Source organism: Eurosta solidaginis, chromosome 5, assembly GCF_040869045.1.
Source record: "Eurosta solidaginis isolate ZX-2024a chromosome 5, ASM4086904v1, whole genome shotgun sequence".
Taxonomy (NCBI): domain Eukaryota; kingdom Metazoa; phylum Arthropoda; class Insecta; order Diptera; family Tephritidae; genus Eurosta; species Eurosta solidaginis.
In genome coordinates, this window is record NC_090323.1 from 46,302,912 (window position 1) to 46,830,277 (window position 527,366).

At 37.7% G+C, this 527,366-nt stretch overlaps 7 protein-coding genes across 34 annotated transcripts; 2 read left to right on the top strand and 5 right to left on the bottom strand.

The window, feature by feature from the left end:
• Nucleotides 1-30,285: 30,285 nt before the first annotated feature.
• Prestin (prestin) lies at nt 30,286-73,123 on the bottom strand. Of its 3 annotated transcripts, XM_067788457.1 has the most exons (7): nt 43,026-43,245; nt 42,846-42,954; nt 41,371-41,762; nt 40,248-40,851; nt 36,980-37,723; nt 36,773-36,921; nt 30,286-31,826 (listed from the first exon to the last, which is right to left on the bottom strand). In XM_067788457.1, exons 2-7 carry the CDS (start codon nt 42,921-42,923, stop codon nt 31,268-31,270), a joined length of 2,526 nt encoding a protein of 841 aa, XP_067644558.1. In that variant the 5' UTR covers nt 42,924-42,954; nt 43,026-43,245; the 3' UTR covers nt 30,286-31,267. The 3 variants fall into 3 exon arrangements, with proteins under 3 accessions (XP_067644558.1, XP_067644559.1, XP_067644560.1); XM_067788458.1 differs by lacking the exons at nt 42,846-42,954; nt 43,026-43,245 and adding an exon at nt 72,880-73,123; XM_067788459.1 differs by lacking the exons at nt 42,846-42,954; nt 43,026-43,245 and having other exon boundaries at nt 40,248-40,819; nt 41,371-41,516.
• A 48,477-nt stretch (nt 73,124-121,600) lies between these two features.
• Nucleotides 121,601-123,055, top strand: Wdr92 (WD repeat domain 92). Its single transcript, XM_067791709.1, has 2 exons — nt 121,601-122,046; nt 122,105-123,055. Exons 1-2 carry the CDS (start codon nt 121,772-121,774, stop codon nt 122,952-122,954), a joined length of 1,125 nt encoding a protein of 374 aa, XP_067647810.1. The 5' UTR covers nt 121,601-121,771; the 3' UTR covers nt 122,955-123,055.
• On the bottom strand, nt 122,940-131,132 carry LOC137254032 (tetratricopeptide repeat protein 27). Of its 2 annotated transcripts, none has more exons than XM_067791707.1 (7): nt 130,979-131,132; nt 130,561-130,925; nt 130,237-130,495; nt 125,180-125,417; nt 124,268-125,108; nt 123,620-124,204; nt 122,940-123,548 (listed from the first exon to the last, which is right to left on the bottom strand). In XM_067791707.1, the coding sequence occupies exons 1-7, from the start codon at nt 131,040-131,042 to the stop codon at nt 123,471-123,473; spliced, it is 2,430 nt and encodes an 809-aa protein (XP_067647808.1). In that variant the 5' UTR covers nt 131,043-131,132; the 3' UTR covers nt 122,940-123,470. The 2 variants fall into 2 exon arrangements, with proteins under 2 accessions (XP_067647808.1, XP_067647809.1); XM_067791708.1 differs by having other exon boundaries at nt 130,561-130,745; nt 130,979-131,109.
• Nucleotides 131,133-138,882: 7,750 nt separating this feature from the next.
• LOC137253089 (platelet binding protein GspB-like) lies at nt 138,883-399,007 on the top strand. Of its 18 annotated transcripts, none has more exons than XM_067789435.1 (12): nt 138,883-139,234; nt 140,216-140,461; nt 181,594-186,291; nt 187,501-187,693; nt 188,183-197,265; nt 201,426-201,563; nt 356,145-356,294; nt 361,534-361,695; nt 363,579-363,755; nt 364,031-364,252; nt 391,854-392,161; nt 394,650-399,007. In XM_067789435.1, exons 3-12 carry the CDS (start codon nt 182,637-182,639, stop codon nt 394,911-394,913), a joined length of 14,352 nt encoding a protein of 4,783 aa, XP_067645536.1. In that variant the 5' UTR covers nt 138,883-139,234; nt 140,216-140,461; nt 181,594-182,636; the 3' UTR covers nt 394,914-399,007. The 18 variants fall into 18 exon arrangements, 17 of the variants coding, with proteins under 17 accessions (XP_067645536.1, XP_067645533.1, XP_067645548.1 ...); XM_067789432.1 differs by having other exon boundaries at nt 140,233-140,461; XM_067789447.1 differs by having other exon boundaries at nt 140,233-140,461; nt 364,046-364,252.
• Nucleotides 314,559-316,428, bottom strand: LOC137233600 (uncharacterized). The gene has a single exon (XM_067756726.1). The coding sequence runs from the start codon at nt 316,287-316,289 to the stop codon at nt 315,339-315,341; it is 951 nt and encodes a 316-aa protein (XP_067612827.1). The 5' UTR covers nt 316,290-316,428; the 3' UTR covers nt 314,559-315,338.
• A 23,402-nt stretch (nt 399,008-422,409) lies between the features above and the next one.
• Nucleotides 422,410-439,115, bottom strand: Hsc70-1 (Heat shock protein 70 cognate 1). The gene is made up of 3 exons (XM_067789188.1): nt 438,625-439,115; nt 435,302-435,580; nt 422,410-424,422 (listed from the first exon to the last, which is right to left on the bottom strand). The coding sequence occupies exons 2-3, from the start codon at nt 435,504-435,506 to the stop codon at nt 422,711-422,713; spliced, it is 1,917 nt and encodes a 638-aa protein (XP_067645289.1). The 5' UTR covers nt 435,507-435,580; nt 438,625-439,115; the 3' UTR covers nt 422,410-422,710.
• Nucleotides 439,116-444,395: 5,280 nt separating this feature from the next.
• Srpk79D (Serine-arginine protein kinase at 79D) lies at nt 444,396-517,096 on the bottom strand. Of its 8 annotated transcripts, none has more exons than XM_067787059.1 (10): nt 500,305-500,709; nt 498,918-499,321; nt 489,156-490,235; nt 486,310-486,531; nt 485,802-486,253; nt 481,700-482,082; nt 476,779-477,162; nt 459,027-459,116; nt 453,605-453,875; nt 444,396-446,186 (listed from the first exon to the last, which is right to left on the bottom strand). In XM_067787059.1, exons 3-10 carry the CDS (start codon nt 490,160-490,162, stop codon nt 445,990-445,992), a joined length of 3,006 nt encoding a protein of 1,001 aa, XP_067643160.1. In that variant the 5' UTR covers nt 490,163-490,235; nt 498,918-499,321; nt 500,305-500,709; the 3' UTR covers nt 444,396-445,989. The 8 variants fall into 8 exon arrangements, with proteins under 8 accessions (XP_067643160.1, XP_067643157.1, XP_067643163.1 ...); XM_067787056.1 differs by having other exon boundaries at nt 500,019-500,709; XM_067787062.1 differs by lacking the exons at nt 489,156-490,235; nt 498,918-499,321; nt 500,305-500,709 and adding exons at nt 508,244-509,775; nt 516,038-517,096.
• Nucleotides 517,097-527,366: the final 10,270 nt, after the last annotated feature.

Genomic DNA, 527,366 nt, shown 5'->3' on the forward strand with positions numbered 1-527,366 from the left:
AGCACATCGTTAGGTCAAAGTCTGCATTCAGTGAGCAGGTGAGAGAGCCGACTGGAGTAATCATCGGCTGTCTGTTTCATGACAACGCTATCGGTTTAGTCTCGCGTTCTTCGATTAAGAGAAAGCCACGTAGCTGGGTGTATCTTTTTTTGCTGGAACCTGTTACTGCAGATGATCATATATCGCGACGCAGCGAAATCAATTACTTTGTTGAGCCTAAATTTTTCAACTGTAGGACAAAATACCCTTTCCTTAACCATCCTGTAGTTAGAGTTGCAAAGCATGATTTTCATGACATGGCGGATACAGTCATCGTTTGTGTCTTCTAGTTTTTTATAGAAGGGCTCGTCCACAACGTCTATTAGTGCATAAGTGCATAATATGCACGTAATATTGAACAACCACGTCTTGCTGCGAAACGCGGTGAGCCGCTTATACACAGCAATCGATGACTGTACTTATCAGCACAGTCTCTTTGCCATCACAAAACCAACACTTCAGGTCCTATTCATATGACCACTGTAGTAGCCCTGCAGCGAAAATATGAGACAGTCACGCAAAGCACCAGTTCCGCACTACAGGCTTAATAACTACCGCCGAACCGGTGCTAGTCGGCTTCGGAGCCGAACAATTGGTAGCCACACTTATACCAACCGTCCTTAAGTCTACGCTTTATAAATATAAATTAATTACTTACTGCGCTACTGCGGATTTAGAGGGATTCGCTGCGGGGAGATATCGCAAGGTCTTGCTGTCTGTCTGTTGCTCTAATAGTTCCTCTATGTCGGTGATGTCGGTATTTGACTTGACGAGAACATCTACCGGCTGAAAAAGCTGATACATGCTCGAAGATTGTGACACTTTAAGCCGTAGTCCGTTAATCATTTGGCACGGTTGTGATTAGAAAAAATAAATCTCATCCAACGCATGAGGCATTTTTTCATTTAAGGACGTTTTTACATATCAGATCTTAAGCCTAGAGCTCAACCGAGGAAAGAGATACGGGTTTTAGGTTTCTTACATACGACAGGCATACCTACCGCGGGTATTTTCGAAGCCAACTCACGGGCAGGGTACCAGGTACATACTTCAAATGACAAAAGATTTGCTGTGGCTGAGCCTACGGGTTTTGTATGTATGTCAGAGGTCACTGCTGTTTCGCACACTGCTCTTCAAAACTTAATGAGATTGTTATATTACCTGAAACAACACGCCACCCTCCTCATTTGCTTACTACTTTTCGTAAATCTTATTAATTAATTCGAGAATATCGGTGATGTGATACTCCTAAGAAGGTGGGACAGTATTTAAGAATCTTGGTTTGGTTGATAAATGCCCGAAGTCAGTCAAAATTAGTTGCTTTGACTTCGTTGTCGCTTTGAGTATTGAAATTATCGCGTGACACAGTATTTGCTAAATGTGACTATTTATGATAGATACTTACATTACTTACATATTTATGCATAGATACTTAAGTGTTTATTAATTTGTTGCAAGTCAAGCAAATTACATAGACGATTGAAACGTTTTTAGGCAAACCATTTCCTATATATTAAATAACAATCTTAGTAAACACATTTTAATAAGTTCGGCCTTACTTTAGTAAATTAGATTAGAGTTTATGCATATGTGACTTAAATATCTATATCATATGATTAAGTACTTATGTATGTATGTAAGTTTGAACAGTCGTCATGCACAGAGAAACGTGCTATTAAATTTTCTAACAACCCATAATCTTTTGGTGCCCCCACTCCCCCTAGAAAAGAGGGACACAATTATGTAGAATCTTACCACCCACTTAAAAGACCATCGTCAAACGTATTCAAATGTATCCATACACATATACTATTTATACAAATGTTAATATCGAAAACAAAAACAACCCAAACTAGTAACGGTGTCTAAGTTCGGGTGTAACCGTAAATTATATACTCAGGGTGAGATTCAATTGTACAATTAATTTCAGCAAAATTACTTTTTCAAATTTTGTTACAAGGGATTTACTTTTCTGAGGCTCTAGAAATGTTGATTAATGTTTGATCGGCATAACGGCGTGACCGCACTCATTAAAAAAAATTTTTCCCAATTTCCTGTTACAATAAAACTTGGTAAGTGATATATCATTAATACAAAACTATTTTCCATTAAGATATAGCTTATTATTCCAGTCTACGACCTTGTAAAATATCCTTCATATATAAAAGTGGGCGTGTTACCACGCCCACTTTTAAGAATTTGAGTTTTTTGCTTTTTCTTGCTATAATTCCTTTTGGAAAATGAAACACCATTGATATAAAGCTGTTTTTTTTGCAAAAATAAAGCTTAATTTATTCATCCACGCCCCTTTTAAAAATCTATTATATAAAAGTGGGCGTGGTTTTTAACATACATATTGTAACGAATTTTGGGAAATTCCGCTTATTTGAAAGCTTCCGCTAACGTTCGAATCGCTAAACTGTTGAATTACTCCAATATTCTGTATTGCACAATGGTCTTTATTATACTATTTTGGGAGCAGTACAATTAAAACAAAAAAAATGAAAGGCGCGATTAACTCCGAAGAGATTTTAAGGCTGAGACTCTCTTCCAATATGCGTCGTGCTCCTTTTAATTTTTCCTACTTCACAATTACTTCATACTTCACTTCGCAACTGATAGCGTGTTTATATCAAAACTGATTAGTCATTCCTAAGCTTGCGATGCTTTTAGTTGCCTCGCCAGCATATTTCTCCAAAGGTCTAGACGTTGCACCTTCTAGAATCTCCTGCTTGGTTACCAGCGATATACATGTATATTTGTAGTTTATAGCCATATGCGTGTTTATGTGTGAGTAACTACTTCGGCTGATGACTGAATCTGTGTGTGTGAGATAGCTCTTCGTCGCCTTCTACATAAGTGTTGCTAGCTTTAATGTGTACACGTACATAAGAGTGGCTGCGTCATGTTTTTGTTGTTGCGTGATTATTTACTAACAAATTAGTGATGCTAATATTCGTCACAATATATAATTTGGCGAGAATAGTGTATCTGCCAAATTTCAATGTAATATCTTCAATGGGTTTTGATTTACGGCTTGTTATACTTCCAAATTTTGTTCTTCTAAACGCCCATATTCCAAACTTTTTTTGGAATTTATATTTTGCGTCATAAAACGAATCCACCTACCAAATTCCTGTAGCATAACGGTATTCGTTTTTGAATTATTTAATTTTTTGCATTTTTCTAAATTTTCGATATCGAAAAAGTGGGGGTGGTTATTTTCCGATGTCGCTCATATTCAATGCGAATCTATTTTGGGTACACATAAGCCCGTATAGTGAATTTGGTGAAGATATCTCAACATTTGCTCAAGTTATCGTGTTAACGGCGGACAGACAGGACGGACGGACGGACATAGCTTAATCTATTTTTTTCCCGATACTGATGATTTTGATATATGTAAGTATATATCTATCTCGATTCCTTTATACCTATACATTGTATAGTATACAACCAATCGTTATTCAATCAAAGTTATAATACCCTGTGTACAAGTACAGCTGGGTATAACAATTTTTTTAAAACAACAAGTTGAATCATTTAGCCAAATTGCCGCCTACTGTTTAAGTTGTCACGCCAATTACAAGCAAAGCAATCTGAATTATTTTGTTTTGCATTAAAAGCAATTATATACCATTTAACATTTTTTGTTTTTGTGTTTAGTGCGTAATACAAACGCTTTTGCCATATACATCACACGCTGGGTTTTGGCCAATTGTGCGTGTAGTTGAGTTTGCGTGAAATAGTTAACTAACCAGAGGGTTTAAGTGCGTGTTGGGGAAAAGTTTTTGACTTTTGACATTCAAACAATTTTTTGATTTAACAAATATTTAAATATACTTACATATATACCGTGAGGAAATTTGAAGACCAATGCCAGTGATTGTTAAGCATCAGGACGAGATTGGAATAGGATGGCAATTTTATTCGAGATCTGTGTTCAGTCTATATGGCATTGTGGAGATGGGCCATGAAATTCTCTAGCCCAAATGTCGTTTCTTTAGCTTGCTTACTCGGCACGGAATTGCTTTAGATGTCGCAAGGGCGGAGGTGACTCCTGAAGACGTTTCCTTCAGCACTGACAGCGGTCGCAGTCATAGAAGATTAGAAGTAGCAGTTGTTGTTGTATCAGTGATTAACCCCATTCAATAGGTGCAACCACCAACACATTGTCATCATATCCTCCAACGAGAGTCCACGGAAACTTGTAATTTCAACAAGGGTTGACCAGAATGAGAGGGGTCTTAGAGGCGTTGGTTTCACATTGTAATTAAAGAGATGGTTGGGGACGCATTGCAAACAGGACATTCATTTTGTATGTCGGGGTTGATTATCGCTTTAAAATTTGTGAAATTCGTTGGGTTGTTATGAATTTGGTTTAAAGTACTGGAAAAGTTTCTAGACAACCGGAAAGAGAAAGCTTATGTGTTAATGACAAGAACGTTATAGATTGAAGCACATGTGAAAAATGTTTAAAATTAAAAGAGTGCTATTAGGTGACCATCTCTGTATAAGTGTAGAAAATCAAAAGTTAAGCGTAAGCATTTTTGCATTATGGGATCATTTTCCCTTCCAAACTTGTAAGCATATAGACCGGGTATGAAAAGGTGGCTTATGACTCAAAAAAAAAAACAGCTGTTAACAGCTGTTTCTCGTAATTTCTTTTTTGAGTCATAAGCCACCTTTTCATAGACCGGGGCACATATATGCAAATTTTAATATTTACCACTAGGAAATTGGCAATGGGAATATCAAGCGAGTAAAGCTGGTAATTTAGTGCCAGTTAGTGAATAAAAATACAGTTAAACGTTTTCTCCTCCACCTAACATTTCTCTCACGCCCATTCCCATTACCACTCCTACTTCCACCTCCACTCACACTCGCATTCCACTTCTACAAATCACAATCTCACTTCAACTCAAACTATCACTTCCAATTCCATTCCACTCCCACTCTAACTCGCACTAACACCGTCTTTCCCACTGTCACTTCCACTGCCACCCGCACGTCCACTGCCACCCACATGCTTACTCCAACTCCCAATTTTATTCCTACTTGTGCTCCCACTATCACTCCCAAGACTACTTCCATTCGAGCTCCTACTTCCCCTCATACTAACACTACCACTCTTACTTCCACTCTCTTTACCACTATCGCTTCGACTCTCCTATCTACTACCACTAGTACTTCCAATCCCACTTCGCTTCCACTCTCAATCATACTGCCACTCACACGCCACTGGCTTAGCAAACTCTGAAAGTGTTTTTCTTCTATGAAAAGCTTCTCAGCGAAATTTAATCTGCCTTGAAAATGCCGTTCCTAGTCGACATAAATATGTAAGTCCCATTCCGCCTATTTGCATGTTGAGAATTTATAAGTAGCACGATGCAAATTGCAAGAGAAGCTCGGCATTAATCTCCTTGGAGGTATGCATATGAAGCAAAGTATATATACAATATTTTTAAAAACTATAGAGGAGTTTCGTTCACAACTCCGTATCAAAACGAGATTCTTCTACAGTCATTTTGTGAGAAACTAGAAAAGACGTATGATCACTGCTCCTGTCATGATTTCAAAACATTTATCGGCGAATTTAACGTCAGGGTGAGCAATAAAGATGTATTTTCTCTTACAGAAGAAAAATTCAACCTCCACGATGTAACCTCCCCAACGGATTAAGGGAAATCGCCTTCGCCGTGGTTCGAGATATAGGCATCGGTTGTACCAGTTGCTTTTGAGCGTCATTATTGTAACCCAAGGTAGCACATTGTACCAAATCGGAATCCGACTGGCGAATGATGGTTCTCTCGCTGAAATAATCGACGGCCGCCTTGGTGTAATGGTAGCGTGCTCCGCCTACCACACCGAATATTCTGGGTTCACGCCTCAGGCAAAGCAACATCAAAATTTTAGAAACAAGTTTTTTCAGTTAGAAACAAATTTTTCTAAGCGAGGTCGCCCCTCGGCAGTCTTTGGCAAGCACTGCGAGTGTATTTCTGCCAGGAAAGACTTCTCAGTGAAAACTCATCTGCCTCGCAGATGCCGTTCAGAGTCAGCATAAAACAAGTTGGTCCCGTCCCGCCAATTTGTAGGATAAACACGACGCAATTTGGAAGAGAAGCTTTGCCTAAAATCCCTTTGGACGTTATCGCGCCTTACATCCGTAACTTGAATAAAGATTGCGGTATACCAAACACAAGAAATTCTTAGAAAAACTGCAGTTTTGACAGTGTTGGAAAACAGTTATGTTGATGTTTACTTCAGTGAAGTCAAAAAGATGATTTGCATCGTTCAGGAACACTCCGCATGCGCCACATATGTACATTCACGCCAAGGGTTACCGCGAATCGATTTTCAATGGCACCGCCTTTCAGGAGGTTTTCGTAAATGGTTTAACTTATATTGTTTGCTACATAGTTACGCCGCATAAACTTCGGTAATTTCCCATATTTCTACGTGACTGAGTTCATCCCTTGATATCATTTCCCCATATAACACCTTTCGTGGCCGCTCCCAAGATCACATGCAGTTCGTTTAATTGGGATAGTGCTTTACTTATTGGATAATTATAGCTCAAATATTTACTAAAACAAAACGCAAACTCTAGACATAAGTGACAGTAAAATTAACAAGTTTATTTTTACAATTGTCATATATCTACATTAGAGTGGGTTCCGTTTTTTATGTGTAAACATAATTGCTCACGGTATGGGGAATCCTGAAAATACTCGTAATATGTAAAGTGTAAGAGTAAGTTGTAAAAAGTAAACGTAATATGTAAAGTGTAGGGGTGAGCGTATTCCTTGTTATCTTTTGGTTTTTGTACGCTACACTGTCATCATATCTGCGTAAAGTTTATGCAGCTTATCATTATACTTCCTTCGATACTCGCCGTCTTTTTATTACGGACAGGACCATGAATCTTCTGGAGAACATTTCTCAGGAACACTCCAAGAGCCATCTCATCTTCTCTCAAAACCGTCCATGTATCCGAACCCTACATGAGCTGAAATTGCTTATGCTACTAATGTTATCGCTCATTAGAGTAAGCACCTTGTTGTTGGTGTGAAGCCTTACCCGAACTCCACAGCGCCCGACTAAGAGAGCGAGCTGTTTAGGACTGGCATATACGCCGTTTCGCCTCATAGTAGGGCGGCGGGATGTCAAACGATTCTTTTCCCGTATATAATACTTGATTATCTGAACATATTGGCGGCCACCGTGGTGTGATGGTAGCGTGCTCCGCCTACCACACCGGATGCCCTGGGTTCAAACCCCGGGCAAAGCAACATCAAAAATTTTAGAAATAAGGTTTTTCAATTAGAAGAAAATTTTTCTAAGCGGGGTCGCCCCTCGGCAGTTTTTGGCAAGCGCTCCGGGTGTATTTCTGCCATGAAAAGCTCTCAGTGAAAACTCATCTGCCTTGCAGATGCCGTTCGGAGTCGGCATAAAATCATGTAGGTCCCGTCCGGCCAATTTGTAGGGAAAATCAAGAGGAGCACGACGCAAATTGGAAGAGAAGCTCGGCCTTAGATCTCTTCGGAGGTTATCGCGCCTTACATTTATTTATCTGAACATATGATAATTTTTATATGTGCCAGTGCACGTAGAGATGTATACACTGCTGTTTTGTTGGAAATAAAGAGCCAGAAATACATAAATACCAAATATTAGCAAATGCGTCATTGATACGCAAAGTGTTTACAAAAACAAACCACGTGGTTGCGTATTCAGCTTGAAGCTGAATTTTTTGTAGCACCAGTGAAAGCCTGAAAGTCAGTGTGGAACTTTAACCCGAAGTAAATGTGCTATCATCTTAGTACCATTCCTCGAGGCATGGATTTTCCGTTGGTTGAGTTGTCCTTGGGATGAACTATCGGTCATTTTTTTACGAGAAGGAAGCATGGAAAGCCATAAAGTCAGTGTGGGACTTTAACCCAAACCAATCCTCCTATGGTCTCAGTAACACTTTCCCCGAGATGAGTTTTCCGTGGAATGAATTGTCCTTGGGATGCTTTGTTTCGAGACGGATTGTCCTTGACATATGTTTTCGGTGTTCTTTTTTTACGAGGAAGAAGCATTGAAAGCCTCAAAGTTAGTGTGGGACTTTAGCGCAAGCTAAACCACCTATAGTCTCAGTACCATTTCCCCTGGAATGAATTGCCCGAAAAATTAGTTTTCATTGAATGAATTGTCCGGGAGATGAATTGTTCGTGGTAAGAACTGTTAGTGAGATAAATCGTCCTTGGAATGAATTGTTGGTAGGATGAGCTCTAGTTAAATTAAAAACATTAGTTTTCTAGACGTACACCTTTATGTCTACACATCCGAACTTGTTTAGAACGATATCGACCGTAGTTAATCCATAAATACTTCCTTTTTATTAGACGTTGGGGTAACGCACTACCCCCAAGTTGCCCAACGAAACCAGGCTAACCCTGTTCATGTGCACGCACCCCGAGGTTCCGCCGTTAGGCATAACGTCACGGCATAAATGTCGTCATAACTATAAAGGCCATATCAGTAGTCCAACAATCTATTTTTCCGCACATTCGAGGAACTCAATTCCTAATCGAAGGCTCCTCTCCAAAAACCCTCTGTACAGAGAGTCTTTCGCCGTGAACACGAGGGCAGTGTAGAGTAGATCTGCTGGGATTTTCCTGGGTAAAACATGGATCGCATCTTTGGACAGCGTCCGATAAGCACGTGCTATTCGCATAGCAGTAATACGGTAGGCTGCTAGTATGGTTTTTTGGTGGACTATTTTAGATCCATACTCCATACTCTCACTTCCTCAGTTACTTTTGAGTAACGGAGTAAAGGAAGGCTTTGAATTTATTTGATAATCTCCTATGGTTAGGATTAACTCATCCACAGGCCGCTTTGAGCTCACCAAAACCACTTCTGTCTTATGTGGCACACCCTAATATACAAATGTTTCTATATAATGCAACGCCGCAATGAATAAAGTAATTGTTTTCAAATTACCGCAGCCTTAGACTTAGCGAGTTCAGCTCGAGGCTACAAGTAAATACGAGTCACATACGTACAACCGAACGAAATAAGTTTACAAAATTTCTATACAAAATAAAAAAGATACTACAAAAACATAACAACATAGTAAATAAGTAACAACAACTAAAATAAGTTATTTTCAGCATGTGTGAAAAATGTGAACAAATTTACAAACCGAAAAATTCTGTGGTGGTTTTTTGAAGGCAACTTATGGAGGCTTCGAACTGCTATGACAAAATAATAGCGTTGGTAGATTTATTGGGATAACAATAACAATTGTGTGAGAAAATTATTTGGTGTAAAACAACAAATGCGCTAAAATATTAAAAGCTAGCAATGCTTACTTACCTTGAAACGGGCGCATGAACATGAAGCCTTACTAAGCCCCAAAAACGTACATTCAGCATATTAAAAGGAGATCAAATGGTACTCAATTGTTCTAACAGATTTGAGAACAATGTCAAATATATCGCAGTTAGGCCAATATTGCTATACGGGGTGGCGGTATGGTGACCAGCCCTGAATAAATCCTCGACGGTTCTTGTGGACAAAACTCTTTCGGAATTCCCTGTTTCTACTAACCCTGACTTAGAGGTATGGTTCACGGATGGATAAAAGTTTGATGACGGAAAAACGAGAGCTAGTATCTATGGGCCGAATTTAAAGTTATCGATACCAATGTTTTCCGTCATTAACCCATGTAATAGAAGTTTACGGTAGAGAATGTCTACGAAGAGGCTTATTCTCGAGGAGGATTCTCATTATGTCAGACAACCAAGCAGCCTTGCGAAACTTGCAGTCTTACACAACTACTTCAAAGCTAGTGAATGAATGCATTGCAGTCGCAAATGATCTAAAAGCCGAAAATAAGAGTTTGTTAGGATGGATTCCCCGGGTATGAACATGAAAGTAATCAACTACCTAGCTAAGCAGCATTTTTTGGTCCAGAGCCCGTCTGTGGACTCACAATGAAACATTCTAGGGAAACCATATGTCACCGAACAACAAAACAGTTCACACACACTGCATTGAATGCCCATGGAATGACAGGATAAATTGTTTATACTCCCTGCAATGTGAGTATCAGCCAAACTCATTAATTTAAGCAGAACAAGTAAGGAAGGCTAAGTTCGGGTGTAACCGAACATTACATACTCAGCTGAGAGCTTTGGAGACAAAATAAGGGAAAATAACCATTTAGCAAAATGAATCTAGGGTAACCCTGGAATGTGTTTGTATGACATGGGTATCAAATAGAAGGTATTAAAGAGTATTTTAAAGGGAGTGCGCCATAGTTCTATAGGTGGACGCAATTTTAGGATATCGCCATAAAGGTGGACCAGGGGTGACTCTAGAATGTTTTTGTATGATATGGGTACCAAATTAAAGGTATTAATGAGGATTTTAAAAGGGAGTGGCCCTTAGTTGTATATGTGAAGGCGTTTTCGAGATATCGACCAAAATGTGGACCAGGGTGACCCAGAACATCATCTGTTGGATACCGCTAATTTATTTATATATGTAATACCTGCCAAGATTCCAAGGGCTTTTGATTTCGCCCTGCAGAACTTTTTCATTTTCTTCTACTTAATATGGTAGGTGTGACACCCATTTTACAAAGTTTTTTCTAAAGTTACATTTTGCGTCAATAAACCAATCCAATTACCATGTTTCATCTCTTTTATCATATTTGGTACAGAATTATGGAATTTTTTTCATTTTTCGTAATTTTCGATATCCCAAAAGTGGGCGTGGTCATAGTCGGATTTCGACCATATTTTATACCAAGATAAAGTGAGTTCAGATAAGTACGTGAGCTAAGTTTAGTTAAGATATATCGATTTTTGCTCAAGTTATCGTGTTAACGGCCGAGTGGAAGGACAGACGGTCGACTGTGTATAAAAACTGGGAGTGGCTTAAACCGATTTCGCCCATTTTCACAGAAAACTGTTATCGTCATAGAATCTATGCACACACCAAATTTCACAAGGATTTGTAAATTTTAGTTCGACTTATGGCCTTGAAAGTATTCTAGACGAATTAAATGAAAAAGGGCGGAGCCACGCCCATTTTGAAATTTTGTTTTATTTTTGTATTTGGTTGCACCATATCATTACTGGAGTTGAATGTTGGCATTGTTTACTTATATACTGTAAAGATTTAAAATTTTTTGTTAAAATTTGACTTTAAAATTTTTTTTTTAAAGTGGGCGTGTTCGTCATCCGATTTTGCTAATTTTTATTTAGCGCATATATAGTAATAGGAGCAACGTTCCTGCCAAATTTCATCATGATATCTTCAACGACTGCGAAATTATAGCTTGCAAACTTCTAAATTACCTTCTTTTAAAAGTGGGCGGTGCCACGCCCATTGTCCAAAAATTTACTAATTTTCTGTTTTGCGTCATAAGGTCAACACACCTACCAAGTTTCATCCCTTTACCCGTCTTTGGTAATGAATTATCGCACTTGTTCCGTTTTTCGAAATTTTCGATATCGAAAAAGTGGGCGTGGTTTTAGTCCGATTTCGTTCATTTTAAATAGCGATCTGAGATAAGCGCCCAGGAACCTACATACCAAATTTCATCAAGATACCTCAAAATGTACTCAAGTTATCTTGTTTACAGACGGACGCACATGGCTAAATGAATTTCTTTTTTCACCCAGATCATTTTGATATATAGAAAAGTCTATATCTATCTCGATTAGTTTATGCCGTTACGGACTACCGTTATGCGAACAAAGTTAATATACTCTGTGAGCTCTGCTCAGCTGAGTATAAAAACCCAAGAGTCTACAAAATCACCCAAGTAAGTTAAATATATCAGATACACAAATCTGTCACTTTTATGAGCTGGAGAATGGAACGCCCGCTCACATTCTCTCCGAAAGCGTCGCTCTAATAAGACAGATACTCCCCCATCTAGGTGGCGTTACTCTTAATCCCCTCGTTATGTGGAGTAAGAAACCTGAATAGGTCCTTAAATACAATAAAAGCCACATACAGTGAAAGGTCAAGCAAAATAGATCTAAATAAATGTCACAGCACATCGGGCGCACAAAAAATAATAATATTTCGGAGTCGGGCACCGTGGTTTGGAGGTAGCGTGCCTGCCCATTACACTGAGGCTCCGCAAATCAGTAAGAAAATTTAGCAGTACAACGGCGCGAAGTGAAGGAAGGCTTGGCCTAAATATCCCAATATTAATATTGGTTTTTATGTTTTGAGTATCTGCCAGGATAATCACGCTGGAGCCTGAATTTCCTTCCTATGGGACCAATGATGGTATTGTGCTCGCAAACTCTACAGGAGGTCATTGGTTAACGGCACACTACAGGTAACAAAACATGATTTAAGCCAAATACTGAATAGAGCGACACACGGGCAATAGTTTAGCAAAATCTCTGAGTATATTTCTGCCATGAATCATCTCAGCCAAAACGTCACGGCCTTACCAGATGCTGTTCGGAGTCGGCATAGAACATATAAGTCTCTCCAATTTGTAGAAGAAAATTTTAAGCAGTACCTCACATATTGGAAGGAAAGCTCCGGTTAAATCCCTGAGAGACATGTCGCGCGAAATTCTTGTTATAAAAAAGACCAATGATTGTCTTATTTCCAGCCTACGTTGCGGAGAACGATTTTAATCTCATGGCGGAGTTGGGATCTTTATATATATTTTCTAGCTGAGCGAATAAGAATTCCTTAACCGCGTCGACCTGCTTATCACTCGAGGCTTAAGCGTAGATGAAACATATGCTCATAGTAAGAATATCGTCCACGGACGGGAGGAACAGTATTTTTCGGTGTATTCTCTTTACCAACACAAATTCAACATCTCGACCGCACTTTTTATATCCCTCCACTATTGCAGACCTCATTAATTTCCGCGTACATGTTGTTGTTGGTTTTGTAACGATAATGATTCGCTCCGAAGGTTTTGGGTAGTGTTATCGATGTTGATGGTCCTTTGCCGGATATAAATCCGGTAGATTCCGGTCACAAACACCATCAACACTATTCCGACCATCTTGGAAACGATTTAGTATGACCACGTGGAACCTGCTGGGCCATCCCGCCCTCCCACACCTATATCCATGAAGAACTTGGAGTAGTCAGGGACTCGGCTGCTAAAGAAACAGGATTCACCACGGATAGGTGAGGTTGACAATTTGGTTGGAGAAGCTGTAAATTACGCTGGCTACCCCTTGTAAGTGTTGCGCTACACAACTCCATGAATCAGTCGCCTCTTACGAAAGGAGGCGTTTGCAGGGATTTAATATCAGCTTTTACACTCATAAAATAGAAACTAACTTAGCAGCGGTGCCTTCTTCATAAGTCCTTAAAACTTGGCCGTAGCCGCTCACAAAAAGGCAATTATTCCACTGCAGCCACAAGTGTTTGTATATGCAGACCAAAAAAGCTCAGTGATCCCTCACCAAGTATACCTCTCATTCTACCATGACCAAAGATGACTCACGTAACCCTGAATCAAATTAGATCTGGAAACTGTAACAAGTTAGCTAAATGTATACTGTAATGTAAGCAATACCAATCGAGAGATATGACTCCCCTCTAGAATTTAAATAAAGTGCAGGTCATGTCATCCCATATGACATTTGCTCCGCTGTTTCGATGCTCACGTGCACAAAAGCATACTCTGCCGGTAGGCAGTGGAGCTCCGAATTATGCCACGTACAGTTCCTGCAGACCAGGTTTTCTCTGTGACATTTGAATGGTATGATGATTTGCCCCAGAGCAAGATGATACTAATCTTAAATAATTCAAGGTAACCGTAAACAAGGTCAAACATACCTAGACTACACTGGATCGCATCACTGTTTAGGCCTGGATCTTAATTGCCGCTGGATATTTGAAAAAAGGTTGAAACTCCCTAACCCGAGTGGGACTTGATAGCATTATATTCTCCACAGTCTTAGTTGTGGTGACTTCCATTCGGAAGACTTTCGAATTATTAAGCAGTTCTAACTAGGACTATATGGGGCAGAAGCATGGACCATGACAACAGCAGACAACAGCAGATGAAGCGGCTTTGGGAGTGTTCGAGAGAAAAGTTCTTCGAAAGATTTATGGACCTCTACGCGTTGGCGATGGCGAGTACCGAAGAAGATTTAATGATGAGCTGTACGAGCTATACGCAGACATCAACATAGTCCAGCGAATTAAAACGCAGCGGCTGCGCTGGCTAGGCCATGTTATGCGAATGAAAGATGATGCTCCCGCCAAGAAAGTGTTTCTATCGGAACCCGCCTATGGAAGCAGAGGTAGAGGGCGGCCCCCACTCCGTTGGAAGGACCAGGTGGAAAACGATTTAAACTCCCTTGGTGTTACCAATTGGCGCCGGTTGGCGGAGCGAAGGAGCGACTGGCGCGCCTTGTTGGACGGCCATAACCGTTTAGACGGTTAAGCGCCAATTAAGTAAGTAAGTAACTAGGACTTACCTCGACCTCTTCACAGAAAATACATACGCTCCTACTTCCTTCCGTCCTCGAACAACTTCAACTTGAATAGGTTCCTCAACCCATTGCTCTCTCGAGGGAATGAAGATTATGCAATTAGTGCAATTGGCCTCTACCGACACACAGTAATCTTCTCTGCACGGAATGAAGTCGAAATTCCCAACATCCGATGTAATGAAGCCTGATGTTGCGTTTCCAACCACCGGGTAACTATTAACCTCGACATTCAGTGCTAAGGTAGGTGTTGTTCTAAGAACGCCGCTGATACTAAGCATCCGCTGATAACCCTCCAATAAAACCACTGTACGCCTCGTCGCTTTGTTCTCTCATTTTAGTTTCCAAGTTAGCTGTCTATCTAATATTATCTACAGATACTGATTCATGTCAAAGAGTGACAGCTATCCTCACCTAAGCGATGGAGACCTCAAAGCGAACTCTGACAAGGATTGCTAGGGCATATGCATAGCCTACATCTATCAGCCCTGAATCTGGATTGGTGGTCCACAAAAAGCTCGTTTACTACCATAATCCAGAATATAGAAAACAAAACCGCCCCTTTTACCGTACCAAAGTGTACTTTTCTCTGGACTGTGTTCCTATTCCCACTACACAGCTACACTTCTGCAGCGCAGGAGTATCTCTTTAAATTTGACCAAACAATTCGACTCCTAGGCCAACAGGTTAAGGTGCTTAGAATATTAGGAATGCCTATAGTAAGAGGGAACTTGAAGGTTCGAGGATTTAAAGAAAATCGTTCCCGAGACGGTCGAGCTAGTACCAGAATCTGCAAGTACCGGAGCGTACTGGGTTCATATACGGCAAAGGACTATCTGGGTAGTTTTCATTCGGTTACAACTACCACAAATCCTAAACCATTCAGAGAGTTTAAAGAAAATCATTCCCGAGACGGTAAGCACCAAGTACGGGAGCGTACTGGATCCATATCCGGGTAGTGTTTTTCCGGTTACAACTACAATAACTCCTAAACCATTCAGAAATCATGTCATAGCCCCACTCTTTACATTGGTAAACACACCTTCGTTGTTTAGAAACGGAAACTCGCATGGCCTCTTGCAACTCAGTGTGCCAATCCGTAAGTCCACCAATACTCTTCAGTGTAGTTCAGCCCTTTAGTACTTGGGATACTAATACTTCCTTTGACAAGGGTGGCTTGTTTCAAAAACATTCTGCCTTAGAATACCTCCCTTTGCTGGATCCCTGGGCACAGCGGTATTGAAGGAAATGAACTCGCAGATCAGATGGCTAAGACAAAAGTAAGGTGGACAGCTCCGTCCGACCACCGCTGGGGAGAGTCGTGGAATATGAGAACAGGGCAACGGATTTGCTATAGACCAAAAGGGTTGACTGCAAAGTCTCAAGATCCTTATGCCCACGCTTTGATAGGAAAGGCACCAGCTTCCTTCTCAAACTTAACAAATCTACGGTGAGGGTACTTACGGGTATCATCACAAGTCATTGTGCTATCGCACCAATGCTACGACGGTGGCGAATACCAACAAGCTCCCTCAGCAGAAGCTGTCAGGATGAGGAGGAAGACGAGTTGATCTACCACTTTCTCTACCGATGTCCGGGGCTTCAAAAAAGAAGGCTCAGATTTCTGGGTTCACGGTTCTTCGACAGCCTGACAGAGGTTGGGAAGGTGTACGTCTCGCTTTTTCTTGGGTTCATCAGGAAAAGCAAGTGGTTCGTTGAGCACCACTAGGAGGTAATGGGGTTAAACGAATGTGCCGCCACTCTGAACTTACTCAGGATACTCAGAATGGATAAAAATGTCTCCGAGTGAAAGTGTCGGTAATACCAACGCACGCCCTCTTAACTTAACCTAACCAACGTAGAAAATAACTGAGAGCTAATCACTTAGATTTTTACTTCAACTGAGCAGGCAGATGAGTTCCTTCAAATCAGCAATAAACACTTTGCATTTCAACGCATTTAACCCAGCTAACCTCAGTATGCAAGTATGATAGGTTTTAGATGGCTAACAATAAAGTAACTGTCATACTTCGTTTTGCACATATTTAATCTGTCAACGATGCTTCATTGACTAAAGTTAATACAAAATTGTATGTTCTCAACTGTCCAATACCCGCTACGCGTCTAGGAACCTACAAACAAGGAAATTAACATATCGCATTCCACAATGAGTTTTGACAAACTCAAATTGTTTTTGTTTTTCTATTATTGTTTATATTTGTTGTTTCAGTTCACATGTGTGTAAGGCGTTTGTTGATTGATTGTATCAGCGAGTTTATCTGAACCGATGGTGTCGTCATCTGAAACACTTTTGTCGTCGTTTTTTGATACAAGGTCATATGTAATACTTTGGATGAGGACACACGAAGATAAGCGTGAAGTCGATAAGGAAACTCACTCAATAAGCATGTAAATATTTTTGTTAGAAATAAGTAGGTTAAATATGTAATGCGGATGCGGAATATTACAAGATAGTAAAGTAGATAAAAAAAAAGGCGTTTGTACTAAGTACTCGTGAAGTTCGATGTGTAAACATGCAGGGTTTACGTCTGCAAAACTAACATACTTAATTAAATGGCACTTAAAGGCTAACAGGTCGCGACAGGCGCTTCTTCGGGGAGTAACAAGGCGCCGATTGAAAATACCAAAGAAATTATAAGGGTTCTCCACTTTACCAAAAACAAACAATTTAGAGCTGTTTGAGAAAAGCTTCGTTGGGTTCCTATGGTAAACAATCGACAAGCTAAGTAGATTTATATGTAGTATCGGCTTATTATTGAGAGTAAAGCTATCGTCGAGTTATCGGAAGCCGGAAAGGCTTGTTGTTGCCAAGTCATCAGCTTCTTATTGGCATATTATCGGCTTATTATCGACGGGTGACAGATGTGTCATCGATTCTATATTGCAAATTAATATAGAGACAAAATGTCTCAATTGTGTTGTTAGTGTAGAAATGAGAAAAACTGAACTAAGCATGAAAACAAATACCAGCAGGATAGCCTAGTGGTTAAAGGCAACTGCAGTTTCACCATGTGATTCACGGTTCGAATCCCGGTGAAACCTTTGATAACATTACAAAATTGCCTGATGATGATTACGTTGGCGGCTTTCGAAATGGTTCCATCGCAATATGCCAGTAAATGTTTCTTTCTTTTCAGTTTCTCTTATAAAACATAATAATTGAAATTCAATTATTATAAGCCGGTGTTAAGCTCATGAATGATATCACAAGAACTGCACCTAACAGAATAAGATTTAAGTCGGTGGTCGAGGCCCTATGATCCAATAGGAGTTGAGGAAGATGATGATGATGATGATGAAGCTCATGAATTCTTAAATATAAGTATAAACTGAACACACCATTAAACAAACATACATAAATATATTGCAGTGTTATAGGTATATGTTCTATAACATTCTCGATGCCCCTTTTGAGCTCCGTGAGCTGCAGCCTGTACTCAAAGGTTTGAAAGACAACAAAGCTCCTGGCCAAGACCGTATCAGCTATGAGTTTTACAAATATGCGCCACAATCCCTCTTAATCGAACTACTTGCCTTGTTTAACGTAATTTTTCTAAAAAAAAACAAGTACCTCATTCGTTTCGCAGCGCTATTATATTCGCCCTTTCAAAAAAGGTGACCCTGATCTTCCATCCAACTACAGGGGCCTATCACGGCTTGATTCAATTTATAAAATGTTCGCTAGTTTGCTGCTGAGCCGCATCAACGCGTGGCTTGATTGGAACAATATAATTACGGAATACCAGGCGGGTTTCCGCAAAAACTATTAAACAATGGACAATCTGTTCAATTTAACTAGTATAGTACACTTAAACTTCAGTGCGAAGAAGAAAACTTTCGCTTTCTTTGTTGAGTTTTCATGTGCTTTTGACACAGTTCCTCGGAATATGCTTTTTTACAAGTTGGCTCATATCGGTCTCTCCAGCCACATTATAGAGGTCCTGTGAGTCATTTATGAAGATACATCAAGTCAGGTGCTTTCTGAGCCGTTTACTGTCAATCAAGGTGTTCGACAAGGTTGCTTGCTGAGTCCAACTCTTTTCTCGATATATATAAATGACCTAAGTTACAAACTCACCGGCAGTGTACAGATTGCGGAAACAACAGTAAAAGCTCTTATGTACGCCGACGATATCGTGCTTTTAGCCGACTCGGCACAAGTTTTACAGAAAATGATAAATGAGCTTTCCGAGTACAGTATGCAGTGGGGCTTGAGAGTTAACCTCGCCAAATCTAATATAATAGTTTTCTGGGAAAGTAACAGGTCTCCTACTTTTCAATGGAAGTATGGGAGCAAGATCATTGAAATTGTTAATGAGTACAACTACTTGGTTGTTCTATTGAACTACAAATTATCGTACATAAAGCACCTTGAGGCGAAACTGGCAGAGGTTAAGACAGCTATAAATGCTACATGGTTAAAATACATACATAAATAACCCTCGCATTTCTATCTCAAAAAAGGTGAAAACTTTTGAGGCCGCATGTAGGTACATCATGTTTTACGGTGCCCCAATATGGGGCGTTGATAAGTTTGAATGCGTAGAGAAACTTCTGCCTTTCTTTGTAAAAAGGTTAATCTTTCTGCCATCTAACACACCAAATTATATGATACACCTACAATCAGATTTATGCTCCCTAATACATACTTTGCGTACACACATGCTTTATATTTCACGCTGTTTAAGTTTGACTCCAAACAGACTCCCCCGCGTTGTAGCAGAGGAAGCAGTAAGGCAAGGTTCCTACTGGGTCAAAAAGTGGAAAAACATTTACGAAAGTGTTAACATGGTTCCCCAGTCGGACTTCTCCCACGCATGGCTCAAGCTTAGTATTCCAATAGTACTAGAAAAATTTATTCAAAAAGAGTTTGATAACTACATCGAAAGTGCACGCCAGTCTAGGTCACATGACCTCTACCCCGGCTTGATTCCTACGGCCTCCACCTATTTTAATGATACGTATTCTGCGTATGCCATAAATCTGATCTTCCGGGCAAGGGGTGGCTTGCTAAATCTTAATGCTAGAACTTTCGAAAACGTTGCTTCCGAAAACTGCTCTATTTGCAACCTAAATGCTATTGAAGACACATACCATTTCATTGGCATATGTTCTATATATAAAGATATTCGGTATAATTGTTTTGGTGAGAAAGTTTTAGATCTGCAGATGGTGATATATATCCTTAAAGGTTGTAACTATCATTCGCTTTACGTTTATATAAGTAACTGTCTTAAATATAGAAGTCTTATTATGAACGAATTTTCCTAAATGTTTGTTTAGATATAAGTGATATTAAGACACACAACATTTATTGTTATTGTCTAAAAATTTTTTATTTATTTTATATCTAGTTCAGGTTAATTTTGTTTTTACTTTTGTATTTCCATTTTTAAAAGAAAATAAATAAACTACGACTACTACTATAACAAGCAGATAAGTCGTCGATAAAAAATCGATAACTTTTCTATGACAAATCGATATTCTTTTTGTTAACAAATTGGTAGTGAATTGGAAACTTTTAAATACCAAAACGATCACTTATCAATAACAAATTGGTTACACTCCGCTAACAAATCAAAAAATAAATAATTGATACATTTCTTAAGTTAAATCGATAGATTTTCCACAAATCGTTATTTTTTGTTAACCAATCGATAGTAAATCGAAAGCTAAACCGAAAGAAAAACCATAACTTTTTGAAAACAAAGTGGTTACACTCCGCTAACAAATCGATAAATTTTCGATGGCAATAAATAGTCGAAAATTGTTTGATGTTGTATCGATAACTTTTTAACAGCAAACCGATAACTCATAATTAACCATTATTATTGATAGCAAGTTTATAACAATTCGAAAACAAATTGATAACTCGTGTATACCTCGTCGAAACCACACCGATAATAAACCGATAGCTTGTCGATAAGGAATTGATATTGCGCCCATATCCCGTCGATAAGAAACTAACAAATCATTGATAACAAAATGTTAACACTCAGTCCGTCTTCAGTTCCCGTTGTGGTTTGACTTCTAATCTTTCCTTTTCTCTCCACTCATAACCATGAGATCGTTATTATCATCCACATCATTATCGACTTTGTTATTATACTGTACATTTTCCTCCTCCTCTTCTTTTCGTTCATCTTCTTTACAATACCCCTTTTTCTTTGTCGTTTCTTTTTCTCCTTTATATATCATCGATTCGTTAGTTTATTTTTAATTTACGACGCTTCACTGCTGCTACCAACCAAGTGTTGATTTCTCACAATAAACCGCTGTTTGATGTGGTGGTACCACCTTGGAGAAGATTTTTCTTCAACTCCACCTCAACCAATAGGCTATTAACTGAAGAAATGAGCTGGATGTTCATTTGAGTACTATACATTTCTAAAAATCTTTCAAAGGTTGGAGAACAATTTGAAAATGATGTCAACTCGAGAGCTATGTATAAATTTAACAAACTGTATCAAAGGTTGTATAGTGATTGGAGAATGATGTCGGTTGTCAACTTGAGAACTATCGGGTTTAAGAATAATTAGAGCCTGATGTTGGATATCAGCTCCGAAACTAGATATATACTAGCAGACCCGGCAGACGTTGTTCTGCCCTAAATTTGGCCTATCTGGATACATTTTAATAAGATTTTTCCGTCTAACTCACCCCTACCCCTCTACACTTTTTCCTAATCTTTTTATTCACTCCTCCCTCCGTCTTTTTCTCCATCTTCGTATCATTCTATCTCTTTCTCAATCTCCTTCTCTCTTTTCTCTTCTCTCAAGTTTTTCTCCTTCTTCCTCATCTCTTATTGCCAGTCCCAGGTGGTATGTATTTTGTTCCAGTCCCATTCCGAGCCTCAATCCCGGTCCCAATCCGAGTCTCAGTCTCAGTCCCATTCCTAGTCCTAATCCCAGTCCCAGTACGTCTCTGGTATACTTCCCGGAAAAAAAGCATCGTAAATACTAATATAGACAAATTTATATACGAAATTTCAGGCAAATCGAATAGGACGTATGGAAATAGGTATGTGGGTATTATTAATTTTAGTCTTTATTTCGGCTTCGCATGCATATTTATCAGTTTTGCCAGGTTGATGCGACTAAATCGAATATCACCATGCACTTTAGAGCTTTCAGCAACAGCTTTCATTTAATATCCATATTGTATATAACACATGCTAGGGGTACCCGGGTCCACGTTTTGGGCTATATCTCGAGACCCTAGGCTCCCAGTTGTATGAAAATTATCCTGTATTATAGCACTCATCAACAGCTTTCATTTGATATCCACATTGTATAAACACATTCTAGGGGTACCCGGCTTCACGTTTTGGGCTATATGTCGAGACCCTAGCCTCCCAGTTGTATGAAAATTATCCTGCACTATAGCACTCATCAACAGCTTTCATTTGATATCCATATCGTATAAACACATTCTAGGGGTACCCGGGTCCACGTTTTGTCCTATATATCGAGACCCTAGCCTCCCAGTTGTATGAAAATTATCCTGCACTATAGCACTCATCAACAGCTTTCATTTGATATGCATAGAAAAAAAAGGTAGACGTTGGCCGATTGTCAGAGCTACCCAATATGCTCACAAAATTTCATGAGAATCGGTTCAGCCGTTTCGGAGGAGTTACTTACTTACTTACTTACTTACTTAAAAAACCGACGTTGTTGTATAAAAAAGCCTACCCCAAAGGCGGTTTTAAAATGTGACTGAAAAACTGCTCTGAAGTTTAATTGGACTATTTGACTCGAGTTTAAGGAAACTTAGTTCAAGCTTAACTACTGAGAAAATGGGTCTCAATCACATTTCTATGAATCATAATCTCTTTGTTTGCAATTTTCACATAATTTAACATTCAAAACCCAGAGAATCAGAGAATTTGTTGTGCGATATGCACTAAATATTTGATAATCGTATTAATCATTTTATTTGATTAACCGCACAATCGAATTGTAATTTATTTTAACGGAGTAATCACTTATCCCTGAAATTAATAAACCAAGCTTTAGCCACTACATATATGAAGCGAATATTAGCAGTTCTATACTTCACTATGCTGCTACTAAATAAATGCACAACAACAATAAAGCAAGCAGCCACACTTATGTACATGTAAACATTAAAGTAAGCAGCCGCAATTATGTGCATGTACACATCAAAGCAAGCAGCCACATATACGCATAACCAGCAACTTGAAGAAAGAGAAACAATCACACATCACATTATCATCAGATAAGAGCAGAAGTTGTTACTCGCACATACTCACGCATATAGCTAAATAACCGAGTATGAGATACAACTGTTCCAGAAGTCATATTCGTGAAAAGTCTAGACCTTAGGACAAATATGCGAACGAGGCGATAGAGAGTATAAAAGCAGCGCAAGTTGATGAATAGCGAAACAGTTTTGATTTTAACGCGCTTTATTGTAGTACGCGAGTACTGTATGTGTACTACTCCCAAAGTAGTCTTAATAAAGGAAATATTGCTATACTGAATATTTGAGTTACATATTTATTCGACAGCGCAACGATTCGAACGATGGCAGAAGATGCAAAATAAGCAGAATTTCCCAAAATTCGTTACAATACATTTAGTGGTGAGCTATGCGACAATCTGGATAGGCCACTCTGACATACTCGGTTTAAGAGCTAGCTGTAGGATTTTCATTGTCAGCGTTTGTCCACCACAAGGTGCGGCTGCAAGTAGGCATCTGTCTTGAATCAAGCGGCTCGTTATATAATCGTTCAAATAATATTTTCGTCCCCACTGAGCTTGTGCGCTGGGCTTGGGACCCACCACGTCAAACCACACTCCAATGACAAACTCAACAAAAGCCTCGGATAGAAGGCAACCTTTAACTGATGACGACCATGGCAGGCCATAACCGTTAAAATTAATTAACTTTTACTAATATTTGCATAGTAAAATATTTTTACAAATTAATCGGACTATTTTCACCATCTCTAGTTAATATTGTAATTACTAATGTATAATTACCGGGTAGTCCCCAAACCGTTTATACAAAGTTGATTTTTTATTGAAAAGTTTTAGATAAAGTCAAAAACTTTTTCAAACACAGCAATGTGCGTAGTCCAGCTTTTGGAACTCATCGATCTTTTCGGGAACTGGGATTGCATTTACGCCTTTAACCACGAGGATATTATGTCTGTGTTCATGCTTGTGTAGGTATATATGCCAGCAGTAGGTATACCGGCCGCAAAAGGCGACTATAATACCATGGGTATACAAACTGGAGAGGTGTATTACTCGAAAGGGAGCAATGTCGGCACGTGTATGAATTGCGCGACCCTATCACGATCGTTAAAAATTGTACCGCGGAGAGCAACAAATGTCAAGCGTGATCTGTATATATTGCATATTTAATACTTGTATAAAGATCTTGCCTCATCGGAGGTTATCCTGCCTTACATTAAAATTGTTTTTATTTTTATATATTTAAGTCTTGCCTCCTGTCTTGAGGATTCGGATGAGAGATCTACCTTGCATGTGAGGGAGTTCACTTTTGTGGAAGTTGACAATAAAGCATGCTCTTCGAAGTAATGCGGTCTCTTCAGTTATCGAAGTTGACAATAAAGCATTCATCGAGGTGTAAAAAAAACGGTCACGCAGTCGGGTACCGGATCCATATACGACAAAGGACCGGACCGATGGTCTGCACGATAAACGGGGACGCCCCCACACGTATGATAGGAAGCTGTCATAGTTCGCCAGACATTTCCATCGTGAGCGCAGGACTTGTTAACTGGCATCCGACCACCTACCCATACTCCTTTCGCTCCAGCGATCTTCCCAATTCATTACTACTAAAAAACGCACATTCAGCAACTTCAAAAAAGGAAAATGAGAAGATTACAAATATTATACAAATAATCGCTTTGCTGACCTCCCAATCCCGACTGATGCACGTGAAGCGGAGGGTGCTTTCCGCAAGGTCATCGAATGCTCGTTTTATTTCCGCCGGAAAAATTTCGGAAATACGGCCACATTTTCCAGCGGAGGCCGCAACTCTTGCAACGTGACCATATAAGACAGCTCGAACACGGCGACCCCCAAACAAGGGACATTAACCAACACATCAGATTGCTTCTGAACGAGCACAAGCGGGTGAAATAGGAGGAGCACTTAAAGAATTTTAACCTCTCTGCCGGTGTGGGTAAGCTATGGTCTACCATAAACTCCATATCGAACCCGATTAAGCAAACGTCAAAATATTCATATCCGAAGGCGTAAGATTTGAAAAAATGCGCGAGTGCTTTCTGAAGACAATGTGTAATGCATTCTACGGTCTACAAACGGCGGGCCAACAGACGCTCACATAAGCATAAATACAGCGCGTCCCCAATTACCATCAACGCCAAAGAGGTTGAAGATGCCATCGTTCATGCTAAACCATCTAAAGAAAGGGTTATCTAGCGCACGTCTTCAACCTCTCCCTGTCCACCTTCGTCATCCCGGAAAAATGGAAAATGTTCAGGGTGGTTCCGCTATTAAAGCCTGGAAAACCAGCTCACGTTGGAGAATCTTATGGTCCGATATCTCTCCTATCGCCAGTAGCCAAACCATTGAAGCAATTCTGCTTCCCTACTTCACGGCAAACTTACGTCTTGTCAATCATCAGCATGGCTTTCGAATACTACAAAACACTTCCACCGCGCTAAACTCCATTAACAGGCAGATAAATTGCGGATTGAATCAAAAACCCCACCATAGAACAATACTCGTAGCGTTAGCTACGCAAAGCTTTTGATACAGTCAACCACGACACGTTACTGCAAGACTTGGAAGGGTCCTCTCTTTCTCGAAGTCTCCAAAGGTGGACCGCAAATTATCTGACTGGTGGGCAAGCATCGGTGCAATTCAGGAACGCAACATCTAAACCCAGAAGAACTAAACAAAGGGTACCACACGGTGGTGTCCTATCACCGCTTTTGTATAACTTCTATATATCGAAGGTACCTTCGCCAGCAGAAGGAGTTACCATTGTTTCCTACGCCGATTAGTGCACAATAATGGCCACTGGTCCAGGCCCACACATCGATGAGCTTTGTAATAAAATAAACAGCTATCAACCTGATCCTTCCAGTTTTTCACTTCGCGAAACTTAACATTGTCACCGACCATATCACCGGCGACCTTATTCACAATATGGACACGGCAAATAGCAACCATATTGGACATCCACGTCGAATACCCAGAAGCCTGGATATCCCAACAAACATCTGATTAAAGAAGCCACACCTCCCAGGGTCTTAAGAAGTCATATCCGTAAGCATTATGATGAAATACGGTACCTGAGAACACAGCCGTATGAAGTAAAAGAACACAAAGAGGTCCTCAGTGATATCTACAAACAGAATCAAACCCGACATAAATAATGTATGCTCTGCTTGCAATGTGTTCCCACATGATACCAACCATCTCTTTAATTGCAACGTGGAACAGGGCCCCATCCAATAGATGCGAAGATTTCTGAACACTTTCGGCTGCATGCTCACCAAAATGTATGTCCAGATCGAACGTCACACCCAGTATGTTTGTGTGTATGACAGTCGGTAGTAGAGCTTACGACTTCTTCTCGAACACAAGAGATTTTCGAGAACACAAGTTCGAGAAATCGTACGCTCTAGTCGGTAGCGTAATTCCATCGACGTGGATGTTCAATATTACCGACATTTAACACGTCCACATTGTAAATAAGGTAATCGAGGATTTGCTCGCTGATGTGCCAAGTTTCGAGAGATGAAAGTTTAGGGATATAATCGTTTAATTTTACAGCAAAGCTCATCACCAGTCCCAAATACCCACCATCGCTAAAAATATCTGAAACAGTATTAAATGTGCAGAAAAGTATGTAACATTTAGTACCATATGTTCTCAGGTATCATATATTACATCGGACTTGGACGGTTATGCCTTAGAATCACATGATACTAAATGTTGCATGCTTTTCTGCGCACTTGATACTGTTTTATGCCCCTATTACCGTTTACAACTCAACTCTGGTTGGGTTGAAATTTCGCAATTTGGTATTACAGATTACAACTCAACCTGTAAAAAAAAAATGTCGGTTGATTTGTCTAGTCTAACAACTTTTTGTGGCATTACCGTTTACAACGTTGTGTTAGTGTAGTTGTCAAAGACGTCAAAATATGGTCAAAATCTTACAACTGATTACTAGCAGTTGTCTCATACAATTTTGCAGTTGTTTTGAAAAAATTTATCGTTTTAGAAGACGGTTCACCACCTAATTTTTAAGAAAAATTTTCGAAGTTGGTATCAAAAGACGGGTTTCGACCTCCGATTTAAGAATCCGAAAACAAAAATTTAATTTCTATCATATCATTTCGGTACAAATTTTCATGTGGTTATATTTTGCCAGATTTTTTGTACACATTAATGCAGAAAGTCGTTGGACCTACCCAGGGTTATTGTTACAAATCGCGGCCAAAGGCCGCCAACACAGAAAGATCTTCTGTGCAAAAAAAAAACAGTGGATCGGGCCTCATATTTCGGACCCTCGGGCATTTTGTGGGTTTTTGTAAATATTTTGCGACAGAAATACAATTTTTAATTTCCGCTTTCGAATCCTAAAAACGGAGATCGATACGCGTCTTTTGATACCACCTTTGTAAGAGTTAGATGGTGCACGGGCTCATAAAAAGTTACAAAAATAAAAAATTTTAAGCCGGTAGTTGAACATTTTTTAATCAAACAATAATCAGCAAGGAATCTGAATGTGGCGCATAATTTTTAAACAGGGGTACAGCCTTCCCTCGAAACGGTTTGCGGAAATGGTCCTTAATTTTGTTTAGTAATGAGTAAAATGCTTCCTTTGAAATCTGCAAAATAACTTCATTTGAAGCTCATCATTTGTCACTTAAACATTTTCTTACTTGGTGCTTGGTAGTTCTAATGGATTGGAATGACCACGAGAATGTTTTCCGTATTCGCGACATGTTAATCACCAACATTTTCGCCATTCTAAAATAGATTTCATATCATATATTATCTTGTAATAACAAAATCACTTTGGCAAATGCTTAAGTTTTCGCCACAAATTGATCAGCTGTTCACTTATCTGTCAAATTATCACTTTCTGAAGTTGGCAGCACCAATTCAACTTCAACTGAAATAAGTTGTAATTCGTAATACCAAACAGGAGTTGAGTTGTCTGAAAGTTGAGTTGTTTTAATTACAACCCAACTAAGTTGAGTTGTATACCGTAATAGGGGCAATCATTTCGGTTCAAATTGTCATGTGGTTGTTTTATTTTGCCAGATTTTTTGTACACACTAATGCAGAAAGGCGTTGGACCCACCCAGGGTTATTTTTACAAATCGCGGCCAAAGGCCGCCAACACAGAAAGATCGTCTGTGCAAAAAAACTGCGGATCGGGCCTCCTATTTCAGAGCCTCTCGGGCCATTTTGTGGTTTTTTTTTAATATTTTGCGACAGAAATAAAATTTTTAATTTCCGCTTTCGAACCCTAAAAACGGAGATCGAAACGCATCTTTTGATACCACCTTTGATAAAAATAAACAAAAACAATTTAAAACCGGTAGTTGCACATTTTTTAATCAAACAATAATCAACAATTTTGTACACATTTATAGAAAAAACAACGTTTAAACGAAGGATTACATTGAATAATTTTTTTACATTATGGAGCGACATTCCGAAGTTGGACGAGGCTGGCCGCAGTTCCATTCGTCAGTCCCATTGATACTTATCACTACTCCTGGGAATCCTGTTTTAGAGTAAAATACAATTTTGCTGTTTGGGTTTTAATCCACTTCGCACAAATATGCTCCTCAATAATATCTAAAACCAGTCCAACACCAAAATCATTTCCACAGCACTTTTGATAGCTGCCATCAGCAAGGAATCTAAATGTGGCGCATAACTTTAAAATAGGGGTACAGCCTTCCCTCGAAAGCGTTTGCGGGAATTAAGGACCATTTTGTTTAGTAATGAGTAAAACGCTTCCTTTCAAATCTGCAAAATAACCTCATTTTAAGCTCATCATTTGTTACTTCAACATTTTGTTACTTGGTGCTTGGTAGTTCCAAGGGATTGGAATGATCACGCGAATGTTTTCCGTATTCGCGACATGTTAATCACCAACATTTTCGCCATTATAAAATAGATTTCATATCATATAATATCTGTAATAAAAAAATCACTTTTGCAAATGCTTAAATTTTCGCCACAAATTGATCAGCTGTTCATTCATCACTTTCTTAGGTTGGCAGCACCAATTCAACTTCAACTGAAATAAGTTGTAATTCGTAATACCAAACAGGAGTTGAGTTGTCTGAAAGTTGAGTTGTTTTAAATCCAACCCAACTAAGTTGAGTTGTATACCGTAATAGGGGCATTAGATATTTTTGGTAATGGAGCTTTTGCTTTACCGAAGCTTTGAATTCAGGCGCTGCCTAGCCTTAGTACACGTGTTCTTTTTTTTGCATAGTTTTAGGCGCAAATGCTCTAAGTACATTCCAGTAACAATTCACTTACATTTAAAGATTCTCATCCATTGTCAATTTATTAAGTTATGTCTTTTTCAATCAATTTGATTTTTTACCAATAATATTTAACAAATTCACACTTTGCCACAATTTACCACTTACATACATATGCACGTAGAGACAAATTAAATTTTAGCTCTGGTTTTTGCTACGCAGCTTACACTTCTTAGATATTAATTTTCATTACAATATTTCGTACTAAGTACTTTTATATTAAATAATAAACTATAAATATATATATATATATGCGTATATGCGATCTTATGTACATAAATATAAAATTTAGTCATGGGTATATATTTACCCCCTTTGCGTATGCTTTAAATATACATCATAAGTACATTATTTATACTAGGTTCAAACACACACCAAATTGGCAATTTATACTATTTGGGCAATTTATTACGCAATTTGTCATATAATAAATTGTAATAATAAATTTCCAATTTAAAAAAAATTGCGTAATAAATTGTTTCAAACTGCAAATGCAACATTGTAAAGTGTGTTTATTGAGTATATTTTAACGTCAGTTACGCATGGCTGAACTATGTGGTTGGCTCATCTCATCAGCTGATTTTATGTCTTTCATTTCACTGGAGCAGGGATTGTCAAAAGAAGATGGCAAACTCAAAATGAAACCAAAACATTGAACACATTTTCTTACAACACACAAAAATGTCAAAGTTTTATGTTTTCATTCCATTTCATTCGCCTAATAATGTGCGTGTTCATTTTGACAGTCTGAACAAAGGTATGTTCTTGCTGTAGAGATGAGCCAACCAGCTATCAAATTATTATTGTGTAAGCTAAATCGAGTTGGCGGCCACCGTGGTGTGATGGTAGCGTGCTCCGCCTATCACACCGTATGCCCTGGGTTCAACTCCCGGGCAGAGCAACATCAAAATTTTAGAAATAAGATTTTTCAATTAGAAGAAAATTTTTCTAAGCGGGGTCGCCCCTCGGCAGTGTTTGGCAAGCACTCCGGGTGTATTTCTGCCATGAAAAGCTCTCAGTGAAAACTCATCTGCTTTGCAGATGCCGTTCGGAGTCGGCATAAAACATGTAGGTCCCGTCCGGCCAATTTGTAGGGAAAATCAAGAGGAGCACGACGCAAATTGGAAGAGAAGCTCGGCCTTAGATCTCTTCGGAGGTTATCGCGCCTTTCATTTATTTTTTTATTTTTTAAATCGAGTTGTATGAACAGCACTCAATTCAAATCGAAATTTCCTCAATTTATTTTTCTGTTTGAACATAGTATTACTTTTGTTCACTTTCATTTGCATTTTATTATGTAAAAATACGAATACAAAAATGTTTGCAAATTTTCTTCTTTTTTTTAATTATTATCGTTGTACATTTTAGGTGGTACAAATTCCAGTTAAGTTTAAAAAATAAGTATATTTTAGGAGCAAATTATGTATAACGCAGCGAGTCATTTTTTTTAGTGATTTTAAGAGCATTCATTCATTTCAGTGAGTGAGAGTAAACCTGAGCGCCAATGTGAATTTTTGGCATTATACATTGGTGAATGTGAATGTGAGTGACTTCGTCACAAAGTGTCACGGCGTCATACATAATATGGCCATAAAATAAGAATAACATTTTAACAAATTTGCTTTAGCACTTCTTTTTTCTCTTTGTTCGTACACTCAACGCCATTTCTAACACTCTTATATTAGCTTCACTTGTATGTATGCTTGTTTGTAACTCTCTAGGCTCTAGGCTAGGCGCGCAAATTAGAATTAGATCCATCTAGCGGAAATCATTGAAGACTCGCAGCAGTGGTTAAATAACTCGCTACAAAAGGAGTTGTGCTTAGTAGCGGAGACACGAACCTCTGTACTACGGTGCTACCAACATCAAATATTTAATTTGATTGTAGATGCTAAAACCGCAGCATATTTGCGTGTTTTTTAGTTGTCTTTAAACTATATTTATTATTCTAATACAAATTTTCTATATTTTCTTATACAAAACTAATTTAAAGCACTATAACAGCACCGCCAAATATACTTCACAGCTTACTTTCCATACATCGGTTGCTTACCAAACGTCATAGCTCAAAGCTTCCTATCAACGGATTTTAACACCTAAGGATTTTTTGTTTCAATCTCCACTTTTCCACCTTTTCTCTTTCCCCTCCCCTCCTCTCTTATCACCCAATCCGACAAGCATTCGCATATTCTACTGCATCATGTAATGTTGGGAAAATTTCAAATGGTCCCTCACCTAATGCCATACTATGCACCAAGGTATCATAGACCCGATCCGCGGGTGCCGAAATGAATAAACGTACACCCAGCAAATTTAGCTCCTTCATTATATCGGTAATAGCTTTACAACCGGCCACATCAACATGTCCCAGCATTGAGAAATCTAATACCAAAAACCGGAACTCATTCAATTGTCCCACTTCGCCATTCAATGTTGTGTTGCCATTAGCATTAGCCGCTGCAGTTTTATTGCGTTGCAACTTTTTCACATCCATATCGATAATATTGTAGAGTGAATGTCGGAAATACATATTACTGGCAAAATTTAGTGATCCAACATATCGGAAGATTTTGGTTTCAGGCACTTCGACGGCATTGCGATGATGATTAAGATCTACATAAATAGCAGCTGCTTCGGGTATGGTGCCGAGCAGACAACAATAGGGTTTCAGTCCTTTTATGTAGAGCGCCAACAATGAAATGGCAACGCCGATAAGGAGCCTGCGGAGAAGGGAGAAAGTTGCATTAATGTTAGTTTAATGAGAATTGTATCTTATTTCTTGTTGGCCCAAATTTATATTTAGGTTTTCCTTTGATGGAGATTTACGGCCGAGAAATGTGGAAGTCTTGAAAGCGTTGCGACGCGTAGGAGAGAGAAATGAAAATTTAACTTTGCCTTCTCATTTCTCAGTCGTAATGCTCTATCTAAGCAAACAATAATTTGGTATATTTCGGGTGTCTACGGAAGTGAAAGGCAATCACACAAATTAACAATAACAAAAAATTTTTCAATGCTACAAGGCGCGATAGCCTCCAAGGAGATTTAGACCAAGCTCCTCTTTCCATTTGTGTTGTGCTCTTTTTGATTTTTGCTACAAATTGGCGGACCGGGACCTAAATGTTGTACGCCGACTCCAAATGGCACGTGGAAGGCAGATAAGTTTTCACTATGAAGCTTTTCATGGCAGAAATACACACGGCGAATTTGCCAAATCACTGGGAGAGCCGACCCAGCTTGGAGAAACTTTTTTGTTATTGTTTATAAATTTTTGATGTTGCCTTACCCAGACATCGAACCAAGGATATTCGCAAAGGCAGGCGACCCTACGGCGGCCGTCATGACAGAAAATGAGAAATAGAGAAGCCTGAAGGCGGCTGGACGCCATCTAGCGACGCAATATTAGACATTTTAATAGACAAGCACATTTCAGACTGCGCCAAATAACCACCAACTCTAACTCTATGCGCATCTTGACACCCCCGCAGATTGAATCGGGTACCAAATATATTAAACACTTTAAATCTTTGGGGCCAATAGCATCTATCCTGCAGAACTATAAATCGCAAGCGGAATTCTTTATTCCAAGCTGTCGGAAATCTATTAAGCCTCCACAAGAATCTGCCACAATCCGCAGAGATAGAACGAAGCAATTATAGTAACCATAACCAAAGCAAGAAAATCGTCATACATAAAATGAAACATTTGTAATTTGCACGCACGTACAGCTTTTAGTCCTCAGTTCGCGTTCCTAAGCCAAAGTCAAGTACGTGGAGATAGTTGTCCACGCTATCCCCACAATGATATAGAAAGGGATTGGCTTCAAGAACTAGAGTTTAGTGTTTACCAACTTAGCAAATACTTAACTACTACATATGTAGCCGGATCGACCAACTACATATAGATTCCGTCAAGCAACTTCTACCGAGAAAAACTATCAAACCAAATCTAGGAGAATTCGCTGGTATCCCCAATGAAGTGTGTTAGCGCTTCGATTTGGGAACCTAGCGATGAGCACCGCACTTCTGAGAGCGGCAAGGAATGGTTATCAAGTTGTCGCTGCTGACATAGCCCTAAGAAAACATTTCCAATTCCTAGAGAAAGTACTGTACATCTCATTGAACCTCATAAGGAACTGGTCACGCGAAAGCGCCCGGTTGTTGTTGTTGTAGCAGTGCTTCGCGCCCTGAAACTGTATCATGCAAAGGCTATCTATTCCATTCAACGGAGCTACAAAATACCTTTCATACTGTCAGCGGAAAACCATAAAGACAGTCATTTCGGAAATAACTATTATTAAGATACTAGCCCGATCATAAAGTAAAAAGTTTGATATGCCCACGTGGAGCCTTCCTGGTCTTGTGCCTTTGAGTGTATGACCACGTTGAACCTTCTAGATGATCCCACCACCCACACACAATGGTTTACGTGGGAACTAGGTCGCACTAACAAGAAAGATCATTGAACAGAGCGACAACCCACATGTGAGGCTTCCAGACAAGCCTGGCCACGTCCTAGACTTTAGGTTAATGTTGTTGTTGTTGTTGTAACAGTGATTCGCCCCACCTAATAGCTGCGACCGATCACAAATTGTCATCAATATCCTCTAACGGGGGTCCAAGGAAACTTGCTGTTTCAACAGGGGTGGACCATAATGAAAGGGGTGTTAGAGGCGTTGGTTCCACATTACAATTAAAGAGATGTTTGGTGTCATGTGGGGACACATTGCAAGCGTGGCATACATTTGGTATGTCGGGGTTGATTCTGGATATGTATTTAAGAGTTTAACCTGTTACAGTATCCAGAACGAAGTTGAGCCAGAGTGACTCGCGTTTCCCTGGGGAGTATGCGTTCCTCTTCCGCAAGTTTTGGGTACTGTTCTGTGAGTACTGGATTCACCGGGCAATTCCTGGCATAAAGGACCCACGCCTGCTTGTGGAGTGCACCAAGGACCTGCTTGTGTTTTTTTGCTTCATACGGCTAAGTTCTCAGGTGCCGTATTTCCTCAAAATGCTTACGGAGATGACTCCTTAAGTCCCTAGACGGTGTTGGCTCATCAATCAGATGTCTGTTGGGATGTCCAGGTTTCTGGGTATTCAACAGGAACTGTTTGGTTAGTATCTCATTTCTCTCCTTGATGGGGAGTATTCTCGCCTCATTATGTAGATGGTGTTCTGGGGACATAAGAAAACAGCCCGTGGCGGTTCTGAGAGCAGCATTTTTGCAGGCCTGTAGCTTCTTCCAGTGGGTAATTTTTAGGCTTGGCGACCATATAGGGGACGCGTAGCACGCAATTGGCTGGCCAATTGCTTTGTATGTGGTAATGAGCTTTGTCTTTTCCCTAAGTACTGCCCGCAAGGGATTTGAGGATTTTATTACGGCTCTGGATTTTCGGTATAATTGCGGCTGCGTGCTCCCCAAAATGTAGAGCCTGATCAAACGCCACACCTAAGATTTTAGGGTGTAGGACAGTCGGTAGCGTAGTGCCATCGACGTGGATGTTCAAAATGGTCGACATTTGGGACGTCCATGTTGTAAATAAGGTCGCGGAGGATTTAGTCGGTGATAATGCCAGGTTTCGCGAGGCGAGAAAACTGGAGAGATCAGGGAGGTAGCCGTTTATTCTGTTGCAAAGCTCATCGATCTTTGGGCCTGGGCCTGTGGCTATTATTCTGCAGTTATCGGCGTAGGTAACGACAGTAACTCCTTCTGGTGGCGAAGGTAGCTTAGATATGTAGAAATTAAACAAAAGTGGGGATAGGACACCACCCTGTAGCACCCCCTGTTTAATTCTTCTTGGTTTTGATGCTTCATTTCTAAATTGCACCGATGGCTGCCGACCACCCAGATAATTTGCGGTCCACCTTTTAAGACATGGGGGAAGGGTAGACCCTTCCAGGTCTTGCAGTAACGTGCCATGGTTGACCGTATCAAAAGCTTTTGATAGGTCTAGCGCAACGAGTACTGTTCTATGGTGGGGGTTTTGATTTAAACCGCAATTTATCTGGGTGCTGATGGCATTTAGCGCGGTGGTGGTGCTATGGAGTTTTCTGAATCCATGCTGATGACAGGCTTTGCTTTGAAGTAGGGGAGAAAAATGGCTTCAAGCGTCTTGGCTACTGGTGATAGGAGAGATATCGGGCGATATGACTCTCCTATGTTAGCTGGTTTCCCAGGCTTTAGTAGAGGGACCACCTTTGCCGTTTTCCATTTTTCGGGTATGACAAAGGTGGAAATGATTGGTTGAAGACATGTGCTAAATATTTGAAACCCTCTTTCCCTAGGTTTTTAAGCATCGGCATGGCTATGCCGTCTGGGCCCACTGCTTTGGATGGTTTAGCATGACCGATGGCATCCTCAACCTCTTTGGCGGTGATGGTAATTGGTGACGCGCTGAATTTATGTTTATGTGCGTGTCTGTCGGCCCTCCGTCTATCTTTGTAAACCGTAGAATGCATTACATATTGTCGGCAGAAAGCGCTCGCGCATTTTTGTCGCATCCAACAGCACTTTATCGCCAAAGGCGATGGAAACTTTGTCGTTGTGCCCAGCTCAGTTTAGCAAAGCTAGGCTTTGCTGGGATTGAGGATAGTCTGCGCTATATTAAACAGACAAATCCAATCAGCTCCTTACATACATTCATATGTAAAGGTAGATGGGTGTCAAAATAGGCGTGTCAGCGTAAGTGCTCCCCTGTGCAATGCTCTGGCGCAGCTACGTTAAAGAAACTCGCCGTCGGACCCAGTAAGCAAATGAAAAGTAAAATCTTCTCTCGACAAACAAAAATTTTATTTTTCAAGTCCCTTATTGTCCCCGTCCTGATATATGATGCAGAGGAATGTGTACTTACAACATAAGATGAGTCTGGTCTGGGATTGTACGGGAGAAAAGTTCGATGAAAAACTCATGAACCCTTACGCGTTAGCGGCGGTAAGTACCGAAGGAGATTTAATGAGGAGCTGTACGAGCTTTATACACACGTCAACATAATCCTGGGAATGGAAAAATATTTTCCACCCCAGAGGGTATTCTTATCGGGACCCTCCTCCGCTGGAAGGCGGAGGCGAATAGCTCAGCTAAGAAGCTACCGGCGCAAGCTTTTGGACGGACAAAACTGTTTAAACGATTAAGCGCCAATTAAAAAGAACATGCAAATGCAGATCCTGGAACACCTTCGTAAACGCTATGATGGGATATGTCAACACATAATACAGTCGCTTTGTATGTGGTCGCACCGCCAGGCCATTAAGGATACCCAAAAAGACAGTATGTATACTGCAAGTTTCTTGGCACTTTCGTTAGAAGTTATTGATGACAATCTTTTGAATTGACGTGCTGATTTAGCAGAGCGAAGTAGTGTTACAACATTTTAGCTGATCTATTTGTAGACGTTTTTCACCTCTAACGATCGAATTCTTGCCTTTTTTTAATTTAGGGACTTCGGGGGCATCGTCAGGCATATACTGGTAATATGCAGCGTGGTCAAAATAAATCATTCGAACGGCAATCTGCGTAGTGCGCACTGTCACTTCGGTAACAACAACCAAAAGATGTATGTCCCTTGAAGTTGTGTGCCTTGGGTCATGTGAAAGTCCTTGAGTGAAAAAATATCTTCGGGATTTAAATGGGTTCGATGATTTGGCAATACGCCTCAATGTCTTTCACTCACCCAATATCAATGTCGATCAGCACCACGCATATGAAGGTTGCAATCCATGTAAGAAGTTCCAATTTACCCTGCTTTGAGTAATTTTTCAACTGTTTCGCCTGCATAAACAACGGTTTCAAGGCAACAATAATCACACCTGCCAGCACACACTGAAATGTGGAAGAAGAAGAATAGTATAAAATGTAATCCACACGTCCTAAAACTTACCCTAGGCAGCGTACTAAAGAACGGACCCAACCATAACAATGTCATTATAATGAGTATTGCGGACACAAGTGACGCCAACTGTGTCACGCCACCCGTTTGTTCTTGTATCACCGAACGCGACAGCGAACACGCCAATGGATAGCAAGAGAAGCAACTCGATACACAATTAGCCACGCCCAAAGCGAATAGTTCCTGATTGGCACGCACCTCATATGAATGTTTCTTAGCAAAAGTTAAACCCATAGACATAACAATCGAAAAGCTAACAATAGAAATGGCTATTGAGTCCAACGCTACAACTGGTATCAAATCCATGCGTGGCAATTTAGGCATTGGTAAACCTTTTGGAATATCACCAACAAGAGTTACGCCGTAATTACCGTGCACATCGAGTAGACGTGATACAAAAGTGCCGCCTATAACTGAGATCAATTCGCCGGGAAAGGGGAAGCGACAACGTTTGCGCAGGCAAGGTTTCAGGAACTCATTACAAAGGGTCATGAAGATCATAATGCAAACGCAAATGACGAAGGCTACAATATTTGTGTTTGGTATGCCCTTGAAGAGATCGATGATAGTGTAAATGATCTTGAAAGCTCCTTTATAGCGAGGTACATACACTCCGAGGACATCTTTAAGTTGGCTAACAATGACGTGTACAGCCGCACCAGTAGTGAAGCCATTGACAAGTGGATCGCTTAAGAGGGCAGCTAATGTGCCAAGGCGGAAGAAACCCATAGCGAGCTGTGGAGAGACAAAAAATGAATGTTAGAAGAACGGTTAAGGTAAGCAAGAAAAGTATATTAGTATCTTAAAATTATTATTACGATGTTCTTAAAAACATACATACATATTGTGACGAATATTAGCATCACTAAGCTGATACTAAATAAATAATCACGCAACAATAAAAAAACCTGAAGCAGCCAGTATATACATGAACACATCAATCATCATTTACACACATATATAAAAGGCAACGAAGATATAACTCACACACGGATGTAGTCATCAGCCGAAGTTGTTACTCACACATACACACGCATATATGTAGCTCAGTTACCAAGCAGGGGATACAGCAGTTCTAGAAGGCGAAACGTCTAGACTTTAGTAGAAATATGCGATTGAAGCAACGGAGAGTATAAAAGCAGCGCAAGCTGAGTAGTCAATAATCCGTTTGATTTAAACACGCAATTAGTTGTGAAGTAACAGTTATTGTGAAGTACTCCCAAAGTAGTATAATAAAGACCATTTTGCATTACTGAATATTGGAGTTATTTATTCAACAATTTGGCGATTCGGCCGTTAGTAGATGGTTTCAAATAAGCGGAATTTCCCAAGAATTCGTTACCATATGTATATGTAGAACCAATGTAAATTATACATTTGTATAACGTAGTAGTAATTGTATTTGATCAGGTTAGGTTAGGTTGTACTGGCCAATCTGTGAGGACCTCACATAAAATAAATAAGTCCACAGCTACTTGCTGCTTCTAGATCTGATAGCTGTATCACTCCTAACAGCTGGAGTCGCGTGAGCGCAGGGCATGAGTGCAAAACGTGCTCGATCGTTTCCTTGTCCATCCCTCACTTTCTACCTCTGCTATCAATAATAAGGCCTAATATGAAAGCATGATACGCCAGAAGGCAATGTTCAGTTAGCATAGCCGTCATGAGCCTGCAGTGTCCTCTCTTCAATGACAAGAGTAACTTCGTTAGTCTAAGGTTTTAAGATCTGTACATAATATTCGACACTTTACAGCCCTGCACTTGGGTCCACGCCTTTCCTGCTTGGCCAATCTTGTGCAGCTTACGCCTCCTCTTCATCTCGTCCAATATTATTGGGACGTCTACGGTAGAAGCGGTATGCCCCCTTTTTGGTTCTATCTGATCCGCTTTTTCATTCCCATATTTTTCCATATGTCCCGGGACCTAATATACATGCATGCTTCGCCCTATCTCGATTCTTGTTGTGCTATACCGATTATTGCCTTAACTTCCGATTGGCTGTCAATAAAAAAATTTCCCCAGTGTTTCGTGCTTTGGTTACGGTTACTACTTGCGGCTGAAGCACGCTTCAGTGATCTGGCAGCTTGCAGGATCTGTTTATTTCTGGATCAGCACAGCATACTGCAGACCGTACTCCTTCCATTACTTTGGAGCCATCGGTATTCACGTGTATCGCCTTGTTTGCCATTTGAGCACCCATCCCCAATCATCCACCGCAGGTAGAGTACTAGGTAGCCTGGTCGGCCTATATTTGATGACGCCATACTGCTATGGCAGCACGGTCTGCGCTCAAGCTGCCACGAGGCATTGAGTCTAGTTGCAGCTGTTAACACTTTGCTCTCCGCCACCAGGTCTACAGGTGGAATATGCAGAATGGCATATAGTGCAGCCTCCGGGGTTTTTAAGTTTTGATAGCTTGCACACCCACTCTAATTTTTTGAGGAAGGTACTTTTTTGTGTGGTCGTCCACCAAAGAAGGACTCCGTAATATAGGATAGGCTTTAGAGTCGCTGTGAGTATACAATGTGGGATAGACGTCGTAGGGCTCTCCCCTCTACGCTGAGTTTCCGCGACAACTTACTGTCTAGAATTATTTCTAGATATTGTGTATAAAGACTATATCTGCATTGGCCTTCAGCCCTACATAAGATTCCCAGGTATGTATCTGTCGAAGCGCCCGATCCATTAAAGAGCTAATCGCCTGGAGGCACTGTCCACTTATGACAACTGAAACTTCATTGCCTCTATCCACTGATTTTGTAGCGTCATCAGCCCATCCATCTGGTTAAGGCTGGATGTACTAAGACCCTCCGTGATCGCCTGTTTGAAAGAAAACACAAAATACGTGACATAATCTAACATATTCTGGCATGAAATAAATAAAACAGCGGAACCTTAGGTAACATGGCATACAGGAGGCACAAAATAGAATATGAAATAACATGGCATAGAATTACTTAACAAATAATAGTTGAGCACCTTAGCATGACATGGGACAACGTACCATAACTTTACATAACATGGCATAACTTATCATAACGTACCAAACTTTACATAACATGGCATAACTTAAAATAACTTAAGTTAAGTTAAACTATCCGAATTTAAGTTGGGTTAAGATAAGTTAGGCTGATCTAATTCAGCGATCAAATGCACATTTGAGTAACGAGTAACAGTTGATCGTCAACCGAAGCTCACACTAGAGTTTTTTTTTTGTGTTTCCTTACAACAACAAAATCACAACCGCCCATTCACTTACATGTATTAGTCCCGTACAAAACGCCAATGCTGTCGCTACCTCTATCGGTGTTATTATATCTACTATATCTACAGAATCCGTCGCACCATGTGCCTTCGTAGCATTTAATCCCGCTGCTGCTGGAACAGAGCTCATATGCTCGTCCGTCGCATATGTTTGTACAACTTTTAAAGTCATCATAGATATCACAGCAAAAGTTCCAATTGAAATGTGCTTTGAGGTACCCAATATCATGTAAACTAATACCGGAAATATAGCAAGCGCCAAACCACAACCAGGAGTCACACCAGCCAATATACCGTACGCCATACCATGCGGTATATTCATAATAGCAACTGTTACGCCGGCAATAATATCACCCATTGCATCGCGTCGCAACGAGTAGCGTGGTAGCCATTGTACGATCGGTATAATGCCGGTGAAAAGCGATAAGAAAGACCATTGTTGCCATGAACGGCGCATGCCTGATGGTATGCTTTTGTCGCGTGCGCCATAACCAGTCTGTTTGATGACCAAATCTTGCGAAAGCACATCACGATGTACATCATATTTGGGTTTTATCCTAGGTTTTTCTGTGAGGTAGGCATGTGTTAAAGGTTTAGTTCTAAATGGAAGAGAACGAGAGTGAGAGAGAGAGAGAGATAGAGAGCGAAAGAAAGGGTAAGTAATTAGCATGGCGCAACGATACAAGGTGGCAGCATGGAACAGCTGATTATAAACATTTTTATTTAATTTGATACATCAACTTCCGGCGAAGTACGATTTTGACATTTGTCCATCGAATTTACAAAAACAAAGTACATGGACCTTTTATTTATGTTTGTAGGTATGTTACCATGCTGCCACCTTGTATCATTCCGCTATGGTAATTAGTGTAAGCGTAAAAACTTGCTGAGGATGGAACCATACGAGGTGGCATCACGGTAACATACATACAAATATAAATAAAAATTCCGTGTTCTTTGTTTTTGTGATTCGACGGACTAATGTCACAATCGTATTGGCCGGAAGCTGAAATGTCATATCATATTAAAAAAATACCAATCAGCTGATTTCCTGCTGTCACCTGTATGTTTCCGCCATGCACATGTTCAGCACAGAAACTTCATTATTTTTCACTTACTCATTATCACCATTCTGTTGTGCCATCTTATTCAACTCACTCGAATGCACAACCACATCGGTGTATTGATGATATTGTAAACGTTGTTTATATTGATTATGACGTAACCTCGTGCGTGGTGTGATCGATGATGTTCGTAGACGTTTTGAACGTTTGGGCTTTGAGGCTATTAACAAAGTTGGTAATTCGAGTGTTGTAACCGATGGTGATCGTGCACTTAATGACGTTGTCGGCGAAGTACTTGCTCCGCCACCATAACCGTTATTTCCTGAAACGTCTTTGCCACATATGTAAGAGCTAGAAGACCGTGGTGTTGCATTGACTTGTAGATCACGTCTGCGTTTGAAACGCTCAAGCGTGAATTTGCGTATGCTTTTAAAGTTGATCGGTTTCTAGTGGTGGTTGTTGATAAGAAGAAATGAACCGAAAATAAACAAAATAATTAAAAGATTAGAATTAAGCTGAGTGATAATCAGATTCGTATACTGCATGTACTCGTATGTAGATGAGAACTAATATAAATTTTTATAAATTGGCAGGTATCGTGATTACAAAAAATATGTCTATTCGTTATCTTAGTAGACTTCTACAGCTATATAAGCTATTTTTTATGTGAGTTACGTGCAGCACAAGATATATACATCTTTTACAAATGAATATAAATAATATGTACGCATGTATCTTTATGAGAGCCCCACAAAACAACAAAATTATATGAGAGGTATTTTATTGAAATCGAAATGCGCATAAATTCCACACATGGGCTATGCAAAAATGTTGTTTTAACATCAGAAACTACAGAATTCCACACGAAATCGGTAGTTTATGTGGTTAAACAGCATTTAATCAATAATAAAGCCCTCTGACTCTTAAAAAAGCAATAAATAATAAGATCCACATGGCATCCACATACGTTCCACATAAGGTTCACACTTTTTTAACGCCCGGTTGTCGATGTAAGAGGTCTCACATGGGTTCTGCATGAAATTAATAAGTTCTAGCTTCATTGTTAAAGAATGATTCTTTTTCATCAAAAATCTTGCTAGCTTCTGACGCTACACCAATAAATGCAAGTATAGTCTCTGTATTTCCGTTGCTTAAGTTAAGATAGTAGTTAAAAAACAAAATCTAGCCATAACTTATATACAATCCACATACGATCCACTCGCGAAATGACAATGGTGCAATTCCAAAGTATAAAATAATACAAATTTTTAGATTACAATAATTCTGCAAGTAGAACTCTACTTGTTTTTAGCTTCATTAACAATTTAAAACTTTTTTTTCAATAGCATCGTCCACTATTAGCGTTCCACTCGTTTTTCTTAAAAGGAAACAAGCCAGTCTACGTTTTAGTTAACAACTTAAGGTGAATGCACTGGAATTTCGTTTACTTTCAAGCATTCAAAATTAGGAAGAGATAATATTTTAAAGAATGAACCAAAGTTCCAGATAAATACAAAATAATTATTAACCGGTATTAAACGGACTATAATTTCTTGGCTTCTATAATGTTTTCTTTCAACGCGAAAATACGTTCCACAGCTTCTCATTTATAAAATGGTTGTAAACCTCCTCACAAACCTGCAAAAAATAAACCTTTATATAATCGTAAACTCAAACTTTTGTAAATACAATCCACATATGTTCCACACCCAACTATGTCAGCTCCAGCCACATTCGGTATATCCTACCCTACTCTCTTTCGATGGATTTCAGTTGTTGTCAAATTTTAAATGTTAGTAATACTTTCTTTGAAATTTATCAATGGCTCTAAAGTACACACTACCAAATCAAATGTTAAACTGCCATTTATTTCACATGAACATGGCCTTTTAAGGTACCCCAATAAGAATAGATAGTAATGGAAGAGGAGCTTCATTATACATAGCCCCTCACCCCCCCCCCCCCCCCTAACCACCACTTAAAAAGAACTAAAGGTTTGTTGTTGTTCTGCCTGCGTTTGCCAATTTCTAATCAATTAACACTTCATCCTAAATATTTATGGTCAATATTTGTGTACGTGTATTTCGTACCTTTTCATGTTATCACAAAATCTAAAAATATTAATCATACGCCATGGCATGTAACGAATCAAAGGTTAGCACCGCAACAGCTGACGGACAGTGAATGCTCAATTTGATGGGACAACACCATGGTTTTATGTAGGACATTCGGCACGAAATTGTCGCTAATCAATTGCAAGAGTCAAAAAATTTGCAAATATTAGTTGGCGTAGCCAATAAAAATTGTGCGCACCATATTAGCAGTACGGAAATTGTATAAAAAAATGTTCTACACAAAAGATTTATTTTTGGGTGGTTCCATAAAAAGTGGATACAGCATTGATTTACATAAGGTTGGTTGCATCAGCTGTTTTATACGGACGATAGTTCTCCCAGTGGTTTAAATTCAACCACTAAACGCGTCACCATACCTTTGCTTTCGTTTGCGTTTCTTTCCCGTCCCTTCTTTCCTCGTTTTTTTTTTTCTTTATCGTTCCTTCCCTTCTCCTTTTCTCTTGTCCTTTCCTTCCTTTTCTTTCGTTTCCTTTTCCTTTTTTCTTTCTTTTTTCTTATTTAACTTTATTTTATTTTATTCTATTTCTTTATTTAAATATAGTTTATTTTATTTTGTTTTTTATTTAATTTTTTTTATATAATTTATTATTATTCTTTTTTATTTTATTTTATTTTATTTGGTTTGATTTCATTTTATTTTATATTATCGTATTTTCGTTGTTATTTTATTTTATTTTATTTATTTTATTTTATTCTATGTTATTTTATTTTGTTTTATTTTATTTCATTTCATTTCATTTCATTTCATTTCATTTCATTCCATTTCATTTCATTTTATTTTATTTTATTTTATCGTATTTTCTTTTTTTCATTTATTTTATTTATTTTATTTTATGTTATTTTTTATTTTACTTTATTTTATTTTATTTTAATTTATTTCATTTTACCTTATTTTATTTTATTTTATTTTATTTTATTTTATTTTATTTTATTTTAATTTATTTTATTTTATTTTATTTGATTTTATTTTATTTCATTTCATTCCATTTCATTTATTTTCATTTTATTTTATTTTGTTTTATTTTAATTTATTTTATCGTATTTCCTTTTATTTTATTTATTTTATTTTATTTTATTTTATTTTATTTGTTTTATTTTATTTTATGTTATTTTATTTTATTTTATTTTATTTTACTTTATTTTATTTTATCGTATTTTATTTTATTTTATTTGATTTTATCTTATTTTTTTTTATTTTGTTTTGTTCTATTTTATATTACTTTATTTTAATTCATTCAATTTGATTTGTTGTTCGTTTGATATTATTTAATATTATTTATTTAATCTATATTTTATTTTTTGTTTTTATTTAATTTAATTTTATTTCATTATATTTTGTTTAATTCTATAGTAGTTTATGTCACCTTTTTGCTTTATTATTTTTTTCTTATATTTAATTGTTTTCTTTTTTATTTTATTTAGTTTTACTTTATTTTACTTTATTTTATTAAAATTTGCTTGGTTTTATTTTACTTTATTTTGTTTGGTTTTATTCTATTTTATTTAAAATTTCTTTATATTATTTTATTTTTTGTTTGTTTCTTTTATTTTAATTTAATTACTTTTTTCTTTTTTTTTTTATTTTTTTCTCTTTTATTTTTTTTTTCTTTCATTTTATTCGTTTTTATTTTATCCTTTTTTAATTTCATTTAATTTGATTTTTTTATTATCTTTTTTATTTTATTTTCTTTTTCTATTAAGTTATTACTTTTTCTTGTTTCTTTTATTAACAAAGTAGTATGCAAAATTGTTAGAACCCATAACAATAAATTCGCGCAACTCCAACTTGAATATACTTATTTTTTTGTGCACTTTTAATATCAGCAAAGAAAATTACACATTTACGTATGTTGCTAACTCTTGCACTATCCTTTCAACTATGTATACACACTTCGTTCATTTGCTCACGAGATCAACTGTGAGTTTGTTTGCATGAGGGCTGCTTATTTTTTTAAAACACCAACAACATCAAACATACACAGTGACAGTAGTGTGTGTTAACATTGTCATAGTTTAAATTCGTATTTGGCATTTGTATTGGTGTCATTTTAAATCAATATTTTAACTTAAACTTTTTTTTTCAAATTCTTTTTAATGGCCTGCACTGCTTCTTGAGAATATGCCTATACCCTAGAACTATAGTTTGGCAGTAAAAGGGGCGCAAATATTTCAACTTGCCCATTTATGTATAGATATCACTTGACTATTGGATAGCGACTATGTATTGCCCCAACCGTGACAATTTTTTTACAAAAGAATTGCACTTGAATGCTAAATCTGTCTACCTTTATTTTAGTGCTAAAAGATCTCGCTTGATTTTATCAATGTACTTTGAAGAAAGTTGAAATATTTTGTACAACTGTCTCACCCGTGACGATGGAAGACTTATTTTGCTAATTGTGTTTTTTTTTTCAGACATGTCGAGTGCGAGATTTTAGATAAGGATGCTGATTTATGACTTATTTTCCTTATCGCAGTTAAATACCTGTCGAAGAACTAGCGATAATAATTAAGAACCAACGTCCGTTGTAACTAAAATAAAATCAGCAATACATTGGCCGCTTTCAGTATACACAACTGTGGATCAATCGTTGTGTGATAACTTTCTGAACCCATCGTTGAGTATTTTTGATAAACTCAATGGTTTGGATTTTAAGTCAAATTTCTGAACAAAAATTGTTTCCGCTACATTCACTCAACGCGTTTATACGGCTGCCTGGCAGGTTCTTTGCATTTTAGACTGCTGGTTATGTACGTATTGTGACGAGTATTAGCATCACTAACTGATACTCACATCACTAATCTCATACTAAGCAAATAAAGTCACAACAACAATAAAGTAAGATACCACTAGTATGTGCGTAAGCAAATCAATTATCATCTACACACATACATACAAGGCAACGGAGAGATACTCCTAAACACATGTAATCATCAGCCGAAGTAGTACCCACACATACGCACGCATATGGCTATGCGAGAGGCTATAAACTACAAATACACATGCATATAGCTGGTAACCAAATAATACATTCTAGAAGGAGAAACGTCTAGACATTTAGAGAAATATGCGGACAAGGCAACAGAGAGTATATAAGCAGCACAAGCGGAGTAGTCAGCAAGCAGTTTGATTTATACACGCAATTAGTACTCTCAAAGTAGTCTAATAAAGACCATTTTGCATTATTGATAATTGGGGTTATTTATTCAACTGTTTAGTGATTCGAACATTAGCAGAAGATTTGGAAAAAGCGGAATTTGCCACAATTCGTAACAATATATAATTTTTCCTCTTATTATAGTGAACTATGAAAAATAATTTAAGAAGCACTTTTTCTTAGAATTTAAGAATAGTTTATTCATTTGGCAATTGGCTCAACTCACCGCTCACTAAACAGAATTTCTATTAATCAACAGATGGAAATATGTTTGCAACGTATCACTAAAAGTTGTGTTCGCTGAAGGCGCCATTGGCACAAAATAATTACAGGTAGTTCGAAATGAATTTTCACTTAAGTTGTTATCATGTACTAGCATTAGTTATGGAATTACCGTACACTAAAATGATAAATTTTTCATACCCAAAACCTGTGATCCGCTTTGTTTTCCATAGTTTAAGATAAAATGGGGTTTGATTGTCTAGTCTTTAGTAATAAATTTTTTTTTAATAAAAAGATATCGAATAAATATCAGTTTTATAGATATGAAATATGAACAATGTGAATTTTTGACATTTTCAGCCCACCAGGTTGCTAACACACAATCTGGCATACCTACGAACGGCCTTAATAGTAAAATATGATTGATACCGTTAAATTGAAATATTTATGTGATTGCTACAATCTTTATTGAAACTAGAACAGTTATGATTAATGTAGTACTATTAAAAGAACTAAAACGTCGATTAGGACCATCCGTGGTTATAGAAGTGTTGTGCTGGCCTACCATAGACAAGGTTCCAGGCTCAAGTAATAAACTAACGCTAACATCAAAGATATTAGATATATATAGAAGAATGGATTTTGTTGGGTTAGGTGACGACACCACGTGGTAACCCAACTTATAAAAGGAAAAGCAGGAATTAGGTAGAACAATAGGGATAGGGACAAACGAGGAAGTGTGAAATGAAAGGGAGAGGAATTTGGAGAGGGCTAAGAGAAAACAATAAATGTTGGTCGCGATGAAGGAGCTTAAACAGCAGTATATGGCATCTTTACAACGTGGGAACCAGCAACTGCGGTGAATATGGGTGGTAATATTCAAAAACAGCGGTTTTTGATCTGATAATTATAGAATCGCCGCATCAACACTACCCCAATCCAAGATGTCGATTCCGGACCGTCCCCTCCGATGTTCGCGTAAGATTGGTTGTGTGTCTTCTCAACACTTGTCGGCTATGTGTACGAGTTACAAACCTTTGCGGGCATACTGTAGGAACTTGAAAACTACTTTTAACAACGAAAGTGAAAACCCAAGAAGAAATCACTCACACAACATGGACACAACGGACATCAAAACAATGTTGACACACACGACTAGCAAACCGACAGCATAACTAATGGTGTTTTCTTTTCTACACGAAAATGTCGCCTTCACGCCAAGCCTTCAAAAAGTTGTGTTCTGTTGTAAAATCAGCTTAGCCTCAATAGAGGGCATCATTATCTTTTCTCAACAACCTACCCCTAAAAATGGCCAAAAATGCTACATTACTTGCCCTCGCTGCCATTGACGGTGCAGAAAACAGCCCCGACAATTAGCTGATGAATCACACGAAGCTGAAGCGAATGCTATATATGTACGTCGGTGTCGCATCATGCCTCACTCAAAAGCAATTTGCGATCACAGTTGACAGCGAACAACCACACGAACTGCATTTTTTTGTAAAAATGGTTACAATTTTTGTTCGTGGTGGCAACATTTTCGTGTAGAAAAGAAATCACCATAAGACTACCGAAACGATACCTATGAACAGGGCCGCATTAATCCTCAACGGGGCCCTAGGCAACCATCAATTTTGGGGCCCTGTTTTTCACGTCCGTTGCCTCCTTTTTTCGATTAAAAAATACAAACTTATATCTTTCATAAGAATTTCATTGTCACAATGTAATAATCAAATTACTATCTGTCGTTTTCTAAATGTCGTTTTCTACATTTGTTTTCGGCAAAATCATCAATTATATCATCAATATCGATTTTGTTCAATAAATCTGACTCAGTGAAAAGTATACCTAACATCTCGAGTCGCTCTGGTCGCGTTGTAGCTTTTCAGCTTTGATTATTTTTAATTGCAAGAAGGATCGTTCGGCAGAACAATTTGTGATCATTAATGTTAAAAAATTCCAAGAGCTATTTCTGTGTTAGGAGATACATCGGCTAATTGATCTTCCATTAGAATCTTATACAAATGACTATACGTTTTTTGTGTATCAGTGTATCTGGAGTTCACGTAACTTTAGAATCGTTTCATTTCAATGAAAAATTCTTCCAAATCTCTAGAATAAAAACGAACTAAGTTATTTATAGCTTCGTGGAGGTCTCCTCCACTTAGAGAAAAGTTGATGAGAAATGCAAATATCTCTGAAACTTCCATATACTTTCACTGTGAAGATTGTCGATGATTTCGAGGAAACCTTTTGTTTTAAAATCATCGCGAGGCGAAAATTCTACTTCTGGAGCATTTCCGTCATTAGGTTGTTTTTTCTACGACGAGTACGTTTTACGATTTCTGTATAACCTACACCAGGTAATAATTGTTTTGTTTTTTCCTCGAAATCATTGAAATTTTCAGGGAGTGTAACTAAACTCTCGTCTGACGATCCACATAAAAAAGCACACTTTTGCAAATCTGCTTTTTCAATTTGCAATGACATACTCACTGAACGCATAGCAGCCAAAATAGAGTTGAAGGCTTCTACACCCTCGTCGGTCGTCGCCTTTTGAATGCGGTCAATTGAGTTTTATTTATTTGAGTAAAATTTATTTTCAGTTCTGATTATATTTTTCTTTCACTCTCTAGAATTTTATGTTTGTAAGAAAATTTTAGAAGTGTTTTTCATTTTTCGGTGGCCCCCTTAAATTCGGGGGCCCCAGGCAACTGCCTATTCTGCCTACTTATTAATGCGGCCCTGCCTATGAACTACAGAACTCCGACACTAGGAATCACGGAGTCTGACTTGAACAATCAGCTCCTCCAGCGAGGATTGTTTAGGCAGTAACGTCCATAGTATGCCTAGAGCACAAGCAGTCAATCAAGTCTCAAGTGGTAGCGCCGGCCATTGCGCACTGGACTTTAAAACCTTCAACGGAGACCATCGCGCTAACAATAGCAACTCGAAAACCGACGCAAACTCTGTTGGAGATATTTCTCAAAATAGTCACCGAGCCAAAAATGACAATAGCCCTAAACCGTGACCGAGGAAACCCAAACTGGCAAATTCGGGAGCTGCAAATCAGATAAACTTTTAAGACGTAATATTTGTATGCTCATCTTAGCTTAATCGGCCGAAATGACAGGGTTAAACTCAAGTGAACTTTAGCTGGGGTTTAGACTCGCGCTGAAAAACCGGACCTTAGATATTCCAGAGGCAATTACATTGAGCTGATGATTACGATCAAGAATATATTCCATGAAAACTGTATGGAAAATATCAAAGCGAAACGATGATGACCCAAGACTTCAACAACATCAGGAGAAGATGTAGGCCAAGCACTAAATGTTATTCTTAACCTCTACATACGCCTGATAGCTAATAGCTCAACAGACTTAGCGAGTCTAGAAGCTGTACCTAAAAGCTGTATGGTCACTGCGGCATCCTAAGAATTCTGCCCAACGCGGATGCGACAACATATTACCTATCACCTATAATGAACGTTGACATTGAATGAATTGAATTTCAAGATGAGGTGTCCCCCAAGAACGGGTTGGTCGGCCGACAAAGTTTACAAAGAGGGCGTAACCTTACGCTACACTGACGGGTCAAAAACGGCCTGTGGTTGCTGCTGCGGTTTTCTCCAAACAGCTAAAAGCCGCAATATCCATACCTACGTCTTACAAACTCAGGTAGTATCTTCCAAGCAGTATTTTATTGTTAGATAATCAGGTATCGACGGTGAGATACGCATATACACCGACAGCCAAGCAGCGCTTAAAGCGCTAGATGTACCGTAAACGTTTTCCAAGACCGTTGAAAACTATGAGAAGGCGTTACGCGAAGCAGGAAATCTTGCATCCATCACGCTCACTTGGTTACCCAGTCACAGGAACATTGACGGCAAGGAAAAATCGGATGAACTACCAAAGGTCAATTCGTTGTTAGAGACCTCTGATGCAGTCACATTGCACCATCCACTTTCATCAATAGAGAAAGAATAAAGAAACCCCCAGCGGGTTCGGGGGTTAGAACATACCCGCGGTAGGTATGCCTGTCGTAAGAGGTGACTAAAATACCACATGCAAGGGGTTGTGTAGCGCAACCTTTTCAGGTAGCAAGCGCAATATATAGCTTCTCCAAACTAGGGGTGGGAGGGTGGTATGGCCTAGATGATCGCATGCGGCCACAACAAATCGTTCCCGAGATGGTCGGGCTTAGTACCGGAACTCATAGGATCTGCATCCGGCAAAGGACCATCAACTCGATAACACTCCCCAAGGACTTTGGGGAGTGTCCTTATCGCTACAACAACAACAACATCAATAAAGAATGACGTTCTTATCAATATCAAGAAACCCGCAATCCCCAATTGGTACTCTACGGCAGGCATGCTTAACCAACGAACCGATATCATTTCGTTACGATAATTAACGTTAATAAACGAAACAAAGTCATTTCGTTTCGTTTATTAACGTTAAGAACGTCAAATTAACGAAATGATTTTGTTTCGTTTTCTGCCATATCAAAACGAAATCAAATCGTTTATGTTGATTATTAATTTCAAACTATGCTGGCAAAGCTGATTGCTGGCGGAGTCATTAAAGGTGAAAGCATTAGCCAAGCTGATTGCATTTTTTCTCATGAATTTTGACAGTACGAACATTTCTCAGAGTATTTTTGACATTACCACCAACGAATTACACAAACAAATTACATGGAGTTTGTGTGTGTATGTCCGCTCGCTGTTACCACCTTACGGCTTCACCATGGCTATAGTATTGCCAGCACAATTCAAACATAAAGTATCACGTTTTTGTTAACGTTTTTAACGTTAACGAAAGCTTTTCGTTTCGGTTAAAAACGAGACACAATTTATCTTCATAATTTCTTTATCGATAATATTTGGAAGTGTTTTAGCGGAAACGGTGGAAATTTTTTGATAAACGATTAGTTTAACGTTAAGGTGCATCCCTGCTCTACGGAAACCTGCAAAGTCATCACACAAACATGGACTGACTAAAACCAGAGAATATGAAAAAGATATTCGGCATCACATCCATCATTACAGGACACTGGTTGTTTGATACATATGCGGAAAGAATAGAAATCACCTTCAACGAAACGTGCCGGAGCTGTAGTGTGGACGATTTAAGGAGACAGTCACCCATTTCCTCTGCCAGTGCACAGCCCTAGAGAACATGAGGTTCCGAACTTTAGGTAGTTTTCTCCTGCCCGATCTAGGAGTGGTGTCAAATTGCTCCATATAAAGGACATTAGAAACCAAATTCTTCGAGTAAATGAACAATTACAAGAGCTGCAAAGACACCCAGAGAGTGAACTTGTAAAGTTTTTTTCTGGAACAAGGCCGGAGAGCTATCATATATATTATTTCTAATTGCTGTTTTTATGTACGGGTCCCTTTTTCGCTCTTATTTGGAATCCAAATCTATAAATAAAGTTTTGATTGTAAAGATGGAAATTCAGGCTATTAGCGAGCTTTGGGAAATTTTTGTCGTAGTACTTTTCTTTAGCTATATTTTATTAAAACAATTTGTTAAAAATAAACGATTGTGAGCACACAAAGAAATCTATTTGTACTATGGCACCATTGTGAATATTTGCACTGCATTACCGGCAGTTGCTACCATACGTCAGATGACAGCGTAAATTTCTGTTTTTATCTTATTTGATAAGAGACTTTTAGATTGGTTGCGCAAGATGCGCACGGGTCTGGCTCGTTAGTACCATATATGTATATAATACTTCTATATCAATACCTTCCTATCTTCCTAATGTGCAAATTTTCTGTCAATCATTATTTGCTGAAACTATGCAAATGTATGTTCTGCGCATGCGCGGGCTTTGTTAGTGTTAGTGAATTGTAGTAGCGTGTGTAAAAAAGTATTAAAGGGGTTTCAATGGGTCACTATCCCATTTACCCAACTTTTGCATACTAATTGTTATAAAATCTCAGTTTAGTCGATTAAACAATGAAAACGCCAACAAATACAATACAAGGCTTGATGTCTTTATTATTTAAGCATGGGCTGTAGCCATACAAAGTACATTATTTACATAAATAGTACAAAAAAAACAAAACAAGGCGAAGAATTCATATTTTTGAAATGAAAAAAATTCAAATATACATGTATGAAAATACACATATACATACATCCCAACAAGCATTTCTTTAAACGTTTTAAAAAATAATTTAAAATGAATTTGCTTGAACATACGATATATAAACGTTTTACAAATTTTACTTATTTTGAGTTTTTTAATGAAATAAATTTTTGATGAAGTAAACAAAATATGAGTACTGGGCTGGCTGCTATTGGTGTTGAAATATTATCAATTTTGTAAATTTTACTTATACCAGCTGAAAATCTTACGACCGCTAACTAGATTTGTTTTCAATTTATGCCATTTGTTGCGCCTACGCATATTTTGTAATTGTTAATTCTGTGCATGAGAAATTCGTAGTAGTCAGTTGGCATTATTTGCTTTTTTTCGCTTTTTGGTCACTAAGGGCTCATTTACATACGTATATCTGCGCACTCAGCACAAATCGGTAATGCTAATCTGCGGAGTTCTTAAAACAATCAAAAATTTTATAATACTAATGGAAAACAAAAGCTTACTTTTTCATTTGGAGAACGAAATAGCCTAATGTACAATATTGATAGAAGCAAGACGGCTTGTTGAAATATACATATATTTAAGCCCCCTTTTTAAAAAAATTTAACGACAGCCTTGAGATTTTGTCTCCATCTCTCGTTGTATATCTGTACTGTAATGTTTGACAGGCTGCACAGTTCAGTAGTAGTGATATAGAAGTATTACATATATGGTTAGTACTTAAAATTTATTTAGGATGCGACTGTACACATTGATATGAGGTACTTAGTACTTTATTTTTCTGGGTAGCGGACAAGGGACCGATCTATGCGAAAACCTTTAATTTATGATGCGCTTTTTGGTAGTTCTCTTACATTAATATTTCGCATACTTCTTTTCGGAAGCGGATTGCTTAAAATTTGGATATAGAAAGGAGAGAAAGAAAAAGCTGGGGAAGGAGAAAAAGATTACTAGCACACTAAAAATCAACTCAATCATAAGAAATTTTAAACCCAAACATTTCAACATTTTGCTATTTGTTTTATTTTATGACAACACTTAAAGCGAAACTTCAGCTTTTTATTTCCCCCACTCTCCGACTTTTTTAATCATCATCAATCATTGGCGTACAATTTTAAGATTTCTAACAAAACAGAAAATTTAACCCAACCGCAAATCATTTAGGCAAATACGAATTCATGAAGTATGCAAACAGGTTTCAGCAAAACGTGCAATCGTCATCGGACAGTAACCGTGTTAATGAATGTTATTATATAGTAATTTTCCACTTTTTTGCAATATATGTATATTTATGAATGCACTTGTAATTTAGGGACATTCCATGCCAACTATCAATAAGAACACGCAAAAAACAGCAATAACAAAACTAGAACGCCCCCTGCTGATGCACTTAGTGCTTTAGTGGGATTACCCCCTTTCGTGTTCTAATAGAGAGGAGAGAGGCAATACTCGCTGCATTAAGACTTCAAAATATATCTGAGCTAAAGAACGGTAATGGCGTAGCATATGAAAGGAATAGGAAAATTCATAGGAGATCCCGTGATGCAATGGCCCCTACGCTCAGAATCTCACGAAATATTGAGGTGTCCATTACTCTTTGGGAAACAGGGCATCCATATACAGACCCTGCCTCAGAAATCTGGTGCACGGATGAATCAAAATTTAATGACGAAAAAACGTTATGGGCCGAACTTCAAGAAATCGATACGAATCTGATACTACCTCACTACTTTTTATGTAGAAAACCATGCAATAGAAGTTTGCGGTATAGAATGTCTACGAAGAGGCTTATTCTCGAGAAGTATTCTCATTATATTAGGCAGACGTTATTTTTGGTTTCCCGGGTATAGGGGACATAAAGATAATGAACTGGTAGGATACTTAGCCACGCAGGGTACTATAGCAGCTTTCTATGGTCCAGAGCCCTACTGTGGACATACAAAGGCGCACACTAGAGAAATCATAAGTAACTTGGAAAATAAGTAGTTCCGACGACGTTGGATTGAATACCCAGGGCAAATGTAGGCCAAATTATTTATACACCTAGCAATGAGAGTATTAGCTAAATTCATTAATATAAGCAGAGAGCGCCTACGAACTCTCAACGGATGATATACGCGACACTGTCGTCTACGATATCACCTAAGTAGGTTTAATCTATCTGTTACACAAATCTGTTGCTTTCGTGAGCTGAAAAATGAAACGCAGATTCACATTATTTGCGAAATCCTCGCTTTTGCAAGACAGAGACTCTCCCATCTAGATGGCGTGACTCTTAAGCCCTTTGTGATATGTAGTTACAAGCAGAGCTGGTGATTTTACTTGGGTAATGAAGTACCAGGGTAATTACGGTAACGCCGGGAGACCCAAGTACTTTTCGTAACTACTTACAATATATAGCATACGAGCAAATACTTGTATACGTGCACATACATTCAAAAAAGTGTTCGGTTTCAAGATAGTATGAAGTTTATCAAAAATACCCGGTTCTGAAAACGTACCCGGTTCCAAAGAATTTCCCGATTCCAAAAAAGGACCCGGTTCTGAAAGAGTACCTGGTTCCAAAAATGCTCCCGGGTACTTCACTAGTATCTAGTATGTGAAATGCAAGGCGCGATATGCACACCTCCGAAGGGAATTTGGGCCGAGCTTCTCTTCTAATTCGCTTCGTGCTCATTTTTAATGTTTGCCCGCAAACTAGCAGGGCGGGACCTACATGTTTTACATCGACTCCGAACGGCCTTTGCAAGGCAGATGTGTTATCACTGAGAAACTTTTCATGGCAGAAATACTCTCAGAGCGTTTGCCAAACCTTACAATAACCTTCTTCTAATTGAAAAAACTTGTTTCTAAACTTTTGATGTTTCTTTTGCGGGCTTGCACTTAGGATCTTCGCTGCATCTTACCACGGCGGCCGCTCCATTTTGCATGTGCATGTATACAAGTGTTTGCTACTAAGCTATCTATGGTAAGTAAAAAAAGTACAAGAAAAGCCTTAAATTACCCGGGTTTCCGTGTATCGTCAGCTCTAGTAAAAAGTCTGTGGAGGTGCTTAAGTACATTTGAAGCCTCCACATACAGTAATAGGCTGAAAGGTCAAGCACCGTCGATCTAAATAAAAGTTGCCGTGCATCGAGGCCTAATAATAATAAGGGTGGTCCTTAAACATGAAATAATCGGGTTTTCCTAGTATCGTAATACCAACGTCATATCGCATATATGGTCCCGATTGAAAATAGTTTTAATTTAAGATTAATTATGGATTAAATCAGCAAAAACCCCATCATAGAGCAGTGCTCGTGGCAATTGACCTGTCAAAAGCTTTTGACACAGTCAATCACGGCACGCTACTCCAAGGCATAGAAGGCTCACACCTTCCCCGCTTGTCTAAAAAGATGGACCGCTAATGATCTGAGTGGTCGGCAGGCGTCGGTTGAATGTAGGAACGAAATTTCTAAAACTAGAAAAATTAAACAGGGGGTTCCACAAGGTGACGTCCTATCCCCGCTTCTGTTTAATTTTTACATTTCAAAACGCCCTTCCCCACTAGAAGGAGTCACAATCATTTCCTATGCTGACGTCTGCACCATTATGGCTACAGGACCTGGCCCTTCAGTTGATGAATAAGTTTCTAAAATAAATAGCTATCTCTCCGATCTTTCCGGTTTCTTCCCCTCACGCAACCTGGCATTATCACCGACAAATCAACGGCCACCCTGTTTACGACGTGGAAGGAACAGATGTCGCAAATATTGGACGTACGCGTCGATGGTGTCACACTACCGACTGTCAGTCACCCAAAGATCTTAGGGGTATCGTTCGATAATACTCTAACCTTCAAAGCGCATACCACGGAGATTGTTTCTAAAGTACAAAGTCGCACCAAATCCTCAAGTCGCTTGCCGGCAGCACATGGGGAAGGGATAAAGAAATGTTGCTAACCACGTACAAAGCAATTGGCCTGCCGCTCATGAGCTACGCGTCACCAATCTGGTCTACTGGTCTTAAAAATACACACTGGAAGAGGCTACAGGCCTGTCAAAATGCTGCAATCAGAACTGCCACCAAATGTCTCCTTATGACTCCCGAACACCTACATAATGAGGCCAACAAAGAGCTCCATATTAAAGAGCACAACGAAATGCTGAACAAGCAGTCTCAGCAGTAGCACCGCCTCCATAGGCATTAAGGAACATCTCCTAAAGTACTATGACGAGATCCGGCAAATGCCAACACAGCCGTTTGATCCAGGCAAGTATAAGCAGGCCCTTAGCCAAATCCACACAGAGTCGGTAAGCGCCTTTGAGAGGACGCGCCCGGTGAACCCCGTTATTAATAGGCAATATCCCACCCTTGCAGAAGAAGAAAGCTCACTACCAAGGGAAACACGAGTCACCCTGTCCCAACTTCGTTCTGGATACTGCAACAGGTTAAACTCTTACTTGTCCGGAATCAACCCCGACATACGTAATGTATGACCTGCTTGCAATGTGTTCCCACATGACACCAACCATCCTTTCAGTTACACCCCTTTCACTATGGTTTGCCCCTGTTGAAACAGCCAGTTTCCTAGGACTCCCGTTAGAGGATTTTGATGATAATTTGTGAGTGGTCGTGATCATTGAATGGGGCGAAGCTCTGTTAATACAACAACAACAACATTGAAAACAGTTAAAGGGTGTCGTAAAGGGCATAAAGTAAAGATTTTAATGTATTGAGACTTCATAGTGTAATCTGAGCCTAGACCCCCATAAACTAAGTCTCAACCGTTTCCTTTAGGGACCAATAATTATAATAACGCCAACTAGCAACCAAAGAGCAACCATAACTTTGACCTCCGTGCGACACCCCTTAACCATCTCCAATCGGGACCAATGTGATATTTTTCACCTGGGTATTACTGTCACTGAAAACAAATCGTTTGATAACGGACCAGCCTAATGTACATATATAAATATATGCCTGTGTATACATTTCAAATAAATCACGCACATTGAGACGCTAATTAATCTTTTTTTGGAATTTTAGACGAAGCTTATTATGTATTTCAAATGAAGCTTTAATAAAAACAGACTGTTTATTAGCGTACTTAACATTGTTAGCCAAAATAAGTAGACCCTGTTATTGATGCTGACTTTTTGTGGTGAAGTTCATAACATTTGGATTATTTTTAGACTTAGTGACACAAATGTGAATTTTGTAGATAACACGCGCGTAAAACAAGCATACACTGCAGAGAAAATGGAAGGCAATCACGCAAAGCGACAGTGTCGCACTAAGGGTTTAATGACTGCTACCGAACTAGTGCTAATCGAATGCACAGCCGGACAGTTGTACCAACAGCGTTGAAGTAGATGAATTTAAATCAAGTACTAAAGGGCAGCGAGTAATTATTTCAAACCCACCAACGGCTGAACGCCTACAAAAGGTATACACAGGGGGGTAAATACCGTTTCGTAAGTCATGACAGTGCTACAAGTCTCATTTAAAAGCCACGTGTTTATGCGATAGTTGTGCTCTAGTTCGGAACTAGTATAATAATAACACGGAGAAGACGTATATAGTCTCGTTTATTAAGATCCCAAACTGGAATAGGCGTCAGCTGGATGGATTACCACGCAGGAGAAACATTCTACAAATATCTAGGAATAATTCTAAACAGTAAGTTGTCGTGAAGTTCAACGTGAAGGAGTGAGTGAAGTAAGAGTCGACGGCACTTTATTAATTTAAAAGAATGCTGGGGTGTACGTTGGGTTTATCGCCCTTTCCCTCATTATTTATTTACAGCGATCATATAGCCTATCCCTTATTATATACTCTGTTTGGTGGACGGCCATACAAAAAAGAGTACACCTCAAAATATTGTGACTCCGCTTATTTTACACCTTCTGCTAACGTTCGAATCGCTAAACTGTTGAGTAAATAACTCCAATTTTCAATAATACAAAATGGTCTTTATTAGACTACTACTACAGTACTTCACAATAACTCTTACTTCACAACTAATTGCGTGTTTAAATCAAACTGCTTAGTCAATCATCATTTACACACATACATACAAGGCAACGAAGATAACGAACCTCACAAACACACGTAGTCATCAGCCGAAGTAATCACTCACACATACACACGCATATGCCTATGAGAAACGCATAAACTACAAATATGCATGTATATAGCTGGTGACGAAGCAGGAGATTCTAGAAGGTGAAACGTCTAGACCTTTGGAGAAATATGCTGACGAGGCAACACAGACCATAAAAGCAGCGCAAGCTGAGGAATGACTAATCAGTTTGATTTAAACACGCAATTAGTTGGAGTATAGTGTTATTGTGAAGTACTCTCAAAGTAGCCTAATAAAGACCATTTTGCATTACTGAATATTGGAGTTATTTATTCGACAATTTAGCGATTCGGACGTTTGCAGAAGGTGTAGAATAACAAGGATTTCCCAAAATTCGTTACAATATGTAGCAAATCCGGGTAGGAGAAGGAAATGATCGTGCAAGTTTTGTGCTCATGCCCTGCGCACGCCAGGCTAATACTCCCACGTTATTAGGACCGCACAGCTATCAGATCTAGAAGCGTCAAGTAGCATATATTCTATAGGAATCTTCTAGTATTTGCAAACAGTACGGAGTTGTTGCATACGGTTTTTAATATGGTTCTTCAGTTCGACCGTTGAGCAAACTTCTGGACTCATCAGTATATGTGAGGTCCCTACGGATCGGTTCTACCTAAGCCTGTCATTTTTTGTTCCCGAATAGAGCGCGTAGATCCCGAAAAAAGTAACGCATTTTAAAGTGATATTTTTATTAGTGGAATACGAGTAGATAAAATTCACAGACACGAAAAGCCAATTAGCCGGCAACAATCATATTTTTTTTTTTCGTTTCACCTTTTTTTAATATGTCATATAATTTTATAATTAGCTCTTGGCAAATTTGAATTCACTTTTTTGTTGTCTCTCTTTCGGAAATTCACCAAGCGCATCTACATACAGCAGCGAGCACGAAAAAACAATTCACAATTTTTATCAAATTTCTTTAATTAAGTTCTTGTTTTCTTATTTTCGAAAATTAAGGGAAAATTTTCCATGCATTTTGTAACTGCACCTATGCAAACCAATCTCAAAACGTTTTCGAAAAAATTCGAAAATACGAAAAACTTTTACGAAAATTTCGAATTTCATGTTTATAGTTTTCTGAATTTTGTTGAGTATGCAGTTTTGTAGCCGAATAAATGTTACAAGTTATAAGTCTCACAAAATTTGTATAGGTTTTTGAAAAAATTGTGTTCGAAGATTATTTTATATATTTCTTTCATAAGAAGAGCGCAAAGGTTAGATTGAACTGGCCGTTCAATAAAGACACAGACTGAATATGTCCAAATTGTTACAAAAATTTGTGTGACGACCTAACGCAGAGCCTCAATCAGGTGCCAAAACTTACATATTGTAGCGAATATTAGCATCACTATGCTGTTAGTAAATAATCACAGCAACAAAAACAGCAAGCAGCCACACTTATGTACATGTACGCATTAAAGCAAGCTGCCACACTTGTGTACAAGTTAACGAAGAATATTCCATACACATAACCAGCAGCTTGAAGCAGAGGGACTATTTCGCATACATATATGTAGCCGGCAAGTAAGAGCAGAAGTTGTTACTCACACATACACACGCATATGGCTGTAAGAAAAACATAAACTACAGATATACATGTACATATATAGCTAAATAACTAAGCATGAGATACAACTGTTCTAGAAGGCATGTTCGTGAAACGTCTAGACCTTAATAGAAATGGACGAACGAGGTAACCGCGACTATAAAAGCAGCGCAAGCTGAGGAATCAGATTAGTTTGATTTAAACATGCTATTAGTGAAGTATAATTGTGATTGTGAAGTACTACTCCCAAAGTAGTCTCAATAAAGACCATTTTGCAATACTGAGTTGTTTATTCGACAGTTCAGCGATTCAAACGTTAGTAGAAGGTGTATAAATAGCAGGAATTCCACAAAATGTGTTACAATATCGTATAGAATAACTCCGTCCTTTTGGCAAATACAAGAAATTTTCTAGGCCATAGCTGAATTGTTGCCAGAAGAACGCATAGCTTGCTTTAATTTTTATATGGAAAATAATCTGAAACACCTTTCAATAACAAATTTTTAAAAATCAATGCAAACTTGAACTTTATTAGATTAAAATTGATTGGGCTACAAAACTGCATACTCAAAACAAATTTAGTAAACTCTATAGAAAAAAAGTACGAAATTTTTGCTAAATTTTCTCGAATTACGGAATTTTTTTCGAAAACGGTTTTTGTTTTGAATAGTTTCGGCAACCACATTCTTAGAAATTTTTTTTAAATTTTCGTAAAAGAAGAATTTATTTCACGGAATTCGATAAAAAATGCCACTGCTATTTTCGTGTTCGCTGCTGCACTTTTAGAGAGAAATAAAAACTAATTTAAAACTGAATCTATTTTTATACACATTTTTCACTCGCATAGCCACCTTGCAAGTGAACAATGAACTTGACATTGTATTGTGAATTATGGGCATTTGGGTGAATAAAAAAAATCTCAAGAATAGGTGGAGGAGAAAGTATAGTATACAATTAATATGTGCATAGCAAAATCCCAGCTAATACCTACACAATTTATTTTTTTGCCAATTTTTCACATGAGTCACAATCGCTATTCGTTGATAAATTAAATGTGACCCTTTGACTCAGATATGTAACTGAATGTTTAATTGAAAAGAGTTTATATTTAAATTAGAAAAGTAAAGCAATATTAATGCCAATATCACAAATTTGAAGGTTTGTGTGTAGATGTAGATGTCCAGATGTCTGGCTTTGTGACTCAGTCACGACAGAGCACCTGAATGGATTTGTATATACAAAAAGAATTTGCTTTCAAAACCCCACTTTGTGGTGTTGTTCTATATAAATACCAAAATAGTGTGAATTTCATCCACGCTACTGTGAATTTTCTTCACGCGTAAAGCTCGCCAACGAGTACCGTAAATTTTTCGAAGAACTGTTCTCTCGAACACTCCCAGAGCCGCCTCATCTGATGTTTTCATGGTCCATGCTTCTGTAGGAAGAGTCCGATAAGTGATTTGAAAGAGCATGATTTTCGTGTGCCGAGAAGGGATTTTACTTTTCGATTACGTTTGTTGGGAAGAGTGATTATTCGCTGGATTTCTAGACTGACGTTGTTGTTTGTTTCAATGACCTCCGCGTCGTGCTCCTTTTAAATTTTGTCTACAAATTGTACGTCCCATGTTTTATGCCGACTACGAACGGCATCTGCAAGGCAGACGAGTTTTCACTGAGAAGCTTTTCATAGCATAAATAGCCAAATCACTACCGAGGGGCGACTTCGCTTAGAAAAACTGGTTTCTGAAGCAATTTACTAGTTCGAAATTATGGCTGCCTACAGTAAGCAGAACATACTGTGACGAATATTAGTATCACTAAGTGATACTCACATCACTAAGCGATTATTAAATAAAGGCACAACAACAATAAAGCAAGCTGCTACTCTTGGTACGTAAACAAATCAATCATCATTTACACACATATGTACATACAAGCCAACGAAGAGATACTCGCAAACACATGTAATCATCAGCCGAAGTAGTACTCACATATACACACGCATATGGTTATGCGAGAGGCTATAAACTACAAATAAACATGCATATAGCTGGTAACCAAGTAGTAGATTCTAGAAGGAGAAACGTCTAGACATTTGGAGAAATATGCGGGCAAGCAAACAGAGAGTATAAAGGCAGCACAAGCTGAGTAATCAGTAATCAGTTTTGATTTAAGCACGTCTTGGTTGTGAAGTATAAGTGTTATTGTGAAGTACTTTCAAAGTAGTCTAATAAAGACCATTTTGCAGTATTGAATATTGAAGTTATTTATTCAACAGTTTAGCGATTCGAACGTTAGCAGAAGGTTTGGAATAAGCGGAATTTCCCGAAATTCGTTACAATACGACGCGAGTGTTCAGCCCGATGATGTCAATGTCGTTAGCATACGCCAGTAACTGCACGCTCTTATAGAAAAGGGCTGTTCAGTTCTGCAGCTAGTATAATTTTCTCCAGCATAAAATTAATGAAATCGCACGATAGGTCAACCTGTCTGGGCGGCGTAGAGGTCCTTCGAAATTTTGACTGACGTTATTTTGCACAGTCGTATACCTTTAGCGGGGAAACTAATTTCAGCGAAGGCGGTGTCTACTGGAACGATTTTCCCTCATCCGTTGTCAAATTTGGTTTCGAGACAAACCGGTTTTGGCGTCGTGACATCATCAGTCTCAATTTTCATTCTGATCTGTTGCTGTCGTTTGTTTTGTATTTATAGTTCGTCGATACATCAGCAGGTGTTGTCAAAATTGATGTTTGTGTATGTGTGTTGTTGTTATTGTAGCGATAACGACACTCCCCGAAGTCCTTGGGGCCCCCAACGCGCTGGGGTTTTGCGTATGTGTGTGCTGTGTGATCATTCAGATCCGAGTGTAATTTTTACTGACCGATTTGTGTGGCTAATTAGGCAGGTAGAAATCAGTAATTCTAGTCCTTTGACCTTCTTTGTGTGTTTTTTGCTTTGTTGCGTTTATTGTTTTGTGTTTATTTGTTGTTGTGTGTTTGTCTTAAAGGTGCAAATATTGTGTCAGAAATTGTGTTTGTTTGTTCATTTATTATTCACACTGAGGAATGTTTTCTGTAGATTCCCATGTTTTCGAGTACATTCCGACGTCGGCCTTTTTCTTGCATGTAAAGGACATTGGCTGTTTTATTGATGTTTGCTGGGGAACAGTTATGTTCTACCATGTGATTCGCGAAGTTGGACTCTGGTTTAATGTTTGGATTCCGTGATGTTTTTTTTATACTCAGTTGAGCAGAGCTCACAGAGTATATTAACTTTGATTGGATAACGGTTGGTTGTACAGGTATAAAGGAATCGAGATAGATATAGACTTCCATATATCAAAATCATCAGTATCGAAAAAAGATTTGATTAAGCCATGTCCGTCCGTCCGCCCGTCCGTCTGTCCGTTAACACGATAACTTGAGTAAATTTTGAGGTATCTTGACGAAATTTGGTATGTAGGTTCCTGGGCGCTCATCTCAGATCGCTATTTAAAATGAACGATATCGGACTATAACCACGCCCACTTTTTCGATATCGAAAATTTCGAAAAATTAAAAAATTGCGATAATTTATTACCAAAGAGGGATAAAGCGATGAAACTTGGTAGGTAAGTTGAACTTATGACGCAGAATAGAAAATAGAACGACCACTCCCAGTTTTAAAATTTTTTTTTTTTAAGTGAAATTTTTACAAAAAATTTAGTATCTTTACAGTATATAAGTAAATTATGTCAACATTCAACTCCAGTAATGATATGGTGCAACAAAATACAAAAATAAAAAAAAATTTCAAAATGGGCGTGGCTCCGCCCTTTTTCATTTGATTTGTCTAGGATGCATTTAATGCCATAAGTCGAACAAAAATTTACCAATCCTTGTGAAATTTGGTAGCGGCTTAGATTCTAGGACGATAACTGTTTTCTGTGAAAAAGGGCGAAATCGGTTGAAGCCACGCCCAGTTTTTATACACAGTCGACCGTCTGTCCTTCCGCTCCGCCATTAACACGATAACTTGAGCAAAAATCGATATATCTTTACTAAACTCAGTTCACATAATTATCTGAACTCACTTTCTATTGGTATAAAAAATGGCCGGAATCTGACTATGACCACCCCCACTTTTTCGATATCGAAAATTACAAAAAATGAAAAAAGTGCCATAATTCTATACCAAATACGAAAAAAGGGTTGAAACATGGTAATTGGATTGGTTTATTGACGCAAAATATAACTTTAGAAAAAAACTTTGTAAAATAGGTGTGACACCTACCATATTAAGTAGAAGAAAATGAAAAAGTTCTGCAGGGCGAAATTAAAAGCCCCAGGAATCATGGCAGGAATACTGTTCGTGGTATTACATATATAAATAAATTAGCGGTACCCCACAGATGATGTTCTGCGTCACCCTGGTCCACATTTTGGTCGATATCTCGAAAACGCCTTCACATATACAACTACCACCACTCCCTTTTAAAACTCTTATTAATACCTTTAATTTGACACCCATATTGTACAAACACATTATAGAGTTACCCCTAGTCCACCTTTATGGCGATATATCGAAAAGGCGTCCACCTATAGAACTAAGGCCCACTCCCTTTTAAAATACTCATTATCACCTTTCGTTTGATACCCATAATGTACAAACGCATTCTAGAGTCAACCCTGGTCCACCTTTATAACGATATCCCGAAAAGGCGTCCACCTATATAACTAAGGCCCACTCCCTTTTAAAATACTCATTAACACCTTTCATTTGATACCCATATCGTACAAACAAATTCTAGAGTCACCCCTGGTCCACCTTTATGGCAATATCTCGAAAAGGCGTCAACCCCTAGAACTAAGGCCCACTCCCTTTTAAAACACTCATTAAGACCTTTCGTTTGATACCCTTATTGTACAAACGCATTCTAGAGTCACCCCTGGTCCACCTTTATAACGATATCCCGAAAAGGCGTCCACCTATAGAACTAAGGCCCACTCCCTTTTAAAGTACTCATTAACACCTTTCATTTGATACCCATATCGTACAAACAAATTCTAGAGTCACCCATGGTCCACCTTTATGGCGATATCTCGAAAAGCCGTCCACCTATAGAACTAAGGCCCACTCCCTTTTAAAATACTCATTAACACCTTTCATTTGTTACCCATATCGTACAAACAAATTCTAGAGTCAGCCCTGGTCCACCTTTATGGCGATATCTCGAAAAGGTGTCCACCTATAGAACTATGGCCCACTCCCTCTTAAAATACTCTTTAATACCTGCCATTTGATACACATGTCATACAAAAACATTCCAGGGTTACCCTACGTTCATTTTCCTACATGGTGATTTTCCCTTATTTTGTCTCCAAAGCTCTCAGCTTAGTATGTAATGTTCGGTTACACCCGAACTTAGCCTTCCTTACTTGTTTTTGTAATCTCTTTTCTTTCCAGTGTATGTTATAGTCGTTCAAGTGTTTGTATTTTCCTTTTCATTATTTCTTTTTGGTTCTCTATGACTCCTTTTGTGTGTAGGAGGCTTCATAATCGAAAAACAGGTAAGGTGTGCCAATTCTTTTTTGGAAATGGGAATATGAGTGGGAGGCGTTAGAGGGAGTAGGAATAGGCCTGGGTGCGGGAGTGGGAACGAGAAACTGTTCTGGCGTGGTAGGAAGATAAGTTAAATAACAGATGAAGAAGAATAAGAAGAAAAATGGAAGATAAAGTAAAAATAAATGCGAAAGGAAGTGAAGTGAGGAAGAGGAAACTAGTAGAGAATGAGAAAGAGTGAATATGGAAGAGCGCGAACACACTTTTTAAAATTAGACAAAACAATTTTCAGGCAATACAAAGTCTGCCGGGTACTATACTTACTTACTTAATTGGCGCTTAACCGTTTAAACGGTTATGACCGTCCAACAAGGCGCGCCAGTCGCTTCTTCTCTCTGCCAACCGGCGCCAATTGGTCACACCAAGGGAGTTAAATCGTTTTCCACCTGGCCTTCCAACGGAGTGGGGGCCACCCTCTACATCTGTTTCCATAGGCAGGTTCCAATAGAAACATTTCTTGGCCGGAGCGTCATATTTCATTCGCATAACATGGCCTAGCCAGCGCAGCCGCTGCGTTTTAATTCGCTGGACTATGTTGATGTCTGCGTATAGCTCGTACAGCTCATCGTTAAATCTTCTTCGGTATTCTCCATCGCCAACGCGTAGAGGTCCATAAATCTTTCGAAGAACTTTGCCCTCGAACACTCCCAGAGCCGCTTCATCTGCTGTTGTCATGTACTTTAGTACTATATATTTCAAATATGTTCCACTCACAATCCACACACATGCCACACTTTATTAAAGCCGTGCATATCCGATTCATGAACATACTTTAATTATGTATTGTATAAAATTATGGCCTTAAAATATTAAAAGCAATATCAAAACTTCATATCAAACTTATAAACTTGCATATTAAACAATAAAGCACGAAGCTCTCGTACTAGTTTATGATTTTTTCGCACTCATGTGAATAGAAAGTATATATTTACATGTGTACATATGGGTATATGTCTATTAACATTAAAAGCTGTGTTCTAATGAACACTGATATATGTAGATCCCGATAAAAATTTAACATGCAAAATGTGACAAAATTGTGATCTTCATATCTATCTGGATACAATTCAGATCCACAGCGTGGCTCTGTTGCGTTAGTTTTCTCCTTTCTACTTGGTAGCTCTAGTGCATATGTTGTGTTCGATATTTATTAACTGTTTTTCAATCTATACCGAATATATATTTACTTTCAGTCTGACAAGAAATTATTAAAGTCAGAATATAAATACATTAAATGTATTAATTTTAAAAAATTCTAGAAAAACGATACATTTTTCACCCCTAAAAAAATGGAGTTATCAAGTATTCCCTAGAAAATTTCTATTTAAAGCAGTAAGCTGTACAATTTTATCAGAAACTAAACACTCAACAAAAAAAAGTATTCAATAAAATTCTATTAACACACTCGGTTAAATGTTTTGAAGTTAGTGCTGAAGCGTTTGATTGCGGTATCAGTAATCCATAGGAATAGGTAAAAATTTTGCTTCTGTCAAAAAACCAGAAAAGAATTCCGCGCCGGTCCGATCTATAGTTTTCTGCACAGAACACTTTTCTTCGTAAGTCTGAGTACATATGTATGTATGTGCGGAAAAAGATCAAAGCACAACAAAATTTATGTTTGTTTGTTTAATGGTGTATTCAATTTATACTTATTATTTAAGAATTCATGAGCGATTGAGGCTTATGTAGAGAAAGTACTATCTCCGTTTTTCTAAGTTAGCCTATAAAAAATAGATATCGGCTTTCTACATTTCTACATTTCGAATTTTTTTTGTTTTTTGTTAACGCGTTCAACAAATTAAAAAAGTAAAAATGTGGTCGTGGGCCATCTGTTTCTTTTATTTGAATGGCTGAATTCTTTTTTTGAAAAATTACAGTACGAGCAATTCCAGTGCAGAGTATGTGCAGACATGAAAGTAGTAGCCACTATCATGGACTATCTGACTTTACACCTCGTATAACAGCTGTTATACTAAATTTCTCAAAAAAAGAATTCAACCTTCAAATAAGGGAAAATAGCGGACCACGACCACATTTTTACCTTAATTTGCTGAACGCGTTAACAAAAAAATAAAATTTCAAAATGTAGAATTTCGAACTTCGAAAGCCGATATCTATTTCTTGGAGACTACCTTCGAAAAACGGAGATAGTACTTTTTATACTTAAGGCTCAATCTCCTCAAAAAAGTTGGTTTGGTCCAATACCCAAAAAAAAGTTGATTTTGTCGCATATTGTTATTATAAGACGGTCATAAGCTCATGAATTCTTAAATAAAAGCACAACAAAATGTGCACTTTTGTTTGCACAGAGTTCCTGACATAAGTCAAACTTTTTGGTATCAGCCTTCGGATGTTTGCTATTGGGTTCAAAACGCGTCTTTTGATATACATACCTTCCGACATTTTTGGCTGTGTTTGTCCTGCCGACAACAGTTGTTAAGTAATAGCATTGTGGCGAATATTAGCATCACTATGCTGTTAGTAAATAATCACAACAACAAAAACAGCAAGCAGCCAAACTTATGTGCATGTACACAATAAAGCAAGCAGCCACACTTATATATAAAGCAACGAAGAATATTACACACACATAACCAGCACCTTGAAGCGAAGGGATTATTTCACATACACATATGTAATCAGCAGATGAGAGCAGAAGTTGTTACTCACACATATACACGCATATAGCTAGAAGAAAAACTTAAACTACAGATATACATTTATATAGCTAAATAACCAAGCATGAGATACAACTGTTCTAGAAGGCATGTTCGTGAAACGTCTAGACCTTAGGAGAAATGGGCGAACGAGGTAACCGAGAGTATAAAAGCAGCGCAAGCTGAGTAATCAGTCATCAGTTTGATTTAAATACGCTATTAGTAAATTATAATTGTTATTGTGAAGTACTACTCCCAAAGTAGTCTAAGTAAATACCACTTTGCAATACTAAATATTGGAGTTATTTATTCGACAGTTAAGTTTATACAAAAAATATATCGCATTTATGGCATAATTTAAAGAACTAATAATACTAGTTATAAATTTCATAATTTGTTTTGAATTTTAAACAAAAATTTAGGAGGCGATTCGGGAAAAAAAAAATCGTAAACAACTGTGTAAACACATCAGTTGATTGCTGCCAACTCTCATAGAACTTATTCGAATCGTTCCAGTGAGCTATGGTTGTGATGCAGAGCTATATAGCTCATTGGAACTCAACTAAAGTTACTTAAAAAAATCTAGACAAATAAACAAACAAACGTCGACAGTCAGTTGACATGCAATGTTGACAAGATTAGCTTGAAACTGAGAATTATAGAAAAAACAAAAAACCTTAAAAATTCGCTATCGACCTTTTTTATACGGCACGCTCACATGAACACAGGTGCAGGTGTTAATATGAATCTCGCAGGGGATTATACTCTATTTTTGCGAACATGTCGCTATGGGCAGATTTGCACACACAGTGCACACAGTGTGCACATTTCTAATCAACTTCGATTTTGACTGACAAGCGCACCTTGTTTACAAAATGTGTCAACTTTTTGCTCTACTCAAAGTTTTGTAAACTTTCCTTCCACCTTAGCCATACATTTTACTCATCTGTGCAAGTGAAGCACTTGGAAAAGTGTTCTGTATTAATCCAGCTAAAGGCAGTAAGTTAATCACTTCTGTCTCCGAAACTTTCCTTTTAGTCAAATCTTTAAGGATAAGGCAAGTGTGATATCTTCGGCATAGACGTCAAAATTACAAATACATAGAACCGATCACCTGATTTTAAAAGTGACTATCGCGGCCTCATCCTGTATCTCTTTCTATCAGCCGCTGAATATAGCCGGCCATATGCGCCGCCATATTGAACATTCTGTGAAATCTCAGAAACGCATAAAAGTAGCCATCTTGAACAGCAGGCAGTTGACGAATAATATCACACTTTTTTGTCCAAAATGAGTCAAATGTAAAAAGTTAATTATTAGAAATAAAACGTTAAGTGGAAATATGTGGCCAGCAGAATAATTCCAAACCCGAAATCGATTGGTTCTACTCACAAATTATTGCCAACTGTTCCCTATAAATACTGTGACGAATATTAGCATCACTAAGCTGTTACTAAATAAATGCACAACAACAATAAAGCGGCCACTCTTATGTAGAAGACGACGAAGAGATATCTCAGCTCACACACACACATGTAGTCATCAGGCGAAGTAGTTACTCGCATATACACACGCATATGGCAATAGAAAACATAAACTACAAATATAAATGTATATAGATGGTAAACAAGCAGGAGATACAAAGGTTCAAGAAGTTGAAACGTCTAGAGTTTAGGAGGAATGTGCGAACGATTCAACAGAGAGTATAAAAGCAGCGCAAGCTGGGCAATTATTAATCAGTCTGATTTAAACACGCTATTAGATGCGAAGTGACGTATAATTGTGAAGTATAATTGTGCTACTCCCAAAGTAGTCTAATAAAGACCATTTTGCAATACAGAATATTGGAGTTTCGACAGTTTAGCGATTCGAACGTTAGCAAAAGGTTTCAAATAAGCGGAATTTCCCAAAATTCGTTACAATACGTTAAAGCACTACTCTCTTCTTTAGTTAGTTGCACAATTTGTTGCAGGGATATTTCACTACTACCCACATCTCTTATCACACAGAGTGTGGTCCTGATAACCACTGTGCACACGCGATAGACAGATAAATGTACTTATGTATGTAATCACATTAGGGTGGTATTTTGAATATATGCAATATTTTAAAATCTGGATTTTAAAGGTGCTCATAAGAAAAAACTTAAGGTTCGGATTAATATGAACTTATTTTTTTATCCGTTTTCATAGTTTGATGCTGCAGACAACGAATTTAAGGCATTTTTTCATCTTCAGTGTAATTTTCTATAAAGAAAAAGAAAACTACAGATGGCACAAACCCAAAATTGGTTTTTATCCAAATTAAAATGATACAAAATAAAATGATTCATTTTAAGTTAATTTCTGTTAAAAGAACTGATTTCATTGCTCTTCTCAACAGCGAGAAGTCGTCAATGTTATCAATATGCATCAGCTTATTTTAAGGAGGATCTTACGCTCACGGCGCTCACTATGTTGTTCTCGTTCCGCATCTCTGTCATATCAACAGCCACTGTTATTCTAATATTGACGGAAATCTACTATTTTAACAGTTTTTATTGGTATTCTTAAGGCCGTTTTCATTTTTATCAAATAAACCAGTTAGCGTTAACCGGAGATGGTGAAAACGTCCCTTAGGGTGACATTAATCATTGCTAGTTAACTGAGCAGAGCTAGGCGACCACGGAGGTGTCATGATAGCATGCTCGTCTGCCACGACGTAGGCCCTGGATTCAAGTAGCAGAAAAAGCAATACCAAAATACTTTATAAACGTTTTTTTTTAACGCAGTCGTCCCTCGGCAGTGGTCAGACAAACACTCTTTGTGTATTTCAGCCATGAAAAGCTTCTCTGTGAAAATCCATGGGAGTCGGCATAAAACATGAAGGTCCCGTCCCGCTAATTTGTAAGAATAATTGAAAAGTAGCACGACACACCGGGGGTTCATTTATTTTTGTTTTAAGGTGTTATCAAAAATGAGAATCTTTCAGGCACTTTTTTTGTGTTGCAAAAATTCGAAGTGGACATAAAATTGGAGATCCCTCTAATGTAGAAAAAAATTATCAGTAGCACACGACAAATTGGAGGAGAAGCTTGGTCTAAAACTCTTAAAAATTATTATTCTTGAAATGAATAGGACAATAAAATCAAAGTCAGACATAATATTAAAACTAAAGCTCTATTGAATCGATTGCACAGCTGTTTGCTCACGCGATAATAAACAACGGCACGGAAGTGTATGCACAATAGGGTGTATCATTTTCAGCTGACATTATTTTCTTTGTTCAACTTGTAAATCAGATTATTAGTTTATTGGTGTCGTATATCTTATGTCACTTATCCAGCTACCCAGCGTAACCAACCAATGGAGTTTCATCCTAGGCACAACTCCACTTCCACAGATTATGTCTTCTAACAAATTTTAAAATATACGGCGAAATCTTCATTTCAATGACAATAGCAAATGTCTTCCAAGGAGCCACCTTAAGGCTGACAGAATCTTTAAAATACGTCCTAATCGCTCATAACTTTTCTGATAATTTTCGATCCACTGTTGCTCATTGTTGCCTGTCGGCTACACTCCCCTTTTTATGATAATATCCATACAAAATAAATAATTTGGAAATTAAAAAAGATCCCGACTTTTTATTTAAGAATCTATCCCATTTCATTGAAGACAAATTATTTGGATGTGATGACTTATAGATAGTTAAATTCCCTTTATCACATTTTAAATCATTTTCTGCTAGATTATGCCATGTTCTACATACGTTCCACATACAATCCACTAACGTTACACATAATATTAGCGCTTTTTGGTACAATTAAGATGAGGTTATATCACAAAAAGCATCAAAACTATTACGCAGAGGCACCTTAAAGCGTAAAATCAAACATGTTTATGCATGCAATAACGTAAAATACATTATAATTGGTATTTTTATGGCTTCTTACGACCACATAATAGCTACGAAAATAATCTAATAAATTTGTTAATACTTTACGCACATCCAACATATTGTTTGCTTTGATTACGCTCAAACACTTTAATGGTACGCGTTCTATTTGTTAAACAATCCAATTACGTTGAATTGATTAATATTTATGTACACTTCGTGTTGCACTCAAATCAGACCGCTTAGTGATGCAAATTTGCCGTGTATCCTTTTCTTTTACTAACAAATATTACTTTTTAATGGACTTCGTGGCTATTTTGGATATTTTGCGAGCTGAACTTAAAAGTTTTTATTCTATCCGCTGGTGCATATCCACTTAAACTAAATCCATTTAGAGGTCTATTATAAATTCACAGTCTCTTAAAATAACAGCGATTTTCAGTGTGTAATACTTAAGCAAATACTCATGTCTGTAGTTTTGAAAATTTGTTCTCATAATTTTCTGTTTCGTCGCAAAAAAATTTGGATTATAACTATGATTTGTGACCCTAAATACCTACTCGTATTTATCATGTACAAATCTTTTTTATCTACTTCTAGTGACTACTTCAAGAATATACTCCTGCGGCAAATATAAGCAGTGTGCTAAAAGTTATCAATCTACTTAAGTGCATACTTAAACCCTGCTGGTGCCTCATCTAATTTCATCCATGTCACAAGAAGAAAAATAGGCACAAGTTTCAAGTGCTCATAACAGGTCATGAGTAATCATCATCATAATTAAGTGACCCTCAACCGCACAGGCGAGGAGAGGGTTCCCCTTCTTTTGCTACCTAATATACGTAGGCGTCGGGAGAAATAGTTTCTTGCACAGAGGCTTAATTCATTCGCATACATATATTCCTTCATAACTGCGTCAAGTTCATACAACTCAACATTAAACCTCCTTTGATACATGTAGTTGGGATAACGGGTATGACCGTGAATTTTTCGGAAAATTGTTCTCCACGAACACCTAAATGGCGTTCCAATCTTATCTCGTTACCGTTAATGATTTCGAGCCATAAACATATCAGGAAAGGCGTGATTAGTGACTTGTATATCGTGATTTTTGCTTTTCCTGAGAGGGCTTTATTTTTCAATTGCAGGAATGTACGTATCGGGTCGGTGGTGGAGTTAACAGATTCGCACCGCGTTGTCACGGTCCTTTAAGTTTGTCGTCGTTGGGTTCACGTATTACGACAAATAAGCTGACAAGTACCTTTCCTACAACAAATTTAATACCATGACTACATCAGTCGATGACAAGGTTCGATTTTTCCGCCCACCGAGCTCAACCCATCGCTATTGCTGTGTTGTCAGACTTTTCTTTCGGGAAAACATCGGAACACTTACCTTACTTATCGGAAGCCTTATACCTTTAAAATATTGTATTGGTCGTTATCGGAAAAGAGGGTTCGCATGCAAGGTATTACTCTAATTTTTATTGGAAGTGGTTTTTACGTGGCCAGTTTCAAACCCAGCGCACAACTCGTTCACGAATCTAATATACAGCTACACATTTTTAAAGCTAGCAGCTGGCTTAAGGTAGGACTCACGCTTGCAGTCACACCTTACAGTAAACAGACGCTGGAGGGCCCTTAGGCCGACTGTGCCAAAGTTTAACTTCTGAGGCATAGCTCTTTCTGCAGCGATTCACGTTTACACTTTGGTTGATTACCACAAGTGACATCTAGATTACTCACGTTGCTTAGAGAGCATCACATAAGAGTCTGGATTGAGCTGGGCACCCACCTGGTTAAGTTTCATAGATTATCTCTGCAATAGATATGCCTGTAGTAAGGGGGAACTAAAATCTCGAACATTAGGAGTAAAAAATTCTAGTACAGGAACGTAGCAGACTCATTCCCGCAATGGATGACTGCTCATATCCATAACACTACCCTTAGTCTTCGGGGAGTGTTTTTGCGGATAAAGGTGTTTTTGCCGATAAAACAACAAACAGGGACTGGATCGGAGTATCACTTCACAAATCTTTGATCAGTCTTCTTTGTGATTAATTGTATAGAATAGATGGCAAGGGTTTGTTTACCCTCAAAAGCCCAGAATTGCCATAGCTTAAGTGACTCTTCAAAAAACACGCTTGCATGGATCCAACCGCGTTTGTTTATGAAGAGTAGGGGGACTCATGTAACCGTATAAATGCCTTATAAAGTGTGTAAACGTATAAATTTATCTAGTTTACGCACGAGCTGTCAAATTTTGTATGAAAAATCATTTACACAATTTGTATAAATTTACGCGCACATTTCATTGTGTAAACGCGGTAAACTCAAAGGAATGCAACCTTGCAGACATTACAGCCGGCATTTTCATCAGAAATCTCCAACATCAGCAAGTAAAGGCGTTTTAGTTTTGATTTTTCACTTAATCTTGGTATTTTTTAATTTGTATAACAATCAAAAAATTTTTTATGGCAATAATACAGCTGAAAAACAATCAAGTTTATCAAGAGTATTACTAGGTGCGTTCATATAACCGCGTGTGTAAATGGATATAATTTTACACCTTATAAGTTTATATGCTATCATGAGTCCCCCTAGTATTTAAATGGAAAAGTCCACATGCATTTATATGAAATTTTTTTAAAAACAAGTAAGGAAGGCTAAGTTCGGGTGTAACCGAAAATTACATTCTCAGCTGAGACCTTTGGAGACAAAATAAGGGAAAATTACCATGTAGGAAAAAGAACCTAGGGTAACCCTGCAATGTGTTTGTATGACATGGGTATCAAATGGAAGGTATTAAAGAGTATTTTAAAAGGGAGTGGGTCATAGTTCTATAGGTGGACGCCATTTCGGGATGTCGCCATAAAGGTGGACCAGGGGTTACTCTAGAATGTGTTTGTACGATATGGGTATCAAATGAAAGGTGTAAATGAGTATTTTAAAAGGGAGTGGGCCTTAGTTCTATAGGTGGACGCCATTTCGAGATATCGCCATAAAGGTGGACCAGGAGTGACTCTAGAATGTGTTTGTACGATATGGGTATCAAATGAAAGGTGCTAATGAGTATTTTAAAAGGGAGTGGGCCTTAGTTCTATAGGTGGACGCCTTTTCGATATATCGCTATAAAGGTGGACCAGGGGTGACTCTAGAATGTGTTTGTACGATATGGGAATCATATGAAAGGTGCTAATGAGTATTTTAAAAGGGAGTGGGCCTTAGTTCTATAGGTGGCCGCCTTTTCGAGATATCACCATAAAGGTAGACGAGGGGTGACTCTAGAATTTGTTTGCACGATATGGGTATCAAATGAAAGGTGTTAATGAGTATTTTAGAAGGGAGTGGGCCTTAGTTCTATAGGTGAACGCCTTTTCGAGATGTCGCCATAAAGGTGTACCAGGGGTGACTCTAGAATGTGTTTGTACGATATGGGTATCAAATTAAAAGTATTAATGAAGGTTTTAAAAGGGAGTAGTAGTTGTATATGTGAAGGCGTTTTCGAGATATCAACCAAAATGTGGACCAGGGTGACCCAGAACATCATCTGTCGGGTACCGGTAATTTATTTATATATGTAATACCACGATACTGTTCCTGCCAAGGTTCCAAGGGCTTTTGATTTCGCCCTGCAGAACTTTTTCGATTTCTTCTACTTAATATGGTAGGTGTGACACCCATTTTACAAAGTTTTTTCTAAAGTTATGTTTTGCGTTAATAAACCAATCCAATTACCATGTTTCATCCTTTTTTTCATATTTGGTATAGAATTATGGTATTGTAACGAATTTACTTGCAACTCCTCTTATTTGCAATCCTCTGCTAAGTTCGAATCACTTAACTGTTGAATAAATAACTCCAATTTGTAATAATGCAAAATGGCCTTTATTAAGGTACTTCACAATACACTCAACTGTGCAACGAATAGCTTGCTTAATAACCACACTGATTGATAGCTCAATGAAACTCTACTATTCAAAATAATACTGCTATTGCTCGCTAGATATCGTCTTAATCGCAACTGCTTGACAACTCAAATCAAACTGAATTACTTCTTACTCGCCTGCATCGCTTTTATAGTTTACGCTGCATACTTCTAGGCTCTTCGATTTCCAGAAGTTACTAGTTGTTTCGGCTACAAAATCGCCAGCCACAACTACGTGCACAAATTATTGCTCTCTCTTGTGACAACTCAGATAAGGTATATGCATGTGTTTGTAGTTTACAGTCTCCCGCACACACATAAGCGTATAAGTAAATTCATCGGTGTGTGACATCTCATCTCTCGCTGCCTTGTATGTAAATGTTGCTCGTCGGAATGTGTACATATGTGTAGACGCAATTATTGATTCGTTTATGTAGATACATAATGATTGAATTATTGATGTGCATTCACGTCACTGCTTAGATCGGCTTAGAGCTGGCAGCACTCCTTAGTTTTGCTAATATTCGTAACACTGCCCTCCACCTAAGTCTGATCGTCCCGATCAGACAAATCTCTCGATCTAAACGCTGCTAATCTCTCCAAATGAACCACTTTCATTTTGGTTCGTGGTTTGGTAGTGGTTTGTATGCGGTACACTACATCGTTGATCCGTTTTACAACTTTGTATGGGCCTTCCCAGTTACACTGCAATTTCGGGGACAAACCTTTTTTTCGTTGTGGGTTGTATAGCAGCACCAAATCTCCTTCCTGAAACCCTTCCGAATTAATTGCTTTATCGTACCTCGCTTTCATCTTGTCACTCATAATCTTTGCTCGTTGCCTTACCAGATCGTGTATCTCTCTCAGCTCTTCTTCTAAGACATCAGTGGATTTCTTGACATTCCTCTCCGCATCGGCATCTATCCCATACTTCAAATCAGCTGGCAGTCGAAGGTCATTGCCAAAAATTACCTTTGCGGGAGTTTGGCCCGTTGTGTCATGTACTGCCGATCGGTAGGCCATCAAGAATAATGATATGTGTGTATCCCAGTCCTTATGGTACTTGTCGACTACTTTCCTTAAATGCTCCTCCAATGTTCTATTGAAACGTTCCACCATACCATCGGACTGAGGATGCAATGCAGTTGTCCGTGTTTTTCGAATGCCCAACTTCTTGCACAGTTCTTGGAACACAGCTGATTCAAAATTCCTGCCTTGGTCAGAATGTAACTCCATTGGTACACCATACCTTGCAACCCATTCGTTTTTAACCACTTCTGCTACTGTTTCTGCTTCTTGGTTTGGGATTGGGTATACCTCTGGCCATTTACTGAAATAATCCATAACCACCAGTACGTATTTGTTTCCGCGGTTGCTAGTAGGAAATGGACCTGCGACATCCATGGCGATCCTTTCAAATGGTGCACCTGAAATATACTGCTTCATCTGGCCACGACTTCGGGTTTTGGGCCCTTTCGCTCTGTTGCATACCTCGCAATTGGCAATCCACTCGGTGACCGACTGACGGCAACCAACCCAATAGAATCTCTGCTTAATTTTCTCGAGTGTCTTCGTGATTCCAAGATGGCCTCCACTTGGACCATTGTGCAACTCGCTGAGCACGTCAGGAATCCTTTTTCTGGGAACAACTATAAGTTTCTTCTTGCACTGACCATCCTCACTCTCCCATACTCGATGCAAGCAACCGGATATCAATTCCAAACTGTTCCACTGTGCCCAATATGACTTCGCAATGGGACTCTCTGCTGACATATCCTCTCTGCTTGGTCTTTCGTTTCGTTCGAGCCCTTGCATAACATGTGACAGATCTGTATCTTCTAGCTGACACTTTCTTAGTTGTTCCTTGTCCCATTCATCCGTACACGTTATAGTCATTAGCCGGACATCTATAATGTCTTCTTTAGCCTCGGCCTTTGAACAGTGCTTGCATTCCAAACTACATGGCCTTCGTGACATTGCATCGGCATTTCCATGGGTACTACCTTTTCGATGCTCAATGGAAAAGTCATAGCTTTGAAGTCGCTCGATCCACCGTGCCAATTGTCCTTCCGGATTACGGAACTGCAGAAGTCATTTCAATGCTGCGTGATCTGTCCTGACATGGAATCGCTGGCCGTAGAGGTATTTGTGAAAATGTTTAATGCACTCTACCAATGCCAACAGCTCTCTCCGCGTAACACAGTAGTTCCTCTCTGGTTTTCCAATCGAACCGCTGTAATATGCAACTACCTTCTCCTGTCCATCGACCAGTTGTGATAAAACGCCTCCTATAGCATATCCACTTGCATCTGTATCTAGAATAAATGTTGCTCCTGGAATCGGATATGCTAACATTGGGGCAGTGCACAAACGCTCCTTCAATGTTTGGAAAGCCACTTCTTGCTCCTTCTTCCATTCAAAAGCTTTGTTTTTTCTTGTAAGCTCATGGAGGCTATGGGCTACGCTGGAAAAATTTGGTACAAATCGGCGGTAATATGTGCACAGCCCAAGAAAACTTCTCAATTCATGTAGATTCTGTGGTCTTGGCCAATCCTGTACAGCCTCTATTTTTTCGTTCGCAGTGCAGATGCCCTCTGTCGTTACCTTGTGACCCAAATAATTGACTTCCTTTTTAAACAGCGCACACTTTTTGGGACTTAACTTCAGACCAGCGCCAGCTATTCTCTGGAAAACTTCCTCCAAGTTCTTAAGATGTTCATCAAAGTTCTTGCCCAATACGATGATGTCGTCCAGGTACACCAAGCATGTTTTCCAATGTAGTCCTTTCAGTACCTGGTCCATGAGTCTCTCAAAAGTAGCTGGTGCCTTACAAAGTCCTAAAGGCATCACTGTAAATTGCCAAAGACCATCACCGACACTGAAGGCTGTTTTCTCTTTATCTTCCTCCTTCACCTCCACTTGCCAGTAGCCGCTTTTCAAGTCCAGCGTGGAAAACCATTTCGTACCAGATAGCGAGTCCAGAGTGTCGTCAATTCTTGGAAATGGGTAGCTATCCTTTTTCGTTACGTCATTCAACTTCCGGTAGTCCACGCAAAACCTCATTTTTCCATCCTTCTTTTTTACAAGTACTACCGGTGAGCTCCATGGACTAGCTGATGGTTCGATGACGCCGCTGTCGTTAATTTCTTGAATGATTTGACTCACAACTTCCCGCTTCGCCAGTGGAACACTACGTGGAGCTTGACGGATCGGTCTCGCATCTCCAGTGTCAATTTGATGTTTCACAACATTGGTGCGGCCTGGTTTGGACCATCCTGGTCAAATATGTTCGCGTATTTTATGAGCAGTTGTTTTGCCTTACTCTGATAGGCTTCCTCTAGCCCATGCGTCCATGCCGTGATATCATTTGAAAGATCAGTATTACTAGATGAAACGTGTTCCTGGAGCTGTTCACAGTTAATAACTACTTCGGCCTCTTGGCATCTTCCCAAAATAGCTCCTTTGGTCAAATTGAATGGTGATTTGAACTCATTTAGTACTCTTACCGGAATACGTCCATCTTGTTTTGTCATAGCCAGGGTTTTTCCTACAAGTATGTTCAGTGCTGATTTATTTGCTGCTTCGACAACCCACAATTTGTTTGTCCCACAATCTCCATCAACCTTTGCCCAGATGACTGCTTCTGATTTTGGTGGTATTTGCTGACTCTCTTCCACCAGCACTCGTTTACTACTGTAGCCTCTCTCGTAGCCGAAATTAAGTGGCACATCCATGTTCTTATATCGCATCGTCTTGCTTTGCATATCGATTTTGATGCCTTGGTTGATTAAGAAGTCCACTCCAATTATGATTTCATCAACAATATCTGCCACTATAAAATTGTGTAGTACCGTGACGTTCCCGATTGCTACTTCACATTCTACTTCTCCATTTACCTGGGTGTCTTCTCCAGTGGCTGTACGCAATATTGCTCCATGCAATGGTCTTATCTTCTTGTTGACTAAATCCGCTCGAATGATGGAATGAGATGCACCCGTATCTACAGTCAGTAAACGTTCCTTTCCATCCACATTTCCTCCGACAGTAAGATTGCTCGACCTTCTTCCAATTTGTGAGATAGAGATTATGGGGCATTCAATTGAGGGAGTCAGCTGTCGCCCCTTGCTGCTGACTCGCTTTAGTTTAACGATTGATTTGTCTTGGAGATTTGCTCATCTCCTTCTGCTCTGCGTTTACGACCACCCACATTGTTGGAACTGTTAGGGTTGGTGTTGCAATAACGCGCAATATGCCCTGGCTTTCCACACTTAAAGCATTTGACTGCATCATTATTCTTCTGCTGCGTACCCTTCAATGCTTCCAAAATTGCGTCTACCCAGTCTGGCTTTTCCACTTCCACGCGATGAGCTTTGTACGCTGGCTTACTCAAAAGTGAGGCTGTTTCCTGAGTCAGTGCATGCGATACCGTTTCAGCAAACGTTAGTTTTGGATTCGCATATGTAGCCCGCTTCGTTTCCACATCTCGTATGCCATTTATGAAACTCTGGATTTTTACCCTTTCAGTGTATTCCACGGGTGCGTCTGCATTTGCAAGATGAGCCAATCTTTCAATATCTGAAGCAAACTCCTGCAATATCTCATTTGCTTTTTGGTAGCGGTTTTGCAACTCAATTTGGAATATCTGTTTCCTATGCTCGCTTCCGTAACGTCTCTCTAAAGCGCTCATCAATGTTTCGTAGTGGTTCCGCTCGTACTCTGGGATGGTCTGTAAGATTTCCGCGGCAGGCCCTTTCAGTGCCACGAACAGAGCTGCAACTTTATCTTCAGCATTCCATTGGTTCACTGCTGCGGTCTTCTCAAACTGTAGCTTAAAGACCTGAAAAGGAACAGAACCGTCAAAGGATGGTGTCTTTACCTTTGGATTACTCGCTGAAACAGCTGGGCGGTTTAGTTGTAACTGCTCCATACGACCTTTTAACGCTTCTATTTCGGCATCAATTTTGTCCTCGAGTTGTAAAATTTTTGCATCCTGTTCTTCCAGTTTCACAAAGAGCTGCGATGATACCTGTTCCGAAATTTGTGCCGACATTGCAGATATACGTGCCTCTTGCGCTTCCAGTTGAGATGCCAAATGTGTCTTCTGTTCTTCCAATTGTGATGTTATACGGGTTTCCTGCGATTCCAGTTGGGATACCATATACGTCTTCTGTTCGTCAAGTTGTGAAGAAATTTGTGTTTCCTGTGCTTCAATCTTCGATGTTATTCGTGTCTCTTGGGATTCCATCTGTGATGACATATACGTTTTCTGTTCTTCTAGTTGAGATGACATATACGTTTTCTGTTCTTCCATCTTGGATGTTAAACGTGTCTCCTGCGATTCCAGCTGAGATGCCACTGTCGATGTTTGAGCAGTTATTGCAGCCAATATCATGTTCAAGTCTGTGCTCGTAACTGTCTGCGATGTTTCGTTTTTCTCTTCAATTTTTGTTGTTGTTTCGTCCCCATCAGGATAAAAGACAAACTCGTCCACATCAATTCCTTGCGATTCCATTACCTCTCGTAGCCGTGCTTGAAGTTCGATCTTATTCCCAGTTGTATTTAATCCCCGGTTTTCCAACTCCTTTTTCAGTTGCTGGATCTTCAATTCACTGAACTTTGCCATGTCCAAGTTGTATTCCCAATCTTCGGAATTTATTCAACAATTCCTCTTCTGACACCAATTGTAACGAATTTACTTGCAACTCCTCTTATTTGCAATCCTCTGCTAAGTTCGAATCACTTAACTGTTGAATAAATAACTCCAATTTGTAATAATGCAAAATGGCCTTTATTAAGGTACTTCACAATACACTCAACTGTGCAACGAATAGCTTGCTTAATAACCACACTGATTGATAGCTCAATGAAACTCTACTATTCAAAATAATACTGCTATTGCTCGCTAGATATCGTCTTAATCGCAACTGCTTGACAACTCAAATCAAACTGAATTACTTCTTACTCGCCTGCATCGCTTTTATAGTTTACGCTGCATACTTCTAGGCTCTTCGATTTCCAGAAGTTACTAGTTGTTTCGGCTACAAAATCGCCAGCCACAACTACGTGCACAAATTATTGCTCTCTCTTGTGACAACTCAGATAAGGTATATGCATGTGTTTGTAGTTTACAGTCTCCCGCACACACATAAGCGTATAAGTAAATTCATCGGTGTGTGACATCTCATCTCTCGCTGCCTTGTATGTAAATGTTGCTCGTCGGAATGTGTACATATGTGTAGACGCAATTATTGATTCGTTTATGTAGATACATAATGATTGAATTATTGATGTGCATTCACGTCACTGCTTAGATCGGCTTAGAGCTGGCAGCACTCTTTAGTTTTGCTAATAATCGTAACAGTATTGTTACGAATATTAGCAAAACTAAGGAGTGCTGCCAGCTCTAAGCCGATCTAAGCAGTGACGTGAATGCACATCAATAATTCAATCATTATGTATCTACATAAACGAATCAATAATTGCGTCTACACATATGTACACATTCCGACGAGCAACATTTACATACAAGGCAGCGAGAGATGAGATGTCACACACCGATGAATTTACTTATACGCTTATGTGTGTGCGGGAGACTGTAAACTACAAACACATGCATATACCTTATCTGAGTTGTCACAAGAGAGAGCAATAATTTGTGCACGTAGTTGTGGCTGGCGATTTTGTAGCCGAAACAACTAGTAACTTCTGGAAATCGAGAGCCTAGAAGTATGCAGCGTAAACTATAAAAGCGATGCAGGCGAGTAAGAAGTAATTCAGTTTGATTTGAATTGTCAAGCAGTTACGAGTAAGACGATATCTAGCGAGTAATAGCACTATTATTTTGAAAATCAGTTTCCTTTAAGATATCAGTTTGGTTATTAAGCTATTCGTTGCACAGTTTGAGTGTTATTGTGAAGTATTTTAATTAAGGCCATTTTTCCATTATTCAATATTGGAGTTATTTATTCAACAGTTTAGCGATACGAACTCAGCAGAGGATTGCAAATAAGAGGATTTGCAGCAAATTCGTTACAATTGGTGTCAGAAGAGGAATTGTTGAATAAATTCCAGAGGACAACAACGACATGGCAAAGTTCAGTGAATTGAAGATCCAGCAACTAAAGAAGGAGTTGGAGAGCCGTGGATTGAATACAAGCGGCGTTAAACTTGAACTTCAGGCACGGCTACGAGAGGCAATGGAAGTGGAAGGAATTGATGTGGAAAAGTATGACTTTCATCTTGATGGCGAGGAAGTAACAAAAGTTGAAGAGAAAAACGAAACATCGCAGACAGTTACGAGCACAGACTTGAACATGATTTTGGCTGCAATATCTGCTCAAACATCGACAATGTCATCACAACTAGAATCGCAGGAGACACGCATAACATCCAAGATTGAAGCACAAGAAACGCGTATGTCAGAAATGTCGACACAGATTACATCGAAGATTGAAGCACAAGAAACGCGTATGGCAGAAATGTCGACACAGATTACATCAAAGATGGAGACACAATTGGAAGAACAGAAGACATATTTGGCATCTCAACTGGAAGCGCAAGAGGCACGTATATCTGAAATGTCGGCACAAATTTCGGAACAGGTATCAGCGCAGCTCTTTGTGAAACTGGAAGAGCAGGATGCAAAAATTTTACAACTCGAGGACAAAATTGATGCCGAAATAGAAGCGTTAAAAGGTCGTATGGAGCAGTTACAACTAAACCGCCCAGCTGTTTCAGCGAGTAATCCAAAGGTAAAGACACCATCCTTTGACGGTTCTGTTCCTTTTCAGGTCTTTAAGCTACAGTTTGAGAAGACCGCAGCAGTGAACCAATGGAATGCTGAAGATAAAGTTGCAGCTCTGTTCGTGGCACTGAAAGGGCCTGCCGCGGAAATCTTACAGACCATCCCAGAGTACGAGCGGAACCACTACGAAACATTGATGAGCGCTTTAGAGAGACGTTACGGAAGCGAGCATAGGAAACAGATATTCCAAATTGAGTTGCAAAACCGCTACCAAAAAGCAAATGAGACATTGCAGGAGTTTGCTTCAGATATTGAAAGATTGGCTCATCTTGCAAATGCAGACGCACCCGTGGAATACACTGAAAGGGTAAAAATCCAGAGTTTCATAAATGGCATACGGGACGTGGAAACGAAGCGAGCTACATACGCAAACCCAAAGCTGACATTTTCTGAAACGGTATCACATGCATTGACTCAGGAAACGGCCTCACTATTGAGTAAACCAGCATACAAAGCTCATCGTGTAGAAGTGGAAAGACCAGATTGGGTAGACACTATTTTGGAAGCACTGAAGGGATCACAACAGAAAAATGCCGGAGTTATTAAATGTTTCAAGTGCGGCAACCCAGGTCATATTGCACGACATTGCAGCAGCGGTCCCAATAGCTCCAACAATGTGGGTGGTCGTAAACGCAGAGCAGAAGGTGATGAGCAAATATCCAAGACCACTCAATCGTTAAACTAAATCGAGTCAGCCGCAAGGGGCGACAGCTGGCTCCCGCAATTGAATGCCCCATAATCTCTATCTCGCAGATTGGAAGAAGATCGAGCAACCTTACTGTTGGAGGACATGTGGACGGAAAGGAACGGTTATTGACTGTAGATACGGGTGCATCTCATTCCATCATTCGAGCGGATTTAGTCAACAAAAAGATAAGACCATTGCTTGGAGCAAGATTACGTACAGCCACGGGAGAGGACACCCAGGTAATTGGAGAAGTAGAATGTGAAGTCGCAATTGGGAACGTCATGGTAGTACACAATTTTATAGTGGCAGAAATTGTTGATGAAATCATAATTGGAGTGGACTTCTTAATCGACCAGGGCATCAAGATCGACATGCAAAGCAAGACGATGCGATATAAAAACATGGATGTACCACTTAATTTCGGCTACGAGAGAGGCTACAGCAGTAAACGAGTGCTGGTGGAAGAGAGTCAGCAAATACCACCAAAATCCGAAGCAGTCATCTGGGCAAAGGTTGATGGAGATTGTGGGACAAACAAATTGTGGGTTGTCGAAGCAGCAAACAAATCAGCACTAAACATACTTGTAGGAAAAACCCTGGCTATGACAAAACAAGATGGACGTATTCCGGTAAGAGTACTCAATGAGTTCAAGTCACCACTCAAACTGACTAAAGGAACTATTTTGGGAAGATGCCAAGAGGCTGAAGTGGTTATTAACTGTGAACAGCTCCAGGAACACGTTTCAGCTAGTAATACTGATCTTTCAAATGACATCATGGCATGGATGCAGGGACTAGAGGAAGCATATCAGAGTAAGGCAAAACAACTGCTCCTAAAGTACGCGAACATATTTGACCAGGATGATTCTAAACCAGGCCGCACCAACGTTGTGAAACATCAAATTGACACTGGAGATGCGAGACCGATCCGTCAAGCTCCACGTAGTGTTCCACTGGCGAAGCGGGAAGTTGTGAGTCAAATCATTCAAGAAATGAACGACAGCGGCGTCATCGAACCATCAGCTAGTCCATGGAGCTCACCGGTAGTACTTGTAAAAAAAAAGGATGGAAAAATGAGGTTTTGCGTGGACTACCGGAAGTTGAATGACGTAACGAAAAAGGATAGCTACCCATTGCCAAGAATTGACGACACTCTGGACTCGCTATCTGGTACGAAATGGTTTTCCACGCTGGACTTGAAAAGCGGCTACTGGCAAGTGGAGGTGAAGGAGGAAGATAAAGAGAAAACAGCCTTCAGTGTCGGTGATGGTCTTTGGCAATTTACAGTGATGCCTTTTGGACTTTGTAATGCACCAGCTACTTTTGAGAGACTCATGGACCAGGTACTGAAAGGACTACATTGGAAAACATGCTTGGTGTACCTGGACGACATCATCGTATTGGGCAAGAACTTTGATGAACATCTTAAGAACTTGGAGGAAGTTTTCCAAAGAATAGCTGGCGCTGGTCTGAAGTTAAGTCTCAAAAAGTGTGCGCTGTTTAAAAAGGAAGTCAATTATTTGGGTCACAAGGTAACGACAGAGGGCATCTGCACTGCGAACGAAAAAATAGAGGCTGTACAGGATTGGCCAAGACCACAGAATCTACATGAATTGAGAAGTTTTCTTGGGCTGTGCACATATTACCGCCGATTTGTACCAAATTTTTCCAGCGTAGCCCATAGCCTCCATGAGCTTACAAGAAAAAACAAAGCTTTTGAATGGAAGAAGGAGCAAGAAGTGGCTTTCCAAACATTGAAGGAGCGTTTGTGCACTGCCCCAATGTTAGCATATCCGATTCCAGGAGCAACATTTATTCTAGATACAGATGCAAGTGGATATGCTATAGGAGGCGTTTTATCACAACTGGTCGATGGGCGGGAGAAGGTAGTTGCATATTACAGCCGTTCGATTGGAAAACCAGAGAGGAACTACTGTGTTACGCGGAGAGAGCTGTTGGCATTGGTAGAGTGCATTAAACATTTTCACAAATACCTCTACGGCCAGCGATTCCATGTCAGGACAGATCACGCAGCATTGAAATGGCTTCTGCAGTTCCGTAATCCGGAAGGACAATTGGCACGGTGGATCGAGCGACTTCAAAGCTATGACTTTTCCATTGAGCATCGAAAAGGTAGTACCCATGGAAATGCCGATGCAATGTCACGAAGGCCATGTAGTTTGGAATGCAAGCACTGTTCAAAGGCCGAGGCTAAAGAAGACATTATAGATGTCCGGCTAATGACTATAACGTGTACAGATGAATGGGACAAGGAACAACTAAGAAAGTGTCAGCTAGAAGATACAGATCTGTCACATGTTATGCAAGGGCTCGAACGAAACGAAAGACCAAGCAGAGAGGATATGTCAGCAGAGAGTCCCATTGCGAAGTCATATTGGGCACAGTGGAACAGTTTGGAATTGATATCCGGTTGCTTGCATCGAGTATGGGAGAGTGAGGATGGTCAGTGCAAGAAGAAACTTATAGTTGTTCCCAGAAAGAGGATTCCTGACGTGCTCAGCGAGTTGCACAATGGTCCAAGTGGAGGCCATCTTGGAATCACGAAGACACTCGAGAAAATTAAGCAGAGATTCTATTGGGTTGGTTGCCGTCAGTCGGTCACCGAGTGGATTGCCAATTGCGAGGTATGCAACAGAGCGAAAGGGCCCAAAACCCGAAGTCGTGGCCAGATGAAGCAGTATATTTCAGGTGCACCATTTGAAAGGATCGCCATGGATGTCGCAGGTCCATTTCCTACTAGCAACCGCGGAAACAAATACGTACTGGTGGTTATGGATTATTTCAGTAAATGGCCAGAGGTATACCCAATCCCAAACCAAGAAGCAGAAACAGTAGCAGAAGTGGTTAAAAACGAATGGGTTGCAAGGTATGGTGTACCAATGGAGTTACATTCTGACCAAGGCAGGAATTTTGAATCAGCTGTGTTCCAAGAACTGTGCAAGAAGTTGGGCATTCGAAAAACACGGACAACTGCATTGCATCCTCAGTCCGATGGTATGGTGGAACGTTTCAATAGAACATTGGAGGAGCATTTAAGGAAAGTAGTCGACAAGTACCATAAGGACTGGGATACACACATATCATTATTCTTGATGGCCTACCGATCGGCAGTACATGACACAACGGGCCAAACTCCCGCAAAGGTAATTTTTGGCAATGACCTTCGACTGCCAGCTGATTTGAAGTATGGGATAGATGCCGATGCGGAGAGGAATGTCAAGAAATCCACTGATGTCTTAGAAGAAGAGCTGAGAGAGATACACGATCTGGTAAGGCAACGAGCAAAGATTATGAGTGACAAGATGAAAGCGAGGTACGATAAAGCAATTAATTCGGAAGGGTTTCAGGAAGGAGATTTGGTGCTGCTATACAACCCACAACGAAAAAAAGGTTTGTCCCCGAAATTGCAGTGTAACTGGGAAGGCCCATACAAAGTTGTAAAACGGATCAACGATGTAGTGTACCGCATACAAACCACTACCAAACCACGAACCAAAATGAAAGTGGTTCATTTGGAGAGATTAGCAGCGTTTAGATCGAGAGATTTGTCTGATCGGGACGATCAGACTTAGGTGGAGGGCAGTGTTACGAATATTAGCAAAACTAAGGAGTGCTGCCAGCTCTAAGCCGATCTAAGCAGTGACGTGAATGCACATCAATAATTCAATCATTATGTATCTACATAAACGAATCAATAATTGCGTCTACACATATGTACACATTCCGACGAGCAACATTTACATACAAGGCAGCGAGAGATGAGATGTCACACACCGATGAATTTACTTATACGCTTATGTGTGTGCGGGAGACTGTAAACTACAAACACATGCATATACCTTATCTGAGTTGTCACAAGAGAGAGCAATAATTTGTGCACGTAGTTGTGGCTGGCGATTTTGTAGCCGAAACAACTAGTAACTTCTGGAAATCGAGAGCCTAGAAGTATGCAGCGTAAACTATAAAAGCGATGCAGGCGAGTAAGAAGTAATTCAGTTTGATTTGAATTGTCAAGCAGTTACGAGTAAGACGATATCTAGCGAGTAATAGCACTATTATTTTGAAAATCAGTTTCCTTTAAGATATCAGTTTGGTTATTAAGCTATTCGTTGCACAGTTTGAGTGTTATTGTGAAGTATTTTAATAAAGGCCATTTTTCCATTATTCAATATTGGAGTTATTTATTCAACAGTTTAGCGATACGAACTCAGCAGAGGATTGCAAATAAGAGGATTTGCAGCAAATTCGTTACAGTATTTTTTTAATTTTTCGTAATTTTCGATATCGAGAAAGTGGGCGTGGTCATAGTCGGATTTCGGCCATTTTTTGTACCAAGATAAGGTGAGTTCAGATAAGTACGTGAACTGAGTTTAGTAAAGATATATCGATTTTTGCTCAAGTTATCGTATTAACGGCTGAGCGGAAGGACAGACGGACGACTGTGTATAAAAACTCGGCGTGGCTTCAACCGATTTCGCCCATTTTCACAGAAAACAGTTATCGTAATAGAATCTATGCCCCTACCAAATTTCACAAGGATTGTTTTTGTTCGACTTATGGCATTAAAAGTATTCTAGACAAATTAAATGAAAAAGGTCGGCACCCCGCCCATTTTGAAAATTTCTTTTATTTTAGTAGTTTGTTACACCATACCATTGCTGGAGTTGAATGTTGACATAATTTACTTATATACTGTAAAGATATTCAATTTTATGTTAAAATTTTAATTTAAAAATTTTTTTTTTAAAAAGTGGGCGTGTTCGTAATCCGATTTTGCAAATTTTTATTTAGCGCACATATAGTAATAGGAGTAACGTTCCTGCCAAATTTCATCATGATATCTTCAACGACTGCCAAATTACAGCTTGCAAAACTTTCAAATTACCTTCTTTTAAAAGTAGGCGGTGCCACGCCCATTGTCCAGAAATTTACTAATTTTCTATTCTGCGTCATAAGATGAACCCACCTACCAAGTTTCATCGCTTTAGCCGTCTTTGGTAATGAATTATCGTACTTTTTCGGTTTTTCGAAATTTACGATATCGAAAAAGTGGGCGTGGTTATGGTCCGATTTCGTTCTTTTTAAATAGCGATCTGAGATGAGTGCCCAGGAACCTACATACCAAATTTCATCAAGATACCTCAAAATTTACTCAAGTTATCGTGTTTACGGACGGACGGACGGACGGAAGGACATGGCTAAATGAATTTATTTTTCGCCCAGATCATTTTGATATATAAAGTCTATATCTATCTCGATTAGTTTATGCCGTTACGGATTACCGTTATGCGAACAAAATTAATATACTCTGTGAGCTCTGCTCAGCTGAGTATAATAATAATGGAATGCCGCATTTAAATTGGAACAAATAAAATTTAATGGAATTGCAAATTTCCTTCAAGAATTACCTACTGATAAAATGCCATTAACACCTTCATTGTAAGTTATTGGCGGATATAGCTCGGCTCATTCGTCAGAAGCCAAAGTTCCTTTTCACTATCAAAATAAAGTGGTAATTTGATGGTTTCATATATGACAGTTTCAATTCTCTACAGCTTGAAACGACGATGGGACCAATATATGTTCTCGCTGACTTGGAATATATAATTTCAACTTTATTTATTGGTTTTTAATTTGTATTTGCAACGAGTCATGATCACGCATTCAATTAAATAAACCATATATGTACTTAAAGCCCCGTCACATAATCAGGTTTTCATATCTGTAGATGCGTTTAGCTCAATCTTATGCATGATGAGTAGATTGCACGTATTTTTATGGAGAATGACAGATCAAGCGACACTGGCGCCAAATTGACATGAAAAAGTAGAGAACTTCCAACTTTTATTGCAAGCAAAGCATAAGAAGAACAATTCGACATTTGCTTTGAATAAGGGTGCTTTCACACTTTGCAAGTGAAATTATTTTTCCCACTCGTTGGTACTTTTCTAACATTTTTCACAATTAAAAACTGCAAATGAATACGAAACAAAATATGTTAGCAAGTACTTTTCTTGTATAGTGAGATTGTTCATAACAGTGCTTGAATGGGCAAACCGAAATAAACTTCAATTGCTTGATTTGAAGTTCCTTTATATTTACAAACGCCGCATCTTGCGTGATTGTGGCGATGTTACTGGCATGCATAAGATTGCGCAGAACGCATCTGTATGAAAAAGTTGATTGTGGGTCGGCCTTTACTATGCATATGAACCAATGTGCATTAAAATAAAAAAAGTAAAAGCCAGCATTTATTAACGATAACAAATTTATAACACTTCGATAGTAAGTCGATAACTCGTCTATACCTCTTCGATTACACTGTGGGTGCGGCATGGCCTAAAAGGTTCAATGTAGTCATATTAAATTGTTCCCGAGATAGCCGGGCTTGTTCCTTAATGGTGATTATTGCCGGAACATACTGGATCTATATCCGGCAAAGGACCATCAAAATCGATAGCACTACCCAAAACCTTCCCAAACCTTCCTACAACAACGAATGAATCACAATTTGATATCAAAACAACGGGAGCTGGCATTTATGGGCCGAACTTCAAGAAATCGACATCATTTTGCGATAGAGAATGTCTACGAAGATGCTCATCCTCGAGGAGTATCATCATCATGTCAGACAACCAGACAGCCTTACTTGCCTTTGCATTCTTGCACAATTACTTTTAAGCTATTGGATGAATGCATTCGAAACCTGAATGATCTGGCAGACAGTAGAAATGGGGTCCCGGGTATCTGTTACATGAAAGTAATGAACAGCAGATTAGCTGGCCAAGAAGGGTACTATAGCAGCATTCTATGACCCAGAGCCCTTATATGGGCTAACGAAGGCTCACACTAGGGAAATCAAAAGTAACTGAGAAACAAATCAGTTCAAACAACATTGCATTCAATGCCCAGGACAAAGATAGGCCAAATTGTTAATACTCCCAGCAACAAGAGTATCAGCCAAACACATTATTCTAAGCAGAGAGGACCTTCGAACCCTCACTGGGTACTATGTGGGATGCTGTGATGTACGTTGTCACCGAAGTAAGTTATATCTATCCGGTACACAAATCTGTCGCTTTTGTGAGCTGGAGGATTAAACGCCGATTCACATTCTCTTCGAATGCACCGCTATGGCAATGCAGAGACTCTCCCATCTAGAAGGCGTGACCCTTAATCCTTTCGTGATATTTAGTAAAAGCCCTGAACAGGTACTTTAATACTGTCACGGATATTAGCATCACTAAGCTATAATATCACTAAGGCGATGCTAAGGCCATGCCAAGCAGTATTTACGTCAATAATCAAATCATGTATACACATATATAAGGCAGCCGAAAGAGATGTCACACACAGATGCATTTACTTATACGCCTATGTGTACTCGAGAGACTGTAAACTACAAACATTCACATCAATAATTCAATCATTATGTATCTACATAAACGAATAAATAATTGCGTATACACATATGTACCATGTACGAATACGAGCAGCGGAGAGTCAATGCACTAACACATGCATATATCTGAGAAGTTTGAGAGCTACTGGACTAGTAGATTCTGGAAGCGCCTAAAAGATGTATAAAATTGTGCAATTTTAGTTATAGCTGAGAAGTTTGAGAGCTCATGGACAATGCTAGTAAATTCTGGAAAAATGCGAACGAGGAAACCAAAGGGTATAAAAGGCAACAGATGTAGAGGCGCTGAAATTCAGTTTGAGTTGAGCTATCAATCAGTTTGATTAAGCACGCGATCTGGCGGCTAATAGTAGAGTTTCATTTGAGTTATCAGTTTGGTTATTAAGCCAGCGACTAGCAAATTATAAGTGTTATTGTGAAGTACTTTAATAAAGGCCATTTTTCCATTATTCAATATTGGAGTTATTTATTCAACAGTTTAGTGATTCGAACTTAGCAGAGGATTGCAAATAAGAGGATTTGCAGCAAATTCGTTACAACTGGTGTCAGAAGAGGAATTGTTGAATAAATTCCGAAGACTTCGAATAAACTTGGACATGGCAAAGTTCAGTGAATTGAAGATCCAGCAACTAAAGAAGGAGTTGGAGAGCCGTGGATTGAATACAAGCGGCGTTAAACTTGAACTTCAGGCACGGCTACGAGAGGCAATGGAAGCGGAAGGAATTGATGTGGAAAAGTATGACTTTCATCTTGATGGCGAGGAAGTAACAAAAATTGAAGAGAAAAACGAAACATCGCAGACAGTTACGAGCAGAGACTTGAACATGATTTTGGCTGCAATATCTGCTCAAACATCGACAATGTCATCACAGATGGAATCCCAAGAGACACGAATAACATCGAAAATTGAAGCACAAGAAACGCATATGTCAGAAATGTCGACACAGATAACATCCAAGATTAAAGCACAAGAAACGCGAATGTCAGAAATGTCGACACAGATTACATCCAAGATGGAAACGCAATTGGAAGAACAGAAGACATATATGGCATCCCAACTGGAATCGCAGGAGACACGCATAACATCACAGATGGAAGAACAAGAGGAGCGCTTATCATTGCAGGTGGCACAAATGTCTTCACAGTTAGAAGCACAGGAAGCAAGGGTAACATCAAAGCTGGAAGCGCAGGATGCAAAAATCGCTCAATTTCAGGCAGAAGTCGATGATTTGAAGGGTCGTATGGAGCAGTTACAATTAAATCGTCCAGCAGTTTCAGCGAGTAATCCAAAGGTAAAAACACCATCCTTTGACGGTTCTGTTCCTTTCCAGGTCTTTAAGCTACAGTTTGAGAAGACCGCAGCAGTGAACAACTGGAATGTGGAAGATAAAGTTGCCGCACTCTTCGTAGCATTGAAAGGACCAGCTGCCGAAATCTTACAGACTATTCCAGAGTACGAACGGAACAGTTATGACGCATTGATGGCTGCTGTAGAACGGCGATACGGAAGCGAACACAGGAAACAGATATTTCAAATAGAATTGCAAAACCGCTACCAAAAAGCTAACGAGACTTTGCAGGAGTTTGCTTCTGACATTGAAAGATTAGCTCATCTTGCAAATGCGGATGCACCCGTGGAATACACGGAAAGAGTGAAGATTCAGAGCTTTATAAATGGCATACGGGACGTCGAAACGAAGCGAGCCACATACGCGAACCCAAAGCAAACATTTTCTGAAACGGTATCCCATGCATTGACTCAGGAAACGGCGTCATTATTGAGTAAACCAGCATACAAAGCTCATCGTGTGGAAGTAGAAAGGCCAGAGTGGGTAGATACAATTTTGGAAGCCCTGAAGGGATCACAACAGAAAAATGCCGGAGTTATGAAATGTTTCAAGTGCGGTAACCCAGGTCACATTGCACGTCATTGCAGTAGCAATTCCAATAGTTCCAACAATGTGTGTGGTCGTAAACGCAGAGCAGAAGGAGATGAGCAAATCTCCAGGACAAATCAATCGTTAAACTAAAGCGAGTCAGCCGCAAGGGGCGACAGCTGGCTCCCTCAATTGAGTGCCCCATAATCTCTATCTGGCAGATTGGAAGAAGATCGAGCAATCTTACTGTTGGAGGACATGTGGATGGAAAGGAACGCTTACTGACTGTAGATACTGGTGCATCTCATTCCATCATTCGAGCGGATTTAGTCAACAATAAGATAAGACCATTGCATGGAGCAAGATTGCGTACAGCCACTGGAGAAGACAGCACGGTTCTAGGAGAAGTATCATGTGAAGTCGCTATTGGGAACGTCACGGTAGTACACAATTTTATAGTGGCAGAGATTGTTGATGAAATCATAATTGGAGTGTACTTCTTAATCGACCAGGGCATCAAGATCGGCATGCAAAGAAAGACGATGCGATATAAGAACATGGATGTACCACTTAATTTCGGCTACGAGAGAGGCTACAGCAGTAAACGAGTGCTGGTGGAAGAGAGTCAGCGAATACCACCAAAATCCGAAGCAATCATCTGGGCAAAGGTTGATGGAGATTGTGGGACAAACAAATTGTGGGTTGTCGAAGCAGCAAACAAATCAGCACTGAACATACTTGTAGGAAAAACCCTGGCTATGACAAAACAAGATGGACGTATTCCGGTAAGAGTACTCAATGAGTTCAAGTCACCACTCAAACTGACTAAAGGAGCTATTTTGGGAAGATGCCAAGAGGCTGAAGTAGTTATTAACTGTGAACAGCTCCAGGAACACGTTTCATCTAGTAATACTGATCTTTCAAATGACATCACGGCATGGACACAGGGGCTAGAGGAAGCATATCAGAGTAAGGCAAAACAACTGCTCCTAAAGTACGCGAACATATTTGACCAGGATGGTTCGAAACCAGGCCGCACCAATGTTGTGAAACATCAAATTGACACTGGAGATGCGAGGCCGATCCGTCAACCTCCACGTAGTGTTCCACTGGCGAAGCGGGAAGTTGTGAGTCAAATCATACAAGAAATGAACGATAGCGGCGTCATCGAACCATCAGCTAGTCTATGGAGCTCACCGGTAGTACTTGTAAAGAAGAAGGATGAAAAAATGAGGTTTTGCGTGGACTACCGGAAGTTCAATGACGTAACGAAAAAGGATAGCTACCCATTGCCAAGAATTGACGATACTCTGGACTCGCTATCTGGTACGAAATGGTTTTCCACACTGGACTTGAAAAGCGGCTACTGGCAAGTGGAAGTGAAGGAGGAAGACAAAGAGAAAACAGCCTTCAGCGTCGGAGATGGTCTTTGGCAATTTACAGTAATGCCCTTTGGACTATGTAATGCACCAGCTACTTTCGAGAGACTCATGGATCAGGTATTGAAAGGACTACATTGGAAAACATGCTTGGTGTACCTGGACGACATCATCGTATTGGGCAAGAACTTTGATGAACATCTTAAGAACTTGGAGGAAGTTTTCCAGAGAATAGCTGGCGCTGTTCTGAAGTTAAGTCCCAAAAAGTGTGCGCTGTTTAAAAAGGAAGTCAATTATTTGGGTCACAAGGTAACGACAGAGGGCATCTGCACTGCGAACGGAAAAATAGAGGCTGTAAAGGATTGGCCAAGACCACAGAACCTACATGAATTGAGAAGTTTCCTTGGGCTGTGCACATATTACCGCCGAATTTTTCCAGCGTAGCCCATAGCCGCCTCCATGAGCTTACAAGAAAAAACGAAGCTTTTGAATGGAAGAAGGAGCAAGAGGTGACTTTCCAAACATTGAAGGAGCGTTTGTGTACTGCCCCAATGTTAGCATATGCGATTCCAGGAGCAACATTTATTCTAGATACAGATGCGAGTAGATATGCTATAGGAGGCGTTTTATCACAACTGGTCGATGGACAGGAGAAGGTAGTTGCATATTACAGCCGTTCGATTGGAAAACCAGAGAGGAACTACTGTGTTACGCGGAGAGAGCTGTTGGCATTGGTAGAGTGCATTAAACATTTTCACAAATACCTCTACGGCCAGCGATTCCGTGTCAGGACAGATCACGCAGCATTGAAATGGCTTCTGCAGTTCCGTAATCCGGAAGGACAGTTGGCACGGTTGATCGAGCGACTTCAAAGCTATGACTTTTCCATTGAGCATCGAAAAGGTAGTACCCATGGGAATGCCGATGCAATGTCACGAAGGCCATGTAGTTTGGAATGCAAGCACTGTTCAAAGGCCGAGGCTAAAGAAGACATTATAGATGTCCGGCTAATGACTATAACGTGTACGGATGAATGGGACAAGGAACAACTAAGAAAGTGTCAGCTAGGAGATGCAGATCTGTCACATGTTATGCAAGGGCTCGAACGAAATGAAAGACCAAGCAGAGAGGAGATGCCAGCAGAGTCCCATTGCGAAGTCATATTGGGCACAGTGGCACAGTTTATAATTGATATACGGTTGCTTGCATCGAGTATGGGAGAGTGAGGATGGTCAATGCAAGAAGAAACTGATAGTTGTTCCCAGAAAGAGGATTCCTGACGTGCTCAGCGAACTGCACAATGGTCCAAGTGGAGGTCATCTTGGAATCACCAAGACACTCGAGAAAATTAAGCAGAGATTATATTGGGTTGGTTGCCGTCAGTCGGTCACCGAGTGGATTGCCAATTGCGACGTATGCAACAGAGCGAAAGGGCCCAAAACCCGAAGTCATGGCCAGATGAAGCAGTATATTTCAGGTACACCATTTGAAAGGATCGCCATGGATGTCGCAGGCCCATTTCCTACTAGCAACCGCGGAAACAAATACGTACTGGTGGTTATGGATTATTTCAGTAAATGGCCAGAGGTATACCCAATCCCAAACCAAGAAGCAGAAACAGTAGCAGAAGTGGTTAAAAACGAATGGGTTGCAAGGTACGGTGTACCAATGGGGTTACATTCTGACCAAGGCAGGAATTTTGAATCAGCTGTGTTCCAAGAAATGTGCAAGAAGTTGGGCATTCGAAAAACACGGACAACTGCATTGCATCCTCAGTCCGATGGTGTGGTGGAACGTTTCAATAGAACATTGGAGGAGCATTTAAGGAAAGTAGTAGACAAGTACCATAAGGACTGGGATACACACATATCATTATTCTTGATGGCCTACCGATCGGCAGTACATGACACAACGGGCCAAACTCCCGCAAAGGTAATTTTTGGCAATGACCGTCGACTGCCAGCTGATTTGAAGTATGGGATAGATGCCAATGCGGAGAGGAATGTCAAGAAATCCACTGATGTCTTAGAAGAAGAGCTGAGAGAGATACACGATCTGGTAAGACAACGCGCAAAGATTATGAGTGACAAGATGAAAGCGAGGTACGATAAAGCAATTAATTCGGAAGGGTTTCAGGAAGGAGATCTGGTGCTGCTATACAACCCACAACGAATAAAAGGTTTGTCCCCGAAATTGCAGTGTAACTGGGAAGGCCCATACAAAGTTGTAAAACGGATCAACGATGTAGTGTACCGCATACAAACCACTACCAAACCACGAACCAAAATGAAAGTGGTTCATTTGGAGAGATTAGCAGCGTTTAGATAGAGAGATTTGTCTGATCGGGACGATCAGACTTAGGTGGAGGGCAGTGTCACGGATATTAGCATCACTAAGCTATACCATCACTAAGGCGATGCTAAGGACATGCCAAGCAGTATTTACGTCAATAATCAAATCATGTATACTCATATATAAGGCAGCCGAAAGAGATGTCACACACAGATGCATTTACTTATACGCCTATGTGTACTCGAGAGACTGTAAACTACAAACATTCACATCAATAATTCAATCATTATGTATCTACATAAACGAATAAATAATTGCGTCTACACATATGTACCATGTACGAATACGAGCAGCGGAGAGTCAATGCACTAACAGATGCATATATCTGAGAAGTTTGAGAGCTACTGGACTAGTAGATTCTGGAAGCGCCTAAAAGATGTATAAAATTGTGCAATTTTAGTTATAGCTGAGAAGTTTGAGAGCTCATGGACAATGCTAGTAGATTCTGGAAAAATGCGAACGAGGAAACCAAAGGGTATAAAAGGCAACAGATGTAGAGGCGCTGAAATTCAGTTTGAGTTGAGCTATCAATCAGTTTGATTAAGCACGCGATCTGGCGGCTAATAGTAGAGTTTCATTTGAGTTATCAATCAGTTTGGTTATTAAGCCAGCGAGTAGCAAAGTATAAGTGTTATTGTGAAGTACTTTAATAAAGGCCATTTTTCCATTATTCAATATTGGAGTTATTTATTCAACAGTTTAGTGATTCGAACTTAGCAGAGGATTGCAAATAAGAGGATTTGCGGCAAATTCGTTACAATACATTAAAAGTCTTCACATACAGTAATAGCCTGAAAGTTCAAGCACAATGGATCTAAATAAAGATCGGAGTGCATCGTGGCCTAATAATAATATTTAAAAGAAAACCCGTCGTTAACACGCCGATACAAAATGGCTAACAAACTGATAACTCCTCGATCGAACAGCCTTAATCGATTGCAAATCGCTCACGCTTCGATAACAATTCGATAACATGTCGTCCGGTTTCCATTCCGGTCCGGTTTTGGTTTTCTTTCCTCTCCCTTCTTTTCATTTACTTTCCTTTTCTTTCCTCCCACCACACCCACACATTGCGTCTACACTTACGCCACACTCCTCCAAGGAACAAACCACTTCTAAAAATACATAACGCTTACACTTACTTTACGCTTACATTCTGACGAAATTGGATGTGTAAACGTATACACGTTTGAAATTTTACTATAATAATTGTCAGTCACATGAATTCAATCTTAAATACAAAATACAATTACTTATTTTTATGAACTTGCGAATTGTGTAAGTTTCTGTGTGAAATTGGTATGAGAATAATTTTCAAATGCTTCTAAAATTGTGATTGAACAAAATTGTTTATAGGTATTTTTCTTTGTGTGCAATATGAATTTTTGATAAGCTCTTTTATTTATGAGGCTTAGTATTGCAGATATTAAATTTGCACATAGTTAGGCACAGTGCACTAAACTTTTAATGCACTGAGCACTTAGTTTTCTCGCCGACGGCGAAAGTTGTTATTGTTGTTTTTGGATAGGGCGAAGACCTGCGACCAATCCCAAATTGTCATCAATGTCCTCGAAGGGGGTCCAAGGAAACTTGCTGTTTCAACAGGGGTGGACCATAATGAAAGGAGTGTTGGTTGGTGTCATGTGGGGATACATTGCAAGCAGGACTTACTTTTTGTATGTCTGGGTTGATTCTCTATAGGTAAGAGTTTAACCTGTTACAGTATCCAGATCGAAGTTGAGCTAGAGTGGCGCGCGTTCCCCTATGGAGAGTGCGTTCCTCCTCCGTTAGTTCTGGGTATTTTTCTTTGAGTACCGGATTTGCTGGGCAATTCCTGGCATAGAGGTCCGACGCCTGTTTGTGGATATCACTGAGGACCTGCTTGTGCTTTTTTGCTTCATACGGCTGTGTTCTCTGGTATCTTATTTCCTATCGATGATCCCTTAAGCCCCTGGGCGGTGTAGCCTCATCAATCAGATGTCTCTTAGGATGCCCAGGTTTCTGGGTATTCAACAGGAACTGTTTGGTTAGCATCTCATTTCTCTCCCTGATGGGGAGTATTCTCATTATGTAGATGGTTTTATGGGGACATAAGAAGACAATCCGTGGCGGTTCTGAGAGCAGTATTTTGGCAGGCCTGTAGCTTCTTCCAGTGAGTAGTTTTTAGGCTTGACGACCATATAGGGGACGACTAGTATGCAAACGGCTGGCCAATTGCTTTGTAAGTGGTAATGAGCGGAAAAAAGTATATAATTCAAAAACGAATACCGCTAAGCTAATGAAATTTGGCAGGTGGATTGGTTTTATGACGCAAAACATAAATTCCAGAAAATGTTGGAATATGACTGTGGCACCACCCACATCTAAAAGAAGAAAATTTGGACGTTTAACAAGCCGGTAAAGATTTTACATCGAAATTTGGCAGAGACACAAGCCTTGCCAAATTATATAGACTGAGTGAAGATAATCCAAATCGGTTAAGGACCACACCCACTTTTCCCAAAGGTCTAACCTTAACAAAGTCTGCAATAACTCTATGGTTTTTAATTACATTTGACAGACATTCTACCTCAGTAGTGGTATGGTTGAGCTAAGAACAAAACTTAAACAAATTTTGAAAATGGGCGTGACCCCCCAGTGATCTTCCAAATATACTGCCGATTATCCCAAGCCAAACATCGAAAAAACTACCTTAAAATCATCGGTCTCACTGTGAGATTTCGAGCTTTGGAATGTTCAGGAAACTATCTGGGCCGCTAACAGAGTATTTGCTATTATTTTTTTGTTTTTTTCTTTGTTCTTTGGCTAGTGCTTATTGAAGAAGCAGATGATTTACTATCCCAGAAACTTAAAGGCCGCGGCACAATGAAATTTTTTATATCGATGCGTTTAACACAAGCTTATGCATTCCAATAATATCGCCACCATCAACCAAGATGTTGCGTTTGGAAATATGAAGAAACTTCAGACTTGTCAATTGAAGTTTATTTCGCCTTGACCATTCACATACAAAATTTCGCGAAGCACTCTTATAAACATTCTCCCTATACAACAAAAATACTTGCAAACATATTTTGTGTCTTAATCATTTTTTATATTGCAGTTTTTAATAGCAAAAAATTTTAGAAAAGTTACCAAAGAGTGGGAAAAATTATTTCACTAGCAAAGTCTGCCAGCACCCTTAGCCAAAGCAAATGTCATATTCTTCTTCTTATGCTTTGCTTGCAACAAAAGTTTCAAAGTTGGCTACTTTTCCATGTCAAATGGCGCCAGTGTCGCTCAATCTACCGTTCCCCATAAAAATACGTGCAATCTACTGATAATGCATAAGATTGGGTAAAACGCATCTATATGAAAACCTGCTTATGTAACGGGGTTTTAAATTTTATATTACCCACTACTATGCATATTAGACTGAGTAGATTTAATAACCGATATCGCGCCATCGATTTTTGGATATGATTTTGGGCTTTTTTTTACTTTTTTCGACTTTGATTTTTAAGGCTTTTTTCATGACCTATTAAAAAAATGTCGTTAATTCTATACGACAACATGACACTGCGTCTAAAAATATCGAGATGTGTCAAAAGACGCGTATTGACCTCGACAACAATAATCCGAAGACAGAAAAGAAAAATTATATCGCTGTCCGGAGATATTTGCAGTTGAAGTAAGAGATTTTCATGTGGTTGTTGTAATGTCGTTGTACCCGCAAAAAAAATTGTGAACATAAGTGTTTTTCACTGATATAGTTTTGGTCTCCAAACTGGTGTTGGACCCACCCAGGGTAATTTTTTATAAGCGCGGCCGAAGGTCGCCAATGCAGAAAGGTGCTCTGCGCAAAAATACTATGGACCCGGTTCGGAGGGACCCGCGGGTATGTTTTCGGTTTTTAGGACTTAAAAATTTTCTTTTCCATCTTCGAATTATTGTTGTCGAGGTCAATACGCGTCTTTTGACACCTCTCTCGATATTTTTGGACGCGTATTAGCAGTGCCATGCTGTCGTATAGAATTACCAAATTTTCATTTGATTGTAAAATTTTCATTTGATTGTAAAATTTTCATGTATACCCTGTCCGACCCAAAAATATCCGCTAAAAATGTGTATGAAAATTTTTCTAGTAGGTCATGAAAAAAACCTTAAAAATCAAAGTCAAAAAAAAGTCAAAAAAATTAAATTTCGCAGGCTCGAAAATTATTTTATCGGGTATGCGTAGTGGAACTTTTTTCTGAGCTCAAATCCTATCGAAAAATCAATGGCGCGATACCGGTTAACTTTCGTCCATACAAATCGACCCACCCTAATGCATATACATACTTTATACTGAAGCGCTCTCAATTGTCAAAGGGCTCATTCATTACTGATACTTAGCATAGACTTGACTTGACTTGGCGTAAACTTGGCAACTTAGCCACGATTATACTCCACTAAGCGCATACAATCTGGCAAAATAATCACCTGTCATTTTATTGTGAAATACTTGCTACAAAAAGTGGTGGTATTTAAAAAAAGTTAATTTTGAGTACTACAATTTATGACTGTAAAAATTTATAAATAAAATAAAAATAAATGTCAATTTGTATGACAAAATGTCTAAATGAAATGGAAGCAAACAAATGGCATTTCAAAATGTAAACGTCATTAAGAACTTACATAGAAAATCAAAATTCAACAGACTTCTAAGTCAAGAAGTCAAGTTAAGTGTTGCTAAGTTTTGAGTAATCAGGAACAGGCAATGTTCAATTAACAGAACTCTAAGTGACAGTTCTCAAGTCAACTCAAGTCTATGCGTAATGCGTATGAGTAATGGGCCCTTAAGTGTGTAGCGTTAAGTGCAAATTAGACTTCCTTAACCCTAACGCCATAGTCGTAACCATACCCATATCCATAACCATCTCCAATGTCATCGATTAATGATGCCTTAACCTAAAAATCGTCAAAATTTCATAAAAATGAAGAAAACGCCAAAAATTATAAACATATTCCACAAAAAATAAGTCTCTTAGTCATAACGTATCCAAAACAAAGAAAAAAATATACAAAAAGTTATTAAGTTCACAAACTCGAATAGTTTTAGCTTGTGGATATGGCGAGAAACCAAAAACCGATTGGTTGGCTATGGGATGGTTATGGCGTTAGCGTTATGGTATGGCACCATTAATCGATTACATTGATTTCCAGAAGGTAGGTGTGATCAGCTGTTTTATCTGGTTATGGCTTTATGGTTATAAGTCACCATTAATTCGCCCTTTAAGTTCAATCTGCTGCCCCTTAAATTACTTGGTTTTTGCTTACCTTTTAAAGCGTGTTATTGTTTTTACGCCAATTACATGCATCTGCTGCTTAGTGCGGTAATGTTATTGTACTAAATGTTGCGTCAGCTGAGTTATGTTAAATAAGAGGTGAATAACATATAGGGAAAACTTATTTGCTGAAATTGCAGTACTAGTGGAAATTTCTTTTCAACAACAAAATATTAACAGATATTTACTTTAATTTATATAAGTTCACTTTAGCAGGCCATTATACAATTTTTTGTTTTTTTTTTTTACTTCTTAATAAACTTGCACTCTGTGTTTTATGTATTTTTCATTATTTTGTTTCTTTTAGTTTTTTATTGTTTAAATTTTTTATTGTTGAATTTTTTTTTTCGTTTAATTTTGCTGCGCTGGTTGACAATCCAAAGTGAGCTTGCATTTTTATTGCCGACTGGCCTTTTTTTTTTGCAAATACTTTGCAGTATATTGGCGGTGCTAGTTTCCGCTTCTCCTAGGCCTTAATCTGCACTTCTTTCCAACTTCCTGCTTGCGTTTCGGATATATTTTTTGATTATTGAATTACCACTTCTGTTGGAAAATTATCAACATCCCAATAGGGTTTCCACTTTTATTGAAGTACTTAATGATAATTAATCCTCTACACACATTAAATATTTTTTATAGTTTCGTGTAGCCATGATTAAACATCGTTTGCTTTCCGCGTGATAATTCAACCAACTCACAAAAACTCAGCCGTTTTACTGCCTTAATTGTTGAAAATCAACGTAACATATTGAAATCAAGCATTGCGTTGTCTGCTGTCGATTTCATTCACTGTAATTTCTACGTCGTGGCTATTTGTTTTTTATCAGCTTACTATTTTATTTTTTTATTTCTTTCCGGTTTTCATACAACTGAGCACTAGCCGTTGCGAAGACCTTTTTGACTGTTCACAAAAATAAATATTCCAAAGGCAGAAAAACTTGCCTATTAAATTTATTTATGACATCAATAATGCAAACATTTTATGAATTCATTACGCTTGTAAAATCATATAAATATGTATCGGTATCGCTCTTTACTGCTTCCGTTCTCTTACAACTTCCTCTCTTAATTAATTAGAACTTGACGTTTGTCGTATTAAACTGTCACTAATGACTTTTTCTATGCCTGTTCACAAATCAACTTCCCAGATTGCGCATTCACGAGATAAAAATTGATTCGTTCTGCGCATCTACGTCACAGTTGACTGCTTTGGCGAATGAAAGAAAGAGAGAAAAAAAGAGCTAAAGGAAAGTGACGTAAGAATTGCCCATAAAAACAGCTTGGTAGTAGTGCAGTTTACGGTACCCACCCTAAAGTTGGGCTAAGATTTTCGAGTGAGGTATCAAAAGACGCGTATTAATCTCGAGAACAATAATCCGAAGGCGGAAAAGAAAAATGTTATCTCTGTTGCAGTTGAAGTTGGCGATTTTCATGTGGTTGTTGTTGTGTTGTACCCACAAAAAAAATTGTCCATCGCCGTGGCGGGAGCCACGGTTATACCACACACCCGGACTTGGCATGGCGTAGCCCAGGGTTATTTTTTATAAGCGCGGCCGAAGGCCGCCAACGCAGAAAGCTGTTCTGCGCAAAAATACTATGGATCCCACCTCCGATTTCGGAGGGACCACGGGTCTTTTTTCGGTTTTTCGTTAATATCTTTTGAACGGGTAAAAAAAGTTAACTTCGGCTTTCGGATTCTTGATCTAGACGTGAATACGCGTCTTTTGATACCTCACTCGGAAATTTTGGCCCAAATTTCGGTGGGTACCGTAAACTGCACTATTACCAACAGCTGATCTTTTGTTTACATGCGCAATCTTCTGTGTGATTTCTGTGCCTGTTCATGGCGGAACCATGAACAGGGACCACCGGAAATCAGCTAATTGGTACTATTTTAACATTGTGGATAAAACAAGTGTGCAAGGCGAATCTATACCAGGTGGTGGCAAAGCGAATTCAATTAATTCGCCGTGCAGAAGAATGTCAAGTCAAAAGACAATTTTCATAGATTTCGATTAACTGACATTTTGTTGTACAAGGCTTTGTATGGAAAATTATCAAGAAGAAGCAATCAGCTATTCGGATAATAACACCTGCTACTGAATTCGCCTTGCAAGTGTGATAACTTCTGCATCAAGGCGAATCTATACCAGGTGGTGGCAAAACGAATTTAATCCATTCGCCGTGCAGATGAATGTCAGAAAATTTTCATAGATTTCGATTAACTGACATTTTGTTGTGCAAGGCTTTGTATGGAAAATTATCAAGAAGAAGCAATCAGCTGTTGGGATAACACCACCTCTACTGAATTCGCCTTGCTTCTGCATAGACGTCAAAATTACAAATAGAATGGGTCACCTGATTTTTATTTGACTATCGCTTTCTCAACGATTTTTAGGTTAAGGCACCATTAATCGATCACATTGGAGATGGTTATGGATATGTATATGGTTACGACTATGGCGTTAGGGTTAAAGGGGTTAATTAAACTTCCTTAACCCTAACGCCATAGTCGTAACCATACCCATATCCATAACCATCACCAAAGTGATCGATTAATGGTGCCTTAACCTAAAAATCGTGAAAATTTCATATAAATGAAGAAAACGCAAAAAATTACAAACAAATTCCACAAAAGATAAGTCTCTTAGTCAAAACGTATCCAAAACAATAAATAAAATATAAAAAAAGTTAATAAATTCACCCACTCAAATATTTTTTAGGTTAAGGATATGGCGAAAAACCAAAAACCAATTGGTTGGCTATGGTATGGTTATGGCGTTTGCGTTGTGGTATGGCACCATTAATCGATTACATAAGGTAGGTCCGATCAGCTGTTTTATCTGGTTATGGTTTTATGGTTCTAAGTCACCATTAATTGGCCCTTAAGGAAGTGTAATTAGCCTTTAAAATTCTGTATCTCTTTTTATCAGCCGGCGAAGATAGCTGGCACTATGCGCCGCCATATTGAACATGCTGTCAAAATGCTGCCAAAAGGCGAAAAAGTTGCCATCATGGCAGAACGATACAAGGTGGCAGCATGGGACAGCTGATTATAAACTTTTTTATTTGATATGATACGTCAACTTTCGGCGCAGTACGATTTTGACATTTGTCCATCGAATTTACAAAAACAAAGTATATAGAATTTTTATTTATGTTTGTAGGTATGTCACCATGCTGCCACCTTGTATCGTTCCATGGTTGCCATATTGAACATCCTGTCAGGCAGTTGACGGAGATAGAAGATATCACACTTGTTTTATCCACAATGCTGTTTTAATATGATTTGACAATTCAACTTCCGGCGCAGTACGATTTTGACCCTAGTCCATCTGTTTACAAAAACAAAACACATGAAAATTTAGTTATGTTTGTATATATTTTAGCGTGATGCCACCTTGTATGGTTCCGCCATGTGCGTGTCTAGAAGCTGTGTTCCCTTTATATCTGGAACATATATGCGCAAACCGTTCAACAAATTTCGCGAAGCAAATTAAAAAATAGCAAAAAATAAAAGCCGAACACCACGTTTACACATGCACTAATCTACAAAAAAATTAACAATAATTATGTATTAGCTTTCAAATTTGCGCATTTCTCTTTATTTTGTGCATCCGTTTAGAGATGCTACCCTAGAGATGGTTCTTGATCTAGGAATTCAAATCGGCACCTCAAAATTTTTTTTTTATATTGAAAATCTAGTTATTTAATCGTTAATTAAATAACTGGATTTGCCATAAAAATTGTTCCATTCGATAACCGGTAATTATCAGCAAATGTTAGAGAAGCAAATTTTTTTCATATAAGGCATCACCTCTAGAGCGTAATCATTAATTGAAAGCAAGAAATAAAAGAGAAACCTGAACATTTTAAAACTAATATTAGCTGTGGTTTTTTTACATCTATAGACGCTTACGCTTAAACTTTATATGGACTGCTACCCTGCAAAAATTGTTGGATTACGTGTTCCATTTTCTTCATGCTGGAGTACTCTAACAATACTCTTTTGCAATGCGTTTGCGGACCACCATCAGCCGATCATTGCTCGTTTTTAACGACCGTAATCACGACCCTTCAAAAACGCGAGTACTCCATAAATAATGTAAGGAATACTCCTTTGGGAGTATAGGAGTATTCCAAAACTAATCTGTATTCATACAAAAAAAGTGCTCCAACATTGCAATGTCCTAGGAGAGGAGTAGGTGATACCACTCTCGCTTTGTTTGTGAGTATTCCATAGAGTACATACGTGAGAGTACTTTCCAAAGTATTTTCACTGTAGTACTCCATGGAGCACCCACAGAGGATCATATGCCAAAGTACTAAAGAGGAATTGTGTCGGAAAGAATTATCGGAGTGAATTTAATTTAAAATGAAGGTAAATGAAGAGGGGGGAATACAACTTTTATATTTTTTACTACGAATATTCTTATGTTATTTAGCATTTGCGTGAATAAAGAAACTAATATTTCCCTATACTATAGTATGTATACATAAAACCAGTGCGCGGTTGCATTTTATCAGAGTTGCCATAGTAAAATTTTATTATCAGTTATTTGTATGCAATATTTTACTTTTGGCAACTCTGTTCGATCGTCATTGTGTCGTGATCACGGTCGTTAAAAAACGAGCAATGATCGGCTGATGGTGGTCCGCAAACGCATTGCAAAGGAGTATTGTTAGAGTACTCCAACATGAAGAAAATGGAACACGTAATCCAACAATTTTTGCAGGGGACACGATGACGATCGAACAGAGTTGCCAAAAGTAAAATATTGCATACAAATAACTGATAATAAAATTTTACTATGGCAACTCTGATAAAATACAACCGCGCACTGGTTTTATGTATACATACTATAGTATAGAGAAATATTAGTTTATTTATTCACACAAATGCTAAATAACATAAGAATATTCGTAGTATAAAATATAAATGTTGTATTGCCCCTCTTCATTTACTTTCATTTTAACTTAAATTCACTCCGATAACACTGCACCACGAATTTCAACTTTTTCTCTTTACCAGAAACGCCGTTATGAAATTCGAATGTAAAATCACCCCCTGATTTCGAAAATGGAGTTCACTTTTGATTCTATGGTATCGTTTTTGAGATATTTGCAATTTACCGTTATTCGAAAAAACCAAAAAGATGGCTCCTTTTAATTGCGTATATCTCACGAACGGGTCAAGCAATTGCAAAACAGTTTACAGAATCGGAAAGACGATAAAATTTGCTGTAAATGCGTCATACATTCTTTTTTGCTCGACAAGATAGTTTTCGAGATATTAGCTTATCATTTCAGATTTTTGTTTTTTTTATGAAAAAATTATAAAAAAATTACTCTTTGCGAGGGCAGCATTCCAAAACCACAACTTTGTTTCCAGATATTTTTTCTTTACGTAAAGCTCTGTTTAGTTAGAAAAAAGATAAGCTACCATCGAAGAAAATCGATGCAAAACTACGTAAGTTATAAGCGATCAAATAAAAATACCCAGGTTGCGCAACTTCAATGTATGTATACATACATATATTAAAGGTATAAAGGCAAATGGGATATTATCCGGATAAACGAATAACACCATAACAATGATAATTCTTTTTCCTTAAATAAATCAAATAGTACTTTTAATACTCATAGTAGGTAGAGTGGTTGCATCGAAAGAAAGAGTGGTTGGGTTCGAAGCCTGCGGTAGGCATGTAGTTATAAACATGTATTTCCGTCACTTATGGGTAAGTATGCAGGTAGATTTTCAAAATTATAAGACACAGAAAATTTTTAAAGCCTACATCTAAAGCAGGTAGTATTTTCTTTTCACGGCTTCGTATAAAAAGGAACCTTTCTGTCTAGGTAAGATTTGATTTTTTCAATTTTATTCTTGTTCCGAGTATAAATATGAGTTAATGCGCCTTGAAACTTCATAACATCTGCAAGGCTTGCCGGAGATAGTTCAGTTCATAAGTCAAATTTCAAAACCGTGATTTATTGAAAAAAAAAATAAAATGAGTAAAAGGACGCGAGAATTTGAGTGTAATAACGATCCAGATATGTTCTGTTTCATGTGTGGCCAATATACTATCATAAGGCCACGACGAGTGTTTTCAGATCATATGAAAACTTTATACTCCAAGTATTTTGGCATTGAGCCTAAAAATGCTGAAAACAATAGACACCGAACACTTTGTGTACATCGTGTCGAGTAGAATTGATTCAGTCGGAATCAGGACAACAAATAAAATTTGATACACCAATATTATGGAGAACCTGCTTGCCATTCAATAGAGTGTTATATTTGTCAAACAAAAGTAATTGGCGTTGGAAGATCAAGAAGAGTAACCTATGCCAGCGTACCTACAGTGACATTACCAGTACTACATTCAACGGCAGTTGCGGATCCATTTCCATTGTCAACAGTAATATCTGAGTACGAGGAATCAAGTTGTACTGAATTTCGCATGGGAACCGGGAGAAACGTTCTGTCACAAGCATTGATTGGATAAGAGATTTGGTACTATCCAAGGAAAAGGCCGGGATCCACACTTCTCGTATGCAACAATTTAAATTTGTGTCATCCGATGTTAAGGTGATATATTGTAGAACTCGTCCCAAACCATTTTCCAAACACTATACCAAGAAAGACAGTATATGCTACTGCAACGACATTCCTGGTTTATTCAAAGAGTTTGGTCAAACATATGATTCAAAAATGTGGCGATTGTTCATAGACAGCAATAAACTGAATTTGAAGGCTGTATTATTGCATATTTGTAACAAACAGCCTTCTATCCCGATCGCACATGCAGTAAATACAAAGGAAACCTACGAGGAAATGCAAAAACTACTCAAATTTATCAAATATGAAGAGCACGATTGGAAAATATGTTCTGATCTCAAAGTCGTTGCAATGCTATGCGGTCTACAAAGTGGCTACACCAAGCACTGCTGCTTCCTCTGCAAGTGGGATAGCCGAGGACCACTACGTCAGAAAGGATTGGCCGGAAAGAGTCGAGTTTACCATTGATGTGGATAACATCAAATACACCCCTCTTGTCAAGAAAGAGAAAATCATACTTCCACCCTTACACATCAAGCCCGGTCTCATTAAAAACTTTGTTAAGGCTTTGGACAAAAAAGGCGAAGCATTCGACTATTTGAAAACAATTTTTCCAGATATTTCTCAAGCCAAGATAAAGGAAGGTATTTTTGTTGGACCACAAATAAAAAAGTTGATCAACAATAATCAATTCAAAGGACTACTCTCATCAGTTTAGGCAGCAGCGTGGGAATCCTTTGAAAAGATCGTTGCTTCTTTTCTCGGTAGACACAAAAGCTCTAACTACGAGCAGGTAGTGAACGACTTAATCAATAATTATGCGAAAATGGGTAAATGTTAAAGGCTTATTAAAATTAATTTCGAGAAATTCTATAGCTTGTTTACCAAACTAATATTTTATTTCCAGGCGTAAATATGTCTTTAAAAATGCACTTTCTGCACTCACATTGAGCTTTTTTCCGGCAAATCTTGGCGACGAAAGTGACGAACATGGCGAAAGGTTTCATCAGCAAATGAAACTAATTGAGAATCGATATCAAGGTTTCTGGGACGTCGCAATGATTGGTGATTACTGCTGGTTTCTAATAAGACAAACCGATCCTAAACTGAACAAACGTCAAAGTAGAACACATAATTATTTCGACTATATAGTAAAATCAAATTAAGATAAAGATTGTTAGAATATAGTATAAACATAAATATATTTAAAAAAAGTTAAAAATATGGGTAATCTAATCTAATATATATTATTTATTTATTTATTTATTTATTTATCAGTCTACAAATTAAACAATTATACAGACCAAATATACCGACACTTAAATCTCAGATGTAATACACGATATAAACAACATAAGCAGTCATCAATTTTAAAGTAATATTTAAACAGTATTGAATTAAACGCTTGACAATTTCAATTAAAAACTTAGAAGTAAGCAAAAGATAAAATGTTGAAAATGTGTTAAAATGTACTCATGAAGGAGCTAGTAAATAATAATTTATGAAATTGACAATAAAGCAAATTAATAGTAGATAAAATATATACAGAATAGAATTTATACAGAGTAAATTTGATTGCATACATAAAAAAAAATAATGATCACAACGCAATTTTGCAAACAAGTTTCAAGTAACTGGTACTTCAAATTTGAAACAGAGGGTTGAGCAGTATATCACGGTTTAGCGCTCGTTGCTTCATTTCGAATTACAAATTTAATGTAGTTAAAAGGTATTTTTTAATACCAAGAAACGAGTCGCAGGCGTCTAAATTTTTACAGTGTCTATTAAAATCACGACATAAGCAGTGAAGTGGTTTGTGCATTTCATAATTCGACCTGCATGTAGCTACAAAAATTGATTGAAAATGTCTAGATGGCCTAATAGGAACGTTAAACTTAATTTCACCGGCTCTGCAATGTAGGTAGCTGTATTAGTTTTAACCGGCTGCAATAGGGGGGAAGATTTTTAGAAGGATCCCATGGTAAGTGTTTTAAAGCGAAAAGCAAAAATTGTTTCTGGACCGATTCCAGCTTGTCATCGGTCCGGGATCACGCCGGGGTAATTTCGGGACTTTTTCGGGACTATTACGGGATCATTTTAGGACCCTTCCGGGATCATTTCTGTATAGTTTTCGGGATCCGTCCGGGATCCCGTCGGGGTTATTTTGGGACATTTTCGGGACTATTCCGGAATCAATTAGGGACTATTTCGCGATCATTTGGGGACCCTTTCGGCATCATTTCTGGATGGTTTTCGGGATCCCGTCGGGGTACTTTCGGCATCATTTGCGTACCTTCGAGAGATAAATTCTTGATGGTTTCCGGGATCATTACGGGACTTTTTCGGGGTTATTTTGGGACCCTTTAGGCATCATTTCTGGATGGTCTTCGGAATTCGTCCGGCATCCCGTCGGGGTCATTTCGGGACTTTTTAGCTACTAATACGGGATCATTTCGGGACCCTTTCGGCATCATTTCTGGATGGTTTTCGGGATCCGTCCGGGATCTCGTCGGGGTAATTTGGGGACTTTTTCGGGATCATTTGGGTGCTCTTCCGTCATCATTTCTGGATGATTTTCGGGATCCGTCCGGGATCTCGTCGGGGTCATTTGGGGACTTTTTCGGGATCATTTGGGGGCTCTTCCGGCATCATTTCTGGATGGTTTTCGGGATCAGTCCGGGATCCCGTCGGGGTCATTTCGGGACTTTTTCGGGATCATTTAGGGGCTCTTCCGGCATCATTTCTGGATGGTTTTCGGGATCCGTCCGGGATCCCGTCCGGGATCCCGTCGGGGTCATTTGGGGACTTTTTCGCGACTAATACGAGATCATTTGTGAACCCTTTCGGCATCATTTCTGGATGGTTTTCGGGATCCGTCCGGGATCCCATCAGGGTAATTTCGGGACTATTAGGGGATCATTTGGGGGCTCTTCCGGCATCATTTCTGGATTGTTTTCGGGACCCCTCCGGGATCCCGTCGGGGTCATTTGGGGACTTTTTCGCGACTAATACGGGATCATTTGGGAACCCTTTCGGCATCATTTCTGGATGGTTTTCGGGATCCGTCCGGGATCTCGTCGGGGTCATTTGGGGGCTTTTTCGGGATCATTTGGGGACTCTTCCGGCATCATTTCTGGATGGTTTTCGGGATCCGCCTGGGATCCCGTCGGGGTAAGTTCGGGACTTTTTCGCGGCTAATACTGGATCATTTGGGAACCCTTTCGGCATCATTTTTGGACGGGATCCGTTCGGGATCCCGTCGGGGTCATTTCGGGACTTTTTCGCGACTAATACGGGATCATTTGGGAACCATTTCGGCATCATTTCTGGATGGTTTTCGTGATCCGTCCGGGATCCCATCAGGGTAATTTCGGGACTATTAGGGGATAATTTGTGGACCTTTCCGGCATCATTTCTGGATAATTTTCAGGATCCGTCCGGGATGCCGACGAGGTCATTTCGGGACTATTTCGGGATTATTTGGGATACCTACCGGCATCATTTCTGGATGGTTTTTGGGATTCGTCCGGCATCCCGTCGGGGTCATTTCTGGACTTTTCCGAGACTATTTCGGGATCATTTTGGGACCTTCCCAAGATCATTTCTGGATGCATTTCGGGATCAGTCCGGGATGCCTTCAGTGTCATTTTGGGACTATTAGATGATCATTTGAGGACCTTTCCGGCATCACTTCTGGATGGTTTTCGGTATCCGTTCAGGATCCCGTCAGAAACATTACGGGACTTTTTCGGGATCATTTGGGATACCTACCGGCATCATTTCTGGATGGTTTTTGGGATTCGTCCGGCATCCCGTCGGGGTAATTTCGGGACTTTTTCTCGACTAATACGGGATCCCTTCGGGGCCCTTTCGCTATCATTTCTGGATAGTTGTCGAGATCCGTTCGGGATCCCGTCAGGGTCTTTTCGGAACTATTAGGAGATCATTTGAGGACCTTTCCGGCATCATTTCTGGATAGTTTTCGGGGTCCTTTCGGGGTACCATCAGGGTAATTTCGGGACTTTTTCGGCATAATTTAAGCATGGTTTTCAGGATTCGTCCGGGAACCCGTCAGGGTAATTTGTGGACTTTTCCGAAACTATTTCGGGATCATTTTGGGCCAAGATCATTCCTGGGTGGACTTGGGGATCTGTCCGGGATCCCGTCGGGGTCAGTTAGGGATCCGTTTGAGATCCCGTCAGGGACATTTCGGAACTTCTTAGGGACTATTTCGGGATCATTTCTGGATGGTTTTCGGGATCCGTCCTGGATCCCGTCGGGGTCATTTCAGGACTTTTTCTCGACTAATACGGGATCATTTGGGGACCCTATCGGCATCATTTCTGGATGGTTCTCGGGGTCCGTCCGGGATCCCGCCAGGGTTATTTCGGGACTATTAGGTGATCATTTGAGGACCTTTCCGGTATCATTTCTGGGTGGATTTCGGTATCCGTTCGGGATCCCGCCGGGGCCATTTCGGGACTTTTTCGGGATCATTTGGGTTCCCTTTCGGCATCGTTTCTGGATGGTTTTCGGGATTCGTCCGGGATCCCGTCTGGGTCATTTCAGGTCTTTTTCGGGATCATTTGTGGTACCTTCCGGCATCATTTCTAGATGGTTTTCTGGATCCGTCGGGGATCCCGTCGGGATCATTTCGAGACTTTTTCGCCACTAATACGAGATCTTTTGGGGACCCTTTCGCCATCATTTCTGGATAGTTTCCTGGATCTGTCGGGGATCCCTTCAGGGTCATTTCGGGACTATTATTTCGGGGGGATCATTTGAGGACCTTTCCGGCATCATTTATGGATAGTTTTCGGGATCAGTCCGGGATCCCGTCGAGGTCATTTCGGAACTCTTTAGGTTTCATTTGGGGTGCCTTCCGCCATCATTTATGTTTGGTTTTCGAGATTCCGTCGGGGTCATTTCGGGACTTTTTCGGGATCATTTGGGGTGCCTTCTGGCATCATTTCTGGATGATTTTCGAGATCCGTACGGGATCCCGTCAGGGTCTTTTCAGGACTCTTTCGGATTATTTGGGCGCCTTCCGGCATCATTCGGGATCCCGTCGTGGTCATTTCAGGTCTTTTTCGGGATCATTTGGAGTACCTTTCGGCATCAATTCTAGATGGTTTTCTGGATCCGTCGGGGATCCCGTCGGGATCATTTCGAGACTTTTTCGCCACTAATACGAGATCTTTTGGGGACCCTTTCGCCATCATTTCTGGATAGTTTCCTGGATCTGTCGGGGATCCCTTCAGGGTCATTTCGGGACTATCATTTCGGGGGGATAATTTGAGGACCTTTCCGGCATCATTTCTGGATAGTTTTCGGGATCAGTCCGGGATCCCGTCGAGGTCATTTCGGAACTCTTTAGGTTTCATTTGGGGTGCCTTCCGCCATCATTTATGTGTGGTTTTCGAGATTCCGTCGGGGTCATTTGGGGACTTTTTCGGGATCATTTGGGGTCCCTTCTGGCATCATTTCTGGATGATTTTCGGGATCCGTAAGGGATCCCGTCAGGGTCTTTTCAGGACTCTTTCGGATTATTTGGGTCCCTTCCGGCATCATTTCTAATGGTTTTCGGGATACGTAAGGGATCCCGTCCGTGTCATTTGGGGACTATTTCGGTATCATTTGGTGTACCTTCCGACATCATTTCTAAATGGTTTCCGGGGTCCGTCCGGAATCCCGTTGGGGTCATTATGGGACTTTTTCTCAGCTGATACGGAATCATTTGGGACCCTTTCGCCATCATTTCTGGATGGTTTTCGGGATCCGTCCGGAATCCCGTCGGGGTCATTTCAGAACTTTTTCGGAATCATTTTGGGTACCTTCCTTCATCATTTCTAGGTGGTTTTGGGGATTCGTCCGAGATCCCGTCGGGGTCATTTCGGGACTTTTTCGGGATCATTTAAGCATGGTTTTCAGGATTCGTCCGGGATCCCGTCAGGGTAATTTGTGAATTTTTTCGAAACTATTTCGGGATCATTTTGGGCCAAGATAATTCCTGGATGGATTTCGGGATCTTTCCGGGATCCCGTCGGGGTAAGTTAGGAATCCGATTGAGATCCCGTCAGAGACATTTCGGGACTTCTTCGGGACAATTTCGGGATGATTTCTGGATGGTTTTCGGGATCCGTCCGGGTCATTTCGGGACTTTTTCGGGGCTAATACGGGATCGTTTAGGGGCCCTTCTGGCATCACTTCTGGATGGATTTTGGGATCTGTACGGGAACCCATCAGGGTAATTTGGGGACTTTTTCGGGACTATTTCGGGATCATTTGGGGACCGTTTAGGGGTCATTCCAAGACTTTTTCTGTATTATCTCTGGATAAGTCTGGAATCGTGTCGTTGGCATTTCGGGCTTTTTGGGACTATTCCGGGAACTTTTGGAGACCCTTCCGGGGCATTTCTGGACGGTTTTCGGTATCCGTCCGCGATAGCGTCTGGGTCACTACGTGGCTTTTTCTGTATAATTTCTGGATCATTTGAGGATCCTACCAGGTTATCGGCTCATTTAGTTCTTTTTTTACTCAATTACAAAAATAAAATGCATTAGAGAGAAAAAAATGTTTAACTTGATAAGCAGGCTAACGTGAATAAGCCATATATTTCTTGCGGACGGGGCCGCGGGTAAAGGCTAGTTTCATTCATAAATTGAACTTTTAACTAAATAGAAACAGAGCATAGCTAGATATTTCACTCTTCTTTATACCATACATACGTTTTGAGGTATACGTTGAAATTGCGCAACCTGGGTATTTTTATTTGATCGCTTATAAGTTACGCAGTTTTGCATTTAATGATAGCTTATCTTTTTTCTAATTAAACAGAGCTTTACGTAAAGAAAAAATATCTGAAAAAAAAGTTGTGGTTTTGGAATGCTGCGCTCGCAAAGAGTAATTTTTTTTATATTTTTTCATAAAAAAAAACAAAAATCTGAAATGATAAGCTAATATCTCGAAAACTGTACCGTTGAGCAAAAAATAATGTATGATGCATTTATAGCAAATTTTATCGTCTTTCCGATTCTGTAAACTTTTTTGCATTTGCTTTACCCGTTCGTGAGACATACGTAATTAAAGGGAGCCATCTTTTTGGTTTTTTCGAATAACGGTAAATTTCAAATATCTCAAAAACGGTACCATAGAATCGAAATGAACTCGATTTTCGAAATCAGGAGGTGGTTTTACATACGAATTTCATAACGGCGTCTCTGGTAAATTTTGGCCGTCGACCAGTGTAATTCTTTCCGACACAATTCTTCTTTAGTACTTTGGCATATGATCCTCTGTGTGTGCTCCATCGATTACTACAGTGAAAGTACTTTGGAAAGTGCTCTCACGTATGGAATACTCACAAACAAAGCGAGAGTGGGATCTCCTACTCCTCTCCTAGGACATCGCAATGTTAATTGGAGCACATTTTTTGTATGAATACAGATTAGTTTTGGAACACTCCTATACTCCTAAAGGAGTATTCCTTACACTATTTATGGAGTACCCGCGTTTTTTGAAGGGTAGTTATTTAACCACTGCCGCTAGCTGGGTCTGCTAAGCATTATCTGTCTCATCTCATCAGCTGATTTTTTTCATTTCACTGGTATAGGGTTTTTTCAAAAAGAGATGGAAAACGCAAAATGTAACCAATACATTGACAATTATTTACTACCGTCGTGGTCAATTTGTAATAAAAAAAATAGTTTTACATCACCTTAAGCTATTTTTTACTAAATTAACGCTTAATTTTCCCATAACACACAAGAATTGCAAAGTTTTATTTTTTCTCTACATTCAATTCGCCTACCACCAATGCGCAAATTTTGGCAATCTGAACAAAGGTTTGTTGTTGCTGTCAAGATGAGCCTATAGTTGAACCATGCCGAAAATTTAGCTCTTAGGGATGGGCCATATGTAAGCGTATACATTTTCATTCCTAGGAAAGTACGTTCATCCATTCCAGGTAAACACTTAAGATTAAATATTAGTGCATGTGTAAACATGGTCTTATACTGTTTTCACACAGAAACTTAATGATCTCATTTCACCTTCTAATGAAATCATAAATTTTTTGCTTTCACACAGAAGTAACTGCTCGATTAGTATCATTGTAAATTTTACCAAGTAGCTCAACTAACAGCTGATGGGTGAAAATTCGCACATTCACACGAACAGTTCTCGACTCTCACTCTCGACGACTTTAGATTATTTAAGGCGTTTTTGTTGTTATTAAAACAGTAGTTTTATTTTTATTAAAGCTTTTATCAATTTTTTTTTTAATTTTGAAAAAACTCCGAACACCATTCCTTCATTTTATGACATTCGACTGCCTAGTCCACTGCCCTCCACTCTATGCGCAACATAACCTCTGTTTAAATTGCCAAACTATATAGTAAACAATGATTAGTATGAAGGATGAAATGTCAAGCGAATAAAATGACAATGCTACATGACAGACAATCATGGCGGAACGATACAAGGTGGCAGCATGGTGACATACCTACAAACAAAAAAAATTCCATGTACTTGTAAATTCGATGGACAAATGTCAAAATCGTACTGCGCCGGTAGTTGATGTATCAAATCAAATAAAAAAGGTTATAATCAGCTGTTCGATGCGGCCACCTTGTATCGTTCCGCCATGCAGACAATGACATTTTTAAGCACTGAACACACCAAAAACTAAGAAGCGGAACGCGGCGAACAGAGTTGCATTGTGCTTTTGACTTCATTAGGCATTCGATTAGCTACTAATGAAATAATTATAGATTCAAATTTTGTAGGGAAGATTGAGCTCAATAAGCGTCTTAATGTAGAAAACTGCCTTTATTATTCAATAAGCCGTCTGTGTGAAAATAGTATTATAGGACTTGAAGTCCAGCGATGAATCACTATTGCCAATAAATGCTACTTTTCACTAGGCAGGCAATTGAAAAGTAAAGCCCTCTCTCGGGAAACCAAGATCATGCTCTACAAGTCACTTAGCGTACCCGTCCAGCTATAAGGAACAGGATACGATAATCAACGTTAATAAACGAAATGACTTTGTTTCGTTTATTAACGTTAATTATCGTAACGAAATGATATCGGTTCGTTGGTTAAGCATGCCTGGTGCAGATAAATGGCCAATGACAATATCAGATGAGGGAGTGTTCGAGAGAAAAATTCGGGCCTCAACAATTGGCAAGGGCGAATACCGAAGAAGATTTAATGATGAGGTATACGAGGTTTATGCAGACATCAACATAGCCTAGCAAATTAAAGCACAGCTGGCACGCTGGCACGCTGGCTAGGCCATGTTATGCCAATTGAAGGTTATGCTCCGTCTAGGAAAGTATTTTTTATCGAAACCCGCCTATTTAGGACAAGGTGGTAAACGATTTAAATCCCTTAGGGGTGACCAATTGGCATTAATTAACAAAACGAATAAGCGATTGGTGCGCTTTCTTGGACGGCCATAATCGGTTGAACGGTTAAACGTAATTAAAGGGCCAATTAAACTTCCTTAAGCCTAATGCCATAGTTGTAACCATACCCATATCCATAACCATCTCCAATGTGATCGAACCGTGAAAATTTCATAAAAATGAAGAAAACGCAAAAAATTACAAACATATTCCACAAAAAATAAGTCTCTTGGTCATAACGCATCCAAAACAATAAAATCTACAAAAAGTTATTAAATTCACCAAATCAAATATTTTTAGGTTATGGATATGGCGATAAACCAAAAACCAATTGGTTGGCTATGATATAGTTATGGCGTTAGCGTTATGGTATGGCACCATTAAAGCGGAGTCATTGGTGCCGTTTGTCGTATCGCTGCAGTCGTATCCCTAACGTAACCCTATACGATACATTGTTATCGATTATTGGTGCCTTAACCTAAAAATCGTGAAAATTTTATAAAAATGAAGAAAACGCAAAAAATACAAACATATTCCACAAAAAATAAGTCTCTTAGTCATAACGTATCCAAGACAACGAATAAAATCTACAAAAAGTTATTAAACTCACCAACTCAAATATTTTTAGGTTATGGATATGGCGAGAAACCAAAAACCAATTGGTTGGCTACGATACGGTTACGACCTTAGCGTTACGATATGGCACCAATAATCCATTAAATTGATTCCCTTAAGGTTCGTCGAATCAGCTGTTACAAGGTTACCGATACGGTTACCGATAACGCACCAATGTCTGCAGCTTTAATCGATTACATTGATTTCCATAAGGTAGGCATTGTACAGGTCTACAAGTAGGATATGTAGCAGCACGCACATACACAGCCACGCTCACCTGATAAAATGCTTGTTCTTGTTCGTTTTTTTTGTGGATGCTATTTGGCACTTTTGTACTTCTTAGGACCAAACAAAGTTTAGTAGCTGCTATCGAAAACTGCTTAAAATTTTTTTTTCTTATATTACAAAGAAATATACTTATTTACTTTCAAACGAGCACTTAATTACATCTCTCTTTAATAACCATATATTTTGGACAATTTTAATTAACAAATTGTGATACTTTTTTACGGGGACGATTGCTAAAACACGACCAAAACCGTCGGGGGAGGTATTAATAGACGCGTTTTTGCCTCGCTTCCAATAATTCGAATAATTTTTCTCTTCTGACTATTGACAACAAGACAAAACGCGTCTATTCATTTTTCTTTCCGCTTTTTTGGACGGGTTATTGCAGTCGATCTCGGTTTCAAACTGTTTTTCGCGGAGAACTTTTGAACGGGTAGAAAAACTTAACTCCCGTGTTTGTATTCTTAATACTGAAATAACTACGCGTCCTCAGATACCCCAATTGAAGACTTTTTTATAATTTTCTGAAGGACCCACATGGGTGCACTTAAAATTTCCTACTAAATTCGTTAAAAGAAATTTACCATCACAGCAACCCATATCTGATATTCCGATCCCTTTTTTGCTTCCCTGTGTCGCTTTCGACGAAGCAACCCCGGTAATTTTGACACTTCGTTCAGTGTCAAAACTCATGTTCCACGCAGGTTCCACGCTAGTTTGACACTGACCGAAGTGTCAAACTGCCGTGTGTTAGAAAGGGAAAGAAATTGTTTCCCTCTCATACATATCATACTTGTAAACCTGTACAATGAAGGTAGGTTCGATCAGCTGTTTTATCTGGTTATGGTTGTATCCATTAATTGACCCTTAAGTAAGTGCAACCTATGTCCATGCATAAAGGATCGAAGGACTCCGATAAAATTTTGAGGGTTATCGTATATTCTTGAACCATTTCCCGGACTTCTTCGGCACCGTTCCGGGAACATTTCGGGATAACTTTAGTTCTATTTCGAGGATATATCGGAACCATTTTAATTTAGATATAATTTGAAGAGTATTTCGGTACAATTTCGGCACAGTTACAGGATCACTTCAGAATCATTTCGGAACAGATTCGGAATAATTTCAGAATCAGTGCGAGACTGCTTGGGGAAATTTTTGGGGCCATTCGGATAAATTTCGGGATAAACAAATAAACAACCCCCCTGTATTTGATTTTGTGCATACGTTTCGTAAACAATGTCACCATAACCTTAAAAAAAAACTTGCACCATAGCAACAATGTCAATAAAAAGATATTACTAATTTAATTGAACAAACAAATTTTCAGCATACCACACTGAAAATCATTCATACAAATGGATAAACCGCAAATGATTGAGCATATCCAACAGAGTGTAGACTACACTATTTACGACGTCAAATGGATACCATGCTCTGCCAAGTTTGTGGTGCTCGGCTCGAAACCTAATAGCAATGGTATTCTACAAATATATGAACTCAACGAGGCAAAAGCAGAAAAGATAAAAGAGGTAGTCAAAAAGGTAGCATTCAAATGCGGTACATTTGGTGCATCTAGCCTACGTAACCGGCACATGGCCATCGGTGATTTTGAAGGACGCATGCAAGTACTGTGAGTGTTAATGTATTGGAATATATGAAATACATTTTTAATTTATTATTGCTTCTAGAGATTTGGAACGCCCTGATCTGCCAGTCTATAATGTGGAAGCACACAAAGGCATCATAAACAGCATGGATGCAATTGGCGGTAAACAAGTAGATTGTGGTGCACCGGAAATTGTTACGGGCAGCCGTGATGGTGCTGTAAAAGTATGGGATATGCGTCAGGGTGCAGCACCAGTAGTAGACATCAGTCCAGAGTCCATCAAAGGTGATGGCATCAATCGCAATGAACGACGCGACTGTTGGGCTGTTGCTTTCGGTGATAGTTATAATAATGCAGAACGTTGTGTAGCCGCAGGATATGATAATGGTGATTTGAAATTATTCGATTTGCGACAGTTAGCAGTACGTTGGGATACGACATTAAAAAATGGTATTTGTGATATAGAATTTGATCGTAGCGATATACCAATGAATAAAATGGGTGTGGCGACACTTGAGGGTGGTCTACTCATATATGATATGCGTACACAGCATCCAACAAAGGGTTTTACTTATGTAGAGGAACGTAATGCAGGCCGTAGTGTTGGCTCGAATGGTGTTATTACAGGACCAAGATCGACAGTATGGGCCATACGTCATTTACCGCAGAATCGTGATGTATTTGTGTCATGTGGTGGTACCGGTTCGATACGTTTATGGCAATATGAATATCCAGAGAAGAGGCGGAAACCCGATGCAGATAATATTGAAATGGGTCTGGCAGGCTCTTTACAAATGTTACATGCGTCTACAGTTTCCTCACAACCGGTGCACAGCTTCGATTGGCATCCAGACAAAATGGGCTTGGCTGTATGTGGATCGTTTGATCAATGCGTGCGGGTGCTGGTAACCACAAAATTAAATTTAATTTGAATGTTTATTGCTATTTGTAAGACATTTTTTAAAAAATATTTTTAATTTTGCTACAATAAATCAAACTGGATTTTTTTGGCTTAAATGCAATGAAACCCAAATACGTTTAATTAAAACCCGATTCGGCTCCATTCTGAGATGTGCATAATTTGTTTAATAACGCCCAAATACCGGATGGTCAGCTGAGTTGTGGCGATATTTTACTCAGACGTCGTTTTGTGGATGGTTGTGAATAAATTCTTGGGAACATTTTGGGATGGTTTCGGAATAATTCGGGCTTATTTGTCTGTACTTTTGGAATGAGTTGGTCACAATTATGGATTCAGCTTACGCTAGGTTTCCGAATTGGAGTTCTTTTTTTTTCAGATCTATTTTAGGTTCAATTATTGTGAGAATGATTTCGTTTCGGGAGTATTTTGTTAATTATTTAAAGCCGTTTCGTGGTGAATTTAAATTGTTTCAATAACGCTGCCGAAATTATTTTATAATTCGGAGATTCAGAAAGTATGCACGATGTCATATCAATAGCAACATGATGTTGAAATCATCCGAAAGTGGCCCTACGAATAACACCACTCTTTTCGCCAAAGGATTCTTGAAGTTCAATGAAAACAAAATTTAAAATTATTCAATATATTTCAATGCACATTCATGCGGTCTCTTACTTTTGCGGTCAGCGCCTCTAATTGTACTTTTAGCAAGTTTAAAGCTGCTTCGTTATCCGGCCATTTCTCCGTAACCTTTGCTGTCGCACGTAACACCGCTTGCGCCGCAAGACGCGCAGAATTTAGCTGTGATGTTATCATTACCTCAGTCTCTTCCGGTGCGTGCTCATTGGTCGCTTCTAATGATAGTTCACATGCTTGCTGACATAATTGTATTACCTTAAGTGCATATGACTGCTTGGTTGCCCATTCTAGCTCTTTCGTGGTGTATGCATTTACTGCTTTAACCAACTTTTGTGCTCGACTGTATGGCGTGTTAGCAAGTAGTGCAGCCAACTCCCATACTTTAGGTTCATTGCCATGTTTAATACATTGTTGAGCCATTAGTGTTACAGCTTTCTTACGCAAACGTTCAGATGTTTGACCTTTCGCATCAGCTTTACCCTGTATAATAGCGCCAACTGTTACACAAAGCACTTCAAGGTCGAGGTATCGTTCTTTTAGCTCACTGAGGCGATTGTAGGCATTCATAGCATCCTCGAGGTTACATGTATCCACTGAAACAATCATAAAGTTTTCCCATACCTGGAAAATTTATTAAAATTTAGCACAAACAATTTTATAAAATACGCAATTCTGTTGCCAGACCTTCCAATTATTGTAATTACATTTCAGTGATTCGCTCAATACTTTGTGTGCACGCTTTTTATCACCTAACTTCACCAATGCTTTCGCTAAATTATTCCATGACTCAAAACCTAAAGGCTCAATGTGTGTATAAGTTATGTACGCATGAACTGCTAACTCCCAGCGTTCTAATTGTATAGCAGCATAACCTAAACGCAACCATATTTTCTCTTGTAAAGAATTTATTTCTACAGATTTTTCTAAATGTGGTATAGCTTCCGCATATTCAGCTTTACGAAAATAATATGTGCCCCAATGCGCTTGTGCTCGACCACTAGTGTGTCGTGAAAATTCCCAAGCTGTAGCATAACAATCCGGATCATCATTAGCATCCCCGAGCAGACAGTGCAACAATACAGTGGGTTTCTTTGCCAATTCTTGGCGTATAATCTCAGCTGCTTTATGGCGTAGTTCCAATTTGGTGTAACATTGTATAACTGCAGGCCATGCTTGTATTTGGAGGTATATATCTAAAGCTGTTTTCGTCATTCCTAATGAAAGTAATAATTCGCATAGCTGTAACTGAATAAGCCATTTGGGTTGTAAAAAGCCAGCAAAAGCATATGAGAGACGCTCTTGGAGTGTGTATATTGGACTATCAAGCAATTTGACTGCTCCTTCACATTGTTTCCAACTTCGTTCGACTGTACGACGCTGATTCGACTCTTGCCCGCAATTTAACAGCAATGCAGATTGACGCACTTGTAGTGGACCACGTTCTTGATATAGTAATGTATTAATATAAGGTTCCAACTCTTCATCAGCAAGACGATCTTTAGGTTGCGAACGTTTTAGTTGTTTGCTATTAAGTAAACCAGAAAATTTACAAATCTAAAATGACCACGTGGAAAAATATTGTTAAGAAATACATACACTTTCGCCAACACCAAAGCCTGCAGAACGCTTGGAAGTGTCATCACTTCATTGTCTTTGGGTTCAATAAAACGTATACGTTCAAGTCGTGTATCATCGTCCAACAATAAAAGTTTTGGTAAATTCGTCCTGCTATTTGTCGTTTGCGCCATAGGCAAATTTCCGCTTGAGTGTTGGACTTTCAGGCAAAGTTGCGGTAGTGGCTTTTGCTGAAATTTTGTTCGTAAGCCGAGTAGCCCTAAATTAGAAAGCCATTTATTTCACAAATATAAGTTTCAAGAAGTTTCTCTAGTTACTGCTCTTGGTTGAACTCTCAATGACTAATTTAAGATGTCCTGAATTAATAAAATACTAAACAGAGTTTATGAAGTTGTTGCGACGCAACAACATTTCAAAATCAAGCAATTGGAGATGATGTGGTTACTTTTACGATACCATTATAGTGCAGACGTCTATGAAAAGATGCAGACTAATCCTCCTAGTGTGTATATCTCATACTAACTTATGCAAAATGAACACTTCAGACACGTTGCTGTTGTTGTTGTTGTAGCAGTGCTTCGCCCCATCCAATAGGTGCGACCGATCACAAATCGTCATCAAATTTAATGATGTAAAAACAAAAATCAATTGCAATAACATAAAGAGATCTCATAGTTGTAATTTTAGAAATTTAAGAAATTAAGTCTACAAGACTATAAATAAAATAAAAACAAGTAAGGAAGGCTAAGTTCGGGTGTAACCGAACATTACATACTCAGTTGAGAGCTATGGATACAAAGTAAGGGAAAATCACCATGTAGGAAAATGAACCTAGGGTAACCCTGGAATGTGTTTGCATGACATGTGTATCAAATGGATGGTTTTAAAGAGTATTTTAAGAGGGCCATGGTTCTATAGGTGGACGCCATTTAGGGATATCGCCATAAAGGTGGACCAGGGCTGACTCTAGAATTTGTTTGTACGATATGGGTATCAAATGAAAGGTGTTAATGAGTATTTTAAAAGAGAGTGGGCCTTAGTTCTATAGGTGGACGCCTTTTCGAGATATCGCCATAAAGGTGGACCAGGGATGACTCTAGAATTTTTTTGTACGATATGGGTATCAAATGAAAGGTGTTAATGAGAATTTTAAAAGGGAGTGGGCCTTTGTTCTATAGGTGGACGCCATTTCGGGATATCGTTTGTAAAGGTGGACCAGGGTTGACTCTAGAATGCGTTGGTACAATATGAGTATCAAACGAAAGGTGATAATGAGTATTTTAAAAGGGAGTGGGCCTTAGTTCTATGGGTGGACGCCTTTTGGAGATATCGCCATAAAGGTGGACCAGGGTGACTCTAGAATTTGTTTGTACGATATGGGTATCAAATGAAAGGTGTTAATGAGTATTTTAAAAGAGAGTGGGCCTTAGTTCTATAGGTGGACGCCTTTTCGAGATATCGCCATAAAGATGGACCAGGGATGACTCTAGAATTTTTTTGTACGATATGGCTATCAAATGAAAGGTGTTAATGAGAATTTTAAAAGGGAGTTGGCCTTTGTTCTATAAGTGGATACCTTTTCGGGATATCGTTATAAAGGTGGACTAGGGTTGACTCTAGAATGCGTTGGTACAATATGAGTATGAAACGAAAGGTGATAATGAGTATTTTAAAAGGGAGTGGGCCTTAGTTATATATGTGGACGCCTTTTCGAGATATCGCCATAGAGATGGACCAGGGGCGACTCTATAATGTGTTTGTACGATATGGGTATCAAATTAAGGGTATTAATGAGGGTTTTAAAAGGGAGTCGATATGTGCTTACAGGAGTCCCTGTCTTCGTAGACCTACGTCCGGTGTAAAACACAGATCAATGTCCGTTGATCTTCGGCCCAACAAGTTGGTACCAATAGGTGAGCTGGGGTGTTCAAGTCCACCAGCCTTGGTTTGGCCGAGGAGGACTATCCACCCTCCTCTTCCATTTTCGGGTAATGGCACCCGGTTGCACGGCAACTCCACCGCGAGTTCCGTGCTTGTCTCAGTGTCCCTCTTTCATTGATTTTGATATCTCGATATCTGATTAACAAGTTAATCAGATTGAGATATGGTGTTTTGTCGCAATTTAGGAATGTGACCAACCTTTCCCGTCCTGCAGTGTTACAACAATGTAAAACATTGTTGACGAAGGAGTTGGTTTCGCTTAGATATTGCTTAAGGGCCGCACTACGTTGACAAACAGAGTGAGCTTGGCTCCTATTATGCTCCGTATTAAACTCCCATCACAATTAAAATCAAGGGATGTGGCCAACCTTTTCCGCACACAGACCTGTGAGTGCCGAGTGCCCGCCTCAGCAATGTCTCTCGACATCGCTTAAGACCACACTCGTTGGCATGACATTGCGCGCCATATTGTGCTACATTTGGCTTCCATATTTGCTACTATTATTTCACTCCAATTTCCACTCAATTACGCAACAATTATGCTCCATTTTACACTCCAAATTACACTCCTACCACAATTAAAGGGATATGTCCAACCTTTTCCGATCACAGACCTGTAAGAACCTGCCCCAGCAACATATTCGCATAGCAGTCGGCCACACTGCAGTGATTTGACAGCATCAAATCTTGCCACATTTTTGGATGTGGCCATCCATTCTGCGAACGCCTCCTATTCGCTACGCAGTCTAAAGCAGGCTCAAACATCTCAAAAACAAGATGAGCACCGGCCCACTCGTACAATTATCGATTGTTTTTCGGCTGGCGATAGACATACGTTTCATCTCTCACAATCTTCATCCGAGTTTCACCATCTTTCTCCGGTATCTCCTGTTGCCACAATTATGGGATGTGACCAACCTTTCATCTGCCCCTCAGGGTAAGTTTCTCAATGAATTTGGGTACACTGTGACAAGCAAGAGACTGAATTCCCTTGGTTTTGCACGCCCAAGGGGAAACAAGTCTACTCAGAGCGTGTCATAAAGTGAACTCTTATTTGAAACCACAACCACCGTGATGCTCCCACAAAGGGGCCATCCCAGGACAGGAGGTGAGACCTGAGTACAAAGCATCATTCGATGCAGTGCATCAGATCACACTGGCTTCTACTGCTCCCGCGGTAGCAGTTTTTATAAAGACCTTGCCTAGGGTCCCACAGGGTGATAGCCGCGTCCACCCTGCTACCTTTCGAGTAAAACACCTTACTCATGGATTGGGTACCCATGGTATTATGGTCGCCTTTTACGACCAGTATACCTACCGTGGGCATATTCTAACCCCTAACCCACAGGGGGATTTAAAAGGGAGGGTGGTAGTTGTATATGTGAAGGCGTTTTCGAGATATCGACCAAAATGTGGACCAGGACCAAGATTCCAAGGGCTTTTGATCTCGCCGTGCAAAACTTTTTCATTTTGTTTTACTTAATATGGAAGGTGCCACACCCATTTTACAAAGTTGTTTTCTAAAGTTATATTTTGCGTCAATAAACCATTCCAATTACCATGTTTCATCCCTTTTTTCGTATTTGGTATAGAATTATGGCATTTTTTTCATTTTTCGTAATTTTTGATATCGAAAAAGTGGGCGCGGTCATAGGCGGATTTCGGCCATTTTTTATACCAACACAAAGTGAGTTCAGATAATTACGTGAGCTGAGTTTAGTAAATATATATCGATTTTTACTCAAGTTATCGTGGTCGACTGTTTATAAAAACTGGGCGTGGCTTCAACCGATTTCGCCTTTTTTCACAGAAAACCGTTATCGTCCTAGAATCTAATCTCCTACCAAATTTCACAAGGATTGGTAAATTTTTGTTCGACTTATGGCATTAAAAGTATCCTAGACAAATTAAATGAAAAAGGGCGGAGCCACGCCCATTTTGAAAATTTCTTTTATTTTCGTATTTTGTTACACCATATTATTACTGGAGTTGAATGTTGACATGATTTACTTTTATACTGTAAAGATATTAACTTTTTTTTTTTTAATTTGACTTAAAATTTTTTTTTAAGTGGGCGTGGTCGTTCTCCGATTTTGCTAATTTTTATTAAGTATACGTATAGAAATAGCAGTAACCTTCCTGCCAAATTTCATCATGATATCTTCAACGACTGGCAAATTACAGCTTGCAAAACTTCTAAATTACCTTCTTTTAAAAGTGGGCGGTGCCACGCCCATTGTCCAAAATTTTACAAATTTCTATTCTGCGTCATAAGTTCAACTCACCTACCAAGTTTCATCGCATTATCCGTCTTTGGTAATGAATTATCGCACTTTTTCGATTTTTCGAAATTTTCGATATCGAAAAAGCGGGCGTGGTTATAGTCCGATATCGTTCATTTTAAATAGCGATCTGAGATGAGTGCCCAGGAACCTACATACCATCATTTATCAAGATACCTCAAAATTTACTCAAGTTATCGTGTTAACGGACGGACGGACGGACATGGCTCAATCAAATTTTTTTTCGATACTGATGATTTTGATATATGGAAGTTCATATCTATCTCGATTCCTTTATACCTGTACAACCAACCGTTATCCAATCAAAGTTAATATACTCTGTGAGCTCTGCTCAACTGAGTATAAAAATAAATCAATATCTCTTAACGGGAGTCCAAGGAAACTTGCTGTTCAACAGGAGTGTACCATAATGAGAGGGGTATTAGGGGCATTGGTTCCACATTACAATTAAAGAGATGGTTGGTATCATGTGGGGAACATTGCAAGCGGGGCATACATTTTGTATGTCGGGGTTGATTCCGGATAGGTTAGAGTGTAAACTGTTACAGTATCCAGATGGAAGTTGAGCTAGAGAGACTCGCGTTTCCCTGGGGAGTATGCGTTCCTCTTCCGTAAGTTTTGGGTACTGTTCTTTGAGTACTGGATTCACCGGGCAATTCCTGGAATAAAGGTCCGACGCCTGTTTGTGGAGTTCACTGAGGACCTGCTTGTGTTTTTTTTTTTTGGTTTCATACGGCTGAGTTCTCAGGTGCCGTATTTCCTCATAATATTTACGGAGATGACAAGTCATACAGTTTGGTAAAAATATATGTATTTAACTTCAAGTCGATTTACCTTCCACATTCAACGCTATACAAAATCGCCTACATAGATCATCAAGTATAGCATTGGACTTCTGCGCGCGATGAAATAGTAAATAACTATTAGCCACCTCAAGATAGAGCAATGCTTGCAGCTCATATTCCTGCACTTTATCTACATTTCTCAACAAGTATTCCGCTACTATTTTTAATTGTTCATACAAATTGATTGCCAACTCATCAATTATGTATTGTTGTATGCATATAACACGCATATACCACCAATTAAGATACTGAAAGCAAAAAAAAAAAAATATTAATACATTAATGTATTTTAGTACAGTATCTAATAGCTCACCAAGGAATCTGGAAAACTTTGTCGTAATAAATTTATTATCTCCTTTGCCCAAACCAATAATTCGCCTAATTTAACATTCGGATTTATTTCTTCCCCATTTTCCATTAACTTTGTGTATGGGTCATAAGCTTCTAGGTGTTTTGTTTGTAAAAATTCAATAAACTCTTGTTGTTGTTTGAACGGTCCTGTGAAGTTATTTTGAACAAAAATCAATGTGAGCTCGATGGCCTGACAGAAAAATGCATCCGCTGTCTCGATATTTGGCTTTGAATTTTTGTTAGCTTGCCAATTATCTAAACTATTTTGTAAACGTTCCGTTGTCCAATTGCACGTCCATAGCTGGTGCAAAGGTTTAGTCGGTAGATCTGTTAACAAAAAATATGTTCACTACAACAAGTCCTAGCTGCAAAGTACATACCTTCTACAGCAACAACTTCATTAAAGTTGCATAAATGGTATTTATTAAATGGTTCTTCACTCATATTGACTTGTGCTCCTAATTTTTGAACTGGTATTTCTGCACATACAATAGCCCCTCACGTGTAAATGTTTCGATTTGTTATTGGGCGTTTTTAGCAAACACAACTGTTGATCAGCTGTTGAGTGACTCGAGGGCCAATTTTTGGCGTTTTCTTCATTTTTATGAAATTTTCACTCTTTTTAGGTTAAGGCACCAATAACTGATGCCAATTTGATATAGATAAGTAAAAATATGGTTACTACTATGGAGTTAGGGTCAAGGAAATTTAAGTGGCCCTTTAACCCTAACGCCATAGTCGTACCCATACCCATATCCATAACCATCTCCAATATGATCGATTAATGGTGCCTTAACCTAAAAATCGTGAAAATTTCATAAAAATGAAGAAAACGCAAAAAATTGCAAACATATTCCACAAAAAATAAGTCTCTTAGTCATAACATATCCAAAACAATGAATAAAATCTACAAAAAGTTATTAAATTTACCAACTCAAATATTTTTAAATTATGGATATGGGGAGAAACCAAAAACCAATTGGTTGGCTTTGGTATGGTTATGGCGTTAGCGTTATGGCACCATTAGTCGATTACATTGATTTCCATAAGGTAGGTTCGATCAGCTGTTTTATCTGGTTATGGTTTTATGGTTATAAGTCACCATTAATTGTTTTATCTGGTTATGGTTATAAGTCACCATGATTGATGTTTGTGTCTCCACTTTCCGGTACACTCTGTGCTGTAGCTAGTTATATAACCACTGACGCTAGATGGGTCTCCTAAGCATTATCTAAGCGAGGATAAGCGTTTGTTTACGCGCAAACGTAAACGTATACGAAACAAGGCTATTATTGCGGAACTAAGAAGTAAAGTTCTTGCATCTAATTCTGTAACTCGATTGATTGATTGGAAATGCGATTCGAAAGCTGTCAAATGACATGTTTCTTTCCAAAGAATCGGACTTAATAGATATTTCTTGTACCCTTCCCACGCATCTTTCGGTCATTGTTGCTGCACTGCTTCATTCGCCTTAACCCTTGCTTTACGAAAACCAAAGCGCGCCTGCCGCAGATCGATCCTCTATTGGTGATCAGAATCAGAATTCGTGGAAATAAATAAATACGATTTATATCTTTCCTTGGTAAAAATATCGAAAACGAAATACGAAAGGTAATAATACTCGAAATTATAGAATTATTCCGGAATTTCTGTAAAATGAATATACTACAATTTCAATTGTTTGTGAATATTTCGAAGATATTTTCAGAACGATATCGGTATTATTTATGAGTCTTCATAGCTGTTTCTTATTTCAATTTCAAAAGGATGTCTGGACACTTATGAGATCAGTTGGGTATCTTTGTGGAATGATTTCGTTTGTTTTGGGATTAGTTTGGAATCTCTTTTGAAACATTTCGGGATTATTTGGTTATTATTTCGGAACTTTTAAGGAATTATTACAATACCGTTTAGTGAATTTATTACGTGTGGATATGGAACGTGTGGGTATGCACTACTATTTTCGATAACTGAATAGTTAATATTTATTTTGAACTTCATATGTATGTTATTTACTTTTACGGTAATAAAACTTAGAAACGATAATTATTCAAAATTATACATACATATAACATTGCATTGAACTTCAAATTGCATTGAATTAAAAAATTAAAGAAGACTGTACATCTAGCATTGATGTACATATAAGCTAACTTATGCTAATTACACTGTGTTGCAAATTTGAACAATAACAAATAAAATACTTAAACCGATAAAAGATATAGAACCACTCGTACATTTGTTGTTTTTTTTTTTCAATGTACTAAAAATCGAACTTAAATTGGTCCAAACTATTTGAAAATGTTGAAATTGAGGTTAAGATAAATTCAAATTTTAATAATTCTTGCATTTGTGTAAAAGTTTAAATTGGGTAATTCATAAATGGATTCTAAACAGTATCATCACTACGTTGTTGATTTCATATTTCTATTGCCACAAAATTTTGAAAATTTTTCATAACGAATGCTGTGATATAGCACTTTTATGTAGGTGGCAAGATATACCGTAAACATTTCTAGGTTTTTCTTAATAATTTGGAGCAACTTGAGACTGACTAGCGCTCAGATGTAGTACACACTGTGAAGAGCATGTAGTTTTAAATTATCATTTCTGCTGTCGCACAGCATTATTAGCTTATGCTAAATAAATACACATTTAGTTACTCCAATCTAAAAGCGCTAACTAATTCCATAATAAGATTGCGATCTTTTGCCTTATGTATACCTATCGATTGCAAGTACAAATAGGATAAGTTTTGAAATTTTTCTAAATCAACGTTATGTCTTGTAAACAAATCCATATAACTTTCCAATTGGACACTCGCAAGAAGTGTATAAACGCTGAGAGTTTCATTTAAAAAGCTGTTAGAGAAATTCGTTTCTGATGCATCAATATTTATTTCTTGAAACGCCTTTTTGATATAATCCAATTCTGATGATTTCGGTAGCTCTTGGCTAAGCTCTTTCTGCTTTGCTTTCGGAGTGGACTGTAATATAATTGAGATATCAACTCAACATAATTGGAGTATTTTGTTTTACTTGCATGAGATGCTGAATTTAAAACGCAATTGTTCGCCATTTCTTCTAAAAACAAAATATTTGATGTAAAGCACCTTTTGCAAATTATTTTGTGTAAAATAAACGAATAAATAAATTAAAAAAAATCTGAAAGGAGGCTGCCAGACTTGGTGATTATGTTGATATAAAATGTTTGTTAGGGTGTTCCACATTTTTTCTAATCCGGTCTTCGTGTTGGTCTAAATATTTAGGTAATAGTCTAGAACAGGGGTCGACTGCTAATACGCATCTTAAAATACTGACACAGGTTTCAAAAGACACGTATTTACCTCGACAACAATAATCCGAAGACGGAAAATAAAAAATTTAACTCGTTCAAAAGATATTAACGAAAAATGGAAAAATGACGCAGGATCCCTCTGAAACAATAGTATTTTTGCGCAGAACACCTTTCAGATTATAAAAAATTACCCTTGCCAGTCTACCAATGGGGTGGGATCTAAATTAACCGCGTCCAAATCCCTTTGTACACACAATTTTTTCAATGTATAACAACATTACAACAACCACATGAAATTCGCCAACTTCAACTGCAAATATCTCCGGACAGGGATGCAATTGCCTTTTTATTATTGTCGAAGTCAAACCGCGTCTTTTGACACATCTCTAGAAACTTTGTTCTAGATTTTTACCAATGCTTACATTCAAATACAATTAATGGACGCAATTCTCCACAATTACAAAGCGCTCATAATTATAAGTTCCATCGTGTGAGAAATAGTACTCATTTATGATAAAACATGTGAGCCGTATGTCAGAAGTTGATCAGCGTGGTCATATTAAACCGTTCACAGGATGGTCCGGATAGCACGTTAAAGCTGATAGCTTCCGTAGCGTTCAGGATCTGTATCCAGCAAAGGGTTTTGGGTATTGTGAAATCGCGAAATATAAATTATTATACTCAGAGTGCTTTGCACAAAGAGTATATTAACTTTGATTGGATAACGGTTGTTTGTAGAGGTATAAAGGAATCGAGAAAGATATAGACTTCCATATATCAAAATCATCAGTATCGAAAAAAATTTGATTGAGCCATGTCCGTCCGTCTGTCCGTTAACACGATAATTTGAGTAAATATTAAGATATCTACACCAAACTTGGTACACGAGCTTATCTGGACCCATAATAGATTGGTATTGAAAATGAGCGAAATTGGATGATAACCACGCCAACTTTTTATATATGTGACCCGGTCTATGAAAAGGTGGCTTATGACTCAAACAAAAAAAGAAGAGTACAAACGTCCTGAAGAAATGCATTGTTTATCTCTAACAGCTGTTTCTCGCAATTTCTTTTTCGAGTCATAAGCCACCTTTTCATAGACCAGGTCACATATATAACATTTTGGAAAACACAAAAAACCTGATTGTTTAGTAAATAATACACCTAGAATGTTGAAATTTGACGTGTGGACTGATATTGAGACTCTTGATAAAAATTAAAAAAAAAATTTTTTAATGGGCGTGGCACCGCCCACTTGTGATAAAATCAATTTTACAAATATTAGTAATCATAAATCAAAAATCGTTAAACCTATCGTATCAAAATTCGGCAGAGAGGTTGCCTTTACTATAAGGAATGCTTTGAAGAAAAATTAATGAAATCGGTTAAGGACCACGCCCACTTTTATATAAAAGATTTTTAAAAGGGTCGTGGACGAAAATAATAAGCTATATCTCAGCGAAAAAGAGCTTTGTATCAATAGAATTTTACTTTCTTAATTGAATTATAACATTAAATTGGAAAACACTAAAATTTTTTAAAATGGTTGTGGGACCACCCCTTTTATGAGTAAGATTTTTAAAAGGGTCGTGGACGAAAATAGTAAGCTATATCTTAGCGAAAAAGAGCTTTGTATCAATAGAATTTTACTTTCTAAATTGAATTATAACATTAAATTGGAAAACACCAAAATTTTTTAAAATGGTTGTGGCACCGCCCCTTTTATGAGTAAGCAATTTTCTATGTTTCGGTAGCCATAACTCGACGAAAAATTAACGGATCGTAATAAAATTTGGTACAAGCAGAAAATATTTCTAGTAAAAATGGACGGGATCGGTTAAAGACCACTGCAACTTAGATATAAAACAAGTTTAAAAGGGCCGTAGACTAGAATAATAAGCTATAACTTAGCAAAAAATAGTTTTATTAGTTTTGAATCAATGATATTTCATTTATCAAGTTTTATTGTAAGAGGAAATGGGGAGATATTTTTTAAACGGGCGGTGCCACGTGTTATGTAGAACTCATTTATCTGAAATGAAATAAACAATTGAAGCTCACGCTGAGTATATAATGTTCGGTTACACCCGAACTTAGACCCCTTTAGTTGTTTTATTTTCCTATATTTATAACCTTGCCACTTCGTTCGATATATATGCCCTGAAAAAATTGTTGGATTACGTGTTCCATTTTCTTCATGTTGGAGTACTCTAACAATACTGCTTTGCATTGCGTTTGCGGACCACCACCCTACAAGAATACTGACTATCATATGACTATCATCTGATTGTCAGCAATGTCAACCTAACGATCAGCGCCTCATACAAACTTTCTATCACGAACTTAAGGGGACTTGCGCAAATGTGATGTAAACAACCGTGTACGTGTGAGTTTTTGTCTCCTTCTTGTACACCAACATGGCCTACTGATTAAGTATATAGCCGTACTGCTCACTCTCAATCCTTTTCCTGGATCAGTGCTGAGACTCTAACTATCAAAAAGTGTCATAAATGATAGTTTACTGTAGATATCAGGTTTGACTGTTATACTATCATAACTGACCATTGTTGTATTCCGCCAAAAATGAAACAATGCTTTTTGCTTTTTATTTACTTTATTTCATTACGTTTTTAATTTTGTACGTGATATAAGCATACGTGTTTTTTATTTGTTGAAAATAAATATTTTTATAAGAATTCGAGTTCAGATTGTTCAATTTAAATTCAGAAATTCATGCGGAAACACCTTTAAAAATGAATCACCACTAAACACTATTATTTTTCGGGTATCAAATTTTAGAGTGCGCACCATACATTCCGACAGCTTTTGGTGTTTTTTAATATTATTTTCGATTTTTTTCTTTTAGCATGGAGCTTTGAAATGCTCTCTTTTTCATTTTTTAAACTTATTTTTATATGGTTTTCTTCGGTTGAAAATGGCGGAATTTAAAAAATAACAAAACAACCGTGATAATCATTTGATTGTCATTTGACAGTCAGTAGTGACAATATGATTAAATCGGATAAACTGTTCTCACATACATAAAATTCCGTTGAGAATTATGTATCTGTCTCACATGCATAATGGTATCTGCTGTACGTTCTTTTGTTCTGTACCAGGTGTCCGAAGCTTTCCCAGTTTGAGTCCTTTTTCATGATTATAGGCTGTCGTTGGGAACATGCGGACATGCGTGAGCGAACAAAGGAACATACATAAATTTGAGTATCAATGTTTACGTCATCGCAGGATCAGCATTGTCAATTACAAGTGTGAGTGTATTAGTAAAACTATCAGCGTTTCTTGTAGGGCATCAGCCGATCATTGCTGGTTTTTTAACGACCGTGATCACGATACGATGACGATCGAACAGAGTTGCCAAAAGTAAAATATTGCATACAAGTAACTGATAATAAAATTTTACTATGGGTACTCTGATAAAATGCAACCGCGCACTGGTTTTATGTATACATACTATAGTATAGAGAAATATTAGTTTCTTTATTCACGCAAATGCTAAATAACATAAGAATATTCAGAGTATAAAAGTTGTATTGCCCCTCTTCATTTACTTTCATTTTAAATTAAATTCACTCCGATAATTCTTTCTGACACAATTCCTCCTTGGTACTTTGGCATATGATCCTCTGTGGGTGCTCCATAGAGTACTACAGTGAAAGTACTTTGGAAAATACTCTCACGTATGTACTCTATGGAATACTCACAAACAAAGCGAGAGTGAGATCACTTACTCCTCTCCTAGGACATCGCAATTTTAATTGGAGGACATTTTTTGTATGAATACAGATTAGTTTTGGAACACTCCTATACTCCTAAAGGAGAACTCCTTACACTATTTATGGAGTACTCGCGTTTTTTGAAGGGTGTATGTGTCTATGTATTATCGCTTACGGTATTTTATAATATGTTTGGTGTATGTGAATAGCTCTTAGCCTGTCTATTGCCGCATTTACTCATGTAATGGGATCAAAATTACTATATTTAAAGCTGACTAAATCAAATATTTTTTAACTCTCAAAAATGTGTTGCTTTACCATACATAGTCAGGACAATTGCTTACTGTTAATTAATTATTTACACTGTATTATACGGTTTAATTTAACAAATGCACGTTTTCATAGTCAAAATAAAATACAATTATGCTTGGTTTTTCAGTGCGAGTTTAAACTCCAATTAAAGTAGACTAGAGTTTAACATTGCCACATTGTTCGATAACATAAAATTTTGCTGCTCATCTCAGTTTAAGCAGCTGAAGTGGCAGGGTTAAACTCTAATCAACTTTAACTGGAGTTTAAACTCGCACTGGAAAACCCGGCCTTGGTTTTCATTATAGCTACCGACGAAAACCTGTTCTGTGCTGCTTCTTAATTTGAGCAACCTTGAAATCTACCAAAGGGAAAAATGTAACCAGATTTGGTCGGAAAAGCCCAAACGGCAACGCTGACCGCTATAAAAATGCCGTTATATGGCTATCAATAATTGCACAGTACTATTGAAGTTTACCTAAACCATTTTCCATGTCTTCCAACTAAAAACAAGAAAACGTTCTTGAAATAAGTAGAGAAAGCAATGAAATCTGCAAACATAGGCTAGTGAAAATACTTCATAACTTCAACTGTATTAAAAAAACTTAGTCATAATATTGCACAATAAAACTATGTCAACAAATCTACTAAATATGTCGCGTCAACTTTTTATCTCACTTTCACTTATGCCAATGCGAAATCCAATTATAAACGTTACATCCTAAGGAAATTAGAATGAAAGAGCTAGACATACTCAAGTAGGACGCACAACTTGCCATTCACAAGTAAGAACGGTCAACAACATATACCAAATTTTGCGCACACGAAAACGCTACAGTCAGCTAGAGTACAATTATTGAACGAGTGGTATCTGACAAGTAAAAGTGCAAAACAGTACACACCTCTATTAACATTATAGTGCGAATGAGTACTCAGTAATATAAGGTGTATATTTGGTATAAGAAACGGCGCGACTTCAACGCTACGGCCGCCATTTATTGAATTCTCTATGTGAAGTTCAGCAGCGAGCAGACGTGAAAAACTGGTACACATTTTCCGAACAGGAAAATTGTGGTAAAACATTTTGAAAAATTAATAAAAAGTTGTGCAAAATAAAGTGTTTTGTGCGCGCTTCACAAAATGTATAAAATAATGTAATAATACATTATTGAAGTACGTCAATTTAAGGTTGAAAAATCTTTCGATGTGGAACTCGCTAATAGTGTCAATCGCACTTTAAACGCCATTATAGATATTAGATGGCGAACTAATTAAGGCAAATTAAACGTGGATGGTGTGTAAACTATTTAAACATGCAGAAGCGTTTTTTATTTAGTTCAAAAAATAGTAATTTTTGAATGGGGGGAAACATAATTTTCTTATATAGCATATATGAAAAGAATTATATATGTAGATGAAATAAACGAAATGTAATGGGGAAAATTAAGTGAACGAATATATCCGAACGAACTGCCGAACAGCGAGTAAAATTGTTTTTTTTTTTAAATCACAGCGAAGTACAGAAATAGAGAAGGCATTAAAAATATAGACTAGGTATTTATGTGTAAGAAATGGCAAAATTTTTGTAGTGTGCATTTTGCTGATTTTCATGTTTTAATTAAATAAAATAAAAAATTTATATTTTCAGTTGTCACTGTTTTCGCAAATTATTAATTTCAACGAAAATTATATAGCATCTGTAGCATTGTGAAAGCTGTCAATCAACTCTTTCACTGCATATTTTATCCAGCCTTTTTTCTATGTACCGTCTTGTGAAATACTATAATTAAATATAAAATTTTTAACGATTTGCTAATTTTCAATATTAAATATCCAATTGGTATTTCCACCTTGGAGCAACGTATGTACATCTCCATTTACATATAGATTTTTTGTGAGCGTAAGAGACGGCTGGATTGTAACAATATAGTACAGTAAAAAATATGTAGTTTGATTTGTTGGTGACACGGATGTGCAGGGCCCACGTAGAATGCTGTGAAAATTTGTATACTTGTTGGTTTGTGCATTTGTTCAGGGAATTGTAAGGGGTGCGTGTTTAATGGATCAGGGAAAATGGTAAATATTTAACGTCAGAAAGAGAAAACGTTAATAAAGTAGGAGCTGGCGCTTTCGTGCCCCGGTACTGCGCGCGTAGACAGCTTTTTTTCAGTAACGTTGGAATAAAAAAATCAAAGCACTACCTATTATAGTCGTGCCAACTAAACATTTCTCTACTGTTAAACGTTTGTATTCGGGAACTTATTGAAATTTTGAGCTATTTTAATTGTATAGGTTCGTTCATATTTAACTATTTTATAGACATACATGTGTCAAATGATAAACCCTAAAATAAATTTTTTGGAACATTGGGTATGTGTGTCGTAAATAGAAAAACAAAAAACATTTTTGCAAGTGAAGTGGTAGAAATTTGAATGAACTTAATTATAAATGTACGAAGGTTGTATATGTATGTGCAAATAAAATTTGAATGAACAAGTGCAGCTGAACAATGGCAATAAAGGTAAGTCAAGCAATGCGTTATTTGTGGTTCATATTAAGTATGTGTTTATACATATAGCATTCTCGTGTAAATTTTGAGTGTTTTACAATACCTCAAATTTAACTTTAAACCCTTTTTTCATTGCATTCGCAAATTAGTATGCGAATGAAATCGTCAAATAAGCCGTGATATACGCAACTGAATTTGAAAAAGCGTTTTTGCTATACATTCTTTTTTAAAGTGCATTCGCAATAGCAATTGAAAAAGTGCGCGCTAGAATTTGCAAATAATGTATGTTTTTTTATGCAAAGCTTAAAACTGGCAGCCATTTTTCACTTTGTATTCGTTATTTTTTTATCGCTCGTTTTCTCTGTACACCTTTCTGTCTCTTTCTTATGAGAAATAAGAAATGGCGTGGAATTTCCTGCTGTCAATAATTTAACCAAAGCGTTTAAATTTATTTATCCTCATTGATTTAACCAAAGGGGATACATTTTCGGATAGATTGAAATTTAATTAATCAAATACATTCCTTAAGATAAACATAAATAAACCTCTTAAGATGTGTTTAAATGAATCTCCAAAAGAAAAGCAGCGACTACCTCAGAAAACATCGAGCAAATGCCTACAAAGTAGCGAGTGACGGCTTTTATTATATCTATCCTCTTTGCTTTGGTTTCGTCGGTTATGCGCACATCTCTTCGTAGCTTACGTTATATTAAGTATGTGCAAAGAGGATAGATTTCAATAAGAGATATGTGTACTCTTCTCAAGCTAAATTTTTATAAAGTGAAGTGAGCTGTGAGTGCTTATGTCAAAAAAAAAACAAAAAAGTAGAAGAAAAATTTATCAGGGCACTGCGTACACGAAGCAATCAAGCTGCCATATTAAGGCAAGAATATCCGAGAAAATTACACATTTAATACATTATAAAGTGAAAATAAATAGGAGAAAGTCTGCAAAAGCATATTGTGGCAATAGTTGCGAAAATTCGTAAGTAAACTCCAATTCAATTGGTTCTAGAGTCTCTAAGGGATCTCTTTCGCTGTCATGTACCAATGTAAGCTGAAAAAATATGCTAAAAAGTGTTGGTAGTGGAACAATCCTGTTGTACGTGTATAAAAAAAAAGAAAAATTTTAATTTATTAAATTCCGCGTATATATTAAATACAGGCATTACCGTTCCTGCGTTATATATGTACGAAAACGAGTGAAAAAGAAAAGCAAGAATGAAGCATAGTTAATATAAAGAAAGTCAAGCTATGTTTGATTTGTGTTACCAGCATAATTTCTCATTGTTTTTTTTTTATATCTTGCTCGAATAGAACTTGAATATTAAGAATTAGTACAATATAACAATGGAAAAGTTCAGGGTAATAGTCTAGTTGAGGGGTCGACTGCTAATACGCTACCAAAAATATCGAGAGAGGTGTCAAAAGACGCGTATTAATCTCGAGAACAATAATCCGATGGCGGAAAAGAAAAATTTTTTCTCTGTCCGGAGATATTTGCAGTTGAAGTTGGCGAATTCCATGTGGTTGTTGTTGTGTTTTACCCCCAAATAAAATTGTGCATCACCGTGGCGGTAGCCACGGTTATACCACACACCCGGACTTGGCAAGGCGTAGCCCAGGGTTTATTTTATAAGCGCGGCCAAAGGCCGCCAACGCAGAAAGGTGTTCTGCGCAAAAATACTATGGATCCGACCCCCGGTTTCGGAGGTACCCGCGGGTCTTTTTTCGGTTTTTCGTAAATATCTTTTGAACGCGTTAAAATTTTTATTTTCCGCCTTCGGATTATTAATACTGATGTCAAGACGCGTCGTTTGACACCTCTCGATTTTTTGGTAGCGTATTAGCAGTCGACCCCTCAACTAGACTATTACCAAGTTCAGTTGTAAATTAGCCATACGCGACCTACGAATGTGGTTTAAAATAAATTTTTTTTGCTCGTAACAATTTTTTCCGCTAACTTTTCTATCTTTCTAGAACACGAAAAAACTTATTTATTTATATGTAAATAGTGCATGTATTGGTTTATAAAACGATCTGGTTTTTTTTTAATACTTAAAATTTCTTACATCATGAACAAATGACATTTTTTCAAACCAAAGTCTTCAAATTAAATTGTTTCTATTCGACAATTTCTACGACGTAGAATTTCTATTTTTTTTATGATTCTCACCTACTCGTTTTCGTATATTCGTTGGTTCGGTGTTACTCGTTGATATGCGCCATATTGAAATTTTGGACTGTCGCAACATTGTATGAGTGGAAACGTATAAGCAGTATGTTTTTTAACTTTTTATTTCGCTGTTTTGGCCATTTTTGCTTTGAAAACTGTTCGTATGCTCGTTGTGTATTTGTTTTGCTTCGGTTTGTTACGTATACGTATTTTCTATAACTTGAAGTTGGCTGTGATTTCGCCTGTCGACACTAGTTGTCTCGTGAAATTGCTCCTGCACTGTTAGTTGCCTTGTCGCACGTTAGTCCCCCTCTGTTTCGATTTTAGAGATTCCTTTTTCCGTTTTGTCTTGCGAAAATGAAAGCAAAAGTAGGAAAATGGGTTTCTCGTAATGTAGTAAAGAATGTCGATTCGTGAAAACTGGGAAGCACGTCTAGAAATGAGAGCAGTGTTAACGAAAGACGCCTTTGACTTCTGTATCAATAATTTGAAAACGGTAACTACAATTTTGGGTAATAGTCTAGTTGAGGGGTCGACTGCTAATACGCTACCAAAAATATTGAGAGAGGAGTTAAACGCGTCTTGACATCAGTATTAATAATCCGAAGGCGGAAAATAAAAATTTTAACTCCTTCAAAAGATATTAAGGAAAAACCGGAAAAAAACCCGTGGGTACCTCCGAAATCGGGGGTGGGATCCATATTATTTTTGCGCAGAACACCTTTCTGAGTTGGCGGCCTTCGGCCGCGCTTATAAAATATAACCCTGGGCTACGCCATGCCAAGTCCGGGTGTGTGGTATAACCGTGGCTACCGCCACGGTGATCCACATTTTTTTTGTGGGTACAACAACAACAACCACATGAAAATCGCCAACTTCAACTGCAAATATCTCCGGACATAGATAAAATTTGTCTTTTCCGCCACCGGATTATTGTTCTCGAAATTAATACGCGTCTTTTGAAACCTCTCTCGATATTTTTGGGAGCGTATTAGCAGTCGACCCCTCAACTAGACTATTACCCAATTTTGCTTCTGAAAAGGGTAAAATTTTACAACAACAACAACTGCTAATACACGTTTCAAAATATCGGGGAAGGTGTCAAAAGACGCGTTCTGGACCCAGGACGACGAATCCGAAAGCGGACCAAGATATGTCAAGTTATTTCAAAAAAACCGAACTATATCCCCGGAGTGCTCCGACACACCTATCCAGATATTGTTTTTATATAAGCGATTACACTTACTTTTTTAAAGTATATGTCCACTACAAGGATTTTGACCGCAGCTGTATTTATTTTAGTTTTAAGTATATAGCTTCTGCAACCCAATTGTCAACCTCACCTACCCGTGGCGAATTCCGTTTCATTAACAGCCAAGGCTCTGGCGACCCCGAACTCCTGATGGATCTAGGAGGTGGGAGGGAGGTATGGCTTAGAAGGTTTCATGTGGTCATACCAAATCGTTCCCGAGATGGTCGGGTTAGTACCTTTATGGTGCTCGTTACTGGAACGTACCGGATCTGCATCCGGCAAGGGACCATTAACATCGGTAACACTCCCGCAGCCTTCGGGGAGCGTCCTTATCGCTACAACAACCACAACACTATTTCATTTAAAGTTTTTATATTTACTGTGAGCCGTACATTCTTCCAAAGAACTTGAGATTTGTTACAAATATGGAAAAAGTATATCAAATTCATCGCAGCTTAATTTGATGTTTGTAAGGGAAGGGCTTACTGCATAAAAAATAGTTGCAACTACAATTGATTTTAAAAATTTTTTAATTATCTTGTGTTCAACTTTGAGCAGAGCTTACAGTTTCTATGTCTTCGTCATAATATCCAAATACAAAACATTGTTAAATTATAATGGAGTAGCCTTACTTGAACGCATGTAAACGTTTTTGGATAGTGCAAAAATTTGTTTATTAGCTCAGAGGGGTCTGATTTGGCGGAAACTCCCCTATGAATATCATTAGGCTGTTCCTACACTATAAATTTTCAGTGTATAAACAAAATTTTAATTAAATATAAAAAAAATATTCCGGACGAATAACCACATCCCTATTACTACATATATATTTTTTACACAAAGGCAACACAATTAGAAAGCTCAACAAGCAACCAAAATACAAACTAAATTACCCGGAAATACTAATATTATGAAATACTTGGACAAAGTTTCGAACTGTGCAAATGGCTATCCAGAGAATTCCTTAAATCTTTCGCATGGTTTGAAGTTAAAAAATAAGTTAATATGATATATATTGGTATATGTACATTAAAGCGGGTCAAATTTTTTGCCCATCAGGAGTATAGCAAAAACGTAATTTACAGATGATTCTAAGAAAAATTGCTGAAGACACCATAGCTCTAAGTCCGATTTCGAGGTCCCCACTTTTGTAAAATATATATTTCGCAGTTGAATGTAGGGTTTGGCCAAAAAATCGTCATAGCTTCTGACAGAATTATAGGAAAAATATCATATTGGGCTTACTTTAAAGGTATTTTACGTACATTTCAGAATCGGTATTAATATCTATAGCGTTTTTGAAGAGATATCAGATTATGAGAAATTAACAAATTTCTTATGGAAATTTTTTCTCTTTACAGCTAAAATAAGTTCAGAACATTTCCAACTACGGACTCAATCAGCCTATATGATGTCCTCATGGACCGGCCAGTTCAACCTAACATAACCTTCATTCAGACAGTTTTTCTTTTTTCGAATTCGTTTTAGTAGAAAAAAATGTTTGCTTATTACTTGAAAATATAGGTTTTTTTTTTGAAAATTTTAAGCTCTGTGAAGTTGGCACCTACTTGGTCGAATAATTAAAAAAACCATATCTCGTTCGTTTGTCCACCGTTTGTCCACGTTTGTCCAGGAAAAATTTTCGTTTGTCCACCTTTTGTTAAAAAGTTATTTCAAAAAAAAAAAAATCGTGTGTGAAGTTGGCACCTCCATTTGCGAGTATTTAAAAAAACTAAATGCCATTCGTTTGTCCATCGTTTGTCCACGTTTGTCCAGGAAAAATTTTCGTTTGTCCACCTTTTGTTAAAAAGTTATTTCAAAAAAAAAAAATCCCGTGTGAAGTTGGCACCTCGATTTACGAGTAATTAAAAAAACCAAATGCCATTCGTTTGTCCATCGTTTGTCCACGTTTGTCCAGGAAAAATTTTCGTTTGTCCACCTTTTGTTAAAAAGTTATAACAAAAACATTTTTCTTCGAAAAAATCCAAAAAAATCTTTGTTTCGCTTTATTGTGCTAAATCGTATGTCCGTCGTTTGCCCATCGTTTGTCCATGTTTGTCCAGGAGAAATTTTCGTTTGTGCACCTTTTGTTAAAAAGTTAATTCAAAAAAACAAGAATCGTGTGTGAAGTTGGCACCTCCATTTACGAGTAATTAAAAAAACGAAATGGCATTCGTTTGTCCATCGTTTGTCCACGTTTGTCCAGGAAAAATTTTCGTTTGTCCACCTTTTGTTAAAAAGTTATAACAAAAATATGCCTATAACAAAAATATTCTTTGCAGCGTAGGTAAATGCAAAACTCTAATTCCACGAATCTTCAAATGACTTGCGCGCAGGATTTCTGATCTATTGAGAGCTCACCAGATACAATCCGTCACGACGTACGCCATTTTCCACTGACAGCACGTGCGTGGTGGAAATTGAGACACAAAACGACTCTTAAAGTATAAGGCCGGGAAAAAACAGTTTGGTCTGAGCATATAACCATTAACATCTTTCACCTCAAAATCGCAAGCTTCGCCGCCGGTATACCCTGTGGATCCTACGCCGCCGCCAAAAAAGTGATCAGCGTAAACCTCTAACTCATACTCATTAAAAGTATGGCATCAAAAATAAAAAAATTATTTTTATTTTAAAATGAAGTCATAAATATGATTCCTTTATATTTTAATTTTTTCAGAGTAAAAAATAGCTTAGAATATTCAAAGCGAAATATGACAGCGATATTTAAAAATTTTCAAATACATGACATCTGCAATTGTTACACATAAGGTGAGCTATTTAAGGGTTTCTATACAAAGGCCATTAATTTTTTAAAATTTTTCAGAATTCAAAGTTTTTTACATTCATGTTTTGCATTTACAGACAAATTATTATCATTATTTATAACTAATTTGTTGTTAATTATTGTCCATGTGATGTATGTAACTCAAAATTTATTTTATTTTTTGAGAAAACGCAAACAAATTTAATTTTTTTCGTACTTTCGTTATGAAAATAATATACAAATACACATCCACTCTCCAGAGTTTTAATTGATTTATTAACAATTTTCACTAATAAATACTTCAGCTAAATTTATGGCGATTTTTTTCTATAACAATATGTGTCAATACGTGGTAAAACCAATGTAAATGAAGTTTGGAAATATAAAACATTATTCCATATAACATACATTTTGAGGTCCACATCAAAACGAAACATTTCCTAAATGCAACCAAGCCTTCGTGATTGATGGTAAAGATCCCTATAAATTTGAAGAAAAGTGCTAACATCAAAAAAAAAAAAAAAAAGAAACAAGATATACAATGTAAAGCTAGGCCAGTATCGTGTTGTATGATCCATGACTCAAATAAATTTTTTAAATCGCAATAGCACTGAATTGGTTAATCGGATTAGGAAAATATGTGAAATGGTGGCTACCTATATTCATAAGATCTATAACTTATTATAATTTTTACGATTTTTTTGGCAGATTTATATTTATCGTTTGAGTGAAATTGCTTTTCGATACGTGATCGTGCAAACGTTATTGGCTCATGCTAACACCGTAAATTTTATGTACAATTTAAAACTTTCCGTGTAGTTTAAAAAAATTGTATTTTCGTTGAACTGTAAAATTTTGTTTAATGGAGGTAGCACCACAATACAACTTTCACTAGAGATCAATGGAAATATTCTTTGCCAAAATGACTTATGGCTGAAATGTTACGTTGTGATGTGGAAAATGGCGTACGTCGTGACGGATTGTATCTGGTGAGCTCTCAATTGATCAGAAATCCTGCGCGCAAGTCATTTGAAGATTCGTAGAATTAGAGTTTTGCATTTACCTACGCTGTAAAGAATATTTTTGTTATAGGCATATTTTTGTTATAACTTTTTAACAAAAGGTGGACAAACGAAAATTTTTCCTGGACAAACGTGGACAAACCATGGACAAACGTATGGCATTTGGTTTTTTAAATTTCTCGTAAATGAAGGTGCCAATTTCACACACGATTCTTGTTTTTTTGAAATAACTTTTTAACAAAAGGTGGACAAACGAAAATTTTTCCTGGACAAACGTAGACAACGATGGACAAACGAATGGCATTTGTTTTTTTTAATTACTCGTAGATGGAGGTGCCAACTTCACACACGATTCTTGTTTTTTTGAAATAACTTTTTAACAAAAGGTAGACAAACGAAAATTTCTCCTGGACAAACATGGACAAACGATGGGCAAACGACGGACATACGATTTAGAACAATAAAGCGAAACAAAAATTTTTTGGGTTTTTTCGAAAAAAAAAAATGTTTTTGTTATAACTTTTTAACAAAAGGTGGACAAACGAAAATTTTTCCTGGGCAAACGTGGACAAACGATGGACAAACGAATGGCATTTGGTTTTTTTAATTACTCGTAAATGGAGGTGCCAACTTCACACACGATTCTTGTTTTTTTGAAATAACTTTTTAACAAAAGGTGGACAAACGAAAATTTTTCCTGGGCAAACGTGGACAAACGATGGATAAACGAATGGCATATGGTTTTTTTAATTACTCGTAAATGGAGGTGCCAACTTCACACACGACTTTTGTTTTTTTGAAATAACTTTTTAACAAAAGGTGGACAAACGAAAATGTTTCCTGGACAATCGTGGACAAACGATGGACAAACGAATGGCATTTGGTTTTTTTAATTACTTGTAAATGGAGGTGCCAACTTCACACACGATTTTTGTTTTTTTGAAATAACTTTTTAACAAAAGGTGGACAAACGAAAATTTCTCCTGGACAAAAATGGACAAACGATGGGCAAACGACGGACATACGATTTAGAACAATAAAGCGAAACAAAAATTTTTTGGATTTTTACGAAAAAATATGTTTTTGTTATAACTTTTTAACAAAAGGTGGACAAACGAAAATTTTTCCTGGACAAACGTGCACAAACGATGGACAAAGGAATGGCATTTGGTTTTTTTAATTACTCGTAAATGGAGGTGCCAACTTCACACACGATTTTTGTTTTTTTGAAATAACTTTTTAACAAAAGGTGGACAAACGAAAATTTTTCCTGGACAATCGTGGACAAACGATGGACAAACGATGGCATTTGGTTTTTTTAATTACTTGTAAATGGAGGTGCCAACTTCACACACGATTTTTGTTTTTTTGAAATAACTTTTTAACAAAAGGTGGACAAACGAAAATGTTTCCTGGACAAACATGGACAAACGATGGGCAAACGACGGACATACGATTTAGCATAATAAAGCGAAACGAAAAATTTTTTGGGTTTTTTTCGAAAAAAAATGTTTTTGTTATAACTTTTTAACAAAAGGTGGACAAACGAAAATTTTTCCTGGGCAAACGTGGACAAACGATGGACAAACGAATGGCATTTGATTTTTTTAATTACTCGTAAATGGAGGTGCCAACTTCACACGGGATTTTTTTTTTTGAAATAACTTTTTAACAAAAGGTGGACAAACGAAAATTTTTCCTGGACAAACGTGGACAAACGATGGACAAACGAATGGCATTTAGTTTTTTTAAATACTCGCAAATGGAGGTGCCAACTTCACACGCGATTTTTTTTTTTTGAAATAACTTTTTAACAAAAGGTGGACAAACGAAAATTTTTCCTGGACAAACATGGACAAACGGTGGACAAACGAATGAGATATGGTTTTTTTAATTATTCGACCAAGTAGGTGCCAACTTCACAGAGCTAAAATTTTACAATAATTACAAATTAGTTTTTACTAGTGCAAGCTTAAACGCATTTATCTAACTACATAACCCCTAAATTCACGTCATCAAATGTATTAGACAAATTTTAGTCAACAACAAAAAAACAATAAACAATAAAAAGGGAATAGTAAAAAAATTACACAGCAACTATGGATCTAAGAAACGATTTAGCAATACACTTACAGCCAAGCATTCAAAAAGGCCTTCAAAGTGAATGCCCAGTCTCTTAGGTTGCCTCAGTAAGCTGCAATAGCCAGTGATGCAGTTGCATGGTGCATTTGTTTACTTTGTAAATATGTAGCCATACACAGACAATGCAATAAGACAGCATCGTCGTTATTACCATCGTTTGCGCTGTCGTTATTGTTGTCGGTTTTGTCTTCTCGTTTCAATACCTCGATATAATGTTGTTCACCTCAATTGCCAATACCCTCCCACCAATAACTAGAACCCTCGCTCCAAAGAGTTGCAAATATTTGATAACGATAAAATTAAAACAGGAAACTAGTAAAAGAAATCTATATATATTTACACACATTTGTGCATACTATAGATATACTAGAAAATATTAGGCAGTATTAAAGAAATAATTCATAAATTTTATAATTAATTTTTTTTTTTGTTTAAATGTAAGAATAAACTTAAATTATATAATTGCGTAACTAAAGTGTAAATTATTTTCATAAAGGTTTTAAAAAAAATTCAAAAATTCGAGAAAAGTTTAAAACTGCATAAATATTTCATTTTATTTGTTAGAAATTTTTTTTTAGAATTTTCAGATTTTATTATTATTTACGCTTATTAATTTTCATAAATTTTTGAAAAAGCTTCATAAAATTAATGCGTCTTATATTTTGTAGTTCCATGCCTGTGAGTCTTTAAGGGTAATCATAGTCCTTTTAAATTACACATTTTTTAATTTCGCCACTATATCAAAAGTAGGTTTAATCACACAGAATCGGTAAACATCTTTGCTGGATAGTCTTTGTAAGTCCACCGAAGGGCTCTGGGCCATGTTGCTAAATTACTCTGCTTGGCTAGGTAGTCTGCCTGTTCATTACCTTCATGTCCCTGATGGCCGGGAACTCATGCAAACAAAAATTTGATTGTTTTTTCTTTTTTTTGTTTAAGTCTGCCTGACTGACATAATGAAGATATTCCTCGAGGATAAACCTCTTCGTAGATATTCTGCAGCGCAAACAGATTTCTGCCTGAGGAATCTTTTGGTAGCATCTCATTGGTATCGATTTCTTGAAGTTCCGCCCCTAGATGCCAGCTCCCGTCTTACCGTCATCAAATTTTGTTTCTTCCGAGAACCATTCCTCTGATTCAGGGTCAATATATGTTTCCCTAAGTGTTCTGTTCACAATGGAAACCTCAAATTTCTTGAGCTTTCTAAACGTAGGGGTAATTGCATCACGTAGTTGCAAGTTTCCTGTGAACTTTCTTTTTACCTGTCATGTTGCCGTCAGAAATATTTTTAAGTTTAAGTGCAGCAAGTGTTGCCTTTTTCTTTATTAGAATAGGCACTAAGTGCATCAGCAGAGGACGATCTCATCGCGCCCTTTATGCCAGTACAAACTAGTCGATGGAGGTTTTTCTTCTTTCTTTGTGTTCTTCGGTCACCAAACTAAGGAACACAGGTGACTATTGGGTTCACAAAACAGTATTAAATGTAGAGAACACCATTTTGGGAAATACCCTTCATTTTTTACCAACGAGTCGAGTTTAGGCAAAGAAAACTCTTATTGCTTTATTTAAGGTTGAATAAAAACTCGAATTCCATAAACGAATAACGAACACAGCATAGAATTTTGAGTCTTACTTTTATATTTCTTTTCTATTTTACATTTGGATTTTGTTTCGAAGTGAATACTCCTTTTATTGTCGGCTACCACCAAATTCAAGCCACTTCTATACATACATATGTATATACTACATTTCATATATTTATTATTATATAAGCAATTATTATGGCTTTACATGTAGTTGACGATGTTAGCGCATGCTCTTACAATGCTATCAAACAAATTCGAAATCGACCATATTTACTACTCAGACAATTAGAGCACATTTAATAGTTTTGAAATACATCTAGATAGAAAGTTATTTGGCTATTTGCTGTGATGAGGGCATTTCGGAATCTGCTCTTCAACTCAATCAAAGAAATATGAATTCTTCAAATACATACATATGTATTTTGATCTCAGCACCTATAGGATTTATTTAGGTATTATATTTTTCTATGGCTACTGCATTAAAAAAAATTTGTGTCGAACATTTCCTAAATGAGAAATGTTGTTAAAAACGTCCTCTTTTGTTGTAGCGATAAAGACACTCCTCGAAGGTGAGTGTTATCGCTGTTGATGGTCCTTTGCCGGATGCGGATCCGGTAACAAGCACCATTAAGGCACCAGGCCGACGATCTTGGGAACGATTTAGTATGACCACATCTAACCTTCAAGGCCATAACCGCCCTCCCACCCCTAGATCCATGAGGAACCTGGGGTCGCCAGAGACTCGGCTGTTGAAGTAACAGGATTTGTCACGGGTAGGTGAGGTTGATAATTGGGTTTGAGAATCTATATTTTGCGCTGGCAACACCTTGAAAGGGTTGCGCTAAACAGTCGTCTCTTACGAAAGGCATAATTGCCGCGGGTATATTCTAAGCCCCCTAACCGGCTGGGGAGCCAGAGTCTAATATGTTTAAGCTGTGCGGGTTGTCACAGACTAACTGAATAACGCACAATCTCAAAATTTGGTTGAGGATTTCCCTCTCTGAATTTGTTTAAAAAATTGCTTCTCAATGTTCTATTTTGCACTTAGTTCATAACCAGTTCGACAACGTACACTTCTTTTCGGCCTCCAGCAGTATCAATTCATACTATATAAAACAAATAAAGACTCTTCGAAATAAGTGTCTTATTATTTAAAGGACCACAATGAGCCAAGAAAATTCCACCTCTAAGACTATAGGAGCGTTCCATTGAGCTATGGAGCTCTGGCTCACGATCAAATCTCATTGGAACGATCTGGATCAACAAAATTGAGAGTTGGTAACACTAATATAAAACATCTGTTTTGTTGCAAATAAGAAGAAACTGATAGAATTATTAACATTTAAATAGTTTCGCATGTAAACAAACTATTTTCCTTACATTTTCTTCACGTTGTTTACTCTTTTCATCTTTTTGCTTTTAAATATGGCGAAATCTTTTAAGTATATTTATTTCAGTCCTACCTACCATGGCTCAACTATATGGTTGCTCATCTCATCAGCTGATTTTATTTTTATACTCAGTTGAGCAGAGCTCACAGTTTATTAACTTTGATTGGATAACGGTTGGTTGTACAGGTATAAAGGAATCGAGATAGATATAGACTTCCATATATCAAAATCATCAGTATCGAAAAAAAATTCAATTTAGCCATGTCCGTCCGTCCGTCCGTCCGTCCGTCCGTCCGTCCGTCCGTCTGTCCGTTAACACGATAACTTGAGAATATTTCGAGGTATCTTGATGAAATTTGGTATGTAGGTTCCTGGGCACTCATCTCAGAACGATATCGGACAATTACCACGCCCACTTTTTCGATATCGAAAATTTCGATAAATCGATAAAGTGCGATAATTCATTACCAAATACGGATTAAGCGATGAAACTTGGTAAGTGGGTTGAACTTATGACGCAGAATAGAAAAATAGTAAAATTTTGGACATTGGGCGTGGCACCGCCCACTTTTAAAAGAAGGTAATTTAGAAGTTTTGCAAGGTGTAATTTGCCAGTCGTTGAAGATATCATGATGAAATTTGGCCGGAACGTTACTGTTGTTGTTGTTGTTGTTGTAGCGATAAGGTTGCTCCCCGAAGGCTTTGGGGAGTGTTATCGATGTGATGGTCCTTTGCCGGATACAAATCCGGTACGCTCCGGTACCATAGCACCATTAAGGTGCTAGCCCGACCATCTCGGGAACGATTTATGTGGCCACATTAAACCTTCAGGCCATTCCCTCCCTCCCTACCCCCAAGTTCCATGAGGAGCTTGGGGTCGCCAGAGCCTCGTCTGTTAGTGAAACAGGATTCGCCGCGGAAAGGTGAGGTGGACAATTGGGTTTGGAGAAGCTATATATTGCGCTGGCGACCTGAAAGGTTGCGCTACACAGCCCCTTGAATCTGGTATTTTAGTCGCCTCTTACGACAGGCATACCTACCGCGGGTATATTCTGATCCCCTAACCCGCTGGGGTCAGGAACGTTACTCCTATTACTATATGTCTGCTTAATAAAAATTAGCAAAATCGGAGAACGACCACGCCCACTTTTAAAACATTTTTTTTTTTAAATTCAAATTTTAAAAGAAAAGTTAATATCTTTACAGTATATAAGTAAATTATGTCAACATTCAGCTCCAGTAATGATATGTTGCAACAAAATACAAAAATAAAAGAAAATTTCAAAATGGGCGTGGCTCCGCCCTTTTTCATTTAATTTGTCTAGGATAATTTTAATGCCATAAGTCGAACAAAAATTTACCAATCCTTGTGAAATTTGTAGAGGCTTAGATTCTAGGACGATAACTGTTTTCTGTGAAAAAGGGCGAAATCGGTTGAAGCCACGCCCAGTTTTTATACACAGTCGACCGTCTGTCCTTCCGCTCGGCCGTTAACACGATAACTTGAGCAAAAATCGATATATCTTTACTAAACTCAGTTCACGTACTTATCTGAACTCACTTTGTATTGGTGTAAAAAATGGCCGAAATCCGACTATGAACACGCCCACTTTTTCGGTATCGAAAATTACGAAAAATGAAAAAAATGCCATAATTATATACCAAATACGAAAAAAAGGGTGAAACATGGTAATTGTATTGGTCTATTGACGCAAAATATAACTTTGGAAAAGAACTTGGTAAAATGGGTGTGACACCTACCATATTAAGTAGAAGAAAATGAAAAAGTTTTGCAGGGCGAAATCAAAAGCCCTTGGAATCTTGGAAGGAATACTGTTCGTGGTATAACATATATAAATGAACTAGCGGTACCCGACAGATGATGTTCTGGATCACCCTGGTCCACATTTTGGTCGATATCTCGAAAACGCCTTCACATATACAACTAAGGGCCACTCCCTTTTAAAACCCTCATTAATACCTTTAATTTGATACCCATATCGTACAAACACATTCTAGAGTCACCCCTGGTCCACGTTTATGGCGATATCTCGAAAAGGCATCCACCTATAGAACTAAGGCCCACTCCCTTTTAAAATACTCATTAACACCTTTCATTTGATACCCATATCGTACAAACAAATTCTAGAGTCACCTCTGGTCCACCTTTATGGCGATATCTTGAAAGGGCGTCCAACTATAGAACTAAGGCCCACGCCCTTTTAAAATACTCATTAACACCTTTCATTTGATACCCATATCGTACAAACAAATTCTAGAGTCACCCCTGGTCCACCTTTATGGCGATATCTCGAAAAGGCATCCACCTATAGAACTAAGGCCCACTCCCTTTTAAAATACTCATTAACACCTTTCATTTGATACCCATATCGTACAAGCAAATTCTAGAGTCACCCCTGGTCCACCTTTATGGCGACATCTTGAAAAGGCGTCCACCTATAGAACTAAGGCCCACGCCCTTTTAAAATACTCATTAACACCTTTCATTTGGTACCCATATCGTACAAATAAATTCTAGAGTCTCCCCTGGTCCACCTTTATGGCGATATCTTGAAAAGGCGTCCACCTATAGAACTAAGGCCCACGCCCTTTTAAAATAATAATTAACACCTTTAATTTGATACCCATATCGTACAAACAAATTCTAGAGTCACCCCTGGTCCACCTTTATGGCGATATCTTGAAAAGGCGTCCACCTATAGAAATAAGGCCCACGCCCTTTTAAAATACTCATTAACACCTTTCATTTGATACCCATATCGTACAAACAAATTCTAGAGTCACCCCTGGTCCACCTTTATGGCGATATCTCGAAAAGGCGTCCACCTATAGAACTAAGGCCCATGCCCTTTTAAAATACTCATTAACACCTTTCATTTGATACCCATATCGTACAAACAAATTCTAGAGTTACCCCTGGTCCACCTTTATGGCGATAGCTTGAAAAGGCGTCCACCTATAGAACTAAGGCCCACGTCCTTTTAAAATACTCACTAACACCATTCATTTGATACCCATATCGTACAAACAAATTCTAGAGTCACCCCTGGTCCACCTTTATGGCGATATCTTGAAAAGGCGTCCACCTATAGAACTAAGGCCCACGCCCTTTTAAAATACTCATTAACACCTTTCATTTGATACCCATATCGTACAAAAAAATTCTAGAGTCAGCCCTGGCCCACCTTTATGGCTATATCTCGAAAAGGCATCCACCTATAGAGCTAAGGCCCACTCCCTTTTAAAATACTCATTAACACCTTTCATTTGATACCCATATCGTACAAACAAATTCTAGAGTCACCCCTGGTCCACCTTTATGGCGATATCTCGAAAAGGCGTCCACCTATAGAACTAAGGCCCATGCCCTTTTAAAATACTCATTAACACCTTTCATTTGATACCCATATAGTACAAACAAATTATATAGTCACCCCTGGTCCACCTTTATGGCGATATCTCGAAAAGGCGTCCACATATAGGACTAAGGCCCACGCCCTCTTAAAATACTCATGAACACCTTTCATTTGATACTCATATCGTACAAACAAATTCTAGAGCCACCCCTGGTCCACCTTTATGGCGATATCTCGAAAAGGCGTCCACATATAGGACTAAGGCCCACGCCCTCTTAAAATACTCATGAACACCTTTCATTTGATACTCATATCGTACAAACAAATTCTAGAGCCACCCCTGGTCCACCTTTATGGCGATATCTCGAAAAGGCGTCCACCTATAGAACTTAGGCCCACTCCCTTTTAAAATTATCATTAACACATTTCATTTGATACCCATATTGTACAAACAAATTCTAGAGTCAGGCCTGGTCCACCTTTATGGCGATATCCCTAAATGGCGTCCATCTATAGAACTATGGCCCACTTCCTTTAAAATACTCTTTAATACCTTCCATTTGATACCCATGTCATACAAACACATGCCAGGGTTACCCTGGGTTCTTTTTACAACATGGTGATTTTCTCTTACTTTGTCTCCACAGCTCTCAACTGAGTATGTAATGTTCGTTTACACCCGAACTTAGCCTTCCTTACTTGTTTTCATTGCACTGGAGTAGTAGGGATTGTCAGAAGGAGGTGGCAAACTCAAAATGAAACCAACACATATACAACATTTTCTTACTACACACAAAAGCTGCTAAGTCTTATGTTTTCATTCCATTACATTCTTCTAACACCAGCACGCTGATTTTGACAATCTGAACAAAGGTATGTTGTTGCTGTAGAGATGAGCCAACCCATATAGTTGAGCCATGAGTGCTACCAACTCAAAAGTGGTTAGCTGTCAAAAAATCTAGTACAGAAAACGAAACGAACAGAACCGCTACACAGATCAGAAACTGAACCAGATAAATATCAGGATAACAACGTTGTTGCATTTGCATGTTAAATCCGTATCTGGTTCACACGTAATTGGAACGTAACTTACATTACAAAAAAGATACTCATACGCCAAGTATCACAAACAATACTCTTTTCCATTACTTATCTACTCACTCAAAAGATTTTTCATTTAAGCTTACATATGTATTATGTGTTGATATATTCATTTGCTTGTTAATTCTTCATATTTTAGCTTATTTATAGTGTCCTTTTAAAGTTACACTAAAATAGTGTTTGTAATAATTATTTTGCCACTAGTGTCGGATACCTTCAAATTAAGTTAAATTCCACATGTCTCATGTGTATATCAAATACATATATAGCTATCTACTATTCACATATATTTGCCCATCCCTTTTTTTCAACTGTACCAACAACATTTCTATAGGCCACCTTTTCTGTCTCCCAGATCGCGCCTCAATCTGTGTTGTTTGCTTGTCGTCGGCAATCGGTGCAACTCACTCTTGTCATTCTATAGATATTATATAATAAGCGGGCGCGCAAGCTATATAAATGTCTACATCCATATATACTTGCTTGATTTAGGTGCAATGATTGACGTGCTTATTTTAATTTGTTTTGTTGCTTGCAGCGAGGGTGCGATTTGTACATATGTACATATAACGAAGCGTAAAAAGTAGATTCTACTGTTTAAGTGTATAACAAAATCTAATTATTTAAATAAAGTGTTGGAACGCGGTTTTTTCTACCATTTCATTATATTTTCTTGTCTCGTTATTGAAAATTGTACATATTATCGTTTTAATTTCTCTCATCTCGTTGATTTCTCTATGTATCTGCATATTTGACATCCATCTAGTGTATATTTTTACACTATTTCTGCGCCTCGTCTGTTTTATGTATTTGTACTTGCTTTCGTGGACTCGAGCTGCTTCATTCTGAACTATAAATTTTGCAGTACCAGCGCTTTATACTCGTTCGCCATCCAACACATCTTAATGGAATCGATAAATTTGTGTGTATTTTGTTTTGCTTCACGATTTCTTTGCTTAGTTCTCGTTTTGCATTTATTTGTTGCCATACTCGTTTTTTTGCGTTTACTTTTCATTACCATTTCTGACTTCGCTTTTTACATTAATGCTGATTATTGTCTTTCGCTTTGTGAGCCAACTTTGAGTTCGCTATATTTTACTGTAGAGAATCGCCAATGGACGGGCAGCAATAGAAATTGTCAAACTGACGGTAGTACTTCACTACATTATCATCTTGAAGATTACAATACAGTCGTGCCGTACAGACGTGTTGTGTTATCGCTCTGCAAACTTTATTTTGTTTTACCTGGTTTTCTGTTTTTTCTGCCAATATTGGAGCAATGGACAGTTTTTGTGCTAAGTGTGATAAGAGTTTTGGCCGAAGTGAGACTCTAATTGTGCCATGCGGTGGCTTTTGTAAAAAATTCTTCCATCGTATATGCTGTGAAGGCAACATGTCTACATACGATGTAGAATTGCTAGCTAAGAACCGGCATCTCAGTTACTTGTGCACGGAATGCTTAAATGCCTATGGCAAGCTTTGTAAGGCATATGACACCGTCTTGGCGTCACATAAAGTTGGCCTAGAATCTGCCTTGCTTGCAATTGATGTAAAATTTAAACTTTTGACTTTTGACTGAACAAATTGCTGAAATAAAAAATGATATTAACATTCATGTTAAATCAAAAGCTAATTTTCACAATAACAATGAAGACGGTGTGGATGAGATGACTGATGGTATCAACAAAACGTCAATGTTGTCAGCTCTCTCAATGCTGCGAAAACATTGCGCAGTGATATTAATAGTTGCGCGCTTACACATGTGTCGTTGTCGCCGTCTCTTGTTCTCCCCGCTCAACAGTGTGTGCAATGCCATTTTCTCGACCGATCACCTGTTTTTGCAAGTGTTAATACTGCTGTTAATAACTGTGGGCCATCGTCTACATTGCTTTCTACTGCTAACTCAGATAATGAAAAGGGTAATATTTCTTATGCACAACAGCTCGCGGCTCCAGCTGTAATTGTTAATAAATCTAACAGCTGAATTCAGTAAGCCGTCTCTAGTCATATTAGAGACTATTTGGGGTGAAAATCACTTTTGAGACAATTTGCCATTCTGTAAGCTGTCTCGCGTCTCCAGCCTCACAAAAGCAATCACTAATTTGTGAGCTGGGCCGGGGCAGATCACAAACGTGAAAATTTCAGAAAAAGTATGAAAATTATTTGCGAAAAACGCTTTAAATATATTTTTTTTATTCCTCAAATTAAAATAAACATACAAAAAATTAAAAGAGAGAAAATACTTAAAAAAACATCGAACTCTATGTGGCGCCGCTGAGAATCGAACCTACACACTTTGGGATTTTCTATAAAAGTTGTGAACGGTGTTTTAGCAAGCTCAGCCACAATACCATATGTTGACAAAATGCAATGCTATATTATTTGTTCAATGTATGAGTAAATTGTCATTTTGGTAAATTTCGTTGATATGGTGAATTGTTTTTGTGACCTTCGTTTACTGAATACCGAAATCATATCAAGTCACAAAAATTGTCTCTAAAGGAAAATCTCAAATTTAGAGACTTGAGATGAGACTGAATTACAGAATTCAGCTGTAAATCTACTGTAGCAAATGCCAATGCTGCTGATACTGCTAATGTTGTTGATACTGTAAATTATTCGACTGCTAATAACATTTCTGTTAACCTTAATGCTAAAGACATTGCCAATAAAACTGCAAAAACTGCAAATGCCCACGCTGCTGCTGAACACATAGCCGCTGATAAAGTAAATACGAATGCTAAACCTACACCCTTGGCTGTAAACAAGATTTCTCACGATAATGCAACATTAAATGTGGCTGTTACACTCAAGTTCAAATAATATAAATAAATAAATAAATAAATGCTGCTTCCAGCTCCACCAAAACAGGTGGTGATTCTACCTCCGCCGCTGTGCGTTTGCCAAATGTTGACAATGCGCAACCGAGGCAGGTGACTGCCGTGCCGCCTCGCAGGACAATTTTTGTATCTCGTCTTCATTCTTCGCTAATGGAAAATGATATTATTAAGTATATAGAAGATAAGCTAGACCTTGAACAACCTATTAAAATAGGCGTTTATAAATTTAATTTTAGATATGATAGGGATATTTCATCATTTAAAATATTAGTGCCAGACGCTTATTTTGATAGAGTTCTTGAACATACATTCTGGCCGAAACATTCAGTTGTGCATTTGTTTACAAAAAAACCTAACGCCGCAGGAACTTCAAAAAACTCAAAAATCCCTGCGGAAACAGTGAAAAAATAAGCATCACGTACCAAAATGTTCGTGGCCTAAGATCGAAATTAAGTACCTTTTATCTGAATAGTTTTATTTTTACTTCTCAAGTTATAGCTTTTACTGAAAAGCTGATAATTTTAACACTGAACTCTTCACGTAAATATGTAGTTTATCGGCGTGATCGTGAATCTAGAGCAGGTGGTGTCCTTATTGCTGTTGACTCGACGCTTCCATCTGAGTTGCTGCTATTGGACACCACAAATGAGATTGAATTTATAGCAGTAAAGCTTGCCTTGCACAAATTTAGTTTGTTTATCTGCTGCTCGTATATACCGCCACGATCGGATATACGTGTTTATACATGTCATAGCACTGTTATTTGTAGTTTGTACTCGCAATTGCGAGACAAAGACCGCCTAGTAGTTCTTGGTGATTTCAATTTATCATCAGTAAATTGGATCAATACCATCGACTCAAATTTTATGACTCCCACTACTCAGCACGAGTTTTTAAATAGCCTGCTAGATACATCTCTTCTCCAAATTAATAATATTGTTACGAATATTAGCAAAACTAAGGAGTGCTGCCAGCTCTAAGCCGATCTAAGCAGTGACTTGAATGCACATCAATAATTCAATCATTATGTATCTACATAAACGAATCAATAATTGCGTCTACACATATGTACACATTCCGACGAGCAACATTTACATACAAGGCAGCGAGAGATGAGATGTCACACACCGATGAATTTACTTATACGCTTATGTGTGTGCGGGAGACTGTAAACTACAAACACATGCATATACCTTATCTGAGTTGTCACAAGAGAGAGCAATAATTTGTGCACTTAGTTGTGGCTGGCGATTTTGTAGCCGAAACAACTAGTAACTTCTGGAAATCGAAGAGCCTAGAAGTATGCAGCGTAAACTATAAAAGCGATGCAGGCGAGTAAGAAGTAATTCAGTTTTGATTTGAGTGTCAAGCAGTTTGATTAAGACGATATCTAGCGAGCAATAGCAGTGTTATTTTGAATAGTAGAGTTTCATTGAGCTATCAATCAGTGTGATTATTAAGCAAGCTATTCGTTGCACAGTTTGTTATTGTGAAGTACTTTAATAAAGGCCATTTTGCATTATTACAAATTGGAGTTATTTATTCAACAGTTTAGTGATTCGAACTTAGCAGAGGATTGCAAATAAGAAGATTTGCAAGCAAATTCGTTACAATATTTTAAATTCCAAAAGGAAAATCTTATACTTAGTTTTTACAGATGACTGCGGGTATTACTCTAACCCGAACTCCCCCATTATCCCTTCCTGAAGACCCTCTTCATCCTACGCTTGAGATAGTACTGGATGTTGTTCAACCTGTGATGCTCGATGTTTCTAAGCCCAATTCCCGACCCCGGTCGAGATGTTTTTCAAAGACGAATTTTATACGCATATTGTCACTTGCGAAGCGAATATATTTGGCGAGTCGAACAGATTGGCGAATTCACATCAAATTTGCATTGTGAGTGGCGAATGAACTTATTCGACTGGCATGTGTCATTGCCATTCAAAAAAATTTAATTAGTTCATCCGAATTTGACGTTTCTGTCATCTGTTTTTATTATTTATTCGTGCACAAACAGAAATGTAAAAAACAAGTTTATTAAATAGTAATAAATAAAGTTAAAAATGTTTCATAACGTTGATCTTTTTTCCGTTATTACCCGGAATATTGGTTTCACGCCCGTTATCACCCGGATTATTGGTTCCAAAGGACTGTCCTGTCGGGTTGGCGGCTTCTTGGAGGTTCAGTAGCTCATCCACGGATCTCTCTGGCGCAGATAAACTTCGCTGGGCGTACGGTCCTCCTCCAGTGGCTACGGTCTCGCTGGGGTTTGTAGAAACCTTTTTTTTTAAGCTTCAACTTATAATCTAACCAAACCTAGGACAAATATATTGGTAAGTATGAACTGACACGCAGAATACAATTCAGTTACTACTAGAGGCCTGCACGGATACGATGGTTCGGGTATATAACTAAGTAAAGCTTCTGACAATTATCACATTGTCAGTTACTTTGGAAACTTGCATCGTGATATCGTACGGTTACTTTTGAAACTAACTGGTCAAGTATCTTATCGGGTATTATCAGAAAAATAGTAGGCGGTGGCTCGGAGCTAGGATCTAACCAAACCTAGGGCCCATCTCTGCACCCTTCACAGTAACATACCCGAGTAGATACATTAGCAGGTAAAGCTGCTTTACTCGAGTCGATTTCCTGGTAAATTTTCTCAAACAAAGTGCCTACTTGTATATGATGGTTGAATTGAGTTCGGAGTCAAAAAAACCATCACTAATTCGACTCGTGTAAAACAGTCTTAAGTATCAAAAGTAACTCCAGTCAGTAACCATACGATGCTACGATGCCACGATTCTGCGATGTATACTTTTGTATTATTCGTGCAGGTATATTCTTCTTACCTTGTTCCACTCGCGCCCGTTACGTATTGGAGGACCTATGGAGTTAAGATCCGTGGCGAAATGGTCCCACAATTCTGCCATGCTCCTCCTGGTATCTCCAAAATTCCCCATGCCTCTGGCGACGTCTGGATTATTTTCCATCAGCTCGACCAGCTTTTGGAATTGCTGCGGCGTTGTTCTTCTCATTCTGAAAACTTCATTTATTCAAACCAATAACTCAATTTAATTTAATGAATTACTCACTTTTATTTATTTATTCAATTTATTTACTTTTTTCAATTGAAAACATTCAAATAAGTGCCAATGCGTCCTTTTCTATTTTCAAGCGCGAACAAAATAAGCATTCGACAAATTTTGACAGATTTGACGAAGCGAATATGATTTTTTCGCTTGTGGCAATTCGACAAATTCATCTTCGTCACTCATTCGACTTTTTTTTTGCGAATTCGCTAGCGAAATCTCGCAATTCGAGACCGCGAAATTCGACAAAATTTTCATTCGCTTCGCAAGTGACAATATGCGTATTAGTGAGCTCAATAATTTGATTTCTTCTGCCCATGACTGGTCGAGTCTTTATGCGTGTACAGATGTTGAAACAGCGACTTCCTTGTTTTATAGTTCTCTTGATGCTTTATTTGAAAGCTGTGTCCCTCTTCGTTATTCCAGTACCACCACGGGTAAACCACCTTGGTTCTCAAAGCAACTATTAAGACTTGATAATATTAAATCTAGACTCTATAAGCGGTACAAAAGATCTGGTAAAGCTATTAATTTATCTAAATATTTAGTGGCGCGCTCCAATTTTCATCGTCTTAACCAGCAGTGTTATAAAGGTTACTTATCATGTTGCAAATTCCAATTTACTAATAATCCGAAACGTTTCTACAGATTTGTTAATTCCAAAAGGAAAACTTCTGGTTTCCCATCTACTTTTATTTATGGGTGCAAAAACGCAAATTCTGATCACGAAATCGCAGATTTATTTGCTGAATTCTTTAAATCAACCTATTCATCCCAATGTGTCCAGTCTAATCTTTATCCATATTGCTTGGAAAGTTCTAATAATATATTAAACCCATTTATTGATAAGGATACTGTTCTTAATAATCTTCTTGCATTGAAACCGATATCTTCACCGGGTCCAGATGGTGTTCCTAGTTGTGTACTTAAGTACTGTGCTGTCAGCTTATTTATTTATTTTATTTAATCGTTTATTATACCTTTGCATAAAAAGGTAGTAGGTCTAATATTGAGAACTACAGAGGCATAGCTAAGCTCTCAGCTATCCCTAAAACTTGAGCAGATAATTACATACCAGCTTCAATACTTGTGTAGCTCTTGTCAACATGGTTTTGTTCATCGGAGATCAACTACTACCAACTTGCTTCAATTTACGTCTTTTCCCAGCAAACACAGTTTCTAACGTTAGAGAAATGTTGTAGTTTTACATTAGAATTATAATGTAGTTCTCTAATGCATTTCGAATCGTAAACTAGGTTAGAGAACTAGGTTAGAATTCGACTGTGAAACGATTCGAATAACACTAGAAATGCGATGTTATGATTATTGTCACAGTTATCGATTATTTGCACGACATGATCAGTCATCCTTAGTGTTATACAAACCAGGGATGCACCTTAACGTTAAGCTAATCGTTTATCAAAAAATTTCCACCGTTTCCGTTGAAACACTTCGAAATATTATCGATAAAGAAATTATCAAGATAAATTGTATCTCGTTTTTAACCGAAACGAAAAGCTTTCGTTAACGTTAAAAACGTTAACGAAAACGTGATACTTTATGTTTGAATTGTGCTGGCAATGCTATAGCCATGGTGAAGCCGTAAGGTGGCAACAACGAGCGCACATACACACACAAACTCTATGTAATTTGTTTGTGTAATTCGTTGGTGGTAATGTCAAAAATACCCTGAGAAATGTTCGTACTGTCAAAATTCATGAGAAAAGTTGAAATCAGCTTGGATAATGCTTTCACCTTTAATGACTCCGCCATCAATCAGCTTTGCCAGCATAGTTTGAAATTAATAATCAACATAAACGATTTGATTTCGTTTTGATATGGCAGAAAACGAAACGAAATCATTTCGTTAATTTGACGATCTTAACGTTAATAAACGAAACGAAATGACTTCGTTTCGTTTATTAACGTTGATTATCGTAACGAAATGATATCGTTTCGTTGGTTAAGCATGCCTGATACAAACATAATAATACTTGTGTGGAAATATTATAAGCTGCGAAAGAAGTTTATTTTATTTATAATAATAAATACTAGTAAGTGAAAATGGATCAAAAAAAGTTAAAAAGGGAAAGCGACCAGATTATTGAAGTGCTATTGAGTGACATGAAGAAAACGCATCCGTACCTCAAACCAATGTTGAGCTCAGTCCTAGGGAAATAAGTGGAAGCGAAAATTTCGACACAATAACTAGTACTGAAAACTGTGAAACATAAGATTTTGAATTATTTTTATTTGATTATAATTTATAAGCTGATAACCAAATAAAAGTATTTGAAACAATGAAAATTTCGCTGATTTTAAATAACTGATCTTAATTGCGCATCACTTCAAAATTCTCATTAGAAACCCATTAGCAATTGACGTTAGAATTCGATTAGAATTCTAACCCTTTTCTCGATATCGAGAACGAAGTCCCCTTTTTGTTGGGAATGCTATAATTCGCGACAGTTTCGCAAATCGTCCTCTAACATTTTACCTTAGAGAAATACATTAGAATTCGATTCGCCTTCTAATCGTTTTCTAATAAATATTTGTTGGGTTGTTATGAATGGTTTTTTAGATTGCAAACAAACAGATGTAATTTACACCGACTTTAGTAAAGCATTTGACTCTGTTAATCACGAGCTCTTAGTTACCAAACTTGATCTTCTGGGTTTTCCAGCGCTTTTATTAAGATGGATTTCAAGTTATCTTGAAAATAGGACTCAGCGAGTCTTCTTTAACAACAATCTTTCAAAGTCGTTTGATGTAACTTCTGGCGTGCCCCAGGGTAGCCATTTGGGTCCATTACTCTTTAACCTGTTCATTAACGACTTACCAAAGATTATATTACATTCTAGAGTTTTTATGTATGCAGACGATGTAAAACTTTGTTACACATATCTGCCTTCGAACTTGTTCTGTTTTAATCAGCTTCAGGCCGATCTTGACTCATTTCAAAGCTGGTGTACTGCATATTTACTTTTTTTTAATTACTCTAAATGTAAGCAAATGACTTTTCACCGTGTGAAGCCGGTCCTATCATCTTATACACTTAACGGCAACCCTTTGGAGCGGATATCTATTGTAACTGATGTAGGAGTTATTTTTGATCCGAAATTAAGTTTTACCACACATATTTCAACCGCTATAAACAAAGCAACTGGCGTATTAGGTTTTATCAAACGTTGGGCTAAAGAGTTTGATGACCCTTATTTTACAAAGATCCTTTATACCTCGCTGGTACGTCCTATTCTCGAGTACTGTTCATGTGTCTGGTCTCCGATCTATCAAATCCATGTTGATCGGATTGAGTCGGTCCAGAGACGGTTTTTAATTTTTGCATTACGAGGTCTCAACCGGGAATCAAGTACTCATCTTCCACCATACAGGAATATACTTCTTCTAATTAATTTGCCATCTCTAGAGAATCGTAGAGTATTACTTGGCGTTATGTTCATTCACAAGCTCATAATTGGCGTGATTGACTCCCCTGACCTAATCAGTCAACTAAATTTTGCGGTTCCTGCTAGGGCGTCCAGACATTTTGTGCCTTCATTTACCTCTATGCCGGCAAAATTTTGCTAGAAACAGTCCCCTGCGTCATTGGTGCTCGCGGTACAATGATTTGTATAACTGCATTGGCTTTGAATGTTCGTTTGCTGCTTTACATACTGCTATACTCTTATGTTTAGCCTGATATTTTAATTTTATTTTTTCTTATACAATGCGATGTCAAATGTTTATAACATACAAATTTTCTATGTACCTTTTTTGAATTTTTTAATTTTAAGAATGGCTCTGTATTTTACATATATTTTACATATATATCTGTCTATTACAATAATTAGTCGACCGCTTTGTGTTTGCGTCGACTTTAAATAAATAAATTAAATTAAAAAAAAATTAAATTAAAAATTAATTAGCAAAAAACGCGGTGTTTTGGTAAAAGTTTCACAAAAAAATTATTGAAAACGTAATAAAAAGATGATAAAAAAATTTTAAGGACTACTTTTATATAAATGGGCCAAAAAATAAAAGGCAATTTTTCCTTTAATACAGACATAGTCTTGTTGAATTTTGACTAAAAAACTTTAACAATAGCTCTTGTAAAAGAATTTTGGGATTAAAACTATAAAGGTGGAGCGCAATCTTTCCATTTAAGGCAAACCATGTACTTGGGATTAACTAATTGATTAAAATTTAAACACGCCCTCTACCTTTATAATTTTAAATCCCAAAATTCTTTTAAAAGAGTTATTGTTAAAGCTTTTTAAGGAAAAATTGCCTCCTATTTTTTGGTCCATTTATATAAAGGTAGTCCTTAAAATATTTTTATCATCTTTTTATTTTCACTTTTTTAGTACTGCCTACAAAAAGGCAATTACATCTTTGATTAGTAATTTAAGTAATTCCTAAGTGTAAAATTCTTATCTTTATTTATTTGTTCAAAATAACAGAATTCCACCTCGCACCATAACAAGAGAATTCCACCACGTTTGTCAGCTACTTAATATGCACAGCTGAAAATCGTGGTGAAATTCGCATACGCCTGAAAGTCTGAAAGAATCGTGGTGAAAGTCGCGTACGCCTAAAAGTATGCAAGGACGTGCATTGAGTTGGGCCTTCAACGAGGTGGAATTCTACAAAGCCTGCAACACTCAGGAGGCTAGCCATGAATCCTAATCTTCTAAATAGTTCGACTTGTAACGTAGCTCAAATTTTTTGATCAAACATTGCACTGTCACCGAGTTTTAAACTATATTTCAGGTTTCAAGTCTCTAGATATTTTTATTTATTTATTTATTGACAGCCATATGGCCTATAATCCTTTTGATTTTATATAATTCGTATTAAATTTCTTCAAATTATTGCACGTTTTAATATCTACAGGTAACTCATTAAACATTTTCACGCCTTTATAGTACAGATCTAGCTTTGCATTTTCTGTGTGGCAACGTGGTAATGTGAAATTGTGTCTATCTCTAGTAGGATAGGTGTGTGTATCACTGCTGTAGCTTAAGTTCTCTCTCAGGTAGTCCGGAAGTGCTCCTGTCTTAATGTTGTATATATATTTCATTGTGTGAAAAGAAATTAGTTGCTTTACGTTCAGCCATTTAAGAGTGTTCAGCATTGATGAAATACTTGTGTCGTACCGCGCGTTGAGTATATGTCTCATTGCTGTATTTTGCATTTTTGCAACTTGTTTATTTGTGAGTCCGATGTGATAAACAAAACACTGGCACAATATATAAAATGGGGTTTTATGATGGATTTATATACACAAATATTTATATTTCCTTTTTAAATATTTACATGATCTTTTCATAAATCCAATTTTCTTTGAGATTTTACTCACTACGTAGTCAACATTATCACAGAATTTTAATTTATTGTCAATTATGTCGCCGAGATATTTGCTTTTCTTTACCTCCCTAATGGTTTCGTTTTTTATATTTAAAGTATGTGGTTCTAAATTTAGTTTATTTGATGTGGATATAACCATGTAATTTGTTTTTTCCACATTTACCATTAACTTGTTTTTACACAACCAAATGTAGAGAAAATTCAAGTCCTGCATTTTTTCAAAGGCCACGCCTACATTTTCTTCACTTATTGTCAACAGAGCATCATCTGCAAACAGTTTTATTTTGCAGTTCTTTATTGACGAGGCAATATCATTTATGTATACGTTGAACAGGACTGGCGCTAATACTATTTTCACACAGACGGCTTATTGAATAATAAAGGCAATTTTCTACATTAAGACGCTTATTGAGCTCAATCTTCCCTACAAAATTCGAATCTATTATTATTTCATTAGTAGCAAACGAATGCCTAATGAAGTCAAAAGCACAATGCAACTCTGTTGGTAGCGTTCCGCTTCCGTTTCCGCTTCTTAGTTTTTGGTGTGTTCAGTGCTTAAAAATGTCATTTGTCAAAGCAAATGTCATTGTCTGCATGGCGGAACGATACAAGGTGGCCGCATCGAACAGCTGATTATAACCTTTTTTATTTGATTTGATAAATCAACTACCGGCGCAGTACGATTTTGACATTTGTCCATCGAATTTACAAGTACATGGAATTTTTTTTGTTTGTAGGTAAGTCACCATGCTCCCACCTTGTATCGTTCCGCCATGATTGTCTGTCTCATCCTTCATATTAATCGAGCAGTTACTTCTGTGTGAAAGCAAAAAATATACGATTTCATTAGCAGGTGAAATGAGATCATTAAGTTTCTGTGTGAAAACAGTATAAGACTGAGCCCTGTGGAAGTCCTATGTTAATCGGCACGCTATCTGAAATTGCTTCATCAATCACTGTATATTGCTTTCTATTAGTTAGGAGGCTTTCGAACCACTTCAACCCAATACTTTCAATTCCGATTCGTTTCAATTTCTTTACCATCAGGTTCCGATCAATAGTTTCAAACGCTCTTTTGAAGTCAATGAATACCACTAATATAGTCTTTTTTCTTCGCATATCTTCTTTCCACTGAGAAATAACCCATGTAAGAGCTGTTTCACAAGAGTGTTTGTCACGAAAACCTGATTGCTCTTTAATAAAAATATTGTTTCTTTCAATATATTCAATTAGTTGATTTTTCACCACTTTTTCTGAAATTTTTTCAGTATTTGGCAAGGTCTAAGCTCTTCAGGTTTAACGGTGTTCTTTACTTTTTTCCCAGGTACTACTGTTGCTATTTTCCATTCTTCCGGTACTTCTATTTTTAAACTCTCGTTGACGACTTGTGAGTAGAAATAAATATAGTGTTTTTAATAACTCCCTCCGTTAACAGTTTTTTGCCACCAATCTTGTGGCTAAAGCTTTTCACAATTTCCTCTATATTTTCTGTATTTACTTCAGCAAATTTAAAAGAAGTGTTAGTGTTAAAGTGATTACAGTCGTTGTTCTCAATTATCTCAATGCTTTCATTTATTTGCACTATACTTTCCACAAAGAATATATTTAACACCTCAGCTATACGGTTTTTATCATCAATCCGCTGACCTTCGTGCTGTATCACCGTTATATTATCTTTCATATCTTGGTAGCATATAGTTTGCTTCAAGTACTTCCACATTAACTTGCTATCGACACTGTTTGTTGTAATTTTATGCTCCATATATTTAATTTTTTTTTATTTTTATCATTTTTTTGTATTCTTTTTTAATGCTTGTGTATTCAGACCAGTCTCCGTTACTTATTGCAGCATTGTAAGCCAACAGTTTCGTTTTATTTAAATTTATCAGTTCATAATCGTACCATTTGTTTTTTATTTTAATATTTATTTCTTTAACGCAGGTTAACTGTTGCATACAATTTAATAAGCAAAAGTCTAAGTATGTGACCATGTCATTCAGATTTTGACTCAGTATTTCTGAAAAGTTAACGTTTCTTAGTAGTGCTAATATGTTCTCACTACTAGTTAGTTGAAAATCGATTGCAAGATTCCCAATTTAAAACTAGTTTTCTTAATATCTCGATCCATGCCTCACCTAGCGGAATTTTTTTGATAAAATATTGCATTGTCACCGGGTTCTGACTTACTGCCCAATTTTCACGTCTCTAGCTCATCGGGAAGTTACTCGAAAATCGATCGCAAGATTCCCCCCATTTTTAAAGGATTTGCCGTTATATTAACTAGCGCGCCACCTAGCGGAACTTTGTTTTCTATATGTTGTATTGTCTCCAGGCCTCTAACTAAGTGCCAAGTTACAAGTCTCCAGGTAACCGGGGAGTTAGTTAAAAATGGATTGAAAGATTCCCAAATCAAAACAAATTTTCTTAATATCTCGATCCATGCGCCACCTAGCGAAATTTTTTTGATCAAATATTGCATTGTCACCGGGTTCTGACTCACGGCCCAAGTTTCAAGTCTCTAGCTCACCGGGAAGTTATTAAAAATCGATCGCAAGATTCCCTGCACTTTTTTAGGGATTTTCGTTTATCTAGATTCGTCTGCCACCTGGCGGCATTTTGTTTTCCAATAATTGTAGTGCCATAGACTCGCAAACTATGTGCTAAGTTTCAAGTATCTGCGGCATTTCGTTTTCCACGAATTATAGTGCCATCGACTCGCAAACTATGTGCTAAGTTTCAAGTATGTGTATCTGTATCTGAGAAGTTAGTTGAAAGTCGATCGCAAAATTTCCATTTTAAAATACTATTACTAATATAATAAGGACAAAAAATGAAGCTCTGAAAGGATTTTTGTGTCAACATTGAAATATCTTCCAAGCATCGACATTTCGGAAAAATAATAATCGAGAAACGTATTGTTCTCAAGTTGATATCCAGCATTGTTCTACAATCATTATCCAACCTTGGACAAATTTTGAGAAAATTGTAGTTCTCGAGTTGATCTCCAAAATAGAAATTGTTATCCAACCTTAGAAAAATGTATAGTTCTCAAATTTAGTTGAAAAACCATAACATTTTCTCAACTTTAAGTGGATTTTATTGCTTTTGTTTTTATTCTCAGCTGAGCAGAGCTCACAGAGTATATTAATTTTGTTCGCATAACGGTACCCCGTAACAAGGCATAAACTAATCGAGACTTCTATATCTATAAAATGTTGCAAAGCTGCTAAAGTTATACCGATTCCCAAACAGAAGAATGAGTACAGGCCTATAGCCATACTAACTCATGAACCAATAAACAGATCCCGCATTAAAAAATGAGAGAGCACAAAATCATAGTTAGCTGTGAAATAAATTTTCTCGTCGTGACGTCACGATTTTGACAACATGTTTCATTGCTGGCCCAGCGTTCAGACTTTATTCCAAATGGGTATTTTGCTGCGCTCTTACCTCCTACTACATTTTTTATCTCAAAGGTTTATTTGGGTCGAGTTGAAAACTAAATAGTATTACTACCTAATATCTTTTGGTTGAAGTTTTTATTATACACGTATGAAAAGCTGATTGTTTACAAGTGACGATTGGATGAAATGACGTGAGTTCATTTTTCGTGTCTTAACCCTTTCACCCCTGAGTTTTTTTTCGAAATCAGGCAGTGCTTTCATCATTACGACAGCTAATCCTGTAATATGACTAAAATATAAGATGTTTGGCATACCTGAATCCTTACCGTTATCCTGGGATATATAATCCCAATAACATTTATTACCATTTATAGGTGGGACGAATAAGTCCCAATAATACCAAACGGACCAAAAATTTGTACACATCTAAAGGTATAAACAAATATTGGGATATTATTATCCCACACAAATGCATTATTGGGATTTATATGTCCCAATGCAGTTATAAATATACAAAACTTACTTTTTTTCATTATAATTTCTTTCCAATTTCGAAGGAATAATATTGTAACGAATTTGCTGCAAATCCTCTTATTTGCAATCCTCTGCTAAGTTCGAATCACTTAAACTGTTGAATAAATAACTCCAATATTGAATGATGGAAAAATGGCCTTTATTAAGTACTTCACAATAACACTTATACTTTGCTACTCGCTGGCTTAATAACCAAACTGATTGATAACTCAAATGAAACTCTACTATTGGCCGCCAGATCGCGTCCTTAATCAAACTGATTGATAGCTCAACTCAAACTGAATTTTTCTTACTCGCTTGCCTCGCTTTTATAGTTTACGCTGCATACTTCTAGGCTCTTCGATTTCCAGAACTTACTAGTTGTTTCGGCTACAAAATCGCCAGCCACAACTACGTGCACAAATTATTGCTCTCTCTTGTGACAACTCAGATAAGATATATGCATGTGTTTGTGCATTGCCGCTCCTCTGCTCGTATACGTACATATGTGTAGACGCAATTATTTATTCGTTTATGTAGATACATAATGATTGAATTATTGATGTGAATGTTTGTAGTTTACAGTCTCTCGCGCGCATATAGGCGTATAAGTAAATGCATCTGTGTGTGACATCTCTCTGGGCTGCCTTATATATGTGTATACTGGATTTGATTATTAACGTAAATACTGCTTGGCATGGCCTTAGCATCGCCTTAGTGATGGGATAATTTAGTGATGCTAATATCCGTGACACTGCCCTCCACCTAAGTCTGATCTTCCCGATCAGACAAATCTCTCGATCTAAACGTTGCCTGCCTTTCCAAATGGACCACTTTCATTTTGGTTCGTGGTTTACCGATGGTTTGTATGCGGTACACTACATCGTTGATCCGTTTTACAACTTTGTATGGGCCTTCCCAATTACACCGAAATTTGGATGGAACACCTTTCCGCCGGTGAGGGTTGTATAACAGTACCAAATTTCCCTCCCGGAAACCTTGCGTATTATTTTCCTTGTCGTACCTGTGTTTCATCTTACTACTCATTATCCTCGATCGTTCCCTCGCACTCTGTTGCTCGGCCAATGAAGAACTACTTCGCAGAGCTTGCGCTGGACGGATTTGCTTTGCATAATCAGTATCGTTCCGACGCTTCATAACAGTAGTGTGCCTTGGCTTGAAACCACCCTTGCATTGTTTCTTCGATTTAGTACGTCCGTTAGGGCTTTTCAATGCCAGTGTTTCGCTCACAGGTACCTTCGGCTTTGATTTGTTTGGCCCATTTCTTCCATCAACCTTTACCTTTGAATTTCGTGGCCTTCGTCGAGTCTTCTCCACCAGTACCCGATTACTGCTGAACCCTTTTTCCAAACTAAAGTTAAGTGGCACATCTGGGTTCTCATAACGCATCACCCTTCTCTGCATATCGATCTCGATGTCATGGTCAACCAAGAAATCCACTCCCAATATGACTTCATCAACAATCTCCGCCACAACAAATTTGTGTAGAACCATGACCTTCCCAATCAATACTTCACATATCACTTCTCCCTGAACTTGGTTATACTCGCCAGTGACCGTACGCAACTTTGCTCCAGGTAACGGCTTTACTCTCCTGTTGACCAAGTCAGATCGGATCAAGGAATGAGATGCGCCCGTATCTACAGTCAGTACATTTTCTTTGCCATCCACATTCCCTCTGACGGTAAGACTGCTCGATTTTCTACCAATTTGCGACACAGATATCACAGGGCATTCAATAGGTGGATCTAGCTCTCTACCTCTTACTCGCTCTTGCTCATTTCCGCCAGCTTTGCGTTTACGGCCACCCACATTGTTGGAACTATTAGGACCAAGATCGCAATGACGTGCAATGTGACCTGGGTTGCCGCACTTGAAACATTTAATAACTCCGGCCTTCTTCTGTTGAGATCCCTTCAGTGCTTCCAAAATTGTGTCTACCCACTCTGGCCTTTCTACTTCCACACGGCGTGCTTTGAAAACTGGCTTACACAGAAGCGACGTTGTTTCCTGAATCAAAGCATGCGATACCGTTTCAGCAAATGTTAGTTTTGGATTCGCATATGTAGCCCGCTTCGTTTCGACGTCCCGTATGCCATTTATAAAGCTCTGAATCTTCACTCTTTCCGTGTATTCCACGGGTGCATCCGCATTTGCAAGATGAGCCAATCTTTCAATGTCAGAAGCAAACTCCTGCAAAGTCTCGTTAGCTTTTTGGTAGCGGTTTTGCAATTCTATTTGAAATATCTGTTTCCTGTGTTCGCTTCCGTACCGTCGTTCTACAGCAGCCATCAATGCGTCATAACTGTTCCGTTAGTACTCTGGAATAGTCTGTAAGATTTCGGCAGCTGGTCCTTTCAATGCTACGAAGAGCGCGGCAACTTTATCTTCCACATTCCAGTTGTTCACTGCTGCGGTCTTCTCAAACTGTAGCTTAAAGACCTGGAAAGGAACAGAACCATCAAAGGATGGTGTTTTTACCTTTGGTTTACTCGCTGAAACTGCTGGACGATTTAATTGTAACTGCTCCATACGACCCTTCAAATCATCGACTTCTGCCTGAAATTGAGCGATTTTTGCATCCTGCGCTTCCAGCTTTGATGTTACCCTTGCTTCCTGTGCTTCTAACTGTGAAGACATTTGTGCCACCTGTAATGATAAGCGCTCTTCTTTTTCTTCCATCTTTGAAGTTATGCGTGTCTCCTGCGATTCCAGTTGGGATGCCATATATGTCTTCTGTTCTTCAAGTTGTGAAGAAATTTGTGTTTCCTGTGCTTCAATCTTCGATGTTATTCGGTTCTCCTGCTCTTCCATCTTGGATGTTATACGGTTCTCCTGCGATTCCATATATGTTTGCTGTTCTGCCAGTTGAGATGACACTGTCGATGTTTGAGCAGATATTGCAGCTAAAATCATGTTCAAGTCTGTACTGGTAACCGTCTGCGATGTTTCGTTTTTCTCTTCAATTTTTGTTGTCTCCTCGCTATCAAGATGAAAGAAATGCTCTTCCACATCAATTCCTTCTGCTTCCATTGCCTCTCGTAGCCGTGCCTGAAGTTCAAGTTTAACGCCGCTTGTATTCAATCCACGGGTCTCCAACTCCTTCTTTAGTGGCTGGATCTTCAATTCACTGAACTTTGCCATGTCCTTGTTGTCTATTGGAATTTATTCAACAATTCCTCTTCTGACACCAATTGTAACGAATTTGCTGCAAATCGTCTTATTTGCAATCCTCTGCTAAGTTCGAATCACTTAAACTGTTGAATAAATAACTCCAATATTGAATGATGGAAAAATGGCCTTTATTAAGTACTTCACAATAACACTTATACTTTGCTACTCGCTGGCTTAATAACCAAACTGATTGATAACTCAAATGATACTCTACTATTGGCCGCCAGATCGCGTGCTTAATCAAACTGATTGATAGCTCAACTCAAACTGAATTTTTCTTACTCGCTTGCCCCGCTTTTATAGTTTACGCTGCATACTTCTAGGCTCTTCGATTTCCAGAACTTACTAGTTGTTTCGGCTACAAAATCGCCAGCCACAACTACGTGCACAAATTATTGCTCTCTCTTGTGACAACTCAGATAAGATATATGCATGTGTTTGTGCATTGCCGCTCCGCTGCTCGCATACGTACATATGTGTAGACGCAATTATTTATTCGTTTATGTAGACACATAATGATTGAATTATTGATGTGAATGTTTGTAGTTTACAGTCTCTCGCGCGCATATAGGCGTATAAGTAAATGCATCTGTGTGTGACATCTCTCTGGGCTGCCTTATATATGTGTATACTGGATTTGATTATTAACGTAAATACTGCTTGGCATGGCCTTAGCATCGCCTTAGTGATGGGATAATTTAGTGATGCTAATATCCGTGACAATATTTATTCCCACCTAAACTTTACAGCAAGCGGTATATTACGAATAAAAACGGTACCAGATAGACGTTTCACACTGAAATACAACGCGTTAGTGATGAAATTTCACCACATGCCTGTGCAAAATATTGCGTAACGGGAAATTTGATGTCAATAATGACGGAATGCGGTTACTGACCATCAAAGAAGGCTTCAAGGTTTTATTGGGCACATTTCAATGCTTAATTGGATGAAAATTAAAAGTTATACACATATTTGAAGTTTGCTGGGACGTATTGTCCCAGTAGGGGCGAAAGGGTTAAGACATGTTTCTTCACATTCTACTCACAGTTTTTGTACTTTTTTCGTACGGAATAAGAATAGGAGTAAAATGTAAGCAAAAAATGTGTCCGGGCGCGATCTGTAAATCCTGCCAAAATTCAACGTGCTGTATGTTCTTGAAGTTTTATATAAAAATTATGTACGTTGAGTCAGTGTGAGGCCAGCTAACCCAGTTTTGCGATAACAGTCGCCAATTGGGGGCACCAAGCGAGGTCAAATCTTCCTCCAACTATCTCTCCCAACTCAGTGAAGGTCTTCTCTTTCCTCTGTTTACAAACTGCCGGAGCGTATTCGTTCTAGCGCATAACATGCCCCACCTAGTGAAGCCTTTGGATTTTCAATCGCTGCACTATCGTCATGTCTGCGTAAAGATCATATAGCTTATCATTATACCTCCTTCGATACTCGCCGTCGACCTCACGCATAGGACTATAAACCTTCAGGAGAACTTTTCTCTCGAATAAACGCAAGAGATGAGTGATTTGTAGAGCGACAATTTTGTTCGTCGAGAGATGACTTTACTTTTCAATTGCCTAAAGAAGCTTGTTGGCAAGAGTTATTCTCCGTTTGATTTCTAGGCCGACATTGTTTTGCTTTTAATGCTGCTTCCCAAATGAACGAAATCCTTCACAGTCTCGAATTTATATCCGTCAACAGTGAGCTGCAAAGGCCGATGACAGCAAGTACTTCACCTTGTCCAAATTTACTGCAAGACCCACTTTTTTTTGCTTCTTTATCTTATACCAATCTTCGCTCCCTGTTTGAACAGCCCGTCGGGTATCCCGCCATTACTAGGCACCTTGTGATTTTTTAGCCGTAATATTGCCATTCTCACTTCGCCATAGTTAGATGCCGGAGCGTGTTTTTCATCATCGGCAATCGTGGTATCGGGTTTGTCTTCCCCCACACTCCGTACGTCAGTTACCAGGTCGCCGTTATCATTCCTACAGAAATCTGCCCGGTCTTGAAACCTTCTGTCATTAAAAGAGTACGAAAAATGTATGATAAACCAAAAATAATATTTTTCGCGATATACATATATCCGGGGAGATAGAGCCCACTTTTCTTCCAGAATGTTGTGTGCTAATGGGATCATTATGTGTTAATCCTACACGTTTTAGTCCGACTCCATGTGCATCTGATAAGGCAGATAACTTTTTTGCTGAGAAACTTTTCATGGCAACAACACAATCGAAAGGTTTGCCAATCCACCAAATCAATTTGATGTTAGTTGTTCGCCCGCTTTCAAAAAGGAAGAAAAAATATACTCCGAAAATTTAATTTTTACTCCGGCGTAGTCCTATACTCAGGTAACAGTTTTAAATACTCCGAACACTGGCAGCGAAACATGAGAGAAATGTAATAAATCGAAAAACTTCAAAAGCGCTACGTCATCAAACTTTTTTTCAAATTCGATTACAAATACAACAATTCCGGAATGCGGGATCTTAGCTCATTCGATTATGATACTACCTTTCCTCTCGGAGGTCGTTGAGCGCATGGTATAAATATTACCAGGTAAAACCATTTACTCTTCTTGGCGGCCATGATGGTTTTTTGATTTTTAAAAAAATTTTAAAATCACTCTCTTAAACTTTGTGGAAATGCCAAACCAAAGAAAACACAGACAAAATTGTTGGTATGGCATTTTTCACTTTTTTTAATGCCAAAAAAATAAAATGCTTATGAAATAAGTGAAAAAATATTTCGATAAGTTTTGAAATCCGTTTTTATGTATATATATGGCAAAAAAATGTGTTCCCAATATAGTGGATGCCTCAACACGTCCTATTTTTGCAAAGGGAGAAAAGAAAAGACCTTACTTCTTAACCTCTTCTAATTAAGAAGCGAATGTTGGAGACCACCCCTATTTTTTTTTTTGGCTCGGCATAAAACATGTATTTAGGTGAGCCAGTTCGTAGAAAAATGAATACACGATACGTAGCCTTCAAATTGGATGAAAAGCTAGACCTTAATCTCCTCGGATATATGTCACACCAAATTGTTATTATTAGTAGGTATGTATCTCTTACGTACACCTTGGCACAACAATTTGTTGAAGAAAATTCCTCAGACAGAAGAGGATCGTGGCCTGATGCTTCTTTTTGCGGGAAACCACACGGGTTTTAGGAAAAAACATTCGTGTGAAACAGCTCTTAACTTTGTGATATCGGAGTGGAAAGATGATCTAAACAATAAGAAGGTGGTGGTTGCTGTCTTCCTTGACCTTAAAAGAGCCTTCGAAACGGTAGATAGGGAAATCCTTATCAAGAAACTCCAATAAATTGGTATTAAAGACATAGAGCTTGCTTGGTTCCGCAGTTATTTAAAACATAGTAAACAGCGAACAGTTATAAAAACAGCGATATCTGATGTATTGGAAGTGCCCATAGGCTTACCACAAGGCTCGGTCCTAGCACCAATATTGTTCCTAATATATATAAATGATAAATGATATAGTTAATGCGATACAAGACTGTGATATCAAACTAATTGCGGATGATGCATTACTTATGATCAGTGATAATAATATTACTACTGCGGTATTAAAAAAGCAAAATGATCTCAACAATTTATACACATGGCTATGTGCGAATAGGCTTAAAGCTTAATATAAACAAAACCGAATATATGGTCATAACAAGAAAAGATATTAATGATGAGGACTTAAGTGGGCTAAAAATAAATAATGAAACCATACAAAAAGTTAATAGCATAAAATATCTAGGGATTATAATTGATAACAAACTTAAATTTGAAGAACATATAAACTACACAGTTGCGAAAGTCGCGAAAAAGATTGGTGTTGTGCAGAGATCTACCAAGTATATACAAGAAAAATATAAAATAATTATTTATAAATCTATTATTGAACCACATTTTGTGTATTGTCCATCGATATTATTGATAATAGCGGAGAAAGAAATTGATAAGCTACAAAAGCTTCAAAGTAGATGTATGAGGGTTATTCTTAAAAAACGTAGATGCTAGAACGGCTGATATGTTAAAAAAGTTGTACTGGTTGAGTGTCAAGCAAAAAATTTATTTTCATACCCTGAAATTGATATTTAATATAAAACATGGAAATGTACCTGAATATTTAAGTAGTAACGTAGTTCTAGTGGAGCAAACACACAATATAAATACTAGAAGAAGACATAATTTAAAATTGCTATTTTTTCGAACAGAAATAGATAAGCAAAACATTTTTTACAAAGGCCTAAAGGGTTACAACGAGCTCCCATTGGAAATTAAAAACTGCAATGAAATCTTAGTTTTTAAGGCAAAATTATATGAATTTTGTAAAACTACCTATAAGATAGAATAGTACTATTTGTATCTTGAATTAGGCTTTAAGCCGTAATAAATAAATAACTAACTAACTATTTCTCATCCTGTTTTACTCACCACCTTCAACCTTCTCTAAGGGTTGAACTTACTACCGTACTGCTATTGCAACTCTCATTTAACCTTAATTTCCGCTCTATTAAAAAATTTTTTAATGAAAATTTCTTATCAATTGTCTATTATCTATTGTAACTTAATTAGTTAATTTATTGTAATATTTTTAAATATAACATTTTTTGTTTTTGTTTTTTTTTTTGATCTTATGCTGTTTTGACTAGCACTTAAAATAATTTTGTCAAATTGTTGTGCTGGGAAATTAAATAATAAAATTCAAATACAAATATATCAAAATGATCTGGGCAAAAAAAGAAATTAATTTAGCCAGGTCCGTCCGTCCGTCTGTCCGTAAACAACTTAACTTGAGTAAATTTTGAGGTATCTTAATGAAATTTGGTATGTAAGTTACTGGGCACTAATCTCAAATCGCTATGATGAATAAAATGAAAGAAATCGGACTATAACCACGCCCACTTTTTCGATATCGCAAATTTCGAAAAACGGAAAAAGAAGCCATAATTCACTACCAAACACGGATAAAGCGATGAAACTTGGTAGGTGGGTTGACCTTATGACGCAGAATAGAAAATTAGGAAAATTTTGGACAATGGGCTTGGCACCGCCCACTTAAAAGAAGGTAGTTTAAAAGTTTTGCAAGCTGTAATTTGGCAGCTGAGTATGTAATGTTCGGTTACACCCGAACTTAGCCTTCCTTACTTGTTTAAATAATTTTTCTTGCTTTTATTTTTGTATGTTTCTATTTATGTTATATGGCGGCCACCGTGGTGTGATGGTAGCGTGCTCCGCCTACCACACCGGATGCCCTGGGTTCAAACCCCTGGCAAAGCATCATCAAAAATTTTAGAAATATGGTTTTTCAATTAGAAGAAACTTTTCTAAGCGGGGTCGCGCCTCGGCAGTGTTTGGCAAGCGCTCCGGGTGTATTTCTGCCATGAAAAGCTCTCAGTGAAAACTCATTTGCCTTGCAGATGCCGTTCGGAGTCGGCATAAAATCATGTAGGTCCCGTCCGGCCAATTTGTAGGGAAAATCAAGAGAAGCACGACGCAAATTGGAAGAGAAGCTCGGCCTTAGATCTTTTCGGAGGTTATCGCGCCTTGCATTTATTTATTTATTCTATTTATGTTTTTTTTTCTGTTTTTTTTTGTTTAGGTTTTTATTTTTTTTATAGTCTTGCTTTTTTTGAGTTTTTTTTTGTCGTATAGTGATTTGACGATTTTTTGTGGATGTTTCTAAGGCCTCTTGTGCTTATTTTCTTCTTACGGCTGACTTATTGAAGGGCCGATTTCTGCGTGTTCTACAGAAACCATGGTTCAGCATTTGAGTTTTCTCCTTTATGGGGAGTATTTTTGTCCCAGTGTGTAGATAATGTTCTCGAGACATATTTAATGTTTAAGTTTAATGTTTAAATTAAAAATAATAATTTATGTGGCTTTTTCTTTTTCACAGTTCATCTGCAGCCTAAAATATACAACGAGCTACAACAAACAAACTTTCTGCTATATAATAAAAAAAAATTGTCGGAGAAAACAATTTTGCTGAACTGCAAAGTTTAAAGGAAAAAACAACAACAGTGGAACCCTCAATCAATAAACGTCGCTCCAGTCGCAAACCAAGAAAGCGTAAACGGAATAGAAGGCGGGCGTATACATCAATATAACCCAAACAAGACAATATATTTGATGTGAGAATTTCCTTAACATAAAACTAGTTAACTACAAAAAAGATCAAAGCACTTAAAACGCCAAGGGCAAACTTTTGAAATTTATTATTTAAATAACAAAAAAAAAAAAAATAGTTGTGTAGTCGTCTACGACACGCTTGCAAAGCAATCACACAAAAAGTAATGTCCCCTAATGTAATGGCTTACAATGTAATGGTCAGAAAATATAGAAATTCCCGTTACTACGAAGCCACAAACATTTCTGTTAATGCTGAAGCAGCAACAACAGCAACTGTAAAACAATTGAGAACAGCAGCGACAGAATTAAATAACTGTTTAAAAGCTTTACAAATAATTATAAAAACTTTTAATACTCATTACAATTACGAAAATTATAATAAAAATAAACATTTAATATTTTGTGACGAACTAAGCCCCCATGTAAGTGGGGGACCGCCTTCGTCATCATCAGCAGCAATAAAAACACCAGACCTTCAAACAGCAACTCAACAAAACCAAGTCCATAATTTACTAAAAGCTGCTTATTCTACGGATGATGATGAGAATAGTTAAGAGAGCGCAACAGACATTCATAATAGCAAATAAATCAAAATTCGAGGATTGATAATAAATTACTACGATAATATTCATATTTTATTTTAAAGTGGGTAGAAGAAAAAATTAGTATTTGAAAAAATTCTTTTACATATACTATTTTGAGAAATTATCTGCCTTGGTTCTTAATTTCAACAAGTGAACATAAAAAAAAAACAAGAACAAAAAAGGGAACAAAAGCATACGCTTTTATTCAACTATTGCATAGCGTATAATGCCATTGCAATCGTTTGGCAAAATTGTCGTAGAAAAGTCAACAAAAGTAGAGACACATTTACAACAATCAGACAGTACAGCGGAAGAAGCAGTGGACGCAGAAGGGCCAAATAATTTATTAGACCCATTGCAACAGCAATTTTATCAGATACAACAAACAGCAGCAGCAAAAAGTTGCGCAACTTTAGCTGCAAATAAATGTAAAAATTTGGAATATGGTACATCGAATGATGTGCGTCATCACCAGAGCAATGGATGCAACAACATTGGTAGCAGCAGCAATAGTAGTAGTTGCAGCCAAACACAATTGCCACTAATGCGTCGTGCACAGCAACGTAATAGCAACAACAGTCATTTTAATAATAACAAGTGTAACAACAATACACCAACAAGTGGAGTAGGTGGCGTAGGAGCAACGAATACGAAAACTCAACAAATAAATGTTAAACAACAGCAAAAGCAACAAACACAGATGAATAAACAGCAACAACAACATCAGCTAATACAACATAACACATTAAATCAACAACAGATTCAACAGCAGCAACAGTCACAACAGCTATTAGCTACACAGTTGCAGCAGCAGCAGCAAGTACAGTCAAAGCACCAACATGTGCAAAAGCAGCAACAGCTGTCACAACAAATGCATACACCACAACAACAACAACAACTCTATCAACACCAACCAACACAGCAGCAGTCACAGTCACATCATCAGGTGATACAAGTAAGTGAGGAGTTTATTGAACAAGCAACAGCATCAGGTGCCACCACAACCACAAACATGATGATATCAACAACAACTGGTGAGGTATTGAATCCACAGATATTTAAAATAGTTGCCACCGATGGCACCACTGGTAACATGATAATTGATAGTAGCAGCGCGACAGCTGTAGGCGGGCAATCCAAAGTTTTGCTTAGCAATTTAACGGTATTGGCCAAACAATCACCTACAGTATCAAACACCAGCAACGCAACAGCTACCGGCGTGACTGCTGTTGGCAGCCAACAACAGCAACATGCCATTGGTGTTGCAAGCAATGGTGGCGGTGGACAACAACAACCGCAAACGATAAATTATATGAGCGCTAAAAATTTGTCATATTTGACTACAGCAGCATCAGTTAGTAATACCGGTGTCGGGGGTGGAAATGGTGCTGCTGTCAGCGTTGGCAAAACGCCAAAATATACAGTAACAGGTACATACAAAACAAGTGTTAAACAGCACCAACAGCAGCAGCAGCAATTCACTACGACAACATACGTACATCAAACGCAGCAACAAACTGGTGGCGCACAAACCACTATAACACAACAGGGTGTACAACAAACGCAACAGCAGCAGTTGTATCAGAAACTATCTGTGCCACGTCAAGTGCAGATGCTTACACGTGTGCAAACAGTTGTGCAACAACAACAGCAAACAGCAGCTGTGTCAGCTCCAACAAATGCAGGTCAACAACCGCAGCAACAACAAACGCAAATGTTGGTGCAACCAGTTGGTGGTGGTGGGGGCACAAAGTATTTGAGCAGCAGTGCCACAACAAAGAGTGTAAGCGTAACTGGCGGCAGTGGCCTCGGTGGTATGGGTATCGGAATTGGCGGCAATATGCTTAAAAAGTCTACGAACAGCTTGAAAATATCGCATGGTAGCGGCGGCAAAACTGTTAACACTATGCAAATGCAACAACAGCAGGGTGTGAAAACCACGTATATAACACAACAACAACAGCAGCTGCAACCGCAATACCAGTTGCATCAACCTCAATATCAAAGCGGCAGCGGCAAAATAAAAACATCAAAATTGCTCAAACAATACAATAATGTGATGAACAGCAATAACAATAACAGCACGGGCGTTAATATGTTGCAACAACAGACATTGGGCACCTACACAATCAGCGGTGGCGGCCATAAACTGCAACAAACAACAAAATTGACAAAAGTAGGCGGCAGCAGCAGCGGCAAATATGCAATGAATCAACAACAGCAACAGCTGCAGCATGTAGCTAATTTACCGCAAGGTACACATTTGCATCATAAAACCATGCCACACCAACAACAGCAGTTCTCGTCTGGCAATAATTTGGTGACTCTTGCGACCAGCAGCAACAACAACAACTCGACAGTAAATTTGGCCAATAATCCTGGTAATAATATTAAGTTTGTGAATTCAGCACATGCTACAGTTATACAACAACATCAGGTCAATACATTGCCCATGCAGCAACAACAGACAAAGTTGACATTACGCCAGCAGCAACAACAACAAATACAATTTGTTGATTCACCAACCACAACAATTGTAAAAGACAGTAATAGTGGAAACACTATTTATCAGCAACAAACACAACCTACCGGTAGTAACAATACAACACAATCATTGTTAAATGATGATATAATGATTGTTAATGGCACACAAATGACTGATGAGCTATCGGCGCGCATCTTACAAAGCATGGCACAAAAGTCGTTTAGCAATCAACGCTTTCAGCAGCAGCAACAACAACAGCAACATCCAAAATCGATTGCTATGCCACCACCAACAGTGCAACAAACGCAGCACCAGCAACAACAAGTTGTGTTACAGCAGCATCCTTCACCCACATCAGTGTTGCTCTCACCTAAAGAGTATCCTATATATAGCGCGGGACAGCAATTATCCACAGCAGCACCAACAACAATCACTACACAGTACACAAATGCGATGCAGCATCAGACTCCAGTCTCAGCTACTGCTTATTTGCCTATATCTGCTGGCTCAGCACCATACACTACCAGTAATGCCATTTATGCTACAATTTCCAACTCAACAGGTAGCGCTTCAACAACAATTGGACGTCAAACGCATAGTGCGCCCGGCAGTCGTACACACTCGCTGGATCGCAATAAATCATATGAGCCCAGCACAACAATTACACGTAAAAGTGCTGTTGATTATTATAAAGCAAACAGTAGTAATGCCGTTGGTGGGCGTGGTCATCTTAATCATGCAACTCAGGGTGCATCATCTGCTGGGCTTTTGTCAGCAAGCACATCGCATATACCACTTGAAATGCAACAACAGCAAACAGCGCAAATTATACATTTACAAACATTGAAATCCTCCTTAGCTGCCACTACTGCAGCAGTTGCAGCGGGTAATAGTAGTTATACTATTGCCACAAATGCAGGTGCAGCAACAATTAGCAGCGGCAGCAATACAGGAGTAACCGCAGCTTCAAATGCTATTGCCAGCGGCAATGCTGATGAGGAAGATATTATTGGTGAAGAAGTTCGTCCTACACCAGTTAACACGCAAGATTTGCGTTTGAGAACTTTGCATGCCATACAGCAAGATCATACTTATGCCAATGCCATGCCCGCACATTTACAGCATGGCGGTGCAGAGAATTCAAAGAGCGGCAGTGGCGTTGGTGTGAATAGTCAAGTTATGAGCAAAGCTTCGGGGGGAGTTGGTGGTGCAAATAACACACAATCACAATTGCAAACGGTTTTGTCGGGTAATGCCGGCTGTAGTGTGGCGATGGGTAATAGTCAACAATGGTCTTTAGGTGGTATTGGTGCCACTGTAGCATCGGCTGGTCAAGTGGGATTACCCATACCACCATCCAGTGGACAGTCAACGTTTACGTTACATGGACAACAAAGTAAGTAGTTAATCGAATAAATATTTTAACGATTGAAAAAACTGTACAGATTTTCAGAAAATTTAGGCCAAATTTTTAACAAGATCCATCTAAATTTTATAAAGTTTTGGTGCTAAGTTTATTTGAAAAAAAAAATACATATTATTGTTTATAAAATTTAATCTCGATTTTTTCATAATTTTCAATATTTTTACAATTTCATCTAAATTTTTCGAAATTTCATTTGAGCTCGTACAAAATTAAAAAAAAAATTTTATATACATTTTTACAAAATTTCGCACAAAATTAGCTTTCTCCTGACTATTATTTATTTGGTGCTCTTAAAAATTTTTAATTGAAATTTCTCATTGATTAAAGTTTTTGAAACATCTTTATTTTCATTTCATCAAATTTCATCTACGTTTTTTGATTTTTTTTATAAATTTTACGGAATTTTTAAATAGTCCGATGCAATTTTAATAAAATGTTTCATATTTTCTTCGAAACTAAAGAAAGTTAGCAGCAAATGAAATAATAAATTTGATTGTGGAAAAAATGTTTTTTTTATTTCAATAAAATGGATTGGGCTTAACGAAATATTCGCCAATTATCTAAAAATTAGAAACAGCAACTTTTAATTTACAAACTTGGTCATATATACATATATTTTATTCACTACTAATGAAATATTGTATTTTTTTTAAATATACAAGCTCAATTTTTATTTAAAATTTTCGTAAATCAATTGGGTACTTACAATTTTCTTGTTTTTACTTTTTTTTTTATTTATTTATTAATTTATGTGGTTTCCATTCGTTGTTTTCGCTATTTTATTTATTTTATAACTTTTTCTTAATTTATTTAATGCTTGTTTTTATTTATTTTTTTGTTTTGTTCTTTTATTTTTAAAATTATTTTATTTTTTTTGTTATTTTTTTTTTTTTATTAATTTTTTTGTTTATTTTTATATATTTTTTGTTTATTTTTACATATTTTTTGTTTATTAATTTTTTTTGTTAATTTTTAGATATATTTTTGTGTTTATTAATTTTTTTATTTTTTGTTTTTTTTATTTTTGTTTTTTTTTTCTTTTTTAATTTTAATTTTTGTTATTTGTTTATTTTTTTTTTTATTTGTTTTTTATTTATTTTTTATTTTATACTGAAAAACGAATAACAAGTATACCAAAATTTTTTTGTTTAAACTTTGCTTTCAAATCCTCATTTTTAGTACCCCGTATGCAACAAGACGATGACGCTCATTCAGCCATTAGTAATGGTTCGCGCGTGGCCATTGGTGATATTGATCCTGGCGAAGAGACCGAAACTGCAGCGGAAGCGGAAGCGGAAGATGACTCGGTAACGCGTTGTATCTGTGATTTGACGCATGATGACGGTTATATGATTTGTTGTGATAAGTGCTTGTAAGTATTGGTTTTTCTCCTTTTTACTTTTAAATACTCCTATAAATACTAATATAGTAATAGTAATCCCACTTATTTTCGTTGAAATATCTCGATAAATTTGCGAGTTATATCCTACAAAATTTGCACATTCAAAAGTAGGCAATGCCACACCTATTTGCCAAAAAGTATTTATACTATGGAACTTTATTTAGAATTGTTATTATTTTGACGTGCCATACGAAAACTACTTGGCACTTTCTAAATTTTTTACACAGGAATTCCGACGTTTTCCCAATCATCCTGGCGTGCATACCATACGTAAATGATTCAGTGTCAAAATGTTACAAAATTTTTATCTCACAGCATAAGCTTACAAGTTTTCTTGCATGAAAAAGTTTTAAACATTTACTTGTGTTTGTTTTTTTAGTACTATAGATTTGAATTAATATTTCAAGGCATGTACTCATTTAAAAAGCGTTTTCAAATATATTCCATTTTGATTTACAGCGTTTGGCAGCATGTCGACTGTATGGGTATCGATCGTCAAAACATACCCGATGAATACCAGTGTGAAGTGTGCCAGCCGCGTGCTGTAGATAAAGCACGTGCCCGATCGCTACAGCTAATGAAACGCAGAGAACAAACGCAACTTTTACTTTCTGCACAGTCAGCGCATGCGACTGGCTCAAGCGGCGCTTATTTGAGTAGCGCCAATTCAGGTGGGAATTATCAATTGGGAGATGGCCACCAACGTGGGGGCAATGCTTCAATTATGAACAGTGATGGCACAATGCATGTCCTGCCAAATAGCACTACCACCTATAGCACCACAAAAAAGGGCAAAGTGTTGAAGAAAACCGCAAAAGATACAGCCGGTGGTAAGAAATCCAAAAAAGCAGATAAACTAGCTGGAAATCTTGGCGGTAAAGCCGGACGTAAGGATGGTGGTGGCGCAAAGAAAACAACGAAACGCAAAACAAAAAATAATGATGGTCTGAGCGCGAGTGCTTCAGCAGCTGAAAAACATGCGGCAAATTTGCGACAATGGATTGAAAATTACGAATCAGCAGTAACGAATCACTACTCACCAGAATTGCGTGCTCGTCTGCATGCCATTACCAAACAACCCAGCTTACTACAAAGTATTCTCAATACAGAAAATCGTACGTTGAAGGATTGTTGCAATAATGGTTTGGAGATACGTGCAACCACAGTGCCGCATGCTGGTGGTAAAATACTTATTAGTAATATGGATATTGCACCGAGTTGTCCGATATTCGAATTGCGTGGCAAATACATGCTGAGTCCTCAGTATAAGACACAAAACTCATCCGTTAATATGAATTCACCACCGCCAAGTAATTATTTAGCAGCCAGCCTAAAGGCGCATAAAACACCCGGACCATTTATATTCTTCTATCAGTTACCCGATGCGGAGGCCCCAATGCAAACTATGAACCAAGATGGTTCATATCCACCGCTACCACCTCAACCCGCTTATTTGAAGGGCCCAGAAATATGCGTGGACACGCGTACCTATGGGAATGAAGCGCGCTTTGTGCGACGTTCTTGTCGCCCAAATGCTGAAATACAACATCTTTTCGAAAAAGGCACCATTCATCTTTTCATTGTGGCAACCACACGTATACGTGCCAGCACAGAGATTACCATTAAGCATGAGCCACATGATTTGCTTGCAATTGAAAATAAGAAAGCAACATCGAGTAATTGCATTGTTCAACCAACAAGTACAGCATGTGCGTGTGGCTTGATAAAAGATTGCCTATTTGGTCCACCACCTACACAGCAAACGTTTGGTGGTGCTGGTGGTAAATCCAGCAGTCGAAAATCCTCGCTTGCAAATACTACTGTGAACGGAGGTGTCCAGTTGAATAGTAGTGCTGCTGCCATGCAGCTCACCATGGGTAGTTTGCCACCAGCAAGCGGTAGCGGTAAAAAGAGAGGAGGTACCGCTTCTCAGAATATTAATCGCAATCGTTCGATTTCATCGAGTGGTGACAGTAGTAGCGGTGTAGCTGCTCTTTCGGGAAGTAGTGGTATTGCCAATAATAGTCCAAATGTAGCATTACCGGCGGCGCCACTGGCCATACATGCCGCCAACTTAAGCAGCAATACATTCAAGAGTAATGGTGGTCTTACTATAATATCAGCACATGCGCTAACCGCTTCAGCAGCCTTGCTTTCGAACAGCGGTAATATGAGCGCGACCTCTTCCGTATCGAGTGTAATGCACGATTCAGGTATTTGCACATCGTCGTCGTCGCCTTCTGTGTCGATACCGTCGCCGTCAACATTACACATACACTCACCGACGCAACACACGCAGCAGCAACAGCAAGTACAGCTTCAACCAATGCAAGCAGCACAGCAACCACAAACGGCACAAATGTTAGTACCTACCGCAGTGCCAACGTTAGTGCAGCAGCGACCTAATAATACGCTTTTATCGCAACACAGTTCACAACAACAACATCAACAAATTTTAGGGGCATTACCTACACCATTGCTCTTGTCACCGCCACCACAATTGGTACAAACACAAACACTGACACAAACGCAGTCGCAGCCTCAGGCGCTGCAACAATCGCATCAGCAAGAACAAGCGCAGCACCAGCAACAACAGCAGCAACCGGTGCAACAACAACAGCAACATCATAAACAAATGGTGCAAGAACAAAATCTGCTTCAAAAACAACCGCAAACCACAGGTGAAATACTATCCGCTAACAACCAAAACCCACCTACCTTCAAAGTGACGGCAACCGCCGAACTAGCGCCTACCTCACTAATTCCATCATCTTCCACTCCCCAACAACTGCCAAATATATCCGAACAACAATCACCGCGGGAGCAACAAATGCACGAGCAACCACAACAAACCAATCAGCAACAGCATTGCGAATTTGTTGGTCCTCCCACCATAAGCGATGCTTCATTAGCCGCTGCAGCTGCACTGCAATCGCTCAATACGGCTGTAACATTAACTAGTGTAAGCAAAGCATCTGGGTCGCCCAATAAAATTGTAATCGCTAATAATGTTGCCATCAGCGGCACTACCGAAGCTAAAGTAAAGGGTGCGTTAGATGTTAGCGACACCGAGGTGCTGTTGCCACAGCAACAACAACAACATCAGCAGCCCCAGCAGCAACACCAAGCACAATTTTATGTTCCTGTAACGCTGCAGACCCGACAGCTAGGTACTGTTGATGGGATTACACAATCAGCAATGACACAACATCAACAGCAATCAGGGATTGTATCACCAAAAATGGCTCCGCTAACGCCAACCCAAACAAATACAAATCTTTTAATCTCATCACCACGTGCTGGTTCGAAATCACCGCAGAAACCTGGTGGTCACACCGCAAGCATTGCTGCTACATCAACCGTTTTGCCACATAGCAATGCACGCAACAACAAAACGTCTGGCGGTGGAAAGTCATCAAGCTCTCGCTCCACCAGCTTCTCTGAAGACGACCATCAACAACAGCAGCACAACTCTAGCAGCGGTAGCTTAAATGATGACTCCACTGGAGTAGGCTCAAGCACCTCAGTGCCAGTGTCTAAGGAAAAACAAAAGCTTTCGCGTGAAGATCGTAAAATGGAAGCTATCCTAAGGGCGATTGAGAAGATGGAACGTAATCAGCAACGCAAAAGTCAACAAACAAAATCAGGTAGTACAAGCCATGCATCCACTGCGGCAGCTAAGCGACGTAGTAGCAATACTACTTCACCTACTTCACCCACAAAACGTGCTATAGGTGAACTAGGCGGTGGACGTGTCGCAACTGGTGCTTCAGCGCGCAAGAAAAAGCGCAAAACACATAAATCGTATGGTGGCCAAAGTGCACAGGCCCGCAGGCGACGCAAAAGTCGTATGAATAGCAGCAATGAGTCAGCAGATGGCGCTGGTGTTAGCGGCCCAAGTTTGCCACCCCCACAGACTGACAACTCTCACGCCATCTTTGACGATCCTACCAGTCATGTTACTATAAATACGAACAAAGTGACAAATTGTTTGTTCTTGCCAAAAGAAGCAGGCGAATTACAAACTGTTATAGGACCTAAGCACCAATTGCCGGTTGAGCAACAACAGGTTCAATTAACAGAAGTTCAGCAGAATCAACTATCAATGCAACAGAGTCAGCTCGCGCCAGAACAGGCCAACCAACTACAGCCTGTAAGCACTGAACTTCCTACAGAGTCAAGCGAATTGAGAGTCAACTCTACTACGCCGGCCAGTAATGAAGACCAGGCCGCAGGGTTGTTGCTTTCTTTCGCAAATGCTGATTCGAAAACGTCACCGACGCCTACACCGACGCCGATATCTACGCCGCAATCGCCCCAAGGAAACACTTCACCAGTGGCACTACAACAATACACGGCACAGCAATATTATACACTCGATCAATTGAAATCGCCCCAACATAGAACACCAACAAATGGTGGCGCAAACGCTGCTTCACCACCCGTCACACCGATTAGCTCAGCATGTCTGCTAATTGAAGCGGCAGTTGGACCGCTACAAGATCAAATGGACGGCAGTAGCCCAAATGGTGATTTCAAGTATCCCAACAAAACGAAAACGAAAAAAGTGCTTATGTCAAATTGGTTACTAAATCAAGTAGATTCCAATTCAAACGGAAGTGTCGGTACATCACTACAACCACCACCACCACCAAATGTACCTACACCACCATTATTACTACATAGTGGTGGTGGCATAGATATAGCCAGCGCAGTTGTATCGGCGACAAACGTTACGCAAATTCCACCTTGTACCTTACCCACCACGCACAGCTTGGATTCACTGGTACAAGCGGCAACCATGTGTGATTATAGTAAAAAACAGCCGCAACAACACCACGTGGTAACAGAAGTTGACGCCAGGAATGTTGCGTCCATGAGTAATTCGGCCACAGCATCCTTGCCAATCGATGAACCACAAAATCTAAGCATGGCAGCATTAAAAGTTGAAGAATTTATACAACAAACGGAGCGCGTTAGCCATGCCGCCACCGCTGGTGTCTACAATCAAACAGCAATTGGTGGAGCTAGCTCTACGGGAGTTTCGGCTCGCAATCTACTGCATCTGCCACTACAGGTGAGTACTTGTAGTAATAATTCATCAGTGAAAAAGCGCTGGCTGCGTCAAGCCATTAGCGAGGAGACGACTACAGATGAAGCAACGACACCAACACCAAACACAGTTGGCGCAGCACCAATAGCTTGCGGCTTACAAAACGATTCACCCACCCCAGCTACGCAACCAAACGCCACCGTCGCAATGCTCAATGTGCCTAATGGTTTTACAACCCCTCTTAAAAAGCGACGGCTCGTCATTAGTGATGGTGCAAAGGAAGAAGATGAGCTGGGAGCGGGAGGAGGTGGCAGTTGTGTGGCTTCACCAGTTTCGAGTAGTGCAAATTGTAGTTACGATTCGCCTGTGATTGGTATAGTCAAAACAGAGTATGCGATGACAGAGCAAAACAGCGCACGTGACGCAGGATTGACAGCGTTCAACACTGCTCATGTTGATAGTATAAACTCGATCGGATGCAATAAAAACAATAAAGTTAATGCAATGAAGATAGAGCCGGAAAGCAGCGAAGAAGATGAAGAGGAATATGATGAGGATGACGAAGAATATGAAGAACGTGCCGATGTTGATGTAGTGGGTGGTGTGAGTGTAAATGAAACTGATACAACAACAACAGCGGCGAATACAAGTGATGAGTGCATGAGAGATGAAGAAGTCGCGCCAAAAAAGGAGGAAGAGACGGAACAACAGGCGGTAATAGACGATGAGGACATCAAGCGTGAAGCCATGCTTATGGATCAAGATGATGATGTGGATATATTGCGGTCACCCAGTCCTGGGCATCAACAAATGCTCGCCGCAGAAAATAATTTAGTAAAAATTGAACCAGAAGATACAAGCGGCAATTATGATGTCAAAATTGATGTAGAACGCGAGGAAAGTTTGGCGGGCGATCGTTTTGAGGAGATGGTGCTGATGCAAGTGAAAAAAGAGGAGGAAGAGGCAGAATCTAAATCTACAGCTACTGCAGTTGAAACGGAAACCAAACCATTTGTAAAAGAGGAACAGCAGCAGAATTTCAAACGTCTGTTGCAGAGTGAAACTGATAGTCATGTTGATGTTAATAGTAAGGCGGAACAGGGCCCGAAGTTCAAAGAAATGAAGAAGGAAGATCAACTCGCAACCGACCGCAAGCCCATCAAAAAAGAAATCCCCATAAACAAGGTTATTAATTCACTTTCTTCAGCTACATCCTCATTTGTTGAAGATAATGATGAAGAAATTCCAATTAGACCAACAACGTCAACTTCACCGCTCAAGCTACTCACGCTTGACACCACCAGCAATGTATCACCGTTGGCTGAGCCGATGAAAAAGCGTCCAAGATTAGAATTGGTAACTAGTACACCAAAAGAAAATACGACTTTGACGATGGACACACAGCAAACATCACTTTTGAAACCTTTATCCGCGCGTAAGCTTGAAATGGCAAAACAGAGTATCACAACCAGCAGTAACAAAGATACGTCTATCGTGAGTGTCGCGACACACAAGATCGACACAGACGTCAACACAGTGGAAAACTGTAAACTCACTAAAATTAGCACACTTATCAAACCTTCTAAACTCAACAAATCCTCCACACTTACTCAACCAAACAGTATGACATTTTTAGCAGCAGCTGCAGCCGCTGCTATTGATCGTAAGCCACCACCAACAACGCCAACCGTAACATCACCAACTGTTGTTGGAACAACAGCAAAAACGAATTTGTCTTTACCTACAGAATCGGCGGAAAGCAGTAACAATAGCACAATGGTATTGTTGCCGCAGCCAACGCAAATTGCAGCCACGAAGGTGGACACTAGCGATGCTGATAATTCGGCAGGGCCGTTACCAACAAACAACAATGGTAAAAACAGCACAACTAGCGCTTCATCCATGCTTGCGCCACGTAAACAGAATGCGACAAATACCAATAACAGTGGTAACAATGAACGTAAAGCACCCCTCACCGATGATGACATACAAGCTTGCTTGCACTCATTCCACAAAGAGAATATATTGATTTTAGAGTCACGCAATAATAAAAAGTCAAAATCAAATACAACAGCAGCAGAAACGCAAGCTGTGGGCAATAATTCCAGCGATCTTATAAAAAACACAAAGTCTTCAGATAATAAATCCTCATCAAGCAGTTATACTCCATCGCATCATAGGCATAACGATACGGGAAAGAATGCGGGAAGCGCCGGTAGTGGTAGCAGTAAACATAGTAGCAGCGCTTCGAAAACTCTTACTAATTCGAACAGCAGTGGTACGACGAAAAAGGTGCATAAAAAGGAACGTAGCAACAAAGAGCATACTAGCTGCAACAGCAGCAATAGCCGTTCATCTTCAACACATAGCAGTGGCAAACAAAGTGTATCATCTTCCAGTACAAGCTCGAAGAAACTGCCATCATCACATAAAAAGGATAACGCTGCGAGTACCAAGCAGAGTCAGAGTGGCAGCACGACGCCTGCTTCGAACTCATCAAAACAGCACAGTAGTATTTCATCTGCTGGATATAATACTGCGAATAGTAGCAATGGCAGAAGTGATTCTAGGGAACGCGAAGAACGCCGTGATAAAGAACGGCATCATCATCGTCATAGTACTACATCTTCATCGAATTCAACAAGCTCCGCGCCGAACGCCCCGCCCCAAGCAGTAGCGCCTGCACAGTCTACAACACCACCAAATCCGCCACCACCGCTCGCATCAAAAAAGCGTCAACTTAATTTTGAACAAGAACTCACCAAAGACTTGGCGATAGTAAATGCTGCTCTAAGCAGTAGTAGCAGTAGGCATCGCAAAGATAGCGGTAGCGCACGGGGAGACAGTCGCGACGATACTATAAACTCTACTTGCTCGAGTAGCGGGGGTAGCACCAATTTGACAGCAGCTGCGCGTAAGCGGCGCGAGTCCTCTTCGGGTGGTGGAGGCAGTAGGCATCGTCATAGCAGCAGTAGTTCTGGTGGTGGTAGCACGGAGCTGCAAAAAGATACTGCTACGACACATAAATCCACTGCTGCTGAACATAATGGTGTTTTAGTAGCAGCAGCGGGGGCGGCGGCGGGATCACATCACCTTAGCATACCACATGCACCTACACATGTCGCATTAGCCCAACTGCCTCCACCTTCTGCTTATGTAACACATTTTAATAATGTAGTTGTAAGTGGTGCTGCATCACCAGCATTAATGGCTGCATATTTTGGTGGCATCGGTGCTGTGCCGGGCACTAATATAGATGCTGCTTCCATGGTCACACCAATCGCTACATACGTACCAACTCCTACTGTTGCACTTATCACCTCGAACTCTGCAACGCAGCAACATCCGCCGTATAGCTTGCTTAAAACACTTCCTATACAACCAGCACTCAGTCATTTGGCATCAGCGTCGGTACTGGTCCCGCAGACGCAGCAGTCATCTTTGATTGCGGTAAGCGGCAGCAGCGCTTTAACACCACCCATCTCAACTCCCACAGTTTTGAACAGCGGCAATAGCACACCGCTGGCGGCAGCAATGGCGGTTGGCGGTTTTACAAATTCAACAACATCCACATATAATAGCATTTATGGAAAATTGCGTGATAGTACTCCAGCAATCGTGCCGCCGCCTACAACGACGCCTGCAACACTGAATGCGCCAGCACCAACGCCTGTAGGCCCACCTACTCCAACGGCAGATGTCTCTGCGAATATTTCACTTTCCGAATATTTAGATACCAAAGTGAAAAGTTTAAGCACCTCAATGGGCGCCTTTGCCTTACATACGTCACATGCGTATGCCACTGGAGGTAATGCCAATGTCAGTGCAACCAAAGCAATTGCCAATAATAGCATGCCCAACAATAACATCAACAGTGTTAACTCATCTGAAAGCGTATCAAACGCCGTTGCAACTGCTACAACACTTGAATCATCGATTGTAAGTAAATTGACAACACCATTAAAAATGCTACCACTCACACGTACCGCCAGTCATGATCCTCGTCTTAATCCGCAATTGAATGCACCTGAACCGCCACCAGCACCAAAGCGTAAACTGTCTATTAACGAATATCGTAAACGTATGCAACTATCATCCGATTCCACAACGCCTGATACGTTAACAACGAACAGTAATTCCCCAACCACACCAGCTTCTGCCGGCGCTAATGCAATGACATCAAATTCGTTGAATAATAGTTTTGCACAAGCTTATAATAGTATTGCAAATGCTTCTCCTGAAGAGATGGCCAGACAATTATCTTCATCGCCAACGTCGATACCACTCAATAAGTATACACTTAATTCACCAGAGCGTAAACGTCGTTACAGTGGTTCGGAAAAAGATCATCACCTTCATAAGCGACTTAGTTCATCGTCCGATGATGGGACGGGTGTCCTTAGTAGCAGCACTGGCAACAGTAGCGGTGGCAATATGAGTGATACATCTCCGGCGGCACTTTTGCACAACGATGATGAAGGCAAGAAAGGTGAGTTTTGGGACTAAATATGAAGATTGAAGAAAAATAAAAAAATAAATAAACAAGTAAGGAAGGCTAAGTTCGAGTGTAACCGAACATTACATACTCAGCTGAGAGCTTTGGAGACAAAATAAGGGAAAATCACCATGTAGGAAAATGAACCTAGGGTAACCCTGGAATGTGTTTGTATGACATGGGTATCAAATGGAAGGTATTTAAGAGTATTTTAGAAGGGAGCCATAGTTCTATAGGTGGATGTATGTAATACCACGAACAGTATTCCTGCCATGATCCCAAGGGCTTTTGATTTCGCCCTGCAGAACTTTTTCATTTTTTGCTATTTAATATGGCAGGTGTCACACCCATTTTACAAAGTTTTTTCTAAAGTTATATTTTGCGTCAAAAAACCAATCCAATCACCATGTTTCATCCCCTTTTTCGTATTTGGTATAGAATTATGGAATTTTTTTAATTTTTCGAAATTTTCGATATCGAAAAAGAGGGCGTGGTCATTGTCGGATTTCGCGCATTTTTAATACCAAGATAAAGTGAGTTCAGATAAGTACGTGAACTAAGTTTAGTAAAGATATGTATATCGATTTTTGCTCAAGTTATCGTGTTAACGGCCACGACTGTATATAAAAACTGGGTGGCTTCAACCGATTTCGCCCATTTTCACACAAAAAACAGTTACCGGCGTAGAAGATATGCCCTTACCAAATTACACAAGGATTGGTAAATTTTTGTTCGAATTGTGGCGTTAAAAGTATTCTAGACAAATTAAATGAAAAATGAACGTTGACATAATTTACTTATATACTGTAAAGATATTCAAGTTTTTGTTAAAATTTGACATAAAATTTTTTTTTATAAAAAGTGGCCGTGTTCGTCATCCGATTATGCAAATTTTTATTTAGCACACATATAGAATAGGTGTAACGTTCCTGCCAAATTTCATCATGATATCTTCAACGACTGCCAACTTACAGCTTGCAAAACTTTTAAATTACCTTCTTTCAGAGGTGGGCGGTGCCACGCCCATTGTCCAAAATTTTACTAATTTTCTATTCTGCTTCATAAGGTCAACCCACCTACCAAGTTTCATCGCTTTATCCGTCTTTGGTAATGAATTATCGCACTTTTACGGTTTTTCGAAATTTTCGATATCGAAAAAGTGGGCGTGGTTATCATCCGATTTCGTTCATTTTAAATAGTGATCTGAGATGAGTGCCCAGGATCTTACATACCAAATTTCATTAAGATACCTCAAAATTTACTCAAGTTATCGTGTTTAAGGACGGATGGACATGGCTAAATGAATTTCTTTTTTCGCCCAAATCATTTTGATATATAAAAGTCTATATCTATCTCGATTAGTTTATGTCGTTACGGATTACCGTTATGCGAAGGAAATTTATATACTCTGTGAGCTCTGCTCAGCTGAGTATAAAAAAGCAGTAAAACTAAAACAGAAATTAAAAACGCAAAAGTAAAATAAAATATAAAAAGTGGAGCAAATAAAAAAAATATATATAAAACATAATCAGCCCAATTCTAAACAAAAGTTCCTTGCGAGTTGTTTCCCATCTCCCGTTCCCCGTACTCTAAATAAAAAATCCTTGAGAGTTTACACTTCTCCCTTTCATCTTAAAGCAAAGTTGTTTAATTAAACTGTTTCTTCAATTGTACAAATTTAAAATGCATAAATGTTCGAAAAATATAAATAATCAAAAGATTCAAAGCAATTGCGCAAGGATTTCTTAAAGGAGTTAAAATAAGCTTAAATAGAAAGGAAACATCGTAACGTTAAGTTTCACGTTAATCAAGAAATTTCAATCGTTTCCGTTGAAATATTTGCGAATTTTATTGTCAAAGCAGTTATCAAAATAAATTTAATTTCGTTTTTCACCGAAACGAAACTGTCATTAATGTTTAACGTTAAAAATAACGTTAAACTTTAACACGAAGTGTGCTTTCAAAGCCTTAGTCCGCGTTCGATTGTGTGCCAGAGCTAGCGTCTTATAACGTTTATAACGTTAACCAAGTGGTTTATTTCGTTAAATTAATTTTGATTTTTAACAAAGCGAAATTGTATCGTTTCGTTTGTTAAGCATCCTTGTTAAATGGATTTCGGCAAATGACGAAAGAAGAGTTGCACTCGGCACGACCGCAAAAAAATGCCTTGATGAATAGGATGCAACTCCATAAAATTAAACTTTCAATTTTTTTTTACAAAAATAGAAATGCGCAACAAAGTGTGGCATTTGGCAAAACGGCTGCTTTCGAAAATTCGAAATTCCTATTCCAAAATTATTGTTCACCCTAGGAGAAAAAATAAAATTAGGGAAAAATTTTAAATAAAAATTTATAAAAGAAATAACAAAAAATTAAATAAAAAAATACCGAAAAAAAATACACAAAAAAAATTAAAAATTAAGAAAAAGTAAAAAAAAACAAGGTTGGGGCTGAACAATAATCTTATCCCATTCGTAATATCCAAATAATCGGCTGTATAAGATATGAAATACATAAATAGTGAAAATATGTGTGAGTGAGGATGCAAAGTTTCACTTTTTTTGTGGTCTGCATGTAAAAACTATGACTACGAATCACGTATTTCAAAAATATATGACGTAAACGTAACTATTTGATGAAATTTGATGAATTTTGAAGCTTCTAGCCATAAAAAAAGGGGCAAAAATGACAGTTTATATGGGGTGTATTAGGGCGGGTCGATTTAAAAATCGCTCATTGCTCTGTGAAAATCGTATTCTAGGGATCAAAATAAGAAACTTTGCCGAAGGAACCATACCTCTAAAACGAATTCTGATGTCCCCCCTTTGGGTCGAACTTTTGGGTAGGGGCAATTTCAATTCTACCTGCTGTGTCTTGTGGTGGCTTAAAAAAAACAACACAAGCAATTTTACGATCTGCAATTGTGTCACAGTGATACCTTCATTTTTTAAAACGGTTGAATAAAAAACCCAAACAACTATGTTTACGACATGCAAATGCATCACAGTGATGCCTTGGTTTTAAAAGGGGGTTGTAAAAACGCTAATTTCTAATAATTTTTTAAATTTCTTTTCTATTACTAAGTTAAATTCATTTTTTCATTTACATATGTTCTGACTAAATAGATTTCTAAAGAGAAAAATAAACTCCAAAAAGAAAAAACATAGACATTTCAAAGTGGGATTTTTCAAAATTTGCCCCTACGACCCAAAGGGGGGACATCAGAATTCGTTTTAGAGGTATGGTTCCTTCGGCAAAGTTTCTTATTTTGATCCCTAGAATATGATTTTCACAGAGCAATGGGCGATTTTTTTGCCTCCCTACAAATCGACCCGGCCTAGGGTATATAATGTATATACCACCGATCTCTATGATTTTTTCAGATAACAATATATGCTATATACGTAAGTATTCGGTGAAGTTTGAAACCTCTAGCTTTTAAAATGGCGCAGTAATAACGAAAAGCTTATCTGAACAATCGGTTGTGGGGGATATATGCTATATGTACGACCCGTATATGCTATACGTATGACAAAAATCCTCTTTCTGAAAAATCGGTTGTATGGGGGATATATGCTATATTGGTCCGATCCGGCCGACAAATGCCTAATCGGACACCTAAATAAACCCGCTCACCAAATTTTATCAAGATATCTCAAAAATTGAGGACTAGTTTGCATACAAACAGACAGACGGACATGGCTAAACCAACTCAGCTCCTCATCCTGATCATTTCGGTATACTTATTGGTGGGTCTATCTATTTTCTTTTAAGGACTTAAAACTTCGAGATTCGTGACGAAGTTAATATACCATTCATTTGCATGAAAGTTATAAAAAATACGGAAAAAAATGTACAAAAATAAAAAATTAAGAAAAAAAAACAATAATAAATATAATAAACAAAACAAAAATAAATATAATAAACAAAACAAAAATAAATATAATAAATAAAACAAAATAAATATAATAAATAAAAATAATTTAAATATAGAACAAAAAACTAAAGTTCAAAATAAAAATAAAAAAATAAAATATAAAAAGATAAAAAAAATATATTTTTTAGTGTTAGGAACATTAGCTTCAATCTGATAAATTGAAATCGAAATTTTCTTTAATTACACCTGAAATTTTAATTAATCCATTACCGTCCAGGTCAATTCAGTGCAGCTCCCACTTTACTTGAAAAGCAACAGGAGAAGTTATGCGAACGTTTAAAGCTTTTGCGAAATATGAACAAAAGTGCGACATCTTTGACGACCGCTACCACTGAATTTGGAAGTTTTAAAAAAGGTAAGTAAATATTGCTTAAGGAACTTCAGACTTGGCAATTGAATGTTAATTTGGCCATACCCATAGACATACAAAATTTTGCGAATCAATGTTATAAACATTATCACTGTACAAGAAATATACTTGCCAACATATTTTGTGTCCTATGGATTTGCACTTTTTAACTGTGAAAAATGTTAGAAAAGTGGCCAACGAGCGGGAAAAATTATTTCACTTGCAAAGTGTGAAAGCACTCTTAGCCAAAGCAAGTGTCCAATTCTTCTTCTTATGCTCTGTTTGCAACAAAAGTTGGGAGTTGGCTACTTTTTTATATCAGATGGCGGCAGCGTCGCTGAATCCGCCGTTCTCCATAAAAATACGTGCAATCTACTCATAACACTGTGCAACAGCCCGCTGGGTTTTGGACCAAACCCACTTTTTTGTAGAGATTGGGGCTTAATTATAAAAAATTACTATCCGTTTTTCGAAGTTAGCCTCCAAAAAATAGATATCGGCCTTCGAAGTTCGAAATTCTACATTTGGAAATTTTATTTTTTTGTTAACGCATTCAGCAAATTAAAAAGTAAAAATGTGGTCGTGGTCCGCCTTTTTCTTTTATTTGAATGGCTAAATTCTTTTTTTTTTTTTGAGAAATTACAGTACGAGCAATTCCAGTGCAGACATGAAAGTAGTAGCCACTTTGGTAATAAACCAAATATTTATTTTATTTTTAAAAATTCATTTTTGAAGTTATTCAAAATTGTTTAAGTTAACACGAAAACGATTAAAAATTAAAGTAAAGAGTACAAAGAAGCTAACACTATATTTACTCCCCTCCAAGAAAATTTAAAACAAATAATTAATTAATATTAAATGTAACCTTTTTCTGTTTTTTGTTGTTTAATGTATTTATATTTAAATTGGTGTTAATAAGTATGTTTGCTGGTTTAAGTAAATCAATTGAAATATTTTTAATAGTATTTTTGCATTGAATTGTAAATGTTTTTTTCTTAGAAATAACTTTAAAAGGTCCTTCATAAGGTGATTCTAAATTAGATTTACGAAGAACTTTTAACAAAAACATACTCACACTTTTCTAATTTTTTAGGAACGAAAAAGTTTTCTTTGATGAAAAACTTTAGAACGAACAAGTGAAAAATATTCTCTTATTTTCTGAAGAGCGTCATTAGAAAAATCATGTTCTTTATTACTATTTGAAATAATTAATTCACCAGGTATTCTAAGTGTTTGACCATAAACAAGTTCAGCAGATGAACATTTTAAATCTTCTTTAATAGAAGTTCGTAAACCAAGTAGAATGAATGGTAAAATGTCAGACCAATGAACCGAGTCGTTTGATGTTATAATTGCTGCTTTTAAAGTTCGATGAAATCTCTCTATCATGCCATTTGCTTCGGGATGGTAAGGAGATGTATGAATTTTATGAGAACCTAAAAGTTTAGTTAATTCCGTAAAAAATTTTGAGGTGAATTGTGTACCTTGATCTACTGTAATATTCAATGGTATACCAAATCGTGGTATATAATTTTGAATAAAAGTTTTTACTATAGTATTTGTTGAAATATCCTTAAGTGGATAAGCTTCAGGCCAACGTGAAAATCTGTCAATAATTGTTAAAATATAACAATTTTCATTTGAAACTGGAAGAGGTCTAACAATATCCATATGAATATGTTCAAAACGACCTGATGGTATTTGAATTTTTTGAATAGGAGATTTAGTATGTCTTGAATTTTTGGATTTTTGACAATTGATACAATATGAAGTCCAATCGTTAATTTCTTTACGCATGTTAGGCCAATAATATTTATTTTGAATTAATTTTCTAGTTCTTATACTTGGATGCGATAATGAGTGAATTTTATCAAATATAATAATTCTTCTCATAGAATGTGGAACATAAGGTCGAAAAGGTTGTAGAGAAACATCACACCATATATTTAAATTAATAACTGGAATATGAATTTCTTTTAAATTATTTTTAGAATTTTGATCAGAAATGTTTTTTGTAAAAATGTATCAGTTTGTTGTTCTTTATATAAAGTTTCTAAATTTATATCTTGAGTTGAAATTGCATTTATTTCTGGAATACGGGAAAGTGTGTCGGCAACTATGTTGTCTTTTCCACGTATATATTGAATATCATTTGTAAATTGAGGAATATATTCAAGATGACGTAGTTGACGAGGAGATCTATCTACTTTAGAATTTAGAACATGAATTAAAAAGTTTATGATCAGTATAAATTGTAAAAGTTCTACCTGCAAGAAAATGTTTAAAATGTTTAATTGAATTAAAAATTTCCAAAAGTTCACGATCAAATGTTGAATATTTAGTTTCTGTTGTAGTTAATTTTCTTGAAAAATAAGCTAAGGGTTCTAGTATATTATTGCTAGTTTGTTGAAGAACTGCTCCAATAGCAACATTTGATGCATCTACTGCTAATGATAAAGTACATTTTTTGTCGAAATGTGTAAGTAAAGTATTTTTAGCCAACAGTTTTTTAACATTTTCGAAAGCTGTTTAATTGTTTGAGTTTGTTTTTAACTGCATGTGTTAACATTTCATGCAGAGGACTAAGTTCTGTTGCTAACATTTTAATATATCTGTGATAGTAATTTATCATACCTAAAAAATTTTGTAACTTATTTATAGAAATTGGTTTTTCAAAATTTGTTATGATTTCAATTCGATCTAGAGATAGTTAAGTATCTTCGCCTTAACTTAAGTAACTTAAGAAATTTTATTTATTTACTCCGAGAGTACATTTTGAATGTTTGATATTTAAATTATATTCTTCAAGTCTTTTGAAAACTGATTTTTTTTCGAAATCAGAAAATACTTTATTAATAAAGCGTTGGAAAGTTTGAGCACTGTTTCGTAAACCGAAAGGCATTCTTACGAATTCAAACATTCCAAAAGGGGTAGTTATTGCAGTTTTATGAATGTCTTCTTCTGCCATTGGAATTTGGTGGTAAGCACGCACAAGATCAATTTTGGAAAAAAATTGTTTGTTTTTTAAATCAATTGTTAAATCGTGGATATGTGGTAAAGGATACCGATCTGGTGTAGTAATAAAATTAAGTCTTCGATAGTCTCCGCAAGGCCTCCAATCATTTGGTTCTTTTTTAGGAACGAGATGAAGTGGAGATGCAATAGGAGAATTTGAGGGTCTGCATATACCCGTTTTAACTAAAAATTCAAATTCAGTTTTAGCAATTTTAAGTTTGATTGGATCAAGACGTCTGGGCTTCGAAAATGGTAAAATACCTTTTGTTTCTATCCTGTGAACCGTATGGTGTTTAACTTTTTAGTATCATCTGGTTCACAGGTAATAGACGGAAATTCATCAAGTAATTTTGAAAACTTATTTTCGACAATAGGAATTTTGAGTGAGAAATATCAGAAAATCCAGAAGATCCAGCAACTTTAATTTTTGTAGTAGAATCCATTATTTCTTTATTTTTAATATTGACAATAATTCCGAATTTTTCTAAAAAGTTTGCTCCTAAAATTGGTGTATCAATGTTTGCAATAATGAATGGAAATTCAAAATCTCTTCTTAAACATAAATCAATTTTAAGTAGATTTGTACCAAAAGTTTCAATTGAAGAACTGTTTGCTGCAGTCAAAAGTAAGATCCGAATTTCTTTTATAAATTTTAAATTTAGAAACAGGAATAACTGATACAGATGCGCCGGTATCAATAAGAAAATTAAGTTTATTGAATTTATCAAATATGAATAGGCGACGAGTAGGTTTAATAATAGTTCCATTATCCGTCACCGTCATAATGGATTTTTTTAGTTTAAATTTTGTTCGGAATTTGAATTTAGCTTTTGATTAAAGTTGCATGGGGGTATACATTTAAGAGCGTTAATCTTAAATTTTTTGTGATACCAACAAATATTTGTTTGTGAATTAAAATTACGATTGTTTGAAAAATTTCGATATTTAAATCTATTTCTATCTTTAGATCTTGAACGGATTTGTAATTGATTAATATCATTAGAAATTTTATTTAAATTTTGATAAATAGCCGTAGTTAATTCAGTTAAATTTTTAACGCATTGTTCTAAAATATTATTATTTATACTCGAAACTATAGGAGATTCGGAAGAATGAGGTTTGTTGATTAAATCAAAAAGTTTGTCAGCTAAAATAATTATTTCATCTTTATTTTGATTGTTGCTAGAAGTTAAATGGATTTGTATTTCTTGTGGCAATTTACGAATCCATAATCAGTAAGCGAAATATAAGTGTTATAGTGAAGTACTTTAATAAAGGCCATTTTGCATTGTTGAAGAGTGGAGTTATTTATTCAACAGTTTAGTGATTCGAACTTAGCAGAAGGTTGCAAATAAGAGGATTTGCCTCTATTTCTCCTATTTTTAAATCGGGCAATAAAAATGATGTAGCTAACTACAGACCAATTTCTAAACTTTCGACATGCTCAAAACTCTTTGAGAAAGTAGTTAAATCCAAGCTGTCTTTTGCAATAAAGGCATCCATAGATGAGTGCCTACATGGCTTTTTAACTGGTCGCTCTACGGTTACCAACATTGCCTTTTTTTCTCAGTTTTGTATTTCGTTATTTAAAAAAGGTCATCAAGTAGATGTTTATACTGATTTCGCAAAGGCTTTTGATACAGTTACAGCATTTTATTGCGTAAGCTTAAGTTAATTGGATTCCACTCTGCTTTTCTATGCTGGATTGGTTCATATCTTTCCAATAGAATCTCGTTTGTTGAAATTGAGAATGTGAAGTCATATTCATTTGTAGCCACGTCCGGAGTACCTCAGGGAAGTATACTTGGACCATTTTCATTTCTTCTCTTTATCAATGATATAGGAGTCTGCTTTAAAAATTCACAATACTTGCTCTACGCAGATGACCTAACAGTTTTTAGACCGATCGCGAGCATGTCAGATGTATCTCTCTTACAGGATGATTTAAACAGTTTAACTAATTGGACCCCTATAAACAACTTACGCTTTAATATTAAACAATTCTTTAATATGACGCTTTCGAAAAACGTCCACACGTTTAATTCTACGTATACCCTTTTTGACCATAACCTTTCTACTGTCCGTGAATTTGTTGATCTTGGGGTAATGTTTGACTCTAGTTTCTCTTTCACAAATCATATCAGCTTCATTATTCCGAAGGCCTTTTTCAATCTCGCTTTTTGGCGGCGATATGGCAGAGACTTCAAAGACCCATACACAAGGAAAAGCTTATATAATTCCTTAGTACGTTCAAAATTGGATTATGCATCTATAATTTGGAATCCGATTTACTCTGGAAATAGTACAAAAGAGTTTCATTCGATTTGCTCTCCAACCGCTTCACTTCGCTGAACCGCTGCCATCATATGGTGCACGGTGTGCCCTCATAAGCATTAAGTCGCTTTCGTCTAGACGTTGCATTCAATCATTGATGTTTGTATATGATTTAATATGTGGCTTAGTTGACTGCCCGGAACTGCTGGCACAAGTAGAACTCTCCGTGCGCAATATCCGTTTCACGTTAATCTAATTAGAGCTAATTACCATAATTATGATCCTATTTCTAGGGCCCTCGGTGAATTTAACAAAATTTTTCGTAGTCTTGATCTTGATTTCGCACTCCCGAGATCGTGTTTTAGTGCTAAATTAGATTCATATTATGTATAATTTCAATTTTAATATGTATCTACAATTAAGATTCTGATGTGTAAATGCTAGTCTGTAAGATTATTGCAATCATAGACCTAATAAACTGAATTGAATTAAATTCGTTACAATTGGTGTCAGAAGAGGAATTGTTGAATAAATTCCGAAGATTTTGAATACAACTTGGACATGGCAAAGTTCAGTGAATTGAAGATCCAGCAACTTAAGAAGGAGTTGGAGAGCCGTGGATTGAATACAAACGGCATTAAACTCGTAACTTCAGGCACGACTATGAGAGGCAATGGAAGCAGAAGGAATTAACGTGGAAGAGTATGTCTTTCATCTTGATGTCGACGATACAACAACAAAAATTGAAGAGAAAAACGAAACATCGCAGACAGTTACGAGCACAGACTTGAACATGATATTGGCTGCAATAACTGCTCAAACATCAACAGTGGCATCTCAGCTGGAATCGCAGGAAACACGTTTAACATCCAAGATGGAATCACAAGAAACGCTTATGTCAGAAATGTCGACACAGATTACATCCAAGATGGAAACTCAACTGGAAGAGAAGACATATATCCCAACTGGAATCGCAAGAGACACGCATAACATCTAAGATTGAAGCACAGGAGACGCGTATTTCCGAAATGTCGGCACAGATATCATCTCAGATCTCCACACAACTAGAAGAGCAGGAAGTCTGTATATCATCGAAACTGGCAGCACATATGGAAGAAAAACTAACCCAGTTTCATGAAGGCTTCAGTGGTCGACAGGATAAAATAGAGGCCGAGATGGATGCTTTGAAAGATCGTATACAGGAGTTGCAATTAAATCGCCCAGCTGTTTCAGCAAGAATACGAAGGTAAAAACTCCATCTTTTGACGGCTCTGTTCCTTTCCAGGCCTTTAAGCTACAGTTTGATAAGACCGCAGCAGTGAACAACTGGAATGCTAAAGGTAAAGTTGCAGCTCTATTCGTAGCATTGAAGGGGCCAGCAGCCGAAATCCTACAGACGATTCCCGAAGGAGAGTGGAACAACTATGAAGCATTGATGGCCGCTGTCGAGAGGCGTTATGGAAGCGAGCATAGAAAACAGATATTCCAAATTGAGTTGCAAAACCGTTACCAAAAAGCAAATGCGACATTGCAGGAGTTTGCTTCGTATGTTGAAAGATTGGCTCATCTTGCAAATGCGGACGCACCCGTGGAATACACTGAAAGGGTAAAGATTCAGAGCTTTATAAACGGAATGCGGGACGTCGAAACGAAGCGAGCCACATACGCGAACCCAAAGCAAACATTCGCTGAAACGGTATCCCATGCACTGACTCAGGAAACTGCCTCACTTTTGAGTAAGCCAGCGTACAAAGCCCATCGTGTGGAAGTAGAAAGCCCAGATTGGGTGGACACAATTTTGGAAGCACTGAAGGGATCACAACAGACAAACTCTGGAGTTATGAAATGTTTCAAGTGCGGCAACCCAGGCAACATTGCACGTCATTTTGCAGCACCGGTCCTAATAGTTCCAACAATCTGGGTGGCCGTAAACGCAGAGCTGACGGAGATGAGCAAATCTCCAAGTCCACTCAATCGTTAAACTAAAGAGAGTCAGCCGCAAGGGTCGACAGCTGGCTCCCTCAATTGAATGCCCCATAATCTCTATCTCGCAAATTGGTGGAAGGTCAAGCAATCTTACTGTCGGGGGGAAATGTGGATGGACAGGAACGTTTACTGACTGTAGATACGGGAGCATCCCATTCCATCATTCGATCAGATTTAGTCAACAAGAAGATAAGACCATTGCTTGGAGCAAGATTACGTACAGCCGCGGGAGAGGACACCCAGGTAATTGGAGAAGTAGCAATTGGGAACGTCACGGTACTGGACAATTTTTAGTGGCAGAGATTGTTGATGAAATCATAATTGGAGTGGACTTCTTAATCGACCAAGGCATCAAGATCGATATACAAAGCAAGACGATGAGATATAAGAACATGGATGTGCCACTTAATTTCGGCTACGAGAGAGGCTACAGCAGTAAACGAGTGCTGGTGGAAGAGAGTCAGCAAATACCACCAAAATCCGAAGCAGTCTCCTGGGCAAAGGTTGATGGAGATTGTGGAACAAACAAATTGTGGGTTGTCGAAGCAGCAAACAAATCAACACTGAACATACTTGTAGGAAAAACCCTGGCTATGACAAAACAAGATGGACGCATTCCGGTAAGAGTGCTCAATGAGTTCAAGTCACCACTCAAACTGACCAAAGGAGCTATTTTGGGAAGATGACAAGAGGCTGAAGTAGTTATTAACTGTGAACAGCTCCAGGAACACGTTTCATCTAACGAACATATTTGACCAGGATGGTTCCAAACCAGGCCTCACCAACCTTGTGAAACATCAAATTGACACTGGAGACGCGAGGCCAATACGTCAAGCTCCTCGTAGTGTTCCACTGCCGAAACGGGAAGTTGTGAGTCAAATCGTACAAGAAATGAGCGACAGCGGCGTCATCGAACCATCAGCTAGTCCATGGAGCTCACCGGTGGTACTTGTGAAGAAGAAGGATGGGAAAATGAGGTTTTGCGTGGACTATCGCAAGTTGAACGACGTCACGAAAAAGGATAGCTACCCATTGCCGAGAATTGACGACACTCTGGACTCGCTCTCCTGTACGAAATGGTTTTCCACACTGGACTTGAAAAGCGGCTACTGGCAAGTTGAGCCGAAGGAGGAAGATAAAGAGAAAACAGCCTTCAGTGTCGGTGATGGTCTTCGGCAATTTACAGTGATGCATTTTGGACTTTGTAATGCACCAGCTACTTTTGAGAGACTCATGGACTAGGTAGTGAAAGGACTACATTGGAAAACATGCTTGGTGTACCTGGACGACATCATCGTATTGGGCAAGAACTTTGATGAACATTTTAAGAACTTGGAGGAAGTTTTCCAGAGAATAGCTGGCGCTGGTCTGAAACTAAGTCCCAAAAAGTGTGCGCTGTTTAAAAAGTAAGTAAATTACTTGGGTCACAAGGTAACGACAAAGGGCATCTGCACTGCGAACGAAAAGATAGAGGCTGTAAAGGTTTGGCCAAGACCACAGAACCTGCATGAATTGAGAAGTTTCCTTGGGCTGTGCACATATTACCGCCGATTTGTACCAAATTTTTCCAGCGAAGCCCATATCCTCCATGAGCTTACAAGAAAAAATAAAGCTTTTGAATGGAAGAAGGAGCAAGAAGTGGATTTCCGAACATTGAAGGAGCGTTTTTGCACCGCCCCAATGTTAGCATATCCGATTCCAGGTGCAACATTTATTCTAGATACAGATGCGAGTGGATATGCTATAGGGGGCGTTTTGTCACAACTGGTCGATGGACAGGGGAAGGTAATTGCATATTACAGCCGTTCAATTGTAAAACCAGAAAGGAACTACTGCGTTACACGGAGAGAGCTGCTGGTATTGGTAGAGTGCATTAAACATTTTAACAAATACCTCTACGGCCAGCGATTCCGCGTAAGGACAGATCACGCAGCGTTGAAATGGTTTCTGCAGTTCCGTAATCCAGAAGGACAATTGGCACGGTGAATCTTTTCCATTGAGCATCGAAAAGGTAGTACCCATGGGAATGCCGATGCAATGTCACGAAGACCATGTAGTTTGGAATGCAAGCACTGCTCAAAAGCCGAGGCTAAAGAAGACATTATAGATGCCGGCTAATGACTATAACGTGTGCGGATGAATGGGACAAGGAACAACTAAGGAAGTATCAGTTGGAAGATACAGATCTGTCACATGTTATGCAAGGGCTCGAACGATACGAAAGACCAAATAGAGAGAAGATGTCAGCAGAGAGTATCATTGCGAAGTCATATTGGGCACAGTGGAACAGTTTAGAATTGATATCCGGTTGCTTGCATCGAGTATGGGAGAGTGAGGATGGTCAATGCAAAAAGAAACTGATAGTTGTTCCCAGAAAGAGGATTCCTGACGTGCTCAGCGAGTTGCATAATGGTCCAAGCGGTGGTCATCTTGGAATCACGAAGACGCTCGAGAAGATTAAACAGAGATCCTATTGGGTTCGCTGCCGTCAGTCGGTCACTGAGTGGATTGCGAATTGCGAGGTTTGCAGCAGAGCGAAAGGGCCCAAAACCCGAAGTCATGGCCAGATGAAGCAATATAACTCAGGTGCGCCATTTGAAAGGATCGCTATGGATGTCGCAGGTCCATTTCCTACTAGCAACTGCGGAAGCAAATATGTACTGGTAGTTATGGATTATTTCAGCAAATGGCCAGAGGTATACCCAATCCCAAATCAAGAAGCAGAAAAGTAGCAGAAGTGTTTATAAACAATTGGGTTGCAAGGTATGGTGTACCAATAGAGTTACATTCTGACGAAGGCAGGAATTTCGAATCAGCTGTGTTCCAGGAAATGTGTAAATCATTGGGCATTCGAAAAACACGGACAACTGCATTGCATCCTCGGTCCGATGGTATGGTGGAACGTTTCAATAGAACCTTGGAGGAGCATTTAAGGAAAGTAGTAGACAAGTACCATAAGGAGTGGGATACCCGCATACCATTATTCTTTATGGCTTACCGATCAACAGTGCATCAGACAACGGGCCAAACCCCTGCAAAAGTAATTTTTGGCAATGACCTTCGACTGTCAGCTGGTTTGAAGTTTGGGATAGATGCCGATGCGGAGAGAAATGTCAAGAGATCCACTGGTGTCTTGGAAGAAGAGCTGAGAGACACACGATCTTGTAAGACAACGAGCAAAGATTATGAGTGACAGGATGAAAGCCCGATACGATAAAGCAATTAATTCGGAAGGTTTTCAGGAAGGAGATTTGGTGCTGTTATACAACCCACAACGAAAAAAAGTTTTCTCCACGAAATTGCAGTGTAATTGGGAAGGCCTATACAAAGTTATAAAACGGATCAACGATGTAGTGTACCGCATACAAACCATTGGCAAACCACGAACCAAAATGAAAGTGGTTCATTTGGAAAGGCTGGCAGCGTTTAGATCAAGAGATTTGTCTGATCGGTACGATCAGACTTAGGTGGAGGGTAGTGTTACGAATATTAGCAACACTAAGGGGTACTGTCATCTCTAAGCCGATGCTAAACAGTGATATCATGCACATCCATAAATCAATCATTATGTAACAACGCACAAACACATGCATATATCTTATCTGAGGTGCTCACAAGAGGGGCAATAATTTGTGCAAGTATTACTCACGCGCATATGAGAAGCTATAAACGTTGTTGTGGCTGGTGATTTTGTAGCTGATAACTAACTAGTAAGTTATGGAATGGAAAAGTCTAGAAGTATGCAACGAGAAATCAAAAAAAGTATAAAAGGCCGCAACAGTATAGGCGCGAGAGTTAGGCTATCAATCAGTTTGAGTTAAGCAAGTTATCAGTTATCGAAATATAAGTGTTATTGTGAAGTACTTTAATAAGGGTCATTTTGCATTATTGAAGAGTGGAGTTATTTATTCAACAGTTTAGTTATTCGCACTTAGCAGAAGGTTGCAAATAAGAGGATTTGCAGTAAATTCGTTACTGTATTAATGTTAGAACTTTGAGTTGTATTGTGTGCCATTGTGTTATTTGTATAGTTGTTATTTTGATTTTCCGAATTTGTAAAATTACTGGTTCGTATTGGTGAACGCAGCCCCATAAAAAAAATTAAATGAATAATTTGAAAATTAGAAAATATTTAAGAATTTTTTTGGAAAGGGAGTTAACAATTTAAATAAAATATTTATTTTTATATAAAAAAAAAATAGGTAAATTTAAATAATTTATATAAAATTGTTAGAATATAAAAATAATCTTAAAATAAATTTGAAAATTTAAAGGGTTTAAAATTTTAATTTAAATTATAATTGAAAATTTTAAATTTAATATTAAAATAAAAATTATACTTACAGAAAATTAAATTTAATAAAAAAATATTAAAATTAATAAATAGTTGATTGATGATTGTAAAGATTTTAAGCGAATCAACTGCGTTTTTTTGACGTGATAATCATTAAATACATGGTTGTTGCTGTTTATGCAATGGTTTTGTTATGCAATGGCTTTGTAATTAGTGAAGAGGACGTTAAAGGTTACGAATGATTCCAAAAAAATAGCATACAATATGATTTGTTCGCTGAAAAGTTGACGTACTGTATACTCAATTAAATAATTTATTATACACAAAGTCCACACAATGTGCGTGGAATAAATGTCGTACGCACAGAATATTACATAAATAAATAAGTGTGTATATACACACACATACGAATAAGTGAATGTAGAAAGGATAATTGCTTTTGATTATTTTCAATTTTTGTTCATCAAATCTGGTAAAATTTGGGTTCCATTTTCGGATTATTATTAATTAAATTGTCGTAATCTGTACTTAGATTTAATATTTGTAACTCAGAGATGGTTTTTGCCGGCTCGAGGTCAAATATTGATTTTATAATAAAAACAACAAAGTTTTAATTTTGTGTTCCGATATATTTAGATTACAACCTTCGGTAATCATCTTCAAGGGAACTATAACAAATATAACATTATTTATTATATCAACTTAAACTATTGCTAATAAAATAATAACATACATTTTGTTTTACACATCCGTTCTGTTTGACGCGGAGCTTTCTACTGTCGATTTGTTAGTTAATAAATGGCTAAATATGTGGACGGAGCCGTCAACATCTGTTTTGTAATTTAGTCGTATGTTAGGTGGTGTGTTAATTATATGCAGCATTTCCAATGTGAGGCGCTTGCTATAGTTTGACTCTTCGAATTTTGTTACGATAGGTTTAACGATTTTTGATTAATAATATTTGTAAAATTGATTTTATCACAAGTGGGAGGTGCCACGCCCATTTTAGCAAAATCTAATACATTTTCTTTGAACTCTTTCTATTCTGGCGGAGTGGCCACTATAGATAGGGTTTAATTATCACTGGCATTCCTCAAGCAGCAAATGAATGTTTGCCTGATTTGTTTAGGTAAATTTTGCAGTGCGGCTTAGCATAAGTGACCATCATTGCGAGATGCTTTTCGACTGCCGTACTGTGGAAGTATGAACATCAGCACAGGCACTCTTCTGTTGTAGTATTGCTTGCGCTTTCTGATATTGGTTTTTCCGAGTTCCGGGTCATCAGTACACCTATATGAAAGTCTGCCTTAAAAACTGCGAGAGATGACTTATGCCTCAACACTCAAGAGGCAGAAGCATTTAGCATCGGTATTCTCCATCCGCGACAAAATCTTTATTTAGCTCAAACCTGGCGATGAGCCGAGATTGATGAGCAGCATAACCAAAGTGAATGTAGTTATTGGGGAAATGAGTGCAGAACTATTTGTATATGTTTCTTATTAATGTTTGTATATCAATAGTGTTAGTTAAAATATTTTAGATATTGCTTTCTGCATTTTAATGTCTCGCATCTTTCTCTTCTTGTCTTACTCCCTTAATTCTTTACCTTTCTATCTTTTCTGAGCTTCATGCTATATTGCCTCGATATTTTGTATTATTTCTGTTGTTTTTTTAGCTTTTCTTTTCTACACGTACAATATAACTTGTTATTGTTGTTGTTGTTGTTGTAGCAGTGCTTCGCCCCACCCAATAGGTGCGGCCGATCACAAATTGTCATCAATATCCTCTAACGGGAGTCCAAGGAAACTTGCTGTTTCAACAGGGGTGAACAATAAGGAGAGGGGTGTTAGAGGCGTTGGTTCCACATTACAATTAAAGAGATGGTTGATGTCATGAGGGGACACATTGCAAGCGGGGCATACATTTTGAATGTCGGGGTTGATTCTGGATAGGTAAGAGTTTAACCTGTTACAATATCCAGATCGATGTTGAGCTAGAGTGGCTCGTGTTTCCCTGGAGAGTATGCGTTCCTCTTCCGCTAGTTTTGTGTACTGTTCTTTGAGTACTGGATTCACCGGGCTATTCCTGGCATAAAGGTCGGACGCCTGTTTGTGGAGTTCGCTGAGGACCTGCTTGTGTTTTTTGGCTTCATACGGCTGAGTTCTCAGGTGCCGTATTTCCTCAACTCCTTAAGCCCCAGGGCGGTATTGCCTCATCAATCAGATGTATGTTGGGATGCCCAGGTTTCTGGGTATTCAACAGGAACTGTTTGTTTAGCATTTCATTTCTCTCCCTGATTGGGAGTATTCGCGCCTCATTATGTGGGTGGTGTTCTGGGGACATAAGAAGACAGCCCGTGGCTAAAGTCAACCCCATTTAACTTGTTATGATCGCGTACATTTGTATCTGTGTTACAGTTTTTATGCAATTATCCCCACTTGTATTTGCTCTAAACTAAAAATTAGTGTTATAGCAAATCCATAATGAGAATTAAATTTTATTGGAGAGAATAAGATTTCCTTTAAGTTTGTGAAACATCATAAATTACTGCATCACAACTTGTTGCTTTCCAAAGGAGTGTAAAAAGACATTGATTGAATTGTGCCTGTTGCGAAAACAAACAATCATGCTGCGCCTTGTAATTATAGGCCTTTAAACATTATACAAGCTTTTGCTAAATTATTCTGCGATCCTTTGCGGTGCAAATTTCCGCTTATGTTGAGAAAAACAATCTGTTAAGTCCACTGCCAGACCAAAGCATAGCTGCTTAAAATACTTGTTGACATTCGACTCAGTGCACAGTGGTCGGTTCCATAGGCCAAAAATAAAAAAAAATGAAAGTGAAAAGTTCGTCACCAAATTTGTCGTTAGTATCTCTTATTCGAACAGCCTTTTAAAAAGTATATTTGTTTATGTTGTATTCGACCTGTACTCTTTAAGAATAGCTTCAAAAGCGAGGTTATGGTATTAGTTGGTTTTTCCAGTATGAGCAAGTTAAAAATAAAGTGCAAGTTTAAGCTATTAAAAAATACATAAAGTATCATTGTATTGAAATAAATAATAATGAATATTGAAGTCAAAGGTATTTACTTCATTTTGAAATAATTTTAGTGTCTTCAGCTTGTTGTGTTTTTTTTTTGTTATTTAAAATTTCACCAGTACACCTTTATTAGTATTCATTTGCGCAAATATTTCAATTTCAGCTAAAGTTTTAATTGGGTTCCTCACAGATCCTCACGTTGAGACTTATATCTTAATATTAGTCAAAGTTTTACGATTCCAAAGTGTTAATATCAGCTGCCACTTTCTGCCACTAACTATGTTTTGCGACAGTTTTCTGATAGCGTCACCCTGATAAATTATTGTCGTATGTTATATGTGCTTACATGTAACATACGACATTATGTTATCCAGTCGACGACAGGCAAATGTAAGCTTTTGTGTGTGATATCTCTCTGTTTGATATCTCTACTGAAAGTATTTTTGGCCACCAACTCCATATAAGACCGACCAGTGTGCAGTGAGTCATATTCTTCTTTGCAGGAAACTCGAATGTTACTAGCTACTTTATGTGGAGAAATCAGACGGTATTAAACAAAGACTGCATCCAAATCACATTTTGTTCCCTCTGTTGTAACGCATAGCTTTGTGCTTGCTACTCTTCTATTACGTCTTTGTCAACGATGTCTTCTCTATGTGCCAGTACGTAAATGTGCATGCCTGTCCTGATGCCATTCAGTTGTATATGAATAACCGTGTGACTTTTGCAATTTCGAAATGGGCTTACGAAAACTGTCTTCGCTTCAATGCTGAAAAGCCATCAGTAATAATATCGTGCATGTTGCAGATATGTCACAGATATTTGTTTGGAATAGTGTGCTTTCGTTTACTATTTAGGTTAATAATTTTGGGTTTGTGGGCCATCTGAGAGGACCTGTATTGACCATAGAAATAAAGTGCTAGGTAATGTTTGTTCTGTTGTCGTTACGTACGTCCGCGGGTAGTGGAATTCACTAACTTTTTTAATCACATTTGCCGTCGCCTTAATTGCGAATCGATAACTATAACGATTTTGTTATTCTTTAACGATTTTGTATCGATATTTGTTTATCGACGAACAACTGTGTTGTTAAACAAACGGCAAGTAAATTTGCTGCGTTAAAAATCACGATATTAATATTTCTGGCAATTTTAGTTAAAAAAGAAAATCGGAACCTTAATTAAATACTTTCAAACACGAAAAGCTGCTTTATTTAAAATCAAATTGCATTTGAGTACTTGGCGTACTTGACTTAAGAAATTTAAATTCTGAATTATTTTTGTCAGCCTCTGGTAATTTCCTGGAACACAGCAACGTCGAAAGAAGGCGTTATATCCAATCGAATTATGGATATATTATGTATAATAGCACCAAATTGAGTGAAGCCCGAACAAATAATTCTATCGAAGGGTGGCACAACGTCATTCGAAGTGCGTTTGGGACACACCCTAATATATTTAATTTCATAAATAAAATAAAAAACGAACAGGCAATAACAGAAATAAAACTGCAGCTGGAGGCGAGCCACATCGAAAACGCAAAAAAAATATATAAAGACCTCGGCCAGCATTTTGTTATTGAAACGCATGATGTAGTGGTGCACATTGGCTAGTCATTGTCGGCTGGGGCGGGTCCTTGCCAACCTTACTGTTCCTGCGCCATAAACAGAAAAAAGTTCCTATCATGCCTATCAAAACTAGCTGTCAAAAAGCGCAGAGACGACTAAAAACGCTTATAATTCAAAATAAAACAACATCCGGCCGAACCGGATGTCACGGACAGACCATTAACATTCAAAAAAATTCGAATTCAAAAAAAACTCAAAAAAAAATCTAACGCAAAAGGAGACAAAGCTAACCGAACCGGAAATGACCGGTTACTAACTGATGAAATTTAAAATACAAAAAAAAAAAAAACGCTGAAAATAAAAATTAAAAAAATCTGAAAAGGAAAGCAAAAAGAAAAATAAACAAAGAGGGCCGAATATATATAGGGGGCGCCGAGGGTGGTGTTGCGACGCCCGGTGCTTTGCCCACCCTCAAATACCATGGCCACCGACGCACCTAAATTTCGGTGGCCCCTTACCTGTCCTACCTAGTGCCTTCTAAATAAAGATGAACGTCAACATTCCCATTACACACACTTTATTTATAATTCATTGCAAATTCATTACTCAAAATATATCTGGGTATATATCGAATTAATACGAGGTGAACCTCTTAAGTCTAAAACTAACTAATGGTCAATCTTACAAAATCACGATCAAGGATAAGGACTCGGTCATCACTGAAAGTTAACTAGGTTTTATATCTGATTCGCATCTGCGATTAACGCGGATAATAAAAGAACTGAGTCTGCTTTGATTTTGCTTTTGCAAGATAATATTCCTTACAAACGTTCTGGCCTAAGACCTTAATTGATTGCGACAATACGTATATACAGGGAAACGAGTGCAATACATCTAGATTTATACTAGGACTCATCCAAGTATCACAAAAAAAATGTACAGCGAAGGAAAGAAATAAAATCTCTTAAACCAATCCCCTTTCCTTATTTTGTTTTCCTAAGCGGCAATGGTCGCACACTTTGCCGTTTTCAAATCCTTCTTACTAGACCGAAAAGCTTTAGAAAAATGATCGCTCAGAAATTTTAAAAGGCCTGCATTCCTTTAGATTATTCGAATTAGCCGGATTGTCCGGACTATTCGATTATTTCAGAGTACGTATATTTGCACGTAACTTCGTTAAAACAGAGAACTGGAAAATTTTAAGGTAATTATTTAATCATTAGTACTTCAGGGGTAAGTATTAGTAACTATGGTTAGGTATTAGTATTGGTGCGTACTAATTCTAGTTGAGTGTAATCGATACCTGTGCCGGTGTGGTAACTACGAATCTGGTTTGTTGGGGTTCTCTGTTTATGAGCGTGTTGTTTCGTGAAGAAGAATCAAACAAATATTTTGGCACACCTTTCATATTTTATAATAAAGTCGGAACTAAATTCTAATTACCCTTCGCCTCTTCAATCTTGTATTAGTTAAAGATCGCTTAGTGGCTCTATTATCTGGGTTACCTTTTTCTATTTGTTTTCTTATTTGTTATTTCAAAATTCCTACTGTTTATACGCTAAAACGTATCCCAAAGATGCTGACCTGATGATGTGCAAAATATATGTGCCTAATACGTGTACATGACAATAGGCCTAATAGTTTATTGCTATTCCCACAATGACAATCCGCGCCCTTATTTACCTAAATATTAATTAAGGCTAGGTATGTATGTTGTATGTTTATAAATCTAGTGCGAGCTACGTAATTCTACATATGTATTTATGATGATGCCTTCATTGGCCACTCTCTAATCTATATTATGGATAATAAGTAAATATGTGTATATATATATATATACGTATACATTTTGCCTATATCCTAAGACAAATTCAATTTACAAATATTGTTTCATTTTCCTTCTTTTCTTGTTTTAATTAGGAGCTTTAAAAGCATGATTAAATTAATTAAATAACCGAACGGTTTACTGACTACCTTTGTAATTGAAATTCTTAAATAAATCGTATATGCATTATGCAACTATAATTTTGTGTTTTTTTTTGGTTTTTGTTTTTGTTAATGTTGAACTTAAAGTAAAGGGAAACAAAGGACAGTAAGTAAGCAGTTCGTCAAAATGTACTTCATGGGTTTTATTTGACGAAACTATGGTCCAGATATTTGGATTATGAATTATAATAGTCCATTATAAATTATAGTCAATTTGATTAGGTAATCATATATTCCTACTCTAAATTAGAAGTACTATTTGAACATCGTTCAGCAAATTTTCTTTTTTTCTTTTTCCAAGTAGTGCTGAATTACATATATTAGTTTATATTCTTACTTATATAGCTGCTAGTTGCTATTAATTTGATGGTGATAACCACCCTTGATATTATTAAGGCTTGAGTAAAACTGGTTAATAAAACATATCTGATTGAAAAAAAGTAAACTACCAAATTTAAACATGAAAATTCCTAAGTTAGAAAATTGTAGTTGTCCGCTTTGCGGAACGAACTCACCGCTTTAAATGTAGTTGTTGGTTGTCGTAGTCGGGATTTGCAGCAGGCCTATGTCAGTCGGCCCTGCTGTTGTTGTTGTTGCTGGTATTGTTGTAGTAGCTGGTATTGTGGGCTGTGGTGCCGCCTGTTGTTGCTGTTGACAGTAGTGGCGCAGGCCTATGTCCGTTGCAACTGGTGGTTGTTGTACCGACGATGGTGATTGCGCGTTGTAATGATAGGCGCTGTTGGTGGTGCCTGGTGCGTTGTAATGGTTATGGTTGCACCGGCGATGGTGGTTGGCGCGTTTTGGTGGCGCGGTAGTAGTGGTGGTGCACGGTTTTGGTGGGCACGGTTGGTGGTCGTGCACTGTAATGGTTGTGGTTGCACCGGCGATGGTGGTTGGCGCGTTTTGGTGGCGCTGTATAGTAGTGGTGCACGGTTTTGGTGGGCACGGTTGGTGGTCGTGCATTGTAATGGTTGTGGTTGCACCGGCGATGGTGGTTGGCGCGTTTTGGTGGCGCTGTTGGTGGTGCTTGGTGCGTTGTGATGGTTATGGTTGCACCGGCGATGGTGGTTGGCGCGTTTTGGTGGTGCTGGTGCGAATGCAACCCCTACTTTTCGCAGAATTTAAACGCTTTTCGGGGCATTAAACGCTTTGGCTAATAGGCCTTCCTCGTATTGTCGTTGTTGCCAATATGTCGAGTGGCCCCTCGCATGCGAACTCCGCGTGCCAATCAGGACAAGAAAGAATTAAAAGCACATAAATCGTCCGCGTGCCAATCAGTACAAGAAAGAATTAAAAGCACACAAATCGCTAAGCCACAATAAATTTGTAATCCTCAGTTGATCCGCGTGCCAACCAGGAAAAAAAAGCATTCAAAGCACACCAATCGCTAAGCCACTATAAATTGTTAATTCTCGTCTGACTTACTCCGTCCGCTGCCAACCAGGAAAAGGAAAGAAAAAAAGATTTTTCGATCTGCGGAAACCCGTGGTTTTTTTCTAGTGATCACCGAATTTTTCTTTCTTTGTTTCGATACTTTTGTATCGAAACTTTCGCCCCATGACATCGCCAGTCACTAGGTGTGTTCGCACGAAAACGCTCCCAAGTGGACCGTAACCGTAGACCATAACAGCAGACCGTAACAATTTTTTAATATTGTAAATTCATTTGTTGTTGGTGTTCTTGTATTAACGATAAAGACACTCCTCGCAGGACAAGTTGATGGTTCTTTGCCGGATATAGATTGATACGGTCCGGTAACAAATCACCATTAAGGTATTAGCGCAACCATTGACAAATTGGGTTGCGGAACCTTTGGAGGTAAAAAAAAACAAACACAAAATAATAAAAAAAAAGATAAACGCAAAACAATTTAAAATTTTAGATTGTGCTACTATTTCTTTATGTGTACAAAATACCTTCCAAATAAACGAGAGAAATGTTTTTTACACTGTGGATAAGACAAGTGTGATATCTTTTGCATAAACGTCAAAATTACAAATAGAATTGATCACCCGATTTTTTATTGACTATCGCTGTATCTTTCTATCACCATCTGAAGATAGCCGGCACTATGCGCCGCCATATTGAACATCCTGTCAGGCATTTGACGGATAAGATATCACATTTGTTTTATCCACAAATTGTTTTTTTTCTGTCATCTGATTAGTTTCTGCATTTTGGCTTCTAAATTTTGCGTTCTGAAATCGGCCTACTGAAATTTGACTTCTAAAATTTGACTTCTGAGACTTCAGTTCTGAATTTTGTCTCTCTGAAAAAAGGGTTCTGACGAATGTTTTCTGAAAAAATGTGCTTGTGACTTTATGGGGGGCACCGTTAAAATAGGTAAAAACTTGCACAATAATGACTCAAAAGCAGTTAGAATACGGAATGTATTTATTTTTGGCATTTCTGTTTTTGTTTTTCGCATTTTTTAGGTTTCGTTAAGCTGTGCTGCCACCTTTCTACTATGAGAACAAAGTTCAAATGTCAAGTATTTCGAGTCGTTTAAACTAAGTTAGTGAATAGTGTGGTGGTACTTACATATATACGTATAAAAAAAAATTATGTTCAATATATTATCTTTAAATTTCAAAATATGTTTAAAAAAATTGATCCAAAAGTTTGATATAGTCTAAATAAAATATTTTCCTATTTTAAAATAATTTGTTATCTATAAATAGTACAATCGATAAGGCAAGAGACAAACTTTTTTTTTATTATATTGCCGCAAGAAACTGCTGTAAGGCTTTGGAACTCTATCCCCGATTCTTTGAAGGCTGAAATGGGTAGGAGCCAGTGAACAGCAAAAATCGAACACAAAAACGTTCCGCTTCCCAAGGCAGTCGGTTCTATGTACCGGAGCGACTCGGGATTTTTCCCGACCAAGGACTGTCATTTCAGTGTGACCCCATTTAATTTGTTTCGTCCCTCCCACAAATTGTCATCTTCCCAGCAGCTCCTTGCAGCAGGACTGCTACATATTCTCTTACTCCGGGAAGGTATCGAACCCAATCCGGGTCCGTCTCCTGACCCCGGTCCTGAGAAATGGTTTTGCTGCATTTGCCAGAAAAGAATCTTTTTAGGACGGTCATACTCTGTTCAGTGTGTCTCGTGCAAGGGATGGTTGCATCGGACAGGTTGTTCTGGGCTTGATCCCAAAACCCGACGTCCACGTAACTTTTATAAATCTTTTGTGGCTCCTTGCTGCTCACGCCCAAGGGCGTTCCGTAGTCTACGCCTAAGCGTATCCCCACTACCTTTCAGCAGCTTCGCTGCTCAGCAAGCCACAACAAGTACCCGCTGCTGCTCGCGCCTCACGGCGCCAACAACTCAAACAGCTGATACCACTCATAACTACTACCTTCGTAGTAGAGCTGGTAGCAATGCTGAGCATCAGTCCCTGCCCCCGTCTTCTTCTCCCCCCTATTTTCTGGCAGCAATCGTGCAGGTCAGGGAAACAGACTCTTAGTCCCTGCCTCCGTTTGCACCGTCTGCCAGCACAGAATATATAGGTTTGCAACATCCGCTCAATGCAGCTCCTGCCTTGGGTGGTGCCACTTTCCTAGATGTTCTGGTCTCCGCGACGGCAACCCCTCGACGGGCTTCATCGCGCCATGTTGCCAGGTCGCAAACCCAAATCATCCGGGTACCCCAATGCTTGCCCAAGGGCGCCCAGTCCCAAGGCCACAACAGCAATTGCGTCTTGGCCTTCCGCAACGTAGGCGTAGTCACCCGTCACTTACCCCTAGAGTGGCGGCGTCACCCCTCATGCACTTCAGAATTCTGCAGTTCAACTGTAATGGACTAACTGGGAAGATTACGGAGATAGTCGATTTCATGAAGCGGCACAACATCCGCATTGCTGCGATTCAAGAGACTAAACTCACAGCAAGATCTGCATTGCAGACCTGCTCTGGTTATAATGTCCACAGGAAAGACCGCGAGAGCGGAAATGGAGGCGGCCTCGCGTTTATTATACACCACTCTGTGCAATATTATATATTTGATCCTGGCATCGACCGCAGGGACAATGTCTTAGAACGTCAAGGCCTATCTGTCCGGTCAGGCGATGCAAATCTAGAAATCATCAACATCTACATCCCTCCTGTCACCTGTTGCCCCAGTGGTTACCGCCCTAATATCGAGGCCTTACTCACTGGCAACAATCGCATTATCTTAGGCGATTTCAATGCCCATCACGACCTATGGCATTCAAACTTGCGGGCGGACAGTAGGGGTGAGATGTTGGCGGATCAAATAGACGAAACGACGTTCTGCACAATAAACGGAGACGCCCCCACACGTATGGTAGGAAGCTGTCACAGTTCGCCAGATATCTCAATCGTGAGCGCAGAACTCGTAAACTGCGTCAACTGGCAGCCGATGGTAACATTGGCATCCGACCACCTGCCCATACTTATTTCGTTCGAGCGTACCGCCGACTTCATCGTCACCGAAAAACGCACTTTCATAAACTTCAAAAAAGGAAAGTGGGAAGAATATAAATCTGCAACAGACAGCAGCTTTGCTGCCCTCCCTATCCCGACTGATGCCCGCCAAGGGGAGCGTGCCTTCCGTAAGGTCATTGAATCCGCCTCGGCACATTTTGTTCTGTTGTCGTTACGTACGTCCGCGGGTAGTGGAATTCACTAACTTTTTTAATCACATTTGCCGTCGCCTTAATTGCGAATCGATAACTATAACGATTTTGTTATTCAGTAACGATTTTGTATCGATATTTGTTTATCGACGAACAACTGTGTTGTTAAACAAACGGCAAGTAAATTTGCTGCGTTAAAAATCACGATATTAATATTTCTGGCAATTTTAGTTAAAAAAGAAAATCGGAACCTTAATTAAATACTTTCAAACACGAAAAGCTGCTTTATTTATAAATCAAATTGCATTTGAGTACTTGGCGTACTTGACTTAAGAAATTTAAATTCTGAATTATTTTTGTCAGCCTCTGGTAATTTCCTGGAACACAGCAACGTCGAAAGAAGGCGTTATATCCAATCGAATTATGGATATATTATGTATAATAGCACCAAATTGAGTGAAGCCCGAACAAATAATTCTATCGAAGGGTGGCACAACGTCATTCGAAGTGCGTTTGGGACACACCCTAATATATTTAATTTCATAAATAAAATAAAAAACGAACAGGCAATAACAGAAATAAAACTGCAGCTGGAGGCGAGCCACATCGAAAACGCAAAAAAAATATATAAAGACCTCGGCCAGCATTTTGTTATTGAAACGCATGATGTAGTGGTGCACATTGGCTAGTCATTGTCGGCTGGGGCGGGTCCTTGCCAACCTTACTGTTCCTGCGCCATAAACAGAAAAAAGTTCCTATCATGCCTATCAAAACTAGCTGTCAAAAAGCGCAGAGACGACTAAAAACGTTTATAATTCAAAATAAAACAACATCCGGCCGAACCGGATGTCACGGACAGACCATTAACATTCAAAAAAATTCGAATTCAAAAAAAACTCAAAAAAAAATCTAACGCAAAAGGAGACAAAGCTAACCGAACCGGAAATGACCGGTTACTAACTGATGAAATTTAAAATACAAAAAAAAAAAAAACGCTGAAAATAAAAATTAAAAAAATCTGAAAAGGAAAGCAAAAAGAAAAATAAACAAAGAGGGCCGAATATATATAGGGGGCGCCGAGGGTGGTGTTGCGACGCCCGGTGCTTTGCCCACCCTCAAATACCATGGCCACCGACGCACCTAAATTTCGGTGGCCCCTTACCTGTCCTACCTAGTGCCTTCTAAATAAAGATGAACGTCAACATTCCCATTACACACACTTTATTTATAATTCATTGCAAATTCATTACTCAAAATATATCTGGGTATATATCGAATTAATACGAGGTGAACCTCTTAAGTCTAAAACTAACTAATGGTCAATCTTACAAAATCACGATCAAGGATAAGGACTCGGTCATCACTGAAAGTTAACTAGGTTTTATATCTGATTCGCATCTGCGATTAACGCGGATAATAAAAGAACTGAGTCTGCTTTGATTTTGCTTTTGCAAGATAATATTCCTTACAAACGTTCTGGCCTAAGACCTTAATTGATTGCGACAATACGTATATACAGGGAAACGAGTGCAATACATCTAGATTTATACTAGGACTCATCCAAGTATCACAAAAAAAATGTACAGCGAAGGAAAGAAATAAAATCTCCTAAACCAATCCCCTTTCCTTATTTTGTTTTCCTTAGCGGCAATGGTCGCACACTTTGCCGTTTTCAAATCCTTCTTACTAGACCGAAAAGCTTTAGAAAAATGATCGCTCAGAAATTTTAAAAGGCCTGCATTCCTTTAGATTATTCGAATTAGCCGGATTGTCCGGACTATTCGATTATTTCAGAGTACGTATATTTGCACGTAACTTCGTTAAAACAGAGAACTGGAAAATTTTAAGGTAATTATTTAATCATTAGTACTTCAGGGGTAAGTATTAGTAACTATGGTTAGGTATTAGTATTGGTGCGTTAAATGCTACTAATTCTAGTTGAGTGTAATCGATACCTGTGCCGGTGTGGTAACTACGAATCTGGTTTGTTGGGGTTCTCTGTTTATGAGCGTGTTGTTTCGTGAAGAAGAATCAAACAAATATTTTAGCACACCTTTCATATTTTATAATAAAGTCGGAACTAAATTCTAATTACCCTTCGCCTCTTCAATCTTGTATTAGTTAAAGATCGCTTAGTGGCTCTATTATCTGGGTTACCTTTTTCTATTTGTTTTCTTATTTGTTATTTCAAAATTCCTACTGTTTATACGCTAAAACGTATCCCAAAGATGCTGACCTGATGATGTGCAAAATATATGTGCCTAATACGTGTACATGGCAATAGGCCTAATAGTTTATTGCTATTCCCACAATGACAATCCGCGCCCTTATTTACCTAAATATTAATTAAGGCTAGGTATGTATGTTGTATGTTTATAAATCTAGTGCGAGCTACGTAATTCTACATATGTATTTATGATGATGCCTTCATTGGCCACTCTCTAATCTATATTATGGATAATAAGTAAATATGTGTATATATATATATATACGTATACATTTTGCCTATATCCTAAGACAAATTCAATTTACAAATATTGTTTCATTTTCCTTCTTTTCTTGTTTTAATTAGGAGCTTTAAAAGCATGATTAAATTAATTAAATAACCGAACGGTTTACTGACTACCTTTGTAATTGAAATTCTTAAATAAATCGTATATGCATTATGCAACTATAATTTTGTGTTTTTTTTTGGTTTTTGTTTTTGTTAATGTTGAACTTAAAGTAAAGGGAAACAAAGGACAGTAAGTAAGCAGTTCGTCAAAATGTACTTCATGGGTTTTATTTGACGAAACTATGGTCCAGATATTTGGATTATGAATTATAATAGTCCATTATAAATTATAGTCAATTTGATTAGGTAATCATATATTCCTACTCTAAATTAGAAGTACTATTTGAACATCGTTCAGCAAATTTTCTTTTTTTTCTTTTTCCAAGTAGTGCTGAATTACATATATTAGTTTATATTCTTACTTATATAGCTGCTAGTTGCTATTAATTTGATGGTGATAACCACCCTTGATATTATTAAGGCTTGAGTAAAACTGGTTAATAAAACATATCTGATTGAAAAAAAGTAAACTACCAAATTTAAACATGAAAATTCCTAAGTTAGAAAATTGTAGTTGTCCGCTTTGCGGAACGAACTCACCGCTTTAAATGTAGTTGTTGGTTGTCGTAGTCGGGATTTGCAGCAGGCCTATGTCAGTCGGCCCTGCTGTTGTTGTTGTTGCTGGTATTGTTGTAGTAGCTGGTATTGTGGGCTGTGGTGCCGCCTGTTGTTGCTGTTGACAGTAGTGGCGCAGGCCTATGTCCGTTGCAACTGGTGGTTGTTGTACCGACGATGGTGATTGCGCGTTGTAATGATAGGCGCTGTTGGTGGTGCCTGGTGCGTTGTAATGGTTATGGTTGCACCGGCGATGGTGGTTGGCGCGTTTTGGTGGCGCGGTAGTAGTGGTGGTGCACGGTTTTGGTGGGCACGGTTGGTGGTCGTGCACTGTAATGGTTGTGGTCGCACCGGCGATGGTGGTTGGCGCGTTTTGGTGGCGCTGTATAGTAGTGGTGCACGGTTTTGGTGGGCACGGTTGGTGGTCGTGCATTGTAATGGTTGTGGTTGCACCGGCGATGGTGGTTGGCGCGTTTTGGTGGCGCTGTTGGTGGTGCTTGGTGCGTTGTGATGGTTATGGTTGCACCGGCGATGGTGGTTGGCGCGTTTTGGTGGTGCTGGTGCGAATGCAACCCCTACTTTTCGCAGAATTTAAACGCTTTTCGGGGCATTAAACGCTTTGGCTAATAGGCCTTCCTCGAATTGTCGTTGTTGCCAATATGTCGAGTGGCCCCTCGCATGCGAACTCCGCGTGCCAATCAGGACAAGAAAGAATTAAAAGCACATAAATCGTCCGCGTGCCAATCAGGACAAGAAAGAATTAAAAGCACACAAATCGCTAAGCCACAATAAATTTGTAATCCCCAGTTGATCCGCGTGCCAACCAGGAAAAAAAAGCATTCAAAGCACACCAATCGCTAAGCCACTATAAATTGTTAATTCTCGTCTGACTTACTCCGTCCGCTGCCAACCAGGAAAAGGAAAGAAAAAAAGATTTTTCGATCTGCGGAAACCCGTGGTTTTTTTCTAGTGATCACCGAATTTTTCTTTCTTTGTTTCGATACTTTTGTATCGCAACTTTCGCCCCATGACATCGCCAGTCACTAGGTGTGTTCGCACGAAAACGCTCCCAAGTGGACCGTAACCGTAGACCATAACAGCAGACCGTAACAATTTTTTAATATTGTAAATTCATTTGTTGTTGGTGTTCTTGTATTAACGATAAAGACACTCCTCGCAGGACGAGTTGATGGTTCTTTGCCGGATATAGATTGATACGGTCCGGTAACAAATCACCATTAAGGTATTAGCGCAACCATTGACAAATTGGGTTGCGGAACCTTTGGAGGTAAAAAAAAACAAACACAAAATAATAAAAAAAAAGATAAACGGAAAACAATTTAAAATTTTAGATTGTGCTACTATTTCTTTATGTGTACAAAATACCTTCCAAATAAACGAGAGAAATGTTTTTTACACTGTGGATAAGACAAGTGTGATATCTTTTGCATAAACGTCAAAATTACAAATAGAATTGATCACCCGATTTTTTATTGACTATCGCTGTATCTTTCTATCACCATCTGAAGATAGCCGGCACTATGCGCCGCCATATTGAACATCCTGTCAGGCATTTGACGGATAAGATATCACATTTGTTTTATCCACAAATTGTTTTTTTTCTGTCATCTGATTAGTTTCTGAATTTTGACTTCTAAATTTTGCGTTCTGAAATCGGCCTACTGAAATTTGACTTCTAAAATTTGACTTCTGAGACTTCAGTTCTGAATTTTGTCTCTCTGAAAAAAGGGTTCTGACGAATGTTTTCTGAAAAAATGTGCTTGTGACTTTATGGGGGGCACCGTTAAAATAGGTAAAAACTTGCACAATAATGACTCAAAAGCAGTTAGAATACGGAATGTATTTTTGGCATTTCTGTTTTTGTTTTTCGCATTTTTTAGGTTTCGTTAAGCTGTGCTGCCACCTTTCTACTATGAGAACAAAGTTCAAATGTCAAGTATTTCGAGTCGTTTAAACTAAGTTAGTGAATAGTGTGGTGGTACTTACATATATACGTATAAAAAAAAATTATGTTCAATATATTATCTTTAAATTTCAAAATATGTTTAAAAAAATTGATCCAAAAGTTTGATATAGTCTAAATAAAATATTTTCCTATTTTAAAATAATTTGTTATCTATAAATAGTACAATCGATAAGGCAAGAGACAAACTTTTTTTTTATTATATTGCCGCAAGAAACTGCTGTAAGGCTTTGGAACTCTATCCCCGATTCTTTGAAGGCTGAAATGGGTAGGAGCCAGTGAACAGCAAAAATCGAACACAAAAACGTTCCGCTTCCCAAGGCAGTCGGTTCTATGTACCGGAGCGACTCGGGATTTTTCCCGACCAAGGACTGTCATTTCAGTGTGACCCCATTTAATTTGTTTCGTCCCTCCCACAAATTGTCATCTTCCCAGCAGCTCCTTGCAGCAGGACTGCTACATATTCTCTTACTCCGGGAAGGTATCGAACCCAATCCGGGTCCGTCTCCTGACCCCGGTCCTGAGAAATGGTTTTGCTGCATTTGCCAGAAAAGAATCTTTTTAGGACGGTCATACTCTGTTCAGTGTGTCTCGTGCAAGGGATGGTTGCATCGGACAGGTTGTTCTGGGCTTGATCCCAAAACCCGACGTCCACGTAACTTTTATAAATCTTTTGTGGCTCCTTGCTGCTCACGCCCAAGGGCGTTCCGTAGTCTACGCCTAAGCGTATCCCCACTACCTTTCAGCAGCTTCGCTGCTCAGCAAGCCACAACAAGTACCCGCTGCTGCTCGCGCCTCACGGCGCCAACAACTCAAACAGCTGATACCACTCATAACTACTACCTTCGTAGTAGAGCTGGTAGCAATGCTGAGCATCAGTCCCTGCCCCCGTCTTCTTCTCCCCCCTATTTTCTGGCAGCTATCGTGCAGGTCAGGGAAACAGACTCTTAGTCCCTGCCTCCGTTTGCACCGTCTGCCAGCACAGAATATATAGGTTTGCAACATCCGCTCAATGCAGCTCCTGCCTTGGGTGGTGCCACTTTCCTAGATGTTCTGGTCTCCGCGACGGCAACCCCTCGACGGGCTTCATCGCGCCATGTTGCCAGGTCGCAAACCCAAATCATCCGGGTACCCCAATGCTTGCCCAAGGGCGCCCAGTCCCAAGGCCACAACAGCAATTGCGTCTTGGCCTTCCACAACGTAGTCACCCGTCACTTACCCCTAGAGTGGCGGCGTCACCCCTCATGCACTTCAGAATTCTGCAGTTCAACTGTAATGGACTAACTGGGAAGATTACGGAGATAGTCGATTTCATGAAGCGGCACAACATCCGCATTGCTGCGATTCAAGAGACTAAACTCACAGCAAGATCTGCATTGCAGACCTGCTCTGGTTATAATGTCCACAGGAAAGACCGCGAGAGCGGAAATGGAGGCGGCCTCGCGTTTATTATACACCACTCTGTGCAATATTATATATTTGATCCTGGCATCGACCGCAGGGACAATGTCTTAGAACGTCAAGGCCTATCTGTCCGGTCAGGCGATGCAAATCTAGAAATCATCAACATCTACATCCCTCCTGTCACCTGTTGCCCCAGTGGTTACCGCCCTAATATCGAGGCCTTACTCACTGGCAACAATCGCATTATCTTAGGCGATTTCAATGCCCATCACGACCTATGGCATTCAAACTTGCGGGCGGACAGTAGGGGTGAGATGTTGGCGGATCAAATAGACGAAACGACGTTCTGCACAATAAACGGAGACGCCCCCACACGTATGGTAGGAAGCTGTCACAGTTCGCCAGATATCTCAATCGTGAGCGCAGAACTCGTAAACTGCGTCAACTGGCAGCCGATGGTAACATTGGCATCCGACCACCTGCCCATACTTATTTCGTTCGAGCGTACCGCCGACTTCATCGTCACCGAAAAACGCACTTTCATAAACTTCAAAAAAGGAAAGTGGGAAGAATATAAATCTGCAACAGACAGCAGCTTTGCTGCCCTCCCTATCCCGACTGATGCCCGCCAAGGGGAGCGTGCCTTCCGTAAGGTCATTGAATCCGCCTCGGCACATTTCATTCCCGCCGGGAGAATTCCCGAAATCCGGCCCCACTTCCCGGCGGAGGCCGCGTGCTTAGCGAGGGAACGCGACCATATAAGACAGCTTGATCCAGGCGACCCCCAAATAAGGGATATAAACCAAGGCATCAGATTGCTTGTAGACGAACACAAGCGGGCGAAATGGGAAGAGCACCTAAGAGGTTGTAACCTCTCTACCGGTGTGGGTAAACTTTGGTCCACCGTAAAGTCCCTATCGAATCCGACTAAGCACAAAGACAAAGTTTCCATCGCCTTTGGCGATAAGGTGCTGTCGGATGCGAAAAAATGCGCGAGCGCTTTCTGCCGACAATATATAATGCATCCTACGGTCGACAAAGATAGACGGAGAGCCAATAGACACGCACATAAACACAAACTCAGCGCGTCACCAATTACCATCACCGCTAGAGTGGTTGAGGACGCCATTGGTCGCGCTAAACCATCCAAAGTAGTGGGCCCAGACGGCATAGCCATGCCGATGCTTAAAAACCTAGGGAAAGAGGGTTTCAAATATTTAGCGCATGTCTTCAACCTGTCTCTTTCCACCTTTGTCATACCCGAGAAATGGAAAATGGCCAAGGTGGTCCCGCTACTAAAGCCTGGGAAACCAGCTAACGTAGGTGAGTCATATCGTCCGATATCTCTCCTATCGCCAGTGGCAAAGACGCTTGAAGCCATTTTGCTCCCTTATTTCCAAGCACATTTGCAGCTAGCCCCTCATCAGCATGGCTTCAGAAAACTCCATAGCACTACCTCCGCGCTAAATGTCATTGGCACCCAGATAAATTGCGTTTTGAATCAATATCCCCACCATAGAACAGTACTCGTAGCGTTAGACCTATCAAAAGCTTTTGATACGGTCAACCATGGCTCGTTACTGCAAGACCTGGAAGGGTCTACCCTTCCCCCATGTCTTAAAAGGTGGACCGCAAATTATCTGGGTGGTCGGCAGGCATCGGTGCAATTCAGAAACGAAACATCAAAACAAAGGAGAATTAAACAAGGGGTGCCACAGGGTGGTGTCCTATCCCCGCTTTTGTTTAATTTCTACATATCTAAGCTACCTTCACCACCGGAAGGAGTCACAATCGTTTCCTACGCCGATGACTGCACAATAATGGCCACAGGCCCAGGCCCAGAGATCGATGAGCTATGCAATAAAATAAACGGCTATCTCCCTGATCTCTCCAGTTTTTTCGCCTCGCGAAACCTGGCATTGTCACCGACTAAATCTTCCGCGACCTTATTTACAACATGGACGCCCCAAATGTCGACCATATTGAACATCCACGTTGGTGGCACTACGCTACCGACTGTCCTACACCCCAAAATCTTGGGTGTGACGTTTGATCAGGATCTACATTTTGGTGCGCACGCAACCGCAATTGTTCCAAGAATTCAGAGCCGTAATAAAATCCTCAAATCCCTTGCTGGCAGTACCTGGGGAAAAGATAAAGAAACGCTCTTGACCACATACAAAGCAATTAGCCAGCCGATTACGTGCTATGCGTCACCCATATGGTCGCCAAGCCTAAAAACCACCCACTGGAAGAAACTACAGGCCTGCCAAAATACTGCTCTCAGAATCGCCACGGGCTGTCTTCTTATGTCCCCAGAACACCATCTGCATAATGAGGCGAGAATACTCCCCATCAGGGAGAGAAATGAGATGCTGACCAAACAGTTTCTTTTGAATACCCAGAAACCTGGGCATCCCAACAGACATCTGATTGACGAACCAGCACCGCCTAGGGGCCTAAGGAGTCATCTCCGTAAGCATTTTGAGGAAATACGGCACCTGAGAACCAACCCAGCCGTATGAAGCGAAAAAACACAAGCAGGTCCTTGGTGAACTCCAGTACTTGAAGAAAAATATCCAGAACTCGCGGAGGAGGAACGCATACTCCCCAGGGAAACGCGCGTCACTCTTGCTCAACTTCGTTCTGGATACTGTAACAGGTTAAACTCTTACCTATACAGAATCAACCCCGACATACAAAATGTATGCCCCGCTTGCAATGTGTCCCCACATGACACCAACCATCTCTTTAATTGTAAAGTGGAACCAACGCCTCTAACACCCCTTTCCTTATGGTCCACCCCTGTTGAAACGGCAAGTTTCCTTGGACTCCCGTTAGAGGATATTGATGACAATTTGTGATCGGTCGCGGCTATTAGGTGGGGCGAGCATTGCTACAACAACAACAACAACAACAAAAACGTTCGATTACATTGGGCAACATGATCGTGTTCAATGATCCAACTTGCTTAAACGGACATAATCGACATTGATTTAAAATGAACCAACTTATTGCATGCGTGAATATAATCAATTCAGGCGTTTGCTCGTTTGCCTCAACACCGATTACATTCATCGGAATGAAAAGGCAAATATGAAAACTCCATGCGTCTGTATATTTGCATGATTATTCTGCCCTTACGTCACGGCGACAAGCTACATATAAACATTGCTGTTATAAGGTTACCGATACGGTTACCGATAAAGCACCAATGTCTGTTAAACGATACTAATTATCGTGCTTTGATTTCATTCTCCGCTTGCCTTCGTTTGGTCAATACAATCGTACGCAAAACCTGTTCGGTCATTCGATCGCAATCATGCTAACGGAGTCTAGTAAAGACAGATGCTGAGTTTATTCAATTATGAGTTTATTCGCATGATTGAATGTGAATGCAAGTTTTAGTGTGTGATTAAATCAAGAAAATTGTGATTTTTGCAGTTCTCTGGTAGGAGCAATTACAAAAGAGTGATTTATCATTTTTTCAGATCAACGTGAATAATATGTATACAGTACAATTACTTCTCTATTTATTTTTCTGTTCTTATTTCTTTCTTCTTAAATATAAGCTACTCTTATTTTTATTAGTGCTAGTTTACTTTGGGCGTAATATTAATTTTATTTTAATCCCCTAAATTTGAAATTATTTACTTTATAATTAAAATCTTTGATGTGCTTTAATCGACTCTCTTACGGTTTACAAACATTGTGTTAAATAAATAAATATTTTTTGGAAAACCATGTTGCCTTATTATAAACTATTGTTTTCTCTTTGTTTGTAGACTGTGATCTTTATACGAATCGCACCAGCAGCATTTCATCTACAGACAATTTGGACAATTGTCTTGAGGAAATATCCTCTTCATCATCCTCCTCCTCATCGTCAACATCCCGTGCATCTTCACGCGGTGCAAGCCCCGAGCGCAGTAGTATCAGCAATGTCAGGACAACAAATGCCGAGATGCCAATGACAAATGCGTCGCGGGCTGCCACGCCAAACAAAGATGATGCCGAAAGAACAAGAAATGTTGATAATGAATCAGCAACGTGAAATGATGTAAATGTGTAGGAAGTGAGAATTATGTTCAATATTTAATGCAAATGGAGTTAAAATCTAGTTTGAAGATGGGCAAGATTTCAGCCTAGTCAACATCAAGCAAAAACCTTAAGGTCTGCTACGAAACGGAGAGCTGGTACAGTAAAAGTAATTTCGCTCGACTTCGAAGTTGGAGATAACGTTTTATGCTTTGCGATTTTTAGCAAGTTTGAAAGATAATTAATTTTTTCTTGGAAGATTTGTTTGCTGTTACGTATGAGGGGTATTAAATTTTGTTACTTACATAAATATGTATGTATTTTTACATATTTTAAATTGTGTATTAAATATTTATGTATGTATATGTATATACTGGCTTATAATACACAAATTACTTAAAACCTCAAAACCAAGATATATAATCTTAACGAATCGAAAAGCAATAAACAATATATATGTTGAAGCGTTCGTAAAAGTTTTGAAAACCGGACACAGAAAACCAAGCATAAACAATAACAAAAACAAAAAAAAAACACATTACTAATGAAAAATATACAGCGATTTAAATGAATTTTAAATTAGATACTATCTATACTCGCTTCTTACAAACGAGTTTAAGATAACAAAAACTTAAAAGTAGCTACTTTCATTTAGAGTATAATCTTTTTTTTTATAATAACGGTTTTTTTTTTAGTTTATAACGGCTTATAAAGAAACTACTATCTTAAATGAAGTTAATTATAAAATGTGTAAATAAAATAAAAATTATTGTTAGTTAATTACAGCGGGTATGTAAATAATTAATATAAATTAATATTAGTTAATTAGTATAAAGGAAAAAACTTATTAAGTGTTTAAAGCAAGTCAAACGACAAGTCATTTTTTAAGTGTTGCGCGCAGCGTGGAAAGCAAACGCAGATATTGCAGTTGAATTTGTTGAGTTTTAACATTTTTATTTTTTTCTTATTATTGTATGCTTGCTTAAAAAGTAGTTCCTTCAATTTTTATTATAACTTTATATTATAAAGCATAAACCATTGTGGATAAGACAAGTGTGATATCTTCGGCAGAGACGTCAAAATCACAAATAGAATGGATCACCTAATTTTCAAAGTGACTGTCGTGATCTGATGCTATATCTCTTTCTAACACTAGCTGAAGATAGCCGACCGTATGTATGTGTTGCCATATTGAACATGCTGTCAAAATGCTGCTAAAACGTTAAAAGGTAGCCATCTTGAACATGCTGTCAGACAATTGACGGTTAATATATCACGCTTGTTTTGTCCACAATGGCATAAACTTCTTTAGAATCTAAGTGGTCGACTATACACTGTAATGTTTCAGATGTCAAAGAATAAGCTGTGGGCGATAGCCGTAGTTAATTGAGATAATAAAAGCTTCAGCAACGCATTTACAATTCTGCTGCAGTCGGTTGTATTGATGATTATACCGTGCTTTCAGCGTGAAACCGACCATTGACATTTAAAAAGTAAAATTTGTAGGGCCTGGTTTTGTAGAAATAATATTTTTTTTATAGTTAGAAAACATTAAATATTAAAAAAAACATTTCAGTGAAAACTATTAACTATATTAAAATTGCGCCATTGCATAAATCCCGTCACTTACAAGCCAACCTAATAAAAACGCACTGCGTTTTTTTAGCGCATGCAAACAACCGGCGTTTTTTGCCCTAACCGAAATAAGCATGCGTTGCGACAATGTAAAGCATGTGTGCAAACGTCAAACTGAAATGTCACGCAGAACAAAAATTGGAAATCGCGTTGGGTTTTCACGCAGCAAATTCAATTTCTGTTGCTCTCATACAAGTTGTATGTGCATGAGACATTTTTGCCAGAAAATAACTTGCGTGTGTTTTTATTAGGTTGGCGGCATGTTAATATTTCAATATAATTTTCAAGTGATTTCTAGCAAAAATATATTTTACTAGTTGTATGCATATGTCGCATTGTCTTGCTTTTGTGTGCAGAATAAAATGACTTAAATAAATATCTTTTTTATAAATTTTTTAAAACTCATCCTTATTGTCGTTGTCGTCGTCGACATCGTCGTCGTTTTTCAATCGACGTCACATCGTAACGGCGTCGTCTTCACTTCGACACCAAATCGGCATTGGCTAAGCTTATTGAGACGACGACGACAATTTATCGATAAAACGAAAGGAAAATATACCATCTCTGCCATTTCTGGATCAGCTGTTCGATTTTTTTTTTTTTACCATTTCTGTATCTATTTTCGCCATTTGAGATTTGTTTAAATATTTCATTTCAAGATTTTACAAAAATGTTTTATTATGACAGTAGTGCGAGCTCTAGTGACGAAAATAATAAAGAGGAGCTTAGACTCAATAAAAAAAAATCTGAAATAACTCCGATTTTTTCTAGCCCAGCTCCAAGAACCTCGAATTGTTGCGCACTCGTTATTTTCATTTTGAATATTTAAAAAAAAAAAAAACAATGCATATTGCATGTTTGTATATTTAATTAATTAAAAAAGAAATGTTTTACTTACAAATTTTCATTCTGTCGTCAGTAAAAACAGCGACGGCAAAAATGGCGTCGTGTGAGGGCGACGACAACAGCAAATTTGCTTAGCCAATACCAAACATGTGTCGAGAACCGTCAATAGTTATCGAAAACAACGATGGCAATACCAAATTTAACACGTCGTCGTCGTTCAGTGACGACGACGACAATGACAATATGGGTAACTGTTTCCTTAATAAAAATTAAGAAAAATACTCAGAAAAGTCAAAACTTTCAGTAAGGTTTCAAGTCATTAAGTGAAACAGATCCATCCAAATCTCAAAGTAGTTTAAAATTATGCTGCAACTTTTTGGTTTCACCTTTGCTATTTCTCTGCTTTGTGCGCCATTGTTATTATGTTTGTTAAAAGCTTGGCTCGAAGCAAAAAACAAAAATCGGTCGATTATTGTAGCATACCATCATTTGGCACTTGATTGGCCACAGCTTTGCCACTGTTTTGAATTCATAAAAACTATTTAACATTTTGCATCGACTTATAGCATTTTGTGTTTTATAAAATATTTAAATATCTCACACGCATTCACATACATACATACAATATGTTAACAAGCTGCTAACAGTTGTTTTTTTTGCGAGAAATAGCTGTTTTTTTTTTTGAGTCATAAGCCACCTTTTCATAGACCTGGTCACATATTAACAACCAGCATTTTATTTACTTACATACATTGGTTCTAAAAAATATGACTTGTTTTTTATTCTCAGTCTAATTCCATGTAAAAATTGCACTAATTACAAAAAAAAAAACCTTTTCTGCGCGCACATTTAAGTTTGTTTGAGCACTTTATTTTAATTACTTCATTTCTTTTAAACTTTGTTCGTTAGTTTTCGATTTTTTGTTAATAAGCCATTATGTATATATACAATAAACAAAAAACGCATAATAATTTATTCAAAACTGTATAAATAGAAAAAAATTGATGCCAATAAAAAAGCAAGAGATAAAATTTAAAATAAACTCGTATCTTGTAGCAAACTAATTTCATTGACAATTTTATAGATTTACTCATGGCTAAATTATATGGTTGGCTCATCTCATCAGCTGATTTTATTTTTTCATTGCATGGTCGATGGGATTGTCAAAAGGAGATGGCAAACTCAAAATGAAAACAACACACTGGCAACATTTTAAAAAAAAATGTCCTGCCCCCCCTAGAACGTAAAAAAGCAAGAAAAATTAAAAATTAGTAAAAAGCCGTTTTGTGATAAGAAACAACTATGTAGATTAGTATTATATATTTCATTACAGTCAATACAAAATACAGTCAATACTAAATAAAGTCCCTCCCCCCCTGAACCGCGCATGCAAAAAGTGTTGCATTGGTATTCGATGCTCGGCCGACGTTGTGCACCACTGGTGTAAGAATTTTGGGCGTATAATTGAGGTAAAAACTTTACCTTTTAGCTATATAATTCTATACAAAATAGCGACTCCAGTGGAATCGATATTGATTTTTGCTGAATTCAAACACAAAAATACTAGGAAAAGTAAAAGTTTTTGGGAAAACAAAAATTGTGCGTTAAGAAAATGTACGAAAATAAAAAAGGGGGCAAATATAGGAAAAAAAGAAAAAAATCTGGAAAACCCAAAGTAGTGAAAATAAACATTTGGGGATATACAAAAAAGTGGAAAAATTAAAATGATTTAATGATAAAAATAGTGGCAACCAAATTGTGGAACTTAAAAAATATTGACAAAAAAATAATGGGGAAAGAGAAAAGTATGGGAAATATAGTGTAATGGTAAACAAAAGTAAATGGGAAATAAAAATAGTGAGAAATTCGATTAAAGAAATAAAAGTAGCATTATTCAAAAATTTCGTATACAATTTTTGATAAAATATTGAGAAATAAAAATAGTGATAAAATAGTTTTAAAACAAAAGCAGTGAGAATGAAAAATAAATCGATTTTAAAATAGTAGCTTAACCCTAGAAAGATAACGTTATTTTTTTACCCTAGAGAGATAACGTGCGTCTGAGAGACGTGTTCAAGTTTAAAGACCCTAAAGATATAAAAAAAAACGTATATTTTTGTTTTTTTTAACCATTTATTTGATATTCTGCCACTTGTTTTAAATGTTTTTCAAAGAAAAATATTGTTTTTTTAATATATTAAAAATTAAGTTTGACTTGTCTTGGACTTGCCCTTACAAAAATCAATATTTTTCGAAGGACCTCAGTTTATAGCAATCATATTAAAGTAAAATACATATTTTTGTACTTCAATTGAATGAATTAACTGTTTTAAACTATACTTAAAAAAATATTAGCTAAAATTACCATTTTAGGCAAAAATTACATATAAAATTAGTCATGTCACGTAGTCACGTAAAAGATAACGATACGTCTCTTAGACGTATTTTTAAAAAACAATCGTATATAGTTCAGCAAACAAAAAAGTTACTACTGAAAAATACCTCCCACTGACAAGCTGGTAATGGTAGCTGAGAAAATTGAGAATGAGAATGTTCTCTCTTTACGATTGTGGGAGACTGAAAGCAAAATTAAAACGACGTACGTCTCACAGACGTGCGTTATCTCACTAGGGTTAATAATAATAAGCATATTGGCATATTCGATATAAAAATTAATAAATTTTTCTGTATTCAGCGAAAACAAACCATAGTATGGCAGTTCCAACCGACAAGGGGAGCTTCGCTCAGTTAACAAAAAAAAAAAAAAAAAAATATCGGCTTAAGTTACCCACCCCATGATATATACTAATATTTGATATAGTAGTTGATCGATCTGTATATTCTAACAGTTTAAACTCCTATCCAAGCTCAAACCCAGCTTATCCAATGTATATTCTGCATGGGTAAAATAAACTTTTTCAATTTCGGTAACAGCTCCTTTTGTGGTTAAATTTTGTTGAAAAAGACTTTCATTTCAGGTTTCTGTCGGCAATTCTTTGAGTGTTTGTGTGCTCGTCGAAGTACTGTTGTAACATCATAAACACTATATAAAAACTTACGCAATTCGATAGCAACATTATCCAAACTAAATCCATCGATAGTTTAGTGACGTACTTTACTTATTAGCAAACTAACCTTGCTTGAAAAGTATGGAACACGAATGTTACGCTAAGAAATCATTTTTTATATTAACAGCGCGCGGTGCTTTTTGTTTTATGCTTCCCTAAAAGCTCACTGCCTGATTGATAAAAAAATAAAATAGGCTTATAAAGTTGTTGTTATTAAGAATTAGAAGGTCGGATAAATATTATTATATGATTAACTGGCCTAACCTAATTTTTTTTTGCTCTAACCTTACTTTTTCACCGGATCCAACTTTTTATATTGACTTAACCTAACTTTTTTTGTACAAAAATTTGACACACATATTCTTGCATTAAATTTTGCACATTTTGACAGCGCTCACTGACTTCAAAATACTGAAATGATTTAAATTTTCGTGCTTTTTTTATGAAGAGCAATGTTAACCAAGAACAAGTTTAATAAATTTTAAACTTGCAAAAGATTTTGATTTTCAAATAGTAATATGCTTTTTACTTTTAATTTAAATTCAAAAGTTTTGCGCATAATATTAAAGCCATTTAAAAACAACTGTAATAAAAGCTATGCTAAGATCAAAATAGAACGCACAGTAAAAGTGTGTGCTTTTTACATAAATATACTAACTTTGATGTGTTAATATTTTATAAAAACTTCAAAATTAGTTTAACTGCATCTTAATTTTTAATGAATTTATTATAAGAAAGTTAAACAAAAAAATGTTTTATATTTAATATCAATTGGATTGCTATATATAAAATAAATAGAAGCTCTTATTATTTTTTTTTTTTATAAAAACGTGCAGAGATTTTAACGGCTATGACGCATGATAAAGTTCCCCGAAGAATACAAAAAAAAAAAAAAGTATGTTTCTGCAACAATTTTAGATTATATTTTAAAAGTTTAGTTTATAACTTTAAATATTACTTTGTATCCCAGTTTCTACTTAGTTTTATATTTTACACATCATTTTTCTAATAAAATTCCTCTTTTGAACAATTTTTTGTGAATTACTTTTTTCTCATATGCTTTTTGATTAACCTTTTAATGTATTTATTTAATAAGTGCTTGCATTTTAAAAGTAATTAAAGCGTTAATAAATATGAAAATAAAATGTGTATATATACACATAAAAACTCAACTACATTAAAATTATGTTTCTAAAAAAATGCCATTAAAAAGGAACTAAAAAATTAAAAAAAGCAAAAGTGACGTAAACACAAAAATAAAATGAATTTCTAAAATAAGATATAATAAGATTTTATAAAATTACGATGTAAAAACTCTAAAATCTAAATCAGTACAAAATAATTATTTATAAAATAAAACACATCATACATTAATATAACTGTGTAAAAAGTTAATGTTAAAAGAACATTTTAATTTTGAAACTTGTACAAAAAAAAAAAAAAAAACAAAAATAAAATAGTTTTAATAAATTTTTAATTTAATAAAATAGCAATCAAATAACTAGTTTTTAAGTGTTAATATTAACAATGAAAACAATGAATAAAACGATAAAAAAAAAAACAAAAAAATATTATAAAACAAAAAAAATTATAAAACAAAAAAGCAAATACAACTAAACCTTAAAATTATGAAGTTTATGCCTATAGTTGTAAAATATTAATAATTATAAAAGGAATATTAAGTACTATAGTGAAGGTCAAATAATAATTATTATTAACTTATACATAAATATGTGAATAACTATATATATATGTATGTAATTGAAAAAGTGCTGAAATAAAGAATTAAAAAAAAAACTCAAAAAGTTGTTCATGGAGTAATAAGTGTGTATGTAGTAGTGGCCAAGTATATACGCTGAATTGTATATGTTTTATCATTAAACTGTACAGAATGTTGATTTAAAGTTAATTTATTTTAGTTTCGTATATACACTTTTAGTTTATATTTCTAAATTGAACAAAATTAATTCTTATGTAAGGAAAAATTTAACTTGTGTAGCAACTTAAAAAGTACACGTACAAAAACAAATGCAACTTTTTGTAAGAAAATGTCAAAAGTAATAAAACTTATATCATTTGGTTGCCAACCCATTGCATTTTATGACTTTGTACTTACATATATGAAACGTTGCACTTGTATGAAATTTTTTACTTGAATGAAACTTTGTGGTTGTATGTCTCGGCTTTGATGCAATTAAATTATTGATAGCTTTCATCGGGATCAAATCCCAGGCTTCCTGGAGCCATTGAAAAGTTCAATGCCATATCTAATGTCAGTTCTATCTATGCACCTGTTACCCATCTCCCAACAGGTTCGCGATCGGGTTTAGATCTGTGGACTGTAGTGGCCATTCCACAACATTAATTTTATTTCTTTTCAACTAACTTATTTTGCCGTGTGTTTTTTGAGCTATTGTCCTGTTGGCCAACCCCCCGCGTTGGCATCTTCCACTCAGCGTATGATAGCATTAAATAAATGTAAAGCGCGATAACCTCCGAAGAGATTTTAGGTTGTTGTTGTTGTTGTAGCAATAAGGTTGCTCCCCGAAGGATCCGGTACGCTCCGGTAACACAGCACCATTAAGGTGCTAGCCCGACCATCTCGGGAACGATTTATATGGCCAAATTAAACCTTAAGGCCATCCCTCCCTCCACACCCCAAGTTCCACGACGAGCTTGGGGTCGCCAGAGCCTCGTCTGTTAGTGAAACAGGATTCGCCGCGGATAGGTGAGGTTGACAATAGGGTTTGGAGAAGCTATATATTGCGCTGGCAACCTGAAGGGTTACGCTACACAGCCCCTTGAGTCTGGTATTTTAGTCGCCTCTTAAGACAGGCATACCTACCGCGGGTATATTCTGACCCCCTAACCCGCTACACAAACCCCTTGAATCTGGTATTTTAGTCGCCTTTTACGACAGGCATACCTACCGCTGGTATATTCTAACCCGCTGGGGGGTCTTCCCTGAACTCTGTATCTTCGGTGTGGTAGGCGGAGCACGCTACCATCACACCACGGCGGCCGCCGTGGTTGCCTTGCGTCTTACAAAATATCTCCGTGTAGCCGTACTTGTTCACAATTCCATTAATTTTATTCAATGGGAATAAAAAATCGGCGAAATTCCGAGGGATATTTGGGCTGCATATCTTTTATTCTCTGGTCTTCTCACATAGGACGTGCTATTACTGCCTATCAAGTTAAATTTTGAGAAAAGCACTGTTTTCCATTAGTTGACTGGCCAATTTAGTCTGATGAGTTTTCACTGAGAAGCTTTCTATGGCACAAATACACTCGGAGTGTTTGTCAAAGCACTGCTGAGAGGAACACCGCTTAGAAAAGTTTTTTTTCTAATTGAAAAAAAACTTGCTTCTAAATATTTGATGTCGCTTTGCCCGAGACTTGAACCGTGGAACTTCGGTGTGGTAGGCGGAGCACGCGACCACCACACCACGGCGACCGCCACACATAAACAATTATTTATTTGCAGGAAACATAGCTATATTATATCATGAGTTGTATATAAGCTAATTTTAGTGGCTGTTAAACCAAAGGTACCAAAAACAGTACCGTTACATTGGTGTTGCTTAAAGGCCAATTAATGGTGACTTATTACCATAACCAGATAAAACAGTTGATCGAACCAACCTTATGGAAATCAATTTAATCGATTAATGGTGCCATACCATAACGCTAACGCCATAACCATACCATAGCCAACCAATAGGGTTTTGGTTTCTCGCCATATCCATAACCTAAAAATATTTGAGTTGGTGAATTTAACAACTTTTTGTAGATTTTATTCATTGTTTTGGATATGTTATGACTAAGAAACTTATTTTTTGTCTAACATGTTTGTAATTTTTTGCGTTTTCTTCATTTTTATGAAATTTTCACGATTTTTAGGTTAAGGCACCATTAATCGATCACATTGGAGATGGTTATGGATATGGGTATGGTTACGACTATGGTGTTAGGGTTAAGGAAGTTTAATTGGCCCTTTAGTGACAGTTAGACCAAAGGTACCAAAAAAGTGACGTAACATTGGCGTTGCTTAATCTGTTATGAAGATTTGCATTTGTTTTGTCCATGCTACTTTAGGCTTAATATAAAAATGAAATATATATTTTTTGAATGACAATGAATATTGTTCGTTTGAGAATGTTAAATAAAAGTTTACATACGAAGGATAGATACTAAAATAATAAAATTAACGTTATGTAAATTTTAATGCTAAAGTAGATGCACACTTGTGAAAAAAAAATTTAGGTTACTGATTTCGCTGGCCAGCAGTGTATATTTGTGGTGATTGAGCAGGGGTGGCTTTCCATAATTCGATAGTCGACACTCGTTAGCTCGATGCTTTAATTCGATATCGAACGCTCGACGACACAGTTTTGGTTTACATATTTCAATTTGAGTACATTTTTCTCGTGTATCAAAAAGTGTTTCGAAAGTATATTGGAATCATCAAAATAATTTCAGTAGGGAAAAGCGTTTGTTTGCTGACTCCTTAGTTTAAAATGATTCCTCAAATAATCGCAAAAGCATTAAAAACTAGCTTACGAAAAGCAATTCGACACCTAATGTGCTATCGAACAGATTGTATCGAACGTTCGATACGACGCGACGACATTTTGTGTTACGGAATGCAAAAAAGATTATTTTATACTCGTTTTTGTTCGATATCGAATTACGGAAAGCCACCCCAGCAGCGCAGTGAACCCAGCAATATTCCTTTTGGATTTTTAGTTGTTTGCACACGTTTTCTATGCAGGCATAGAAAGCGTTAAATTGGTGCACTCGACAATTAAAAACAAGAAAACTTTAAAAAACTCAGTTCTTTATTAAAAAAAATTCATTGCGCTTTAACCTAAAACCTGCTGCATACACATGCCACGTCCTTTTGTAAATATGTAGATCGAAAAAAAATATATATGTATATATATTTTATAAAAAAAAAAAGTTTGTTTGAAAGGTTTAAAAAAAAGAAAAAAAAAAATTGAATGAAATCATAAAACTCTTAGTGTATATATAAATATGTAAATACATATGTTCATTCGTTTTGAAAACGGCCTATCCCAGAAAACTTTTGAATAACGCCCTATTTTGAAATTTGGTTTCTAAAACGCCGTTTCTCAGAATTCGGTTGAAGAACGCCCTATCTCAGAATTTGTTTTAAAAATGCCCTATTTGAGCTTAAACAATACATTTTGACATTAGCGTTTATGAAAACAAAAAAAAGTAAATTAAAGCGAATAAAAATATATACCCAGCTACAATTTAATTTAACTACTACATACATATGTATGTACATACATAACCCTAACTATCTATAGAAAAATGTAAATATATATGTATATAACTATGGGATGTAAAATGTACTACAATACTATATGCAATTTAAAAATTTATTTTTCGAACATTATTATAAAATACTTTAAAATTTTTTTATTATTATTTTTAATTACACTTATTTACGCACATACATACATATATTAATTTAAACTTATTTACTTTTAATTTATCATTTATGTATATGAGAGAATTTAATTGGCCTGTGACCCCTTAATAATAGAACTTACACACACACAAATGTACGAAAGTACAAACACCCTTTAAAACAATGTGAAAATAAAAAATTTTTATACTAAAAAATTATCCGTGTTTATTTGTTAAATTTTATTTTATTGTTTTTTGTTTTTCTTTTTTTTTGTTTCTGTTTTTAGTACGTTAAGTTTCTTGTGCATTTCATAGAAAGTTTTGTTTTTATTTATATTTGGCCACATCAGTGTCATCAAGTTTATGGGTGCTAACGAAAAACACACCAAATTACTTATTATTATTACTTAATGCGACAAAATCCACTTTTTTTTTTTGGGTGTTGGACCAAACCAACTTTTTTGAGATTGAGGCTTAAGTATAAAAAGTACTATCTCCGTTTTTCGAAGTTAGCCTCCAAAAAATAGATATCGGCTTTCGAAGTTCGAAATTCTACAAATACGGGCCCGGGACTAAACAATTTACGGGCCCCTTATAAAAAATCCACTAATACATTTGATTAATTTGAATTAATGACGTCTCATTCATGAATCGTTATTGATGGATTACATCAAAAAAAATTTTTGCCACTAAATGATTTTTGGACTAAGAGCTGAAAATTAAATTAACACAGAATATTTACTATTTAAACCGTTTTATTGTAATGTATAAATAAAATTCTCTTAACAGCCACATATTGTTTCAAATAATCTTTTCTAGTAATATTTTAATACATTTCTGATAAATTTAATGATGATTATAAATTTTAATTATTCAATATAGAAGGCTCGGATATCAAAGAGTGGCTTTTCTTGCTTTTTTCGCTGCAAAATTTTTTAGAATAATATCAAAATTTAACTGTCTTGCCAAAACGGATTCAACACAAAGCGTGGCAAGTCCTGAAACTCGCTCTTGAGATGATCACGATCTATGAAATTTTTTGATTCTTGCAATGACACTGAAAGAACGTTCTGCACTAGCTACAGTGACAGGTATGTTGCAAAAGATACGTAAAGCAACATAAATGTTGGAGAAAATTGTGTACAGATTTGGAGCATAGATGGCATTTAGCAATTCCAATGGTGACAGACCTTTATCAAAATTTGCTTCGTAAATGTGTTTCAAGTGAATTATTTCGCATTCTAAGCTTTGAGAAACGTCCGACTTGTATTTTTCGACAAATTTTGCTGCGCTCGCCCGAACCTTAGTTTCATCCATGTCTTCAAATTGTGTCTCGTTCAAATTTCTCATAGCTGCAAATCTTTCAGTAATGCCAGTGATGACCGAATCAACGATCACCAATAATGTAATGTTTTTAAAATCAAACTGGATCATCCGTAATCATCTGATTTCCATTATCTTCAAAACATCTTGGGTTTTCTCTTTCGAATGTCTGGAAACTTTGGCGAGATGTTCAATTGCAACTGTTTGCATTCGTTTAAAATTGTTCCCATTGGTTCCTGATCAACTTCAAACCAGCTAATAAAGCATCTAGATGTCGGACCTCAACATCTATGGTGGTGTCTCTAGCTTGGAGTACGACGTTTCTTTCATTAATGGAAAGGACAGCAAGATATATTCGAACTTGTTGATGCACTTGAGAATGCCGGTAACATCTCCGTTGTTGTTGTTGTTGTTGTAGCGATACGGTTACTCCCCGAAGGTTTAGGGAGTGATCGATGTGATGGTCCTTTGCCGTTTACAGATCCGGTACGCTCCGGTAACACAGCATCATTAAGGTGCTGGCCCGACCATCTCGGGAACGATTTATATGGCCACATTAAACCTTCAGGCCAATCCGGTATTTTAGTCGCCTCTTACGACAGGCATACCTACCGCGGGTATATTCTAACCCCCTGACCCGCTGGGTTGGTAACATCTCCGTATGATTGTGCAGTCAAATTTAGCTTAAGTAATCGGTTTCGTGCTTGTGTTAATCCTGGAACATGGTTTGCGAATGGTCTGATGGCCTCAATTCTAGCCGACCACCTAGTGTCTGAAAGACTGTGAAGGGAGCTCGGTACATTTTTTTTTTTGGAGGATGTCCAATCGTTGTGGACTGCTGCTGAAAATAGTAAAACATTTTTGTACAACTGAACTTGAAGAAAGTAGTTGCAGCCATACAACATTCTGCAGCATCAACAACACATAAATTGAGACTGTGGGTTGCACAAGCTGAGTAATCGGCATTCGAGTTTTTTCGAGAACGTGACGTTGTGCTCCGTTGTAAGCTCCTTTCATATTGGCGCTGTTATCGTACCCTTGTGCACGACAATCTTTTAATGGGATTTCATGTTTACCTAGAGTATGGCAAATTAAATCAGAAATTTCTTGACCAGTTTTTGGTTACAATCCATAATATATAAATGAACGTAGTCTGTTCAACATGACTAGCATCAGGTGTAGCATCAACGATAATAGCAAAATACTTGGCTTTCTTGCGTTGATATAATATTGTTTCCCTCACGTGTTTTGCACAAATTTCTATAAACTTGTTCTGAATGTCTGGGGAAAGATAGTGAGCCTGTAAACGTTTGTGATACGGTTTTGAAATCCTAACTTTCTCCAAATGATCTCTAAGTATCGGATCATAATGGCTTATGAGTTATAAGATGCCCAAAAAATTTCCATTGTTTCGTTCACCAAGATATTTACTTTCGCCTCTTAAAGCTAGGCCTCTTTAATCCAAAAATAAAATAGTGTCCAAAATTCTATATAAAATTTCGTTCCACTTTTGAGCTTCAGTGATTAGCTGTTCATTGATAAGTGTATCAATTGTAGCCTCTTTTTCAACTGAGTTAAATCGCGGACCCCTCAGAAACTCCGTGCCGGGGGAATCCCCCGTTCCCCCCTCCCATGATAGTTTCATGTCCGCACTGGAATTCTCGTACTGTAGTTTTACAAAGAAAGAATTCAGCCATTCAAATAAAAAAGGCGGACCACGACCATATTTTCACTGGCTGAACGCGTTAAAAAAAAATAAAATTTCGAAATGTAGAATTTCGAACTTCGAAAGCCGATAGTTTTTTTTTCGACAAACGGAGATAGTACTTTGTCTACATAAGCCTCAATTTCTACAAACAAAAATGGGTTTGGTCCAATACCCAGCCGGCTGTTGCACAGTGTTATTATTAAGCCTCGATACACTGCGACGTTTATTTAGACCTATTGTGCTTGACCCCTTAGCCTATAACTGTAGGTGTAGGCTTTAAATGTATTTAAGTACATATTCAGGCTTATTACTCCATGTCACGAAGTGATTAAGAGTCACGGCACCTAGATGTAGAGTATGTGCCTTGCCAGTGCGACGCGTTTGCAAAGATTGTGAATTGGCGTTTCATCCTCCAGCTCACAAAAGCCACAGATTTGGGTAGCGGATAGATTTGACTTAGATGATATCGGAAACAGTGCCCTAATGAGAGTTAGATTAATTAGTTTGGCTGATACTCCCGTTGTTGGGAGTATAAACAACTTGGCCTGCCTTTGCCCAGGGCATTTAATCCAGTGACGTCCGAACTGATTTCTTTTCCAGTTACTTACGGTTTCGCTAGTGTGTCCATTTGTAGCTCCACAGAAGGGTTTCGGACCACGGAATGCTGCTAAAGCACCCTGCTTTGCTAGTGAGCCTGATTGTTCATTACCATGCCTGGGAACCCATCATAACAAAACTTTGTTTAGGCTACAGCGGTTTTATCCACTTAGGAGTAATTGTGTAAGACTGCAAGGCACGTGAGGCTGCCGATTATACTCCTCGAGAATTAGCCTTTTCGTAGACATTCTCTACTGCAAATCTTTATTGCATAGATTTCTGCCTAAAAAATAATAAGGTAGCATCCCATTGGTATCTATTCTTAGTGCAGCAGGCGTTGTTCCTTTCTCTAATAGAATAAGGAAGTGAGGTAGTCCCACTAAGGCACTAAGTGCATCAGCAGGGACGTTCTAATTGCACCGCTATGCCAATGCAAACTAGTCGATGCAGCTTGCTTTTTTATTGCGGTTACCAAACTGATGCTACCGTCCTCTCCGTTGGCATATCACCAATATTTTCCTCTTTCAGGTAGGCAGATTTCAAGGCAGTTGCTTGATCGTTATTGGAGTCCTGTGATTTTATAAGACCACGTTCTTACTTTATCCAACTTCCTCCTTCCGTTGAGAGCTTGATTCTGGATTCGCCACGGGTAGGTGATGTTCACAATCGGGTTGCGAAATCGCACAGGTAAGCCATATCAACACACCTGGCTTGCGACCTTATTCTCCCTCTCCCTATCTACGTTATAAACTTCAGAGTGATTCTTTTTTCGCACGACCACATGCATGAAAAAGCGCTCTCAGACGTCTATTATCAAATACACACCACAGCAGGGCCTCTTGCTAACAGTTTCTTCCCGAGGCGGTCGGAGTAGAAGTTACTTTCCAATTAACAGGGCATTCTAGGTGCATGCTCCCAAATTCTAGGGAAACCTTTGCAAGGATTTGGTTAAGTTTTTTATTGAAATGTATTCTTTTGCCGCGGGTTCCAAGTCCAGCTCAAGAACCGTCGGATTGTATAGCTTACCGCTCGACTCCAGACAGTGTATTCTCTGGCTATGCCTAGACACGAATGGCTGGATGCAGCGATCTCCGAACTACCTGAATAATTTTCTTTTGAATAACGTTCAAAGCTTTTCTTGATTTCGAAAACTTTCGGTTAATTTAGACTTCTGATTCCGATTTTGGCTCAGAAAGTTTCAAATTGCAGTTACAGCAGCAGTCGATATGTAGCGTGGCTTTCGTCAAACGTAGCAAAGTATCTTGGATTGGTCACTTTTGACATGGGCTATACTTATACGATTTCTTAATAAAAGTTTGGTATAGAGATGGTGTGCTCGGGTACCATTCCGAAGATCATCTGAGTAATAGTACGGCACAAATTGGAAAAGATCAGTCTAAATCTAATTTTTATTACTGTTATGTATCACATTCCGATTTCGGTTGCGATTTATATAAAGCTAGTTTGAGAGATGCAATTCCTGTAAAATTTCTTGGATAGGGATGAAACGATACCATGAAAATTCCCATACCTGTACTTCCAAGTAGCATCAAAAAAAGTATTGATACATACTAAGTATCGGACCGAAAGTATTGATTCTTTTTAATATCGGTATTGTTTTGGATTACACGCCAAAAAATATGGGGTAGGTATTAAAAGGTGCGTGTTGGCCTTGGTATCAATAATCCGGAGGCGGAAATTCAAAATTTTACTTTTATAGCACAAACACAGGCCAAACTTACATATACAGAACTACTGTCACGTTGCTTCACTTTGACTCTTTGACAGCGCCATAAAAGCGGCCTTATACCGGATTTACATAGAACGCCTTGTGTTGTTTCAGATGTGGGGCTCAATGTAAAGCCGCACGTATATCTTGCGATATAAAGTTTGTGAAATGTAAAACGAGGCTAAAGTGAACATATTGTAACGAATTTTGGGGAGTTCCTGATAATTATGCACGTTCGAATCGCTGAACTCTCGAATAAATAACTCCAATATTCAGTATTGCAAAATGGTCTTTATTTAGACTACTTTGGGAGTAGTACTTCACAATCACAATTATACTTCACTAATAGCGTGTTTAAATCAAACTGATTCATTATTCCCCAACTTGCGCTGCTTTGCAAAGCAATGCAACAAGAGTTCATTATTATATTGTTTATTAAATTTTTTTATTCAACCAATTAGTAACAATTTTAAAACAGAATTTTTTATTTGTGATAAACAATCTATTACCCATTTATTATTTATATAAGAAAATATTTAAGCAAGCATTAAGATAAGAAAAAAATAAAGAAACTATTAGTCCGACTTTGCAAAAAAATTAAAAATACAATTTTTAAGCTTAAAATTTAATACAACGGAAAAAATAAACAATAAAAAATTAAAAAAAATAATATAAGCTATGTGAGTACGTGCTTATAAAAAGCAAAAAAAACTTTGCAATAGATGTTTATTTTAAAAGTTTATTAAAATGTGAAAAAAATAAAATTGGAGTTAAAATTAGCAATTCGCGAAAAGTCCAAAATTTGATTGAAAGAAAACAAACAAATTTGCGAAAATATAAGTTTTAAACACCACTGAAATTATTATTAACACAATATTAGACTATACAATAAATCAAGTTTATAAAAAGTAAATTACTAAGTTTATAACTAAATAAATAATATTTAGAGCTAAATTTGTATGTATTGAAAAATGTTCGTAGTCCTAAACGTCTTATGTTTGTTTGTATGTAGCTGAGATATAAGCAATTAATTGCTAAACGTTATATTATTTTATAAACTAAAATGTATTATACATGTACGTGTTAGTATTGGGATGGTACCGTAATCTACAGTAGTCTAAGTTATGTTAAGAATTATTCTTACAAAAAAATAAAAATAAAAAAAATTAAAACAAATGTAATAAATGAATAAATGAAAAATAACATTTTAAACAAATTAATGAGTGTTTTAATATGGTTACGTATTTTGGGGGGATCCTGATAATTATGCACCTTCTGCTAACGTTCGAATCGCTGAACTGACGAATAAATAACTGCAATATTCAATATTGCAAAATGGTCTTTATTTAAACTACTTTGGGAGTAGTACTTCACAATCACAATTATACTTCACTAATGGTGTGTTTAAATTAAACTGATTCATTATTCCTCAGGTTGCGCTATTTTTATACTCTCTGCTACCTCGTTCGCATATTTCTCCTAAGGTCTAGACTTTTCACCAACATGCCTTCTAGAAAAGTTATATCTCATGCTTGGTTTTTAGCTACATACATATATACATGTATATCTGTAGTTTCTGCTTTTTTTATGTGTGTGTATCTGCTCTTAGCTGCTGGCTACATATATGTATGTGAAATAATCTCTCTGCTTCAAGCTGCTGGTTATGTGTATGGAATTATTGTCATTGCCTTGCTTGCTTTAATGTGTACATGTACATAAGTGTGGCTGCTGCTGTTTTTGTTGTTGTAATTATTTACTAACAGCATAGTGATGCTAATATACGCCACAATATTTACACGTCGACTGCTGAATGGAAATCACCCTATTGGAAGAAGCCTAGCTTAATTTAACGTTTGTACGAAAAAACCTATACCGGCGTTTTTTTCGAAAACGCTCTCCGTTGTTGTCGCAGTGCTTCGCCTCATCCAATAGGTGCGACCAGTCATTAAGCGTCATCAGTATCCTCTAATGATAATCCGAGTAAACTAGCAGTTTCAACAGGGGTGGATCATAGGGACAATAGTCAACCCCAATAGAAAAGATGGCTGGTGCCATATGAGCACACATCGCATGCATCACATACATTACGTATGTCGGTGTTGATTCTGGACAAGTAAGAATTTAACCTGCTACAATATCCATAACGAACTTGGACCAGGGTGACTTGTGCCTCCCTTGGTAGTATGTTCTCTTCTTCTGCAAAGGTTGGATAGCGTGTATAGATAATATAGCAAAGGTGGTTATCGATTCTGTGTGGATTAGGCTTGGGGCCTACTTATGCTTGTCTGGATCAAACGGCTGCGTACGTAGGTACCGCATCTCACCAAGTGCTTACGGAGATGTTTCTTTATTCCTGTTGGAGATGGGGCTATATTAAGCAGCGGTTTGCTAGAGTGTCACAGGGGTCATAAGAAGACATCCCGCGGCAGTCCTTTTCCGGGGTGTGTTTTGAACATCAGGCGACCAGACTGGTGGCGAGTATCACATGAGCGTGCGGCCAATTGTTTTGTAAGTGGTTAGCAACGTTTCTTTATCTTTTCCCCTAGTGCTGCCGGCGAGTTGAGCATTATATTGCAGCTTTGTAATTTTTTTATAATGTAAATTTTCACATAATAGTGAGTTTTATTGAACGTTACCCCTAAGATCTTTGTCAGTCGGTAGCGTAGCACCATCGACCTGAACGTCCAATATTTGCGTCGTCTCTTCCTTCCACGTCGCGAACAGAGTGACAGTGGATTTGGTCGGTGATAGGTCGGACGAGGTGAAGAACCCAGAAAGGCTGGGGAGATAGCTTTTTATGCTAGAAACTAATTCGCCAGTTCCTGTTGCCAATATCGTGCAGTCGTCAGCGTAGGTAATGATAGTAACTCCTCTTGGGGGGAGGCTTCTTTGATATGTAGAAATTAAACAGAACTGAGGATAGGACACCACCTTATCGCACTTCCTGTTTTATTATTCTAAATTTCGAGATTTTGTTCCTAAATTTAACCGACGCTTGCCGGCAATTAAGATAATTAGCGGTCTGTTTATTTAGACAAGGTGTAAGTGGTGAACCTTCTATATCTGGTAGTAGCGTGCCGTAGTTGACTGTGTCAAAAGATTGTGACAGGTCAAGTGCCACGAGCACGAAAACTATCCATGTTAAATCATCCCTGGAAGGCACCAGCGTCTGATTTTCAAAGGAAGCAATATACCTAGGGGTTACACTGGACAGAGGCCTCACGTGGAATGCTCATCCAGATGCTACCGTAAACAAAGCATCAAGAGTTTTCTTCGCCTGCACTCGACTCTGTGGCAAGCGGTGGCGATATATCCCAAAATCGTATACTAGATATTTAACACTGCTGTAATGCCAAGTCATTTTTAGTTTACTTAGTTTTGTGGCCGAAGACCACACAAAGAACAGCAATAACAAAATTAAGCAAACTGCATAGAGCAGTTTTCTGGTGCGATGAGAACGAGGCAACATTTGCTGCAATAAGATCTCTAGGCTAAAGAGCGGGAACATGACAGGGCAAATGAAAGTAGTAAGAAAATGCATAGGAAATTCCGTATTGCAATGGTCCCTCCGCTCTGAGACGAATTATGAGATGTCCATTACGAAGTGTCCATTGTGGACAAAAGCTTCTGGGAAACAGATAATCTATACCCTGAATCAGAGGGCTCGCTCACGGATAGATCAAAATTGTTGACGAAAAACCAGGAGCTGTCATCTATGGGCCGAAATTCAAGAATTCGGTGCTAGTGGGATGGTACCCGGCTATTTTTCAGGCGGAAATCCATGCAATAGAAGTTTGCGGTAGTGAATGTCTACAAATAGTTTATTCATTATGTCAGACAGCCTTACGTGCCTTGCGTAACATGTAAGTTAGTAGATGAATGGCGTTCAAGTGGCCAAGGGCGAGTTTTATGTTATGGCTAGTTTATCATATGAGGCGAGGATGAACGATAGATTTTAGAAGTTCCTTGTCGTATAATATGTGTAGAGATATTTGCGTATATAGCTCCGAGCTGCAGACCTGGCAGCAAATTTTTAGTTATTTTTTTAACAACGTTGGCAAGAAATTCCAGCATTGTAGCTTTAACCCGAATATGATCAGAATTCTTATGCAATCCACGACATGGATACTCAGCATACCGACTTATCATGCTTACTTATGGTAGACCCTGTATATTTGCGCGACTGTTGTTAGTGGCTTATTTGTATGTAAAATGAAATCCCAAAAGTTGTACTCACTTCTCACAATTAAAAGCTCAGGCATGCATATTCACTATACACCACAGCTCTAAAGTAGCTCAACATTGAACATACTCTACGAGTGAAAGCCGGAACTCACACTGGAATGAGCTTGCCGACTGAAACACCCACCAACCCTAGGATAATACGCTCGCACATAGATATGTGTGATGGAATCCGACTTGCCGATAAGTCATTTTTAATTGGGAGCGCATGGTGTTAATATTGCTTACGCAAAGCTCACATTAAATAAATGAGTGTGTGTGGGTGTGTGAGCACTCGAAAACGAATGAAAAGAAAGCAGAGGTGTACATTAAAAATTTTCGGAGGGCATTCGAAATTTTAGAAAGCAAAGCGATAACTGACGTCAGTTGATAACAGCAAAATAAATCAAATTTTTCTGCCCTTGCTTTTCACAACACAATGGGTGCATTTTCCTTCGTCGTCATCCTTCTTGTCGACAATATCATTAGGGTGTGGCTGCGGTTGAAAACTCTTGTAAGACATTGCACCTTTGCAGTTTATGCTCTCTAGTAATCTCCAGCAAATGGCCAAAGAAACCGTACGGTAGGCAATCGCCTTGTCTAAAGCATCATTTGGTTTCGATTACTCTGGAAAAAAAATTAATAAGAAAACTAAATTGAAACACTGCTGCAAACATACAGCTCTAGCGCTATCAAAAGCTCCTTTGAAGTCGAGAAAGAAATGGGTCCAATTGATTCTCCTTTCATTGACCTTCTTCGGCAGAAGCAGCACTATTAGGGTCTTATCGGGTTGTTCACTGGAGACTTTAGTCTTTCGCACTCAACGCTTGACAGAACATTATATGCGATAATAAACAGACTGATCCCTTGATAGTTGACCTGCAAAAGCTCATCCAGATTTTAAAGCCTGCGGTCAACCACATAGTTTCATGGTAGAGTTTTCGTTTATTGCTCTTATAATTCAGCTCCTCGCAATCGCTCTTCTGCATCCTATGTTGGTGTTTCCCTTCTTTCTATATGTAGCATTCTTTTTTGTCCGAAACGACGCACCACACTACACCGTGCCAGTTGTTTCTCTTGGCTCGCTGGAAATTAGAGAACTGTGTTCGCGCAGCCCGATTACATAGTTAGGTCGAAGATTGCTCGTAAAGAGCAGGTACGAGCGCTAAGTTGAGAAATTATCTGCTGTCTGCCCCTTGAACGGCTTCTCGATAGCAAACTTACTTTGTGTCACTGCGAACACTTTCTTCGCTGGGCAAAGATTTGTGTATATCTTGTCTGCAGTTAGTTAATTGATGGGGTTGATTTTGTGGTCTCGTAGAGTAAGTACATTCACTCTCTGGTTGTATCTCGATATTATCGATTAGGATTCGGGGTTTTTTGATAAGAACACAGATATTAAAAATTTTTTAACCTGTTTTTCTGGAAGCCCGCATGAGCACAAGCAGCAACATCAGCTTTGAAATCCAGCGAGGAATCAGTCTTGCCAATAAATGCTACTTTGGACTGTGTAGACAATTGAAAAGTAAAGTACGCTCCGGCTTAGAAAGTATTTTTATCGGAACCCGCCTACGAAAGCGAAGGAAGAGAAGAAGGCCCCCACTCCGCTGGAAGGATAAAGTAGAAAACGATTTAAATTTTCTTGGTGTTACCAATTGGCGCCAGTTAGCGCAGCGGGAATGGCGACTGGCACGCTTTGTTGGACTGCCATTACCGTTTAAACGGTTAAGCGACAATGAGGTAAGTAAGTGAGTTCTGCTGAAATCGTATACTAGCGATGACCATATTACGAATAGAAACTGAGTCGTTGGGAGATGTTATACTGTGGAGGCTGAATTTTCCGATTGTAAGATAAAAGCCACCTTTCGTGCCCCTTTGTCGTTAAAATTGTCAGGTACCTTTTCCTTTTGATAGCGTTATACACTCAGAGAAAAACGCCGCTCCAAAATCCAGCACCACCCGACTCAATTCAAGCTTTTCATGTTCCTACTTTTTTGTTCTTCAAAAACGAACGACCTGTTCTCAAAACAATAACCTTGTTCTTGAACTGACAACCATGTTCTTGAAAAGAGAACGGCTGGTCATAAAATATGAACTAATGTTCTATTAATGGGAACGATGTTCTTAAATTAAGAACAATGTTCTTAAATTAAGTTCAAGAAAAAATAAACGGTACAATTCGTGTGCACTACAATGTTAAATACAACATTTGGCACAAGTTATCAAGCAGTTGTAGTGGCCGGCCCAGCGGCTATGACGTTGCGGTTGCGATCGTATGGCTCGAGTTCTGAAGTTGTTTAAAACAATTTTTTTGTGTTATATTTTTTTTTAACTTTTATTTTTCGTTCCATCCCATATGCACAGGTAATTCTCAAACTTGTTATGAAATGGTTTAAGTATATATTCAGATTTCATCAATAAAAAGAAGAATTTCTCAACAAGAGAAATACATGAAAAAATGCATATTATGCGCTTTTTTCATTTTTGGATTTTAATAATAGTTTTTTTGTTATTAACCCCAAAACCCCCCAAAGATCAGGCACAAACCGTTCTTGAATTGAGATCGAAAAATGTTAAATCGGCCACAAATCGTTCTCGAAGCGTGAGAACGAAAAATCTTAAATCAAGCCCAAGAAGTTTCACACATCAATACCAAACTGGTTATAAAATACGAACGCTGTGCTTGGAAAAACTGTTCTTAAAACAAGCCCATTGGTAACGAGTTAAGAAAAAAGTACTTAACAGACTATTGTCAACGAATGTTCTTAATTTTGAACTTATTTCGTTCGTTTTAGAACGATTTTTTATCTGAGTGTAGAAGTGCTTACTTACGTCATTGTCCCACATCTCTACTCACAGGCGGATATAAAAGAAGCTTTGAAACAATTGGAACTCAGACTCATATAACGGTCATACTACGTATTACAAGATATGAGCTCTGGGCTGGCTTTCCGTAATTCGATAGTCGACACTCGTTGATTCGATACTTCAAGTCGATATCGAACGCTCGATGATGCCATTTAAGTTCTCGTATCTTGGTATGATCTCTTTCGTTTGCAGATTTCAAAGGGTATTTAGAAAGCTTTTTGGAGCTACCAAAATATTTTCTCTTATAAATAGCATTTGTTTCTTAATCTCTGGATGAAAAAATCATTCCCTAATAATCACCAAAGCAAAAAATTATAACTTTCAAAAAGGCAATTCGACACCTAATATGGTATCGAACAGTTTGTATCGAACGTTCGATACGACGCGTCGATAATTTGTGTTACGGAAAGCGAAAACGATTATTTTATACTCGTTCTTGATCGATATCGAATTACGGAAAGCCACCCCTGAGCTGAACTTCCCTTTTAACGGTAACGTCACTGTAACAGTATATTAGTTTCAAAAAGCTTTGGGCCTGTTATCGTGTGCGTGTGTGGTGAATAGCTAAAGAGAATTAACTTGATTTCACGACATCGCCATTGTCATGTTCTTTGACTCTTCTCGCCAATCGTGATATGGCAGTTGTGTAAAGTGAAAGCGTAAAACGCAACGCTAGTGAAAAATGATTGCCTTGCGATGCAATAAATGATATTAAAATTTATTTGAGGTGGCTTTGCAAAAGTGTTTGACAAAAAGTGAAAAAATGTTAATTTCTAGTGATGATATGTATATAAATTGCATAAATATCACAAGTAAAAATATAAGATGATTGAAAAATGGAAATTGTGTAAGAAAATTGTGTAAGAAATAAGCGAAAGTAAATAAGTTTTCAAGGAAAACTTTAAAGTGAAAAATCACACATGAAGAAAATTGGTATGTATTTTATGAAAAGTTTGCTGTTAAGCAGCATTTGCTGGTATGTGAAAAATTAGTGCATAAAATATTAAAAAAAAATTTAAAGCAAGACAAAAAAAAAAATCGGAAAACGTTTTTTTTCGTTGCAACAACGCATCTGCACGCAGCGCGCCCTCCTTTCGCACCGCGCCGTTACCATTTACAACCTGTCACACGAAGCAAACACACCCCCACCACACGAGGGGTGAAATACATTTGTTGTGTTTTTTTTACTGCATTGTTTTCTGTGTCCTTTGCGAACTCTAGCGAAGCGTGAACGGTGTTACGTTGGTTATTCAATTATGTGACGAGTGTGATATTTTGGTGGAAGGAAGAAAGGAGTGAAATTAAAAATTTTGCAATTCAAATGATTTTAAGCAGAAAAAAAATTTCAAATGATTATGAAGTGAAAAAAATTGCGTGCATAATAAATAAAAAAATTAATGGTGAAAACAATAAAAAAATTAAAAAAAAATTATAAGGTTTGAACAATTTTTGGGAAAATTTTAGAATAGCACCCCCCGAGTTCGGGGTTAAACTTGGTATCAAATGAAAGAGGGAGTTCTCCCGATCACAAATATATATAACTTAAAGTGCGCAGACTTATAGTTTACGAGTTATTTGATGTTAAAGTTTGCAAATTTAGCAAATTTCTATAGCACTTTCAGTTACAATTTACACATCTTTCAAAACCTTTATGCACATAACTATCTATGTAAATTGGCAACGATACACTTAAATTTCATTTTAGTATATTTCACATATAATTCTTGCATTGTTTTTGCTTAATATAAAAGTTTTTATTAAATCAATCGCGCTTTTGTAGCAACATTCACATTTATGTATATATATATTTTATTGATGACAATACAAAGCTGTGCTGCCACATCTAAAAAACGGAACAAGTGCAGAATCGAAAAATAACTTATAAAGATATCTTTCATCTGATATATATATATCTTTAACTTTTCTAGTCTTTATTTACCAAAAATTTGAAAAAGCTCTTTTTTGCATTCGTTAACGAGCTGATATTGCCTTATAACTCTTATGTTTATTGTTATGTTAGCCGATCCAACAACGGCTGCGCCATGCACAGTAATTCTGCGTAGAACACCTTTCCGCGTAGGCGGCCTTCGGCCGCGCTTGTTTAAAATAACCCTGGGCTACGCCATGCCAAGTCCGGGTGTGTGGTATAACCGTGGCTACCGCCACGGTGATGTCCTTCCGCATATTACCTTATAACTCTTATGTTTATTGTTATCTTAGCCGATCCAACACCGGCTGCGCCATGCACAGTAATTCTGCGTAGAACACCTTTCCGCGTAGGCGGCCTTCGGCCGCGCTTATTTAAAATAACCCTGGGCTACGCCATGCCAAGTCCGGGTGCGTGGTATAACCGTGGCTACCGCCACGGTGATGTCCTTCCGCATAGTAGTAAAAATATATATTTTCCTCTTTCTTTATTAACTGAAAGGTGGCACGTTAATATTTATATTTGTTTTTTCTTTGTTGATGTGGCAGCACAGCTTTGTAATGTCATCGATAAAATATATACATACATAAATGTGAATGTTGCTACAAAAGCGCGATTTATTTAATAAAAACATTTAAATTAAGTAAAAACAATGCAAGAATTATATGTGAAATATACTAAAATGAAATTTAAGTGTATCGTTGCCAATTTATATAGATATTTATGAGCATAAAGGTTTTGAAAGATGTGTAAATTGTAAGTGAGAGTGCTATAGAAATTTGCTAAATTTGCAAACTTTAACATTAAATAACTCGTAAACTATAAGTCTGCGCACTTTAAGTTATATATATTTGTGATCGGGAGAACTCCCTCTTTCATTTGATACCAAGTTTAACGCCGAACTCGGGGGGTGCTAAACTAAATCGCTGCCCAATTTTTTAAATAAAATAATTAATGGTGAAAACAATAAAAAAAATACCAAAAAAAATATAAGGCTTGGAAAATTGTCATATTGAAGCAAAAACAAAACGATTTTATATGTGACCCATTTTTTATTTCGAAATTTCTATTTTACATTACATTTACATTTGTGTTGCATATTGATAGGCGCATGGCGGAACGATACAAGGTGGCAGCATGGTGACATACCTACATACATAAATAAGAATTCCATGTACTTTGTTTTTGTAAATTCGATGGACAAATGTCAAAATCGTATCAAATCAAATAAAAAAAAAGGTTATAATCAGCTGTTCGATGCGGCCACCTTGTATCGTTCCGCCATGGATAGGCGAAACTTGAAATGTTTAATAATGAATTGCTACCCAAAAAACATTTTTCTCACATTTCAGACGTTAGTTTTCAAATGCACTTCAAATAACCGTTGATAGCATTCTCAAGCTAAAAGGCACATTTTTAATATAGAATTTTTCTTTATTTTCAAATTGAGAATTTTTGGATTCTCAACTTTCTCTCAAACGAGAATAAAGCGGAACGAAATCGAATCCACTGTTGTGCCACTTTCGGTAACAAATTTATTATTTGCCTCACTTCACTTCTAACTCGTTTAGATTTATGCATACAATACCACTTAATATTATTAAAATGTATAAATACTTCCTTATTTTTTCACTTCATGTCCAACTTCACCTAATAAAATCGCTTGTTTACATTTCCATTAGAGATTGAGGAATTATCAACGACACTATCGACGACCAACTTCGATCTGGATACTATAACAGGTTAAACTGTTACCTATCCAGAATCAACCCCGACATACAAAATGTATGCCCTGCTTGCAATGTGTCCCCACATGACACCAACCATCTCTTCAATTGTAATGTGGAACCAACACCTCTAACACCTCTCTCATTATGGTCCACCCCTGTTGAAACAGCAAGTTTCCTCGGACTGCCGCTAGAGGACATTGATGACAATTTGTAATTGGTCAGACCTATTGGATGGGGCGAAGCACTGCTACAACAACAACAACGACACTATCGATAGGATTGATGTAAAATAAGCATGTTGTACTATGTTTTATTTTATTTATTTAGACACATTGGCGCAAAAAGTATTAACATTATTGTTACGAAAATATTTCATGATATCGATGGTTTTCAACCACAATGGAACGAAATGCAAGTATATCTCAAACCATTCTCAATTTGAAGAACAATTGAGAAAAAGTCGAGAAAATATTTTGTTTCAAATGATAAATAATGTTGAATATCAAATTGAGAATCAATGCTTTTCTCAAACATTTGAGATTTTTGTTGTCAGTGTTTGTTGGGTATTTATTGAATACAATATGTGTGTATGTGTGTAGGCGGTCGCCGTGATGTGGTGGTAACATGCTTCGCCTACCACACCGCAGATATTGAGTTCAATTCCCGGGCAAAGAAACACCAAATATTTAGAAACAAGTTTTTTCAATTAGAAACAAGTTTTTCTAAGCGGGGTCGGGTCGCCTCTCAGCAGTGAGTTGGCTAAAACACTCCGAGTGCATTTATGCCATGGAAAGCTTCTCAGTGAAAACTCAGCTGCCTTGCAAACGCCGTTCGGTGTCGGGGTAAAACATATGGGAACTACAATTCGTAGGAAAAATTAAAAGGAACACGACGCAAATTTGGAAGGGAAGCTCGATCAAAAATCTCTTTGGAGTTAAATCACGCCTTTCATTTTTTATGTGTATGTCAATATTTGGTAAGTTACACTGGACTGAAAAAAGTTTCCAAAGTCTTATCTTTATTCTCTACATTTCTTTTAATGCCCTTTCGAACACAGTTTTGTTCGCTAACCGAGTTGTAACGCCTTAAAGTATGCTTCTTCTTTTACTTCAGAGCTCAGAAAGGCATAGGAAAAAATTATAAAGCTGCTCAATAATGATACGCAAATTTTAAAAACTGGTTGTTGTTGTTGTTGTAGCGATAAGGATACTCCTTGAAGGCCTTTTGGGGAGTGTTATCGATGTTGATGGTCCTATTCCGGATGCAGTACTTTGCGGTAACAAGCACCATTAAGGTACTAGCCCGACCATCTCGGGAACGATTTGGTATGACCACATGAAACCTTCTAGGCCATACCGCCTTCTCACCCCCTAGATACATAAGGAATTTTGCGCTGGCACTACGTTGAAAGGGTTGCGCTGCACAGCCCATTGAATGAATCAATTTGCCTTTTACGACAGGCATACCTGCCGCGGGTATATTGTTAGCCCCGTAACCAGCTGGGGTTTCAAAAAAACAAAAAATAATAATGGTCGTCAAATAGTCCAGCGATAGTTAAGGTTAGGTTGAACTGACCGGTCAAGAAGAACCGCAGATAGATCGAATGTGTCCATTGGTGTTACTAGTAGTTTCAACCGAACTGAAAAAAATCCTATCAAGAACCAGGACCTATGTTAAAAAATACCTCGGCACTCCTCTCCAAAACTTTATGCTTTTTAGAACTCATCCTATTAACACTCACCTTCAATCTTAGTAGCTGGCGAGCGCAGGACACTAACACAGCACTTCTACAGTTGCTGTCATTGACCAGAGCAAAGTTTTGTGCGTATGCTGATAAGAAAGAGACAGTTGCCTGTTAACACGGCCTTCATGAGCCTACAGGCCTCTCTTTGTTAACTTTGACTAACTTTGTAAATATAACGTCATAGGACTTGCAAATGATCTTTGACACTTTGCAACTCCCCGCTTGGCTCCTGATTGGTTGATCTTGTGCAACTTGTCTCCTTTTTATCTTACCCAAATTTATTGAGACATTTACCGAACGCGCTTGAGTTGCTGCATCTTCTCTTGCTATCTTGCCATCTATGCCCATGTGACCGGAAATCCAATACAGGTTAAGTTTATTTCTCTATTCTTTATTCAACTCAAACAGCCTTTCGCAGGCACAGATTTCGTACTATGGTCGAACGACCTGCGCTTAGAATACCCAGAGGCATTAAGACTTGTTGCATTTGCTTACGCTATCTTGTTGAGTGTTAAGTCTATAGGTGGAATCTGCAGATAAAACTACTTTCGGGGTAAAGCTCCCGTTATAATTGATAATCTGCGTACTCGCTCTAATTTCTTAGTATACGTTCTTTCTTGTGTCGCTGTCCATCAACGGATTCCGTAGTACTTGATAGGCGGCCTCAAGCATTTGCTTCCTATACTGCTTCTCCCTCTTCTCTTCTTCTTTGTCATATTGCGTCTTTTCTTCTTATTCTTCGTAATTCTTAGCCTTTTTCCCTGAATATTCATCACCCTTACACTTTTCCACTCTATTCCTATACCGTACTTAGCAGCACCGCTCTTTCTCCTCCTCTCTTTGTTCCTTCCCCTCCACTACACCACTTTGTGAAAACTTTATATAGGCTACATTCTCAGCCACTAAATAAGGCTATTGTTAACACTTGATAAAGATCGGATAGGTAGTTGCTTTGGCTATAACGGGTTCACAAACACATGTGGACGTGGCACCTACTTTCCAAAAATGCTCTACACGATACAGGCATTTCCCTTTTTAAAGTAAAGAGAAACTTAACCTGATACTCAAATCTGACAAATAACGGACTAGAAGCCAAGTAAGTCTTTTTTTGCAGATTACCAAAATTCAGAGCATGAGCTCTGGATAACACATGCATAATGAGTAGACATAACTTTCTGCCTAGCTGTACGAACTTTTGGGAGCTATGAACCTGGTGGAAAGTTACTTTAATACTGTAACGAATTTTGGGAAATGCTAACGTTCGAATCACTAAACTGTTAAATAAATAGCTTCAATATTCAATAATGCAAAATGGTCTTTATTAGACTACTTTGAGAGTACTTCACAATAACACTTATACTTCACAACCAATAGCGTGCTTAAATCAAAACTGATTAGTCATGCCTCAGCTCGCGCTGCTTTTATACTCTCAGTTGCCTCGTTGACCGATTTCTCCTAAGTTTGGTAATTTCGCGAACTTCATGCTTGGTTACCAGCCATATACAAGTATATTTGTTGTTTATAGCCGTATGCGTGTGTATATGTGAGTACTACTTCGGCTGATGATTACATGTGTTTGTGAGTATCTCTCCGTTGCCTTGTATGTATGGATGTGTGTACATGATGATTGATTTGTTTACGTACATACGAGTGTCTGCTTAGTATCGGCTTAGTGATGCTAATATTCGCCACAATACTTTGTGGCTACAACTTAATACTGGTGAAGTATGATTGAAGAGCAAGCTTCCTTTTGAAAGCATGAAATGTGGAGTCTTCTCTAAAAAGTGATTACAAAATGTATGACTCCCATTACCACATAACTGCAGCCTTTTCCATGCAGAGGTATCTGCTATAATGGAGGCTCTGAAGTTCAAAGCGATGTGATTACTTGACAACGTCAATTTGATTCAGAACATATTGAATCCCATATAGATTTCGGCTCATAGCGACACAAAAGGAAAATGCATGGAATATGAATTGCTACATTGCGAACAAGTAGAAGTAAAAAATGCATAGCTATGCTTAAGATACTTGCAAATACGGCGAATGGAAAACTAAGAAAATAAAACCGATACTGAATTGGAAGCGTTACAAGTGGAACACACATATCTATCGTGTTCGCTGTATTAACGGAACACTGATTTGTAGAACGGTAGGCTGAAAGGCTGTGTGTTCCAATACGGGGATTATGTAGAAGCCGTAAATGTAATGAGAAATTAGAAATGTATGTGAACATCCATTATCGAGATATGAGCCTTGTACCCTCCTGCTCTAACAACATCTGGTACTAGTCCACTGATACTGGAACGACCGCTTGAACCTTCTAGTTGACTGACTTTTCTCATCAATTCTTCAAAAGAAGTTTGCAGCTGGCAGTGCTACCTAATGTGAATGAACTCAGAATAATAATAGTAGGATGTAGCCACCGAGCTGTATATCGCAACCATTCGCATCACCCACATTGATTTAGGTACTTCTCGAATTTTTGGGTACTTTATGCATTACTCTTTGCCGCATATTCGATGTTCCATCAGTACGCATTAGTTATGGGAGTTGATGTTGCATTATCGATATTTGGTATTCCATTATTATTGCTCCATTGCCCTGTAGCTCAAACGGATTGTATCCATCGGGTACATTGCCATACCCAAATGCTGATAGTCGCTCATAGACCGAAAAGCACGGCAGTGCATTTTTGCTGCTCTTCTCCTCTAGAGAATGAAGTTCCGGCACCAAACTTTCTTTACAGAGATTTGCACAAAGCTTTTGCTTGTGGCCAGTAATCACTCTTCTAATTTCCTGATCTTATGCCCTTGTTATCACCGAGAACCAAGAGAGCTAACCAGTTTTCCAGGCATTGGTTACATCGTCTCCCCTTCTCTCGACAGATGACGTCCAGGTTGGCGTTCTATGTCTCATTCCACTCACAAGGTTCAGAAATCAGGTATGTTATAGATTGTCAGCATACAACTAAGTAAAGGTACCGCCTTACCCCTTTCAACCGTTTCTTTATTATCATTATTTTGATGTGATGAAGAGCCCACTTAAACATAAAATATCGTGGCTAGTGGGGGCCAGGAACGGCGAGGGATACTCACAGAAACGTGTCAAATAGTTGGCAAAAGCTTTGGCTTGGAACCTAAACGCTTTACATTGGGAAGTTCGGGATCCGGTTAAAATATGTATGTGGTCACATACCCATCTCTAACATTATGTATTTGATACTGTCAAAAATCTACCTTTAGTTTCACAGGCAAGAAATAAATCGAAAATTTTTTCTCACACACACAAGCCGGCATTGATATTACCCCACTCCCCACACAGCATTTAGATGATAAATTTTTGAACTTTCCTTCATATCAATTTGATTACTCCTTGCGAGTTTTAATACAGTTGAGCAAAATAAATAATAAAATAAGATTACTTTTAATGATCAAAAACTGGAAATCATTTTTCGATCACTTTTTGAAATCATTTTCGAATAACTTTGATGAATAAATTTTAAGATTTTATAAAAATGAACATAGAGAATAATAAAACTTGTTTGCTTTTGATGATCAATAACTAAGAACAAATTTTCAATCACAATTTGGAATCATTTTTGAATTTAATTTCTTTACCTTCGGTGATCAAAAATTTAAAATCATTTTTCAATCAACTTTCTTAATCTTTGCAGACTACCTGTCTTGAATAAATGATGAATTTTTTACTTGTTAAAATTATAATTCTCATTGAAAATCTGATTTTTCTTCATTTGCTCACATTTTTTCAATCATAAATTCCAAAAAAATTACAAATATACAAAACATATTCAATACTAAAAGTAATATAAATGCTGCTTCTAACCTAAGATGTCTTCTAGCATTTCTCTAGATGCGGCTTCCCATAAAAGACATACTGGATAGAACAGATGTACGGAAGTTGTAAGCTGTTTGAACCGCTGGTAAGTTAAGCTTGATCGACACGCCTGGACCCGGCTTCAACATCCTCCATGAGCTATGATAGTCAAAAACATCAAGTTATATTTAAAGAATGATATGAGACATAGTAAAATCGTGATTTTTAAAGTGACATCGTTACCATGATCTAAGATGATGATCATAGATGATGTTGGATGTTGTAGTCGTGTGTGTGTACAACGGTCGAATTAATTACTACCTGCGGTTCAAAAGCTTACTTTCGAGCTTCCGGATGCTTTCACCCCTGATGAAATATGATCTTTATATAGTATTTAGTTATTTATTAAATATAATGGAAAAATTAATCACAATCGTATTCACAAATGATTCCAAATCATCATTTAATATGATTGAAAAATGTTCTTAAATGTGATCAAAAAATGACTGTGAAAAGTAATCAAATGCTATTCCAAAAGAAGTAAAGTACAATCTTCCAGTAATATCAAGTATGATAAAAAGATGAATAAAAAATGTTTAGAAATATGAATCATAAATGATTATTCAAGAATAATCACATTTAAGGTACACTTTTCTCCCGACGATACATTGATTTTCGAATAAAAAATACTTTTAAATTTGAACGTTTTCAATCATCTGGGGGTATGATATTTGAATATTTTTTGATAAAAATTTTCAAAAAATGCTGGCTGGGTCAGCATTTAGGTGATTCAATTTTGAATTTCCCTACATATCAATACATTTTGATTACTCTTTCTGACTAAATAATGAGTTATCATACAACTGAACAAAAGAAATAATCAAATATGAATTCTTTTGATGATAAAAACTAAAAAGCATTTTTCGATCACTTTTTGGAATCATTTTTGAATCAAAAATTTATAATCATTTTTCATTCAGCTTTCTGAATCTTTTATGAATATATTTGTTGACTGAATAATTAATTTTATACTTGTTCAAATTTTACTTTTCATTAAAAATCTTATTTTTTTCACATACACATATTTTTCTAATCATGAAGCTAAAAAAAAATATATAAAAAATCTATTATTTATGCAAAATATGTATATTCTTCAAGACAAAAATAATGTAATACTGCTCGTGAACGAAGATTTCGCCAACCATTTCACCCCTTCAGCTTCCCAGAAAATACATAACGATGGGACAATACATAGGTTGTGAGTTATTTGAACCCCAGGTAAGTGAAACTATCTTGACGTACCTGGATACGGCTTCAACATCCCGTATCGTATCCGTATTTTAAGATGAAGACGATAATGCTGATGTTGGATGTTGTAGTCGCAGGTGTATATCGGTCAAGTTTGTTTGCGAGTTAGCTGTGGTTCGAATAACTCACTTTCGATTGCTTTCTTCCCCTGATGAAATAAGATTATTATGTAGTATCCTATTTTGAATGAGATATGAGGAATAAATGCATTATAATGGCATTCAAAAATGATTCAAAAATCTCAACCAAAACGATGGAAATATATTCACGAATATGATTAGAAAATGACTGTGAAAAGCAGTCAAATATTACTCGAAAACTATTTAAGCTCAATTCTACAATGATATCAAATATGAATAAAAGGCGTTTCGAAATAGGAATCATAAATGATTATTCAAGAATAATGAAATTTATGGTACATTTTTCTCCCGACGATACGTTAATTTTCGAACAATGAATGTAGGTTTTGGGTTTGCGTATATCGCTCGCTTCGTTTCCACGTCCCGTATGCCATTTATAAAACTCCGGATTTTTACCTTTTCGGTGTATTCCACGGGTGCGTCCGCATTTGCTAAATGTGCCAGCCTTTCAATATCCGACGCAAACTCTTGCAATGTTTCACCAGGCCTCTGGAAGCGGTTCAGTAACTCAATTTGGTATATCTGTTTTCTATGCTCGCTTCCATAACGTCGTCCTACAGCAGCCATCAATGCTTCATAGTTGTTCCGCTCTCCTTCGGGAATCGTCTGTAGGATTTCGGCTGCTGGCCCCTTCAATGCTACGAATAGAGCTGCAACTTTATCTTCAGCATTCCAGTTGTTCACTGCTAATGTCTTCTCAAATTGAAGCTTAAACACCTGGAAAGGAACAGATCCGTCAAAAGATGGAGTTTTTACCTTTGGATTGCTTGCTGAAACAGCTGGGCGATTTAGTTGCAACTCCTGCATACGACCTCTCAAAGCATCCACCTCGGCCTCGATTTTTTCCTCAAACTGCGTTATTTTCTCATCCATACGCGCTTCGAGTTTTGAAGATATACGCGGCTCTTGTTATGCGTGTCTCTTGTTCTTTCAGTTGTGCTTCCATCTTTGATGTAATCTGTGTCGACATTTCTGAAATACGCGTTTCTTGTGCTTCAGTCTTCGATGTTATGCATGTCTCCTGCGATTCCAGTTGAGATGGCATATATGTTTTCTGTTCTTCCAGTTGAGTTTCCATATTGGATGTTATACGTGTCTCCTGTGATTCCAGTTGAGATGCCATTGTCGATGTTTGAGCAGATATTGCAGCCAAAATCGTGTTCAAGTCTGTGCTCGTAGCTGTCTGCGATGTTTCATTTTTCTCTTAAATTTTTGTTGTCTCCTCGCCATCAAGAGGAAATACATACTCCTCCACGTTAATTCCCTCTAATTCCATTGCCTTCGTAGTCGTGCTGAAGTTCGAGTTTATTGCCGGTTGTATTCAATCCACGGCTCTCCAACTCCTTCTTCAGTTGCTGGATCTTCAATTCACGCCACTTTGCCATGTCCAAGTTGTATTCGAAGTCTTCGGAATTTGATCAACAATTCCTCTTCTGACACCAATTGTAACGAATTTAGTGCAATTCCTCTTATATGCAACCTTCTGCTAACGTTCGAGTCACTAAACTGTTGAATAAATAACTCCACTATTCAATAATGCAAAATGGCTTTTATTTAAAGTACTTCACAATAACACTACTATTGCTCGCCAGATAGCGTCTTAAATCAAACTGATTGTCGCGCCTCTACTGTTGCTGCCTTTTATACTCTGTGATTTGTCGTTCGCATACTTCTAGGCGCTTCCAGAATTTACTTAGTTACTACTATAAAATTATAACTACATATGCACGTGTATAGCTTCTCATATGCGCGTGTATTTGTGAGCGATACTTCCACAATTATAATTGCATACTTTTGGGAGCATCTCAGATAAGATATCTGCATGTGTTTGTGTGTCTCTTCTCCGCTGCGTGTACGTACATATGTGTAGACATAATTATTGATCTATTGATGTGCATACAAGTCACTGCTTAGCATCGGCTTAGAGATTATAGTATCCCTTAGTGTTGCTAACATTCGTCACAATATATTTCAGGGCAGACCTCATCAATTTTGGGTGTTACTTTTCGCTATTATGACCCAACAGTTCGGTCAGAAAATTGGTCGGGCTTGTTTTCTGTTTCATTGTACAGTAAATTCACATACATACATATATATCTATATTACGCCCAACAATGTGCTACTTAGGTATTCATTGGCAAATATACAAAACAGCCAACACAAGCTGGGATACACTACACACATACACATCAAACGCATACATAACAAAATTTCAGCAATGAATATATTACTGTGAATGTTCGCATTCACCCTTAGTACCTTTAGCTTCGTGACTTTTTTCTAGCCTTTTTTACTCCGAATGTATTTTTAATAATTTCTAAAATAAAATAATTTCAATAGTGCCTGTGAACACCTAATACCTAATAATATGAGTTCTCTACAAAAGATTAATCCTTTTTCTGCTGAAAATTCGTTGAAAGTTTCAAAGCCAGATGTATTTTCTTACTTTGAAAAAGAGAAGTATAGTTATTCTTCAAGTCAAATAGCATTAATAGAGATGCAGTGGCGAAAACTTATAACTATACAATGGAAATATGTACACTCCACCATGGAATTTTGGTCGGAAGTCCGAGAACATAAAAATGCATCAAACGAACCTCCCCTTTTAGAACTTGTCGGATTCATATTTAGTTTTCTAGTATTACCACTCAGTAACGCGGAGGTTGAAATAATTTTTAGTGGCATGAAAATTCTGAAAATTAATTAAGTAACAAACTAAAAATTAAAATGCTTAATGCACTGCTTAATATTAGATGCTCGTTAAAACGCTCATCTAAATGTTGTAATGATTTTGAAATTACCGATGATCTCATATCTATGGTAAATAGCCAAACTTTATACGCAGACTTAAGCTCTTCTGATTCTTCAGACGGGGAATATTTTATATAAATAATTAGTTTTTAATATATTTTTTTTATGTATATACACATATGCAATCATTTAAAGTAATTCCATGTGCCAGTCAAGGAAAATGTGCCTGATATGTTTTGAAACAAGAAGTTATGTTTATAAGTTTTTATTTACAAATGTTTAAACTAAAATATAAAAAAAAATTTTATGAATTAACCAAAAAAATGTCTGGCCTTTTTTTAGCTTCTTTTTTTCTAAATTTAGCTTTTTCTAACCTTTTTTTTTGCCAATCTAGCTTCTTTTTTGTTCATCACCTGGCAACACTGCTTAGTACTAGAAAACGCGCCCACGCGCGCGCATTCACCCATCTACCAATCGTTATAACACTGTGAGCCGACTTAAAAACGACACCGACCTATCTTTCCCCTTTCCGTTTCATGATTCTTTTCATGCAAATTCTTTATTTGTTTTTGTTTATTGGGACGTTTAACTTTACCGAAATTGTTGCTTACTTTGGGTTATTTGTTATCAATGCTAGCCAGCCTTTGGTTACTTAGGCTCTCTGTATTTAGTAAGCTGATTTGCTTGTGGAAAATCCTTTTTAGTTTAAATTGCATATGTACCTTCTATGTGGTATGCTTTTGTTTCCGTTTTCGCTAATGATTCCAATTAATTTGTAGTATTTGTGTACTAAGTATTAATCTCCTTTACGCAGGGATTGCCTAGTCCGTTGTTTTATGACCGATTGGGTGGCAACAATGTGACTAATCATATGTACTACATAAAGCAGAGGTCCTGGAATCACTATGAGCTCGTACAAATATTTTGTTAGACCAGTTGGGAAAAGAGTGCTTTGTTTAAGTTGAGAGCACGTAGATCCGATTTCAAACACATCCACACTACCATAAATTGAACCACATCAGAGATTGAGTATTAGCGAAACATCAACTTAATTTTCCTCCGACAGGATATAGAAGGATCGTTGGCCCCACTATCCTGACAGCTTCTGCAGATGGAACATGAGCGTATTAGGTATCATTGGAGCATCGGAGCGATAATATAGCGCCCCCAAATTCGTACTTTCTCCTTGGTTAGTTTACGAAGGCAGCTCGATCTTTTCACAACCAAGCATGTGCATTTTCGCAATCACCCCGATTGGTACATAGCATGTTCCGATTTTCCTCAAGAGATGGTCATACATAGTTTTCCGCGTCATTTATACCTATTTTCGAATCTTCTTTGCCTATTTAAATAGCGATTTCGTTCTCCTCGATTTTGCTATGCCCGCTGATCCAGCAGTGCTGGTGCAAATTGTAACCTTCACACCACTGTCCAAGTTTTGCCGAATATCTTCCTTGTTCCCTTAGTTCCCTTGCCATGTGATAAGTCGAACACTGTCGCATAGCCGTAGTTGACTAATTTTCAATACTATTGAAGCCAAACTTTGTAGTAGCAATGGCACTGAGTCAAAATTAAATATAAGATTGCTCTCATAGTCTTGTGAATTTTACCAGCCGAAAACGTCATACGGTAATATCGTTTGGATGAATATTTTGTACATATTGTAACGAATTTTGGGGAATTCCGCTTATTTGCAACTTTCTGCTAACTTTCGAATCGCTAAATTGTTGAATAAATAACTCCAATCAATATTCAATAATGCAAAATGGTCTTTATTAGACTACTTTGAGAGTACTTCACAATAACATTTATACTTCACAACCAACAGCTTGCTTAAATCAAACTGATTAGTCATGCCTCAGCTTGCGCTGCTTTTATACTCTCGGTTTCCTCGTTCACCCATTTCTCCTAAGGTCTAGTAATTTCGCGAACTTGATGCTTGGTTACCAGCCATATACAGGTATATTTGTAGTTTGTAGCCATATGCGTATCTATATCGTCGGTCCAATTCAAAGAGACGAAGGTGCATATTTGATGTGTTGAGAAAAACGCGTAAGACATTGTTAAAAAAAGAGATTTAATTAATAGAGATTTAATTTTGTATTTTTCAACCACTATTGGAAGGTTTACTTTTATAAACCACTAAGTAATGTTAATTGAAAAATGATTTTTAAATTTTTTTTCAAAAAATGCACATATGTTGTTTTGGCTTTGCAAAATTTGACATATATAATATTTCGTTTAAACAAAAATGGCACATTCGTTTCTTTGGAATTGGACCGACGATATGTGAGTACTACTTCCGCTGATGATTACATGTGTTTGTGAGTATCTCTTTGTTGCCTTGTATGCATGTGTGTAAATGATGATTGATTTGTTTAGAGTGACAGATTGCTTTCTTGTTGTTGTGCCTTTATTTACTTAGTATTAGCTTAGTGATGCTAATATTCGTCACAATATCATAAATGAAATATTCTGAAGATCCTACCGAAACGTCTTTCGGAGGTATGGTACGTTCCCAAAGATGATTTCAATTGCCCCTTAACTCCGCTGGCAGCTTAATTTGACATTGAGACATATTCCAAGATACATGGTTTCACAGAAGAAATTAGTTATTGTGCCACTGAGTTTGAACGAATTGGAGGGGAATACATATTTTTGGTTTTTATTAAACGGTTTTATTTAGCTTGACTTGACAGGCTGGTTGGCTGGTTGGCTGGCTGGCACGAATTTTGTAATTGAACCTGAACCCGATGACAATGCAATAAGAAAAAAATCGCCGCTAGGTGGCGCAAGGATCGAGATATTCACAAAAATCGTATTTGTGGTCCGATTTGGCTCATATTTGGAACACATAATACATACAAGAATAGAAAGCGACATATGAAAAAATCACCGCTAGGTGGCGCAAGGATCGTGATATTCACAAAAATCCTATTTGTGGTCCGATTTGGCTCATATTTGGAACACATAATACATACAAGAATAGAAAGCGACATATGAAAAAATCACCGCTAGGTGGCGCAAGGATCGTGATATTCACAAAAATCCTATTTGTGGTCCGATTTGGCTCATATTTGGAACAAATATTACATATAGTCCGGTAGAAGTGACATCAAAATATTTTGGAGTTGTAGGAGGGACAAGCATACGTGGCGCAGAGTCGAGTAAAGTCTTTGGAAGGATTATGTGTTGAGGACTTATATTGTAACAAATTGTCAGGAAAGAGTCCTTGTAATAATGAGTCACAAAATGAACTAAATAGAATGAGAAATAATAGGCAATTAAATAAATACTAAACACTTGAAAATAAAGTAATTTAAAAAAATAATTTTAAGTTAAACGGTTTTATTGAAAACAATACTTACATGAATTAATAATAATACTAAAAGATAGAAAATAATTAGGTAGGTCCTAGGTACTAGTCATCACACTCCTCATCAATCTAGGTCGTTGATCAGACAAATAAAAGCGTTGGACGTGTCAAATTTCTATTGATAGTCATATTTAAGACCAACTGAACCCTAATCAGGTTATGCTACGCCTCACATTTTTAGAAATTTCACGCGTCCAACGGGTTTATTTAATTGTCTGATCAACGCCCTAGATTGATGAGGAGTGTGATGACTAGTACCTAGGACCTACCTAATTATTTTCTAGCTTTTAGTATTATTATTACTTCATGTAAGTATTGTTTTCAATAAAACCGTTTAACTGAAACATTTTTTTAAAATTATTTTATATTGTGTTTACTTTAAGAAACAACCCTGGGGTCCGCATAGTGGGGTATTTTTTTTAACAAATTTATTGCTTTTGAGGAGCAGTCAAATATCCGACGGCAAGTGGAAACACCAAGGGACTGCATGTTGATGTCACCTCCAGGAACCTCTTTTTACTTGCTGCTACAGGTGGTAGGCTGCTTCTTACACCTACATTAGGGTGGAGTGAACCCTATGGATATTTTTTTTTTTTTGTAATGGCCTAGAAATGAAAAGTTGTCTTTATAAGAGTTAACCAAAACCACCTAATATTATTTTCGTAGGATGCAATTTTGAGGTGCCTCCAGCCCCAAGAAGTTGAGCAAAATAATCGCCATTTTACAAAGCTCATTATTTACATATTTATTTTATTTCTTTTTTAATATACATAACTTTAGTAAAATTGCATATTATAACTAAAAATAACAAATTTTAAATGGTGCTGTACAGTTTTTTGTTGATAATAGTATGTTTCTAGTCAAGTTTAGAAGTTTTACTGGCACATACTAGGCCATGAAAATCATTAGGCTTTGAAATCAATGAGCATAATAACAACAAGCGAAAGTAAATCAATGACAAAAAAAAAAAAAAAAACAAAAAAAAGGGTTGTACCTACCGTCTTTTTCAAAGTTTAGTTGGCACCTCTAAACTTACGATGAGTGAAATAAAAATGGTAATTGTTTACTTTAGCTCACAACTGCGTATGGTAGCTAGCAACTGCCGGTAATGCAGTGCAAATATTCACAATAGTGCCATATTACAAATATATTTCTTTGAGTGCTCACAATCGTTTATTTTTAACAAATTATTTTAACAAAATTGCACAAAGCTCTCTAATAGCCCGAATCTCCATCTTTACAACCAAAACTTTATTTATAGATTTGGATTTCAAATAAGAACGAAAAAGGGACCCGTACATAAAAACAGCAATTAGAAATAATATACATGATGATATGATGAAATATACAAACGATCTCTCATCATCAACGAATACACTTAGAACTAGGTATCTAAAGCCTGAAAAAATGTTAGTATGGTCTGCAGTAGTCTGCAATACAACTATTCTAAAAGACAACATTACAATTAGATATAACATAAGAGGCGAATAGTTTTAAAGGGACGCCCTCAGTAAATAGAAAGAGAGTGTTGTGGGGAATATAACAGATTTGAACTACTGAATTTTTATACTCAGCTGAGCAGAGCTCACAGAGTATATTAACTTTGTTCGCATAACCGTACCCCGTAACGGCATAAACTAATCGAGATATATATAGACTTCTATATATCAAAATAATCTGGGCGAAGAAAGAAATTAATTTAGCCATGTCCGTCCGTCCGTCCGTCTGTCCGTAAACACGATAACTTGAGTAAATTTTGAGGTATATTAATGAAATTTGGTATGTGGGTTCCTGGGCACTCATCTCAGATCGCTATTTAAAATGAATGAAATCGGACTATAACCACGCCTACTTTTTCGATAGCGAAAATTTCGAAAAACGGAAAAAGTGCGATAATTCATTACCAAAGACGGATAAAGCGACGAAACTTGGTAGGTGGGTTGAACTTACGACGCAGAATAGAAAATTAGTAAAATTTTGGACAATGGGCGTGGCACCGCGTACTTTTAAAAAAAGGTAATTTAAAAGTTTTGCAAGCTGTAATTTGGCAGTCGTTGAAGATATCATGATGAAATTTGGCAGGAACGTTTCCCCTATTACTATATGTGTGCTAAATAAAAATTAGTAAAATCGGATGACGAACACGCCCACTTTTTAAACAATATTTTTTTAAAGTCAAATTTTAACAAAAAATTTAATATCTTTACAGTATATAAGTAAATTATGTCAACATTCTACTCCAGTAATGATATGGTGCAACAAAACACAAAAATAAAATAAAATTTCAAAATGGGCGTGACTCCGCCCTTTTTCATTTAATTTGTCTATAATACTTTTAATGCCATAAGTCGAACAAAAACTTACCAATCCTTGTGAAATTTGGTAGGGGCATAGATTCTATGACGATAACTGTTTTCTGTGAAAATGGGCGAAAACGGTTGAAACCACGCCCAGCTTTTATACACTTAACTTGAGCAAAATTCGATATATCTTTACTAAACTTAGCTCACGCACTTATCTGAACTCACTTTATCTTCGTATAAAAAATGGCCGAAATCCGATTATGACCAAGCCAACTTTTTCAATATCGAAAATTACGAGAAATGAAAAAAATGCCATAATTCTATACCAAATATGAAAAAAGTGATGAAACATGGTAATTGGATTGATTTATTGACGCAAAATATAACTTTAGAAAAAACTTTGTAAAATGGGTGTGAAAGGCGTCCACCTATTAAGTAGAAGGAAATGAAAAAGTTCTGTAGGGCGAAATCAAAAGCGTTGGAATCTTGGCAGGAATACTGTACATATGTATATAAATAAATTAGGGGTACCCGACAGATGATGTTCTGGGTCACCCTGGTCCACATTTTGGTTGATATCTCTAAAACCCCTTCACATATACAACTAAGGGCCACTCACTTTTAAAACCCTCATTAATACCTTTAATTTGATACCCATATCATAGAGTAACCCTGCCTTTATGGCGATATCCCGAAATGGCGTCCACCTATAGAACTATGGCCCACTGCCTTTTAAAATACTCTTTAATACCTTCCATTTGATACCCATGTCATACAAACACATTCCAGGGTTACCCTAGGTTCATTTTCCTACATGGTGATTTCCCTTATTTTGTCTCCATAGCTCTCAGCTAAGTATGTAATGTTCGGTTACATCCGAACTTAGCCTTCCTTACTTGTTTTTGTTCTTTGCATAGTCGTAGTCCAACAGGCTAAGTTAAACGACCAGTACGTGATACAACCAAGGGTTCAAAGACTTTTAGCTTCTTTGTTAGTGCCAAATGGTTACTTTGAATGGTGACTCGGGTGCCACCCAGAATTGACTGAAACATGGTTAGCTTTCTTCTATAGTATAAGGAGCCATAGCAGTTTTATAATGCTGACCACAGTGTGGAAGAGAGAAGCCACCGCTCCACCTCTAGCACAGCTTATAGCAAGCACTGTGCCTTCAGCCTAAGGATAAATCGACAATCCTTTGGATCAGATATTTGTCGTTCCTAAGCTCCGTTTTATAAGGTCTCCTCGAGCAATGTTTTCAATACCTATTTGTACGATTTTTATAACATCGAAACTGTAGAATCCGGCTCTTTGGGTTCCTCTGCGCAGTGCATCCCTAATGCATTCATATGTACTAGCACACATAGACATATAGTGTCCAGCCATGCGATGCTATTAAATGAATACGTTAGTTCCTTTTGGGCGCTCTTTTACTTAATTAGTATTTGTGAAAAAATTCGATAATCATACACACTAACACAAGCACGTCATTAAAACGGTATCAAAGCTATTTACAGACCACAGACTAATCTAATATATATGTATTTTGGTGTTAAGTACTTTGACATTTGGCCGAAACTAAACATGCAATGTTTCAAGGCCGTTGAAAATGTGGTCGATTATGCCTATGGACCATTATATAGACAGTGGCGAGTTAAAAAAAAAAATTTTACAGGGGCATGGCGCCCGCAAAGGTTGCCGTTTGGATCAATGATATAAAAGAGCTGTTATGTGCTGATGTTAACAGATCCATGTGCTAAAGACGTCAAGATCGCATTATCTACTGAGCTGATGCATATGTCCACAAGGTGAGAAGAAAGGAGACGTCATAGGGACATGGTGAGCAAAATGATTGCAGCCCGTGCAGCAATTAGGCTTCGAAAGCCGGGAAATAAACTTGCGATACACGTACACTCTAGCATTCTGACCAGCTTCGATTATATCCTTCACAAGATGGAAGATGGTGAACCTGTTCACAGAATGATATATGCCGACCGTAGGGTTGGAAGGGAGAAGTAAGCTGGCAGGTGCTCCGCGCCAGCGTGTTTCCAGATGATATCCACCGCTTTAAATGTTGAGAATTTGATATTCTCTTAGATAGTCAGGCGGATAAGCTCTGACACCGTGATGTCGAGGGCTGACAGGTATTGCTTGATCTCACTCGTTGTGGCATCGAACTAGTTTTTGATTAAAGTAATATGCCTGGCTGTGCAAAAGGGTATTAGCTGATCTCTTGGCAAGAGTATGCCCTTCTGAGTCAGCCGAGCTATAAGGGCTTACCTAAGCTTATCCATAGTAAGTAGAGTTTTTACAGAAGTGCTTGTTGAAATAGAACAAAGGAAGCCTCAGAAAGCCACTATCATGAGCTGTGTTCCCATAAGTCATCTTCCAAAAGTCATGCAACGGACAGCTCAAAGATTTTTGCGCTCGTCCAGTATTTAAACTGACTATGACACTGCCATATATATCATAGATTCATATTCACTTTTAAACCTGTACCAAAATATATTAATGCATACCAACTCATATATGCATGAATACAAACCCTATAGCAATGGGATGACCTCTTTGTGCATTATTGAAGGGCTAGCAGTTAACCGGTTAAAAAAACAAACGAGATTTTTTTACGAAAATAAAAATAAGAATTGATGGCGACCTGTACCATATAGACTCACAGTAGGATAATCAGAAACTACACAGATAATACACGGAGGACTACAAACAGTCAATGGACCGGCCTTTTTCCTATAATATGAAAATTTTGAAAGTAAGTTGTCGAAGAAAGCCTCCGTAACACTGTGTGCTAGCAAGGGGATTCTAGGATGCACATGGAGCCTATCACTCAAGCTCTCAAAGTAGGTATTTACGGCAGCTGTCATGCCCAAGCTAGTTTGGTGGACAGCCACACAAATAAGTACGATTACTAAAAAACTTGAGGGGGTATGCATATTAAATATTAATTATTACTACAACGGGAGCCTTGAAAACTACTCCGAAAGCAGCATAGCATGCCATTCTGCTCATTCCACCTCCAGAATGTCCAAAAGTCTAGCTTTTTTTTTTTGCGGTAGGGCGGAAAAATGTCTAATGCATTATAATTGCTGCCATCGCAGCAACCGTGTGTCCCGAGACTAACAACCAGCCCCGTTTTGGAACCGTCGCCCACCCCGGTACCACTTTCGCATTACAGGGTGGCGTTCCATATTTCTCATTTTTTAAGATCCTACTATTGTCCCTGCGTCCAGGTTTCCGCTATTTGCTCTGAGTGTCGATTTAATCGCATTTCTCTGTGCTCCCTCTCAGCATCAATCAGGCGTATCATGACTATAAATGCCATTTTGCTCACTGCAATTCAGCATTCTTTCCTGTTACACGTTTGTGATACTAAATTTCTCGTGGTAGGTTCCTACCCAAAAACTCTTATTTAAGGCGAGACTTCTCGTGGAAACGGGGGCAGTGGAACATGACACGTTCTGCGTTTTCTAACTCCGTGGTACACATTGGGCAAAGAAGATCTTCCTCTATTCTACGCTTCCATAAATGCTCTTTGAAACTGCCACGTCCACTCAGTATCTGCGTGAGATGGTAGTTTACTTCGCCGTGCTTCGGCTCATTCCATTGAGCTACGTTTCAAACTAGCGTGAAGGTCCAACGCCCTTTACTCGATGCCTCCCACCGTTCTTGCCACTTAGCAATTATTTGTGTCCTTGCTCTTTCCTTGGCTTCGTCAGATGGTCGCTCGATATTAGTGTTATACAGATCGGCAATTTCGCTTGCCAGTAAGTTCACTGGGATTTTTCGGGTTAGAACCAGGATCGCGTCGTCGGACACCGTCCGATAAGAACTTACTATTCTTAAACCTGCAAGTCGGTACGCTACTAATATATCTTTTTGATGGGTCCGTTTAGATCCATACCACAATGGTGCTGCATATAGTATTATTGAGCTGGTTACTGTGGACAATAGCTGACGTGTAGCTTCGCTCGGACCACCAATGTTAGGCATTATTGGCATAAGTGCTCCATTAACTTTGGTAACTTTCTCTCCCACTGCTCTGAAGTGCTCTTTGAAAGTTAACTTAGAGTCAACGTGCACTCCTAAGTATTTTAGATAATCCTTTAAAGTGATTTGATGATCCCCGACAGTTAACACTAACTCGTTCGCCGACCGTTTGAAGCTTACTAATACCACTTCCGTCTTTTGGCTAGCCAACTCCAGTCCCGTATTGGTCAGCCATCCCTTTATACTTCCTATGGCGTCATTTCTTGGCCACTACTACCACTGCAATATCATCAGCATATCCCACAATTTGCGTGTTTTCTGGTAGATCAATCTTTAGCACCCCGGCATACATTTCATTCCAAAGTTCTGAACCGAGAACAGATCCCTGTGGGACGCCTCTAGAGATTTTGTACTCTTTTCCTCCTTCATCCGTGTCAAAATGAAGTACTCTGTCTTTAAGATAGCTACCTATTATTCTGCGTAAGTAAGCTCGTGTGCCTAAGCTTCACAGCGCTGCCATTATCTGCATCTACTATAGCGTTAGCAACTGCAACAAGGCTTAAGGCCTCGGGGCAGCTTGAGTGCAGGCCGTATGGCCACATCAATATAGCGCTATTAAATATACGGCGAATGAACTGCATGGTCGCGCGCCTGAGCTTCGAAAGAGATCTTGGGGTCAAAATAGAGGCGCAAAGTTGTGGGAATCGCACAACATACTATACACGGATATACCGATTGTTCCAAATTAACGGGTTTACTGTGTCGATCCAGAAATAAGTAGATCCAACTGGCTCCTCCAGGTCGCTGCAATGTCTTTCAAGCAGAAATTGTAGCAGTGAAGAAAGCAGCAGAAATTCTATACTGGGTTCCTGAGAAAGAAGGTAACGAAAAGGCCGATGAGTTGGCAAAGGTGGTTGCAGCACTCGATTAATCGATGGGAGACATCCCAATCTCTTTGGGAGAAATCAAAAGGAGACAGGTTAGGTTAGGTTGAACTGGTCGGTCCATGAGGACCTCACATGGACTGAATGAGTCCGTAGTGTTATCAGAAGTTTGTTTTAACGACGAAACTTAACAACCCTATCAAAAACCAGGACCTATGTTATAAAATAACTCCGTCCCCTTGGCAAATACTAGAATCTTCCTAGGATTTAAGCCACTTGCTGCTTCTAGATCTGACAGATGTATCACTCCTAATAGCTGGAGTCTTAGCCTGGCAAGCGCAGTGCAAGAGCACAGAATGTGCTCGATCGTTTCCTCCTCCAGTCCGCACTTCCTACATCTGCTATCACTGACCAAGCCTAATTTAAAGGCACGTGACGCCAGAAGGCAGTGTCTAGTCAGAATACCCGGCATGAGTCTACAGTCCTCTCTTTTTAATGAAGAAGCAACTTTGTTAGTCTAAGGTTGTAAGACCTGCACATAATCTTCGACACTTTACAGCCCCGCGCTTGAACCCACGCCTTTCCTGCTTGGTCGATCATGTGCACCTCTTGCCTTCGCTTAATTTAGCCCAGTCTAATTGGGACGTCTACGGAGCAAGCTTCAAGGGATGCGCCCTTTTTAGCTAGTTCATCCGCTTTTTAATTCCCATCTATTCCAGGGAATGCTTACGCTCTAACGCGCATTTATATGCTGTGCTTTGCGAGATTATTGCCTTAATTGCTGCTTGACGACAATATAAAAGTTAACACGATTGCAGCTTCGACCATTTTCTTCCAGGGTTTCTACTGCTTTGGTTACGGCTACTATTTCCGCTTGGAAAACGCTACGGTAATCCGGCAGCCTGTAGGATCTGTTTATTTCCGGATCAGCACAGTATACCGCAGACCCTACTCCCTCCACTACTTTGGAACCATCTGTGTATACATGTATCGCCTCGTCCGCCATTTGAGCACCCTTGCGCCAACCGTCCACCTCTATTGTGGCCTTGAGATCGCCCTCGAAGCGCAGATAGGGAATCAGGTAGTCTGTTGGTCTTGTGATTGATGACGCTATACTATAATGGCCGTATGGTCGGCGCTCAAGCTGCCCGAGGCACCGAGCCTGGTTGCAGTTGTTAACGCAATGTTCTTTGTTACCAGGTCTACAGGTGGAATGTGCAGAATGGCATACAGTGCAGCTGTCGGGGTTGTTTTCAGGGCTCCCGTAATGCTAAGCATTGATAGTCTACATACACTCTCTAATTTTTTGAGGTAGGTTGCTTTTTGTGTGGCTTTCCACCAAACAAGAACTCCATAGTATAGGATACGGCTTACAATCCCTGTAAAAACCCAATGAGAAAGAGAGGGCGATAAGCCCCACGTACACCCCAGCATTCTTTTACATGCATAAAGTGCCGTTGAAGCCTTCTTCACACTCTCCTCCACGTTGAGCTTCCATGACAGCTTACTGTCTAGGATGATTCTAGATACTTTGTGCAAGGTTTCTCCTGTAGGATCATCCCTCCTAACTTAGGCCTGATCCAATTTGGGACCTTGTACCTCTTTGTAAACAAGACCATATCCGTATGTAGTTTTTCAGCTTTACTGATCTGTTAGGGTCAAGTGCAAATAAAATACGATTTATTCCACCACTTAGCCCAACGTTTCGATAATTATCCTTATCTTCTTCAAGGGCGGTCTATATTTGTTTATAACAGAATACAAAAAACAAAAACAACATTAGAAATAAAATTACACGAATTAAAATACGTAGTTACAAACAAAATATTGCACAATTATAAATTTAAATTTTACATGAAATATTACTCCACAAACAATTATTTACATATATTCACTCACATTGGTATTTATAAACGATTTTATTATTACTTTGTTATACCGAAATAATCAGGATGAAGAGCTGAGTTGATTTAGCCATGTCTGTCTGTCGGCCTGTCTGTTTGTATGCAAACTAGTCCCTCAATTTTTGAGATATCTTGATAAAATTTGGTGAGCGGGTGTATTTGTGTGTCCAATTAGACATTTTTCGGAACCGGCCGGATCGGACTACTATAGCATATATCCTCCATACAACCGATTTTTCAGAAAAAGAGGTTTTTTGTCATATCTTCCTCGATTTATCAGATTGAAGCTTCAAACTTCACCATATACTTTCGTATATTGCACATATTGTTGTCTGAAAAAATTGACGAGATCGGTCGTATATCTATATATATAAAAGGAAGTGTACATTTTGATTGTCATTCCATAACTCGAGAACGGCTCGACAGATTGCCATGAAATTTTTAGGAAAGATACAGGAAGGAGAGATGATGGTTAGTTGATTTTGAAATCCCAAATCGGTTTAGCCATATATATAAAAATCAAATTCTGTGTGTGTGTGTGTTCGCTATGGAAACGTATTTCCCACACATCAATCATCACCAAATTTTGGTTATGGGTTCCTTCGATCAATGGGAAGGTTTTAGGCTAAAAATAATTTCGATATATAAAAGGGGCGTGGCACCTCCCATAAAAATGGAATCTTTGGTACTGCATACCTTTGAAGGTATACATGCCAGAACATTGAAATTCAGTAAGGAATTATATGAGGTCAATCCCTAACACCACCAAGAAAATGCGGAATTTGGAGAAAGGGGGCGTGGCACCTCCCATACAAATGGAATTTTTAGTAATGCATAACTTTGAAGGTATACATGCCAGAACATTGAAATTCAGTAAGAAATTATATGAGGTCAATCCCTAACACCACCAAGAAAAGGCGGAATTGGGAAAAAGGGGGCGTGGAACCTCCCATTCAAATGGAATCTTTGGTACTGCATAACTTTGAAGGTATATATGCCAGAACATTGAAATTCAGTAAGGAGTTATATGAGGTCAATCCCTAACACCACCAAGAAAATGCGGAATTGGGAAAAAGGGGGCGTGGAACCTCCCATTCAAATGGAATCTTTGGTACTGCATAACTTTGAAGGTATACATGCCAGAACATTGAAATTCAGGAAGGAGTTATATGAAGTCAATCCCTAACACCACCAAGAAAATGCGGAATTTGGAGAAAGGGGGCGTGGCACCTCCCATACAAATGGAATTTTTAGTAATGCATAACTTTGAAGGTATACATGCCAGAACATTGAAATTCAGTAAGGAGTTATATGAGGTCAATCCCTAACACCACCAAGAAAATGCGGAATTTGGAGAAAGGGGCGTGGCACCTCCCATACAAATGGAATTTTTAGTAATGCATAACTTTGAAGGTATACATGCCAGAACATTGAAATTCAGTAAGGAGTTATATGAGGTCAATCCCTAACACCACCAAGAAAATGCGGAATTTGGAGAAAGGGTGCGTGGCACCTCCCATACAAATGGAATTTTTAGTAATGCATACCTTTGAAGGTATACATGCCAGAACATTGAAATTCAGTAAGGAGTTATATAAGGTCAATCCCTAACACCACCAAGAAAATGCGGAATTGGGAAAAGGGGGCGTGGCACCTCCCATACAAATGGAATATATTATACTGCATATATTTGGATGTCGTAATGGTAGGATAATTAAAATTGGTAAGGAGCTATGTGACGTTAAGTCCTAAAACGTTCAGTAAAATGTGGAATGGGGAAAAACTATGGCTGCCGTACAAACGTAAGTTATTTTAACACCTAAAGTTTGACTGCATTGTTGAGTTTAGCTGTTATGCCTTTTGGACGTTTAGTAATCTGCCTCTGTTAAAAAAATTGTTTAGCTTCAGTCTATCTACATCTTCTATAAAAACCAAATTCTGTGTGTGTGTTCCCGATGAAAACGTGTTTGCTATACTTCGATCATCACCAAATTTTGGCTCGACGTTCCTTCGATCAAGACGAAAGTTTTTCATATTTCAGAATTAAGAATTTTAAATTTAAATGTTTTTGGTTTTTTGGCTATGCGAAAGAACTATCTTAGCTCCCAAAAATGATCACGTTAACAAAATCAATGAACGCTTTCAAAATCAATTTCCTGGCGAAGTGACGAAATATAAATCGATCGACACAGATGATGATAAAATTGTGAATTATCCAAATGAATTTCTATACTCCTTAGAATCAAAAGGAATGCCTGCGCATATATCAACTTTGAAAATTGGCTCACCAGTCATGCTTCTTCGGAATGTAATCAAAGCAACAATCATCAGCGGTAAAAGCAATACAATAATATAAAATAAGAAACAATAAGATACAAGAATAAAATATTTTAACAGAAAATTTCACCAAATATGCGTACAAAACTTAATTAAGTTTACAGAACAATAAATTAAATTATCAACAAACAAAACAGAAAAAATAACGCAATATCCATTCGATCTCGGGCGTTACACCGTGCGCCTGGTAAAGCTAGTATAGTATATATCACCACAACCGATTGTTCAGATAAGAAACTTTTCGTAATTACTGCCCTATTTTAAGAGCTAGAGGCTTCCAATTTTAAAGAATGCTTACGTATATAGCATATATTAAAAAAAAATATACATATGTATGGCGCGATAACCTCCGAAGAGATCTAAGGCCGAGCTACTCTTCCAATTTGCGTCGTGCTCCTCTTGATTTTCCCTACAAATTGGCCGGACGGGACCTACATGTTTTATGCCGACTCCGAACGGCATCTGCAAGGCAGATGAGTTTTCACTGAGAGCTTTTCATGGCAGAAATACACCCGGAGCGCTTGCCAAACACTGCCGAGGGGCGACCCCGCTTAGAAAAATTTTCTTCTAATTTAAAAACCTTATTTCTAAAATTTTGATGTTGCTTTGCTTTATATATATAGTATATATATATAGTATATATATATTATATATATACGCAATTTCAGCCCCATTTTAACAGCTAGAAGCTACAAATTTCACCAAATGCTTACGTATATAGCATATATTGCTGTCTGAAAAAATCATAGAGATCGGTGCCATATATAGTATATATCTCATACAACCGATTGTTCAGATAAGAAACTTTTCGCAATTTCTACCCCATTTTAACAGCTATAAGCTTCAAATTTCACCGATTGCTTACGTGTATAGTATTTATTGTTGTGTGTAAAAATCATAGAGATCGGTGGTATATATAATATATATATGATGGTATATATAGTATATATATATACTATATATATAGTATATATATTTTTTTTTTGCAATTTCAGCCCCATTTTTACAGCTAGAAGCTTCAAATTTCATCAAATGCTTACATGTATAGCATATATTATTGTCTGAAAAAATCATTGAGATCGGTGGTATATATATTATATCCCATATAAACTGTAATTTTTGCCCCTTTTTTACGGCTACAAGCTTCAAAATTCATCAAATTTCATCAAATAGTTACGTTTACGTCATATATTGTTGAAATACGTGTTTCGTAGTCATAATATATTACTCTGTACCAAAGCACTCATCAACAGCTTTCATTTGATATCCATATTGTATAAACACTGTCTAGGCATTCACTGGCCCACGTTTTGGCCTATATCTTAAGACCCTGTACCTATAGTAACCACCGCGTGAGGTTTACGCAACTTATGTGAAAGTTTGAACAAAATCGACCGACGCATCTCTTCAAACACCGGCGACCAACCAACACACATTTTAGCCTTTCTTTTTATATATATAGATTTTTATTTTTCACACTTCACTATAATATTAAAACGAAATGCAGATTTTCGTTGCTTTTGAAATTCGGCTTAAAAATTGCACATGGAACAACTAAAGGCTCTCCTGTATTAAAAAAAATGTCATAGTACCTCTAAACCGCGGGCCCCCTCAGAAACCCTCCTCCTCTAATATTGCGACTATAAACTGAGATATAACCTATCCTATATTTCAATTTAGATCAAACAACACACGGGGTGCAAAACAAATTCAAAATCAGTTCAGTAGTTTAGAAGCCCATTGGCCTCAATTTTGTGACACATGTTTTTTATATATTAAGATTTATCTAAAAGTCGTTTAGGTATGTACATCTGTTCAGTATATATTTTTTATCTTATACATCCGATTATTTGAAGATTTCGAACGGGATAAGATTATTGTTCAGCCCCATTCATGAAAGGTATGAAGTCTTCGGCACAGCCGAATACAGTCCCGTCCTTACTTGTTCTTTGTTGATATCGGCTTGGTGCTCTGTAAATCATGTGTTTAGCGCCTTCTTCGTAGTACCAATATATATTTTGGTGCAATGTTCAGTTTCATTTCGTTTGCACTCTATTTGGTATACCACGTTACTTTGTTGTTGTATGTCGATCGGGCTTTTTGTTTTTGTAAATAATGTTGATAGAGTGTGGTTTGATTTGTAAGTCAGTGTTACTTTTGGGTTTTTTGTTATGTGTTGTGCTAGATTTTCTGAGAGCCTGGGAATATAGGTCGTACTAAAATATTGTTTTGGCTCATTCGGCAACTCTTTCGTTGTGGTTTGTGTGGGAATATTTTTTATTAATTCTTGTTGTTTACGGTCAATTAGTATATATATTAATTTATTGGGATAATTGTTACTTCTTAGCGTCATTTTAATTTTTTCTATATTAGCGTTATGAAAACATTGATTGCTGATGGTCAGTATTTTATGTATACAATTTTTGGCGGTATTTAATTTATATTTAAAGGGTTGTGATGAGTAGAAATTTATTAGGCGACCAGACGATGCATATAGGTAGATTTTAGGCATTAAGGTGGCCATAATTGAATTTCTGAAAGTTGCCACAATTACAAAAAAAGCACTCCCACAGCTTAAGAATAGACAGGGGAACAATAATTCTACCCCTTCCCAGCCATCGCATACATGGTATTAGCTGTCAAGTAATCGGAATTTAGCTATTTCTGAAACGCGTGTTATAGTTTTTTTTAACCTACGTGAAATCGCATGTTTTAACGTGAGCATTTAATGTTTTGAGACAATTGAATTGAGTAATTGTGATGTATTCTGATATTTCAGGTAAATACTGACATTATTAATGGTATTTGTAATTTTTAAAAGTCCTAATAAATTTTTAAAAGTTATTGATAAAGAACCTATTTTATTTAGGATGTTAAAAACAATTTTTTATTATTTTTTTTATTTTGATGTTCAAAACCAGCTTTGTTATGTTTCCAAGTCTGTCCAAGTGAAAGTTAGTTTTGAACATGGTACTTGGCACAATTAGCTTGCCAACTGCATTAAATTTAGCAGCAGATAGGGACTGTACAACAAGAAAAATAGCCTCAATACGCAGGTATTTTTTAGTGTTACACAGTGTAATATCTATTTTAATATAACCGATTCGTTACACAAATTATTATAATTTTTCATAAAACCAATTAAAAATTTACCCTAGATAAAGACAGAAGTTAGTTATTACACTTCTTGCTATACAACAAGAAAAATAGCCTCACTGCGCAGGTATTTTTTAGTGTTACACAGTGTAATATCTACTTTTTTAATATAACCGATTGATGACACAAATTATTATAATTTTTCATTTATAAAACAGTTTTAAGAAGATATAGGCAATAAAATATTTTTGGCCGCCTAAAACTTGAAAATCTGCCTATGTGCGATGTAGGTTTTGTGTACCAGTCAAGTATGATATTATTATTAGCTCTATATATGCGGGTGTCCAAGAAGGGGATGTTGTTTTTTTCTATTTCAATGGTAAATTATGGTCTATTGTGGTATTTGTTGAGTGTTCTTAAGATAATTTCCGTGTCGCTTCGTTTTATTATTGGAAATCCGTCTTATCCGCGTTGACTTTCAACCCGACATTTGATGCCCAGTTATGAATATCCCGAAGCGCCCGATCCATCAAGGAGCTAATGGTTGGAAGGCACTTTCCACTTATGACAATTGCAATGTCATCCGCGTAAGCCGTAAGTTTTACGGGTCCCTTATCAAATCGCCTGAGCAGTTGGTTGATGACCAGCGTTCGCAGCAGAGGTGATAGCACCCCTCCCGGCGGCGTTCCCCTGTCCACTGATTTCTTGGCCTCGTACAATCCCCATTGTGATGTAATCTTCCTGTTATTTAACATACAGCCGATCCATCTAGTTAAGGCTGAATGTACTTTAATGTAATTAAGACCATCCATAATCGCCAATTTAGAAACATTATTGAAGGCCCCGGCAATGTCTAAGAAGAATCCTAGAGCATATGCCTTATATTCCAGAGCTTTATCTACGCTTATTGCCACCCTATGCAATACGGTGTCTACCGACTTGCCTTTGGTGTACGCATGTTGTGTTATGGAGGGCAGCTTTTCATCCACGTTGGTCTTTATGTACACATCTATCAGCCTCTCAAAGGTTTTGAGCAGAAATGATGTTAAGCTAATGGGTCTATAATCTTTGGGATACACATGCCCGATCTTGTTGTTGTTGTTGTTGTAGCGATTAGGTTACTCCCCGAAGGCTTTGGGGAGTGTTATCGATGTGATGGTCCTTTGTCGGATACAGATCCGATACGCTCCGGTAACACAGCACCATTAAGGTGCTGGCCCGACCATCTCGGGAACGATTTATATGGCCACATTGAACCTTCAGGCCATCCCTCCTTCCCCACCCCCAAGTTCCATGAGGAGCTTGGGGTCGCCAGAGCCTCGTCTGTTAGTGAAACGGGATTCGCCGCTCGAAGGTGAGGTTGACAATTGGGTTGGAGAAGCTATTTATTGCGCTACACAACCCCTTGAATCCCCATGCCCGATCTTCCCCGCATTTGGTAGGAAAGCTTCACGAGCAGTTCTCCAAGAGTGCAGTACAGTCTTATGCACCCGTCGAATATTATTTTAAACCATTCCACGACTGCCCTACTTAAAACTTGTAGCCCGGCGATTTAAACTTAGAAAACGTCTTCACTGCCCATTCTTGGTATCGGTCACCAAGCCCGGTACTACCCGCTCCGTGATCGAAGTGTATGTTGCTTTCTGCTGGCTCTTCTAAACAATCTCCCGATGGGAAATGTGTATCGAGAAGCACCTCAAGGGATTCCTCACTATTACGTAACCATTCCCCGTTCTCTTTCTTTATTAGGCCCTGGACTATATTTCCCCTTGCTAGGACTTTTCTCAACCGAAACTTTTCCATGAGATTCTCTTCGCCCAGGAAATTTTTCGCTTGTAGATCCTCTGTAGATCCTAGTAGATCCCTGTACTCATCCCGACGCGCTTCGCTTTCCGCGGTCTTTGCTAGCTTAAACATTTCTTTTACCTGTCTTCTTAGAAGACTCAGCTCATTGCTCCACCATGGCGGCTTTGCTTTTCCTCTGAATCTTCTTAGAGGGCAAGCTTTGTTATACGCAGTCATAAGCGTCCTTGTTAGGAATTCATTAGACTCCTCCAGTTCTTCCACATTGGCAATCTCTTTTGGTTGTCCCAGTTTCGTTTCTACCTGTTTCTGGAATTTAGTCCAGTTTGTTGACCTAGGGTTTCTAAAGGTTTCTCCCTTCTCTACCTTCTTTAGGGGAATGCTGAAAGGAGACAGGAGTTGTATACGATACATCAAGCAGGAAAGACGTGGACAGAAGCGCGGGGCCGCAAAATTTCTAAGATCATGTGAAATACAAAGTTGCTCATGTCTCTAAAGAGACACGACTTAAAGCTTACGATGGGCATACTAACTGGATACTGCCTTCTGGCGTCATATGCTTATAAGTTAGGCTTCGTTAGTAACAATAGATTTAGGAAGTGCGAGCTGCAGGAAGAAATGGTTGTGCTAAGAGCGGCAAGGTTGCCAGGTTTCGCGGAAGCAATTACGCCACGTCCTAGGAAACTTCTAGTATTTGCCAAGAGGACGGATTTATTCTATAACAGTTGACCTGGTGTCTAATTGGGGTTTTTCCGTTTGGTCGTCAAACAAATTCTGGAAACACTGTGGACACTCCACAAACAGACGTCGGAGCTCTATGTCAGGAATTGACCGGCGAATCTAGTTCTTAAAGAAAAATACCCATAACTCGCAGAAGAGGAACGCACTCTCCCTAGGGAAACGCGCGTCACTCTAGCTCAACTTCGATCTGGATACTGTAACTGGTTAAACTCTTACCTATTCAGAATCAACCCCGACATAGAAAATGTATGTCCTGCTTGCAATGCGTCCCTACATGACACCAACCATCTCTTCAATTGTAATGTAGAACCAACGCTTCTAACACCCCTCTCACTATTCTCAACCCCTATTGAAACTGCAAGTTTCCTTGGACTCCCATTAGAGGACATTGATTACAATTTGTGATCGGTCGCACCTCTTGGATGGGGCGAAGCATTTCTACAACAACAACAACACTGTGGACACATTCATTCTATGTGAGTTCTTTATTGACCGGCCAGTTCAACCTAACCTAAGAATATGTCAGGTTTTGCTATTTGTTTAATGGCCGATTGACTACCAAAGACACAATAATTTTAAAAGTTGTTACAGCCTGTGAGTGAACAAAAGAGGTTAGAAAGCGCAAATATTTGGAAGGGACGAAAAGTTCTAAAACAAATTTTGGTGAAAAAAGTTATCTAAATACGTACGTACTCGTATGTATGTATGTATGTAAGTTAATGTACAGAGCTATGTAAGGCGCACTTTCTAATCGATAGATTGACGTATGCATTTTATGAGTGGAAGTTATTTCCATTTTGGCATTCTCTCTGAATACGTAAAGTACAGTCGGAAGGACATACTATTTAGCTTACCTAGTTATACAACGACAATTCACTTAGCTTTAAGAATTCTAAGACAAAAGGATTGTTAGAAGACATTTGGGGGTTCCGTATTCCTGTGGAAGTGTGAGCATATACCCGCTGAAATGTATGCCTTCCGGAAAATACTGTTGACCATATCAGCTATACGCTGGAGTCGTCAAGAAGCAGTAATTTTTTTTTCTTGCCTGTTGAGAAGGAGGAGATGACTAAGCATTGCCGGGGCATCTACCCAATTTTCACAAGATCAAGTATGAGAAAAATGCCCAAGTTGTAGCTCACTAGTAACTTGCGCTAAATGGGATGCTGTCCGCCTCTGTAAGTTTGAGCGCTTTTAATATTTAGCAGGTAGTCAAGTGGTTATGAAAGCACTAAGCTCCGCCAGCGTGAGACCGAGGGCTGAAATCGAATGCTTGATTCAACTCGCACTGGCATCGAACCACTTTTTGATAAAAACTATAGGGATGTGCCATGATATCCCTGGGTATTGTAACGCTGATTCCTAATCCAGAACTTGCTCCCATAATCTAGTCGTATTCGACTCCCCGGAAGAAATATCTAAAATCAATGTCTACCTCATCCCTAACTTGATCGTTGCTAGATCGTTTCAGAAGGATTTCATTACAGTAAGCTACTATAAAATATAATAGGAGGTATATGATGAAGGCCTTACGGAAATTGTGAAAGAATTGATCGAGTATTAATGTACAAAATTATTGTGAACACGCTTGTAAGCCGGCGTCAAGAGATTTGGGTGGGTTTACCCAAGAAGAAGACGTGACCAATAATGACCACTCATTCAAACGTTAATGGAGCTCAACCGCCTCTGCGATTTTGGACGTTGCATAACAAGTCACCTCAGCTATCCCTAGTCTGGAATAACTAACGCCGATTGGGAATACCAAGGCAGTTCAACCCTTTCTCTGCTTGCAAGTGCAAGTACGTTGCCTACAAGAATAGTTTTTGAACCGGAGCGTCTTCGTTCTTTAGCAGCACTAAGCTGATACTAAGCAGCCACTCGTATTTACGTAAACAAATCAATCATCATTTACACACATACACACAAGGCAACGGAGAGATACTCACAAACACATGTAATCATCAGGCGAAGTAGTACTCACATATACCCACGCATATGGCTACAAATTACAAATATACATGTATATGGCTGGTAATCAAGCATGAATTTCGCGAAATTACTAGACCTTAGGAGAAATGGGTGAACGAGGAAACCGAGAGTATAAAAGCAGCGCAATCTGAGGCATGACTAATCAGTTTTGATTTAAGCACGCTATTAGCTGTGAAGTAAAATTGTTATTGTGAAGTACTCTCAAAGTAGTCTAATAAAGGCCATTTTGCATTATTGAATATTGGAGTTATTTATTCAACAGTTTAGCGATTCGAACGTTTGCAGAAGGTTTGGAATAAGCGGAATTCCCCAAAAGTCGTTACAATATAATCCAGCCAACGAAGTATCGGTTTTTATTCATTGCACAATGCTCATGTCTGTGTAAAACTCAAAGAACTCGTCATTACGGACAGGACTAGTTTCTCAAGTTTTATCGACACATTCCGAGTCATACGTTAGCACAGGTATGATGGGAGACTTATAGAGCGTGAAATTTGTTCGTGGAGATAGCACTTTGTTTTTCAATTGCTTGACTTAAGTACCAAAGTAGCACTTGCTGGCAAGAATGAACCTCCGTTTGATTTCAATGTTGATATTGACATTTTCGCTGTTTATATTGGTTCTCAGATAAACTAAGTTGTCACAGTCTTGAATGTATATCCGTAAAGAATAACGTGGCTACGAAGGAGCGAATTCGCCAGGAGAGTGTAAGCTAAACTCATTAATCTAGGCAGAGAAGAACTAAGATCTCTCACTGGGTACTATACAGGACTGTGTAGTCTACGATATAACCTAAGTTAGTTACATCTATCCAATACACAAAACTGTCGCCTTTGTTAGCTGGAGGATAAAATGCAGGTTCACATTTTCTGCGAATGCGTCGTTCTGCCAAGGTATAGACTCTACCACCTAGGTGGCGTGAATCTTAAACTCTTCGTGATACAGGGTAAAAAGCCTTAAGAGGTACTTTAATACATAAAAAGCCTCCAGATACAGAAATAGGCTGAATAGATCTAAATAAAGGTCGCAGTGCATCGATACCCAGTAATAATAATGGTATACCGAGTAAAGATTATATATTATAAGGTAATTTGGTAAAGACATTGTTCGGCATCCTTTCCCAACAGCTCATCGGTTTGTCGATACCTGTTCGTTCGAGCTTCTTGACCTCCACCTTTGTTATATATGACTTGAATACCTATTTCCATTAAAATGTTAATGATCAGGAATAATATTTCGCAGAAAAAAATGCTGCTGCTTCTGCTTTGAATGGAAAGAAAAATAATTACTTTGCCATCACAATCAGGATTTTCTTTTGAGGTTTAATCCCAAGCTGTCAAGTGCGAAATTTAAATAGCGTCGCTTTACATATTCCAAAGGGACAATCGCATTATGAAAATAAGTATGGGTATGCGGACATGCATTCTACGACAATATGATATTGTTTGTGCAATAAATAAAAAGGAAAACAAAGGGTCAATCAATAAGTCATGCTCTGTGCTGAGAAAGTGTTTTGATTTTAAGAAGCTCATGTCGGTTTAGGTCTTTGACAACATGGCGTAGATAAATGATAATTTATTGTAAGAATCCGTCGATCGTCGACAACATTTGGTTGATTGATTGGTTGGCTGGTGTGACGAGTCTCATTTGACTCCAACTAGCGCTAAAGCACAGTTTTGATGCCATAGGCGTGAATTAAGCAATGAAAAATATTATAAGAGAACTGATGAGTTTTTAAAAACTCTGATGGGAATCCTGTCTAACTATATACATCGCACCGAGTTTATATATTTGAGGAGCTTCCAGGGCTCTAGAAAAATGGAAAACTTCCCTCCGCTACGAATGTGCGCTGGACAGTTGCACAGTAGGTGCTCCACTGATTTTCGTATCTGCAAGGTTGCACCAGCAATACAAGATGTTATGTTCTAGTCCCATCCACGCTGCATGCACTCCAATTATCCAGTCCCCGGTGAGTACTGCAACTAAACTGAATAAATCTCTTCTCCCGTCTAATCGGTGGGTGAAAGCCACTTTTTCCAGTGATGGAATGCTGTATTAGGCTATGAAGAGCCAGAAGGAAAGGCTATGCCGATATGATATCTGTTTATTTTCGTCCTTATGATCCATTGACAAGCTAGAGGCATTTTGGGGCTGTCAGCTGCAAGTATAAGTTTAATCCTTAAGCCGTCCCAGATTTCACCTGAAGTTCTTGCATTTTACCACACTTAGCCGCGAACAACCTTTGTCAAGACAGAAAGGAGAGGAATTTACCCTCCGGATTGGTGGTGGTCGGATTGCAAGATGGTGGCCATCTCAGACAAGCTTTCTTCCAGCTTTCGATTCAAGCACGCTCTGTCTGTTTTAAAAACTATCTGAGCTTAAATCCAATACATTTCGATATTCCTGTAGCGTTTATGAAAAAAAACTCTGATCTAGGGCGTTCTCCCACCTATTTCAGAAAGTAAGGGCGTTTTAAAACAAATTCTGAAAAATGTGTTTTAAAAAATTATGAAGGGATACTTAGGGAGTTTTCCAGTAAGCAGCCAAGATAGGGTGATATTCTTCTTAGCCGTCGACAAAGGCCTCTCAAGACACACAAAGATCACGCTCCGGTTTTGACGTACGGCGCAGAATTATGAATGCTGTCAAAAGCAAATAAAATGACCCTCATTTTATTCGGATAAAAAGTTATGTGGAAGATATTTGGGTTATGCGAGCCCCGAATATCGGAAGAGATATGTGCATTTAGTGTGTTTCCGGTTTCGCAGTTCTTGTTCAGGTGTTAATAAGTTGCGCTTCAGTTTCCGAAATGCGATTTCCTACACCACTACTGGTAATCCTAAAAAAGGTTATGTTGAACCTTCTTCCGAAAGATCTGCTTGGTAAACTCTACTTAAATTCTAATGTAGTTAGGCTGAATTCATTCTGTCTATGTGATGTTCTCAGTCACCGGCCAGTTTAATCTAACCTAACCCTAGTAAAGAACAAATATGAGAATGTCCAATGCCTAGGCCAACTGCGCACAACTATCTTCGCGGAAGATTCCGAGCTCAATGGCAGTGAAATAGACTCGGAAGATCTACGTAATAATATTATAAGAATGACGAGATTTCACTTTATGGCTTCTTCCTATAAATCATACATCCGTGTCGATTAACTCAGCAGCGAAAAACCACCTTCTGGTCAATCGATTGCAGATAGTTCTGGAATGTATTGTGTTGACAGTTTCTGCAGTCTTGATGAGAGTTCCAGGTCACAGTGTTTTACCTGCGAACTGTGTTTCCCTCCTGACTCTTCGCGAAGTAGTCAACTGTATCGACCGAGTTGAGCCAGTTGTTGAACATTGCTCTTGTTTTTTTATGTCGATCAGATCTCACTGGGAAAGCTAGTGCTAGGTAGGAAATGGATACCACACGTAAGTTGCCCACTTAAACCTGATCCCGCAACAATGTGAGTGTGCTGAAGTTCGTAATTAGTGTCAATCGTTTTTGCTTAGGGTTTTGGACATTCTGCGCTACATTTAAGCAACGAGTTGACTTGCTAATTGCACATCCTAAGCAGGTAGTGTGCTTCTCTGCTAAAATGAGAGGTAGTCGCCATAACCTTAACTAACCTATGCCCACTAACTAAACGTCCGTCATAGCCGGCATATCCTAATTGCATGACCCTCTTGATCAACGGCAGGACAGCTTATGAGAATCTACTTAATCATCAAACTTAAAAGCTCGCGTGCAATCTAAAACAGTGGATAGTGCAACACAATTTATGAGTTGAGTTGTTATGCCGCAGGTGCCTTTGAGGTTAACCGAACAGCAACATGGCAGTGAAAGGTAAATGAATGAATGAATGGCAAGGCATTTGGTATGCACAAAAATGTGACATTGAAACTTAATGAAAATAGGCAATGTCTGGCGAGCAAATAGATTTTTGGAAAGGATTGTGCATAAAAATTGACCGTGAAAACAATTCTTGCATTTATGTATTTGACCTCTGAGAGTACCTGTGAATAAAAAGAAAAAGGACACTTTACTAGTACTTTTTTTTGGTACAAAAGAGATGAGGCAGGTATCTGAAAGACTTCACTAGATCCTGAAAAAGAATCACGATAGGAGAAGCGACACTCACTATCTTTTGTGGACTTCAAATCAGCTTTTGACAGCTCTCCAAAGTTAATAAGGCTCTACCAAATGATGTTGAGCAACACCACCAGCTCCGTAAGGATTTGAAAAGACGTCTGTTGTTGTTGTAGCGATAAGGTTGCTCCCCGAAGGCTTTGGGGAGTGTTATCGATGTGATGGTCCTTTTCCGGATACATATCCGGTTCGCTTCGGTAACACAGCTCCATTAAGGTGCTAGCCGGGAACGATTTATATGGCCACATTAAACCTTCAGGCCATCCCTCACTCCCCACCCGCAAGTTCCATGAGGAGCTTGTATGTGACACCTCGCAGTTGAAAAGGTTGGCCGCATCCTTTAATTGTGGAACACGAGTCTGAAATTACAGAAGGGTTGAATAAACTGATTGAAATTTGAGCGATTATAGAAACAAGTCTGAAAAGACCTCTCTGAGCTATTGGAAACAAAACGAGGCTTTAGAAAGGACGATTAAATTTCGTAAGATGTTTTAAACGTTTCACAGATTTGGCGTATCGTAAACATTTGTTCGATTATAGATTTACTTGGTTTGAAGCCGCACTGATAAGATTCAATCACCCGATTCACGCCGAGCTTCATTCAATCTTTCACACAATACGCTTTACTGGACTATATGTGCGATATTAAGAAGGCTGATTCCGCGATATTTGCCACAGTTTGCAGGATTCCCTTCTTGCGGACTGGGTAAAGCACACTTATACTCCAATCGTCAGGTATGCACTCGTCCAACCATATTTTACAAACAAGCTGATGCATGCGCCTTACCAACTCCTCGCTTACCTTGCTCCGTAGGAAATTCATCAGCGCCTGCGGCTTTGTCGTTTTTTAATCTAGTTTTTGCCATTCTGACTTCGTCATAGTCGCGTGGGGGGACACTAGTTGCATCATAATCGATTGCGGAATCGCAACAGATTGCCAATGATTTCGCAACTCGACTCTAACGCCTGCTCTTTGAAAGCGCAAGTCAGCCCGACGAAATGCAGAAGCAAAAAAAGAAGCATATCTGACGACGACCTACATACGAAAAAATGGTATAATGAAGAATTCCCCTTTGCAACCGTAAGAAAAGAAAGTTGAAGAGGGAAACGACAGACGGAAGGTTTTGAGTCCGGTGCAAACTCCTGTAAAAACGAAAACAGCGACCTTGTAAAGAATATCCACAGAGTTCTTACATTATGGAGCGAGCACTTATCTACTCTCGTAAATGGAGACAGCGATGTACCGCTGATGGGTGCAGCCTTTCGACGTCTAGCTTACTTTGTGATCCTTGCGTTTAACCGCGCATAGGCGGGCGGTTATTTTGGCTGCGACGAGATATTGATCAGAGTCGATGTAAGGCCCTCGAATCGTGCGCGCATGTAAAACACTGGCGGCATGCCAGTGGTCAATGTGATTGCGCGTATTTAGATCGGGGGTCAGTTATGTAGCTTGATGTATACTTTTAAGCACGTACCTTGTGCTGCATATAACCATGCTTAGAGCACCAACGAAGTCGATCAGCCTCAGTCCATCAGCAGAGGTTTCTTTGTGTAGGCTTAACTTTCGGACCGTATGTGTGTGTGGCCAAAAACACCTTCTATGCACTGCTTTTGTTTCATGGCGGGGGCAGCGCTCGTATGTGCGTTCTAAGCGATCAAGATACCTCTTTCCTTTGTTGGTGCATGGGTGCAGATAAATGATATATGAAAAAAACTTGCTCTTTTTTTGAGATGTTCGTCCACAGGCGTGAATGTCAGTACTTGGCGACAAAGTCTCTCTCCCACCACATATGTTGTGGCACCTAATTGGGGTTCGTCCGTTTGGTCGTCAAACAAATTCTGGTAGCACTATGTACACATTCAGTCTATGTGAGGTCTTTATTGACGGGCCAGTTCAACCTAACATTTTCTCCCACCACGAATCCGACGCCGAAACTGCGCTTATTTGTATGGCCACTCCAAGTAAATGTCACAATTTTTAATTGGCTTCCTTCCTTGCATTCCTTGGATGGTGGTAAGTAATGTAGGCTTTTTCTTATACGAGGACATCAACCAGTTGGGCCTCTGTACCAATCCCATTAAGGGAACAGACATTCCAGGTGCATGCCGTCAATCGTAGGGGTTGTGTAGCGCAACCTTCTCAAGGGGTTGCCAGCGCAATATATAGCTTCTCCAACCCAATTGTCAACCTCACCTACCTGTGGCGAATCCTGTTTCATTAACAGCCGAGGCTCTGGCGACTCCGAACTCCTGATGGATCTAGGGGGTGGGAGTGCTGTATGGCCTAGAAGATTGCATGTGGTCATACCAAATCGTTCCCGAAATGGTCGGTCTAGTACCTTTATGGTGTTCGTTAAGCGCCAAATACACGACACGAACATTTCCGCGAACATTCCGCAATCTTGTTCGCAGCTTTGGCCATACACCATACGAACTTTTGGCCGAACATTAGTTCTCTTTCAGAAATTTTTTATTGTCCATTTTACTTTTCCGCGCACGTCTGTTCCGTTCAGAAATTACTACGATTATGAGCTATTTCGCCATACACGCACGAACAGTTCGCGCAAATGTTCGCCAAAAATTAAAATATTTTGATTTTTGGCGAACTTTTGCGCGAACTGGCAAACACCACCATACACGACAGAAAAGGTCGCAGAAACATGACATAACGGGAATGTTCGCGGAAATGTTCGTGTCGTGTATTTGGCGCTTTACCGGAACGTACCGGATCTGCATCCGAAAAAGGACCATCAACATCGATAACACTCCCCAAGGCCTCCGTGGAGTGTCCTTATAGCTACAACAACACCAACAACAGAATCACATCGAAGTGGATGTGATGGAATTGGGATTTATTTGTTACGTCTTTCTCCATGATGACCTAAAACCAATTTTAAATCATTCATATTATGAATGAATACTTTAAGCAAGAAATATATTTCTAGCAAAAATTCCAAAAACAAAACAAAAGTGCATTGCATTGAAAACGTTCAAAACACTAATATTCTCATCCGAGTATAACCACAAAAACCAACCAAAACATCCTGCATCTGAAGGCTTTATATATGTGTACATGTGTAAGTTTGTACTTATGCACCTGGAAGAGACTTAAGCATGTTGTTATGTCAAAACAAATCCTTCGACCAAGTCTACGTGTTCTGAATACGTGGCCCACAAATCACAAATAATCCCAAACGAGATGCAGGCATTTTTGTTTGGTCGAAACTTGATGATTAATATCCACAGTTGCTGGTATATATATTATATAAAAATACGTAGTCCATTTATGCAAATACAATTACTTGGAATATATGTATATACGAGCCGTATCCGTGCGCATTTTGCGCAACCAATCTAAAAGTCTTTTATCAAATATCAACAGAAATCAGCTGTTTTATCAATCAATTAAAACAGCTTGCGCTGCCATCTGGCGTATGAGAGCAACTGCCGGTAATGTAGTGCAAATATTCACAATAGTGCTATAGTACAAATAGATTTCTTTGTGTGCTCACAATCATTTATTTTTAGCAAATTATTTTAATAAATATAGCTAAACAAAAGCACTACGACCAAAATTGCCCAAAGCTCGCTAATAGCCCGAATATCCATCTTTACAACCAAAATTTTATTTATAGACTTGGATTCCAAATAAGAACGAAAAACGGACCTGTACAAAAACAGCAATTAGAAATATTATATATGATTATATCCAATATAAAAAATTACCTGATAGATAGATAATTAATTGGGGTTGCACTGCAACATGGGTCTATTGTGCCCTCATCTTCCTTCACAGCACCTCATACAAGCAGCTTAACAGTTCGCTTGGCTCGAGGGTTTGAATGTGGGAATGCTCTGACCATGGCGAGTCTAAAAACTTAGCTCTACGTCTTGATCGCCTTGCATTCCATGATAATATGTTTCGCCATCTTCGCTGACCAATCTACCTTGTGAAATTGGTATCCATGTTTTGAGTACCTCTTTTTTTCATTTCGATATTATTACGAACCCTACAACTTAAAAGTGAGACTGAAAATGAGTATCAGTTACCGTAAATTCCAAGCTTTAACGTTATAGTAAGTTCTGTAAGTGTACCGAAGAAGATTTAACGATGAGCTGTACGAGCTATATGCAGACATCAACATAGTCCAGCGAATTAAAACGCAGCGGCTGCGCTGGCTAGGCCATGTTATGCGAATGAAAGATGACGCTCCGGCCAAGAAAGTGTTTCTATCGGAACCCGCCTATGGAAGCAGAGGTAGAGGGCGGCCCCCACTCCGTTGGAAGGACCAGGTGGAAAACGATTTAAACTCCCTTGGTGTGACAAATTGGCGGCGGTTGGCAGAGAGAAGGAGCGACTGGCGCGCCTTGTTGGACGGCCATAACCGTTTAAACGGTTAAGCGCCAGTTAAGTAAGTAAGTAAGTTCTCTAATGCAGCGTACATAATTCTCGCCCTATGGTCCTCTCCCGTGCTTGCTTATGTCGCTGGCTTCAGTTTGGGATCCCACTGGCCTCTTTCCATATTTTAGATACGGCAGGAATATCACTTTGAGCCGCATTTAATAAGCCGTAGAATTCAAGGGGTTTTGAGGCTTTCATACGCAGAATGTCTTAACTGCTAATTCAGCATGCGTCCGGCCCTATAAAGTAACCTAAAGTGATAGCTACATTGCGGAGAGATTTTGCGGTTCATCATAATGGGAAGTGTGACTGTCGGGTTTTATAATACTGTGGCGAATGTTAGCATCACTATGCTGATAGTAAATAATCACAACAACAAAAACAGCAAGCGGCCACACTTATGTACCAGGCAACGACGAATATTCCATACTCATAACCAGCAGCTTGAAGCAGAGAGATTATTTCACATACAAATATGTAGCCGGCAGCTAAGAGCAGAAGTTGTTACTCAGACATACACACGCATATTGCTAGAAGAAAAGCATAAACTACAGATAATACGTGTATATAGCTAAATAACCAAGCATGAGATACAAGTGTTCTACAACACATGTTCGTGAAACGACTAGACCTTAGGAGAAATGTGCGATCGTGGTAACCGAGAGTATAAAAGCAGTGCAAGATGAGGAATCAGTAATAAGTTTGATTTAACCACGCTACTAAGTAAAGTATATATGTAATTATGAAGTACTACTCCAAAAGTAGTCTAATAAAGACCATTTTGCAATACTGAATATTGCAGTTATTTACTCGACACTTCAGCGATTCAAACGTTAGCAGAAGGTGCAAATAATCGGTATCCCCCAAAATTCGTTACAATACACTAGACTTCACAGTCTTCGTTGCGGAATAATCCTGTGTCTGTAGCAAATTGGGTAAATAGTTACTTAGTACACAGAACAGTAAAACTTTTAGCAATGCTTTGTTTTGTTTAACACTTTGCCTTGGCAGTAAAAGAAAACAACAACAATTCATCAATAAATAATACCAAATACCGGTGACAAAGACTTCAGCTTTAAGTGCTTAAATACAAAGGATACAACAAAAGCAAAATAAAAACTAAATCAAAACAAAGGATCTGCATGCAGAGCACACAAATGCCATTGTTGTTATTTTTTGGACAATGGTGGCTGATGATTATTTTAGTTCTTGTAGCACTTTTCTTAACTTTGTACTTCCGCTCCAAACAATGTCGATTCATTAATATTATTCTAGTAAATTAAGATGCCACTTACATCTTGAATTGAGCGCTGCATAAGCTTTGTGAATGCATCGAAACTATTAACTACGTCGATTAGAATTCATATTTGTGCAAGGACTGACACGCCGCCATTAGGAACAAGAAAAGCTCGAAATACTTGGGAGACATGCAAAATAACGACATGCAATAACGGTCGATATCGCTCCTCTTTCCCGAAAACTAAATTGGTAAAGACTTCGGGGAAGATTACACTCCATTGTGCTCTGGTAAGTCGAAGTTGGGTTTGAAGTGGGTACTAAAGCCAAAGATGATGATATAGTTGTACTAGGCGGTGGTACGGTGGACCTTTGCTGATCTATAGCTTTTTAGTGTGGTGGGAAACTACAATCTCGTCAGCCTACCGAGAATTTAGCGCGTTGCATGCGCCACCAGAGCTTGCTGCTCCTGTCACACGGTAGCCTTAGACCCCATTTCAAACATGTTTGCAACTTAGAATGAGACTCAAGTCTGATATCAGTGCTAAAATTCGACTTCAAGTAAGAAATAGTTGGAAGAGAGGCATATCCCTGTTTACAACAGCATACAAATCTACATATATGGATTCAAGATGAACTCAGGTGGCTCCAAGATGGACTTTGGTGAAGATATGGAGCATATCCGTAATCGCTGCTTATTTGTGAAGTCACTGTAACCCCAACCTCTCCTACAGTATGCTTCAAGCAATTCGCTAACTCAGTAGAGAGCCGGAACATTACTGGACAGTTTTTAACCTGTTGAGACAGCCAAGATGGAATAAAAGCGGTAGCTGAGCCATGTTCTAGGAAAAAGTCAAGGGGTGCATGTTATCAACCTGTATTTAGGGTAAGGGTCTGTATGCAATGTGACAAACTCCAATTATAAGTGGAACAAGAGTAATTTTAGCAGAAATAGAACTTAGTCTACACGGAGCAGTCTACACTAATACGGAAAATATATTGTGACGAATATTAGCATCACTAAGCTGATACTAAGCAGCCACTCGCATGCACGTAAACAAATCAATCATCATTTACACACATACATACAAGGCAACGGAGAGATACTCACAAACACATGTAATCATCAGCCGAAGTAGTACTCACATATACACACTCATATGGCTACAAACTACAAATATACATGTATATAGCTGGTAACCAAGTATGAAGTTCGCGAAATTACTAGACCTTAGGAGAAATGGCTGAACAAGGAAACCGAGAGTATAAAAGCGGCGCAAGCTAAGGCATGACTAATCAGTTTTGATTTAAGCACGCTATTGGTTGTGAAGTATAAGTGTTATTGTGAAGTACTATCAAAGTAGCCTATAAAGACCATTTTGCATTATTTATTCAACAGTTTAGCGATTCGAACGTTAGCAGAAGGTTTGGAATAAGCGGAATTCCCGAAAATCGGTACAATATCTATAGAAGTTACTGTCAAAACAATGAAAGTAAAGTTCGCCCTCGACGAACAAAAACTAATCACACCTGCCCTGATTTATGGCTCGGAATCCTGGATGGTGTCGAGTGAATATTGAATGGCATTTGGATTATTCGAGACAAAAGTTCTCCGGAAGGTGTATGTTCCTGTCCGTGATAACAGCCCTGTGTATCGAAGATGGTTTAAAGATAAGCTATATAAGCTTTACCCAAACATGAGTATAGTGCAACGAGTAATAGCCGAAAGGCTTAGGTAGTTATGCCACATTATGAAAATGGAAGAAAAATCGTCGACTCAGAAAGTATGCCTCCCGGCATCCGTATGTGGAAAAAGAGGAAGGGGGAGATCTCCACTGAGTTGGGAGGGACAGGCAAAGGAGGACTTCAACTCTCAATTGGCGCTAGTTATCGCGAAATAGGGATAGCTTGGGTGCCTTATTACGTTACGACTAAAATCGTCTAGCGGATAAGTGCTAAGAAGCTGCGATAAATGATGTATTCTGGTTATCAGATAATGCCGATGGAATTTTCCAATTAATCCTTAACCCCATTTTTTCGGCGGAGATTGTTGTTGTTGTTTTAGCTATAAGGATACTTCCCGAAGGTTTTGGGGAGTGATCGATATTGATGGTGCTTCGCATCCTCTCAGGTGGTTGCTTTCTCAATACCAAACGGCTGTAAGTTGGTCAACCGGAGTTCACCTAGGTGGCATGGAAAAGATTTGCGTTGGTGAACGATGATTAGGAAAGACAGCGTCCTCGGAGTATTTTGAGACGTGTATGAAGTGAAGAAGATTTACTGATGAGCTGCCACATAGCTCAGCAAATGAAAGTAGAGCTGCTAGGATATGGTATGCGAAAGAATGAAGCTGATCCGGCCCGGGGAATATTTCAATTGATCAATTTTTGTTTCGAATGACGTCAGTTAGAAAAGCGACTGGACTGAAAGCGCTTTGTTGGCAGTTTCAAATTGTTTAAAAACTTTATTAAAGCTTTTTTTATATTCAGCTGAGCAAAGCTCACAGAGTATATTAATTTTGTTCGCACAACGGTACCCTGTAACGGCAAAATCTAATCGAGATAGATATAGACTTCTATATATCAAAATGGTCTGGCCGAAAAAATAAATTAATTTAGCCATGTCCGTCCGTCCGTACGTAAACACGATAACTTGAGTAAATTTTGAGGTATATTAATGAAATTTGGTATGTGGGTTCCTGGGCACTCATCTCAGATCGCTATTTAAAATGAATGAAATCGGACTATAACCACGCCCACTTTTTCGATAGCGAAAATTTCGAAAAACGGAAAAAGTGCGATAATTTATTACCAAAGACGGATAAAGCGATGAAACTTGGTAGGTGGGTTGAACTTACGACGCAGAATAGAAAATTAGTAAAATTTTGGACAATGGGTGTGGCAACGCTCACTTTTAAAAGAAGGTAATTTAAAAGTTTTGCAAGCTATAATTTGGCAGTCCTTGACGATATCATGATGGAATTTGGCAGGAACGTTACTCCTATTACTATATGTGTGCTAAATAAAAATTAGCGATATCGGATGACGAACAAAAAAAAATATTTTAAGTCTAATTTTAACAAAAATTTAATATCTTTACAGTATATAAGTAAATTATGTCAACATTCAACTCCAGTAATGTCATAGTCCAACAAAATACCAAAATATAAGAAAATTTCGAAATGGCCGTGGCTCCGCCCTTTTTCATTTAATTTATCTAGAATACTTGTAATGCCATAAGTCGAACAAAAATTAACCAATCCTTGTGAAATTTGGTAGGGGCATAGCTTCTATGACGATACTGTTTTCAGTAAAAATGGGCGAAATCGGTTGAAACCACGCCCAGTTTTTATACACAGTCGACCGTCTGTCCTTCCGCTCGGCCGTTAACACGAGCAAAAATCGATATATGTGTACTAAACTTAGTTCACATACTTATCTGAGCTCACTTTATCTTGGTATTAAAAATGGGCGAAATCCGACTATGACCACGCCCACTTTTTCGATATCGAAAATTTCGAAAAATGAAAAAAATGTCATAATTCATAAGAAAAAAGGGATGAAACATGGTGATTGGATTGGGTTTTAACGCAAAATATAACTTTAGAAAAAATTTGTAAAATGGGTGTGACACCTACCATATTAAGTAGAAGAAAACAGTTCCGCAGGGCGAAATCAAAAGCCCTTGGAATCATGGCAGGAATACTGTTCGTGGTATTACATATATAAATAAATTAGCGATACCTGACAGATGATGTTCTGCGTCACGCTGGTCCACATTTTTGTCGATATCTCGAAAACACTTTCACATATACAACTGAGGGCCACTTCCTTTTAATTTGATACCCATGTCACACAAACACATTCCAGGTTTACCCTAGGTTCATTTTCCTAAATGGTGATTTTTCCTTATTTTGTCTCCAAAGCTTTCAGCTGAGTATGTAATGTTCGGTTACACCCGAACTTAGCCTTCTTACGTGTTTGTTTTCTTATCTTTCAAATGTAGTGAGGGATTACCTACTCTGGCATACTACGAGCGTTATAAGTAGGCCCACATCAACTTGGTGATAGAAGAACGTGAAACTCCTAGATAGTGGATGATATCACTGTCATAAAAATAGCAGACAAAATTTTATATAAATTCCGAACACATGCTTTAGCGAGCTATCAGCATCAAGTGTTTATTTCGCATATCATTATCGCATGACTGCCATTTGTCACAGCGTCCTAGCGTCCATTTCCCCCTGTTGATATGTTTACAATTTCACAAAATGCGGGCGTATTAAATCATTTACGCAGGATGGGTGGTGGTATTGGTTGAGGTAGTTATTATGTTAGAGGATGCTTTTCTGAATTCTTTATATCAGCGATTAAATCAGTAAAAATAATAACAACAACTACTTGGTATGTGTAATACACATCCCTGTCACCAATGATGACCCTGTCACGCTTAAGAAGGATGAAGGTGCGCAGATATGCAGTACATATGTATAACTGCATGGTTGTGTAGTTCGTAAGACATCATTCATCATCTGTTATGCATGCGAGTGCCTAATAGTGATGTGAGGTTTATATAAACTAAAGAATCAGTTCATAGCGGACTCGTGTATTCTTAAAGAGATAAAAGTAATTCTAACAAGTAAAGGTGTCTAAGTTCGGGTGTAACCGAACATTACATACTCAGCGTGAGCTTCAATTGCACATTTCATTTCAGATAAATTACTTTTCTACATAACACGTGGCACCGCCCGTTTAAAAAAAAAGTGTCTCCCCATTTCCTCCTACAATAAAACTTAATAAGTGAAATATCATTGACTCAAAACTATTTTTTGCAAAGTTATAGCTTATTATTCTAGTCTACGACCCTTTTAAACTTGTTTTATATCTAAGTTGCTGTGGTCTTTAACCGATCCCGTCCATTTTTAATGGAAATATTTTTTACTAAAGGGAAAATTTATGTACCCAAATTTTATTACGACCCGTTAATTTTTCTTCGAGTTATGGCTCCCGAAACATAGAAAATTGCTTAATCAACCTCCCACACATTGCAGCCCTACTCATTGTGTGTTAAATATACATCAGCTGCTCGAAATCACGTCCATTCCGACAGCACTGATAATCAATTCCGTTGCTCGGCATCACAGTCCATACCGACAACTGATTCAATAATATATGTATATACATATTTTATAATATAATTTTGCTCACTATGTATGCTTGTTAATTTTACACTGTAATCCGCATTTATATTCATTCATTCATTCATATTTAGTCTAATTAATTGTAAAATTTGTAGACTAACAAATAAATAAATAAATAAATAAATAAATAAATAAAAGGGTCGGTGCCACACCCATTTTCAAAAATTTGAGTGCTTTCCAATCTAATGTTATAAATCAATTTAGAAAGTAAAATTCTATTGATACAAAGCTTTTTTTCGCTAAGATATAGCTTGTTATTTTCGTCTACGACCCTTTTAAAAATCTTTTATATAAAAGTGGGCGTGGTTTTTAATCGATCTCGTCCATTGTTTCTAGAAATATTTCCTGCTATAGGGAAAATTTGTGTACCCAATTTTATTACGTCCGTTAATTTTTCTTCGAGTTATGGCTCCGAAACATAGAAAATTGCTTAGTCATAAAAGGGGCGGTGCCACACCCATTTTTTTAAATTTGAAGTTTTTCCTATTTTTGTTATAAATCTACTTGGGAAATTAAATACCATTGATATAAAGCTCTTGTTTGCAAAGATATACCTTATTTTATTCGTCCACAACCCTTTTAAAAATCGTTTGTATAAGAGTGGGCGTGGTTCTTAACCGATTTCGTTAATTTTTCTTCTTCATATAGTAAAGGCGAATTTTGTTACGATAGGTTTAACGATTTTTGATTTATGGTTAATAATATTTGTAAATTTGGTTTTTTCAGTTTGGTCGTTAAGCAAACTTCTGGTAGCACTATGGACACATTCAGTAGTTTGTCTAAAGTTATCTTCTTTCCCCAAGTATCTCATGTGCACACATTTTTTTTACGAATGGCCGCTATGGTGTGCTGGTAGAGTGTTCGCCTACCACGCATAAGACACCGGGATCAAGGTCCGGCAAAAGCAACACTTAAATCTTTAGAGAAATGTTTTTTATGTTAGAAACAAGCAGGATTGTCCCTAGGCAAAGATTTTCCAAACACTCCAAGTGTATTTCTGCCTTGAACAGTGTGTCAGTGAAAATTTATCTGTGTTGCAGCCGCAAAATCACGACATATATTGTCGATGCAATTGGCCTAGTTCTGTTGTTGTTGTAGCGATAAGGACACTCCCCAAAGGCCTTGGGTAGTGTTATCGATGTTGATGGTCCTTTGCCGGATGCAGATCCGGTACGTTTCGGTACCAACCTCGACCATCTCGTGAACGATGTTATGACCACATGCGACCTTCTTGGTCATACCGCCCTCCCACCCCCTAGATCCATGAGGAGTTCGTGGTCGCCAGAGCCTTTGCTGTTAATGAATTAGGTGAGGTTGACAATTCGGTTTGGAGAAGCTATATATTGCGCTGGCAACCTGAAAGGGTTGCGTTACACAATCCCTTGAATCTGGTATTTTATTCGCCTCTTACAACAGGCATAACTACCGCGGGTATATTCTGACCCCCTAACCCGCTAAGGTTGGCATAGTTCTCCTCAAAGGTAATTCGCGCCAAGTATTTATTTACGTTCTTTAAATTTCTTTCACCTTTTATAGGAATGTCACATACTATCTTTGTGAGTTTACCAAATGATAACCACTGCTACAACAACAACAACAACAGCAACGTTAATTTAAATCGGGATGCGTTGGCTGCCGTTGATTTATGCCAATGTTTTCGTGCAGTGCAGGACAGTATTGGAGAGGAATTCTCTTTCCTTCTGCCTTTCCCCCCTTGCTACAAAATAGGTTCACCTCGTGGACGCTGCAAACGTCGGAGAGTCCATCGGAGAGAGAATGAGGCGTCGCTCTTGAGAGGAATTTGATACGTAGGTGACGATGCAAGTAAATGGGGCTGCTTGTGTTGCTGTATCTTTGGGAGCTCTCTCCCTGGTTGGCTATGAAATATAGCGTTCGCTTCGTTGGTCAAGTTCCCCCCTTTATAGGTTGTTCTTGTCCGCTTGAGTTCTAGAGACCACTGTTTAGTTTCCAAGTCAGGGAAATGTCCGCTTTCATCCAAAACCCGGTTTCGGTTATTCGTTTCTGTGCATCCCAGTTGCATGCTGGTCGGATATGTACATAATATGGCATTTATTTTTAATTGATAATGTGGTAAGATTATCTGGATATATCTTACCACCATTATATTAATTGCATCATACGAGTATTACCAAGTGAATACTCAAATATTACGAATATGAAAACGACTGTAAATTGTCATGTATTAAACATAGAGGCTTAAGTGTGTCAGATGCGTCTTAGTCTTGAGGCTATTAAAGCGGTTGCATCAAGACAAAATGTGTTGAAGCGGATCGACTTGCCGCAGTTTGAAGGTTCTGTGCTTGCGCACCGAAGGTTCACGGTTCAAGTTCCCGAATATTTTGTGGTGTTTTATCGAAGTTCGTTCTTTGTGGTTTATTAATCCGGTACTGGCCCGATCATATGGTAACGATTTGATATGACCATGTTGAATTCTTTAGGTTATCCCGGTTTTTATTTGCTGCACTACCGTCGTATCTTCCTAAAGCTCATACTCTCATCATTATACCTCCTTCGATACTCGCCGTCGGCATCACGAACAGGGCCATAAATCTTCCGGACAACTTTTGTCTCGAAAAACTCCAAGAGCTCTTTCATCTTTACTCGCCACCGTCCATGATTTCGAGCTATAGTGTATCAGGACAGGTATGATGGGCGACTTGTAGAGCGTGATTTTTGTTCGTCGAGAGAGAACTTCACTTTTCAATTACCTACTCAGGACAAAGTAGCATTTGTAGGCAACAGCTATTCTCCGTTTATTTCTAAGCTGACTTCGTCCTATCCTCATTTACCGCAAGACCCACTTGTTTTGCTTTTTTATCCAATCCAGAGAAGGCAAAACTCACAGTGCGTTTGATAAGGCCAATAATATCAATATCATCAGCATACGCCAGTAATTGTACGCTCATATAATAGATTGCACCATCCCTGTTTAGTTCTGCTACTAGAATTATCTTCTCCTGCGTTATATTGCAGAAATCTCACGAAAGAAAGTCGCCTTGTCTGAAGCGTCTTTTGGTTTCGAATGGCTCGAAGAGGTCCTTCCCAATATTTACGGAGGTTGTGGTGCTGCTCAACGTCATTTGACAGAGCCTTATTAATTTTGCAGGGAGCTTAAATTCAAACATAGCAACATACAAGCAATTTCTTTTCGCGCTGTCAAAGGTCGAGTCGACAAAAAGATGGTCGAGTGCCTAGAAGGTTTAATGGTCATATTAAATCGTTCCCAACATGGTCGAGCTTATGACTTATTGGCACTTGTTTCCGGAGCCTACCGCATTTATATACAAGGTAACGGAGCATCAACCTCGATAACACTCCCCCAACAACAACAACAGCATAACACTCCCCAAAACTTTCGGGATTGTCTTTCTCGCTGCGACAACAAAAACAAAATAACAATTTCTTTTGGCGATAGAATTTTTTCCCGTCTCAGATCCCAATACCCGAAGTTCGCAGGAGAGAAAAGCGGACTTTCCAGCGATACGCGCTCTGGGACAATTTTGGCCTGGATATATATTTTATGTTGCACAAATGCCTTCAACGCTTGGTTGTTGTTGTAGCAGTGCTTCGCCCGATCCAATAGGTGCGACCGATCACAAATTGTCATCAATATCCTCTAACGGGAGTCCAAGGGAACTTGCTGTTTCAACAGGGGTGGACCATAATGTGAAGGGTGTTAGAGGCGTTGTTTCCACATTACAATTAAAGAGATGGTTGGTGCCATGTGGGGCACATTGCAAGCAGGGCATATATTTTGTTTGTCGGGGTTGATTCTGGATAGATAAGAGTTTAACCTGTTACAGTATCCAGATCGAAGTTGAGCTAGAGTGACTCGCGTTTCCCTGGGGAGTGTGCGTTCCTCTTCTGCAAGTTTTGGGTACTGTTCTTTGAGTACTGGATTCACTGGGCAATTCTTGTCATAAAGGTCCGACTCCTGTTTGTGGAGTTCACTGAGGACCTGCTTGTGTTTTTTTGCTTCATACGGTTGGGTTCTCAGGTGCCGTATTTCCTCATAATGGCTCCTTAAGCCTCTGGGCGGTGTTGGCTCATCAATCAGATGTCTGTTGGGATGCCCAGGTTTGTGGGTATTCAACAGGAACTGTTCGGTTAGCATCTCATTTCCCTCCCTGATGGGGAGCATTTTCGCCTCATTATGTAGATGGTGTTCTGGGGACATAAAAAGACAGCCCGTGGCGGTTCTGAGAGCAGTATTTTGGCAGGCCTGTAGCTTCTTCCAGTGAGTCGTTTTTAGGCTTGGCGACCGTATAGGGGACGCGTGGCATGCAATCGGCTGGCCAATTGCTTTGTAAGTGGTAATGAGCGTTTCTTTGTGGGATTCAAGGGGTTGTGTAGCGCAATATATAGTTTCTCCAAACCAATTGTCAACCTCATCTTCGAGCGGCGAATCCCGTTTCACTAACAGACGAGGCTCTGGCGACCCCAAGCTCCTCATGGAACTTGGGGGTGAGGAGGGAGGAATGGCCTGAAGGTTTAATGTGGCCATATAAATCGTTCCCGAGATGGTCGGGCCAGCACCTTAATGGTGCTGTGTTACCGGAGCGTATCGGATCTGTATCCGACAAAGGACCATCACATCGATAACACTCCCCAAAGCCTTCGGGGAGTAACCTAATCGCTACATCAACAACAACAGCGTTTCTTTGTTTTTTCCCCCAAGTACTGCCAACAAGAAATTTGAGGATTTTATTACGGCTCTGGAGTTTCGGTACAGTTGCGGCTGCATGCTCACCAAAATGTAGATCCTGATCAAACGTCACACCCAAGATGTTGGGGTGTGGGACAGTCGCAGCGTAGTGCCATCGACGTTGATGTACAAAATGGTCGACATTTGGGACGTCCATGTTGTAAATAAGTCGGTGATGCCAGGATTCGCGAGGCGAAAAAACTGGAGAGATCAGGGAGGTAGCCGTTTATTCTGTTGCAAAGCTCATCGATCTGTGGGCCTGGGCCTGTGACCATTATTGTGCAGTCATCGGCGTAGGAAACAATAGTAACTCCTTATGGTGGCGAAGGTAGCTTTGATATGTAGAAGGTAAACAAAAGTGTGGGTAGGACACCACCCTGTGGCACCTCTTGGTCCACCCCAATTTTAACTGCAAGTTCCCTTGAACTTCCTTTAGATGGAATCCAGTTTGGATGTGATCCCACCAATTGGAGGGGCGAAGCACTGCAGCTAGTCATTTAAGGCTGGATGTACTGGTGTCGTATTGAGACCAGTTTCGGAACATTGTTCAAAGCCTCGGCAATGTCTTGTAACCCAACGGATTTTTATCACCTATTACATTTTGATAGCTTTCATCAACCCGTTTCATAAGGGCCCAATTTAATATTTATGCTTTCCTTTATTTAATATATTTACTGTGATTTTCAACTTGATACAATCAATCATCTTTATACTTAATCTAAGCAGATGTAGTACTTAAGTGCCAATAATTTACGCCACCCTAAAATCGGAAAAATGTTAAACAATAAATAAAAAAAAAAAAACAAAAATGATAATAAAACAGCTGCCAACTTATACAGCGAACAATGGACTTGTAACAGAGTATGGAAAAATATAAATTAATGTTTACTACTTTTTGTCCATTCTTCCATTGTTACAATGTTCATTTACAAAATTTAACATTTAGTAAAGAAAGAATACTCAATTATTAATATAACAAATTATGTCCACTGTAGTTTTTAATCCATCGATGTTAACATATATCTTAAATTGAAATTTAAAAAAAATTTATAAAAAGTAGTGTTTTAACTTAAAATTACTAATTAAATATTTTTGTGTATACATTTTTCGGCTTACAAATTATTATATCAAAACGATTACGTATATACTTTGACTATGATACCTTAACTATAGATTATATAAACGTGCTATATGAAACCAAGCACGTTTCAATAATTGCCCAGAAGATCTACACATTCCGACACGTAGTTCAGTAGTAGTATTGCAGGCGAATGACGCATTGTTTAAAATCTCCATATGAAATACCATTCTTAAATTCTAGCTGTTGCCAGACACGTAAATGTGCTAGACATTGTTGGGACCGATAGTATGCAAATGCTACATAGATACAGTAAACATTCTATACAACTTTTCGTGGGTCACTTTTACCCACCTGTAATACCTTGCATGTAAATATCAAGCGCAGTCGGTACGGCATGCTGAAATTGCCTACGTCTTGGTATTGGCTGTACATGTGGCATACGTGTACCATTAAGAGCATTTGGGCTGGGCATATCATCTTCATTGTCATCATTATGACCCTGCACATTTGCAACTACCAGCAGTTGCGGAATTGTTTGGCGTGACTGTGGCACCGGAGAATTCGTTGAAGATAAACTGCTGCGCTCAGGCGTATTTTCCTCAAAGTGTACTCTTTTCCGCTTCACTGGTTCAGTCGGTTTTCGCCATTCTTCCGTTGTCTTATGGACTGTATCTACAATGGCTGTATTTTGTTTTTTTCGTGCTTTGTCTGCAGCAGCAGCAGCACTCGTCGATGGTCCTAAATCTAATGATGAATTTGTAGAAATATTAATATGACTAGTCGATATTTCTACATAAGCGCTTGGTTCTTCTAAAATCAAGCTTGTTGAAGTTAGAATAGAGCTATCATTACTAATTGCCATTGAAGGTGTCGATGGTGTCGGTGGTATTCGAGTTATATTAAAATCCTGGTTTTCTTTTTCAGCATCATTTCGTATCTCTTGTGAAGTTTCGCGCAGTTTATAGGGTGCATTTTGTTTAACAATTTCAAGCAATTGCTTATTCTTAGGCGTACGATATACCAGGCGATCATAGTCATCCAGTGATGAGGACGAGGATATTGTTAATGTATCACGTTGTTGCTTTTTTAGTTCTTGTGCACGTTTCACTTTTATGTCGTATATTATTGCAAGATCTTTCGCACATTCGGCGCATACAGGATCTTCTGGCCGAAAATCAATCTTTCGCTTACGTACGAAATCAACATGTTTGGGATTAGTGATATATGCACTTTCGCCTCGCAGTACATGGCGATCAGTTGCAAGTGCACAACTTAATCCACGTATTCGTACCATTTTATCTCAATTAATTTTTTTAAAACAGTAAACATTTACAATTTCCAACGTTTAATTTTACCCTAATTAAAAATACGTCCCGCTTGAAATTAGAGTTGGCAAATATTCATTTAGCTTATGGAAAGTGAAAGCATCACCGTGACTTAAAACTGTGGTACCATCTCTACACGATTAAAAGCGGAGTCATAGGTGCCAATGATGCAAATATAGAAGGTGGCGCATTGCGCATGTAAACATTAGTTCCGCTGTTTTTTATGAGCAATTTTAAGCAGGGACGGAAAATATAATTTTTTTTTTCGGAGTCGAAAAAGTCCTGGTCAAAAAATTGTGCTAGGTGAAAATGTTTGAGTTCCCAGGTATACCTATAGCAATATCATGTCGAATCATGCATCCTTTTTATTTTTGGAACTTTTTCCATAAAATTCCACATATAAAAGTTAAATCTGTATTTTAAACATTGTGTTTTATTTAACCACGGCCTTTAAGCTCATTATTATTAACATAACATAAACGCATAAGGCTATAAAAATTACCAAAAATGTTAAATCAAGACTTTTATTTTTTAAGGCCGAAATAAAAGTCCCGCTTGATAAAAAAGAAACGGCTTTCCGAATTAAAAAAAATTTGGCACCAATCGATTCTCCTGGATTCCTAAAATTTAAAACCTTATGGACTTTTGAAAATGTATGTTAATAATACTAGAAATTTATCATAAACAAACTAGATCGAAAATCTCGTAGTATAAATGGTGAACTTGCAGTGGATTTTTGCAATAAATTTCGTTCCAATACAACTATTAGAGTGAAAATTGGTAAACCGCATTCTGCTATGATAGGAAAGCTTTCCAAAAAAAGAAATGGTCGTAATCGGTCAGCAGCCACGCCTCTTTCTGTATATAGAAATTTCCGCACAGAACATGCAATATTTCAGTATCTAAAGAAGCCACGTTATTTGAGTTTGGCATGTAAATTACTGATATTGCATTTAGTTGATCCACATAATTTTTTTGGACAAAGGGCGTGGCACCAACTACTTTCAAAATAAGATTTTTTGGACTTTCAAGTGCGATAACTCGTACATACTTTGAGCAATATTTTTGCAAATTGGTAAGCGACCTTCATATTTGTATTTGTACATGCCGACGGATAAAGTTTTAAAATCGAATTAAAGTCAAACCCACTTGTATATAAAAATATCAAAACTGGCTACTTGAATTCATTGCTAAGTACGTGAATATGTCGGAGTTATTTCGGGACTATTGCGGGATCGTTTGCGGATCCTTCCGGTATCATTCCTTGATGACTTTCGTGATCCCGTCAGGGTAATTTCGGGATCCCTTGGGGATCCTTCCGACATCATTTCTGGTAAGTTTTCGGGATTTGTCCGGGATCCCGTCGGGTCATTTCGGGACTATTTTGATATCATTTTAGGACCCTCCCGGAATCATTTAAGGACTCTTCGAAACCGGTAGTTCAGCACACATGATTTTTTAAATTATGAGCTTTATGGGCATGGATTTGCTGCAGATGCCTAATGTTTGTTATTCGTTATTTTGTGTTTTTCTAGTCCTGAGGATGGTTTCAGATTGAAACCGAAATATCGCCCAATTATATAAATTATAATACCACAAAATATATGGTGTTTTATTTATCTTTGCGGCCTTGAGCTCAATAATTAACCAAGAAGTTAAAATTTTGTTTTTAAGTAAAATTAATTGATATAACAGGGGTGAAGGAATTATTATTCATAGAACAAAGGAGTAAAATTACAATTAGCTAAAACCAAAGAGAATTTTTTAGATGAAAATAGTGTTGCTTTTTCGTGTGTTTAGCTGGTTAAAATATTACAAAAAGTGTAGTTATAGTATATAGATATAGTTCGTTACAGGATTCATTTAAAATAATCAAAAATAGAACGAAAAAGCTGTGTTAGATATTAAAAATAAAACATACCAAACTTTAATTACGAATAATTTGCAGCAAATCCATAGCCATAAAAGCTCATAATTTAAAAAATCATGTGTGCTGAACTACCAGTTTTGAAGAGTCCATAAATGATTCCGGAAGGGTCCCAAAATGATATCAAAATAGTCCCGAAATGATCCCGACGGGATCCCGGACAAATCCCGAAAACTATCCAGAAATGATGCCGGAAGGATCCCCAAGTGATCCCGAAATGACCCTGACGGGATCCCGAAATTCATCCAGGAATAATACCGGAAGGATCCCCAAATGATCCCGAAAGTCATCCAGGAATGATACCGGAAGGATCCCCAAATGATCCCGCAATAGTCCCGAAATAACTCCGACATATTCACGAACTTAGCAATGAATTCAAGTAGCCAGCTTTGATATTTTTATATACAAGTGGGTGTGACTTTAATTCGATTTTAAAACTTTTTCCGTCGGCATGTACAAATACAAATATGAAGGTCGCTTACCAATTTGCAAAAATATTGCTCCAAGTATGTACGAGTTATCGCACTTGAAAGTCCAAAAAATCTTATTTTGAAAGTAGTTGGTGCCACGCCCTTTGTCCAAAAAAATTATGTGGATCAACTAAATGCAATATCAGTAATTTACATGCCAAACTCAAATAACGTGGCTTCTTTAGATACTGAAATATTACATGTTCTGTGCGGAAATTTCTATATACAGAAAGAGGCGTGGCTACTGACCGATTACGACCATTTCTTTTTTTGGAAAGCTTTCCTATCATAGCAGAATGCGGTTTACCAATTTTCACTCTAATAGTTGTATTGGAACGAAATTTATTGCAAAAATCCACTGCAAGTTCACCATTTATACTACGAGATTTTCGATCTAGTTTGTTTATGATAAATTTCTAGTATTATTAACATACATTTTCAAAAGTCCATAAGGTTTTAAATTTTAGGAATCCAGGAGAATCGATTGGTACCAAATTTTTTTAATTCGGAAAGCCGTTTCTTTTTTATCAAGCGGGACTTTTATTTCGGCCTTAAAAAGTAAAAGTCTTGATTTAACTTTTATTTCGGGACTTCTATTTTTAAAAGTCCCAGTTTAACTAGTTCTATCGGACTAAAAAAAAAAAATCCGAAAATAATTTTTATCTTGATCCAAATATATTTAAAATCCGAAATTAACAGTTTTGCTAGCACTCATATTATAAAAGGAATAACAGTTTCAGCCCCTGATTTTAAGTCATTTTCCTTTAGCTCTTGTTTTTTTCTCTCTTTCTTTCATTAACTGAAGCAGTCAAGTGTGACGTAGATGCGCAGAATGAAGTAATTTTGAACTCGTGAATGCACAATCTTCTGTGTGTGATTTGTGATTGGTGCCGTATGTCGTATCGCTGTAGTCGTATCCCTAATATAATCAGCTTTTTATCGTTACGACGATAAAAAAAAACCAATTGGTTGGCTACGATACGGATACGACCTTAGCGGCACCAATAACCGATTTTATTGATTCCCATAAAGTTCCTCGAATCAGCTGTTATAAGGTTACCGATACGGTTACCGATAAAGCACCAATGTCTGCAGCTTAAAATCAGTGCAATCGATTATTTGTGCCGCTAAGATCGTAACCGTATCGTAGCTAATGCGGCAGTTACCCACCGACGTGTGCCGTACGTAAGGACGTTTGTCGTACGAAGCACGTTTGACCGAACTCTCAAGCCCGTAGGAATCAATGTGTGCGTCTGTGTACATGTACATAAGATATTTGTGTGTGTTTTGTTTACAGATAAGCACTGTTGCCATTGACCATTTTGCATGTATGCTTATGGAAACATCAACTTTTTCCAATTTAATATTTGATACTGTAAAAGGCCAGAATACTATTAAATAAGTATAAATAGATTAAATATTTATAATCAGCACTTTTACATAATTATTTCGAATTATTTTCACAATTTTTCACACTTTAATTAGGTGTTTTTGCATAAAATTGCAAACGGTCAAAAATTAGCGCACAAAAGTTTACTAGGCAACTCTGTCTAGTGAGAGAGCGATCAGCTGACACGTTCTTACGGAAAAAATCAAAATTGTTTTGATTTCTACGTTCCGGGCTACGTACGTACGGGCGTTGCACGTCGGTGAGTTTTCGTTTACATTGCACACTCATAAGATAGGTCGTGTCAGCTGACACGTTTTTTCTACGTACGTTCGTGAGTAACCACGGCTTAAACAATTGGTTTTTGGTTTACACCGTCGTAACGATAAACAGCTGATTATGTTAGGGATACGACTACAGCGATACCGCTTAAAGCTGTAGTCATTGGTGCCGTTTGTCGTATCCCTAACATAATCAGCTGTTTATCGTTACGACGGTAAACCAAAACCCAATTGGTTGGCTACGATACGGTTATGATCTTAGCGGCACCAATAATCGATTGCATTGATTATCATAAGGTTGGTCGAATCAGCTGTTAGAAGGTTACCGATACGGTTAACGATAAAGCACCAATGTCTGCAGCTTAAGTCAGTGGCCTGCAAAAATTGTTGGATTACGTGTTCCATTTTCTTCATGTTGGAGTACTCTAACAATACTCCTTTGCAATGCGTTTGCGGACCACCATCAGCCGATCATTGCTCTTTTTTTAACGACCGTGATCACGGCACGATGACGATCGAACAGAGTTGCCAAAAGTAAAATATTGCATACAAATAACTGATAATAAAATTTTACTATGGCAACTCTGATAAAATGCACGTATGTACTCTATGGAATACTCACAAACAAAGCGAGAATGGGATCACCTACTCCTCTCCTAGGACATCGCAATGTTAATTGGAGCACATTTTTTGTATGAATACAGATTAATTTTGGAACACTCCTATACTCCCTGCCATCAAATCAGCACCCAACTACCCTATAAAAACATGCAATTTATTTTCATATACTTTGTCAAATATGCATTGTTCCTGTAATAACCCGTTTGCCTTTTTTATCTATGTACGAATTCGTCAACTATGTTTTTGTTGTAATATTCCGTTTGTTAAATTCTTTCGTTTGAGTATGTACGTATGTATGCGTGTCACGTTAGCTATAAGTATACTTATGTACACAAGTTTTCCACTTGATTCCGTTTTAAATTTGGTACTTCGAATTAATCGTTGGCCAGCATACGGAGAAGAAACAGCGAAATAAACCACCACTATCCATCCATCATTGGATTATTTTAACATAAGAAGCGCCATTTGTCGATTCCCGTGGTGATACTTATGTTTGTTGTTGGCTCTGTGATAATATGGCTCATGTTATCTGTGCCGGTTTCTCTCACAGGTGGTCGGGTGGTTGACCTAATATCCAGCAAAATTGGACTGAACTGGACATGTCATGATTGTCGTTCCGTAGAAAATGACATGCGAGCTTTTATGAGGCAAACTCAGAAAGAGTTCAACAACATTTTTATTGGGTTTCGTGACCTTAACGAAAGATTCAAAACGATGGAGGCTCACTTTAAAAAATTGAAAGTGATATCTGAATCCCCAAAACGTAAGAAATGTATGCCCAACAATAACTCCAACTTGTCTTCGAGTCAGGGGCAAAGCTGTCCTCCTACGAATGTCCCTTCAACCGCGTTGACTGATACGAACAGGCTTACCAAAGACGTTATGAACAATGCAGCTCAGGAATCTCTACAAGAATCTCCACAAGGTTGTGTCGAGACTTCCAGTGAGACGATCTCTGGCAAATTAAACGATGCACGAACTAATAGTGGTACCTTTGCGGCTGTTTGTTCTACGTCACCAATGTTGATTTCGCTGGACTCTCCAATTCACCCTACACCTCCACCGCTAACGCTGTAACGGCCGCACCTTCCCAGCTCTCTGGTGCGCTATCCGCTACTCCTTTGCAGGTGACTGCCGTGCCACCTCGTAGGGCTGTATTTGTGTCCCGATTACATGCCTCGCTTACCGAAAATGACATTGCTCATTACGTTTGCTCTAAACTTGGTGTTGCACCCACTAGTAACATCAATGTGTATAAATTTAACTTTAAATATGAGAGAGACATCTCCTCATTTAAAATATCCCTTTCAGATGAATATTTCGATAAGGTACTTGATTCCTCTTTTTGGCCCAAGCATACTGTGGTTCACTTGTTCACGAGAAAGGCGAGGGCCGAACCTGTTTTATTACAGCCAAAAAACGGTATGACGAACACAGTAATAACAACACAAAGGTAATTGCTGATCTGTCCCGTCTTCTCATTAATTACCAAAATGTTCGTGGTTTACGATCAAAACTTGTTCCATTCTTCCTTAATTCTTTCAACTTTTCTGCACAAGTTGCAGCTTTTACGAAGACCTGGCTAAAGCCTGATAATTACAATTCTGAGGTTTTTTCAAATAAATATGCTGTTTATCGGCGTGATCGCATCTCTAGAGCGGGAGGTGTCCTTATTGCTGTTGAATCTAACCTATCGTCTGAGTTGATTTCGCTGGACAATATCTCTCATATCGAATTCATAGCAGTTAGGCTTTCATTCGGTAGCTATAGCGTAATTGTTTGCTGTTCGTATATACCACCTCGTTCGGATATGGATGTTTATGCTAGTCATAGCTCGGCCATCTGTGATTTGCATTCGCAGTTGGGAGATATCGATCGACTTGTTGTTGTTGGTGACTTTAACTTGCCAACAGTTAGTTGGGTTAATATCAGTGATTCAAACTTTTTAACTCCCACTGCTCAACATGAGTTTCTCAATTGCTTGTTAGACTCATCTCTTTTACAGATTAACAATGTTCCGAATAGTGGAAATAAAATGCTGGATTTAGTATTTGTGGATGGCTCGGTGGGTACTGCCCTTACGCGAATACCACCTTTATCCCTTCCAGAAGACCCTCTTCACCCTACGCTAGAGATATCACTTGATATCAGCCTACCCCGTAGGATTCAAGTTCAGTCTCATCCCCGATCTAGATGCTTCTACAAAGCGAATTTCATTATGCTCAATGATCTGTTGGCTTCCCATGATTGGTCGGATCTCTATGCTTGCACTGATGTCGATTCGGCTATCTCTATATTTTACAGTACGCTTGATGGCTTCTTTGATACCTGCATTCCTACTCGCTATACCCTATGTTCGAATAAGCCCCCTTGGTTTTCAAGGCAACTTATCAGACTTAGTAACATTAAATCTAGGCTTTATAAGAGGTTCAAGAAATCTGGAGCATCTGCAGACCTCTCTAAATATCTAATAGCTCGTTCTAAATTTCACCGTCTTAATCAGCTTTGTTATAAAAATTACTTGAGTTGTTGTAAAGCCCAATTTTTTAGAAATCCAAAAAAGTTTTACAGTTTCGTAAATTCAAAGCGGAAAACTTCTGGGTATCCTTCCTCATTAACCTTTGGAGGTAAAAAAGCTTGCACTGATGACGACGTTGCTGAACTATTTTCTGAGTTCTTTAAGTCCACGTATTCATCCAGTGGTTTTCATTCCGGTCAATATCCCTATCACTTAGATAGCTCAAATTACATTAGGAATCCTGCTATTGATGGTAATATTGTTTTTCAGAGTCTTCAATCTTTGAAGCCCACCTTTTCTCCGGGACCGGACGGTGTTCCTAGTTGCGTGCTTAGGTACTGCGCCGAAAACATGTATGAGCCTATTTTAAAATTATTTGAGCTATCTCTGGGATCTGCGTCATTCCCGGCACTTTGGAAACAGTCTTTTATTATACCCCTTCATAAAAAAGGTAGTAGGTCAAAAGTTGAAAACTACAGGGGTATTGCTAAACTTTCAGTCATTCCTAAAGTCTTTGAACAGATTGTCACCCGCCAACTGCAATATCAGTGTTCTAGTCTTTTATCTGCATGCCAACACGGTTTTATTCGTCAAAGGTCAACCACTACAAATTTGCTTGTATTCACCTCTATAGTTATGGAAGGATTTTTAGCGAACAAGCAAACGGATGTCATCTACACGGACTTCAGCAAAGCATTTGATACCGTCAACCATGAGTTGCTTATTCATAAGCTTGATTTACTGGGCTTTCCGTTTCACCTATTAATGTGGCTGAAAAGCTATCTTTCTAACCGGACCCAAAAAGTCCTGTTCAAGTGCAATCTGTCGGAATCGTTCGGAGTTTCCTCCGGCGTACCCCAGGGAAGTCATCTAGGTCCTTTGCTCTTTGCCCTTTTCATTAATGACTTGCCACAGACAATATTATATTCCCATACTATAATGTATGCGGATGATGTAAAACTTTGCTACACTTACTGTCCTACCGATTTGAGTTCCTTGGATCTTCTTCAGGCCGACTTGGACTCGTTCCAATGCTGGTGCACAACAAATTTACTAGCTTTAAATTGCTCTAAATGTAAGCATATGACATTTCACCGAGTGAAGCCAGCATTGAAATCTTATGTAATATATGGTACGCCTTTGGAGCGTATATCTATTGCAAATGATCTAGGTGTCCTTTTTGATTCGAAATTGAATTTTAACATGCACATTTCATCTATAGCCAACAAAGCTTTGGGTTTACTTGGATTTGTTAAAAGATGGGCTAAAGAGTTCGATGATCCGTACCTCACTAAAGTTCTTTACACATCGCTGGTTCGTCCAATACTCGAGTATTGCTCATGCGTTTGGTCCCCTGTTTCTCAAAAGCATATAAAGCATCTTGAGTCAGTTCAAAAGCAATTTTTGATATTTGCATTGCGCGGCCTTAATTGGGACTCAAGTCTCCACCTTCCTCCATACAGAAGTAGACTTCTTCTTATTAACTTACCCACTCTGGAAAATCGGAGAATATTACTGGGGGTATTGTTCATCCATAAGCTCATTATTGGAGAAATTGATTCCGCGGACCTCCTCAGCCGCTTGTTTTTTGCGGTTCCCCCTAGAGTATCCAGACACTACGTTCCTTTCTATTTACCCCTTTGTCGATGAAACTTTGCTAAAAATAATCCTCTTCTTATCTGGTGCGCGCACTACAATGACTTGTATAGCTGCATCAGTCTTGAATGTACTTTTGCCACTATACGTAATGCAATACTTGCCAATCTAATTTAAGAGATACAAGCTAATTTAATTTGGCGGCATTTTATGCCTTCGATAAAAAACGGGTACTATTTCGCTTAAGGATGGAGGAACATTTATCAACATGTATCATTAAGAAGGAACAAGACAGTACTGTGTTGATTGGAATCTGGTGCATTCCAACAACGTAAAAACATGCTTTTTCATGAGTCACTGACCGGAATCGTATGCATTCCGGCAGTATAATCTTATGGGTCAGGCATCGAGCTGATTGGAATCCGGTGCATTCCAACAACACAGGTCATGTTACTTTTGTATGCCTTGTGATGGCGTATCCTCATTACACTACTCTTAGCACTGCCGGATTCCCATGACATGCTGATTGGAATCTTGTTGCATCCCAACAGGGAGATTGGAATCCACTGCATTCCGATATCATGCTGAGCGGAATCTGATGCATTCCGTCAGTATAAGATTTCGGCATAAGATCTTATTTCTACTCATATTTCTTATTATTATTATATTTTGAAATTAAATAGTAATGTTCATTAATATTTCTTTGTTTGTAATATAACATTGTTGAAATCTCGATATATCTTAAATTTTATCTTTTGAGTTGTATATTTATATATCTTTTATATTATGCAGTCGACCATAGTTTGTCGTCGACTTTAAATAATAAATAAATAAATAATAATAAATAATTTCTTTTGGTTTGTATTGGATTTTGATGCGTTAAATTCGCTCACCCTTGGCCAACGATAACAAGCTTTATTTCGTTTTCTTAAAATTTAATGAAGGCGCGCCGCCTTAGTAATTTGTTTGTCAAAGTTTAATTTGTGTTTGCATATTTGCCATCGTAAAATAAATCCAACGCATGCCACCTCGTAGAAGTGCACGATTAAACGCCACGAATAATACAAATATGAGTTTACAGCCAGGCGGATTATCATCAATTTTAGAAGATTCGCCCCTAAGTGCCGTTCCATACAGGGACTCAGCCGCCGCCGCAGCTGCTACTATGTTTTCCCCACCAGCCGGAGATGCAACAGTTGGCCTTGCAATTGGGGACTCCAAAGCCGCCGGTGCCTGCAAAGACACCACCTTTAGTACACCAGTTTACGAAGCTATAGATTTAATTGGTGACACCAACGCCGCCGGTGCCCTAAAGAAACCACATTGGGTACGTCAATCGATCTTCGTGCAATTGAAAAGCGCATAGCCATGCTGGAGTCTCAATTGAAAGTCACACAGGTGCAGCTAAGGGATAGGGAGGTGCAAAATGAAACCCTTAGAGCTGTCCTCCAAAGCAGAGGTAGTTCTGCCGTTACTTACGCCAGCAGCGTAGTCGCGCAGTCGCAGCCAGTGCTGCCACCGTCGACGCAAGCAGAGTTTACTGCACCATCAAGTAACGGATTGCCGTTTCGTGAGTCTCGTTTTGCGATACCATATACTGCGGTGAATACACACAATGGAACGTCACAGCCAGTTCCTCGAAGTACAGCTCCAACCGCTAGCAATTTTTATAGCACATTTGCGCCGAATAATTTTTTGCCATCACATGCGTCGTATGCGTCAATGCCGGTACATGGTGCTAACAGTGGCAGCACCCATGGGCAGCACTGACCTCACAGCTCGTGTTATCCGAGAAAGTTGTTGGACTTGCCGGAGTTCAGTGGTCGGCCAGAAGATTGGCCGGTATTCCATACGGCATTCATGGAATCTACGGTGGCGTACGGTTACAGCGATTTCGACAACAATCAACGTCTTCAAAAGTGCCTTAAAGGGGACGCCAGAGAAACGGTGAAATCATTATTAATCAATCCATGCAATGTAAGTTGCATTATTGAGCAGCTAAAATTCCGTTTCGGGCGTTCAGAGCAACTGATTAGAAGCCAGTTACAGCAGGTAAAAGAAATAATGCCAATTCCGGAAAATGCGTTAAACAAGCTGATACCGTTTGCCACCAAAGTCAAGAATATTTGTGCCTTTTTACGTTCAGCTGACGCAAACCACCACCTTGGTAATCCTACATTACTCGACGAGCTGATCTCAAAGCTACCCATGAGTAAACGTATTAAGTGGGGACGCTATGCAGCTGCCGTGGAGCCACGTGCCACAGTGGTTAACTTTTCCGATTGGTTAACCACACTCGCCAACGTAATATGCACAATTCACGACGAAAATCAATTTGGGGCTCGTGATCCAAAACGCCGAGTAGTTCTTCATGTGCGTGATAAGCATCAGTCGCAAAAATGCCCGATTTGCCCGGGCCAGCATAAGTCAGCCGATTGTTCTCGCCTTGTCAATGCTACAGAGGCAGGTAGGTGGTCGGAGGTAAAATCACGTCGATTATGTTTCGCATGCTTGAATGTCGGTCATACAACAAGAGTGTAGACAACGCAAGGTATGTTCCATAGAGGGATGTAAGAGAGTCCACCACAGACTTCTTCATGAAGCAGAGCCAATGCCTTCGCCGTCACAGTCAGCCCAGCCGTTAATGAACACCAATCGGGATGCGTTAGTACCACTTGCTCAGCCAGACCACCAACAAGCGTCGAATGGTACAGGTAATACAAAATTGAGTTGCGTCCAATCACAATATGAACAAGCTTCGAATGATAAGGGTGCAGCTGTTTTGAGCTGTGCATCAAGCTCTACCAAGAATAGGCTACTTTTTCGCATTCTTCCCGTAACATTATACGGACGACAACGCCGAATCGACACGTATGCTCTGCTTGATGAAGGTTCATCTATAACCATGCTGGATGACAGTATCGCCAAGGAGTTAGACTTGCGATGCCGACCGCACCACCTCAGTGTCCAATGGTTCGGAGGACATGCTGTACGCGAGCAAGCAAACCTGGTCGACCTATCCATAAGTAGTCTTGGTATGGCAAAAAAGCACAAGCTGCAAAACGTCTATGCCGTGCAAAACCTACAGCTGCCTATGCAAAGCCTTAGTTCAGCCGATCTACAGTGTGAGTATAATCAAATAGGTAAACTTCCGGTAGAGCCACTTATTGACGCAGTGCCAAAAATGCTCATCGGCATAGACAATTGCCATTTAGGTCTGGCATCTACCACCATCGCAATGAAACAGTATGGTCCATTTGCAGCAAACACAGAGCTTGGTTGGGTAGTGTTTGGACCAACTGGTAAGGAGTCTCAAGTGCCATCAAAGTGCTTATTCGTTAATACCAATGTGAATAGATCGCTTCACGATATTGTAGCCGACTTTTTTGAAGTCGAAAGTTTCGGTGTAAGAGCCGCACCACCTATCGAAAGTGAAGCTGATGTTCGCGCCAGAGCAATACTCGAGGCAACCACACGTCGCGTTGGTACAAGATTCGAGACCGGTCTTTTATGGCAACAAGACAAAGTCACGCTACCTAGCAGTTATGCCATGGCGATAAAAAGATTGGTGAGTGTTGAAAAACGAATGAGTTGTGATTCAAGTTTCGCTGCGTCGTACAAGCGAATCATTCAATCATACATCACTAGTGGTTATGCACGCAAATTAACGCCATCCGCAGCCGCCCTGTTAACGCCTCGAACTTGGTACCTACCGCACTTTGCGGTGGTTAATCCGAACAAGCCTTTGAAACTGCGATTAGTCTTTGATGCCGCTGCTGAAGTAAACGGTGTGTCTTTGAATCGTTATCTGCTGAAAGGTCGCAAGAGTATAGGCCATTGCCCGCGATCCTTTTTAATTTTCGTGAGCGAGCAATAGGTGTCTGCGGCGACATCAAAGAGATGTTCCATCAAGTGTTGATACGCGAAGAAGACAGGTGTGCCCAAAGATTTCTGTGGCGAGACGGGGACTCAAGCAAACAACCCGATGTATTTGAAATGTGCGTGATGACATTTGGCGCAGCTTGCTCACCCAGTGCAGCTCACTACGTAAAGATCCGAAATGCCATGGATCACCGCAATGACGATCCTATTACAACTCGTGCCATAAAATCGATCGTAGACCGAAGCAATTGCCATCGCCAAGAAAGTTAAGGCCATTCACCTGGATGCCGGGTTTGAGTTACGTGATTTCTCGTCGAGCTCACAAGAGGTATCCGCTGCACTGGATGGGATGGACCTTACAAAATTTCTCGGTAAGAAAGAAGATCTGTCCACGGAGAGAGTATTGGGTCTGCATTGGTGCCCAACTACGGATTGCTTCAGTTTCAGTCCGAAATTCAATAACGTCAGCGAAGAGGTGTTGCGAGGTGACAGGCGGCCTACTAAGCGAGAACTCTTAAGTGTGGTCATGTCAATATTTGACCCACTAGGACTTCTCGCCAATTTCGTCGTTGGTTCTTTCGTTTGAGTATGTACGCATGTATTCGTGTCACGTTAGCTATAAGTATACTTATGTACAAAAATTTTCCACTTGATTCCGTTTTAAATTTGGTACTTCGAATTAATCGTTGGCCATCATACGGAGAAGAAACAGCGAAATAAACCACCACTATCCATCCATCATTGGATTATTTTAACATAAGAAGCGCCATTTGTCGATTCATTTCTTTTGGTTTGTATTGGATTTTGATGCGTTAAATTCGCTCACCCTTGGCCAACGATAACACTCCCAAAGGAGTATTCCTTACATTATTTATGGAGTTCTCGCGTTTTTGAAGGGTGTACTCTTATTGTCCCGACACGAACGATTTTTGATAAATCATCGTGTTCTGACAGCTGAGTAAATTTCATATCTATAAACACGCTTTATTTATTTATTTTAGGCTCGGTGATTCTAGGTACGTTTCTCTGTGTATAAAACACGTCTTATCGTTTCTATAGTTTCACCGGAAGTGTTCCGCCATGATTTTTATTTGTTCTTTTAGTGTTGCCATAACTTACATTGTTTACAGAGTTACCAAGAGTTTGACTAATACTATTTTACACAAGTTATCTTTAGGCTATGTTTACATTTACAGACTAACCTTAGGCTACGCTTACCGCTCGCTATATTTATAGAGGCTTACAATTCTAAGTTTACAACTCGGCCAACCTAACGATAGATCGACCTCGATCACAGATATACTTATTTTCATTGCTTATTTTCATTAAGACTCTAAAGCTCTAAGGGATCCACATCAGTACCTCCATCGTCAATGCCGTTTGATATTTTATATTTATCATAATCCTGTCTAGCTTTAATGGCGGAGGATGCCTGTTGGCGTATGGACGTTAGATCCCGGCCGGCGTTTGGGCATAATTTCCCATGAAAATATTCAGTAAACTCATCAACAATAACACCTCGCTGTTCAACGCCGAATAAGAGCCGGCTATGGGTATTCCCGCAAGTACTATGCACAGAATTGTTAATAGCGTATTCTACATCTAACAGTTTCTTACACCAGTAGGCATGGTTAATTGGATCAGTAATTTTTCCTAGCATTGTTTTAATTGTTCTATTTACACGCTCCACTTGGCCATTCGCTTGAGGAGAGGCAGTTACTACTTTTACATGACCAATATTTCGTTTAGACATGAAATCACTGAACTCGACGGATGTGGAACACGTACCACGATCGCTAATAGTTCGTCTAGGTCGGCTATAGTAACTGAAATATTTCTCAAGGGCACAAGTTACCTCTCGTGTGCTAGTCGAATTCGTTGGGAGAGTTTCACAAACTTGGTAAAACCGTCAACGACTACTAAAATATGTTTTCGAAGTGGTCAATATGGAGTGTATCGAACGGCAGGGGAGATTTGGGGATGGGGTGTGAGTTCTTCTCTCTGGCACGAGGGGGCGTAGCATACATGAGGCACTTCAGGCAATTTCGGATGAATATTTCCACTTTTTTCCTCATACCAGGGAACCAATAGTATGTTATCAGCTTGTCAATAATCTTGTCGATTGACTGGTGGCTTAATTTCTCTTGAATCAATCGTATTATGTTAGATTCCATCTCTCCAGGGATGAACAACATTTTGTTTCCATTAGACTCGCATTTGTACACAAGAACATCTACGAGGTCGTAGTCCTTGACAGCACTGTTTTCGAGGCGGCTTCGGAGTAGGCTTATATATTCGTCACGCTCCTGAGCGATCTGCACTTGAAACTGAACTTCCTCAGTGTTTATGATATTGGAAATTTGCGTCCTACTTAGGGCATCCACATGGCCCATAGACGTTCCTTTCCTATGTTGTATTTTATAATTGTAATTCTTCAGCTCAAGAGCCCATCTGGCAATTCTGGAGTTTAGTTGTTTCTTTTCAAGGGTCATAGTTAACGAGTTACAGTCAGTACTGATTTTGAACTGCATGCCCTCAAGATAGGTTCTAAATCTTCTTAGGGCATAAATTATTGCTAGAGTCTCTAGCTCGAAGCTATGGTATTTGGATTCGGCGCTAGATGCAGTTTTTGAAAAATATGAAATAGGATGGAATTTCTTATCGTCCTGTCGCTGTAAGAGAACAGCGCCAAAACCGATCGAACTAGCGTCGCAATGTAATTCAGTTTCTTTATCCCGGTTATAAATAGCTAATACTGGACTATTAGTCAGTCGATACTTCAATTCATTAAAAGCAATAAGGCACTTTTCGTTAAAACCAAAAGCGGTATTGCTTTTAAGCAGGTTTTGTAACGGCTTAGCGGTTTGGGAAAATGACGGAACGAAACGTCGAAAATATGAAAATAATCCTATGCAAGATTGCAATTGCTTATGGTTAACAGGCACTGGGAAGTTAGCAATACTTTGGATATGGGAGCCATTTGGTCGTATTCCGAATTTACTTTTATCTAAATTAAGTTTTAGTCCTCGCTGAGATAACCTCTCTAAAACTGTTTTCAACAAAGTTTTGTGCTCCTCAAACTCGAGTGTGGCAATAACAATATCATCCATATATATTATAATTGTTTTACTATCTACTAAATCTCGGAATACAGTATTGATAAACCGTTGAAATTCTGCAGGGGCATTCTTTAAACCAAACGGCATTTTCAGATACTCATATTGCTCATTAGGGGTTACAAAGGCGGTGTATGGAATGGATTCGGGTTACATCTCTACTTGGTGAAAACCACTTTTTAAGTCTAATATGGAATAATATTTTTTATTCTCTAAAAACTCAATGCAATCATCGATTAAGGGTAGCGGGTAGTTGTCCCGAACAGTTATTTTGTTTAGCGGGCGATAAACAACACACATACGTGTTTTCCCGTTTTTCTTGCGTACTAGTATGATAGCCGAAGCATAGGGTGAATTGCTAGGTGTTATTATTCCCTCCGTCTGCAGTTCATTTACTATTGATTGCACATTGCTTCGTTCGGCATAAGAAAGACGTCGAGGGGCACAATGGAACGGAACGTCTGTTTTCAGGTGTATTCTCGTCTAGTATTTAAGTGGTTCAACCTTTATATCCGCGCTAATATAGCTATTTTCAATTATTTGCTTCAAGCTTTCGTATTCTTTCTTTGAAAGTTTAGAATTTACATCAGGGAAGTTATTATCTACTGCTATATTAAAATCGATATTGAAAATATCTGGAATATCAGCGTCAATGACCTCTGCACTATCTAAAGGATAATTAGATTTAATATTGCATACATCATCATTAGTCGCGGCATTTTGTACGTTGGAGGCACTCACAATGTCTGTTTTTTAATGGAAATCGGTCTAACATCGTAACTCAACTTTAAAAGCTTTTTACCTAAATACTGAATATTAATTCTAGTTAACGTTATATTAAATACATCTAAGAAGTCACGTCCCAAATGAACTGGAAGATTCATATGCTCATCCGATAGTACTTTAAGTTCTAGTTTATTTATTTTTCCAAAAAATTCAATGTCACATTTTATATTTCCAAAATATTTAATTAAATTTCCACCAATTGCTCTGTATTTGGATATAATTTCCGTTTTCCCTTCGATCAGCTATTTTGGGATGACTGACTTCTTGATAAAGCTAACCGGACTACCGGTATCGAAAAGAGAAAAAACTTATTGGAATCTACCCTTCCATCTAACATAAATATTATGCTTACATAATTGTATGCGGCAACCGTGGCAAAGTCATCATCAATATGGGCATCGGCTTCAGCTATTGCAGCTACTTCGTCTTCCTTTTCAGTACCTTCTTAGGATTCGGGCAGGTTCGATGGTCGTGCCCCATCCTCCACCACCTGAAGCATGACCCGTCTGGTCTTTGCTGATATGGGCAATTTGGTTTAATGTGGCCATTCTGGGAGCAATTGAAGCATAAAGGTTTTGCTTCGCTTTTTTGCTTCACACCTGCTTGGCTTTTCTGGGTGGCTACTGTTGCGCACTGGTCTGGGCAAAATACTTATTTTCGTAGTGGCTGATCAGTCCTTTCAATTCGTCGATGCTTCGAGCCGTCAACAAAAGATGGGCATTCGGCACCGAATTCCCAATGCCGTCGATAACAAAGTCAATTATTTCTGCCTCTGATATGTTGGTCCGTTTTGCAATAGATTGCATGTGAAGAACATAGCAGTGAAGAGTTTCGTCCTTTTTGCGCCATTTGCGCTGAGAAAGCATTTTGTATATTTCTTGTCTCGTTACAGAGAAATAAACTACATCTTTTAGACAATCATAAGACAATGCCACTGTGGTGTTCAGGAACACCCGTGCGGTGCGCGTCAAACAACGTCGAAGAGCGAGTAGCTTGAAATTATCATCTGCTGAGGTTGATTCAAGGGTCTCCTCCAAATCCCGAATGAAATGGTGAACAGGCTAAGCAACATCGTCGCCACTAAACTTGGGCAGTGCATGTTTAATATCGGCCAAATCCAACCTGCGCTTGCTTTTCACTACAGCATGTCCTTCAAACTCATCGATCTATCTCATTAACCTCAGCATTTCTAACCTTTTCTGGAGATAGGCTATCTTCTCGTCGACTCTACTTTATTTTATTTTTTCGGCATTAGGAGCGGAAGCGGCGGCATTGTCGTTACGGGCGGCAGAAGCACCTTCAATATTAGAATTAACACCAATGGGAACGGCAGTAGCAGCATCGGCAATAATAACGTCACCGGCATTGGTAACAGCATCGGCATTGATAACAGCATCGGTAACGGCTTCGGCATTGGTAACAGCTTCAGCATTAGTAGCAGCATCGGAATTATTAACGGCTATAGCGTTTATGGCAATATCAACATTGTTGTTTTACACAAGTTATCTTTAGGCTACGTTTACATTTACAGACTAACCTTAGGCTACGTTTACAGCTCGCTATATTTATAGAGGCTTACAATTCTAAGTTTACATATCATTGTTGATAAAACAAGTGTGATCACTTCTGCATAGACGTCAAAATTACAAATAGAATGGATCACGTGATTTGTAATTGACTATCGCTGTCTCATTCTGTATCTCTTTCTATCACTCGCTGAAGATAGACGGCCCTATGCGCCGCCATATTGAACAATCTGTCAAAACGCTAAAAAGTAGCCATATTGAACATCCTGTCAGGCAGTTGACGGATAAGATATCACACTTGTTTTATCCACAATGTTTCATATGTTTGCCTGGGGAGCGAGCAAGCCTAATTGTCAGCGCACGATGCTGCAGCGAAAATCGTATGTGTCGGGCCTATTATGAAGAAATTCCTCATTACCCAGCAAAAATGTACCCGTAAATTGATTAGTAAAATGACTAAAAGCTGTGTCGATGGAACACGTAAATCGTTAAGTAGCATTCGTACAGGGCGTCGGGACTGTTTGTGACAAGTCCATTCCGTCGTACCTATTTATGTGATTGTCCATACTACACACATATATACCGTATTAGGTTATCGAAATGTAAACAAACTATAGTGCTGTACTGTTCTTACATTCACGTTATGGCAGTCATTTTTTAAGTTATATACCTGTAAATTTACGAGTATTTTAACAGTATTTTTACGTTAATATGACCGCCTTTTCACTAGTATTATGACCGTGAGCAGAGCTGACAGAGTATATTAAGTTTGATTGGATAACGGTTGGTTGTACATATATAAAGGAATCGAGATAGATATAGACTTCCATATATCAAAATAATCAGGATCGAAAAAAAAAATCGATTAAGCCATGTCCGTCGGTCCGTCCGTCCGTCCGTTAACACGATAACTTGAGTAAATTTTGAGGTATCTTGATGAAATTTGGTATGTAGGTTCCTGAGCACTCATCTCAGATCGCTATTTAAAATGAACGATATCGGACTATAACCACGCCCACTTTTTCGATATCGAAAATTTCGAAAAACCGAAAAAGTGCGATAATTCATTACCAAGGACAGACAAAGCGACGAAACTTGGTAGATGAGTTGAGCTTATGACGCAGAATAGAAAATTAGTAAAATTTAGGACAATGGGCGTGGCACCGCCCACTTTTAAAAGAAGGTAATTTAAAACTTTTGCAAGCTGTAATTTGGCAGTCGTTGAAGATATCATGATGAAATTTGGCAGGGACGTTACTCCTATTAATATATGTATGCCCAATAAAAAGTAGCAAAATCGGAGAAGGACCACGCCCACTTAAAAAAAAAATTTTTTAAGTAAAATTTTAACAAAAAAATTAATATCTTTACAGTATATAAGTAAATTATGTCAACATTCAACTCCAGTAATGATGTGGTGCAACAAAATACAAAAATAAAAGAAAATGAGCAAAAATCGGCATATCTTTAATGAACTTAGTTCACGTACTTACTTGAACTCACTTTATCTTGGTATGAAAAATGAACGAAATCCGACAATGACCACGCCCACTTTTTCGATATCGAAAATTACGAAAAATGAAAAAAACACCTGGTCCACCTTTATGGCGATATCTCGAAACGGCGTCCACCTGTGGAACTAAGCATCACTCCCTTTTAAAATACTCATTAATACCTTTCTTTTGATACCCATATTGTATAAACAAATTCTAGGGTCACCCCTGGTCCACCTTTATGGCGATATCTCGAGACGGCGTCCACTTATGGAACTAAGGATTACTCCCTTTTAAAATACTCATTAACATCTTTCGTTTGATACCCATATCGTACAAACAAATTCTAGGGTCACACCTGGTCCACCTTTATGGCGATATCTCGAAACGGCGTCCACCTGTGGAACTAAGCATCACTCCCTTTTAAAATACTCATTAACACCTTTCTTTTGATACCCATATTGTACAAACAAATTCTAGGGTCACCCCTGGTCCACCTTTATGGCGATATCTCGAAACGGCGTCCACCTATGGAACTAAGGATTACTCCCTTTTAAAATACTCATTAACACCTTTCATTTGATACCCATATCGTACAAACGCATTCTAGAGTCAACCCTGATCCACCTTTATGGCTATATCCCTAAATGGCGTCCACCTATAGAACTATGGCCCACTCCTTCATAAAATACTCTTTAATGCCTTTCATTTGATACACATGTCATACAAACACATTCCAGGGTTTCCATCGGTTCATTTTCCTACATGGTTATTTTCCCTTATGTTGTCAACATAGCTCTCAACTGAGTATGTAATGTTCGGTTACACCCGAACTTAACCTTCCTTACTTGTTTTACTTGGATTATACTGCTATATAAATAAAACATTTCTTTAATTCAAATCCATTAACATTTCTTTTATTCAACATTTTTATAATATTTTACATTATTTATAATAGTTGTAAATTATTATCTATAAGTCTTAAGGAAGGAATAGTTGTTCAGTCTTGTTGGTGAGCCATAAATACAAATTTTATTGTATGCACACAAAGTTAAGGGAAACTTAAATAAATTAATTAATGATATAGAAAACAAAAGAGAAGAACTAACAGAACTATTGGTTGCAGTAAACCATCAGATCACGAGTAGGCAATTCAGAATTGGAGTAAGTTGGCTTGTAATTCGCCAATTTTAATACTATACCTTTTTTATTTTAGTTCAGAAAGCTGCAATTGAGGTTCGAAAGTTACAATTGAAGTTCAAAAATTTCAATTCAAGTTCAGAAAATTTAAATTCAAGCTCAGAATTTCTATTTGTAGTTCAGCAAATTAAAATTGAAGTTCAGAATTTCTGTTTGTAGTTCAGAAAATTATAATTGAATTTAAATTGTAATTTTCTGAACTTCAATTGTAATTTTCTGAACTGCAGTTGAAATTCCTGAGCTTCAATTACAATTTACTGAACTTAAATATGTAATTTAAATATCGCAACCTAAACCAAAAAGTATTGCAACTCATAATCAGAGTAGCTTTGTGTTGAATGTTGATTTATACCACAAAAATAACAAAATTCTTAACAAAACCAGGCTAAACGATAACGTTAGCTACCAAAAAAAAAACATAAGTTCTTTCACGATGCTTTCATGGATCGATTTACATTTAAATACCGATTTAAAATTTTTTTTCAGTTTTGACATTTTTTAGTTTAGAATGCGATATATACATTCAATGGAATAATTTAACATTGAGGGTACTTTATGCAATTTTCTTTTTTTCGTGATTTTGCAATAATAAACGTAGGTACTCATAGTAATATTTTGTTTTAAATTATGTGATTACAATATTTTTAAGGACCATTTAGTTGACGGTATTGGTACTGTCAGTTAAATTCATTAGCAATTATTTATATTCAAAATATTTTTTTGTTATACATCTATTTTATAAATTTTGGTTAAAAATTATTGACAAATTCGTTGCAATTAAATTGCTTTAAAAATCTTTGCAAACTTTGTGCGATTGTTGAATATTTTTTTTCAATTAGAGCATGAAAAGCTTAGAATACGAACGTATGAAAAAGCCAAGAATTATTAGATTCCTAGATACTTTTTAACCAAGATTATTTCAGTGTGTGTTGTTCGTTTGTTGTACAAATTCGTTGCATATTAATTATCAGATCAACAATACTCAAATGTGTCGTGGCATCGTCTTGTTGGTCAATCGCGCGCCGCAATATCCATTGATGGGAATTGACATTCATTATAAAGTAGCGAAGGCACGGTCCTGCGCAAACACATCGCCAACCTGTGTTGGCAAAAGATATGCTAAACTGTAGAGGAAGAAACATTTTTAAAATTTAATAAAATCAAAATTATAGTTCTGCTAAAAAGGGGTAAAGTATTGTATGTTAAAGTATAGCAAAGTCTCAGAGGCCTTGTCCTTGAAAATTGAGTTTGAATAGGTCTCATTCTCGAAACATTTACAAAGAAACCTCGTAAGATATTAAAAATCCTCAACGCTTTTTGTAATAAATTCAAAAAAACTCCCATTCAAACCGGTGTCCTATCCCTACTTCTGTTTAACTTCTACATATCAATAGCTATCTTCACCACCAGAAGGCGTCACTATTGTTTCCTACGCCATATGGTCGCCAAGCATAAAGATTACCCACTGGAAGAAGTTACAGGCCTGCCAAAATACTGCCCTCAGAACCGCCACGGGTTGTCTCCTTATGTCCCCAGAACACCATTTACATAATGAGGCGAGAGTACTGCCAATAAGTGAAAGAAATGAAATGCTAACCGAACAGCCTCTGTTGAATACTCAGGAACCTGGGCATCCCAACAGACATCTGATTGATAAGCCAACACCGCCCAGGGTCATAAGGAGTCACCTCCGTAAGCACTATGAGGAAATACGGCACCTGAGAACTCGGCCGTATGAAGCAAGAAAATACCCCAGCGGGTTAGGGGGTCAGAATATTCCCGCGGTAGGTATGCCTGTCGTAAGAGGCGACTAAAATACCAGATTCAAGGGGCTGTGTAGCGCAACCCTTCAGGTTGCCAGGGCAATATATAGCTTCTCCAAACCCAATTGTCAACCTTACCTATCCGCGGCGAATCCTGTTTCACTAACAGACGAGGCTCTGGCGACCCCAAGCTCCTCATGGAACTTGGAGGTGGGGAGGGAGGGAATGGCCTGAAGGTTTAATGTGACCACATAAATCGTTCCCGAGATGGTCGGCAGCACCTTCATGGTGCTGTGGTACCGGAGCGTACTGGATCTGTATCCGGCAAAGGACCATTACATCGATAACACTCCCCAAAGGCTTCGCGGAGCAAACTTATCGCTACAACAACAACAAGCAAGAAAATACAAGCAGGTCCTTGGTGAACTCCATAAACAGGCGTCGGGGCTCTATGTCAGGAATTGCCCGGTGAATTCAGTACTCAAAGAACAATACCCTAAACTTGCAGAACAGGAACGAATCATGCCAGAAAAAATCGTCCAGCTACCCAGTTACCTAAGCAAAGGACAACCACTACACATCGCGTAAATCCTTGTGAAAATGAGGAAAACTAGATTTGCCATAATGCTTAGCGGCAGTTTTGAGCCTTTCCCGCTCGGCGTAAGACATATTTCATAGGAAAACATGAAGCATATCACAAGTTAAAAGGGAAGCCCGACCTTTATTCCCTTCAAGGTATATAACGGTAAGTCTTAATGGAGCTTATTAAAATTAAATTAAAACTAGACGTGGCTTCGAGAAAATTGGTTGGCGCAAACGAGTTCTTTATTTCGTAAATCACAAGCTAGCAAAAAAGAAGAATAACTGGTTTCAAGTTTCAATTTTAGATCAGAAGAACTATGTAGACAGTAATAAACAAGAAGAACCTTGGAGATTATACTGAAAAACTGGCTCGAAAAATATTTCTCCAGCCTTAGAGGAATATTCATCTAGTTCTGTATAAGATATCCAATATTAGCCGTGTTTTTTTTACACGCGTATACGTTTCGTTTGCGCGTGAAAAAAAACGCCTATCCTCGCTTAGATAATGCTTAGGAGACCCATCTAGCGGCTGGGTTAATCAACTAGCTACAGCAACAGGGTGTACCGAAAAGCGGAGACACAACGCTCTGACGGCCATAGGGTATAACATATAGCTGAATCAGTTGCGATGAATTGTGGACACATATGTATAGAATACATAGAATTAGTGTAGAGGGTGAAACAAACACACATATTTCAGTTACATCTGAGTATAATGAGTATTAAAATAGGACAAAATTTATGCGCAGCAATTTCAGAGGTGTATTTAAAGTTTGTCGCTTAGCAGTCCATATAAAGTTTAAGCGTAAACGGATATATGCGTGTTAAAAAACACGGCTATTATCTCGTAATTATTTTTAAACCTGATAGTTCTAAAGTTGAAAGTCAACATCATTCTCCAATCACTATCTAACCTTCGAGAAATTTTCAAAATGTATAGCTCTCGAGCTGATCTCTATCGTCATATTCAAATTATTCTCGAACCCTTGTGAGATTTGGCAAAATCTACAGTTCTCGAACGATTCAAAGTGGCTCCAAAAGAACTGAAGACTCCAGAAAAACTACATGGCCAATAGTTCCAATGAAACTGGTGGATTTTTAACATGTGTAAGGTACTTAGTACATTTTAAAAGTCTACAGCAAATATCATTGAGTAGGATACGATTGGTCAATAGAACTGGTGACAACACAGATAATAGCTATAGCTCAGATGTTGACACTCATACATGGCCCCATGGGCGAGGGAAAGTTCTGACGTTCGTATTCACCAAGACAAATGTCAAAATATTCCGTCTATCTGTCGAAATTCAACTTTTTAGGGGGCTTGGCACAAAGTCTTTTTGAGTTTGTTTCGGACCACCCCACAGTGTTTCGTGTAGAACAAGCTAGCTGGGCAAAATTATTTTATGAGATTTTCCGTTTCATATGCAGTCATTTATTACAACTACGTCATTTTTTTCAGCCATATGTTCTTTTTTTTATTTTTTTCCAAAATTTTACTTCATATGCATACATTTGCTTATTTCATATACAGTAACTCATGTGAATAAGTGACATAGATCCACAAAAATTTAAAGGACTTAAGAATATTACTTTATTGTACTTAAATTGAATGGAATACAAATCTCAATACTCTAAAAAATTCTAGAAATTCAGAAAAAAAAATTGAAATTTTTTATGAAAATTCGTCGAATTTTTTAAATATAATTTAGTTTTTGTTATAGATCGTGACAAATTTTCTTATGGGAAATTAGTTAAAATAAATTTGCGAAAGCGAAAATTGTAAGAATTATCCAAAAAGGGGTGTCTACTTATTTATGTGAGTGACTGTACATATGTACATACATATTTTGTATTTATTTGAGTATTTATCCTGGCACTACAATTTTTACAGAATTATTTTATAGTACCAGTCAGGAATGTAAAAGTGAATTACAATAATAATAATAACAATGCAAATAATTAAATTAATTATGTCAAAATTACTTATTACAAAAACTTAAAAGTAAAGTATCATACAAAGTAGAAAAGACAATAGATTTAAATTGAATAAAACCTGATCCAACAAAAAGTTATAGGGTAGGTTATCTTTTATAATTATGTTATTATTCGCTATCATCACTTTCATTGGATGAGTCACTTGTGGAATAGTCATGAACATCAGCAACACTACTGTGAAAGCTTGAAACAACTGGGGTATTTATTGACTCCTCAACATTATCGGGGGACAGTAAATTTAAGGCTTCTGAAGTCAGACTTTTAAATTTTTTCTTAGGTATCTCCCTAAAACTGTTAACTAAATGATCCGATGTTATAAGCAACATATTCATAAGATCTCTATTAGTGGCTTCACGCGTCTGCTTTTGTGTGTTATAATCCCTGAATCGTCTCAAATCTTTGTTACGGGCTTCCTGTGCTTCCTCGGAAAGTTGACCAATAGGTAAAATTGCTGATTTTATAATTTCAGTACTATGCACTAAGAATTTATGAACTGTAACAGGCATATTAAACCATGGATAGAGATCTATGTATAGTTTTTTAGTCTCGACCGCAAATTTTTCAAATCTTTGGATATTTATATTGTACCCAGGTGCTAATGCCCGAAGGAGAGTGTCGAATCTTTTGATGAGCGTTACATCCAATCCCGTAATCTCAGCACTAGCCTCAGAATTTTCGAAAAACCTACGAGCAGTGTTGCCGTCATTGGTATTGCCGAAACCTGGTTTTGGTTTATCTTCATCAATCCATTGTATGTACCTGTTTTTATGCCTTGGTGACTGGTGCGGTAGGTTGTGGCAGGTTGAAGTCAATGATCTTCGCCTTTTTGGTTTTGGTGTGCTCTTGTTGACCTTGCGCGCTTATTTTTGTATGTTTTATGGCTACGTGTTTGTTCCCTGTACCAGGGAATTGGTTTTGCCGTTTGTAGATTAGCTTTAGAGGTTCAAATATCTCGTCGGAGCTGGTACGTACATACATCCTATTTCATATGTAGAGATAACTAAATCTACAAAAAAAAAAATTAAAAATAGATGTGCAAAGAATTCGCAATGGTTTTTTCTTTCGACTATTAGAGAATACTTGCGACTACAACATGTGTAAAATTAAGCCCGCATGTCCGCGGATGTATGTAACTTTTTTGTCCCTAAAGTTAAAAATATAGGGAAACAATACCTTTTCTTCTTAATAACGGAATGTTAAATATATTGAAAGTACTCTAATTATGAAAGAATTACTATCAAAAAATTTTACTTACCTTCGGGCTTAGAATCCATCAAAAAAATTATGTAAAAGTGTTCACTTAAAAGAAATATGAATCTTAATATTCAACAAGAATTTTGCAAATTAATCAATGCATTTTACGCCCACTCCTGCCTTCTTACTTCAATTACTCAATATATATGGGCAAAAATCTCAAAAAAAAGCAAAAATCCCGTTATTTTGTTTGTTTTCTTTCATTTCTCATTACACTTTTCTTGGAATAAGAACTTTGTTTTTGTCCAGCTAGCTGGTTCTACACGAAACACTGTGCACCCGTCAGATTTGTAGTTTTTAGCGTGGTTCGAAAAATAGTTAATAAAATAGAGATGAATAAAAATTAGCACTAAAAAAGAAACCATTTTTATAGTTTATTTAATAATTTGGGAAAAATTTAAACAACGTGACATCAGGACGGACAAGGCGACAGCTGTTTCGATTATACCTTGTAAATCTCTTCAAAGCCTTTTCTCCCGGGAGTGGGAGTCGAACTCGCACTCCTACGATAGTTGAAATGGTTATAAACGCATTCAGCAACGTCATGCCTTAGTTGTTGTAAAGTTTTTCCCAATTGCCTTCTTTTTTCATATTTTAATCCCGGGAGAAAAGGCTTTGAAGAGATTTACAAGGTATAATCGAAACAGCTGTCGCCTTGTCCGTCCTGATGTCACGTTGTTTAAATTTTTCCCAAACTCTTATATAAATTATAAAATTTAAAAATTGCTTCAAATAAATGTTTTCATACATTTAAAAAAGAAATATGGGCAATCCCCGATTATTAAAATCATACAAACAGACAAAATTGGTTAATTCGTTTTAGTTCTATAAATAGAACAAAAACAGCAACAAAACCAAAGTTTCTTTGAAAACCGCCGTACCAAGCATAGCTTTAACACTTAATTGCATACGAAGTATGCAATGTGTAAAAGATTAAAATATGCAAAAAGAAGGCAATTGGGAAAAACTTTACAACAACTAAGGCATGACGTTGCTGAATGCGTTTATAACCATTTCAACTATCGTAGGAGTGCGAGTTCGACTCCCACTCCCGGGAGAAAAGGCTTTGAAGAGATTTATAAGGTATAATCGAAACAGCTGTCGCCTTGTCCGTCCTGATGTCACGTTGTTTAAATTTTTCCCAAATTATTAAATAAATTATAAAATTAAAAAATTGCTTCAAATAAATGTTTTCATACATTTAAAAAAGCAATATGGGCAATCCCCGATTATTAAAATCAGAAACCATTTTTGTCTTCCAAACGACAAAGAAGCGAAAAGCCCCTAATTTTAAAAGTTCATGAGATTAGAGATGGAAAAACATGTAGAAACTTATATCGACAAAAACAATATACGACGAGTTACCCATGCTTTGTCGCCGCAACAATCTAACACAAAAATAGCAACGAGTAAGAAGCAACAAAATCAACAACAGACTCAAAAGAACGGCACACACCATAAAATACACAAAATCTACAACAATACACGCAACGAAGAAAATTCTGGGCCACACCAACAACATAAGCAAAAATCAAAGCATCGAAATAAACAAAAGGCGCTACAACAAATTACCCAACAAAGAAACTACGATTATGCACAAAATGAAAACGCAAAATCAACAACAAAAACACAAACGCTGCAACAGCGGCAAAAATCACAGCTAACACCCACTGTCGATTACTTCGGCTTTTCCACTTTGTATGCACTTGTAGCAACTTCCGCTAACGCAGCTGAACACAGAATGCGTTACGTACTGTACGCGGACGATGACGAGAATAAGAGTGACGATGAGGATAGAGACGACGAAGGCAAATCTGTGAAATTGGCACAATATCATAATACACGACAGCGGCGCCAATGCACAAATTCAAATTTGGAATTGAAACGCTGCAGCCACGCAGTACGCTCGCAAGCGCCATGTACCAAATTATGGCGCACCACATGCTTCCGCAGCGTTAGCGGTTTAAACAGCGTTCGTGAACCGCCAACCGACATTGGTGGTATTGCAACTAACACCCGGCGTGTCACAAGTTGTGGTTTCTTTAGAGCATCTACTGACGGTGGTGTTGCATTTGATGTCACCGGTAGCAGAACATGTTACGTTGGCCTCGATACGCGAAGCATTTTCTATTTGACACTTTTACTCTTCATCTATTGTGGTATTATGATGCGTGCTTCTGTGGCAGCGACAGCCATTGCGAACGCGACGCTTAATAATAGTACCACCAACACTAATAAAATGAATGCACCAATAACAGTAAAAGCTACCTTGACAGCCTATTCCTTCTTACCGTTCGCCCCTTCTACGGCTAAAGGGGATATAACGAACAGTAGTGCCATTATAATTGACAACAACAATATAAAAGATGTGATAGCGTCCACATCAACGACACCATCTATACATTTTATGCACGCACCTGTCACCAGCAAGATGATAATGGGTTCTGGGAGTAACAATGGTAGTAGCCAACGTAACGTTTCGTTGGTGGGAGCAACGTACATGCCAGAATCTGTGTTGGTGGCGTATGCGAATGAAAGTCTGATGGATATACAAAGCGTTGTTAAACGCGATACCGCTAATGTGCCTGATGATGAGGATGATTCAGCCTATCACGACGACGAGTTTGATGAATACGAGGCTTTAATTAATAATAGATCAGGTAAGTAAAATTTATTTTTATATTTTTCTCGTACTTCGATTTCTTATATTCCCAATTCCGACTCAGCAGCCCAGATATTTATGCTCACACTCCAATTGTACCTTTTGCTAATCCGAATCTCTATCATGATGTGTCCTAAGTTGGGTTTTTATTCAGGCCAACTATGTTACGACCTAATTTTGTCTGAAGCGGCCAGCCAGGTTGGAATTTGAGGGCTGTACCGCTTATTAACAAAAAATGATTAACAATCTATTAGGGTGGAAAACGTCGCCACTAAAAACTATATATTTTTTATATTAAAAGGATCGTTAATTAAAGTTTTCGAGAAAGTTCTGCAATGATAAACTAGTTATTTAGCAACCGGTGTGGAATATGAAAACCTCGCCTGCGTAAGCACACTCTGTAGCACAGCTGATGAATAATGAAATCATTTACTTTTTGAAATTAGAGCTTTTCTACAATCAGTATTTCACAATTTTTTCTTCACACGAGAATTATGCTTTAATTTTTTTAATTCTGCAATCATGCAGAGAAATAAGGATTTCATTCAGCACCGCATGCAATTGAAAAGAATGCTAAATCAGACTGTAGAAATAAATGTACTGAAATCAAAGAATGCACACATGTGATTTCACATTTTTGGTGTGTGAAGTCATGCATTCAGTACCAATCACTAGCTACAAAAATGCGTAAATAGTATCTAAAATAGTAGGAAAAAATTTTAAGTTCCATTTTATGAAAGCATAGTTTTAAAAATTGTTGAAAAAGTTTTTATGAAGATGATTAGCGTGAGAAGAGTTAAAACAACTTGCTGAAGAGCATTAAGCTGACAATTTTAAAAATGTCGAGTTATATGGAAAAAAAAGGATCATTCCGGCAAGTTGAACATTCCTGTCTTTGTCTTTCTTTTTGGAGTTGCTGATATAGTGATTTTTTAAATTGGGCATATTTAATTAACCCTCGGAGCATATTTGGTGATTCATTTTGTTAGATTTCTTAACCATTTGGCTCGCTTTTTTCTAAGGAGCCCTTGAAATTCGCTCTCACAGCTTTAAAAAAATAAAGCTAAATGGAAAATAAATGCTTCTCAAAATTTTTTTTTGGAAATTGTCATAGCCAAAGTGCAAAACCACCCAAATAACACAAATCGCAAAGGTAAGATTTTACAGCTCTGTATTGGAATTCACGAACTTATAACGATGCGATTTGTCGAGATTTTAATAAACGATTTTGAAGCTTGCCTTATCGATTGTACTATTCACTAACTTAGTTTTAACGACTCGCAATAAATGACATTTAAAATAGTAGAAAGGTGGCAGCACAGCTTAACGAAACCTAAAAAATGCGAAAAGCACAAAAGGAATGCCAAAAATAAACAAATTCCATATACTAGCTGCTTTTAAAGTCATTATTGTGCAAGCTTTTACCTACTTTAACAAAAGGAAAGTAAATGCAGAATAAATTTTTTTCTCTGTTGATATCGCAGTTATTCTTGAGTCCCTTAATTGACCATCAAGTTGAGAAATAATATTATGAGCCAAGTCTGGGGTTATTCGGTACAGCTTTCGAAACTCCGTTGCATTCAGGTGGAATGGGTTATCTACTTCTCTAAGAAGGCGTCTGTCCACTGGTGATGGACTTAGTAACCCTTCATCTTGTGATAAAACGTATGCTAAGTACTCAAATGCCATTTGATTTATAAATAAAGCAACTTTTCGTGTTTGAAACTAAAATTGGCCGAAATGTAAATTTCGTGATTTGTAACGCAGCCAATTCACTTGCCGTTTATTTAACAACACAGCTGATCGTCGATTAACGAATATCGATAAAAAATAGTTACTGAATAACGAAATCGTTATAGTTATCGATTCGCAAATAAAGCGATGGCAAATATCGTTAAAAAAGTTAGTGAATTCCACTACTGAGCCCCATACACCCCGCTCTATACATAAAAGTCATACATTTTTTATTTCAACCTTAACTTTGCAAAATAACGGTTGAATAAAATGTTGCTTTCACAAATGCTATAGACTCTTTCAGTAAGCAGAAGCATTTTTACCTTCTCATGGTAAAAATTGGAAAAGAAAAAGTTGTCTACAGTAAGGTTTCTACCCAACTGTAAAGTTTGCATCATCGGTTTCAATCAATTTATTTTTTCCTCGTGACCATTTTGATACATTTTATCTCGATTTATGCCATTACCATGCAGAGTGACAGATGAAACCAATAACCTTATTATCTTGGGTAGAATAAAGTAAAATGGATATATCCAAAATTGCACATCACTTGCGCACCATATAACAACATATGGCACATTTATATAAAAATCTGTGAAAATCGGCATGATATCGAGCAATCTCTTTAAGTGGGGGTAAACTATTTACTTCACTGAAAATTTCTAAACTGTACCTACCTGCTAAGAACCATGGATTTTACTGATCTTGATATTCTTTATTTACGTAGTTTTTTGTGTACTTTTTTTCATAAATGTTATTAGTAAAAATTTATATATACGTACTCACCGTACAAGTTTCTGAGGTCTCGAAAACTAAGTTTTAGAATTTTTTTTTAGCTTCCGAATAATAGCAACATATGCCGACAAATGGGTCAATGAATATGCCAACAAATTCTAAAACTTCACCTTATATTAGGGATGTCAATATTTTATAATTTCGGAACCGCGGGAATTTCGGGATCTTGTATTGTAATTAATTCCGGGATAAGATATTCTTTAGATTTCAAAAACCTAACCTACGAAAGTGCACAATATTATTTAGGATAACTTTTAATGCATCAAATCATAAGGGTTACAATTAATTCAGAAATAAAAAGGTTTCAAACTTCGTTGCATAACATTTTCAATTCAAACTAACAATCACATATTTTGAAAAAAATAATACACATTGTATAATAAGACCATAATTTCTTGAGAACCTTTAATCTATTGTGATCTGATAAGTCAAAGAAATTTCGTAACATCCTACTTATGTATATGTTCTGCTTTTAATACTAAGCAACATTCAAAAACTTCAAAAAGTATTCCTACATTCAAATAAGTACTACTATTAAAGATTTGTATGTATTTCGTATGTATATTGTATGCGCGCATGCTAAATTAATATTGAATTAGGTAAGCTTTAAAAACGGGTTTCTGACGGCAATTCATGTTTCTTAATAAATTTGGAGTACCGAAAATGCTAGAATTTGTATTAAAGGTGAAGTCTCTGAATTTACATAGTTAGCATTCAGGTTTAGGCAATTGTCAAATAGAAATAAAAAATGTATTCAAATAATTTTACACACCAAGCGCACCAGTAGGAAATCAGCGCATGTATGGCAAAGTTTCTGCAATCCGATCTAATGGGGATTTCCTTTCTTTGTTATTGTTACTATTTAATAATGTAACGATCACTAAATTTGTACAAAATGATGCTTTTTCGGACAATATTTTATTAAATGAGGACGCAAACTTTCGGGAGAGCTGCAAAAATCATGCAATATTTATTCCAGAAAAGAACACAAACATGTCCACTGCCAAGAGTGGGGTAGGGTTTTGTAGGTTTGTTTCATAAACTTCCCTCTTAAATTGAACAATTGAAGTCTAAGCACTTCCGCAGTACTACTTTTACGATTTTTTTTGCATACTGAGGGGCTCCACCGTACATATTAATTCTGCTTAACCGTTTCCCCAACATTTTTTTCGGAAAAATATATATAATTATTCTCAGTACTAAGAAGTTGTTTTCATAATATAAACCAAAGTAGAAAATTATGATTCTTATTGTACGTTTTAGCACCACCAATTAAAGGAATTAAAGAATTCAATTTTTTTATTACTTCTTTTTAAATGATCCCATCAAGTAAATGGAGCATTTAGAAAAATTTTCTTTTGAAAAAAAAAAAGTGTTCAAAAGAGTTGCGGAAAGAGTTTTTTTTTATATATTTTTTGTATAGACGTTGTGACGCCGCACTGCCCTCAAGTCATCAAATGAAACCAGGCTAATCCTGTTCATGCGTTCGTTGTAAGGCAATGTTTTGTTAACCGTCGAAATCTAAAACTGCTCAGCTACAGAGGAACCCTCACCAGCTAAGTAAAATAAATGCCGTGTTAGTAATAAATATACAGACATATAATGGACAGAATTAGTAGAAAATGAATTCAATATGGTAATGAATACAGTTAGTTACTATTAAGAGAGGAAGGAACAGATTTTTTAATACAAAAAAGCGAGTCCGAAACATCAAATGTCCTAGAGTGGGAGATGTAATTCTGACATACACAGCGGAAGGGCTCATTTAGTTCAAAATTTGATCTACAATATTTTAGGTAGAGAGGTTTAAGATGTCTTGAAGGCCGCCAAGGGACATTAAAGTTGTTTACTTCGCTCAACAGGAATGAGTTAGAGACCGAACCATTTAGTAATTTAATCATAAATACAATTTCAAGCATTTCCCTATGACAAGCAAGGAAATCCCTTAAGGAGAAAGGTAAGAAATGTTTTTGGACTGATTCTAGCCGATCAATATGAACCTGGTAGCTCGGGTTACAAATTATTGCACCATGTTCTAATATCGGCCTGACTAATGTTGTAAAAAGAGCTTTAGTAACATACGGGTCGCTGAATTCTTTATACGATTGCCTTAAAACGCCAGAATAACCCTAGCCTTCTTAACAGTTGTAGTAATATGAAGGTTGAAGTAAAGTTGACTGTCAATATCAACCCCAATGTCTATAAAACTTTATACATACCTGTTCAAGACTTTAATTGTTAAGAGTGTAGGAAGCTGGCTGATGTAATCTACAAAAATTTGCATTTTTTAAGATTAAGTGGCATATAGTTGATGGTGCACCAATTGAGCAATGTGTCCAGATCTGATTGTAAAATAGACCTTTCTTCGCTAGGATACAAAAAATTTACATCTTCCTTTGCGAGAGAAAAACTAATTATTATTATTAACTTATTTATTTGGGCGAAATCCAAAATTTTCTTGCTAACATATTCTTGGAAAAGACACGGCGATATATATTGTATGAGCAATAAAGTTTCCAATTGGGTAGGTAGTCCAATATTGTACTTATGTCATTTAATGCAATTTTTTTATACTCAGCTGAGCAGAGCTCACAGAGTATATTAACTTTGTTCGCATAACGGTAATCCGTAACGGCATAATCTAATCGAGATAGATATACACTTTTATATATCAAAATGATCTGGGCGAAAAAAGAAATTCATTTAGCCATGTCCGTCCGTAAACACGATGACTTGCGTAAATTTTGAGGCATCTTGATAAAATTTGGTGTGTAGGTTTCTGGGCACTCATCTCAGATCGCTATTTAAAATGAACGAAATCGGACCATAACCACGCCCACTTTTTCGATATCGAAAATTTCGAAAAACGGAAAAAGTGCGATAATTCATTACCAAAGACGGCTAAAGCGATGAAACTTGGTAGATTAGTTGGCCTTATGACGCAGAATAGAAAATTAGCAAAATTTTGGACAATGGGCGTGGAACCGCCCACTTTTAAAAGAATCTAATTTCAAAGTTTTGCAAGCTGTAATTTGGCAGTCGTTGAAGATATCATGATGAACTTTGGCAGGAACGTTACTCCTATTACTATATATGTGCTAAGTAAAAATTAGCAAAATCGGATTACGAACACGCCCACTTTTAAAAACAAATTTTTTTTAAGTCAAATTTTAACAAAAAATTTTATATCTTTACAGTATATAAATAAATTATGTCAACATTCAACTCCAGTAATGATATGGTGCAACAAAATACAAAAATAAAACAAAATTTCAAAATGGGCGTGGCTCCGCCTTTTTCATTTAATTCATCTAGAATACTTTTAATGCCATAAGTCGAATAAAAATTTACCAATCCTTCTGAAATTTGGTAGGGCTTAGATTCTAGCACGATAACTGTTTTCTGTGAAAAAGGGCGAAATCGGTTGAAGCCACGCCCAGTTTTTATACACAGTAGATCGTCTGTCCTTCCGCTCGGCCGTTCACACGATAACTTGAGCAAAAATCGATATATCTTTAATAAGCTCAGTTCACATAATTATCTGAACAAACTTTGTATTCGTATAAAAAATGGCCGAAATCCGACAATGACCACGCCCACTTTTTTGATTTCGAAAATTACGAAAAATGAAAAAATGCCATAATTCTATACCAAATACGAAAAAAGGGATGAAACATGGTAATTGCATTGGTTTATTGACGCAAAATATAACTTTAGAAAAAACTTTCTAAAATGGGTGTGACACCTACCATATTAAGTAGAAGAAAATGAAAAAGTTCTGCAGGGCGAAATCGAAAGCCCTTGGAATCATGGCAGGAATACTGTTCGTGGTATTACATATATAAATAAATTAGCGGTACCCGACAGATGATGTTCTGGGTCACCCTGGTCCACATTTTGGTCGAAATCTCGAAAACGACTTCACATATACAACTACCACAACTCCCTTTTAAAATTCTTATTAATACCTTTAATTTGACTCCCATATTGTACAAACACATTATAGAGTCACCCCTGGTCCACCTTTATGGCGATATCCCGAAAAGGCGTCCACCTATAGAGCTAAGGCCCACTCCCTTTTAAAATACTCATTAACATCTTTCATTTGATACCCATATCGTACAAACGAATTCTAGAGTCACCCCTGGTCCACCTTTAAGGCGATATCTCGAAAAGGCGTCCACCCATAGAAGTAAGGCCCACTCCCTTTTAAAATACTCATTAACACCTTTCGTTTGATACCCATATTGTATAAACGCATTCTAGAGTCATCCCTGGTCCACCTTTATGGCGATATCCCGAAAAGGCGTCCACCTATAGAGCTAAGGCCCACTCCCTTTTAAAATACTCATTAACACCTTTCATTTGATACCCATATCGTACAAACAAATTCTAGAGTCACCCCGGGTCCACCTTTATGGAGATAACTAGAAAATGCGTCCACCTATTGAAATAAGGCACACTCCCTTCTAAAATACTCATTAACACGTTTCATTTGATACCCATATAGTACAAACAAATTCTAGTGTGACCCCTGGTCCACCTTTATGGCGATATCTCGAAAAGGCGTCCACCTATAGAACTAAGGCCCACTCCCTTTTAAAATACTCATTAACACCTTTCATTTGATACCCATATCGTACAAACAAATTCTAGAGTCACCCCTGGTCCACCTTTAAGGCGATATCTCGAAAAGGCGTCCACCCATAGAAGTAAGGCCCACTCCCTTTTAAAATACTCATTAACACCTTTCGTTTGATACCCATATTGTATAAACGCATTCTAGAGTCATCCCTGGTCCACCTTTATGGCGATATCCCGAAAAGGCGTCCACCTATAGAGCTAAGGCCCACTCCCTTTTAAAATACTCATTAACACCTTTCATTTGATACCCATATCGTACAAACAAATTCTAGAGTCACCCCGGGTCCACCTTTATGGAGATAACAAGAAAATGCGTCCACCTATTGAAATAAGGCACACTCTCTTCTAAAATACTCATTAACACGTTTCATTTGATACCCATATAGTACAAACAAATTCTAGTGTGACCCCTGGTCCACCTTTATGGCGATATCTCGAAAAGGCGTCCACCTATAGAACTAAGGCCCACTCCCTTTTAAAATACTCATTAACACCTTTCATTTGATACCCATATCGTACAAACAAATTCTAGAGTCACCCCTGGTCCACCTTTATGGCGATATCTCGAAAAGCCGTCCGCCTATAGAACTAAGGCCCACTCCGTTTTAAAATACTCATTAACACCTTTCATTTGATACCCATATCGTACAAACAAATTCTAGAGTCACCCCTGGTCCACCTTTATGGCGATATCTCGAAAAGGCGTCCACCTATAGAACTAAGGCCCACGCCTTTTTAAAATATTCATTAACACTTTTCATTTGATAGCCATTTCGTACAAACAACACATTCCAGGGTTACCCTAGGTTCATTTTCCTACATGGTGATTTTCCCCAGAAGATGACGTGAGAAAAAAGAACGTCGAAACGCGTCGGGAAAACAACAACAACTGTGTTTTAATTTTTTGACCATATGTGCTCAACCCAGCAAACAAAAAAAACGTTTTTATAAATAATTTCTCCTTGGTTTTAATCCCCCTGATGCAGGGATCGCCAAAAGCTTCTTATGGAAGCGTGACCATACCTACTTTGAAATCCAAAAAAAAAAAAAAAAAAAATGGCGACGTAGCTTGTAAAAAGTACACTGTAAAAACTTCGGAAATTCATAACATAACAGTTTTTTAATATCTCGATCCTTGCGCCACATGGCGGCGATTTTTTTCATATGTCGCTTTCTATTCATGTACATATGTAATATGAGTTCCAAATATTAGCCTAATCGGAGCACAGATACGATTTATTGAAATATTTCGATCCATGCGCCACCTATCTGAAATTTATGCCTTATTATTGCACTTTCATCGAGTTCTGAACCATATTCCAAGTTTCAAGCTTGTAGCTTATCGTGAAGTTACTTAAATTTCGATTACAAGATTCTGTTCGCTGCATAGAGTTAAGCTAAATAAAACCCTTTAAAAATAACGGATATTATTTATTATATTCTATTAGATAAATGAGTGATAATTTTAAATTATTTTTTTAACTTCAAACTTTTCACTAATATGTATATTGCATATTGAATTTTTAAGTTCAAGTGAGACGAAATAAATTTTTGTCAGTGGATGTCTATTCTTCATTTTGTTTTCTAAAAAAATAGCGACAACCAATCAGCGAGCAGAAATGACGCTGGCATGTAAACAAACCCAGTCGGCCTTGATAGCTTTCAAAATTAACGTATCGCATTGTTTTCTTGAATTCATTTAAAAATACTCCTACATGCCTTTAATTAAATAAATCAAACAAAGCTTCATTGTTTTCGTACAGGTGACCGAAAAATATAACCAAAAATATTACTTCAAAAGTCATTTTACACGAAATTATCGCAGTTGAGTTCCTAATGAGCACAGCAGAATACATTCCTATGCGATGCGCTTGCCTAAGCGTTTTACACAAACAATTGCGTGAAAGCGCTTATGAGGTGACGACCGCTGCCCTGATGCCTTTAGGCCATTTGTACCAAACGCAACGGGAAGCTTAGTCAATGCACAGAGACATCACACCCCTAGATCTAGTGGAAAGTAACTATCAAAACTTGGTTTATTTTGAGTTACGCACACAATGCCGAAGACTTTGTAAATCGGAAAAATAGTTTTTTTAAATTTCAGAGGAGCTTGTTGTTTTTTTTTTTATAATAACTTTTACTTTTGTCTTATACTTTTATAAATTGAAACATGCTTTACAGATGTTGTTGAATTTCGATACATATGTATTTGCTAGTAACAGTATTCAAGACTGTCCCAGATGTGACTTTTACTTCATAAAGATATCATTAACATGCTCTAATAAACGAATTCAAGTTACTTTTGCATGGTGAAATAGACAGAGGTCCAAAATTATAAAATATTAAATCACTGATTCGCATAGCTAACCATATCAAGAAATGCTGAAATAAATATATTGCAAAGGCAAGCTTAAATCTGCAAGTGAAATAGTCTAGCAGTCTTAAAATATATATTTGGGGAAGATCAAGAAATGCCGGGCCTTTGAATAATACAATCACATTTTATTTATGTGGCAATTGATTTCTACTTTAGTTTAAAAAAATTATGCTTATTTTTGTAGAGAATACCAAAATACAGTTTTACAATATAAAATGTCAAAACATTGAGTCAGAGTCACCGTCGCTATTGAATGCGAGAACCACATTTTGGATTTATGATTGGAAATTATTTTTTTTGAAATAATATTTTATTCAAATTATGTTTTATGAATGTATTAACTCATTTATTCGTGTTTCTTATTTATTTGAATCAGAACTGAAGCATTTAAAATTTATTTTCATTGATTTGGGGAAAAATTCCCCGAATAAAACTTTTTAGAATCAAGCAAAATGTTTTAAGTGAAATATGGCAGCCCGGTTATTTATAACTATTTTGACACCTTCAAACCAATCACAGGTATGTTAGCCATCAAAAGTACGAAAGTATCAACCCTGAAAGCGGATATTTGAATGGATGTGAATGAAAAAGTGATTGCAGTCAACACATTTTGCATTCACTCGTGAGTGGGAGTCTCTCGATGCATTCACAATTACGCTGAATGCTTTTTTTACAGTCATGCAATCACTAACGGAATTTTTGAATGGAAAAAATGAAATCGCATTCAAACTTGGCTTATATATTTGAAATCACCCAATCATATTTTTAAAACGATTCAATCTTGATTTATAACTGTATTGATTGAATCATTTTACAGCTCTGCTCTGTAGGCATTTTTTTGAGAATTCCTTTGACTTATGTTCATTATTATTAAATACCGCACTCAACGCCACGTCACGGACTATCCGCACTTCATGTGCAATACTTCTTGCATATCTGTTTCCACTTTTGCAGCGCCACACCTGCAGAAGGAGTGCGACCCATCTGCTGGCCGATGGGAACATTCGCTGCTCCACCTGTTTGATAGCAGTTTTAGACATTAAGTACAATGGTAAATGTGCCGTATCTATAAGCTGATATTTCCCAGCTGCGAACACCTGACTGAATTTACTGAAAAACGGACTTCTTAGTAAAGATTTATTTTTCAAAACCTTCCATAAACATATCTATTAACATTAAAAAAAATCTGTTTTAACTTTCTTCTAATTTCAGCAAAAGGTAAATACATCGGTGCACCCTGCTTCAGCGATTTTACATGTGAAAGGTTACTGGTGCATGTCACTTGCGATAAGGAAACAAAAATATGTGGCTGTGAAAAAAATTATCCAGTGCAGCTTGGATTAACCAAAGGTTGCGCCAAGCGTAAGTATACGCGATATGATTTTTATGATTATTTTACGTTGGTTTACGTGAAAAGGGAAAGCTTATTTATGTATTGTGACGAATATTAGCAACACTAAGGGATACTATTATCTCTAAGCCGATACTAAGCAGTCACTTGTATGTACATAAACAAATCAATTATTATGTATACACATATGTACATACAAGCAGCGGAGAGATACTCACAAAAGTATGCAACCATCGGTGGAAGTATTACTCACATATACACGCGCATATGGCTATGCGAGAGGCTATAAACCTGCATCTGTAGTTTATAGCTGGTAACCAAGTAGAAAATTCTAGCAGAAGAAACGTCTAGACATTTGGCACAGAGTATAAAAGCAGCGAAAGCTGAGTAATCAGAAATCAGTTTGTTTTAAACACGCTATCAGTTGCGAAGTGAAGTTTAATTGCGAAGTACTTTCAAAGTAGTATAATAAAGACCATTTTGTAATACAGAGTATTGAAGTGTTTTATTCAACAGTTTAGCGATACGAACCTTAGCAAAAGGTTGCAAATAGGCGGAATTTCCCGAAATTTGTTACAATTTTACTATTTTGCTGCTTCAACCACCCACAATTTGTTTGTCCCACAATCTCCATCAACCTTTGCCCAGATGACTGCTTCGGATTTTGGTGGTATTTGCTGACTCTCTTCCACCAGCACTCGTTTACTGCTGTAGCCTCTCTGGTAGCCGAAATTAAGTGGCACATCCATGTTCTTATATCGCATCATCTTGCTTTGCATATCGATCTTGATGCCTTGGTCGATTAAGAAGTCCACTCCAATTATGATTTTATCAACAATCTCTGCCACTATAAAATTGTGTAGTACCGTGACGTTCCCAATTGCTACTTCTCCAATTACCTGGGTGTCCTCTCCCGTGGCTGTACGTAATCTTGCTCCAAACAATGTTCTTATCTTCTTGTTGACTAAATCCGTTCGAATGATGGAATGAGATGCACCCGTATCTACAGTCAGTAAACGTTGCTTTCCATCCACGTGTCCTCCGACAGTAAAATTGCTTGACCTTATTCCAAATGATTGAGATTATGGGGTATTCAATTGCGGGAGCCAGCTGTCGCCCCTTGCGGCTGACTCGCTTTAGTTTAACGATTGAGTAGATTTGGAGATTTGCTCATCTCCTTCAGCTCTGCGTTTACGGCCACCCACATTGTTGGAACTATTCGGGTTGGTACTGCAATAACGTGCAATGTGCTTTCGCTTTCCACACTTAAAGCATCTGACGGCACCATCGTTTTTCTGCTGCGTTCCTTTTAATGCTTCCAAAATTGTGTCTACCCAGTCTGGCCTTTCCACTTCGACGCGATGAGCTTTGTATGTGGGCTTACTCAAAAGTGACGCTGTTTCCTTGGTCAGTACATGGGATACTGTTTCAGCAAATGTTAGCTTTGGATTTGCGTATGTAGCTCGCTTTGATTCCACGTCCCGTATGCAATTTATAAAACTCTGGATTTTTACCTTCTCGGTGTATTCCAAGGGTGCGTCTGCATTCGCGAGATGAGCCAATCTTTCAACATCCGACGCAAATAGCTACAAAGTCTCATTCGCCTTTTGGTAACGCTTTTGCAACTCAATTTGGTATATCTATTTCCTATGCTCGCTTCCGTAACGTCTCTCGACTGCGGCCATCAATGCTTCATAACTGTTCCGCTCATACTCTGGAATAGTCTGTAAGATTTCAGCTGCAGGCCCTTTCAATGCCACGAACAGTGCAGCAACTTTATCATCCGCATTCCAGTTTTTCACTGCTGACGTCTTCTCATATTGTAGCTTAAAGACCTGGAAAGGAACAGAACCGTCAAAAGATGGAGTTTTTACCTTCGGGTTGCTTGCTGGATTTAGTTGTAACTGCTCCATACGACCTTTTAAATCATCGACTTCTGCCTGAAATTGAGCGATTTTTGCATCCTGCGCTTCCAGCTTTGATGTTACCCTTGCTTCCTGTGCCTCCAGCTGCGAGGATATGCGGGCCTCTTGTGCTTTCAACTGCTCAGCCAACTGAGATGTTATGCGTGTCTCCTGTGATTTCAGTTGGGATGCCATATATGTTTTCTGTTCTTCCAGTTGAGATGACATTTGTCTTTCCTGGGCTTCAATTTTGGATGTATACGGTTCTCCTGGGATTCCAATTGTGATGACATTTGTGACGACATTTCTGAAATGCGTGCCTCCTATGCTTCCATCTTGGATGTTACTTTCGATGTTTGTGCAAATAATGCAGCCAAAATCGTGTTCCAAGTCTGTGATCGTAACTGTCTGCGATGTTTCGTTTTTCTCTTCAATTTTTGTTGTTGTCTCGTCGCCATCAAGATGAAAGACATACTCTTCCACGCTTATTCATTCTGCTTCCATTGCCTCTCGTAGTCGTGCCTGAAGTTCGAGTTTATTGCCGGTTGTATTCCTGTGATTCCAGTTGGGATGCCATATATGTTTTCTGTTCTTCCAGTTGAGATGACATTTGTCTTTCCTGGGCTTCAATTTTGGATGTATACGTTTATCCTGGGATTCCAATTGTGATGACATTTGTGACGACATTTCTGAAATGCGTGCCTCCTATGCTTCCATCTTGGATGTTACTTTCGATGTTTGTGCAAATAATGCAGCCAAAATCGTGTTCCAAGTCTGTGATCGTAACTGTCTGCGATGTTTCGTTTTTCTCTTCAATTTTTGTTGTTGTCTCGTCGCCATCAAGATGAAAGACATACTCTTCCACGCTTATTCATTCTGCTTCCATTGCCTCTCGTAGTCGTGCCTGAAGTTCGAGTTTATTGCCGGTTGTATTCAATCCACGGCTCTCCAACTCCTTCTTCAGTTGCTGGATCTTCAATTCACTTACTTTGCCATGTCCTTGTTGGACTCGAAATCTTCGGAATTTATTCAACTATTCCTCTTCTCACACCAATTGTAACGAATTTCTGGAAATTCCGCCTATTTGCAACCTTTTGCTAACGTTCGTATCGCTAAACTGTTGAATAAAACACTCCAATACTGTGTATTACAATATGATCTCTATTATACTACTTTGAAAGTACTTCGCAATTAAACTTCACTTCGCAACTGATAGCGTGTTTAAATCAAACTGATTTCAGATTACTCAGCTTTCGCTGCTTTTATACTCTGTGCCCAAATGTCTAGACGTTTCTTCTGTTAGAATTTTCTACTTGGTTACCAGCTATAAACTACAGCTGCACGTTTATAGCCTCTCGCATAGCCATATGCGCGTGTATATGTGAGTAATACTTCCACCGATGATTGCATACTTTTGTGAGTATCTCTCCCCTGCTTGTAAGTACATATGTGTATACATAATGATTGATTTGTTTATGTACGTAGAAGTGACTGCTTAGTATCGGCTTAGAGATGATAGTATCCCTTAGTGTTGCTAATATTCGTCACAGTATTATTTTGATTGTTCAGCCTCGTTACCTGGGATTGCATTACTCCATATACGGAAGCGAACAAAGTGAGCTCTTTCACAAGTCTTATGCAAATGTGCTTGTTAGTCGTATTATCTATCCTTTTGTTACAATGTTGCTGGAAATGTGGGACATTCTTTTTGTAGCAATAAGGAGATTACCGAAGGTTATGGGAAGTGTTATCGCTGATGATGGTCCTTTGCCGTATATTGATCTGATGCGTTTCGTAAACTAGCCACATGCACTCTTCCGTATCGTATATCGACATATATTTTAAAGTAAAATGTAACCACAAGGGCTATCACTCATGCGTTTCTTAACTGACTAACCGTTCTGCATTGGCGTTTTTTGGACTGCGATATCCCTAAGCCATTATGTAAGTTCTTCCCTTTAACATTCAGTTGCTAGGGATAGAGCGGAAAGAGGATGGGGACTTTGGTACTATTCGGCCTTTATTTTGCGTGTTGTATGAGTTCACAAAATTTCCAATCCTTACTGGTAAGAAAGATAATACTATTTTCTTTGTATCCAATGCATTTTAGTGCTCAGTGGTGACTTCTGGCCTACCTAATTTTAGGGATACAAGGTCGTTGACTTCATGCTCTTTGGCATTCAGTTCAACTTAGTGTGTCAAAAAGACTTCTAGATATTTTTGACAATCATTAAGACTTATATGATGGCCATAAAAGTGTGGGTTCAAAAGATCTACCTTTGGTTCACTCACCTTCCTAAGTAAGCCCTATACGATCCAGCTAATCACGCTCGCATAAAACTTCCAACGGGACACTGCCCTGTGAGTTGCTTCCCTATAGATATATTGCCATCTTACCCGCTCCCATATTATCCGCTATAATTTTGAAGCATTGAGTTGACCCCATATAGTTAAGAATAATGTCTGCCAAAACCAAAGATATACAGGATTCTTCCATTGCTTCCAGTCCCATAATATTTGAAGACTTTCTGCTCTATTAGAAATACAGTCAACGTGAATAGGTTGTTCTCAACTCTTTCGGCAACCCTGACTCATCAACCTTCTTGCGAATGTGATTTTCCAGTGGTATTGTTAACATTTTCAAAACGTGAAATTTCTGGGCGTTTCATGGCATCTCTTGCGGATCTCCATTCCGCGGATCTGAAGTTGAAATCCATTGTGACATCTAACATTTTTAAAGAGCGATAGTCGCTAGATTCTCCGACATACATTTTTTCCCCTCAAGGTTTACGTTACTATCGAGATGTAATTTAAGATTCCTAATAAAATCCGGCACATAAATCTTACAGAAAACCCCAATCGCAAAATTTGTCGCGAGGAAGTTATATAACATCTCTACAGGTTGTTTGGATTCACGGGGTTGTGTAGCGTAACTCTTTCAAGGGGTTGCCAGCGCAATATATACCTTCTACAAGCAAATTTTCAACTTCACCTACCCGCGGCGAATCCTGCTTCTTTAACAGCCGAGGCTCTGGCGACCCCAAGGTTTCATGTTATCATAACAAATCGTTCTCGAGATGGTCGGGATAATACCGTAATGGTGCTTGTTACCGGAAAGTACCGGATCTGCATCCGACAAAGACCATCAACGTCGATAACACTCCCCAAGGCCTTCGGGGAAAGTTCTTATGCAAGTTTACAATGAGCTTTGTCCTTGGTTTACATTTTTTATGTGATATGATATGATACATATATGTATGACGATCGGTTTATGATTTGTCATATACAATTTATGACTTATGATGACCAAAATGTGTACTTATTACTGCTTTTTTTTCTCTTTCAGCTAAAAAACTTGGAGAACAGTGTTTTTACGATGAGACCTGTTTGTATAACGATGAGAATTCCCTTTGTGTTCAAGTGAGACACAATGCCATGTGTCAATGTGTTCATGGCTTTCATTCTGTTAGTCATACGAAGCCAACGCGACGAATTTTTTGTACAAAAGGTAAGTGTAAATTCTCAACCGGTTTATGGATTATATTATCGTTAAGCAAAGCTATAAAACTTTCGAAGTGAATTTAAACTTAGACCAATTCTACAATTTAATACATTTGTCTAGGATTTGGCTACATTGTTAAGAAATGATTTTGTTTTTGGTTCGTACGAAGAACACTAAGAAAAGAAAACCGAACGCAGTTCCGAATGCTCCATAAATAGTTCTTTTATAATAACAAGGGATCCTCGCTTCCAGTCTTCACTCTCCATCCCCCTCCCTAGCAATTCAACTTCAACTCCCTCTCACAATTCCAATCCCACTCCAACTCCGTCTCCCACATCCACTTCAATTCCCATTCCCACTGCCAATCTCATTCCAACCCCCGCACACATTCCTTCTTTCGCTCCCAATTCCACTCCAACTCGCACTCCCACAACTCTACAATACATGAAATCTCTATAGCAAATATTGACTACCTGCTTCAAATAATTGCGGGGATGAAGCGTATTTAATTTTTTCTTAATAGAGGGGTGGCAACGCCCACCTTTCAGACTTTTTGTTCCTAAACCATCCGTGAACCATAACAAAAGAAACAAAGAAAAAAAGATTATCGAAATCGGTCAGCCCGTTTTTGGGATTTTACGAGAATAACACACACCAATACATTTTTATGTATATACATAGATACTGAGGGGGTACGAAGTTTGTCGGGTCAGCTAGTTCATAATATTTTTAGCTTATTAACTCACATTTTAAACCTTTCCTGGACCTTCAAAGAACAATTCACCACCAAAAATTAGCTTAATCTGTCTAGCAGCTCTCGATTTTAAGGATTCAGAAATTATCCCGAATACAATCCTGAGACAATCCGAAATCGTCCGGAAAAGAATCCGCAACAGTTCTAAAAAAGTTCCAAAATCAATTCGAAATTTGTCTCAAAGTGAGTCCAAAAACTATCGTAAGAACAACCGCGAAATGATCCAGAGACAATACACGAAATTAATGTGAAACAGACCTAAAATGGGCTCTGAATAATTCCCAGCTTATTCGTATCAATTCTGAAATAGTTCCGAAGCTTTCCCTATAGCACCGCCCAGTTTTACAAAATTTTGCAATTGCAAAACGAGCTTCGGGCATTCATATGGATGAGTGGTTAAAGGCATCTGCCTTAAAATTAGTATGAGTTATGAATGTTGGAGATTTCGAGTTCAATACTCAGCTGCCGAGAAGCTAGCTGATCAAGAAGTGAAATTCAGAAACATGTCCTAGTAACCAGCGCCGTTTGTAAACTTTGCAATTTTTCTCTAATATTAATGCAAAGTTTTTAGTAGTTGCCATGGCTTTAAATATAAAATTTGATTGAAACATCATATACGACATATGTATAGGAAACCGGCCTTAAAAAAATGCAATCTTGCAAGATTTGACGGTTAAGCCGTCAAAGCAGCAGGGTTAAACTCTAGTTAACCTTAGCGAAGACTTCCACTGAAAACTGGGCTTTACACAAGTACTTATCTGCAATAAATCGGTAATAGTTAATCTAGGCGTTCACTTATAACTCATCTTTCAGAACTTGTTTATAGGCTGTCAAATTTTCATATTTCCCTTTTAGGACCTATGTCTAGAAGTGACACCCTAGAAATGGTTCTATGTGTAGGAAAAGAATGCGCATTACTAAAATTTATTCATAATTACCGGTTATCGAAGGGAAAAATTTATATGGGAAACCTAGGTATTAAATATGAAAATGAAGATAATCTCGTTATATGTAAACTGGGTCAGGAAATTTAGGTTTCTCACATTGCTTAAAGACATGTAATTTTTAATATTTAGAGAAACAACAATATTGTACAAAAAAATTAGGTTTAACTAATTCTTTCTATTTTTTATAGACTTAAAAGAGTTAAACTCTGATTTACCTACTCTACTGGGCGTAACTACTGGCATTGCAGTATTGGCCGGTTTAATTTGTATGGTACTACATCTTTTCACCAAGACAAAGTATCCACGACCGCGCAATTTTGGCGATGCGAATCTACCGCCACCCATTATGTACTCCAGCGAAACAGGTAAGGTATATGACCAGTCTCATATTTATAAGTATTTATTTTAAATTAGGCTAAGAATAAAGTAAATTTTGCACCCTATTAGACAAATCGCCCACATTACGTAATTGGTACAGTTTCCATGATGTTGATTAACAACCCAATCCAGTAGAAAATATCCTTTTCCACTCATTGAGTAAAATTTATTTTACACTGCTCCCTTTTCCTTTCCAAATATTTCTCAACCTAGAACATACATTTGTGCTCCATTGAATCTGATATGCCTTCACCGATTCCAGGTATACCACTGACAGTACAATCGGGTCGTCCATCGTCACGTTCCAGTTTACGTTCGAGCGCTTCAATCGGTTCCTATGGCAATCGACGTGCTTCGTCCAGTGGTGCAACAGGCGGTGGCAGACATGGTGGTATGGATGGCATAAGCGGCATAGTTGGTGGTGGTGGGGGCGGCAGCAGTAGCGGCGGTACGAAAGGCATACTCGTCTCCACATCACGTACAGGTGCGGCTAGATCGGCCGCCATATTGCTTATATCGTGTCATTTGACGGAGCTTGCCAAAGAGGCGGCAACAATACGCACCACAACGTCGCGTCAAACGTCAGGCGCTGGCTGCAGTGCTAATTCTCGCGATAATTTGGATGCTAATGGTTCGGGTGGTGGCACAATAGCCGGTACAACCGGCGGCAGCGGTAGTCGCAGTTGCGATAGTACATTATCAATGACGCGTCACCTGCAGAAGCAGTTGAATCATCAGCGTCAATTGCTAAGTCTTGAGCTGTCGCCGGCTAAAACGAAAAATAATGAAAGAATTAGAGCATTATTGGGCATTAATGGAATTGATAATTATAGAACCGATGACGATGATGAGTTAAATAGTTTAGATCATAATCACCTGCAAATTGGTGCATTGCCGACACCGGCCAGTGAAACGCCTAGATTCGCGGTAAACATACGCTATCTCTCTCTCTCTCTCTCACTTTTTGTGTCTCTATGTCAAAATTTTGTACTGTCTGTATCTACAACTCTGTTGTTGGTCACTCGATCTAATACATAAATATCGTACTCTTACTACAGTAAATCTGATTCTTTCTCTCTCCCTCTGAATTTGTTAAACAAAAGTACAGACATACACATTACCAGGCACACGCACATACACAAAGTACATATGTGTCGATAACACCTCACAATTAGTATCACGTAAGACAATTTGTTACATATTTAATTGTTGTAAATGGAAAATAAAAATTATAGTTTCTTAAAGTTTACTATTATACTATTTACCCCGATTTATCGTAATAGCGTAGCACAGAACTCACATTCCTCTTACTTTCTATTGATTCATATGGAGTAAGCTAATAGGAGAGACTACTCATTTAGAACCTAAGAAAATCATTTGTCTTTTTATTACATTAAATTACTGAATACATAGTTTATTATTAGCCGTGTTTTTTTACACGCGTATACGTTTACGTTACGCTTTTCCTCGCTTAGATAATGCTTAGGAGACCCAACTAGCGGCAGTGGTTAAATAACTAGCTACAGCACAGGGTGTACCGAAAAGCGGAGACACAACCCTCTGATGGCCATAGTGTATAACATATACCTGAATCAGTTGCGATGAATTGTGGACACGCACCATTTTAAGAGGTGATACATAGAATTAGTGTAGATGTGAAACATAGACACATATTTCAGTTACATCTGAGTATAATGCGTATTGAAAAGTAGTACTAATTTTATGCGCAGCAATTTCAGAGGTGTATTTAAAGTTTGGCGCTTAGCAGTCCATATAAAGTTTAAGGGTAAACGTATATAGAAGTAAAAAAAACACAGCTATTATAAGCGTGGCATCCACATCAAAGGAAATGAAAAATTTCGTTAGTCAAGTAGTATCCACCTCTCAAGGAAATCATATGTACGTTTTCAACTACATGTTTCTAAATATTCTTTAGCAAACGTGCACAGCGGAGCCCTGGTTTTGTCAAGAAATACATATATGTTGTGTGCCCCATCATTTATTGAGCAACGTCCCTGCAAGAACACAGTCGGTTAAATATTAGGGGCAACAGTGACTCTATTGAGTTCTTTGAATGGTATTTGAAGCCAAGTGTTCCTTTTCTCTTGTTAAGTGTATTCTCTTTGATTGAGGTGTGTTTTCAAATTGAATATGTTATTTTAAAGAAACTTTTCTAATGTATTGCTGAATCTGACTTCGGGTGTTGCAAGGAGATGACGACGTTTTATAGAGAGATGAAGGATATTTCAAAATTACTTAGCTGCTACTATTTGTCATACAAGAAATATACATATACGAAATTTTTCTTGTGATGTGGATGCTGGGCTATAAGTATCAATCCCCGCGTACCATTGGACATTGATCCAGATCCCAACAGATTTAACCTGCAGATGTAACAATTATGTGATCCAAATGGATCAGTTTGCTGTAGCACTTACCTGCAAAAGCTTTATCCGGATCTGGATCACTGTTCATTACAACGGTGATGTTACAAATACGGCCAATCGCGTCACTGCACTTTTTTAACAGTACTTTAAAAAATAACATATTGATTTTTGGAATCAAGTAAATTCAGAATTTATCTTGTGGACTTTAGAAAGTATTAATTCGATTTTAGAAAGCAGGAAATATAAAGCATAAAATATACTTAACAAAACATTAAATGTATTTCGGAGAGTGTCAAATCGTTAGCTTAATGTGAAAATGTGCTAAGTCAATTTTTTTGAAAAATTGTATTTTAAAGCAGTTTTAAAACTGAATTCAAAATACATCGATCACAAGAAAATAATATTTAAATTTTTAATTTTTACGTGCTGTTTGCAATGATGTGTAAATGTGCTAAGTCGTCAACTGTTCAAAAAAAATGTGCTAAATCAACCAGTCAATAATATCAATCTGAATTACTAGTCATTTCTTTGTGCGCGCATTTTATTTACCTATTTAATTCATTAAGTCAAAAAGTACATGATTTGTTGTTGTTGTATTAACGATAAAGATACTCCCCGAAGGCTTTGGGCCGATGTTGATGGTCCTTTGCCGCATACAGATCCGGTACGTTCCGGTAACAAAGCACTATTAAGGTACTAGTCCGACCATCTCGGGAACGATTTATATGACCACATTAAACCTTCTAGGCCATCCCGTCCTCCCCACCCCCTAGTTCCATGAGGAACTTGGGGTCGCCAGAGCCTCGGCTGTCAATGAAACAGAATTCGCCACGGGTAGGTGAAGTTGGCAATTGGGTTGGGGAAGCTATTGTAACGAATTTGCTTGCAAATCCTCTTATTTGCAATCCTCTGCTAAGTTCGAATCACTAAACTGTTGAATAAATAACTCCAATATTGAATAATGGAAAAATGGCCTTTATTAAAGTACTTCACAATAACACTTATACTTTGCTACTCGCTGGTTTAATAACCAAACTGATTGATAACTCAAATTAAACTCTACTATTGGCCGCCAGATCGCGTGCTTCATCAATAACTGATTGATTGCTCAACTCAAACTGAATTACAGCGCCTCTACATCTGTCGCCTTTTATAATCTTTGGTTTCCTCGTTCGCATCTTCTAGACGCTTCCAGAATTTACTAGTCCAGTAGCTCTAAAACTTCCTAGCTGTAACTACAATTGCACAACTTTATAGTTTTTCTCATTGCATACTTATAGGAGTATCTCGATATATGCATGTATTTGTGCATTGACTCTCTGCTGCTCGTACACGTACATGGTACATATATGTAGACGCAGTTATTGTTTCGTTTATGTAGATACATGATGATTGAATTATTGATGTGCATTCACGTCACTGCTTAGCATCGCTTAGAGCTGGCAGCACTCCTTAGTTTTGCTAATATTCGTAACACTGCCCTCCATCTAAGTCTGATCGTCCCGATCAGACAAATCTCTCGATCTAAACGCTGCTAGCATCGCCAAATGTACCACTCTTCTACTCCGTGGTTTCTCAATGCTTTGTATGCGGTAGATGGTATCACTGATCTTCTTCACAACCTTGTACGGGCCTTCCCACCTGCACCGAAATTTGGATGGAACACCTTTCCGCCGGTGAGGGTTGTATAACAGTACCAAATCTCCCGCCAAGAAACTTTTCCAATTATTGTTCTCATGGTACCTGTGTTTCATCGTACCACTCAATACCCTGGTTCGTTCCTTCACACTATGTTGTTTGGCCGAGGAACTACTTCGTAGAGCTTGCGCTGGACGGATTTGATTTGCATAGTCAGTATCGTTCCCACGTTTCCCCACAGTAGTGCGCTCTGGCTTGAAACTACCCTCGCATTCTTTCTCGGAAATTCGTTGCTTCGTTTTCCTGCGTCTTTTAGGTTTTGTCAATGCCAGTGTTTCCCTCGCAGGTACTTTTGATTTTGATTTATTTGGCCCATTCGATCTATCAACCTTTGCCTTTGATTTTCGTGGTCTTTGTTGAGTCTTTTCCACCAGTACCCGATTACTGCTGAACCCTTTTTCCAAACTAAAGTTAAGTGGTATGTCCTGGTTCTTATAGCGCATAAGTTTTCTCCGCATATCGATCCTGATGTCATGGTCAACCAAGAAGTCCACTCCCAATATGACTTCATCAACGATCTCCGCCACAACGAATTTGTGTAGAACCATGACTTTTCCAATTAATACCTCACACACAACTTCGCCTTGGACTTGATTATACTCGCCTGTGACCGTACGCAACCTTGCTCCAGGTAATGGCTTTACTCTCCTGTAGACCAAATCAGATCGAATCAAGGAATGAGATGCCCCCGTATCTACAGTCAGTACACGCTCTTTACCATCCACATTCCCTCTGATGGTAAGAGTGCTTGATTTCCTTCCAATCTACGACACAGATATCACAGGACATTCAATAGCCGGGGCAAGTTTTCGTTCTTTACATCCGACACGCTCTTGCTCATTTCCGCCAGCTTTGCGTTTACGGCCACCCACATTGTTGGAACTATTAGGACCAAGATCGCAATGACGTGCAATATGACCTGGGTTGCCGCACTTGAAACATTTAATAACTCCGGCATTTTTCTGTTGTGATCCCTTCAGTGCTTCCAAAATTGTGTCTACCCACTCTGGCCTTTCTACTTCCACACGGCGTGCTTTGAAAACTGGCTTACACAGAAGCGACGCTGTTTCCTGAATCAGAGCATTCGATACCGTTTCAGCAAATGTTAGTTTTGGATTCGCATATGTAGCCCGCTTCGTTTCCACATCTCCTATGCCATTTATAAAACTCTGGATTTTTACCCTTTCAGTGTATTCCACGGGTGCGCCGCATTTGCAAAATAAGCCAATCTTTCAATATCTGAAGCAAACTCCTGCAATGTCTCATTTGCTTTTTGGTAGCGGTTTTGCAACTCAATTTGGAATATCTGTTTCCTATGCTCGCTTCCGTAACGTCTCTCTAAAGCGCTCATCAATGTTTCGTAGTGGTTCCGCTCGTACTCTGGGATGGTCTGTAAGATTTCCGCGGCAGGCCCTTTCAGTACCACGAACAGAGCTGCAACTTTATCTTCAGCATTCCATTGGTTCACTGCTGCGGTCTTCTCAAACTGTAGCTTAAAGACCTGGAAAGGAACAGAACCGTCAAAGGATGGTGTTTTTACCTTTGGATTACTAGTTGAAACTGCTGGGCGATTTAGTTGCAACTGCTCGATACGTCCTCTCAAAGCATCCACCTCGGCCTCGATTTTTTCTTCAAACTGTAAAATTTTTGTATCTTGCGCCTCCAACTTCGAGGAAATACGTCCTTCTTGCTCTTCCAGTTGAGCAGAGATCTGCGATGATATCTGTGCTGAAATTTGAGCCGACATTTCGGATATCTGTGCCTCTTGTGCTTCCATCTTCGATGTAATCTGTGGCGACATTTCTGACATACGAGTTTCTTGTGCTTCAATCTTCGATGTTATTCGCGTCTCTTGGGATTCCATCTGTGATGACGTATACGTTTTCTGTTCTTCTAGTTGAGATGACATGTTGGTGGATATTTGCGATGACATTTCTGTTATACGTGCCTCTTGCGCTTCCAGTTGGGATGCCAATTGCGACGACATTGATGCTACTGTCGATGTTTGTACAGATATTGCAGCCAATATCATGTTCAAGTCTGTGCTGGTAACCGTCTGCGATGTTTCGTTTTTCTCTTCAATTTTTGTTGTCTCCTCGCCATCAAGGTGAAATATATACTCTTCCACATCAATTCCTTCTGCTTCCATTGCCTCTCGTAGCCGTGCCTGAAGTTCGAGTTTAACGCCGCTTGTATTCAATCCACGGCTCTCCAACTCCTTCTTCAGTTGCTGGATCTTTAATTCACTGAACTTTGCCATGTCCTTGTTGTCTTCTGGAATTTATTCAACAATTCCTCTTCTGACACCAATTGTAACGAATTTGCTTGCAAATCCTCTTATTTGCAATCCTCTGCTAAGTTCGAATCACTAAACTGTTGAATAAATAACTCCAATATTGAATAATGGAAAAATGGCCTTTATTAAAGTACTTCCAATAACACTTATACTTTGCTACTCGCTGGCTTAATAACCAAACTGATTGATAACTCAAATTAAACTCTACTATTGGCCGCCAGATCGCGTGCTTAATCAATAACTGATTGATTGCTCAACTCAAACTGAATTACAGCGCCTCTACATCGGTCGCCTTTTATAATCTTTGGTTTCCTCGTTCGCATCTTCTAGACGCTTCCAGAATCTACTAGTCCAGTAGCTCTAAAACTTCCTAGCTGTAACTACAATTGCACAACTTTATAGTTTTTCTCATTGCATACTTATAGGAGTATCTCGATATATGCATGTATTTGTGCAATGACTCTCTGCTGCTCGTACACGTACATGGTACATATATGTAGACGCAGTTATTGTTTCGTTTATGTAGATACATGTTGATTGAATTATTGATGTGCATTCACGTCACTGCTTAGCATCGCTTAGAGCTGGCAGCACTCCTTAGTTTTGCTAATATTCGTAACACTATATATTGCGCTGGGAACCCCTTGAGAGGGTTGCCTACACAACACCTTGAAATTGGATTCACCCAATTGAGACATACCTTTGGTGTTTGATAAATGCTTTGCGCTGACCATAATCTACTTCAATTCTTACATGTCGACAACTACATGCTTTGCTACAGGCTAGTTAAAAATAGAAAACAATTCAAGCTTAAACTTATATAAGCTGTTATTAAAATTAATAACACTACTGAATCGATTTGATAGATGTATAGTCCTAGTTATAGGTTCATTCAAAGCATAATTCGTTTTATGAGTTATTTCGATAAATAATCTATTATGCCGAAGATCACGCAGTGGAATATATGGAATGAACAAATTAGATAAATCATAGCAATTCGTGATAAAGTTTATTACATTATAGGCAAGCATGAGTGAGATTCAAGTTGTTCTGTCATATGCAAAGCCTGAAGACCAAGCAATTTGCACCTGCTAGTATATGATGGGAGGCCGTCTGGCTAATGAAGCTTACGTAAAGCAATTTTTGTAAAAAATTTTTGAACTCTCTCAATTTTATAGGAGTTATATTCATAGAAAGGATTCCATATTATTCAGCAATATTCAAGACCACTTCTGACCAAGGATATATAAAGTGCCTTCAGCGTCATAGGGTCCTTAAAGTCACTGGTGTTACGTTTACTGAACCCAACCATTGCAACAAATTTTGAAACAATGAAGTCAATGTGACTCGAAAAAGAGAGTTTGCAGTCAAAAATTAGACCCAAGTCTTTACTCTCTTACGATTAAGAGATTTAGCATTTAGTTTGTAGATAAAGTATGTGGCAGTTGTCTTTTTGGAATAAGACACAACACAACATTTTTTCGAATTTAAATATAAATTATTGTCTGCGCACCATCCGGAAAAAGAGTCCAGATCAGAACCGTTAGAAATAGTTTGACAAATAAATAGTATTTTTTGTGAAATCTATAGTTTTAGTGTTATATTTCAATCATTAAAGGGGAGGAGTGATGGGGAAACATATTGAGTAAAAAGTGCTAAGTCAGGAGAAAAAATTTGTTATGAGTGCGGAAATTGTGCTAAGTCATAAAATAGCTGCTGGGTTGGCACACATGATTTTTATTTATCTGTTTCAAAGCTTCTACACTCAAAAGCATTGCAATTAAGGTATCCTCATTCACAGTTTTGATAAAAGAAGGTTATTTCAAAAGTTATTAATTTTTTTTCGTCTCCTGTAAAATGCGTAAAGGTTGACTTAGCACATTTTCACATTAAGCTAACGAAATGTACTTTAGGCACCAACAAAGTTATTTATTTATTAAATTAAAACAAAATATATGTAATTAATGCGGTTCTAAATATATATACATTTAATTATTATCGAAAGAACATGTGATACTTTCTGAAGTTAATTTCTGATTTAGATATCAGAAAAATCATTCATTTGTTTCTAAGTAATATCTTATACTGATCTTTCTAAGCTTTACTTCGAAAATTTAATTTTCCCACTGAAATGTCATACCTTTCGTGTTGAAAATATCTTTGAAAACTAAAATGCAAGGTAAAAATAGCGACAAAGTTAAAACGGACTGCGGCTCCCAACCAATATTGTAGTAGATAAGAATAGCTTCGTAGACAATATGAGTCTACACAGATATTTCTGGTAGTAGGATTGTATGACCACAGTTTGAGGTTAAAGTTAAAATTTTTATGCGGATGCTTAAAGCGATTTGTTGAACCGTCCTGTCCGAGTTTTACTGTTAGCGAAGGTTGGAATTTGGTGGCTGATTTCGCCAAGAAATATAAGTGGGGTTAATAACTGAGCAACGACCCTGTAAGAATACTGTCGGTTAAAACCAGGAATGACAGTGACTGTTATTAATTTTTTTAATGAAATTTTCAATTCTTACTGAGTGTTCTTTTTCTCTTATTGGGATTGCTCTCTTATGCATTTTCAATGCGTATGAGTTACCGCTCTTAACGTTTTCGAAGACCCCAATAATATTTTCATCATACCAAAAAGAAAAAGAAAAATTTTTTTCGATAACTATTGTGATTTAATTTTTCTATAAACGAAAAACTATTTTATATTTTTGAAATAGAAGATAGACATCATTTCAATTGTAGAAAACTTAAAAATAAAAAATTTAGCATAAAAATTATTGTTCTGGCCTTTGGCTTGAATCGAACCTGCAATCCTTTATCAATAGGGCGATAAAATAGAAAAATTGTTTGCCTAACCATACGCGCACGATTTTTTTTAACTTACAATCACTTCCGAAGAGCTGCCATTGCTTGAAAGGTTTCTGGAATCATTGTTTTAAGCATCCGTGTGTTTTGTCATATTTTTGAAAGTAGAACGTACACCACAAGACCTGAAAAACTTCATACTAAGACAGAATGATTATATAAATCTTTATTAAGAAACTCTGAAAAACTTCGTCAACTCTTGTGAATGAGGTAGTAAATCTGCATTAATTTTTGGGGTATGCTTGGGAATTTATAAAAATCTTAGGTTTTTTTTTTAAATATGGCTGCCAAGTCCTAAATCTTAAAAAATATATCCCCATCATCGAAATATATATCAGTTAATTACTTAATTACTACCTTATAACAAATAGAAAACAAAACCTACAAGCAGTAGTCACCAAATCATATATCCGCATCATCGAAATATATATCAGTTAATTAAGTAATTAATTACTACTTAATAACAAATAAAAAATATTATCAAAATTTAAAATTTTCACACGCATATTTCCAAAAACAAAACCCCCTACACAGTAGTCACCAAAAATCGAATTATCATTTAACAAGCCCATAGAAATAAAAATTGTGACTGTAGGCGTTGTAATTATTTAATCAAAATTATGTAACGTATTTAAACTAAAAAAATTCTATTGTTAATATGCATTTGTTGTTCATCAAGTATATTTACGTCTATATAAAATTTTGTATTGGTGTTACATGTATTTGTTGTTTTTTGTTTTTTAATTTTATATTTCTTTCTTTTTTGATAAATTGGTGTTTGCTTTTAGAAAAGACATTATTATACCTTCGCAAACATTAATTATACAAGCTTCCAATTATGACATTTTTGAAGTGCGCTCCGGATGAAAAATGAAATATATTTATATCGGCCTGGTTATCAACGAATCTGGTTAAAAATTATTTCTCATCATATAATCACAAAACCAGTTAATCTGATAATCAGGCCACGTGAATACTCCTATTGTAAAGTTAAATAAGAAACATTAGACCTTTTCAGTAACAAATCAAAAATAATTTCAAAGTAATAGATACAAAGTTAAGCAAATGCTTGGTTTTTAATCGGTCAAAGTTGTCTCAAACCATCAAAAACTGTTTCAAACTAGAGGGCCAGTTAAACTTCCTTAACCCTAACGCCATAGTCGTAACCATATTTTTACTTATCCATATCAAATTGGCATCAGTTATTGGTGCCTTAACCTAAAAATCGTGAAAATTTCATAAAAATAGTTAGTTTTAAAAAATAGAAAATAATTTTCAATTAAAAAGAGTTTATATAACAGTAGTAGAAGGTCAAACAATCATTTATAGTTAATCACCTCAAAATAAAATTATAATAAAATTTAAGTTACTAGCAGAATAATTTAATTCACAGTAAAAAGCGTGGGGTGCATTTGACTACATTTCATATCTTTCCTCCCAGATAGTTGCCAATAGAATGATTGTAACATTCAATATCAAGCACCCCACGCTTTTTACTGTGAATTAAATTATTCTGTTAATAACTTAAATTTTATTATAATTTTATTTTGAGGTGATTAACTATAAATGATTGTTTGACCTTCTACTACTGTTATATAAACTCTTTTTAATTGAAAATTATTTTCTATTTTTTAGTTCGGTTAGCTATAAAACCGTGTTTTTTTAGTTTTTTTAAACTATTATTTATTTTTAATTTTTTAGTTCAAGTAATTTTAAAAGTTTTAGTCGAGAGTGATGAAACCTCGAAACGACAGTGGTCCATGGATGAATCCAACCCCACGGCACCGAAAAGGGCAAAGACGAAGGGGGGCTGAACGCGGTCTTTCGCCGAAATTGTCAAGGGTCGGCAGATCATTGGCATTATAGACGAGAGCACCGAAGATGGCAGGATCCCGAAACAACAGTGGAAGTGGATCGAGGCCGCGCTCGCTACGGTGGCCGTTAAGATTAAGAAAGACAACCTGGTCCACCGCCATCTTACACCGATGCAGGGTGGTTCCAGGGCAATGTCAAGCTAATTGCCTGTGACGACGCCAGGTCGGTAAACCTCTATAGCGCCGCCGTCACGCTGATAGGGGTGGTATATCCATTGTGCACCCGATTCTTCTTTATGGTGCCTTGGTCTGGTGGCCTGCACTAGCTAAAAGTACCTATCTTAAAATGCTTCAAAAGGTGCAAAGGAGTTCGGAGCTCTGTATTACCGGGGCTCTCAGCTCCACTCCAGTTTCCGTTACATACATACATGGATACATAGATTGATACAGGCCAAGTTAATAAAAGCGTGTTAAAAAGGGCTCCAGTATGCTCTTTCATAGATGTGCCATGCATCCCCTTCTATTATTAATAAAGGAATGCGTTCTTCGCATTATGTGCAAGGTTTCAAATCTATGGCCATTTGGGGTGGTCACAAGTTCAATTGACCTTATGTCCGTTAACCTTATGTCACCCCGCCATCACATTATTGCATTGTCATGGAGCCTTGATACGTGTGCAAATTTTCAATCAAACTTTCGGCCTTTCAAAATGGTAATAACGCCAATTGACCTTATGGCCGTTGACCTTATGTCACCACACCATCACATTAATGCATTGTCATCGAGCCTTGATACGTGTGCAAAGTTTCCATCAAACTTATGGCCATTCAAAGTGGTAATAAGGCCAATTGACCTTATGGCCGTTGACCTTATGTCGTCACACCATCATATTAATGCATTGTCATCGAGCCCTGTTGCGAGTGCAAAATTTCAATCAAACTTATGGCCATTCAAAGTGGTAATAACGCCAATTGGCCTTATGGCAGTTGACCTTATGTCACCACACCATCACGTTAATGCATTGTCATCGAGCCTTGATACGTGTGCAAAGTTGAAATCAAACTTATGGCCATTCAAAGTGATAATAAGGTCAATTGACCTTATGGCTATTGACCTTATGTCACCACACCATCACATTAATGCATTGTCATCGAGCCATGATACGTGTGTAAAGTTTCAATCAAACTTATGGCAATTCAAAGTGGTAATAAGGCCAATTGACCTTATGGCCATTGACCTTATGTCACCGCACCATCACATTAATGCATTGTCATCGAGCCTTGATACGTGTGCAAAGTTGCAATCAAACTTATGGCCATTCAAAGTGATAATAAGGCCAATTGACCTTATGGCCATTGACCTTATGTCACCACACCATCACATTAATGCATTGTCATCAAGCCAGCATACGTGTGCAATGTTTCAAACAAACTTATGACCATTCAAAGTGGTAATAAGGCCAATTGACCTTATGGCCATTGACCTTATGTCACCGCACCATCACATTAATGCATTGTCATCGAACCTTGATACGTGTGCAAAGTTTCAATCAAACTTATGGCCATTCAAAGTGATAATAAGGCCAATTGACCTTATGGCCATTGACCTAATGTCACCACACCATCACATTAATGCATTGTCATCAAGCCAGCATACGTGTGCAAAGTTTCAAACAAACTTATGACCATTCAAAGTGGTAATAAGGCCAATTGACCTTATGGCCATTGACCTTATGTCACCGCACCATCACATTAATGCATTGTCATCGAGCCTTGATACGTGTGCAAAGTTGCAATCAAACTTATGGCCATTCAAAGTGATAATAAGGCCAATTGACCTTATGGCCATTGACCTTATGTCACCGCACCATCACATTAATGCATTGTCCTTCGAGCCTTGATACGTGTGCAAAGCTGCAATCAAACTTATGGCCATTCAAAGTGATAATAACGCCAATTGACCTCATGGCCGTTGACCTTATGTCACCACACCACCACATTAATGCATTGTCATTGGTCTTTGATACGTATGCAAAGTTTCAAATTAATCAGACTTCTAGAAAGCGGTGAAAGTTAAGCTCAAAGATTCCGTTACATACAGGCCAAGCTAATAAAAGCGTGTTAAAAACCAATTGGTTGACTAATAAGGTATGGTTATGGCGTTAGCGTTATGGTATGGCACCATTAATCGATTACATTGGTTTCCATAAGGTTGGTTCGATCAGCTGTTTTATCTGGTTATGGATAAGTCACCATTAATTGGCCCTTAACCAGCTGCTCAGATGGGCACAGAGGCGTTCCCATTATACCACATTAGTTACTCAAAGTTGATAAAGGAGTGCGTGGTCAACACCAACGCTAAAATTAGGCGTTCATTTATTTCACAAACCCGTCCCATTTTTTCCTATTGTTTTACACCCTGTGGCATTATTTATTGATGTGGCGCTAGTTGACAAACCAAAATAAATTACCAACTTGGCAACAAATGAAATTTTAATGTCTAATTCGCCATACGGTCGGGAAATTGCCGTTCACACTTATTAGTCAATTTAACTTTCACTTTGTAGTCGAAACTGATAGCAAACTAATTTTACATTGTATGACGAGCCGTTTTCATTAATAAGGCCAAATTTATGTTAAAATTTGACTCCTTGAAAACTAAGCATAAACCTAAAACTAGCTAAAATATTAGACCGTTACAGAAAAACGTTTTTTTCTCAAACATACTAACTAATCCACTTTTGATTTGCTAGTTTCAAACGAAAATTTTTGAAGCTTTTAACACACTAATTTCTATCTACGAAAATATCTAGCTCAAACAGCTAGTTTAGTTTAGCAAGATAAAGTTTTACCAGAGAAAGTTTTCAAGGTGCCACATCCTGTTTCCGAGGGGCGAAATTCCAAGAAAAAAAGTTGGGATTATCTCTTGTATAGTAAAAATGACCTATTGTTGATTACACGAAAATGCTGTTAGGGCTCGATATAAAACACAGCTACTTAATTTGCATAATATTGAGAAAGCAATTTTATTCTGGAATCTGATTCCTTAAAGCTTTAGCCTTTTCCAAGGTTGTACTGCGCATTCCTTTTTTTTAACACTATGAGCTTTAGTAAGGCTACTTCGTAATATGCGCGATTTTAAAAGTTTTCAACTGGAAATAAAGTAGCGTAATATTCTTTAAACCATCACGAGCTTTCGTCAAGCTTCTGGTTAACAAATGCTATTTTGAAGCTTCCTGCGGAATCAAACCCAGAATACTCAAATTTTTAGTCATAATAGATTTCGATACAACTTGTTTAAGCTTTTCATCTGCATTTTTAGAAATCAGCATGCGCTCTCTCGTCAGGTTGATCGCCAATATCTGCTAGTTCAGCAGTTATCTATGGGAACTGTATACAGACGAGTCTTGATTTCTAGTCAAAGTAGACCACCACAAAAAGACAAGCAACGCTGTGTATGGTTGTTTGCTGGACAATTTTTAGCTAGTTACATTTTTTTTTATACCATTATGGTCTCTCATCAGACTCATTTGTAATATAAACAATTTCTAACGTTTTCTCCGTCAATCAAACTCGGAGCACCCTGATTTCTAGTCGCAGTAGCTTACCATGTGGATAAACTGAGTACGTTTTTATACTGGCTTATACAAAAACCACCACCACAAGCTCTCGTCAGGCTTATTCGTAATATATGATATATGTGCTCTATTGCGGGAAACGAACGTAGCGTACTCTGATTCCTTTTAGCAGTAGCCCTTCAGTATAGATTATAGTTAGTTTGAAATTAGCTCAGATTTTCATTTTTTCTCATGGAGTATCTGAATATGCTTCAGCCTATTTGAAAAAAAGAAATACTTTTTTCCGCAGTGGTCTAATGATTGATTTTCCGTAACTGCCATGCTTAAGAATTTGGCCTTTGAAAATATGATCCCCTAATATTAATACTAAAGTGGTCTGCATCACACTTTTTAATTTCCATTTCAAGTTGCATAAGGAAACTTAGACCAAGTTTACATATAACGAGATTATCTTAATTTTCGTACTTAACTCTGAATGCGCGGTATCTACATCATAAGAAAACGCACAAGAAAAATTGCGTAAATATTTATACCTTTCATGAAAATGAAATGGTATATTAATTTCGTCACGAAACCGAAAATTGTAAGTCCTTAAAGGAAAATAGATTAAGTATACCGAAATAATCAGGTTGAAGAGCTGAGTTGATTTAGCCATGTCCGTCTGTCCGTCTGTCTGTTTGTATGCAAACTAGTCCCTCAATTTTTGAGATATCTTGATAAAATTTGGTGAGCAGGTGTATTTGGGTGTCCGATTAAACATTTGTCAGAACCGGCCGGATCGGACCACTATAGCATATATCCTCCATACAACCGATTTTTCAGAAAAAGGGGATTTTGTAATGTAAAATACTCAATTTAACAGATTGAAGCTTCAAACTTCACCATATAATTTCGTATATTGCACATATTGTTGCCTGAAAAAATTGATGAGATCGGTCGTATATATAGTATATATCCCCCACTACCGATTGTTCAGATAAGAAACTTTTCGTAATTGCTGCCCTATTTTAAGAGCTAGAGGCTTCAAATTTCAACGAATGCTTACGTATATAGCATATATTGTTGTCTGAAAAAATCATACAGATCGGTGGTATATATAGTATATATATGGTGGTATATATAGTATATATATATATTCGCAATTGTAGCCCCATTTTAACAGCTAGAAGCTTCAAATTTCACCAAATGTTTACGTGTATACCATACATTGTTGTCTGAAAAAATCATAGGGCCCGGTGGTATATAATCTCATACAACCGATTGTTCAGATAAGAAACTTTGCGCAATTTCTTCACCATTTTAACAGCTAGAAGCCTCAAATTTCACCAAATGCTTACGTGTATAGTATATATTGTTGTCTGAAAAAATCATTGAGATCGATGGTATATTTAGTATATATCTCATACAACCGATTGTTCAGATAAGAAACTTTGCGAAATTTCTGCCCCATTTTAACAGCTAGAAGCTTCAAATTTCACCAAATGCTTACGTATATAGCATATATTGTTGTCTGAAAAAATCATAGAGATCGGTGGTACATATATTATATACGCCATATAAACTGTATTTTTTTGCCACTTTTTTACGGCTAGAAGCTTCAAAATTCATAAAATGTCATCAAATAGTTACGTTTACGTCATATATTGTTGAAATACGTGATTCGTAGTCATAGTTTTTACACGCAGACCACAAAAAACCTGAAACTTTGCATCCTCACACAAAGTACCTACCTATTTTTTATTTTATATTTATCTAAGAAATCGTTTAGGTATGTAGATCTGTTCACTATATATATTCTTATTATTATTGTTCAGCCCCATTCATGAAAGGTATGAAGTCTTCGGCACAGCCGAAGACAGTCCCGTCCTTACTTGGTTTTGTGTGAAAAATAGTAGCAGCCAAGTAATTTTGACATTTCCGTCATGTCTCTGTTTTCTATGAACCGGCGTCACTTCCCTGCAAGACACGAAAGTAAAATTCAGCAATGCAATAGAAGAAAATTTGTTTAAATTAACATATTGGAATTGAAAATGCACCTAAGTTATAGAGAATACACTAAACGAGAGAAAAGAACACTTGTGTTCCAATGGAATGGCAAGTGCCAATTAAAAAAGCACATAAATACCGTCACTGTTATCCCTGTTATTTGACCGGCTGTGTCCTTACAGGGTCGTTGCTGAAGAAATAATGAGACGCACATATATTTCTTGACGAAAATAAGTTTCACCGATGGCGGGACCACACAACGTGGCAGCACGGTAACATGCTTACAAACATTAATAAAAGTTCCATGTACTTTGTTTTTGTAAACCGATGGATTAATGTCAAATTGTACTGCGCCGGAAGTTGAAGTATCAAATCATAGCAAAAAAGTAGAAAACAGCTGATTTCCGGCAGTCACCTGTTACTGGTTCCGCCATTGTCTGCCTTGTGCACGTTAGCTAAAAGATATTTAGAAAATGGTAACAGAAAGTGCATGAGCAGTGGATACTACTTGACAAACAAAATTTTTCTTGAACTTTTTTTGTATGGATTTTTTCATATCTTACGGCGTAGATACCGCGCTTTATTAATTTTTTCCCCTTTAAATTGTCGATAAATTAACGTTCTAGCTTGAACAAAAATATTTGAAATTTTAATATTTTTTTTTTTTTCAAAATGCGTATTAGAAGATGCGAAACCAAAGTTCCGCAACTATTTGTATGAAAAGTTAATAAATGTGATGGGGAGCACCTTTATATTCATATTAGGGGCGCTTATTTTTAAGGCTATCCTTATTGGTTCGGAAAGTTCACTACAAAAATGTCTGAATTTTCGCTGTTGTTTTTTTATTTAAAAGTTTTTGATATCGAGAATTTTTTTTTTTAAATTCTTAATAAACAAATAACATTAAAAAACATATTTTTCATTCATTTTTTTTGGTGGTTTTAAAGCGCATATTTGTTTATATAACTTAGCGTACCTTAGAGTGTACTAAATATATATACATATATATTTGTATGTATGTTTGTTTATGTGCCTAATTTTCATTGTAAATTTTGTGTGTATTCAAATGCCATTTTTGTTACTTAAAAAAGTACTCGCAAGTTCATCGCTTCAGGTTTTATACTTTGTCATATTCCATTTCTGATGTTAAAAACAAAAACAAAAAAATAGTAATTTTTTTTTGTATAAATTTCCTATAGCATCTCGTTATAAATATAAACCACGAATACACAGAAAGTCGAGTAACAGTTAAAAAAGAAAAGAAAAAAGAAAAAAAAAAACAGAAAAGCAATATGGCGGTGATTATGTTCCTAATCGAAGTATTGAAAGCAAATATATATATTTTTATTATTATTTATTTTCTTAAATATTTTATTTATTGACATATCTTTCCAATGCAATTGAATGAACTAAATATTTTACTACTTTTTAAAATGTTCACATTTTTTTAAGATATTCCAACATAATTCCATATAAATTCTAAGCAAAGTTTTTTTTATTAAAGTTATAGCAAAAACCTTTATAAATGCTAGCAATTCAACTTCAAAAAAAAAAAAAAGAAAAAAAACACAAAAAATACGAATACGAGAAATTGTAAAAAATCATTATAAGACTTCTTAAGCTCTTTCATGGCGGAACTATACAAGGTGGCAGCACGGTGAAAGCTGATTTGTACTTTTTATACTCAGCTGAGCAGAGCCACAGAGTATATCAACTTTGTTCGCATAACGGAACCCCATAACGGCATAAACTAATTGAGATAGATATAGACTGCTATATATCAAAATGATCAGAACACGATAACTTCAGTAAATTTTGAGGTATCTTAATGAAATTTGGTATGCCAGTTCTTGGGCACTCATCTCAGATCTCTGTTTAAATTGAACGAAATCGGACTATAATCCCGCCCACTTTTTCGATATCGAAAATTTCGAAAAACCGAAAAAGTGCGATAATTCATTACCAAAGACGGATAAAGCGATAAAACTTGGTAGGTGGGTTGGCCTTATGACGAAGAATAGAAAATTAATAACATTTTGGACAATGGGCGTGGCACCACCCACTTTTAAAAGAAGGTAATTTGAAAGTTTTGCAAGCTGTAATTTAGCAGTCGTTGAGGATATCATGATAAAGTTTGGCAGGAACGTTACTCCTATTACTATATGTGTGCTAAATAAAAATTTGAAAAATCGGATGACGAACACGCCCACTTTAAAAAAAAAAAATGTAAAGGCCAAACTTTAATAAAAAGTTGACTATCTTTACAGTATAAAAGTAAATTTTGTCAACATTTATCTCCAGTAATGATATGGTGCAACAAAATACAAAAATAAAAAAAAATTTCAAAATGGGCGTGGCTCCGCCATTTTTATTTAATTTGCCTAGAATACTTTTAATGCCATAAGTCGAACAAAAATTTACCAATCCTTGTGAAATTTGGTAAGGCCATAGCTTCTATGACGATAATTGTTTTCTGTGAAAATGGGCGAAATCGGCTGAAGCCACGCCCAGTTTTTATACAAAGTCGACCTTCTGTCCTTCCGCTCGGCCCCTAACACGATAAGTTGAACAAAACTCGATATATCGTTACTAAACTTAGTTCACGTACTTATATGAACTCACTTTATCTTGGTAATAAAAATGGGCGAAATCCGACTATGACCACGCCCACTTTTTCGATGTCGAAAATTTCGAAAACTGGAAAAAAATGCCATAATTCTATACCAAAAACGAAAAAAGGGTGACAAATGGGGATTGGATTGGTTTTTTGACGCAAAATATAACTTTAGAAAAAACTTCTGCAGGGCGAAATCAAAACCCCTTGGAATCATGGCAGGAATACTGTTCGTAGTATTACATATATAAATAAATTAGCGGCACCCGACAGATGATGTTCTGAGTCACCCTGGTCCACATTTTGGTCGATATCTCGAAAACACCTTCACATATACAACTAAGGGCTACTCCCTTTTACAATACTTATTAACACCTTTCATTTGATACTCATATAGTACAAACACATTCTAGAGTCACCCCTGGTAAACCTTTACGGCGATATCTCGAAAAGGCGCCCACCTATAGAACTATGGCCCACTCCCTTTTAAAATAGTCTTTAATACCTTCAATTTGATACCCATATCATACAAGCATATTCCAGGGTTATCCTTTTTCCTACGTTGTTATTTTCCCTTATTTTGTCTCCAAAGCTCTAAGCTGAGTAGGTAATGTTCGGTTACACCCGAACTTAGCCTTTTTTACTTGTTTAATTTGATTTGATACATCAACTACCGGCGCAGTACGATTTTGAAATTAGTACATCGATTATAAAAACAAAGTACATGGAACTATTGATGTTTGTAGGTATGTCACCATGCTGCCACCTTGTTTGGTTCCGACAAGAGCTCTTGATAACATTTTTTTTTTAAATCGCACTCCTACTTTTTCTTTACTTTACTAGTTTTAAGTTTTATCACAACCTTTCGATTTTTTATGTTTTATTTAGTTTGGTTTTATTTTAGTCGCTGCTTGTCCTCCAAATAAATGAATAAGAAAACAACATTTTAAAAAAAGCTTTATATTTTGTATAGGCTATTGAAAAGAAAATGTTGATCCAGGCAAACAAACTTAGAGGCAGCTGTTCTCGCTAAGCAATGATAGATTGAATAATGAATTTGCAGTAAAGACGAGTTGTTTTTAATATATTTTTAATAAAAAAGATGTTTTTAAACTTTTCTACTCATTTTTTCAAAATGTTATAAAAATATATTATGGCCTGGTTTATCTAATTTTACAGTAATCGCGTTAGGAAATTACTTAACTTTTCAAAGCGTTATAGGAAAAATCTTTATATAAATAGGCAAGTTGAGAACTTTGTGCCGCTTTTACGGTCAAACTATTACTATTTCGTTAAGTTACTTTAAACATTTTAAATAAATTTTTCGCAGTGAGAAGTTAAATTTTTTTGGCTCAGAAATTTTGTTAAAAAAATAAAAATAAAAAACTCATATTGTATTGCAAAGTTATTGAATATATCATACCCAAAAAAGGTAAAACCCAAACTTAAACATGTTTAGTAGATGAGCTACATATGTTATGGCCGTCTTACCAGTTGCGTTTCCCAATCGTAATATTTCTCGCAGGGAATCTCAACATTTTTGCGACAGCCGTGCAAAGTGTTTATTCGTTGCTATCTCGCTAACGACAGACGATGGAGCGTAAGGTGTTCAGCGCAAAAATACTATGGATCACACACCCGGTTTCGAAGGAACGCAGTGTAATTTTTCCGATTTGTTTTCCGTTTTTGAATTCGGGATGCTGCCGCCAAAACGCGTCTTTTGACAGCCCTCCCGATATTTGCGGACATGTATTAAGAGCAGGCATGCTTAACCAACGAACCGATATCATTTCGTTACGATAATTAACGTTAATAAACGAAACAAAGTCATATCGTTTCGTTTATTAACGTTAAGAACGTCAAATAAACGAAAGGATTTTGTTTCGTTTTCTGCCATATCAAAACAAAATCAAATCGTTTATGTTGATTATTAATTTCAAACTATGCTGGCAAAGCTGATTGATGGCGGAGTCATTAAAGCTGAAAGCATTAGCGAAGCTGATTACAACTTTTCTCATGAATTTTGATAGTACGAACATTTCTCAGAGTATTTTTGACATTACCACCAACGAATTACACAAACAAATTATGTGGAGTTTGTGTGTATGTCCGCTCGCTGTTACCACCTTACGGCTTCACCATGGCTATAGCATTGCCAGCACAATTCAAACATAAAATATCACGTTTTTGTTAACGTTTTTAACGTTAACGAAGCTGTTCGTTTCGGTTAAAAACGAGATACAATTTATCTTGATAATTTCTTTATCGATAATATTTCGAAGTGTTTCAACGGAAACGGTGGACATTTTTTGATAAACGATTAGCTTAACGTTAAGGTGCATCTCTGATTAAGAGTGTCATGCTGTCGCATTCAATTACAACTGGAACACTCTTTCGCCATATTGGAACGCCCATTTTGTATATTTTAAAACAAATTACAAATTTGTAATCAGCGACCTCGAAAATCCTTGAGTTTTAAGTTTTTAGAAATATATTAAAGTTCGGCTTAGATGTTGAATTTTTCCTGCTTACCAGCACAATCCAAACCACTGATGGGAAAAAGTTCATCATACGCCATGGCTTACAGCCAAAGCATATGAAAAGTTAACTGGAATTATGTTGCAACCGCTAATCATAAATGAAAAAAAAAAATACTTTTCTTAAATAAAATGTTTTTTTTTTCAATAAAATGTTTACAAAAATAAGCGCGAATATTCAAGTTGGAGTATTTGTTCGTTTTGTTGGTTGTAACATTAATAATAAAGTAAAATGAGGCAAAATAAAATAAAAAACAAAAAAAAATATAATAAAAAAGCAAAATGAAATAAAATAAAGTAAAATAAAATAAAACTACAAAAAATTTAATAAAATAAAACAAAAGAAAATAAAATAAAGCAAAATAAAAAAATAAAACAAAGAACAAAAAAAAAAACATATTAAAAAACAAAATGAATAAAAATAAAATAAAACAAAACAAAATAAAATTAAAAAAAAAATTAAATGAAACAAAACTAAATAAAATAAAGCAAATAAAGAAAATTGAAAAAATAAAATAATAATAAAATAAATTAAAAGAACAAACACAACACAAAATAACAGAAAAATAAAATAAAATAAAATAAAATAAAATAAAATAAAATAAAATAAAATGAAACAAAATAAAATAAAATAAAACAAAGAACAAACTAAAACGTAATAAAAAACAAAATGAAATAAAATAAAATAAAGAAAAAATAAAATATAATAAAAAACAAATGAAATAAAATAAAATGAAACAACACAAAATAAAATTAAAAACAACAAAGAGAGTTAAATGAAACAAAACAAACTAAAATAAAGCAAAATAAAAAAATAAAAAAAAAATAATAAAATAATAAAATAAATTAAAAGAAAAAAAACACAAAATAACAGAAAAATAAAATAAAATAAAATAAAGTAATATATGAGTAAATATGTAGTTTTCTTTACTGATATTTAAAATGTTTACAAAAACAAGCGCGAATATTCAAGTTGGAATATTTGTTCGTTTTGTTGGTTGTAACAGTAATAATAAAGTAAAATAAGACAAAACAAAATAAAATAAAAAATATATATAATATATTAAAAAAGAAAATGAAATAAAATAAAATAAAATAAAATAAAATGAAATAAAATAAAAAAATAAAAAATGAAAAAATTAAAATAAAAAAAATTAAATAAATTAAAATAAACTAAAAGAAAATACAACAAGACAAAATAACGGAACAATAAATAAAAATCGTGATAAAACAAAATAAAATAAAATAAAATAAAAAAAAAAACAAAATAAAATAAAATAAAACAAAATAAAGTAAAATAAATTTAAAAAAATAAAACAAAACAAAATAAAAGAAAATAAAATAAACTAATCGCGTAACATTTAATTTACTACCGAGCAATCTTCTCAGTGCAAGTAAAGTGGGTACACAAAGACGACTCTGTTAAGAAGCAGAGTTGCTATGACCGCCAGTTAGCCGAAACTATTTTGTTGGAATAAAGTCGCTTTAATTGTTGGTATTAGGCAGGACCAAGATAAGGGCGTGTTTGGATCATGCATTCCAGGACCTTGAGTTCCGTAATTTTAAAATCAGGGTTAAGCTAAAAACATTTATTAATTATTTGATTTTGTATATTAATTTTAGTTCTTATGCAACTTCAATATACTTGCTTTTGCTTTTCACGTTATATTATTTTTTGATTGCTAAAAAGGTTAGTTATGAATTACTCATACATCATTTGTCAATGTAAAAAAACTAATAAGCGTAAAAAGTCTATCATTATACCCTGTCGCTGATGTAAAAATGCGTTGTGGTTTTTAAGGAATTTTTATGCAGAAAATTTAAAGAAAAAAAAGAAACAAAAACGATAAAATAAAAACAGTGAAACAATTTTTAAGGATTCTCGTTTTTTCCTTTGCTTTCGGCTATCGTTGGAATCACTGAACTATCTTGTAAATAAACTCATATATTCGGTATAAAATATGTACTTTATTTACAGCACTACTATGGTAGTAGAATTTCACAATTAAAAATATTGGCGTATTTCACTTACAAGGTGTCAAAGTCAAACTGATTAACTATTCCTTAGTTTGCGCTTCTTTTATTCTCTCAGTTGCCTCGTTCGCCTATTTCTCCCACAGTCTAGACCAGCAGTCTTTAGCTAGTGAAACAATGTCCGCGGACACCATCTTATTATTCTCTTTCGTTAAGTAGTCGCTGTGTAAGCGTCGTTCCATCGGCGTAAGTTGTTGTTCATTTGTATTAAGAGCTAACATGCGTGCATATGTCTTGCATCGTTGCTCGCTAATAAACTTTGTGATAGTATGAGTTCGAAATATTGTTCTTGTTTATTTCATTTGTCTTATCAATAACACGCAATTTTCAGTCGGATTATGGAATTATAGTTTCTCAAAAATGGATTACTCTCCTTTGCACTTATTTTTTGTTATTCCCTCTCAATCGCTGCCGACCGTGGGTTCATGCACAAAAAACTTAGTCCTTTAGGAATCGTTCCTATGCCTGAACTCCTCTTGCGAGACACCCATCATTTTTGATACAAAATTACCAAAAATTGTTTGGGTGGCTCTTTGGTCGAGCTATTATTCGTTGTTGGCTCCATTGCTAGCCTTTGAAGAAGGTATGTTCAGCATTGGTCCTCATCAGCATCGCTACGACAACAACAACATCAGAATCGCTGTAAACATACACCGAATCTGCGACACACAGTCAGGATTTTTTTAGGGCACTCATGTCCAGCGAGCATTTGGGTAACCTAGTACACTGAACGAAATAATGGTAGTAAAATCAACAAATCGCGTTTGTTGGTATTGATTTGGTTTTTGATACAGATAATCGGTAAAATTGATCGCATTATGGTAAATTCGAACGAGTTTTCTCACAAGAAAGCAAATTTTTATAGTTATTTCAAGAGAAGAGAACCCGTTGGTCTCAAACTGACAATATTCTGTAAAAATTGCAGATTCTCAACCAATCTTTACTGATTTTTCTCTTCAAAGAACTGATTTCGTGAGGATTGTTGCGGTGAACACTTGTATGGCTGATCCTCATAATGTGCACGGTGAGGCACACTGGCGTTCCTAGATGTCCACTGAATAGTATACATACCCCAAAACCCAGCAATGTCAACGGACCTAACCGCGTACATCTAAAGTTGAATAAAAATTGTGTGCAGTTCGATATATTTTTGGATTAAAAAGCTATATACCCTTCTAATCTAAATACTTGTTCACTTGTTTAGCCTTAATCAAATCTAGTTACATTTTCTGTTAGGACAGGTAAATGTGTTTTTAATTCGTATGTTAGATTTCTTAACCCGCATGTTTTAACTGAGTTATTCTACTTGTAATACTACTACTTTTCAAAACAAAATTTTTAAAAACCTTGCAAACCAAAAGATATATCTTTTTTTTCTAGCTTGTGTTTGTTTCAAGGTTTAATAACAAAAACGGCTGGGCATACCCGCAATTTTTTGAGTGGTGATCAATTTTGTAAGAGACTGATACCCCTATTCGCAAAAGGTGGCAACCTTGTGAAAACATCCTCAGTGGCAACACCTAGGAGAAAAGTCTTAGAATGTAATCCTATATCGATGTACCAAATTTGATTCAAATCGGTTAATCCGTTTCCGAGATTGTAGTGGATATACAAAGAAATATAAAAAAAGGAGATGAGGGGACAACCCTAAGTGGCAACCCTACTTAAATGTGTCAATAGAAATGCGGAGTAAAATACCTTTCATTTGATATCCATATTGACATACATTTCTCATGTAATGCCAACAAATGACCCCGGGTCCCACCGAAACCGGGGGCTCGATCCATAGTAATTCTGCGCAGAACAGCATGAATTTACTGTCAAATATTTCCCTTCATAACAATGAAGTGAGACGACCACTTTTTTAACAGAAATAACTTCTATTTTAGGTTTGGGCAGCTAGATTGATCAAATACTCCACCGTGCCGGTTAGTCATCTGAAATGAATTTGACCACAGTGCGGAGCCGTACAGTAGCGTGGGTAGTGTGATGCCCATTAACAGCATCTTTTTGCTTTCTCTTGGACTCCCGATGTTTGCCATCAACCGGCATAGCAATGATACCTGCTTACAGGCCTGTAATGTTGCATATTGAATATTTACCCAGTTTGTAATTCGGAAGCCTAACCTTACTCCTAAATAGTTAACTATTTTTCCTAAGACTGTATTTCCTAGAAGGCTTTAAAACCACCTTCTAGCAGCGGTATTGTTTCTTTTTTTATCAGCTCTTTTTTTCTGCATTCAGTCATTTGGGCTTATCGTGCCCTGCTTTGGCTTTATACGAGTTTTTCTGTGTTTCGGGCTGTAATGACTACAGCAATGTTGTTTGTATATCCCACTAAGAATGAACCATGGAAAGTATTTCAAGATTGAAAATCACGCTATTGAAAACGCTTCCTACGCTACAGAGTTATCTTGTATAATACGCTGGACAGGGCCTTATATAAAAGAAATTTGATTCCTAAATAGTTGTCGCTGTTTGCAGGATCCCCCTTTTGTGAAATGTGCAAAGAACACTCATGTAGATTCCAATCGCCTGGCGAGTACTCGTTTTACCATACTTTGCATAGAAGTTAAAGCATGCGCCGTACCAAATCCTCGCGCCCGTATTTGAATAGCTTGGCCAGCAAGCCATCTGCACCCGCGGCCTTGTTTTTTAATCTTGTTATTGCTATTCTTACTTCGTCACAGTCTTGTGGGGGAACATTTATTCCATCATCATAGCTTGTGGGCTCGGGTTCATCATCTTCCATTGGTTTTTTTTATCGCTTTCTCAATACAGAGCAGTGTTCCTTCCAAAATCTAAGCAGCCTGTGGACATCGGTTACCAGTCCCGACAGAAGGTATGTCCCCGAACTTTTTGTTAAAATGTGTAGAAGTGTATGGTTGTTAGGTTGTTATTGCTTGTGACCATATGGTACTAAATGTTGCATACTTTTATGCGCACTCGATATTGTTTTAGAGTGCGCCTACGATGGAGTTTTACCCCACGCGAAAGCTGGAACTCGGAGGCTGGTTAACGAGGTTGAACTACATGAGTAGGCGGGTATTTCATGCATAGCTGGAATCGTCACACGCTTCAGAGAATAAAATAAAATTAAGTTTAATTAAACATTTGTTATCAATCATAATGTGGCGAATGTTGGCATCACTAGGCTGTTAGTAAATAATCAGGCAACAACAAAAACATTAAAGCAAGCCACACTTGTGTACATGAACACTTCAATCATCATTTACGAACATACATGAAAGGCGACGAGAAGTACATGAACACACATAACCAGAAGCTCGAAGTGAAGAGGTATCTCACACACACACATATGCAGACATGAGCCGAAGTTCTTACTCACACATACACACGCAAGCTGAGTAATAATTAATCAGATTTGATTTAAACACGCTATCGGTTGTGAAGTATAATTGTGAAGTACTACTCCCAAAATAATCTAAATAAGGACCAGTTTGCAATACTGAATATTGGAGTGATTTATTCAACAGTTTAGCGATTCGAACGTTAGCAGAAGCTGCATAAATAGCAGAAATCCCCTGAATTCTTTACAATATTTTTGTTTAGTCCTAAATTACACTGCATACAAATTTCTTGATTATGCGCTTTGCTCTCACTTCCTTAAACAACAAAACAAAAAACTTTTACCTGTGAATATGATGTTTTATTTTATTTTTTTAAATAGTTTTTCGTTTTTCTTTCGCAATTACGGAATTAATTTCTAAGCCACGCTTGTTTGCCTAAAAGTATGCAACTATTTACTTGTGTATGATAAACTGTCCACTTTTTCTTAATAAATGTTGCTGGAGCGCGCCTAAAAGGTCGCAAAAAAAGCTTGAGCTTGAACTTTTTTTGATTGGCAACAGTTTTGCATTATTGAAAGCATGAAAATGGAGCTTAATATAAAACTGTTGCTAATGAAACTTATAAATATATTTGAAACTAATTGCATTCAATTTGATTTAAAAAAAATTGATTGCAACTCATGAAAACTCGTATATGAGTCGCAAAATTAATAAATCGTGCAAAACTTGCATATTCTACGGAAATTGATTTTATGTATGAGTTTTTATTGTAACGAGGAATTTGCGAGTTTAAGTGAGTTGCCTTTTTGTATATATATACATAAATATAGCTTATATATCACCTAATTTCTTTATATGTCTCTTAATTCATCTCAATCTCCCTCGTTCTTCAACGCATACCCTCTGTTTCTCTCTCTTTTTTCGATGTCTCTTTACTCCCAATATACCAAATAAAAAAAATAGGTTCTCGAAGACCAAGTCTAGCGTCGGTTCATAGTACTAGTTCATCTGTACGTAGCTATAGTATGATGCGTTTCGAAAAGGAAGCACAACAAAAAGAGATCCGTCAGGAGATGAAATTACGTTTGGCTCGTCTACAACAACAGCAACATCTTAATCAAAATAAACCGCAAATAGTCATTGGCGATACATTGCAACATCATATGAGTGCTGGATCGGCGCTAAGTCGTTTAGGAGCTATGCCAACACCAAGTCCATTGACGCCCAATTCAACGGATGAATTATTACCATCGGTGGATGAGTTGCAAGAGGTAAGCGAAGTGTATGTATGTGTTGTGGAAATGCGTTATAGGAAAAACCTGAGCATCAACTATTTTTAAAAGAATACCGCATCCGACTGAAAGTATGCAAGGCTGCTTTGTCTTTGCATACTTCCATATATATTAATTTTGCATGCTTTTAGGCGCACAAAATATTATTTTGGCCCTTTTCGTGGCAAACGTAAACCGCATTTTATATTGAGATATACGAAACATATTTTTATTCTGCTCCTTGTGGATGCTCTAAAGCTTTTAGCTGAGTATTGTACTCAGTGTGTCGGTCTCTATACCATTTAAACTAATGACGTTCAGAAATCGTCGTGGTTTAATCGCTTCGTTCAGCTACTGAAATGCAGTGGATTTAATACACAAGGGTAAGCGGATGACTTAAGCTGCAGACATTGGTGTTTTATCGGTAACCGTATCGGTAACCTTATAACAGCTGATTCGACCAACCTTAGGGGAATCAATGCAATCGATTATTGGTTCCGCTGAGGTCGTAACCGTATTGTAACCAACCAATTGGTTTTTGGTTTACCGTCGTAACGATAAACAGCTGATTACGTTAGTAATCTGCATCACAGGTATGCACGGGGAAACAATATCTAATCGGATGCAAAAAAACCCTGTACATCATAGTAAGGTGGTGCGATACCAACAGATTGTCTATCAATCGTATCAAAATTGTCCTAGCGCCTTTCACTCGGAGAAGAAAACTATCCATGTCAGAAACATCCCTGGGTGGCACCAAAATCCGATTTTCAATGGAAGCAAAGTACCAAGAGGTTATATTGGACACTCACGTGGAAAGAACATCTAGATGCTACCCTAAACAAAGCAACAAAAGCTTTCCTCGCCTGCATTCGATTATATGACAAAAAATGGTATACTGGACGTTTAATACTGTTTTGAAGCCAATGTTCACCTATGCTTCCTTAGTTCCGTGTTCGTTGAAGGAACGAAGAGGCAGTACTTGCTGCACAAAGACTTCCAAATATCACTGAGCTAATGAGCGGAAATATGGCGGGGCATATGAGAGTAAAAAGATAATTCAGAAAATCCCGTATTCCAACAACGCGATGTAATGGTACCTACGCTCAGAATATTGCGGAATTTCGAGGTGCCCATTGTGAACAGAACTCTTTGGGAAACAGGGAACACATATACTGACACTCACTCAAAGGAAAATTGGGAATTGAAATTTATAGGCCGAACTTCAAGAAATCGATAACTATTTTTAAGGCAGAGCTCCATGCAATAGAAGTTTGCTGTAGCGAATTAGGCTTATCCTCGAGGAGTATCATCATTATGTCAGATAGTCAGGCAGCCTTACGTACCTTGCGGTCTTAAATAATCACATCTAAGGTAGTGGATAATGCATTGCGGTCCTAAATGATCTTAGAGCCATAACCAAGGTTTTGTTAAGATGGGTTCCCGGGTGCGGACAGGAAGATAATGAACAGACAAATTTCCTAGCCAAGCAGGTGGCTTTACCAGAATTCTATGGCTCAGAGGGAAACCACAAGTAACTGAGAAACAAAGCAGTTCAGACGATATTGGATTCAATGCCCTGGGCAAAAGCAGGCCAAATCGTTTGTACTCCCAGCAACGAGAGTATCAGCAAACTCATTAATCTAAGCAGAAGGGACCTATGAGCTCTCACTGGATTCTATAGGGGCCATTATAGTTTACGTTATCAACTAAGTAGGTTAAATATATCCAATACACAAATCTGTCACTTTTGTGAGCTGGATGATGAAACGCCGGTTCACATTCTCTTCGAACGTATCCCTCTGGCAAGAAAGTTACTCTCCAATCTAGGTCTAGTGATTTTAAATACCTTCGTGATATGGAGTAATAAACCTGACGAGGTACATGAATACATTAAGAGCTTCCACATACAGTAATAGCCTGGAAGATCACAATAGATCTAAAAAAAAGGTTATAAAGGCCTCGTTGAGCCACAATGTTAGCTTTACCATTTAATACATCTAACTGGATTCCCGGGCATAAGGAAAATAGAAGGTAGCGAAAAGAAGGAGAAGTGGCATAGAAGAGCGTTGCGCTCGATGCAATCTCTTTCCATGTCTGCAAGAGTAGTTGGAGGAAGTGCGGACTGCGGAAGGTTGAGCGGTTGACCACATTGTATGTTTATGTTCAGCGCGGGTGAGATCAAGGCTCCATCTACTTGGGCGGCAGAGTTGTCAGATCTAGAGACGGCAATTAAGCTAGGCCCTAGAAAATTTCTTGGGTTGATTCCGGTAAAACTTTTAACATATTTCTATTTTACTCTCAAATACAGTTTTGACCCATTCGTAAACAAGTTGACCTATAGACCGCTTCCACTGACGCTATTACCCCACTTCACGCTTTAAAATATGTAGGTAGATGGTAGAGCTGTCAAAAAAATTAATTGAAAATTGTATTAAATATTTGTTTGTTATATTTTTACTCATTTATAACTCTCTTTTGCCCACAGTATCCACCAAAGAATGAAGATCTAGCAATAATAATACATAGAATGGCCGCCGATAGTGTAGCTGCATCAACGCTCACCGCAATCAAGCAAGCAGCGGTGGGCACGAGCATAGCATTAACAACAACAACAATGGGCGCCTCAGTAATGCCTGCAAGTGCTGGCACCAGTGGCAGTGGAGGCTTAATAACACCGGCTACACCATCAGACACAGCGGGAGCGGCTGCTTATATTGGACCCTGTAGCTCATCGACTGAAGCGCTCTAAAAGGTATACATACATATATAAATATATATAAAATAATTACATGAAAGAATTTAAGACAAAAGAGCACGAAATAATGAATAAATGTAGTAATAAAAATTTAAAAAAAAATCGAGCAATTTCGGAATTATAAAAAATAAAGATATTGCCAGAATAAAATCCAAAAGGCTTAAAAACGTTAGAATAAATATTATGTAGTAATTTGGTATTTATTTATAAGAAAAATATATGTATTTATATGTAAGAGGTTTACATACAATATATTTATTAAATTAACTTTATATAATTGTTAAAAATTGCGCGCGAAAAGCAGAAAAGAAAATTCAACACCTTCACAAGATTCAAGTAATTAATAACTCCGGAATATATGCAAAATAAAACGCCTAAAAATATGCATCATTAAATTTATAACTAAAATGAGAGGTGAGTTTAAGAGAAGGGCCATCTTCTGGTCTAAGCGCCGCTAAAGATTTCATTGCTTACTTCAATTATGCATACCTCGAGCTGTTCGAAATCAAAAGTGGCTTCACGCAAGCCCTTTCGTGGTTATTCATCAACCTCAATATTATTATTATAATATTTTTAAGTACCTCCTTAGGCTTTTACTCCACACCGCTAAGCGATTAAGAGCTACACCACCTAGATAGGAGAGTATCTGCCTTGTTAGAGCAACGCAGAGAATGTAAGCCGGCGTTTCATCGTACATCTCACAAAAGCGATAGATTTGTGAATCGGATAGATTTACTTACATAAGTGATATCATAGATTACAATGTCCCGTATAGTACCAAGTGAGAGTTCGTACATCCTCTTTGCTTAGATTAATGAGTATAAACAATTTTGCTTGCCTTTGCTCTGGGCATTCAACCCAGTTTTGTCTGAACTGCTTTGTTTCTCAAATACTTATGGTTTCCCTAAAGTGTGCCTTTATGAGGTACTCAGAAGGGCTCTGAACCATAAAATGCTGCTGAAGTACCCTGATTGGCTAGGTTGTCTGCCTGTTCATTACCTTGAGATTCTGTGTGGAGAGGCCATTTGCGTAGTGTTCAGCTACCTAACTAAGAAAGCGTAGACAACTATTGTCTTAAAAGGAGTGTTAAATGTCCAGTATACTATTTTAAGAGATAACTTCCCAGGCGAAGAAAGCTGTTATTTTTGTTGTTGTAGCGATAAGGACGCTTGGGGCGTGTTAGCGATGTTGATGGTCCTTCCATACGTTCCGGTAACAAGCACCATTAAGGTACTAGCCCGATCATCTCGGAAACGATTTGATATGACCACATGAAACCTTCTAGGCAATCCCGCTCTTCCACCCTTAGATCCATAAGGAGCTTGAGGTTGCCAGAGCCTCGGCTGTTAAAGAAACAGGAATCGCCACGGGTAGGTGAGGTTGACAATTAGGTTGGATAAGCTACATGTATATTGCGCTGACAACCCCGTTGAAAGGGTTGCGCTACACAACCCCTCGAATCAATGTTACGAATGTCATACCTGCCGCGGGTATATTCTAAGCCCCCTAATTCGCTGAGGTGCGAAGAAACCTATTGTTGCTTTGTTTAAGGCAGCATCTAAATGAGCACCCCACGTGAGAGTTCTGTCCAAGGTATTTTGCTTCGGCCACAATTGCCTTCGTTGTCCTTTCTCTTTTCGCTGCTACTTCTTTATAGAGATAATATGTTTTGGATCGCTTCGTGATAATGTCATACTTCAAAACTAGGTATGAAATTAGTATGCACGTCTTCTTCATAAATAACATCCGCATACAATTCTGAATAATATGAGATATTGTCTCTTAATTCGGTTGCGTTTCCATGCATTTCATTCTTCTTAAATTTTTAATTAAACGTTAAGCTCGAAAGTATCATCCTGATTCTTCTCGAATCACGCCGACTGTAGTCTAGGACGGATCTGTGAAAAGTCTAAATTTTTAAAGACTTTGCATTTTATAGTGAGTGGACACCTTGACTATGGATTGAGCGCAATTTATATCAAAAATTTGTTCACACAGAGCTCATAACAAGTTTGAAGTAATATAAATTTTGTAAATCGGAAAAAAACACCACGTGATCTCATAGAAGTTTGAACTCGAAAACCAGCCCCTTACATAAATCCGCTTCTGACTTTGATTCTTATAATGATGATACATAATTTTAGGCGTTTTTTTGTTGCACATAATACGGAGCGTATTATTAACGTATATAACATTAAAAAAAACGTTTATGATTTCTTGTTAAAATTTAAATTATTTATAGCATATTTCGGCTTTGAAGTATAAAGTGATTATATAGAATACACCATGTAGCTAAGTAAATAATTTTTAGGTTAGTTTAGTGTTAAATTGTAAGGCTGCAATGATGCGACACATTTGTAACTGATACATTTTAGCGTATGTGTATGTGTTACATACTTATAGGCGTTTATGCAAGTTGTTATATGTAAGTCTTTTTCATAAATTATTTATATGTTTGTAGTTTACAACAACATGAATACAATTCTAGAATTAATGTAAAAAAAAATGTTATATGCTATGCTATAGCATTGTTGCTGCTTGTCAGATACTATAACTATAGAACAATCAACTATGTATCATTTAAAATTTCTTTTAGGCGCAATAGTTGAAATAATGTTTTAAACAAGGTTGTCGTTAATCTGCCTCTATTTTCCACAAATGTGGTTTCAATTTTAATACTCGGCAGCGCCATTCCAATGTTAAGTAATAAAAACAGCAAAATATATGTAATACCCAAACAAGCATAGTACGCCTGAAAGTATGCAGCGTTACTTATGTGTTATGCTTTTAGGCGCATGTTGTATTCGTGTGGGTATTTACAGCGCTAGAAGCATAGCGAAAGTGTTTGCTGGAATCCGACTGTATGTAGTTGTCATAAAAATTAGAAATAATGATAATGAGCTCGCATTCGAACCTGGAATCCTTTACCAAAAACATTTGATATTAATAGGATTTAATATCAAGCGACACACTTTTTTTTCTTAAATTTCCACAAGGTACTCAACATATTTGTTATGAATATAGTTACTCCCTTTTTAATCAGTGTGCTGATTTTAATTTTCGCCAATAATCTCTATTATAATATCGAATACTCCTAAACGCATGCTAAATTTGCTAGATTCTCAGCAAGATGGCGCATAATTTTAAAATGCAATAATATAATTTTAGGGACTCTTGCCCAGCGCGACATTTGGAACTCGTTAGTACTAAAAATGTATATTTTTTTGTACGTAGCAAAAATAATTTAAGTTTATTAAACGAAATTTAAAAAAATTTCACAAAAAAGTCTAATTTTGTAAAGGCCCGAACACATTCGTCTTTTGCATCGTTTTTGGCAATCAATTTGAATAACGCACGTTGCAAGTTTCCCTGCCTGACGGAATCTTTAAGATGGTTAATTTTTAGTGTTTTCGCAGCATTCGGACAGAATGTTCAATATGGCAGATTTTAACGTAACGTAAGAGCCAAAACGACCCAAATATCGATTGTGTTTAGCCCTTTAGCTATGCAGTATTATATTTATTTTGTCGAATTCAGCATCATTATATCTAGGCTGATATTCTTGAAAAACATATAACTGTTTTTGTTGGCGTTATAGTAAATTAAATCAAATTTAATTATTATAAAAAAAAAAAGAATAAATCCGAGCAAAAAATATCGCTTAAATTCATGAAGAGGTATATTTTGTTTATGGAAACGTAATGTATTAAACTGTGAAAAATAAAACGAAAAAATAAAACTAATTTGATTCAAAATGTTATGCGAAATACATATAAAAAATATGTAAGAAAGAGAAATTATGATCGACTATTCAAATGCAGTTATAATGACAATTTACATAAAATTAAAAGAAATATATCTATAATTACGTTTATATGTACGTATATAGATACTAATACATACTACATATTTATATGTGTATGATCACGCGTATATGTAGGTAAACATATTTAGGTATATTTGATAAGGGTTTTTTTATACATACACACACACAAAAACAAAATTTGTGGTCCTGATGTAAATTTGTGTGTATATGCGCGAAACAGGTGTTATACATATATACGCATTCATTAGATATAAAATAAAGAAAAAACAAATTGTTATATGTTGAAAAAAAAAATTTTAAAAATTAAATCATCAAAGCACTAGTTGTGTTTAGATATTGTAAATATTTATTTGTTTGTTAGTTTGTAGTAAATGCAGTGGTGGTTTAAGCAACCATGCAAAAAATCGTGGGATTGGTCTCTAAAAAGCGTGGTCTGCGATTGATTCCTTTTTTTCTACGTTGTATGTAAAACTGATACCCTCTAGGCCCCTTTGGGTACAGTTGAAATTGGTTTGAAATTTATGTTGCCAATTTTTAAGCGACAAAAAAGTCCTGAGTACCAAGTACTCATGAAGTGCGTCTAGGAAATTAATGTTTTTTAAGTTAACTAGAGCTCCCCTAGGGGTTGAAGTAAAATCACAACCCAGGTGACTTCTCCAGAAACAAATGGTTTCGAGCTTTTTGATAAAAGTTTCGTTGGCTTCTTATCGAGAACAACCGAAATCGGGAAGCTTTTGTTTTGCTATCACTTTATTATTGATAGCGAACAATTTTGTTCGAGCTGTTATCAGCTTGTTACTCTTTACTTAACGGCTTGCTATCGAAGGTTTATGTATACATACTCGTATGTGTGTCACAGATTTTCCATTGAAGTTTTGATGGTTTCATAACAAACCGATTAGTTGACTTTAACAAATCGATAACATTTTGAAAACGAGTCGATACATTTTTACACAAAATCGATAATTTTTCGATAATACGCCGATAACTAATTGCTAACGCTCCGATAAAAAATATATCAGTTTCCGAAAATATATTGATTTTCTTTTAACAACAATCGGTTAACTCATCAATTAATTTAGTTTAGCTAAGTTTAATTTGATTAAATTAAATTTATTTTAATTAATTTAAATTTTATTTTATCTCATTTTACTTAATTTTTTATTAGATTTTATTTTAATTTATTTTATTTTATTTCATTTACTTTATTTTAATTTATTTTATTTTTTGTGTTTTTTTTATTTTATTGAAATTTATCTAACTATGTTCTTGTTGTTGTTGTAGCGATAAGGTTTCTCCCCGAAGGCTTTGGGGAGTGTTATCGATGTGAAGGTCATTTGCCGGATACAGATCCGGTACGCTCCGGTACCACAGCACCATTAAGGTGCTAGCCCGACCATCTCGGGAACGATTTATGTGGCCACATTAAACCTTCAGGCCATACCCTCCCTCCCCAACCCCAAGTTCCATAAGGAGCTTAGGGTCGCCAGAGCCTCGTCTGTTAGTGAAACAGGATTCGCCGCGGATAGGTGAGGTTGACAATTGGGTTTGGAGAAGCTATATGTTGCGCTGGCAACCTGCAGGGTTGCGCTACACAGCCCCTTGAATCTGGTATTTTAGTCGTCTCTTACGACAGGCATACCTACCGCGGTTATATTCTGACCCCCCTAACCCGCTGTGGGATTTATCTAACTATCTAACTCTTTTATTTTACTTTATTATATTATATTATATTACATTATATTATATTATATTATATCTTCTATATATAAGAAGAAGTGTACATTTTGATTGTCACTCCATAACTCGAGAACGGCTCGACAGATTGCCATGAAATTTTTAGGAAAGATACAGGAAGGAGAGATGATGGTTAGTTGATTTCGAAATCCCAAATCGGTTTAGCCATTCTTGAGTTATGATTTTTTTTAGAAAAAATTCAAAATTTGAAAAAAAAACGTTTACATTTCGGTCCGACCTAACGAAAAAAATCGATCCAACCTATTACAAGTTAATTTCATTGACAGTATACAAATGTTAAACAGATGAACCTGTCCAAATGCAAATGTTTATCAATCACTTTCTTCTGATGGTAACTATTGTTCACGCCTGCTTTAAGTTAATAATTTGCATGCATACAAACACACACTCCCACTCATCGCACGCATTCATGCTTTTGTTGTACAACGCAACGTCACCGTCTTCGCTTTTGTTTTTCGCTTTTTTTATCATTTTGCTATTATCGCATGTTCCTCAATGCACTGCACTCCCACTCACTCCCACTCACACTGCACTCCCACTGCAGCAACATAATGCACACTCACCTGCACTAATATTACTTTGCCTATATACTCTTCGCACTCATCGCTTATTCTGTCAACATTAAATAGCAGGACTTTTCCATGGAAAATTCCTAAACATAAATTCTGCTGCCTAAATTGATTTTTTTCCTAGCATGTAAGATCAGTGAATTTGTAATCGTCAAAGAGTTACGACAAAATAAAGCCATATACAAACCAAATTTCGTTTGCCTATTGATTTGGCATATACATAGATGTAGAATACGCTCTATATTTCTCCAACTATTATTAATTTAAAAAGTGGTTTTGAGTGTGTTCAGTGCAAGAAAACATATTTAAAAAAGATTTTTTCCATAATTTCATCATATGCATCAAAATGCCACCAACAAGACGATCAACTATAGGTCAACGTAAGCGTAATTCTACCTATAGATTTAATCAAAGGAGAGCGCAAAGTGTAGAGGAACGCTCACAACAAAACCAAGTACAACAATTACGAAACGAACGTCGTCATAGATCGACAGATCCAAATCCATTAAATCCAGCATCGAGACGAACGACACGACTTTCACGTCGTGCTGTGCAAGAGACGGAATACGCTGCTTTCGCTTACAATAGCGAAAATTCTCAAGTTGGAACGCCAAAAAATTTGTTTATATTTGCACCGAACGAAAAAACCAAAAATACTGTGTATCCACTTGCATTACAATAAGATACAATAATAAAATGTTTTAAGCGAAAATTTCACCAAATATGTGTACAAAATTCAATTCAATTTAGAGTACAATAAACTAAATTGTCAACAAACAAAACAGAAGAAATAACGCAACATTCAATCGATCTCGGGCGTTACCAACGTACGCCAGGTAAAGCTAGTTATATTATATTATATTATATAATATAATATTATATTATATTATATTATATTATATTATATTATATTATATTATATTATATTATATTATATTATATTATATTATATTATATTATATTATATTATATTAAATTATATTATATTATATTATATTACATTATATTATATTATATTATATTATATTACACTACAGAGCCGTAGGGAGATGCTTGGCGTTTTATTTATGGAAAAACTATTAAGGGGGACGATAAACAGTCCATTTCTGCTTGGCGAGGTGATGTTTAATGCCCCTTTTAGGCCCTCTCGGTATTTCCAACCGCTATATTTAAATACACGTAGATCGAATTTTCAAATGCATGAACCTCTTCGTTATCTGTGTCAAGATTTCAAATAATCACTGCAATAATATTAATACTTGCGACACACTTTACTGTATAAAAAAATATATACTCAAAATCACATGTTAAACTAAATCTGTTACCTGCTCCAGTTACTTTGGGCGGGTGGCTTGGAATCACGTCCTTTCCAACCTCCCACACATCGCAGCCCCACTATTGTGTGTTAAATATACATCAGCTGCTCGAAATTACGTCCATTCCGACAGCACTGATAATCAATTAATTTTGCTCACTATGTATGCTTGTTAATTTTACAATGTAATCCGCATTTATATTTATTCATTCATTCATATTTAGTCTGATTAATTGTAAAATTTGTAGACTAACAAATAAATACTTAAATAAATAAATAAATAAATATATTATATTATATTATATTATACTAGCAGACCCGTCAGACGTTGTTCTGCCCTAAATTTGGTCTATCTCCATACATTTTAATAAGCTTTTTCCCGTCTAGCTCTCTCCGGGTCCAGGTTTTGCCCATATCTTGAGACCCTAGTCACCCAGCGGTATAAAAATTACTCTGTACTAAAGCACTCATCAACAGCTTCAATTTGATACCCATAATGTAAACACACATCCTAGTGTTACCCTGATGCACGTTTTAGCCTATATCTCGAGACCCTTCACAAATAGGTATGAAAACTACCCTGTACTAAAGCACTCATCAACAGCTTTCATTTGTTATCCATATTGTATAAACACTTTCTAGGGGTACACGGGTCCACGTTTTGGCCTCAATCTCGAGACCCTAGTCACCAATAGGTATGAAAACTACCCTGTACTAAAGCACTCATCAAGAGCTTTCATTCGTTATCCATATTCTATAAACACATTCTAGGGGTACCCGCGTCCACGTTTTCGCTTATATCTCGAGACCCTAGTTACCCGCGGGTACGAAAAATACCCCGTATCAAAGTACTCATTCGATACCCATATTGTACAAACATATCCCAGGATTACCCACGTCCACGTTTTGATCTCAAGACCCTATCCAGAACGAGATAAAAATTAGCCTATGCCTGTCTCCTGGTTCTAAGCTACCCCTCCACCAATTTTCAGCCAAATATGTTCATCCGTTACTTCCTCTTCAATCACTCTTTTTCTTTTCAAAAAAGCGCATCAAAATCCGTTGCGTATTTTTAAAGGTTTAAGCATTAAAAGGGACACAGGGACAGAAAAAGCGACTTTGTTTTATAGTATGTAGTGATGTACATCCATACATACCTATAAACCTACGCCCGAAGTTAAATAACGCAGCGAATGCTATATATGTACGTATGTATGTGTCGCATCAAGCCTCACTCAAAAGCAATTAGCGCGGACAGTTCACAGCGAACAAACACACATACGCATTTTTTGATAAAAATGTTACTTTTGTTTAAACAATTTGGCTTATATATGAAAGGAATCAAGTATTTTTTTTGATGCAGATCGAAGGTAAATATTTCAAAGTTTTACTGAAAAGTAGAATTTTTCAAATCCATCCATCCGTTTATGAGTTATGGCTGTGTAAACAAAAATTTTATGATTTTTTGCTACATTTTGGCAATTTGCCACGCCCCTATAATATATATCTTCAAATTATATTAACTGTACCATCTCACGTAGCTAAGCTTTCAAATGCAAAAAACCGTTTTAAAATCGGAGTATTCTGTGTGAAGTTATGTGCATACATGGCATTTAGCGACTTTATTTTATAAGATTTATAGATTATATTATATTATATTATATTATATTATATTATATTATGTTATATTATTATATTATATTATATTATATTACTAGAAGACCCGGCAGACGTTGTTCTGCCCTAAATTTGGCTTATCTGCATACATTTTAATAAGCTTTTTCCGTCCGACTCTGCCCTCCCCCCTCTTCACTTTTTCCCAACCCTTTTATTCACTCCTCCCTCCGTCTTTTTCGCTTAATCTATCTCCATCTTCGACTCATTCTATCTCTTTCTCAATCTCTTTCTCCTAGTCCTAATCCCAGTCCCAGTCCGTCTCTGGATAATATATTACTCTGTACTAAAGCACTCATCAACAGCTTTCATTTGATATCCATATTGTATAAACACTGTCTAGGCATTCACTGGCCCACGTTTTGGCCTATATATCGAGACCCTGTACGTCGATCGCAACCAAGCCTATGTAGTAACCGACGCATGAGGTTTACGCAACTTCTGTGAAAGTTTGAACAAAATCGACCTACGCATCTCTTCAAACAACGGTGACCAACTAACACACATTTTAGCCTTTCTTTTTATATATATAGATTATTTTTTTTTAGTATATATGTATGTATATAGATTTTTATTTTTCACACTTCACTATAATATTAAAACGAAATGCAGATTTTCGTTGCTTTTGAAATTCGGCTTAAAAATTGCACATGAAACAACTAAAGACTCTCCTGAATTAAAAAAAATGTCATAGTACCTCTAAATCGCGGGCCCACTCAGAAACCCCGGGCCCGGAGCTAATCCCTCCACCTTCTCGGCGGGCCTGGTGGTGTGATATACTTGATATCATTCGCTATAATATTTTTTATTGATAAGCACGTTGTTTAATTAAACACCAACCAATTACACGGAAGTATATCCGCACCACCTGAAAATGTGAGTGCCAATAAAATAATATTGCGATTATAAACTGAGATATAACCTATCCTATATTTCAAGTTAGATCGAACTGCATATGGGGTGCAAAACAAATTCAAAATCGGTTCAGTAGTTTAGGAGTCCATCGGGAACAAACATAGTGACACGTGATTTTTATATATTAAGATATTATATTATATTATACTAGCAGACCAGGCAGACGTTGTTCTGCCCTAAATTTGGCCTATCTGCATACATTTAAATACGCTTTTTCCGTCTAACTCTGTCCTACCCCTCTACACTTTTCCTAATCTTTTTATTCACTGCTCCCTCCGTCCTTTTTGCTTCATCTCCATCTTCGTCTCATTCTATCTCTTTCTCAGTCTCCTCTCTTTTCTCTTCTCTCAAGTTTTTCTCCTTCTTCTTCATCTCTTATTGCCAGTCCCAGATGGTGGTATGTATTTTGTTCCACTTCCACTCCGAGTCGCAGTCTCAGTCCCAGTCCTAGTCCTAATCCCAGTCCCAGTCCGTCTCTGGTATACTTCCCGGAAAAAAGCATCGTAAATATTAATATAGTCAAATTTATATACGAAATTTCAGGCAAATCGAATAGGACGAATGTAAATAGGTATGTGGGTATTATTAATTCTTGCCTTTATTTCGGCTTCGCATGCATATTTATCAGTTTTGCCAGGTTAATGCGACTAAATTGAATATCACAATGAACTTTAGAGCTCTCAGCAACAGCTTTCATTTGATATCCATAATACGCACACATTCTAGGGGTATCCGGATCCATGTTTTGGCCTATATCTCGAGACCGTAGTCACCCAGCGGTGTAAAACTTACTCTGTACTAAAGCACTCATCAACAGCTTCAATTTGATACCCATAATGTAAAAACACATTCTAGGTGTATCCGGGTCCACGTTTTATGCTATATCTCGAGACCCTAGCCTCCCAGTTGTATGAAAATTGTCCTGTACTATAGCACTCATCATTTGATACCCATATTGTATAAACACATTCTTGGGGTACCGGGTACACGTTTTGGGCTATATCTCGAGACCCTAGGCTCCCAATTATATGAATATTATCCTGTACTATAGCACTCATCAACAGCTTTCATTTGATATCCATATTGTATAAACACATTCTAGGGGTACCCGGGTCCACGTTTTGATCTCAATTTGAATTGAATTGAATTTTTTCTAAAAAAAAATCATAACTCAAGAATGGCTAAACCGATTTGGGATTTCTAAATCAACTAACCATCATCTCTCCTTCCTGTATCTTTCCTAAAAAGTTCATGACAATCTTTCTATCCGATCTCGAGTTATGGAGTGACAATCAAAATGTACACTTCTTTTTATATATATGGATATATATAATTTAATTTAATTTAATTTAACATTTTTGCTAATTTTTATAGCCTTATGCGTTTACGTTATGTTAATAATAATGAGCTTAAAGGCCGTGGTTAAATAAAACACAATGTTTAAAATTTCATTGGTTTTTTAATTTGTCAATATTTCGGCTTCAGTCTGAAGCCATCTTCAGGAACTTGTGGTGATAAAGAATAACCACAAGTTCCTGAAGATGGCTTCAGACTGAAGCCGAAATATTGACAAATTAAAAAACCAATGAAATTTTAAACATTGTGTTTTATTTAACCACGGCCTTTAAGCTCATTATTATTAACATAATTTAATTTAACTTAATTTAATTTAATTTACTTTAATTTAATTTAATTTAGTTTAATATAATTTTATTTCATTTCTTTTCAATTGAATTTAATTTAATTTACTGTAATTTAATTTAATTTAATTTAATAATTTAATTTAATTTAGTTTAATTTAATTTAATTTTTGTTTACATTCAGGATTCTTCCACACCTTGAGCAAAGATGTTTACACATCAAAAGAGCCTAAAAATGGACTTTTCGTAAAACAGGAATATCAGTCAATTTTCTGTTTACACTTTAAATTAAACTATTTTTCGTTACAATACAAGAAAGCAGTAAGCTGCTCATTTTCGGCAGAGTTCCCTGAACTTCATTGCATTTTAATGAGCCACCACTGTAATTAGATTTTTTCAAATTCAGTTTGAATTAATTTTTATGAGATGCTGGATTGAGTAATTTGTTAAAAGAAAAATTTAAAAATGTTAAAAATGTTAAAAAAAAATTACAATGGAATACAATTAATAATAACTAGCATACATTCACTTATTTTTACAAACACAAAAAACGCATTATAAATAAATAAATGTGTAGTATTAGTGATACAGTATTATTTACAAAAACATAAAAAAGTGTACACAAAACAAATTTACTAAACACAAATATTTGTTCAATATATTTATAAACAAAAAAAAAATGAACAATTACGAGTATTTCAAATATACTTACAGAGAAACAAAAGAAAAAAATTTAAAACAGCAAAAACTACTCACAACAAAAAACTTTTAAATACACTTACACTTATGTAGAAGAAACATTGTTTAATTATTTATAAGTAAATTTTGAAATACAAATAAACAAATTTGCGTACACTCACAGAAATAAATATTGGCACCAGGGCTTTCCCCAGTTTTCGCCAAGTTTTGCTTAGCTTAAATAATTTTCACTAATTTTTGATTGGAACAAGTTCAAATATGTTACAAAATTTATATAAACTAAAGTGCATTATCTTACGCGAATTCGCCAAAATTTTGCGAAATTTTAAAATTCTCTCTAGGAATTTTCTGAGTATGCAGTTTTGTAGATCATTGAAATTTAGTACAATGAAGTGTTAATCTTATTCTCCTAAAATTATTTCCCGATTTTTAGCAATTTTTTCCCAGCTGATTTGCGCATTTTCTTGCATACAAACTTTTGAACCTATTAATTATACCTTTCATGAAAATGAAATGGTGTACTAAGTTTTTCACGAATCTCAAAATTGTTAGTCCTTAAGGGAAAATAGATAGACACACCAATAAGTATACCTAAATGATCAGGATGAAGAGCTGAGTTGATTTAGCCATGTCCGCTGTCCGTCTGTCTGCTTGTATGCAAACTAGTCCCTCAATTTTTGAGATATCTCGATAAAATTTGCTGAGCGGGCATATTTAGGTGTCCCATTAGACATTTGTCGGAACCGGTCGGATCGGGCCACTATAGCATATATCCCCCATATAACAGATTTTCCAGAAAATAGAATTTTTGTCATATCTTCCTAAATTTATCAGATTGAAGCTTCAAGCTTCACCATATGCTTTCGTATATTGCACATATTATTGTCTGAAAAAATGGATGAGATCGGTCGTATATATAGCATGTATCTCATACAATCGATTGTTCAGATAAGAAACTTTTCGTAATTTCAACCCCATTTTAATAGCTAATTCTTACGAATAGAGCATTCATTGTTATCTGCAAAAATTGTATAGATCGGTGGTATATATATTTTATATCCCATACAACCGAGTGTTCAGATAAGAAACCTTTTGTATTTTCTGACGCATTTCAACAGATACAACCTTAAAATTCTTACGTATATAGCATATATTGTTAGCTGAAAAAATTAAAGAGATCGGTGATATATAGAGGATATACCCCACATAAACTGCCATTTCTGCCCCCTTTTTAACGGTTAACGGAAGAAAATGCTCAACTCAGCCGAAAAAAAAAATTGCTAAAAATCAGAATAGTTTTTTAGGGGATTAAGATTAACACTTTATTATAGTAAACTGCAACGAACTACAAAATTGCATACTGAAAATCTAAAAATTCTTAGCGCAAATTACAAAATTTGACTGAATATTCGTGTATCGAATTCGAATTTTCGCGAATTTTGCTTAAGAAGATAAACTTTAGTTTGTATTGGTTTTATTATATATTTGTAAATTTATTTATGAAAAAATTGCGAAAATTATTTTTCTTAAGAAACACTAGGTGAAGAACTCCTTATGCCAGTACTTTTCCGTGAGTGTACTTTGTTTGAGTAAAATTGTAGTTATACTAATTGTTATTACTTGTTATGTACTAAAACTGTTAGATTTATGTATCTATTTAGCTCTGTTGGCTTTGTTCCTGAAAACTAAATGTATTTACTTGTGCTATATAGTTCGTATATATGTATGTATTGTAATATGTGTTTATCTGTACTGTTATCTGAAATAAGCCTCATATTTTTACCTTTGCATTCACAATCATTTCAGTACGCACTACTAGCATAACCGAATTAGCTTGACTGAAGGGATGTTATATATATTCCGATATATATTTGTGTATAAATGGGTATAATTAGTCTCTTCATAGGACATACTCAAACAAAAGGGAACAAACATCCATATAAAGATATCAAAACTGGTATTAGTCACTTGCACAGCTGGGACTCATTCCGAACTCATCCTACATTTATCACATTTTTTGCATGGATGTGCTTTGGAAAGCTTTAATATCACTTTCCCTTTGCTGGCAAAGGTTGCGGAAGACGAAGCGTGCAGGGACGAGTATAGGAATCTGTTAAAGATTTATAGGAGCGAAACCCACAGGGCGAAGAGAGCTTCATGAAAAAATGTCTGAGCGAAAGTCAAGTGCTCCAGCGGAACAGTGGGGTTGAGGGGAAAATCCTAGTTAGGGGAAATATAGTCCGAGAACTAATAAAGTAAGGGAACGGAGAATGGTCACGTAGTAGTGAAAATTCCCTTGAAGCGATTCATGATGCACATTTCCCAACGGGAGATGATGCAGAGGAGCCAGCAAACAACACTTAAACTTCGATAACGGAGTGACTAGTGCCGAGCTTGGTAACCGATACCTTGATCAAATGGGCGGTGAAAACTTTCCGCGGCACGCTAAAAATTTCGAGTAGAGCAATCGTTGAATAGCTTGAAATAAATTCGATAGGTTCAAAGACCAAATTTCGCGCCCAAATCTTGGAGAACTGTTCGTGCCATTTTACCACCAACGGCGTTGATATACCAAAAGATTACTGACTTATTAGGTTAACATTATTTCAGCTCAAAACCTTTGAGAGGCTAATAGTTGTGTATATAAAGTCCAACACGGATGAACAACTTTTCTCCAAACCACAGCATGCGTACACCAAAGGCAAGTCGGTAGACACGACACTGCATAGGGTGTTTATAAATATAGAAAAATCCTTGGCTGATAAGAGTTTTCTTATACATTGCCGGGGATTTCACCAATATCTCCAAACAGACGATCTTATGGAACGTCTTTAGTATATTGAATTCCATTCAGATCTAACCAGATGGATCGGCCGCATGCTTAATTGCAGGAAGATCACTTCGCAGTGGAGCCATATGTGGCCACCAAAGCGGGGGACAGGGGTACGCCGCAGGGCGGGGTATTATCACCTCTGCTGTGGATGCGGTGTGTGTGTGGTCATCAACCAACTGCTCAAGCGGTACGATTAGGGACCCGTTAAACTTACAACGTACGCAGATGACGTTGCAGTTGTCATATGTAAGTGGAAAGCGCCCTCAAAAAATTAGGTCTTTGATGAATCGCGCGCTTTGGTAGATACATACCTGGGCATCTAGTATGTAAGGTTGAGCGCCATCGTGGAGAAGACGGATGTGATCTTGTTCACTAGAAGGTATACATTCTCGATTATTGCTAGGCCTAAGCTAGGAGGAATGATCCTGCAGGAGCAACCTTGCAACGGGTGCCCTGAAAACAACCCATACGGCTGCACTGTATGCCATTCTGCATATTCCACTTGTAGACCTGCAGGCGAGAAAGATCGCGCTAAGAAGTACAAACCTCAATGCCTCGGGGCAGCTTGCACGCTGACCATACGACCATCATAGTATAGCCTCATCAAATATTGGCCGAACATTACCATGTTCTCTAAAGAGCCACAATAAAGGCTTGACGCAAGTGCGCTCAAATGGCAGACAAAGCGATACACGTGTACACCGATGGTTCCAAAGTAATGGAAGATGTATGTCCTGCGGTATACTATGCTGATCCGGAAATAAACAGATTCTACAACGGTAACAGAGCACTGTAGTATTTATCAGGCGGAAGTTGTAGCTGTGAATAGAGCAGTAGAAACACTGGAGGAAAATACATAGTTTAAACTGTAGCCGGGTCAGTTTTTACATTGACAGCCAATCAGCAATTAAGGCTATAATCTCTCATAGCACCACATCTCAAAATGTTCAAGAGTGTAAGCGATCTCTTCAAAGAATCGGGAAGGACAGAATATTGGTTCACCGAGCATATGGGAATAGATGGTACTGCGTATGATAAACAGGGAGCATCCCTCGAAGCTTTCACCGTAGACGTCCTGATCAGACGCACATGATCGACCAAGCAATAAAGGCGTGGAACCAAGCGAAGATTATGTGCAGGTCTTGCAAGCTTAGACTAACAACGTTACTTTTATCATTGAAAAGAGGGGACTGTAGGACGCTGCCTTCTGGCGTCACATGCTTTTAAATTAGACCTTGTCAGTGATAGCATTTGTAGGAGTCATAGTTCTGTACTCGTGCACTGCGCTCGCCAGGCTAAGAGCTGGAAGTGACACAGCTAACAGGTATAGAAGCAGCAAGTAGCATAGATGTTAGAAAGCTTCTAATATTTGCCAAGAGGATGGTGTTATTTTATCACATAGGTCTTGGTTTGTGATAAGGGTTTTCGGTTTGGTCGTTGAGCAAACTTCTGGTAGCACTATGGACTCATTCAGTCTATGTGAGGTCCTCGGGGCCAGTTCAAACTAAACTAATCTAAATCCCAAGCATGGTTAATTCGGTCTTGCTACCGTAGCTTATTTCATATACTATGATTGATTAAATAATTTTTCCAATGTAAATAATTTAGGCATATACATATATATTTCACAATATGCTTATGAAATTCATGTTTTTTTAGTGACCCTTAGTTATATTTTTTATACTCAGTTGAGCAGAGCTCACAGAGTATATTAAGTTTGATTGGATAACGGTTGGTTGTACATATATAGATATAGACTTCCATATATCAAAATAATCAGGATCGAAAAAAAATTTGATTGAGCCATGTCCGTCCGTCCGTCCGCCCGTTAACACGATAACTTTAGTAAATTTTGAGGTATCTGGAAAACGCCTTCACATATACAACTACCATCACTCCCTTTTAAAACTCTCATTAATACCTTTAATTTGATACCCATATCGTACAAACTCATTCTAGAGTCACCCCTGGTCCACCTTTATGGCGATATCTCGAAAAGGCGAACACCTATAGAACGAAGGCCCACTCCCTTTTAAAAATACTCATTAACTCCTTTCGTTTGATACCCATATTGCACAAACGAATTATAGAGTCACCCCTGGCCCACCTTTATGGCGATATCTCGAAACGGCGTCCACCTATGGAACTGAGGATTACTCCCTTTTAAAATACTCATTAACACCTTTCTTTTGATACCCATATTGTAAAAACAAATTCTAGGGTCACCCCTGCTCCACCTTTATGGCGATATCTCGAAACGGCGTCCACCTATGGAACTAAGGATTACTCCCTTTTAAAATACTCATTAACACCTTTCTTTTGATACCCATATTGTACAAACAAATTCTAGGGTCACCCCTGGTCCACCTTTATGGCGATATCTCGAAAATGCGACCACCTATACAACAACCACCACTCCCTTTTAAAACCCTCATTAATACCTTTAATTTGATACCCATATCGTACAAACACATTCTAGAGTCACCCCTGGTCCACCTTTATGGCGATATTTCGAAACGGCGTCCACCTATAGAACTAAGGCCTACTCCCTTTTAAAATACTCATTAACACCTTTCGTTTGATGCCCATATTGTACAAACAAATTCTAGGGTCACCCCTGCTCCACCTTTATGGCGATATCTCGAAACGGCGTCCACCTATGGAACTAAGGATTACTCCGTTTTAAAATACTCATTAACACCTTTCTTTTGATACCCATATTGTAAAAACAAATTCTAGGGTCACCCCTGCTCCACCTTTATGGCGATATCTCGAAACGGCGTCCACCTATGGAACTAAGGATTACTCCCTTTTAAAATACTCATTAACACCTTTCTTTTGATACCCATATTGTACAAACAAATTCTAGGGTCACCCCTGGTCCACCTTTATGGCGATATCTCGAAAATGCGACCACCTATACAACAACCACCACTCCCTTTTAAAACCCTCATTAATACCTTCAATTTGATACCCATATCGTACAAACACATTCTAGAGTCACCCCTGGTCCACCTTTATGGCGATATTTCGAAACGGCGTCCACCTATAGAACTAAGGCCTACTCCCTTTTAAAATACTCATTAACACCTTTCGTTTGATGCCCATATTGTACAAACAAATTCTAGGGTCACCCCTGCTCCACCTTTATGGCGATATCTCGAAACGGCGTCCACCTATGGAACTAAGGATTACTCCCTTTTAAAATACTCATTAACACCTTTCGTTTGATGCCCATATTGTACAAACAAATTCTAGGTTCACCCCTGGTCCACCTTTATGGCGATATCTCGAAACGGCGTCCACCTATGGAACTAAGGATTACTCCCTTTTAAAATACTCATTAACACCTTTCGTTTGATGCCCATATTGTACAAACAAATTCTAGGTTCACCCCTGGTCCACCTTTATGGCGATATCTCGAAACGGCGTCCACCTATGGAACTAAGGATTACTCCCTTTTAAAATACTCATTAACACCTTTCGTTTGATACCCATATCGTACAAACGCATTCTAGAGTCACCCCTGGTCCACCTTTATGGCGATATCTCGAAAAGGCGACCACCTATACAACAACCACCACTCCCTTTTAAAACCCTCATTAATACCTTTAATTTGATACCCATATCGTACAAACACATTCTAGAGTCACCCCTGGTCCACCTTTGTGGCGATATCTCGAAACAGCGTCCACCTATGGAACTAAGGATTACTCCCTTTTAAAATACTCATTAACACCTTTCATTTGATACCCATATCGTACAAACGCATTCTAGAGTCAACCCTGATCCACCTTTATGGCTATATCCCTAAATGGCGTCCACCTATTGAACTATGGCCCACTCCCTCATAAAATACTCTTTAATGCCTTTCATTTGATACCCATATCGTACAAACACATTCTAGAGTCACCCCTGGTCCACCTTTATGGCGATATCTTGAAACGGCGTCCACCTATAGAACTAAAGCCCATTCCCTTTTAAAATACTCATTACCACCTTTCATTTGACACCCATATCGTACAAACAAATTCTAGAGTCAGCCCTGGTCCACCTATATGGCGATATCCCTAAATGGCGTCCATCCATAGAACTATGGCCTACTCTCTCTTAAAATACTCTTTAATACCTTCCATTTTATACACATGTCATACAACCACATTCCAGGGTTACTCTAGGTTGATTTTCCTACATGGTGATTTTCCTTATGTTGTCACCATAGCTCTCAACTGAGTATGTAATGTTCGGTTACACCCGAACTTAAACTTCCTTACTTGTTTTTATTAAAAAAGTAATATTTAGTTGCATCAAACTATTCTTATAAATGACTTGTAGTTCCATAGTACATATCAAATTTATTTCTACAACAAGCGCCCACTTCAAATGACGTCCCATTGACTATGTATGTAGATGATAAAATAATAAAATTTCAACAACATTTCTATTATAATAAGTAATAAAAATCTATCCATTTGTTCCGTCCTTTAGTTAAAACTCGCTTTCAACCGTCCTCATTAATAAGCAAATACTAATACATAGTGTAACGAATTTAGGGAACTTCCGCTTATTGCAAACCTTCTGCTAACGTTCGAATCGCTAAACTGTTGAATAAATAACTCCAATATTCAATAATGCAAAATGGTCTTTATTAGACTACTTTGAGAGTACTTCACAATAACACTTATACCTCACAACCAATAGCGTGCTTAAATCAAAACTGATTACTGCCTCCTCAGCTTGCGCTGCTTTTATACTCTCAGTTTCCTCGTTCATCCATTTCTCCTAAGGTCTAGTCATTTCGCGAATCTGTATTCCAGAACAATTGTATCCCTTGCTTGGTTATTAGCTATATACATGTATATCTATTTGTAGTTTATGTCTCTCTTATAGCCATATGCGGGTGTATGCGTGAGTACTACTTCGGCTGATGATTACATGTGTTTGCAAGTATCTCTTCGGTGCCTTGTATGTACATATGTGTGTAAATGATGATTGATTTGTTTACGTACATACGAGTGGCTGCTTAGTATCAGCTTGGTGATACTAATATTCGTCACAATACATACTATCATTTACACATACATGAATATACAATATAAAACCTTTACTAATCCGGCAGTAAAATGCCATACAAGACTAAGCTTCTAAGTAAGGCTCCTTTAAGAATGCGGAACCTGGTTCAATTTTATTCAACCTTCAAAGATTTTTCTAAGCCATTTTACAAGCGTTCGACCTGCCATCTTCAACATAGCAGGGTATATTCCATCTACAGCCGGCGATTTGAACTTAGCAAAAATTTTTATCGCTTATTCAATTTTGATATTTGTTAACATTGCTGGTACTATGTGCTCCCATTTGGAGTGTAGACGTTGTTACACAGCTCTACCGCATTATCGCCTGATGGAAAATACGTATTGATTAGCACATCAAGGGACTCTTCACTACTGTGAAGCATTCCGGGTCGTCCCTATTTATCAGTCCTAGGACAGTAACTCACTTAGATAGGACGGTCCTTGCGGTTTCCCTGGAGCATTTGATATTCCATTGAAGATATGGAAAAAATCTACAGAACATTTCAAATTTAGAATGTGTATTTAGAACTTAACCGCTGATAATTATAATACAAAAGACATTTCCGTATAAAACATATCCTTATAGTATTTTTTGTGATGTTTTATAAGATATTTTTTGTTTTACTCTAAGACGACTATAGTAGAGCCAGACTTAAGGCTTACTCAACACAATACAACTCCTTAGGGCCGTTTTCACCATCTAGAGTTAGTCACTTACCTATAAGTCACCGAAATTTTCGTATTCTCCATGTTATTTGAAGCTCAGTTAAGTGTAAGTGTAAGCAAAAGTCAGCTGTTTGGCTATTTTTTATAATAGATTTGTGCTATTTGTTCTAAAAAATATTCACCATTATCGTTTTATTCGGGGGTTGGTCACCCTGTGTTAGTAAAAACGAAATTGTCAAATGAAGCTCTTTAAAGATTGCTATCCTCCAAATAAAATTTAACTTAACTGGAGGTGTTGAAAACGGCCCTTAATGTACATACATAAATATACCTAGTGTTCGAAATTATACAGCATACATATACCGTTATATACATACTCGTACCTATCTACCTACCTATGATAACTATTTAACACGTTAGATCTATTAATTTAATGTTGTATTTGTAGTTGAAACTATACTACATAACCATGCCTAAAACAGCGTTGTGTTAACCCTTGTGAAATCAAGCTAATATATATCTACAAAAAAAAAAAAAACTTTATTCTAAATTAAAACGAAAAAACAAAAACCGATGCATACATAACAACTTGCAATGGGGGTATTCACGACAATTCGTTATCAACTTAACTGCTTCAAAATTATTTGTCTCCAGTGTATTTTGTTATTGTAAGCTGTGTAAAAATATATAATCACATAAGCAGATAAGTTGTTAACCAAAGTCACGTGAATACCCCAAATAAAAGAAGAAACTCTTAACGAAAAATAAATAAAAACTCTACAGACATAGTTACAGTTAACTAAATTGGAAAAAAGGTTTACAGTAACATAAAAAGCTACGTACATATAAATTAAACCAAAAAATCGAAATAGTTTAGTTTTAGATTTAAAATAAAAATGAACTGGTTGATTATTTACTTACTTGCATACATACAAACAAACTATATATATTATACTATAATTCTATTGTAAAACAGGATTTTCATACCAAAAAATATATATAGAAATAGTGTAACAATAAACTTTGTAGCAATTTTGCAAATCCTAACCCACAGAGAACAAAAAGAATCCGAAAGAATTTAACTTACTTAACTACAGCAAAAGATAAACGCCTAATTAAAATAAAGCTACAAATGTGTAAAATAAATAAATAAAATTTATTTGAATTAAAAACTAACTTGAACTATCTAGGCAAATGTAACCGTTATGACCTATTGAACTTGTAACAATTTGAAGATTCGTACGATTTATAGTTATTTTATAGATAATATAACTTATTTCATCTTCATTTGAGAGTTATCATGCTTAACAATTTAAATGCGATAACAAATTTTCCTTTGGGACAAGCTGCATTTGAAGAGGGATGACATTTCACCAGTAAAGTATCGATAGTTTTTCGTGCTTTTAGGCCGTTTTCATCATCTTCAGTCGCTTATCTAAAAGTTACCGAAATTTTCATTTTCTTGGTTGGCGTAGTCACCCTGTGTTGGTGAAAACGAAAATGTCAAATGAAGGTATCTGTAGATTGCAATTCTCCATGTAAAATCTAACTTACTGGAGATAGTGAAAAATGTCCTAAGTGTAACGAGTATGCAGTGTTATTCACTAACTTTTTTAACAATATTCGACATCGCTATATACACAAATCGATAGCTATAACGATTTCGGTATTCTGTAATCATTCTTTTATCCATATTCTATAATCTTTCATCAGCTGTTGTCGCTAAATAGTAGAAAGTAATTTTAAGATTGTTAACGAAATTAATTTTTTTTTAATTTTAAGGTATAACAAGCCGGACCCGTGCGCATCTTGCGCAACCAATATAAAAGTCTCTTATCAAATATCAACAGAAATCAGCTGTTCTATCAATCAATTAAAACTTTACAGCTTTCGCTGCCATCTAGCGTATGTCAGCAACTGACGGTAATGCAGTGCAAATGTTCACAATAGTGCCATAGTACAAATAGATTTATTTGCTTGCTCACAGTCGTTTATTTTAAAAAAATTATTTTAATAAAATATAGCTAAACAAAGCACTACGACCAAAATTGCCCAAAGCTCGCTAATAGCCCGATTCTCCATCTTTAGAACCAAAACTTTATTTATAGATTTGGATTCCAAATAAGAGCGAAAAAAGGGCCCGTGCATAAAAACAGCAATTAGAAATAATATATAAGATTATGGTCCCATTGTTAGCCATTTTAAACTTGAGTCAGTGCATCGTTATCTCAAGCGAAAAACTGTTAGTTAAAATAGCATCGTTAAAAGCTAATGAATTCCACCACTGATAATTTCTTGCTTACTTTGTAGAGGTGCTTGTTGCTTAATTTACGCTTGGCCGTTTAAACGGATATGGCTGTCCAACAAGGCGCGCCAGTCGCTTCTTCGTTGTGCTTAATGGCGCCAATTAGTAACAGCAAAAGAATTTAAATCGTTTTCCACCTGATCCTTCCCGCGGATTGGGGGCCACCCTCTTGTTTTGCTTCCATAGGCGGGTTTCGATAAAAAAAAACTTCATTCGCATAACATGGCCTGCCAGAGCCGCCTATAGGACGTTTGCCGAGAGAGAACTTTACTTTTCAATTACCTATTCAGTCCAAAGTAGCATTTGTAGGCTGGCACGTCATTTAAGTTTCGGACGGATCGGAGAAGTCCTTCCCAAATCTGACTGCATTTTAGGCAGATTATTTTCGGAAATTTCTCTACATACCATACTGAGCAAAAATACGAAAAATTCTCTACAAACCATACTAAGCAAAAAGAAAGAGGGGAGACAGTCGAGATAGAGACCCAGCTGGTGCAGCTACAAAAGTTTACTCGCTCATGGGTAGGTCGATGTTGGAACGGAAGATTGGGTTGATGTAAGCCTCTGGGTTCCAAGGCATATGAATCTCTTACCCTTGTACAGTTGGGCTTGGAGTTAGCTAAGCAAAGCTTGGGAAGCACTTAGCCTTGTAGGGTGGTGAAATTCTTTAGTCAGACCTGGATGGCAGGCGGTCTGTCGCAATCATTGGGTTCCCTAAGGCTCATTTACCGTTGTTTAGTAATATGCAAGTAAACTGTAGCCGCTGCAGCTGCATGGAAGAAAATGAAGTGGAGTTATCGGTTGACTTCTAGCTTGACTTATCAGCTTTCGCTACAGCTAGGCGAAATAATTACAGTCTCACTTTGCATGAGAACGGTAACTTTATTGGAACTGGTTAAGATTTGAAATCGCTCACTTCTTTAGAGCTTATTACTTTACTGAAACCGATTACTTATATAGAACCGGATACTTTTTCGAAACTAATTGTTGTTTTGAACGGGTAAGCTCGTTATTAGGTACCCGTAAAAATTTAAAAAGCAGCAAATTTTTTTAAGGTTGTTATATTTTTGGAGACGGTTACTTTTCTTGAACCGCTTTAATTTTTGGAAGTAGTTACCCTATTTTGAAATTGAGCTTTGCCGTTTTTTTTAAATCCCAAACTTTTCTCGGACTGGTTAACTTTTTGGAATAATTTACATTTTTAGAACCGGTTACTTTTTCAAAGCCGATCACATTTCTCCGCTCGGTTTTGTTAACCGGTTTCTTTTACTTTCTTTGCTTTGCATTATTTTTAGAAATACGAGCTCTATTTTGATTCTTGATATTTTTCAAAGTTTGTTCTTCGAACCGGCAATTCATAAACCCGGCATTTATTTGTAGTTCATTCTTTTAAAGGTAGAATTTTTTTCAGGACCGTATAGAATCCGGGTTAAAAAATGTTAACGGATCGAAATATAAGCGGTTCAGAAGAAAACGATTAATTTGAAAAAAGTAATGGCTTCAAAACAGAAGCACATTCAAAAAGATATCGGTTCTCAGGCTTGTCAGTTTCAAAAACGAAACATTTCGCTTTTTGCAACATTTATTTAAACGTCGTATTATTTTTTTGTAAATATTTTTTGAAAACATTTACAATCGATATTAGAGAAAAAATGTAAGTTTACAAACGGCGATGGTTACTAGGACATGTTTCTGAATTTCACTTCTTCATCAGCTAGCTTTTCGGGAGCTGAGCGTTGAACTCGAATCTCCAACATTCATATCAGTGCAAAGGTAGATGCCTTTAGCTGCTAAGCCATATGAATGTCCCGTTGTTCGCTGTACAATTGGTCTCTAAGAGTTGCCTTTTTGTTTATATTCCTTTTGATCACCATGTAGGCACATACACTCTGTATGTAATTTGTTCCTAATGGCGTGGATATGATTTCTAGGCGCGCTTTTGAAAGTTTAGTAACATTTGTGCGAATTTTTACAGTATTTGTTTTTAATACTTTATGAATTTCACTTCTTCATCAGCTAGCTTTTCGGGAGCTGAGCGTTGAACTCGAATCTCCAACATTCATATAATTTTTTTCTCTAATATCAATTACAAAAACCATTGTATAAAGCAATATGAGCAAAGCTCGCTAATTAAATACATATGATCATTTACAATTCCTTTTATACTTTTTCTCGTTTTGGATTTATCTAAGGTTTTATTGTTTATAAAACTCCATTATTAAGCACGGGTTTTCAATGCAAGTCCAGTTTAAGTTTACTAGAGTTTAACCCAGCCAGTTTGGTCGCTGAAACGAATAGGAGCACTAAAATGTTGTTATCGAACAAAGAATCAAAGTTAATATTAACTAGAGTTTAAACTCGCACAAAAAAACTGGGCCACAGACATCAAACAAAGTTGCTAAAAGCGGTATGTATAACATTTTCGACATATACGATTTTATGAGAAAAAAAAATTCATCCGGTCTAGTGTACAAATCATATATATCGTTAGTTTAATGTGAAAATGTGCTAAGTCACTTTTTTTGAAAAACTTTATTTTAATGCAGTTTTAAAATTGAATTCAAAATACATCGATCACAAGAAAATAATATTTTAATTTTTAATTTTTACGTGCTGTGGGCAATGATGTGTAAATTTGCTAAGTCGTCCGCTGTTAGAAAGAATGTGCTAGGTCAACCTGTCAATAATATCAATCTGAATTACTAGTCATTTCTTTGTGCGCGGATTTTATCTATTTATTGTAATTCATTCAGTCTAAAAGTACACGCTTTGTTGTTGTTGTTGTATTAACTTTAAACACTACTGAATCGATTTGCTAGATGTATAGTCCTAGTTATAGGTTCATTCATAGCATGATTCGTTTTATGAGTTATTTCGATATATAATCTGTTATGCAGTGGAATATATGGAATGAACAAATTAGATAAATCAGAGCGATATTTGCTAAAGTTTATTACATTATAGGCAAGCATGAGTGAGATTCAAGTTGTTCTGTCATGCAAAGCCTGAAAACCAAGCAATTTGCACTAGCTGGTATATGATGGGAGGCCGTATGGCTAATGAAGCATCCGTGAAGCAATTTTTGTAAAAATTGTTTGATCTTTCTCAATTTTATAGGAGTTAGATTCATAGAAAGGATTCCATATTATTGAGAAATATTCAAGACCACTTCTGTCCAAGGATATATAAAGTGCCTTCAACGTCATAGGGTCCCTAAAGTCACTGGTGTTACGTCTACTGAACCCAACCATTGCAACAAATTTTGAAACAATGAAGTCAATGTGACTAGAAAAAGAGAGTTTGGAGTCAAAAATTAAACCCAAGTCTTTACTCTCTTGACAACGATTAAGAGATTTAGCATTTAGTTTGTAGATAAAGTATGTGGCAGTTGTCTTTTTGGAATAAGACACAACACAGCATTTGTTTGCATTTAAAAATAAATTATTGTCTGCGCACCATCCGGCAAAAGAGTCCAGATCAAAACCGTTAGAAATAGTTTGACAAATAAATAGAATTTTTTGTGAAATATATAGTTTTAGTGTTATATTTCAATTATTAAAGGGGAGGAGTGATGGGGAACCATATTGACTAAAAAGTGCTAAGTAAGGAAAAAAAATTTGTTTTGAGTGCGGAAATTGTGCTAAGTCATAAAATAGCTGCTGGGTTAGCATACATGATTTTTATTTATCGTTTTCATACCTTCTACACTCAAAAGTATTTCAACAAAGGTATACTCATTCACAGTTTTGAAAAAAAAAAGTCATTTCAAAAATTATTAATTTTTTTTCGTCTCCTGTAAAATTCGTAAAAAGTGACTTAGCACATTTTGACATTAAGCTAGCGATATTATTTACAATTGCTGTTTGTATGTACGGGTCCCTTTTTCGCTCTTATTTGGAATCCAGATCTATAAATAAAGTTTTGGTTGTAGATAGAGATTCGAGCTAAACGATTGTGAGCACACAAATAAATCTATTTGTACTATGGCACTATTGTGAATATTTGCACTTTATTACCGGCAGTTGGTACCATGCGCCAAATGGCAGCGAAAGCTGCTAGATAGAACAGCTGATTTCTGTTGATATTTGACAAGATACTTTTATATTCGTTGCGCAAGATGCGCACGGGTTCGGCTCGTATCCTCAAAAACAAATTATGTAAAGAACGTGTTACTCCTCAAAGTATACAACAGTAAAATATAAGATGAAGAGACATCAATAAACCACAAAATCGATTTACTTTTATTAATTAAATATACGTTTGCCAAAATTCTCAGACAATTTATGTATGTAGTTTATGTTGTTAAAATTTTATGTATAGATATGTAAAATATATAATAAAAAAATTGTACGAATTGAAGCATCAGTAGCAACAATAAGTAAGAAAAAACTGTTATTTAGACAAATAAAGCAACGCCAAAAAATATATTACATCGTGTATTTAAATTGATTTAGAACAAACGCGTACGCACTAAAGTCAACCACACAGTTTGCACAAATGTATGGTACCAAAACGCCGCTCAATCGACCTCCTCAATAGTCGGACCACCAGCTGCGCCCGCTGCGCCAGCGCCTGCATTAGGTGGTGGTGGCACACCACCCTGGTACAAACGCGTTATAATCGGACTACAAATCTTTTCCAACTCTTTCTGCTTATACTCGAATTCATCTTTATCCGCTTGCTGATTACTATCCAACCAATTGATTGTCTCATTGCAGTTTTGCAATATTAATTGTCTATCAGAATCTGCGATTTTCAAACGTATATTATCATCGTCCATGGTGGATTTCATTTGGAAACAATACGATTCAAGCGCATTCTTAGCATTGATACGTTCACGTTGCTGCTCATCCTCATTGCGATATTGTTCAGCCTCATTTACCATACGTTCGATATCTTCCTTGCCCAAACGGCCCTTATCATTGGTTATGGTAATTTTATTCTCTTTACCTGTTGACTTTTCTACCGCAGTTACGTTCAAAATTCCATTTGCGTCAATATCGAAAGTCACCTCAATTTGTGGTACGCCACGTGGTGCTGGCGGTATTCCACTCAGCTCAAATTTACCAAGTATATTGTTATCCTTAGTCATGGCACGCTCACCCTCGAAAACTTGTATTAGCACACCCGGTTGATTGTCCGAATAGGTGGTGAAAACTTGTGTCTGTTTCGTCGGTATGGTCGTATTACGTTTAATTAACACCGTCATAACACCCCCTGCCGTCTCGATACCGAGTGATAGTGGTGTAACATCAAGTAAGAGCAGATCTTGCACAGCCTCCGATTTATCACCACAAAGTATAGCCGCTTGCACAGCTGCACCATAAGCGACTGCCTCATCTGGATTAATTGACTTATTCAATTCTTTACCATTGAAGAAATCTTGCAACAACTTTTGCACTTTCGGTATGCGCGTCGAACCGCCAACCAGCACAATATCATGTATTTGGCCTTTATCCATTTTGGCGTCACGCAATGCTTTAGCCACCGGATCCATTGTACCTCGAAAGAGATCACCATTAAGCTCTTCAAAACGCGCGCGCGTTATTGATGTATAAAAGTCAATACCCTCGTACAACGAATCAATTTCGATGGCCGCCTGCGATGAAGCTGACAATGTACGTTTAGCACGCTCGCAAGCGGTGCGTAAACGTCGTAGCGCACGTTTATTTTGCGCCAAGTCTTTCTGGTATTTACGCTGGAATTCTTGTACAAAGTGATTCACCATACGATTATCAAAATCTTCGCCGCCTAAATGTGTATCGCCAGCTGTTGATTTCACCTCGAATATACCATCTTCAATGGTGAGTATGGAAACGTCAAATGTGCCACCGCCAAGATCAAATATCAATACGTTACGCTCCCTAGTGCCCTTCTTATCGAGCCCATAAGCTATGGCGGCGGCAGTGGGCTCATTTATGATACGCAACACATTTAGGCCGGCAATAGCGCCAGCGTCTTTTGTAGCTTGTCGCTGTGAGTCGTTAAAATATGCTGGCACAGTAATTACTGCATCCGTAACTGGCTTGCCCAGATAAGCCTCTGCGGTCTCTCTCATTTTAGTTAATACCATCGAAGAAATTTCCTCTGGATAGAAACTTTTCTTTTCGCCCTTGTACTCGATGCGTATTTTAGGTTTACCATTTTCGTTGAACACCTCGAATGGCCAATGTTTCATATCGCTCTGCACAGTCGCATCATCGAACTTGCGTCCTATCAAACGTTTGGCATCTGTGGTGAAGAAATGATGAAATGTGAAAAATATGATATCCTGGTGAATATAAAATTGTAGTAAGTATGTAACAGAGCACTCAAAGTGAATCAAATAGAAAGTGATCGCATAAACACAGCTGTTATTTTTATTACTTTTGCTTCGACATTTTCACATACAAAAACAAGCGAGATGAGTATAACTTTGCCTGGTTGCCGTCATGGCGGCACCATACAAGGTGGCGGAAAGGCGCCATACCTACAAAATAAATAAAAATTCCATGTACTTTCATATCGTACTTTGCCGGAAGTTGAAGTTTCAAATTATAGCAAAAAAGTATAGATCAGTTGATTTCCGGCCAACTCCGGTTTGGCTCCTCCACTATTTCAGAACTATTATGATTTAAAAAAAATTTGGGACCGCCAAAGCATAGCGAAATCATGCCCATTTTCGTTCTACTGTGAGCAATTTCTACAAATTCTTAGCGAATATTTTCACTTTGATATCGAAATTTAACGATAACAGTTATGTGTTCAGATCTATCGATTATTGGTCGATAATATGTAAGTAATTGAATGTCATCACTGCTACTGGATTCAAATTGAGCAACAGTAAATTTTGTTTATGAATGAGGAAGACAAACGTATACAAGATGATAGAAAAGTAAATTCAACCCAGTTCCAAGGCGAATTCAGTACCAGGTGTTGTTATCCCAACAAAAATTTTCTTTTAACTTGACATTCTTCTGCACGGCGAATTGGTTGAATTCGCTTTACCATCTGGTATGGATTCGCTCAAAGGCGAAAAAGCAATCTGCTGATGGGATAACACCACCTGGTACTGAATTCGCCTTGGATTCGCCTTGCCCAATTACAGATCAGAAGAATGTCAAGTCAAAGGAAAATTAGCATTGATTGTGATTAACTCAGAGAACGTGTAACTAAAGAGAACCGCCAACAGAACGAATAGTGAGAAACAGTAAAGCATCAAATCGCGGGTGGGTAATTCACCATTGGGAAAATGTGGCATAAAATTCGTCAATTCCAACGCCAGAAAAATATTATTTTGATATAATAAACACAATTTGGCTATTTTTTAACGTTTTCAATAACTTTTTTTTTTTTGAAATTTCAACAAACACCGCGTTTTTTTGCTAATCTTCAAGTAGATAATGTGGTGAATTACATACCACCAGTTTGACAATTCCTCTTGATGTCCGTCGTGGGGTATTCTCTGTAAATTTACGTCTCTGTATTAACTGACATCTTGTACCCAATTTTGCCATTAAAACCGCAAGATCAGCTGATGGGATAACACCACCTTGTACAGAATTTGCCTTGACTAATGAGAGAGGCAGATGCATAGCGAGCGAGAGTGAGAAAATGAAATTATAGAAATAGAAACAGCTGATTTTTAATTTTTACTGAAGGCTTAACATTTTATTATATATGTACATACAAACAAACATATACGGAACTTTAGTACATAAAATAAGATTGAAGCGATTTTTTCCTCGCTGACAACAAATTGGTTTATTTTATATTTAAAATTATTAGTCACATGACTAGGCAGAGGTCATATTTACTCAGATTGAAGGGCAGGGACCTCTTTGGATTTACAGAACTGAAATGAGAGCACAAGAAAATTTTTTGTTTGTATTAGAACTAACACAGTGTTTAGTACATAATATATATGAAGGATGAAAGAAAATGTAGAGAAAGGAATATAAGCCCCGGTTGGGGTATTCATGTCAGCCCGATAATCAATTTATCTGCTTAAAAATAATTCCCGGCTAAGGGCACGAAACCATATTCCGTGCAAAACAGACATATGTACGTGAATACCCCAAGTGTACTAAGAGAACTTATGACAAAACGCTTGTGATTGGAAGAAGAGTTTGGTTCTAAAAACTGCACAACATTTCAATATATAAAAAAGAATTTATCGTTAATATTGCACGAAAACATTGCATAAGCTCCTAACTTCTAAAAATCGCCGTCGCAAAACTCGATTTTGGTACATATAATGTGCGTCCAAGTGAGTACCAAATAGGAGATAAATATTGTAAGCGTTTTGGGGCTTGTGAAGGTTTAACGTTATTTCAAGCTAAAGAGCTGATAAAAAACTTCAGAGCTTGCTTTACAGACTTGTTGCGATCTCCCAACAAATAATATAATAGAGTGAGACGCGTAGAAGACCGAATAAACCCAGAATAATAAAGTATGTGGTGTCATAGGGTGGTGCCTTTCTCAACTATAAGAAGGAGCTTTCTTGATCTTTTTGTTGTAACTATATCATATCCTGCAATTCAGTGCTGAAAATAGGAAACTGACATATGAAACAGCATTATTCTATAACAGCTATCGATTGAGTTAAGTCCGCTCCATTTCTGTACGGAAGCTTAACCCCTCGATCTCTTTCGCGACGATTTATAGTATATACACTAGACTGGGTCGATTTATTAACCGATATCGCGCCAGGAAAAAAAGTTCCACTACGCATACAAAAAATAATAATTTCCGAGCCTGCGAAATTTTTTTTTTTTTTTGATTTTTAAGGGTTTTTTCATAACCTACAAAAAAATGTTCATGTATACCCTCTCCGAACCAAAAATGTCCGCTAAAAACGATGGCGAACTTTTTCTCCTGAGCCCAAATTCTATCGAAAAATCGATGGGGCGATATCGGTTAACTTTATTCCATACAAATCGACCCAGCCCAATGTACACAATACTGACTGAATTATGGAAGAGTTCTCTCTCTTGCCATACCAAATCTCTGACCATTGCCTTTCACATTTGGATATTACGTGCGTAACTTGTATTAAGCCATCTAAAGGGAAGAATTGAAAATGAATTTGCATAACATGACCTAGCCAGCTAAGCCTTTGGGCTTTTATTCGTTGCAGCCTTGCCTTCTCCGGACTAATAGTAAAAAAGTGGGCCTTGCGATAAATAAGTCCAGGACGAAGTACTTGCTGTCGTCCAAAAAAGAATCAGGGCACTCGCACCTTGGTAGCCACGTTACTGCTGACAGATATAAATTCGGGACTGTAAAGGACTTGGTTTTCACAAAACACAAAATCAGCCTAAAAATCTAGCCAAATCACCTTTGCCATCAAGTGCTACTTTGGACTGTGTAGGCAACTGAAAAGTGACATGATGATGGCGGTTACGTTAGATCAAGACCTAAGTTTGAGTGCAATGAGGAAACATCCCAAATTCGTCGAATAGCCATAGCCCACGGTGTAAAAATTTGCTAAATAACGTATGTAAATTCCTTGAATGAGTATTTTCTAGTAAAATTTTTGTGAAGCGAAATTTAGGTCGCTTTACATAGTCGAGACTAACATACAACATGCGATGCTATTTGAAAATAAATTTATTTTATCATTCAGCTCATTGCAAAATGTAACCCCTCCAAAGTCCGAAATTGAAATCATACGATATAAGTATGTATGCTAAGTATGTATGCAAGATATCAGAGTAAATAGAAAATAAAGGAGAGAAGAAAAGATGTCAGGAGACATGCGGCTAGTGACAAACAGCCGGGATTTGAACTAATGAGAGTGGGTATGTAAATACGTTTCAGATATACAGTTGCCGTGTTGGTACAAATAAACCAAATTTGGTACTTTTTTTTTGTTGAAAAAGAATATTCGTCCAATAGTCCAAGAAATTATCTGAAAAATCTGTGAATATGAGATCAGGAAACACCAAGTTTCAGCACTTTCTACTAAATTATATTACATATGAAATTATTTTATTATTATGACATGATTTGTATTCCATTTCGTCACAGCATATTAGAAGAAAATCATATCAAATTAGGTCATACCATATCACATCATATCAAGATATGGCAGGCTTTGTACAATATTGCAGTATAATAACTGGGCTGTTTAGAAGGGGTGTGGGTTATCCAAAGTATCCCTTTCAAATGGTCAAGTCAAAATTTGTTTAAGTCAACGACATTCTGTAAAAAATATCAACCACTATCACATCATATGAGGTGATAGCATATGATATGACATCAAATATAATCACATAGATACATCCATCGCATGATGTTCTGCCAAAAAATGTAAGACTTTCATTAGGTATGGAAATCGGTTTGTCTCCAATCCAGATCAGTCCAATATATACTAACTATACACAATCAGAAAGCAGCATAATAACAACAAAAATCAAATACGAACACAAAGACGAAACTGTATACGAAGAAGAATCGAGCAAAGATTACGACAATGAAATGTATGAATGCGAAGAAAAATGTAAAACCCAAAGTGATGACAAATACGAACGCGAAGACAGAAACGAAGATAACGATTAAGAAAAGGACAAGAATGGTGGAGACAAGAAGAAAACGAAGACCAAGAGAATAGCGAAGTCAAATAAAAAGGCCTAGAAGAAGCCTCTGGGACTTAGGGGCTTGGAATACCCCTGGGCTGTTGTCCCCGTGGTAGCGTGCTCCGCCTACCACACCTCAAGTCCTGAGCAATGCAACATCAAATATCTTGAGACAAGTTTTTGCCTTGACAGGACACGAACATAGAACGTGCTCAGCCGTTTCTTTCTGCAGTTTGCACTTCCTACATCTGCTGTTATTGACGAGGCCGAACTTAAAAGCATGTGACGACAGAGGGCAGTGTACAGTTAGTATGCCAATCGTGAGCCTCTCTTTAGAGATATGAGAAACTTTGTGAGATTAACGTCGTAAGATTTGTACATGAACTTTTGCAGTCCCGCCTTCTGTCCACGCCTTTCTTGCTTGATGGATTATATGCTGCACCTGTCTCCCTTAGATTTCTCCAAAACGGATTGGGACGCCTAGCTATGATCCATCGAGTGCTACACCTTCCTTTGCCAAATCATCGGCCTTTTGGTTACATTCTGTACCCTGATAAACGGTAACCCAGTGTTGATGTATGGTTCAGCCTCAGCGAAATCTTTAAAATGCTTCTTTGTATGCTAGGATACTTCTTGGTGTAGTACTGTGTGAGATTATAGCCTTAATTGCCGGCTGACTATCAATATACATATTGACGCTACTGTAGCTTAGGCACGATTCCTCCAGAATTTCTGCTACTTTCTTCACGGCTACAATTTCCGCCTGAAAGACACTGAAGTGATCTGGCCGGTGTGATCTACTTATTCCTTCCCTGACACAGTAAACAGCAGACCCGACCCTTTCCGTTATTTTGGATCCATAGACATACACGTATATAGTATGTTTTATCATTTCCGCACCCATGTGCCAACCCCCCGGCTCTATTGAGGCCCCAAGATCTAAGCTCCGGACACGGGACCGTGTAGTCTGCTCGCGCTTTGTTTAATTTCGCTATATTGCTATGGTCATACAGCCTAAACTCAAGCGGCCCTTGGCCTTAAGCCTTGCAGTTACTAGCGCAATATTTTTGATCATTGGGTCTGCAGTTGCGATACGCAGAAAGTCATATAATGCTGCTGTAGGGGTAGTTTGCAAGGCCAGGGGTATGGCGAATCAAATCTGAAACCATTCGTTTGGGCAAATATATTCGCTTCACCAGTGACAAAATCAACCTTCATCAAATTTGGATAGATTATATCACTGCGCATCACATTACATTATAACGTATGTTTTAATATCAAATCACATGATATTAAATTGCAAGATCTCAGTTGTATCCTATAACACTTTATTATACTAATTCCACACAAAAAATCATATATCAAATGATTTAATATCAAATCGCAGGATCTCAGCTGTATCATATGACTTTTGTTTAGTCCACCAGCCTAAATATTTCGGACCACCCTAACACGCACATTAGTTATTTATTATTAATACCGGTAACGGCTAACACCAGCCGAGAGCTAACTTTGAAGGGGAAAAACTCAACGAAAGTTAGCTATCGGCAGGTGCCGCGGACTTGTTCGCGGTCTTGGCTCTTTCTTCTGTTTTAGAACGTTCCAGCGCCAGCAGCTATCTCACAGGTGAGTTACCTAACTTTTTTTCATTTCGAGTTATACTTAATTTTACCGATTTCCTAAGTGTGAAGGTTAAACTTTGAATTGTTTTTTAAAGTGTGAATTGCCAAGTGCATCAATCTTGTATAATTTCACACCTTGCCATTATCACTTAATTTATATTTGCAATTAAATCGGAATCGCTATTATATTGTGAAGTATTTAACTTTCCTGACGAACAGGAAGTTTGTGAGTGTAAACAGAGATTGTAGCTCGTCGCTAATTCCTTTTTATATATTATAAATAAATTTATATTTTATAACGAAATTGTAATTACTCGGTACTAATTCTTCTTTTTATTGCTTTATTTGCGTGCGATCGCGCCCCACGACCCGGGTGCCACATTCCCCCCGCAAACAACTTTATATCCTATAACACTTTATTATATTTGTCCCACCCAAAAATATCAGATGATATCACAGCTCGTCACATTCTATTATATGAAATGATTTAATATCCAATCCCAGGTTCTCAGATGTATCGTATGACTTTATATCCTATAACACTTTATTGGACAAGTCCCACCAAAAAATATCAGATGATATCACAGAGCACCACATTCTATTATATGAAATGATTTAACATCAAATCGCAGGATCTCAGCTGTATCATTTAACTTCATATCCTATAACACTTTATTGGACTAGTCCCACCAAAAAATATCAGATGATATCACTGCGCATCACATTATATTATAAAACTGATTTAATATCAAATCGCAGGATCTCAGCTGTATCATTTAACTTCATATCCTATAACACTTTATTAGACTAGTTCCACCAAAAAATATCAGATGATATAACAGCGCATCACATTCGAATATACCAAATTATTTAGTATCCAATCTCAGGTTCTCAGTTGTATGTCATATGACTTTATATCCTATATATTATAACATTATACATATATACTAGTCCCACCCAAAAATATCAGATGATATCACGGCGCATCACATTCTAATATACCAAATAATTTGATATCAAATCGCAAGATCTACGTTATATCCAATAACACTTTATTATACTAACCTCACCCATAAATATCAGATGATCTCACGGGGCATCGCATTCTATTATAAAAATGATTTAATATCAAATCGCAGGAAATCAGATGTATCATAGGACTTCATATCCTGACACTTAGCACTTTATTCGACTAGTCGCGCCCAAAAATTACAGATGATATCACAGCGCATCACATTCTAATATACCAAATGATTTAGTATCCAATCGCAGGTCCTCAGTTGTATCATATGACTGTATATCCTATATGTTATAACACTATACATTAATACTAGTCCAACCCAAAAATATGAGATGATATCACAGCGCATCACATTCTATTATATCAAATGAAATAATATCAAATCGCAGGATTTCAGATGTATATCAGATGATTGTGATATCAGCATCACATTCTAATATACCAAATGATTTAGTATCCAATCGCAGGTTCTCAGTTGTATCATATGACTTTATATCCTATAACACTTTATTAGTTTAATCCCACCCAAAAATATGAGATGATATCACAGCGCATCACATTCTATTATATCAAATGATTTAATATCAAATTTTTAGGATCCCAGCTGTATCATTTAACTTCATATCCTATAACACTTTATTAGATTAATACCAGCCAAAAATATTCTATTATATCAAATGGTTAAATATCAAATCAGTTGTATCACTTTATTAAACTAATCGCACACAAAAATATCAGATCACATCTCATGGGATTACACACACCACATGACAGCAGATCATAATCACACGATGTCATAACATATCGAGTTATGACATTTTTTGAATTTGGTACTCACATGATGGTCCAAAAGAAATTAAGAAACCGGCAATCATGTCTATTCACATATTTTTTAGTGAAAGATGCAAAGTAAAGCAGACGTAAGAAGTCCGACAGACAGAGAACAAATTTTGTCAAGTGACGTATTATTAAAAATAGATACAAATGACTAGTACACAAGTAAATAATAGCCAAACAAATATAAAAATAAAAATAAACAAACTCACAAACAAGCCATGAATTAAATTCTTCAACAAAATTACCTGCTTAATAAAATAAAAATTAAAATGGACATAACAACAAACTGAAATTTAATTGTAATTAATTGTAACAAAAATAGGTAGAAATCTGTGATTTTAGTCGTTTGACCTTCTTTGTCGGTTTTTTGTTTTGGGTGTTAATTGTTTTGTGTTTATTTGTTGTTGTGTGTTTGTCTGTTGTACTTGTGTGATTAAGTTGTTTCCTGTAAACAAGTTTTAAAGGTTCGAATATTGTGTCAGAAATTGTGTTTATCTGTTCGTTTATTATTCTACCGTCGAATGTTTTCTGTTTGTAGATTTCCATGTTTTCGAGTACGTTGAAACGTCGGCCCTTTTCTTGTATGTGCAGAACCCTAACTGTTTTATTGATGTTTGCTGGGGAACATTCATTCTCGACCATGTGATTCGCGAAGTTAGACTCGGGTATAATGTTTGGATTCCGAATTTTTTTGTTGTAATCTCTAATATGTTCTCTGAACCTCGTTCTTATTTGCCGTCCTGTTTGTCCTATGTAACTATTCTGGCATCCGCAGGTATCACAGATTTCTACCTACCCCAGTCAGCCACACAAATCGATTAGCAAACCACCCTCGGTTCTGAATGAACACACAGCACAAAAACATAACTAAATATACACAAGCATCAATTTGACAATACCTGCTCATATACCTACGAACTATAAATACAGGACAACCGACAACAACAGATCAGAACGAAAATCGACACTGAAGATGGCACAACACCGAAACCGGTTTGTCTCAAAACCAAATTTGACAAGGGATGGCGGAAAATCGTTCCAATATACATCATTTATCCACCCTGTCGGAAAATCAACCAAACAAGATAAGTCACTTATTTGTTATCTTCATTAATGACGTCGGCTTATATTTAAATCATTCAAATTATTTACTTTATGCTGATGATTTAAAACTGTTTAGGCGTATCACCTCTGTATCTGATGCATTTCTCCTACAGAGAGATTTGGATGATCTTAATGTGTGGGCTTTTAATAATCATCTGAGACTTAACAGTAGTAAATGTTGGCATATCACGTTTTCTAGATCGACAAGTGCGCTTACGTCAACATACTATATCGCTAATACATATCTTGCCTCGGTCAAAGAATTTCGTGATCTTGGTGTGATTTTCGACTCTTCGTTCACTTTCGTTAACCATGTTAACTATCTTATACCAAAAGCGTATGCTAATTTAGCTTTTTTACGGCATTATGCGAAGGATTTTAAGGACCCATACACTAGGAGTATATTGTATAATTCATTAGTGCGAGCTAAATTAGAGTACGCCTCTATCATATGGAATCCCATTTACAGCACAAACTCTGCTAGAATTGAAAGGGTTCAACGTAAATTCATTCGATTCGCCCTCCTACCCCTTCATTTTGTTAATCCCCTACCACCTTATATAAACAGGTGCATGCTTATAAATGTTATGCCACCGCATGTGAGACGTTCAGTACAACATTTAATGTTTATTTGCGATATTATCTCTGGTACTATTGATTGCTCAGCTCTGTTGGGGCAGTTAAACTTTCTAGTTCCTAGTAGATCTCTACGCTCTCATAATATATTCTACGGTGAAGTTCTGAGAACCAATTACCTTAGCTTTGCCCCTCTCACAAGAGGTCTCGAAGAGTTTAATAAAATTTCTAGAATGCTAAGTCTTGACTTTGCAATGCCCAGGCCTTTGTTTAAATTACGGATTGAGTCTTACTATCGAGAAAATTTATCTCATCCTTGAATTAATTTTAGTTATTTAGTTTTAAGTTAATTTGAAAACTTGTAAATCTAGTCAGTAAGGTTTCTACCATTGACTCAATAAATATGAATATGAATATAAATATGAAATTAAATGGAATTACTGCGAAATGGCAGACTTTGATCAGGAAAAATTCCAAGCCCCTCCGGTATATAGAACTGGCTGTCATGGGAAGAGCTTGTCATTTCCTACATCTTCGGTTTCGTTATGTGTTTGAATTTTAATTTTCCTTCTGTCTTCCTCGTTATCTTGGTCCTCATCTTGATATAAACGCCTTCGTTTCCTTCTTGTTTTTACGTCTTTGTTATCTTACTAGTCTGCGTACTTACTTTATTCTGCATGTTCCAGCGAATTCCATACAAGGCGATAGCATGTCATTACCTGATTGCTTGCTCTTGGGATTGTCCTAGTCAGTAAAATGAACTAAGTTAAATTATCTTTTGATTGGACATTACGATTTGTGGCGAATCGCGTCTGAATTCGCCTCGATATCTTACTTTGTAGAGATTCATATAAAGGCAAGTCTATACCAGGTGATGGCAAAGCGAATTCAACCAATTCGCCGTGCAGAAGAATGTCAAGTCAAGAGAACATTTTCATAGATTTCGATTAAGTGACATATTGTTTTACAAGGCGTTGTATGGAAAATTAGAATTCATTAGAAGCAATTTATCAAGAAGAAGCAATCAGCTGTTGGAATAACAACACCCGGTACTGAATTCGCCTTTGATTCACATGATCGTCAACTGATGAGTCGAAAATTAACAAAATATTCACCTGCGACATTCATAAAGCTTTTTCATGTTCAAAAAAGATACACAAAACTAGGTCTCACATTTAGTCTACATTGTACTGCTATATATATGAACACAACTGTAAATATGCAGTTATTTATGTGCACTACATTTGACTGCATTTCACAAACATGCGTGATGGTGATAATTTTGATGTAGTGATATTGTGTAGTGGGTGGAGGCGAGCGTAATAACAATAAACTTTTTTTGTTGCTTATGATATTTGTTGCTGTTGAAAATTAGTGCTTTTTGAACTCACCAAAGATAGTGTTGTTCGGATTCATGGCCACTTGATTTTTGGCTGCATCACCAATTAGACGCTCCGTATCGGTGAAGGCCACATATGATGGAGTTACACGATTGCCCTGATCATTGGCTATGATATCCACTTTGCCATGTTGGAAGACACCGACGCATGAGTATGTCGTGCCAAGATCAATGCCGACTGCTGGAGCTTTAGCCATAATGTCGAAAAGATTTTGTTGCACTTGCTGGTTCTTATTTTTGTAGCTACTTTAATTATAGAAAGCGCGCAATCCTATTGACAAAATGTGGCATGAATACATATGTATGTACAAATATTTGTAAATACACTTGCGTGTAAGCAAAATTGCAGTAAAAATTATTTGCATTTGTTCGTTATTTTCTTTTTTTTTTTTTGTTAAGTTAAAAAAGTTGCTTTAATGAATTCTATAATGAAAATTATGTAAACTGGGTTCCAAAACGTTTTCGAATAAAAAAAAAGTTTTTAATTAACTTAAAAAAGAACTTTAATGAATTCTTTACCGAAAACAATGTAAGCCAACTTCGAAAATGTTTTCAAAAAATTCTAAGATGCAAGTTTTATAAAGAATTTTTAATTCTTCTCTTTAACTAAAAAAATGTTTTAATGAATTCTAGAACAAAAACCAACTTCGAAAATGTTTTAGAAAAATTCGAAGATGCAAGTTTTCATAAAGACTTTTTAATTGTTCTATTTAACTAAAAAATTATTTAATGAATTCTAGAAGAAAAGCTATGTTAATCAAGTTCGAAAATGTTTTAGAACCAATTCGAAAATGCAAAAAGTTTTAGTTTAACTTAAAAAGGGTGCTAATGAGTGCTATAACGAAAAGCATACATGTATTACTCCTATATTGCTAATAGAAAATGTCCGCAATGAGTTTGAATTCGAAATCAAAACAAGACAGTCTACAAATTTTTTGTGATTGTAGCAGCATAAGTGTGCCAAAAAAAATTTAAATTTAGGTACACTAGATTCTTGAATACAAAACAAAAACATTTAAAGAGCAATATATCGGCACTCTGATATTTGTGAGTGTACCTCGCTTGTAGCAGCAATATAGGAGTATTACATATATGACGAAAACTCTATAAATCAACTTCGAAACACTTTTCGAAAAGTTCGAAAATGCAAAAGCTTTCAGGAAAAATTTAAAATGTTGCTTTCTTTTCAATTTCAAAAAAAAAAAATATTGTTGTAATTCTTTATCGAGAGCAATGTAAATCAACTTCGAGAATGTTTTCGAACAATTTGAAAATGCAAAATATTCATAAAAATTTTTTAATTTTTCTTTTTCTTTTTAACTGAACAAAAATGCTTTAATGAATACTAAAACAAAAACTATTTAATCAAGTTTGAAAACGTTTTAGCACCAATTCGAAAAATTCGAAAAGTTTTAGTTTAACTTAAAAATAATGCTAGTGAATTCAAAAATGAAAACAATACAAATCAACTGCGAAGCACTTTTCAAAAAATTCGACAATGCAAAAGCTTTCAAGAAAAAATTTAAATTTTTCTTTCTTTTTAATTAAAAAAAAAAGTTTTAGTGAGTTCTATAACGAAAACTATGTAAACCAACTTCGAAAATCTTTTCAAAAAGTACGAAAATGCAAAGGTTTTCATAAAGAATTTTTAATTTTTCTTTTTAACTAAGAAAATACTTCAGCGCATTCTAGAACAAAAACTATGTAAATCAAGTTGGAAACGTTTTAGAACCAATTCGAAAAGTGTTAGTTTCACTTTAAAATAATGCTTATGAATTCTGTAACGACAATTATGTAAATTAACTACGAAACACTTAAAAAATAGGAAAATGCAAAGGTCGTCATGAAAAATTTTTAATTTTTCTCTTTCCTTTTAACTTAAACAAAAAAAAAGCTATTTAAACGAATTCTATATTTAAAACTACATATGTAAACCATTTTCGAAAATGTTTTGGGAAAAATTCGAAAATACTAAAAGTTTTTACTTGAAAAAAAAGGTTTAATTAAAAAAGAACCTTATTGAATTCTATAAAGGAAACTACATATGTACACTAAGTTCGAAAAAATTCGAAAATGCAAAAGTTTTTCAAAATCTGCATAAAGAATTTAAAATTTTCTTTCCTTGTTGCATTGGTTTTTGTAAAGTTTCTTCCGAAGGCCGTTTCGGATTTTTTTCTATATATGTGACCGGCCAATGAAAAGTTGGCTTATGACTCAAAAAAAAAAAAGAAAACTACTAAGAAACTGAAGAAAGGCATAGTTTATCTTTAACAACTGTTTCTCGCAATTTCTTTCTTGAGTCATAAGCCACCTTTTCATAGGCAGGGTCACATACGTAAAGGGTGAAACATTTTACTTTTTTTCTAAAATAAAACAAATGTTTTAGTGAATTCAAATTCGAAAACGATGTAAACCAACTTTGGAAATCTCAAAAAATTCGAAAATGCAAAGGTCGTCATAAAGAGTTTTAAATTTTTCTCTTTCCATTTAACTTCAAAACAAAAAATATTTAAAGAATTCTATAATGCAAACTATGTAAACCATTTTCGAAAACGTTCCGTGAAAAATTCGAAAATGCTAAAAGTTTCTACTTAACTTAGAAAAGAAAGTTAATAAATTCTATAACGAAAACTATGTAAACCAACTATAAAAATGTTTTCAAAATATTCGAAATCATAAAGAAATTCAATTTTCTTTTAATTTGAAAAGGTTTAAGTAAAAAATTCGAAAATGCAAGTTTTTCAAAATCTGCATAAATAATTTAATATTTTCTTTCCTTTCTGTGTTGGTTTTTGTTTCTTCCGAACGGCGTTTCCGATTTTCTTTTATATAAAGCGTGAAGCATTTTATTTTTTTTTTTCATAATTTGTTTTAGAAAAAATTTTTTTTAATTAATGCGACCTTCGAGAAACATTTAATTTGTATTTTGTTGTACAAAAATTAATCGGACTACAAAGATGCATACTCAAAAAAAAATTTGAATTTTAAAATTTTTTCCAAAAAATTTCTGAATTTGGGTTTTATAGCGTTTGTTATGGCAATCACTATTTATCCGAAAACTTTCACGAGGTTCAAGAAAAAATGCTTCCTCCGTAATTTAGTTGTAAAATTCCATAACATTGTTGTTTCATGAAAAGAAAAAAAACATTTACTCAAAATTGTACAAAGCAATTTCACTGCTATTTCTTCTTACGCATGTGTATATATCATTGAACCAAATTTAGTTGCACCAAATTTTGCAGAAAGAATGCGAAAAAATTGCATAAGTATTAAAATTTTTTATTTTAACTTTCAAGAAATTTCCACAAAACTTACCGCCTACAAGCAAAATGTCCACTGCTTCGATTTTTTCAACGAAAAGAAATCAACTACAACGTTCTTTATATTTTATCCACTCTCAGAAAGCGTAACGGTATAGGTATAAAGATATGATGAGGAATATGAGGACGAAGGTTAAAACTCGTAAGAACTCCAGGGTTTTCTCCCTTTGCAGCTCCACTGCGACGGCGTTCGCCTATGCGTTACAATTGCACGAACGCGTAAAAAATTAACGATTTTTTTTTCTTTACCAAAATTTTCCAAAATTTTGCAGGAGCTTAATTTATTTTGCTTTTCACACTCAACACTTTTTATCGTTGCTGTAATTTACGTTGACGCACTATTTTTGTTTGTGAAATTTTGAAAATTTTTTAATTTCAAAATTTTTATTTTTCTTTCAACTTTTTTCCGTTCTAAAGTAAGTCATCAATCAACAAGTGTTGTGTATTCGTTCGTTGCTTGAAATGAATGAACTAAAAATGATCGTATTTTATATTTTCAAAAATATTTTCGATATGTTTTCGAATACACGAATGTCGTCTGTTAACCGATTCGATGTTGCTTGTGTCCAAATTTCTCGATCGCTGTTAATTTTGCATGCTTGTCTGGCTTCTCTTTGCATGTGTTCGGGTATTTATTGGCTCTCTTTAAGTTTCAGTGATTACTCTTACAACCTCGGAGATATGGTGTATATTCTCTTATCGAAGCTGAATATGTGTCTTTTGTAGACGCAACAAATAAGTACCTTTTATAGTGCACGCCAGCCCTAAGTAAATTATGAGTTTTCGTTTGAATGTAGCTCGAGAAATTGTGCTATTTCTTCAGAAGTATGACCTTAGTAGTGTGAAGACACAGCAAAAAAAGTCGAGACAGCTTGCCCCATTGCAAGACCGATAGCCTTGCTGGTAAAGCTAGAAGTCAAAAACGGCTTTAACTCAGCCAGGTGGGACGGCTTGCTTGAGTCACTAGAAAGAACTTTTAAGGTACCGCAATACTTGCTTGAAATCTTAAGGGACTGTCTGAGAGACAGGTATTTTTTTTGTATTATTGGACGTTGGAGTAGCGCACTACCCTCAATTTTACTATGCTAATCCTGATCATGTGTCCGCACCCCGTTGAACTGCCGTTAGGCATAACGTCACGAGGGGGAAAGGCGATCTAGTCGCCACTACTTCGTATGCTTATTTCTCTGCGCCCCCCTTCAGCATGCATCAATTTCGTCATAACTATAAAGGCCATCTTGCTCACAGCAGTCCAACAATCTATTTGCCCGCACATTCGGTGAACTAAATTCGCAATGGAAGGCTCCCCTCCAAAAACTTTGTGTACATAGGGTCTTTCGCCGTAAGTGAAACATTACATGTTCTGCGCTTTCCAATTCGGAGGGACAGAAAGGATCCTCCTATATCCCACGCTTATGTAGATATTCCTTGAAGCCTTGATAATCTCCTATGGTTAGAACAAACTCATCCACAGTTCACTTTGAACTCGTCAAAACCTCTTCTGTCTTATAGTTAACCATCTCCAGCGCCATGTTCGTCAGCCATTCCTTTATTCTTCCCACCGCGCCATTACATAATGCTTGGAGCAGATCAAATTTCTTAGCCACTGCTACTACGACAATATCATCTGCATAGCCGACAATTTCCATGCCTCCGGGAGGTAGATTTGTAGCGCACCGTCATACATCGCATTCCATAGCGTTGGACCTAGAACAGATCCCTGAGGGACACCGTCCGTGATGTTGTGCTTTCTTGGTGCCTCATCCGTATCGAAAAGGAGTACTCCGTCGCAAAATATCTACCAATGATTCTGAGCAGATAAGCAAGTGTGCCAAAGTTTCGTCGCGCTGTCATTATCTGCATCCAGTTCGCGGTGTTAAAAGCATTTCTAATATCCTAGTTATCATACAGAGCTTCATTTTACTTTGGGCTCCGTTTATCGCTCCACGGGCTATATTGACAAATGTTTGTTTTGCATCTATAGTGGATCTCGATTTTCGATATCCAAACGGACTATTTGAAAAGCCACATGGGCTTACGTTCGATAATTTTTCCTATTGAATCCAACATACAAAGTGGCCTGTATGAAGATGGCTGGTCGGGCATCTTACCAAGTTTCAGCAAAAGAACCAGGAATACGTCTTCTTGGACACTGGCGTTGAAAAGCTCCGTAAACGCCGATTTTCTAGACCCTATCGCTGATTTAAGTGCAATATTTGGCGGCCAACGTGGTGTGATGGTAGCGTGCTCCGCCTATCACACCGTATGCCCTGGGTTCAACTCCCGGGCAAAGCAACATCAAAATTTTAGAAATAAGGTTTTTCAATTATAAGAAAATTTTTCTAAGCGGGGTCGCCCCTCGGCAGTGTTTGGCAAGCACTCCGGGTGTATTTCTGCCATGAAAAGCTCTCAGTGAAAACTCATCTGCCTTGCAGATGCCGTTCGGAATCGGCATAAAAACATGTAGGTCCCGTCCGGCCAATTTGTAGGGAAAATCAAGAGGAGCACGACGCAAATTGGAAGAGAAGCTCGGCCTTAGATCTCTTCGGAGGTTATCGCGCCTTACATTTTTTTTTTTTTTTTTTTTTTTTTTTTATTTGGCACAGACAGGTATCTTATATATGAAACCACTCACGGTCAAAGGTAAAAATAACCAGCGGAGTAGCCCAGGGTTCGGCACTAGGTCCCAATCTTTGGAATATTACTAACGATAGTCTTCTTCGATTGGGCATGCCAGTAAGCACGACATGGCAGCTGTGATAACAGTGGCAAGCTGCGATCTGGCACAGCTCTAAAATAAACCAGGTCTTGCGAAGTGTACATAGGTTAATGGCTCATTACGGTATCCAGCTAGCAATAGCAAAAATGGAAATCGTCAAACTCACAAAGAGGCGGATTCCTAATATCAGTAATATGGCGGTTGGGAACCAGCCAATAGAAATTACGAAGTTCAACGAAATATCTGGGGGTGAATCTACACAGTAAGCTCACCTTCTCAGAGCGCATACGTGGAGCCTGCGAAAGGGCTGCACATACAATAGCGAAATTGAATTGATTAATGGCAAACACAGGCAGACAAAACCCATGTACACGGAAGCTGCTTGCAATAGCCTCTGATTCTATACTCTAATACGGTGCAGAAATCTGAGCAGACGTAATGAAATGCAGGAAGAGCCGAAATAATCCTCACCTCGGTCCAACGCAGAAGAGCGCTGCGAATATCTTCGGCATACCGCACGGCCTATGCTGAAGCTTTCATTGTCGTTGCGAGAACCATACCTATATATCTGCTCGTTGAGGAAAGAAAAGTAATATACGACCGAAAGCGTATAGAGTTGCTATTGCTATACAGTCGCGAGAAGAATCGATTCGAGGCTGGAAAGAACAGTGGAGCAACAACACCATCGGAAAGTGGACCAGGAAACTAATTCCTGAGCTGAACACATAGTTGAGACCACCAAGCGGAGAGGTCGACTTTTACTTGACCCATTTTCACAGAAATGGCAACTTTCGAAAACTCGAACTGCCTGTACTGTGCATGTACGCCACACGTTCTTCGCATGTGAGTATTCCGCCGAACAGCAAAGGAGGGTAGAAATGGTACTTGGCGACCTATCCCCGGGCAGTGTCATAAATAACATAACCTGCCAAAGCGACAGATGGGATGCGGTCAGCACATATGTGAGGCATATACTTCTCAGTAAATGAGAAAATTAATGCCTAGCCCATTAGCGTGCTAGTACCCATATAGCTTACGTAGCGCGGACCCTTTCCCGAAGTAATGCTAAAGCGTTCCAGGTAATGGGAATAGCGCAGGCCGTTGAAGGCAAGGTTTTGGTGGGTAGCCCTTCATGGAAGAAGGGAGACTCGGAGAGTCTCGTCGCGAGGCTTAATCCGGCGAGACGCATTGTAGCCTCTGCAAAAAAAATTGTATATTCTTGCCTCTCCCTCCTCTTCGCCAAGTTTGATCACTGTCTCTCCTTCGAATCTCCTCCCGCTCACTTTCTCAATTTTTCCCCTTCTACACCTAATTTCTTCGATTATGTGTATAAAATCATTCGAACTCTTATTTTTTGACCCTCAGACCTTTCTTGAAAAAAAGCACAATTTCTCAGCTGGATGTGTACATTTGTAGACACCAAACTCATGCATGGAAAGGTGTAGAATCATGATTTTTTTAAAACTGTTTTTACTACTACCCTACTCAAGGTTTTCACTAGGGTGGGCACTTTTTCGATGGTGTTATGGCTTAGCCGAAATCGATTGCACCCGACTATGTGCCTGAGAGATTACGGGCCCTGAACCTTCGCGATTTTGCCTATAAAAGTGGCGACGGAATTTTCGTGACCAGGAACTATGGCTATTGTATATTTTGCAGCCAGAAGGGATATCCGACTGTATTTCAACTCAATCTTTCCGATAAGTTGTGTTGATAACAAAAGCGCTACAAGCGATGCGTCGGACAAGGGGAGCTAAATTAACAGAAAATTAACGAGGTGCAAAGGCGAATTCCTACCATTTGATGGCAAAGCGAATTCAACCAGTTCGCCGTGCAGAAGAATGTCAAGTCAAAAAAAAAAAATTCTCATTGACTCCGATTAACTGAGATGTTGTAGTATAAGGCGCTGTATGAAAAATAATCAAGAAGAAGCAATCAGCTGTTGAGACAACCACACCTGGTACTGAATTCGCCTTGAGAGCTGCGTAATTGAAGGGCAGGATTCAAGGGAATAAAAGAGCCCTCCCACAGTACCGTGCAGCATTGAAAATTTTCTAGGGCTTAGGAGAAATTTTTCTTTTGCGAAGTAGTGAAATGAAAAATACAAGAGAAAAATAATTAGAGATTAAATGGCCCATTACTGATACTTAGCATAGACTTGACTTGACTTGGCGTAAACTTGGCAACTTAGCCACGATTATACTTCACTTAGCGCATACAATATGGCATCATAATCAATAAATGTCAATTTGTATGACAAAATGTCAAAATTAAATGGAAACAAACAAATGGCATCTCAAAATGTAAACGTCACTTAGAACTTAGATAGAAAATCAAAATTCAACAGACTTCTAATTCAAGTTAAGTGTTGCTAATACTAGGTTCAAACACACACCAAATTGGCAATTTATAGTGTTTGGGCAATTTATTACGCAATTTGTCATATAATAAATTGTAATAATAAATTGCCAATTAAAAAAAAAATGCGTAATAAATTGTTTCAAACTGCAAATGCAACATTGTAAAGTGTGTTTATTGAGTATATTTACACGTCAGTTACGCATGGCTGAAATATATGGTTGACACATCTCATCAGCTTATTTTATGTCTTTCATTTCACTTGAGTAGTGATTGTGAAAAGAAGATGGCAAAATCAAAATGAAACCAAAACATTGAACACATTTTCTTACAACACACAAAAATTTCAAAGTTTTATGTTTTCATTCCATTCCATTCACCTAATACCAACCCGCACATTTTGACAGTCTCAACAAAGATATGTTGTTACTGTAGAGATGAGCCAACCAGCTATCAAATTACTATTGTGTAAGCTAAATAGAGTTGTATGAACACCACTCAATTTAAATCGAAATAGCCTCAATTTATTTTTCTGTTTGAACATAGTATAAGTTTTGAGCAATCAGTAACATGCAATGTTCATTTAACAGAACTGTAAGTGACAGTTCTCAAGTCAAGGCAAGTCTATGCTAAGTATCAGTAATGGGCCCTTAACTATTTAAAATTAAAATAAAACAGTTTGCTGCTATTTTACTGCAAAAGGTAATAATTTATTTTTAAATATTTTTTTTATAAATTTCTTATTTTATCGAATTAATAATCATTGGGGTTTTAAAGTTTTCTTAATTACTGTTATTTCTATGTTTTAAACAAATGAATACTATCTTCACATCTTTTCTATTTCCCATAGCGTTTCTTTGAAATATTGTGCTTTTGTCAAGGCGAATTCATACAAGGTGATGGCAAAGCGAATCCAACCCAATTTGCCGTGCAGAAGAATGCCAAGTCAAAAGAAAATTTGCATTGATTTCGTTAAACTGACATATTGTTGTACCGAGGCGTTTTATGGAAAATAATCAAACAGAAGGCGGCTGTCGTGGTGTGATGGTAGCGTGCTCTGCCTACCACAACGAAGATCCTGGGTTCACGCTCCGGGCAAATCAACATTAAAATTTTAGAAACAAGGTTTTTCAATTAGAAGAAAATTTTTCTAAGCGGGGTCGCCCACGACAGTGTTTGAGAAGCACTTCGAGTGTACTTATTTCTGCTATGAAAATCTTTCAGTGAAAACTCATCTGCCTTGCAGATGTCCTTCGGAGTCGGCTTAAAGCAGGTACGTCCCGTCCCGCCAATTTGTAGCAAAAATTAAAAGCAGTACGAAGCAAATTGGAAGAGAAGCTCAGCCTAAAATCTCTTCGGAGGTTATCGCGCCTTACATTTTTTAATTTTTTTTTAAAGCAGACGCAATCAGCATTTGGGATAACACCACCTGGTAATGAATTCGCATTGCCTGTATGTTTTCAAATATGTAAATAGTCTATACATCCAGTTGCTGTTTGGATAACTTCAATCAGGCTTACATTTTTTTGAATTTTGAAACTTTATTAAAATTATTATGAAATAAATGTAAGCTCAGTCAGTTAGGCATACGCTGATTTCGAAATTCTTTCAAAATAATGCATATTTATTTATTTTATATTTTGAAATTTTTTTATTTCATACATGTATACTATTTTTTTTTTTTGGTATGAGTTGGTATGTATGTATGTACGAGTATGCATATGATTTTCAGTAAGTATGTATGTATGAATGTTTGTAAGTTAATTTTGGGTTATCCTACGGGCTTTAAATATTTTTTTGTTTTTGTTTTTTATGACATTTTTTTAGATGTATTTTATATTAAATGTGCTATTTTTTAAATTACATACAACATATTATTTTACAATATTTGTTTTTATTTTCTCATAGAAAACTTAGCTTAACATAGTATATGTATGTATATTATTTTTCATGGTAGATATCCATTATTTTTATAATTTATTTCCAATTAGTTTAACACATTATTGCACGCTACGCTTTTAAATTCTATTTAGATTTTTTTATATTTAATATATTTTTTTTTTTTGTCATTTAAAAAAATTGTTTTAACACTAATTTTTAGACCAATTTTTTTTTTATTATATTCTTAACGCTTAAAAATTTATGTGAGAATCTTAGAGTCTCTCCCGGCTGGCACTCTCTCTTCAATTTGCTTTTCATGTGCGTATAATTCATTCATATTTTTTCTCATATTTTGTTTCAACGTCGTTATTAGTCAACAAGTCAAACAAATATGGTGACTTTTCAAACGAATTCTTCATGCTCCAGCCAGGGATGATTAAGACATTCTGCCGCTGAAGCACGTATAACGGGATTGTACTCAAGCATTGGTAGTAAAAAATCTGAAAATTTGTTTGCCTCTATCGGGTCCCAGTCATATTTTTCAATTAGTACATTCAATAGGCTCCAAGGTTTTAATTTCGTTATATTTCGTAAGCTGCCTGCAAATTGGAAATTAGAAGACAACATAAAATTTACAATGTGAGATGAAACGAAATGTGTAAAACAGGTAAACATGTGTTATGACAATTACGTAAGTGAAACAGGTCTGTAGTTTTATTCTGTAACTTAATTCGAAGGAAAATGCGATTCGTAAGCTGTCAAGTTAACTACCTTTTTTGATGTGTAAACATCTTTGCTCATGGTAGGGGGGGGGGGGGGGGGGGGGGGGGATCTTGAATGTAAGCGTATGGTGGCATAATGTAAGAACGAGGCTCAGAGAACACAATAGAGATTACAACAAAACAACACGGAAACCAAAGTTTATGCCAGAGTCCAACTTCACGAATCACATGGTCGAAAAAGAATGTTCCCCAGCAACCATCGATAAAATAGTCAGAGTCCTTCACATACAAGCAAAAGGCCGACGTCTCAACGTACTCGAAAACATGGAAACCTACAAACAGAAAACATTCGACGGTAGAATAAAAAACAAACAGTTAAACACAATACCTGACACAATATTTGAGCCTTGTAAACTTGTTTACAAGAAACAAAGTAATCACAAGGCAACAAACCCATAAAGAACGTCAAACAACTAACATTACTGACTTTTACCTGCCTCACTCAGCCATACACATCGATCAGTAAAAACCACCCTCGGTTCTGAATGAACTCACAGCACATACACATACATATATATACACAAACATCCACTTTGACAATACCTGCTCATGTTTCTACCTATGAACAATAAATACAAGAAAAATGACAACAACAGATCAGAACGAAAATCCACACTGATGAAGCAACAACGCCGAAACCGGTTTGTCTCGAAACCAAATTTGACAAAGGATGACGGAAAATGGTTCCAATATACAGCATAATCGGGTTGGTAACGAAATCCTGGTTTTGCAAAATCCGGAAAGCAAAATCCTGCTTTTTTAAAATCCTGATTTTTTAAAATTCTGCTTCTCAGAATCCCGCACTTTTCAAAGTAATGACATGTCCACTTTAACATTGTTTATATTACATTTAAATACAACACTGTGTACACATTATTTTTTATTTTATTATTTCACCCATATGAACATACATATGTATGTATGTACACATGTTCATTGACGAATTGCTGGAACTAGAAATACCGTTATACATCGTAGACTAAAAGTCATTGTAGGTGAAAGTACCTCACAATTTTATAAGCTCGTATAAAATTTACAAAAGGAGCTTATTTATGCGAAAACTCAAATAGAAAGAAGGGAAAATGGAGAAATAATAAGAAAGAAAAAAACATAATTAAAAAAAAAAACAAGCAACAAGTTTTTGAAGAGAGTTGCAAAAAATATTTCAATTTACTAGACTAAAATATTTACATACATACACACATACATATATAAAAACATATTACGAATAAAGTTCTTTATTTGATTTCTAAAATCGCTGTGTATGAGTTTGAATACTTTCGCTGCGTATGTCGGTTCATTTCGTTGTTCAGAAAGTTTATCTAAAGGGTAAGTACACTTAAAGCAGAATTTGTCAAGCCGGATTTAGCAAAAGCAGAATTATGGAAAACCAGGATTTTAGAAAAGCAAAATTTTAGAAAACCAGGATTTTACCTATGCAGGATTTTTTAACATTTTGCAGGATTTTGCGAGGTAGAATTTTCTAAAACAGGCAAACGTTACGCTCCCGCATAATCTTTGTAAGCAGCTTGCTATACGCCGGTATCGGTATGCTGTATGGAGTAATGCAGAATGAGAGCTTGAGTACAGTCACTACACTGTAGCATAATGTTGTCGTATCGTACGTGGTAGAGTTAGGTTAGGTGATAGCTGCCCTGGCAGGGGAAACTCACTTCGAACCTTGTGATACCGCATAAAATAGTTGTCACGTAAGCTATGGCTAGTTAGAAAATCATTGCGTAGGAACGATATCGTTTCGAATGAGATTAATCTCAACCTTAGATAAATCCTCCGCAAATCCAATGACGATTGATAGATGAACCTTAGTAATTGACAGATGAACCTTAGTAAACCCAATTATTTCGGCGGATCTCCTACCATATATTTTAGGCCAGAAGAATCTTGCTACCCTGCAGGAAGTGGTGTCCGCCCAACACTGACTGAGCCGACTCGAGGCACAACTATGCAGGTGCAGACCACTGGTGGCCAGCGAAATCCAGAACTCTCTACAGCCATCTTCATCCGGTAAAGTTGCACCGATGCGGGCTAAGAGATCAGTTTGGCAGTTGCCCGGAATATCACTATGGTATGGGACCCAGATTATCTTATTCATAAAAATCTCAAGCGGGGTCAGGTACTCCAAGACTCGATCGCAATATATGTAGTTAAACTCAATGCGTTGATGGCTGCTTGGCTATCCGAGTAAATGTTAAACTCCCTAACCGTAGTATGAGAGTATAGCATTTCATCCACCGCATCCTTAGTTGCGGCAGATTTCCCTTGAAAGGCGCTGCACTGATCAGCAACTAAATTGCAGAAAAAAGGCGTGTGTAAGAAGTACTCGTGAAGTGTGCTATGTAAACACACATGTGTACGTCTAGAAAAATAATTTTATTTGAATTGACTAGAGCTCGTTCAGGGGATAAAGTTAAACCACAATAGAGATAAATTTAATAGAAGTAAATAATTTTGAGATGTTGAGAAGAGCGTCTGCCGATTCTCATCTCTAACCACCGATATCGATAAATTGTTATTTTTTATCGGCTTATTTTCGAAAGTGGAATTATCGTACAGTTATCAGTTTGTTTTTTGCGAGTCATCGGCTTCTTATTGGTTTCTTATCGGCATGTAAGCGATAGGTTACAGATTTTGTATTGAAGTTTTATCGGTACATGTTTCATCGTAACATTCCGAAAAGAAATCGAAAACTTTTCGTTAAAATTTGATTTTTTTTATAAAAAGTCGGTTACTTTTCGACAAAAAATTGTTTTCTTTTAAACAAATCGACAACGCACCGATAACAACCACTAAATTTTCGATAACAAACCGATAAATTTTTGATAGCACAATTTTGGATAAATAATTGATAGCTTTAAGATAATTAATCAAAAAAAAAAACTTTGACAACAAATTGAGAACTTTTTGAGAGCACGCCATTAAAATTTGGTAACATCCCGATAACAAATCGATAACTTTTCGATAACATTTTACATTAACTTCTTTTCTTTGTCGTTTTATTTTCTATTGTATATACCATAAATTTATTTTTCTTCCCACCGTTGATTTCCATTAATTAAGTTGTTGTCTGATTTTGCTCATATCAAATTCAACCAGGTACAATGTTGCCACTAGGGCTGTGAACTGCGTCCGGAATTTTCAACTATCCGGATAAACCGGATATTCGAATAACCGGATAGCTAAGCAAAAAATTCGGTTATCCGGATATACGGATACATAAACGGATATCCGTATGTCCGGATACTTCACAAAATATGTTTGTAGATTATTAGATTAATGTCAAAAATTAAAAAGCTACAATTTTACAACGAAGTGAAAATAAGAACAATGCTATTTGTTTATATTGTGAAAAAACGCTACAAAAAGCATCGACATCAAGCCTATGGAGCCACTATCGGGTTTTCCATCTTCAAGAAAATGTATGGACGCAAATGCTGTTCGGGGTTTGAGCCCTGATATAACCAGTCATCCATGCAGTGCACATACACTTCAATTGAGTGTTAATTTAGAAATGAAACTACCGGAATGTTGTGGAGTCATCCAAAAGGTTTCAAAACTGGTGATGAGTTTCAATCATTCGAGTAAACGTACTAATGCTCTCGAGAAACATTTAACACAAACTGAAAAGGCAGTTAAAAAACTAATCCAAAGTTGTCAACTAGATGGAATTCAGTTCTTTTTATGTTGGAAAGAGTTAAAAAGCTTAGATCTTCTATTGTTGCAGCAATTGCTGATCGTTAAATTTTCAACAACAAGGCCGCTAAAAATATCGCAATTTCGGACAGCGACAGCAGTTGATCTCATATATTTACTCACCCCTATCACCTCTGCTGTGGACGCTGGTCATCAACCAACTGCTCAGGCAATTCGATGAGGGACCCGTAAAACTTACGGCTTACGCAGATGACGTTGCAATTGTCATAAGTGGAAAGTGCCTTCCAATGATTAGTTCTTTGATGGATCGGGCGCTTCGGGATATTCATACCTGGGCATCTAATGTCGGGTTGAAAGTCAATGCGGAGAAGACGGATATGGTCTTGTTTACAAAGAGGTACAAGGTCCCAAATTGGACCAGGCCTAAGTTAGGAGGGGTGACCTTACAGAAGAAACCTTGCACAAAATATCTAGCAATCATCCTAGACAGTAAGCTGTCATGGAAGCTCAACGTGGAGGAGAGGGTCAAGAAGACCTCAACGGCACTCTATGTAGGTAAAAGAATGCTGGGGTGTACGTGGCGCCTATCGCCCTCTCTTTCTCATTGGGTTTTTACAGCGATTGACAGCGATTCTATACTATGGAGTTCTTGTTTGGTGGAAAGCCACACAAAAAACATCATACCTCAAATAATTAGATGCTTAGCATTACGGGAGCCCTGAAAACAACCCCGACGGCTGCACTGTATGCCATCCTGCACATTCCACCTGTAGACCTGGTAGCAAAGAACAAAGCATTAACGACCGCAACCAGGCTCGGTGCTTCGGGGCAGCTTGAGCGCCGACCATATGGCCATAGTAGTATAGCGTCATCAATCACAAGACAAATAGACTACCTGATTCCCTATCTGCGCTTCGAGGGAGATCTAAAGGCCACAATAGAGGTGGACAGTTGGCGCAAGGGTGCGCAAATGGCGGACGAGGCGATACATGTGTACACCGATGGTTCCAAAACCGGTGATCCGGAAATAAGCAGATCCTACAGGCTACCGGATTACTGTAGCGTTTTCCAAGCGGAAATATTAGCCGTAACCAAAGCAGTAGAACCCCTGGAAGAGAATAGCTTAAGCTGCAACCGTGTTAACTTTTATATTGACAGTCAAGCATCAATTAAGGCAATAATCTCGCATAGCACAGCATCTGAATGCGTGTTAGAGTGTAAGCAGTCTCTGGAGAGAATCGAGAAAGAGAGAAGCATACATCTATATTGGGTCCCGGGGCATATGGGAATAGATGGGAATGAAAAAGCGGATGAACTAGCTAAAAAGGGCGCATCCCTTGAAGCTTGCTCCGTAGAGGTCCCAATTAGACTGGGCGAGATTAAGAGAAGGCGAGAGGGAGTCGCGTGGGTTCAAGCGCGGGGTTGTAAAGTGTCGATGATTATGTGTAGATCTTACAACCTTAGACTAACAAAGTTGCTTCTATCATTAAAAAGAGAGGACTGTAGCCTCATGTCGGCTATTCTGACTGGACACTGCCTTCTGGCGTCACATGCCTATAAATTAGGTTTGGTCAGTGATAGCATATGTAGGAAGTGCGGGTTGGAGAAGGAAACGATCGAGCACGTTCTGCGCTCGTGCCCTGTACTTGCCAGGCTAAGACTCCAGCTATTAGGAGTGATACAGCTGTCAGATCTAGAAGCAGCAAATGGCTTAAGCATAGAAAACTTCTATGCCAAGAGGACGGAGTTATTTTATAACACAGGTCCTGGTTTTTCATAGGATTTTTCAGTTTGGTCGGTAAAACAAACTTCTGGTAACACTATGGACTCAATAAGTATATGTGAGGTCCTCATGGACCGGCCAGTTCAACCTAACCTACCCTAAACCCATCATTCACAAAATTATTAATCAGCATCTGAAATTTAAAATAAAAAATCATGTGGAAAAAATGGCAAAAAAATGGATACTGCTGATATGAATGCCCAAGAAGAAGCTCCAGAAAATAGTGACCTCACGGCCATGGATATACTGCTAAATGATAATGACAGTGACACACGGAAGGAAGACAAGTTTCAGAGCTACTTATTCGAAGAACAAATAAACCACAATCTCAGTGCCAGCAATTGGGGGAAAAACCTTGAAAAAATACATCCCAATCTGTCGAAAATCGCCAAAAGATATCTTGCGGTACCTGGTATTTCAACAGCTTCTGAAAGAGTATAGTGCTCGAAATGTAGTTCGTCCAACACGAAATTGTTTGAATAGGGAAATGATATCGGCACTTGTTTTCTTACACCAGAACAAGAAGAAAAAAGTTCAACATCATATTACATATTTCTCAATACGAGCCTTTTTTGTATTCCCCGTTAATTGATTTAAATGCACCACGAATTTATTGTTATTAATGTTAAATTAATATATATGGTACATCAATTTGTTGCTTTAACTGGATATCCAAAAATGCGGTTATTAACCGGATCTTCATAAATGCGGATATCTGGATAGTTTCACAAACGAATATTAACCGTATATCCATGCCGTCCGGATTTTATCCGTGTAAACGGATATCCGTGTGGATATCCGGATATTCGAATATGCGGATAGTCCCAGCCCTAATTGCCACCATATGCTACAGTATGACTACTACACTTACGCTTCCATTCTGTGTTCCTCCATAAAACATATGAATACAACTTACTGGGCTTGCGTTTACATTTTATTCCTTATAACACCACCCACATATTAAGGAGGGAGTACTCCCCGTTAGGGATAGAAATGAAATGCTAAACAAACAGGTTCAGTTGAATAGCCAGAAAGCTGGGCATCGCAACAGACACCTGGTTAAAGAGAGCCCACCTCCCAGGGGCTTAAGAAGTCACCTCCGCAAGGATTATGAAGAAATACAACACCTGAGAACACAGATGCATGAAGAAAAAAACACAAACAGGTCCTCAGTGATATCCACAAAAAGGCGTCGGACCTCTATGCCGGGAATCGGCCGGGGAGCACAGTTCTTTAAGATAAATACCCCGAACTCGCAGAAGAGGAAAGCACTCTCCCTAGGAAGAAGCGCGTCACTCGAGCTCAACTTCGATCTAGATGCTGCGACAGGATATTAGAGGATATTGAAGGCAATTTGTGAGTGGTCGCACCTACTGGATGGAGCTAAGCACTGCAATAACAACAACAACAACAACAACGCTTGCGAGTACACCACGCTGAATCTTACTTTCTGGATTCACCCATATCGTGAGATAAAATTTTACACATCAAAAATATGTTTATAAAACCCACTCAGCGTTAACCTCAAACTTAGGGGAAGTCTTTTGCAAGCCTTTTTTTCCTAAACAATCAGTTAAAGTTGTCTAGAGTTTAAACCTACCACTTCGGACGCTTATACTTAGATGAGCAGCAAATTTTTATGTTATCGAACAAAGTGGCAAGGCAAGATTAAACTCTAGTCAACTTTAACTGGAGTTTAAATTCGCTTAAACCCGCACTAATAAATCAACCATACCACATTCATATCCATATATGTACATTTGTATATTTATTTATTTACCATAGCTAGTGAAGTATTTAAGTCCATGTTTGCCGCGAAATATTACCGACTGCGGTATTGTGCCCAACAGTTCGATTATGTGCGCCAAATGATCCTCATCGCGTGAATAATTTTCGCCTGCATGTGGATCGAAAAGATAATCACCCGTTGCCAATTCGAAGGCGAGGCATGCTGTACTCCAAATATCGGCGGTAAAATTATATGGTGCACCAAGTAAAACTTCTATCGAGCGATATTGTCGTGTTTGTATGTCTTCGGTGAAATGATGATACTATGGGCAGAATTTGAACGAAAAGAGAAAGGCATTATTGAAAAAAGTTAAAGAATTGTGTGAAGAATTTGCAGCAAACTTAAATTTAACCAATAAATATCTTGATTGATCAATACAAAAACATGCAATTTACATTAATAATTTTTGTCGACGTGCATTGCATATAAAAATGTTACTCATACGACATGGCTACCCACTAAAATAAATAGTCGCAATTGAGCGTACATTTTCCAACAATAATTATTGTCTAAATTACAATTTACTATTATATGCACAGCTGCTCAACCCCTATACACTTAAAGCACTTTCGTTTTTGTTTTGCTCTGAGTCATAGGCAAATATAAAAATAAAATTTCAAAGCACTCACAAATGCTCTCACATATAAATAAAACGAGCCGGACCCGTGGGCATCTTGCGCAACGAATATAAAAGTCTCTTATCAAATATCAAGAGAAATCAGCTGTTCTATCAACCAATTAAAACCATTGTAAATTTTACCAAGTAGCGCAACTAACAGCTGATCGGTGAAAATTCGCACATTCACACGCACAGTTCTCGACTCAGTTTCAAAACAAAACTTTAGATTATTTAATTCAAATTTTCAAGTGAGTTAATACTTACAAATTTATGTATACATAATATATATGGCATTTTTGTTGTTATTAAAACAATATTTTTATTTATATTAAAGCTTTTATCATTTTTTTTTTAACTTTGAAAAATCTCCGAACACCATTCCTTCATTATATGACATTCGACTGCCTAGTCCACTGCCTTCCACTCTATTCGCAACATAACCTCTACTTAAGCTGCCAAACTATATAGTAAACAATGATTAGAACTTACTTGCGGTGCCACCTGGCGTATGGTAGCAAATGCCGGTAATGCAGTGCAAATATTCACAATAGTGCCAGAGTACAAATAGATTTTTTGTGTGCTCACAATCGTTTATTTTTAACAAACTATTTTAATAAAATATAGCACTACGACCAAAATTGCCCAAAGCTCGCTAATAACCCGAATATCCATCCTTACAACCAAAACTTTATTTATAGATTTGGATTCCAAATAAGAGCGAAAAAGGGACCCGTACATAAAAACAACAATTAGAAATAATATATATGATTCTAATGGAAGCTTTTGATTTTCATATGTAAGTACAAAGCAAAAGCACTTTCATATGATGCACGAGCACTTCGGTATAAAAAACAAATTAACAACTTAGAAATCATTCAAAAATATTATGGCACTGAAAAAAACTTGTATTCAAAATTGATTCATTAAATAAACTCCAGCCATTTAAGGGCTTGACAGCGGAATTTGAGGTAAGACTTGCAATTTGCATACGCCTTTATCTTGACATTATATTTATGGTATTAAAAGCCATGATAAGTCGCAAGTACGCGTCTTGAGATGTTTGGCACCCGGGGTCGCGAAATTTAGTACTTCACATACATATATCTCGCTACCTATGTCTTGCTCGAATTTCACGCTCAATTCCAATTTGAGCATTATAAAATTCTGCACAAGTCCAGCCTGAAATACCTTTTCGTGGTTTCAACCATTTCTGAGTTAAGGATGGAGCAGTTGTAAAAATTTTGCATCGACCTAGATAAGGTATTAATGAAGCGAACTCGTTCAAATATTGTATTTGGGGCGACGGTAACATCGGTTCAAAATTAAAAAAAGAAATGGGGTCGATCGACCTTTGTAAGACTCAGTTTTTCACCACAATTCCGAAGCTGTAACTCCGATACAAGGCTCAACTATATGGTTGGCTCATCTCATCAGCAACACACAAGAATCGCAACGTTTTATGTTTTCATTCCATTCCATTCGCCTAACACCAACACGCAGATTTTGACAATCTGAACAACGGTATGTTGTTGCTGTAGAGATGAGCCAACCATATGGTTGAACCATGCTCCGATAATAGTTCAAGTTTCGTAAAAACATTGCTGGAGATGATCTGGTAATAACAATTGAAATGCATTTTGAAAATTCGAATTAGAACTCAGGATAAATATCACATATTAGGGGGGTTCAGGATTTTGTGCAAATGGCCTAGCATCATTGTATTTGCAAACTGATGTGGTATTTTTACACAAAACGCTAAAAAATAATACGGCTATGCATTTGCTACATACGTCGTGGCAAATACATACGCAAAATAAAAAACCGTAGTTTATTTTTTCAATTTTGAATAGCAAATTAAAAACTGTCAAAATAAAACAAAATATGCAAAGAAGAAATTTAAAACGAAACAAGTAAGGAAGGCTAAGTTCGGGTGTAACCGAACATTACATACTCAGTTGAGAGCTGTGGAGACAAAGTAAGGGAAAATCACCATGTTGTAAAAAGAACCTAGGGTAAAACTGGAATGTGTTTGTATGACATGTGTATCAAATGGAAGGTATTAAAAAGTATTTTAAGAGGAAGTGGGCCATAGTTCTATAGATGGACACCATTTAGGGATATCGCCATAAAGGTGGACCAGGCCTGACTCTAGAATTTGTTTGTACGATATGGGTATCAAATGAAATGTGTTAATGATAATTTTAAAAGGGAGTGGGCCTAAGTTCTATAGGTGGACGCCTTTTCGAGATATCGCCATAAAGGTGGACCAGGGGTGACTCTAGAATTTATTTTGTACGATATGGGTATCAAATGAAAGATATTAATGAGTATTTTAAAAGGGTGTGGGCCTAAGTTCTATAGATGGACGCCTTTTCGGGATATCGCCATAAAGATAGACCAGGGGTGACTCTAGAATTTGTTTGTACGAAATGAGTATCAAATGAAAGGTGTTAATGAGTATTTTAAGAGGGCGTGGGCCTTAGTTCTATATGTGGACGCCTTTTCGAGATATCGCCATAAAGGTGGACCAGAGGTGACTCTAGAATTTGTTTGTACTATATGGGTATCACATGAAAGGTGTTAATGAGTATTTTAAAAGGGAGTGGGTCTTAGTTCTATAGGTGTACGCCTTTTCGGAATATCGTTATAAAAGTGGACCAGGGTTGACTCTAGAATGCTTTGTACAATATGGGTATCAAATGAAAGGTGTTAATAAGTGTTTTAAAAGTGAGTGGGCCTTAGTTCTATGGGTGGACGCCTTTTCGATATATCGCCATAAAGGTGGGCCAGGGGTGACTCTAGAATTTGTTTGTACGATATGGGTATCTAATGAAAGGTGATAATGAGTATTTTAAAAAGGCGTGGGCCTTAGTTCTATAGGTGGACGCCTTTTCGAGATATCGACATAAAGGTGGACCAGGGGTGACTCTAGAATTAGTTTGTACGATATGGGTATCAAATGAAAGGTGTTAATGAGTATTTTAAAAGGGCGTGGGCCTTAGTTCTATAGGTGGACGCCTTTTCGAGATATTGACATAAAGGTGGACCAGGGGTGACTCTAGAATTTGTTTATACGATATGGGTATCAAACGAAAGGTGTTAATGAGTATTTTAAAAGGGAGTGGGCCTTAGTTCTATATGTGGACGCCTTTTCGAGATATCGCCATAAACGTGGACAAGGGGTGACTCTAGAATGTGTTTGTACGATATGGGTATCAAATTAAAGGCATTAATGAGGGTTTTAAAAGGGAGTGGCCCTTAGTTGTATATGTGAAGGCGTTTTCGAGATATCTACCAAAATGTGGACCAGGGTGATCCAGAACATCATCTGTCGGGTACCGCTAATTTATTTATATATGTAATACCACGTACAGTTTTCCTTCCAAGATTACAAGGGCTTTTGATTTTGCCCTGCAAAACTTTTTCATTTTCTTCTACTTAATATGGTAGGTGTCACACCCATTTTACCAAGTTTTTTTCTAAAGTTATATTTTGCGTCAATAGACCAATACAATTACCACGTTTCATCCCTTTTTTCGTATTTGGTATATAATTATGGCATTTTTTTCATTTTTCGTAATTTTCTATATCGAAAAAGTGGGCGTGGTCATAGTCGGATTTCGGCCATTTTTTACACCAATACAAAGTGAGCTCAGGTAAGTACGTGAACTGAGTTTAGTAAATATATATCGATTTTTGCTAAAGTTATCGTGTTAACGGCCGAGCGGAAGGACAGACGGCCGACTGTGTATAAAAACTGGGCGTGGCTTCAACCGATTTCGCCCTTTTTCACAGAAAACAGTTATCGCCCTAGGAGCTAAGCCTCTACCAAATTTCACACGGATTGGTAAATTTTTGTTCGACTTATGGCATTAAAAGCATCCTAGACAAATTAAATTAAAAAGGGCGGAGCCAAGCCCATTTTGAAATTTTCTTTTATTTTGCTGCACCATATCATTACTGGAGTTGAATGTTAGCATAATTTACTTATATGCTGTAAAGATATTAACTTTTCTTTTAAAATTTGAATTTAAAAAAAAATTTTTTTAAAAAGTGGGCGTGGTCGTTCTCCGATTTTGCTAATTTTTATTAAGCAGACATAAAGTTATAAGAGTAAAGTTCCTGCCAAATTTCATCATGATATCTTCAACGACTGCCAAATTACAGCTTGCAAAACTTCTAAATTACCTTCATTTAAAAGTGGGCGGTGCCACGCCCATTGTCCAAAATTTTACTAGTTTTCTATTCTGCGTCATAAGCTCAACTCACCTACCAAGTTTCATTGCTTAATGCGTATTTGGTAATGAATTATCGCACTTTTTCGATTTTTCGAAATTTTCGATATCGAAAAAGTGGGCGTGGTTATTGTCCGATATCGTTTGTTTTAAATAGCGATCTGAGATGATTGCCCAGGAATCTACATCCCAAATTTCATAAAAATACCTCAAAATTTACTCAAGTTATCGTGTTAACGGACAGACGGACGGACGGACGGACGGACATGGCTCAATCGAATTTTTTTTTCGATGCTGATGACTTTGATATATGGAAGTCTATATCTATCTCGATTCCTTTATACCTGTACAACCAATCGTTATGCAATCAAATTTAATATACTCTGTGAGCTCTGCTCAACTGAGTATAAAAATGTGTTTCACCATCCGTAGCTTTTATTTGCTATAGCAATACTCAAAATTTTGGACTCCCGTATTGTATTTCGAATACGAGAATTTTAAATTTCGTGAAGTAGTCAAAATTTCGTGAATACAACGTTATCATAAATTGCATACTTACATCATAGCAAGCATTTCCCAGATCAGCAATTTTCACACGCACGTTCGTATTATTGATGAGTCCTTGTATGGCATTCGTATACGACTGGGTCTATGGAGTTAAAATATGTATAGTTTCTTTATTAATTACATCTTGTAAATTTGCTTTATGAACCAACAAATAGTTAAGTGGTACTGAAATATATGTAAATGCAGTCACTCTGAACTATTACGGTTATATAATGAACTACGTAGGGCTATAACCGAGGAAAGGGAAGAAATATTCAGACCAATTCTAAATATTCTCGCGGAATTTTGTTCTCGCGAATTTTTTATTTTTTATTGGGGAATAGGAATTTCGAATTTTCGAAGTCAGCTGTTTTGTCAATTGAAATGTCGTTACGCATTTCTTATTTTGTTTAAAAATTGAAAAGTTTAATTATTGTTGCGCATTTGTTTCAAATTAAGAAAAAAGATATAAATAATGCACATTATTGCATTTCATGTGGTATTCACTGAAATGAGTAATGAATTGGTGCCACAGCGACATCAACAGAGGGGCATAAGAAGAAGACGGCGGGATAACACAAATCCGCCGGAGTTGCCTGCTTTCATTCTGCAAAGCAATTTTCTGGCGGCCACGCCGAGTTGAGTTCGCCTTTCGCCATATGCCAAAATCTAATTAAGCCTTCTTAAAAAATCCTTGCGCAATTTCTGGATGGCTGCATCAAATATACAAAGAGCTCTTCCGTTGCTTATGATATACTTTTCGACTTAAAATAAAGAATATTGTGGTTGTTGTTGTATTAACAGTGAGAATATTGTGGTAGAATGTAAATACATATTTTGACACAAATTTGTACAAGTAAGTGTGGTTTCTTAAAAGAACGAATTTCCTTTAACTATTTTGATGTATTCCCTTTAATTTAACTAGTGAAAAAACTCCTATGAAATGGCAAAGAAATCTCCCTCTCCCTCACATTCATAATACCTACTTTTCTCCCATAACCGGTTTCCTCTTCTTCGAACATTGTTCAGAATAGGAGGAATGGGAGAAGGGAAAAAACTCGCACGGAATTTTCGTTTAGAATTGGGCTGATTGTTATAAGGAGGGAGAGACGGAGCAGAAAACATAAATTGAAGGAGAAAAGAAAAGAAAAAGTAAATCGATGGAGAAGAGGACGGCGGAATAAAATAAAAGTTAAAGGGAAAAGAAGAAGCGGGAGGGAGAAAGAAAAAGAAAGCTGGAAAAAAGTCATAGAAGAGATTAAGAGAAGTAGAAGAAAGAGGGGAAGGTGATATAAAATGGAAATAGAAGGGTAATGAAAAGAAAAAAGTGTAGGGGAATGAAAGACAATTGTAGGAAAATGAAGGACAACAAGAAAGGGAAAAGTAAAAAGGAAGAGAAGCGAGAAGCCAAAGAAATGTTTATAATAAATCGATATCACGCCGATAACAAATTGCTAACACTTCGATTAAAAATCAATAACTTTTTGATAACAAATCGATAATTATTCTATAAAAAATCGATAGTTATTCGAATAAAACCCGATAACACGCAGATAAAATATCGATAACTTTTTTATTACAATTCGAAACTGGTCGATAACTTGTTGGTAATATATGGATAACATTTCGATGGTATAGATAGTAAATTAATGACACTTCGATAACAAATCGATAGCTCATCTATATCTTGTCGATAAAACGCCTGTAACAAATCAATAACTTATCCATAACAAACCGCAAATACTTCGTAATGAATTGATAATACGCCGTTCGATTTGGGGTCCTGATTCGCTTCTGGATTCAGTTTTGACTTCTAATAGTTTCCTTTCTTTTCTTTTCTTTTCTTTTCTTTTCTTTTCTTTTCTTTTCTTTTCTTTTCTTTTCTTTTCTTTTCTTTTCCTTTCCATGCCTTTCCTTTCTTTTCCCATTCTTTCCTTTGCTTTCGTTTCCTTTCCTTTCCCTTTCTTTCCTTTTCTTGCCATTCCTTTCTTTGACTTTCCTTTCATTTCCCTTACATTTTGATTCCTTTCCTTTCTTTCCCATCCTATCTTTTATGACCGGCCAGCTCAACCTTACCTAACCTATCTCTTCTTTTTCTTCCCCCTATTCTTTATCATCTTCTTTTCTATTGCCGTTTTACTGTCTTCCTGATTTCATACCAATCCCATACTTTACGCCTACACTACACACTACGCTTACTTTCTATATTCCCCCATATAGCATACCACTTTTAAAGACTTCTTTAAGCTTTCACTATGCTTACGCTTACAGAAAGGAAAAGGAGAAGGTAAATAGGAAGAAGAGTTCCAAAACGAAAGGAGAGAGAAACAGGAGATGGATAGAGAAAGGACGGGAGGAATTATTTATTCCAATTTGTAGGAAAACTGTATAGGAGCACGGCGCAAATGGGAAAAGAAGGCCGATTTAAAATCTCTTCCTGGTATAAATTTTTTTTTTATTAGTTCGATATACTGTCCATAGAAAATTTTATGGGATTTTGCACTTATGCTTAAGAAAGGTGTAGGCACGTCCAAAAATGTCGGGAGAGGTACCAAATGAAGCATTTTGAACTAAATAACTATCGTCCCAAGGCTGATATTAGACATTTTAATTCTGTCAGAAGCTCTGTGAAAAAAGAAAGTGCACATTATGTTGTGGTTCTTGTATTTTTCAACTAAAATATGTTTAGTTTTTCTGTCATGATTTAAAATGAATATAATTGCATTATTTCATGGCTTTAATAATTTGTTTTCAGACTTAAAGTTTAAATGTATAGGGTGTCGAGTGGAGAAAATATTGTAACGAATTTGCTGCAAATCCTCTTATTTGCCCTTTTGCTAGGTTCGTATCGCTAAACTGTTGAATAAATAACTCCAATATTGAATAATGGCCTTTATTAAAATACTTCACAATAACACTCAAATTGTGCAACGAATAGATTAATAACCAAACTGATAGCTTAAAGGAAACTGACTTTCAAAATAATACTGCTATTGCTCGCTAGATATCGTCTTAGTCGTTACTGCTTGACAACTCAAATCAAACTGAATTACAGCGCCTCTACATCTGTCGCCTTTTATACTCTTTGGTTTCCTCGTTCGCATTTTCTATAATCTACTAGCATTGTCCATGAGCTCTCAATCTTCTCAGCTATAACTAAAATTGCACAATTTTATACATCTTCTAGGCGCTTCCAGAATCTACTAGTCCAGTAGCTCTCAAACTTCTCAGCTGTAACTACAATTGCACAATTTTATAGTTTTTCTCATTGCATACTTATAGGAGTATCTCAGATATATTCATGTGTTAGTGCATTGACTCTCCGCTGCTCGTATACGTACATGGTACATATATGAAGACGTAGTTATTGTTTCGTTTATGTAGATACATAATGATTGAATTATTGATGTGCATTCACGTCACTGCTTAGCATCGGCTTAGAGACGGCAGCACTCCTTAGTTTTGTTAGTATTCGTAACACTGCCCTCCACCTAAGTCTGATCGTCCCGATTAGACAAATCTCTCGATTTAACCGCTGCTAGCATCGCCAAATGTACCACTCTTCTACTCCGTGGTTTCTCAATGCTTTGCATGCGGTAGATGGTATCACTGATCTTCTTCACAACCTTGTACGGACCTTCCCAACTGCACTGAAATTTGGATGGAACACCTTTCCGCCGGTGAGGGTTGTATAACAGTACCAAATTTCCCGACAAGAAACCTTTCGAATTATTGTTCTCATGGTACCTATGTTTCATCGTACCACTCAATACCCTGGATCGTTCCTTCACACTCTGTTGTTTGGCCGATGAACTACTTCGTAGAGCTTGCGCTGGACGGATTTGCTTTGCATAATCAGTGTCTTTCCCACGTATCCCCACAGTAGTGCGCTCTGGCTTGAAACTACCCTCACTACCCTTGCATTCTTTCTCGGAAATTCGTTGCTTCGTTTTCCTGCGTCTTTTAGGTTTTGTCAATGCCGGTGTTTCTCTCGCAGGTACTTTTGATTTTGATTTATTTGGCCCATTCGATCTATCAACCTTTGCCTTTGACTTTCGTGGTCGTTGTCGAGTCTTTTCCACCAGTACCCGATTACTGCTGAACCCTTTTTCCAAACTAAAGTTAAGTGGTATGTCCTGGTTCGTATAGCGCATAATTTTTCTCCGCATATGGATCCTGATGTCATGGTCAACCAAGAAGTCCACTCCCAATATGACTTCATCAACGATCTCCGCAATTTGTGTAGAACCATGACTTTTCCAATTAATACCTCACATACCACTTCGCCTTGGACTTGATTATACTCGCCTGAGACCGTACGCAACCTTGCTCCAGGTAATGACTTTACTCTCCTGTAGACCAAATCAGATCGAATCAAGGAATGAGATGCCCCCGTATCTACAGTCAGTACACGCTCTTTACCATCCACATTCCCTCTGATGGTAAGACTGCTTGGTTTCCTTCCAATCTGCGACACAGATATCAGAGGACATTCAATAGCCGGGGCAAGTTTTCGTTCTTTACATCCGACACGCTCTTGCTCATTTCCCCAGCTTTGCGTTTACGTGCACCCACATTGTTGGAACTATTAGGACCAAGATCGCAATGACGTGCAATGTGACCTGGGTTGCCGCGCTTGAAACATTTAATAACTCCGGCATTTTTCTGTTGTGATCCCTTCAGTGCTTCCAAAATTGTGTCTACCCAATCTGGTCTTTCCACTTCCACACGATGAGCTTTGTATGCTGGTTTACTCAATAGTGAGGCCGTTTCCTGAGTCAATGCATGTGCTACCGTTTCAGCAAATGTGAGCTTTGGGTTTGCGTATGTAGCTCGCTTCGTTTCCACGTCCCGTATGCCATTTATAAAACTCTAGATTTTTACCCTATCGGTGTATTCCACGGGTGCGTCCGCATTTGCGAGATGAGCCAACCTTTCAACATCCGAGGCAAACTCCTGCAAAGTCTCATTCGCTCTTTGGTGACGGTTTTGCAACTAAATTTGGAATATCTGTTTCCTATGCTCGCTTCCATAACGTCTCTCGACAGCGGCCATCAATGCTTCATAGTTGTTCCGCTCTCCTTCGGGAATCGTTTGTAGGATTTCGGCTGCTGGCCCTTTCAATGCCACGAATAGAGCTGCAACTTTATCTTCAGCATTCCAGTTGTTCGCTGCCGACGTCTTCTCAAATTGGAGCTTAAATACCTGGAATGGAACAGAACCATCAAACTTTGGGGATTTTACCTTCAGAGTAGACGTTGAAGTGATTGGACGGTTCAATTGTAACTCCTGAATCCGATCTTTCAAAGCATCCATCTCGGCCTCCACTTTATTTTGTCGTTCACTAACAGCCTCCAGCTGCGATGAGAATTTTGTTTCCTGTGCCTCCAGCTTTGTTGAGATACGTTCTTCTTGTGCTTCGAGCTGTAATGTTATGCGTGCCTCTTGTTCTTTTAATTGTTCTGCAATTTGTGACGCCATGTGTGTTTTCTGTTCTTCCAATTGTGATGCCATATATGTCTTCTGTTCTTCCAGTTGAGTTTCCATCTTGGATGTTATCTGCGTCGACATTTCTGAAATGCGTGCCTCCTGTGATTCCAATTGTGATGACATGTTGGTAGATATTTGTGATGACATTTCGGACATTTGTGCCGATATTGCAGCCAATATCATGTACAGGTCTGTGTTCGCCATTGTCTGCGGTGTTTCTTCCATTTTTGTTATTTCCTCGCCATCAAGATGAAAGTCATACTCTTCCACATCAATTTCTTATCCTTCCATTGCCTCTCGTAGCCGTGCCTGAAGTTCAAGTTTAACGCCGCTTGTATTCAATCCACGGCTCTCCAACTTCTTCTTTAGTTGCTGGATCTTCAATTCACTGAAATTTGCCATGTCCTTGTTGTCCTCTGGAATTTATTCAACAATTCCTCTTCTGACACCAATTGTAACAAATTTGCTGCAAATCCTCTTATTTGCCCTTTTGCTAGGTTCGTATCGCTAAACTGTTGAATAAATAACTCCAATATTGAATAATGGAAAAATGGCCTTTATTAAAATACTTTATAACCGCACTGCGTTACGCGCTTTACGCAACAAAATGCACCCCTGAGTGCAAGTGGCATCGCCGTCAGCTGTTGCTGAAAAGCAATGCCAATTGCACTCAGCAGTGGCAATGGCATTCAGCGATATAGCGAAAAATGAAATTAAGTTCGTGGCTGTGAAGAAAGAGTGTGGTCGTGCAAGAAAACAACGTGTGAAATTAAACGTGAAGACTATAACCTAAAAATAAGAATACATTTCTTTGAAAATTAGTTTAACTAAAGGTGAACAAACTATACATACTAAGATTAAAGAAATACTACACAAATTAAATACAAAACTAAATAAAGCAACTTAAATATAAATTCAAACAAATTTTGTACATTTATTGTTGGGTGAGTGTGTGTGGGCAGAACATTTTCATGGTGTCCAAAATGGACATCTTAAATGGCGACCGTGGGCCGAAGGCCTGCAAGTGCGGCGAGTGGCCATTCAAGCCTCCGAACAGGCACTAATTAAAGTGCAAAAATCAAAAAAATTAAATATTAACAAAATTACAACATATACACAAAAAATCAAAAAGAAAAACTTAAAATCTTAAAAAATTTAAATCGTAACTTAAAATTCAAAAATTTAATTAAAAATGAACTAAACAAATACAGTTTTTCCTAAAGAATTACAATTTAATTTACATAAAATTTAAAAATCTACAAAAAAAAAACCATAAAAATCAAAAAACAAAAAAAATACAAAACTTACAAAAACCCTACAAAAAAATATAAAAATGCAAAAATCTTACAAAAAAAATTTAAAAACGAAAAACTACACAAAAAAAATGTTCTTTAAAAACTATAAAAACACTTACAAAAATATATAAAACTTTCAAAAAAAATGCAAAAGTTACAAAAAATGCATACATACATATGACAATCATGGGTTGGGGCTGTACCAAAAACCCAATACGCAAAATAACGGAGCATCAGACCATATTTCAATTGTACAAAAACACGCCACGACAAGTATAACGGCGTAAATCCCACCACAAAACTACAAGTATAACATGATACATAAAACAACAAGTATGCTAACCAACGACTTATAAAGCGGCAGAAGAAAACCAGCAGCAGAGGCAAACCCTAGGAGCAGCAGCTGAATTCGGTCAGCAATTCGGAAGCGGAGCAGCGTTAATAGCAGCAGCATAAAGCAGTATCATTCGGCAAAAATATGTATGTATGTATAACTTTTTGGAATTTGTAACTTTAAATTTTAAAATTTTGATGAACTACACCTATATCGAATTTATTAAACTTTTATAACTAAAATTTCGCATTTTCTACTTGCGACCATTCAAAATAATCATTTCAAATTGCATACATATTTCAGTAACTGCCATATTAATTACATACTAAAATTTACGACTTTTTTTACCTTTTATACATAAACTACAACAAATACATTAAATATTCTTGTGAATATGAATAATATATTGCTAAATAGATAGAACATTTGAGGAGCTTCAAATCAAGCCCATAAGTGTACATACAAATATTTTTTTCGGAATTTTGACATAATCTTATTCTCATGCGAATATCTAATTTTGAGAATTGTGAGACTAGCCTACCTAAGATGGTCAGCAAACATTGTGTTTTTCACCAGATCAATACTTTTTGCAAATTTTTTCTAACTTCACAAAATTTTTTTTTGTCGATTGCATTTATCGTGTTTTGATATGAAGCCCCTGATATATAAATCAGAGGTGAAAAATTTAATTTTTGAGTAATCTTACATACTTAAGAAATATGGGATTTTTTTTTGGACATAAACAAAATAAAACCGTAAACAAACATACATAATTTTTTTGCGTAAACGGTGGTCCCGTAATTAACCAAAAAGATTTTTTTTTTGCGTAAACGGTGGTTCCGTACAAAACCAATGACATTTTTTTTAATCCCGGTGCGTCCGAGGATATTCGTAATACAAATTTTGAAAAGATGCGGTGCGCCCGTATCTATAAAAATAAAACCATACAATTTTAATAAAAACGGTGCGTCCGTTATTACACAAACACATTGAAATCTTTTTAATAAAGCGGTGCATCCGTTATCAACAGCCAAGTCCTTTTATCAAATTAAAATATTTTCCTTTAAAAGCAATTTAAATTAAATTACTTCAATATACATTCAATTTATTATTAAATATTCAGTCTTTCATTAAATTGCCGGATAATTCTTTCAATTTCACATCAACATTCAATTCAATTTCAATTTCTGTTAAATTTTCGTAAGCAATTTCTACAAATTCGACTCTAATTAGTTTAAATATTTCTTCTTTGCTTCCTACTACATATGTTCCTTAGAAATCAAAAAGTGGTTCCTAGAATTTCAGAACAAAACTCAGATTCCGACAATTCCGAAAATTCCAAAAATTCAGATTCCAATTCCAAAAATTTTAATTCCGAAAGTTCCGATTCCGAAAATCTCAATTTTAAAAGCCCAGTTTCCGAAGGCTCAACCACATATTCGCCCAATACAATCAAAAACCTTGTTGTTAGACTTTCTTTGTCCGGAGAATTTCACGGATTTGAGGAATTGCCCGAAACAAGTATTTCAAATCCTCCTAATTCCGATACAAATATGGCGACTCCTGAAGAAAAAAGAACGTTTATCGGCATATGTGCTGGTATTATGCGTGAAAATTATAGCGGTGAGCCCCTAGGTCTCGAATCTTTCATTACTAAAATTGAGTTAATCGAACAATTTGTCGACGAAAATTTAACTAGCATTTGTATTTCATATATTAAATCCAAACTCGATGGTAAAGCTCGAGAAGCGATACCAACTCAAGTACTTTCAGTTAACGATATAAAAATAGCACTACGTAACCGTATAAAACCCGACAACTCCAAAGTTGTGGCCGGAAAATTCGCAGCTTTGCAAGTTAATAATAATAATTACACCGATTTTGCAAAACGCGTTGAGGAATTGTCTGATGCTTTAGAGCGTTCGCTCATTATCGAAGGGATTACTCAGACCAAAGCCCGTGAAATGGCCATCGAGCAAACAGTTAACGTTTGCCGATTGAACGCAAAAACCAGTTTAGTAAAATCAATCCTTGCTTCAACCAATTTTTCTGATTCCAAGGACGTAGTAGCCAAACTGATTGTAGAGCAATCAAATGAAGTAAAAGAACGTCAAGTTTTAGCATTTAGGGCGCGGAACAATAACAATTTTAGAAATTTTCAAAATAATAACCGAGGTCGAAATTTTCAAAATCAAAATCGTAACTTTAACAACTATAGACAAAATAGACCATCCTTTAGTAACAGTAACTATGGCAACAACTTCAATCGCGGCAATCAAAGGCAAAATTTCCGTTCCAGCGGCGGAAATAGGAATCAGCCTAATAATAATAATAATAATAGCAACAATAGTCGTACTAGCAATAACAACGGTTCTAACACTTCCAATAATAGAGCTAGAAATGCAAACGTTCGGGCTTTAAACAGGGAAGCCCCTCAGGAGCGAACACTGAGGGAGGACGAGACAAATTACTAACTGATTCAGCTCACAATTTTTCTTCAAAAAACGTTTATTGTCTTAACTTAAATTATTCCGATTTTATACAAATAAATATTACTGGCTCTAACAAATTTTGTACATTTCTAGTCGATACACAAGCCGACATTTCGTTAATCAAAATTTCCTCTCTTAATAAAAATTTGTCAATTAACAACAATGATACAATTAATATTACTGGAGTAACTACAGATACAGTTTCTACATTAGGTACTTTTACAACTAACTTACACTTTTCAAATTTTTATATCAAACATACGTTGCATGTGGTAGACAATGATTTCAACATTCCATCAGATGGAATACTTGGTAAGGATTTCCTAAAAACAAATAAATGCGATATCAGCTATGCAACAAATTGCATTTCCTTCTGGATAGGCAATGAAAAGATCGCACTTCCCATCCATCACGGAATGGAAAGCGATACATTTGTTATTCCACCTCGTTGCGAAGTTTATAGAATTTTCGCTTTAAAAAAAGACTCAGAACCACTTTTCGTGGATTCTCAAGAGATTTCCGACGGTGTTTTCACAGCGAAATGTATAGTTGATACTAGTAATCCGATCATTAAAGTAATAAACACCACAAATAGCGTAAAATACGTAAACAACCACAACATTCAAACCGAAAAACTTTCTAATTATCACGTTTATAAAATTAATAATCCAGTAAAGCAAGATAGTCGTATTAAAGAACTTAAAAGCATTTTAGAAAAACAAATACCTAATTATGCTGAAAACAAACTTATTAACTTATGTTTACAATATTCCGATATTTTTGCGCTAGACAATGATAAGATGACAATCAACAATTTTTATGAACAAAAACTAAGACTAAACGATACGACGCCAGTATACATTAAAAATTACCGCCTACCGTATTCTCAACGTGAAGAAATCAATAAACAAGTTAATAAATTATTGGAAAACGATCTGATTGAAAATAGTTGTTCAAATTATAATAGTCCCTTGATTTTGGTACCCAAAAAAGACCTAAATGGCCAAAAATCGTATAGAATGTGCGTTGACTTTAGGGCTGTAAATAAAAAGTTAATTGCCGATAAATTTCCTTTGGCACGTGTAGACGATATTTTAGATAACCTTGGCCGTGCGAAATTCTTTTCTACATTAGATCTTTTTTCGGGTTTTCACCAAATCCCACTTCACAAAGATTCAAGAGACATAACATCTTTTAGTACTGACCGCGGAGCTTTTCGATGGAAGGTTTTACCATTTGGTCTTAACGTAGCTCCAAATTCATTTTCAAGAATGATGTCAATTGCATTTTCTGGTATTTCACCCAACCAAGCCTTTATGTATGTAGACGATATAATAGTAATCGGATGTAGCGAAGCACATCATCTCAATAATCTAAAAAAAGTTTTCGAAACCTGTAGGAAGTTCAACTTGCGACTTAACCCAAAAAAGTGTAATTTTCTTAGACCTGAAGTAACTTTCTTAGGGCATAAATGCTCAGCAAATGGTTTGCTACCAGACGATTCAAAAATTGAAGCAATTAAAAGGTATCCTAAGCCACGCGATAAAGATGCTGTCCGAAGATTCGTGGCATTTGCAAATTATTATAGGAGATTTATCCCAAATTTCGCTTCTTTAGCAGCTCCACTGAATCGTTTGAGTAGAAAGAAGGTTGAATTTAATTGGGATACGGCATGTGAGTTAGCTTTCGAAAAACTAAGAAAAAGTCTGATTTCTCCAAAACTTTTACAATATCCAGATTTCACCAAAGAATTTTTAATTACGGTTGATGCTTCAAAGTTAGGGTGTGGTGCGATACTGAGTCAAAATCATAATGGTAACGACTTGCCAATTTGTTTTGCTTCAAAATCCTTTAGCAAATCAGAACAAAATAAAGCAATAATAGAATTAGAACTTTTGGCAATATATTTTGCAATAAAGCAATTTCGTCCATATATTTATGGCACTCACTTCAAAGTTAAATCAGATCATCGTCCACTAGTTTATCTATTTAATATGAAAGATCCGTCGTCGAAACTTTCCAGAATACGTTTGGAACTGTCCGAATATAATTTTACCATAGAATATATTAAAGGAAAATCTAACGTAGGTGCAGACGCATTATCGCGAATTTCAATCCAAGAACTAAAAAATTCCAATAATCAAATTTTAGCGGTACAGACGAGGTCTATGACGAAACGTCACGAACAATTACAACAATCGGCTGAAGACGTAAACGAAGATAATGTCAAATTACAGGTATTCGACAAATTTTCATATAATTTTTCCAAGAAAATCCATAGGATAAAAAGCCAAATATGTCATGACAACGATAATGATAAAATCAATTTAAAAATATATGCGCATTTAAAACATAAAAAACTCGAGTTACTTAATATTGTGTGTACTAACAAAATAATGCAATTAGATGAATTACTTTTGAAGCTTGAAAAAGAAGCTGGTAAACACAACGTTAAGAAAGTAGAATGGCAAAAAGATGATCAAATATTTAAATATTTTTCTATTTCAAATTTTAAAAACACAGGAAATTCAATTTTAAAAAATTTAAAAATACTATTAATAGAACCTGTTGAAACAGTTACAGACAACGACAAGAAACTTAAATTAATGGAAATTTACCACAATGACCCGATATCAGGAGGTCACTGCGGAAATAAAAAGCTTTACGCAAAAATACGTACGAAATATTATTGGAAAGGTATGACCCGTGACATTGTCAAATACGTCAAAAATTGCAAAAAATGCCTTTTGAATAAAGTCAAGCCAAAAACCAAAGAAAATTTAGTGCTTACACCAACACCCTGCAAACCTTTCGATGTCGTAGTTGTAGATACAATAGGACCTTTGCCTGAGTCGAATAATGGGAATAGGTTCGCGGTTACCATTATGTGCGACTTTAGCAAATACCTTGTTACCATATCAGTCCCTGATAAGACAGCAAAAACAATTGCAACAGCCATTTTTGAAAGCTTCATCCTCATTTATGGCATAATGAAATCAATTAAAACCGATTTAGGAACCGAATATAAAAACGAAATTTTCTCTGAATTAACCAAACTCCTAAAAATCGAACATAATTTTTCTACAGCTTACCATCATGAAACCCTAGGTACAATTGAAAGAAATCATCGGGTGTTTAATGAATATTTACGAGCTTTTTTAAATGATAACTTCCCCGAATGGGACGTTTATTTGAAATATTTTACATTTTTGCATAATACAACTCCTAGTACAGTTTTTGATAATGGATTCACTCCATACGAATTAGTATTCGGTAGAAATGTTACCTTACCAAATGAAGTTCAAAAGGAACAAATCGATCCAATTTACAATGTTGAAAGTTATGCAAAAGAAGTAAAATATAGACTACAAAAAACGCATAAATTAGCAAAAGATTTAATTAATAAACATAAAATTAAAAATAAAGATCTTTATGATAAGAGGGCGCGTCCGTTAGCTATTAATATAAACGATAAGGTAGTAATACAAAAAGAGCCTAGAATTAAGCATGAAAGCATTTACCAAGGACCATATATAGTCACAAAAATTGATGGAGTTAATGTTACGGTTTTTGATGAAGTAAATAAAAAGGAAAAAACCGTTCACAAAAACCGAATCAATAAGGTTAACTGAATTTTTTCTCATATAAATTTACAAACTAGTTTGTAATTAATTTTAAATTTTCAGTACTTTGTTATTAAAGCATGAAATATCAAATTAAAATTTATATTAATATTAATATACAAAAACAAAAAAAAAAAAATTTTTTTTTTTAATTTGCATGTAAATAAAATCAAAAATTAATATGCACGCACTATTTGTAATAAATATATATAATACATTAATTTAGTGCAATAGAAATTAGAAAACAAATTACATGTAAGTAATTAAATTAATATTAACTTAATTTCATATGTGAAAGGAAAAAAATTGTTCCGATTGAACGAATGAGAAAAAAGGGGAGGAACACCCTAATATCATACATTCATTCAACCAAAACAATTTGAAAGTCAGAGAACAAGAAGAATATGACAAATCTGATCAACTTGTCAGATTCTTCTTTTTCTAAGGAAGGGTGGTATAACCGCACTGCGTTACGCGCTTTACGCAACAAAATGCACCCCTGAGTGCAAGTGGCATCGCCGTCAGCTGTTGCTGAAAAGCAATGCCAATTGCACTCAGCAGTGGCAATGGCATTCAGCGATATAGCGAAAAATGAAATTAAGTTCGTGGCTGTGAAGAAAGAGTGTGGTCGTGCAAGAAAACAACGTGTGAAATTAAACGTGAAGACTATAACCTAAAAATAAGAATACATTTCTTTGAAAATTAGTTTAACTAAAGGTGAACAAACTATACATACTAAGATTAAAGAAATACTACACAAATTAAATACAAAACTAAATAAAGCAACTTAAATATAAATTCAAACAAATTTTGTACATTTATTGTTGGGTGAGTGTGTGTGGGCAGAACATTTTCATGGTGTCCAAAATGGACATCTTAAAACTTCACAATAACACTCAAACTGTGCAACGAATAGCTTAATAACCAAACTGATAGCTTAAAGGAAACTGGCTTTCAAAATAATACTGCTATTGCTCGCTAGATATCGTCTTAGTCGTAACTGCTTGACAACTCAAATCAAACTGAATTACAGCGCCTCTACATCTGTCGCCTTTTATACTCTTTGGTTTCCTCGTTCGCATTTTCTAGAATCTACTAGCATTGTCCATGAGCTCTCAAACTTCTCAGCTATAACTAAAATTGCACAATTTTATACATCTTCTAGGCGCTTCCAGAATCTACTAGTCCATTAGCTCTCAAACTTCTCAGCTGTAACTACAATTGCACAATTTTATAGTTTTTCTCATTGCATACTTATAGGAGTATCTCAGATATATGCATGTGTTAGTGCATTGACTCCCCGCTGCTCGTATACGTGCATGGTACATATATGAAGACGTAGTTATTGTTTCGTTTATTTAGATACATAATGATTTAATTGTTGATGTGCATTCACGTCACTGCTTAGCATCGGCTTAGAGACGGCAGCACTCCTTAGTTTTGCTAATATTCGTAACAATATGTTAAATATCGGATGCACTAGTGCATATGGCTATAAATGCTACCAAGTACAGTGGGTATGTTGTCCAAAATTTTCCACAAAACACCAAATCAACAGAGCCACCCTATTGGTTCGAAATTGATCCAGATAGATATCAGGATCACAGTGTTGTTGTTGCATTTGCATGCTAAATTTCTATCCGTATCTGGATCACGCTTCATTGGCACGCAACTAATAATTAATCGCGTATTCCGCAGTTGCATTCCTCAATCTATCCATTCCAAACTATGTGTATGTCTGGCATGGAGCACGAAAAAAACCCGTTGGTTCAAACGATTTAAAAAATCAGGCTCCTTAACTGGTTATATCCTTTATATAATTTTGCGCTATAATACAATACGAACGGATTCCCCCCAGGGGGTCAGGGGATTAGAATATACCCGCGGCAGGTATGCCTGTCGTAAAAGGCGATAAAAAAACAAATTGATTGAAGGGGTTGTGTAGCGCAAAATATAGCTTATCCAACCCAATTTTAAACCTCACCTACCCGTGGCGAATTCTGTTACTTTATCAGCCGAGGCTCTGGCGACCGCAATTTCCTCACGGATCTAGGTGGGGAGGACGGGATGGCCTTGAAGGTTTCATTTGGTCATACTAAATCGTGCCCGAGATGGTCGGTCTGATGCCTTAATGGTACTTGTTACCCGAACGTACCGGATTTACATCCGGCAAAGGACCATCAACATGTCCTTATCGCATACAACGATCGCGTGCTAGATCTGTGTGTGCGTCATATTTCAGATTAGCGAGTAAGTAGGTAATGTCCAAAGTCAGACTGTGTGTTGTAAAGGGATTAAACTTACTTAAGTGATAGCGTAAGCTATAATGCTACTCTCTGCTTAGATTAATTAAGTTTGACTCTCGTGCCATGGACACTCAATCCAGCATTGTCTGAACTGCTTTGTTTCCCAGTTACTTAGGGTTTCCCTAACCTGTCCCTCTGAGAGTCCACAGAAAGACACTGGACCATAAATGCTGCTAAGTCACCCTGCTTGACTAGGCAGTCTGCCTGTTTAATACCTTAATGTCCCTGATATCCGGGTACCCATCTAAATAAAACCTTGCTTCCATATCATTTAAGACTCCAATTCATTCATTCACTAGCTTAGAAGTAATTTTGTAAGACTGCAAGGCACATAAGGGTGCTTGGGTGTCTGACATAATGAGGATACTTCTCGAGGATAAGCCTCTTCGAAGAAATTCTCTTCCGCAAACTTCTATTGCATACATTTACAGTGTTGTTAGGATTGTAGACACTCATTTGGTAACACACCACCTTTCTATGATTCACAAAGCTTTTTGATGCACAATGCTACTACATACACCTGTGTGTCAAATTCTTTGGATGTTAGTAACTGAGTGAGGTAATCTTTGATTAAGGTCCATAAGAGAGGAGAGAGTACACCTCCTTGAGGGCATCCGCTAGTGCCCACAATTGACTCAGTTGTCCCTTCAAAACTGATTATTCCTCTCTTCAGCATTCATAGTACCCAGTGAATGATCATTAGGCTCATATCTTTGCCAATAATAGCTTGTTCGATAGCTTCATGTGTTGTGTTATCGAAATCCCCTGAAATGTCAATAAAAGTGCAGAGGGCTTTATTTTTAGACTCCAAAGCCATTTCAATTTTTTCCGTCATTCATACACAGAGGCAGCTTTTTTAGGTTAACCTCCCTAATGTGATGATCCAAAATTTTCTCCATATCCTTTAAGAGAAATGAACTAAAGCTTAATGATAGCTACGACGAGGGCCGTTGCTCGAGTTTCACTGTTTTAAGAAAATACTTAAATTAAAATATTTAAAAAAAAATTGTTTAGTTAAACGGTTTTAATGAAAACAATACTTACATGAAGTAATAATAGTACTAAAAGCTAGAAAATAATTAGGTAGGTCCTAGGTACTAGTCATCATACTCCTAATCAATCTAGAGCATTCAACAGACAATTAAATAAAAGCGTTGGGCGCGTGAAATTTCTAAAAATGTGAGACGTAACATAACCTGATCAAGGTTCAGTGGGTCTTATATATGACTATCAATAGAAATTTGACACGTCCAACGCTTTTATTTGTCTGATCAATGACCTAGATTGATGAGGAGTGTGATGACTAGTACCTAGGACCTACCTAATTATTTTCTAGCTTTTAGTATTATTATTACTTCATGTAAGTATTGTTTTCAATAAAACCGTTTAACTTAAAAAATTTTTTTTCATTTTTTATTTTCAAGTTTTTAGTCCTTATTTAATTGCCTATTATTTCTCATTCTGTCTAGTTCATTTAGTGACTCATTATTACAAGGTCTCTTTCCTAACAAATTGTTACAATCTAAGTCCTCAATACATAATCCTTCCAAGACTTCACTCGACTCTGCGCCACGTATGCTTGTCTCTCCTCGAACTCCAAAGTATTTTGATGTCACTTCTACAGGACTGTATGTAATATTTGTTCCAAATATGAGCCAAATCGGACCACAAATACGATTTTTGTGAATATCTCGGTCCTTGCGCCACCTAGCGGCGCTTTTTTTCTTATTATTGCATTGTCATCGGGTTCTGAACTATATTCCAAGTTTCAAGCTTGTAGATTATCGGGAAGTTACTTAAATTTCAATTACAAAATTCTTTCACAACGGCCGTGCAAGCTGTCAAGTCAAGCTAAATAAACCCGTTTAAAAACAAAAAAACTTTCGCTTAAAAAATTCGGACAAAAGCGTTTCAATTCCACTGATTTTGTGGCCACTGAAAAAAGGTGAAATTATAAAACAAGGAAAACACCAACAACGCAAATGCGAACAGCCAGCCAACAACACAATACTTAAAAACGAACTATGAACGAGAAGATAAAGAAAGGCGGCATCAAAGGCAAAAGCCAATTATTTACAAAGGATTGATATATCTAAATTTAGCAACTGTAAATCAAGCGCTCAATGAAAAATTGTTAAAACTACAAATTTTTAGCGTAATTAGCAAGTTACATTTTACTAAGGGTAAATACAAAATTTACGCACAAATTGAAAAGAAAAAGTTACCTTTTCGGTATCAGCATTTTTACTATTTTTAACATCATCGTTGTTATTTTGTGATGTTGCTTGTTGTTGTTGTTGTATTGTTGGTGGTGGTGATTGTGCTTGTGTCGTTAGAGAAAGTGAAAGTGCTTGTGGTGTTGCAGGTGGTGGTGGTAACTGTTGTTGTTCATGAAGATTGTGGTATTGTTGTGCTAGTGCCTGTGCTTGTGCTTGGGTTATAAGTGAAGTTTGAGGCGTTGACGCACTATTCACGTCGACATTTTCACTTTTTGTACTTAATAAAGTTAGTATATCGATGCCATTGATTGATTCGGTGATAGTTGTTATTGCTGTTGGTGTGGTGTTGGTGGTATTTGTATCACCAATATTACCGTCACCATCGATTGGCTGAAATAAATATACATATGCACATACATAAATACAATAAAAAATGAAACGAAATGAAACGAAACAAAAAAGTTGAGCTTAACACAATTGTCGATGATTGAGGTGGTGATGAGCAGTTGTTTTCAAGCATGACTTTATTTTTTCGAAAATATACTAGACGAGCCGGACGCGTGCGCATCTTGCGCAACCAACATAAAAGTCTTATCAAATATCAACAGAAATCAGCTGTTCTATCAATCAATTAAAACTTACAGCTTGCGCTGCCATCTAGCGTGTGATATCAACTGCCGTCAATCAAATACAACGTACAGATTGCGCTGACATCTAGCGTACAATAGCAATTGACGGTAATGCATTGCAAATATTCACAATTGTGCCATAGTACAAATTTCTTTATGTGCTCACAATCGTTTATTTTTAACAAATTATTTTAATAAAATATAGCTAAACAAAAGCTCTACGACCAAAATTGCCCAAAGCTCGCTAACAGCCCAAATCTGTATCTTTACAACCAAAACTTTATTTATAGATTTGGATTCCAAATAAGAACGAAAAAGGGACCCGCACATAAAAACAGCAATTATTTTAATATTAAAATTTTTTCTCTCACTCACTGAGATTGTGATTTATTATCAAATGTTTTTTTTTTTTTGCTAACTGTATTTCGCGATATAAACGAGTTCCAGGAGTGTGTTATTATTAAGTATCGCATATAATTGTTTTCCTACACAACTTTAACTAAACGGCATATTCCTATCCCTATACATTTGAAGTCATGCAGGGGCTATTTACGGGACTATTTTGAGAACACGGAATCATAGGAGGACTATTTTCGTATTCTTTCATTCCGATCATTCCGGAATAATTTTCAGATATTTTCGGGACCATTTCGTGAGTATATCGGTAGGTATGATTTCGAGGTTAGTTTGGGAATGTACTACAATTAGAGATCGTTTTTGGATTATGTTTGGGAGCATTTCAGAATTTATTTTTAAAACTACGGCAGCGATCATTTCGGGATTATTTCAGAATTTTTTCGAGATCGATATTGAAAAATTTTTGAAATTATTTGGGGATTATTTTAGAAATCAAGATCGTTTCAGGGCTAAACTTATATTATTTTGAGATTGTTTTATGTATTGTCTCGAAATGATTTTGGGTTTGTTTTCGGTTCTACTACGAGATAATTAAATAAATAAAAAAATAAATCTAAGGCGCGATAACATCCGAAGAGATCTAAGGCCGAGCTTCTCTTCCAATTTGCGTCGTGCTCCTCTTGATTTTCCCTACAAATTGGCCGGACGGTCCCATACATATTTTATGCCGGCTCCGAACAGCATCTGCAAGGCAGATGAGTTTTCACTGAGAGCTCTTCATGGCAGAAATACACTCGAAGCGCTTGTCAAACACTGCCGAGGGGCGACTCCGCTTAGAAAAAATTTCTTCTAATTGAAAAACCTTATTTCTAAAATTTTGATGTTGCTTTGCCCGGGGTGCGAACCCAGAGCATACGGTGTGGTAGGCGGAGCACACTGCCATCACACCACGGTGGCCGCCAGATAATTACAATTTTGAAATCATTTAAGGTTTGGTTTACGGCAAATTTACTTAAACGCACTTAAACCCAGCTAAATTTTAGTGATTTTATGCTAATTTTTTCAAATTTTCCCATTTTGTATGTTATGGCATCACAGCGATGGATGATTTCGAGATTATTTTGAGAATGTCTCGTAATTATTTTAGGTACAACTTTGTGATTTCGGAATTCTTTCGGAATAATTTTGGGATCATTCAGCGAATATGCTGCAATTCTTTTTAGAACTAAATACTTCAGTCTACTACTGCAGCCATCATACCGGGTCTAGTTTGAGATCATTATTGGACATTTCTGAACTTATGTCGGGATTATTTGATTACATTGAAACTATTTCGAGATTGTTTTATGGACTAGATATAGATCGGTTTGGGTTTATTTTTTAGTAATTTCGGGACTATTTTGGAATCATTTCTGATTTCTGATTGTTATGTTTTCATTCAATTCATACTTGAAGGCTACTGTACTTAGTGACTAATAGCGAGGTGAGTATGATAGGTGCGGTGATAGTGGTAAGTCATTAGCGAACGTGTGGTTGATTGGTGCACTTGTACTAGATAAATACGAATACTTTAGTGTTGATGATAGAAACGTGACGGAAAGTGAGAGTATAAAAGAAAAACCTTTATAACTTTTAACTTGCAGAAGGCTAGTTATTATTTTTAGCTCAGAGTTAGTTCAGTTAGTTAGTGTCAGAAATGTATGAGTTTAACTCCTAAGGTCACGTTAACTCCGAGCTAAAAAGTTAACTTTCCGTTCTGCAAGTGGGCCTTAAAGTGTTAAGTTGTTGCGAAGTGAGACTTGCTGGTGCATTTTTATGTTGATCATATAAAGACTAATTTAAATAAAAAGAAAAAAAAAATCATGAAATTAGTGCAAATTATTAATGAGTTTGTCCTTAACAAAGTGTTACTAGGCATGCAGACTTAAAATTTGAGTAAAGATTTGTTCGCGTCAAATTGAACGAGCTTTTTTCGAAAATGATAAAAGCCAGCAAGACTCTCGTCTCGTATGCTTCGTATGGTTTATCTTGTTGTTGTTGTTGTAGCGATAAGGACACTCCCCGAAGGCCTTGGGGAGTGTTATCGATGTTGATGGTCCTTTGCCGGATGCAGATCCGGTACGTTCCGGTAACAAGCACCATGAAGATACTAGCCCAACCATCTAGGGAATGATTTGGACCTAAATCCTCATCCATATCAAATGACCAGGACATACAGAACGTATTTTCAATTCAGTATAATTCCTGCCATTATTTGTGCCCCCTTCACAGAAGTTCTGCATCTTCTTTCAATTTTTGAACTAGGAGCTAAAAATGCGATTTTGGATAAGACTGTCGAGCTTAACAAGATCATAATGCTTTATGACCCTGCTGATAGGATGGATTGTTGCTGTTGTTGTTGTTGTTGCAGCGATAAAGACACTCCCCGAAAGTTTTGCGGAGTATTATCGATGTTCATGGGCCTTTGCCGGATATAGATCCGGTACGATCCGATAACAAGCAGCATTAATCTCACCGGGTAATTGGTAATGACATTTCAAAAGCCAACACCTGATAAGCAATATGGTGATATAGATTAGCCTAAAATGTCTATAGTGGTCCAGTCACTTAAAACGGTGAAACGAGTTAGTAATTTCAAATATTACCTATTGCTCCAGTTTACAAGGCAATAACAACCGTTATACCCAGACAGATGTCGCGTGGTATCGATAAACGCCACCCATGTAAAAATACCCTTTTAGTGGACGGAAGTTGCGCTCACTTCTTGTGGACATTAAGGGTCTTGGCCGATCAAAAGAACTTAATGGATGGAATTTGAACTATCGGAAAGAAGTCGATAATCGTCATTCGTATTTCGAGTTCATGTTTTTAAGCTCTTAATACTTTAAACATGGGTCGATATTTACCTTGAAACACCATCAGTAAGTAGGATAGAAATCTTTTATATTCCACAACGATGATTCCTTGGTTGCTCCGCTCTGACCAAGACCCAGTTAACATTTATCAAATATTAGTTCAATTCAACCTCGAGTGAGATAAAATAATCAAGACAGCCCGTGAGCTAAGCGACCGTAGAGCTTAGCACTTTGATAGCCGCTTGACCATCTACATTTTCGGGCTGACGTAAATCCGTAAACAAGTTCACTAGACTCCTGCTATATTATTCCATTGACGGAATATCACTGGTGAATGTATGCACAAGAGCAGAAACTGACGTAACGTACTCTAGAGACTCTAGGGCAGAACAAAGGCAGGTTCAACCAGAGGGGTCAATGTGAGAGCATACTCTCTTTCGGTTGAGCATTAGCAAACTCTTGTGCAGTGAACAAAATTATACTTAGCCATTCACAACCCATTGACGTGGAAGACCGGCACAACTCTGAATCTTATAGGAACCAAGTTAAAGTATTCGAAAGGGAAGCAATCGTATATGCATATGTTCTAATCTATCATAGAATCATAACCAGGTAAAGGCTTTGATCAGCGGACCCTTGCGTGAAGCTCCACACACCATTCAACTAGCGCCTTGATGTACTATCCCGACTGCCATGCGAACGGCTTGTTATCCTTGCTCCCTAATTTGTTCTTTATAAGTTATTTGAAACCTAATAGGGGGAACAAAAGTCTCGCAATCTTTTGTTCCCCCCGTCATATCTGTAGACCAGCTAATGATAGATGATTTCATCTGAATTTGGGATTTGCTTGCCATTGGAAGCGGTCTTAGGCAAGGCCCAAATCAAACGCAAACCCCAGGCGCAATCTCTATTCAACCAAAAGTCAAACAACCACAATTTCATGGTTACAACGTAATCCATGGTATATATCAAAATAAAATGTTTTTTAATCTAGACTTAGATCATTTTCAAGAAAAGCAGTTTATTTCTCTGCTGGCGATAATATGTGTAGCTTAAAATTAAAAAAAAACCTGTTAAGTATCTTACCTTGGCAGTGATTTTCTTTTCGGCACGATAACGATTATTCATATTGCCCATTGAACCGCTGCCCCCGCCTCCGCCGCCCATTGAAGGACTGTCCGTACCAGTTCTACCGCCACCGCCTACGCCATCATTTTCACCTATCAAACTGGATGAATATTTGGATGCTAATGATGATGGAGTTGTATTTGTTGTATTTAATGCTGAATTCGTATCATCTTTGCTAAGAGCCGATATTGTTGCACTGGTCATTGCTAGCACAGCCGTATTTGGATGTGGTGTAGATGCTGTGGAGGAATTATTTGCAGTACCTGTGCTATTTGTTGATGCATTCGTATCGATGAGAGGCCATTTGTTGCGACTCTTTGCCTGCTTTTCGATCGAACTAACTTTAAGAAGAAAAAAATTTAGTTTAGTTTTATTAGCGTAAGATGTGTGGTATGTCGGAGATACGTCGCTTAACTTGTAAGTGGATTAGACCATATTGGAAAATTTTTTTTGGAGATGAAATTTGCGGAGATTACAGCAGGCACCTTTAGTCGGAATGATTGTTTAAGTCGTTTACATTCAGTGCCTACTGATCAGAGGAATGTGATGCGGACTTCGTGTACCTAATTGGTTTGGGACGCATGCGCGCGGAATGTGGTACATAAACCCTTAAAAGAACGACTTCTATTTTTCCCATATAAGGAATGATTGTGTTCGAGTACTTTAAGAGCTAGAAATGGTGAAATCTAAGGCTTGGACAGTAACCTTTGTATCTGATATAGGATAAGGAATCTACTGGTCCATGGACCGTATCCAACCGATTACTTTGCTGCTGAGACTTTTTGACGTGAAAATTAAAAATTAATTATTTGCCGTGATTAACCCCCAAGAAGTTCAGGGCAGAGCTTCTCTTTCAATTTGCACCGTGCTCCTTTTTAATTTTTTTCACAAATTGGCGGGAGAGAATCTAAAAGTTTTATGCCGACTCCGAACGGCAAGGCAGATGAATTATCACAGCGAAACTTTTCATGGAGAAATACATTCGGAGTGCCTGCCAAACCAATGTCGAGAGGGGACACCGCTAGAACCCAGCACCTTTGGGCGGTAGGCGGGCATGTTACCACCACACCACATCGGCCGCCAAATTCTGAAAATAACACGTATTCATCAAAGCTTCTTACGGGTATCATAGGGTAAGTCAACAAGTTTCCTCTACAGAAGAGCTCAGGATGAAGGAAAAGAGGTGTCATTTCCTCTTTCGATATCTCAGATTTCTGTGCACCCTCCATAGCTAGTCGGAGGAAAGAAAATGGTGGTTCAATACGGATGAAATAGGACATATTTAGTTGGATGAATGTGCCTATACTGGCTCATTAACAAGTCCACAGCAATCGGGGGTTTATAAGGCATGCCTGTCGTAATACGCGACAAAAGACCTTTTACCTGAGGCTCCAAAAAATGGTCTAAAAAGTGAGTCCCGCTGTGGTCGGCCTAGTACTCAAAGTCACCGCCGTCATATCTGGCAAAGGACGGTCGTTGTCCGTAACAGTTTACCAAGCCTTCGGGAAGTGTTTTTGCGGTTACATCACTCTGAGTAATTGCGGGTAAATACCTAACCTCACTTATATCCTAGGTTAGGTTAGGCTAGGTTAAGAGGGCGTGCGGTGGATATTAGCCACACTTCCCCTCGGAGAAATTTTTGCCCATTGTGAGAGCCCCCAGTGCGTGCAGGATGGCGGCACATTCCTTTTACCCCATTACCCCCTTAACAAACCACTTGCTTTCCCTGATGAATGCAAGTAGGAGCGGGACGTCCACTTTCCCAACCTCTGCCAGGCTGTCGAAAAACTGTGCGAACAGAAATCTGAGCTTTCTTCTTTGAAGCCCCGGGCGTCGGCAGAGAAAGTGGTAGATCGACCCCTCTTCCTCCTCATCCGGACAGCTTCTGCAGAGGGGTCTTGTTGGTATTCGCCACCGTCGTAGCATTGGTGCGATAGCACAATGGCCTGTGATGACACCCGTAAGTACTGTCACCGCGGATTTGTTCAGTTTGAGAACGAAGCTGGTGCCCTGCCATAAGGACCTTGAGACTTCGCAGTCAACCCTGTTGGTCTATAACAAGTCCGTTGCCCTGTTCTCATATTCCTCGATTCTCCCCGGGAGCAAAGGGAAACATAGTACAGGGACTAATAAAGAAAGAGAACGTGGAATGGTCACGTAATAATGAGGAATCCCTTGAGGTGCTTCTTGATACACATTTCCCATCGGGAGATGGTTTAGAAGAGCCAGCAGACATCACTCACACTTCGATCACGGAGCTAGTAGTGCCGGGCTTGGTGGCCGATACCAAGATTGAGTGGGCAGTGAAGACGTTTTCTAAGTTTAAATCGCCGGGCCAGATGGTATATTCCCGGTCATGCTACAAGTCTCAAGTAGGGCGGTCGCGGAATGGCTTAAAATAATATTCGATGGGTGCATAAGACTGAATCATGTACCGCACTCTTGGAGATCTGCTCGTGTAGCTTTTCTAACAAAGGCGGGGAAGATCGGTCACGTGTATCCCAAAGACTATAGACCCATTAGCTTAACATCATTTCTGCTCAAAACTTTGAGAGGCTGATAGATGTGTACATAAAGTCCAACGTGGATTAAAAGCTGCTCTCCACAACACAGCATGCGTACATCAAAGACAAGTCGGTGGAGAAATCCCTGGAATATAAGGAGTATGCTCTAGGAGTCTTCTTGGACATTGCCGGGGCTTTCAATAATGTTGCAAAATGGGCGATTATGGATGGTCTTAAATACATTAAAGTACATCCTGCCTTAATCAGATGGATCGGCTGCATGTTAAATTTCAGAAAGATTACATCACAATGGGGATTGTACGAGGCCACGAAATCAGTGGACAGGGGCACGCCGCACGTCCACCTCTGCTGTGGACGCTGGTCATCAACCAACTGCTCAGGCAATTCGATGAGTGACCCGTAAAACTTACGGCTTACGCAGATGACGTTGCAATTGTCATAAGTCGAAAGTGCCTTCCAACGATTAGTTCTTTGATGGATCGGGCGCTTCGGGATATTCATACCTGGGCATCTAATGTCGGGTTGAAAGTCAATGCGGAGAAGACGGATATGGTCTTGTTTACAAAGAGGTACAAGGTCTCAAATTGGACCAGGCCTAAGTTAGGAGGGGTGACCTTACAGGAGAAACCTTGCACAAAATATCTAGGAATCATCCTAGACAGTAAGCTGTCATGGAAGCTCAACGTGGAGGAGAGGGTCAAGAAGGCCTCAACGGCACTCTATGCATGTAAAAGAATGCTGGGGTGTACGTGGGGCCTATCGCCCTCTCTTTCTCATTGGGGTTTTATAGCGATTGTAAGCCCTATTCTATACTATGGAGTTCTTGTTTGGTGGAAAGCCACACAAAAAACAACATACCTCAAAAAATTAGAGGGGTTATGCAGACTATCGATGCTTAGCATTACGGGAGCCCTGAAAACAACCCCGACGTGGCCATATGGCCAGAGTAGTATAGCATCATCAATCACAAGACGAACCTAACCTAACCTCCCCGGGAGATAACCCAGCGGTGGTCGTACGGAGCTGTCCACTTCACATTTGTCGAAATCGAAACCCTTCCAAGCCATCTCATCCGCGATTTCATTCCCTTCAATACTGCTGTGCCCTGGAACCCAGCAAAGGGAGACATTGCGATGACTTATAGAAGGCAACGAGGCTCAACACCTCCGCACGATATCCGATTTTATCATGTTGACCGCTTATGCCTTTAAGGCGGCTTGGCTGTCAACAAAGATCGTTACATCGATGTCGGAGACCATACTATCGTGAAGCGGCTTTGCTGCTCTGTCTATGGCATACACCTCGGCCTGGAATACACTGCATTCTCCAGGAAGTCGGAATGATTGGCTTAACTGTAGATGTGCTCCAGTTCCCTTTTCCATTTTCGAGCTATCCTAAGTTTGAAATAAGACATATGCATGTATGTGTTCTAATTTTTCTAATAGGTTAAGTACGAGTTTGGGAGTTTTTAAATCATTTCACGTTTTAGTTTGTACTTCAACACAGAAAAAAGACTGAAAAGTCAATTCACTTACTATATGAGTCCGGAAACTCAGCGCCCTTGACACGCAGGCTAGCAATCTCATCATCGATTTGTTGATTCACCACCGATTCATTATCGATCACCAATAATATATTCTCTGGCTTAATATCCGTATGAATAATATTACACTTCGTATGCAAATAATCCAATCCCTCCAACACTTGCTTAATAATGTTGCGCACTTGGGCTATAGCTAGGCCCTGATAATTATTCTTCACGATCAGCTTGTACAAACTGCAGCCGAGCGCTTCGAAGACCAAGCAATAATGTTTACCATTAACACCACGTATCGTAAAATGATTGAGTAAGCGAACGATACGTTCACGTTTCGCATCGAGTGGATCGGCATCACGTATAGCTTCGAGTAGGCGTATCTCATCGGCAGCTGTTTCAATATAATGTGGTGCACTTTTAACCACTTTCAGTGCAACGTATTTCTCTTCTCTGAAAAAAAGGGTGTTCAATAGCAATAAAAGTAATGCTGCCTGGTGAAAACTTACTTGAGATCCCTACATAGCCATACGGTGGAAAAATGACCCCAACCAAGTTTGCGTACAACACGAAAACGATTGTCAAATATATCGCCTATAATTACAGGATGATAACCGCCACGACAATACTGCGATGGATCTTCCTGCTCCTCATCAGAACCATATAAACTGCTATCTGGTGAATCGGGAAAAATTTCCTCAGTTGTGCTCATAGTACCACGAGGCTCAGAACTGTAAAATATAGAAGAATAAAATTAGTTTTATTAAGGGAGAGAAACAATTATTAATTATTATACGGTTGCCCTGAACTAAAACTGTACGAAAAAGTTTGGAACTATCCTAAAAACTCGAGTTCTCTAAAGACATTGTCAGAGCCATTTCTCCTTTAAATTTTCATGGCCTGTAAATGTAGCCTCCCATGATGTCCATGAGGTACATGTTCCAAACTTGTATTGTTTAACATTTCTTATCTAATCCTCATTTCTTCCGTTATGACAGAAGGCAGCACTCACTAATCCAGCAGGTTGAGAATATACCCGTAGCAGGTGACTAAAATCCACAAACATTAACGTTCGGGTAGTATGGCGAACCCTGTTTCTTAAGCAGCCGAGGTTCTGGCAATCCTCATGGATCTAGGGAGTTGGAGAGCGGGATGGCCTAGAAGGTTTCATGTAGTCATACTAAATCGTTCCCGGGATGGTCGGGCTTGTTACCGGAACGTACAGGGTCTGCATCCGGCAAAGAACTATTAATATCGATAACACTTCCCAAAACCTTCGGGGAGTGCCTTTGTCGCTACAACCACAATAAAAACAGGATTGAAAAAAACCATCCCGAGGCAGTCAAGCTAGTACCAGAAGGTGTTAGTGCCTGCGTATCTGATGTATATCCGTCAAAGGACTGTCTATATCCGTAGCACTCCCCTTGCGTAGGTATATTGCTTTAGCGGTTACAACAACAACAATATCAGAGAGAACCCTGTTAATACCCACACTCCGTGGCCCCAGAGTGTCACGACTGAGTTGAATTACCAACTTGCTTCGGCTTTCACTTCGACGAAAACAAGTTTTACATGTGTCCTGTGAGTTCCAATAGCCGTAGGCGATTTGCTTGCCAGAACTTGCATGTAACAAGACTAGGAGTTATTTAGCGCGATTGGCTCATAGCGATTTGTTATCGATTTGTTATGGACGAGTTATCGGTTTGCTATCGATTACTATGTTTTCTATTTGATAACGAGCTGATAGAAATCAATATCTCGCCGAAAGCAAACCGATAATATTTCGATAACGAATCGATGACTCATTGACGACAAAATGATAACACACCGATAACAAACGCATTACACATCGATAACAAATCTGATAACAAGCTGAGAACTCGATAAGAAACCGATAAATAGTTCATAAAAAACTGAGAAATCGTCGATGACAAATCCAAAATACGTCTATAAACCGTCAATCCCAAAGTAATAATAGGCAGCACCGCTTCCAGATATAACTTTATGATCGACGAACGGCACGAGCAGCGAGCTCTTTTATGACTGTTATCGCAGCTTAAAAAAACCTTCAGCATATCGCTAGCCTTAAACTTGACGGCTGACGTATAGACAGCGCTACGGGCCTTCCAATTGAGCTTAGACTTTGGATTTAGAGTATAGACCATCTCGCATTTGTACCTCTCTGGATATCTTATAGAATACTTGTTTATGATAGCGAGAGAGTGTAAAGAGGTTATGCGCCTGAGGCAAATTTTGGCTATGGTTTTTATCACATTCAAAAGCGATCTCGCTCCAGGCTGGATTATTTTTAGAGAGAAGATTGCGCCCATGTAATGGGTATGTCGGGGTTGATTCTGGATAAATAAGAGTTTAACCTATTTCAGTATCCAGATCGACGTTGAGCTAGATGCATGCCTCGTCTCTCTGGGGAGATTGTTTTCCTTAACGGCGAGCTTAGGGTAATTGTCTTTGAGAACGGGGTTCACCAGGCATTTGTTGGCATAGAAAATTGACGACTTTTTGTAGATGTCTCTAAAGGCCTTTTTGAGTTTCTTTTCTTTATACAGCTGACTTCTCAGATGCCGAATTTCTTCACAGTGCTTACGGAGATGAGTTCTTAAGTTTCTGGGAGGCAGAGCCTGTTTAACAAGATGCCTGTTGGGATACCCTGGTTCTGAATATTCAACAGAAACTGTTTGTTCAACATTTAATTTCTCTCCTTTCTGGAGAGTATTCTCGACTCACTGTGTGAATGATGTTCTGGAAACATAAGAAGAGATACCGTGGTAGTTCTAAGCGCGGTGTTTTCACAGGCCTGCAGTCTCTTTCTGTGTGTTTATTTTAGGCTCGGCGACCGTACCGGAGACCCGTAGCATACAAGAGGCTGGCCAATTGCTTTATCAGTGGCTATCAGCGTTTCTTTGTCTTTGTCCCGAGGGAAAGAGTCAAGTCCCTCTAGACTGTTTTGTTACGGGTTTGAACTTTCGGTAACGTTGAGGTTTGCATGCTCGCCAAAATTCCTGTGAATGCAGTTGGTCTTGCGACTGAGGTGATTGTGGATAGTTGGTATAGTTCGGCAAGCAACCAGCACAGTTGATTAGTCCTGAGTTGATGAAGGAAATAATTCGCAAGCTGTGCTAGTCTCAATTAACATTAGTGGGTCGAAACTTCGTTGTTTGGGTATAGGCCAAAATCTCGAATAACCTTAGTTTTTTGTTGGGGGGATGGTTCCCAACATTGCTTTTGGTATAGAACCTGACACCATTTCCGGTATACCCCCAAGTAATTACTACTTAATTAAAGCTACTACAACAAAAACAAACTCTCAAATATTCATATAGAAACACACACACACATCAAAGAAACAATTTCCGCTTCCGTTTCCGGATCTACTACAATCTCGTAAGCTGCACCACCCACAGTCAATGGTTTCATACGCACTGGCAAAAAATTGTCTTCTTCATCGTTTGGCAAATAACTTGGACGCTTCAGTGATGTATTTGGTGGTGTCAACAACTCCAGTTGCCGTTGATGAATTAATTTCTGTTGTTTTAAATTTAACGCTGCCGACACTTGCTTTGGTTTGTGTGTCTTCTTTTTCGACCGTATCGCAATCAATATCGGACCCGCTGAAACGCATTTGCGTTTCTTAGTGATGCGTTTACGACGACGCTTTTCCTCAATCTCAAGCATCCGCTGATTGGCGGCCTCAAGCGCAGCGCGCAACTCTGACGGTGAAATGAAATTAAAGTCACAAATCAATTCACGCTTGACGCTGGGTGATGATGGTTGTGTTGTGTTGTCACCGCTCACTTCTAGTATTTCAATATGATCCTGTTCTGCAACTATTAAAGCTAATTCATTAGCTATTGTAGTTGACGTCATCATAACGCCTAGCACTGTTGTTGCTGTGGTTGTCGTTGTTGCCGTTGCAGTTGATGGCGCTTTTGCTGATTTAATCCAATGCATGAGAAAGAGAAAGAGCAATATAAGACAAAATTTGATTGTGAACATAAATATTTGATCATTGTTGAGTAGTGTAATCCAATGCAGCATACGCATAATGGACTCGGTGCAGTAATGTTGTGTGAGTTCAAAGCAATCATAGCAATGCTGCAACGCAAGCAATAGAGTTGGCCAAATGTAATGTGTGTAGAGTGCATAATAGCGCTTATAGAGCGCATTTAACTGTATTAAGATGGGAACATCTGTTGGTCGGCAAATGTCGTCCGTGGTCGAAGTTGTGTATAGCTCTGGTCGTTCGCAAGTGCTTTGCGCAGAGTGTGCGAAGTTGGTGAGCGCGCTCAACTGTTGGTACAAGCTAAGCGCTACTTTGTGCAGCGTTGTTTGTATGTTATACATTTTTAAGCGTTTTTTTCTTACTTATTTTTCACTTTGTTAAAATTTTCGATTTTTTAGCGTTAGTTGGTATCACCTGAAATTTTTCAATCACGTTTTTCTTTGGCAGATATTTTTATTCGAATGTAGGTACAGTGTAGAGTGTTCGACCTCTCGAAATATTTACAAAAACAGGTTTCCAGTTATGCGAATTAAATTAAATCAAACAGCCTCTTACTCTCCGTCCAATGGTGTTTTCTTTTATCAACAAAGTTTTACAATCACGTTGCGCTCTTAAATTCTAAATTTTGAACTGAGTCACCTGGCGCTATTTGTAGGTATTGAGAACCCTTTTCTTATCTATTGGAAAATATTTTGTGAAAGGAACACACAAACTCACGAGAGAGTTGAAAAAACCAGATAAGCAAACGCCATACGGTTTAAGATGATTATTTCGGTTTTTCTTGAGCGATTATTAAGTGAATAGACTGGCATCATAAGTAATTTTCCTTTCTTTATGTCGGAGGGGCGTTTAACAGCTTCCTGCCTGAAGCCATCGAAGGAGCCCTCAAGAGTCGAAGAAGATCTCTCGCAGCGGATCGGGGTGTGGACTACAATCGAGAGTTAGATGTGCGCGCCACAAAGCGATGTGCTGTCTCCTCTATTTTGGGTTGTGGTAGTAAAGGAGTTTCCGATGCAACTGGAAGCCAGTGGTTTCCGAAGGGTTGCCTACGGATATGATTTGCTGGGTAAGTGTAAATTTCTGGACAATCTGCGCGATGTTTTGTAGGCCTATTTGAGCACAATGGCTATGTGGGTTCCTCATGTGGCATTCTAAGCTAAGTTGCTGTATACTTCTAGTAGCAGCTGGGGGCTCTCGCCAAGGCTTGCGTACTGGGCTTATGAGATGTTAGTTAAATCGGTTATGCTCTGTGGAGTACTGGTCCGGGGAAGAGCATTGGATACGACGAGCATTTATAAAATCTTAGTGTCTGTGCAACTCACAGCGTTGGATGGAATCAGCAAAGTTCTTAGAATAATTCCTACTTTGGCTCTTTGGCTTCGGTGTTCTCATATGGGCTATGGGCTTTCGGGCTTCCAGACGTTGACTTCATCCCAAATAGAAGGTAATTATGAACCGAACTAAGCCCGCTGTGCAAAATTCGATACAGTCATTCCATTAATAGAGGCCTGTGGAGAGGAACGCATCTGGGAATATGGTTTACTGGTTCCCGGATAAGCCGAAGTTGGAATGGAAGATTGGTAGAAGGGTTTTCAGTCAGCAGCGCAATGCAAGCCGAAATTTCAAGCTGCCCGATCATTGTAGCGTCTCCCAAGCGGAATCTATAACATCTATTCTGATAGCCAAACGGATTTTAAAGCCCCGTAGGGCCCATCAAAGGTGCTCTGAAAGTGCCTGAACTCGTCTGCAACTGCAGCACACTATCAGTATCAAAAAATCAAAAAATATCAATGTCCCAGGCAACTATCACGCAGATTTTTTAGTCCGTATGTGGGAAGATGATGAGGTGGAACTTACAAGTAGAATAAGTCGACCGTATTTTGGTCGCGACTAATTTGCATATCAGGAGGATGTATCTAACTGTATCGTTTGTACTCTAGCAGGATAAAGGAGGCTTAGACTTTTTTTTTTTTTTTTTTTGCGGGGAGGCTGAAAAATGCCTAATGCACCATAATTGCTGCCGTCGCAGCAACCGTGTGTCCGTAGACTAAAAAACAGCCCCGTTCTGGAACCGTCGCCCACCCCGGCACCACTTTCGCATTACTTCAGGGTGGCGTTCCATATTTCTCATTTTTTAAGAGCCTACTGTTGTCTCTGCGTCCAGGTTCTCGCTATTTGCTCTGAGTGTCCATTTAATCGCCACTGCTTCGCATGCGCATTTCTCTGCGCTCCCTCTCAGCATCCATCAGGCGTGTCATTACTATAAATGCCATTTTGCTCACTGCAGTCCAGCATTCTTTCCTGCTGCACATATGTGAAACTAAATTTCTCGTGGTAGGTTCCTCCCCAAAGACTCCATGCAAGGTGAGTCTTTCTTCGTGGAAACGGGGGCAGTAGAACATGACGTGTTCTGCGTTTTCTAACTCTGTGGTCCACATTGGGCAATGAGGATCTTCCTCTATCCTACGCTTCCATAAATACTCTTTGAAACCGACATGTCCACTCATACTCTGTCTTTAAGATAGCTACCTATAATTCTGCGTAAGTAAGCTGGAGTGCCGAAGCTTTGCAGCGCTGCCATTATCTGCATCCAGTTCGCAGTGTTAAAAGCATTCTTGATGTCCAACATAATCAGTGCACAGAACTTCCTTTTATTTTGGCCTCCAGAGATAGCTTCTCTAGCTATATTGACGACTGTTTGTATTGCATCTACGGTGGATCCTGATTTGCGAAATCCATATTGACTATTCGATAAGCCACCTGGTCTTTCTAGAGTCAGCTGTAGGCGCTCACTAATTATACGCTCGAAAATCTTCCCTAGGGAATCCAGCATACAAAGTGGCCTATATGAGGATGGTTGGTCCGGCTGTTTACCACGTTTCAGCAATAGGACAAGTCTTTGTCGTTTTCACGGGCGAGGGAACACGCCTTCTTGCATACAGGCATTAAAAAGATCAGTAAATAATGTAGCCCTAGTTGTAATCGCGGCTTTAAGGGCTATGTTTGGTACTTCGTCGGGTCCTGGGGATTTGTTATCAGCAACTCTTTTTGCAGCGTCCAGCACCTCTTGCTCTGTAATTTGCGGAATTTCCGTACTTTCTAGATCCTCGATAAGTCCAGCGATCTTGCGCCGGGAAAAGTGTTTCAACAATAATATTCATAAGGAGGCTTAGACTACACCCGCGGTAAAGCATACCTGTCGTAAGAGGCGACTAAAGTCCAACTCCCCTGCCTTGGTTATACTCTACGCTTGAAACGCGCTACATTAAAAAAAAGCTGGGTAATGTCCTCGTGAAGTCAAAAGCTGACATCACCGCCATTCACGAGGCATAATAGACAATAGGCTTTGCGACTTCTATCATAGTGGCCATAAAGAGGGAATCGAAATTCGTAGCCATGGTGTAGATTGCGTGGTAGAAAAGACACTTCGCAGCGTAGTACTCTTGTTGGCGATCGTCTCACCGCGATTCGCATTAAGCCGATGTTTTTGAATATATAATTCATTCAATACACGATGTGGCTAACGTATGTAAGAATTCGTTAAGCGAAACTTAAAAAGGCGATACGATCAATGCCCCCGCGACACTCGTATGCCGCCTCCCATATGGTCATATGCAGTATAAAACTTCAGTATAAAAGAATACACCAAGGTGATTGGCTAACCGAACACCAAAAAACCACAGATATCGTCGTGGTTTTGGCAGCATGCGGAGGGCTTGCCAAATCACTACCGAGGGGCGTCCCGCTTAAAAAAATTTCTTCTAATTGGAAAAAACTTGTTTCTTAAATTTTGATTTGGATTTGCCTGAAGCGGTAACCCAGGATCTTCTGTGTGGTAGGCGGAGCATGCTACCACTACACCATGGCAGCCGGTGTTTCAAAATTCGCTTTACATAATCTGCTTTCTTTTGACTGGAAAGAGAGGGATGTGCGAAGACAGTACGATGTAATTATTTTCACCGAGGAGGATGGTCTCAATAATCTAGACGACCTATTAAAGTAAAAAAAATCCTAGTGAATATAACCGTGTAGTCAGTTTTAAGGACGTCTTATAATTTTATAGCGCTGAAGGCATTTCAGATGGTCTTAACTACATAGAAGTACAACCAGCCATAACCAGATTCATCTGCTATTAAGTTGCAGGAAGATTACTTTCTAGTGGTGGTTTTATGAGGCCACGAAATCACTGGACAGGGCACTTGGTAGCGCGGGGTATTATCACCTCCACTGTGGACGCTGGCGATCAACCAAATGATGAGGCGGTTCCATGAGGGACCCGGCGTTCACAGATGGCCTTGTAGCTGTCACAACCGGAGAGTGCCTTCCAACAATTAGCTCTTTGGTGGATCGGACGCTTCGGGATATACATATCTTAGCAGCTAGTGTCAGGTTGACCGCCAACGCATAGAAGACGAATATGGTATTGTGTACTAAGAGGTACAATATCCCAAATTGGAACAGGCCTGGCCAAGCACCAATTAAGGCAATAATCTCGCATAGCACAGCATCTAAAAGTGTGTTGAAGTGCAAGCAATCCGTAGAAAGAATCCGCGCAAAGTGTCGCAGATCATGTGTGGATCTTACATCCTCAGATTAACAAAGTTACTTCTATAATTTAAAAGACAGGACTCTAGACATATGACAGGTATTCTGATTGGGCTTTACCTTCTGGCGTCATATGCTTTTGCGCTCGTGCCCTGCACTTTCCAGATTAAGTCACCAGCTATTAAGAGTGTTACAGCTCTCCGCAGCAAATGGCATATGACCTAGAAAGTTTCTTGTATTTGCCAAGAGGACGGAGTTATTTTATAACATAGGGCCTGATTTTTGATGAGGCTTTTCAGCGTGGTCGTTAAACAACATTCTACTAACACTACGGGGTTATTCAGTCCATGAGAGTTCCTCACGGACCAGCCAGTTCAACCTAACCTAACCCAAGATATTTGAGAGATTTCCTTTTAAGGCCTTTTAAAGTACAGTAGCTTTGTTTTATGGATAGCAAGACGCTCGCAGGGTATAAAAAGATTTTGAAAACAGTAAGGACGGGACTGTCTTCGGCTGTGGGGTATTAATATATATACCACCGATCTCTATGATTATATCAGACAACAATTTATGCTATATAGGTACGTAAGCATTTGGTGAAATTTGAAGCTTCTAGTTGTTCAAATGGTGTAGAAATTGCGAAAATTTTCTTATCTGAACAATCGATTGTAGGGTACATATGCTATATATATATGACCGATCTCTTTTCCAGACAACAAAAGCTGCTATATACGTAAGCATTTGGTGAAATTTGAAGGTTCTATCTGTTGAAATGCATCAGAAATTAAAAAAGTTTCTTATCTGAACAATCTATGTATATCACCGATCGGCGGCCACCGTGGTGTGATGGTAGCGTGCTCCGCCTAGCACACCGTGTGCCCTGGGTTCACACCCCGGGCAAAGCAACACCAAAATTTTAGAAATAAGGTTTTCCAATTAGAAGAAAATTTTTCTAAGCGGGGTCGCCCCTCGGCAGTGTTTGGCAAGCGCTCCGGGTGTATTTCTGCTATGAAAAGCTCTCAGTGAAAACTCATCTACCTTGCAGATGCCGTTCGGGGTCGGCATAAAACATGTAGGTCCCGTCCGGCAAATTTGTAGGGAAAATCAAGAGGAGCACGACTCAAATTGGAAGAGAAGCTCGGCCTTAGATCTCTTCGGAGGTTATCGCGCCTTACATTTATTTATTTATTTATTTTTACCACCGATCTATATAATTTTTTTTAGACAACAATGACTGCCCTATACGTAAGCATTCGGTGAAATTTGAAGCCTCTAAGTGTTAAAATTGGGCAGTAATTACGAAAAGCTTCTTATCTAAACAATTGGTTGTGGGGTATATGGGGTATATATACGACCGATCTCATCCATTTTGTCAAACAACAATATGTGGAATATACGAAGGCATATGGTGAAGTTTGAAGCTTCAATCTGATAAATTGAGGAAGATATGACAAAAATCATATTTTCTGAAAAAGCGGTTCCCCCTATGTGCTATAGTGGTCCGATCCGGCCGGTTCCGAAAAATGTGTAATCGGACACTTAAATATACCCGCTCACCAAATTTTATGAAGATATTTCATATATTCAGTTTGCATACCAAACGACACACGGACAGACGGACATGACTAAATCAACTCAGCTCTTCATCCTGATCATTTCGGTATACTTATTGGTGGGTCTATCTATTTTTCTTTAAGGACTTACAATTTTGAGATTCGTGACAAAATTAATATACCATTTCATTTTCATGATAGGTATAAAAAGATTTTGAAAATTATGTTCAATAGCGGTTAGCACTCTGGTAGCGAGCCGAAAACCCTACGATGGTAATTCTTCTTTGATAAAACTTTATGCAAAAATTAAATTTCTTTAGGAGACTTCATTTGAAACGACTAGAGGCAATAGCTAATAGAATTAAAAAAATTAATTAAAAAAACATATACTAAGAAATAGTATAATATTTTGATCACTATTTTATTGCGAACACTACACTGTACGCCATCCTTTTGCTCGCCGGTTAGAAGGTGAAATTTCAATTTATCACTGCATTATTTATTTCGTTTTCATGTATTTGCGCAATTTGGCCGTATGCTTTGTAATTTTCGCTTCCGTATTTTTCTTTTTGTCCTTTCTTGTGTCGTGTTAGCAATTATAGGATATGCAACAACATTTTGACGTTGGCAATTACGTACAGTACGTACGAGTATGCAATTATTTATATTATATTCATATATACATATATTATAATTTTTTTATGTTGTTGTTATCGTATTGCGTTTCACTTGATATTGTTTTAATTGGTTTTACGGTTTTTGTTGTTTTCGTTTCCACATTGCTTATAAATAATTGCGTGTAATTATGTGCATTATTTATTATGTTTATGAAAAGAAAATTTAAAAAATTTTGTTTTAGGATTTCATTACTCTAAATTTGGTTATGCTGTCTTTAAATTTCATACAATGTGTTTTGGGAATTTAGTTGTTTGTAAATAAAGTAATGGCTTCCATCTGGAAACATCTATTCTCGTGTATTGTCTTCATTTTAGTACTGAGGACCTCAGGGGTGGTCGCAAGAAAAATTAAAAAAAACCGTTTCTAATCCTAGCATACTGCTACATGGCCCATAACATAGAAGCACCAATAGAAGACTTCAAAAGGCTGGTGGATCATGAAGGATGCAGATGATTACTTGCATGAGGCGCAGATGCGAATGTGCATCACAGTTTAAGGGGAAGAGATGATAGAGATTGTTATATACTACAGGGTAGTCTACAAATGGCTAGCAGGGATAGCGTTCCCACATACATATGATATCAAGTTTGAGCATGATTTATCAGGGTATGAATGGACAGTCCTTGACAGACCATCATTTTCAGAGCATGCATACATATATCAGTTCAGCATTCCCCTGAAAAAGGTAGAGAAGGTGAAAACCTATTGAAACCCAATGACAACGGACTGGTAGAATTTCCAGAAATATGTAGCAGGAGGACTGGGGCAACCTAAAGAGGTTACTACCGTAAAGGAATTGGAGGAGTGTGCAACAGAGAGAAGATTCAAGGGAAAAGCTAAGCAATCATGGTGGAGTCAAGATTTGAGTCTTCTTAGAGGACAGGTAAAGGAGATTTTTTAGCTGGCAAAGGTTCCGAAAAGCAAGGAGTGCTGGGACGAATATAGAGATCTTTTGAGGATCTATATAAGTTAAATCAACAGGTCGAAACGAATTTTGCAAAAATTTGCTGTGCGGAAATAGAATGATCCAACAAAACGACAAAATTGCGAAAAGTCCTGACTAAGGGAGATACAGTCCAAGGACTGAAAAAAATTACGACGGGGAATGGTCACACAGTAGTGAAGAGTCGTTTGAACCACTACCTAAGACATAGTTCTCATGTTTTTGTTGTTGTTGTAGCGATAAGGTTGTTCCTTGAACGCTTTGGGGAGTGTTATCGATGTAATGGTCCTTTTCCGGATACAGATCCGTTACGCTCCGGTACCACAGCACCATTAAGGCGCTAGCCCGACCATCTCGGGAACGATTTATGTGGCCACATTAAACCTTCAGGCCATCCCCTCACTCCCCACCCTCAAGTTCCATGAGGAGCTTGGGGTCGCCAGAGCCTCGTCTGTTAGTGAAACAGGATTCGCCGCGGATAGGTGAGGTTGACAATTGGGTTTGGAGAAGCTATATATTGCGCTGGTAACATAAAGGGTTGCGCTACACAGCCCCTTGAATCTGATATTTTAGTCGCCTCTTACGACAGGCACATAGGGTACATAGTTCCCATCACTCCAGCGGGTTAGGGGGCTTAGAATATACTCGCGGTAGGTATGCCTGTCGGAAAAGGCAATTAAAATACCAAATTGAATCAAGGGGTTGTGTAGCGCAACCACTTTTAAGGTGTTGCCAGCGCAAAATATAGCTTCTCCAACCCAATTGTCAACCTCCTCTATCCGTGGCTAATCCTGTTACTTCAACGGCCGAGACTCTGGCGACCCCAAGTTCCTCATGAATCTACGGGGTGGGAGGGCGGTATGGCCTAGAAGGTTTCATGTTGTCATACTAAATCCTTCCCGAGATGGCCGGGATGGTGCCGTTATGGTGCTTGTTACCGGAACGCACCGGATCTGTATCCGGCAAAGGACCATTAACATCGAAAACACTCCCCAGGACCTTCGTCCTTATCGCTACAACAACAACAACAACAAAATACAGGGCGAGCAGTACCAGGATAAATGAGAAACTTTTCCTTAATTTCATTTATTTTTTTAAAATTAAGAATTTTGGTTAACACAATTTTTTGTCACCCACACAATTTTTTAAAAAAAATTACCGAAATTAATTTTTAGTTATTAACATTTTTGATTTTCTTCAATATTAAAAAAAATAATAGAAACAGCTGTCACCTTGTCCGTCCGGATGTCCAGTTTTTTTTAATTTTTTCCCAACCAGCTAATAAAAAATTATAATCGTGAAAAGTTTTATGTTTTCATACGAAAAAATTAGTTTTATTTATTTTTTTAATTAAGTTTTTTCTCTAAATCAACTCACTAGCAAATAATTTTCTTATACTTTTGTTTTTAAAAGGCTTTATATATGTAATTCTTAATTTTTTGTTTTTTTTTGTTAATTTTCTTATAATAAAAGTTTTATTTTATTAAATTTTTAGTATGAAAAACATGTCATATAGATTTTTTAAATATTTTTTTATATTTTTTGTCTTTTAAATTATTAACATTCATTCATTTTGCTTTTTTAATATTTTATCAAACACTTTTTTAATTGTTTTTTTTTTTTTTTTTGTAGTTAAATTTTTGTATTTTTTTTGCTTTGACATTAAAAATCAATAAAACAATGTTTATCCACGAAACGCACTTATCTAGTACCTTTGTTTTTTTTTTTTTTTATGCAGAACTTCTCAAATATAGTCAAAAACTCTTTTAAGTTAAGAAAAACTAGAAATATTAAACAAATTGAATTAAGAATATTTTTATTTGAAATAGTAAGCCATAAATGATTTTCCTTGCATGCTTTATTGATGTTGTGTAATATTTAAAACTTATTGTAAATTTAAATTTGTTTTTATATTTTTTTTTTTTTTCATTTTTTCTTTCACAATTGTTGTTCGCTATCTGCCTATATGATTGACATGATTATTGGTTGGAAACGAGTTTTTTGTCATTATTATAGGTTTGTTATACATTCTTTTAATTTACAAGATTTTTTTTACTTTAAATTTTTTTTTTTTTTATAACATTTTTTGTCAAGGTCTTGTTTTACTCTGAGCTTCAATTAAAGGCTGTTCCATATAATTTGTCTAATTATATTCTTTAAGTCTTTGACACTCGTTTAGTGGTACGTTTAAAATTGAAAAAAAAAAATTCTATACAAAAGTGTGCGCTTGACTTGAAAAATATTGTATTTCATTGCCGACTGTTTTCATTGCTCTGTTAACGCTTCTACCTAACTTTGCATTTAACCTTCGTTAACGCACTTCACTTTATAATTTTTTTTTTTCATCACTTTCACTATGCAACACAACATTTTTTTTGGATTTTTTTTTTCACTGTTGTAAATAAAGTTAACTATTTGCGTTAATGCGATATTATTCAAATTCCGTAAATATCCAAAAAAAACAAAAATCCTGCTTACATAACGAGCGCGTTTAGTGCCGCCGCGACGCCGTCAACGTCAAAGGTGTACGCGCCGCGCACAGAATCAAGCACCGAAAATTATGACAAACAGTCTCCGTATTTAATAAGATACTAACATAAAAATATTCTTGGCTACGCTATACTTTATTTAATAAATTGTTTTCTTTTTTTTCTCAATTTTACTGTGTTTCTTAATTTTCGGTTTTTTGTTTTGTTTTTGTTTCGCGTTTCGCGCTACAGTATTTGTTGTTATTTGTTATATTTTTATTTATAAAAATGTAAACCTTTTTTTATTATTTATTTTGGCTAATCTTTTTCGCACGGCATTTTCAATGGATATTTGTGAAATTCGCTGAAAAATGCCATCACTTCTAGCAGCACAACGACAACTGTTTTGCCGTCAGCACTCGGCGCGTGAGAGCGGTCACAACAGTGAATACATTTTTAATATATAAAACACACAACAACAACAAAATAGCAGCGAAAACTCAAAACCAACAAAACAAATGTTGCATATACACTTTAACGTCTCTTTGCGTAAAAATAGTTGGCCAACGCTGTGACAAAGGGAAAAGGTATGAATATTAAGGTGGGTCGATTTGTATGGACGAAAGTTAACCGATATCGCACCACAGATTTTTCGATAGGATTTGGGCTCAGGAAAAAAAGTTCCACTACGCATACCCAAAAAAATTATTTTCGAGCCGGCGATATTTCATTTTTATGACTTTTTCCGACTTTGATTTTTAAGGTTTCTTCATGACTTAAATTATCATATGTATACCCTGTCCGACCCAAAAATGTCCGCTAAAAACGTTGGCGATAACAGTTTTTTGAGAAAAAAAAAAACATATTTTTAGCGGACATTTTTGGGTCGGACATGGTATACATTAAAATTTTACAATCAAATGAAATATTTTTTAGTATGTCATGAAAAAAACTAAAAATCAAAGTCGAAAAAAGTAAAAAAGATTAAATTTGGCAGGCACGAAAATAATTTTTTTTTTCGTATGAGTAGTGGAACTTTTTTTTTCCTAAGCCCAAATCCTATCGAAAAGTCGATGGCGCGATATCGGTTAATAAATCGACCCAGTCTAATGAACATACATATAAACATGACATCAGGGTGTCTGGTTTATAAAAATTGTATTTTCTTTGCTGGAATCTCGCTCAGTTTTAGAAGTTTGCTTCTAAAGGCAGAACTCTTTGCTGGTTGTCCATCCGGCGTTAGTGAGACTCCCATCCTCTTGTATAGAGTCTCGTTCTGTTGGATGGCTATAAATAACAATTATATACATATATATGATTGATGTGAGTCTGCTTATTAAACTCAATCTCACGGTGTCAAACAAACGGATCTAATTGCGTGATCAGCGGCTCAACGAAACAGCCCCATGTTTCCTACCAAAACACTTTAGTGCCGAATCGTTGGTGCCAAATTAGCTTATAATCGGCTGTACAATCACAAGGGCTCACTTTGGTAAGGTACGATATATTTTTATCAAAGCTCCTTAGCATTTTAAGGATAATGGCATCCGTTGGCAAGGCAACTCCACCTTGAGTTCCATTACCATTCTATTCCAAGCATAAACAGTTCGCACCATCATGTTCTGACCTTAGGGATACCGCCAGCTACTTGATACAATTCCACAATTTCAATACGAGTATGAAGGGATGTGAATAACCTGTTCTGAGCACCAGGATTACCAGCATCAAAATTAATTACCACCATTTCTTTATATCAGATCGACATAAAGTCGCATCAACTGATCACATTCACACTATATCCGATTCAGCATAGCCTAACGCAATTTCAAATATTATAAGAGAAGGCTGAGCACATACGCACATTCTACAGTTATCAATTGTTTTCCACAAACGATACTCAATCATTTACTCAACAGGTATAACAAAAAAAAATAAATGTAATGCGCGATAACCTCCGAAGAGATCTAAGGCCGAGCTTCTTTTCCAATTTGCGTCGTGCTCCTCTTGATTTTCCCTACAAATTGGCCGGACGGCACCTACATGATTTTATGCCGACTCCGAATGGCATCTGCAAGGCAGATGAGTTTTCACTGAGAGCTTTTCATGGCAGAAATACACCCGGAGCGCTTGCCAAACACTGCCGAGGGGCGACCCCGCTTAGAAAAATTTTCTTCTAATTGAAAAACCTTATTTCTAAAATTTTTGATCTTGCTTTGCCCGGGGTTTGAACCCAGGGCATCCGGTGTGGTAGGCGGAGCACGATACCATCACACCACGGTGGCCGCCCAACACTCAACAGGTATACTCCGGGGTCAAAATTACGACATGTGATCAAACTTTCATATTTGCTTGCCGCAGAAGAATCATTGAAAAATATGTGCTTAGGTTAGAATAGGTAAAGAGGCGGTCTTACCTCTGAGGGCGGATCAGGGGACAACTTTATTGCCAACTTTCCAACGTGGAACACTCCACAGAGAATGCTTTATTGTCAACTTCGAAAGCTGAATAGTCCGCATTACTCCGAAGAGAATGCTTTATTGCCAGGCTCAGAGGAGAAGCTACTGCATAGCTTTATTAGTTATGCTTTATTATCAACCTCCACAAAAGTGAACTCCCCTCTAATCTGAGGTGAAACCCCAGTCGCCGCTAATCTCCCACAAGGGGGCCGATCCCAAGGACAGAAGTCGATATCTGTATACAAGCGTCATATGATACATTATATACATTTTACGACTGATTTTTCCTGCTCCCTGCGGTACAGTTTTTAATAAATACCATGATAGGGTCACGCAAGTGATACACGTATCCACAGATGCTTCCTTTCGAGTTACACCACTCATGGTATTTTAGTCGCCTTTTATGACCGATATACCTACCGCGGGCATATTCTAATACCCTTACCCGCATAGGGAGGCCATGAATAACAGTTCGCTCCTAAAAAAATACCTCTGAAGGTATACTGAATGTTCTCGGATGCTAATTGTTCAACAAACCTCATTTGAAGCGCTGTCTCATATCTACCTTTAATATCGCATCAACGGAGCACCTTCCATTGACTAAAGGGTACAATAAAGTGGGCAAAAAGAGGGATGAGAAAAAAAGAAACACTGTGTCCCACATCGCACTCCTACGCCTACTTGAAGGTACCCTTAGGCCTTATATGTAGCTGTGATCTTACTTATGATGTTTTCTTTTCTGGAAAAAATTTTACACCGGTGATATCCACACACTTGAGTTGTGTTACTTGGCGTTTTGCGAAGTGGGTGAACTTTTTGGCAGTGGTATTCTTTAACTTATTCAGATAAAGATACTTTCTGAAATAAAATCAAGAATTTCTGAAAGTGTTGAGAAGAGGTAACAGGATAACATTAAACCCCCGCCATTCAGGTGTGGCCTTAGCTTCGAACTTGATCAATAATGGTCACTCTAATGTACATATGTGCAGAAATGAAGAGTTATCATAGAAAATGAATGAAAACAAAAACAGCTGCGCATTGTAATGCTTGAGAAGAACAAGAATACACTACCCCATACGTGCACAATACAGTTGGCCATAGGCTACCGCTGACAGTATGGCTCACTAGTCATCCGACTTATTGTTGGTCGCCGCTTTATATCGTCATTGTTGCCATAGTCGCCTTTTGTTGGCTTTGTTGTGTATAGTCATCGTTGGCGTCATTAAGTCAACACACACAAAGGCACAACCGCGACGATACTACAAAGGCGACCCAACACAATTTACATATGTTTCATATATATTACAACACACGAAACATAGCTGACATTAACGATTTTGTATTGGCCAAAACAATTTTGGCTCAACAATTAAAGTTTAATGCCAGTAGCGACCTCTAGCGATTGGTTTAAGCTTAAGAGTACAAACATTGTCATGTACGAGGGATGATTTAAAAGTATAAGACTCAACACTTTCTATAGGAACCGGGGGACATATATATTTTTTACTGTATATGGCAACTCTGTAGTAGAATTGTTTATGGGCTAGCTTTTCTGGACATTGAGTAAGCGCTTAGCAAAATTTGTGAAGAGGCTATTGAAAGGGACCTGGTTGGATTAGCAGTCCAGGGAACTTTGACTAAATTTATTTACAAGCTAAATTGCGTCAGACTTGTCAGTGATTCGTATAGTGGAACCCTAAACCAAAGAAAAGTGTGTAGGGTACCCCACAAGGTGGAGCTCGCTCTATCCAACTCAGAGTTGTGGTAACAAACGAGTTTCTTGAAGGACTTGAAGCAAAAAGCGGCCGTTGGTTGCCTACTCATATGGCCAGGAGATGTTTTGCAGAGTTATTAAGTTGCGGTGGTCGTAAGGTTAAGGAATTCAATATTTGAACGGATAGCCAAGCGATAATAAAAGATAATGTGGCTCCGGAAACATAGGTTGCGGAAAGCGAGGAGTGCTGGGGCGAATACGGAGAACTGTTGAGGATCTATAAACATGAAATCAACAGGTCAAAGCGGGTTTCATGGAAGAATTTCTGTGCCGACATAGAATGCTCCACCGAAACCGTTTGCTCTGTTCAAACGCCCGCCCAGATGGGATATTCCCTACTATACTGCAGGTGGCCGGTGGAACGATTATAGAGTGCCTAAGAATAATCTTTGAGGGTTGTATAAAACTGAACCACGTCCCGCAATCTTGGAGAACAGCTCGAGTAGTCTTCATTCCGAAAGCGGGAAAAGCCAGTCGTATGCACTCGAAAGACTAAAGGCCTATTAGTGTGACATCTTTTCTACTGAAAACCGTAGAGAGATTAATAGATGTGCATATGAAATCAAAAATGAACGAGGAATTATTCTCTTCAGCACAACATGCTTACACTAAAGGCAAATCGGTCGATATTGCATTGCATAGGATGGTTATGAATATAAAGAAAGCTTTGGAACACCAGGAATATGCCCTAGGTGTATTTTGTGGACATTGCCGGAGCTTTCAACAATGTTCCGAAAAGAGCAATCATGGACAGTCTCAACTCGATTGAAGTTCATCCAGATTTAGCAAATTGGATCTGCTCCTTGCTAAGCTGCAGAATGATCACATCGCAATGAGGTCTGTGCGAGACAACGAAATCTGTAAACAGAGGAACGCCACAGGGTGGAGTTTTATCACCAATGCTGTGGACACTGGTTTTAAGCCAATTGCTTAGGCAGTTCGACGGAGGACCAGTGAAGCTTACGGCATATGCAGATGACGTTTCTGTGATCATAAGCGGCAGATGCCTAACAACACTCAGCTCTCTGATGGATCAGGCACTTTGGGATGTACATGCCTGGACAATTGGAGTCGGGTTAACCGCCAACGCGGAAAAAACAGATCTAGTATTATTTACTAGGAAGTATAAGGTCCCTAATTGGACTAAGTCCAAGCTTGGAGGGGTAACCCTGCAAGAAAAATATAGCACAAAGTATGTAGGAGTTAAACTAGATAGTCAGTTGTCGTGGAAACTCCATGTGGAAGAGATAGCGAAGAAAGTTCCCGCGGCACTCTATGCATGCAAAAGAAGGCTAGGATGCACGTGGGGCCTATCACCTAAACTCTCTCATTGGGTATTTACGGCAATTGTCAAACCAATACCCTACTATGGGGTTCTTGTTTGGTGAACAGCCACACAAAAAATTACGTTTACCAAAAAACTTGAGAGGGTATGCAGAGTATCAATGATTGGCATAACGGGAGCCTTAAAAACTACCCCGACAGCAGCATTGCATGTCATTCTATACATCCCGACTGCAAACCTAACGGCCAAAAACATCGGGTTAGCAACGGCAACAAGGCTTAAGGCCTCGGGGCAGCTTGAGTGCAGGCCTTATGGCCACAGCATTATAGCGCCATCTAATATCGGGCAAACGGAATATATGGTCCCGTGCCTGAACTTCGAAAGACATATTGGGGCCACAATTGAGCCGGAGGGTTGGTGCCGGGGTGCAGAAACGGCAGAACATGCTATACACGTCTATACGGATGGTTCCGAATTGATGGAAGGGGTTGGCCTGCTGTTTACTATGTCGATCCAGAAATAAGTAGATCCTACAGGCTGCCAAATTACTGCAGCGGAATTATAGCAGTGAAGAAAGCAGCAGAAATTCTGAATGAAGCGTGCTTAAGCTGTAGTTGCGTCAATTTATATATTGCTAGTCAGGCTGCGATTAAGGAAATAATCTCACACAGTACTTCATTAAGAAGTGTTTTGGAATGCAAAGAAGCATTGGAAACACTTCGCTCAGGCCGGACCATACATCTTTACTGGTTTCCCGGTCATAAAGGGATAGAAGGTAACGAAAAAGCCGATGAGTTAGCAAATGAGGGTGCAACACTCGCCGAGTCAACGATAGACGTCCCAATCCGTTTGGGAGAAATCAAAAGGAGACAGGAGTTGCGTATGATCCATCAAGAAGGAAAGGCGTGGACAAAAGCGCGAGGCTGCAAAATTTCTAAGATCATGTGCAAAGCCTACGATATTGGACTCACAAAGTGGCTCATATCTCTGAAGAGAGAAGACTGAAGGCTCACGATGGGCATACTGACTGGACACTGCGTTCTGGCGTCACATGCTTATAAGTTAGGCCTCGTCAGTAACAGCAAGTTCCCCATTCAATAGATTTTAACCCGCTTTTAGGAAATTCGGAGCCCAGCTGGCCACTTGTAGCCCTTTCTGCGACAGATGCGCATTGATTCACTGAGTAATCGCTTGGCAAATATTATCTATTACATGGTATCGAGATCTTGGCATACCGAATTTGGTGACCCCTTACATCAAACATGGGGAGATGTTTATCTGCTAATATGACTGTCGTATCAGTTGCTATGGTTTATTTATGTTCTCCCTCATTTACCAGGCAGTTGGTTATGTGAAAAGACTGAATGCAGTCGTTTTCTGAAGTAAAAGCAGGTTTCGATATCCTAGTATTCTGGCGAACAAACCTGCGAATTTCCGACCCTCGCTTTCGAAAAGAAGTTCTTACTAATAATTGAAGAGGGCACGAATAGTTGAAGAGAGGCACGAGTGGGAGGAAAATAAAAATGGGCAGGCAAAGAGAAAGGTAAGGGGAAAGAAAAGAGGGAGAGAAAGTTACAGGGAAAGGCAAAATGAAAGGGGAGTGAAAGAAGGGAAAGGGACAAGAAAAGAAAAGAGGAAAGGATAGGGTAAGTGAAATGGAAACGGTGATTGAGAGGGAAAGAAATAAAGGAAAAGTGGAGAAAGGGGAAATTGAAAAGAAAGGAAAAGAAAACGAAAACGAAATGGGAAAGTAAAATGTAAGGGAAGTGGAAAGAAGACAGAGGAGAAGAGAGGAATTAGGGAAAAAATGTGGTGATGGAGACGGAGAGCGGAATGAGATGGAGGTACAAAAATTATAAATTATGTAAAGTAAAAAGTGTAAAAGATCCTCAGCCTGGCTATATGCGTACGTTAAGTAAATCCAACTTCAGTTGGAACTAGTATTCAAACTACCTACGGTAAAAGTCTAGTTGAGGCGTCGACTGCTAATACGCTACCAAAAATATCGATAGAGGCGTCAAACGACGCGTCTTTATCTCAGAATTAATAATCCGAAGGCGGAAAATAAATATTTTTAACTCGTTCATAAGATATAAAGGAAAAACCGAAAAATGACCCGCGGGTCCTTCCGAAACCGGGGGTGGAATCCATAGTATTTGTGAGCAGAACACCTTTCTGCATTGGCGGCCTTCGGCCGCGCTTATAAAAAATTACCCTGGGTGGGTCCAACACCGGTTTGGAAACCAAAACTATATCCGTGCAAAACACTTACGTTCAAAATTTTTTTGTGGGTACAACAACATTACAACAACCACATGAAAATCTCCAACTTCAACTGCAAATATCTCCGGACAGAGATAAAATTTGTCTTTTCCGCCTTCGGATTATTGTTGTCGAGGTCAATACGCGTCTTTTGACACCTCTCTCGATATATTTGGTAGCGTATTAGCAGTCGACCCCTTAACTAGACTTTTACCCTACCTACCAACGAAATAGTTGTTGGTGATATTGTATGTTCAATACTTGGACAGTGCGAATTTTAGTTGGAGTTAAAGCAACAAACTTATTTAAGGCTACCAATGCTTCCTGCTATTAAAAAATTAAACACATTCACACCTCTTGACACTCATATTCGCTTTGAAATGTTATCTTTTACACATACAAAAACGCACATCACACATTCTTATATAATTCTATTTACTGTATTTTTGCATACTTACAGGCTAGTGATGCCACGTAACGCCGGCATATCTCTGCGTCGGTTCAATGGTGGCGACATGGACAATGAGAGAAAGTCTTGCTGTCGGTCCTCATCGATGCTGGTGTTAAAGATGCGCGTTGTAGGCAAATAGCCAATTTGTTGTAAAAAATCCTCACGATATGAAAGTTTCGTTGAAGACTGTGATGAGGTAAGTGGATAGTGTGCAGATAACGGTGCAATGCTCATACCACCACAGCCAACACCACTCGTATGTCGATCAATAGACGATTGTTTTTGCATCGCAACTGCCGCCGGATTATGGTAGTGTGTATGGAAGTTATGATGTGCCAAATAATTGTTGTGATTATGACTGCCAACACCACTACCGCTACCGCTGAAACCACCACCGCATACGTTAACGCCAAAAGAGCAAGCACCAACACCACCGGCAGCGCTATTAAGTGGTGCAATAATTTTATCATCGAAACTACGTCGAAAACTGAAGCCTTTAATTGTGCTATAATTTCGATGCGTCAGCGGTGTCGTACCTAAATCGATTGAGGCAGGACCAAGTAATTTCATATTACTCAGATAATTCGATGCATTACTGCCACCGCTAACGCCGCTCATGCTCATGCTACTTCTGCAGCCAATACCACTACCACTAAGTGGTGTACTCGTGCTCAGTGCGGGTGAAATGCTACTCAAGTGACTATTACTGCCGGTGAGTAGCGAGAGTGCAGCTACGCTGCCACCACCATTACAGCTGCCCATACCGCACGCGTCACTACTAACAACACCGCCACCGCTGCCATATGTTGAGAGGCTGCCGCCGATGGAAAGGCTTTGTAATGGACTTAGCGATAATTTGGATTTACTGTTAGTGCTGTTGCTACCGCTGCTGCCATAAATACTTGTGACGTTTGATTGATGATTAGAGATTGAAATAGCTGCAAGACCATTACTGAGCGCACCAAAGCTACCGCCCGTAATAATAGGACTACAGCGACCCGTTGTTAAGGCGCCGCTACTACACACTGCGCCGCTATTGACCGCATTGGCAAAGTTATTGAGCACCACAGATGTTGGCACACTGCATATTATGGAGGGTGGCGGTGAAAGTTGTGAAACCAGTGATGGCGTCGACGATGAAATGCCGCTGTCGCCACTGCTGCAGAGAGTGCTGCCGATGCCAATGCTACCCAAGCTGGCATTGGCACCGCTACTGAAGCTGCCGCCGACGCCACCACCACCGCTGCTTAAATTGTGCTGCGGTGACGATGTTGATGATGTCGTTGTCTCAATTGTAATTGTATGTGATGAGGACAACACAACGGGTGGTGCCAGTTTAGGTTGTGGTGGCGTAAAACCGATGTGGGTGACCGATTACTTGGCTGTTGACCTGGTTTTTGCTAATTTGCTCAATGCAGTTTTAATTGTTTGGTGCTTTTTGTTCGTTCGCTTTCATTTTATAGGATTTCGCTATGACTTTTTTGTTGTAATGTGTTTTATCAATAAACTTTTTTTCACTCACTCCTAGTTCAGCTTTTTCTAAGAATTTTGGTTTACATTTTAAGTATAAAAAATTAATTTAAACTATTTTTTATGTTTATCGCTTTGCATCTTCCATTTCTTGTTTTTTTTTTTATTTGTTATGTATCACACGTTGACTGTCAGTGTGTCGTCGGTGATCTCAACAAAAGTCGGTCTCTGTATGCCAGTACCACATATAGCTTGCATCAGAGAGTTTTTTTTGAACGTCAGCACCGGTGATTCACTGGCATTAAGGCGAATTTAGTACCAGTTGCCCTATTGAGTAACTATGAGTTTTGAAATGTACATTTTTCTTTCATAAAAATTATATGAAGAAAAAGTGTACATTTTAAAACTCACAGTTACTGAATAGGGCCCCAGGAGTTGTTTTCCCAACAGTTGATTGCTTCTTCTTGATAATTTTCCATACAACGCCTTGTACAATAATATGTCAGTTAATTAAAATCAATGAAAATTTTCTTCGACTTGACATTCTTCTGCACGGCGAATTGGTTGAATTCGCTTCGCTTTAAAAGAAAGCTTTTTTCCATTTGCCAGTCAAGGCGAATTTATACCAGGTGGTGGCGAAGCGAATTCAACCAATTTACCGTGCAAAAGAATGTCAAGTCAAAAGAAAATTTTCATTGATTTCGATTAACTAACATATTATCAAGGCGAATTTAGTACCAGGAGTTGTTATCCCAATAGCTGATTGCTTCTTCTTCATAATTTTCTATACAACGCCTTGTACAGTAATATGTCAATTAATCGAAATCAATGAAAATTTTCTTTTGACTTGACATTCTTCTGCACGGCGAATGGTTGAATTCGCTTCGCCACCACCTGGTATAGATTCGCCTTGCATATTATTGTACAAGGCGTTGTTTTTGAAAATTATCAAGAAGAAGCAATCGGCTGTTGGGATAACAGCACCTGGTACTGAATTCGCCTTGCCTTCTTGTGATCACAGTGATGCGATGGCAGCCAACAAGTTGATGTTTTTATAAAATTTATTGTACATATTTCATTTTCTTTTGAACCTTTTGATGTAGATGTATTTAAATATATATTTCTCTCTTCAGATGCTGGTTGATTGGAATAATGCCCGAAAACTCTACGGAAAAATCCGGCGGATAGCGGAAGGTTTCATGACCGAAGCAGATTCCTGTAGGAATGATAATGTCCACATGGTTACCGATGTACAGAGTGTGCTTAAGACGTGAAGGGAACACTTCTACTCATTGCTAGCTACCGTGTAAGAAGACGAACTCGAAACCTTAATCGCCGATGGCGAAAAAAAGGACACCCAGAGGGTAAGGGGCCGCTGCAGGTAAGCCTATCGTAAGAGGCGACTAAAATACCAAAATGATTTAAGGGGTTGTATACCGCTACACTTTCAATATATAGCTCCTCCAACCCAATTGCCAATCTCACCTACCCGTGGGGACCCCTATCTTTAGCAGGCGCGGCTTGGGGACCAAGCTTCTCCCTAGGGGATGTAGGACGGAATGGCCTAGAATGTTCAATGTGGTCATATTAAATTATTCTCGAGATGGTTGACCTTGTACCTTAATGATGCTTGTTATCGGAACGTACCGGATCTTTATCTGCAAAGTACAATCAACATCGATAACACTCCCCAAAACCTTCGGGGAGTCTCTTTATCGCTATAACAACAACAATAGAAAACACGTTTCGGCACCGCTTTGACAAATAGAGAATGTCAACATCCCTGCTAAAGAATAACAAAGCGCCGGGTTATGACAGCTACTCGCCGAGCTGTTCAAACACGGAGGCATAGAGTTGGTAAGGAGCGCACATCAACCGTGGAATCAGTTTGGTTAATATCTCGTATAAGGTACGCGTACTGTGCGAAAGACTTAAAGCTAAAGTCAACGAGCTGATTAATCTTTACCAGTGCGGCTTCAGTCTTGGTAAATCCACCACCAGCAGAACTAGACTCGTATTGGCACAATCTACCATAAGAGCGTACAATTACTTGCGCATTCTGATAATATTGACATTATTAGCCTTAACAAACGCGCCGTTAGTTCTGGCTTCTTCGGATTAGATAAAGAGGCAAAAAATGGGATATTACGACAAATGAGGACAAGACGAAATACTTTCTGTCATCCAAGAAAGAATTGGCGCATTCGTGCCTTGGCAGCCACATTACTATTAACAGATATAAACTCGAGACTTTGAAGGGCTAGGTTTATTTGGGAAACAGCATTAACAGCGAAAACTCTGTCAGACTAGAAATCAAACGTAGAATAGCTTTTGACCACACGCACTACTTTGAAACGAGATGACAATTGAAAAGCAAAGTCCAGAACAAAAATGACGCTCTATAAGTCGCTCATCACCAGTTTCTTCTTCTTGTGATGCTGCTTCATCTTTTCCTCACTGCCTTTTCCTTTTTCTAAGTTTTTTTTTTTTGTTTTTTATCACCTTCTTCCACTTCCCTTCATTTTACTTTTTTCTTTACGTTCTTTTTTCCTGGTGACGAAGCTAACGCTATTTAGAGAACTGTTTCTTGGCGTAGCTTAAGTTTCGAATAAGACCGACCCCGAAACCCTAGATAAGTCTTTCGGAGATCCTAGTGAGGTGACACCGCAGTACTTTCACCTCTGAGCAGTCAAGTATGAAGAGTCTTGATGATTCTACTTTGTTATCCCCCCTTCAGCTTCAGCAACAGGGGGTTTCCAGCATGTTGAGCAGTATTGCATAGACTTCCGTTTGGACAGTGACCCTTCAAAACACGAACCACCATTGATATATGACCGCTGTTAAACCCAATAATTTCAGCAGACCGCTAGCTATCCACTGCCGGCCGAAAGCTAATCGCTACTCTGGAACAGGTAGGGTCCGCCAAATATTTTCTTAGCTGCCTCCAGGCCCATCTATAGAGGTGTAGATCTCAGATAACCATGAGTACTACGTATTCCATCTAAATTCGGTTCAATTGTACCCAGCGCGATCTGAGGTGATCCGCGTGATAGTTGCTAGGTATATTGACCCAGATTCTCATACCACCCTCGTTAACATCACAATTGGTCTTAGAGAATTATTAGCTGCTTAGCTATCGGAGGCGATGTTGAATTCTCTAACTGTATGCCCACTGGACAGGCAACTTAAACTTGCGGCTTACATCGTGCTTCCGAGAGAAAGGCAGTTCTCCAACATTCCCGTCCAACCTCGACCTATCCGTTAACCATTTGACGAGTCCACTGGCCCGTATTAGTTCTTTTCCTCACTCTTCACTCGAGGTGCTGATTGTTCTGAAGCTGCTCATTGTGTGCCCCCAATTTTTTGGGTTACTTTATCGACTTATCTTCTTATTATTCACCACCCTCACTTTTTTAATTTTTCGGCTTAATTTTCATTTGCTTTAATTTTTGCTCCCCTTATTATCAACATTTACTTATTTTCTTTTCCTCTATTTCTTTTTTTTTTTTGTATTTTCTTCTCCTTTTCATAACTCAGTGGTTTTCCTTATTTTTATGTTTTTGCTTTGTCGCTTTTTATTTCTTTTTTCCCCTCCTACTCATTTTTTCCTTTACCTTTCTGTTTATAATTGTTATTTTTATATTTTCGCCTCATCTTTTTCTTTGTTTTTTCCTCCCGCTTTGTTTTTATTCTTTATATTCTTTTTCTTTTTTTCCTACTTCTTCTTCTTATTATTTTTCCTTCCACTTCTTTATTCATCTTTTTCTTTGTTTATTCCTCCTTGCTTTGTTTTTTTTTTTTCTTTATACTTTTTCGTTTTATTTCGTTCCTACTTCTCCTTCTTTTTGCTTTTTTTCCACTTCTTCTTTCCCCGCGCCACTATCTTTTCATTGTTGCTTCTTTATTGATTCGTTTTTCATCTTCCTTTTTTTTATTTTTATACTCAGAGGGATTTGCACACAGGGTATATTAACTTTTATTGGGTAACGGTTGGTTGTACAGGTATAAAGGAATCGAGATAGATATAGACTTCCATATATCAAAATCATTAATATCGAAAAAAAATTTGATTGAGCCGTGTCCGTCCGTCCGTCCGTCCGTCTGTCCGTTCGTCTCTAAACACGATAGCTTGAGTAAATTTTGAGGTATCTTGATGAAATTTGGTATGTACGTTCCTAGGCGCTCATCTCAGTTTACTATTTAAAATGAACGAAATCGGACTACAACCACGCCCACTTTTTCGATATCGAAAATTTCTAAAAACCGAAAAAGTGCGATATTTCATTACCAAAGACGGATAAAGCGATGAAACTTGGTAAGTGCGTTGACCTTATGACGCAAAATAGAAAGTTAGAAAAATTTTGGACAATGGGCGTGGCACCGCCCACTTTTAAAAGAAGGTAATTTAAAAGTTTTGCAAGCTGTAATTTGGCAGTCGTTGAAGATATCATGATGAAATTTGGTAGGAACGTTACCCCTATTACTATATGTGTGCTAAAATTAGCCGAATCGGATGACGAACACGCCCACTTTAAAAAAAAAATTTTTTAAAGTCAAGTTTTAACAAAAAATTTAATATCTTTACAGTATAAAAGTAAATTATGTCAACATTTGACTCCAATAATGATATAGTGCAACAAAATACAAAGATAAAAGAAAATTTCAAAATGGGCGTAACTCCTCCCTTTTTCATTTAATTCGTCTAGAATACTTTTAATGCCATAAGTCGAACAAAATTCCAATCCTTGCGAAATTTGGTAGGGACATAGATTCTATGACGATAACTGTTTTCTGTGAAAATGGGCGAAATCGGTTGAAGCCACGCCCAGTTTTTATACACAGTCGACCGTCTGTCCTTCCGCTCGGCCGTTAACACGATAACTTGCGCAAAAAACGATATATCTTAACTAAACTTAGTTCACGTACTTATCTGAAATCACTTTATCTTGGTATAAAATATGGCCGAAATCCGACTATGACCGCGCCCACTTTTCCGATATCGAAAATTTCGAAAAATTAAAAAAATGCCATAGTTCTGTACCAAATATGAAAAAAGAGATGAAACATGGTAATTGGATTGGTTTATTGACGCAAAATATAACTTTAGAAAAAACTTTGTAAAAGTGGGTGTGACACCTACCATATTAAGTAGAAGAAAATGAAAAAGTTCTGCAGGGCGAAATCAAAAGCCCATGGAATCTTGGCAGGAATACTGTTCGTGGTCTGACATATATAAATAAATTAGCGGTACCCGACAGAAGATGTTCTGGGTCACCCTGGTCCACATTTTGGTCGATATCTCGAAAACGCCTTCACAACTAAGGGCTACTCCCTTTTAAAACCCTCATTAATACTTTTAATTCAATACCCATATCGTACAAACACATTCTAGAGTCACCCCTGGCCCACCCTTATTGCGATATATCGAAAAGGCGTTCACCTATAGAACTAAGGCCCACTACGTTTTAAATAATAATTAACACCTTTCATTTGATAAACATGTCATACAAACACATTCCAGGGTTACCCTAGGTTCATTTTGCTAAATGGTGATTTTCCCTTATTTTGTCTCCAAAGCTCTCAGCTGAGTATGTAGTGTTCGGTTACACCCGAACTTAGCCTTCCTTACTTGTTTCTTTCTACATTTCTGTTTCTCCTTACATCCATCTTCTTTTTATAAGTCATCTTCTTTCTTTCCTTTTTATTCCTCCTCCTTTTACTCTTTTCCTCTTTTTTGCTTCAGCTTCTCCATTAATCACTACCTGGTCCTACTACTTCTTTTATTCTTTTTACTTTTCTGTTTCTCCTTATATCCTTATATTTTCCTTCCACTTCTTTTTTCCCTCGCGCCCCTATCTTTTTTTTGTTTCTTTTTTATTGATCCGTTTTTCATCTTCCTTTTTCATATTTTTTTTATCTCTTTCTTTGTCCTTTCCCTCCTTTGTCCTTTCCCTCCTTTGTCCTATCCCTCCTTTCTACTCTTAGTGTTTTTCTTTTCGTGTTCCTTGCGTAATTTTTCTCTTTATCTTGTTCTCCATGTTCCTCTGTTTTTGCTTCTGCTTCTCCATTAATCACCACCTGAGTCCTACTACTTCTTTTCTTCTTTCTATTTTCTGTTTCTCCTTATATCTATCTTCTTATTATTAATCATCTTCCTTCTTTTCTCCTTTTCTAACTTTTCTTTCTCTGTTACTTTTGTTTATTTTCTTATTTTACTTCTCGCGTTTTGTGCATATTTCAATTTTTTCCTCCTCCTTTTCTCTTATTTGTTTTCTTCTTTTTTTTCTTTTATCTTTCACTTTTCTAATAATTTTTATTCCACATTATTTACCTTTCATTCTTCGCTATTCCTATTCACCTCACACTTAGGGATTTAGTTTAGTTTTTCAGTGCTGCCAACTCTCGTCTTCATAGTTCTCTTACGGCTGGTTTTTCGTCTTGCTTGCTGTTTTTTTTTTTTTTTTTTTTTGTTATTTTCATCTCTTTGACTGTTGCACTTGCATGCGGCTAACTCGATGTCGGCCTCTTTATCGTTGTCGCAACCAAACCCGCATCGGTCGTCACATCGCCCTTTTAACAACGAATACCAGCATTACAACAACTATCGCAATTCACAGCAGCCGAAATGTTGTTCAAGTGCCATAAATGCCATTGAACTGTTCACCTTCCGGTTGACTGCTTATGAATAATTTAATTCAATTCTCTATTGCCTGCTTATCTACTTATCTCCACCCAATTTCAGATTACTCATACGCACTGTTGAACTATTTTTATTCTTTGAAGTTTTCATTTAGTGTATATTCTTTCTTGTATGCATTTTTATTCTTTGTTTATTTCTTTGTGCAGTTTTTAATATTACATTTTGTGTGTTGCTATGTATGTATGTATATGCGTGTTTATGCATGTATGTGCTTGTCGCTTGCCAAATTCCTAGTTTTCCTTTCTCCTCGCGGCAACTGTATTGGCATTTTCTTATATATATTCTATTTTTTCAGGTGCGCCTCAAAGTATGCTTCTCGAAACTGCGTATTGGTTTTTTCACATTTAAAAATTCATAAATTCCCTATAATTTCGTTTTATCCTTTATTGTTTATTTAATTAAAGCTTTATTTTCCAAAAAAAACTACATGTTCACAAGTACACATATACATTTAAGTATACGTATGTGTATTCATATACTTCAAATGGAATTTTTCATATTTCGCAGCAACTTTTCATATGAGCCATATGCCTTTTATTCCATACAAATTCTTTTCACAACACTTCCATTTTCACTTGTATAAATTAGCGTATTAGAATTTTTATAATAAAGAAAATTTTAAAATTGTTTTACTTATTTTCAAAATTTTTTCTATAACCAAAATTTTCCTTGCCTAGGCATGTCTATGTCGTAGTTGACTTACTTTCTGCACTCTGTCGTCTACTTTTATTTAACTCAGTTCAGCCCAGCTCGTTTTACAATCTGCTGCTTCTCAGCTTTCAACTGTCATTTTGCATGCTGCCATCGAAATTTCCACTCTGTTCTTGATTCGCTCAAATTCTACACATGCACAGTCACATTCTTCACTCAGCAGTGGCTGATAGCGTGCTCGATATCAAGTAGGGTTAAGTTAGGTTGAACTGGCCGTCAGTAAAGATCTCACATAGACTGAATGTGTCCATAGCAGGGACGGAAAAAAATAATTATTTTTTTGCGGAGTCGAAAAAGTCCGGGTAAAAAAATTGTCGTAGGTGAAAAGGTTTGAGTTCTCAGGTATTCCTATAGCAATATCATGTCGAATCATGCATCCCTTTTATTTTTCGAACTTTTTCCGTAAAAGTCCACAATAAAAGTCCGGAAATAAAAGTTAAATCCGGACTTTTATATGTAAGGCCAAAATAAAAGTCCGGATTGATAACAAAGAAGCGGCCTATCCGAAATAACATTTTTTTTTAATTCGGATAAGCCGTTTCTTTGTTATCAATCCGGACTTTTATTTTGGCCTTTAAAAATAAAAGTCCGGATTTAACTTTTATTTCCGGACTTTTATTTTCAAAAGTCCGAGTTTAACTAGTTCTATCGGACTCAGGTAATAAAAATCCGAAAATAATTTTTACCTTGATCCAAATATATTAAAAGTCCAAAATTAATAGTTTTGCTAGGAATTATATTATAAAAGGAATAACAGTTTCTGCCCCTGGTTCATAGTGTTACCAGAATACTCATCATGAGCCTACAGTCTCTCCTCTTTCCAATGGTATGAGTAACTTTGTTAGTCTAAGGTTGTAAGAACTGCACATTATCTTCGACACTTTGCAGCTCCGCGCTCGGTCCCATCCATTTCCTGCTTGTACGATCATTTACAGCTCTTGCTTACGTTTAATCTCGCCCAAACTGATTGGGTCGTCTACGGCACAAGCTTCGAGGTTGCGCTCTGTTTAGCTAGCTCATTCGTTTATTATTTATATCTATTCTTATATGTGCAGGGACCTAATGTAAATTTTTATTTTTCCCTATCGCTATTCTTTCCTGGTATTGCTTACACCCTAACACACTTTAATATGTTGCACTTTGAGAAAAAGGAAGTTCTTTGGGGGCCCGGCAAGGCAGAACAGTATTGACAGTACTCTAACTAGGATTTCATAGATACATACATATTTTGTTGCTATAAAAAATTGTTTTAAAATTGAAAATCACTAACCTAAAATCATAAGCATCCAATCTAAAGCCCCCATTACTGATACTTAAGCTCCCATTACTGATACTTAGCATAGACTTGACTTGACTTGGCGTAAACTTGGCAACTTAGCCACGATTATACTCCACTTGGCGCATACAACCTGGCATCATGATCAGCGTTGAAATTTACTTTTAAATAAATGTCAATTTGTATGACAAAATGTCAAAATGAAATGGAAACAAACAAATGGCATCTCAAAATGTAAACGTCACTTAGAACTTACATAGAAAATCAAAATTCAACAGACTTCTAAGTCAAGTTAAGTGTTGCTAAGTTTTGAGTAATCAGTAACATGCAATGTTAATTTAACAGAACTGTAAGTGACAGTTCGCAAGCCAAGTCAAGTCTATGCTAAGTATCAGTAATGGAGCCTTTAGCATAGACTTGACTTGACTTGGCGCTTGGCGTAAATTTGGCAACTTAGCCACGATTATACTCCACTTGGCGCATAAAATCTGGCATCATAATCAGCGTTGAAATTTATTTTTAAATAAATATCAATTTGTATGACAAAATGTGAAAATAAAATGGAAACAAACAAATGGCATCTCAAAATGTAAACGTCACTTAGAACTTACATAGAAAATTAAAATTCAACAGACCTCTAAGTCAAGTTAAGTTTTGAGTAATCAGTAACATGCAATGTTAATTTAACAGAACTGTAAGTGACAGTTCGCAAGCCAAGTCGAGTCTATGCTAAGTATCAGCAATGGAGCCTTTATACTATGGGACAAAGTCATAGTCGAAATAAAATGTGATAAGTTAGATAAACGTTTTTGACAACATTTTATAAGCGCTATCTGTCAAAAATGCTTCAACTAAAAATCATATTTTGTTTCGACTATAACTATGCCCCTATCGGTTTGGTCGTATTGCTTTTTCATTTTTGTAAAAGCCACCGACATCTGTAAATACGGGCTTATAATAAACTAGAGCGTTAATTTGAAAAAATTAATACACTTGACTTGTTTTGCGAAGCGCAAACTTGTGCAAACATATGAGTATGCCGTGGATAAGCTTACATAGGTCAGTTTCGCGTTAATTGTTGCAAGCTTCGTATTTCTTTTGTCAGTGGTGCAATTATTGGTAAATTTTTTAATGTGCAGAAGTCATAACATTTTTCGGTATTATGCAGAAATTTTATAATATCTTTATCACAAGCCCTCAGAGATGGGAAATTCTCACGGAAAAAACTAATAGCTCCTTGCACAGCATGTCACAAACACGATGGTCTGCTCGTGTGGATAGTGTGAAACCTTTCGCAACTCACATTCCCCAAATATTGAAAGCAATTGATGAAATCAAGCTTTTGAATCTGAGTTCAGAAACAGTAACGGATTTGAAAGGTATTGAAGCATATATAGGGAAATTTGAGTGTATCCTCTTAGCCTCCATTTGGCTCAAAGTGTTGACGGTAATCAACCATCGAAATCTGGTACTGCAAGCTAGAAATGCCACACTGGACGTGGAAACAGAAAATATTCGTAGCCTGATTGATGAGTTGAAGAAGTTCAGGGATCAATGGTCGATCATACTTCAAGAATGTAAGTTTCTGGCAGGGAGTACAGGAGTTGTGAATACCTTCGCAGAGAAAGAAGGAAGATAAGAAAGCGCCAGTTGGATGAATTACCAGGCGAATCACCTGAGTGTAATTCCGAAACTCAATTCAAACAGCAGTTTTTTACGTTCTTTTGGACTGCTTGATTGGTAACATGACAAAACGTTTCGAAGCCGTAAATGACATTGCGATTAAATTAAGTTTTTTGCGGAAGTATCAGGATCTGACGGAAGAAGCGCTCAGAGAAAAGGCAGCGGCATTCTGCAAGATTTATGGCATCGATATTTCTATGGATCTAATAGATGAAATCATTCATCTCAAAGCCATCCGCTTAGCAAATTTGGGATGTGATTCGCTGGCACCATTTCTACTTCTGAACAAATTTCATGACTTGAAGATGGAAGGATTATTTCCTAACATCTGCATAGCATTAAGAATATTGTGACGAATATTAGTGACACTAAGTGATACTCCCATCACTAATCTGATACTAAGTAAGTAAAGCCACAACAACAATGAAGCAAGCTGCTACACTTGTATGTACGTAAACGAATAAATCATTATGTCTACACATATGTACGTACACGCAGCAGAGAAGAGATGCACAAACACATGCAGATATCTTATCTGAGATGCTCCCAAAAGTATGAAATTGTAATTGTGGAAGTGTCGCTCACAACTACACGAATATGAGAAGCTATATACGTGCATCTGTAGTTATAATTATATGGCGGTAACTAAGTAAATTCTGGAAGCGCCTAGAAGATGCTACGAGGAAATCCCAGAGTATAAAAGCACCGGTAGAGGCGCTAAGAGCAGTTTCAGTTAAGCACGCTATCTGTCGGGCAATAGATAGTTTCATTTAATCTATCAGTCAGTTTGGTTATTAAGCAAGCTAGTTGCAAAGTATAAGTGTTATCGTGAAGTACTTTAATAAAGGCCATTTTTCCATTATTCAATATTGGAGTTACTTATTCAACAGTTTAGCGATACGAACGTTAGCAGAAGATTGCAAATAAGGGGAATTGCAGTCAATTCGTTACAATATTTTGCACACTTCCAGTCAGTGTGGCTGAAGGGGAGCGTTCTTTTAGTCTATTGTCTAATGTAATGTAATGTAAGCAAATCAAACAATGAAATCAAACATTTCATTTATGTAAGTGGTCCAGTAAATCTTATTTTATATTAAGGCGAATCTATACCAGATGGTGGCAATGCGAATTCAATCAATTCGCCGTGCAGATGAATGTCAAGCCAAAAGAAAATTTTCATAGATTTCGATTAACTGACATTTTGTTGTACAAGGCTTTGTATAGAAAATTATCAAGAAGGAGCAATCAGCTGATGGGATAACACCACCTGGTTCTGAATTCGCCTTGTTTTATCGTCTTCTATATATATAAAATAGGATGTATGTATGTATGTATGTTTGTATGAGGCTTATGGACTCCGAAACTACCACGTCGATTTCATTCAAATTTTCAGGATAACTTAGTAGGAACCCGGAGAATGTTTGTGAAATGTTTTTTTTCCAGGAAGTGGACCAGGGACCGATTTATTCTAAACTATCCTATATTGGCTCGATTTGCCTGAAATTTGGTATGTAGGTAGCGTTATATCTAGAATAAAATGTCGGATAATTTTTCTTCCGGGAAGTTGACCAGGATACATATTGCTGACTGGGTTCTTGAGATATAGGACAAAAAGTGGACACGGGCACCCCTAGAATGTGTTTATACAATATGGATATAAAATGAAAGCTGCTGATGAGTGCTTTAGTACAGGGCAGTTTTCATACCTATTGGTGACTAGGGTCTCGAGATATAGGCCAAAACGTGGACCCGGGCACCCCTGGGATGTGTTTATACAATATGGATATCAAATGAAAGTTGTTGATGAGTGCTTTAATACAGGGTAGTTTTCATACCTATTGGTGAATAGGGTCTCGAGATATAGGCCAAAACGTGGATCAGGGTAATACTAGGATGGGTTTTTACATTATGGATATCAAATTGAAGCTGTTGATGTGTGCTTTACTAAAGATAATTTATTATACCTCTGGGTGTCTTGGGTATCGAGATATAGGCCAAAACGTGGACCCGGATACCCCGAAACAATGTTTACACAATATGGATATCAAATGAAAGTTGTTGATGAGTGCTTTAATACAGGGTAGTTTTCATACCTATTGGTGACTAGGGTCTCGAGATATAGGCCAAAACGTGGATCAGGGTAACACTAGGATGCGTTTTTACATTATGGATATCAAATTGAAGCTGTTGATGTGTGCCTTACAGATAATTTTTTATACCGCTGGGTGTCTTGGGTCTCGAGATATAGGCCAAAACGTGGACCCGGATACCCCGAGACAATGTTTATACAATATGGATATCAAATGAAAACTGTTTATGAGTGCTTTAATACAGGGTAGTTTTCATACCTGTTGGTGATTAGGGTCTCGAGATATAGGCCAAAACGTGGATCAGGGTAACACTAGGATGCGTTTTTACATTATGGATATCAAATATCAAATTGAAGCTGTTGATGTATGCTTTACTACAGATAATTTTGTATACCGCTGGGTGTCTTGGGTCTCGAGATATAGGCCAAAACGTGGACCCGGATACCCCGAGACAATGTTTATACAATATGGATATCAAATGAAAACTGTTGATGAGTGCTTTAATACAGGATAGTTTTCATACCTATTGGTGAATAGGGGCTCCAGATATAGGCCAAAACGTGGATCAGGGTAACACTAGGATGCGTTTTTACATTATGGATATCAAATTGAAGCTGTTGATGTGTGCCTTACAGATAATTTTTTATACCGCTGGGTGTCTTGGGTCTCGAGATATAGGCCAAAACGTGGACCCGGATACCCCGAGACAATGTTTATACAATATGGATATCAAATGAAAACTGTTGATGAGTGCTTTAATACAGGGTAGTTTTCATACCTATTGGTGACTAGGGTCTCGAGATATAGGCCAAAACGTGGATCAGGGTAACACTAGGATGCGTTTTTACATTATGGATATCAAATTGAAGCTGTTGATGTGTGCCTTACAGATAAGTACAGGGTAGTTTTCATAATTATTGGTGACTAGGGTCTCGAGATATAGGCCAAAACATGGACCCACATACCCCTAGAATGTGTGTATATTTTGGATATCTAATGAAAGCTGTTGCTGACAGCTTTTAAGTAATTTTCATTGTGATATTCGATTTAGTCGCATCAACCTGGCAAAACTGATAAATATGCATGCGAAGCTGAAATAAAGACATGAATTAATAATACCTACGCATACCTATTTACATACGTCCTATTCGATTTGCCTGAAATTTGGTATATAAATTTGCCTATATTAGTATTTACGATGCTTTTTTCCGGGAAGTAGACCAGAGACGGACTGGGACTGGGATTAGGACTGGGACTGAGACTGAGACTCGGAGTGGGACTGGGACTGAGATTCGGAATGGGACTGGAACAAAATACATACCACCCTCTGGGACTGGCAATAAGATATGAAGAAGAATGAGAAAAACTTGAGAGAAGAGTAAAGAGAGAAGGAGACTGAGAAAGAGATAGAATGAGACGAAGATGGAGATATATGAAGCGAAAAATACGGCGGGAGGAGTGAATACAAAGATTAGGAAAAAGTGTAGAGGCGCGAGGGCAGAGTTAGACGGAAAAAGCTTATTAAAATGTATGCAGATATACCAAATTTAGGGCAGAACAACGTCTGCCGAGTCTGCTAGTATGAAATAAAACTGACAATGTGAATTGAAAAATGTATGTATGTTAAGTTATTTTTTTTACTGGATTGAGTAAACGCGAACTATCCCAGGGGCCCGGCTCGGCTCTCTGCGGCCCTGATTGTCTCCTGTGCCAGTTGTGCGGCTATGCGCCAAGTAGGCAATTAGGTAGTCTGTTCGTCCAATATTTGATGATGCTATACTACTATGGCCGTGTGGTCTGTGCGCAAGCTGCCCGAGGCATTGAGTTTCGTTGCAGTTGTTGTTGTTCACCAACAGGTCTACAGGAGGAATATGCAAAATGCCATACAGTGTGGCCGTTGGGCTTGTTTTCAGGGTTCCCGTTATGCTAGGTATTGGTAGTTTTGAGACGAAAGTTTTTTGTGTGGCCGTTCAACAAAAGATGATCCACAAAATATGATGGGCTTTAGGATCGCTGTAAATATTCAATAAGGGTGATACACCCGAGGTACATCCCAGCAACCTTTTACATGCATAAAGTACCGTAGAAGCCTTTCTTCACTCTCTCCTCTACGTTGAGTTTTCATAATAACTTACTGTCTAGAAGGATTCGTAGATATTTTGTACTAGGTTTCTCCTGCAGGGTCACCCCTCGTGGCTTAGGCCTAGTTCGGTTCGATACCTTATACCTCCTAGTGAACAAGACCATATTCGACTTTTCCGCATTGGCGCTCAACCCTATATTAGATGCATATTGACCGAAGCGCCCTATCCATCAAAGATCTAATTGTTGGAGGGCACTTTCCACTTATTTCAACTGCAAACGTCGTCTTCGTACGCCTTAAGTTTGATGGGTCCCTCATCGGACCGTCTGAGCTTTTGGTTGATGACCTACGTCCACAGCAGAGGTGATAATACCGTGCCCTGCCGCGTGACCCTGTCCATCGATTTTGTGGCTTTCCTACAGTCCCCACTACGAATTAGTCTTCTTGCCATTAAGAAATGTACTTAAGACTCTCCATGATCGCCTATTAAGAGACATTGTTGGAAGTCCCAGAAAATTCTAAGAAGACCCTCAAGTCGAACTGCTTATATTCCAATGCTTTCTCTGTATTTATAAGCACTCAATGAGGTGCCCTGTCTAATGACTTGCCTTTGGTGTAAGACAAAAATGGAGAAATTGTAAAAACTTTGTTTTAATTTGCGCTTCGTCATTTAAATAATTTTGGTCGCCCAACAAAGCATTTCATTCGTTTATTCGCTACGCTACTTTGCGTCAATTGGAAACACCAAAAGAAGTAAAATTAAAAAAGTGAGTGAAGTGAGAGAGTGGTCTGCGATTCCGGACAAAGATATAGAGTTGAGAAGGGGACGTGACAGAGAGAAAGATTTTGAATTGTATTAGACCCAACTAACCGCGAAGGCATGCAATTGGCATAAACCAATGAGATAGTGGAATCAGGTCGAATATACTTGGAATTTTGAAGTTCGCTGCTAAAGGGAAAGTATGAGTTGCCTACCCCAATGGTGTTACTGACGTGCGACGAGTCGCAGTTTGCGGTATGATACAGCGGTAGTACGACCTCAGGCGTTTTCGATGCCGCCCAGGATAATACATAGACACTTGGTTTTTGGACCAAGCTTGGTTGCTTCTAATTTAAAATACCGGGTATTTAACGTCGCCTACTAAGCTCTGTTTATCTGTTCGTACCCATAATATACGGCTATAACAAGAAAGTCCCACAATGCGAGCTTTTGTAGTACTAAGATTCTTGGCCAACAAGGGGCAGCATACCCACTTGCGTTCCCCCCGTCACGTGCGCCATGTTAATATTAACAAGTAAGATGTTATGAGTTCGTCCTTTATATTTCTTACTGCGCATGATCGATAAATAATGAAAACAAATACTATTTCACATCATAAGTTGAATTGTTATGTTTTTCTCTGTTGTCGCTGTCCCATTTGTATGTTTTGTTGTGAACATTGTCGCAGTTTTGGGACGGGTATTTGGCACAGCGCTTTGAAGTCAAACAGTTCCTTGCTCTCATTCTACCCCACTTCAATTATACAAGTATAATGATTAAACTGCCACGGTTGGCCGGCGCTTTATGAACTCAAGCTTGGCGAACGGTTTGTATGCCAAACAAAACATGCCCTTACCCACTGTGCGGTGGAATGAACCATTCTATTTTATTTCATCCCCCTAAACTAGGTGACCATGTGTGTAACTACCTAAAGCGTTAATTACAACGTTATGTAATGTTACCATAAGCACAGCTCCAACAGTCAGGGAAATGTTATGCATAATACTGACCATAACCACAATCCCTACCATAAAAGTAAACGTGTCCGTAAATGCACTTTCATATATTCCGACTTAAATGGCAGGTCACAGTAGTTTTATGGATGATGATCTAGTCCGTTATGGATCGCTCAAGCTAACCTATATAAGAAACAAAAACTTATATATTCAGTAAACTTCTTGCTATTTGTCCAAGTGAAACAGTGTAGTACAATCGAAAATAAACCTGTCCTGATTGTACACAGACCAACTGGATAAAAGTGGCGTGGTAATATATAACCGATAGTCTCCTGTGAGTGCTGAAATCAGAAGATGTTAGGAGAAGTCCTAAAAACACCAACCATAGTAAGCTAAAACAGTGGAGATAGAAAGGACTTCGAGAACCTGAAACTATCTGCTAACTTGAGAGTTATGGAGTCGAGCTGCAAGTAATAGGGATAAACCTCCAGCACAATAAGGAACAGAGTCTTCTTAGTAGGCAGCTTTATGATTTTTACAGAGCGAAGCGTGTCTATGCAGGCATCGAATGCTCCAATGATAGATACATACCAGGGACTAATAAAGAAACTTGTTGCATTTGCATGTTAAATTTTTATCGGGATCTGGATCACTGTCCATTGGATCGGATTGAAAAGGGTGTGTGGATCAGGGGCCCTATTCTCTAACTGTGTTTTAAAGTGTACACAATAAATTGTGTAAACTTTGAAATTCTGATTCTGTAAAGCAAAACTGAACAAAAAAACTCACTGATGAAAACTTCGTAAGTTTTCTTGGCAGCCAGTGTACACTATTGTGACATTCAAAACTCATACGCACTGTTGCAGAATGACTTTTTGGTTTTCTTGGAGTTTGATGAATATTTTCTCCCTGACAAGAATTTTACATTCAGCGCTGATTCAGCAAAGCAATGTGCGCAATACTTTACAGAATCGCATGAAATTTTAAAGTGTAAATTGTGTGTGCAAATGAGTTTTCAATAAGTGTACATTTTTCAGTTTTTCACAGTTAAGGAATTGACCCCCAGATGTGTGGATTGCATTTGCAGGCCGAACGCATGAAATGCGCTCATATGAGTCATTTAAGTAATGCGTCGCATTTTGACTTTTCTGCCCAAAATGACGCATTTTTGTGGGTATCTGAATCACTGTTCATTCGAACGCAAGGATTTTCTTAGATAAAGAAACCCTGCAAGAACAAGAACAGTAAATGACGTAGTGTAGGCTTAGTGTTGTAACAGTGTAATCTTAGTACTGCTACAATTTAGGTAAACAGCTGTCGAAACTGTGCGAGTACATTTGACAATCTAAATTCTTTAAGCTTGGAAATTAATAAAAAAATTGCACTTTGAAACTTTTGTTG

Coding starts and splice junctions, on each gene's coding strand:
- Prestin (XM_067788457.1), bottom strand. CDS start 42,923: ATGAGAAGCTGTGGAACGTATTTTCGCGTTGAAAGAAAACATTATAGA. Junction 41,763..42,845: donor TTATAGTCCGTTTAATACCG/GTTAATAATTAT, acceptor AACCACCACTAG/AAACCGATCAACTTTAAAAG. Junction 40,852..41,370: donor CAACAGAATGGTGATAATGA/GTAAGTGAAAAA, acceptor TCTTCCATTTAG/AACTAAACCTTTAACACATG.
- Wdr92 (XM_067791709.1), top strand. CDS start 121,772: ATGGATAAACCGCAAATGATTGAGCATATCCAACAGAGTGTAGACTAC. Junction 122,047..122,104: donor GAAGGACGCATGCAAGTACT/GTGAGTGTTAAT, acceptor TATTGCTTCTAG/AGATTTGGAACGCCCTGATC.
- LOC137254032 (XM_067791707.1), bottom strand. CDS start 131,042: ATGAGTGAAGAACCATTTAATAAATACCATTTATGCAACTTTAATGAA. Junction 124,205..124,267: donor GTAATTACAATAATTGGAAG/GTCTGGCAACAG, acceptor TAAATTTTCCAG/GTATGGGAAAACTTTATGAT. Junction 123,549..123,619: donor TAGAGGCGCTGACCGCAAAA/GTAAGAGACCGC, acceptor TTGAACTTCAAG/AATCCTTTGGCGAAAAGAGT.
- LOC137253089 (XM_067789435.1), top strand. CDS start 182,637: ATGCCATTGCAATCGTTTGGCAAAATTGTCGTAGAAAAGTCAACAAAA. Junction 186,292..187,500: donor TACGTTACATGGACAACAAA/GTAAGTAGTTAA, acceptor CCTCATTTTTAG/TACCCCGTATGCAACAAGAC. Junction 364,253..391,853: donor CGTCTCCACATCACGTACAG/GTGCGGCTAGAT, acceptor TAAAAAAAATAG/GTTCTCGAAGACCAAGTCTA.
- LOC137233600 (XM_067756726.1), bottom strand. CDS start 316,289: ATGGTACGAATACGTGGATTAAGTTGTGCACTTGCAACTGATCGCCAT.
- Hsc70-1 (XM_067789188.1), bottom strand. CDS start 435,506: ATGGCTAAAGCTCCAGCAGTCGGCATTGATCTTGGCACGACATACTCA. Junction 424,423..435,301: donor TCCGAACAACACTATCTTTG/GTGAGTTCAAAA, acceptor TCTTCACCACAG/ATGCCAAACGTTTGATAGGA.
- Srpk79D (XM_067787058.1), bottom strand. CDS start 490,162: ATGTATAACATACAAACAACGCTGCACAAAGTAGCGCTTAGCTTGTAC. Junction 477,163..481,699: donor AAAAGAAAATCACTGCCAAG/GTAAGATACTTA, acceptor TATTTATTTCAG/CCAATCGATGGTGACGGTAA. Junction 459,117..476,778: donor AAAATGCTGATACCGAAAAG/GTAACTTTTTCT, acceptor TTAACTCCATAG/ACCCAGTCGTATACGAATGC.